General features: G+C 41.3%; 1 protein-coding gene and 1 pseudogene across 10 annotated transcripts; both read right to left on the reverse strand.

Moving 5' to 3' along the window:
- Positions 1 to 2643: 2643 nt before the first annotated feature.
- Positions 2644 to 364519, reverse strand: KLF12 (Kruppel like factor 12). 10 transcript variants are annotated; one of them, XM_043504589.1, is made up of 11 exons: positions 363769 to 364159; positions 280655 to 280702; positions 260376 to 260439; positions 254269 to 254396; positions 200330 to 200419; positions 124408 to 124951; positions 105838 to 105973; positions 92922 to 92981; positions 73690 to 73725; positions 33760 to 33917; positions 2644 to 11753 (listed from the first exon to the last, which is right to left on the reverse strand). In XM_043504589.1, exons 4-11 carry the CDS (start codon positions 254332 to 254334, stop codon positions 11572 to 11574), a joined length of 1272 nt encoding a protein of 423 aa, XP_043360524.1. In that variant the 5' UTR covers positions 254335 to 254396; positions 260376 to 260439; positions 280655 to 280702; positions 363769 to 364159; the 3' UTR covers positions 2644 to 11571. The 10 variants fall into 10 exon arrangements, with proteins under 10 accessions (XP_043360524.1, XP_038227117.1, XP_043360526.1 ...); XM_038371189.2 differs by lacking the exon at positions 73690 to 73725 and having other exon boundaries at positions 363769 to 364157; XM_043504591.1 differs by lacking the exons at positions 73690 to 73725; positions 92922 to 92981 and having other exon boundaries at positions 363769 to 364157.
- On the reverse strand, positions 18069 to 18490 carry LOC119860685 (annotated as a pseudogene).
- Positions 364520 to 576716: the final 212197 nt, after the last annotated feature.

Genomic DNA, 576716 nt, shown 5'->3' on the forward strand with positions numbered 1-576716 from the left:
TACCTTGGTTTCACTACTTGCATTTGTATCCATTTCTGCACTTTATTGTTAGTTTCTGTCTGTTAACATTTTGTACAGACACAGAAACGTACACAATAAAAAATCACCCCAGAAAACCGTGGTTATTTGAAATGTTTTACAGGGAATTTTATACATCAATCTCCCAGTGACCCAGAAAGGTAATTAAGAAAGGTTACAGTAAAGCCGCATATGGGGCTATGCAAAAATTAGAAACGAAAACATGAAGGATCAAAAACATTGCTGTATTTGAGCTTATTGGCCAAATCTGGTTACTCATTACTTTGTAAGTGGCAGCCCTGACTATTGTGGGCTGTATATCCATGCTAAGACAAATATGTGAGACAATAAATGGCTTTGTTAGTCTGCCTCAAGAGCAAGGATAGGGGCTACTGTTGCAATCCAGGGCCCTCTAGGCCTCCTGGGGAAAGTATCCAACAGGAGAATACATGGTCAGCAATTGAGTGGGTAAAAGCTTTAAGTGATGGAAGCCATGCAGACTAATGGCTTAAGCAGGGGAATGGAGGCCCAGAAATTTTAGGTTTAATTTCCAGCTTTACCGTTGTCTCTTTGTGTCAAGTTAAGACCACTCAAACTTCTGTTAATTGTCTTTATTTCTTCATATATAAAATGGGTAAAATACCTGACAAGGGTGTTCTGAGGGTTGGTTAACAAGGGAAAAAATGATTTTCCAGTGCATTGCCTGAGTATCTGGACAATATGCTGGGAATTCCACCAGGGGTGGGGAAGGAATCCTACCTATCAAGTAGCAGTGCACTCTGTGGCTCTAACTTCCTAGCTTTGTGGGGGGAAAAAGGCTCGTAGATATGCAGAGAGGTAGATGTAGTAACACTGCTCTATTACTTTCCAGACCGCTACCACTTTCTCTGCAGCAACAGTGCACTGGGAGAGCATGCACCCTGGCTCAGTTTTCTCAAATCTACCCCTGCACAGTGGAACCAGACCACACATATACAAATACAGGTTTGAGTGAACAGACCTCTATTTGTGATGTGTAATGAATCTCAAGGATCAAGGATGCTGTCTTTCAAATCTATCATCAGATAACAAATAGCTCACAGTTGTCTGATTAAGTTTCTATATGATCAAAGATGAAGGTGGCTGCTAGTGCCTGTTGCTGCTCACATTAATGGAAAATCACTTTGCAGGAATATACTAATTAGTATAAACAGACTCAGCACTTCAAATAACATGTTGAGCCAAAAAAACAAAAGGGAAAAGTAGATGACAATTAGCCTATTGTTCATGCAAATGGAAGAAATAACTTCAGAATCAGACAATAGGTCAAGAGAGTGTATTGTGTAGGCGTTCATTGGAGAACAGACTAAACAGGAAGTGATGTATTTTATACTTATAGCCCTGTTGGGAGAGAAAGATATTAAATCCAGGCAGAGCACTAAAAGGGAACAAACAATATATTGTGTGGGAGACAACAGTAATAACTTTGAGCAGGGGGAGATACAGGACTATATGGTTTAAAATACATCAGTGGTTTAAGAGACTGTAATTATGTTTTATTGGGTATGGCTTTGGTTTATGCACATTTTTTGATAAAGCCCAGAGGTCTCCAAATCTAAAGCACATTGTTTATTTGTTTCTGTGCCTTAATCATGTAAAGCTCTGGTTTCAATTAGAAAAATAATTATACCAGTTAAAAGTGAACAAATGGAAATATGAAGGAAAGGGAAACATTCATATTTAGGAACAAATTTCACCGAAGAATACAGAGTCCAGTTCAAGTCTGTCCTGTATTCACAATCATCCTTGGGACTGGCCCAAATTGCCATAGAACTTGCCTGTCCCTTGTAATCATGATCTCCCAGTGTTCCACTGGAACCATGGAAAAGCCAGGCACTAGAGAGAGAGGCTCATGAGTCCAGGAGACAGAACTTTCTCAGGGCTGAGCCCTGGACTATGGAATGATGCTGAAACCCACCAACTTCTAAACTAAATACAAAACCTAATTTTTTTGACTTACCACAGCTTTCCTTCAAGAATTGATTCTCTTTCCCCCGCTCACGTCTGTGCACCCCTCTCCCCATACACACAATGCATCCATTCACATAGATACCTGTCACACACACACCTTTATTCAAAGAAACTATAAATTAGTCTATAAGCTATTTCCCCTACAGGCTAGAAGGGCAGAGACAGAGAGAGAGAGAGACTGATATATTTGCATTTTTAAATACTTAGTAGGCACTCAGATACCATACAGTAGTGGTAACCCAGTAATAGATAGAAGATATTACGCTAACCTTTTTAAAGAAAAGTATTCAACTCATTTTCAGAACATTACTGGAAATGTGTGGAAAATGTGGCCTTACATAATCATATTTAAGCAAATTATTTTTATCATCCTAGGACTTTCCCATTTATATCACTGAGTGCTACTCTGATTTGCCCCCTGCATGTTACATAGATGCAAAAATGCCTATACTTTGTATGGTAGCTTTTAGAGAAGCAAATACAATCCATTTCTTAACAAATCTATTAAAAATCACTATATGTTTACAGAAAAGATTTTTGTAACAAAGGTTTAATTTAAAAAGTTAATAATCGTATTTCAGAAGATCTGAGTCACCCATAGTAAGAATTAGTGGGTTTGTTCTATACAAAATGCTTTATTTAACCTTCATGCCTCCATTCAGATAATTATACAAATGCATACATTTAAAGATTTAAACTCTATTTCAGTTCACAGCTCAATTCATAGGAAAGTTGAATACAGAAAAGCAATGCACCAACAGAATATGTCTGAGACACCATTAAAAACAATAACACTTCTTCATTTAAATCTTTGAGAATAGACTGGAATAGTCATCCTCTGACAATTTCATGAGGGGACTCCCTTTACATTATCATAGGGCAAAAATCACCATTTTACAGTAAGAGGAAAAAAGCTCTGAGTATATTTACAGTACATACACTATACATAAATACAAGAACAACACTTACATAATATTAATAAACTTATAACATAGGTGTTGCCTAAACACTACATAGTATATAAATGCAGAGGAAACTATTGGGAAATTAGATCTTTAGATGATTTTTTTAAAGAAATATTTTTCAGTTAAAACCCTTTGAAAAGAAAGCAAAAGAAAGATTTAAGGAATTAATACATCTGCTTGCTAGCACTGGTAGTTTTAATTCTTTTCAGTACAGGACTTTCTATTGACACACTTATCTCTGTCGGGTTATGGACTAGTGACCCTTTCACATCATATTCTAGGAAAGAGAATCAGATACTGTACGTACTATTCCACTGCTGTGAAGCTTCAGTCCTGAATCTGTAGTTTTGTAAATTAGGGATGTTTTTGTATTTTTACACAAGAGGATTATACAAACAATTACTGGCACTTACAAAAACAATGACCTAACTGAAGGGAAAAATAGGGGGCCAAATTCAACCCTGGCCTCAATGTTACACCTAATATCATGGTGGAATTTGCTCCATCCATGTTTGGCTTGGCCAAGAATGATATTTTTTATTATTCTTTTGTTTCTTCAAAAACAGAGCTGACAGAACACTTCAAGTTAATATTATTTTTTACCTCACATGTAGATAGTGTCTCAACTCTTCAGTCACTTTGAGAGTGTGTGTTTGTGTGTGTAGGGTGGGGAATAGTGGTGGGGTGTGTTAAAGACCTGATGTCTGAAGTTTAATCAATTTAGCCATTTATAACTGTGTATGTTCTCTTGTGGATGCAAATGGAAGATATAATTTTTCAGAAACAGACAACCGGTAAAGAGAATGCGTTGTGTGGGTGTTCGTTGGAGAACTTACACTAAACAAGAAGTGAATTTATACTTACAGAACTATTTGGAGAGAAAGAAGCTGTCTTTAGAAGTATATATATATGGCAATTAGAAATGGGCTTGAATCAGAACCAAAAAGATACAACCTAGTCTGAATTTTGGGCAAGTTCAGACCCAATCGAAAGACTGCGTCTCAGACCTCTTTCTTTGATAAGGCCAACCTCAGATCTGACGGGCATGGATTTAGAGAATGTTGATACCTAAATCTGGTTCCAAACTGCATGGCTCAGGTCTTTATCTCAATACAGTCCATAAAAATCACATCACATACCAGTGTGATGCAATGCTGAACACAATATATGTTTGTAAATGTATTTTAAAGGTAAACATACAAAGATATATCTCATGAAGCAAATCAATGTGTCCAACAATACACAAAGATCAAGCATTTTTACAGTCATTAGTATTTCAGCTTGCTGAAATTTTTTGCCAGACTAAACTCTGGAAAACATTGAAGATTATGAATTCACACAACAGTGCCCCAGAGAATCCCTACCAGTAGGAGCTCAATCTTGTATTCTTATAGTAGTGAGAATTCCCACTGAATTTTTGCCTGTGCTGAGGAGCAAGAGTGTGTCCATAATATTCTATGACACTACAAGGCTAATACAGTTTATTTCATAGTCCAACATCAATGAAAACAACAACTACTACAGAGATATGCTGGCAATCAATGCAACTAAAAGCACGTATGTGTGTGTGTGTGCATTGCAGAATGAAACAAGAAGAACTGCACATTTTTGCATAATGAAGACTATAATGCCTTTCTTATGAATGGCCAACTGACAGATACTGCTGCAGCAAACCAAAACCCCTAAAGGAGTTTTCTCTGGGGGCCAGTTTCCAGATTTGTTCCATCAGGAAACACACACACACACACAAACAAAACAGGAGCCATTCAGCCTTCTGTTGACATATTCTGTGATGGTCTACTACCATCCCCAGTGTGCACTGAGATCTTTTATGTGCTTAATGTCTGGACATTAAATTCAGAATGACACAGAGTAAGTATGTGCATGTCCTGATGTGATTATATCCACTAACGGCTGATATGATTTAAAAAATGTGTTACTAAACTAGTGGTACTGAAACATGTTTGACTGACACACACTAATGTCTGCAGTAGTTTTTGCACACATAGGCCCATATTTTCAAAAGCAGTATCTAAATTTGCACCTGCTGTTTTTCTCTGAACAACTATTTTTGTGTACACAGAATCCTGCCTCAGTTTGTGCAAATCAAGCAGATGTTATACCATTCAAACAGCACACACAAATGTGGATTTTTGCATACACAAAATGTAGTATGGGCAAAACTGCAGTTACAAATTGAGAAGCTATTTTTAAAATATGCTCTGCATTGTATTGTTTAAGCATAAAAGGCAATGTTCTTCAGTTTAAATTCTGATCTTCAGGAGGTTTGTTTTAAGAAGCAGAAAAAGCCTGAGAAATGACACCACTGAGATATTTTAAAAGTCCATTAGTACATCAATTAATCAACTTTCTGTGAGAAACGTATAAGATTATATGTAAAAAGAGAGACAGCATGAAAAAGCCCTGGTTGTCATGGCTGGCCATTTTCTATAATAAAATCAATTAGTTTATTAATGTAATTGTCAAGGATAGTTGATTAGTAAGATCATTAAACATAAAAAACTCTCTCTAGATCATTTTAAAAATATCTGCAAATGTTATTTAAATATGCTCCAAGCTGCCATCTGCTTATCACAAAATGTAAAAAAGGGAGTGACCCATTCTTTGCCGACTGTTAAAGTATTTCAGCTAGTTCCCTGGTGATCTAAATTTTTCATAAAAGGGTTATTACATAAGAGGTCAAAAAAGGAGAGAGAAGTAATGTGTGAAATCTAAGTTTAAGAGTTGAAAGCCAACGGAGAGGATTTTCAAAGGAATTTCCATTGAAAAACAATTGCATTATTCTTCTAGAAATAGTTGCTAGGGTTACACTGGTTTTATTGCTGTTTTCTGGATTATTTCACTTGGCAATACCATTGATGCCCAGATGATTCTCAAGCAAATTGGACATAAATGGACCCCCAAAACAGTGCTGGGCAATGACCTCCACATATAATTTAGACTAGATGTGTGTGTCTGATTCACCTGTAAATTAGAATCCATTTCCTTCCTGCAGACTTGTGAAAAGACCAGACCAGAGAAAGAAGATAAAAGCTCTAGCACATCATCTCAATAAATGAAAAAACAAATGGCACTTTGTGTTTGTTTCTGTGTTGCATCATTGTAGTCCAAGTGTAATTTTATTTTTGTTTTATTGATAACAGGTTCCTAGTTATTGCTGTGTAAAAGTATAAGAACATCCCATAAGTTCTAATATTCATGAACAGGCACTTTCAGTTTCTGTTTCATGTCTGTAAATGGACTTTGGGTGGTCCTTGTTACAAGCATATGTACACTAGAAATGTCATAATCTTCCTATAGCACTTCATCTTGACATGCAACTGTACCTAAAAGACTAAATTCCCTGGAATCAGCAAAGAGTTGACCATCTGTTTTAGATGTGCAATCTTTCATTCAAAATGCATTTTTGTAGGGGAAGATAAACACAACAAGTAAATTAAATGAGAGTCTGTTGCTACTGTATCTTTCGTGCATTTTAGTGACTAGAAAAAAAGCACCAATGCAGCAGCTCTTGTTTTTTGTTTGTTTTTCACCTTGTTCAGACTAAGGCATTTTGAGTATGGACTTTTTCAGCTTCCAAGGACTCAAAATGGCTTAATTGCATCTAACACTGTTAGCAATAAACCAAGACAAATGGCCACTCCATTTTTGTACAGACTGAACATGCTCTGACAAAGTGTAACAATTGAGTTCCTATATTTTAACTGTGTGTAAGTTTTACAAGGCATATCTGAGCAGGTTTTAATTTTATTTTTTGTGATGAAAACTAAAAGTTTTTTTTAAACGTACTTCATTTAATCTATTTACAACCTGTGTAAAATTGTAAGTTTGAAAATACTTTTCGACTATCACATATATTACAGAATATTTAAACTGTTACAAGTACAGTAAAATACCTTCATTCTATTATTTTTAAAGATGCAGTATCCTTATAGTTAGGTTTCATACTAAAAACTGAATTGCTACTGAAATTGATTAGGATTTTACATATTTAAAAGTACCAATGGGCATGACTTGCTAAGCATACATTGCACAGTTACTGTTACTCTGTAATGAAACTGTGAAAATATAGCAGTTTTGAAATTTCTTTATGTACATCTTCAGTTATAAAACACAGGCAAAGACATAATACAGTAATACAAGCTGGTTTCTTAATAAGGTGAAGGTATTTTCTTTTACAGTATGAAACCTTTCCAATTCTTCATCTGGTTTTGAAATCATAGTTAAATCTTTGTTTCTGACTACATGTGTGATGAGGTATGTGATGAGGTATGCAGGTGTGGATGTGTGCGTGTATTGGGGCAGGGAGGACATGTTGAATGGTCTCTATTTTTGTATGCTGTAGAAGATGCACTTTACCTCACTGACCTCTTTAAAAAAATATTTTAATGATGGTAAACTCATTTCCATATGGAGGCAGCCACCCTCTATAAAGCAAAAAGAGAATTTTTCCATTAAAGAACATTTATTATCAGAAGATACATTTATCAATGACAACCTGGCGTACTTGTTCTATGCAGTTAATGGAAAATGAGATGTGTGGTTGTTATTATTCCATTATTATTTCTGGGGTATTGCCCAGCTATTTGTCGATTCTCTGCAAAGTGAATTTACCCCAAATACCGATATTACTGATGGCATTTTTAACACTGTTAATTTCATTATTTCAGCAAACAATTTCACATGCGCCTTAGTTTAAACCTATTTTACTTTTAATGGTGCTAAGTATAAGAAAGTGGAGAATAAGGAATACTGCATCTTCATGTTCTTTATAAACTGCCATTGCAATGAGCTGATTTCAAAGTGCTGGATCATACAGGTTTTTAAAAAAAGTAATGAAAATGTAAAGTTTAAAAAATCCTGTATCAAAGAGAACACTTGTTCAATATGTTTTCAGACACTATTGATGACTGGGCTTTAAGGTCCAGACCAAAAGCAGCCTTTTAAAATCACTTGGAGCATAACACTTTGTAGCATAGGTGCACATGCAAGCTGTAATGCATACAGTGTACTTCCTGTCTACTATTTATTCACTGAGGAGGATAAAAATTTGCTCTTATTGCAAGAATGGGATGGTTCACATTTGTGTTTTACTACTGCATATGTACAGATATAGTGTGTTGTGTAAAGATGACACCAGATATTCCTGCATGCTGTTTATGTTGTAAGCCATTCAAGTTGCACATTTGCAACAGAACTTGGCATTTTAGAGGAAATTATAATACGGAATATCAGACTTTACATTAATGCAAAAGATTGGAGGTAGCTCTGAACCAAAACCCTTGGTTTGAGAACACTGTTGGAGTCAGAGGAAGTTCAGATCTAGATCTGAACATTGTGGGTTGCTGACATTCTCTCTTCAAAGATAACTTCCCTTAAATCATTTCAGACCAAGAACAGAAGCATTAAAAATGGTCTCACTAAACATATTGGGCCAAATTCTGTGCGCTCAAATACACGTGAAGCTCCCCATTAATTTCAATGGGCGCCTACAAACCCCAAAAGCAGACATAGCTGATTGGAGAGGTTGTCTGGATAGAATAGCAATATGAAAGCTCTTTCATACACACGTTTTATTTTAATCTTCCTAACTGGAGAATGTGTCAAGAGGGATTGTCTGAAAACTCCAGTATTTGATACTTCTGTCTCTGGACCTGTTTCTGATGTCCCTTACGCTAGCTTTATGCTGGTGTAACTCCACTGAATTTAATGGCTTTACCCATTTCACATTGCTCTAATCCAGAGTACAACCAGGCCCTTTCTGTTATCTGCTGCAGTGTTTTTAATATGTAAATGAATAGGCAACCAGATGAGAGAAATGATGACATCCCTTACCGCTGTTTCTGAAAACTATCCAGACTGGCTTATCAATCTCCTTCTGGACAATAAACTTTGTTTTCTAAAGATAAACTAGGTCAAAAAAAAAAAAAAAAAAAAAGAAGAGACACCACATTATTTGCTGAAGGGAATATTTTTATGCACCAGTAAAGACCAACCAAAAATAAATTCTGGTTCCTTATGTTTAATTACTGCTACTTGAATAATTGCTGATTGTGCATTAAAAGAAATCTCATACATTGACTTGTGCTTGAACCCTGTTCCTAAGTTTTTAGAAGGAGTGGTACATTTAAAAGGACACTGAAGTTAATACAGGTGGGTCCAAAATTGTAACCTACAGACAATGCTAATGATATCTCACATACACTGAAAAATCAATCCTTTATATGAGGGATGCAACACTGGTAGTAAAATCTCAGCTGTATAGTCAAGAGACCCCATGACAACCCACCTACCTATTGTGTGCTCTAGGTTTGTTTCAGTCACAGCCTGTTACACTGTCCCTTTCGCTCTCAGTGCTGGGGTCTCCAGTGCTGGTTATGAGAAGGCTAGATATTGAAATGTTTTTTTTTTATTTGGATGACCTACCTGATCATGAGAATAGGACAGGAAACGAGACATGGAAGAGGCAAGCTCATGAAGTGACAACAAAGACTTTTTTTTGGTGCTGCTCTTTTAGTTGGGGAGCTGGAGTTAAACACTCTTGAAGCCCTTATTTGGGAGAGCTGATCAATTGTTCAGTATCAGGAGAACATTTACAAATATATCTAGGGATGATCAAACTTTGGGCCTGTCAATCTTTATACAGTTATTCTTCAATTATTTGCACTTGTTTTAGTGTTTACAGTTATGCCTTCATCAGCTATTAGTTGAACTTTTCTTAAAGATTGTTTTGATTTAAGAAGCCCTGTAACATAATAATTGTTATTTCAGGAATCAGAAGTTAATTCAGACTGGTCAAACATCATGGCATCAAGTGGCATCATGAATTTAATTTGTGCCGTTCCTGGAACCAAGTGTAAATAATTAAATGTACTGCAGAAGATGTTATGTGTCTTTTGTCTTTTATATGTTATGTATATTTACTTTTTGTCTCTAAACTATAAACATCTCAACACACACAACATCTCACCAAGCCTCTTTGTCACTTTGACCTGAATAACAGATCCTCACAGAGAAGAAAAAAAACCTGTTCTGTTTTAAAGAACAATTGCTTGCTAAGAGTTTCTCCTCTCTTTACCATATAATTTAATTAATACAAATTGGTTCACAATTATAGGGCTGCATGGGAATGATAAACAATTTGCTTTCATGTAAACTAAGGAGGTTCGGGTGGAACCTGCAGTGGCAACCTCTGGATCCCATGTGAAGGGCTATTTATAGCATAATGGAGGATTGACAAATGTCTCCTTATCTTGTACTTCCAAGTGAGGAAACTAGCACCCTGTTGATCATCTCTTTCAGAGAACATCTCTTCTACTTTATTAACCCATTAACAGTGGGAGTTTCCCAAGCCCCTCACCTATTTCATTTTTCAAGCCACAAAATAACTATTACATTCAATGGGAATGAAAAAATTTAACTGTGGTACCTAGCAGGCCAACAAACATCAGAAAGAATAGTTTAAGCTGTCAACATAACACAAAAAATCCAATGTGCTATTTCTTTACGGCCACCTTAGTTGGTACAAAGATTGGGTTTTGCAATAGTCCTCAATATGTTTTTGTCTGGAAAGCCATTTCATTCATTATTGCTTTCATCTGTTTGAGATTCGGCTGTTTCTTTTCTGCTTTTTCTCACTAGCAGTGGTACATTTAATTCCATTTTATGGTCGGCCACGCCACTAATCTTGGTGCAAGTGGATATAAGATTTGTTTCACTGTTTCCTTGTAATCAAATACATGGATGTAGAAAGGGAGGATGCCTGGGTGACAAAAAACTGCACTTTCAGAACAGGGCAGTAGCTTGTAGATGGGATCTTTCTATACAAACTGTTCTAAACAAATCCATAGCAGACCACAGATGCTTATACTGTACTTCAGCTGAAATGCTGCTACCCCATTTTGTTTTACAGACTTCAACAACAAAAAAATCTATGAAAAAGAAAAGGTTACATATCCTTTAGGTCATAATGACAAACCGTGGTGAAATAGTAAAACACCACCATCATTATTGCAAAAGTTTGCTTAAGTGTCCCTACACTTCAGATAGTGGAACCTCTCCAGCAAAATCTTCTCGCTGACGTTCGTGCAGCTTGTTTGTAACACAGTTCAGGGATATTTTATATACTGATTAGATGGTACTCAAAAAAAAGGGGAGACAATGGAATACTAAAGGTCTAGAGGTCTTGTTCTTGTCATTGGTTTGTGTTATCTGATCATCAAAATAGCAATAACTGTCAAGAATAAAATGTCCAACAGCTGAGAACATATACAGGCCATAAATGTTGTTAAAGGACACAGTATGGAAAATAATGCCCATTTTTGTAGCATTTAGGTTGCTATCTCCCAGGTGAACATGATGACATTTTGGGGGGTTGCCATGCTAGGGGGCTTTAACTTCAGATGGAAAGGAGAAGAGTGGCACTTCTTTTCCTGCTTTTTTGTATGGACATCATGGAATGTCCTTTGTGTTAACACTGTAGAAGAGGATTCAGCCCTGCTGAATGCACGTAGTTAAGAGACCCAGCTCTTATACTCTGCTTGACAAGTAGCGTTTCTCACACCAGCATGTGCCTACGGCGGTGCAGCGCCAAGTGATCTGAACGGGAAAAGCTGCGGTCACAGTCTGCACACTTGAATGGCTTCACTCCTGTGTGCTTGCGATAGTGCCTTGTCAGTTCATCTGAGCGAGCAAACTTCCAGGTGCACCCTTCCCAGGTACATTTGTATGGTTTTTCTCCTAGGATAGACAAGAGAGAGAAAGAAACACGTAGTGACTTTCTATTCAGTTGATCCCAGCCACTTCAAGCCCATGCGTCCCACTCCCATGGCCTGTGGGTGTTTTAAGGAAAATTTTCAAAATTTTTACTTTCTGAATCTGTACCAAAAGACAAAATATTTTGGTCCAGATTTCTTCAGTCCTACAGGAGTCACATGACTAAGAGAATCAACCAGATTAAGGCAACAACAATCTGAGGACAGAGCTTTGTGCAAGCACTACCATAATAATAGTGCAATCCTTTTAGCTCGCACTTCCTCAGTCCACACCTGATCTCAAAATAGCAGACTCTCCTCAGTTTTCATTCAAAGGCAGAATGCTAAAGGGAAGTCTCTCATTAGAAGGGCTCCATCATTGTTACAAACTACACAACAGAACATTTACTAGCACATTATAAAGTCTATAAAAATAAAATATATTTCTCAAAATAAACAGAAAAAGAGCAACCAGTGAGGATCTCTCCTTGTTCTTGTTCAATTAGGGTGAATTCAATGAGATCAGAGTGAGACCAATTCTGAATGCTCTGGAAAATGTTGTACTTAAAAAAGTAAGTTGCACTGCATAATACAGGTTCTATATAAGTCAATACAATACCAGCAGAATAATTCAAAACATCCTTATTTTATTCATTTACAAATTAATATTTTTGTTATGCAAACCCATTTCTATTACTCTTATAGGCCACAAAGTTATGTAATTTCATCACCACCCCAGCACTCTGTGGTGACATGTTAACTGCTCTTGGGTATCTCCCATATTCAGCAGTCTAGTGTGCATCAAAAACTGATAAAGAAAACCATCTTGACGTGTTTTTGTGCACATAAATGTGTGCTTTAAGGAACTCCATTGGCAAATTGAATTAGAATTTTGAAACTCATCAGGTATACTGTGGTTGCAGTTGCTAAATCAGCCAGCCACAAGCAGTGTTACGAGGAAAAAAGCATCTCTACCTCAATGATTTCTTTATTAGAAACCATCTGCCACGCTAGTTCTGGTTCATATTTAGGCTGCCTGGAATCCTGAGCAAAATGAGTAGCAAAATACTACTTCAATTACATAAAACAGTGAGAGACTGCTTACCTTGGCCCCCTACAGCACCTCCCTGCAGGTGTCTCTCCAAAAGTCAACAAACACTTGTTGAGCACATTATAATTTCAAAGGAAAAATCTCACTGATTTCCCAGTTTAGAAAATTGTTGCCATGTTTTAAAGGGATAAGACCTGAAACCTCTAGATGAAATGGCAGCATGTGACTTTATAAAGAATTCATATGCTGCACCATATATAGGTATAGCAGTAGCAACATTTGAGCTAATTAGAGTTATACCTATTGCAAAACATCTAGGATATACTGTACCTATACACCAGCTAACACACGACAATTTCACTGCTTCTGATGTCTGACAGTGAAGTAAAACAACTACTGCAAAGACAATCCAGTATTCTGGGTTTTAACTTGATTACAGTACATAGCTGGAAGCAACAATGAGGATACCAACTTTGTCAATCTAATTCTGTGATCCTCCATTGCATGCAAAATGCTGAATATTTACTGTCTTCTGGATGTCCATGGCATCTGGCTCTGAAAATTCTGCACCAAAATGAGGTGTATGAGCATGAGCTAAATGGCAGATGGCTGGCTACGTGTTCTTGCCAGTGACAAAGTGCTACAAAACGTACTCAGATTTGCCACAGAATTCTCTTAAACCCCCTTACCACAAAAAGTTAGTGTGGAATGCTGTACAAATGTACAATATTCCATCTGACTTGGCAGATCTATACTAATGATCTCCTCATATCATATGAATGATTTCTAACTACAGCATGTGTCACTCCATCACTGTGCCCGCATCTTCAACACATTGTAAATCTCTTTTCATTCACACTAACTGAAACAGACCTTTTTGGTTCCTGTGGTAGTAGAGGCTTCCAAGGCAAAGTGGAGATACAGTAGTCTAAGTGCAGTACATAAACCACAGTGTGGGTTATTTTCTGAATCATATCCAGATTACCTGAAGCTCCTGAGAGCTCTGTAAGACTCAGGGCCTTCCCTCCATCACAGCCTCCCTCCCACAAAAGGGCCCCAATATCTCTTGACTTGGAAGAAGGAGGAAGGCCAGGGGAAGTGGCTTCTGCCCTCAACTAGGAAGGAGACATACCAAAGATAAGTAGTGAACCACTCCCATTGGGGCATTCCCTAAGATGACAACCCTGCAGGAAGAAATATGTGGAAGATGTGGAAGGAGGTGGATCTGTGGCACTGAGCTGGAGTACTCCAGCTGCAGCAGCCAGTCTTCCTTCCCGTTAAATTCGGCCTGCTCAGCCCTGGAAAAACTGGAACTGGGGATGAGCCTGGAATCGCCCTGTTCCTCTTTGACTAACTGGGTAGGAATGGAAGAAAAAAGAGAGGATAGGAAAAGGAGGAAGAAACCTGAGCCACAGAGGGTATGTTGGTGCATCCCTGTGAATCAATGGAGTTTAAAAAAAGCAATGAAGCTGCAACATTTTTCCTCTATTGGGCTGGGATGACCTGGTCCCTAATGTCCTGTTCCACCTTTGGGCTTCCTGGTTTTTGTATTGAAATATGAAAGGTAAGAAAATATGAGCAAAAGTAAGGCACCTTGATGAGAGTGCACTTTTAGTCCTAGAGAAGTGGCTGGTGGAGTTCTGCAGCATGACTACTATCGTGCGATGTATGGCTTATATGGATTAGGCAGGACTGAAAAAGGACCGTTGTGGGAGGAGAAGCCTCTAGTCAGTAATGTCGATTTTCTTGTCCAAAATAACTCTACTATTGTTTGGAGAGGTTAATTACGTTTAATAAGTTGCAGGTATGACTCAAATCCAAAATGGAACTAGTCATTTCTACTTTCTATTAATAACACAAATATTTTTAACATCTGTCCAAAACATCCCTTGCCCTAGTCCAGATGCTACCCTCCCAAGTACCTTAATTATTGTTATTAAATGATTTATCTCTCCCCACCCATCTTACTCTTAGAGCAAAGCACTTCAGAACATACTTAACCACATACTTAAGCACATGCTTAAGTCCCACTGACTTCATGTTAAGCATGTACTGAATAAGGAGCACAATGCTCAATCATTTAGCCAAAATCTAGCTTTTATCTTTTCCCAACCTATCTCCTATCCTCAGCTATTTCCCAGCCCCTGGAATCCCTAAGCAATTACTTTCCTCCCATCTAACCTGACCACTTCCATAAGATCAATCACCTAAGGAAAGTGCTTCCTCTCTCTCCCCATTCACAGATACTCAGATACCCTAAAATAGTTATTTCATGAAATTCTGTGAACAGGGGAGAGCCCCTGGCATAAAAGGGATCTCTTTGTCATATGGACTCTCCCTTGCAATACTGATGTGATTTTCTACTGAAGCTTTTCCCAGGAACAGGGATTGCTGTCAAATGTTTCAATTCCCCTGTAGACAATTATGGAATAACCTGCCTTTGGGGAAATTTCTTTCTACCCTCAGACAGTTAGTGGTTGGCTTATGTCCTGTAAAAAGAGGTTTTATGTATTTTAATTGTGACTGTTCTAATAATCCATATGAAAATATATATATATTAAGGCTGTCAATTGATCGCCTGTGATTAACTGAAAACAAAATTAACGTGTTAATTTTTTAGCACATTAATCGCATACCTCTGGGTGGGGAGGGAGGCATCGGCGGCAAGGGGGCTGAAGCTTCAGCCTGGAGCTCCAAAGGCGGTGGTGTTGGTGGAGGGGACATTGAAGTCCCAGCCCAGAGATCCGTAGGCAGCCCGAAGCCCCAGCGTGCAGCTCCAGAGGCAGCAGGGAGGCTGAAGCCCCAAGCCCAGAGCTCCATGGGTGGCAGGGGGCCTGAAGTCCTAGCTCTGGAGGTAGTAGGAGGACTGAAGCCCCAGTCCAGGGTGCCGTGAGGAGCTGAAGACCCAGCCCAGAGCTCTGTGGGAAGCAGAGGGGCTGAAGCCTCAGAAGATTTGTAGGTAGTAGGAGGGCTGAAACCCCAGCCTGGAGCTCCACGGCTGGTGGGGGGGCTGAAGACTGGAGGCTGGTGCCCCATGGGAGGCTGAAACCCTGAGCAAGTCTGAAGCCCAGATCCCCCAGCCCCGAGCTTATATTTGAAAATACAGAAAACATCAAAAATATTTAAGTAAATGGCATTCTATTATTATTTAACAGTGAGATGAAAACTGCGATTAATCAAAATTAATTTTTTAAATCACTTGACAGCCATAATATATCAACTTCCTGCGCTTTTGGAATCAATGATCAACTGCGTCAATGAGTTCTACAGAGTAATTTCCATTGTGGGGGAAAAATCCCAATTTTCAATTTAAACATGTTGCCTTTCAGTGTCATTGGATTTCCTTTGTTCTTATATGATAAGAAAGGATAAGCCAGGATTCCTGGATGGACTTCTCTATCCTATTCATAGTTTTATACACTGGTGTCATGTCCTGTCTTATTTGCCTCCTCTCTACACTAAACAGTCCCAATTTTTTCAATCTCTTGTTGCATGGAAATCTTCCCATGCATCTCATCCTTTTCACCATTCTTCTGTGGACCCTTCTTATAACACTATTCATAATTTTGAAAGACTGATGATAATATACATTTTAAAAATTAGACTGAATGCACTAGAAAACATGCTGTAGGGAACAATATGAACTGGCAGTAAGATGGGCTGCATCACCTAGGTCTTTTCTACCTGTAACTTTTATGATTTGTAAAATTGCCAAATGATAAAATTCTGTTTTTGATAAGAAAAAAATAAATAATCAAAACACCTGAAAATTAAGTCTGATTTGAAAGAGAAGAGTTTTAAAACAGGGGACTAAATTCTTCCCTCTTAGACCCATGTAACCTAACTGGCTTGAGTAGAGTTGCGCAGATTTAATTGAGGCCTAAATTTACCCCAGAGAACATAATCTGTTGTGTAGAATGATGCAACTGAAGTAGGTCTACTACCAGTTTATCACAGAAGTAGCGGCAGAATCTCCACTTGTCCAGCCCCACTAAACTAGAGTAATCTTTTGGAATATTTATACAGTTCTTACTCAGGCAGTACTTTAACTGCTATCAGTGGGAGTATTCCTTGAGTAAGGACCTAAGGATCTAGCCCCTAGAAAGTTAAAAAAAACCCAGACAAACATGGACCTAAGTCCTACAAACATGCATATCTGTAACAAGGCTGATGTGAGCAGTGCTGTTGGAGTAAAGTGTGAGTAACTGTAATTATTTTTTTTTAAAATAAATATACCACTTCAGAAGGATTTGAGGCAAATTGTGTCATAAGCAGATTCTTTAGAAAACAAGTGGCCCAACGAAGTTTAAAAAGCATAGTTACAATAGGAGAAAATGTTTTCTAGTACAGGACCAATAGTACAAAAAACCCAAACAAACCCCCCCCCCCACACACACAAACAAATAGCGTACAAGTACCTGGATAATACATTATTTAATAATAGTGCAGCTTTGAAGTTTCATATTGTTGACTTTCAATAGTCCACACACAATTTAGACACCATATTTCAACAGTATGCAAACTTTCCTAAAGAAACCTACTTTAATTGGTGTAACCCAGATGTTCCCTCATTTGACCAGCTGCACTTTGTGATGTGCAGAAGGGCTTATATATCCAGAGTAAGCCATTTGCAAGATTTGATATTTGATCAATGTTCCAAAAATTTATCAGAACAATGACAGTAATGTAAAGGGAGAAAAAGACATGGAGGAATAGAGTCCAGGGTGTCAGAATTGGGGAAGCCAGGGGGCATGCCTCCCCCCATTTTTACTGGCCATAAGAACAAGCAACAGGGGAGGGAGGGCAGAGAGGAGCGAGAGGGGAGCAGGGTCCTGGGGGGAAGAGGCGATGTGGGAGCAAGGAGAGGGGCTGTGCAAGGGCAGGGGCTTGAGGAGAAGGGACAGCATGGGGTGGGGCCTCGAGGAAAGAGACAGCGCGAGGGTGGGGCTCAGGGGAATGGGCAGTGTGGGGGGGGGCCTCATGGAAAAGGGACGACACCTTGGGAAGAAGGGGCGGAGCAGGGACAAGGACAGGGACGGGGGAAGGTGTGGCACGGGGCAGAGCCCATGCTTGAGCACCGTTGGCCCTCCCACTTTTAGGGATCTTTTGTCACTCCTGAATGGAGTTCTAATTACTGTGCATGCATAATCTTTTGTCAGTAAGGGAAAAAGCTTTTATAGATAAATTATCAATAGAGAAAAGGCAATTAAACTACTTTGTACAAAAATTAACACATTCTATATGATGTATTCACTTTGCTGTCATCATTTGTACAAATTGTTGGTCATTTACTTGACCATCATTATCTATGTCTGCTTCCCTAATTATCTCATCATCTGCTAGCTTTTCTCCAAAATTTATCATCACACGATGAAGTTTTGCAGCGGTAATATAACCATTGACATCCTTATCAAACACACAGAATGCTTCTCTAATGTCTTCTTCACACGCTTGTATCTTTCATTTTTCCTGCCTTTGTTGTCAGAAATTCTGGAACATCAATTATTGCATTGCCATCAGGGCATCTAATTCAAGGATCATATCCTATAATTCAGTTTCTGTTTGGTTTTGATCAAATGACCACATCACTGCCACCAATTCCTTTGCTGTTATAGCCATTGCCATTTTTGTCTAATAGTGAAAAGGCTTCTTTGAATTCTCAATCTGCTCTTCTGTCATTTGGTCAGCAAGCCCACAGGCCTCAGCTGAGACAGCATCAAACATACAACTGCAGGAATGGTGGGAAGGGGCCAGACACAGGATTGTTTCCCCTGGCTTACTCATGTGAGTAAAGTTACACATGTGTGTAAGTGTTTTCAGGATCGGGGCCATATTGAAAATCCATGGCAAAGCCTTACAATTACTTCTCACTGTTTAAGAAGTTATTGCTGCAGTATAATCGTAACAAAATGCCCAGCGTGCAGTACCTGTGTCATTTGGCAACAGTGCCTATATCACCAACAAATTAATTCCGAAGGAGAGAGTACAGTCCTACCAAACCAAACTGACACAGGGGTTGGGCTGGGATTCACAAATTGACAGTGACAACAGATGACTAAGTTTGGGAGTGAACCCAACAAATGTTCAGTGTTTGAACAGTTCAAAAATCTCTTTACAACAAAATGGCCATTGTACAATTAGCAGCCTTAGGCACTCCCAGAGGAAGACAACAGATTGTAGAAGCAGTATAAAGGCAAAAAAATGACGTCGTTTAAGTTTTATGCAAATTAATTTTAAAGAGTAGCATCAAAAAGTTTTGAATTTTTAATGAAAAATAACAGCACTTAAAGCATTTTCCTTCTTCAAAGTGCTTTATAAACCTTTTGTTAAAAATGATTATTGCTTTACAATAATCAGGCGTCATCACAGACCTGGGAGGTCAGTATTATTATCTTTATTTTGCAGATAAGGAAACTGAGGCAGAGAGCTTAAGTGACTTTCTCAAGGCCCCAGAAACAATGAATGGCAGAATTAAACTTACAGATCTCAGATCCTGATTCCCGGTGCTCAGACCTTCACTCACTTACTCTACAAGACCTTGAATATCATTGCAGCACTAAGATTCAATACATTTTAAGGAAATGTTTTAGAAGACAAATTTAGAATCTGTGTACTTGGTCTGAGCCCGTGACTCACTATATGTCTTTGGTGAAGTTACTGAATTTGCCTTTTATATCTCGGTACTAGTAAGATATGCAAATACAGCTGTGACGCTGGCAGGCCAGATGCTAGCTCTTGCCAGGACCGCAGGCATTAGCTAAGAACTAACAAACTCATAGCTGGAGATCAGGCCAGTTCACCTTACCTTATTTTTGCTCAAAAAAGGTATTAGTCTTATAAGAATGTATTTAATGTTTAGACTCTATGAAATGATTGCAAGTTGATCCAGGCATTAATGTAATTTGCAATGTCTGCATTCCATGCTGTAAGGAAATATGTAAGTTTTGCTTTATAACTTTGAAAATGTTTGCTCTGAACTTGTGAACTTAGGCACAGTAATCGTCTCCCCCTCCCACCCATCCAGAAGGACTATCAAAATCAGATAGGCCACCAAGGAACATTGCAATACAAAGGACTGGTTTATGGCCCTATCACACCTAGAAAATGGTACGTGCAAGGAAGCTTGTCCTGTGGACTTGGAAGCTGAATGAAGGAAATAAAACAGAGACACAGGGAAATTTTCCATCTCTCTCTTTTTGGCTGTTTGAGCTCTGACAAGGTCAGAGATACCAAACTGCAGCCACAAGAACACTTTGAATTGATGGATCACAACAACTCTGTCATTCTTAGGATATAGATGATAACTCATCTGTGTGTATATCTTTGCTTGCTTTAATCTGTAAATAACTCTTATTTCTTTTTCCTAGTCAATAAACCTTTAGATACTTTATTACAGGATTGGCTATAGGTGTTTTTTTTCCTTGGGTTTAAGATCTAGGGTACCAATCTAGGGTAAGTGTCTGGTATCCTGAGACTGGAAGCAACCTGACCATTGTTTCAGAGTAGCAGCCGTGTTAGTCTGTATCCGCAAAAAGAAAGGGAGGACTTGTGGCACCTTAGCGAGTAACAAATTTATTTGAGCATAAGCTTTCATGAGCTACAGCTCACTTCATCGGATACATGCAGTGGAAAATACAGGGGGGAGATTTTATATACACAGAGATCGTGAAACAATGGGTGTTACTATACACACTGTAACGAGAGTGATCAGGTAAGATGAGCTATTACCAGCAGGAGAGAAAAAACACCACCACCTTTTGTAGTGATAATCAAGGTGGGCCACATTGGTAGATGATATATGCCATCATGTGCCAGCAGTGCCAGAAATGCCCCTCTGCCATGTACATTGGCCAAACTGGACAGTCTCTACATAAAAGAATAAATGGACACAAATCAGACGTCAAGAATTATAACATTCAAAAACCAGTCAGAGAACACTTCAGTCTCTCTGGTCACTTGATTACAGACCTAAAAGTGGCAATTCTTCAACAAAAAAACTTCAAAAACAGACTCCAATGAGAGACTGCTGAATTGGAATTAATTTGCAAACTGGATACAAATTAACTTAGGCTTGAATAAAGACTGGGAGTGGATGTGTCATTACACAAAGTCAAACTATTTCCCCATGTTTATTTCCGCCCCCTACTGTTCCTCAGTTGTTGTCTACTGCTGGAAATGGCCCACCTTGATTATCACTACAAAAGGTTTGGTTTTTTTTTCTCTCTCTCCTGCTGGTAATAGCTCACCTTACCTGATCACTCTTGTTAAAGTGTGTATGGTAACACTCATTGTTTCCTGTTCTCTGTGTATATAAAATCTCCCCCTGTATTTTCCACCGCATGCATCCGATGAAGTGAGCTGTAGCTCACGAAAGCTTATGCTCAAATAAATTTGTTAGTCTCTAAGGTGCCACAAGTACTCCTTTTCTTTTTCCTGGCCACTGTGTGATTTCAGAGTAAATAACCATTTATCAGAAAGTCCAGTTTGTCCTGGTGGTAAGATAGACTGGAGAGTCTAAGGGGACTGTCTGTGACTTCATGGTACGATGGTTATAGTGATTCGGGAGTTCACAATTTTTACTGGCTTGGTGAAATCTAATTACAGAACACACCCCAGTTTGGGGTATCTGTCCTGTTTTTGACAGTCTGCCCTAAGGTAGGCACTCATGGTTGTGAGCCACTCCAGACAGCATGACAACAACATCTCTCTTGGACAATGGGCATGTTTTATATCAGTTGAGCAAGTTTGGGAAACTAAATTATAAAACTGAGATGGAGCATAATCTAGCATAATCAGCTGGGGCATACGACTTAGTATTCAGGGTTCTGTTCCTTGTTCTGACACTAACTCTGTGTGTGACCTTGGGAAAGGGAATCAGTTTCTCCATGTGCAAATTGGAATAAAACAGTTTCCCCAATTAAAAGTAAGTATAAAATCTACATCCAATAGAACAGAGGGAATTTCATGATGCTTTTGACAATTCTTATTTGCTATTATTTATATTCTCAGTCACTGATAATTCAATTCAAAGTCAATTACTTTTATGCAAAAAGAAAAGGAGTATTCGTGGCACCTTAGAGACTCCTTTTCTTTTTGCAAATACAGACTAACACGGCCGCTACTCTGAAACCTGTCAATTACTTTTATGTTTCCTTATCTTTACATGTTCCTTCTACATATAGCTCTTGCTCTCATCTGTATTACTCTGCCCTGGTCTATAGCATGGCTCTTACTTGTTATTATATCCACTGTGTCCCCTCCACTTCACAATCATTCATATTTACTGCCTTCTGTCTTTGTGCATGGTTTCACACTGTCCTCTATGCATACAATGACCAGCTTGTTCTCATTTGCCAACTCACCACCCTTCTCTCCTTCAAACTGTCCTAAAAAATCTCTTCTTCTGCCTTGCTCACAAGAAGCCAGTTAATAATGTGGGAAAATAAATGCACAAAGTTATACCCAACTTACTGTGTCTGTATCAGAAGAATGGAGAGGGGAATAAAACCAAAACCCTGCACCATCACTGCTTTACTTTGACTCTTCAGGTTTGTGCCTCACTATGTTGATAGGACCTATATAATACTCTAAGACAGACAGCTAGTCTTAACTCTTTGGGACAGGGATTCTTTATCTTTTACCTATTGCACAGTGCCAATCACATTACTATGTGTTAAGCACCAGCAAACACTAATGTGAGTGACAATAATTATTAAATCAAAGGTAATAATAAAGTTATAAAGGTTTCAAAAGTTTTGCAGAAGAAAATACACTTTTCTAGAGAATTCAAGGTGTTCACAGAATGGAAGTGGTACTTGTGCCTGGCAATAAATGCAATCTTCTAAAATTTACAAGGGCTTGATCTTGCAACACTCCCAGTAGCATTTGCAGAATCAGATCCCAGCCAGGCAAGTCTCTTCAAGATGTTAAACTACAATACTTATTATATATGTTGTGGTAGCACCTAGGAGCTCTAGCCATGGACCAGGACCTCACTGTGCTAGGTGCTGTACAAATACAGAACAATGAGATGGGCGCTGTCCCAAGTTGTTCACAGTCTCATTAAATAGGCCAGTGGCAGACACCACCAATTTGAATGACTAAGTGTACTCACTCTACACATATGCACATCATGCATCATTTGAAAGCTTATTACATCTACTTTAAGATGAAGAATCATGTGGCGCTGTCAAGTGGCGCCATTACCGTAGAAATGGGAATAAACAATGACACCATTAACACATTAAAATGACTACTTTGAAATATTTGCATTCATTTGTTATGTTAATGACCCTATGTATATTTCAAGACATAAAATTTAATTTCTTTGTGACCTCCATGCACCACAACAACAAACACTAATAATAAATTTATACAGGTATTATTGAAATGTAAAAGCACCGGTGACATTTCTAGTCAACATCATTATCATCACTGTGTTCATCTTTATGATCTCTGTTGAGAGTTACCGCAGTCTTCATTGCCTTGGATGCACACTGTGTGCAGGGAAGATTGTTCCAACTATAGACTCAGTTTCTTGTGCAGTGACACCTACTGGTATAGGCACAAATATGATCTTGTAGAAGTTAAGGTACCATTGGACCCTAAAGGAACACAGGAAGTTATTGCAATGGTGATCCAGTATCTGGTTTACCTATGTACAAAGGCATTTAAATCTTGGCTTGCTCATGATGCTCTTTTGACATGTTCTTCAACTGTCATCACATGGGGGGAGTTTGGCCAGTGACTTGTCCCTTTTGATGGCTAGATTGAGAGGCAAGCAATTCTGGCCTCTGTGGGTATCCTTTTCTTTCTCACTCTTGTCATACAGCACCGCTACCAACTTCCTTGCTGCAGAAATTGCAGTTTGTCCATCACTCTCTCCCAATTTGGCAAGATCTCTGAAGTGGTAAGATACCTTTGTTTCGACAACATTAAACGCACATTACTTCCCCCTGCCCCCAATAGGGGTGACACAGAGTCATATCCTGTTAATGTGTGTACCGCAGGAAGTGTGTTGCTGAAGTCACAAGTGCATACATCACAAATTGCACACACAGATATAAAGCGACCCTTGTCAGTTGTGCTGGTAATAATGGTGCCTGTTTCAATCCACATGCTACCTATGTGTTCCATTTTTGGAAAGTAGTGAATAGCAAGGACCAAAATATCTCTATCAGGTGACCTAATTACTATGATTCCTTTGACACCAAAAGACCCAAAAGCCAGGCTGCATATACAACATTCAGAAGCATCCTTGTGTCCACTTCCTCCTGAGTACTATGCAAGTCTTGGGCTTCTTCAGCACCTCTATTGGTGATGGACTTTGCTACTTCCCCACTGGAAAAGCCTCCAGCAAGGAGTGTTTGTGTTGGGTGTGTTCTTACACTCTCACGTGCATTTGGAATGAGATATTCACAGAGGAATTTTACAAGTGATTTCTTGTTGGACATCACTTTTAGAAACTTTTTCCATGGAGGCACAAGGGCATCCACCAATCATCTAGTATTTCTTGCATCCAACCTTATATCCAGTCCGGCATTGTCTTTCTGCAGTTTTCACAGAGTTACTATTCTCATATCTGTCAAAGACTTCACTTACAGAATTAGCTTTGTCAGGTCCTTTCAGGACCTGCCCCTAGTACATCAGAGGTTTGGAATTTGTCTCCAGCCATCATTTGTATGACAGCCATGGCATCTCTGATGTACACTGTGTGAGGGGGAAGGGTCCCAGAGTCTGGGCTCCAGCTGGAGCTCAAATGTCTACATCACAATTAAACAGCCCTGTAGCCCAAGTCCAGCGAGCCAGAGTCAGCAGACATGTGTCAGCAGCAAGTGTTTAATTACAGTGTAGACATACCCATGGGTGTGTGTAAGAGTGGAGGGGTTTTACTGTCCTTTATGCTGCTTTGTGGCTGTGCATCCTGGACTACAATCTGGCCATGAGAATTTGTAAGAACTGTAGGTAAGAACTGGAAGGTAAAATATTACGTGATAAATTACAGAAGATTTTATTCTGCATAACAAAAATCAGTATTTCCTTGTGCCATGCACAGACAAAACCCCTATGCATTTCATATTTACAAAGTCAAGAGGCATTGCTGCAAATATTTTTCATAACCTAGAGACAAGAGCAATCACAGATAAAATTAGACTCACTTTCCTACATCATTCCCAACAAAGTGCTTTGGAGTAAGTATGGGCACTTTTCCATGTTGGCACCATATCAGACTTGCAATGCAGAATAATTATTCCCTTGTTTTGTGTGGGCTTAAGGTGAATTTAGTGCTCACAAACAGCTCCAGATTAATGAAATAATTTAGTTGTCTGCAGAGAGGTCATATGATGAGAATTGGAAGTACTAGCTTTTTCTGATGTGGACTGTTGCCCATGAGGAACTGGACTAAGAGATCCATCTCATTACACCCAGGCTATGGGTATGTCTACGCTTCAGTAAAAGACCTACAGATGGCCTGGGTCAGCTGACTCAAGTTCATGGGGCTCGGGCTGCAGGGCTATAAAGCTGCAGTGAAGATGTACAGACTTGGGCTGAGCCCAGGTTCTGAGACACCTGCGTGAGGAAGAGGGTCCCAAAGCCGGAGTTCCAGCCCGAGCCTGAATGTCTACACTGCAATTTCATAGCCCAGCAGCCTGAGCCCTATCAGTCCAAGTCAGCTGACCCGGGCCAGCCATGGCTGTCATGTGAGTCTTTTATCGCAGTGTAGATGTACCCTATCAGGCTATTAGATGCTATCTACCCGGGATGCAGTAGAACCGGGAAGTCAGTCCCCATAGCCCATTGTCAATTTCATGAGCTATCTGATGCCTAATTTTTAAATATTATGGGCCCTATCCTATGACATTGAAGCCACTGACTCCAATAGGAACAGGATCAGGCTCTAAGAGCCCAGTTCAATAGAAGAATTTGGCTGTCTTCCATGCTGCAGCAGCGTGAAGAAAGAACCAGAAGCCTACAAGTGAGGACTTCCATGAGATGCACTGGTTTCCACAGTGAAAAACTCTACTGTTTATTGAATCTGGCACTAAATTTTAGAAAGTCTTTCTTAACAAATAAAAATAAACCCAAGACAAATATAACTTCTTATTTTATTTAAAATACAGTAATTTATAAATTTATTGGTTTTGTTTATTTAAATTTCCAATTTTCTAGCCCAGGATATGGGCCTGGTCTTGCAGCCCTTTAAACCCATTGGTATATTCACATGAAGGGCTTCCAGACTGGAGCTAAGGGAGCAGGCAAGACATGCATGGGGGAAGGAGTGGGAAAAAAGATCTGTTAATTTTAGACTAGACCAAAACTCTACAAAACTAAAACCAAATCCAAACAGATTATCTAAAGGATGATGCTTCCTCTTAATATTTGTCTAAAGAAGGGATTACAAGCCAATAAATATATTTCTGTCATGTACAGCTGGCAAAAGGCATTTACAATTCTTAAAAAAAAAACAACAGGTAGTAAATGGAGTATTAAAACCTATAGAGCAAAAATAACTTTTTTGGTACCTCCTATTTCTTAAGTCTGCTCTGAAACGCTGAAAGGAAAATCTGAACAAAGACTAATGACAGGTGTCCTTTCATATTAAAATAATATATGGAGCAACAGTGAATGAGAGGAATGCAAAGTTTGAAAAAGCACAGACTAAACAAAACACCCATGTATTCACTAGCCCTCTCTCTACTTGGCTGGCATTTCAAACCAGCTGAAAAGGAACAACTTCTGTCACAGGAAACACTGGCACTTTCTCAGGTACACAAATGCATAGCTGAAAAGTTTAGTGTCTCCACACAACAGTGGTGAAGAGCCCAACACTGAAAAATGGCTTTCATTATGTCTAAGGCTATAGGTATTTACTCTCAAATCTGAGTGATGCTATTGATCAATAATACACCCTCACCCCCGCCCTCCAAGGTTCAGACACCTATTTGACCTTATTGCTCATTGCTATTATATTAATGAAAAATAAAAAAATAAAAAAAATCTGTAAAGTTAAATATTAACCAATGTAAATTGAAAATTTCTCCATCAAAGTACTATAAGATTTACCTGAAAAGAAGGCAAAAATTATGAGCACAGTGTCTCTGACCCAGTGACTTCTTGATGACAACTGACAGAGGGCACAGAGGGTGCACAGGATTTTAGAGGTCCCCTGTATCAGATATATGTGTAATAATTCATGAAAGGGTGGCTTGTGAGATCTCTGCCAAGACCCAGTAGCCTACTGCTCATCACAGTCATTGTGAAATGTATGAACTGATAATATTTAATATTTATTTGTCTGTACTGATAATTATGTTCTTAAGGCAGGTAACCAGGAGGTGACATACCTTGGACAGGTTCCTTTCAAGCAGGGGGTAACAGACGCTTATCTACCTCTCTGGACATTGTCTATTATGTACCCCACAATGTAGTCTTATTTGCATAGCGAGCCAGCTGCTGACTAAGAGACTGAAATCTACAAGAAAGGAGTACTCAGGAAAAAACAACCAGCAGGGGGATGTCTTGCTTATGAATAAGGGGCAATGGATTGTTCTGATATATCTGGGGATGCAAAGACACCCAGGATCTTTCATCAAGGAGGCAAGCTGACATGAATGTCTGATGAATGGATCACAACCAAGCCTGGCTGTAAATGGTTGGAAGAACTTTGGGTGAGCAGGGCTCTATAAAACAGGAAAGCTAGTTGTCAGTCTAGATTCTAGAATGTGTGTTCTGATTTTATTTTATATGTAACCATTTCTTTCCAATATTTCTGCTTGCTGTCACTTGTCTCTAAACTTGGTTAAATAAACTTTTACTTGCTTTCACTAGAAACACATCTAAGTGCTGTGTGTCAAGCAGAACGGTGATCTGATGTGAAATTGTAAGATGGGTGTACTGCTTCTTTGTAAGCAGCAAAGCTTTGTCCAGTAGACCTGAGGCTGGACACTTCAGGTCAACAATCAGAGGGCTCAGGGTCTGGAGTGTGCCTATCGCTAACTTGTATAGAGAGTGGGGCCTGAACAGGCCTAGAAGGGAGTGCTCGTGTTGCCCGGGACTAGTGGACCCACAACAGACACAGACAAGACTTCCTTGCGCTAAGGGCCAGTGGTAGCGAGGTGCCTCATAGGGTGACCAGGTGTCCGGTTTTTGACCAGAACACATGGTTGAAAAGGGATCCTGACAGCTCTGGTCAGCAACTGGGCCGTTGACTGTCTGCTTGAGGTAAGCACTGCCCAGAGCCTGCACCCCTCCCCAATCCCCTGCCCCAGCCCTAATCCCCCTCCCATCCTCCGAACCCCTTGGTCCCAGCCCAGAGCACCCTCCTGCACCCCTGACCTCTCATACCCAGCCCCACCTCAGAGCCTGCACCCCTAGCCAGAGCCCTCACCCCCAACACATCTCAACCCCCTGCCCCAGCCCAGTGCCCCCTCCTGAACTCTGAAGCCCTCATTTCTGGCCCCACCCCGGAACCCGCACCCCCAGACCAGAGCCCGTGCCTCCTCCCACACCCCAACCTCCTGCCTCAGCCCAGAGCTCCCTCCCATACTCTGAACTCCTCATTTCTGGCCCCACCCCAGAGCCTGTACCCCTAGCTGGAGCCTCACCCGCTCCAGCACCCCAGCCCCCTGAGCCAGCCTGGTGAAAATGAACGAGTGAGGGTTGGGAGAGCGAGCAATAGGGGGAGGAACGGAGTGAGCAGGGGGTGGGGCCGTGGCGAAAGGGCAGGGCATGAGCAGGGCCTTGGAGGAGGGGCAGGGCATGGAGTGGGGCAAGGGTGTTTGGTTTTCTGGAAGTAGAAAGTTGGCAACTCTAGTGCCTAACAACCCTGGGTACTATCAGGAAGCATCAAATGGCCACACCTAAGACCTTTATTTGTGGGAAAAACCCACCAGCTCTGCATGGCTCACACCACATTATCCCTTGGTGTGTGAGGTGGAAAGCTGTGGCCATAAGCGGTGCTTTCATGGAACGGATAAACCAAAGAATCATGGAAAAATCCAGTTTGAATCCTGTATTTTCTGGGGCAAAAATCAGCTCCATTTCCTGAGCCGTTAGCACCTGTATCAGCCTTTCTGCTATTAGCTCCTCAGTGCACTGCTCCATATCCTGATTTTCACATGTACCCCCACATTTGGCCCATTTTGAGTCCTGAGGATTATATGGGTCTTAAATTAATAAAATATATGAGATTTACATTCTCTCTCACTCTCTCTGTTTAATCAATGTTGCCTGTGAAGATTATAAGCCCTCATAAGCAAAGACCAACTTTGATATAGGTGGAGTGGCTGTTTAAATCAAGATGGAGCATTGTATGCTGGCAATTGTAGTTTTTACAGATCACACTTCTCAGTTACAGAGGAGAGAAGTTGCCAGCCACATTGTAAACAGCAGTACACAAACTTTGTCCACATTTGAGATAGTCTACCAGTGCAGAAAGGCTGCTAAAGCACATTAGATTTCTAAAGATGCCAATATACAGGATTGCTCCTCTAGACTAGCACAACAACCAACCAGGAAAACTTCAGCGATACGAACAGTGCCTCTTTTGATATTCCTATATTTCATTATTTATTTCATACATATTAAAACAAAGTTAAGTGAAGCTGTTGTGGGTGAAAAAGAACCTCAGTGTTTCTTCATCTCACAACTCCCTCCATCCCAAAGGCCCCAATACATGTAACATCTCCTCTGCAATGCTATGGCAGCTAGCCTAAACAATACTGAAGATACTTGCACACTTATTTAAATTTGTAAATGGAGGATAATTTACAGTTTTGGATTTGTCCTGACAAAGAGAACCCTGCCCAAGTATATGGCTTTTGTCTTAACACTTTAAAAATATCAGCTTCATGTTCCTTGGGACACAGCTAGATTTTAGATAGAGCTGTTTGGAAAAAAATGTGAAGATGGATGATACACTCTGAACATTTTTGAAATATTTTCCTGCTTTTCTCTGAAATTTCAAAATTTCCATCCTTCTACAGAGGAGATAAAAACATACTCACACAAAAGTGAAGCACTTTGCACAATTCCCCCCCTCACACACAATTTTTTGGTCAAAAATTTGTAACATTTGACATTTGCGCCCCCTTCTAGTTACAGAGAAAGATCTAAAAACTAGGGCTGACTGAAAAATGAAGCAAAATTTTCCTGAAAATATAGGTTTTTTTCCCCATTGAAATGTCGATGAAAAATTTCATCAACATTTCTAATTTTGAAATGTCTAACCAACTCTGCAGAAGACTTTGAAGAAGTAAAGGAAATTTAATTCTGTGGGACCTATTAAAACATTTTAAAATAATGACTCCCCCCCTTCCCCATATCAAGTTACTTTATATCTCCAGGTGTTTGCCTCCTTAGGAGGTTCTAATAAAATAACACCACTACCACCACCACCCAGTTAACCACCCCTCACAACTTTATGCAATTAAATTCCACAGAAGGTATGAATGATGATGCTCAGTTATTGCACGGATTAGGACCATACAAGTACATAGGTAGAATGCAATGAATACATTCTTTGGGTATGAATACAGTAGAGTGCTTTCACCCTTCTGATCTACAAAGATTACTCATTTGAAGAGTCACATATTACCAGTTTTCTGTGAGTTCAGTGAGACAGAAACTAGCCTGAGAAAACCCAGGTCATCTGATTTTTCAGTTTCTTCTTCTTCTTAAGGGAGATGATAAATCTGAGCACATACTGACTGCAAGCCCTTCAGGCTCCCATCATACCTGATATTTTCTAACCTTTTTAGATGATTTGGCAAAATAACAATAAAAACCTGATACTGAAAAGATAAATTTGATAGCGCGTACTGGTGACTTATGAAATGTTCTAATGTAATAGCGAGATCAATTTGAATGTTTTCTGGTTTTCTAATTGCAGAAAAAATTTGTTATTCAAGCTCACCACCTAGTGGATTCAATAGCCAAGAGTGAGAGTTCATTGTTTACACTAGCATTTGAAGTAACATGGGTGAACAGTAGTTGTTACTGATGGCATCTTCAAGTATCCAGGTCACACAGGGAAAAGATGATATGATATTACTGTCTACAGTTCCTATTTAAAAATTAAATTGAAAAGAACTATAGTTTAATGTCAAAATTCCTTAATAAAATATTTTTAAAAGTTTACTGTATCAAAATGATTATGTATCTATTTTATTTGCTGTAAATATATATCAACCGTACAAATAAATATTAAGAAGCTTTCACACCAATTCTGCTCAGCTAAATTATTTGTAACAAGATAAAATAGCGCAACAGCATACAGCATGAAAAATTAAAAGTATGTAATGCCAAGTTTCTGTGATCTTTTGTCAAAAAGAACTTGCTCACCCTTGTGTGCATGGCTGTCAGAATAAATTTATACCTGTCCAATACGGCACACTAATTACTATGGGTCATACATAAATAATTGACTCAGCTTGCCTGAGGCAAAGGTAAAGACTAAGATATAAATGCAAGATTAGATTAATACCTACTGTAAATTCACAGTCAATGCTGCATTTAAGGAAGACTATGTGAGCTTCTCACAGAGACTGGAAAGGTGTTTTGTAAACCTGTGCAGTTTTAACAACACATTCCAGAATTTCTTATCTGATAAGCTAGTTGCCTAAATTTGACATTCACCTTCTTTCTGTTTAATTTTTATTGTGTAAATGGAAGCAGAGATAGAAGCATAACAGTATAAAGCAGTCAACATGTGTACATGCTGTGAATTGTTTTGTGGTACTTTTCTTTGAGATATTTTCAGAAGGAACAAACCAACAAAAAAGATCACTACAAGATCCTCAAAGCAGTTGTCATTTGGTATAGGTACAAAGACTCCATTACGCCCTAAACGCTACTGAAAAGAAATTCTAGATACTAATGCCATTTTCAAACTTGGGGGCCTAGCTTTAGGTCCCTAAATATGTGACCAGACTGACTTTCAGAGGTGCTGGCCACCTCCATCAACTTGGATGCAGATTGAAGGGGGATCAGAGTGTGTGTGTATGTGAGGAGTGGGAGGAGGAGGGGGAGCAGAATTAAGAGGGACAGCAAACAAGAGTAAACTGAGGGGGAGGACAGTCAAACAATATATAAGGAATGGGGCTAGGGATGGGCAGTTATAGGAAGCTGAGAAGAGCGCAGCCTGCCTAGAAGAAAAGCTGATTACAATTAACAGGCCATTGGAGCTTTTTTTCCATTTTGGGAGGGGATTCTTTTCTTAAGAAGTATTTTTTAGTAGGGGAGATAAGGATGGAGACTGATTCAGTATTGCTTTCAACAAAAGGTGGCAATCCCACCCACCAAATAGACCTATTGGGAAAACTGATGCAGACGTGTTAATGACTTCACTTTTCTAACACGTTTGAACTGGTCCCCAGATTTTACCTGGAAAATGGAAATCTGTTTTTCTTCTTTTCCACAATAAATTTTTCCAACACATACAAATGCTGAGATAGTTTGTGCCAGATACATCAAGTCTAAATTAACACAAGACTTTTCCATGTCAAAAGTGTACTGTAGTGTCATCTTATCATTAGATCATAACTTTCCATTTCCCAGCTAGCTGCATCTGTCATAAGATGAACTGAAACAAATGTAAGTACTGAAAGTGGACATGGTCTAGTTGTCTGACCATGGGACTGTGAGCCAGAGATTCCTAAGTTCTAACTAAGGAGTTGTATTTACTGCTAATTTAAGTATGATAACTTTATAATAACTGCTCGGCCCCTGAGCTCCTGGCCTGGGAAGCTTGCCCTCAGCCCCTGCCTTGCTGTTCCCCCTTCCCCGCAGCCACACCACCGTGCAGGCAGCAGGGCTGCAAGCTCCTGCCGCTCTGAGAGGCATGGTAAAGGGGTGGTGACGGCGTGTGAGGCGGTGGAGGGGTTGAGTAGGGAGTCCTGGGGGGCAGTCAGGAGACAGGGGGTGGTTGGATGGGGCAGTCAGGATGTCGGGGAACAGGCGGGGTGGATAGGCGTGGAGACCCGGGGGGCCTGTTAGGGGGGCAGGAGTGTGGATAGGGATCAGGGCAGTCAGGGGACAGGGGGGTTGGATAGGGAGTGGGATCCCGGAAGGGGCGGTTTGGGGTGGGAGGTCCCAGGAGGGGGCAGTCAGGTAACAAGGAGCAGGGGGGGTTGGATGGGTCGGGGGTTCTGATGGAGACAGTCAGGGGGCAGAAAGTGGGAGGGGGAAGATAGGGGGCTGGGGCTAGGTTGTTTGGGGGGCACAGCCTTCCTTACCCGGCCCTCCATACAGTTTTGCACCCCAATGTGGCCTTCGAGCCAAAAACACATTGAGAGATTAAACAGCAAAGAGCAGATGCTTTGGCAGTCAACTTCATTTTAATGCTTAGATCTGAAGTTATAAGACATTAAAAATGTTGCTGAAAAAGTTCTATCCCGAGTTCTTTAGTATCACAACATTCAGCTTTGACACTGACTACCTCCATGGCCTTTGCAAAGTCATTTCATTATTATTGTTATTGCTGTATATTATGTTTTATCTGTATTAGAGTAATGACTACAACCCTCAACTTACATCAATGCCTCACTGTACAAACACAGAGTAAAAGACATTCCCTACTCCTGAGAGCCTATAATCTGAAGAGACAAAAAAACCCCCAAAGGGCCGAAGGGAAACAAAGGCAGAGTCGCGTTCCCACTGGCAGAGCTGGGAACAGAAATCAGGTCTCTTGACTCCTAGCCTAATGCCCTATTCAAGTCAACACTTTCCCTCTGTTTCTATCTCTGGCCACTTCAGCAACCTGTTTCTGAGTGTACCTGTCCGTAAAATTATAACTTTCACTTACTTCAAACTATTACATTCACATACTGGTACTGTATCTCCCCTCACAACACTGTCATGAGGAACTCTGTAAAGAGTTTTGAGGATATAAAATGCTGTATAAGTACTAAGCATTATTATTATATTCTCAGCAAAGTACTACCTGTGTGTGTCCGCCGGTGAGCCTTCAGATGAGAACTTTTTGTGTATACTTTGTTGCATCCTTCAAAATCACACCTATGGATGCGCCGCTTCCTGGAATCTGGGGACTCAGACCTTCTCTGGCGCCTTGTGCTCTCAATACTGAATGGTGAAATTGAACTGTAAAATATAACAGAAGCAAAAAATTAAGGCAAAGGAATATCATGCAATTTAGACACAAACTTATGAAATCGCAGAATACAATAGTTTGGTATGCAATTTATTTATTACTGACATGTAATTACAGGTCATAGAAAAGGAAATCAAATTCATTTATAAAAAGAAACCAGCAAGAATATTTTGGAACTTAAGGAAACTAACGTACTAAAAAAGTAATTGTTATGATCTGTAGTCATTCTCCACCACAGTACCGTTAAGACTACCTTTGAAAATCTTGTTACATAATATATAATATAATATAATAATAGTATACAGAACAAGTATCATTTTTATTTCAACAGGTGTGGTGGTACTAGCACTTCCAAAACAAAGCATTTTTAGGGGTTTTAGAAATTTGGCTGTAAATAGTCTGGGTTAAAACTATACATACAAGTTTTCAGTCCATGATCATGCTTTTATGGCTGCCCTAAACTGGGATGTTACCAGTTTTAAAGCCATAGTGACCTGATCTATAGAGTTATTTTGTTTAAATATTATTTTTAAGCATTATCATAATTTAGAGTTTCCCAGTATGTGTATGACCTGTATCCATATTCTAGGGAGTTTGTGAAAACGGACAGAGTCCTTGAAATCAAAACTGAGTAACTATAAAACAATTCCTAGGAGAATACTGTCCATCAGTTACTGGATTATGTGACATGAATAGAAACAAATCTAGCCAGCAAGCAAATGGTTTAGGAATTGCATTTTGGTATCTGCAGCAGGTTAGAGAGTTGGGCTATGTAATTCATGGAGATAAATCATACTACCCCAGAAACTATTTAAAAAAAATTCCCACCAGTGAAGATAAGGGCTGAATATGTAAAAAAACAAAAACAAACCCAGTCAAACACAACCCCCTAAAGCCTAAACATTATGTGTACAGAAGATACTCTGAGCAAAAGCCACAAGACCAAAAGATCTTGATCTTGAATGAAGCATTCAAGTTGCAGATAGTACAGCTTGTTTAAATGTCTGGTCGATGGAAGGAGGATCAGGAACCATTATACAGTTGTGATGTCTAACAGTGAGAAAAATGAGTGAGAAGCATAATCAGCAGGTACCATTAAGTCATTTGTTATATCACGTGCAGACCAGTGACCTCAGTGCTACAAGCTGCCCTGTGTTTATAGCAATATTCATATAGGGGAGAAAGAAAGTGAAACAGTATTGCAACTGTGGCAGAGGACCTGATCCTGGTGCCCCACTGAAATACTCAGTAGCTTCAATGGGGTGAGAATAGGCCCACACATCCAAAGCTAGTAACAACAGTTGAGAAATGATGCAGTCACGATGCCTTGCCTTTTTGTGTTAGTAGGGAATCACACACAAGTAATAAATATTGTCATTCTGTTGAGCACAGTGAGATGGGGGTGTCAAAATAATGCTAAGCACGAATCACAAGTATCTATCCAAACCAATCTCTTTACTTCAGCAACATGGACTAAATAATCCACTAACCAACCCAAAAGCCACATAACACAGCTATTAACTAACCTCCCAGCAGGAGGTGATCTTCCTCTGTCCTTCACTTACTTGGTGGTGTAAGTTATTGCAACTCATATAGATCCTGCAGTACTATGGCAGGAATTGGCTCAATTTTCTATAAGAAGGACCTCAGAGTAATGACCATTGTTAACCATGAGACCTAAAATATAGAGGTACCAAAGTAACAGTTAAAGGCAGCATAAGGTCACATTACTGAGGTTCCTCTGATAGAAGCCACTCCTGTATTAATTTTAAATTCAGCCGTAAATGTGCTTTGAATCAGACCCTTAGCGGTGAATGGACAACATAACATTCTGTTTACTTGAGCAAGTTGTATACAATATCCCACTAACTAGCCTATGAAGAAATTACAAAGTAACCTACTCAAAACCTCTTTTTAGGGCCATAAAGGTCTCACTGCCTGGCTCTGCTCAGCTCTGATGCTCCAGGAGAAGCATAATTTAGGGGTAACACATCATCCAAGGAAGCCCTGTTGGAGAAGGAAGCCAACTGGGTATTCATGTAAGTGGTATTTTTTTTATGTAGAACAGATTCAATTTTTTTTAAACTAAGATTTGATAGTCACGTAAAATGACTTTTTTTTTTGGACGTTTGAGAACTGTGCCATATTCTAAAAATGTGCCAATCATGACTCCCTTCCCCAAAACAGTACAGCAGTTTGCTTGGTAGCTGTGATGGCTTAGAATGGGGAGTATGTCTGAACCAGGAAGGGGTTAAACTCCTTTCCCAGGCTACAAGGAGAAAACTGACCCTTACCTGAGCTGCCAGACCTGGAGATTAAAACTGGTAGCTGTGACTTGTTAGGCTGCTAGAAGGCACAGCTTTGAATGTGTTGCTCCACGTCTATCAGCTCAGTCAGTCTTTACGTGCCATCTTCCTCCTCTACCTAGTGAAGGGATTTAACTCCTTCCTGTTTCACACCAGGATGGGCACATACAACCCACCACAGATGGATTCTGGAGGAGGCCAGCTGAGCCAACCTGGCCAGTGAAGACTGCCCAGTGTGAACCCAACAGAGTTATTCCATATTCAACCCTGTTTAAGAGAAGAATTTGGCTCTCAATGTCAATTTGACACATGCTTAATTTTAATTAATTATATTAACAGCTGTTTAATTTGTGTAAAAGTTATTTTACCGCTGCTCTTCTCAGATAAGCAGCAACAATAACTATAAGCTTTCGTGAGCTACAGCACACTTCATTGGATGCATTCGATGAAGTGAGCTGTAGCTCACGAAAGCTTATGCTCTAATAAATTTGTTAGTCTCTAAGGTGCCACAAGTACTCCTTTTCTTTTTGCGAATACAGACTAACACGGCTGCTACTCTGAAACAATAACTATATTCATTATTGCTTAATGAAACTTGAGGTAAAACAAACACAATCAAACATTGTTTAGACTTAAATGTTTTGAATAGTCTATAAACCTTCAGCCACAAAGTGACTTGCATGGCTAAAATCCATGTCCAGAATGCTGAACATTTCTCTCCTACACTAGAGGCAAAAAAAGACCTTTGCAATATAATGAAAATTTAGACTCAACCAGCAGATGGCCTTCTAGTTCTCTAAAATGTCCCAGGCTCTCTTCAGCTCTCAGAACAGCACCGCTAGTGCAATATTATCTTTTCTTTGCTGCCAAAGTACCTATTTTAATTCCCATGTGTTTTGCTTCCCACTCTTAGCATACACTGAAAAACACTTCTGCTTTTGGTCCATGCAGCAACAGACAACTTCAGACTATTAAGGACAAGCGTCATCTTACAGTAGCTACTTTATGTATTTGGTCTTCAGTTTTCTTTTTAAATAGGCAGAACTTTGGTGGTTGGAAATACAATTCACAGGAGTTGGACCTACACTGTGGAATTCACTATATAGTCAAAGGCCTCATCACATTCAGAACCAAATGTAAAACCCATCTCTTTAACATAGCTTTTCCTCAACAAGGTCTTTTCTATCCGTGTTTTTACCTTCACTCTCACACAACAAAATATATATAGGTAGACAGACAGATATCACAGATCCCATGCTGGTGAGTGAGCATGTGGAAATTCAGCAATTAAACACTGTGCTGCTTTTTAGAGGAAAGGAAATGGTTTTAAATCTTCTCATTATTAACAAAAGGAAACAATTATAAAATGAGAAATCTATGACTGTAATTATAGCATGTTTCTGGGTGCTACATAGAAGGAATGACACATGAATTTAGCAAAGAGAATAGGTAATTTATGAAAAACGTACACCTTCTCGGCCAAATTCTCCCTTATATGTGCACAAAAGTGCACACATATGAAATAAAAGCAGAACATTCTGACATAATAAGCCTGCATTTAGGATTCTAAATTACAGAAACTGAGAATGTGCAGTTGAAGAAAATCCTTGGGTCTCTGGAATACCTTCCTAGTTCAAAGTGATATCTGGGCCTCAGAGACATAGCTGCTTATGGGCACTTAGCATTTATGAAAATCAGGCCAAGTACTTAACTGTCTAAATATAGATTTAAAATCCTAACTTTCAGTTTTTTGTTTTTTAAATCTTGGCCTTCGGGTCCAGTGATAAGTGACACCTCCAGAGCAGACTGACTCAGCATGACAGGACTGGAGGCCCTGTCCTCCCCTTGTTACGTCTCCCCCTGTCTCCCTCCTGCTGTGGCTGAGCCATGACTAGAACTCGCAGCTGTTCTACTCTCATGATTTCAACAAAGGGTCAGCCCAGAGTGGAGAAAAAGTGCCCCTGCCATACATGCTGATTTATTCTAGTTTGTTTCTGAAAAAATTCTGCCCGTGAGGATGTAATGTTTTTGCTGGTTTGTGAACTCAGCACTGATGGAGTTGGCCTATGAGTATACCATGCATACTGCTCCAAAGATGAAAGACCCTTTCTCTTTTTGTGCTCCGAGGAGCCACAGATTACAGATTGATATAGGCATCCACTGGTTTTTCCTGCAGGGTGAACTGAAGTGTGCTTCCAGGTCTGAAAATATGCTCCTTTTCAATAAAACTTCACACACAGTCAAAATTTGGCCCCCTGAAAACAAAAGTATTTTTTCTTCCCTTCTGATATATTGTTCTTAGCATGCTCTCATTTAGAGTAATGTCTAAAAGTACTTTAGTACACACCATACATTCAACTGCAACAATGAATGGTTATATAAACTATGTATTAAATTTATTTCATTATAATTTATGTTACTTACAAAACTCTAACCATTGTCATATGGAGCCACCAAACTACTCATTGTACAGTAATGCAATGATTTTGTTACCTTCAATTTGTTTTATAGGTTAATTCAATCTCCTCTTTTAATTTAAAGTAAAACCTAAAACTCTTATTTCTATTGTTTACAATCTTCTTAACAGTATCTTATTTATAGTGTGTATATATATATTATTATATGCCCCCTCTGAGTCTTATCTATTAGGTACTGTTTTGTGCATGGTTAATATAAATGTTAGGAAAATTAGATCCTAAAACATGTCAAACATGGTTTAAGATAATCAGAAAAGGAAGATGTGCATTACTCATTTTATTAGTGGTAATTACTGTAATTAATACATTTTTAAGGTGATTTTACACTGGGAATTTAAGAGGAGAAAATTTTTCAACAGAGAAAGAAGGCATCTGTCTGTATACACAAATGAAGCAAAAACTACATACACGCAGTATAGTATAAAGAGATATGGATGATTTGATTACATTCAGTGTAGCCAGCAAACAAAAGAACCTGTACATTTGTGACTATGGCTTTATCCATAACACTTTCTATCGGCAGAGACAAAATGCAGCTGACTTGAATTGTTGATTTGCCCTGTTGGAACATAGTGAATTACATAATTTCTCATGCTGTGATATAACTGAACGTGCAACAATGTGCAAAACAAAGTCTTTCCTGTCAGCTGGAAGGAAACTGGGTTCAGAAGGGAAGAGAGTGCAGCGTGACAATGTACAAGAACCATAAGATACGTCTTATCAAAACTACCATAAACTACATTATTAGACACATTTTATATATATATGAGAACAATACAGTTAGTTAATGATACTGTATGTTCCCCCTAACTCAAGCATATAATGAATTAGGAAATGACAGTCAAAAAAAGACCTTCAACTATTTTATGCTGATCATTAACTAGGAAGATTTTACATTAGAGACTTGTTTTGTTAAAGAGCAGAGAAATTTTATTAATTAACTATCTTGCACTTAATCACTGCATAAATTATTGAAATGCTTATACCTGGTTTAGGGAAACAATAACTTTAATGGAGCTATGACAATTTACATCAGCTAAGGATCTGGCCCCAGGAATCTATATCTGGATCAACAGAGAAATGTTTCTTTTTTAAAACTATATGTGGAAATCCACCCCCCCCAAAAAAAATTATACCACACCCCAACCCAGGATGGGCAATAATCAGTCCTGGAACAGTGACAGATTTAAAATCCAGCACTAGTGAACCATCAGAATAGGATTGTTGTACAACTGGAAAGGGCAGATTACAATGGAATATACAGCATGTGCCTGGAGGTTCCAAAATATCAGACTTTACAATCATGACATTCTTATGTATAAAAAAAGGTATCTTTAGGGCATTTTTACATGTTTTTAAAAATTCTGTACTTCTAATTCTTCTTCCTACCTACCTACCCCCCATTCTCTATGACCTGTGCAGCTGGACTCTTTGTAGCTAAGGCAGTTGGCATCAAAGGTTGAGGGATATGACAAACAATTCCACTATAATGTTTTAAAACTCTGAAAACATTTCTAAAATAGTTTCTCTCTAATACATGTGCCCTATATAAAATGCATGACCGAGTGGTGTGATATAAACTCTTTGTTGGCGTTCATTTAGAATGATTTGTATAACTCCTTCCTTGCTCTGCCACCCTGAGTATTGCAGGTCAGTCCAAACTCATGAAGTATAAACACTTATATTACATCATACTACCAAGAAATCTCTTTCTAAATAGTGCAGATACAGACTTTTGATTATATATACTTCACAATTCAAAACAAGAAAGTAATCAGAAACCAATACGAGCTTGAATTAAATTTTTCTTTTCTCTTCTTTTTTGAATTAACTTAGTTCACTTCAGGCAATTATGTTCTTGCCTAATGTGTGTTAAAGAGTAAAATCCATGGAGAAAAGGAAACCCCTTTACTAACTTCATCACAATGAACTCACACTTGCAGAAACGTACAAGAAGGCATTTCTTTAGATCTGAACTAAAGATAAGCAATTGAATGTTTTCCCAGTGTCAAGGAGTAGCTCCTGACATACATCATCTCATCCTCATCTGACCTTTGGTGGCTCAGCTATAATGAATGCACACAGCATGTGGCCCAGAAGAGGAAGTACAACTATGTCATCTCTTCATTGGGCTGGTGGAAGAAGAGCAAGGGTCAAGCACAGGGCACTTAGGTTTACTAAAAGTACTGAGATCCCCTGCAAAAGGAGATCATATCAATGCTGGATTACTTTTTTTTCCATTTGTGTTTCCTTCCAAATGGAACACAAAAAACTGGAAAAGTTAACCAATGTGCCTCAAACTCTACTTTGAGAGGCTGAGAATCTGCTCTTCATGGTCCCTGTTATCCAGAAGAATAGAAATGTAGGGCTAGAATCAGTCCCCTGTGCTGAAGCAGAACCAAGCACACTTAGACCATCTCTTCTGACTGGTGATCTAACCTATTCTTGAAAACCTCCAATGTTGGGGATTCCATAACCTCCCTTGGAAGCCTATTCCAATGTTTAACTACCCTTATAGTTAGAAAGTTTTTCTTCATATCTAACCTAAATCTCCCTTGCTGCAGATTAAGGCAATTATTTCTTGTCCTACTTGGAAAACAACTGATCACTGTCCTCTTTGCAACACCCTTTAGTATATTTGAAGACTATCTGATCCCACCTCAGTCACCTTTTCTCAGACTAAATGTCACCAGATTTTTTGACCTTTCCTCATTCATCAAGTTTTCTAAACCTTTTATCATTTTTGTTACTGTCCTCTGGAGACTGTCCAATTTGTCCACATATTTCTTAAAGGCTACATCTAAACTATGAGCTGGGGTGTGATTCTCCTATTTGTGTACACATACTCATGCTAGCATGGGTAGCAGCGGTGGAAGAATGGCTTAGCCCTGCTGAGTACAAACCCGCCTGAAACCAGTGGGCATGAACTCAGCATGGCTAATCTGTGCCTTCACTGCTGCTACCCGTGCTACACTGCCATTGGAAACCCCCCCTCCCGATCCTTTTCAGCAGTATTTCCCCATTTTGTAGCTGTGCTTTTGATTTTTACTTCTTAAGTATAGTACTTTGAATTTCTCTTTATTGAATTTCATCTTGCTGATTTCAGACCAGTTCTCCGTTTTGTCAAGGTTGTTTTGAATTCTAATCCTGTCCTTCAAAATGCTAGCAACCCCCATCCACCAGTTTGGTGTCATCTGCAAATTTTATAAGTATATTCTCCACTCCATTATGCAAGTCATAAAAGAAAATATTGAATATTACAGGATCCAGGACAGACCCCTGCAGGACCCCAATAGCTATGTCCTCCCAGTTGACAGCAAACTGATAACTACTCTTTGAGTAGGGTCTTTCAGCCAGTTCTGCACCCACCTATCTTTCCTTCACATCAGGATAGTTTGCTGTTCCACCTTTAATATTGTCTTTCAGAAACTGCTAGCTCTCCTGAACTCCTTTATCCCCTAGACTTCCCATAGAACCTTACCTACCAGTTCTCTGAGATGGTTGCAGTCTGCTTTTTGAAGTCCTGTTTCTCATTCTTCTGCTCTCACTCCTTCCCTTCCTAAGAATCAAGAAATCTATTGCTGTGTATATTAATTTCATTTCTTATTTATTCATATTAATTTCTAATTCATATTTTCCTGGCATGCTAGTTGAGTCATCATGGCAACATATATGAAAATAAATCATAGCTAGACTAGTACTCTCAAGGGCACAAAGGTAGGGCAAAGAACAGATGCATCTGAGACGTGAGCTTATGCGAGAATCTCAACGTGAAAATGAGGTGGTTAGCTACGTATGCCTGACCTTACTATCTGATCTTACTCCTGCTGCTAGGAGGGTTATGAAATAGCACTCTTGTAAAAGAAGAGTCAAGGTCCCCTGCCCTCTGTGTTCTGCTCATGACATTGTGCTTATGCATCCAACACTTTGCACCCATGAAAGCGTGAGACTCAGTCCAGATGCCTCATGGAATGGTAAAATGTTCAATTGTGCAGTCACTTAAATCCATCACTCAGTCCTTCCTTTCATTGTTTAGACCGGCAGAGATGTGGGATTGGACCCTAGGATCCTTACTGGTCATTCCAAACCACCTCCTAACACTAGTTATTTAAGACAAACCAACTTTTCATCTGAGGCTGTATATGCTAAGGAGACAACACTTTGTCACAATGTCTGGCTAGATCAGGAACATTACTTTAGGCCAATGTCTCCACAGACACTGAAGTTCACAAGAATGACTCTTTCTTTCTTCCTGCTCAGAGGACTTATCATCAGTATGTTAAATATTTGATTGCTCTAGATACCTATGTATAATGCAATTGTTGGTGGCCATCTGTCATACTTTGTGTTGTCAATCAGATTTTGATAACAGGCTAAATAGTCACTTATACCAGTTTGAATATGAATCTGCACTTCTCCCCCAATAGAGTCTGTTTCCTCAAAATATACCTCAATCACCACAGGCTCCACACAATGCCTCAGTCTGTGAGTATATACTGCAAAGAGTACATCTACTACTGTTACAAACTAATGGCCATATCCATTTGGCCTGTAAATGAACAAGGGATTAAATGTTTTTCTTGTTCTACTTTGAGTACATTTCATCCCTTATTCATTTTAAAGGAAAGTACCTACTGAAGAAGACCATAATTGATTTTTTGAAATTCTCTCTCCAACACTCTTATCTAATCAATAAAGTTTCAGTTTTTTTCTCTGCCTTCGTCTCTCTCAGTGAAAGGAAGTTCTTATTGTTAGAGAATAAATCATAAAGCTGATATATTAATAAACCTAAGAAGTCATATAAATACTGCTAAATTATATTCATTATCAAGTAATGCTAGAAAATCCTGACATGTTTATGTTTGATTAGAATCTGGCCTTTGTTTTTTGTGTGGTAATTTTTATTTAGGTCTACACATTTTCAGACTGATCATAGAATATCAGGCTTGGAAGGGACCTCAGGAGGTCATCTAGTCCAACCCCCTACTCAAAGCAGGACCAATCCCCAATTTCTGCCCCAGATCCCTAAATTTCCCCCTCAAGGATTGAACTCACAACCTTGAATTTAGCAGGCCAATGCTCAAACCACTGAGCTATTCCTCCCCATCCTGAGTATTTCTTTACTCAGATTGTATTACTTAGATTGTAAACTCTACGGGAAAAGGACCATTTGTGTGTTCTGTGTTTGTACAATGAGATTCTGGACCATGACTAGGACTCCTAGATGCTAGCACAATACAAATAAATAATACTACTTCAACTCTTCTCCCGACTTTCTCTAGATATTTATGCATCCAGCTTTTGCCATCTGGTAAGATGAATGTATATATACATTTTAAATGGTAGTTTACTATCTGAAATATTCCTAACAGCCTGACTTGTGTACTTTAAAATTTGTGAGCCAAATGCTACTTCAAACTTAAAAGGACCATTCATAGGGCAACGCACAGATAAAAAACAACAGCTTTGAATAATGCTTGAATATGAACAGTGGCACAGGGGCCAGTGGAGCTGAAAACAGGGGGAGTCTGAGTGGGAGTTTGCTGGAGGGTGTGCATTGTGTTTTTGTTTTGTTTTTTGTTTCCTTCTTGATAGGCACTTAGGAGGGATGCTGTGTCAGCTACAAAGGCAATAGTATGGAAGAATGGAAGAGACAATGAAGACAACTGGATGCAGAAGCTGTGGGATGTACATTATTCTGGAGAGGATACCTAAAAGATGTTTCATTTGTATGAAGTGCTGCCTGATAGATCTGATCATACTGTCTCATATTGAGAAAGCGGGACAATCAGCGAGTTATCTTAAGTGCCTATACACAAATGCAAGAAGCCTGGGAAACAAGCAGGGAGAACTGGAAGTCATGGCACAGTCAAGGAATTATGATGTGATTGGAACAAAAGAGACTTGGTGGGATAACTCACATGACTGGAGTACTGTCATGGATGGATATAAACTGTTCAGAAAGGACAGGCAGGGCAGAAAAGGTGGGGGAGTTGCATTGTATGTAAAGGAGCAGTATTACTGCTCAGAGCTCTGGTATGAAACTGCAGAAAAATCTGAGAGTCTCTGGATTAAGATTAGAAGTGTGAGGAACAAGGGTGATATTGTGGTGGGAGTCTGCTGTAGACCACCAGACCAGGGGGATGAGGTGGATAAGGCTTTCTTCCGGCAACTAACAGAAGTTACTAGATCACAGACTCTGGTTCTCATGGGAGACTTCAATCACCCTGATATCTGCTGGGAGAGCAATACAGAGGTGCACAGACAACCCAGGAAGTTTTTGGCAAGTGTAGGGGACAATTTCCTGGTGCAAGTGCTGGAGGAACCAACTAGGGGCAGAGCTCTTCTTGACCTGCTGCTCACAAACCAGGAAGAATTAGTAGGGGAAGCAAAAGTGGATGGGAATCTGGGAGGCAGTGACCATGAGATGGTCGAGTTCAGGATCCTGAAACAAGGAAGAAAGGAGAGCAGCAGAATATGGACCCTGGACTTCAGAAAAGCAGACTTTGACTCCCTCAGGGAACTGATGGGCAGGATCCCCTGGGAGAATAACATGAGGGGGAAAGGAGTTTAGGAGAGCTGGCTGTATTTTAAAGAATCCTTATTGAGGTTGCAGGAACAAACCATCCCGATGTGTAGAAAGAATAGTAAATATGGCAGGTGACGAGTTTGTCTTAACAGTGAAATCCTTGCTGATTTTAAATACAAAAAAGAAGCTTACAAGAAGTGGAAGATTGGACAAATGACTAGGGAGGAGTATAAAAATATTGCTCAGGCATACAGGAATGCAATCAGGAAGGCCAAATCACACCTGGAGTTGCAGCTAGCAAGAGATGTTAAGAGTAACAAGAAGGGTTTCTTCAGGTATGTTAGAAACAAGAAGAAAGTCAAGGAAAGTGTGGTCCCCTTACTGAATGAGGGAGGCCTAGTGACAGGATGTGGAAAAATTCTAATGTACTCAATGCTTTTTTTGCCTCTGACTTCACAAACAAGGTCAGCTCCCAGACTGCTGCACTAGAAAGCACATCATGGGGAGGAGATGACCAGCCCTCTGTAGAGAAAGAAGTGGTTTGGGACTATTTAGAAAAGCTGGACGAGCACAAGTCTATGGAACCGGATGCACTGCACTGAGGATGCTAAAGGAGTTGGCGGATGGGATTGCAGAGCCATTGGCCATTATCTTTGAAAACTCATGGCGATCGGAGGAGGTCCTGGAAGACTGGAAAAAGGCTAATGTAGTGCCCATCTTTTTAAAAGGGAAGAAGGAGGATCCGGGGAACTACAGGCCAGTCAGCCTCACCTCCGTCCCTGGAAAAATCATGGAGCAGGTTGTCAAGGAATCAATTCTGAAGCACTTAGAGGAGAGGAAAGTGATCAAGAGCAGTCAGCATGGATTCACCAAGGGCAAGTCATGCCTGACTAACCAAATTGCCTTCTATGATGAGATAACTGGCTCTGTGGATGAGAGGAAAGCAGTGGATGTGTTATTCCTTGACTTTAGCAAAGCTTTTGATACCGTCTCCCACAGTATTTTTGTCAGCAAGTTAAAGAAATATGGGCTGGATGAATGGACTATAAGGTGGATAGAAAGCTGGCTAGATCATCGCGCTCAACAGGTAGTGATCAATGGCTCCATGTCTAGTTGGCACCCAGTATCAAGTGGAGTGCCCCAAGGGTCGGTCCTGGGGCCAGTTTTGTTCAATATCTTTATTAATGATCTGGAGGATGGCATGGACTGCACCCTCAGCAAGTTTGCAGATGACACTAAACTGCGAGGAGTGGTAGATACCCTGGAGGGTAGGGATAGGATACAGAGGGCCCTAGACAAATTAGAGGATTGGGCCAAAAGAAATCTGATGTGGTTCAACAATGACAAGTGCAGAGTCCTGCACTTAGGACGGAAGAATCCCATGCATTGCTACAGACTAGGGACCGAATGGCTAGGTAGCAGTTCTGCAGAAAAAGAGCTAGGGGTTACAGTGGATGAGAAGCTGGATATGAGTCAATAGTGTGCCCTTGTTGCCAAGAAGTCTAACGGCATTTTGGGCTGTATAAGTAGGGGCATTGTCAGCAGATCGAGGGACGTGATAATTCCCCTCTATTCGGCATTGGAGAGGCCTCATCTGGAGTAGTGTGTCCAGTTTTGGACCCCACACTACAAGAAGGATGTGGAAAAATTTCCCCAAGCAAGGGGAAAAATCATAAGGAAGGGTTGCAGACTAAATTGGATGAACAAGCGCCTCAAACAGGTTATTAAAAGAAAGCAGAAAGTCTACAAGAAATGGAAGAAGGGATGGATCAGCACAGAAAGCTACCACTCAGACATCAGAAAGTGTAGGGAAAGTGAGAATTGCCAAAAGCAAGCAGAGTTGGACTTTGCAAAGAAAATTAAAACCAATAGTAAAAAGTTTTTTAGCCATAAAAAGAAAACAAGGATTGAAGAAGCAGGACCGCTAAACACAGAGATTGAGGTGGAGATTAAACAGAATATATATATGGAACTACACCTAAAAAACCCCTTTGCCTCATATTTTAATATGGGTAATGAGGAACTGGTGGGGAGAGAGGGGCAGGGAATGGTAGGGTACAAGGATATGGCAGTAGAAATGAACACATCCAAGGTGGAAGACAAACTCAAACCACTTAATGGAACCAAATAGGTGGGCCCAGATAATCTCCATCAAAGAATACTAAAAGAAATGGCACATGATACTGCAAGCCAAATAGCAAGAATTTTTAATAAATCCACAAACTTGGGGATCGTACCCTGTGACTTTAGAATTGCAAATATACTACTTATATTTAAGAAGGGAAAAAAAGTAATTCAGAAATAGGCCCTATAGTTTGACCTCAATTATATACAAGGTGTTGGAACAAATTTTCAAAGAGGGAGTAGTTAAGAACATAGAAATAAATGGGAATAAATATAACATGGTTTTACAAAAGTTAGAGCATGCTAGACCAACCCGATCTCTTTCTTAGATATTATAGCCGATTTTCCAGACAAAGGAAATGCAGTAGATTTAAGTACTTGGATTTCAGTAAAGCATTTGACACAGTTTCACATGGGAAATTATTAGTTAAATAGGAGAAGATAGAAATTAATATGAGAATTGAAAGATGATAAGAAACTGGCTATAGGGGAGACTACAATGTGTCAGGCTGAAAGGGGAACTGTCAGGCTGGAGGTAACTTGCTAGTGGAGTTCCTCAAGTATTGGTCTTGGAACCAAATTTATTTAACATTTTCATTAATGACCTTGGCACAAAAGTGGGAGTGGACTAATAAAATTTGTGATGACAAATAATTGGGAGGTATTGCCAATATAGAGGAGGACAGGAATATTATACAAGAAAATGTGGATTATCTTGAAAACTGGAGTAATAGAAATGGGATTAAATTTAATAGTGCAAAGTGCAAGATCATGAAGTTAGGGACTAACAACATAAATTTTTGCTATAAGATGGGGACTTAACAGTTGGAAGTAAAGGAGGAAGAGAAAGACCTGGGTGTGTTGGTTGATCACAGGATGACTATGAACCGCCGGAGTGACGCAGCCATGAAAAAAGCTAATGTAATCCTAGGATACATCAGGCAAATGTATTTCCAATAGAGATATGGGAGTATTATTATCATTATACAAGGCACTAGAGAGGAAACACCTGGACTACTATGTGCAATACTGGTCACCCATGTCTGAGAAAAATTAATTGAAACAGGTGCAGAAAAGGGCTACTACAATGATAAGAGGAATGGAGAACCTACCTTACGAGAGAACACTTAAGGAATTTGGCTTGTTAGCCTAACAAAATGGAGCATAAGGGGAGATACGATTGTTCTCTATAAATACATCAGATGGAGGAAGAGGAGTTATTTAAATTAAGGGCCAATGTTGGCACAAGAATAAATTGATATAAACTGGCCATCAATAAGTTTAGGATTGAAATTAGACAAAGCTTTCTAACCACCAGGGGAGTAAAGTTCTGGAGCAGCCTTCCAAGGTGAGCAGTGAGAGCAAAAAATCTAAAACTTGGTAAGTTTATGGAGGGGATGGTATGATCAGATTACCTACAATGGCATGTGGCCCATCTGTGACTGCTCTTAACAAATAGATGGGACTCTAGATGGCAAGTACTCTGAGTTATTACACTGAATTCTTTCCCTAGTGTCTGACTGGTGGGTCTTGCTCACATGCTCAGGGTCTAACTGATCACCATATTTGAGGTCAGGAAGGAATTCCCCCCTCCCCCCAGGTCAAATTGGCAAAGTCCCTGAGCTTTTTCTTGCCTTCCTCAGAAGTGTGGGGCACAGGTCACTTGCTGCTTTGAATTAGAATAAATGGTGGATTCTCTGTAACTTGAAAAGGAGTACTTGTGGCACCTTAGAGACTAACAAATTTATTAGAGCATAAGCTTTCGTGAGCTACAGCTCACTTCATCGGATGCAACTCTGTAACTTGAATCTTTAAATGAAGATTTGAGGACTTCAGTAACTAATCCAGAAGTTGGGCCATCTACAGAAGTGAGTGGATAAGGTTCTGTGACCTGCAATGTGCAGGAGGTTGTCTGAGATTATCATGATGGTCCCTTCAGGCCTTAAAGTCTAGAAGTCTGTGAATATGCTTTACAATTTCAAAGCACAAGAAAATAATGCGACACATCCACATTCCTATTCAGGCAAAGATCCTATCTAAAAAAAATCCTAAAGTGAAATCCTGGCCTCATGAAGTGAAGAAGAGCTTTGTCATTGGCTTCAATGGGGCCCTAGTTTACACCATGCTTCTGGAGACAAAAACTGAGTAAGGATCCAAGATTTGCCTCATTGCGTTAACTATGATTTTCCAAATGAGTTTATAAGTACGTTCTCATGAGATGAGTTAATAAGGTTTCCTCTTTATCTGCCTCATTGAAATATAATGCAATGTGTTCTCATGATCAGCAGTTTCCCTCTAGCTCTAGAGCATATGTCTCCCTTTCGGACATGAACCATTCAGTTATTTGACTTATATTGTTCAATTATTTCCAACTGACACTGAGTACTTTGTGCAGAAAGAGGCAAAAATGTACCAAGTCCTGAAATCTTCATTTTAGTCCAAGCAAGCAAAACACTAAATGCTAGCAAAATATTAATATTTACAAGTTTCTGGAAGTATTTTTTTTAAACTTTAACCCACAAGAATTAATTAGAGAAAATATTTAAAGGTAATGCTGCACTAACGTGGCATCATATTCAGATAATTTAGTCTTTGATATATTGCTGTAGTACATGAACACCATATTTCACAACGGGGTTTAATAGCCACAGTTACCAGATTAGTGCACTTTCTTCTTTGATTTGAAAGTGTCAGGAGGAAAAAAAAATCCATTTCTATAAACTCAGAAATGTAACCTGTTCCTAAACTGGATTCCTTTCTAGTGCTGCCTTTTGTCCTTAGAAATGAATATCAGGCTTTTCTTTCCTCCACACCTGTCATGCAATTAGTCCTCTCTTCAGAGTTAAAATACAAGATTTGTACGGCCTGGCTATTATTTTAGTATGTTTATTCTTGCAACATCATTGCTAGTGTTCCTTATCAAATATTCCACTATATAAGCATAATACAAGGAAGGATTAAAAAAAACGAAAAAAAGAGAAACATCTATTTATCCATCCTACAGCATCCTTTTTTTGTACCTGAGCTCCTATGATTCTATCCGAGGATCAAAGAAGGTAGAGATATGGCACAGACCTATTAGATCATCTAGCTTATCTCTTTGCTAGTTTAGGACTGTTACCTATAGTACCTTTACTAGCGTAGTTTTAATTATTCCAAGTGGTGGGCTAAGGACGGGTGTGACTCAGAGTGTTTTTGATGCTGAAAGCATATTAATATTGTGGTTTCAGGGCACTGGATTGTGACTCAGAGGATCCTGACTTTGCCACAGATATTCCATGTAACTTTGGGCAAATAACTTAATCTCTCTCAATTCCCCATTTGCAAAGTGGGAATAACACTTCTCGCATAGGGGTATAATGCCGACAAAATCCATTAATGATTGCGAAATGCTCAAATACTACGGTGATGAGTGCCAGCTAAGTACTTATAGAGACTAATTGGGTGAAGTAATATCTTTTATTAGACCACCTTCTGTTGGTGAGAGATACAAGCTTTTGAGTTTACATAGAGCTCTTCTTCAGATCTGGGAAACATACTCAAGTCATGTCTACACTTACCGGGGATCGACGCTGCTGTGATCAATGCTGTGGGGGTTGATTTGGCAGGTCTAGTGAAGACCCGCTAAAATCAACTGCAGAGCACTCTCCAGTTGACTCCGGTACTCCACCGGAACAAGATGATTAAGGTAAGTCAATGGGAGAGCGTCTCCCATTTATGCAGCGCAGCGTACACACCGCAGTAAGTTGACCTAAGCTACATCGACTCCAGATATGTTATTCGCGAAGCTGGAGTAGCGTAACTTAGGCCGACTTACCCCGGTAGTATAGACAAGGTCTCAGAGTAAAAGTCGGAACAGATTGTTTAGCTTAAGCAGTTAACATATATTCCAAGGAACCATTTAAGGGGAAGTGGCCAGTTAACATCCCGCCACTCATAGGGGAGGAAGTGAAATTGGGGGAGGAGGAAGGCAAGGGTGGGGATGGGATTGTTCGTGGGTTACAAATGTTGTAATAAGCCACAAATCCAATGTTTCTATTCAGTAAATAATTTTTAGTGTATAGCAAATTTATAAATTTAAGCTCCCAGGCTTGTGTTTTGAAAGTGTTGTGCAGGTTTCCTTTGAGGATGAGGACCATTAGGTCAGATATAGAGTGATCGCTTTGGGAAAAATCCCACAGGTTATAGGGTGTTTTTGTCTTTTATCATTTCCTGTGCGAGTTCATTTGAGAATGCAGTGATTGTCTGGTTTCACCCACATAGTTGTTGTTGGGGCACTTAGTGCACTGGAGGAGGTATACCACATGTTGTGATAAGCATGTGTAGGATCCATGGATCTTGAAAGGTGTGTTGTAGGGGGGTGTTGATCATAGTAGCAGTGGAGACATGTCTGCAGGTTTTGCATCTGTCATTTTGGAAGGGTCTGGTGCTGCTTTGAGTTGTTGTGTCCTGGTCTGTTGGGAGTTTGCATCTGATGATGAGCTTGGAGAGGTTGGGAGGTTGTTTGAAGGCCAGAAGAGGGGGTTCACAAAACATTCTTTAAGGATAGGGTACCCATCAAGTACGGGTTGAAGGTGTTTGATTATACGCAGTGCATAGATGGACTCTCAAGTACATAGATGGATATTATCCCTCACATCACTACACAGAAGCAATGCTAAGATTAAGGTATTTGTTGGCCTGTATTAGGGTAAAGAAGGAAGGAGATGATGATTGTTTGCCTGAATTGGAGGAAAAGGAGATAAGAGGCCTGAAATAAAAATGATTTGTGCTGAGAGAGGGTATAGGGTGAGGCAGTGTGAACTGGGCAGAATATGTCATGTGGAAAAAAAGGTCAATGGAGTTTGATGGGGAGATCTATTCTGTGGAAGTGCGTGGTTGGGTATCTGCAATAATGGGGAGGACGAGGAAGAGACGTATACTGTGTGGTATCTGTGCTTATAGCAAAAGAACCTTGATCAGTCCACTTCCACCACATCCCTTTAAAGTTTGTGCCACCGCCCAACAGACCTACTGACTGGATGTTTTCACTGACAGCTTAAATTTCTATCTCATAATTTCATCAGATTCTCAGATTTATACCCCCTTTACGTGATACAACTATGGCCCTCGCTACTGGGAAATGTACTACAAAATTGAAGTGTTGACTAAAGAACTACCCAAAAAGGGCTGTAACACAGCATTCTGCCATGCAGAGAAAACAGTGAGTGGGTCTTTTTATCATCAATATCAGACTTAAAACTTTTTGAAAAAGAACTTTTCCATTGAATCACAACAGGTACCTTAATAGTTGCACTCCTCTTCAAGATAACCATCATATCTCATAGGATAGATCAACACATTTCCTCTTCATTCCACCATAATGTTTATTTGCTTACTGTCTGGAATTTTACAAACTGTACCAGTCATTGACTATAGCAATCACTACTGCCACCGATGTATTTTTTCAAGAGCAGATACACATATCGACTACAGCTTTTCTAATGGACCCATATTTCTCCACTAATTATAGCATATAATCCTATATTTTTAAACACACACACACACACACACACACACACACGATGGGGAACTGAGGAGAAAAAGAATGTACTGGATCTTAAAAGATGAGAAAATATATCATTTTGTAACATTTTGGGGCCTTAACACATAGTACAAAAGCACATAGTTACAGTTACCAAAGCACACTGGTGTCTGGGTAGATCATTACAAAGGTGCATGGAAACAAAACCTTCAGCTATGCGATACTACAGTAACTACAGTAAAAATGAAGGAAAATATTCAAAGTCAGGGGAATCATGTGAAGAAATCAGTCATACATTTCAAGGTCAGAAGGGACCATTATGATCATCTGGTGTGATCTCCTGCATAACACAGGCTACAAATTTAACATGATGACAACTGCATCCAGCCCAAGAATCCACGTATGAAATAGTGCACATCATGTAGAAAGTCATCCAATCTTGATTTAAAGACTCTTGTTAAACAGCTTTCTCCAAGTGAGGATCAAACTCCCCACTAATTTTTTTTAATGGATCCTGTCATACTACTCTTAACTATTTCTTCCACAGCAGTGTTTTCTAACCCTGTTATTTGCTAAGAGGATTTTATTTGTGTACACTATAAAGGTTCAAGCAGGTTTGGCATAGGTTGCTATTTAGAATGGGTGAAATTCTTCCAGGTGTGGAAGGTCTACTCAGGGTACTTTGAATCTCCTAAGCCTTGGAGAAGGACTGCTTTTGGGGGCTTCCACACCTTCTACAGACTGCAGAATGGGTCTCCATGCAGGCTCCTAACAGGATAGAGTGAAAAGGCTGTTGGGTGCAGAATGGACTGAAGCTATAAAGCCATAAAATCCACAAGTAGGGGTGTGGTAGCTACTCCAATTCCTCAAACTGAAGCAGCAGCTGGAGATTGGCTATAACTTGCTTAATGTTGCAGAGGGTGAGGGCTCTATCAGCTGCCCAGACAAAGCTCAATTACTCTGGCTTTGTGTGGAGAGAAGAGACTTTCACGCATTTGACTTTTTGCTTCATGGTAGAAGAATTATTCCTAAAACAGCACGAGGAAAAGAGACACATCAGGAGTGCAGTGAGGACTAGTACCTCCAACTGTTTGCAGTACACTGAGAATGGACTAACATACCCTTAAATAATTTTAAGGGCACTATGCTGCAATTGCATTTATTAAAGAAGTTGTCTTGTCTTTTGATCTGAGGATCAAATTTCTGTCTCAGTGAAATCAATGACAAAATTCCCATTGACTTTGATGTCATCACCAATTGGATCTAAGGAGAACTTCATATTTTAATATATGGCTTGCCAGGAGTTCAGTTCTTTTAGGAGTGTTTGCACACTTCAAACATTTCTCATACTACCACTTAGAAGTTCTGATTTCCAGTTCTAACATCTCCCCTAACATAAGAACAGCAGATTAAGTATTTTATGTCACTGCTTTTACCACTGCTGCAGTAACCTGTGTATCCTGTCTCCCAGGACTTTGTTATACTTTTGAAAATAACTTAAATCAAGTATCTCAGTTCTAAGTACCATGGATAGCATCTTCTCCTCAAAAAAAAGCTCTCCCTTATTTGAGAGTCATACCTTGGCTGCTCAAACATAGGGTGGTACTTGTTACAGAAAGGAAATGAAAGAAATCTTGAATACTGATATCATGGATTTTTTGTAAAAAGATTAATTAAATGTCATGTAGAACTGTCATGTGGCCTGGTGAAGTCCCACTCCTGATATAATGTAAGTACAGCATATGAAGAGGGCCATCCAATAATATAGGTGTCAGACTGCAATAAGAATTGAATAAGCATAGACTGCTTCTGACACTGTATTCATTACAATCATTGTCAAAAGACTGGGTTCTTGCTCCTGTTACAATCTTTTCTACAAAAATGAGATGTCAGAATTTCAGTGTCTCTTATACACAGTAAATTATAGTTGTTTTCAGTACATCGTTGACCTTTTCGGTGTTCTGTAGCTTGAGTGACAGACCATTCCCATTCCTTCATGTTAAAAGCCTGACTAACCTGTTTTGGAAAAGGTGCAGCAGGAAGATTACTTGTACCAAAGATCATAGAATACCAATAAGGATAAAGAGGCCCAACATAGTATTCTACCCTTTATCCGACATATGAGGATTAAATTCTGCTATTTCATTTTTGTGAAAAAGATTCAAGTCAGAACAGAAAATGGCCCAACATTAATCTACTTCAGCAACAAACTGCTTTAGCTTCAGCCTCTGCTATTCAAAGGGGAAAGATATTGATTCTGTATGTCCTGATATTCTTTATGCACTTTTGATTGGGCTCTTTTTTGATATGCCACAGCCTAGCTCTTCCCTAACAACAAGGGATCCATTTAAAAATATAGTACTACTTAGCAGATACAAACCAAGAGCAGCAAACACATTTAATTACAAAGCCTCATATTATCTCAGATTCATCAAAATACAATAAAACAAAAATGGGTGTTAGGAATGTTACTTAAATAAAACACACAATTTAATGACGTGTTAAGGTTGCATATTCAGTCACCACAAAAAGTCAGGAAAGGGTAGTCTTGTGGTTAAGACACTGGCTTGGAACTCAAGAGATCTGGGTCAGTTCTTGTATCTGCTAAGGACTTCCTGTATGGCCTTGGGTAAATCACTTAATCTCTCTGTGCTTCAGTTCTTTACTTCTAAAACAGGGATACTACTACATCCTCTCTCCTACTCTTTGTCAACCTAGTTTATAATCTCCTTGTGTAATGACTGAGGGCAGGTCTACACTAGGAGTACTACACTGGCACTGCTGTGCCACTGTAGCGTGTCTGGTGAAGGCGCTGCATGTCGACGGGACAGCGCTCTCCCACTGGCATTCTGCGAGAGACAGAAGCTATGTCAGCGGGAAAGCATCTCCCGCTGACAAGGTGCTGGTGTGGACAGCCGTTAGGTCGCCATAACTTGTGTTATGGGGGGGTCATAGTGTCTTTTTCACACCCCTGAGAGACGTCAATTAGATCAACTTAAGTAGTAGTGTAGACCTGCCCTGTCTCTTACTTTGTTATTTGTACACTACCTAGTTCTACGAGGCTCCAATCTCATGTGGGACACCTAGGCATTAAAATAACACAAAAACTTAGGCCCCAAAAGCACTGCTAAATCTCACCTCTAAGCCCTGCATGTTCTCACAAGATGTGTACCACAGAACATGCAGAATATACCAGGCCAAGTTACAGCTGGAAATGGAACTTGAAAATACGGCCAACTTGTACACACTTATGTAGCTGGAAAAGGATAGTGACCTAGACATTAGTGAATGCTACATGTTGTCTACAATAAGGTTTAGAGAAAGATTTCATCTTTGCATTAGATGCATGTTTTCGGGTTTGCCATAGATTAATTTTTTTAAAAGTTTGAATTCCTTAATTGTGAGAGATGGTGAATTGATAGAGTAGAGACTGATGTCCTCGCTTTATCCACTGAACAGGAACAGCATGAGCAGTGCTTCTGAAAGTTTCCCCACTTTGCTCTGCCAATGCTCATCCAGATGTTAGAGGGCAGTTCACACACTGGGTGAAATCCTCACCCCACCGCAGGTAATTGAAAAACTCCCACAAATGTCAATGGGGCCAGGATTTCACCTTTGTTCTTTGGGCGGAGACTGCCAGAAAGGTGACGTTCAGTGCCAAATATGACATTTTTTTTGTGAAGTGGACACCCACCTGTCCAGTGGGACCTGGGCTGAGACCAGCAAGTTCATTTCATATATGCCACTGAAAAAGCAGTGTAGCATATGTAGGTTCTGCAGGTCTGTGCTTGGCCCCATATCCTGCCGTTTTGCTTAGTAAAAAGCACACAATTTCAAATCCACTTTTCAGAGGCACAGAATCCAGTGTATTTCCTTCTGAAATCTCAATATGGTCAGGCAGAAACTCCTACTTATCCTATTACAGGGTCAGAGCTATAGTCTTGTTGCATGTTTTATATAAGCACATGCCCTTCCTTCATGTCATAATCAAAGAGCTCTAACAAAATGTTATGAATTTTATTTATTATTATACAAAGGAAAAAATAATAACAGTAATAATAATCCTTGAGTAGAACAAGTGTGCAGTCAGGGTCTGCTTGAATACTACTGGCAGACCTACCAGCCACTAGAGGCCCCCAAACCTGGAACAAGGAAACCATTATTGACCAAGACTAGTAGGAAAGCCAAGCCTCTATTTTATATTCTGGCAAATATCCCTGCAAAAGGTGGTACTGTGATTTACATGCCATTCATCATTGTTTTCAAGGCATCCACTGAGCTGAAGCAGCATGCTTACAATACATCAAGTACATGTCAAATCCCATCTAAATCAATTGGGGCTGCAAATACATCATTTGCTTGACATACAGTAATTGATATGTCATATTATATTTGACATTTCAAGGACAATAGCGGCCATTTAAATGGAGACATGTTAAATAAATAGCTTCTCCTGAGCTAAGCGAAACCGAGCAGGAATGCAACCATGAGCTTTTCAATGGCTATCTGAAAGGAATAAAACTTTGCAAAAGAAAAAAACTTCTTCTGCACACAAATATTAAAAGCAACAGAAGAGTCAACTCAATAAAAGGATAGATCTGCTAACCTGAAAAGAAGCGTGGTGTGAAATCCTGACCGCACTGATGTCAATAACCAAATTCCCATTGATGTCAATGGGGTCAGGATTTCACCCTCAGAGTAAAAACATTTATGTAGCAAATTACAGTATACTTCCTAAGCAGAAAGCATGATCTTAATTTGATATCTGCAAAAGAAAGACAAGTATTAAGAGGAGAATAGTACAAGATTAACTATGAGAAGTCTTATTGTGTGTATTGTAACTTTTTAGGAATAAAATGACAACAACTTTGGCCTGGTAAGGACTCTCCTAGTGCAGAGCTGCCTGCTTCGAAGGAAAAGTCGGGAAATTATGTCTCTGTGAACCATCCTCTCTCCCCTTGGGACCACCTCTGCAGAACTGAGGGGGGTTAGGGATAACACAGGATAGCAAGATTAAGGAGTCTTAGAAATATGACAGGCAGACAGATACACACAAACAGTTTAGAAGACAGAATATGGGTAGGAGTGAGCACACCAGGGTCATACCACTTTCCCCACACAGAAATCCAGTAACAAATAGAGTCCTACAGGGCAGCTTCAGAGGGATCCAGCCAACAACAACAAGGGTCCTGCAAAAGCCATGCTGCCAGGAGAAAGGAAAAGCTAGTGTAGCCGCAGAAGAGCAGTAGCTTATGCAGGCTGCTCCTGCCTTGACTGAACTTCAAGGAGGAGCTGGGATGCCTCAACGCCAGCAAAGGCAGCTCACCAAATTCCAGAATGCACAGCCCCACCCTCATGACTGCTGTGTTCTCCTGGCCCCATCCACAGGAGGAAGAATCTGACACTTATTTTTATGTGCATTTTAAATATGTTAACAGATTTTTCCTCTGTGCATTGTGGTGGGGGGGAGAGAGCGGGCTGGCAGAGTCTGTAAATGTAGGATCTGAGAGGTAACCCTAATCAAAACCATTTTCTTCTTGTGTTTCTAATTTCTACATCCATGCACGCTCCTAAATTATCCCTCCTTTGCCATCGTTGGTGCCTGTACATTTCTAATATTTATATGCTGTTATATGCCCCTTAATTGTTGCTTTGCCAGGCTATACATATTTAACTCTGAATCTTTCCTTGTAGTCAATTCTTCCAGCCACCTATACAGTTTGCTACTCTTCTTGGAACTTTGCAAATTTGTAAATATCTTATTGGCACTGAAGTGCCCTGATCTAAATCTAATATTCCAAGGTTTGGTCACATGAGAGGCATATACAGCAGTGTTTGTAAGATTGTAATCTAAGAATAAGTTATAGAATTTAGATATAATGGTGATAAAAACCTAAGATATATAGGACAGATCGCCTTTATCTCAAGGAAATGAACTAGGAATTCAGAAAGTTATTGGCATAATACATTTCTTTGCTATAAAATGTTTTTTCCACCTGTGCTTCATTGTGAAAGCCCCTCTTTAAAGGATGCTGTGAAATTATTAATGATCAACATTTTCATCCAGCAAACATTTACACACATTATTGATGGTTAAGAACATGAAAGCACCCCTGTATTTTTTGAAAATTTGGTTAACCGAGTTTTATACTTTACTACGGCAAAGTTATTAGAGTGAATATTAGCGTGAAACTACTTTATTCCCAGAGCTATGCTGATATATCGGAAGGTAAACAAGAAAGTGAATAGAAATGCTGTGTTTGTTTCTAGCTTGTTAAACCAGAGGGAAAAATAAGGACATGAAAGTAGTAATCATATTAGACCAGCAGGCAGAGAATATTAATCCTCCAAAATCTCAAAAAGTTGAGGTGACCCCTTTAATTGGAATAACTACAAAAAAAATAATATGGATGAGCTTTCAAGAGCTGCAGTCTATCCTTGGTACAATGGAAAATTGAGCAAGGTTGAAAAAGGGATATGGCGTCAGGGTTTTATTTTAAACCTCAGAATTAAATAGAGAGATCAAGTAAATCAAAGGAAATGAAGGAAAAAAGAACTCAGGTAAAGGTTTGAATTTAGGTGCTTAATAGCTCAGTCTGAACTGCAAGGACGAGAAGGGAGCGTAGGTGAAAAACAGGGAAAAGAACAACATTGCTAACAAATGTGAAGTTATTTTTAAGGTTCCAAAAGAATAATGCAAACCACAAAGAACAAAAAGAAAGAGTAAAACTATAAAGCATGTCTTTGACGGCATTCTTTTAAAAATATGGCTGAGCAGATTTTGTCAAAGTGTATAAAATGTTTTGATCCTGGGCTGAGACTTCCATGAAAATAGAACAGTGTTCCTCAGTTCTTTGAGAAGAAAGAGACATAGCAGAGCAACAGAAAGGGGTGAAGAAAACCATGCACCATTAAACAGAGAGGCCTGCGTGCGCATGCACAAATGTATGTACATACGTGCATCTGATGGAATTCACAGACTTGAATAATTTGTATCCATTTATTTCAGCATTTGACAAAGATGTTTTGGTAGCTCAGAATTAAACAGCATTTTGGTTGTTTTGTTTTTTAAAAAGTATATTTGGAAATGCTGCCAGATATGTGAATGAAAAGATGTGAAACCTGCCACTACAATTAATAATTTTCATATTCAAAATGATAACATTGCCAAATCACTAATATTGCTGCAGGGAAGAGCCTAAAAATAGCAGCTATATAACATGTTTTACAAGTAAGTGAATTATTATTTCCAGATTTTGGAGGTATATGTTCACACTCAGCATTAACAGGAGTAACACCTACATAGTGAGTGTGAGAGTACATATACATATCATATATTTGTCTGAATTCAAGATGATAGATAGATTTTGTCCAACTTTGAGAAAAAAGCAGAGTGCGCTCCTCCAGACCCTGATCCTACAAGCACTTATGCATATTCGTAAATGAGAATGAGTATTTTCACTGAAATCAACATGGCTACTTGCAAGGTATAGCTATGCATAAGTTCAAGTGTTTTCAAAATTGGAGTTCAAGTTTGTTAAACATGCCAGAAACTTGGTGAAAGATGCACGTCTAACCACAAAATATTTAATTAGTCAATAAATTGATTTTTGTGATGTACAAAATAAGTACACTTGGAAGGTATATCAAAGGACATTGTCAAGTTCAGAAAGCATATTTAAAAGCACCATCTCCCTCCATGACTGGAACTGAGAATTTTAAAATATAATTTATTTTTACTCAATTTGCAACTTGTTTCCTTTTTTGCATTTTTCTCAGGTTCAAGCAATAAAACCAATTAGTTTCATTTTTGATTATACAGCATCTAAACAACTATATTTTCAGGTTGCCTTTTGTGCTGCAATGTTTGTTTGTTTCAATACATTAATATTTTTAAAAGGACATTGACAGGACAAATTTGGTCCCTTGGTAATATTATGTTAAAAGGAAGATTTTATAACACCAATTCAGTAAGTTGTTTCTTTAAATTCAAGTAAAAGCAGTTTTGAAAAATGTATAGACATTGCAGTGTTTCAACTGCAACACTGCAAAGAATGTTTACTTTTCATTCAATACCTATTATGAATAGCCAGTTTTGTTACAATTTTTATTATTATCTGAATATGACTACTTATTTGTACATCATTTTCTTTGTATTCTAGTTTTTTGTATTTCAATTTCATATTTACTTCTGTATGATTGGAAAACTAGCTTCTGTTTGCCACTTATCCATGACAATATTGTATTTAAAATACCCAAATGACCTTCACCACCTGTTCCCATTGGAATTAAAAACATCATGAAAGCATTTCTGTTAGGTGAAGATTCTGTCTGATATTGTTTTTACAATCATTAATTTGGAGCCAAATATCCCACTTTAAAATATGACTAATATCAATTCTTGACTCTAGATGGCAGCATCCACCTTTAGTTCTTTCATGAATTTTAACCTGCCTTTCCAGGTCTTTGTTCTTTAACCGTCCAGACAATTCCATACTTCCTTCTTTCCCCCCAAAATAAAGACTTCACCTGCCCTGCGCAGTTTGGTGAAGATTACTGCAAGGCATTTTCACTAGAAGAAATCAGACCATTCCTGTAGTTAAGCTACAGGGTTCTTCAACGAGTACAAAATAACTGAGGTCTGAAGTAAAGATTAAGACAGAAAGGTGATTTTTTTCCTGTTCCATATCAGTCAATTACAAGTGTTAGAGAAATGGTTCTTTTCCTCTAAAGACTCTCCCTCCCAAATAAAAAAAGAGGGGCAAAGACTATAGGAAGAAAGCGTAACAGAGGAAAAAGAACAGAAAGGATCCATTTCATAATGGAGGGAACAAATTTCATAATGGTTTTGGTGATAAAAACAATATCTTTCTTTAAAGAATATGGGTTTAAAGCACTGCACAGTTTTAAAATTCTCTCTTCAGACATAGTGCACTGATAATACATTGTTTAGATTTATTAAATTATACATAACTACTTTATATGTATTGTTAAACTTAACAATACAGAAAGGAAATTTAAAGTTCAGGCTGAAATATTTTATTTGGGTTTCCAGACCTATTTTTCAAAATTTTTACATTTAGGTTCATTAATCTCTCACCATTGTTTGCTCAGGCCTTGCGTTCTGATATTTCTGTTTCCTTCCTTTCCCCTTTGTATTCTTCCCACAAGCATCTCTTTATGTTGCTCTATGCTGCCTCCCTTACACCTGAAATCTCCTCTATCTGTCACGTTCACCTTACATTCTCCCTTACCTCCTCCAAATTTACTACTTAAGAACATAAGAACATCTATACTGGGTCAGACAAAAGGTCCATCTAGCCCAGTATCCTGTCTTCTGACAGTGACCAATGCCAGGTGCCCCAGAGGGAATGAACAGAACCAAGTGATCCATCCCATCACCCATTCCCTGCTTCTGGCAAACAGAGGCTAGAGATACCATCCCTGCCCATCCTGGTTAATAGCCATTGATGGACTTATCCTCCATGAATTTATCTAGCTCTTTTTTTTAACCCTGTGGTCTTCACAACATCCTCTGACAATGAGTTCCACAGGCTGACTGTGTGTTCTGTGAAGAAATACTTCCTTTTATTTGTTTTAAACCTGCTGCCGATTAATTTCATTTGGTGACCCCTAGTTCTTGTGTTATGAGAAGTAAATAATACTTCCTTTTTTACTTTCTGCACACCAGTCTGATTTTATAGACTTCTATCATATCCCTCCTTAGTCATCTCTTTTCCAAGCTGAAAAGTCCCAATCTTTTTAATCTCTCCTCATACAGAAGATGTTTCTTTCCCTTAATCATTTTTGTTGCCCTTTCTGAACCTTTTTCCAATTCCAATATACTTTTTTTTTAGATGTGACAGCCACATCTGCATGCAGTATTCAAGATGTGAGCACACCATGAATTTATATAGAGGAGATACGATATTTTCTGTCTTATTATCTAACCCGGGGTGGGCAAACTTTTTGGCCTGAGGGCCACATCGGGGTTCCGAAACTGTATGGAGGGCGGGGTAGGGAAGGCTGTGCCTCCCCAAACAGGCTGGCCCCCACCCCCTATCCGCCCCCTCCCACTTCCTGCCCCCTGACAGCCCCCTTCAGAACCCACTACCTATCCAACCCTCCCTGCTCCTTGTCCCCTGACCACCCCCTCCCAGGACCCCTCGCCCCTCACCGCCACCCCGGGACCCTACCCCCAATCCAACCCCTTTTGATCCCTGTCCCCTGACTTCCCTGACCCCTATCCACACTTGTGCCCCCTGACAGGCCTCATGGGACTCCCACGCCTATCTAACCCCCCTGTTCCCTGTCCCCTGACCACCACGAACTTCTGCCACATCCAACCACCCCCTGTTCCCTGACTGCCCCCCGGGACCCTCTGCCCCTTATCCAAACCCCCTGCTCCCAGCTCCCTTACCATGCCACTCAGAGCAGCAGGACTGACTGCTGCGCCGCCTGGCCAGAGCCAGCCACACTGCCACGCTGCCCGGCAGGAGCTCGCAGCCCCACCACCCAGAACGTTGGCAGCATGGCGAGCTGACGCTGCGGAGGAGGGAGGACAACGGGGGAGGGGCCAGGGGCTAGCCTCCCTGTCTGGGAGCTCAAGGGCTGGGCAGGACGGACCCGCGGGCCGGATGTGGCCCACAGGCCGTAGTTTGCCCACCTCTGATCTATCCCTTTCTTAATGATTCCTAACGTTCTGTTAGCTTTTTTTACTGCTGCTGCAAATTGAGTGGATGTTTTCAGAGAACTATCCACAATGACTCCCAGATCTCTTTTGAGTGGTAACAGTTAATTTAGACTCCATCATTTTATATGTATAGTTGGTATTATGTTTTCCAATGTGCATTACTTTGCATTTATCAACACTGAATTTCATCTGCCATTTTGTTGCCGAGGCACACAGTTTTGTGAGATCCCTTTATAGCTCTTTGGACTTAACTATCTACAGTAGTTTAGTATCATCTGCAAATTTTGCCCCCTCACCGTTTACTCCTTTTACCAGATCATTTATGAATATGTTGAATAGTACTGGTCCCAATACAGACCACTGGGGGACGCCACTATTAACCTCTCTCCATTCTGAAAACTGACCATTTATTCCTACCCTTTGTTTCCTATCTTTTAACCTGTTACCGATCCATGAGAGAACCTTCCTTCTTATCCCATGACAGCTTACTTTGCTTAAGAGCTTTTGGTGAGGGACCTTTTCATAGCCCCTTCAACACCCACCCCTCTTACACCAAACCAATCAAATGGAAACACACAAATATCTTTTCACAGAATCATAGAAATGTAGGACTCGAAGGGACTTCAACAGATCATTTAGTCCAGTCCCCTACACTCAAGGCAGGACTAGACCATCCCTGACAGGTGATTGTCTAACCTGCTCTTAAAAACCTCCTATGATGGGGATTCCACAACCTCCTTAGGTAATTTGTTCCAGTGCTTAACTACCCTGACTGTTACTATGTCCCCCCTCAGTCTTATTTTCTCCAGACTAAACAAACCCAGTTTTTTCAATCTTTCTTCATACAGTAGAACCTCAGAGTTATGAACACCAGAGTTACGAACTGACCGGTCAACCGCACACCTCATTTGGAACCGGAAGTACACAATCAGGCAGCAGCAGAGGCTCCCCTCAACCCAAAAATATAGTACAGTACTGTGTTAAACATAAACTATGAAAAAATTAAAAAGAAGGTTTAAAAAAAGATTTGACAAGGTAAGGAAGCTGTTTCTGAGCTTGTTTCATTTAAATTAAGATGGTTAAAAGAAGCATTTTTCTTCTGCACAGTAAACTTTCAAAGCTGTATTAAGTCAATGCTCAGTTGTAAACTTTTGAAAGAACAACCACAACATTTTGTGCGGAGTTATCAACATTTCAGAATTATGAAAAAACTCCATTCCCGAGGTGTTTGTAACTTTGAGGTTCTACTGCAGATCATGTTTTCTAGACCTTTAATATTTTTTGTTCTCCAATTGGACTTTCTCCAATTTGTCCACATCTTTCCTGAAATGTGGTGCCCAGAACTGGACACAATACTCCAATGGAAGCCTTATCAGCATGGAGTATTGTGGAAGAATTACTGCCTGTGTCTTGCTTACAACACTCCTGCTAATATATCCCAGAACGATGTTTTATTTTTTGCCACCATGTTACACTGTTGACTCATATTTAGTTTGTGATCCACTATAAGCTCCAGATTCCTTTCCGCATTACTCCTTCCTAGGAAGTCATTTCTCTGTGTGTGTGTGTGTGCACGCGCACACCCACATAATTGATTGTTCCTTTCTAAGTAGAGTACTTTGCATTTGTCCTTATTGAATTTCATTCTATTTACTTCAGACCATTGCTCCAGTTTGTCCAGATAATTTTGAATTTTAATCCTGTCCTCCAAAGCACTTGCAACTCTTCCCAGCTTGGTATCATCTGCAAACTTTATAACTGTACTCTCTATGCCATCATCTAAATCATTTATAAAGAAATTAAACATAATCAGACCCAGGACCAATTGGTGTGGGACAGGACCCCACTCATTATGCCCTTCCAGCTTGATTGTGAACCACTGATAACTATTCTCTGGGAACAGTTTTCCAACCAGTTATGCACCCATCTTATAGTAGCTCCATCTAGGCTATATTTCCCTAGTTAGTTTATGAAAAACAAAAACAAAACAAAAAACCAAGCAGACATAATGCAGGCTTTATAACCCCACAAACTTATTTTGTCCATCCCTGCAAATAGATCCTGATTCTCTGAGCACCTATACATATCACTACCTTTATCCAGGTTCATAGTACCAACACTATGTAATGACTGTGTGAAGTAGCTCACATCACATATGTGTTTTGGGCCTCAGATTGTAAGCCCATCCAAACAGCAACTCTGTCTTTGATTTCTCTGTGCATATATATCTGTATGACTCTGGTAAATTATAGATAATGATATCTAGGCACAGTGGGACCCACTTCAGTATATAAGAATAATATACTGTTCTAAGGTATTTAAAGGCAGGATTGTATTCTTGGAACATGTCACTCTTATAGCATTCCACCATTAGTGTCACAACTATGCTGACTTAGTGCTTTATGGGTTTACTCAATCTCCTTCTCCAGCTGAGGGAGGAAACTTATATCCCTACTCTGGCAGTTTGGGGCTCCACAGATTGGGGCTGGTCAGGCTGATGGTAAGGCCTATCTAAGACTATGAAGCACCATCTATTTGATTATCTAGTTGTGCAGTATATACATGATCTCCTAAAAGATGTAGGGAATAAAAACACAGATGGTCATTATAGGTCTCTTTCATCCTGGATTCTGCTCCTATTGTAAACTGAAAGTGTGTTTTGTGCATGCACAAGGTGCAAATCGATTATCTATGGGCTAGCTCTATATGCAGCATGGTGGCTAGAGAATGAACTGTGACAACCTGTCACAAGTGTATAGTGAATTTCACATTTCAATCTGGAATTTCTTCTTTCGTGGGCTATTTTAGATCAGAGGAAAACTGAATAGCTTAAGAGTTTGGAATACAGAGTTCGCCATTAGTTTGAATCTAGTCCAGGCCACTAGCTACTACATGTTCTGACCATATGAGTGCTTCAAGTGCATTCTGATAAATTAACTATCAGGCAGTCCCTAGTGAACGGATGTCCACCTTATCAAAATTATAATCACATCTAGCACTCAGATATGCAGCTTTGAGAGACAGGAAAGAATTAGGACCAAAATTTCCAAAAGTGATTAATTTTGGTGTCTCCATTTTTGGGTGTCTAACTTCAGGCAGAATAGACATGATTGAAAAATTTGGCCTTTGTGTGCATTGCAACTGAACTGCCTTTTTCCCCCCTAGAATTGGTCTTCTGTCAGAGCTGAGGCATAATGGAGAGGGTATTAGTAGTATCATGTTGCCACTGCAGAGATGTCATTCAAGAAAGGGGCCTGGAGACCCAACATTCTTGCCTGTAGCTATGGTCTCTATGGTGTGCCTGGTGGTAGACTAGTGACTGCCAACTCAATTCACAAGTGTATAAAACAGAAGTCTATATAGTACACGATGTAAAGTGCTATCACTAACATTGTAGTTGCTGAAACAATCTCAGGTGAATCCTGTTAGATATCCTGACAGCTCAGATTCATAGATTCCAAGGTCAGGAGAGACCATTGTGATCATCTAGTCTGACCTCCTGTAAAACACAGGCCTTAGAACTTCCCAGAATTATTCCTAGGGCATATCTTTTACTAAAATATCCAATCTTGATTTAAAATTGTCAGTGATGGATGACCCTTGGTAAATTGTTCCAATGGTTAATTATCCTCACTGTTAAAAAAAAAAAAAAAGACCCCTTGTTTCCAGTCTGAATTTGTTCTGCTTAAACTTCTAGCCATTGGATCAGATTATACCTTTTTTTTGGCTAAACTGAAGAGCCCATTATTATATATTTGTTTCCCGTGTAGATACTTAAATATTTTAATGAAGTCACCTTTTAACCTTCTCTTTGTTTGGCTAAACAGATTGAGCTCTTTGAGTCTAACACTATAAGGAATATTTTCTAACCCTTTAATCATTCTTATAGAAATTCTCTGAACCCTCTCTAATTTATCAACATCCTTCTTGAATTTTGGCATCAGAACTGGACAGAGAATTCCAGCAGCTGTCCCACCAGTGCCAAATACAGAGGTAAAATAACCTTTAGTCCAACACGAGATTCCCCTGTTTATGCATCCCAGATCTCACCAGCTCTTTTGGCCACATCACATTGGGAGCTTGGGTTCAGTTGTTTATCCACCACAACCCCCAAATCTTTGTCAGAGTCACTGCTTCCCAGGATAGGGTCCCTCATCTGTAAGTATGGATGAAACATTATTTGTTTTTAGATGTACACATTAACATTTAACTATATTCAAATGCATATTGTTTGCTTGTGCCTAGTTTACCAAGTGATCTAGATCATTCTAAATCAGTAACCTGTCCTTTTCATTATTTACCACTCCCCAAAGTTTTGTGTCATCTGCAAACTATGTCAGTGATGATTTTATGCTTTCTTACAGGTCATTGATAAAAATGCTAAATAGCATAGGGCCAAGAAGTAATCCCTGAATGACCCCAGTGGAAAGACACCTGCTCGATGACAATTCCCTAAATTTTGAGAACTATCAGTTAGCCAGGTTTTAATCCATGATAATTTTATATCATTCTAGATTTTTAGTCAAAATGTGATGCAGTGCCAAGATCATCTCTTGAGATCAGCTGAACTTTAGGTATGTCTACACTGCAATCAGGAGGTGCGATAGCAGCATGTATAGGCACATCCAAACTAGGTTTCTTTGAGCTAGCTTGCTATACATAGCAGTGCAGCTGCATCAGCATAGATGGGATTGTACTTGGGCACCTAGCCATGCCACCCCTGTGCCAGTACGTCTACACTGCCATTTTTAGCTTGATCAAAGCTAGCTTGGGTATGCCTATATGTGCTGCAATCACACTTCCTGATTGCTATGTGAACATACCCTAAAAACTAAATTCTGTACTGGATCCATGTTGGATTGTTGGACCTGTATCTGCATAAAACCCTACTGATGTTACTGGAGTTATTGTTCATGCTACTAGAGGGTGCAAAAAAACAGAGCATCTGAAACAGTAAGCCGTTTTGCCCTTCTTTCCCCTGTCTCCTCAAATATTACCATCTGGATTTATCATTTATAGGCTTTACTATGAGGCTCAGCACAGTATCCGAGCAGAGTCACACAAATGAGGGTCATTCTTGTCAGTTGCCGGCTTGTTCAGATCAAGGAATGACTGGTTCACATTCTTTAATTTATCCTCATAATACCCCTGGAAGGTTGGTAGGTAGTACTATTACCATTTTGGCCAATAATAACCCACACTGTCTCCCCAAACCCAGGAAGATCTAAAGACAAAAATAAATACATAGAATTCATATTGTATAATGTAAGCAACCCCATAATCTTATTTGGTAAATCATATCTACTGTAGGCTTGGATCCTGCAAAGGCTTATGCAAGTGCTTAATGTGAAGCACAGGTAGCCCCACTGAGCTCAACGTGGCTACATACATTCTTAAGTGTTTGTAGGATCAGAGCCTTAGACTGTAAACTCCTCAGACCAAGTACCATGTTTGAAGCTCTCTGTTCAGAGTATATATATATATATATCTATGGCCCTATACACAAATGTGAGTCTGCAAAATGAGGGGTAAAATGGGAAAAAACAACGGAACCTTTTCTACATAAGAGATAAAGAGGAGCAGGCTCAGGAGATAAGGTAAACGACAGAAAAAACAATTTGATATCTTCCATTGTTGTATGTAGTGCAGTTTTAGCTGTGTTGGTCCCATGGTATCAGCGAAACAAAGTGGGTGAGGTTATATGTACTACTAGATCAAGTTCCGCTGGTGAGAGAGACCAAGCTCTCAAGCCACACAGAGATGAGCTCTAAGATATTACCTCACCCACCTTGTCTCCCTAGAGAAAAACAAGGCATCCGCTTTTACAGATTGTTTGATTATTCAACTCTCCTCTGCTGGTTTTGTTATCTAATACATCCTCATGTTGATAAAACTGCAGTCCGAGTAAGGGACTAAACTGGATGTCTAGAGACAACAAAGAGCATGTTGATACACCCTGGATATCAGATGTGCCATGAGGAATTAATTTGGTTCAAAGTAGTAGTTTGGCAGAAACAACATACTTATAGACTATTAATAGAGAAAATTTTCACAGAAGCTGTGACCTTTATGCCTCGTCCTGGGCTAATAGCCTTGTCTCTGTTACATTTAAGCAAATCATTGCAGCAAGAGATCTTATTTGTATCTTTTTTTAAAAAATCACAATTATAAGGCCTGAACTCCTACTATAGAGCTATTGTCTATTACAAATATTGATGCAGCACAGAGTCTACCATTGAAACATGACAGGGAAAAAGGCAGCCTTTATGGACAACTAAACCACAATGTCCCCCTGGCTCTACCACAAATATTCAGTCAACCTTAACTACCACTGATTTTAGCTGGAGGCCTCAGGTAGATTTGGGAAAAGTCGGCACTCTAGATGTTATAAACTGTAAATATGACCTGATATGTATGAAGTTATTAATAGCAGAGAGATAAAATGTGAGTTTGCAGCTCAGTGCACATGGCAGGAGGGGGTTAAAAACCCCAAACCAAAGGATTTTAGGATCTCTATGCTGCTTGGATTCTGGAGGCAAGGATTTTCTGGGCATAATCAAGAGATTCCCAGCAGATTAGCCTGAATTAGCCCTATAAAACATACAGAATTTGCTTATTATAGAAACTTCTATTACCTTTTGAAACTTAAGACTGTAACTCATTTGTGTATATATGTTTACCTGCTTTGACCTGGTAATAACTCTCTTGTTTCCTTTTTCTATGTAATAAATCTTCATATAGTTTATTATAGGATTGACTACAAGCATTGTCTTTAGTGCAAAATCTAAGGTGCAACTGACCCGGGGTAAGTGACAAGTTCTTTGGGACTGGGAGTAAACTGAATATTGCTGTGATTCTTGGAGTAAAGGACCATCTAACACAAAGGTACGCTTACCTGAATGGCCAAACACATCAGAGTTGCCAAGGAAATTGTCTGTGACTCCATGTTTAGGCTGTTACACTGTCTGAAGAATTTATAATAATAAATAATAATAATAAATGGTTGGTAAAATCTAAGTATAGAACTCACAGCCAATTCCGGCTTTGTGCTCTGGTTCCTAACACTATGCCCTGAGGTTGGTACTCATGCCCTTCAGTCACTGCAGGCAGTGTTACCCAGAGAAATCCAGAGGTGAAGATAATTTATGTTTACAATATTTGATAGTATAATTCCATTCTTTTTGACACTGGAGAATTAAATTCATCTCAAGCAGAAGAACCAATTTGGATCATTTTGTGAGACTTCAGTTCAGTGTAACTCTGGGCTGACCTTTCAAAAAATTAGTCTTCTTACTAATTAGAAGCAACCATTACATGTATGAAAGTCCATAGTATTTCAGCATGTCTATGCTTCCAAAATGTTTGCACTGTGAAATAGTGATGTGCTGAACTTAAAATATGATAAACGGATTACATGTTTGAATAGAATGCAGTTAGTCTTAATGATGGGTGTCCCGCTGTCTGGAGTGGCTCACGACCATCATTGCCTATCCCAGGGCAGACGGTCAAAAACAGGGCAGAAACCCCAAACTGGTGGTATGTCCTATAATTAGATTTCCCCAAGACAGTAAGAAATGTGAACTCCTGGATCACTATACATTGAATCACAGCCAGTCCTCTTAGACTCTCCAGTCAATCTTGCCACCCAGACAAACCGGACTTAGTGATAAATGGTCACTTATATCAAAACTGCATTCAGGTTGGTTCCAGTCCCAGTCACGTATCCCAGATCAACTGGTACCCTAGATCTTGCACCAAAGACAACACTGTATCCAATCCTGTAATAAACCATCTAAAGGTTTATTAACTAGGAACTAGAAATAAAATGGTTATTTACATGTTACAGCAAGCAAACATACACACAAATGAATTACCATCTACATTCTAAGAGTGACAGAGTTATAGTGATCTATCAATTCAAAGCGTCCTTCAGGGTGGACCCAGGGGTAACCGCTAGGGATCTCTTCCTCAGTTTAGAGTTTCTGGCTCTGTCAGAGTAAAAACAGCAGAGAGAGAGAGATGAGGCATTTTTATCAATGACCGGGAAGCAGTGACTCTGACAAAGATTTGGGGGTTGTGGTGGATAAACAACTGAACCCAAGCTCCCAATGTGATGTGGCCAAAAGAGCTGGTGAGATCTGGGATGCATAAACAGGGTCAGAGTAAAAACAGCAAAGAGAGAGATGAGGAAATGTTCCTTTAACTATGTGGATAGGAGAAGCTCTCTTGTCGGTGTAGTAGCGTCTTCATTGAAGTGCTATTGAGATGCAGCTACACTGCTGCAGCATTGTAAGTGTAGACCTGCTATTTATTTTATGTCCTTGATTCAGCTTCCAAGTCCACAGGATGAGGTTCCTTAAATGTAGCATTTTCAAAGTGTGATAGGGCCATTAACCAATCCTTTGCATTGTGATGCTCCTTAATGGCTCATGCAATTTTGATCATTCTTCTGGATGGGTGGGAAGAGGGGACCATTCCTGTGCCTAGGTTCACAAGTTCAAAGCAAACATTTTCAAAGTTATAAAGCAAAACTTACATATTTCCTTATAGCATGGAATGCAGACATTGCAAATGAGATTAATGCCTGGAGCAACTTACAAGCATTTCATAGAGTCTAAACATTAAATACATTCTTATAAGACTAATACCTATTTTGAGCAAAACTAACATACAGGTGAACTGGTCTGGTGTCCAGCTATGATTTTGTCAGTTCTTAGAAAATGCCTGCAGCCTAGGCAAGAGCTGGCATCTGGCCTGCCAGCATCACAATAGGTTTGTATTAATGGACTCCGTGCCCACAAAAAAAGGGCAGAGTTACAGAGCCCCTGGAAAATTATTAAATGACCATCCTTGACAGTTGACCCTTGAAGATATGACCCTGACAATTCCATATTTGTTTCTGCTTTTAGATCATTTGTTGTTTCAGTGAAATATATACATTTACATGTACAAACGTATGCGTTACAAAGGGTTATTACTAGGCAACACAATGTGAAGTGAAGAGCTTTTCAGGAATAATGTCCTAACAGTGAGATCTATGCGGCTAGAGAATGGTCTCCAACAGGAAGTGGCACTAACCCCACTATCTAGCCATTTAAGATAGGACTCAACAAGACACTGGGGAATATATTGCAGAGAACTACTGTACATTGTTAGGGAGATGGCCTAAAGGATGCAAAAGGATGTTTCCATTTCTAATGTCTGTGATCCTATGAATTTTGCATTTTAAAGCTGTCCTTTCTTATGACATGCAATATATTTTTAAATGTCTGAAATACAGTACACCAATTTGGAAGTCTTTATAGCTATACAACTGCTTATGCCAATGAAGATCAGGGATAGTGCTCATCTCCACCACACCTTCTATCATCCCTGCCGTACCCATACCATGCCACCTTGACCCTCTTAGACTAAGGCTGGGACACCGCTATCATAAAACCATCTCCACCAAAACCCCTGGCCAGTCATTTATGTGACATGAAAAAGAATTCATACAATAGCTTTACAAAAAAGCAGAATTACAGAATTATTGGCACTGTAACATAATGTAGAAAATATAAGCTAATATATATACTTAGATGACCAGTAATGTCATAGCTTGTGGAAGGCAGTAGCAACTAAAAGCGAATGATTGTGAAATTAAATTATTTTTAAATTTATATTTAATGCCCCCATACACAATCCCACATCTAATGCTATCTGTAAAAGGTAGGGAAATTCCCAATGCTGTCTTGGATGGATATAAAACAAAACCAAGGAGCATGATCTGAACATGACCAGACTGTCAATGTATTTCTGAACTGCTGTATACAACCTCAATATTCAGTGGTCTGCTAGAGAATTAAAGCCAGTTTTCACTTCCCTCAAATTACTTCTGGTTCAAGTAAGGTTTCTTCCTCTAATGGTCATAGCAGCCAATCAATTTTCTTTGCATTGCCTTATGTACCTTTCAAACACTAGAGCCAGATGGCTGTCTATTGCCACATTTATCGTGGAGAAACAAGTGAAAAGTTAAACAACATTGAATTAACAACGAAAATGATGATCAGTGTGATGAGATCATATAATTACTTTGTGATGTAAGCAATGTAGGCTTGATTGTTACTGACCTCTGATGATTCTGAGCATAAGTGAAATGTACAATTCTAGAAAAAGCATATGTGTATTAAAAGTCACGTTATTTATGTGCATAATCATAAATAATCAATTTACATTTCTCCTTTCTCTGCCTCAGTGGGTCTACTTTATGGCTCAGTTACCAACATTTAGCAATCATCTTTATTTTGTGTCTGTGTACCAAAAGCAAGCAAACACAAAGTTTGACATAGTGCACATGCCAAATTATTAATATTATCATTTTTATAGTACCTGAAAGGGGAATTGGTGCTTTACAGAACAATTAGAAAGACAAATTCTGTGCTCCAATGAGCCTGTCTAGTGTGAGATAAGACAACTAGTGGGGAATAATAAAAAACAGCAAGGGGGTGACAGAGAGAGGAAGGACATGGGTTATGGCAATAAGATTAGGCAATTACTTAGTTTAGGCATGTATACTTGTTGAGGCTTTAATTAAAGTTATCTATTGTTATTATTATTAACTGACTTTTTCAAAAGAGGCTCAGTGAGTATGGACATTCAGTAAGTATGCTTTCAGGAGCATAGTTTACTTGTACTCTAAAGGATATCTTATTTCACTTACTTTTTGCATCTTACAGACAGAAGATATATTTGAAGGACTTGCAGATTCCAAAGTAAATATGACTATGAAGGATTTACAGTTCAGCAAATAACAGCCACAGATTTTGAAGCTTTCACTGATTTCACAATGATGGAATGATAAAATCTGTGACTGAGCCAAGATATACCATACTAAACAGCCTACCTCACTGTACTGATGTAAAGCAGCATGGACAAGTAATACAGTGGCTCCCTGTTAAGATCACCTTTTATAACATTATGATAGTGAACTCGCTTTCAGCTGAGCTAGGAGAAGGTGTGATAGACTTGTTTCCCTTACTGACCCTTTTTTAGTTTTATGGACTCATTATTCAGAAACTGAATTGCCTTCTCTTGTTAGTGTAGGCAACGTGGTCTAGTGGACAGGGACCAGACTCAGAGGGAAGATTGGGAGTAGCTCCCAGCTCCCACACAATCTCTGACATTACTTTCTTTTCCTGTGCTGAAGGGATTATGAATAGGGCCCTACCAATTTCACGGCCCTGAAAAACATGCGACGAACTGTGAAATAAGCCCTTCCTTGTGAAATATGATCTTCCCAAAATCAGCTGGGGTGGGGAAGGGCAGGACTTGTCCTTCCCCGGCATGGCTGTTATAGGGGGAGATCACACCCACCTCCACAGGCAGCGCAGAAGCTCTCAGGGCGCCCAGGCTTGGGGCTGCCGCCCTCCCCCTGTGGCTCCTGCCCAGCTTCAGGGAACCCTAGTGCCAGGGCTTCTACCCACTGCTGCCACCCCCCCTGCTGCCACCCCCCACAGCTCCTGCTGGGGCTCAGGGCTGCTGATGCCCCCACCCCCTGCAACTCCTGACTGGGGGCTGCCATCCCCCACAGCTCCAGCCTCTGCAGCTCCTGCCTGGCTCGGGGCTGGGGGTGCCTGGCTTGGGGCTGCCCCACCTTGGCTCCTGCCCTGGCTCAGGACACCCAATCTCCAGGGCTGCCGCTGCCCTCCCTTGCAATTTCTGCTCAGGTTCTGGGCACTTGAGCTCCGGGGATTCTGTTCTCTTGCCCCTGTGGCTCCTGTCCGGGCTCTGGCCACTCAGGCTCGGGGCTGCTGCCCCCGCCCCTCACGGCTCCAGCTGAGACTTGGGGCTTCCACCCCCTGTGACTTCTGCCAAGGGCTCAGTGGACCTGGGCTGGGAGCTGCCAACCCCCTCACAGCTCCAGCCAGGACAGGGAGTTTTGGCCCCCCTTGAGCTCCTGCCTGAACTCCAGGCTCCCCTCCCACCATGGCTCCAATGAGGGCTCAGGGTGCCCAGCTCAGGGCTGCTGCCCCTCACAACTCCTGCCCGGGCTGCCCAGGCTCAGGGCTTCCGCCTCTCCTCCTGGCTCCTGCCTGGGCTCGGGGAGCCCGAGCTCAGGGCTTCAGCCCCAACAGCTCCTGCCAGTGCTGGGGCACCCGTTTTTCAAATTGTCCAGAACCCTTGGGAACAGTCCCCATAGACCTATACATTAATCACCACCGGCCCTGACTAGCAGCTTGGAGCTCCCATCTGGGGCACTCCCAGCAGCACTGGGGAGATCGGATCTACCTTCACCTCCGGGAACCTGCTCCAAATGCAGGAAACGCCACACCTGCTGCCTTCAGAACTGGGCTCTGAAGCCAGCACAGACATGAGTATGGCAATCCTGCAACCTCCATATAACAACTTTGGGACCCTCACCCCAATCCCCTTTTGGATCAGGAATCCTACTGTTGCAACACCTTGAAATTTCAGATGTAAACATCTGAAATTGTGAAACTGACCAATTTTAAGACCTGGAGGCTGTGAAATTTACGAAAGTGAACCATGAATTTGATAGGGCCCTAATTATGAAGCCTTTTCTAGGCTCTATGTTGCACTGGTCAGAGTAACAGAGTACCCAGTAAAGAGCCAGCAGTTCAGCACTTCCAACAATACAAGATACTTCCAACAATACAAGAATCCTGGCCACCCTCTGCTCTTTGAGATAGGGACCCTTTGCATTTTGCATATTATTCAGAACCAAGTACATTGTTGACTCTTTAAATAAATAACCATAATAACAAAACCAGGGTTTCAGGGGAATACTGCTGCACTACTTTGCTGATGGAACTAAGCTGTGTGCTAGCAGCCTACTAATGCACAACCTGTTGTGGAGTATTGCTATAGTTACTGATCACCTTTTAACTTTAGAAAGAAAAGGAGTCTTGTGGCACCTTAGAGACTAACAAATTTATTAGAGCATAAGCTTTGTGAGCTACAGCTCACTTCATCAGATGCATGCAGTGGAAAATATAGTGGGGAGATTTTATATACACAGAGAACATGAAACAATGAGTGTTACCATACAGACTGTAACAAGAGTGATCAGGAAAGGTGAGATATTACCCGCAAGAGAGTGGGGTGGGGGGTGGGGGGGACCTTTTGTAGTGATAATCAAGGTGGGCCATTTCCAGAAGTTTACAAGAACAGTAGGAGGGGAAATAAACAAGGGGAAAGAGTTTTACTTTGTGTAATGACTCATCCACTCCCAGTCTTTATTCAAGCCTAAGTTAATTGTATCCAGTTTGCAAATTAATTCCAATTCAGCAGTCTCTCCTTGGAGTCTGTTTTTGAAGTTTTTTTGTTGAAGAATTGCAACGTTTAGGTCTGTAATCGAGTGACCGGAGAGAGTGAAATGTTCTCCCACTGTTTTTGAATGTTATTCTTGACGTCTGATTTGTGTCCATTTATTCTTTTACGTAGAGACTGTCCAGTTTGGCCAATGTACATGGCAGAGGGGCATTGCTGGCACATGATGGCATATATCACATTGGTAGATGTGCAGGTAGACGAGCCTCTGATTGTGTGGCTGATGTGATTTAGGCCCTATGATGGTGTCCCCTGAATAGATATGTGGACACAGTTGGCAATGGGCTTTGTTGCAAGGATAGGTTCCTGGGGTAGTGTTTTTGTTGTGTGGTGTGTGGTTGCTGGTGAGTATTTGCTTCAGGTTGGAGGGTCTCCTCCCCGCTCTCCTGCTGGTAATAGCTCACCTTTCCTGATCACTCTTGTTACAGTCTGTATGGTAACACCCATTGTTTCATGTTCTCTGTGTATATAAAATCTCCCCACTATATTTTCCACTGTATGCATCCTATGAAGTGAGCTGTAGCTCACGAAACTTATGCTCTAATAAATTTGTTAGTCTCTAAGGTGTCACAAGTACTCCTTTTCTTTTTACGGATACAGACTAACACGGCTGCTACTCTGAAACCTTTTAACTTTAGGTTTCTTCAGTTGCGTGACAAACTGCAGAACTACATACCTTTCACAGACAGATGGAGTTCCAAACTCCTGGCTTAGTTAATGAGGCTATAGCCTGCTAAGCTGCACAATCATTACTAAATATGTTAATGTATCACATTCCACTTTACTCTGATTACTATGTGCATTCTTGGTTTGCAAACAGCAAGAGAATGTTCAGCCATTATAAATGCTTGGTTTGTGCAGATCTGTTGCAACATTTCATTTCCACCACATGAATTGATATAGGCTTCCCAGTCAATTTCTTCAGACAGCCAACTCTTGTTGAGGTGTGTTGCAAGGCTACACTACTGTCACACAGTCCAGTTTTCAACAAAAGGTTAAATGGAAAAATCTACCTTCCAGTCACTTTAGTTTTCAAACTGGCAGCCTAGAGCCCCCCAGTCCGACCTGTACCTCATTGTGGTATGGGGTGTAACATCTGAAGTAGGGGATTGATTGTGAGATCTATGCCATCAGTGATGAAGGCTGGTCCAAAATATCACTTTGGGCATTATGTAAGGTGAACAGGTCCCCTCGTGCACTTGTGACGGGCTCGCAACAAAGTCCCCCTGGGGACCTGTCCTGTGATGTCCGCAGGTGCATCTGCAGTATACCATGACAATGTATTCAACTGTTGCTGGGATCGCCACCAATCCATCAAAATTGCAACCTGGAATATTGCAATTCTTTACAGGCATGGTCATCAGGTCATTATCTCATGCAAAATGGACCGTCTTGGCATATCAACTGCAGGCCTAACAGAAGCAAGGCTGATAGATCATGGACACCACAAGGTGGGAGATTCATTAAATCTGTATTTTGGTGGTCCTAACCACTTACATGAGGTAGCATTACTACTGTGAGGCAAGGCCAAGTCCTCCTTGATAACGTGGACGCCCATGTCTTTTCAACTACTTATTGTACATCTTAAACATTGGCATGGTCACTTCACTGTCATAGTAACCCATACGTGGACAGAAGAATCTGCTGGTTTAGTCAGAGATCACTTCTATGATCAATTGGAATCTCCAGTATGTACTGTCCCTCCACATGATAATCTTGTGATCCTGGGCGACCTAAATGCAGTTACTGGCACCCTCTGAATTGGGTTTGAACAGGTTATTGGCCATTAAGGTTCAGGTATACCCAACGATAACTCCTGCCACTTGCTCATGTTCTGTGCCTCCCAGAATCTTTCCATTCTTGGGTCATGGTTCAAGTGGCAATGCATATACCGGATGTCCTCGATCTCTCATTGTGGCATCACTCAGAAGGAGATGGTCCGCATCATCACTCGTCACAGGTGCTCTTCACCTCTTGCAGAGTATATTGTGGTGTGGAATGTGCCGTGAACACAGATCAACACCTAGTGGTTGCCCGCATGGTGCTGCTGCTGTTTCAATGAGCAAATACGCCCTCTGCGATGATGAAGAAGTTTGACTTCGATGCACTTCTCCGCATGCTGGGTTTAGCCAACAGGTTTTTTATTAACATCAGCAATAGACTCTCTGTCCTAGCTGACCTGCCGGACAACGTCGAGGTTGCCTGTTCTCTTCCATCCTCTACCAATCTGCCAAGCAGATAATCGGCTACAGGAGCCCAGCACATCAACTATGGCCATCAGACAAAGCCGGTCCGCCGCTTTTTCAGGGAAAGCCCCTGGCACACCGGAACGGTTTGTTTACCTGCCACATCCGCACGTTCAGCCAATCGTGGCTCCCACTGGCTGCGGTTCGCCGCTCCAGGCCAATGGGGACTGTGGGAAACGGCGCAGGCCAAGGGACGTGCTGGCCGCCCTTTCCGCAGCCCCCATTGGCCTGGAGCGGGGAACAGCGGCCAGTGGGAGCTGCGATCGGCCGAAACTGTGGGCATGGCAGGTAAACAAACTGGTCCGGTGCACCAGGAGCTTTCCCTGAACAAGCGGCGGACCGGCTTTAAGAACCCCTGGTTTACAACAGATATGGAATCATCATCATCTTGGCATGACAACCAAATTCAGGATCCATTCAAGCTGTACCCTGTCCATACTGCTGTTCAGTTGTGAAACATGGATACTACGCTGCTCAGACTGGGAAAACCTGGAGGCTTTCCACACAAAATGCCAACGTTGTATATTGGACATAAAGTGAAATGACTTCATTTTGCATATGTTTACTGTCGCTCTGGTCTACAGTCTCTTGGGGCATTGTCTGCAGACGGCATCTTATGCTTTTCAGACATATCATGAGAATGCTACAAGACTTTCCAGTGAACGCCGTTCTCTGGGTGGCTTGTAACATCCGGGAGAAAATTTCACCGACCGAGGGGTGGAGGCAGCTCAGAGGCAGACCCCCTATTACATGGATGAATCAAGTCTGTTCTGAAATTGTACTCTCGGTCCTTTGCAGCTGCACGGGAATGGATCAAATGGCGAACGCTTGTTACGGCCAACTGTTTGGCTAAGCACTGAAGAAGAGAAGAAGAAGAGCACAGAGTCTGTTGTCCATGAGAGGTAATGTAGCTTCTGTTTTTATAAAGCACAAATGGAGTTTGGTATATTGCCAGTTTTGTAAAAGATTAAGGCTATCAAGTACCTAAATCAAGGACTCAGGCTGCACCCTAACATGCAGTTAGGGTTTCTGAGAACACAACATATCACAATAATGTGATATGCTGACAGGTATTAAGGGGTTAATCTAAGTCCTGGGAGGTAATGATTTGGAACTGTCTTCCTTAAGCCATTGTGGTCTTTTAAATACAGCTTAGTTTACATTAAAATATCTTTTTAAATTTGCCTCCTCCATTGAAACCTTTTTGAGGATTCCTGGAAGGTTTGTGTGTCTTCTAAAACTGCTTTTGCAATTATCTGCTCAGGCTGCACCTCTTGCTACAATAGCTAGTTATGACAGTATTTTGCCTTGCTGCTGCAGCATCCGCCCCTTGTTCCAGAACTCAAGATGATCCTAGTTCAAGGAAGCCACGTTACTTTTAGTCTGGCTGAGTACACCACTCTTTATGTCACAAATAAGCCCCTTATTTTAAAGTTAATATGAATTGCTATATTGCTGGTTTCAGAGTAGCAGTTGTGTTAGTCTGTATTCGCAAAAAGAAAAGGAGTACTTGTGGCACCTTAGAGACTAACAAATTTATTTGAGCATAAGCTTTCATGAGCTACAGCTCACATTGCTGTAAACTAATCTTTATGTATAAGAGACTTAGTGTGTTAGGTCAGCAATTTACTTAAATCCCTATTTTCCACAATGTTTAGACTGGATATTATTTTATAGCAAATAGTATAATTTTGTTCTAGCTCCTTAAAAGGACCAACCACGGTCTCCCTTTAAGACCAAAGTGCACCTTTGCACTTGTGCAGCCTGTATTCTTCTTGGGCCCTTTATTAACATTCTTTCCCTTATATGCTGTTCAACGGCTGCCACAGCTGAGCTGTTCTGCACAGATTTTCAGCTCAGATGGGGGGAGGGTGTGTTAATTACAAAGAAAGATGGAGACAGGCCAGACAGACCCTCTGGTGAACTGTCTCATACATGCGCAGCCTACTTCCTGCTGTTTTGCAGCTACAAAGATCACCTGTTGGTGTTGGCATTCACCCAAGCTGGGGCCTTGCGGAAATGACAGAATCAACTAGAAATGAGAGCCAGCTCATATTCCAGCTACCCAAATGAGGGAAATACAAAAACAGATTATTGCAATGTGGCCTAGCTGCTTCATATAGGAGCCAAGAGGGGAAAATGTAGAAAACAATCATTTAAAAGAAAGCTCTGCTTATACTGGGTCTCTGACTGCTGCTATTTTCTCTCTACATCCACAACAGAAAAACATGTCTCCACAGAGAACTCTCTCTCTCCCTTCTGCCCCTGCTTGAGATGTTGGATGCTCCCAACCCTAAATAAAATATTATAAACAAAGATCCATATATTTTACTTAAATAATCGGCCAACTCCACTGGTCACACATGCTTATTTAAAGAAAGCCTACAAAATCGAGTCTGGAAAAACAATATGCAAACCTACCTCTGACTGAAAATCATACCTGTACAGGAGAAAGACTATGTACCATTTAAGTTTCATTTCATCCTTCTAGTCAGAAAGGCAGATTAACAGTAATTAAATCAAAAAGATAACTGATATAGGCTGTCTTTTTAAATATAGGAATGTTGTCTTTTAAATGATAAAATACTTCTATACAAAATTCAGGTCATATACTATACTTCCAGAAGATACAGACTTCAAATGAGGCATTGAAAGCTATTTACAATCTGTATTTACCCAAAGCAGCAACATTCGTGATATTCAAAATGTTTAGTGGAATATCTCTAACCCCAAGTTCAAACACGTTTTGACATAATAAATACACATTCTCTAGTATGGCTTAACTGTCTTTAAAAGAGTTCCAAAGAGGTTCATCTTTTGCCCAGTAATTCTTTTTTTAAAAAAGTAAGTGAATATTAATTGTTCTTTTCAAACAATGGAATGAGCCCCAGAGCCTATTTCTTGCCGAGAAAACACTTCATGAATAATCAATGCATATTCCAGGTCCTCAATAAGCACCAATTCTTCAAACCCTCAGAGTATCAGGCAGCTCTTGTGACTTTGGCCTTTTAACTGTGACACTTCTTGCCATACCCTCCTCTATTTTCACACACAGCTTCTAGCAGCTAGACAGGTAACCAGAAACCAAACCCTAGTAGTGAGAGCAAGCATAGCCTAATTTGCACATTATGAATTATTCAGGAGTTCCTGATTCCTGCACCTGCACAGAGGCAGGAAACTTGCAAGGAATGAGCATTACTCTTCTCTTAGGTTTACACAAGCTCAGTTACTGCTCAGCCAGTTTGTTCTGTAAGAGGTTTCAGAGTAGCAGCCTTGTTAGTCTGTATTCGCAAAAAAGAAAAGGAGTACTTGTGGCACCTTAGAGACTAACAAATTTATTTGAGCATAAGCTTTCGTGAGCTACAGCTCACTTCATCAGATGCATTCGGTGGAAAATACAGTGGGTAGATTTATATACACACACAGAGAACGTGAAACAATGGGTTTTATCATACACACTGTAAGGAGAGTGATCACTTAAGATGAGCTATTACCAGCAGGAAGGAGGGGGGGAGGAGGAAAACCTTTTGTGGTGATAATCAAGGTGGGCCATTTCAAGACATTCAAACAAGAATGTCTGAGGAACGGTGGGGGGTGGGGTGGGGGGAGAAATAACATAGGGAAATAGTTTTACTTTATGTAATGACCCATCCACTCCCAATCTCTAGTCAAGCCTAAGTTAATTGTATCCAGTTTGCAAATTAATTTCAATTCAGCAGTCTCTCCTTGGAGTCTGTTTTTGAAGTTTTTTTGTTGAAGGATAGCCACTCTCAGGTCTGTAATCGAGTGACCGGAGAGAGTGAAATGTTCTCCCACTGGTTTTTGAATGTTATAATTCTTGACGTCTGATTTGTGTCCATTTATTCTTTTATGTAGAGACTGTCCAGTTGGACCAATGTACATGGCAGAGGGCCATTGCTGGAACATGATGGCATATATCACATTGGTAGATGCGCAGGTGAACGAGCCTCTGATAGTGTGGCTGATGTGATTAGGCCCTATGATGGTGTCCCCTGAATAGATATGTGGACAAAGTTGGCAACGGGCTTTGTTGCAAGGATAGGTTCCTGGGTTAGTGGTTCTGTTGTGTGGTGTGTGGTTGCTGGTGAGTATTTGCTTCAGGTTGGGGGGCTGTCTGTAAGCAAGGACTGGCCTGTCTCCCAAGATCTGTGAGAGTGACGGGTCATCCTTCAGGATAGGTTGTAGATCCTTAATGATGCCTTGGAGAGGTTTTAGTTGGGGCTGAAGGTGATGGCTAGTGGCGTTCTGTTATTTTCTTTGTTGGGCCTGTCCTGTAGTAGCTGACTTCTGGGTACTCTTCTGGCTCTGTCAATCTGTTTCTTCACTTTAGCAGGTGGGTATTGTAGTTGTAAGAATGCATGATAGAGATCTTGTAGGTGTTTGTCTCTGTCTGAGGGGTTGGAGCAAATGTGGTTATATCGTAGAGCTTGGCTGTAGACAATGGATCGTGTGGTATGATCTGGATGAAAGCTAGAGGCATGTAGGTAGGAATAGCGGTCAGTAGGTTTCCGCTATAGGGTGGTGTTTATGTGACCATCGCTTATTAGCACCGTAGTGTCCAGGAAGTGGATCTCTTGTGTGGACTGGTCCAGGCTGAGGTTGATGGTGGGACAGAAATTGTTGAAATCCTGGTGGAATTCCTCAAGGGCTTCTTTTCCATGGGTCCAGATGATGAAGATGTCATTAGTGTAGCGCAAGTAGAGTAGGGGCATTAGGGGACGAGAGCTGAGGAAGCGTTGTTCTAAGTCAGCCATAAAAATGTTGGCATACTGTGGGGCCATGCGGGTACCCATCGCAGTGCCGCTGATTTGAAGGTATACATTCTCCCCAAACGTGAAACAGTTATGGGTGAGGACAAAGTCACGAAGTTCAGCCACAAGGTTAGCCATGACATTATCGGGGATACTGTTCCTGATGGCTTGTAGTCCATCTTTGTGTGGAATGTTGGTGTAGAGGGCTTCTACATCCATAGTGGCTAGGATGGTGTTTTTAGAAAGATCACCGATGGATTGTAGTTTCCTCAGGAAGTCAGTGGTGTCTCGAAGATAGCTGGGAGTGCTGGTAGCACTGCTGGTAATACCTCATCTTAAGTGGTCACTCTCCTTACAGTGTGTATGATAAAACCCATAGTTTTTTTCTCTGTGTGTGTATATAAATCTCCCCACTGTATTTTCCACCGAATGCATCCGATGAAGTGAGCTGTAGCTCATGAAAGCTTATGCTAAAATAAATTTGTTAATCTCTAAAGTGCCACAAGTACTCCTTTTCTTTTTTGTTCTGTAATTAAGGGTTTTGGGTCTTGTACTAACCAATGAAAATGGAAAAAAATTCTCACAGCATCAAAAAACAGGGCAATCATTCAACCTTTTCTGAGGTAAACAAATTCTATCAGAATGTAGCATTCATCTTACACATTCTAATCCAGATCAGACCAGAGACACAAGAAACTGAATATACACCATTAAGAATGTGTCTACCAGCTACTCTATTTAGATATTTACTCAGCTGTAAAAGACAGCACATTTATACTTTTCCCTAGCTCAGAGCTGCAAGTATTTCACTTGGTAACTTGACCATTCAAATTGTTTCCCTCCAAAGTCTGCAGATATAACTCGGATAAATTATCCACCTTGGCAGTCTGGATAAGATCAGGGGTCCTATCAGTTTAATGTTAGATATGTCCTCTCTTAAGAGACTAATCCTGAATTTTCAAGAGGATGGATTTAATGAGCAAATAGATGTTTTCCATCTTCAGCTACTATAAGCTTTGTCAAAGAGTTAGTGACTGTGATGCTAATAAACCAGGCGCCAGCTCTTGCCAAGGCTGCAGGCATCAGCTGAGCACTGACAAATTCATAGCTGGAAACCAGCTCACCTGTATGTTAGTATTGCTCAAGATAGATGTTAGACTTGTAAGAAGTGTTTAGATTCTATAAAATGCTTGTAAATTGCTGCATTCATTGATCTCACTTGTAATGTCTGTATCCCGTGCTATAAGGTAATATGTAAGTTTTGCTTAATAGCTGTAAAAATCCCTATTTTGAATTTGTGAACCCAGGCAAGAGAAGTGGTTTCCCTGTATATCAGGGAGGACTATTAAAACTAAATGGGCCATTGTGAAATATCACTATACAAAGACTGGGTTAATGGCCCTTTCACACCTGTGCTATGTGCAAGAAATCTCATCCCATCAGCTTGAATTCTGGAAATAAAGATAGCTGCCATGAAAATTCTTCATCTCTTTGCTGTTTGGACTCACAGGACTGGAGTTAGGAAACAAAAGCAGAGATTCCCCAAGGTCAGCCTGGGTTAGCCCTAAAAGACATTCAGTGCCAACAGATTACTGCATCTCTGTCACCTTTTGGAACCGCAGACTAACTCATTCGTGTATTTATGGAGCCTGCTTTTAACCTGTAAATAATTCTCTAATTTCCTTTCCTAGTTAATAAATCCATAGTTAGTTTACTATAGGACTGGCTACAAGCATTGTCTTTGGTATGAGATCTGAGGTACAAATTGACTTGGGGTAAGTGACTGGTCTCTTGGGACTGGGAGCAACCTGAATGCATCCGATGAAGTGAGCTGTAGCTCACGAAAGCTTATGCTCAAATAAATTTGTTAGTCTCTAAGGCCTTGCATAATGACAGGTTTCAGAGTAGCAGCCGTGTTAGTCTGTATTTGCAAAAAGAAAAAGAGTACTGGTGGCACCTTAGAGACTAACAAATTTATTTATTTATTCCAAATGCATCCGATGAAGTGAGCTGTAGCTCGCGAAAGCTTATGCTCAAATAAATTTGTTAGTCTCTAAGGTGCCACAAGTACTCTTTTTCTTTTAGTCTCTAAGGTGCCACAAGTACTCCTTTTCTTTTTTGCGAATACAGAATAACACGGCTGCTGCTCTGAAACCTGAATCTTTTGTGATCTTTGGTGTAAGTGACCATTTATCACTTAGTTCATCTTGTCTAGGTGGCAAGACAGACTGGCGTGCCTAAGGGGGACGGCCTGTGACTCCATGGTAAGACTGCTATAGTGCTTCAGAGTTCACATTTGTTACTGGTTGGTGAAATCTAATTATAGACCCTACCACAAGTTTGGGGTGTCTGTCCAGTTTTTGACAGTCTGCCCTGAGGTTGGCACTCATGGTCATGAACCACTCCAAGCCGAGTGACAGTAACATCTAACAATAAATCCAAATACGACCCAGAATCATTCTATTCTAGAAAATAAATATAAACATTTGCAGAGAGCTGACACAATCAAATTAATTTCAGAGTAGCAGCCATGTTAGTCTGTATCCGCAAAAGGAAAAAGAAGGACTTGTGGCACCTTAGAGACTAACACATTTATTTGAGCATAAGCTTTCGGGAGCTGCAGCATCCGATGAAGTGAGCTGTAGCTCACAAAAGCTTATGCTCAAATATGTTTGTTAGTCTCTAAAGTGCCACAAGTCCTCCTTTTCTTTTTAATCAAATTAGTGTTATGAACATTTGAAGATAAATGTGAAATATTTTTTGAATAAAGGAGATGAAACACACAGATGTAAAAGCATTAAGTCAATGCTAAGCAAAAACTTCTATACTGCATCTCCTGTTCCTACTCCCATTGCATATCTGTGGGTTTTGTTCTTTAATGTACCATCACCAACAGAGTCCTCAGTTAAAAGCTCTGCTCATTAATCACAGGCAGCTAAGCATCCTGCTTTGACTGGTTCAGTAAAAGAGATCTGCAGCAACTGATAACACAACCTTTTTAATCTTCTGTTTCAATGGAACAAGTCTAACAGAGGTGTTAAGTATTCAGGAAGGTACAGTCAATCCTTTCAAACCTTCACTCTTCTTCTTTCAGTGCCTAAATAAATTAATTCAGACTTCTTTCAATGCAGAATGCATGATTGGTCCTATATTGCCACTATCTCATTCCTAGCCAATAAAAGGTTCTCTGGGTCTTTTAAAAGTTATTTTAATCAGGCATGTAAACATGTTGTAGTCTTTGATGCTCTTTCATTTAGCATCATTAATCCCCAGCATGAAATGACTAGACTTAAAACATTTAATCATGTAAAAATGCAACCTACAAATCCACAAATGATTTTCATTCATCATGTGCACGGACAAATACCCTCTAAGTTAGAGGCTATGCCTTCTTTTGCTGCTTTGGGGATCAGGCTAGTCTCTCATAGAAATAAATAGATTCTCTCTTTGTAGATATCTGTCAATAAGAAAGAATAGTCATTAATGAGGGGGAAACGAGATTGTTTGCTAAGTCATCATTTCCCCTGTCCTGGGGTCACGTTGGTCTGATGAGACGGTCCCCTACTTATACTAATGTAGATTTTTTTTTAAACTTTGTTTTTTGTGGTAACTAGGTCACAGAGTCTACTGCATGTGCAGTAAAGGAAAGTATCATCCTCCCTACAGTGATTTAACCCTTAGCACATCACTAATTATACACATAAAAACAACATATATGGACAACAAGAACCACTATTTTTCTTTTGTTTTATTAAAAGAGAATTTGCCCCCAGGTCATTCCCTCTAACATGTGAAGTCCAGGGGCAAAGGTGAGTTTTGCTGGGAAAATTTTGCCAACATCTCAACGTGTACTGCAATACAAAGAAGACTTTAGAGGATTTCCTATGTGTAAGATCCTCCAAACCCATTAGGTTATAGAGAGCAACTAAAAATCTCACCAACAAGGCAGAAATCTATGGCTGGAGTGTAAACATGAAGAGCCATTGATTCCTATCTGGGGGGGGGTTAAAAGGGATGGAAGACATAAACAGGGAAGAAGGATAAAAGTAAGAGTAGTTGAATTTGATCATATTAATCACAATTAAAAAATTAACATGAATAAGGTTTTTTAAAAAGTGCAATATGAGATAGGCAGTGATATGAATATCCTATGTCTCCAATGTAGCAAAACCCATTCTCCTACTGTAAGTGACTGAAGGAATGAAAACTTTATAACAAGTATGACTAATCTGTACTTTACTGTAGGTATTTTGAGCCTTAGTGAGCATTCTTGATTGGTTCTTTTGCAGTTATTCCCAATGACAATAAGGTTTATGTGCTGAGCAGCATGGAGGGAAAGGCATAGTTTAGGGAATTACTTCAAATGCCTTGGCTGTCCCTAGCTGCATTAATTTTTCATTGCCTCATTTAGGCTAAAAAAATGAGCTAAGTCTAAACCATGTAATAGGGCAATTCAAAATTGGGCAAAAAGAAGATCAAGCATTTTCTTGTGGAGCGCTTCAAATTATTATCAGTAGCACCCTGGTATGCTGTTATTAACATTAGAAGGAACTATTTTTAAACTTTTAAAAACACATGGTTCAGGCTAACTGAAAAAAAGTATCACTTTTCTACTTGACAGAGGCCGGGGTGGACTCTTGATTCAAAATGAACAATTCAGTTCCAGACATAGGGTCAGGTTTCAATAAAGGGTGCTCTGGCCCTGAAGCTGAGCCGCAGGAGCAATTCTGAGTCCTTGCACTTCTAACTACCTAACAGCATGAGTTAGGGGTGCAACAATATATCTCAAAATGCTGAATTTAATTAAAATCTGCTAGCTATCACAATCACTGCTTTCAGTAGCCCTGTAAATAGCTGAAACAAAAAAGAAAAGTGCAAGTTTTTGTCTTGAATAGTCTATGAGTCAAAGCAAATCAAGGTGAAAATAGTGTCCAGCAGGATAATTCAGACCAAGAAAATCATCCAGCTCCACAGCAGTTTGACCCTAGCTTGGCCCCAGAGGCAGCTCTACAGCTGCCAGCTAGAGATCCTGCCAAGAAGCTAGCAGAGGTGCAAGCCAAAAAGCCAGCTACAAACCCACATGCCAGTACAGGAAAGCTATATTCCAGAATTTGGCATCTGGGTCCTGCAGCTGCCAACCACTTCCCATCTGACCAAAGCTGTGCAGTGTGCTCCTAATAGAACAGCAAGAGTGAACTGTACAGGAGCAAAAGAAGTACTGTCTGTAGGACACAGAGGATGAAGGAGCATCCTGTACCTACCAACCTCTGAAGTATACAAATAATGCTGCTGTATCACCAATATAATAACCTGGACTGGGAGACATATTTTGAAGGATACAATGGGAATTGATACATGTTTTGCTGGAAAAGAAGCAGGAGCAACACTGTAGGATTCACGTCAATGGGAGTTTTGTTACCCTAGGTACAGAATTTTTGTGTTACTAAATCTGAATAAATCCATCTTTTACACTGAAAGGCCAAATAAGTTTGCCTTTGTTTGACTGCAAAACCAGTGGATTGATTTGAGCACGTATGGCCTTCGGTAGATTTCCTGAACATGATAAACCAGAAAAGCTTCAAGGGGCACACAGAAAATGCTTCTCCTGTGCTCCCTGAGCTATTCTGCATGCCTCTCCCTACACAGAGCTCTTCTGCAAACCCACTACAGCACTGTAACCATCCCACCTGTGCTCCTCATAGGAATGAGCCCACAATTTATCCCTATGTTTCAAAATTACAAAGACACACAGTACACAGAAGGGAAAAATCCTGACCCCATTGAAATCAGTGGTAGGGATTCTCTTGGCTTGTATGGGGCCAGAATTTTACTGGAAATATTTAGAAATCAGATGCTCTTTAATTTAGTCATCATGAGTTTAGTTCAGGGTTCTGGGCTTCCTCAGTGACAACTGATGATGGTACCACTAAGTCTTAAATGGATGTAAAGAATGCATCTCCCTGCACAATTTTAAAATAAATAATACAGTGACTTTCAGTATTTAAAAGACAATGCCTCAGATATCAGAATACAAAACTTGAGCATCACAGAAAATAAAGACTCCATATTTTTAAATGATGGTGATGTTGTTTAAAAAAGAAATTAGATGAGATTTTAAAAAATGCGTAAGAGGAAGTGCTTAACTGTCATTGAAACTGAACGGGCGTGTAGAGCTTTTTAAAAAGTTCATCCATTGCCCCTAATTTATATTTGTGCAACCCCACTATTTCAAAGTGGTTCTACCCTATTGGGCTTCATTAATCCTTATGACTTAAATGAAAGTGCAGAATGAAATGACAGTCAGGAAGTAGAAAATAACTGTGGAATGATTGCCTATAAGAAAACAAGGGAGTACTTTTTAAAAGCCGCTTTGTCAGAAGCCACATTAAGCTCCATCTTAAGAGTTAATGCTGGGAAACCCTGCAGTGATACGTCATGATTTCTGTCTCAAGTTACACATCTGTAAAATAATAATAATAATAATACAAATTACTTAAAAAGGGATGTTTGTTATATTACTTTACAGCTGTACAAAATTCTGTAAGCCCAAAACTTAATAGTAAGAGCAAGAATGTACTTTTATATTAAAAATAATGAATATATTACAATTTTAAACATGATATGATGCAAATATACCTATTCCCTGAAATTTCATGAAAAAGCATAATTTCAGTGACATGAAATTGTCCAAAACAAAACAGAAAAACTTCTTGAATGAAATTTCATGAAAATAAATTATTTATACAAATAGTTGCATTTAATTCGTAATAAAATTCACTGTTTCTGAAGACTGTTGGTATCCTGTTATTTTCCCTAACTGCAATAATCCATAACTCCAGTAAGCAAATTAAACCAACTGTGATGAGTTTTCCTTGCAGTATGATGAAGATTTAGGTGAACTGTAGGAGTTAACAATTTCATATGATATACTGAAATTATCCCATTAGCCCAAATTATACCCTCGGTTACATCTGTGCAACCACACTGATGATTCCCCATTGCTTAAGTGAGGTTGCACAGATGTAACTGAGGGGCACAATTCAGTCCATTGTGTTTAAAATATTCAGAAGAGCCTATAAATCAATTCCTATGTTTTCTAGCTGAGTTAGGTTTTATTTGACTCATTAAAATATTGGACTTTATTCTCATCTGACAATAGTGTAAATCAGGAGTAACTCCATTGAGTCAATAGAGTTACAATGGAGAACAACTGGTGCCAGAATAGAATGAGGCGCATTAAGTCTCCAGATGGTCTACCCATGCACTCTAAGGAATCTTACTAAGGTTAACTTGTATGCATTATTTAAGACATAAAGCTAGTATTCATAAACTGTAAATAGCATATTCATAGTGTGTAGATGTTTGAAATCCCCTAACTATCCTGATTCAGGGATCACATTGTAACACAAAATCTGCATAGACCACCCCCAAAGAAAAGAGAATGAAAAATAGAATAAAGAAGATGAGGGGCTGAGAAAAAAATAAGTGTGGGAGCTATGTTTGAAATGCTGAGGACACCCCTGTTTCATGGTCAGCTGCTCAAACATATCTTATTCTGACATGATGTGAAAGTTAAGTGGGACATTTTAGTCTTAAGAAAATCCTAGAAAAATGAAAATGCTATTAAGAAGCGTCATAATTTAAAAATCAAAGCCCTTCTTTTAGGGTAAAATGGAGAGATTGCCGTCCCCACTGGGGATCAAAAGGAGCATGTATCCGAAATGGTAACAGAAATGTTAAAATATACATTCCTTAAGAAACACAACATTTTAGGACAGTAATGGGCTCTCTCTCCAACAAGGAACAATTTCCAAAATTGTGGTTGCTCTTTCAACTGGCTCGAAGAAAGGTATTAGGGTGGGGTTTTCATATGAGAGCAGATATGCCAGCGATCACTGATCAGGTTCAAATACTCACTTAAAATTAATGAGTTTATATAATTTTTTTGTTCTCAAGCAAATTTTGAGCTGACCTGAGAAGGTGAGTTACCACTGCCATTTTGTAAATGTTGGAGAAATGGGAGTTTGAAGTTTCTGTAATATAAATTTCTTTAACTGTATATTAATGGATTAGGAGAATCATTTATCTATTTGACTGTTAATTTATGAATGACAAAATATAATTTATTTCAAATGTTCTCCCTCTCTTAATTTACTTATGAAACTGAGGTCTAATTATAAATTTGAGGAATGAGATTTTTCTATAACATATTTGTTTACACTAAACATATACTGCTATGATCTAAAATAATCTAGGATATTTCATTGTATATGTTTTAAAATTTGATAAAACAAAGACAAACCAACACAAACAGTTAATCCCAATTAACATGTTATATACAATATCAATGTCATATGCATACTGGACTGCACATATGTAAGTGCTCTTTGTGTAAGCTAGACATTTCTTGGAGTTCCCAATGACTTCACAGCATTTGCTGGAATATCCCACATTTTACTTCAGTGGGAATATTTAGGAGCTCAGCACTTGAAAAAGCAGGGTATTTATGTAGAGGCCAATATATGGAATTAGGAACCTAAATTTAAACACACATTTTTGATCATTTTAGCCTCATTTTTCCCCCAAAAAAGGTATGCTGCTCTTTTGTGACAGTTGTTCTATTACACTTGGGATACCTTGGGATCACTGGCAGTGATTAAAACCTAAGTTGACAAATTTCAATTGTGGAACCTTGTGTAAAATGATGTTATTACTTAATTTCAAACAGTTTACTTTGGCTGTACTCTGTATCTTATCAAGCATCAGAAGAGCCATGATTGTTCATTCTACTTTCATATTTTATTTACCAGGAGCTGAAAATACTCATACTTAACGCTTTCCCAACCTCTGTATCTAATGACTTTGCACAGCTCCATATGCTGTCTCTTACAGGAGCCAGCCAAAGAAAGACAGAAAGAAAGCTTAACATGAACTGCCACTAAACTTTGTCAAACACACAGAACATTATATAATACACAATAAAATACTTCATACCTGGAGTTGAAAAAACGAAAAGTGTTAACAGCTGACCTGGCACAGCCCCACATGCTCTCTCTGGAAATTGAACACAGACAATTAGGAATTTTAAGACACCCCAAACATTTCATGGGGCCTAGACAAACTGGAGGAATATCTACTGCAAAGGCAGATGGCTCAGAAATGGAAGGGAATTATATTTTTTCTCAAAACTCACTTAATACTTCTAAAAAGTCAAATGGGAGTTTTGCCATTGACGTAAATGGGAGCAGAGGCCAGCCTTAAGGTCCCAAATCACAACAACTGATAATTCTTGTTCACTTTGAGTATTTTCTCATTAAACAAGCTATCATCCCCAAAAGAATACAATGTTAATAGGAATTTACATGAGGCAACCATTGCAAAAAGAGGGAGAGAAATTGGAAGTGAATTTCCACTCCCAGAATTCTTGCTGCTAAAGTAATATAGTTCTCAATATGCCAAAAAGAAAATCTAGCTGTTAACCCTTTTTATCAAAACTCTAACTCCAGAGACAATACATAATTTTCTACATTATTTGAAATATTTAGCACCACTTATATATAATAACTATATAAATTCTTATGCTGTAATTTGTAATGCTTGGAATATTCCTTTACACCAGAGGTGGGCAAACTACAGCCTGTGGGACCCTCCTGCCCGGCCCCTGAGCTCCTGGCCCGGGAGGCTCGCTCCCGGCCCCTCCCCTGCTGTTCCCCCTTCCCCTCAGCTTCAGCGGGCCGCACCATACTCTGGGCAGCCAGGCAGCACAGCTGCAGAGCCGCAGCCTAACCCGGTGCTCTGGGCGGTGCGGCTGTAGCGCCGCCAGCCACCGGTGCTCCAGGCACTGCGATAAGGGGGCAGGGGGGTTGGATAGAGGGCAGGGGAATTCGGGAGAGTGGTCAGGGTTGGGGGTGTGGATAGCGGTTGGGGGGACAGAGGGTGGGGAACAGGGGGGTTGGATGGGGCACAGGTCCTAGGGGGGCAGTCAGGAATGTGTGGAGGGGTTGGATGGGGCGGCAGGGAATAGTCAGGGATGGGAGGTCCAGGGGTGGTCAGGGGACAGGGAGCAGGGGGTGGTGGATGGAGCAGGATTCCCGGGGGGGCCGGCAGGAGACAGGGAAGGGTTGGATGGGGCAGGAGTCCCAGGAAGCCATCGGGGGCAAAAAGAGTGGGGGGGGTCAGATAGGAGGCAGGAGCCGGGCCACACCTGGCTGTTTGGGAGGACACAGCCTTCCCTAACTGGCCCTCCATACAATTTTGGAAACCCGATGTTTGCCCACCCCTGATTTAAACTAATGAATTCTGATCTATTACATATGCTTGAAAAACGAGCACTATACATCTGGCTTTCTGAAACAGTTTCACCACATAAAAAAAAGAATCTAAGGAAAGCAAAGTCCATGAATAACTCTCTTCAGTCTTGCTACCTGTGGTTCAAACCTCAAATGTTCCATGAAACTTGTCTGAGACCAACAGCCAAGGAACTAGCAAAAATTAAGAAAAAAACCTTATTTCTCTAGCACACTAATAATTGAACAAAATTGCGTTGGAAGCCTTAGAATGGGCCAGGCTACTGGCGGAGCCCCTTTATATAGATGTCATTGGTAACATTAATATGTCCAGTGGGAGGTTTTCAAAAGACACAGAGACACACCTCCCATTGATTGTCATCATTTCACCCTACTGATGTCCATTTAGGCCTTCGAAAATCTCTCTCCTATTTCACACCTTTATATTTCCAAAATTGGAAAAAAAATCCAAAAATATAAAAACCTCAAACATTTTTTTTCTGAGATATTGCGACACTCCTTTAAATTTTCTTTAATTTTTTGTCATAAGCACATAACAAACATTATTTATCTTTTCTATTGTATGTTTCTTTGGTTTTGCCTTAATAAAGTAATCAAGATTTAATAACACGAAAAAATCTGCGAGAGTGATGAGACAGAAAAGAAAGTAATGAATTTTAAGCACAAGTAAAAGTCATTAGTTCCAATGTGCCTGCCATATTGGCTTTATCTTAATGACATCTACCTATTTTCTACCATAAATTCTCTTCTCCAATCCTTTTGTTCTACAGTAAACATCTGATCTTATTAGTTGCTTATCAGGCACAAAGTGATGCATAATTTTTCTGAGAGTTGAACCAGCATATAATCAAAAGGCATTGGGATAAATACTCCTCTCAGAGGTACTCGAGTGGCTTGCATTTGAAATCCATGGAAGCTGCACACAAGCCTCCTACAGCAGAAACTGGATTCTAGTTTGCACTGGAAAAATGAAACCTGGAAGTTATAATACAGAATGACACTCAAGCTGCACTCACCTTCCCATCTTATGCTTCACCCTGTTTCACCACTTCGGCCCAGATAACAGAAAAATAACCACTTGTTAAAGATAATACAACAATGCAGGCAAAAAAACAGCTTTGTGAGACAGGAAAATATTTGTCATACTGAATTTTACACAAACACAAAAGGCAGTTTTTCATGTAGCTAAAAACTACTATTTTCTCTCTCAAAAACATTTTTTTTGCTGTGAAAATGGTGAATTTCCACTAGTGACTAATTCATTTAAAACAAAAAACAACCCCACAATTCTGCACAACATTGTGAAATTTGCCATGTTTATTGGAAAATGCTATCATTCTCTGACAGAAATGTCATCATTTTGTCATGAGTTTAAATCTTAGAAATATGAGTATCTACATATGAATATTCACTAAGTGGTACTTTTACCCTGCACCAGCAAGTTAAATCAAGGCAGCAGGTACTAAGATACCACCTCCAGCAGATAATGGAAACTCCACACAGAACCAGCTAACAATGTTCTAGCCACTCAGATCAATGAATTGGCTAAAAATTCTACCACCGTGTTTAATCAAAATGGAGGGATAGGATATTTACTTGCTGTGTAACAGCCACAGAATTATCACTGTGGTGATGGGGTATTTAAATAGCTCAGTATTTTGACCAATGTTGACAAAATTTCAAATGTAAACTGAACTTTGCTTGCCTTTAGTCTTTTTTTTGCTCTTGCTGAAGCTAAATATGTGATAGCACTTCAGTTCAAAGAATCCATCTGCTGTATGCATAACACAATAGTGGATTTACTCATAAGTACTATTCATTTTACAAAATGTTTCACAAATTACAAAAGAGCTGAGATCACGTTTCTAAGACAATATGGTTTGACTCCTATGTTTATATCCATGCTCAGAGGTCCAAATTGTGGTCTTAAACTGTAGTATACTAAGTATGATGTTGGCATACAGAGACAGTCGTATCTCTTAGCCATACAATACGTTGGTGTGCTTATTCTGTATGGAAATTGCATATACATAGAACTTCATAAGAAATGTTACTAAGATTAAAATACATACTGTGGCAAGGGGAATACCACATTCTATTTTGAATAGTAAAGGTTTAGAAAGCCAATGAATATATGTTGTAAACCAGGTAGCAATTGCAGGATATGAAAACTCCTTGGTAAAGAGGACAATCTCTGTTTCAATGAAGTGAATGATTGAGAACAGATAATTTATTTGACAATAGCCTGTTTATTTTTCTGATGCTGGAATGTTCATGAGGAGATTGCGATTTTCTTGAATTTATTCACTATTCTAATTTTCTCTATGGACTTTGATACGAAGTTTAACACTATGGATTGATCAGGAGCAGTTCGGACTCAGTGGTGAGGCTGCACACAGCCCTGACACAGCACAAGGCCTGGGCCTGCCCCAGAAACACCATGGGGCCCTGCCCCTCTATGCCAGGCGCACCAGGTGTGGGGCAGGCAGGCTCAATCATGCAGGATACAAATGTGGAGGGGCTTAGTGTGGAGGGATCCAGGTGTGGGGTGAGAGGATTCTGTGTGGGACAATCTGGGTGCAGCCAGCTCAGTAAACGGTCTAGATGTGGGGGGATCTGGATGCACAGAGGCTCATTTTGGGGCATCCAAGTGCAGGGGCAATGGGACTCTGCAGGGGCTTCCAGATGAAAATGGTTGGGGCTCAGTAGAGGGGTCTGGGTGTTGGGTGTCTCAGCAGGAGGGTCTGGGTACTAGGGGAGTGGGCTTGGTAGGGTGGGGATCTGGGTGCAGCTAGTTGGGGGTCAGTGGCATGCGGAGCTGGATGTCAGGGGCTCAGGGTGGTGCAGGGATGTGGGCCTCATCAGGGTGGGAGTTTCACTGCAGGAAGTTCAGTGGGGGGTGGTCTGGGCGCAGGGGTGGGGTTCCAGAGGCAGGGGTTATGGGTGCAGGGGGACTCCAGATGCAGGGGCTGAGGTTCAGTGGGGTGGGGTTTGGGTATGGAGGGTTAAGAGCTAAGGATGTATGGGGTGAGGCTTGGTGGGGGTGTCTGGATAGGGGAGGTCCAGATGCCCAGGGGTTGGGCGGATGGGGCAGCAGCTCCCTGTACAGTAACCCTTGCTCCCACAGCTGAGGCGTGATGGGGGCAGGAAGCAGGGGAGGATGCTGAGCTTCCTGCAGCTGGGAGAGGTTTCTGGGGGTGAGTCTGATACAGCCCCAGACACTCCTTGCAGGGGAAGAGGAAGTCCCATCCTCTCCTGCCTCCAGTCCAGCCGAGACTAGCAGCTGATTCTGGCTCAGGGTAGGAGTCACTGGTTGGGGTGTCCCCAGCCCTAAAGTGATTTACCTCTTCACTGGCTGCTCCTGATTCCTGAAACAATGTACCTGTGCAGCTAGGGAGTGGTGTGTGACTGCTCTTGCAGCTTCCCTTTGCTTCCCTGTCAGAAAGTCATTTTTTTCCAGGGAAGCAAAGAAATCTGCGGGGGACATGAATTCTATGCACACACAGTGGCGCTGAATTCCCCCAGGAGTAGCTTCAGCCAAAACTTCAATCTTGACTCTCCTATTTGTTCTTACTACAGAGATTCAGGTATTCAGTTTGACTCCAAAATCTTTGACTATTATCACCAGCCACATCTCTACTATTAGTCACTTTCTTAAACACTACTCTGCTAAAATTCTTATTTCAGTCTTCAGCTCCTTTCATCATGACTATTGGAATTTCCTTCTGTGAGGTTTCTTTAAACACCAACTAGCCATATTTTAATGTGTCCAAAATTCTAATGTTCAACTCCACAGCCACACACTTCATCATCTTCTTGCAGGTTCACAACCGTATGTATCATCATCAGCCTGAGATAGGGTGACCATACTTCCCTATGCTGAATACGGGACATGAGTAAAATTACTCGTACTCAAGCAAGTTCAACAGCAATCAAGCTGAACTATGCAGTACAAACGTTCAAATTAACATCAAGTTGACTGAGCCCTAGGTTAAAAATAAATATTGTGTAGCTGGATTATTTGTATTTACCTTCTTATGTTTAAGGTAGGGTTCACACGGCGAGGGGTGATACACACACAGGCAGAAGTGACACACACCCACATACACACTGACCAACCCTCCCCTCCCTGCCCTGCCCTTTCTGCCCTCCAAGCCTGGCTGGGCCCCTGGGATGGACCTGCCTCTCCTGGTACCTGGCTCCGTGTCCTCCCGAGGCAACACGTGGGGGTGCACACAGGGTCACATGCCCCTCCCCCCCAATTTCTGCCAGGGAACCTGACTGCAGAGACTTCAGCGAACCAGGCCAGAGAAGTAGCTCAGCAGGGGAGGGTGCCTAGGGGAAGATTCACAGAATATAAAGGTTGGAAGGGATCTCAGGGGTCAGCTAGTCCACCCCCCTGCTCAAAGCAGGACCAATCCCAACTAAATCATTCCCGTGCTCCATGGGGGCAGGACCCAGGGTTGGGTGGGCTAGGGTGGGAGAAGAGGGTGCTAAGCCTGGGGCTGCTGTGAAGCCTGCAGGTTCGGGATGTGAACAGTCTGGAAATTGCTCCCCTCCCCCGCCATTCCAGAGCTTAGCTGAGGGGCAGAGAGGCTTCCCTGTGCCAGGGCTGTGCAGGGCTTTGGCACATGCCGGGCTTGGCTCTACCTGGCCAACGCCCCAGTCTGGAGGATCTTGGGCTTTCCTGGGGTGCCAGAGGCAGCGGGAGAAGGAAGGAGCCTGCCAGCCAGGCTGTTGGTGAGCTGAGCGCTCCCACCAGGGGCTGGTTCTCCGCACAGTGCTGGGAGTGGGATGCTCCCCGCCAGGAGAGATATAGAGAAGCAGTGGGGCTGAGTGGGGTGGGGCGAAGAGGCTAAGCAGGGAGAGGACAGCAGGAGGGGGAGCATATAAAGGGCCGATGGGTGGGCAGCAGAGGCGACACGTAACTGCCCACTGCCTGCCCACACTCACCAGCCACCACAGCTCGCAGCACACAGCCAGCACCGGGTGGAAACAGGATGGGGGTTAGGGCCCTGCTGGCCAAGAGCCGGCATGCAGCAGGGGCTGCGATGATGGACCACCATGGGGAGTGGCTGGCCCCACCCGCTGCATCTTCACCCCACCACCAGCCTTGCACACCCACCCCCATTGTCAGCCAGTGGACCCCACCCCCCTCACTGCTGGTGGTGCGGGCGGTTGGTGAGCCGGGATCAGCCAGCAGCAGGATCCACCAGTACTGATGGTGGGGAGATAGAAAATATGGGACAATTTGCTCATTTTAAGAAAAAGTCAGAACATCTGTGGGAGGGCTTAAATATGGGACTGTCCCTTTAAAAACGGGAGGTCTGGTCACCCTAGCCTGAGACTCCAGTTGGTAGGAATAGAAGTAGCCAAAGCAGGGATGGTTGCACTGGGGTTGAGCAGGTAAAATGGGGCCCAGCCAGGGCCACATCTCCCCTTAGCGTCTTCCCTAGATTCAGGACTGTGGGAGGGGAGACCAACCTCACTCTGGAGGCACTAAGACCCAGGTGGTCCCCACCTCCCACCACATGGGCTTGGGAGAATACTGCGAAAAGGAGCTAGCTAGACCCCAGCCAGTAGAAGGGACCTTTGGTCCTTTGAACATCCAGAGAACTTTCCACAGTTTTGATTTTCTCTGACTTGTGCTGATTGATTGTTTACTCCAGCCCTTCAAGTTCTGGCTGCTCTTTCTAACAATTTCTTCACCTCATTTTTACTCCACACCATCCTTCCTTGTGCTGTTCTACTCATCCCGTTCCTTTCAGCTTACTCCTTCCTAGCTACCCCTCCCAAAAAAACTGTAGAACTAACATGTCATTTGGTGCCATCACACTGTTCATTCTGCTTGTGTGTTGGCCCTCTTTCTGTATCTGTCTTGTCTATAGTTATCTAAGCTCTTTGGGGCAGGGACTTTCTACTGCTTTGTTCAGGGGTAGAAGACAGGGATTCCTGATTCCAGCTCTTCTCTGATTTGTTCTGTGGCCTTGGGCAAGTCACTAACCTGAGGATAGGAAGTCTTATTTTCCTACCACACCAGGGACCTATAAGCTTTAATTAGTTAATGTCTGAAAATCACTTTGAAGAGGAAAACTGCTATGTAAATGCCTATTATATAAATTAATAAGCTACAAAATCAGTAGTGTGCAATAGTTTAAAAATGCAAATTTAGGTAAACATCTTTAGGAATACAAAATCCCAATATGCTATAGTTTAATAACTAACATAAAGTAACAGGCAATGCTTAGATCAAAACTAAAACCTTACAGGAGACAATTAAATGGTGACCCAAAATGTAGAACTTTAGAGAGTCTAGAAAACAAGTTCTTTAAAAGTTATTTTGTTTGTGGTGGGTGGAAGATATGAAAGGGAGTGAGACACACACACACACACACAGAATCCTCATTAACTACACAGTATTTCTGCAGATTCTCTAGAAGTGTAAACAAAGTTGTTGTTCTTTTGTAAACATCCAAACTTTTGTTAAAGTTTTGTGGTTGAATCCTGGCCCCAATAAATTCAATGGCAAAACTTCCGTGGGCTTCAAGAGGCACAGGATTTAACCTATAATGGTTTTATTAAACTCAGTTCTTTCTCCCAACTTATTTAGCATACAATTTAAATATTTTCCTTTTAAAGAAAATATTACTACTTGTAATGGTATGGTATAAATATGTACTCAAGTTAATGTCTAGCATTTGAAAGTGATGCAGAAGCTGAGAATAACATACCTTAATGTCACTGTTCTTTGCTACATCCTAATTTATTCAACAGTTATGTGTCACTAACCCTTGTAGTGGAGACAGGAAAAAATAATTTATTGTAGACCAAGCTAAAAGGGTGTTTTTGTTTGTTTGCTTTTTCAAATTAGCTTTCTTCCAGGAACAATTTGACAGTATCTCAGTTTCCTAATATATCATCATTTAAACAATACTATATTCTTTAAAAACAGACAGTTATGTCAATTTTGCATGAACTTGATTTGATTTATAGCTTCAGTCAACCTGGCACTTGTTCAAGGAAATCACTGACTGATGTGAAATCTGTTATCCTGGCAAGAGGTTCTTTCAGATGCACTAGCAAATTTCCACCCCAATGCCTCGAACCAATGTGCATGCACCAAACAATACTGTTTGATTGTACTGACCAACCCTGCAAATTAAACTAATTTTTTTGTCCAAATTGTCCAAATTGCCACAAATTGTCCAAAACCATTGCAACGTGCAAGAGGTACTTTATCACCTTTATAAAGAGAACAGATGGGGTTAAAATCATCAAGAAATTATTCTTAAACAGCAAGCATGGTCATTTAGCATTGCTTCAGCCTATGAAGCATACCAAGTACACTATGAGATGTTCTATAAATAGGTACAAGCCCTGAAAGTTCTGATGCTGTTGTGTTAGCATCTTTTAATATAGCTTTAGGAACACATATGATTATGAGAATTACAGTTCTATGATCTATTATGTGTTGTAAATGGCCACAGTAAATATACTGAATGAAATTAAATGACAGGCATATTAAATGCATATTAAATGATGAACAATCTTGTTCAGAGAAAGAATGGTCCAGAATTAGGGCACCAGCCTAAGATTTGAGAGACCCAGGGTCAGTTCCCTGCTCTGCTACAGACTTACTGTGTGAACCTAGATAAGTCACTTAGCCTCTCTATGCTTCATTTCCCCAACTATAAAATCATCCAATCAAATCTATGCAAATTTTCAAAGTGAGCAGCAACAAGTGGTTATGGTTTCACAGAGGATAGAGGTACTGCCTGAGGAAGCAATGCTCCTGCAAATGCTGAAAAACACCTTCATTTACAGCCCCTGGAGACTCAAGACAAAGCCGTTTGTAACTAGAGCAACAAACTGAAGTGAAAGATGTCTAATATGCACAGGGCAGAAGTAGTAATGGCATTGGCTGAAGCAGGGAAAGAGACTGTGTGAAAAATGAGTGGATGACGGGAACACAACTGTAAATCTCAGGATTAAAAAACATCCATATGTTTATTTAAGTTAGAGAGGTATAAGGAGACTCTGATCTGAACTTTACATGCTATGTCTAACAGTGCTACACATACAGTATTACTGGTCCCATACCCAAGCTGCCTATTAAGTCTACAGTGGTATTCCTTTCCCATTGATATATTATTAGAAATACAGTGTGCATTCCAATAATAAACATTCAGCAAAGCAGGATCATCATAATGATGTGACCCATCCAAAGAAGAATCTGTAGTAGAGACAGTGCCCCTATACTCAGCTTCATACATCTGAGAACCTAACAGCATCCAGCCCACTGCAGCAAGGTCCCGCTATCTGGATAATCAGTATGATACGATATTCCAAATGAGTCTCCTATTAAATTCACCACTGGTACATCCACAGGTATCCAGAGTCTCCCCCACCCCAAAGGCTCCACATCAGCACCAAAATTTTCTGTGACCCTAAGAGCCAGAAGGCAAAGGTGAAAAGCTTCCTTGTGCAGCATTACTTTGCTTACTTCTCCACTTTTTAATTTTTAAAAAAAAATTCTTCCCTCAATGGTGATCTCTCACCTTAAACTCATTAAGCCAAGGGATCAGCCACGTCGGGCAGGAATCTCACACCTACACAAACACCTTTGAGGTGTGGTCAGATAGGCTTTCCCACCTCTTGGGACCCAGACATGGCGTCAGCTGCCTAAACTTCCCATGAAAGACCAAAGAGATGGTGTAGGGCAAAAATTAAAATTCCAGTTTGTTTTTCCAAAATTTACAATTTTAACACTGCACTAACACAGACTTTGTACTAAGGGCAAATCTGGCCTCCAACTTGTGCAGCAAAACCACTCTAATTTCATTGTAAAGAGGATGCAGGATTCCAGCACCTCATGCAATGATCTGCATCCCATGCACCATAGTAACCAATTCTTGGCCGCCACATGGGCATAAGCTGGTTGGGTCAGGGAACGATACCGGGGCTGAGGGAGAGGGATGACATACTGCATGAAATGGGGGGAAGGGAACAGTAGGCAATGCACTGTATCTTTAGGTGCTCTACTGCTTTTCTGTGGCCTGGTACATGAGTCTTACCACAGGCCTCATGGAGATCCCTAGTGCACATCTAATATCCAGCTCTTAATAGAGGTTGCTGTCCTATGAAGCTCAGTGCTAAGCTATTAGTGGTGATAAGATTCAGTGTCAAACTTCCTCTTTCTTATTAGAAAGAAAAGGAGTACTTGTGGCACCTTAGAGACTAACAAATTTATTTGAGCATAAGCTTTCGTGAGCTTCAGCACACTAGCTCACGAAAGCTTATGCTCAAATAAATTTGTTAGTCTCTAAGGTGCCACAAGTACTCCTTTTCTTTTTGCAAATACAGACTAACACGGCTGCTCCTCTGAAACCTTTCTTATTAGAAATATTTATACAGCAATACTAGGACCTGACCAAATTCAAGGTCCATTTTGGTCAATTCCATGGTCATAGGATTTTAAAAAACATAAATTTCATGATTTCAGCCATTTCAATCTGAAATTTCATGGTGTTGTAATTGTAGGGATCCTGTCCCAAAAAGGAGTTGTGGGGGGGTCACAAAGTTATTGTGTGGGGGTTGAGGAACTGCTACCCTTACTTCTGTGCTGCTGCTGGTGGAGGCCTTGACTTCAGAGCTGGGCAGCTGGAGAGCGGCTGCTGCTGGCCAGGATCCCAGCTGTGAAGGCAGAGCCACCGCCAGCAGCAGCACAGAAGTAAGGATGGCATGATATGGTATTGCCACTCTTACTTCTGCACTGCTGATTTGGCCCTCAGTCAGCAGCTGCCACTCTCTGGCCACCTAGCTCTGAAGGCAGCGCAGAAGTAAGGGTGGCAGTACCGTGACCCCCCTCCCCCTTAAATAACCTTGTGACCTTCCTGCAACTCCCTTTTGGGAAAGACCCTCAATCTGGGAAACGCTGGTCTCCTCTGTGAAATCTGTATAGTATAGGGTAAAAGCACACAAAAGACCAGATTTCACAGGGGGACACCAGATTTCACGGTCCGTGATGCATTTTTCATGGTCATGAATTTGGTAGGGCCCTAATCAATACAATTATGCACGGGACTCTACCAACATAGATGTGGCATGTTGCTCACTACCTAAAGACCTCTATCATCTACACACTTAAGGCAACTAAGCCCAACAACTGTTAGCAGCTGGAACAAATCTTCAAATTACACTGCCTTAATTTTGTAATATATATTATAACTACTGCCATAGGGCAGCAGAGACTAACATTAGAACCTTGTATACAGAAAACTCCTAAAATACTGCAATGTATTCTGTCAAATAATACACTGTACCTTTAGAGCTAGGCTATTTGGATTAGCTTTGCTGAATTAAACAATGGCTAAGAAAAGTGGTCAAAATAAGAGTGCCAAAAAGTTTCAACCTGTCTGTTTTTCAAACAAAACAGGCAGGCAGAAAAACAAGTTTTCTGGCAAAAATAACTACTTGACTGTTTTTAAAATATTATAAAAGCCCTCAGAGTGCTACATAATAGCAAACAAGTAGTTTTTAGCATTTAGATTAATATCTGGTTTTTGGATGGTAATTTTTTATTTTAGGATTAATATGGACATGGAACATTGCATCCACACAGGAAGATTCAGTGCAGTATTTAATTAGTGGACAGATGAAGAACAAGGCTTTCATACAGACTTTCCAAATAGCTGCGGAAGAATAATTTCCAAAGATAACAATCTAAAACCACAGCTATTTGTAAAAAATACTAATTTAATTCTTAGATCATCAAAGTGAAAGTCTAATATAAAGCAAAGCCCCTTCTTATACATACTATTTCTTTAACTAGTGAATTTCCTTTCAAACTTTCATTGAATTTCCCCATAGTTAACTCCACCTGGTGGATTTAGTTACTCCAGGTGAGTTGGCAGCCATTCACTTCATCTCACTTGGGGTTAACGTAGAGGATGGATTTTTTCTAGAATTCATTGTTTCATCAAAATTAATTCATGCTAAACAAATGTTTTGAGAAAATATGTTAAACTAAGCAATCATATTTTGCATACAAACTGTGAAAAAAACCCACAATAACAAAATAAAAATTGAACTAAAAAGTTATAATTTGCCTAAAAATAAACAGAAAAATAAAAGTAATGGAAAAACCTGACTGGAGTCTTTTATTAATTTTCTTTCATGAAAGATCTTCCTTCAGAAAACTGTAGATAGTTCTATCTAGAAAGCAACTGTGAGAGACCTCCCAATTCTGCCATGAGCCAAGGAAATTTTTTTAGACAAACTGAATAATTTAACAAGATATCCCTCTTAAACAAAAACACCAAAACTTTGCAGTTGTATAAAGGAGAAGAAAGAATTTCACTCTGAAATTTGTTCAAACAATGATTCAGGACCACCAAAAAAAAAAAAAAAGAGAGAGAGAGAGAGAGAGAGAAAGAAAGAGACAATCTCCTCCTGAAGGGACTGAAGCTGAACAGAAAGATGCTGCCATGGATGCTGGCTCAGAGCTCAGATGACATATCTGCAGAAAAGCTGATGACTGGTGTTTCCGTTAGCCATTGAACACCTTGGCAATATTTATCTCATACTGAGAATGTGATACTTACTCTTGTACAGCTCTGGCTATGGAGAGGGCCGTGGATCCAGTTTCATTAACACTATCTAAGGTCACATTTGGCAGGTCATCATCGTCACTGTCACTTTTAATTTGTCTGGGAGATATGCCTCGGGGGTCCATTTGTGCTGGAAAAGAGACGTATAATGGATTAAAGTTAGTGTGATGAAACGAATCTTGTTGCAGAACAACCGTAGGGTGTACCACACTTCCATACTGTTATACTGTATATAGCACCTTTCTCCTTTAGCTTCACAAGTCAGATGATGAATATATGAAATCAGGTAATGTATCTATAGCTTCTGTTAGCTACAGATACACACAAATATACTTGTAAATGCACACAATCATAGAATATTAGGGTTGGAAGGGACCTCAGGAAGTCATCTAGTCCAATCCCCTGCTCAAAGCAGGACCTAATCCCCAATGTCAATATATGTAGTTTATATATATGGATATTGCATATCCAAGAACCATTAAAATGAAATAAAATTGCACACATATTACTCTTTAAACATGCATTTTACCTTTAAGTCATTAATTGTTGTTGTCCTTCGGGGATGTTTTTTGGCTTCGTTTGTACGAGTTTACATAATTCCAGATGGAGATTTAGGGTAAAAATTTAGTGGTCACTTTTGCCGGTCTTGAGACATCTAAGACCTGATTTTTCAGAAAAGCAGAGCACTTGCAGCTAGGGTGACCAGATGTCCCTATTTTATAGGGACAGTCCCGATTTTTGGGTCTTTTTCTTAAATAAGCTCCTATTACCTTCCACCCCATGTCCCGATTTTTCACATTTGCTGTCTGGTCACCCTACTTGCAGCTTTCACTCAAAATCAAACAGTAATCTCTCAAGTGCTCCTTGGAGAGGAAGAACAGCCCAGTGGTTAGGGTGCTATCCTGGGTCTGCGTAGAGTCCCAAGTCAAATTCCCTGCTCTATTGCAGATTGCACATGTGACCCTGTATTTCAGTTCCCAACTTTAAAATGGGGAGAAAGTACTTTACTACTTGACAATGGTATTATGATACATTAAAGACTGCAGGTTTCAGAGTAGCAGCCATGTTATTCTGTGTTCGCAAAAAAGAAAAGGAGTACTTGTGGCACCTTAGAGACTAACAAATTTATTTGAGCATAAGCTTTCGTGAGCTACAGCTCACTTCATCGGATGCAAAGATTGCGAGGCATTCAGAAACTCCTGTGGTATGGGCCACATAGGTAGACTGAATTCCCAAGAATCAGTTGCCACTTGAGAACGTCGGTCTTAATGTTTAGTTTATCGATGCACTGTGCACGGCCTTTGGGCACAGTTGTCATTTCTATTTTTTTGTTAAAGATCTTAATAAAGATGATATTTTAAAAAAACATTCAGTAGGCTAACATAGTAAGTCAGATATTTACATATCAAGAAATACAGGAGTGGGTGGTCTTACAGACGGATTGTTGACACTGACAACGATAAAGTCTATACCATATAACTGCACTGAGACATATATTGACTGTATTTCAATTTTTGAAAAGTCATTGGTAACATGTTTCATTGTTCCAAAACTACAAGCACCATATTCTAGTCACACATTGCACATTGTAGTATACAACATGTGTTTAAACATCAGTTGCCAACATAAGCTGGCAATTTGATTTAAAAGTTGTTGATTGCTCATCACATCTGATTTTACCAGAGAGAAAATCAATCAGAAAGAAATGTGATGTTTGAGAATTCCTGATCAACAAATGGCTATGGGGTATTAGAAGCAATTGTAAAATGTGAAATAATTACCATCAATGTTAACTATTTTTGCTAATTTTTAACAGTGAAACTTGTTGCTTGTTACACTAGTTATATAATTATAAGAAGCAGATAGTTACATGTTGTTACATGTGTGAAAATAAATATGTGAAGTTAATGAAGTTTAAATTAAAAAGAACAAAACATATTGCGCTTGCTATTTTCAGCTAACAGCAGCTTAGTCTTTCTCCCCTATAACATGAAGGCCAAATCATAGCCTCCTGGCTATTTACACTCAAATGTAGCTTTGTGAAAGATGTTTAACAGTTAATTTATGATGCAACTGCCATTATATATTGATTTTGTACATTTAACTTTGCTTATTCTTAAATAAAAGGAGCTGGGTTAAATAAAGAAGAAAACTGTCTTAAGTATGTTTATTCATTACACAACATGCCATCTAGTCATTTTATTATGTGGTATTGCCAACTCTTGAGATTTTGTTGCATGTCTCAATATTTGATGTTTTTTCTTAAAGCACCAGATACTTGAGGCATGTGATAAGGTGAAAATCTCATTTAATTTTAAAACTAAGTTTCTTGCCCTTATAGTTGCAGAAAAATGCTTGAAAATGTGACCCAAGTGTCCCTAAAGACTCAAATACCAGAAGGCAAATAAAAGAATCAAAATTTTATCTTTCAAAAATCTCATTATTTTAAAGCCAATTTAATGATTTTGAAATATGAATCGTGATGTTTTAATGTTTGTGGTTGGCAATACTGATTATGTTGCATACTTAATAGGACAAATGCTCCTCCATGTTATGCTGATGCAGCCTTGCTGAAGTTAAAGGGATTGCATTGTGGTAATAGACCATAATTTGGCCCACGGGGGCACAGTTTGCATAACTGCGAGTCTATGATCATGACAACACCTGGTGTCCTGTGTTGTGTAGTCTCTGCAAAGTGTAGGATCTTCCATGCTTTCAAAATAGTGGAAATCAAAATACTATGGTGGGCGGAATTCAGAACTGTTAGCACAGAGGAGTGATTTTTCAATCTAATTTATGGTGATGGCTAATTGGATTGATGCCAAATTGTATAAAATCCACACTTTAGCATTAAGGAATTTATTTCTATTCCCTCTCATTTTTTTCTAATCTGTCAGACCCCATACCCATCATCTCAGCATTCTTCTTAGTTCCCCCTCTCCATATGTGGCCTCTGCTCCTTCCCGTTACCACATACCTGCAGTTCTCTTATGTCTCCTTATAGCGGTTACCCCCTTTTTTGCTCTTCTCTCTCCTTTTGTGCCCACTTTCCTATTCCCAAACAGACGTGCAGCCACTAGGATGGCTTTCACAAGTCTCTGGAGAGGAAGCTGGCTCCTTGCCTTGTAAACTGTCACACAATGGCCTAATGTTTTCAAAGAACTCAGTGAGGCTCTCAGCAGGGTGGATTCTACCCCTCTCCTTCAGGTTTTATTACACAAATTGGTGACAACTGGTTGAAAGCATGGTGAGCCCATAAGGCTGAGCTCCTCCTTTTCCATCCCATTGTTTCTCAGAGCAGCTGCAACTGCTGTGGGGAAATGCAGCAACTAAATCTATTCTCCTCCCCATAAGACCCTTACAGGTAACTGATTAGTTGATGACCGTATAGAGAGATCTCCTGCTCACCTGTGACTACAGTGTCCAAGCTGCACAGCAGAATTCTTCTGCTTGGGGCTGTGGGTGGGAAGTAGATATGCAAGTGTACCTGAAAAGCGGCTCCACCGCCTGTGAATTTGGAATCCCATAAAACAATAAAATATTTGGCTCCAATCCAGCAATTAACTGCTCGGGTACAGTTAATTGAGGATTAAGGCCTTTTTCTTTACAGTTTCTTCCACATAAACTGTAACCAAAAATATTTTGCAGAGTTAAGAATACAGGCCAAATTGTTCAAATTCAGATGGCCTACAGTTAGATTTCAAAATCTGTATTTTGGAAAAAGTGACCTGATTTTCAGTTCATGAGCATGTCCCACTGAAGTCAGCAGCTCTGAAAATAAGACCACTTTCGTTTAGAATTCTAAATATAGTTTTAAGAGATTTTTGCTTCCAGGTTTGTATATGCTGGCCACAGTTATTAAATAACTATTTGTAGTTATTATTGGAATAACAAACAGAATGTGAGAGAGAATTAAAAGATTTAGACAAGGGAGAAAAGATATGTTAGCAAATGGGATATGAAAAGCGATGAAGAGCCAGTGATGAAACTGGCAGACAACGTGCAGCTTTACCCACACAGTGAATCTTAACCTTAACTTGTGTTGCACCTTGCTTTCTGGATCTCGCCCTTCTTTGAGCAGAGACTCTCAGTTGTGCTGAGCTATCTGGTGGTTTTGTGAAGTGCGAAGGAGGCTGGTGCTAGGCAAGCAGAGGGAATGAGTGAGTGTTGAGGGGACAACGTATATGCTGAGGGTGACTGTTGAGGGGACAACATATATGCTGGTAAAGATCCAAGGAGAGTTATAAAAATAAGCATTTTGTACGGGAAGTTGAATAGACTGGGGAGGCAATAGAGGAATTATGTGCCCCCATTACCAAAATTAATCAAAAAAGTACTTCCTTTTAGAAGCCAATCTTTCAACAGAAGAACAACCCAGCAAAAGCCTGTTCCAACCACTCCAGCACTACGGCTATTACTTCAAAACCACAATTATAATATTTTGACCTTTCATTTAAAATATACAATTAAAACAATGGCATTGTAATCAAATAAAATTAAACATATAGACAAAATTAATTGTTATATGTTTGCTCATATTAGAACAACTATTAAAGTTTCATTTTCATAAAGACTCACACATACCACCATTCTCCCCATTTGTAGGAAAAGAATACAATCATCAAGTTTAACATAAGTTCCATTAATAAAAAATATAAATAATTAATTAAAACATTTAGAATAATATATGTTGACTAATGTATATTACATGAAATTATATAGGCAATTTTTAACCATGATCTTAAAAACATTTTATCGCTGTGCCATTGTACCATCACTGACATTTAACCATTCTACCTCTCTGCACTAAATAGCACGCCCCACATTACAATTAAGTTAAAAAGAGACTAGGTAAGTTTGATATTCAGGAAGCTGAAGGATTAACAGCATTGCCTTGGAATCACATAGTGCAGGAACTGGCAGACATTACGCAAGCTTACTCAGTGCAGCTCTGCCAATGCACCTCAACCTTGACTGGTGCTATACATTGCTTTTCAAGTCTTAGCCCTACATAAAGATGAGACTCTTAATTGTGCTGAGATGTCTAGTGGTTTAGTGCCGTGCACAAACATAGGATGAGCCCACCAAACTCACTATGACCTAATATAAAATATGCAGAAAATCTTTAGAGAGGAAAAGTATAGTATACCAATGCACTGCCATTACTCCTGACACTTTCCAATTATACCCTGTTTTTTTTTCTGATCAAGTTTTCTGGAAGCTGATGTGATAGAAAGTCATCCCATCAATAGGAAGGCTGAGACCCACAAGAAGCAATTTCACATAAATACACTATCTTAGATTTAAATCAAATCCTGGCCCTGGAGGTTTAAGATGAATGCAATATTTAAGAGCAGAAGAAAGCTAGGTAATCATCAGGAGTTTTACCTCCCTTATTAGTTAAGCCATACAGAGTTAGCTAATGCTTAAATGACTTATTAGGGGACCAATGCTTGCCGGTGTGAAAATAAAGAGACAAAATAGAATATCAGCATTCTGAAATACTGAGGACTGTGGTACTGTATGTTTAACCTCAATACTTGTCTTCTGAATTAAATAATCTCTTTGCTAATAGCCTTGAAAATATGTATATACACAGACATATGCTGAAGTATCATGATATAATACTAACTAAATGATGTTTTAGTTGCACTCTTAGAATGATTAAAAATCAATTTCTGCCTTCTGAATGAGTGTATGATATTAGCAGACAGTTTGTTTTTGTTTCATATGTGAAACTTCACACTGTGCTTTCTATGACAAATGTACAATATCCTGCATGCTAATCTAACAAATAGCATCACTGTTCAATATAAAGCGATTACTTTTAACAGGCATTGAAAATGTACCAGATACCTACTAGCTGTAGCATTGAGCCTGCCAGCCAGAAAAATGAAGCTCTCTGCACCTTCCCTCATCAGTGAGATCCAGGAAAATGCACTGAGTGAGAAGTTTGATGCAGGAATCAATGAGTGAAATCCTATGGCGTCCTACGCAGGAGGGTACTGGGATCTCTGTTAGTGTGCTGTCCAGAGTCCCTGCTTGCAGATCCATCTTTTACATCAGTCTCTGGTGTGTAGATTAATAAATTTGAAATTTCAACCCACTATAGCTACCATAAGGGAGAAGCTTTATTTCCGTTGCTTTCCTTGCAAATTTAATATGTAAAAGTTAAATATCAGCTAACAGAAAATTATTTCTAGTAGTAAACGTTATTTTTGCAGCCAAAAATCTCTTCCAGGAATAAGAAAACAATTCCCCTGAATACCAATGATTTTCACATTCACAAGACTCTCAACAATACTGTTATTATTCTGGATGTGGGCTTGCTGCATTAACAATAAAGTACTGGAAAATATAATTTAACAAATTATTCAGCCTATAGGTCTTTGGATCAATGTTTTATGACTTGCCAGGGCACAGAAACATTGTCAGAACCAGTTCAAATGCTAACAGGATGAGTGAACTGGTAAGCTCAGGTCTGGACTATGTTAAAAAAAGAATATGCATTCCTGAATCCCAAAAACTCTACGTACACAGCAGCACCACCAACGTGCACAGCTCATCCAATAGCCACAGCCTGCCACAACCCATCATTTTATCACCCGTTTGCATGGGGACTAGAAGCATCAACTAATGTTCACATATGTCTGCCTTGGGAGGAGAAAGAGTATAGTTGTCTTCCTCCCATAAGGTGGAGAAGAATGTGAAATGAATGTGAAAGCTGCCTGCACTAGCTTTAATGGCTGCCAATGTTTCAAAAACCCCTGAATAATCCCAAATCCAGGAAATTCAAATACTAAATAGAGGGACTTGTGCTCATCTCCCCATGAAGTTAATGCCAGGAAATAGGTTAGAATTACAAATGTCTGGTCACATGTCATAACTTGAAATCTATTCCCAGAGTGAGGGTGGGTGTGATCGCTATATCAATACTGGGCATTTCCTTTGAAGTTATGTCCCTCAAAGGCCTAGAGATTGAGGCTTAGAGATAGCCAAGTGACACACTGGATGTTGGTCTCTAAAGCTCAGTAAACACCACCTTGACATATTTTTCATTATGCCTGGGCACACCATTGTCATAGAACTGGGTGCTGTCAGTTGTGGACATTGCAGAATGCTAGAGGGCAGGTTGCCCTGCTGCAACATCCTGTCTTAGCTGAGAGGATCAAGCTCACCACCATGAATAATGACAGGAAGGAAAAAGTAAACAAATATCAATATTGCTCTTTGTGATGAGAGTTATCTATTAGATCTCCAGCCACATAAGGTAAAAAGATAGTCTATCTATAATCCACACCCAACAATTTGATACTAACCATTTCTGAATATTGCCATCCGTGACAGGTTTAAGAATCCAGCAGCCAGTCACTAGGGAGGGAAATACTGAAGCAGAATGTCATATATCCTGCTAAATATTTCCAACAATGCAAGCAGCACCTCCAGATACAGATACACATGAAGCATTTGAAAGAAAACCCTTTGAGACTAGATATTGTGCTCTAATTTATGGTAATATACTTTTGGACAGCTGTGTTGGGAAACCAAATCCTTGCTTTAGAGACATAACAAATGTACTCATTGAGGGAAAGATGTCATTTACTTCTCCCCCGCCCCCCACCTCACAAGCAGATAACTACTACATGGAACACATATCAGATATTTTCCCTCCTATTTAATGTTCATTATCTTCATTTTTTGCTTTTGAAAATACTCCGAGAACGCTAATCAGATTTTAAATCAAAACAGCTTGCTGTCTGGTAGGGCCAACAGAATTGGTCGACGTATTTAATAAAACTTTATGTACAAAGCAGCAGTATCCATGAACTTAATGGTCAGAATATAGAGTCTACAGGGGTAATTTTTATTACAATTTATAGCGAGATTACCCATATTCTACAATTTTCAGATTTTATTGAGATTTTTATGAGTCTATGTGGCTGCAGCAGTTAACTGCACTAGGCATAGCAATGGTTCATGGTGAATGGGAACTGGCATCCTCATACATATTATGTTACTAATCTACCATAAGATATTAATTGCCATTGTCCAATCTAAGGCATTATTTAAAATCATTTCACAAGTAAAATAATTTGCTGTAACTTAATAGCGGTGCGTATATACAACTATGGATGGATGTAATGTATGCACATATTTATGTATCTCCATCCATCTGTGTGTACATACATAAACATGAACATGATTTTTCTTTAAACAATGGACTTTTTTCACTTTAAACTGTCTGAATGTCATAAAACTCTCTTTCATGTATATGAAACCGAACTACTGAAGCTATTAAAATCTAAATCACACCAATCATCTAATATACAAATACTCCATCACCAACATAAAACAAACCAGGGAAAACAACAAGAAAAAATATATTCAGGGAATAACTTGAACAACATATGGCAGAGGAACTATAAGGCGTAAGAGATTCAAGTTTACAGCTAACACACTTCAATACACTTCGGTACATAAGTTACTTTGGCCCCCCCAGAAAATTTTCAGTAATTTGGCCCAAATGACACTAAAATTTAGAGGTGTATCAAACAAATAGGAGCTTAAGGGAGCAGAAGGTAGATCAATTGTACCGGGGCCCTCAGTCTGTAAGATCTGTGTAAATAAAGTGAAATGGGAGAGGGTGGGACTCCAGTAAACATGAGGTACTGGGCCCCCAAATTTCTCTTGATGGGCCTGGTTACATATATGTTTTGTTCATATCCTAAACTGTATCACTTATATCAAAATAACAGCTTTGGAGCTCAGTTCTAGCTTTTTTTACTACGATGTGCGCTGATGGGGATGCAAAGTTGTAGTAATTCTTTATGCACAAAGCAGGCAATGGCTAAATGCCTCAGGGCATACTCAGCAGCCCTCCTTATACTTGCTACAGAAAGATTTAGAGCAGAGATGGGCAAACTACAGCGGGCCGGATCCTCCTGCCCAGCCCCTGAGCTCCTAGCCCAGGAGGCTAGCCTCCGCCCCTCCCCTGCTGTTCCCCCTGCCCCGCAGCCTCAGCTCACCGCTCCGCCAGGCCAGCGTAGTGCTCTGGGCAGTGGGGCTACGAGCTCCTGGGGAAGCTCAGCTGCAGAGCCCAGCCTGATCCAGTGCTCTGTGTTGTGTGGTGGTGTGGCTGGCTCCAGCCGGGTGGTGCAGCTGTAGCGCTGCCAGCCACCGGTGCTCCAGGTAGCGTGGTAAGGGGGTTTGGATAGAGGGCAGGGACGTTCGAGGGGGTGGTCGGGGGCGGGGCGGTCAGAGAGTGGGGAACAGGGAGGTTGAATGGGGGCAGGGGTCCCGGGGGGACAGTCAAGAAGGAGAGGGGGCATTGGAAGGGGCGGCGGGGGGCAGTCAGGGCAGGGATTCCAGGGGTGGTCAGGGGACAGGGAGTGGGGGTGGATGGGGCAGGAGTCTTGGGGGGGGCTATCAGGGCGGGGTTGGATAGGGGTCGGGGGCCGGGCCACGCCTGGCTGTTTGGGGAGGCACAGCCTCACCTAACCGGCCCTCTGTACAATTTTGGAAACCCGATGTGGCCCTCAGGCCAAAAAGTTTGCCTGCCCCTGATTTAGAGTGTATCCCTCCCTGCCACCTCCTAAAAACAACAACAAACTATCTCCAGGTCCTAGCAAATATGGTATAGGAAGGAATGAGATGTAGACATGTCTCCTCTCTTTCAGACGTGGGAGGAGGAACTGGAAAGCCAGGTGGGCTCAAGTAGAGAGAAGCATCCAGCATCTTCACTCCTCCTCCTGAGATCTGCATGTGGAGTGAACATTCTGGTGCCAGCCTCCCTGCAGGACTGGTACAGCACCAAACGCTCTATTGGTGCCAAACAAACAATAAATGTAAGAATGAAATATAGTCTTTTAAGAGGTCAAAATGTTTTGAACAAATGAATCAGTAGTTCCAAATGGGACAAAACTGAATTAGACATTGGCAAGTCTTTAGTATTTATTTTAAAATTAAAATAAAAGTCTTGTACTATAGGAGTCATCATACTTAAGCACTATTATTTTATTCTGCTTTCCTTAAAAACAGCCTCTGTCTCAAATGTATGATAAAACATATTTTGTCCTACCAATGTTTTAATTCCTTCATTCCAGAAGAATTGCTATTTCCCCAGATTCTTAAATAAATGAAGAGTCTACAGTAATGTGAATTCCACCCTAGGACATAAGTCTCTTCTCTTTCTGTTTCACTCTGTGGCTAGTCACTGCCATTCATTTGCTCCTTTCCCAGAACCACTGATGGTTCTGCAGAACAAAGCAGCGGGTGTATTCAGGTTGCAAATGTTTTAGATATCCAGTGAATGCATAGGAGGAAGCTTGGGTGGAGTGTGTTCAGCCTCAATGGATTTTTGTGCACATCCAAAAGAAAAAAAATAGCAGAGAAACTCCACAGGTCAAAACTAACAGTGAATGGAGATGCAGAGGGATGGAAAAATCAACCTTTCCACATAAAACAACAAACACAGTTTATACAGACCCGTATTACCAGACCTTTAGAGTCATGGTACAAATTGAATAGTGCTTATTGTTGAGTTTCTAACTTTATAGTATAAACTGCTACTTAAGACAAACAGTCTCCGATGGAGTGCATCCTTAACAGCTAAAAAGACTCTATTACCAACTTACCGGGGAGTAAAAATAGTCTAGTAATGGTGTATTTCCTACTGTAAATATCGGGAATACCTACTCAAACTAGTAATTATTTTTCTTACTGATTAATATCTTAGCTACTGGAGAACATATAAAAGACAACTTTTTAAATGCATGTGGAATATGACGTAATAGGATGCAACAGAGGTACTCCTGAGATGGGCCTAAAATGCACTATATACACACACAATTACATAAAAACAAGTATGTGATCATATGCAAAAGTGGTCTGAATTAAGGTTACATGAGCAACCTTAATTTGGGTATTTCCCAACTTTTGAGTGCTTAACTTTGTTACCTTAATGTTCTCTAAACATTGGGTTTTTTGTATGAAATTTCCTAAGTTTTAAAAAATTTTAAACACTGAAAAAACAAATATATCATTGTGTGAAACACCACCTCCCCACCACCACTTGAGTAATGGAGTGAGTGGCAGCATTAGAAGGCTGTTATATTCCATGAGGACCTGCCACTAGAGGTGGATGGAGAGCCATAATTTGCCAGTGGATTTCACATGTATTTTCTGACAGTAAATGAATGGTGATACAAATAATGGGACCAGTTTCAGGTTCAGAGGGAATGGTGCTCTGCTGGTTACCAACTCTTCTGCCCCTCTCTCCCAGAGTTTCTCCTCTGTCCTCTTCTGCTGCTGTCACCATCTCCTGTATGTCTCCTCTCCCCCACCCATCCGACTCCTTCCTCCTTCCCATCCCCAGCTCCTATCCTCTCCAGTTCTTCTCCTGCACCTCCTGCTCCTGTCCAAAGCTCTTGCTTCTATCCTCCCTCTTCCCTCGTTCCTGTCCCTCTACACTCCTATTCCCCTCCCCACTTCCCACCTTGCATCTCTTCTCCTTCTCCCACCCTCCATCCTTCCTTCCTCACCCATCTGGATTTAAGCCAGGCTGTTTCCTCCTTTCCCTTTCATATTGCCTAGTTACCAGCAGGGGGGATCATAGGGAGCAGAAGAGGAAGTCTCCCTATCCTGAGTTCTTGGGCTCAGCACCAGTTTCCCACCACAGCCAGGAAAAGCATTTTCAGAGAAAATCCTTCTTGATGCCTGCAGTCCCAGATGGAGCATGCTCAGTTGCTCTGCGGGGATGATGTGCATCGATCAGTTGACGCGTAGGAGCTATGAGGGGTTGAAGCTCAGTGCAGATGGAATCTTCCAGGAATTTAGCTGTCTGATTATAACATGACCATCTATCTGAGCTTGTGTGAACTGAGATTTTTTTCAGAGGCTCATAAATTGGCTACATTTGTGCAAATTTCCACAGGGAGGGCAAAAGGCACATCCCTGATGAAATGGTGACACCTTCAGCCATACTTCAAGTTCCTGAGCCAGGGTGGAGGTGCTATAACTTCTCAACAAAACAGTTGTACAATTTTTTTAACATTACAAATCAATGTATTTTCCCATAATCTTGTTTTCCTAAACTGCTGTTTTAGCTGAAACTCCCAACCCCCAAAATCAGCCTGAAGCAAACACCTGGCATGGAAAATTTCATCCCAAATGGTTAAAGTCTGACAAGTTATGAGCAAGTGAATAAGATATCAGGCAAACTTAAGTATAGGTCAACTACAGGTGCTACCTGCATCTTTACTTATCCCTTATAGCAGGGGTGCCCAAACTTCCTGTCACAAGCCCCCTTATCAGTTATGGAATCTGTCTACGCCCCCCTCCATTACTGCGCAGTTGGCTCAGCAGAGGAGTTTTGGCTGAAAGCAGAGCTGGGGGCTACCCTGGGGATGGGGGAGGAGCTTGGGCTAGAGGCAAAGCTGGGCTGGGGGTGGAAAGGGAATGAGGGAGGAACTGGGCTGAGGCGGAGCAGGGGTGGAGTGGAGCTGGGGCTGGAGCTAGGGGGCGCTCCACCTCTGCTCTCTGCGGGAGCTGTCCCAGGCCCCTCCACCTGATCCCTTGAATGTTCCTCCTCTGTGCTCCCTAAGGAGTGTGCTCCACAGTTTGGGGACCACTGCCTTATATCAACGGTCATCATTGCTGAACAGAAATATTTTACTCAAGTCTCTCAGGAGTCTTTAACACGTTGGAATGCTTTATTTACTCCTGAAGGAATTCTGCACTAAAAAATTAAAAATTCAGCACCAAAATAATAACAATTCTGCACACAATATTTACAATTTTACAAAATTCTGCAAATTTTATTTGTCAATAAATAAATATGGAGGCTCCAGCATGGCAGTGGGGAGCACAGGCCACTGGCTGCATGGAGGAGGGAGATCACCCTGCAGACCCCTAGCCAAGGATACAGACTTGATGGTGAGGCTGCACCTGACCCTGACATAGTGCAAGGGTTGAGCCTGCCCCAGAAACACCCTGGGGCCATGCCGCGCCATGCTAGATGCACCAGATGTGGGAAGATAGGCTTAGTCTGGCAGGATCCATGTGTGGAGGGGCTTAGTGTGGGAGGATCCAGGTGTGTGATGAGAGGGTTCCGTGTGGGGCAATCTGGGTGCAAGTGGCTCAGTGGTCTGGGTGCAGGGGTGGAGGTCTGGATGCAGGAGGGAGGGGTTTGGCAGGGGTCCGGATGCAGGGGCGGTGGGGCTCGGCAAGGTGGCGGTTTGGGTGTGGGGAGCTTGTCGGGGGCATCTGGGTATGGGGGGCTCTGGATGCACAGGGGTTGGGCGAATGGGGGAGCAGCTCCCTGAGGCTGAGGAGTGATCAGGGAGGGAAGCAGAGGAGGGGGTGTGGAGCAAATGGGGGAGTAGCTTCCCATGGCTGAGGAGTGATGGGGGTTCGGCAGGGTAGGGGCTCAGGTGTGGGGCGCTCGGTGGGGAGGGGTTCTGGGTGGAGGGGTGAGGCACATCGAGGGGTCTGAGTATGTGGGGAGTCCGGATACACTGGGGTTGAGTGGATGGGGGTGGATCTGATCCTGCACCATCTGGGGCATTGCCAGTCTCGCCCCCGTCCCCCCAGCAGTGCTTTACCTCTCCGTTGGCTGCTCCAGGTGTCCGAAACCTCATACCTGTGCTACTGGGGAGGGGCACGTGACCGCTCTTGCGGCTTTCCTTTGCTCCCCCCATCATTTTCTGCAGGGAAGCAAAGAAATCTGGGGACGGGGCTGGGTGGGGGAAGAGGATGACCTGAATTCTGCGAGCACAGCAGTACAGAATTCCTCCAGGAGTATTTATTGCAGTGACCAGTAATAGTGGTCACCACTTACCACACAAAAAGCATTTCCCAAAGTTGTTGATAAACCACAATGTAGTTGTCCTAATCCTGCAGCACTTACTGTGGTAAAACATCAGTTGAAGTAAAGGGGAGCTTTGCCTGAGAAAGGACTGTGGGGTAGGACCCATTGGAAATAATATTCCTAACTCTATGTCTATACCTTCTTTTATTATATATAGAAAAATAGAAGTAAATTATTCAGACTTTTAGCCAGGCCACTTCACTGTGAGTGGTCCCTTGAAATATGTGTTATGCTAAACAGTCTGTTCCACCTTGTATTTAGCTGTGACACCTCCGAGTAAGTTTTCTTGACCTGAGAAAAGGCTGTGTGTAGCTCAAAAGCTTATCTCTCACCAACAGAAGCTGGTTCAATAAAAGATATTACCTCACCCACCTTGTCTTTCCCTGCATTAACATTGGAAGGTCACTTCCTAGCCCTCAGTTTATCCAGGTTCCATTAAATATTTTTATGCATCCTTATTAAGCCAACATTTTTGTTAAATAAGATTTTTTTCTGAAACTACCTATTAATAATAGTGTTGTTCCATAACAGTCTGCAAAGTCCCACTGATGCCAACAGCAGGTGTGGATGCACAGCATGACTGGGTCTAAGTCAGTGTGGGTTTGATGGTGCTAAGCAGCCTCTACTCCCACTGACTGCAGTAAGAGCTCAGGACTCTAAGCACCTCTCAGGCTCAGGCTCTGGCTCTGCTTGCAGACTAGGACTTTTCTTCTTTGTTATAGGTAATTACTCCATGTCCCCCCCCCCCCCCAAAGCATGTAAATGCATAAGAGAAGAGCTAAAAGTTTAAAGGAGATATGGTCCTAATATGCTATATTAACATTTTTGGTGTGACAGTCAGAATACAGCAGACACAGAAATGAGAATGCAACTTCATTTGGATACTGTATACATTTTCAAATTTCTGCGTACTGGCCAGTTACCAGTAAAATGAATGAGTAAGTGTTGGAGCAGCTCCTGTATAATGAAAACCTAAAATAAGTTTGAATTTTAAAACTTTTAAAAGTTAACTTTTTAAAATTTTAAAATTTTATTTGAAAGGGGAATTAAGGAGTTTTTATACACACACGCGTGCACGTGCGTTCCCGCTCATTAAGTCTGTGGACAAACTATGTTTCTTTGCATTCACACCTGGCCCTCAGTTTTGGTGAAAGAGTTTGAGATAATGGAGGAGCATGCAAATGGGGCATTTCAGACATGAGCTGAGACGGAAGATAGTGAAGATGACACTCAAAGAGTAATCAGCAAGATAAGGAGGAGAATCAGGGCAACTAATGAGAGGAATAAAGCAGAGGAGGAGATCCTGAAGGTATTGAAGGGAAAAGAGAATTCAAGCAGAATAAGAATAGAGAAGTGTCCTGTTGACTCAGCTAGAAGGTAGCAATTAGGGATCAGGGCAGTTTTGTTGGAGAGAAGAGAATCCAGATTGTATGGTTCAAGGAAAGAGATAGGGGAAGAAATGTAGGCGGTAGGAGCAGAGAGCACATTTCAGTGCTTGAGCAAAAGGATCGTTTGGAGATGAGATTTTAGAGATCAAGGGAATGTTTTCTTAATATGTGTTTTTAGTCAAAACAAAAGTAGCTGGATGGACAGTTGGGCAAGGAGACAGAAGAAGAGGAAAGAACACACTCAACAATAAAACCTATGGCACTGATAGAGAAAAGTATTTTTTCTGCAAAGCATTTAAACAAGTGCTTAACTTCAAACATATGCTTAAGTGTCAATGAAGTCAACAGGACTTAAGCATGTGCTTAAGCACTTTCCTGAATTGGGCCTACTAACACAAATACTACTTTTGACTTGGATAAATGCAAGGCACAAAGAATGCACAGATTAAGAGCTAAATTCTGCCATTGACAATTGCTCATGTTAACGGAAGGCAGAATGGGTCTCTAAACATTTCTTTTTACATTTATATAAATGGTCAACCATCAGGTGAAAGTTGAAGGCACACACAGATTTTAGATAGTTCTGAATTTGCATGTGTCATTCATTTGACTGGAGGATATTGGCACCAGTTTAAATTTCAGAGCAATGCCCTTTTATTATTCGTATATATTTATTACTTACGGTATGTTAACCAAAAAAGATCACCATTGAATTTAAACTGTGATGTGCATATATGAAATTAAGGTTTAGCTGTTAATTTATGCAAAATATTTGGTTTATTGCTTTTCTTATTTACATTGGCTTACATAACAAAGAAAGAAAACACATGCCAGAAAGAGCTAACAAAGGATGGCTACCTATTGTGGATTGTTACCAGTATCGGGGGTAGCCGTGTTAGTCTGTATTCACAGTTTTTGTGGATTGTTACCATTATCCATTTATTATAATTATTCAAATTAACTTGTACATTTCTATCAGAAGTATCAGTGACGGCAGAAAGGATGCAGCTGAAGAGAAAAAATTAAAGGACAGCTTAATCCCTTATTTTTCTCTAGCTGTACATTTAAGAGGTGCAGTGGAGCTGGGTAACGATCTCTGCCAATAATAGCACAAAGGAGAGGTTGTTAGGGTAGCTCAGTATGTCTGCATCTGAAGCTTGTGGGCTGAAATCCCTACAGTACACTAAATTCTGGAATTTTGCTGGTGAATGGGGGTAGTGAGTTTCCACTCTCGCAAACTGGGAAAGTACCGACTACGGATGTAGTTGTAACCATTGCAGTTATCACCTTTGAAAAGTAAACCAACAGTTTCTGTACCTCAGGACAATACTCGTCAAGCTCAAGGTCAGATTCAGCTCAATCCCAATGCAAAACTCCAAAACCAAACATCAAGTCAAGATTATTTATTTTACAACTCTTTTACAGTATGTTGCACCATGCTGCTTTCATTTATCATTTTTTACATAATGGCATAGGGCCCTAAAATTATGTCATTGTATGAAGCGTAATAAAATGTCTTAAACATCATCATTTCCAGTCTCAGAACAAAAACCAGATATATTCTGAGTTAATTTTTCATGTTCTGAGCCTATAAAGAGGATAAGTTCCATTTTTAGAAGAGGCTTGGCTAGTTGACTTCCATACTAAAGCTAAGGGACTGAGGCAATGGGAAAGGAAAAGCAAAGATTTATGTACAACATGATGCTACTAAAAAACATAAAACCCCACTATTGCCAACAAACATAATAATATTACACCAGAAATAGACAGAAGAGTCAAAAGAAACAATCCTTTGGGACTGACTGCATGAATCTGTTAATTAAGCAATAAGAAACTCTAGGGATATTATAAAACATAATGCTAAATGCTTTTCTGTCTCATGAGCCCTAAAAGTGAGATTAAACTATTAATACTCTCCCCTTCAGCTTGGAGCAACAGCTCATTTGGGGGTGGGGGGGGGGCGCGGAGATGTGTGCATGTTCTATTTAGCAACATTCAATGATCCTTGACTCTAGCCTCCCTCATGTTCCCACCATTATCACTAATATCTTATAAAGCACCAAACACCATAGTATCTAGACCAGAGGTGGGCAACCTGTGACCCGCATGTAGCCCATCAGGGTAATCAGATTCCAGGCCATGAGACATCTTGCTGGCATTGACCGTCCACAGGCACGGCCCACCATAGCTGCCAGTGGCCACGGTTCGTCGTTCCCGGCCAATGGGAGCTGTGGGAAGCCGCAGTCAGCACTTCCCTGCGGCCCGCACTGCTTTCCAAAGCTCCCATTGGCCAGGAACGGTGAACTGCGGCCACTGGGAGCTGCGGGGGGCCATGCCTGTGGACAGTTATTAGCAGCAAAATGTTTCACGGCCTGCAAGCATATTACCCTGATGGGGCACCCTCCTCCTGTCTCCGTTCCTCCCCACATCTCATCAAAACTTCTCCTTTTCTGCTCTCTGCTCTCCCAATTCCTTTCCATCTCACCTATAACTTCAGTGTCATTTTCTTGCTCTCTCCCTTTGCCCTTACAAATCTTCAGCTCTTCTCCACTCTCATTTTCCTCCTCTGGAATCTTTCTCAATGCAGGCCCACTGTTTAGCCCACACTCTCCTCATGCATTCTCTCATACTTTCATGCTTGCATCTTGGGTTCTATTTCCGTAAAACTGATTTGCACTATTCACATTCCCTGTTTTCTCCTTCCATTCTACTGTTCATTCTAACAGAAACAACCTGAGGCAGGGTCTCCCACTGGCCCTCCTTAAGCTGAATGAAACCTGACTCTATACGCTCCACTCTGCATCTGTCACTGGTTTTTGCTTTGGAGGCCTTTCCTTCTCATATTCCCACAACAGGGCTGTTCTCAAATTGAACCTCTCTTTGCCTCACTCCTTTGGTCCATTCCAACTAGCTGTTTTTTCCCTCTCCTTCTGAGTGGCTTTTTACTACTTTCCCGTCCTCCTAGTCCCTAATTTCAGTGCCAGGCACTCAAATACCAGAGTGATGATTATTAGTCATGATGGACAAAATTTATCTCTGGTGCCACTCTATTGACTCCAATTAAGTTACACCAGGGATGAATCTCGCCCCATGTGTTCTTTAGTTTTAAGGTTTTTAAACTTTGTGGCAAAATAAGCTTCAGCAGATGAAAAAAATAGGTTTATAAAGTTAACAATGTTTTCAAAAACAGTATTATTCAGCTCCCACTGGTTAATTTATGCTTTACAATGTTGACCAGCCAACTTTACAGCTCCTGATATGCAAGTGGTTTCAAATGAGCCTGGGATATGCAAATCCAGCTTGTCTTACCTTTAACATGGCTTCTCCCATCCTCCAACAGCGGTACTACTATAGTGTTATTCATATTTCCCGGTGATCTCACAGCTGTGTAGACTACAGGTACCGACTGCACCACCACTGGAATGCGGTGCACATGACTCATTTTGTTGGACTGTAAATTCATGGGGCTTGAAGGTGGTACTGGATGGATTATGTGCAAAAACTGCTGGCCTCCAACACCAGATGCAGAGGCCACAAGAGGGCCTGGAGTTAATACTGATGGCACAGATGCCGCTGAAGATACTGATGTTATTACCGTAGGGGAGGAAGCTGGCCGACTAGAAGAAGAAGAAGTTGAAGTAGAAGAAGGAGAGGAGGCTGATGCTGTCATGGAAACCGGTGAAGATGAGGCTGCTGTAGGGGATGACCTGGCTTTGTTTATTGACAAGTCCACTGGTTCAGTTTGTGTCTGGAAATGGTCTGTAGATAATGAATCCTCTGGGGGATCTGCCTTCATGTTATTGAGCAACAAGGGTACAGCTTCCATGTCTGGATAGTTGTGGACGTTTGGAGACTGTGGGGGGGGGGGGAAAGAAACATGATTATATTTTTAGTCGCTGATATTAAATATTTGGCTAAGACAATTTAAACATTTAATTGATAATGCATATTTAACATGAAGTTCACACTTGGTTCTTAAGGCCACTGGAGTTTTGTTTCTGTTCAATGTGGCACCTGAAAGAGCAAAACATCAAGTGAAAAATATGTGTACTTCATCAGCAATATAAAATCCAACTAATATTTCCACATCATTGAATCGGAACAACATTTCTCTACTGGCTTACCATTAATAGTAGACAGGATTTGATTCCAGATTGCAACACTGCAAAATGACCTGTAAAAAGCCATTGCTGGGCTTTTTCAGACCTCAGTTAATCTAATACAACTCTTTAATAAAAAGATACAATTAGTAACCTTTCTGTGTGTTTCTTCTACATCTAGGTAGTTCAGAATATAGCCTCAATCTCTAGAATGCTAGATATCTCAGAATATCATTGCTGATGAGCTAATAAGAAATGCCCAAAATCCATTGCTTCAGACACACTAACTAAGCCATTTTTGGCTGTGACACGTTTCTTGTTTGATTTTAACTTAGCCTCTAGGTGCCTGAATTCCCCATCCATAAAATGGGGATAACAATTCTTTTTTTTGTTTTTGCCCTCTCCATGTCCCCTTCACATATTTTTAAATGGTAAGATCTTTGGGACAGGATAGTCTCTCTATATATGTATGTATGATATGTACCTATATATAAATGTACACTCATCTCTGTTGGGGCCTCCATATGCTATTGTAGTACAAATAATCAAAACAATAATTATATTATATGGATAATGAGAATAATGCATACTTCAATAGATAAGATAATTCTACACACAAATACAGGATAGAAAATACCATCCTTCAGGGCATACACCAATCACTGACTAACATGGTTATAAAGAAATATTCTTAATGAGAAAATTATTCCATAATTGTCCATTATGTACTCTTGTGCCTTCCTTTGAAGTGTCATCTGAACTATGTGGACCACTGGTCTGGGAATGTCTATGTTGATTTTGCGGTAAAGTGGTAAGTAGTTATACGAATGGGACAGAGGAAAATGTATCTTTTTGACCATAGAATTTACCACATTAAATCACAGACTCATAGATTTTAAGGTCAGAAGGGACCATCACGATCATCTAGTCTGACCTCCTGTACATTGCAGGCCACAGAACCTAACCCATTCCTGACAGTGAACACTTTTTAGCATTTTTACTTTAAAAAAAAAATGAAAATTATATACATGATGTAGCGCAGATTGGTTGCTACCACAATCATGTCACAGAATTTGACGAGGTTAATCTCAGAACAGGGCTCTACATTTTATTGTGGTAGTTCTGACCAGTGTTTTGAAATAGCTGGCATGCTGAGACCCCTGCCTAGCATATTGACCAATACTGTCTCATTGTACTACCCCACTTGTCTCCACCTGTTATTTCTTGTCTTATACTTAGTCTGTAAATGGCTTTGGGCAGGTATTGTCCTTTTGTTCTGTGTTTATACAGTGCCTTGCACTAATGGGTTCCTAGTTCCTGTCTTTGTCTCCTAGTGCTACAGTAATACAAATAAGAAGTAACAATAGTAACAACAATAATTTCCATACAATTATACTGAACTAGGCTTCAATTGCGAAACTGCATTTGAAAACTTAACAAACCCCACAAGAATTTCCTAAAACAGAAATGAAAATCCTCAAAAATCAAGAGGGTTTAACCACCTCTGTACTTCAGTAAATTCAGGATTCCAATAATTCATTTTAGCATTCATTGTAATAGACAACAGGATGCATTTGAAGCCACTGATGCTTTGGAAATCTTGTATGTAAAATAAAAATGGTAGTGTCTCAAAAAGTACCCCCTATTTTGTACGGGTGGATGGGACCACATAGTTCTGCACCACTGCTTCCTGCTTGAGACTGACCTACTCCAGAAAGAATCTGCCATTTTGTATGGATCTCTGTCTGCCATCGAAGACATTAATTGAGGTTGCAAAAAGCTCATATATCAGTTGTGTCTGAATTCAAATTCTAAACATTAGATCATCATTATTTTCTGGAAATGTATGGTATGAACAAACATTTTCTACCAAGAAGTACTATTCTAGTCTTAAAAAAGCAGGAACTCTTTGAATGAGAAAATATATTAACCCACATTCTTAAACAAGGGGGGGGTTGCTGAATTTTCAGCATGTTATTTTTTAGCATCGCCCTAGAAATGTAATTAACTATTGCCTTCCTGTCACTGAACAATGACTTTTACAGTTAAATTTAATTAATCTACCCACTTTTTATTCAATAATTCAAACCAGAAGGGTCAGTATACCATCGCTAAAGGGATCAGAGGAAAATATAGTTTTAGCTGTCCATTCAGCTTATGAAGAATGTTGAATGAAAAGTCAATGGGGCTCTGTTTCAGCCCTGCCCTTAGTCACCTTTATCACATGAGCTGGTGATGTTGGGACCTAGGACTGAAAAACTGTTTGACATCTGGAAGGGACTTTTGGCATATGGCTACACTGCCAAATTGCTGGGTGGATTTTTTCACCTCTCATCAGGCATCCAGGGAGGTCTGGTTGGAGGGAGTGGGGAGTGTTCACTTAATTGTCACAACTTTGGCAGGTTCCAGTGCAGTTGGTGGGCTAAAGAAGGGTCTGATTACAGATCACTGTAACTCAGTGGGCTGCCTGGGTCTGACCCAGAGTACAACATGACATGGTGATGGGTGTGCCTCTTTGTCTCACACAGCATTTGGCTGCGCTTATCTCATAGTTCCAGCCTCCAATGTGGGGGTTCTTGGGTATGCCTCCTGATGTAGAACGGGCATTTCTTTCATACTCACCATCAGGGTTTATAGACCTTGGGGCCTTGGTGCACAGTTAACATTGGCACTCGAACAGACCAGTTGGGTAGTTTGAGGAGTGGATCCCTATAGGTTAAGTGTTTTTACTAAAGTTACTGCCTCTGCATTTAACAATATTCTAGCGTATGTCTTGTCTCCCTTTTAAAACTTGAAATCATTACTTCTTTAGTCCAGTAACAAATACTACCAGGATCTCTATATGTATCAGCCCACTGCTACTAGATTGGAAAAGAAAGAAAGTGAATCTGACACATCATAAAAACAAAACAAACAAAAGCACCCAAAAATCAAAAACATTATTGTGCATTTCAAGACTATTGTATAAATATGCTGGATGAAACCTCATACCATGCTTTTCAAGCCTATCTACACCGAAACAGAGTTCTACTTTGTCGCCTTCCCACTGTTTCCCTGAATTTCACCTTCCTTGCCATACTTTAGTCTATATTCTAAAGTTGTCTCCCATGTCTATTCCATGTCGCCACTCCTTTGAATCTTTTCCTTGGTTCTTGTCTATATCTAAATGATTTAGGGCTTATAATTTCTGCACACCAAAGATACCTAACAGATCTGGGGAACCAGCAGAGGCTATCAAACTCTGCAGGACCAGAGAGATTCTTGGCTTCAGCAACCCCTCTGGTTCTGTACAACTTACAAGCTTCACAGGTTATTCAGACCCAGTAAGACTGTCTACTCTTGTGGAGTTTTTCTGTCCTTCCTGATGGAATTTATAAACTCCAGCAAAGAGCTGTCAGAATCTAAATTCCTCTTTCTCCCTGGCAATGTTCTCACCAGGACAAACGCGTTGTTATAAGCTGCATCAAAAGTCCTTGATGAGGACAATGGAATAAACTAAGTTTAGAATTAATACACTGGCTTTGAGACAAGAAGTTAAAAAAAAAAAGAAGTCAGAAAACCTCCAGTTGTTTGAATTATCACATATCACAAACACCTTGTCTGATTACCATCAAACTGTCCCATATTATTTTCCACATGCAGTGGAACTTACATGAACACTTTCAGATAAAATTACTTTGTTTTGGCAAAGTTAAAGGAGAGTAAAAATCAAACTTGTCCTGAAAAACAAGCCACAATCATCCACTGTTGCTCCCGCAAAATGGGGCTCAGCCCTCTGTGCTGTCAGAATTAGGGTGGGTTTAAGTGCCATAGCTTTCACCTCTGATTTTCATGCTTGGTGGGCAAGATTTAAGTGACCAAGAATATCTTATTAAGGTTTTCCTAATGCTTCACTTTCAAAAGAAAAACATACTAGATTCCAAATAATGGAAATGACTTAGCATAGCACAAATAATTCTGCTTTAAGTAACACAATGATACACTTGGAATTCTTGTACAAGAAAAAAATGCATGTAGAAAGATTGGATTTAAGGATGTTTAATCTGATAGCTCCATTTTTCCTCATTAAAACGGAAATTTTTCCTACTTCTTCATACCTTTGGCAACAGCTCAGACTTGGAAATAGGAGAAGTGGTTTAGAAGGAAAAGAGATCCCTTTCCAAACAGCATTAATTTTTAAACACAAGTTTAACATGGACACAAATACATTTCATTTTCAAATCACTTATGTTTAAATAATGAATTTCCAAAGACTGAGTAAACATTAAAGTTAGTTGTTAATTCCATTTCCATTCCCAGGACTCACAGAAGAAGTACCAAAGGACTTCATCACCAGCACTGAAGGAAGGCTGGTGACTACTTCTTTCCAAAGCCAATGTTATTTAGGACTTGGCTACACTTGCAAGTTAGAGCGCATTAAAGCAGCCTCTGACGCCCTAACTCCTGATGTGTCCACACTGGCAAGGTACGTAGAGCACTTGGACTCTGCAGCTGGAGCACTCCCAGTAATCCACCTCCACGAGAAGCATAAAGCTTGCTGTGCCCCAGTGAACGAGGTGTTGCATTACTCCGCTGTGATTGGCCTCTGGAAATGTCCCATAATCCCCTGAAGTCAAGTGGCCACTCTTCTTATTGTTTTGAAATTGGCTACATGAATGTGGATATCCCCTTTCAAAGCTGCAAGCTGTCAGCCTCCACTCAAAACCCTGCTTTGCTTCCAGCATTTATAATGGTGTTAAATATATAAAAATATTTTTTTTTAATTTACAAGGGGGGGTCACACTCAGAGACTTGCTATGTGAAAGGGCTCACCAGTACAAAAGTTTGAGAACCACTGCCTTAGACCATGGGTTGTCTGGCAGATGAAAGGCAAAAGTGATATATTTCTTGAATGTGAAGCCTAATTCTCTTTGGCATTACTAAGGTCATATCTACACTAGCAAGCTTACAGTGGCACAGCTGTACTGATGCAGCTGTGCCGCTGTAAAATCGCTTGTGTAGCTACTTATGCTGACTGGAGAGAGCTCTTCTGTCGATATACTGAAACCACCCCCAAAGAGCTATGATAGCTATGTCAGTGGGAGAACTCTTCCGCTGACATAGCACTGTCCACACTGGCGCTTCTGTCACTGTATCTTATGTGGCTTAAAGGAGTGGTTTTTTCACACCCCTGAGTGACACAAGTTTTATACTGAGAAAAGTGCTAGTGTAGACATAGCCTAACTCTACCTGCTGTCATTGATCCTTTTCCCCAAACCAATAATCAATAATGTATTCAAAAAACTAGATGTTCAGCATAGATGCATCATTTATATTTTAGTAGTATTAGATTGCTCCATTAAAGGGAGAAACTGAGAGAAAGTCAATGCATAGCACAGTAATTTATAGGTAGGGAACAAGGCAATAATTCAAGAGAAACAAGAATCTATAAAAAGCATAAAACAATATTGGTGCTTGGCCTAGACTAGAATATTACTTATCTACAGTACACAAAGCATATTTATAATATATTTCTGGACCCTGTACCTATACTTCAGTTTCAGGATAAAAGATAAAAACTTATAAATAAATGGCAGAAAATATCATAGAATTATACCAATTACTTCAGTGGGATTATTTGTGTAAGTACGACTGACATGAATGAAAGCTGCAAGGCTGGACAGTTAGTTCTTTTAATATTTCCTCATTACTCAATGCCTCCAGCTTCTGATCACTTTTGTTGTTCTTTTCTGAACTTCCTCGAACCTGTCTAGATCCTTCTAGTATTGCAGTGCCCAGAAATGACAATAATATTCAATGTGAAGTTTTAGTTGTGCTACATAGAGGGAGAACAATTACCTCTTGCTCTATTTTGTAAAGACTCTGTAGGTAGTCCAAAACTTTGGGTTGTGTGTGTGTTTTTTTTTTTGTACCACTGAAAACTCATGTGTTCCAGTCCATTTCCACCCCAACATCTCTTTGAGCATTACTGGTTTTCAAGTTTCTCTTTCCAATTATATATATATTGATGTTTCAATTTATTTTCCAACAAGTGTATTCATTTTTCCAAGCTTAATCTGAGCCTATAATTTACTGCCCTTAATTCTAAACTCTCCAAGTTCCTTTTTATTTTTCGGACCTTAATGATATTTGCAAAACCTCCCAATTTAGAACATTTTCTGAAACTCAAAATGTTGTTTATCTTCTGTGAAAGAACTGCAATAAATATGTTAGACAGTAGTGGACCTAATGTTGATCCTTGGCACCGCACCAGAACCTCCCACAGTATCATACAGTGTCATTTATTGTTACCTCTACTGGAAATTTCCAGATATTTTTCAGTCCACCTGAAAATGTTCCTAGACCAACCAATTCAAATTAATTCTGATGGCAAGATTTCATGATGCCTTCTATCAAATGGCTTACTAAACTCCAAATAGTTTGCATCTACTACATTTTATCATCCACTGCATACAGGCAGGGCTGGTTGCAGCACCTACTATGAAGGTTGTTCAACATTTCCCATTATATTATTATTTATTATTTGTTTCAGAGTAGCAGCCGTGTTAGTCTGTATTCGCAAAAAGAAAAGGAGTACTTGTGGCACCTTAGAGACTAACAAATTTATTAGAGCATAAGCTTTCGTGAGCTACAGCTCACTTCATCGGATGCATCCGATGAAGCGAGCTGTAGCTCATGAAAACTTATGCTCTAATAAATTTATTAGTCTCTAAGGTGCCACAAGTACTCCTTTTCTTTTTATTATTTGTATTACTGTAACACCTAGAAGCTCCAGTCCTGGACCAGGACCCATTAAATCTGGCTGAAATTTTCCAGGCTGCATTGTCTACCTCTGGCTGAATTTTATGGGAAAATTTCATCCAAAATTGGTGAATCGTTTCTGAGAATGAGGCTACTGAAACGTATCTTGTTCTGTCTGTTAAAAAATTCTGGAAAACTTTACTTTGAGAGGCTCTGGTACTTCCATGATTTGGAGCAGGGATTTGAAATTGGGCAGAATGATAGCCTTTGTATCAAGCATGTGCCTTTTGACCTCCCCATGAAAATCTGCTCAGTTCTGGGAAACAAGCAATATCTTGTGGTTGAACTACACAGAAAGGTTTTAAAAAACTGTTTTATTTCATATAAGACAACCAATTCATTGAGTAACCTGAGAAAAGTCTCTTTGTCTCAGTTTTCAGTCAGCAAAACAGTATCACTAACATTCATCTACATTAAACATTACATGATTAATCCACTTGAGTCTCCTTTTATGTAGGTAAAGGCATATTCACCCCATTTCACAGGTAGGAAACTTGAGGCAAACTTAAGGAGTTTTCCCAAGATCAGAAAGGGGAAAAGTGTCAGAGCCAGAATCAGAACACCTTAGTTCTTTGCTCTGTGCTCTTGTCATAAGACCATGCTTCTATTCTCTATTTTTTCCAGTTTTATTTTTCAATAGTTAGTTAAATAAAAACAATCTAAAACAAAATCAATCAACACTCATAATAAATATTTTAATATTAGAATCTGATTCTACATAATTGTAATCTAATTTTAATTGTGTGAAAATATCGCAATTATAATCTATGGTAGTAGGCAGTGAGTTCTTATTTCTTAGCATTTTCACTGCAAGCTATAATATCCAACTAAGCAACTGAACTAAAATTATCCTATATATACATGTTTTAAAATATATGTTTAAAATATCCATTTATATTACTGGGCGTGTTACAAAAAAGAAGACTAAAGTGGTTTGGGTCATTTATCTGTTTGTTTTGCTTAGAACAGAGTCGCAGGGAACTCAAATAATCACCATAATGCTAGTCATGGATGAGTTTTGTTTCAGAGGATTGCTTTTAAGACAGGAAACATCACTTTATAAGAAGCTCTTCTTAATATCAAAAACATTCAATAACTTCTCATTTCCTAACCCTACCTTAGCCCACTGACCAGCTTCAAAGTAAATTAAATTTCCTAAAATTAATTTAAACTTCGCCAAAGAACTTGTCAATAACAAAGCAATACACATAAATAACAGATAAATTGTCCAAAATAATAAGAGATATAAGATGATTGTCTGATTGTATTCCGCGGCATGCAAGTGTTAATTTAGTAGTTAGTTCTTTTATACTCCCCCATGGTAACATGCCAGACTACTGCTAAGTCATATACAATAAGGTATCACTATCTGTCTCAAAGCTGAATATACACAGGGTTACCAGATAGTAACTGTGAAAAAACGGGACAGGGGGTGGGGGGTAATAGGCACCTATATAAGAAAAGGTCCCAAAAAACGGGACTGTCCCTTTAAAAACAGGACATCTGGTCACCCTAAATATGCACATAGGCACTGATTCAGCAAGGTACTTAATCACATATCTAACTTTAAGCATGAGTAATTCAGTGGGAATAAGCACATGCTTAACTTCCATGTAGATGCCAATCAGGAACATAGCACCTTATCCAAAGCGCATTGAAGATGGGAAAGGCTTTGGATCAGGCCCACAGACATCTTCTGCAAAAATGGGGATATTGAAAGAAAAAGAGTTTATACTTTGCTTTTGATCTTCAATAAATATTCTATAAAATATTTATTTAGTTATTTAACAAAATATTTGACAAATAGATCCTATATTCTGAGACATGTATATATACGTAATGCCCATGTATAGTGCTAGGGCACAGTGAAATACAGGTAAATACTTTTGCTTGCATGATTAGTATCTTGAGCTATTTACTAACTAGTGCACATAGAAGAGAAGTTCTGCAGCTTTACTGCAGTCATTCACCACACCCTAACCAAAATACTTTGCAGTATCATGTAATAGGTCAGAGAAAACAGGGCTTTTTATTCAGTGTTTATGCCATTTCTAGGAAACTAGGGCCAGATGGTCATAACAGCCAAAGTTCCCACGTATGCATCAGCTGCAGCTCCTATTAGGGCCCTAAATGTGAGCAGCTGAAGTCTTTCAAAAGTTTGGCCCTTAAATATTTAAGGAACATTCAAGTGTCAGATGTAAGAGTTGGTTCATACTCGCAGCTTTGCTGTTTTACATACCTGTCTTGAGAGGAGTACCATGTTATGCTAAAAGCCTTTATATGTTTGTTTAATACTCTTGAGTATAATGTAGCTTCAAGAGAAGCAAAAAAGGCCAGTAAATTATTATTATTTTAATAAATTAGTAATAAATTATTATTATTATTATAAGGACAAAAAAATCAAGACAAGCACATCAAATACATCGGTCTCTGGACAGATTTAAGGGTTCCCCTGAGATACAGCTACTGCTAGTCTTCTTGTTAACCCATGGTTCCTGTTCCTAAGCTACTTTACAGCATTAATTAGTATAGGCAAATCAGACTAATTACATATTAAATGGTAGAATTCATGCTTAGTTTTGCCCCCAATTTGAGCTAAAAATAATATCTTTAGTTTTAGTATATAGGTAACCCCCTTGAAGTCTGAATGTGATAAAACTAAAAGCTGTGGATTACAGCTGTTTTACAAATGATTTGCTGTCTCATGAATTTGGTTCAATAAGTCGAGCTCTTTACATTATAATGAAACAGAGTAAGACTGTTGCTGACAAAAAACAATGTGTGAAAGCAGGCAAGGCTATGACTCCCCCATGTTGCCACCTGGGGCAGGGCCACATGCAGATTGTGTCTATTAGGTCTTGCATTCATTTGAGAATTCTGATGTGATAATCACCCTTTGTTCCCTCTATCTTGCCTGTAACATACCTCACAACCATACGCAAATGTGCTCCCAATGGTGCACAGGTGTTATAACTGTTTGGATTACACTTGATTTCAAACAAGACTAATTGCCATCTCCCTCCCTTTAAATTACTATCAGCACAACAACAATGTGGATAGGAATTGCTTCTCAATGGTGCAAATAATCCTCCTAATATCATTCCACAGCACGGCTTGCTGCTTAGATGGTTCATTTGATCTACTTTCTGCACTCCACTGCACAGGGGCAAATTCAATAGGTGCCGTTTATCTGCACAAACAGTGGTGGGCACAGTGAGGAGCTCATTTGTGTTATTTCCCAAACAATCAATTTAGGAACACAGGAACTGCCATACCAGCAAAGAGCAGTGGTACATTATTTAGTATTCTGTCTCCAACAGTGACCAGTACCAGATGTTTCAGAGAAAGGTCAAAGTAACCACAAAATGGACAATTATGGTATAATCTGACTGTACAGGAAGTTTCATCCTAATCCCATTAGTTAGAAATTGGCTTTTACCCCGAGGCATGGAGGGTTTGTCTCCTCTTAATTTGAGGACTTTAAAAAAAAATAAAAGGAGTACTTGTGGCATCTTAGAGCGAATACAGACTAACACGGCTGCTACTCTGAAACCTAAATAAAAAATGTAACTGTAGATGCTCTCAATCATACGAATATCATATCTTCTTGAATCCTGGCAAGCTCTTGGCTTCAATAACATATAGCAACGAATTCCAGAGGCTAATTGTGCATGGTTGAACAAAAAAGTATTTTCTTCTATTTATTTTAGTTTTGCTGCCTTTCACTTTCCTTTAATATCCCCTTATTATTGTAGTATGAGAAAAAGAAAACATGAATATTCTATCAAGCTTTCATTATTTTGTACATCTCTATCACAACCCTTCTTACTCATCTCCTCTCTCACTAAACAATACAAATCTTTTCCTGGTCTTTTCAGAGCGAAACCTTTCCATGTCTCCAATCATTTTCATCACCCATCTCTACATTTTTTTTATGAGATACAATGGTCAGCTTACAGAGCTGGGTATCTGACCGTCTATTGTTTGAGCTAATACATCTAAAGCCAGGGATATGGGGTTCATTCCTCACTGCTGACAGTCCAACAAGGGACCACAACTTCATACTGTTTCAGGCGGTAGCATGTCTCAGAGACCTCCCTATGAGTGCAGTTCCAACTGGATTGAGGCAGATGTGCTGGTGAACATGAGCCTGGTCCTGCATCTACTGAAGTCAGTGGATAAATTCCCATTTTCTTCAATGCATACAAGTTGCGGCCCTGTCTGAGGAGGGGAGGAGGTCTAGGCCCAACTGAATTCAGTCAGAAGGATCACTTGAGTATAACCAAGTGACCACGTATCTGGCTGAAATGGAGCGACAAGCTGTGAAAAAATTGTTTGTAATTCCCTAACAAGACCTTAAATAGAATGGTTCATAGTTTATATATACTCTGGTGGTCTTCGCAGACAGAAGATGTACGTCATCCTATCACATGGTAACAAGGTATTTGAAATACTGTAATTTATATTCAACTAATAACTAACTCATGAAATATAATAGATAGCTTTAGATTAGAATGTGATGGTGGGTTTATCATAATTCTCCTTCCATCCTTATTAATAAAATGACTTTCCCACATAGAACGTAGAACAATGGTGCCATTTTATTGGCCAAGGTTTATACCTTAGCTGGACATTACTATTTTATTAAATTTAAAATCAGTTAACATTCATATAAAAATATCATTATCTGGACTTTACAAATCTAGTAACTGAATTCAGTGCTGGCCTAAGTGGATGCAACTCTAGTAAAGTAAATGGAAATGCACCCTCCTTGGTAGTAGTCAATAGTAGTCAATTTTGCACAGTGGAGTCTAACTTCATGAAGTGAGAGTGTAACGTTTTCTATAATTTGCTTATATTCTTTTATGAACACTTAAGGCCATATTCTCCAGGCTACCTGAGCTCAATGAAAGATCGAAGGGGGTGGGAGGGTGGAAAATGCCTAAAATGCTGTTCTAATGTGTGCTACTGTCCCCGGCCCCCAGAGGTTATCAGCCAAGTGAGATGTGACCCTGCCACATCCCCTACAACATGTGCTGAGAGAGGTATTGCCGAGACATTATGGTGGCTCAGTGCCATGCGATAACTCCCTACACAGGGAATGGATCTTCAAATAGTTGGTTAAGACAAAGCTGCCCCCTAATAAAAAGCTGTTCTAAGAGAACTGACAGCTTAAATAGTGGGATAGTTTGAAGTTGTCAAAGATTACTGCACATATGAAATCTGGTGATGAATGGTTAGATTTTTGTCTCGTAGGGATTGCAAACAAAGGAAGATTATTTGTTTAAACCAAACTTTGCACCTTACACTAATCACCTATCACTGAAAACATTGTATGCAGGTATTTTATAAGATATATAAACCTTAATTTGAAATAACAAGCAACTTGCATAACATAAGACATACATTTAGGAGAAACCACAAATTTGGTATGTAAAACATAACTTGTGCTTTGCTTTCAGTTTACTTGAGTTCAAAGGATTCACAGTGTATGTAACCATATTAATATTCACAAAAAGAAAAGGAGTACTTGTGGCACCTTAGAGACTAACAAATTTATTAGAGCATAAGCTTTCGTGAGCTACAGCTCACTTCATCACAAAAGCTTATGCTCTAATAAATTTGTTAGTCTCTAAGGTGCCACAAGTACTCCTTTTCTTTTTGTGAATACAGACTAACACGGCTGCTACTCTGAAACCATATTAATATTGTGATCATGGAAATACTGATTATACACTCAAAGCATAACATCTGCAATCACATCACATGCATTCCAAAGGAACAGAATGATTGTCAAAGATGGACATGTTTATCATTGTGAGACTAAGTCAGTTATCCAAGGTATATGGGTTCACTCTATAGCTCTTCAAAGATATAGAATATGTCTCAAGAAATAAATGCAGGGCTTGCTATAGCAATCGTATATCAAAATGACAGCAAATTTGGTGACAGGATCTTCTTGAAATGGTGCTGTTAAGTTCAGTAAGCCTGTTGCTTGAAAGGTTATGAATGATGTGAGATTTTTCCAGTATAGCCCTTTCCATATTAATCCTTTCTAGTAAAAGACCTAGCTCAGCAATTCTCAGACAGTGGGCCAGAGCTCTTTGGGGATGGGTGTCTGTGACAATTGTTCTGGGGTCTGCAAATAACATGTTCTTATGTGGCAAAAAGGGCTAATGTAATCCTTGGATGTATAAACTAGTGAGTTGTGAGTAGGAGTAGGGAGTGATTTTACCTTTGTACATGGCATTCATGAGATCAATACTGGAGTACTGCATACACTTCTGGTGTCTCCATTTTAAGAAAGGATGTTGAAAAATAGGAGAGAGTGCAGAAAAGAGCCACAAATATTACTCAAGGGCTGAAGGAAACGCCTAACAGTGAGAGAAAAAGAGCTCAATCTTTGTAGTTTATGACAAGGAATATTGAGAGGTGACTTGATTACAGTGTAAAAGCACCTTCACAGGGAGAAAACACCAGGTATTAAAGGGCTCTTTAATGTAGTGGAGAAAGGCTTCAAAAGAACCAATGCATAGAATTGGAAGCCAGACAAATTCAAATTAGAAAATCAGACATAAATTTTTAAAAGAGAGGATGATTAACCATTGGATCAAACTATTAATGGAAGCAGTGGATTTTCTATCTATTGAAGTCTTCAAATTGTGACTGGATCCCTTTCCAGAAGATATGTTTTAGCCAAATACAAGTTATGCTATAGTTAAACACAAATTATTGAGCTCAATACAGGGGTAACTGGGAAAAATTAATGGCCTATGATATGCAGGAGGTCAGATTAGACGCAGGGGGAGGGATAGCTCAATGGTTTTAGCACTGGCCTGCTAAACCCAGGGCTGTGAGTTCAATCCTTGAGGGGGCCATTTAGGGATCTGGGGCAAATATTGGGGCTTGGTGCTGCTTTGAGCAGGGGGTTGAACTAGATGATCTCCTGAGGTCCCTTCCAACCCTGATATTCTATGATCTACTGGTTCCTTCTGGCCTTAAACTCTATGAATCTATATATTTCTCCAAACAAATATATTTATGCAAATAAGCTCACAATAACAAGTAAGAACACAAAAGCCTAAAAGTCTTTATATGTCTGTATTGCTCATCTGTTCAAAGTGACATGAAACTATGGTATGTTACTATTATTTATTATCTATGAAATAAACACGGGCAAAAATAAAACTTGGCTGAATAGAAAAGTGGCTAGTTTGAGAGCCACTTGACTCGTGTCTTTCTACAAGATGGGTCAATGTGCTTCTGAATTATTATTGTGAGGTTTGAGAGAAGCCCTCAGTTTAACCTAATCTCATGTGGGACGCTCACAAATAAATAGGATAAAATACTACATCTGAAGCCACTGGACCATAATAGATGGTACTGTGCACATAAAACAAATCAGCCAGAAAATATACTGATCAGGAAAGGGCTATAGCTGTCAATATATTTATTTTCATAAATCAAAATAAATAAAATAGAAATAAAGGTTCCTGTCCCAGACTCTAAGCAGTTTTGGCAATTATTTAACAAAAAACACAAATATGACAACAAATCATCCACAAACTTTTCCATACACTGGCTGTAACTAGCCAACTAGTAAGAAAAAACCCACACATCCTACGCTCAAACAACAACCCTTCTTCAAAAGCCCTGGTGGGTTTTGCAAGGTTTCCTGAAGGTGAACAAGCTATTTCCAACACAAATACAGGTGATCTCCAAAGCTGATGGGCTCTCACTGAGAATGCCCTAACAGCAGCCTCCTCTCTCATGCACAGAGAGGTCCAGTGGCTGTGCTTACAGCTCTGGCTTTATTGAACTGAGAGAAAAAAAGACCATCATTGTGGTAGGCAGGTGCTCAGCTATGTAGGTTTATAGGTCAAAATCAAGACAACTTACGTTCTACCTGGAAACCTACAAGCAACCAACACAAATCATAGAACCCTTGTATCATTTACTTGCAGTGAGATACCTCATTGAACACGTAGGCTGTCATATTCTGCATCAGTCTCCGAAAGGATTCGAAGTATACACCCAGTGTATAAGCACTTCTCAAGTGGACTAATCTTGAGGCACCAACGGCATACATGATGGAAGCAAAGTCAGCATCACATAAGAAATAGCCACAATCTCCCAACCACACATAAAGAAAAAAGGGCATCTTTGCTACTGCTGAAACCTGATCATCCAGCAACTGGGTTCTAACTCATCTAACTCATAAGCTGCACCACAAATGACAAATGAGGAGGGGGCAAACACTCTCAGGCAGGGGGACAGGAAAAGTCTTTGTCATATCTTTTGGTTGCTTCCCTAAATCCACCAACATCACCACCGTTGTGGTTGGATTAAGCTTCAGCCAACAGTGCAGAAAAGCAACTCAGAATATGGGTTTAGTAAAAAGATAAAGAAGAGAAGGATGGGGAAATTGCATGATCCTATCATTTAAAAGAGAGTAAGAACACACACCAAAGGAAGGAATAGTAATTTAACAAGGCACTACTTAGGAGCTTTTACAAGGCTCTAGAGTTAGAGCATATCAGGAATGCTGAATTTGAACTTTAACTTGCTTTTTGGAGGAAAGATATATGGAGGTTACTTTGTGACCCTAAGAGCACCCCAATCCCAGATGGCAAAGTGTTTCCTTGTATGTAACAGTAAAACTCAGCTGACCTGACCAGCTCAATACACCTTACACACTGTTGTCATAGTTATTTAAAAGGATATGTAATGTAATGTATCATCCAAAAACTGATAATACTAGGGTTATTAATATCACTGTGAAATGTACGTTACAATCCTGTATGTGAAATAAAGGATATTCTCTGGTATGTTTTTGAGAAAGTTAAAAAAGGAGACAAAACAGTTTTTTTCCAGACAAAGAGGAACATAAACACCTCTCTGGCTCCATGGCAAACTAAGCCAGGTGTAACCATAGACAAGGACAACAGGCTATTCATTTGCATCAGAGATTGCAGAAGATCATTTGCACTGTAAAATCATAGGAAACTGCAATATTAACATGGCATCAGCTCCCTGGTGGACACAGCACTCTGAGCTGAGCTGAGCCCCCAGGAGGGCTTCCTGACTTTGAAGTCAAAGATAAACTTTGGGACTATGAGGAATTGTGAAAAAATGTTGAGGTATCCATCTCCCAAGGGAACAAAGAAACCAGCACTTTGCTTCTGTGAGGGATGGATCCTGGCCTAAGTCCTTAAGAACTGCACATGAGGACTCACCCCGGCTTGGACTAGCCGGGGAGGGATCTTTCTTCAGGGAGTAGATTTTGAAGAAGATCCGGTCCTTGTGTTTGTGAGTGTCTCTCTTATTCTCACAAGAAGCCCTGGAAAAGAAAACTTTAGGCTCAAATGTTGTAGCCTTGGCTCCTGAGCTTGTGCTCAGAAAGGCTCTGCCCATCAACTGAACTCATTTTATAAGGGGTGATAAATGAAGTGGGGGAGCAACAGCTAATTTCCTTTGTTTTCTTTCTCAGCTGTTCCCTGGGGGAGAGGCGGGGAGGAGTGTACCCCACAGGGAGGAATTCCCAAGTGATCCTTACTGGGTCCAAGGGTGGGGGTTTTTTGCATTTGGGTGGTGGCAGCGTTTACCAAGCCAAGGTCAGAGAAAAGCTGTAACCTTGGGAGTTTAATACAAACCTGAAGTGGCAAGTATTCATTTTTAGAATCCTTGAGGGCCCCCACCTTCTGCACTTGGAGTGACAGAGTGGGGAATTAGCCTTGATGGGGGGAGGGGATGACTCTCCCCAGTCTAGATCCAAACAAGGTCTCATGGCATTTTCCATGGGATATTTTCTCAGCTGGAGATCTCAACCCTTCTGGATTCAGGAAGGTAAGGAGTGGCAGATGCTGCACTTAGCAGAGATATGAGCTTCTCCAAGGCATTAAAAGGCAGCACTAGTGTTCATCATTCACTGCAAAAGAGCAGGGGGTAGCAGATGCAGTTCTTAAACTCTGCGCACAGTCCTTGTCTGCAGGGGAAAAATTCCCCAAGGCAGGAAAAAACTAGCTAAGCCATACTAACTATGCAAAATACTAGAACTATCAATACTAAGAACTATTTATAATATATTACAGGTTAAGCTGAGGAAACATGGAGGGAGCTGTGGACACAGAAGATTCCAATGCAGGCCAGGTGGTGGCAAAAAGGAAGTGAGAGGTATTGGTCCACATTGCCCCTTATATTCTTGGTTTGGAGCACAAATGAGAACAACTGCACATGTGTGGACCAATGGATGCTACATGCTTGAAATCTCTAGACTCAGACACATGGTGTGCATGTGTACCCATGTATGGAATACACATAAGGACTAGTACTCAAAGAAGAATAGTGTGTTTAGGGAAACCAGGAGATTAACAGGCATTAAGAAAATTTACAACCAAAGACCAGTGAAGTAGTTTGTTTATTCTCAATGGAAAGCTTCGGCCAACATAATGAAAGTATTTAAAGTTATGAAATACTTTGATATTGTGGAATAAGATACACTGTTTAGATTAATGCAGAGATGCTTTAATAAGCGAAAAGAACAGGAGTATTTGTGGCACCTTAGAGACTAACTCATTTATTAAGCATAAGCTTTCGTGAGCTACAGCTCACTTCATCGGATGCATAGAATGGAACATATAGTAAGATATATCTATATCTATATCTATATAGATATAGATATAGATATATATACATATACACACATACAGATAAGTTAGAAGTTACCGTACAAACTGTGAGAGGCTAATTAGTTAAGATGAGCTATTATCAGCAGGAGAAAAAAACTTTTGTAGTGATAATCAAGATGGCCCATTTAGACAGTTGACAAGAAGGTGTGAGGATATTTAACTTAAGGAAATAGATTCAATATGTGTAATGACCCAGCCACTCCCATTCTCTATTCAAACCCAAGTTAATAGTATCTAGTTTGCATATTAATTCAAGCTCAGCAGTTTCTTGGAGTCTGTTTTTGAAACTTTTCTGTTGCAAAATTGCTACCCTTAAATCTTTTACGGAGTGGCCAGAGAGGCTGAAGTGTTCTCCTACTGGTTTTTAAATGTTATGATTCCTGAGGTCAGATTTGTGTCCATTTATTCTTTTGCATAGAGACTGTCGGGTTTGGCCAATATATATGGCAGAGGGGAATTGCTGGCACATGATGGCATATATCACATTGGTAGATGTGCAGGTGAACGAGCCCTTGATGGCGTGGCTAATATGATTAGGTCCTATGATGCTGTCACTTGAATAAATATGTGGACAGATAATAATAGCTCATCTTAACCAATTAGACTCTCACAGTTTTTATGGTAACTTCTAACTTATCTGTATGTGTATATATATATATATATATATGTATATATATATATATATATACACACACATCTCCCCACTGTATTTTCCACCGAATGCATCCGATGAAGTGAGCTGTAGCTCACGAAAGCTTATGCTCAAATCAATTTGTTAGTCTCTAAGGTACCACAAGTACTCCTTTTCTTTTTTGCGAATACAGACTAACACGGCTGCTACTCTGAAACCTGTTAAGGTGCCACAAGTACTCCTGTTCTTTTTCCGGATACAGACTAACATGGCTGCTACTCTGAAACCTTTAATAAGCAAGAAAATAACAGTACATTGGGAATTCAGGCAAAACTATTTAACTCTGAGTAGTAAACCTTTAGAATAACTTGTCAAGTATTGTATTCTATTCTGTTTTTATGTCTCGCCCATCATTGTGGAATCTCAGAGCCTTCCAAAAGTATGTTTAATGATGTGATTAACATCTGACATATGTGACTATTTCTCCCTTCCCTCTTCCTGAAGGGAAATTGTGATAGTTTAATTATTTTTTTTGAGGTCTGCTATGCTATTTGTCCATGAAGGAACTAAGTCATAAAAAATGAAAATTATGTAATTCATAATGTAACCCCAAGCCAGATTTGGGTGCTATCATCATATAAACAACAAAAAACTGAGAAAAACAACAATATTGGTATGGTTATGAATTGAGCAGAGTGGATAATGTAATAATTCACAAAAATGGGATTGAGTGCAATGCAAAGAAGAAATGTATTGAGTCAAAGATTAATTCCTGAACAATTCCTTATTTATGCATTATATTACATACATATTAAGGGCCAAATTCTGTTTTCAGTTACTCGTGCTTAAATTCATGCCAAGTTAAAACAAAAACTGAGAGCAGAATATGTCCCTAAGAAAGTATCACCACAACTTTATGGACATGGTGGTGGTGCTTGTGTGTTTTCTTATTTAAGAGAATGTTACAGCTAATATACTTAGGTGTTGCTTGCAGAGCTGCCCATGACATTATGAAAAAGTGAAGTTCTTTTCAGGAAAAACCTTCAAAAATGTTTAAATATGAAATGTAACAAAATATCCTTCTTCCATAAAACACTATGGTTTTGCTCAATAGCTGCTATTCATTTTAAATTGCAACATTAGAAAGGTTAACTGATCCATCTTTAATCCATGCAAAGTATGGCTAGAATCTACAATGATGGGGGCCCTGAAACTGTGTGTGATAAGACCAAACCAGTTAGCCAGGTTTTCTGTATGTTTTGTGAACGCTCTGCCACAATATGTTCTCATGCTGTGTTTTGCCATTTAATTATGCTATGACCCATTGTTTAGTAATTGTTACTTACTGTACATTCAGTAAGATTATTTGCCCCCAAAGCCTTTGTGGTACCACACTATAATTTTTAGTTTATTCATTCATTTCCATATACTGTTGGCACTTGAAATATTAACTTCAGAGGTTCTTACAGGGTTTTAGCAATTCTACTGAAACCATTAACGGTGAACTATGTACATAAGTATGGATTCTGTGTCATAGATTTTCTAGTGGAGAGTTCAAGTAGGACATTGTGCCCTATAACTTCTTCCTCCCTATATCTTCTCCCCCTCATCCCTTCAGAATGACTGGGTGGTGTTTTGCCCTCTTTATCCTCATCCAGCACATCATGATGCTGCAACTAAAGAATTATAATATGGCCCCCTGTCTGGCGCTACCTCGTCCCTGGTCAGAGTGATATGCCACTTAACCACTGCAATGATTAACTCATCTCCAGTTTCTCTTGACACCAACTGCTTTTTGAAGAGTGAGGGAAACAGCAAATGCTTAATATGGGAGAAAACTAATGACTCAGTATTTGGCAGTTACAATAAGCACAGTACTTATGTGAATGATGAGTCACCACTTTTCATCCCTGCCACATAGTGCTGCTACATTCACTTTGCAGAAAATCTCTTTTCCAGATGGCACTGGTGGCAGAACAACAAACATCCTTTTTGCTAGAATCAAGTCAAGAGATTATTACAACTAAACTTGAAAATATTATGATAGAGGTGGGTGGCTCATGGTCATCCATGGGTGAACAGTATCCATATAGTAAGAAGTATAGTATATAATATTCACATATACAATAGTAAGAAGAATACTTAGCATATATATAGTGCTTTTCATCTGGAGATCTCAAAGTGTTTGATAATGATCTGTATTTATCATTACTTCTATTTTACAGAGGGTGAAATTGAGAGACAGAGGTCCAGGGAACTGCCCAAAGTTATACAATGTGTCAATGATAGAACTACGAGTGGAACCCAGGTCTATCAAATACCAGTCCAGTCCCTTTCTCATTAGACCACAATGCCTCCCTTAGGGCTTGCTCTTGATTACATCTTTTCTTCCTAGTTATGGTGTTATTCTGTAAGTACACAGCAGTACAGTATGGTGGCTGCTGACCCCATGTTTTCTTTCCCACATGTTATTCTGATCAAAGGATAGATTCCAAGCTCAGTCAAAAGCTTAAATGAACCATCCACTATTGCTTAAAAAAAATCAAATGTGTATGTTGTATAGAATATTTGGAGACCTGAATAAGCAAAAAGACATTTATACATACTTATGTGACCCATTTGAGCTTCAGCTGTCCATGACTTTCTTTGCAGTTCCACAGGCTACTATTTGAATGAGACCAGGACTATGGGAGATTACAGTACCAGAATGCACTATATGCTACTGTATATAAAACTTTTATTCAGATTAGCACCAGAGTCCAACAGAAAAGTTTCCATGGCTGCAGGCCACGCAGTTTTAGCGATAAACGTAAAAGAGTTTTTCGGTGGCGCTGGAGATTATTAGATTTTTCCTCCCCGTTCTTAAAAGTTCAGGCTTGTTTCAGAATCTAGGATTAGTTTAAGGTTTCAGATAGCTCTTATACGAGTCAATCTGAAAACAGGTTTTTATTGCATAGGTACCCACCATAACAGCTACAATATAGTTATATGCAGGCCAGTAACTCTTTCCCATAGTATTTTAACTGTGTTACAAATGATATTCCAGTAAAATAGTAACAGTTCCATTGATATTTTATCTTGATCTTTAGAACTGCAAAAATGTCAATGGACACATCCTATACACTTTAGGGTAGTTAATGGGTCATAACTGTTCTACTGACTTTGCATTCAGTTTGAATGAACCAAGGATCCCATTCAAGGTCAATGGAAGATTCCCCTTCACCACGCCAAAAGAGACATCTCATATTTCAAACACCCGCTTTGAGTCAGAACTGAACTGTTACAGTAACAATCAATTCAATATTTTCTTTTTCATTCTTCCTTTAAATGGGACACTACCAAGGTTAGTAGGCTTTAGTTTTAACTTCAGTCAATAGTGGTCCCATCTATACAGGAATATCTTTACGATAGGTTACATGTATTTCCAGCCTAAACCATTCATTCTAGGCTGCAAGGAATATTGAAGAAAAATCCCTTTAGATCAGTGGTTCTTAACATGGGGTGCACGCATTTATTAACATTATACATTTTTTTAACAATTACTGTAATATACAAACAAAAGTATATCTAGGTTTAAAGAATTGACCTACTTCAGCGATTTTTGATAAGGGGTGCGAGAACATATTTTGAGAACTAAAGGGGTGCAGGCTGCAGTAAAGGTTAAGAACCACTGATTTAGACTAACAGTAAATAAACAAATAGCACACATGACCCTGCTGTCAGGCTGTCATCTGGAGTCCTGTTGCTACTTGCAACCATGTGACTCCTGCATTGGAGTACATTAGGAGTGCAGGACACTTAATTTTCATTCTTGAACTTATGGATAGCCTGGGGATAGTCAGAGAACTAGAAAGGATACTTCATATCGTGTGGTACAAAGATTAAGTAAGCTCTATGCGGCAGGAACTATCCTTTAGTATATGTTTGTATAGCATTAAGTACAATGGGGTGACAACCTGGTTGCCTCTAGAGGTATGTCTACATTGCAGCTGAGAAGTGTGATTCCCAACATAGGTAGATGGACTCACGCTAGTTCCTACAAATATCAGTGTGGATGCTGTGGCACAAGGGGCAGTTTGGGCTAGCCACCTGAGCTTGGATTCACAGCATCTGGAGGGCTTCGACTCAGGTGGCTAGCCCAAGCTGCTACCCAGGCTGCAATGTCCACACTGCTGTTTTTAGCATACTAGCTTAAATTGAGGTAGTGCAAGTTTGTCTACCTGCATTGGGAATCACACCTTCCAGCTTCAATGTAGACTTACCTAGGGAAACTGTAATATAAAGATTAAAGCACAATGATGCCTCAAAGTCCCCCCCACCACACACCCTCTTTAAAACTAACTCTTCCTCTTACATTTTCAAAGTGACAGGTTTCAGAGTAGCAGCCGTGTTAGTCTGTATTCGCAAAAAGAAAAGGAGTACTTGTGGCACCTTAGAGACTAACAAATTTATTAGAGCATAAGCTTTCGTGAGCTACAGCTCACTTCATCGGATGCATTTGGTGGATGAAGTGAGCTGTAGCTCACGAAAGCTTATGCTCTAATAAATTTGTTAGTCTCTAAGGTGCCACAAGTACTCCTTTTCTATTTTCAAAGTGGTAGAAAAAGATTTAGTCACGGAACTCCTATTAAAATCCCCTCATCCCTTTCAAAATCTCTAATTGAAGAAATTCCACTGCTTTCTTCTTGTCCTAGCTGGCAGCTAGGTTTTGAATCAGAGTAACTATTCTGTTGATTTACTGGCTTTTGGAACTATCAGAAGAAACCAGTGGAAATTCTAATGGAATCAACGGGACTTTCCAGTAGCATTTCAAGCAATGCTTTCAATTTTACCTCTTAAGATAATTAAAATGCATTTCTGTGTGCCTATATACTGCATGTAGTATATTTTATTTTTGATTTACTTATGATTACTCTTACTTTTCTTACCTTCTCTAGAAATTCAATAGCTTATCACAGTCTACAAAACGTTCAGAAGTACTTATCATTCTTTATAGATTATATTCAACATTCTGAAGTCATCATTGAGACAGTATTTGTGACTTGAAAAAATGCCTAATCCAATAATGTCTACGCAGTTGCTGATTTTAACTTGAAGCCCTCCAGTACTCAAAGCATATGTAAAGCCAGAAAACTATTTCTACACTTCTTTTTCATCACCACCTCCAGAGCAGGATTGTAATTTGATTATTTGTAATTCATGCATTATTTAAAGGATGCCTCAGTATTGTGCCACATATCACTCCTCTGTAAAGTAATCATGTCTACATAGAAATCTGTTTTTCAATTATAATGAGCCTGAATTAAAGCTGTATTCTTATTTTTCAATTTATCACGGATAACAGTAGTAAATTTTTGTTTTCCAAAGAAATGAATAATGGGTTTTCCATGATGTCATGAGATGCATTGTTTTCTAGAGTAAACTAATATAGAATATCTTTACTTCAGACAGTATAAATACGAAATGTCAGGTATTCCATACTGAAAACAATTGCTTAAACCACTTAATATCACTTTCTGACAAAAGAACATAATCAACATTCTTTTGCCACATTTTATTATTAGAGCAAGACAATCACAATTAAAGTTGCATTATTGTGATGTATCAAGAGCCCTGAACAGGATTCAGCTGTCTTGCATATAAGTATAACACTGTAGAAAACTTCTACGGTATTTAATAGGGACGAAACTAACCCTATGTTAAATCCTAAAGGACTTTTCTGTAAGTGTTGTAATTTTGCTTAGGATAATTGATATAAAATTAACATACATGTTCATCCTTGAGTACATCACACTTAACTTACTATTTATTTATTTATTTATGTTCTACAAACCTTGCACACAAACCTGAGGGGTACTGGGCACCCTCAAATCCGGTTGGTAGGAATGATACCAACATTGAATGTGTTCAGCAACTTGTCCACTCAGCCCCAAGAACTTTTAAAAGAAGAGCAGGGCACAAGGTTGATGTTGGCTAAACGGCAAGATTAGTTAATATAAAAAAATGCTGCCAGGAACAGCAGATTCTAAGTCTATTTCCATGAAGAAAAGTTTTTTCTTCACATTCTATCCATTTTTTTTTCTGTTCTTTCCCCCTACTTCTTTGCCCTCAGCTGTTATGACTGAACCAAAAGTGATCACTCCTCTGCAGATCTGATCATTTCTCAAACAACTCACCAAAAGCACCATTACATTAGAGCTGATTAATCAAATGCACCCCCTTTGAAATGTACATACTGGTATATTATCTACCATGGCAAATTAGCAAATTCAAAAAATCAGGTCCATTTGCAAACCACAGATTGTCCCAATTCATTATCATATGACACTTGGTCAGTTGACAGATTGTAAATTAACATTTTATCTTTGGTTGTACCCTTCTTGTCATAGTAATTACTATAGGAACTCTAATCAGCAAAGTCATAAAATAACTAAGACTGATGTCTTTTATTTGAAGAAGACCTTGTAATACACATTATATCCCCAGCTGTAAAAAAAAAAAAAATTCTCAGGATAATGATTACCTTAGGGTTAGGGTTAGGGCAGGAAACTTTCTTATATTCAAACAGTGATCAGCTATCCACATTTCTTACTGATTCTTTGCTTTACTATTATTGAACTGGAGTAATCAAAGTGCTTTATAATTACGTACAATTGTAAGTGTTTTGTTAAAATGATCTCTGAAATACTTACAGATGACCTTAAAAAGAAAGACCTTTTCCGGTAATATCATTTTCCACAATGTTCCAGGCTGTATTTTCCACAGGGCTTATAATTAAGAATGAGTTTGATTCTGAAATTGGGCCTCTCTTGTGTTGAGTGTAAAGGGACTGTTGCCCCCTTACTAACATTCAGTGGGGGTGTTTTGGTTGGCTAGCTCCCAGTACTAAAAGGGGAAGGGTCTACGGGAAACCAGGACCCTGAGACTGATAGTCCCCAGGAATGATGGGGAGAGGCCAATGCTCCAGGTCAGCCTGAATGACAGGGCAGGCAGGCTAATAAGGGAGATCCCATCCTCCGTGTGAGCTGGATTTGCCTGGGTCAGACAGAGTGGGACCGAGCTAAGGAGAAAACAGGGGCCCAAGTTAATCTGGGGGGCAGAGCTCCAGCTCCAAAGCTAGAGGCCCAGCCCAGAGAGCAGATTTGCCCTGGGAGCAGAGCTGCAGCAACCAGAGCCAGAGGGGCCAGAAAAGCAGCCCACAAAGCAGGTCAGTGCTGGGAGCAGAAGCAGCCTGCAGAGCAGACCTGTCCTGGGAGCAGAGCTGCAGCAACCAGAGCCAGAGGGGCCAAAGAAGCAGCCCAGGGAGCTGGAGGCAGAGCAGCAGCAGCAGTGCAGACAGAGCGGTGCAGCTGGGGTTGGAGCAGTCCGGAACTGGGTGTGGTAAGCAGCTGGGGAGACTGAGGGGGACCCTGGGCAGCGGGCCCAGCACAGGGAGACGCCTCAGCCAAGAGGCTCTGCAGGCCAGGCTTGGATCATAACCAAACAGGGCGGGGGCGACGCTGGGAAGAAGGGTCCTGCCACTTAGAGCCTGAGAGCGTGTGGCCACCACCAGAGCAAGCGTCCAACCCACAGCATCCCTGCAGCACAGCCAGGGCCTGAGAAGAAGGCCTGGGACTTACAACGACCAAACTGTGAACTGCCCTGACATTCCAGAGACACTGTTTGTGATGTTCCCTGCCACAGAGCGGGTTGATGTGTTTCCTTTAACCTTTCCCATTATTCCTTTTTAAAATTAATTGTTGATTAAATAACTTACATTTGCTTTAGCTTGTATGTAGTGGTCAGTGGGTCAGAGAAGTGCCCAGTTCAGAGAGAGTACCCCAGAGTGGAGACACCCTAGCCCCTGTCCTAGGTGACCACAGCCCCTGTCCTAGGTGACCACGGCAGGGTTGGGGGTCGAGCCCCCCAGGAATTTTGGGCCCAGCCTTGTTGGGGTTACGAGGACTCTGCCAGACAGGAGAGTGGAAGGGGAGTCCTCAAGGGCAGGGAGGCCACTGAGTAAAGGAAGTGGGAGTGAGGACTCGGATCCTTTCGCTAGCCCACTTCACCGGGGTAGTGCAGAAGCCAGGAAAGTTCCCCACAATAGCGGGTCTATTTCCCTGCTTAAATGAGTTAAGCTTCCAATGAATACACCTACTGGATCAGGCCCCATGGGCAAGATAGCAACAGGAACACTTATCTACCCCTGGTTTTGGATAGCACTGGGGCGTAGCATGAACTGGGTGTCTAGATGCCTGGACTGAGGCAGCTGTACGCATACCCTGAGACAGAAACTTGGGCATCTAGAGAGCTTTTATAGTGCAAGATTAGGTGCTTACAGATATAGTCTACTTTTATTATCTGTATATTTCTCTCCATGGTCCAATTTGCTATTAAAAGCTGCCATATAGAAGTGGCTGCCATATTTAATTTATTTTGAGGGAAGGTACATAAGGGTTCTGGAGGAACATTGCCCCTGTCTTCTTATCAGAGACAAGTCAAATTTGTGTGAGTGACAGCTTGGTTGTTGGTTGTGAGTTAAGAGAGAGGCTGCAGTTTCTGCTCATAGGAGATGCCACAGAAGATATAATGAGACAGTGTGTGCTCAGAGAGCAAAGTGACCTGGAGGTAACCAGTAATATGTTATATATGATTTAAAATAACAGTAAATGGAGACGGTCATATTTAACAGGATCATTTTGCTTTTACCATGCAGTTTTGAACACCAGTTCTTAACATGGATACATGACAGAATGTACAATGGTTCATAGAAAGGCTGGCTCTAATCTTATAGATGTAAGTCAGATAACCAGATAAGGATGTTGTCCAAAAAGGCCATTCCCATGCACTAAACATTATCTTCTGCCTCCCACAGAGATCATGGGAGCATGGCCTTCCCAAGCTCTACTTTGGGCAGCATAACAAAGATCATCACAAAAAAAAAAGCCCCCTCAAAATATACAAAAAACACAAAACAAAAACCCACCCTGAGTTATAGTTATTATAGAATGTCTTCTTGCTTTCTTTGACATTCTGCCGAGTAACATCAAACAGTCCATCGACTAGAACTACAGGAAGAGATTAAATTTGATATCAGAATTTCTCCACAAAGCAGAAGTCCTTTCTCTAAATTAGGGGTTGCTTTTTAAACACTACCAACACTCTGTAAGCAGAATGGTTTTATTCTGATCTTAGCTACTCTCCTGGCTAGGAAAAAGAATGATCAGTCCACTAGAAAGAGGGTCTTTAAAAAAACTAAAAGTGATATGCATTCTTCATGTTTTCTTTCCATCCCTAACCTAATGTTCTCCCCTCACACCATGAACAGGACTTCAGCTAATAATTTTGCATGTTAATATCTGAATGTATGCAATGTAAGTACTGAAGATGAAAGCATGAACAACTTCAGACTTGCCAACTTGTGGATGGATCTGACCAAGTTTACACACCGACAATCCAGATGTTTGATAGAAAAGACATCAAGTGAAGACAAAGATTTTCTTGAGCTATTTTTGGTGTTTAGTTTCTCACAATTTTGTCAGGGACATTGTGTGCTGAAAAAGAGGTAGAGATAGTTCATGCAACAGGAAGTGCAAGGGAATGGAACGGTTTAAAAACAGCCCACTTAAAAAGAAGGAAGACATAAAAAATCATAAAAAGAAAAGGAGTACCCGTGGCACCTTAGAGACTAACAAATTTATTAGAGCATAAGCTTTCGTGAGCTACAGCTCACTTCATCGGCTGCATTAGCTCACGAAAGCTTATGCTCTAATAAATTCGTTAGTCTCTAAGGTGCCACGGGTACTCCTTTTCTTTTTGCGAATACAGACTAACACGGCTGCTACTCTGAAACCATAAAAAATCATGCACGCTATATCAAGGGATGTGTCTTTCAAAACCCAAACATTATAACATCACTTGCCCCTCTAGTTGCAGGACATCAGCTAATTTTTGCATATGGTGTAAAGCAGTAAGGGAGTGCAAGATCAAACAGAGGATTCTACTTTAAATGCTGTATATGCCTATAATATTAGTAAAAAGAATAGAAGTACTTGTGGCACCTTAGAGACTAACAAATTTATTTGAGCATAAGCTTTTGTGGGGTACAGCCCACTTCATAGAATGGAACATATAGTAAGAAGATATACACATATAGATAAGTTGGAAGTTGCCATACAAACTGTGAGAGGCTAATTAGTTAAGATGAGCTATTATCAGCAGAAGAAAAAAACTTTTGTAGTGATAATCAAGATGGTCCATTTAGACAGTTGACAAGAAGGTGCGAGGATACTTAACTTAGGAAAATAGATTCAATATGTGTAATGACCCAGCCACTCCCAGTCTCTATTCAGACCCAAGTTAATGGTATCTAGTTTGCATATTAATTCAAGCTCAGCAGTTTCTTGTTGGAGTCTGTTTTTGAAGCTTTTCTGTTGCAAAATTGCCACCCTCTTTTACTGAGTGGCCAGAGAGGTTGAAGTGTTCTCCTACTGATTTTTGAATGTTATGATTCCTGAGGTCAGATTTGTGTCCATTTATTCTTTTGCTAAGCATGCCACTGATTTTTTTTCTAGACTTCACACAACCACTATTGCTAGAACAGCTCTCTCTTTAACAAGTGGGATAGGGAAAGTTTACTCATCCTCAGCATTTTCTATGGAGGACTGCTGACTACCAAACAGTAGGTATGACCACTGTACTTAGGACAGTTTGCATTTTAGCACTCTGTTTTCCATCACTTGTAACTTTCTGAAATTTGCATCTTTCAGAACAAAATTTGCCTAGATTGGTCTCTGCCCAATGGTGAGCGTCTCTGGACAGCTTGAGCAAACATAGTTTGACAGTTTTGAGAATAAAAGAATTAAAAACAAACAAACCAACCCCCATGCTCTCCCAAACAATAATTTCTTTCAAAGGGCAACTCCAGAGTTGAAATGATTATGTGTTGGGTCTTTTTATGTGTTTGTATGGAGCCTAGCACAAGGGGGTTCTATTCTATGATGAAGTAAGTCCCTCTATCTTAACACAGTAGAAATCTCAAATCCAAACAGACACAGCTAAGGAAAGCTGAGTGTGCACACAGCTAAGAAAATCCAGATGGCAATTATGCCTGGCTATACTTACCTGCACAGTGAAATATTGGAGGTTTAACTGGAATCTTTCATTTACTTTATCTTGTAAAAAGAACACTGACTGAGGCAAGGGCTCTCTTGCCTCATTCCCTGTATAATTTAAAAGAAAAAATGCCTGTGAAAAATTGGAAGGCCATTCAATAGCTAGGGGAAAGGGGAAATATACTCTGCGTGGAATACTGCTAAATAAGTGAGAATCTCAATTCTTCAATCAATTCTGACACTGATTTGCTATGTGCCATGAACCTGTAACTTTGAACCTCTGTTTCTTCCATTTGTGTAACAGGGCAACAATATTTGCCTAATTTATACTGAAGGTTTTTGAAATGCCTATTTAAACAGCCTTTGTAAATTGCCATATAAATGTAAAGCATTATTAAGGTTTAGACAGTGGCATACGTGAAATCAGACTCGAAAACTCAAAGGAGTGAAAACAGGAGCACTATTGGTGTCAATGCCACCACCTTTCTTCGGCTTTTAGGAACCCTACATCGTCCAGATTTTCTGAACCACGCACAACTACCTCATGCCTTTAGGAATGCTGCACAGTGCTTACACACTAACTGCATGGATAAATTATTCCAAAAGTCTGCACAAATTGGCATATGCTGTTTGGACATTTGTGGGACTCAGAATGTACACAAACATGCTGTGACACTGCCAGACCAGGTGCTGCCTGCTCTTACCAAGGCTGCAGGTGTTAGTTGAGCACTGACAAATTTATAGGTGGAAACCAGACCAGTTCACCTGTATGTTAGTATTGTTCAAGGTAGGTATTAGACTTATAACAATGTGTTAGGGTTTATGAAATTCTTATTATTACGAAAATTATGCAATTCTTGTAAATTGCAACCATATATTAATCCCACTTAGAATGTCCGTATCCCATGTTATACAGTAATAGTTAAGTGTTTGCTTTATAACTGTAAAAATGCTTGTTCTGAACCTGTGAACCCAGTCAGAAGGCATGATCTCCTGCCCATCAAGAAGGACTCTAAAAACTAAATGGGCCATTGTGGAATATCACAAAACAAAGACTTGGTTAATGGCCCTCTCACATGGAGGTGCTACATGCAAGAAAGCTCATACCATCAGCTTGAATTCTGGAAGAAGGAAATAAAGATAGCCGACATGAAATTTTCTTCATTTCTTTTGCTATTGGGAGTCTCACAGGGCCGGAACTAGGAAACAGACGGAGAGATCCCCAGGATCTACGTGGGTTAGCCCTAAAAGACATTCAGTATCGACAGATTACAACAACTTTGTCACCTTTTGCAACCACAGACTGTAACTCATTTGTGTATTTATGTTGCTTGCTTTAACCTGTACATAACTCAGGACTGGTATACAGTACACAGTTAGGTTGATGTAAGGCAGCTGACTGCAGAGCCTGTTATTGCAGGGCCATTGACCATTATCTTTGAAAACTCATGATGATCAGGGGAGGTTCCGGGTAACTGGAAAAAGGCTAATGTAGTGCCCATCTTTAAAAAAGGGAAGAAGGAAGATCCGGGGAACTACAGGCCAGTCAGCCTCACCTCAGTCCCTGGAAAAATCATGGAGCAGGTCCTCAAGGAATCAATTCTGAAGCACTTAGAGGAGAGGGAAGTGATCAGGAACAGTCAGCATGGATTCACCAAGGGCAAGTCATGCCTGACTAATCTAATTGCCTTCTATGATGAGATAACTGGCTCTGTGGATGAGGGGAAAGCAGTGGACATGTTATTCCTTGACTTTAGCAAAGCTTTTGATACCATCTCCCACAGTATTCTTGCCAGCAAGTTAAAGAAGTATGGGCTGGATGAACGGACTATAAGGTGGATAGAAAGCTGGCTAAATCATTGGGCTCAATGGGTAGTGATCAATGGCTCCATGTCTAGTGGGCAGCTGATATCAAGCGGAGTGCCCCAAGGGTCGGTCCTGGGGCCAGTTTTGTTCAATATCTTCATTAATGATCTGGAGGATGGCGTGGATTCACACTCAGCAAGTTTGCAGATGACAGCAAAGTGGGAGGAGTGGTAGATACGCTGAAGGGTAGGGATAGAATACTGAGGGACCTAGACAAATTAGAGGATTGGGCCAAAAGAAATCTGAGGAGGTTCAACAAGGACAAGTGCAGAGTCCTGCACTTAGGACAGAAGAATCCCATGCACCACTACAGACTAGGGACTGAATGCCTAGGTAGCAGTTCTGCGGAAAACGACCTAGGGGTTACAGTGGACGAGAAGCTGGATATGAGTCAACAGTGTGTCCTTTTTGCAAGAAGGCTAGCAGCATTTTGGGCTGTATAAGTAGGAGCATTGCCAGCAGATGGAGGGATGTGTCATTCCCCTCTATTTGGCATTGGTGAGGCCTCATCTGGAGTACTGTGTCCAGTTTTGGGCCCACACTATAAGACAGATGTGGAAAAATTGGAAAGAGTCCAGCGGAGAGCAACAAAGATGATTAGGGGGCTGGAGCACATGATGTACGAGGAGAGGCTGAGGGAACTGGGATCATTTAGTCTGCAGAAGAGAAGAATGAGGGGGGATTTGATAGCTGCTTTCAACTACCTGAAAGGGGGTTCCAAAGAGGATGGATCTAGACCGTTCTCAGAGGTAACAGATGACAGAACAAGGAATAAAATGGTCTCAAGTTGCAGTGTGGGAGGTTTAGGTTGGATATTAGGAAAAACATTTTCACAAGGAGGGTGTTGAAGCACTGCAATCAGTTACCTAGGGGTGGTGGTGGAATCTCCTTCCTTAGAGGTTTTTAAGGTCAGGCTTGACAAAGCCGTGGCTGGGATGATTTAGTTGGGGACTGGTCATGCTTTGAGCAGGGGGTTGGACTAGATGACCTCTTGAAGTCCCTTCCAACCCTGATATTCTATGATTCTATGAACCTATGTCAGGGGTTCCCAAACTTGGTTCATGGCCTGTTCAGGGTAAGCCCCTGGTGGGCCGTGAGATGCTTTGTTTGAGCATGGAGCTGCGAGGGGTTGTACCTGCGGATGGTCAGGTAAACAGAGTGTCTCGCAGCCCGCCAGGGTCTTACCCTGAACAAGCCATGAACCAAGTTTGGGAACTTGACAGCTGCAGCGGCACAGGAGCTAGCAAACAGAGCTGTAAACAAGGGAGTTTGAGTGGGAGTTTGCAAGGGGAGTTTGTATTGTGGTGCTTGTTTGGGGTTTGTTTTTGCTGTGGGGGGTGGTCTTTTTGGTGTGGCTTGTATTTCCCAGATTAACAGGATTTAGGTGGGAAGGCTATGACAGATACAGTGGCAGCTGTGGGAGTGACTCGTGTAGTGGAAGACACTATGAGAATGACTGGATGTGGAAGCTGTGGTATGTACATGATCCTGGAGGGGGACCTGGTAAGAGTCTTTTCTGCATGAAATGTCATCTGATAGAGCTGATGGAGGAAAAGATCCGAGGTCTGGAGATGCAGGTGGAAAGTCTGGTTGAGTTTAGGAAGGGGTTTGAGCAGATGATGGAGCAAAGACATGAGGTATCTGAAGGGAAAAGCTCAGACTTACAGATGGAAGCAGGGCTGGGGAATTTTGAGGGGAGACTGGGTGAGGAAAGTGGTCAGTGGAAGCATGTGACTAAAAGAACCAGGCAGACGAAGAGACGGGCTAGTGAAGGAGAAATAGAGCTTAGGAACAGGTTTGCAGAGTTGGAAAATGAAGAAGGGGCTCAGCAGGTAGTCGCTGAAGATGGAAGGGCAAGGAAGAAGAGAAGAGAGGCTAGTCCTATAGGAAAAGAGGAAGAGTCAAGGGAGACTTACTAAATATGAGCCCCAGGAGCATACAGGATGGGTTGAAGAGGATTATAAGGGAAAATAGAAATGGAAAGAACTTGCAGCCAGAGGGAACAGGGGAGAGACTGGAGAATAGCACCGTCACCAGGAAAAAACAGGTCTATGTGATAGGGGACTCTTTATTGAGAAGAATAGACAGGCCTGTAACTAGAGCTGATCCAGAGAATAGAACGGTGTGCTGTCTTCCAGGTGCTAAGATACGGGATGTAGACCTGAGGTTGAAAAGGATCCTAAAGGGAGCAAGAAAGAATCCCCTAATTATCCTTCATGTGGGAACAAATGATATGACTAGATTCTCACTGGAAAGTATTAAGGGAGACTATGCTAGGCTGGGGAAGATGCTTAAGGAAATCGAGTCTCAGGTGATCTTTAGTGGGATCCTGCCTGTTCCTAGAGAAGGGCAACAAAGGTGTGACAAGATTATGACTGTCAACAGATGGCTTAGGCTGTGGTGCTGCTATAAGGAGGGCTTTGGGATGTATAGCCACTAGGAGGCATTCATAGAATCATAGAATCATAGAATATCAGGGTTGGAAGGGACCCCAGAAGGTCATCTAGTCCAACCCCCTGCTCAAAGCAGGACCAAGTCCCAGTTAAATCATCCTAGCCAGGGCTTTGTCAAGCCTGACCTTAAAAACCTCTAAGGAAGGAGATTCTACCACCTCCCTAGGTAACGCATTCCAGTGTTTCACCACCCTCTTAGTGAAAAAGTTTTTCCTAATATCCAATCTAAACCTCCCCCATTGCAACTTGAGACCATTACTCCTCGTTCTGTCATCTGCTACCATTGAGAACAGTCTAGAGCCATCCTCTTTGAAACCCCCTTTCAGGTAGTTGAAAGCAGCTATCAAATCCCCCCTCATTCTTCTCTTCTGCAGACTAAACAATCCCAGCTCCCTCAGCCTCTCCTCATAAGTCATGTGCTCTAGACCCCTAATCATTTTTGTTGCCCTTCGCTGTACTCTTTCCAATTTATCCACATCCTTCTTGTAGTGTGGGGCCCAAAACTGGACACAGTACTCCAGATGAGGCCTCACCAGTGTCGAATAGAGGGGAACGATCACGTCCCTCGATCTGCTCGCTATGCCCCTACTTATACATCCCAAAATGCCATTGGCCTTCTTGGCAACAAGGGCACACTGCTGACTCATATCCAGCTTCTCGTCCACTGTCACCCCTAGGTCCTTTTCCGCAGAACTGCTGCCGAGCCATTCGGTCCCTAGTCTGTAGCGGTGCATTGGATTCTTCCATCCTAAGTGCAGGACCCTGCACTTATCCTTATTGAACCTCATTAGATTTCTTTTGGCCCAATCCTCCAATTTGTCTAGGTCCTTCTGTATCCTATCCCTCCCCTCCAGCGTATCTACCACTCCTCCCAGTTTAGTATCATCCGCAAATTTGCTGAGAGTGCAATCCACACCATCCTCCAGATCATTTATGAAGATATTGAACAAAACGGGCCCCAGGACCGACCCCTGGGGCACTCCACTTGACACCGGCTGCCAACTAGACATGGAGCCATTGATCACTACCCGTTGAGCCCGACAATCTAGCCAGCTTTCTACCCACCTTATAGTGCATTCATCCGGCCCATACTTCCTTAACTTGCTGACAAGAATGCTGTGGGAGACCGTGTCAAAAGCTTTGCTAAAGTCAAGAAACAATACATCCACTGCTTTCCCTTCATCCACAGAACCAGTAATCTCATCATAAAAGGCGATTAGATTAGTCAGGCATGACCTTCCCTTGGTGAATCCATGCTGACTGTTCCTGATCACTTTCCTCTCCTCTAAGTGCTTCAGGATTGATTCTTTGAGGACCTGCTCCATGATTTTTCCAGGGACTGAGGTGAGGCTGACTGGCCTGTAGTTCCCAGGATCCTCCTTCTTCCCTTTTTTAAGGGGACATGGACAGAGGACAGTTCTCTCGGGATGCACTTCATCTGAGTAGGGAAGGAAATAGACTTCTAGGATCGAGGCTGGCACAACTGATAAAGAGAGCTTTAAACTAGGAATTTGGGGGAGATGGTTGGGAAATGTCCAGGTAATCTCCACGCCAGATTTTAGCATTGAGAGGGAAGAAGATGAAGTAAGAAAAGATACAGCCGTGGGTAGGAGAATGTATATAAGGAGCGAGGGCAGTGTGGATACCAGTCTAATAGGTTATACTGGCTGTAGAATGACTGTGCCTAATAGGGGCGAGGCCAAACAGCAAAAATTAAGATGTTTGTACACCAATGCGAGGAGTCTAGGTAACAAAATGGAGGAACTAGAGCTACTGGTGCAGGAAGTGAAACCAGATATTATAGGGATAACAGAAACATGGTGGAACAGTAGTCATGACTGGACTACAGGTATTGAAGGGTATGTGCTGTTCAGGAAAAACAGAAATAAAGGTAAAGGTGGTGGAGTAGCATTGTATATCAATGATGAGGTAGAATGTAAAGAAATAAGAAGCGATGCAATGGATAAGACAGAGTCCGTCTGGGCAAAAATTACATTGGGGAAGATAACTAGTAGAGCCTCTCCTACGATAGTGCTTGGGGTGTGCTATAGACCTCCAGGATCTAATTTGGATACGGATAGAGCCCTTTTTAATGTTTTTAATAAAGTAAATACTAATGGAAACTGCGTGATGGGAGACTTTAACTTCCCACGTATAGACTGGAGGACCAGTGCTAGTAATAATAATAGAGCTCAGATTTTCCTAGATGTGATAGCTGATGGATCCTTCATCAAGTAGTTGCTGAACCGACTAGAGGAGATGCCATTTTAGATTTAATTATGGTGAGTAGGGAGGACCTCATAGAAGAAATGGTTGTAGGGGATAATCTTGGTTCAAGTGATCATGAGCCAATTCAGTTCAAACTGAACGGAAGGATTAACAAAAATAAATCTGCAACTAGAGTTTTTGATTTCAAAAGGGCTGACTTTCAAAAATTAAGGAAATGAGTTAAGGAAGTGGATTGGACTGAAGAATTTATGGATCTAAAGGTAGAGGAGGCCTGGGATTACTTTAAATCAAAGCTGCAGAAGCTATCAGAAGCCTGTATCCCAAGAAAGGGGAAAAAATTTATAGGCAGGAGTTGTAGACCAAGCTGGATGAGCAAGCATCTTAGGTGATTAAGAAGAAGCAGAAAGCATACAGGGAGTGGAAGATGGGAGGGATCAGCAAGGAAAGCTACCTTATTGAGGTCAGAACATGTAGAGATAAAGTGAGACAGGCTAAAAGTCGAGTAGAGTTGGACCTTGCAAAGGGAATTAAAACCAATAGTAAAAAGTTCTATAGTCATATAAATAAGAAGAAAACTAAGAAAGAAGAAGTGGGCTGCTAAACACTGAGGATGGAGTGGAGATTAAAGATAATCTAGGCATGGCCCAATATCTAAACAAATACTTTGCCTCAGTCTTTAATAAGGCTAAAGAGGATCTTAGGGATAATGGTAGCATGACAAATGGGAATGAGGATATGGAGGTAGATATTACCATATCTGAGGTAGAAGCGAAACTGAAACAGCTTAATGGGACTAAATCGGGGGGTCCAGATAATCTTCATCCAAGAATATTAAAGGAATTGGCACCTGAAATTGCAAGCCCATTAGCAAGAATTTTTAATGAATCTGTAAACTCAGGAGTTGTAATGAATGATTGGAGAATTGCTAATATAGTTCCTATTTTTAAGAAAGGAAAAAAAAGTGATCCGGGTAACTACAGGCCAGTTAGTTTGACATCTGTAGTATGCAAGGTCCTGGAAAAAATTCTGAAGGAGAAATTAATTAAGGACATTGAAGTCAATGGTAAATGGGACAAAATACAACATGGTTTTTCAAAAGTTAGATCGTGCCAAACCAACCTGATCTCCTTTTTTGAGAAAGTAACAGATTTTTTAGATAAAGGAAATGCAGTGGACCTAATTTACCTAGATTTCAGTAAGGCATTTGATACCGTGCCACATGGGGAATTATTAGTTAAATTGGAAAAGATGGGGGATCAATATGAACATCAAAAGGTGGATAAGGAATTGGTTAAAGGGGAGACTACAACGGGTCCTGCTGAAAGGTGAACTGTCAGGCTGGAGGGAGGTTACCAGTGGAACTCCTCAGGGATCAGTTTTGGGACCAATCTTATTTAATCTTTTTATTACTGACCTTGGCACAAAAAGTGGGAGTGTGCTAATAAAGTTTGCAGATGATACAAAGCTGGGACGTATTGCCAATTCAGAGAAGGATTGGGATATTATACAGGAGGATCTGGATGACCTTGTAAACTGGAGTAATAGTAATAGGATGAAATGTAATAGTGAGAAGTGTAAGGTTATGCATTTAGGGATTAATAACAGGAATTTTAGTTATAAGCTGGGGACGCATCAATTAGAAGTAATGGAGGAGGAGAAGGACCTTGGAGTATTGGTTGATCATAGGATGACTATGAGCTGCCAATGTGATATGGCTGTGAAAAAAGCTAATGCAGTCTTGGGATGCATCAGGAGAGGTATTTTCAGTAGGGATAAGGAGGTTTTAGTACCATTATACAAGGCACTGGTGAGACCTCACCTGGAATACTGTGTGCAGTTCTGGTCTCCCATGTTTAAAAAGGATGAATGCAAACTGGAGCAGGTACAGACAAGGGCTACTAGGATGATCCGAGGAATGGAAAACTTGTCTTATGAAAGGAGACTCAAGGAGCTTGGCTTGTTTAGCCTAACTAAAAGAAGATTGAGGGGAGATATGATTGCTCTCTATAAATGTATCAGAGGGATAAATACTGGAGAGGGAGAGAAATAATTTAAGCTCAGCACCAATATGGACACAAGAACAAACGGGTATAAACTGGCCACCAGGAAGTTTAGACTTGAAATTAGACGAAGGTTTCTAACCATCAGAGGAGTGAAGTTTTGGAATAGCCTTCCAAGGGAAGCAGTGGGGCAAAAGATCTATCTGGCTTTAAGATTCTACTCGATAAGTTTATGGAGGAGATGGTATGATGGGATAATGTGATTTTGGTAATTAATTGATCTTTAAATATTCAGAATAAATAGGCCTAATCTCCTGAGATGGGATATTAGATGGATGGGATCTGAGTTACCCAAGAAAGAATTTTCTGTAGTATCTGGCTGGTGAATCTTGCCCATATGCTCAGGGTTTAGCTGATCGCCATATTTGGGGTCGGGAAGGAATTTTCCTCCAGGTCTTATTGGAAGAGGCCCTTGAGGTTTTTCGCCTTCCTCTGTACCATGGGGCACAGGTCACTTGATGGAGGATTCTCTGCTCCTTGAAGTCTTTAAACCACGATTTGAGGACTTTGATAGCTCAGACATAGGTGAGGTTTTTCGTAGGAGTGGGTGGGTGAGATTCTGTGGCCTGCGTTCTGCAGAGGGTCGGACTAGATGATCAGAATGGTCCCTTCTGACCTTAGTATCTATGAATCTATGAAAAACCCCTGACTTATCTCAGTGTACACACTACAGCAGTGATGGGCAACCTGCGGCCCAGGGTAAGCTGATTGCGGGCCCGAGACATTTTACGGTCATTGACCATCCACAGGCTCGGCCCCCCACAGCTCCCAGTGGCCATGGTTTGCCTGCTCAGCTGCCTCCCCCCTGCTCCCAGCCAGGAGGCAAGAAGCCCAGGTGGCTGCCCTCCCTCTGGGAGCAGGGAGCTGAGAGCCCTGGGGGGCGAGGGGGGCAGTTGGGCTCCTGGCAAAGCGTTGAGAGCCTGGGCTCTCAGCCCCCAGACTGCCCCTCTTCAGTCAGTGGAAGCCCTCCTGGTGAGGACGCACAACACCGACAAAGGAGGTAGCGTGGACATCAGCCATGCAGTAATTACTGCGGTGGCTCTAAGTCTATGTAACATAGGTCAATTTAGGGCTGTAGTGTAGACATGTCCTCACTCATTTCTTTTTCCTAATTAATAACTCTTTAGTTAGATTACTATAGGACTGGCTACAAGCATTGTCTTTGGTATGAGATCTGAGGTACAAACTGACCTGGGGTAAGAGACTGGTCTCTTGGGACTGGAAGCAATCTGAATATTTTGTGATCTTTGGTGTATGGCAACCAACTTTCACTAAGTCCAGATTTACTGGATGGCAATATAACTGGAGTGCCCAAAGGAACAGTCTGTGACTCCATGGTCAGACTGTTCTTGTGCTTCAAGTGTTCACATTTGTTACTGGGTTGGCGAAATCTAATCACAGAACATACACATAGTTTGGGGTGTCTGTCCTGCTTTTTGAGAGTATGTCCTGAGATTGGCACTAATGCTCATAAACCATTCCGGACAGCATGACACATGCCTCTGAACTAAGGGATGCATTCTAAAAGGGGTAAACAATGAGGTGGCAAAATTTGCAGATGATACAAAACTACTCAAGATAGTTAAGTCCCAGGCATACTGCAAAGAGGATCTCACAAAACTGGGTGACTGGGCAACAAAATGGCAGATGAAATTCAGTGTTGATAAATGCAAGTAATGCACATTGGAAAACATAATCCCATCTATACATATAAAACGATGGGGTCTAAATTAGCTGTTATCACTCAAGAAAGATTTTGGATAGTTCTCTGAAAACATCCACTCAGTGTGCAGTGGCAGTCAAAAAAAAGCAAACAGAATGTTGGGCATCATTAAGGGATAGATAATAAGACAGAAAATATAATATTTCCTCTATATAAATCCATGATATGCCCACATCTTGAATACTGCATGCAGCTGTGGTTGCCCCATCTCAAAAAGATATATTGGAACTGGAAAAGGTTCAGAAAAGGACAAGAAAAATGATTAAAGGTATGGAACGGCTTCCATATGAGGAGAGATTAATAAGACTGGGACTGCTCAGCTTGGAAAAGAGACGACTAAGGGGGGATATGATAGTGGTCTATAAAATCATGACTGATGTGGATAAAGTAAATAAGGAAGTGTACTCCTTCTCATAACACAAGAACTGTGTCACCAAATGAAGTTAATAGCCAGCAGGTTTAAAACAAACAAAAGAAGTATTTCTGCACACAACACACAGTCAACCTCTGGAACTCTTTGCCAGAGGATGTTGTGAAGGCCAATAGGGCCAGAGGATGTTGTGAAGGCGATAACAGGGTTCAAAAAATAACTATATAAATTCATGGAGGATAGGTCCATCAATGACTCTTAGCCAGGCTGGGCAGGGATGGTGTCTTTAGCTTCTGTTTTCCAGAAGCTGAGAATGAGCGACAGGGAATGGATCACCTGATGATTACCTGTTCTGTTCATTCCCTCGGAGGCACCTGGCATTAGCCACTGTTGGAAGACAGGATACTGGGCTAGATGGACCTTTGATCTGACCCAATATGGCCGTTCTTATGTTCTCCTAATGTTAATCACACTAAACAGTACCGTACTCTCCAATCTGTTTTAGGATTTTATACTGCTGCCTATCTCTGTAGTATCTGAGCACTTTTCACATGAAATTGATAGCAATAATTAAGTCCCTAGGAGAGTCTTTGGCTCTCATCCCTCTCTGGGGTAAAAACTCAGATTTTGTTGTTGCTGTTCTTGGTTTGTCAATTGTATGGTTTGTTTAAAAAAATTCTAGGGGTATTAGAATAGACGGGGAATCAATGTTGTGAGTGTCATTCTTGCTATAGTGGAAAGGATTTCTCAAAAAGCATTAAAACTGCTTGTAGATTAAAGTGCTGCTCAGTGTGAATAAGTTTATCTGACCTCTAGTAATTCCATCAGATAGTACAGTTACTCAAATCTAGAAAATGTCCTAGTCTACAGGAGGAACAAGAGATTAAACCACATGTGACACTTCTATAGTAAGCCTTTGTAAATTGGGATGATTAAAAAAAAATCAAGAAAACATTCAAGATAGGTTAGCTCACTTTGTAAAACCTTCCTGTTCCCTCCTAAACACATTTTCAGACCAGCATAACATATTCTAAAAAAATTCTACCATAGCTTAAAATCACATGTGTAATGATTGAGGCAGTTTGGCTATTTTCTGTCAAAGTTCTGAGAAAAGAGTTTAAAAAACTGGATTATAAGTGAAGGCTTGTTTTCTCTCAGCGTATGGTACAGAGTAATACCTCTGACACTTCCTGGAGATATCCTGGGTTGTGAAGCACCTTACTACTACCTGGTCTTAGTATCAGCTCCCTTAGTGGTCTTAGTGTCAGCTCCCTAACTCCTCCAGCCACAGGCAACAAAAACACTCCTGTAGGCCTACACAGAGCTTGCTCTCTCTCTCCAGATTAGCAAAAGGCACACTCCAACCCCTGAGCCTTCTGAGCATCTCCCTGGAGTGTTTAGCCCCTGGTCTACAGGACACTCACAGTATTTACAGATTCACTGCTTCCAAAGAAGAAGTACACACCAGCTCACTAGTTTTACCTCAGATCACCACTCTGCTTGACTCACAGCACTTAGATATATTTATAGTGAAAACAAGTAAAAGTAAAGTATAGAGCAAGCACAAGTATAGGAAACAAATCGTAACATATAAAATAAAATCAGACCATCCATGAAAAGAACCTGCCTATGACATGTTATTTCCTGGTTATCCCGTGAGAATGTAATTTTCAGTATAGACATAGCTCCTTAAACATTATCTGTACACACATTTCACGGTGATAATGATGGCCAGTGGGCTACTGGCTCTTGGTAAAGACTTCACATGCCACCCCTTAGTGAATTATTTTGCACATACTCAACCCAGGAGATCCTTGTAAAATCTTATGCAGCCCCTGTGTCCTCTGCCAGGAGGCAATAAGTGGTCCCTGGGTCACAACATCTCTTCAGAATAACATTTTTATTAGACTCTCCATTATTAGACAAATGTAGCCTGGCTCTTGTTTCAATGGAGATCATATACAATGATGTAACACGCAAAATGCTTAACTTCCAACATCAGCTTAACAAAAGAGGAGCACTGTACCATATTATTCATACAATATGTTATAAAGACATTATTTTCCACATTCATTTGCCACATTTCTCTTCTACTCTTGCTAATTGTTTGTTTAACTGACAAAATCACTTAATTTCAAATGAATAAGTGGACTTAAATATGAACACTAACATCTTCTGACTGAACTACAATTTGAAATGTCAGTTCCAGACAAATAAACGAGTAAAACCCAGAAGGGCAAAATTTATTAACACTGCCAAATTCATTACTCCTGAATTTCTTCTTCTAATAATGGCATAGAGTTGATCCTCAAAAGCTTAGACTAATCAGACACATACAATACTAAGAACAGAAGGATCACTCAAGTTCTGCCGACTGATTCTAGTTTTCACATCTGTTCTGAATTTGCTGCTGAAAGCCTAGTAAAACCTTGGAGAAACTGAAATCCTATTGTAAAGTATTTTCTTTGGTTTAGACTGTAATAAGCACAAGACTAAAGAAAAAGAAAAGAAGTACTTGTGGTACCTTAGAGACTAACAAATTTATTTGAGTATAAGCTTTCGTGAGCTACAGCTCACTTCATCGGATGCATGCATGCAGATCATATCCTCAGAGAGATTCACAGGACCTCCCTTTCTCTTAACATGGAAAAAAGGAACTTTCTGTAAGGTCTTGGAGAGTTATGGTGAAATTATTTGAAAACAAATATTTTCCCCCACATTGTTGATGAGACATTTCACTCTTATTAGACCACCAGTCTAGAATTAGAAGTAGATTCACCTATGGAGACGAAAAGCAACATGATCTTGGGTTCTTAATATTCCTTTGAAATTGTATTTCAATGCTGTGCTAAACAAATCAGTCAGCAAGCATCATCCAAGAAGTACACCCACATTCACAACCTTTCTTTACCTAATGATAATTATAGACTGACTACAGACAGCCTTTAATAAACATCATCAAGTTTAGAAGAAAGACAGCTGTAGGGACTATTCTGTTGCCATGGAAATATCTTCAAGCCACACTGTCCTCTGCTCTAAACGTTACCTTCACATTAACCTATTATTATGCTTTTCTGTGTATATTAGTACAAAATATTGGCTAACTCACCCCAATCAGATTGTTATAAATGACATTGGATCCCAGGCTATAAAACATTCCAAAAAACAGAGAACACATATTTTACAGATAGCACTAGCTATTGATTAACACACTTTCCATAATCCCAGCTCAGCTGAGTTCTTCCCTCAATGTAGTATATGGGCTTGATTCTGCAAGCTGCTGCATGCTCTCAAATTCATTGGCATCAATGCTCTCAGCACCACACAGGATTAAGTCCCAGAAAGATTATTTCAGAACTCTCCATCTGCATTACCTTCAAGGTTAATGAGCAATTTACTAAACACAAACAAACAAAACCAAACAAACAAAATACCCAATTCATTCAGTGCACAGGATAAATGGCGATCAATGAATGAGACAGTGGTTCAATGTTTAGATATATTATCTTCACTGTTCAGTGCCTGATCCTGTTTCATTCATTACACATCATACAACTACTTCATGGAATGAGGCTTGGGTGTTTGAAACCTCTAACTCATTCACAACCTACACACTGAGGATCAGATGCTCGGCTGGTATAAATTGGCATAGCTCCACTGTAGTCCATAACTCAGCATAGCACTATGGATGTCAATGGACCTATGCTGACTGACACCAGCCGAGGAGCTGGCCCTGAATGAAGTAGCAGCTATGTAGGCTAAAAACATCAGGGGCACACTAGTTTGGGGCAGCCTGAACTCCATTTCCTTTCTCTGCCAGGAGAGCTTAATGGAATTGCATTGCTATGCCTTATCCTTCTGCACCCTGGCCCTAGAAACTCTCCTTTCCTATGAAAGTTCCACATCCTGGGGTTACATGGAAAAAACTTTACAAAGTCAAAGTCTGGATTACCAAATTAGCAAATTCTGCAATAATCTGAGAGACACCAAACCCCAATCTAACCCTGTCCTCTTCTCAGAAGTTTGCACCAGCAGACTGAATATAGAAGAAAGTCAGTTACAAAGTTTAATTTAAGTGTAAATTTGCTCAGCATCACTACCTAACAGTGATACCTGATAAGCAGCAGAAACAAGATGATGAGAGGAGCTGTACACTAAAATATTATTTCTGAATTTAAAAAGAACAACAAAGTGCTCTCAATATCCCAACTTCAATCTAGTTAATTAACATTGATCTGATAAATGCAAAGAAACTATCCAGCAGCATCTGGATGTACCTCTGGTTGCATTTTTGGCCTTCTCAAACTTAAATTGTATTTTGCCAAGAACAATGAACCTATTTAAGAAAACAACCATAGTTCCACTAGCACTATACATATATATGAAAAATATCCCTCCGATTTGTTAGGTTTTTTTTATTTTAAAGTACACACAGAAGCAGAGTTTTAAAACAATACATTTTCCATGTAATCAAACCTTGAGGCAATGAAAAGCTTTGTAAATGGATAATGGCCAAAACAATAAATGTGTAAAAATAATACACTTCCTAGGTTTGAGGGCTTCACATTCAGCATCTTACCACTGAAACAGAACTTGCTGCGTGAATAAATGCATAACAAGGAAGACTTGTATTGATTATATAAAGATGGTGACTATAGACAATGTCTGTCATTTGATACCTAACATTTTTGGATCTTTGTTTTTAAAATATCTAGCATTTAAAATGTTTAAAAAATATTTAAAAAATCAGATTTTTTTTCTGCTGTCCTTCCATGCTTTCTTGTCTATCTGTAATACAAGCACATAGGCTAACTTCAATTACAATCCACATAGACAACTTCAGAGCCACAAACCGCTCTACTTGCACAGTATCTTTCTCTGTACCCCAAATGAGAAAAGCGTCAGTACAGATATTCTGTCACAATGAGGATCATATCACATTAATATTACACCTGGGAGCAAGGTACACATTCCATTCCAGCACAAATCTAGTTAATAGACTGTATAAATATTAGAATGTCCATGTTTCAAGAGCTGGTTTGATCAAAGAAAGAAGAACATTTTTTGCTTTTATGCAAGTTTATCTTTTTTTTCTGATCAAAACAAAATTTCTGCTCATCTTGGCTCCCATCAGGTAGGGGTTGGGCTTTGTACATTCTGTCAGCCCTCAACAATCATATGCATCACCATCAGTATTAACAATATGCAGGTCATCCTCTCACTCCCACCTGTTCAGCCTGACAGTCTACAAATGAGGTAATTAGTTACATCTGTACAACTTGAAGACCATTCCAAATACTTTGGCAGTAACCTGGTATTGTTCAAACTGATGATGATACTTGAAGAGAGGGCTTGCACAAGTGTGAGGGCAAAAGGGGCATCCACAATCATTATAACTTGACATGATGTGTTAAAAGGAAAGAACTGTAGTCTAGGTTGAATGCAAAGGGTTGGTGGTTAGCAACTGAACATATTTCGTTTGTAGATTGAACAAGTTTGATATGATGTCAAGAAGGCATTATAAATATGCATAATGCCATATTTAGTCACTTTTAAGAGCAGAACTGCATTAAGTCCACTTAAACTTCAGCTAGTGAAGCATGTGTCTTCCAGTTTATTTAACAGTTTCTCACAGGGAGCAAACACATGTCTGTGCTTTGTACAATGGGCTGACTTCTAATTCAGTTCTGGGTGCAATTTAAGGTGGTGTTTTCACTCTATACATTCTTCAATGAGTGGATGACTGGTTACTTTAGACTAACATTCTCCTCATGTTCTTCCAGGACAGTTAAGACCAGATAAGGTTCTCAGGCTAAAAACTGACCAGGTGACTGCTGGCAGCATATTTGGGAGAAGGATCCTTTCACTGGTTAATAGAGCCCAAGTTTTTTAGCTTTCAGGGCATGATGCAAAATTCTTCTATTTACTCAAACTTTTTTCCTGAGGTGGTGAGTTGGTGAGAATTTTAAGATTTATTTGGGAGGAGTCTAACTGTGGCTTCTAAATTAGATGAATCTCTTTAACTGAGTGGTCCTATTTGTTCACTGCTTTTTGTACTGTAAATCTAACATGCTGTGTAGCTAGTCCAGCCTGTATATCACTCTGCCAGAGACTCTTGCAAATGGTGGAAGGGCAGTTTCGTTCTAGACCAGGAGTTCACCAGCCTCAAACCTGGGCCAGCAAAATTCCTGATGGCCAGCATCTAGTTTGTCTCCTCAGAGTCAAGAAGAAAAGCCCAAAAGGTGAATCATAAGATGAAAATACAGACTTACGAGTTGCTACTCTCTCTGTGTCACCCTTAATAGGAAATAAGGAATGGAATTGGAAGAAATAATAGTCCAAGGAAATATCAATATAGTCTGTGTGCATAAAAACATAAAACTGTACTTATTGCGTCAGACCAATGGTCCTTCCAGCCCAGTATCACGATTTCCAACAGTGGCCAATGCCAGAAGCTTTAGAAGGAATGAACAGAACAGGATAATTAACAGTGATCCATCCCCTTGTCGTCCAGTCCCACCACCTGGTTTAGGGACATCCTGAATTTGCGGATGCACCGTCTTGGCTAATAAGTCGTTGATGAACCTATCTTCCATGAACTTATCTAATTCTTTTTAGAACCCAGTTATATCTAGGGTCTTTTTGTTTGTTTTAAACCTGCCCCCTATTAATTTCATTGGGTAACCCTTGGTTCTTGCATTATGTGAAGGGGCAAATAACAATTCCTTATTCACTTTCTTCACATCATTTATGTGACCTCTGTCATATCCCCCCTTAGTCTCTTTTCCAAGCTTTTTAATTTCTCCTCATGTGGAAGCTATTCCATACCCCTAATCATTTTTGTTGCCCTTCTCTATTGCTTCTCCAATTCTAATATATCTTTTTTTTTAGTTGGGGCGATCAGAAATGCACACAGTATTCAAATTGCGGGAATACCCTGGCTTTATATGGGGACATTATGATATTTTCTGTATTATCATCTGTCCCTTTCCTTTTAGATTTTTAACTGCTGCTGCACACTGAGCAGATGTTTTCAGAGAATTCTCCACAATGACTCCAAGACCTCTTTTTTGAGTGGTAACAGCTAATTTAAACCCCATTATTTTCTATGTATAGTTAGGATTATGTTTTCCAATGTGCATTACTCTGCATTTATCACCATTGATTTTCATCTGCCATTTTATTGCCCTGACACCAAGTTTTGTGATATCCCTTTGTAAATCATCACAGTCAGCTTTGTATTTAACTATCTTGAGTAATTTTGTGTCATCTGGAAACTTTGCCGCCTCACTGCTTACCTCTTTTTCCAGATCATTTCTGAATATGTTGAACAGCACTAGTCCCAGTACAGATCCCTGGGGCACCCCATTATTTACCTCTCTCCACTGTAAAAACTGATTCCTACCCGTTGCCTCCTGTCTTTTAATCACTGAACCATGAGAGGACCTCCCCTCTTATCCCATGTCTCCTCACTTTGCTTAAGAGCCTTTAGTGAGGGACCTTATCAAAGATTTTCTGAATGTCCAAGTACACTATATCCACTGAATCACCCTTGTTCACCCATGTGTTGACCCCCTCAAAGAATTCTAATAGTCTGAAGAGGCATGATTTCCCTTTTAAAAAGACATGTTGACTCTTCCCCAACAAATCATGTTCATCTATGTGTGTAATAATTCTGTTCTTTACTGTAGTTTCAACCAATTTTCTTGGTACTGAAGTTAAGCTTACCAGCCTAAATTGCCAGGATCACCTTTGTAGCATTTTTAAAAATCAGCATTACATTAGCTATCCTCCAGTCACCTAGTACAGAGGCTGACTTAAGTGATAGGTTACATACCATATTTAGTAGTTCCGCAATTTCAAACCTAAGTTCCTTCAGAACTGTTGAGTGAATGTCATCTGGTCCTGGTAACTTATTGCTGTTTAGTTTATCAATTTGTTTCAAATCCTCCTCTACTGACACCTCAATTTGGGAAAATGCCTCAGATTTGTCACCTAAAAAGGATGGGTCAGTTGTGGGAATCTCTCTCTTATCCTCTGCAGTGAAGACAGATGCAAAGAATTCATATAGCTTCTCTACAACAGCCTTGTCTTCCTTGAGTGCTCTTTTAGCACCTCAATCATCCAGTCGCCCAACTGATTGTTTGGCAGATTTCCTGCTTCTAGTGCTGTTAGTTTTTGTAGCTTTTGCTAGTTGCTCTTCAAATTCTTTTTTGGCCTGCCTAATTATACTTTTACACTTGACTTGCCAGAGTTTATGCTCCTTTCTATTTTATTCAGTAGGATTTGACTTCCAATTTTTAATGAATTCCTTTTTGCCCCAACCACCTCTTTTATTCTGTTGTTTAGCCATGGTGGAACTTTTTTGGTCCACTTACTACTTTTTCATTTTTGGGGTCTACATTAATTTGAGCCTCTATTATGGTGTTTTTAAAAAGTTTCCAGGGAACTTTTCATGCATGCATTTCACTCTTGTGACTGGTTTCAGAGTAGCAGCCGTGTTAGTCTGTATTCGCAAAAAGAAAAGGAGTATTTGTGGCACCTTAGAGACTAACAAATTTATTAGAGCATAAGCTTTCGTGAGCTTCCTTTTAATTTCTGTTTAATTAGCTTCCTCATTTTTGTATAGTTCCCTCTTTTCATGTTAAATGCTACTGTGGTGGGCTTCTTTGGTATCCCCCAACCCCATCCCCCAAGCGTGTAAAATTTAATTACATTATGGTCACTATTACCAAGCAGTTCTACTATATTCACCTCTTAGACCTGATCCTGTGTGATATACAGGGGTAACTCAAGAATTGCCTCTCCCCTTGTTGGTTCCAGAACAAGCTGATCCAAGAAGGTGTCTAGGAATTTTATATCTGCATCTCATCCTGAGGTGACATGTATCCAATCAATATGCATTATTTTTACTTTTGTTGTGATTTTTGTGTTTGTTTGTTTTTTGGTGTATCTGTGTAAGTGTTGGCCTAAGTCTAGAGAATGTTAGGTCTATCTGGCTCTCTTTCTCCCTCTCTAAACTCTCTCACAAAAAAAAAAGTTACCTACCTTCCGTAACTGTTGTTCTTCGAGATGTGTTGTTCATGTCCATTACATTCTAGGAGCGTACACACCTAGAATGAAATAATATGAGCAAGCACTCGAAGAACTTCCCTGCCTCTTTGCTGTGCCTGTTCGCTAGCTCCTCTGGTTGCTTAGGAGCCGGCTTTTTAAAACCCTGTTCTTCCTGAGTAGCCCCGCGCCCTGGTTAAGGGCTCCTAAAGGGATTAGGAATCAAAGCCTCATTAAATATTTTTCAGCCTTGCCTACCAGGTGACTAGGTTCAGCACACATCCGACCAAACATAGCGCATTATAAACTTCAATCAAGCAGGCACATGGCAAGCAGTAAATACACAACAAACTCACAGATAACAAACTCACCCCAAGGGTCACATAGTCAGTCAGTCTTCATCTGGAGAACTCCTCACAAAACAACCCTGCCTGTTTGCTGCTCATGTTGGCTAGCTCGAGACCTGATGCTGAGGAAATGCAGCCTGAGAACCAGGTCTGTGCTGTGCACTGAAATACGCAGGTGCTAATGGAAGGAGAAATGGGGCAGGAGTGATGGTTATGAAAAACTGAATAAAAGTGTTCGGGAAGTCATCAGGGTGAATCACTATTTAATGGCTGTCCGAACACAAGTGAAGGAGTCAGTTATTTCTGTTATCACTATATAACCCAAAACAAGGTTGCCTTGCGGAATAAAAGGAAGATGTCAGGCAGCACCTGAACAACCTAGCAGATATGGTTAGAGCAGAGAAATTACTGCTCATCCTGGGAGATTTCAATGCTCATTTAGGCTCAAGTCAATCAGGCTATGAGCAAATGCTGGAATAGTATATACTGGGATCGCAGAACACAGAAGGTGCTGCATTGTTTAGTTAGTGGGTGATTGCCAAAACTTGGTTTAAGAAAAGAGAAAATAAATTTTATACACATCAAACCAACAGAGTAAGCATGCAAATAGATTTCTTGCTAACCTGAATGAACCAGAGGAAAATGGTTACGGATTATAATGTTATCCTGAGAGAAACAGTTGCACCCCAACACACGCCATTTGTGGTGATGTCATGATTGGCAAATGGACCCAGAGTGAGCTTTGCTCCAACAAGACATGCATCAGGATGTGGTGACTGCTTGGCATGACTGCAGAGAGTTTAGGGAGACAGCTGCAAGGTTTGAGCCAAGAGATATACAAACTGAAACAGCAGAAGAGGAGCGGTGTATCTTCATGAACGTATCGATTTGAGAAGCTGAGATGTGATGTGAAAGTGCTAAACTGGGTAGACATGATCTAGTGAAGAATGGTAGTGGAAGAAAGAGGTGCAGAAAGCAGTAAGAAATAAGAAACAAGATGGAGTGAACACACCATTCATAAAGGATGCTGGGGGCAGACTACTTGTGACAGAACACACGGTATGTAACTGATGGTGAGAATACTATGAGAGTCTAATGAGAAGAACTTTTATATACTACAGTACCATAATATGAACCAATAATTACAAATGTTGATGAGCTTCCAAAGGCAGACATCAAGGCAGCACTGCTAAAGATGGCACCTGGAAAAGCAGCAGGTCTGGATGAAACCATAGCAGAAATCAGGGTAGATAAAAATCAATGATTTAAAAAAAATGGATTTTTTTAAATTTAAATCAGATTTTTTGGATAAAATAGTTTTTAAGGAAAAACCTTATCTAAAGATCATTTTAATTAAGATACGTTATAGCTCAAAGATATCTCATCATGGAATAGGGATTATAAATTCTAATTCTATAGTATGAGGCAATATATTCATGTAACATTTAAGAAACATTTTGTAAATGAGTTCCAATAGTTCATGGATTAGGGACCCAAGCTTAGAGGGTTCCAGGGGCTTCTGTATAGATTATTTAGGTTAATCTTTTGATCTACCCAATAGGACTCAGTGTTCAGTCTAGAAGATACCATCAGAGATGCTTAGTTTTTCAGTTCTCAAATTGTGGATAAATGCTAGTTAACAGCAAAAATGTTTTTAAATTAATAAATAAATATAGTAATATATAGAGCTGAGAAGTAACAGACCTCAACCCTATTGTCCCTCTGAAAAGTTGTATACACACAGTCAGTCTCTTACCTCTCTCTAAGTGGAAAGTTTCAAAAAGTTCAATGAATAAAAGATTGTTGGAGGCGGAATAGATCTGGACCAGGAGAAGAAGTCTGGGGATAAATGTGAGAAGGGAGGGACAGGAAGTAGAAAGAAAAGTGAAACTGCTGGAGCAGCATATTCCAGAAGTCTTGAGGTCTCTCTGAGTGTAGCCTTCATTGATTTGAGATCTACCATACCATTCTCCCACTAGAAGGGAAAACCTATAAGGGCAGGAAGCCGTAAAAGAGACCCAGTTTGTGACTATTTTAATTAAGTTCCTCTACCTGTGGGTAAGACAGGCACGCCTGCAAAATGCAAACAGTGCCACAAAGAAATGCAAGGCCTGGTTGCCTCAATGAAACAACATCATGAAAAGTGTTCCTTCTCAGGAAGAAGATAATGAAAGGAACAAGTCTGAACATGCAAGATCTTCAGGTTGGTAAACTTTTTTATTTCATACTTCTTTCTTAAGGACTGCCTGTCTTCCTTCTGGACTATTCTTGAATTCTCATGTTTGAACAAAAAAATATAGTTACTACTCTACTATCATTTTAGATGCAATTGTGATAAAAAATAAATAGCTGAAATAGGCAGATCTTCCTTTTACAATTTTATCTTTAAAGTAGTATTGAGTGTCAGTGAATGCAATGAGTAATACTAAATGAGCAATATGATAATAATAATTAAATAACTGCATTGACTTATTTTGTTTAGGAGAATCCAGCCTCAACATACAGGATTCTGAAGACTATCCACCTTCAAGATCATCATCGTTTTCTATAGTTTCAGAGTTATCTGACAATGATAGTGTTTCAGTCACATCGTGTATGTCACATAGCCACAGTATATCACCTGTAGCAAAAAGAAAAAAAAATACCCATCATCTTTTCAAGTTAAGTCCCATTCCCTGCCTCCAGCAACACTATATTTGAAACCATCTGAAACAAAAAATTATCCCCACTCCGAATGTTTCAGCTTACTGAAATTTCTAGAGATAATCAGTAGGGCATCAGAATAAATAATGTGCTCGTACATTGTTTTTGCTCAGTCATGCCAGGATGATCTTAACTGTTTCATGTGAGATAACGATGCAATAAATCTTAACAGATCTGTACCACTGAACTCTTTGTTTCCATGGCATACTCTGAGGTTTCTAACATACAGATATATCATCCTCATAAACAAAGGCCTTGGTATGCAAGTCCTTATATAGCATAAAAGGTTGACATACTCCATCACAAGTGAGAGTGGAGGCTATACATAGATGACACCAGTAAGGTTAAGAACTAGGTATAGTACTTCATGCTGTTCATGAGCCTTAAGCCTTAAAAATAAAAAATAAAAAGAGGCATGCTGTTGATAGAGCATCAGGGTGTCTGAGAGGACAAGGGTTTTGGAGCCACAGAATCATAAAATATCAGGGTTGGAAGGGACCTCAGGAAGTCATCTAGTCCAACCCCCCTGCTCAAAGCAGGACCAATCCCCAATTTTTGCCCCAGATCTCTAAATGGCCCTCTCAAGGACTGAACTTACAACCCTGGGTTTAGCAGGCCAATGCTCAAACCACTGAGCTATCCCTCCCCCCATCTTTATTATTAATGAGGTCCTTACTTTTGCAGGCTATCTTTTGGTCAGGCTTTACTATTAGACAAGAGTACCTTGTCAGACATGGCACTCATAAATACAGGATTGATTCCCTGTCCTGCTCACCAGTTTTTACCATTTACATACAATACCCCGTGGTGCACAATCAAGCCCAGAGAGTAACTATTTAACTTATGCAGCTTTACCAGGATGATTCCACAGTTATTGCACCTGATTTAGTGCCTGACTCAGCTCCCACTGAAATTAATGGCAAGATTACCATTGACTATACTGAGACCTGAATCAGGCCCTTAACAATCCTCAACATAGCACATTCTCTACAAGCTCAGCATCTGAAATCATTATCCCACTACCTAAAGTTTCTCATTTATTCATCAGATGAAACAAAAGTCCAGTATTTCAGATTAACAAAATGTTAATATTTTTTAAATCTAGAGCTTTTTATAGAGATGAATACCAAGCAAATAGCACACCTCTTACTTTCAGGGCTCTTTTGTAATGTGGGCTTTAAAAAGTATTAAAACTGGTTTGCATTTTAAAATCACTTCTTCTCAGAAACTTCTCATGTTGTACCACAACAGATATGAGAAAAAGAAAACACTAATAAATTATGTGTAGGAAATGTTCAAAATATTATGGAATAAAGAATTTTGACATTCTTTTTTTACTTTCTTAATTGCTCCTTAATTTGTGGTGTCCTCAATTAATTTTCTGTAGCTTTCATACCAACCTGAGGATTTTATACTGGCAGCCATTACCATAGTATGGGAGCATGGCAGGCTTCTGTAATGGATTGCATGGGGTATTCAGCTCCTACAGCGATATTCTGGGTTAACATGTTCAAAGGGGAATGGTAAGAGTAGATTATTAAAAATAATGTGTCATTTCATTTTTACTGCATATTTCCCTTTAAAATTCCGCTCAGCAGTTCTTCATTGCAGATTTTATCTTGTTAGAGAAATTACTTTGTTGCCATGGCAACATATTCCCACCCTGAAGTTCCATCCTGGTGCCTTTTCTTTCAGTTTCTGAAGACTGCAACTATCCCCATTTCCGTCCCACCTCTTCAAACTGCTACTGTCTGTACCTCATTACGCCACACAGGTTTTTAATTATTTTGCATCTGGCTTCAAACTTCAGTCATCTTGTTCTTAGGTGAAAGCACCCTCTGTTATAGTTTGGAACTAGTTGCACTTCACTGAGAACATGTTCACATAAAGACCTATACCACCAAATATAAGGGTTTATAGTCAATACTGTTAATAAATAGTATTGAAAAATCAACAAAATATCTCAAGAGTCTATGTTTGAAAAAATATATTTTTTTACATATTTATGACAGTAAGGTAAATCTATCTCCTGACATTGCAGAAGTGATAGCTAGGTCTGTTGTTTTTAATTATATTGGCAAAATTATTTTGGCATAACATGTGCTTAAATACAGTAGATCTGCATCATAAACACCCTCATTATAATTAGCATTCCCCTTTCTCTATCAGCACTAACTATCCGAAAAGAAGAAAGAACATGCCTCCTCCTAGAGATTACTTAATTCAATAAAGAATTTAAATGGAACCAAGAAATACATTAATAAATATCCCCAACCCAATACACGCCCTCGCAGTCCAGGAAAGATTCTTAAAATCCCGCCCTCCCAAAAAATTTTTTTCTCTTTTTGCCGATTTGTATGGAAAGACACTAGTTTTAATAATATGTTTGAAACTATTTAACAGTATAGTGACCAGACATCCCAATATTAATGGGAACAACCCAATATTAGAGGTTTTGTCTTATATAGGCAAATATACCCCCCAACATGGGGAAAAAAAAGTGTCCCAATTTTTCACACTTGCTATCTGGTCACCCTATTTACGAGTAACCATCTTTTTAGACATGCATCACATTGATTTTGTTTTGGGAAGTCATGAAATTTAAACAATTGGAAAAACTTAACCAGTTTGGATAATTTTATACACCTTCATGGATCTCTCCCTCACTCTTGATTTTAGTACTCTTTTGCAATTGATTTAGATTTAGTTCAGGTAAAATTTCATTCATTTAGGATTCAATTGTGCGAACTGCTCTGGCCCCAATGCAAATGAAACTTGGGTTTACTTCTTTGGGAGGTTAGCCCCTGTGAGGACTGCAGGTAGGATATTACAGTGCCATTATTTGGAAAGAAACAAGTTATTTTCTATAATCTACTCAGACTATCAAATTTCCAGAGAAACCAGCTGTTTTAGTCTTAAATTCTCTGGGAAATGTGTGATTGTTTACTCCCAAGATTAATGTCCTAATCCAACTGCTCTTGAAGGAGGATCAAACCCTAACAACTCTCTTGAGCTGGTTAGAAAAAAATTAGGTAAGTTTAAACCAGAAGCAATTGAATACTTAAAAGACTGAGTACTAACAGCATACATGTTTATTTTATGATTACAACTGTCTTAAATTACAGTCACTTATCACATCAGTAGGCTAAATGATTACTCAGAAATACTTTCAAGTGCATTTCATGCTCCAAACAAGTCAGATTAAATCCATTTTGAAAAAATAAATCTGTACAGAAGAAGCAGAAATATGAACTCCAGTTTCAATGAACCACAAACTATGAATTGCTTCTTTAAAGCAAGATGAATAACACACAGTTAAATTATCAATTTTTAGTTTACAGTTTCACTTAAAGTAAAATTCTACAGCAATCCATCAATAATATATTTTTGGCTCTTAATGTCTCTTTAAATACTACTTTTGTGGTTTCCTGCCACAAGTATAAGTAGAACTTTTGGTGTCACATTACATACTTTATTATTAACCTGCTGATTGCAATTTTTGGATATGCAGCATTTGTTCAGTAATATGGCATCTGCATCGTAGAATCATGGCTATTCAAGTTCTAGTATAAAGAAAAGGAGTACTTGTGGCACCTTAGAGACTAACAAATTTATTTGAGCATAAGCTTTCGTGAGCTACAGCTCACTTCATCAGATGCATTCAGTGGAAAATACAGTGGGGAGATTTTTATACACACACAGAGAACATGAAACAATGGGTATTACCATACACACTGTAAGGAGAGTGATCACTTAAGATGAGCTATTACCAGCTGGTAATACAGACTAACACGGCTGCTACTCTGAAACCTGTCATTATGCAAGGCACTGAATTTAGCCGTACAGAGTGGAAATCTATCAACTTGATGAAAAAACTCGTACAGATACAGACAGACATCATCTTCCTTTCCAAATGCAAACAGATGGACATCATACCAAAAGGACTGAAGGTAAAAAATCCATTACAATCTACATACCACACAGACTATGCTGACAGCTTATGCCACACACTCTCAAAGAAACTGCGGAACCACCTGATCAACATCCTCTACAGCAAACAGGGAAAGATTAAGAATGAGCTCTCAAAACTGGATACTCTCATAAAAAAACAAAGTTCCACACAAACTTCCTCGTGGCTGGACTTTACAAAAAGTAGACAAGCCATTTACAACACACACTTTGCTTCTCTACAAAAGAAAAAGGACACTAAACTATCTACTACATGCCACAAGGGGCCACAACAGTGGTTCCCTTAACCCACCCAGCAATATTGTTAATCTATCCAACTATACTCTTAGCCCAGCACAAGAATCTCGGGGCCTCTTCTTTTGACCCTCCACCCCCACAAACATGATACAGTTCTGTGGTGACCTAGAATCCTATTTTTGACATCTCCAAGTCAAGGAATATTTCCAACACACCTCTGAACAACATAATAACCCACAGAGACCTTCCTACCAACACTACAAAAAGAAGGATTCTGGGTGGACTTCTCCTGAGGGTTGAAACAACAGACTGGACTTCTACATAGAGTGCTTCTGCCGACGTGCACTGGCTGAAATTGTGGAAAAGCAGCATCACTTGCCCCATAACCTCAGCCATGCAGAACACAATGCCATCCACAGCCTCAGAAACAACTCTGACATCATAATCAAAAAGGTTGACAAAGGAGGTGCTCTTGTCATCATGAATAGGTCGGAAAATGAACAAGAAGCTACTAGGCAGTTCTCCAACATCACTTTCTACAAGCCATTACCCTCTGATCCCACTGAGGGTTACCAAAAGAAACTACACCATTTGCTCAAGAAACTCCTTGAAAAAGCACAAGAACAAATCCGCACAGACACACCTCTGGAACCCCGACCTGGGGTATTCTATCTGCTACCCAAGATCCATAAACCTGGAAATCCTGGATGCCCCATCATCTCAGGCATTGGCACCCTGACAGCAGGATTGTTTGGCTATGTAGACTCCCTCCTCAGGCCCTACACTACCAGCACCCCCAGCTATCTTCGAGACACCACTGACTTCCTGAGGAAACTACAATCCATCGGTGATCTTCCTAAAAACACCATCCTGGCCACTATGGATGTAGAAGCCCTCTACACCAACATTTCACACAAAGATGGACTACAAGCCGTCAGGAACAGTATCCCCGATAATGTCACAGACAAGCTAGTGGCTGAACTTTGTGACTTTGTCCTCACCGATAACTATTTCACATTTGGGGACAACGAATACCTTCAAATCAGTAGCACTGCGATGGGTACCCGCATGGCCCCACAGTATGCCAACATTTTTATGGCTGACTTAGAACAACGCTTCCTCAGCTCTCGCTCCCTAATGCCTCTACTCTACTTGCGCTACATTGATGACATCTTCATCATCTGGACCCATGGAAAAGAAGCCTTTGAGGAATTCCGCCATGTTTTCAACAATTTCCATCCCACCATCAACCTCAGCCTGGACCAGTCCACACAAGAGATCCACTTCCTGGAAACTACCATGCTAATAAGCGATGGTCACATAAACACCACCCTATAACGGAAACCTACTGACCGCTATTCCTACCTACATGCCTCCAGCTTTCACCCAGATCACATCACACAATCCATTTTCTACAGCCAAGCTCTACGATCCAACCGCATTTGCTCCAACCCCTCAGACAGAGACAAACATCTATAAGATCTCTATCAAGCATTCTTACAACTACAATACCCACCTGCTGAAGTGAAGAAACAGATTGACAGAGCCAGAAGAATACCAAGAAGTCACCTACTACAGGACAGGCCCAACAAAGAAAACAACAGAATGCCACTAGCCATCCCCTTCAGCCCCCAACTAAAACATCTCCAATGCTTCATCAAGGATCTACAACCTATCCTGAAGGATGACACATCACTCTCACAGATCTTGGGAGATAGGCCAGTCCTTGCTTACAGACACCCCCCCCAACCTGAAGCAAATACTCACCAGCAACCACACACCACACAACAGAACCACTAACCCAGGAACCTATCCTTGCAACAAAGCCCGTTGCCAACTCTGTCCACATATCTATTCAGGGGTCACCATCATCATCTAATCACATCAGCCACACTATCAGAGGCTCGTTCACCTGCGCATCCACCAATGTGATATATGCCATCATGTGCCAGCAATGCCCTGTGCCATGTACATTGGTCAAACTGGACAGTCTCTATGTAAAAGAATAAATGGACACAAATCAGATGTCAAGAATTATAACATTCAAAAACCAGTGGGAGAACACTTCAATCTCTCCGGTCACTCGATTACAGACCTGAGAGTGGCTATTCTTCAACAAAAAAAACTTCAAAAACAGACTCCGACGAGAGACCGCTGAATTGGAATTAATTTGCAAACTGGATACAATTAACTTAGGCTTGAATAGAGACTGGGAGTGGATGGATCATTACACAAGGTAAAACTATTTCCCCATGTTATTTCACCCCCCCTCCCCATGTTCCTCAGACGTTCTTGTTAACTGCTGGAAATGGCCCACCTTGATTATCACCACAAAAGGTTTTCTTCCTTCCCCCACCCTCCCTACCTGCTGGTAATAGCTCATCTTAAGTGATCACTCTCCTTACAGTGTGTATGGTAATACCCATTGTTTCATGTTCTCTGTGTGTGTACATAAGTCTCCCCACTGTATTTTCCACTGAATGCATCCGATGAAGTGAGCTGTAGCTCACGAAAGCTTATGCTCAAATCAATTTGTCAGTCTCTAAGGTGCCACAAGTCCTCCTTTTCTTTTTGCAAATACAGACTAACATGGCTGCTACTCTGAAAAAAGTTCTAGTATGTTATCCAGTCCATCACTCTGCCTGGGCAGGATTTTTCCTAAATATATTTTCTAGTGCTTTGTCCCTGACATGGCTGCCCCCAATGCTCTGTGGTGGAAACAGAACTGTGGATATCCTTTTGTGGATCTAAACTACCAGTATCTCATCAATGAACTATGATGAGAGACATTACATATGAAAACACTATGATAGATATATGCTAGGTTAATGGCAACACTTACACTGTTTGAAAATGAGTAGGGGCAACAATAGTCAAAAGGTAATCACTCTGGGCCTGAACCTGAAAAATTTTATTTATGAGTGGCTCTTCCTAGCAGAGAAATCCTGTTGAACTTTGTCAATTTTGATTTAGCAATACAAAAGAGCCACCTATGTTCACGCTCTAGGTGTCCGAACAAGCATTAGATTCATGGACACATAATGATATCACGCAGCACCATAACACAATAAAGATAATCATACTAGCCAATAAAGACAGCAACAAAAAATACTTCCATTTCACTCTAACCAAAATCCCCCAGTTCGCTTTTGCAGTGCTCCCCAACGGTCCATAAATCCAGGTTATTTTGGACTAAGCCCGGGGTCTCAAACACACGGCCTGTGGGCCTCCTGCGGCCCGCCATAGGCTGTTTGGCAGTGCTTAGGACTTTCCAGGAGGGAGGGGGGAGGAGCAGGGATGCAGCATGCTCAGGGGAGGAGGCGGAGAAGAGGTGGGGCTGGGGCAGGGATTTAGGGAAGAATTATAGGGGATTTAGGTTGTAATAGGGACAGGGAGTGGGCGGAGTTGGGTCAGGGACTTTGGGGAAAGATTGGAATGGGGCGGGGAAGGGGTGGGAAGAGGTGGGGTAGGGACGGGGCCTCATGGAAGGGGTGGAGTGGGGGTGGGGGCAGAGATAGTGGGTTTTGTATCTTGGTATGAAAAGATTTCAGTGATGCGGCCTTCGGGCCAATGTACTAGTCCTCATGTGGTCCTCATGGTGATTTGAGTTTGAGATCCCTGAACTAAGGTGAGCAGGAATAAGTTTCGGAATCAAGGGGCCTCTACCCACTGCTTCTTTTATAATGAGGGAAGTTGCCTCCTCTGATCTCAGTGTAGAACAGGGATCTGTCAAGTAGGCAGGTACCAGATAATTTAAGGTTCTATAAGTAAAAATGAACAAGTTAACTCTACCAAGAGACAGGTTTCAGAGTAGCAGCCATGTTAGTCTGTATTCGCAAAAAGAAAAAGAGTACTTGTGGCACCTTAGAGACTAACAAATTTATTTGAGCATAAGCTTCCATGAGCTACAGCTACAGCTCACGAAAGCTTATGCTCAAATAAATTTGTTAGTCTCTAAGGTGCCACAAGTACTCTTTTTCTTTCTACCAAGAGACCAACAGACAACCAGTGCAGATCCCAGAGGACTGGGGCCATGTGTTCCCAGGGAGCTACACTGCTTACCAAGCTGGATGTGGTACTCTGCAAAAGTCTATGAATGGATTTAAAATGTAGTCTCATGTAGATTAATTTTGAAATTCCAAAGGCACATAACAGTAGCAATTTCAAATAGAAATGGAATAAAGCCATCCACAGCACTGGTGTAATATTAGCATCCAACAATAACTGGAAGTTCAAAACCACCCACAAGATGTGAACCTGAGTAACTAATTTTGTAGAATGTAGTTACAGCAGTGTCAACCAGAAGAAACTGCACAGCCTTTAATAGAGTTCTGCTGGAGTGACTCTGAAATAACTGAAATCAGAATCTGGAATAGAAGAGGAAAAACCTAAAACAGCAGTAGCGGGAAGCAAAATTGTAATTTGTGTCACATTTCTTTTTCCTATCAGAACAAGGTAAAATGCAAACATGTTTGGTAGTTTTTGAAAAGTACATTGTTTAATTTAAGTAAAAGTTGCAGAATATTTCTAAGTCCCTTTGTTTTCAATTTAAGCAGATTTTTACCAAAAATTCCTGTGTTTTACAAAAAGTATCATTCACTTTTTTTTCCTGATTTTCACCCTACTTTTGTATCATTCAAATATGTAAAAATAACTTGTTTTATTAGGAAAATACAATACATTGCATGAGATTAATGTATTATGATAATACATTAGTCTGTGTGCATATGCAAAACTGCCTGTTGAAGTAAGGCTATGTATTAGTCTAGAAGATGCACACAATAAACAAATAGGCACACACGCAAGCTCTGAAGTACATCCGCAGCTGAAAGTACTGATGAATCTCACACCCATCACACACACAATTCAAGCTGTTAGCAGATAACAATTTAAAGATTTGAAACACTAAAATGGGAAGAAAACAAAAATCTGTATCAGAATACATTTCAGAACACAAGGAAGTATCTGAAAGTTTAAAAAAAAAGCAAGAGAAAGGGATAAAGTTGAGTGTCTGACCTGCAAATGGTATGGCCCAATTATTAAATGTAAATATTTATAGGCTAATATTTCTAAGTCTACAACAGTAAACTGTTTATTCAAATTAAAACTTTTATTTGAGGATTAGAGATATATTATTTTCTTAAACTCAGAGCTGTTTTGAGTTCTGTTTTAGTTTTGCAGCAAACCACACTGATGAACAGAATTCAAAACATTAATCTACTGAATAACTTTCCCCCCGTCTTTCCGTCAGATAAAATAAATCCATCCTACCATCCCACCTCAACCTCAGTCCACACAAGAGATCCACTTCCTGGACACTACCATGCTAATAAGCGATGGTCACATAAACACCACCCTATATCGGAAATCTACTGACCGCTATGCCTACCTACATGCCTCTAGCTTTCATCCAGACCACACCACACAATCTATTGTCTACAGCCAAGCTCTACAATAAAATCGCATTTGCTCCAACCCCTCAGACAGAGACAAACACCTACAAGATCTCTATCAAGCATTCTTACAACTACAATACCCACCTGCTGAAGTGAAGAAACAGATTGACAGAGCCAGAAGAGTACCCAGAAGTCACCTACTACAAGACAGGCCCAACAAAGAAAATAACAGAACGGCACTAGCCATCACCTTCAGTCGCCAACTAAAACCTCTCCAACGCATCATCAAGGATCTACAACCAGTCCTGAAGGACAACACATCACTCTCACAGATCTTGGGAGACAGGCCAGTCCTTGCTTACAGACAGCCCCCCAATCTGAAGCAAATACTCACCAGCAACCACACACCACACAACAGAACCACTAACCCAGGAACCTATCCTTGCAACAAAGCCCATTGCCAGCTCTGTCCACATATCTATTCAGGGGACACCATCATAGGGCCTAATCACATCAGCCACACTGTCAGAGGCTCGTTCACCTGTGCATCTACCAATGTGATATATGCCATCATGTGCCAGCAATGCCCTGTGCCATGTACATTGGTCAAACTGGACAGTCTCTACGTAAAAGAATAAATGGACACAAATCAGACGTCAAGAATTATAACATTCAAAAACCAGTCGGAGAACACTTCAGTCTCTCTGGTCATACGATTACAGACCTGAGAGTGGCTATTCTTCAACAAAAAAAACTTCAAAAACAGACTAACGAAAGACCACTGAATTGGAATTAATTTGCAAACTGGATACAATTATCTTAGGCTTGAATAGAGACTGGGAGTGGATGGTTCATTACACAATGTAAAACTATTTCCCCATGTTATTTCCCCTCCCCCGCCCCCATTGTTCCTCAGACGTTCTTGTTAACTGCTGGAAATGGCCCACCTTGATTATTACCACAAAAGGTTTTCTTCCTTCCCCCTACCCTCCCTACCTGCTGGCAATAGAGCATCTTAAGTGATCACTCTCCTTACAGTGTGTATGGTAATACCCATTGTTTCACGTTCTCTGTGTATGCATATAAATCTCCCCACTGTATTTTCCACCGAATGCATCCGATGAAGTGAGCTGTAGCTCACGAAAGCTTATGTTCAAATCAATTTGTTAGTCTTTAAATGTGCCACAAGTACTCCTTTTCTTTTTTTTAAATAAACCCTGATATTTACCCAGAAAAAATAATAGGTTTTTTGCACTGATTTTCATCTGTGTTTGTTGTGGTTATAATAAACACTGATAAATTCTTGGGGAAAATTAAATAAAATAAAAACTGAAAACAAAGGGCCCTAAATATTTCAAATGCTAAAGCAACTTTTCATAACACTATACTTTAAAGTTCTGTATTGGCAACTTTTTAAATGATCCAAAAACTATTGCTATACAACCTTTTTATCATTATTTACATAAAATTAAATATAAAATGATAATGTGGAAAACTGCCGATATTGCAAATTTTTGATACTTTTTTTGTACCCATTCCTACACACACACACCCATCACTGCAGTTTCTGGGTTCCCTGGACTTCATTAGGGGTTCCTAACTTGGTTCGTCTGCCACCTCTTGACATTTGGTTAAGAATCAAGATATTATATTAACATTATTGCAAGTGCTTTCCACCCGCAGAACTCATATGTTACTCTGTTGTTTTTAAAAAGGCTGTTTTCTCAATCATATACATCATGCATTTAGACCAGTTTCATCCTGGGCAAAAGTCTAAGAACATATCATTATAATTAATTTTATAATACAGGTATTTTAAGTAAAATGTCCGGAGATGCATGCTCCATAATACAATCATATAACATTGCATGATCATATGATCAAGGCTAGCAATGTAGCTTCCCAGTCCTCTCCCCACGCAGAAGAAAAAGAATTACATCAGAATTTCTGCTCCACAGTACTAAATAGAGGCAATGTTCATATTAAACTCTTATCAGTGCACATCTAAATGATCAGGCATTGCTTTTCAGTACAAGAACAGCAAAACAATATCAGATAACCTAAAGGAAAGGCACAAGGGAAACATGTGGAGCCATTCAACCCACACTAACAATAGATATTCTGGCATTGTCAAGCCAGAGTGTGATGACACGTTGACAAAGCACACGGCAGACAGCAACCAAATCAACTATCAAAAGCAATGCAATGCAATGAACTCTCCAGAGAGGAAGAGGGAAGTGATCTCAAATGGTGACTCTTAAGGGAAAAATATCCAGGCCATTCATAATCCAAAGAACACTGGATAGTAGTTGCTATGTTTTGGGAGGTTTCAGAGTAGCAGCCGTGTTAGTCTGTATTCGCAAAAAGAAAAGGAGTACTTGTGGCACCTTAGAGACTAACAAATTTATTAGAGCATAAGCTTTCGTGAGCTACAGCTCACTTCATCGGATGCATTTGGTGGAAAAAACAGAGGAGAGATTTATATACACACACACAGAGAACATGAAACAATGGGTTTATCATACACACTGTAAGGAGAGTGATCACTTAAGATAAGCCATCACCCACAGCAGGGGGGGGAAAGGAGGAAAACCTTCCATGGTGACAAGCAGGTAGGCTAATTCCAGCAGTTAACAAGAATATCAGAGGAACAGTGGGGGGTGGGGTGGGGGGGAGAAATACCATGGGGAAATAGTTTTACTTTGTGTAATGACTCATCCATTCCCAGTCTCTATTCAAGCCTAAGTTAATTGTATCCAGTTTGCAAATTAATTCCAATTCAGCAGTCTCTCGTTGGAGTCTGTTTTTGAAGCTTTTTTGTTGAAGTATAGCCACTCTTAGGTCTGTGATCGAGTGACCAGAGAGATTGAAGTGTTCTCCAACTGGTTTTTGAATGTTATAATTCTTGACGTCTGATTTGTGTCCATTCATTCTTTTACGTAGAGACTGTCCAGTTTGGCCAATGTACATGGCAGAGGGGCATTGCTGGCACATGATGGCATATATCACATTGGTAGATGCGCAGGTGAACGAGCCTCTGATAGTGTGGCTGATGTGATTAGGCCCTATGATGGTATCCCCTGAATAGATATGTGGACAGAGTTGGCAACGGGCTTTGTTGCAAGGATAGGTTCCTGGGTTAGTGGTTCTGTTGTGTGGTGTGTGGTTGCTGGTGAGTATTTGCTTCAGATTGGGGGGCTGTCTGTAAGCAAGGACTGGTCTGTCTCCCAAGATCTGAGAGAGCGATGGCTCGTCCTTCAGGATAGGTTGTAGATCCTTGATGATGCGTTGGAGAGGTTTTAGTTGGGGGTGATGGCTTATCTTAAGTGATCACTCTCCTTACAGTGTGTATGATAAACCCATTGTTTCATGTTCTCTGTGTGTGTGTATATAAATCTCTCCTCTGTTTTTTCCACCAAATGCATCCGATGAAGTGAGCTGTAGCTCACGAAAGCTTATGCTCTAATAAATTTGTTAGTCTCTAAGGTGCCACAAGTACTCCTTTTCTTTATGTTTTGGGAGAAAGGACAAATTTGGAAGAATGATAGGGAATTCCCAGTTATTGCAGTCTAGAACAATGACAAGAGTTCCATTTATATTCAATAGATAAAATCAAGTATAAAGACTGAAGCTGAGGTCAATGTAGTCAGTCTTAGTTCTGATGTTTATCGTGAACAGAGAAATTAGGAGATTGATGTTGGAGACCAGCCAGTGAACTTAAGTGGTGTAGAGATGGGGGGTTTGGATTCATGTAAGAGTAAAACGCTTTCTATAATGATGAAGTTGGTGAACACTAGAGGAAGTGGGAAATTAACAAACTCGTGTTCAAAAAAGGCAAGGTTTGTTATAGATGGACTTGAATCTACTCTAGAGAATGATGTGCTAATGGGGGTGGGGGATAGTCTAAGGTCTTTTTACTTCTCTAGTGTCTATGAAATCTCAGCCAAACAACAAGATGTACAGAAGAATGAATGTGAAAGCAGACATCTTTAAATAATAGTTCATTAAATACTCATTCTCACAGCATGAAATAAAGGAAAAAATCCAGTAAAGCAGAATCCTTAAAATAATTTACCAAAGCACAGAGACAGAGAGAAGGAAAAATGCCTATAATGCTAACACATATACACACATATATATACACACGCATAGAGAGAGAGAGAGAGAGAGTACTTTCAGTACTTCCCAGCAGGATAGAAAGTAAAATATTCATTAAAATACTATTTATAAAACCACCTCAGACAGAGAAAAGAGAATTAAAGAACAGCAATAAACAAGAGAAAAATAAAAACGATCCCTTTCCCATAATAAAGAAACAAGATTAAAATAATTTTAGCACTACTGCAAGATGGTGGAGTTTATATCACACTGCTGAGACACACTATAGTGCTATACATTACTATATTGTATTACTTAACGTTTGTTTTATTTCTGTTAAGCTGCACTGTATATAATAAAACAATGTGTATTTGTAGAGCACTTTTCATCTGAAGATCTCAAAATGCTTTACAAAAGCGGGTATGTATAATACCTCCAGTTTACAAAAGGTAAACAGACACAGAAACAAAAGAGTTCGTTTGTTTGTGACCACATTCACACAGCAAGTCAGTGGCAAGCACAGGAAAAGAACCACAGTGTTTTGATTCACTATTCAATGTTCTAACTGCACTGCCATGTTTTCCTGCTCAAAATACAGACCTTCTATCTGATTCGTAATGCAGTGACTACCCTGAAGCATGTAAAACTGACAATTTCACTTAACTGTGCATCTAATCTGCTTCCCACAGTTTCCCCTTTTCCTGGCTCTGCTTGTATCCCCAATTTCCTTAAGTATTAATCAACTTTTCCTCAGCCACTCCCCCCCCAGCCTACTTATACACAATCTATTGTTATTTAACATAAAGTTAGTGCTCAAGAAATGGGACAGAACAGCAGCCATGAAAAGTGAAGCTTTCAGTTTATCCACAGAACACATACAGCATGAGCAGTAGCTGTGCAAGCCTCAAGCTTCCTCACACTGCCTCCTATCAACTTGATAGAGAGACCTCAACAAAGCATGAGAGATCAGTTCCACCCGAATCAGGTGTACTTGATTGTTGACCACTATACTGGACCAGTTAATGCTGTTTTGGGCATACAAATACTTATTCTATAAGAGCTGCACTCAGTTTGAATAAATTTTATTTTAATTCACCTTGCTGTACACTGACCTAAAGTTGGGATGTCAACTGTAGCACAATACACACAACAAGGATGATTTCAGAGTAGCAGCCATGTTAGTCTATATCTGCAAAAAGAAAAGGAGGACTTTTGGCACCTTAGAGACTAACAAATTTATTTGAGCATAAGCTTTTGTGAGCTACAGCGGATGGAATGCATCCGATGAAGTGGGCTGTAGCTCACGAAAGCTTATGCTTAAATAAATTTGTTAGTCTCTAAGGTGCCACAAGTCCTCCTTTTCTTTTTATAATGAGGATGGGTACCCAATTTTTCATTCCAATATGTAAAGAAATTATTGGCATCAAAATTTGGGAACTGCATTATATTATATCATGCCTGTGTTTAAACTGAAGGTGGAACTGTAACAGATTATATTGCTAGATAGTAAGTTCAAATGGCTTACTGAATGTATTACATTCATTATCATATTATATAACCTCATATCATACAGATATCAAAGTTCAGAAATAGGTAGATGTCAGGGCTGATCAAAAATTTTCCATTTGAACTGTTTTGACAGAAAAGTCTTCAAATTAAATAATTTTTGGGAGGTGTCTGCTTTCCACAGAAAATTTTTACATTTCCTACAAAAACCAGACACTCAAAAACCCAGAAGTTTTCAGCAAAAAACTGTGATTCCGAAATGCTGCCACAGTGCCCTATGGGAGTTGTAGTTTACATGCCTTATGAACCCATTCTCTTCTCTGGCCTGTGCTCCCCAGCGACACTACATCTCCCAGGATGCAATTTGGCAGCTCAGCAAGAGGGGAGACTGTGGTGCATCATGCAACATGTAGTCTGGTCAGGGACCCAGGCTTACAGAGGAGAACTGAGATTCAAGTCACTTGAACTGAAACTTCCATGAGGGACTGCACTGACATTTATTTTAGGAGGAAATGTTTTAGTTTGGATTTTTTTCTGCCCAGAAAGTCAAAATTAGTTCTAGTAGATGAGAATGTCACAGTCATTTTATGACAATATTGTGACACTAACTGGAAATCAACTGAACAGCTGTATAATGGCATCCTGAATGCATGGAACAGCCCCCGCTCCCTGTATCAAACACTATCCCCCTTCTCCTTCAAATCTATCTATAAAGCCCATTACTTATGCCAACTCTTCCTCCATTGAACCCCTCTCCATTGATGCCATTTTGCTTTCTTACATTTGTACTGGTCATTTTTACCTGTCATACTAGTCTGCAAGTTAGACTGCAAGCTGCTTGGGGATTGGACCTTGCCTTTTTGTGCGTTTCACACTGTGCCATATATGCCTAGTGCACATAATAAATAAATAAACAAATAAATAAATAATATTGCAGGTATTTGGAAGAATCCCATCACAATGGCAGCTAGGCATACTTTTAGCCAGATAAAAACAGAACCAAACTCAATCACAGCAATGGAGATCAAGTTCTCTGCAATGCTTCACAACTGCTGATTCAGCTACCTTGGAAAGGTGAGCAATAGCAGATAACAGTCAATAAATTACATTTCAGAGGATCCTAGGTCCTTCTGTTAGCTGAAATTCTGGATTGCATGATGCATCTTACAGTATACAATATCCCACCTGCTTTTTTTTTTTTTTACCTGTAAACTTGGCTAACTTGACAAAGTGATTGTACAGTCATTGATATTATTGTAATTATAGACAGCTCAAACAGACCCATTCTACAATTAGGAAAGCAAACATCTTATAATTAAAAGTTGTAAAAAGGCTGGGCATGTTTAAATATTAGGGGTCTGCATCTGATCCCAGAGAAATTAATGTAAAATCCCATTGGCTTCAAGACTAATAGAATCTGGCCATAGGCGGGGACATATCCAGCCTTTTTAGGCCATCACTTTTATATTAGTCTTGAATACATCACTTTTATAGACTATATTAGGACCTGAACCTGCAAACCCTTAATATGACTGCTGTCCTGGATCAGGTCCACAGTCTGACTGATTCCCACTAGAATCAGAAAAATGCTCAACAGTAAGGATGTTCAGGATCAGGACCTTAAATGGGCGGAGGGATAGCTCAGTGGTTTGATCTTTGGCCTGCTAAACCCAGGGTTGTGAGTTCAATTCTTGAGGGGGCCATTTAGGGATCTGGGGCAAAAATTGGGGATTGATCCTGCTTTGAACAGGGAGTTGGATGAGATGATCTTCTGAGGTCTCTTCCAGCCCTGATATTCTATGAATGGCCCTTAGAGCAGGATTTGCTCTGTTTATGAAGGACCACGTAAATGTACGGTTCTGTATAAATGAATAATGAATCATAATAGTATCAGTATTTTAATAATACACAATAATATTTCCAGTATTTTAATGACAGGTTTCAGAGTAGCAGCCGTGTTAGTCTGTATTCGCAAAAAGAAAAGGAGTACTTGTGGCACCTTAGAGACTAACAAATTTATTAGAGCATAAGCTTTCGTGATGCATCCGATGAAGTGAGCTGTAGCTCACAAAAGCTTATGCTCTAATAAATTTGTCAGTATTTTAATGGTATTCCTGGAAGTACAGCAGAAGGAAAATGACAGAAAGTAAACAGATGCAATTTTCTGTGGATGGGAGGATACACACAATGCCAATATGTTGATGGGTCCCTATTTGTGAAGTAGCCATATCACCATGCTAAACCCGCCATATCATTTCAAGAATAAAAAAGGAACACCATTCGCTATCTGGCTGGAGGAAAGAGTGACAAATTATAAATAAAAAGTAGCAGTAATTATTTTTTCTATTACCAACATAGAGAACACACGAACACTACACTAAAATCAGTTACATGGTATTAAAAAAGCTTTAATATATAATCAATTAAAGGAAATTTGATTGGAAAGTCAAACAGGATATCACAGTATTCAGTCACTTTGAACCTACCAGGTCGCTATTTGCAATAATTAATATTTCAGTCTATTTTCCCTCACTTTCAATATTAACTTACGTACACAGCTTATATGTTTTTGTTCCCAAAAATCAGATATGCAGCAAAGGAAAAGACCCCACATGCTACTCCACTATTGGAATAAAGAGCTGCTGCTGCTATCAACTTTAAAATTTTGGAAATAAGATGGAATACCAGGCTGGTGGGGGTGGGGAGGGTTATGAACAGATGGATTCCTCTTCTTTCTTTCTTTCTTTCTTTCTTTCTTTCTTAACAAGGGCACAGGTCATGGTGGATTTTCCATCACTGACCATTTTTAAATCAAGATTTGATGTTTTCCTAAAAGATCTGCTCTAGGAATTTTTGAGAAGAAGTTCTATAGCCTGTGGTATACAGAAGGACAGGCTAGATCAGTGGTTCTCAAACTAGGGCTGCCGCTTGTTCAGGGAAAGCCCCTGGCGGGCTGGGCCAGTTTGTGTACCTGTCACTTCCACAGGTTCAGCCGATCGCGGCTCCCACTGGCCACAGTTTACCACTCCAGGCCAATGGGGGCTGCAAGAAGGGCGGCCAGCACATCCCTCGGCCCGCGCCGCTTCCCGCAGCCCCCATTGGCCTGGAGCGGCGAACCACAGCCAGTGGGAAACTGCGGATGCGGCAGGTAAACAAACCAGGGGCTTTCCCTGAACAAGCGGCGGCCCTAGTTTGAGAACCACTAGACTAGATGATAACGGTGGTCCCTTCTGGCCTTGGAATCTCTAAATCATATTAGAAGGCTAGACTGCAGGCTGTGTGATTCCCAAAGTAACCTAACAGCAGTCATTGCTATCAATACTATCCCGAACTATGATTCAAAACACATTTTGAAGAGCTATGAATTGAAAAGGGGCTGTTTTATTTAAAGCATTATTGTCATCACAAAGGCCGTGCCTCCAGAACTATAAAGCACTTCAGTGAGGCAACTGTTGCAATTATCCTGGCTGTGGTAGAACTGTGACATTTGTTATTATGTATATAGCATCAGAGATGTGCATGATATTTTAGACACATAAGATGAGATCATATGGAAAGAGGAGAAATAGACTTGGGAGAGCAATATTAGCCTTTTAGTAGGTTTTGTCATTGTAGTCATTCTTTTCAACATTCAGTCACTGTCAGCAATGGGAATGGAAATGGATGAAGCAGAAACTATGGGGTGAATTGAGAATGACAGAAATGATCTTTGAGGAGAGATTTGACAAAAGAGAGTGAAGTGGTGAGAATGGAGGAGATTAAAAAATTTGAAAGTTGATGAAAATTGAGAGCACTTTATTCTGTCTCTCTGAAAAACACTATATGGCCCTCCTTTACACCTACTCCAGTAAGAAAGGACAAATAATATATATTGCCCCCAATATTTTGCTTTGGGTTTTCAAATATACCCATATAAAACAGCTGCCACATGGGTACATGTAATACATATTACCAAAGTGATTCAGATCAATTAGATAATGTTACATAGCTTTCAAGCATCATCTAATTTGCGATGCATTTATTCCAATTTTGCATCTACAAATGCAAAAAAAATAAAATCCTTTTAGCAAAACTAGGGCCTGCAAACACTTATGCAAATGTATAACTTAACTTATATGAATATAGTTATGCATGTTCTTAAATGTTTTCAGGATCTGAGCCTTACAAACCGCAATTCGTATAGGGCTTTTATACTTCATATTCAAGCCACTTAGCACATTACATTTTAGTCCATTGTTTAACATTACTTCTGTTAATGAATTCATTGGCAATTCTCTGTCACTGAAAGGTATCTAACTTTTACATGTCTCTTTAGTGCAGGGTTTGGGTTTTTTTAAACTATTTCCTGGTACAGCATGAACGTGAACATTTTTCCTGCTGAAATGCCTCATTTTCTCCTGTAAAGAAGCTGAGTTGCTTCTTATATGTTTCTCTCTGAAGCTGGGTACTGCCAGACAAAGATTTTACTGAAGATCAAAAGATCTCAAACAGTAGGACACCAGAGAATATTAAATGATAAGCAAATTCAGATTTCTAAGTTAATTCTACCAAGTTATTAGTAATGCTAGCTCTTGTTCCACAGTAGGAGAGGTAATAATGAATCTTTGTTAAAGGGCAATGCAGTAGCTTTTATGTAATGCCTTTTCTTCACTTATGATAAAGTCATTAAAACAGCGCTGTCTTCTTGAGACCTGAGACAATAGTCTGCACTAAATCTCCCATGCAAAATTAAGGATAGCATTTCACTGGAAAAATAAGTATCCACTCTTGCTAATGCTGATGCTTTCCAAAAATTATAAATTTACACTAAATCAGTAAAGCTTTTCAGAGTGCAATTGCTTAACATTTTTCAAAGCAAATAGAAAATCCATTCCCCTTGCAACTCCTCTATTCCATATTTGTCTAGTAATCTCCATCTCCTAGGTCTTGTCTTCATTGCAGTGTTAGCTCAAGATATCACTCAAGTGTTGTCCTTAACATAATTCCCATCCACATATTTAACTCAAGATAAATAGTGCTTTAAACTCAAACAAGCTGGCCTGTTGGGGAGGGCTGGGGTAGGTTGACTTCAAGTGTTGCTAGAGCTAGTAATACAATGGGGATACGCAACTCTGTGAGGCTAACACAATTACTCTGTGCAGCTTGAGTATTGTTTTGCAGAGTGACCACTCATGCGAAATATGGTAACTCAAGAGGAATTAATTCACATGTAAACAACTCGAGTTAACACTGCAACGAAGACAAGACCCCACAAAAACCTACTTCCAAAAGTGGAATTGAAGTCAAGATAGGAGTGGCAACTAAAATTGGGTGCATCTTAACTGACTCAAATATGATACATTTTCCAACACACAACTATCAGAAGGCACAGAAATTAATACATCACCAGAATTTTCCATGCTAATTTTGACAGTCTTATGTGCTCAGGTAATCTGTATTATCATTGCAGCTGGTATACTGGGGGACAAATTTTCAGATTTGTGTTGTGCAAGTCTATATCTTCAACAAATAGGATTACAGCCTTTTATGCTAACCAGTAGCCAGACACCATTATCTAATTCATGCAGTAATTCACAAATCTTGTTGTTGTTTAAAAAAAACCAAAACAATCTTCTGACTAAGTCTGGAACCTAACCTTCAAAACCCAAAGCAGATTGGAAAACTCTAGTGACTCTGTTGCACTTTAAATTTAAAGCCCTCTTTCTCCCCCCAGCTCTGCCTTCTTCAAATCCTCCCATTCCTTCAACTTCTATTCATCCATAGTTCATACAAGTACCACCTTTTTTCCCACCAGTTTTAATTTCAGTTAATTATATTAATGCACTTCCATTTATTATTTCTGCTCACCAGCAATGCAGGATTGTTTTTTATTGGTACAGTTTTCAACGGCGTGTCTAGTCTAATCTAGTTTTCAACAAACTGAGTGATGGAGTTTCCACCATTCTTTTAGGTGACTTAGATGATAAACTCTTTGGGGTAGAGACCATGTCTTTCTATGTGTTTCTACAGCATCTAACACAATGGAGCCCTGATCCTGACTGGGGCCTCTGGAAACTATCTCAACAGAAATTAATTAATTAAAACTATTTCACTGTGTAACAGATTCCACTCAGTATGTTTTTCCTACCATTCAGCCTAAATCATCACTTTCATGGCCTACTTATTGATTGCCCCTTAAAGATTCATAAAGGTGCTTTATTCTTCTGACTAGACACTACATTCCTGCCCCAATTAGCAGTGAAGCACATAAACTTCCAAACTAAATTGTGGTCTTTGTCCAAAGCCTCAATCACTGGAAAAAGAGCAATGATGTCATTTTCTGAACATACAGAAGTCCATGAAACTTTATTTATAAAAGAAACAAGGAAATTAGGAAATCAAATAAATTGTTAATTTCCTTCTAGTTTCTAAGACCCCAAGTAGGTCTCCTGGTATCAGGTCACAGTTTAGTAAAGTATGGAACCTTTTTTATTAAGGGGGCATGCAGAATCTAGCATAACTATTCGCTTTTCTCTATTAAAACACATTTTACTATATTTGCTTTCTAGTCAGTATTAAGAAAGGTTCATGGTATACCTGGGTTTCATGCCAACCCCCCAGAAGATATTAGAAAGATTACCACTAAAGGATCAGTCTTTTCAGCACTATGGTTTATAAAAAGAGCCTAGTTTGGTTGCCTTCTCACCCTCCATACTTTATTGCATTATGCCATCTCTTTATATGTGCTGAGGGTGCTCCTGTATCACCTTTAAGAAGTTGCACGGATGAATCAGAATTCCCCTAAATGGGGTCTTTCCTCTCAGAATGAAGCTGGGAGGACATTTTAGGCAACTGTTCTTCCACTTCCAAATCCTTCAAAGTGGGCCCCATAAGGCTCAATCCTCTCCCCCCATATTGTTCAAAATCTAAATGAAGCCATTGGGAGAGGAGCTGTAAAAACATAGGCTGAAGTCCTAGCAGCTAACAGTCATCTCTAAATCAATGAAATTACCCCTTCTATTATGTCTGCTGCCTAATGAGGGCATCTGTCTGCAGAAGGTTACGTTTTTCTGCAATATTTGAATCCTTTTGCACTCCTCAATGCTACTGGATACCCATATAGGGACTGCCATAATAAGACAGTATCCTATCACCATCATCAGTGTCTCCATGGTCATCCACACATTCCTGATTTCCAGGCTTAACTCTTGCAACTCATATCCAAGAATGTAGCAACACACCCTAAAAAAGCTCCAACTAGTACAAAATGCAGTAGCCCTTCTGCTTAGAAACATCGGCTGCTGTGATTCTAACATCCTAGCATTCAGCACTTGCTCTCCACTGAATACAAAATCCAGTTCCAAGTCTGTGTCCCAATATTAAAAGTCTTCCATGCGGTCAGATTTAACTACCTAAGAGATCGCCTCCTCCTCCATGATCACAATCTCTCAAAGCAACTGGGTTCCACCAGAACAAGGAAGCAGTTTTGCATGAAAAGCATGGAGTTTGCCGGGGGGAGAGGAAGGAGTGATGGGACAGCTGCTACATAGCAAGGTCCCCAAAATACACTACAAGGTACAACATGATGTTTATAATAACAGAGAGCAGAATGTGGCCTATTGTACTCACCACACAATTTTTATTTATTATTTTTTGACAGCACTTTCAAAACTTTTGCCAAGCTAAACCCAAATAAGGATCCACATAGTTCCAGAAACTTTCAATATATCTTCTTAGAGTACAGATTGCTCTCCACTCCCAGTGGATGAGTTTGGCAGTTGACAGATGCGTTTCCCAGAGAACTAGCCTCAGGAAGACAACAGAGAGAAGAGCACACCATGCAGGGGAGAAGCTGTCCACTGGAAAGTCTGGAAATGATTACCAAGACACTGAAGAGGAAAGAGGGGATTTGTCTGAAAACCCCTACTTACCCCTTGTTCAGATTCCAACAGTTCTGTTTTGACTCTGACTGCCGGCATCCCATCAAGCATTAACATTCTGTTCTCAAAGGCGCTGATGTCCTAAGGAAGGGGATAAAAAGAGAATCAAAGGTCAACTGAAATGAAAAAAATGTTTGGCTCAGTTCACCTACAATGCTGCTGATGCAGTACCAGTTAGCTGGTTTTTGCTATAAATTCATTAAAACGAGAATGTTGGACTATCAATTTGCTAAATCCCTAACATGAACACTCACAAAAGTTTGGGAATTAATGTTATTTGGTACATAGTTACCATCAACTTGTTAATTATATTTAAAATACTGTCAACTATCCTATCAATTACCTATATGTACAGAAACTAAATCTCTGTGATACAGCAGGTAATAATTTTTTGATTTCTTCATTTGAAGCAGGTAGATATGTATGTATCGTCTCTCATTCACTGCTAAACTATCAATGGTCACCTACAATCCACCACTATGCCAGCCTCCATCACCCACTTGTTACATTTTCAAACAAGCACCTTTGTGCTTTCTCCCATGCTGTCTCACATGCTTGAGGAACGCCCCATAAATATCCACAAAACTAACTCATTATCCAGCTTCAAAACCCTCCTCAAAACTCTCTTTTGTGATGATGCCCACAAACCCTCCACAAAACTCTCTTTTGTGATGATGCCCAATAGTAAGGCTGTTGGGCTGAGACTACTGCCTATCATACTGACCAATACTGTCTCATTGTTTGCTTGTACTCCCCATCCATCTGCCTGTACCCATCTGTTGTCTCTTGTCTTATACATTCCAAGGATCCTCTCTTTGTTCTGTGTTTATACAGCACCAAGCATAATGGGACCCTGGTCATTAACTAGTTCTCCTAGGCCAGGGGTTCCCAAACTTGGTTTGTGGCTTGTTCAGGGTAAGCCCCTGGCAGGCCGCGAGATGCTTTATTTACCTGCGTATCCGCAAGTAAGGCTGCTCTCAGCTCCCAGTGGCTGCAGTTCGCCGTTCCCGGCCAATGAGAGCTGTGAGTGGCCGTACCTGCAGACACTCAGGTAAACAGAGCGTCTCGCAGCCCTCCAGGGGTTTACCCTGAACAAGCCATGAACCAAGTTTGGAAATCCCTGTCCTAGGCACTATGGCAACTCAAATAATTACTACTACTACTACTATATATATAAAAATACACACACACACACACACACACACACACACTTGCTCTTTGCTAATATTGAAAACTTTAGGGTTAGAACTGGCAGCCTTGTGTCCACATATGGAGTTATTCAGGAAGAGCAATTTCTGAATAGCTATTTCAGAATAACTTCATGTGTAGACAAGCCCTCGATCTGATGGGGGGAGAGGGGAGTCCACAAATAACTGAGTAACTGTATTCCCAAATGCCTTGTTTTCATGCTAAGCTATTTTTAATGTAACAAAATAAAAGAATAGTGTTCTTTGGAGTGACAGGGCAGCAACGTTAAGTGAAAGCTCACAGATCATATTCAGGGACAAAGCTTCACAAGTAATACTCTGCACTTTTCAAATGGGAATCTCAACTACTTTTACAAATAGGCACTACACTGGCCTGTGAGTAAAAAAAGCAGTGGGTAAAAAAAGCTGTACCAATGAATACAACGGGGTGGATGAAGGCAATTCCTCCATCCTCTTCTATATCACCTAGGGTTAGGTACAATCCATCTTAGCTATGGAAACATAATATTGCTACAACTATTTTACAAAGTGGACAACGAAGGCACACATAGGTGAAAAGTGACTTCTCAAGGTAACACAACAAATAAGGGACAGACCCCGGAACAGAATCCTTAAGTCATGAATACAAGCCCCTACTGTAACCACTAGTCTTCCTCCTCAGTAACGACAAGCTAATGGGAAGTCTCCCTTATATGTATTCCGCGGGCAGTACATCAGTATAATACTCTCCAGTGCATTTATTTATTTTGAAAGCATGCGTTCACTACCATATTTCTTCATACAATTTCTTTTCATTTTACAAATTGAAAGGTGTGAATATTGATGCTAACCCAAGTAGAGTGTCCCTCGGGGGGGGGGGGGGGGAGGAAGGGGTGTCGACAACTCCAGAAAGGCACAGCAACTTTAATCACATGATTACCTTTGTGAAGTTTTTTGGGAAATGGATCTGACTAGGAAACTGATCTTAAGGGATCACTATGAGCATGAAATTTGGTCAATTAAAAAAAAGCAAAAAATAAAAAGCAGAAAAATATCTTTTAAAGTATTTTAAGTACTACACCTGCCCAAGAGTCTCAGTTTTCATGAAAATACTAGTAGTCGGATCTTAAAAACATTTCTACCCCATTGCTGCATAAATACCTCACAGTAAAAGAGGAAAACTCAGACTATCTGGTGAAGTGCTCTGTGCTGACGGGATAGCTCTCCTGCCAGCATAATAAAACCACCTCCGCGAAAGGTGGCAGCTACGTCATTATGCGAAGCTCCCTCTCTGACATAGCGCTGTCCACACTGGCGCTAGGGTTGGTATAACTTACATCGTCATCGCTCGGGGGGTGGCTTATTCATACCCCTCAATGACATAAGCTATACCAACATAAATGGTAATGTGTACAAGCCTGAAAACAGGAAAACTAACATCTCAGTTCTCAAGGTACTCCCCAGGGGCAGACTAATTAGCCTATTTATGGCCATACTGTCTTAAGTGGGGCTCTGTGTGTAGCAGCTTGCAGGAAAAGGGTGGGGGGGACACTGAAATTGATTATACATAAAATGCTGCAAAATGCACCTGTCAGTGCCCCTTCCCCACTCTAAACTCTAGGGTACAGATGTGGGGACCTGCATGAAAGACCCCCTAAGCTTATTCTTACCAGTTTAGGTTAAAAACTTCCCCAATGTACAAACTTTGCCTTGTCCTTAAACCCTATGCTACCACCACCAAGCTTTTTAAAAAAAAGAACAGGGAAAGAGCCCACTTGGAGACGTCTTCCCCCAAAATATCCCCCCAAGCCCTACACCCCCTTTCCTGGGGAAGGCTTGATAAGAATCCTCACCAATTGGTACAGGTGAACACAGACCCAAATCCCTGGATCTTAAGAATAATGAAAAATCAATCAGGTTCTTAAAAGAAGAATTTTAATTAAAGAAAAGGTAAAAGAATCACCTCTGTAAAAACAGGATGGTAAATACCTTACAGGGTAATCAGATTCAAAACACAGAGAATCCCTCTAGGCAAAACCTTAAGTTACAAAAAGACACAAAAACAGGAATATACATTCCATCCAGCACAGCTTATTTTACCAACCATTAAACAAAAGGAAATCTAACACATTTCTAGCTAGATTACTTACTAACTTAACAGGAGTTGTAAGGCTGCATTCCTGATCTGTTCCCTGCAAAAGCATCACAGACAGACAGACAAACCCTTTGTTCCTCCCCTCTCTAGGCTGTATACAGAAAGGTGGTTACCCTTCCATTTATATTTATGATGCCCCCAAAATCACAGATAGGGTGAAACACTGGCTGTGATTTCTTCCTGGAGCTCTAGGAGAAAACAGAGTTAATAAGACACATGCACCTCTACATATACTACTAACTGTATAAAGACTAACAATATTTTCCACATCTCAAGGATGATTTTAACCAGTTGATTCTGGGAAACTTTCATGGGAGAGTGCATCAGCCACTTTGTTAGAAGCTCCTGAGAAGTGTTGGATGTAGAAATCAAAATCTTGGAGAGCTAAACTCCACCGAATAGGTTTTTTGTTATTTTCCTTGCCGGTATGAAGCCACTGTAGCGCAACATGGTTGGTTTGCAGGTGGAAACGCCGTCCCCAAACGTATGGGCATAGCTTTGCCAGAGCCTAGACAATGGCATAACATTCCTTTTCACTGATTAACCAGTGGCTTTCCTTCTCAGACAGCTTCTTGCTGAGAAACACGACACGATGGAACTCTTGGTTTGGTCCTTCCTGCATTAAGACTGCTCCCACACCATGCTCGGATGCATCTGTGGTTACTAGGAACGGTTTGTCAAAGTCTGGGGCCCTTAGCACAGGGTCAGACCTAAGTGTCGCTTTAAGCTGGTTAAAGGCCTTCTGACACTCTTCAGTCCACTGAACCGCATTTGGCTGTTTCTTTTTGGTTAGGTCTGTCAGTGGGGCGGCGATTTGGCTGTATTGCGGTACAAATCACCTGTAATATCCGGCCAAGCCTAAGAAGGATTGGACCTGTTTCTTTGACTTTGGGACAGGCCACTTTTGGATAGCATCTACTTTGGCCTATAGAGAGTTGATAGTTCCCTGACCCACCAGGTGTCCAAGGTAAGTCACTCTGTTTAGGCCTATTTGACACTTCTTAGCCTTAACAGTTAGTCCTGCCTCCCTTATGCACTCGAAGACTTTTTGTAGATGTTCCAGGTGTTCTGTCCAGGAATCCGAAAATATGGTCACATCATATCAAGGTAGGCCACTGCATAGTCTCCCAGTCCCGCTAGGAGGCCATCTACAAGTTTTTGGAAGGTGGCAGATGCATTCCGCCGCCTGAAAAGGAGCACATTAAACTCATACAGCCCGACGTGTGGTGAAGGCTGACCTTTCCTTGGAAGATTCATCTAGTGGTACCTGCCAGTATCCCTTGGTTAAGTCCAAGGTAGAGATGAACTGGGCCCATTCCAGTTTCTCCAACAGTTCATCTGTGCTTGGTAGTGGATAGTTGTTTGGGTGAGTTACAGCATTTAGCTTATGGTAGTCCACAAAAAAATGCATCTCCCCATCTGGTTTAGGAACTAGAAGCACTGGAGATGCCCAGGCATTGCCGGAGGGGCGGATTACACCCATCTGTAGCATATCCTGGATCTCCCTTTCTATAGCAGTTTTAGCTTGAGGAGACACCCGGTAAGGTTGGGCTCTAATTGGGTGAGCATTACCTGTGTCAATGGAGTGGTATGCCCATTCAGTCAGTCCTGGGGTGGCTGAGAACATTGGCGCGTAGCTAGTGCACAGCTCTTTGATCTGCTGTTGCTGAATACACCCAAGGGTCATGGAGATGTTTACCTCTTATACGCCACCATCACTTTTCCCTTCGTAGTAGACATCTTCAGGCGACTCAGTATCATTTCCTCCCTAGGCTGTAAACTGACAAACCTTTAATTCTCTGAAATAAAAGGGCTTTAGAAAATTAATATGGTACACCTTAGGCTTTCGGTTTGAGGTGGGGAATGTTATGAGATACTTAACAGCTCCCAGGCGCTCTTGGACCGTGAATGGTCTATCCCATGACATTTCCATTTTATGGGCCTGGAGCACCTTTAAGACCATGACCTGGTCCCCTACTTTGAAGGAACGCTCTCTAGTTTGTTTATCATACCAGGCTTTTTGCTCTTTAGGTTTTCTTTAGCAAGGGCTAAAGAGGTTCGGAGGGTGTTTTGTAGGTTGGTTACAAAGTCCAGAATGTTAGTTCCTGGAGAAGGTATAAACCCCTCCCATAGTTGCTTCACCAACTGTAATGGCCCCTTAACCTCGTGGCCATATTAAAGTTCAAATGGTGAAAACCCTAAAATGGAATGGGGTACAGTTCTGTATGCTGCAACACTAGATCCCAATCATTGGAGTGCTCATTTACGAATTTACGTATCAGGGACCCCAAAGTTCCATTAAACTTCTCCAGGCCATTCGTTTGATGATGGTAAGGGGTGGCAACCAAGTGGTTCACCCCATGAGCTTCCCAAAGGCTTTCCATAGTTCCTGCCAGGAAATTAGTTCCTGCATCTGTAAGAATGTCAGAGGGCCAACCGACTGGCAAAAATGTCCGTTAGTGCCTGACACACACTTTTAGCCCTGGTGTTGCTTAGAGCTACTGCTTCCGGCCATCGGGTGGCAAAATCCATGAAAGTCAGTATGTACTGCTTTCCTCTGGGTGTCTTTTTCGGAAAAGGACCCAGAATATCCACAGCTACTCGCTGAAATGGAACCTTAATGATGGGGAGTGGCTGGAGAGGGGCTTTGACCTGGTCTTGGGGTTTTCCCACTCTTTGGCACACCTCACAAGACCCGACATAGATAGAAACATCTTTGCCCATTCCCTCCCAGTGGAACGACTTTCCCAAATGGTCTTTGGTTCTGTTCACCGCAGCATGGCCACTAGGATGGTCATGGGCTAATCTTAATAGCTTTACCCAGTACTTAGTTGGAACTACCAACTGTCCCTGAGGATGCCAGTCTTCCTGGTGTCCACCAGAAAGTTTCCTTGTATAAAAGTCCTCTTTCTACAACAAACCTGGATCGAATAGAAGAGTTGAGAGGCGGTGGGTTGCTCCTTGCTGCTGTCCAAGCTCTCTGGAGGTTTCATCTGCTTCCTGCTCGGTCTGGAACTTCCCTTGATGCTGGAGACATCAGTTCCTCATTGGATTGTGGACCAGGGCTTGGTCCCTCTGGAAGCGATGCAGGTGATGGGGTGGTTTCCGTTGACTGTGAACCACTCTCCGCTGGTGCACTATGTTGGGGTTCAGGCTCCGGATGAGCCTCTTGTGTACGGTTATCTGCTGCTGCTGGTGCAGGTTTGGTGGGGCCCTCTGGTGTTGGGGTTGCAAGTACTAGATTCAATGCTGGCAATGGTTCTGGTACTGGTTGTTCCGCCAGTGCAGGTTCTGAGACTGGCTCTGTCTGGGTCTCTGTGACCGGATCCACTACTGCTGTTGCAGACGTTGGCATGGGGTCCGGTTCCATCACCTCTGACTGGGTCCTGGTAGAAGTTTCCGGAACAGAGCTAGGTGTGACAGCTTGCTTAGCCTGGCTGTGGGTGACCATTCCCACCCTCTTGGCTAGCTTCACATGATTGGCCAAGTCTTCCCCCAACAGCAGGGGGATGGGATAATCATCATAGACTGCAAAAGTCCACATTCCTAACCAGCCCTTGTACTGGACCGGCAACTTGGCTGTAGGCAAATCAAAAGAATTTGACGAAGGGTTGAATCGTCACTTGGATTTCTGGATCAATTAAATTGGGGTCCACTAAGGAAGCATGGATAGTCGACACCTGCTGTCCGGTGTCCCTCCATGTGATGACCTTCTTCCTGCCCACATTCACAGTTTCCCTCTGCTCTGAGGGTATCTGGAAGGTATCTGGGCCTGAGGACTTCTGGTGTGATTCCAGTGCAATGATCTGTAATCTGTTGGGGTTCTTGGGGCAGTTGGCCTTTACATGCCCTGGCTCATTATATTTAAAACATCATCCAGCTGATGAGTCACTGGAGTGAGGTGGGTTGCTGGAGAACGGTGTGGCGAGACGATAAGGTGTCTGGAGTGTTCCTTGGGGTGTAGTTGGGGCCTTCGGATGCCTCGGTAGTAGGGTATGGTCTGAGGGTGTCCCTTCTGGTATCCGCTCCAACTGAGACCAGGGTTGTTCCTCTCTCCTCCCTCCACCCATTTTGTTTTAGTTTGCCCCGCCTCTCTGGCGGTCTGGGACTGCTCTATTGATCAGCATAAGAAACAAGACTTTCTGCTGAGTCCATTTTCTTATCCCAAAAACACTGTTTTATTTCCTCCTTGGACATATTCAGGAATTGCTCCTGTATCATCAGATCACACATTCCTTCGAAGTTAGTTACACCCCTTCCTTTGACCCATTTATCTAACAGATCCTTAATCTGGTTTACATAAGCCACATTACTTAGTCCAGGCCCTCTCTTAAGGGCTCTAAATTTTACTCGGTAAGTTTCAGGTGTAAGTTGAAATTGTTTTAGAATCAAATCCTTAAGTTTACCACAGTCAGAATCCTCCTCAATAGGCATCTTATTGAATATGTCCAGAGCTCTTCCAGTCAATTTTGTGAGCAATGTGGTCATGTTGTGAGCTTCAGAAATTTGATGGAGTATGCACAGTCTCTCAAAGGTGAGAAAATATTCAGCAATATCCTTGGATTCATTATACTGTGAACACAGTCGCTCCCATCTGTGGATTGTTGGGGAAGGATTGTTAGGGTTATTCGGTATATTCTGCTGAGCCTTTGCCTTATCCATCTCCAGTGCATGCTTCCTCTCTTTTTCCTTTGCCTCCATTTCTCTCCTGTGGGCAGCCTCCATTTCTTTTTCTTTGACTACTTGTGCATCCATCTCCATCTGTGTGAGTTCTACCCGTCTTTCATGTTCCTTTTGTTTTTCCTCAGCCTCAAATCTGGCTAATTCCAGCTTCTGTTGAACAGTGCAGTCTGTCATCCTAACCTCTCTGTTTTTAACTAACTTTACACCTGAGAGTTAGAAAGAAAACAAACAAAAAAAACCTGGCTTGTAAAATGTTGCTGTGCTGTAACCTGATACCTTTTTTTGTGATAGCTGTTCTCAGTCTATAGAAAAATTCTTTTGTTATGCCTGCTGCTCAGTCCCACATGCAGAGAGACAGAATCTTCAGCTGCAATCATCTTTTACAAAACCCTTTAAAATCCTGCTGTGCTTCTGGTTCAAAATGATTCCACCGCTGGGCCACCATGTCAAGGTTCCTTCCCCACTCTGAACTCTAGGGTAGAGATGTGGGGACCTGCATGAAAGACCCCCTAAGCTTATTCTTACTAGCTTAGGTTAAAAACTTCCCCAATGTACAAACTTTGCCTTGTCCTTGAACCCTATGCTGCCACCACCAAGCGTTTTAAAAAAAAAGAACAGGGAAAGAGCCCACTTGGAGACGTCTTCCCCCAAAATATCCCCCCCCCCCAAGACCTACACCCCCCTTTCCTGGGGAAGGCTTGATAAGAATCCTCACCAATTGGTACAAGTGAACACAGACCCAAACCCTTGGATCTTAAGAATAATGAAACAGCTATCAGGTTCTTAAAAGAAGAATTTTAATTAAAGAAAAGGTAAAAGAATCACCTCTGTAAAAACAGGATGGTAAATACCTTACAGGGTAATCAGATTCAAAACACAGAGAATCCCTCTAGGCAAAACCTTAAGTTACAAAAAGACAAAAGAAGAGGAATATACATTCCATCCAGCACAGCTTATTTTACCAGCCATTAAATAAAAGGAAATCTAATGCATTTCTAGCTAGATTACTTACTAATTTAACAGGAGTTGTAAGGCTGCATTCCTGATCTGTTCCCAGCAAAAGCATCGGACAGACAGACAAACCCTTTGTTCCACCCCCTCTAGATTTGAAAGTATCTTGTCCCCTCATTGATCATTTTGGGTCAGGTGCCAGCAAGGTTATCTTAGCTTCTTAACCCTTTACAGGTGAAAGAGTTTTGCCTCTGGTCAGGAGGGATTTTATAGCACTGTGTACAGAAAGGTGGTTACCCTTCCCTTTATATTTATGACAGCACCAAGTCAACAAGCTGAACAAAACTTCCTCTAATCTTTTAATAATAATCTTAGATACTACAATAAATTACAGTTTTAGACAAAATAACTGACTTTTAAAAAGCAAGCTAAGTTGTTCAGCTGTTCCCTAGTAAGATCTCTCTCTATAGCGTGGCAAGCTTAAAAATACTGGATACAATGAAGACCAAGAAAATTAAAAATATAATGCTTTAATTTAATTTATTTTATTTGGATACCTTAATTTTTATCAAGGGTTGGGGGGGAAGGGATTACCATACCAACAAAATAACTCAGTGAAATTGTTCCAGACTTAAAATTCCTCTTCCCAGCAAGGGTGGTGTATTGTTTACTTATCAGGAATGGATCTCATGTCCTAGGGCGTCACTTAACTTCAGTGGTTTGGATGTGGTTTAGGGTGGAGCAGCAAAGGCAGCCAGCATGGCATTCCAAGCTCTCTAACACTTTTATTCCACTAGCTAGGAAGGCCCTTCCCTTTCATGATTTATAAGAAGCACAGTTTTGAGTTTTACAGCAAGATCAGGAATATAGCATAATAAAGCATCCCTTAGGCTGTTTAGTTTGTAGACAAAGAAGGATGAGATGATATTACTTCACATCCCTAAGGAGGTCTAACCCAAATGAAAAGGGGAAGAGACTTTCTTGTGCAGGAGGCACAAGCAGAAGGGGGTGAAAAAAAAGAGACAAAGAGCGATTTAGAAAAGGCAGGTTTAATGAACTGTTAGAATCTGATTAGAGGTTAATGTCCCTTTTAGTGCTTTGTACCAATTTACAGCTGATATACTTTAATCATTTTTCCCACTGGCTGTGATAAACTCATTAGTTTTAAAAATACAAGCTAACCAGAGTCTTCAATGTTTAAAACTGATAAATCATGGAAAACTGACTAGTTCATGTATCATTTAACACATTCACATTTAACTAAATTTTCATGACTCCCCCCTCCATTTGTTGCCTAAAATCATATTTCTTAAGACATAAGTTCTGCCTTTTGAGCTGTGGTCTGAAGAATGAGCATAGTGAACAGTTCTGGCTTTTGGATCATGTATAATTTGGACTGGGAATAATCACAGAAACAGACTTCTCCCAAATCATTTCTTTTTTTCACTTAAAACTAACTTGGTAACCTGGAACATGGTCTGCTACCTCCCAAGCTGATCTAGTCTGTATATCATAAGTAAAAATGAAATGTTTAGCCCAATATTCACATATGCAGCTGATCTTTCAAACTTATGCTCTCCTGCTCTAACAAGCATTAATTCTGCAGTATGTTCAAAACCATTCAGGAAATAGAATCTAATTGCCAAGGTTTGCATACAGTGTATAATCATCTAAGGAGAATGGCCTTGATTCATCCCTACAGAGGTAGGGGGCGCAAATCATATTCCCTTTTGTTTCTCCATGGACAACCATGCCAGGTGGAGCATTCACACCTGAGTGGGCCTGGATGCTGTACTGCCAACACATGAGGAGAACAGCTTTAATTTATTATGGTCACGTTGAATAAGACCCCAACAAGAGGTCACCAAGGAGATGTACTGAACCAGCACATCTTTCAGGTCACACTCCTTCCCTGGCTGGCCTCACTCAGTTTGTGGGCTGTACCATCTGGCTTTAGTTCCCCCGTCCCCTCCCCCACTCCCCACATAGCACAGACTGCAAGTGACATGAGCTAATCTAACACCCATTTTTGCTTCCCCACTCTCCAAGATGGATTCAGATAATCTACCTAGCTAAAAATGTTAATTTCAAAATGCAGCAGACATGTAGTCCTAAATAGGGGATACTCTCAAACCTGACCCTACATGTTCCTAATCAAAAGATCTGTTCTCTGGAATTGATAAACCAATTGATCCTAAAGAGAGACAGATTTATTTATCAGTGCCATCAGTTCAGGCCTCTCACTGCTCCTGTTTTGATGTTCACTGTGTGAACAGCTTGGCAAATAAACAACAGACCCAGAGTTGCATTCTGTGCGGCTTCTTTCATCTATAATAATAAATGCTACTAACTACTACCTATCTTTTGTCTACTGATTTTCGTCAGTAGATCTCAAAAGGCTTTACAAAAGGAGGGGAGTATCATTATTCCCATTTTACAGATGTGGAAACTGAAGCACAGGGAGGATTGTGACTTGTGTACGGTCACCCAGCAGATCAGGGCAGAGCAGGAATTGGACCCTGGTCTTCTGAGGCCCAATCTAGCACCCTACAGTGAGAGGGAGCACTTTCATTAAGCAAAATTATTGCAATTCGACATACACCGTCTTCTTCTTGTATGTGCAGTCACACATCACCTGCTAAAGCTTTTACCTCTCATGCTGAATTTTTTATGCTTGATTTCCACATGAAGATGACCTTTTTGTTGTTTAATCAACATTTGCTTAACCATTTCTGAGCAGGAGAGAGAGAAAAAAATAAACGGATAAGGCTAGATTCCATAGTCTTTATTTCACCATATTTGGAATATTGTATATAGTTTTGAATGCCCTGATATAGGATTTTGACAAACTGGAGAGAATTGAGAACAGAATAAAAAGAATGAAAAGACTCGAAAGGAGTGACCAAGAAAAAACAAAAACCACAATGTACCTAAATATACATAGCTTGTGTGAAAAAACTTGAGGTGATTTGACAAACTTCAAATATCTGATTGGTTTTAAGAGTAAAACAATGGAGGTGTTTATTGTAGTCCCATGAGAAACATGTGAAGAAAAGGTGATGAACATGAGCAAAAGAAAATATACACTGAACATTAGCAACATTTTTAACAATAAATTTGATTCAACTATGTAATGGTGTCCTAAGGTAGAATCCTGGTTGTAAAAGTCAGAGCTTGTCCACACTACGGAGTCTTTGAAAGAATAGCTACACTGCTATAGCCACACCAACTGAAAGAGCCTTTTAGTGGAGATGCAGCAGAAGCCCACAGAAGGAGTTCTGTCTGTATAGCTAAACCACCTCCCCAAACATTACTATCTAAGACAGTGGTGCTCAAACTTTTCCTGTCGTTACCAGTAGTGAAATCAGTCCATGCCCCCATTTAATTGCTGCACAGTTGGCTCAACAGAGGAGCTTGGGCTGACTGCACAGCTGGGGACAGAACTGGGGATGCGGGAGGAGCTGGAACGAGAAGTGGAGCTGACCTGGGGGTGGAGAGGAAATGAGGGAAGAGCTGGGCTGGCGGGGATGGAGCGCAGAATGGAGCTGTGACTGGGGCCCAAGCTGGGCTGGGGGCAGAACAGGGGCCCGGGCAGAGCTGTGGCTGGAACTGGGCTGGGGATGGAGCAGGGGGAAGAACGGAGCTGTGGCTGGAGCTAGGCGGGGACAGAGCTAGGCTGGGTGGTCCTCTTTCTCTACCCCCCATGGGAGCTGGCCCAGGGCCCAGTGCATCCCTCCCCCCCCCGAAACGTTCCTCCAAACCCAGTTAGGAGGGCATGCTCCACAGTTTGGGGATCACTGATCTAAGCCAACAGAAGCACTCTTATGTCTGTATAATTGCATCGGCACCAGGGTTTTTGCAGGCATAGCTATGTTGGCCAGTGGTATGACTTTTTCCCACACACCTAGCCAGCACAGCTATTCTGGAAAAACTCTGCAGTGTAGACTAAGCCTTACTGAGAAGTAGACTGACCAAGATACTTGTGAATGTGACACAAGAAGAAATTTTGCTCTGGCAGGGAAACGTACATGACCTAATAGAGCTTTCCATCTATGTTTTCTATTATTCTAATTTCACTTCATTGTCTTCCTTAATAGATTCACCAGTCCAACCTACACGAAGTGTTTTATCATTAAGGCACATTCAGACTCCTACCCTAATCTGCTCATTCAGAAGCCAATAGCTAAACTCAACTCCCATGGACTTCAGGGGGTACATGATTGGATCCTTATCTGAGAATTTTCTGTATATGTTGTAATAATATGGCTTCCTATGAGAGCAAAGATCTTTTAGCACAAATGCATACTCAGCATGTGTGTTCAAGCATCCCTTTGAACTATATATGAGAATACCAAAGGCACTGTTTCATGGATAAGTAACAACTGGGTTTTGAAATACCTTTATGAAAAGGGCAAAATGGGATTGTATAAACTGAAAAGATAAAAGGAGATTTTCCCCCTAAAGATTTTCCTTCGAGCCACAGCAACAAAGATTCTACCCGCATAACACAGAGAAAGCTCTGATTGAGACAGCTGTTACAAAGTCCTAAAGTATGTAGGATATCTATTTATGACACATTTTAAAAAACCCACTTTTTAGTACTTTCATACAATTTAAAATTTTAAAAAATCACGTTATAAAATAGTACACTTGAGAGTGAACAGCCAACTATATATATACATATTTTCATGTCTCAAAATTAAAGGAAAATAGAGACACCTCAGTTCCTTTTCATTGATTTCAATACTCTTTTCTCTTCCCATCCATTCAATTTTCCTGAAGAGCTCCAGCCAATCCCAGTAAAAGGTAAAGAATTTTTGATCAGACAGCAAGTCATTGTCTAAACATATGCTTCAGTTTGTTCCTATCAAACTTAAATATCACAATACTAGTAATGCAGATCTGGTTTTTAAAATGCATACGGACTCTTCAGTTCTTAATTCATTGTTTGTGAGATATTTAAAAAATATTATTATGCTTAAAGTTATTCTGAGTCCTGTATGCTCATGACTGATTGAAATCCAAAGAATCTGCAGTTGTCTTCAAACTTTTGCAGCAATCTCGTCCCAAAAGCACAATCCTACAGACTGCCCAATGGTGCTATAGTAAGTGTGTAAACCCAAGTAATTAGTGCTGAGCACTCAGGACTTAATCTCAACTACCTTGCAACTTGTTTAGTCTTTTAGTATGGATTCAGCAAGGTTTGCAAATACTTTCATTAAAATCAATGTATATACTCACATGCTTTAAGTTTGGCACACAAATCATAGAATATCAGGGTTGGAAGGGACCTCAGAGATCATCTAGTCCAACCCCCTGCTCAAAATAGGACCAATCCCCAACTAAATCATCCCAGACAGGGCTTTGTCAAGCCTGACCTTAAAAACCTCTAAGGAAGGAGATTCCACCACCTCCCGAGGTAACGCATTCCAGTGCTTCAGCACCCTCCTAGTAAAAAGGTTTTCCTAATATCCAACCTAAACCTCCTGCACTGCAACTTGAGACCATTACTCCTTATTCTGTTATCTGCTACCTCTGAGAACAGTCTAGATACATCCTCTTTGGAACCCCCTTTCAGGTAGTTGAAAGCAGCTATCAAATCCCCCCTCATTCTTCTCTTCTGCAGACTAAACAATCCCAGTTCTCTCAGCCTCTCCTCATAAGTCATGTGTTCCAGTCCCCTAATCATTTTTGTTGCCCTCTAATGGACGCTTTCCAATTTTTCCACATCCTTCTTGTAGTGTGGGGTCCAAAACTGGACACAGTACTCCAGATGAGGCCTCACCAATGTCAAATAGAGGGGAATGATCACGCCCTTCTATCTGCTGGCAATGCTCCTACTTATACAGTCCAAAATGCCGTTAGGCTTCTTGGCAACAAGAGCACGCTGTTGACTCATATTCAGCTTCTCGTCCACTGTAACCCCTAGGTCCTTTTCTGCAGAATTGCTGCCTAGCCATTCAGTCCCTAGTCTGTAGCAGTACATGGGAATCTTCTGTTCTAAGTGCAGGACTCTGCACTTGTCCTTGTTGAACCTCATCAGATTTCTTTTGGCCCAATCTTCTAATTTGTCTAGGTCCCTCTGTATCCTATCCCTACCCCTCCAGCATATCTACCACTCCTCCCAGTTTCGTGTCATCTGCAAACTTGCTGAGGGTGCACTCCACACCATTCTCCAGATCATTAATAAAGATATTGAACAAAACTGGCCCCAGGACCGACCCTTGGGGCACTCCGCTTGATATCGACTGCCCACTAGACATGGAGCCATTGATCATTACCTGTTGAGCCCGACGATCTAGCCAGCTTTCTATCCACCTTATAGTTCATTCATCCAGCCCATACTACTTTAACTTGCTGGCAAGAACACTGTGGGAGACCGTATCAAAAGCTTTGCTAAAGTCAAGGAATAACACGTCCACTGCTTGGCCCTCATCCACAGAGCCAGTTATCTCGTCATAGAAGGCAGTTAGATTAGTAAGGCATGACTTGCCCTTGGTGAATCCATGCTGGCTGTTCCTGATCACTTTCCTCTCCTCTAAGAATTGATTCCTTGAGGACCTGCTCCATGATTTTTCCAGGGACTGAGGTGATGCTGACTGGCCTGTAGTTCCTCGGATCCTCCTCCTTCCCTTTTTTAAAGATGGGCACTACATTAGCCTTTTTCCAGTCATCAGGGACCTCCGCCAATCGCCATGAGTTTTCAAAGATAATGGCCAATGGCTCTGCAATCACATCCTTTAGCACTCTCAGATGCAGCGCATCCAGCTCCATGGATTTGTGCTAGTACAGCTTTTGTAAATAGTTCCAAACCACATCTTTCTCCACAGAGGGCTGGTCACCTCCTCTTCATGCTGTGCTGCTCAGTGCAAGTCTGGGAATTGACCTTGTTTGTGAATACACAGTCAAAAAAAGCATTGAGTACATTAGCTTTTTCCACATCCTCTGTCACTAGGTGTCTCCCTCATTCAGTAAGGGGCCCACACTTTCCTTGACTTTCTTCTTGTTGCTAATATACCTGAAGAAACCCTTCTTGTTACTCTTAACATCTCTTGCTAGCTGCAACTCCAAATGTGATTTGGTCTTCCTGATTTCACTCCTGCATGTCTGCGCAATATTTTTATACTCCTCCCTGGTCTTTGTCCAATCTTCCACTTCTTGTACGCTTCTTTTTTGTGTTTAAGATCGCAAGGATTTCAGCCCTGTTAAGCCAAGCTGGTCGCCTGCCGTATTTACTATTCTTTCTATACATCAGAATGGTTTTTTCCTGCAACCTCAATAAGGATTCTTTAAAATACAGCCAGCTCTCCTAGACTGCTTTCCCCCTCATGTTATTCTCCTAGGGGATCCTGCCCATCAATTCTCTGAGGGAGTCAAAGTCTGCTTTTCTGAAGTCCAGAGTCCGTATTCTGCTGTTCTCCTTTCTTCCTTGCGTCAGGATCCTGAACTCGACCATCTCATGGTCACTTTCTCCCAGGTTCCCATAGACTTTTGCTTCCCCTACTAATTCTTCCCAGTTTGTGAGCAGCAGGTCAAGAAGAGCTCTGCCCCTAGTTCTTTCCTCTAGCACTTGCACTATGAAATTGTCCACTACACTTTCCAAAAACTTCTTGGATTGTCTGTGCACTGCTGTATTGCTCTCCCAGCAGATATCAGGGTGATTGAAGTCTCCCATGAGAACCAGGGCCTGCAATCTAGTAACTTCCGTTAGTTGCTGGAAGAAAGCCTCGTCCACCTCATTCCTCTGATCTGGTGGTCTATAGCAGACTCCCACCACAACATCACCCTTGTTCCTCACACTTCTAAACTTAATCCTGAGACTCTCAAGTTTTTCTGCAGTTTCATACCGGAGCTCTGAGCCATCATGCTTTCTTACATACAATACAACTCCCCCATCTTTTGTGCCCTGCCTGTCCTTCCTGAACAGTTTATACCCATGCATGACAATACTCCAGTTATGTGAGTTAACCCACCAAGTCTCTGTTATTCCAATTACATCATAATTCCTTGACTGTGCCAGGACTTCCAGTTTTTCCTGCTTGTTTCCCAGGCTTCTTGCATTTGTGTATAGGCACTTAAGATAACTTGCTAATCATCCCACTTTCTCAATACGAGGCAGGAGCCCTCCCCTCTTGTGCTCTCCTGCTCGTGCTTCCTCCTGGTATCCCACTTCCCCACTTACCTCAGGGGTTTGGTCTCCTTTCCCCGGTGAACCTAGTTTAAAGCCCTCCTCACTAGGTTAGCCAGCCTGCTTGCGAAGATGCCCTTCCCTCTCTTCGTTAAGCGGAGCCCGTCTCTGCCTAACACTCCTCCTTCTTGGAACACCATCCCATGGTCAAAGAATCCAAAGCCTTCTGTCTGACACCACCTGCGTAGCCATTTGTTGACTTCCATGATTCGACAGTCTCTACCCGGGCCTTTTCCTTCCACAGGGAGGATGGACAAGACCACCACTTGCACCTCAAACTCCTTTATCCTCCTTCCCAGAGCCACGTAGTCTGCAGTGATCCTCTCAAGGTCATTCCTGGCAGTATCATTGGTGCCCACGTGGAGAAGTAGGAAGGGGTAGCGATCCAAGGGCTTGATGAGTCTTGGCAGTCTCTCTGTCACATCGTGAATCCTGGCAAGCAGCAGACTTCTCAGTTTTCCTTGTCAGGGCAGCAGATAGATGACTCAACCCCTCTGAGGAGGGAGTCCCCGACAACCAGCACCCACCTCCTTCTCTTGGGAGCGGCGGTCGTGGAACCCCCATCCCAAGGACAATATCTTAAGTACCGTTTACCATGTACATAGTGGCTGTAAACCAGGACTGAATCAAAATGGTGGTATTTTATATACTTTGTACAGGAAAAAAAATCAGTACACAGGGTGCACAGAGAAGAACTAGGTCACTATTGTTTAGCCCATGTCCAGGGGAACTTCCATACAATTCCCTCCCCCCTGCCTCCTCCCAAAAAATCCCAACCAAACCAAAAAACCTATGCACACTGGGAGCAAACCTCTGTGCCTGCACAGGAGGAGAGTTTGCATGTAGCCAGTCAGAGCATAATCAGACATAGGTTTGTAAATAACATCCAGCGAATGCAAATGAGATGCACAAAAGCCATTTCTGGAATTGCCAACTGCTGCTATTGCCAAACAGGAGAAACAGCTCACTTGGTTGTGCTTAAAAACCGCACATAGAAGGAAATGAGAATAGGAGCAGTTATAGAGCAGGTCACTGATTGAAATTCTTCCAAAGCTTCCCATGAAACACTCTCTCAGCCAGATGTTCAATGCCTCATGATATATTCTGGACACAGAGCTGTCACATGTCTGCAAGCCTGCAGCACCCACACTCCTCATCCTCATTTCCCCTTTCCGGTGAGCATTTGCCATTATAAGCAGCCCTACCAGTGGGTCTGTGCTGCTTTCTCATATCCTTCATTTGAACTCCTGCAGGACCAAGTGCTCTGTCAGCTATTTAGAATAGATTCCCTTGACAGATCTTCTAAACCAAGAAGAATCCAGGCTACCTTCACCTGCTCCTGAAGTGTTTTCCATTGTCTTGATCTTGATAGGACATTCAAGTATTTCCATAATGACTTGAATTGCCTGCAGTGATAGAAAAACTTCATTTTCATCTCAGATATAGGATTTCCTAATGGATTATAAATGTTAGAAAATTCTTCAATTTTCACATTATAATGTAGGTTTAGATGTGGGATGAAAAACCACTTATGTTTCCATTTTTGAAAAATGAAGCATCAATTACTTGGGGGAGGAACAACATGAAATTTGTCAGATTATTTGTATTTAAACCTAAAGGAAATGAATAACTTAAGTAACTTTGGAGGCCTAATCAGGTTTCATGTCTGCAGAGCTTGCTTCTTTATCACAGTCACTTTTAAGCAAGTTTTCAGTGAAATATTATAATTTCTTGATGCATTCTTTGATTCTTCATTTAATTCTTTCAAAGTTTTCAATCATCTTGAAAATCTTGATCTTGCTCTTGAATATTCAAACTTATCTCCAGATGAAAATTTCAACAAAATTCCTTTTACAGTTTTCTGCCGATCTTCTTTGATGCTCATATTACAGACATCATTAGTCTATTCATAGCTGGGCCCTGTATTTCCTGCTGCACTGCAATCTTTTATCAATTTTTCCAGATATGTATATTTATTATCATACTGAAAAGATCAATGGAACTTTAATATAATGAGACTTTTATAGGTTTTCCACTATTACAGGAAATATTGCCACTCTTCCCTCTTCATTTTGTCTCTTTGGAATACTCTACTAATCATATGCTCCATGACATTTTTTGTCAGAATTTTACTGTGACACAGACATGCCCAAGCAGATAATATTACACCTATGTTAGACCATCTTCTCAGTATTTCATCAACGGGGTCATGTGTGGTCTCTGCTGAAAGCTAAGTAGCAGCGGATTGTCATGGTTATTGCAAAATGTTTGTACAGGAAACTATTTTAGAGCTTTGTAAATTAGAGCATATTATGTTCCAAGCCTGTTGAGAATAAAACCTATCACATGAGAAGGCGGAGCTTAAGAGTCAACATAAGAACAATGAACATCCATGGAAACAGCCTATGTTTACTGCCTGGAGATTTACAAAGACAAATGAACACCTGGAGACTTCTCGGAAGAAGGGCTAAGAGACAATAGCTTGTGATTGTAAAAGGCAGATGGCAGCCCAAGTGATTATCCAACACAGAAGAGTGACTCGGTCAGTAGAAACTGTCTTGTGAACTGGTGTACATTGTGGATGTCCAGAAGATAGGGGACTGGGCAGTCGAGTGTAACAAAGTGAGATGTGTAAATTGCTAGCCTACAAAGGGAAACAGCAGGCCTCACGGAGCCCGTAGCAGAGTTCCTATGTTGCCAACCATAGGTGGATGAGGAGAAAGAAAAGGAGTACTTGTGGCACCTTAGAGACTAACAAATTTATTAGAGCATAAGCTTTCGTGAGCTACAGCTCAAGTGAGCTGTAGCTCACGAAAGCTTATGCTCTAATAAATTTGTTAGTCTCTAAGGTGCCACAAGTACTCCTTTTCTTTTTGCGAATACAGACTAACACGGCTGCTACTCTGAAACCTGTCATTATGGATGAGGAGAGTTTCTCATCGTGGGTGCAGTCAGGGCTCCCTCCTGCTGTAATCAGGAGATAGTGATTCACCCTAGACATTGCAAAAAAGTATCACACTTGCACACCATGAAGTGAATATCACTTTTACTCGTCTTCTGCTTCTTTGTAGCAATAAGGGGTTACTTCCAGCAGATACAAATTACAAATCTATGTTGGGTATTTCTAAGACAGCTACCGCTGTGGTCTCAAAGCACTGTATAATAAGGTTTGACACCCTGTATCCCATGTTCACCACTTTTATATGGTTACAATATATTTCGTACAAAGTATGCCTTTTGAGGTATCATTTGAAAACTCATAATATGCTGCATATTATTATCCTGTTGAAATCACGGTATCAATATTATATGTGAAGTTATGAGATTCTACTGTATGATTGTTACTAAAATATATTGCAAGTCTGGGTAACATCCACAAACCCAATTTTCAGAGACAAAAACACACTGGCAACTCCAGACAGGTATCAACAAAGTCAAGTGGGCTATCACTTACTTAAGCAGCCATTCTTCAGCAACAGAGAGGTTGAGGGGTGTAAACAAGAAATTTACATTCATCTCCAATACAGTTCAAATCTCATGTCCTCAAGGGATTGCTTGTATACATGCCAGTAGGGAGGCAATCCTCAAAGAAAGGAGGAGGGTATAAAAATAAGAGACAGTTGTGACGGGTTCAATCACAGAGACCCCCTTGGGACTGCCACCTGATGTGCTGAGACTACCTCTGAGCCCGTTTTCTCTGCCAGTTTGGACTTCCATAACCCTGCCTGGTTGAGCCAGACAGGCCAGTCTGCTTCAGTACAGACCCAGAGTCTGAACCATGCACCACAAAGCTGCAGACTTAATTGAAAACAGCTTAGCAAGTGCTCCTGTCTCTAGCACCCAGACACCCAGCTCACAATGGGATCCAAACCCCAAATAAATCCATTTTACTCTGTATAAAGCTTATACAGGGTAAACGCATAAATTGTCTGCTCTCCATAACATTGATAGAGAGATTTGCACAGCTTTTTGCTTCCTCAGGTATTAATAACTTACTCTGGGTTAATTAATAAGCAAAAGTGATTTTATTAATATAAAAAGTGGGATTTAAGTGGTTCCAAGTAATAACAGACAGATCAAAGTAAATAAAATAAATACCAAGCAAAATAAAACAAAGCTCGCAAGTCTAAGGCTAATACATTAAGAAAATGATTACAGATGAAATCTCTACCCCAGAGATGTTCCAATAAGCTTCTTTCACAGACTGGACTCCTTCCTAGTCTGGGTTCAGCAATCACTCACACTCTCGTAGTTACTGTCCTTTGTTCCCGTTTCTTTCAGGCATTTCTTTGGGGTGGAGAGGCCATCTCTTCAGCCAGCTGGAGACAAAATGGAGAGGCTTCCAGGGTCTTTTATATTCTCTCTCTTGTGGGCAGAAACACCTTTGTTCTTCTTTGCAAAGTCACAGTAAAAAGATGGAGTTTGTAGCCACCTGGACAAGTCACATGTCCATGAATGATTCAGCTTTTTGCAGGACGATGCCATTGTTTACATGTTAGTTTGAACGTTTCCAAGAAAGCTCAGAAGTGGACTGACGTCTCCCAATGTCCATGGTCAGTTAAGTGTTTCTTGATTGGGCACTTACTGAGAATAGTCCTTTATCAAGAAGCTGACCAAATGCTTCACTGAGGCTACTTAGAATCAAACACATTGAGATAAAAGTACATAGCCAATGTTCATAACTTCAAATACAAAAATGATACAAACATACATACAGCATAATCATAACCAGCAAACTACAACCTTTCTATAGACATTCCACTTGACCTCCTCTGTACAAGAACTGGTGCAACCATAGGACCCTGGTTGCAACAATGTCAATAACGTCACAACGGTGACCTCCAATCACCTCTCCTCCTTTCATCTCTCAGCTCATGACTACAACGACTCTCAAAGAACTGAACAAATGGAGAAGTGGTCCTAGGCTGGAAAGGGACGCAGCCTGTGAAAAGTATTGCAGCTAACAGTGAGACAAATCTTTTGCATTTAAGCCTATTAGCTTGGTAAAGCTAGGAATTGGCTTGCATTTTTATCTTTTTTATTTCTTTTGTAACCTATCCTGACTTATATGCATATATACTTGTAATCACTTAAAATTTCTCTCTGTAGTTAATAAACTTATCTTACTGTTTTATCTTAATACAGTATGTGTTTGGATTAAAGTGTGTAGGGAACATCTACTTGATAAACAAGGATAGTGCATAATCATTACCCAGTGTTGGAATGACGGACTTACTATGAGCTTACACTGTCCCAGGACAATACTTAGCAGTACAAGACACAGTTTTCCGGGGAAAAGATGGGACTGAGGATATGCAGGTGTTGCCCTGTAAATAATTTATGATTATGTAATAATTTATGGCTAGCTAGTACCTCTCAATACAGTGTAGCTGGGAGGAATTATATGCTGAAGGCTGTGTGTGTGTGAGCAGAACCTGGAGAGGTGATTGTTCACTAGCAAAGCAGTGCAAGAGGCATCCAGGCTAGATTGTACCCTGGGGAATATCAAATATGGTAACTGCACCAAAACTAATGCTAACCCATTTGATGTTCAATTCTTTTCCTGCCACATCCAAATAGAGCCCAACTCTAGAAGGCACTGAGTATCATCAGCTCTCAACAATTTTAATGAAAATTGAAGCTGCCCAGAATCTTGTAGGAGCAAGCTAATATGTTACATATCAAACGGATGTACTGACAGTGCAATACATAAATAACTTTAGGGCTACTGAGATAGTCATGATAATTTTGCCAGTGTTGTACTAAAAGATCTAATGCAAATATTCTGGGCTTGATTCTGATTTCACTAAATTTTTTGCTCTGGTGTATCTCAACTGGACCACCAGAATGCTCTAGATACAGTTCACCATTATAGCAACACAAAGCAGTTTTAAAAACAGCTTCTGGATGAAACTGGCCCGAAGACTTTAATGGAGTTACTCTTGATGTATATATGAGGGAGATCACAATGAAGCCCCCTCTTTATCTTGTAAGGAATAAATGTCAATTTGTTCAAATTCAAGTTATAACCATGGCCCATAACCCTTGCTGGAAAATGAATCTGATACAAATAACTCAAGTAAGTGTCCCTGCAAAAAATTTCTATCTTAGAATCTAGTTTGAGATAATATTTAGAAGTGTTTATTTGGTGATAAAGAATAAATGACAAGCATTTATAACAGAATTTTTGAACTGTAATTGTTGCAAAATATAATTTACTTTCTATGATGCTGGCAGAATAAAATTTCACTTTGTTTTAGTATATTTCCAGACATCAGCAGTGTAGTAGTACATATGATTTCTCTTTTTTCTGTAGATTCATACCTAAAATAACTTTGAATTAGAATGTCCTACAGAAATGCCTGTTTACATAGAGAAACTTTTTTTAAAATGGCCTTACAATCAACATACAATTTTACCCTTCAACATTTTGAAAGTACCTTAAGAAATTAAACAGATAATAAAGCAGTGATTTTACAACTGTATAAAATTCTTATTCAACTTTAATGAAACTTGGGAATATATAAACAGATGGAAAAATTAGGAAAAAGCATTTGTATTTTCAAGACTGAAATAATATTTAGGAGCCTAGAGAGAAGAAGAATATGGGCAGACAAAATAAGATCCAACAAAAAGTACACGTTAAGGCATATGGAAAAATACAATTAGAAAATCATAAATCTGAAAAGCTGTAATGCCCAAAGAGATTTGGAGGTGGTAGTGAACAACAAATTAGATACGAGTTTGCAATGCAACACTGCATAAAAAACATGCAAGGCCAGTGTGCAAATATACAACTCTGATGAGTCTGCACCTGAAATATAAGATTCAATAGTAGCCAACTTATTACTAGACAACTGAAGACAAAGTAGGAGAGTCCAGAAGCAAGTAGATCAAGGCTCTGGAAGAAGTGACTCATTGGGAAAGATTTTAAAATGTGAAATGTGTAGCCTGGCTACATGAGGGCTCATGGAAGAAAAAACTCTATAAATATCTGATATCAAGAAAGAAAAAAAGTTATTTAGCATGGAACAAGATGGCAGAATCAGGAGTAAGGAAGCTAAGAAAAATTAAGCTAATTATCAGAAAAGCTTCCTGACACTGAGATCTGTAATTCTGTGGAACAATTTTCCAGAGAAAGGGGAGAAGCCCCCTCACTGAAGCTAACTAAAATTGCACTGGAAAAAGCAATAGCAAGCTTATTGAAAAAAAGGCAATTCTGCATCAGAAAAGGGGATGGACTAGATGACCTAATCATTTTATGATTCTATTTATAATTCTATATGCCAGTCCCCTGTTAATGCAATATTGTTCCTTCTAATCTATTCCAACGTAATTTGTCCAGTCCAGTCTAGTTTTAAATGGTACCTTTGTAACTGGGTCATCATCCCAACAAGCATGGCAATAGATAATTAACCTTGAAAAGAAACTGCATTTATAATCTGTATTTATTGTGGGAAAATATACAAGGTAAGTTAGAGGAAGAAAAGCAGATGTTGGATTCACTCCCATTTTCACTGGCAAGAAAATCTCGAAGTCCTTTATATACTGATAATTAATCTCAATTTCTTATAATCAATATATTGTTAATTACTCATATTACTCGTCTGTAAATATGTACATGCTTAATTATAGAATAACAATCATAAAATCATAGAATCATAGAATATCAGGGTTGGAAGGGACCTCAGGTGGTCATTTAGTCCAACCCCCTGCTCAAAGAAGGACCAATCCCCACCTAAATCATCCCAGACAGGGCTTTGTCAAGCCTGACCTTAAAAACCTCTAAGGAAGAAGATTTCACCACCTCCCGAGGTAACGCATTCCAGTGCTTCAACACCCTCCTAGGGAAAAAGGTTTTCCTAATATCTAACCTAAACCACCCCACTGCAACTTGAGACCATCACTCCTTGTTCTGTCATCTGCTACCACTGAAAACAGTCTAGATCCATCTTCTTTGGACTCCCCTTTCAGGTAGCTGAAAGCAGCTATCAAATCCCCCCTCATTCTTCTCTTCCGCAGACTAAACAATTCCAGTTCCCTCAGCCTCTCCTCATAAGTCATGTGTTCCAGTCCCCTAATCATTTTTGTTGCCCTCTGCTGGACGCTTTTCAATTTTTCCACATCCTTCTTGTAATGTGGGACCCAAAACTGGACACAGTACTCCAGATGAGGCCTCACCAATGTTGAATAGAGGGGAACGATCACGTCCCTCGATCTGCTGGCAATGCCCCTACTTATACAGCCCAAAATGCCGTTAGCCTTCTTGGCAACAAGGGCACACTGTTGACTCATACCCAGCTTCTTGTCCACTGTAACCCCTAGGTCCTTTTCTGCAGAATTGCTGCCCTAGCCATTCAGTCCCTAGTCTGTAGCAGTGCATGGGAATCTTCTGTTCTAAGTGCAGGACTCTGCACTTGTCCTTGTTGAACCTCATCAGATTTCTTTTGGCCCAATCCTCTAATTTGTCTAGGTCCCTCTGTATCCTATCCTATCCTATCATAGCCGTGGCAATAGAGAACAATCTAACAGGAAGAGACTTTCACCACTCTGAAACATATTAGACTAATATAACATCAGTTTGCCATATACAAGTTTGCTTTGCTACATTTACTTAAAGTGAAAGGAACTCATTTGCACAGAGTGCAAACTCTATGAGTTTCCCAGACCTGATGAAGAGCTCTATGTAAACTCAAAAGCTTGACTTTCTCCCAAAATAATTAATTGGTTGCTTAACCACGTATCCAGATTCACAAAGCTGATGCCCAAATTCACATAGGTGATGTCCAAACAGCTCCCAAGGAAGGGGTTTTCAGAATTAGTAGAAATGAGAGTGCATGCCTTAGATGAGCGGTGGGCAACCTGTGGCCCACAGGCCACACGCGGCCCATCAGGGTAATCTGCTGGCTGGCTGCAAGACAATGTTTACATTGACCATCTGCAGGCACAGCTGCCCACAGCTCCCAGTGGCCGCAGTTCGCCATACATATAAGTTAATTACCTAGTTTGAAAATATTCTAGGAAAACAGGTTTAACAGCCTAAATTTTGCCATCAGATCTTAATCATATATGGTTATGTCTATGGCTATATGAAGTGTTGGTAACAAAACCCTAAACTATTCTAGTTTCAAGTTCTATTCTCAAACTGAAATTCAGACCAAGTTCACCAAACAAGAAAAAAAAAGACCACTTCAATTTATTAATGTTTTGAGTGAATGTGGACCATGTGTGAAATACAAAGCTGCATCTTATTTTGATACGAAACTATGTAGTTCTAGCTGAGTTTCACTTTGAGATTTTGGTTTCATTTCAAATCAGAACAAATCTCCAGGAGTGGGAATTTCATGGATCAGAAATGAATACAGTGTTCAGAAGAACCCAGGTGAACAAACAAACAACAAATCAATCACATTATGTCTCATCTGAAAGGCAACACCTTCAAAACCACACTGACTCCTGAAACCACAAGTTCAGCAGATGACTCAGAGGAATTACTCACACAGTATCATTAACATCATTGGGGGCAAGGGATAGCTCAGTGGTTTGCGCATTGGTCTGCTAAACCCCGGGTTGTAAGTTTAATCCTTGAGGGGGGCCACTTAGGAATCTGGGGCAAAAATTGGGGATTGGTCCAGCTTTGAGCAGGGGGTTGGACTAGATGACCTTCTGAGGTCCCTTCCAACCCTGATATTCTATGAACACCACATTTTTTGCAGTAGCCAAAATTTTCCTTATAGGTCTCTCATGCTAGCACTGACCATGCCACACCTGCTTGTGCTCCAAACTAAGCAACAACATAAGGATCTACAAATGCAAAAGCTTCTGAAATGTGACTCTAGGGGCCAGCTTTTTAAGGCAGTTATACACCAATCTGCATTTGTAGGCATCTAAGTACCTTTAAAAATCTGGCACTAAGGAATTTGGACAAGGGCTCATAACAATTCAGTGTCAGAGCTAGGTATAAAATCTAAATCTCTGTGCCTTACCTCCAGATCATACTGCCTCTCTGTACAGTCACTTGCTTAAATTATACTTTGACTTGGCACATGTAGTATCAAAGAAGAAAGGGGTTCTGATTTCAGGAGGAACCAAGTTGGGTGTGATATCAAGAGGCTCAGAAATGCAAGCAGAGGCCAAGCTGCTCCCTGTCAAATGGTAGATACTCACAATGCACCTCTGTTTACTTAGCATACTTTAAGATCTCATTCCATCAACTCTGACTGCCTGCTACATTACTTATTGCTGATGAAACCACACATCTCTACAAGGGATTATTGATAATTACGGTAGTGGTTGCTTCATATATGCTATGAGTTATATGAATCACAACAGCATTCATTGTAACACGGCAATAAAATCTAACAACAAAATTATTGTCTTTCGATTGCTTGTATTCATATTCCGTATTCACTGAATAATACTAGATATTTGGTTGAAGACCAAAGTAGTATTTGCTACATATTTATGGAATTTCTCTGTTCCACATGCATGAACAACAAAGTTTTGCTTAACAGAATGCTAACTATTTAGTAAAGGTTTGTATTTTTATGTATTTATCTATCCACAACCTAAAAAGGCAGTCTGAGTTTAAATTAAAAATAAAACCTATTCACAACATTTTATGATGTATAACAAAGAAATACACTGGTGGCTGCCCTTTATATGTCTCTGAAGTAAAGGGGAAAAAAAGGAAGATTGCTAGCAAGTGGTTAGTCACTTTTGTTTCACAAGAAGGAAGTGATGACTGACCTAGATCTCCATCCTTCCTTGACTCCAGCTGCAAGTCAAGTGACTCTCAGTTTTTATTAAATTCTCTACTTTCTATACTCCTGAAGAAGTGTTCACATACCTTATTTCATTCTCCCTCAAAAAATATACCCCAAATGGGTTGGAAAGAAAATGGAATGGGGTGAAGTAAAAAGTTTGTTCACGATTCTACAGATAGTATTCTACAGAAAGTATTCACTGAAGAGTCTGTTTGCTGCTTGGAAGTGTGACAAAAGATTATAACAGAGACATTCAAATGTTATATGAAAAATGCTGTGTAAGCAATCCAATTCAGGTGATTCCTTTTCTTTAGCAGATAGCTGTTGCAGACAAGAAAGGAAAAGGTTTACGAATATGTTCCTCCTTTATATAGGGCTGAAGCGACAAGTATTTTGGTTGCTTGCCTCCATCTGCGGGTAGGAGGACATAATATCCACAGGTTATAGGAAAAACTATTTCTGACTAGCCATTCTCTGATGAAGATTATTTGAAACTATCACATGCACAGCTCTAATAGAGCTCCCCCTTTGGTGGGACTCCCTCCAGGGCTGTTAACTTTGGATCCCTCCTCACCAGGCCCTTTGTTTTTTAAACCTTCTTTCCAGGCAATGCCCCTGGCTTGGGGTCTCTAGGCACATGTTTGGGGTGCAAATCCTCTTTCTAGCATCCCTTTGAGAGCTGAAATCTTGCAGTCCAACTGCCGAGCCCCTGGGGTAGTACTGACAACTCTCCCTGTAGCTTAAACACACCTGCTCCCACAATTCCAGATGTGTCAGTGCTCTAGGTCTACAATTTAACTCTTCATAGGAGCATGTGGCTGGGAAATCAGAACAGACACAGACTTTGCACAGAATTCTAAACACAAATATTCTTTACTTAGCAAGAGAAGTACACAGATCTAGACAAAATAATATACATGATTATACATGTTTCCCTGCTTCAGTTTCCTCACCACTCTCAAGAGCTCTTTGGGCTTAGGCAGAGTGCTCTGGGATGTCCAGGATTCTTCCCTGCAGCTTCTGGCATCTCTTCAGAATGATGGAGCCTCTCCCCATCTCTAAGGCAGTTATCCTTCTCTGAACTTGGTTGGTCCCACAGCTAAACCGAAGACCCTTGTTATGAAAACTTGTCTGTCTCCTCTTCACTCCTGCCAAAAGCTTGATGATGGTGCTCTCATCTTCTTGGCTGCACTGTGTAAATAGGCCTTGGTTTGAGATTGTTCTGGGCTAAAAGATATAGGAGATGTTTTTGAGGCAAGTTGTATGGACTGAAGACAGTTTGGACATGTCATACATTCCCCAGCATTCTGCACTATAAAGCAGTGTTGAAAGTACACAGCTGTGATAAATCTTGAGTTTGGTTTTGGTGTTGTGTTTTGCTGATTTCCAGACTGTATTTAAGCTCCTGATGGTGTTCCTAGCTTTATTGATTCTGTTCCGGATGTCCTGGCTTGTTCCACTGTCCTGGTTAATGGTACTGCCCAAGTATGCGAATGTTTCTACATTGGTGAGAACATGATCCTCTATCTATAGTGGTAATGGTGAGCCAATAGTAAGGGTCATGGTATCTGTCTTATTGCAGTTGATTTTCAGTCCAATTTGCTAGCTGAACGTATTGAGTCGGGTTGTTTTTTCTTGTATATGGTGCTGGGTATGTGATAGCAAAGCGAGATCATCTGCAAAGCCCAGGTCTTCAAGGGATGAGAAGGGTGTCCACCTGATGTCTCTTGGCATGTCTTCTGTTGTATGCCACATTACCCAATTGATGGCACTGTTGAAGAGCATTGCAGACATGACGCACCCCTGATGTACTCCTGTTTTGACTTCACAGCTGAGCTCACTGTGATCAACACTGCAGTAAAGTTGGAATAGAAGATTTTGATGATGTTGATTATATGGAGAGGGATTCCATATGCCTGTAGAATGTGCCATAGGCTGCTCCTGTGAACGCTGTCAAAAGCCTTCTCAAAATCTATTAAATTTATGTTGAGTTGCCATTGCTATTCTAAGCATTGTTCTCTTATGTTTTGTAGAGTGAAGATCTGCTCTGTGCATCGCCCTTTCCGAAAACCGGCTTGCTCTTTTCTGAAAACGCTATCAACTGCCTTTGATATACACTGGATTATGATCTTACACAATAACTTGCTTTGAAAAGATAAAAGTGTGATGCCACACCAGTTATTACAATCACTGAGAGCCCCTTTCTTTGGTATCTTCACTTATAACCCCACTGGTCCACTATTCTGGCACTTTTCAGAGTAGCAGCCGTGTTAGTCTGTATTCGCAAAAAAGAAAAGGAGTACTTGTGGCACCTTAGAGACTAACAAATTTATTTGAGCATAAGCTTAAGTGAGCTGTAGCTCACGAAAGCTTATGATCAAATAAATTTGTTATTCTGGCACTTTTTCCCTTTTCTATATTGAAGTGAATAGAAGGGTCAGGAATAGATGCTGCTAACTCAGGATTTACCTTGAACAATTCTGCATTCAAGTTTTTCTTGCCAGGAGCTTTCCCATTTTTAAAGGATATGATGGCTTGGATGATCTCTTCCTTTGTTGAAGTGTCGGCGTTGATATCAAGATCTTCTTCTGCCTCCTGGATGTTTGCTTCCTCTTTAGGTGGTTCCCTGTTCAACAATTCCTTGAAATGCTCTGTCCAGCACATTTCTTGTTCTTTTTCTGTTGTCAATAGGTGGCCTTGTTTGTCCCTGATGAGTGTGTTTGTTGGTGTCTGCCATTTGCCACTGATAAGCCGTGTCATTTTGTAGATGGTTCCTTGTTCACCACAGGCAGCTGCATCCTCTGCTTGTGTTGCCAGATTATAGTGTTGTTTGTCTGCTCTCCCAAGGCGTTTTACCTCCTGGTGTGCTGTGCTATACCGCTTGTGATATTTGTCCCTTAGCTTCTGGGATTTTGTGTCTAAAACTTTCTTCTTCAGGGGTCATCTGGTTTCTATGGTGTTCCATGTACTAGATATAATCCACTCCTTTCTTTTCTTCTGCCTCTAGTCTAAACAGGCTTCACTGCTCTGTTTATAGATTGTTGTTACTTTGTCCCACATCTTGTTGATCTTCATTCCCCTCCTTTACATAGAGGTTGGCAAGTGCCTGAAACCTGTTCTTTAACTGCAGAACAAAGACATTCTGTATTTCAGGGGACTTTAGCTTGCCAATGTCATGATGTCTATGTCCCTTGTTTGGTGAACCCTCCCTTCTCAGTTTTAGCTTGATGGAGGCTGTCACAAGGTGGTGATTGTTGCCAACATCTGCTTCCGTTCTCACTTTCACATCTGTCAATGAGTGTTGCCATTTGCCATCCATCATCATATGGTCAATCTGGATCTTATCTCTGTCATTTGGAGAACACCATGTCAGCTTGTGAATTTCACAATAATGAAATAGGGTTCCATTGATGACTAGGTCGTTCATATTGCATAGACCAACAAGCCTCTCTCTGTTTTTATTCATGGTGCCACACCCATGTCTTCACATTGCTCTGTTGTTATTTGTGTTGTCCTTACTGATCTTGGCATTCAGGTCTCCCATCATGATAGTTATGCTATGGCATAGTACTCTCTCTAGCTCCATCTGTAGTGTAATTTAGAATTTGTCCTTTGCTTCTTCATCACTGTCATTTGTTGAGCAAAGCACTGAATCACGGTGATATTATTGTGTTTCGCTTTCAGTCTGGCTCTCATAAGTCTGATGATGATGGACTTCCACTCGAGCAGGGACCACTCCACTCCCTTCTTCAAAAAGGATGACAACACTCTCAAGATGTTTATATATTCCCCTAAAAAATATCTTGGTTATTTGTTCTTCTGCTGCAGATTTTCTACTCCTCCTCCATGCAGGGAAGTTGGAGGAACTAGCCTCGCCAAGCTTCAGCCAACACATTATCAAAAGATGTTTCCATCTGAACAGACAACCACTTAAGGTTTTTCTGACTGACTACTGTCCTGGGTTTGGCAGAGATATGCTACAGCCCCTGTCAGCAAATGGTGGATTCCATATTCCCATAAATAGCATCCCAAGATACAACAATTTCATAACTTCAGAACATCAACAAGAATTCACATACAGTACACCGAAAGATTCTCGAAAATCATTTTCAAATTGTCACAGAAGCAACAAGAAATTTTTCCTCTACCTATTAAGGCTAAACAGGGGCTTTTTCAGAAATGCAGAAATAGGGCCCACACTGCCCCAGGAGTTGACCAGGTTTTTAATCTAATCCTCAGTTCACTTCTGCTCTGAAAGGGAAATAATCTGCACAAGTCACTTTCCTGGTGTGACGGCTCATCTGTGCTGGCCGATGCGCTCCTGCCCTAGCTTGCTGACCTGCCTAAGTTGGAACTACTAACCCCACAGAGGTGGCTGGCTCTTTCCCCCATGCACTGCTACCCACAGAATAGGTAGTAAATGTAGGGGAGAAGGGAACGTTTTATAACCCCTTCCTCTCACATGCAGGCATGAAACAATGGTCACAATTTGGTCTTCGATTCCTCTGAGGTCTTCTATCCCAGGACAGATGCTTGAAGAGAATTCTGCTTTGCCAGCAGACAGACTGGTTATGCCATCCCTCATATCCTCACAGGCTTGTTATTTCAGAAATGGGCCTGAACTTTTCATGCTGAAAAATCCCAGGCTCTATCACGGCTGAAGATCCACACTGGAAGCGGTAAAACAACCATGGACAAGGCCTCAGCAATCTGGACACCACCACCTTCTCTTTAAAACAATCATCCTGAAGTTACACCAGCCCATGTATCCTTGGACAAAATAGAAGGAAAAGATCACATTTTTGAGGCTGAAGGTTCCAGGTTCATTCCCCAGTGATGAATCATTATGGAGCTTGTTACAAAGTGATTGCAACTGTAATCAATGTTCAGGATAACTTCATGAAAAGATTATTTATATCCAGTGACAGATGTATTTATCTGATTTGTCTGATTTATCCCTCTTGTCTTTGTACCTTCTCATGTTTGTCTCTGTACTCGAGCTTTACTCCTTTGGGTTGGTCCGGAAGACAAATTTTTAGTTGGAAGGCAGCCACAGGGAATTACAAAATTCTGATTAAGTGTCTTACTTGTCCTTGCTCCTCTTTCAGGTTTTGCCTTACGCACAGGTTCCTCTCCTCTTCTTTATAGTAGAGAAAGAGCAACAGACATAATCAATATGTTCTAGGCGAGTTCATTATATAAACAAGGAGCTCAATGGTTCCTTCTCTTTCATTTCCAGGTGAATGACACCCTGCTGGACTGAGTAACATAGAAGACCTAAGAGTCTGCTTCCAGCTTTGAGAGCAGCAGTACATTGCTGTGGACAGCTGCACCCAGAGTGCCATGTATACCAGATCCCATTAGTCCAGCATGGCTGACTGCCACAGGAATCCCACGGCAGTACCAAAGGGATAAAGATGGGGAAGACTTGGCTCAACCTCAAAGTGGACTTATAGCAGGTTCTGCATATAGTGGATGACATCATCCAAAAAACGTCTCAAATGTCCTGTCTCCACCTTCTGTCAATGAGGAACTACAGCTCTGACTTATACCTATACATCTAGACTAGTGTAGAAGATCTAAGAAATTTCAAATTTGTTTGTTAACAGTTATTTTTAATTATGAGTAAATACAGTTTAATTCATAGTTACATCACAAGAATAAGGGAATAATTAAATAAAATTGAGTGGCTGCAAATGGAACAGAGATAATTCCATACAAACTAAACAATAGTTCATTGCCTTGCAATTTATCTTTTGCACTCTGCTTCACATCATGCACCAGAGTATAGTAATTGCTTGCATGCATTTTTTCTCTGAAGGAAGCAAACTGCTTATTTGAACACACCAGGAGACTGGATGTGTGAACTTATGATATTCAAGCTTCAAATGTTATCTCAGTGTAGGGAGTTTGATCCTAATCCAACTAAGGTCAACAGTAGTTTTGCAATTGGTTTCAATTGGGGCATTATTGGATAAACATTTACTATAAGAGCTGATCAAATAATATTCTTTAGAGCAGAAATGTGACAAGTGCAGGCTTTTTTCATTTGGTGAATGAACTGCATATCATTCAGGATTCCTGTGCATGAACCAGAATTTAAGTATTTGCTAACCAGTGTGGACATATAATTTTCAAGTTATGAGTTGTTTACAAATTGTTCACTTCAACTATTAGATACTCACTATTTGTGGTTTCAGAGTAGCAGCCGTGTTAGTCTGTATTCGCAAAAAGAAAAGGAGTACTTGTGGCACCTTAGAGACTAACAAATTTATTAGAGCATAAGCTGTCGTGAGCTACAAGTGAGCTGTAGCTCACGAAAGCTTATGCTCTAATAAATTTGTTAGTCTCTAAGGTGCCACAAGTATTCCTTTTCTTTTCACTATTTGTGGTGTCTGATTCTTCACGTGTTATATTTTCTGAACCCTGACTGGATGATTTGAAATTTTTAAATACTGTAGGAGAACAATGAGTGATGAATAGTAAATAAAGCAACCAATGGTGCAAGCGTTGTCAGGTGCCCAAATCTTTGCAGGATTGTGGCCTAATTTTGCATTAGATATAATTACTGTCAGAAGCATCATATACTGAGCATATGCCATGCCCACTGACTCCAACAGAAAATACTCCAAATCTTTTCCCAACAATTACAGCATTAAAAAACCATGCTCAAATAAAGAGTCGCACAAGCCAGGAGAAACTTGGTAAATATAATCTGAAGACTAGAAATCAACATTTAAAAAGAAAAAAAAGCAATCCTTTTACAAAAAATGTGCTAAGCCATTTATGAGCTATTGATTCGAAGCATGGAACACATTGTAACTGCTGAATTCCTTCTGGGAATGGGAGAATGTGATAGCCAACATCCTCCTTTGTATTTTGAGATGGAAATGTTCTTCAAACGGATCACACACAGGAAACTGAACAGTTAAATCTGTTTTAATTAATTCACAAAATCTGGAAATTCTTCACAAGATTCCCATCCAAGGCTGCAGAGTGAAACAGAAAGAACTGCCCAATTCAGGGTTTCCTGCTCCTGATAGTGACCCCAACACCTGGTACTGGTCACTACCAGAGAAAGGATAATGACTAGATGGACCACTCATCTGATCTGGTGTGGCAATTCCTCTGTTCCTGTAATGATTAGTTCCCTGTGAATTATTTCACAAGTGATTCAGGTCATCAGGATTAACCACTGGGGCTTATGCTGGACTTTAAGTGAACGCTTCACAAGCCTGTAGACCTTAGGTCCTTTGTTATCATCTTCCATGACTTTGGGTATGTCTACAGTACGAAATTATATTGAATTTATAAGAGTCGATTTTTTGGAAGAGATTTTATACAGTTGATCGTGAGTGTCCCCATTAAGCACATGAAGTCTGCAGTTTTTTCCACAGTACCAAGGCTAGCATTGACTCTCGGAGCGGTGCACTGTGGGAAGCTATCCCACAGTTCCCGCAGTCTCTACCACCCATTGGAATTCTGGGTTAAGCTCCCAGTGCATATTTGGGCAAAAACAGTCTCACGGGTGTTTCTGGGTGCATGTTGTCAGTCGCCCCTCGCTCCATGCAAGCTACGGCAGACAATCATTTCACCCTTTTTTTCTGCCGTCATCAACTGTACACCACCGCTTCCGTTGCCACTCTGCTCTCCTACAGCAGATGGTGCAGTAGGTCTGCAAAACTCTGTTGTCCTGCAACTCGTGCAGTATGCCATCACTTCCGCTGCAACTCTGATCTCCTGTTCTCCTTTGTTTCGCACCTTTTTTCCTAGATTACCCGCGCAGGCACCATAGCACGGCAAGCATGGAGCCCGTTCAGCTCACCGCTGCAGTTGTGACCATTGTAAATACTTCGTGCATTATCCAGCAGTATGTGCAGAACCTGCAAAACCGGGCGAGGAAGCGACGACAGCACAATTACGATAGTGATAAGGACATGGACGCAGACATTCCTAGAAGCACGGCATGTGGCGATTGGGACATCATGGTGGCGTTGGGCCAAGTTCATGCCGTGGAACTGCGATTCTGGGCCCAGAAAACAAGCACAGACTGGTGGGACAGCATAGTGTTGCGGGTATGGGATGATTCCCAGTGGCTGCGAAACTTTCACATGCATAAGGCCACTTTCAAGGAACTTTGTGACTTGCTGTCCTCTGTGCTGAAGCACAAAGACACCAAGATGAGAGCAGCCCTAACAGTTAAGTGAGCGGCAATAGCCCTCTGGAAGCTTGCAACACCCGACAGCTACTGGTTAGTCGTGAATCAATTTGGGGTGGGCAAATCTACTGTGGGGGCTGCTGTGATCCAAGTAGCCAACGCAATCATTGACCAGCTGCTATCAAGGGTAATGACTCTGGGAAATGTGCAGGCCATTGTGGATGGCTTTGCTAGGATGGGGTTTCCTAACTGTGGTGGGGCATTAGACGGAACACATATCTCTATCTTGGCACTGGACCACCGGGGCAGCCAGTATGTAAACCACAAGGGGTACTTCTCGGTGGTGCTGCAAGCACTGGTGGATCACAAGGGATGTTTCACCGACATCAACATGGGATGGCTGGGAAAAGTGCATAATGCTCGCATCTTCAGGAACACTCATCTTTTTGAACAGCTGCAGGAAGGGACTTACTTCCCAGACCAGAAAATTACCATTGGGGATATTGAAATGCCTATAGTTATCCTCGGGGACCCAGCCTACCCCTTAATGCCATGGCTCATGAAGCCGTACACAGGCAGCCTGGACAGTAGTAAGGAGCAATTCAACTATAGGCTGAGCAAGTGCAGAATGGTGGTAGAGTGTGCATTTGGCTGTTTAAAAGAGCGCTGGCGCAGTTTATTGACTAGGTTAGATCTCAGCAAAACCAATATTCCAATTGTAATTGCTGCTTGCTGTGTGCTCCACAATATCTGTGAGAGTAAGGGGGAGATGTTTATGGAGAGGTGGGAGGTGGAGGCAAATCGCCTGGCAGCCAATTTCGCACAGCCAGACACCAGTGCAATTAGAAGAGCATAGCAGGGCGTGCTGCACATCAGAGAAGCTTTGAAAACCAGTTCCATGACTGGCCAGGCTACGGTGTGACAGTTGTGTTTGTTTCTCCTTGATGTTACCCGCCCCCTTTCTTGACTCTAATTGCCTGTAAGCCAACCGCCCTCACCCCCTTCGATCACAGCTTGCAGAGGAAATAAAGTCGCTATTATTTCAAAACCATGCATTCTTTATTAGTTGATTAAAAACACAGGGAGATAAATCACAAGGTAGCCCGGTTGGGGGAGGAGGAAAGGGCAAGGCCACACTACAAATCAAAATGTAGGATATGCCAGCCTTCTGCTGCTTGGGCAATCCTCTGGGTGGAGTGGGTGGATCCCCGGAGCCTCCCCCGCCCGTGTTCTTCAGCATCTGGGTGAAGAGGCTTATTGAACCTGGGGAGGAGGGAGGGAGGTTATACAGGGGCTGCAGCAGCTGTCTGTGCTCTTGCTGCCTTTCCCTCATAAGATTCACCAGACAGCGGAGCATGTCAGTTTGCTCCCCCATCAGCTTGAGCATGGCATCCTGCCTGCTTTCATCACATGCCTCCCTCCTCTCATTGCAGTCATTAAACACTTTCCGGGACTCTGCCATTGTTTCCCTCCACGCATTCAGCTGTGCCCTATCAGTGCAGGAGGACTGCATAAGCTCTGCAAACATGTCGTCCCAAGTGCGTTTTTTCTGCCTTCTAATCTGGGCCAGCCTCGGGGACGGAATTGATAGGGGGTACTTTGAAACATTTGCACCTGCGGGAGGAGAAAAAGGGAGGGTAGAAGTTTAAAAGATAAATTTTAGAGAACAAAGGGGAGACTGTTTCTCAGTGAAACAAGCAGTTCATAGTAACGAGCACGTTATTTCTGTACAAGGTCGCATTTTGCTTTTTATACTGAGTGCCTGCCAGTTTGGTGTGACTGCATCACACGCAGCTCGGCAATAGCACTCAGCTTGCAGGCAGTCATGGTAAGCCCTAGGGGCATGTGGGGTTCTGCTTCTTCCGCATTCATTACAATGTTTTCGAACTGCGGCGCCCCCCTTTTCCATACTAAGCAATGCCTGGTGGGTTGGCTATTTAAAAGGAGGTCCTGCTGTCTCTCTGGGATGATTGCTTCACACACCCACACCACCCCATGCCCTTTAGGCCAAATGCCAACTGGCCAGTGTGGACGGGTTTCCCCCCACCGCAGGGCTCTGACCCTTTAAGCCAAACACCAACAGACTTTTCCTGTAGCTGTACTGGACACGAATGCATCCCAAGTCTTCAGGGCAAATGAATCAGTAAACACACTTTCTTTTAAACTCTGTGTCGTATTTACAAAGGTACACTCACCAGAAGTGGGAGGGGGTGGAGAGTATTGGCTCCAGGGTGATGAACAGTTCCTGGCTGCCGGGGAGAACAGATTCACCACTTGCTGCCTGTACACTGTCGTCCTCTTCTTCCTCCAAAAAATCATCCTTCCCGCTCCTTGAGAGTCCCCCCTTGCAGGTATCCACAGACGGTGGTGGGGTAGTGGTGGCATCCCCCCCCAGAATTGCATGCAGCTCATCATAGAAGCGGCATGTATGGGGCTGTCACCTGGAGCACCCGTTTGCCTCTCTAGTCTTTTGGTAGGCTTGCCTGAGCTCCTTGATTTTCACACAGCATTGTTGTGTGTCCCTGGAGTAGCCTCTGTCCGTCATGTCCCAGGAGATTTTCGCAAATATGTTTGCATTCCCTTTTTTGGAACAGAGTTCTGCCTGAACAGATTCTTCTCCCCAAACAGCGATGAGATCCAGTGCCTCCTGCTCGGTCCATGCTGGAGCTTGTTTGCACATCTGGGACTGCATCGTCTCCTGTGTTGGTGGACTCGGCATGGTCACCAGCACTGGTGAGCTCTGCATGGTCACCTGTGCTAATCAGGTTGCCACGCTGACCAAACAGGAAATGAACTTAAAAAGTTCCTGGAGCTTTTTCTGACTACCTGGCTAGTGCATCTGAGTTGAAAGCGTTGTGCTGAGCGGTCACAATGGAGTATTCTGGGATAGCTCCCAGAGGCCAATACTGTCGAATTGCGTCCACAGTACCTCAAATTTTAGCACTACTCCCCTTGCCAAGGTGGAGTACAGAAACCGGTTTTAAAAGACCTTAAAGTCGACAAAACCTGGTTGGTTGTGTGGACGGATTTAGTTTTAATTCGATATAATGCGGCTAATTTTGATATAATTGCGTACTGTAGACCAGGCCTTTGTCTTTGAAAGCTCAGTGTTATGGCCTGTCCATGTACATAATTGTAAATTCATGCATACTGGATAAGAACCATAGTGACAATGACAGTTGCTGGCAAAGTACACAGTACAAAGTATACCACATTGTGTGTTGTTGTTGTTATTATTATTGCAAATATAGAACAAATGCTACCACAACATATTCAAAGAGATACACATCCTGTATCTGGTATTTAGAACCCATCAGCAATAGTTTTCTGTGTGATGTTCTGTGTGAGTTTGATATAATCATGAATTACTACTAATTAGGTCCCACTGTGTTTTTAAATCCTCATTAATGAACTTTACTGCACCTGGTTGTACATCCCACAGCATGGAGATCTAACATAGCATTCTGTTATCCTTAAAACAGCATCACATTCCCATTAAAAATGTATAGTGACCTTACGCATGTGAAAGCTTTCAAGAAATAATGCACTGAGGTTGTTTGGCATCATGCACTCTCTGAGTCATATTGATACATTTACCATTTGTCATTAGTACATTATAGGAAATTGCGGCCATGTAATACTAACACATTTAACATCTCTCATTAGTACACAGGCACAATTTCCTATTATGTAAACCACATATACCCTACATGTGGTTTACTTATACCGTGTACAGTATGCTGAAAATGATTTTTTGTTCACACAGGCTCTGTTTCACAGACAATATCATGTATTTATTAGAAAGTAATGTGTTTATTAGTACTACTTTGCATCAAAAGCTCCATGTGTGTTGAACTGCAAATAATTTGAAGCAGTAATTTCTGCACAGTGGTAAAGTTTGTCAGGCAACACAGGAACACACATGTCCCCTACACCTCCCTGCACAACACTTGTATCATTAATATGCGTGGGTGTCAAACTGCTCCACTTGATCCCTTCATTGTCTTGGATGTGGAGGTTTAATAAACATTAATAAAACATATTTACATGCAACAAAATCATAGCAACCACTGGTTAGAAGAGCAATGGTGATTGGAGTCTGACTGATGCTGGATACACATCTCTAAATAGTCATTCATCCAGCCTATGCAGGCAATTCAGTGCAAATTTTTAGAGTTTATGTCTGTTGTCATATTATCTTTTCACAAGAATGTAGGGAATACTCATATGCCCTAATTCAGGAAGCACTCTCTATGGGATTTAAGCATGGGAAAAGTTAAGAAGAGTTTAATTATTATTGTAGAATAATAGGCAGGAATAGATGTTCCCCCGATATAAAGCAAGAGCTTTATAAACTAAGGCTATGTCTACACTACGCAACTTTTAGCAACACAGCTGTGGTGCTACAGCCATGCCACTAAAAGGCGTACAGTGTAGCCTTGTTCATCAGCGGGAGAGAGCTCTCCCGCCGACAAAAAACTTCCACCCGCAACAAGCAGCGGTAGCTTTGTGGGCAGAAGAGCTCTCCTGCCGACAAAGCACTCTTCACACTGGCGATGTTTGTCACCAAAACTTTTGTCATTCACGGGGGTGTTTTTTTCACACCTCTGAAAGACAAAACTTTTGTCGTTCAGGTTCCAGTGTAGACAAAGCCCAAGGAGTTATGTGGGAATCAACCCAATAGTACATTCCTACTAGTACATTCCTAACTCTATTCCTGAGCCTCCTACAACGACCCAGTCTGTGTCCCTGATACCACAGGCCTGGGGACCCAGTCGTAAATGGTGGAACCAGACCCTATGGCAGAGGTTGTAGATCCAGTTCCTGGGACCCAGCCAGAACCAGCCCAAGGATCAGAACTGGAGGAGCAATCAGCACCAAAGCCCGTGTTTGCAACCCCACCAGAGTCAGGGGAGCCAGCACCAAAGGGCGCCACAGAGCCTGCAACTGCAGCAGCAACTAAACCAGTGCAGGAATCTCAACCGGAGCCTGAAATACAACCTAGTGCACCAGCGAAGAGCAGTTCACAGTCGACAGAGACACCCCCATTACCTGCATCGCTTCCAATAGGACTAAGCCCAAGGCCACAACCCAGCATCAAGGGAGCAGTTCCAGACAGAGCAAGAAGCGGATAAAACCATCAAGGGAGCTTGGACGGTGGCATGGAACAACTCACAGCCTTTCAGCTCTTATAATAGGTCCAGGTTTGTTGTAGAAGGAGGACTCGTATACAAGAAAACCTTTTCTGGTGGGCACAAGGAGAACTGGCATCCTCAGAGAGAGTTCCAACTAAGTACCAGGGAAAAGCTCTTGAGCTTAGCCCATGATCACCCTAGTAGCCATGCCCCTGGGTGAGTAGGACCAAACACCATTTGGGAAAGTCATTCCACTGGGATGGAATGGGCAAGGATGTTTCTACCTATATCCAGTCTAGTAAGGTGTGCCAGAGCGTGGGAAAGCCCCAAGACCAGGTCCAGGCTCCTCTCCAGCCACTCCTCATCATTGAGGTTTCATTTCAGCATGTAGCTGTGGATATTCTGGTCCTTTCCCTAAAAAGACACACAGAGGAAAGCAGTACATACTGACTTTCATGGATTTTGTCACCCAATGACAGGAAGCAGTAGCTCTAAGCAACACCAGGGCTAAAAGTGTGAGTCAGGCATTGACAGACATTTTTGCCAGTGTCGGTTGACCCTCCAACATCCTTACAGATTCAGGAACTGACTTCCTGGAAGGGACCATAAAACGTCTTCGAGAAGCTCATGGGGTAAACCACTTGGTTGCCACCCCTTACCACCATCAAATGAATGGCCTAGTGGAGAAGTTTAATAGAACTTTGGGTGCCATGATACGTAATTTCGTGAATAAGCACTCCAATGATTGGGACCTAGTGTTGCAGCAGTTACGGTTTGCCTACAGTGCTGTACCACATCCCAGTTTGGGGTTTTCATCCTTTGAACTTATTTATGGCCACGAAGTTAAGGGGCCATTACAGTTGGTGAAGCAGCAATGGAAGGGGGTTAAATCTTCTCCAGGAACTAACATTTTGGACTTTGTAACCAACCTGCAAAACACCCTCAAAGACTCTCTAGCCCTTGCTCGAGAAAACCTACAGGATGCTCAACAAGAGCAAAAGGCGTGGTATGATAAACATGAGAGCATTCCTTCAGAGTAGGTGACCAAGTCATGGTCCTGAAAGTGCTCCAGGACAATAAGATGGAAGCGTTGTGGGAAGGGACATTTATGGTCTGAGAGCACGTGGGCGCTGTTAATTACCTCATAGCACTCCCAGACCCTACCCTAAAACCTAAAGTATACCCTGTTAATTCTCTAAATCCCTTTTATTGCCAAGAAATCAAGGTTCTCCAGTTTACAGCCCAGGAGAGCGATGATGCTAAGTAGCCTGAAGGGGCCTACTATAAAGGGAAAAGCAATGGTGGCGTATAAGAGGTGAATCTTTCCATAACCCTTGGGCATAAGCAGCGACAGCAAATCCAGGAGCTGTGCACCAGTTCTGCGCCAATGTTTTCAGCCACCCCAGGATGGACAGAACGGGCGTACCACTCCATTAACACAGGTGATGCTCGCCCAATTAGAGCCCAACCCTATCAGATGGCTCCTCAAGTCAAAACCTTGATAGAAAGGGAGATCAAGAACATGTTACAAATAGGCATAATCCGCCCCTCAGAGTGCATGGGCCTCTCTGAGAGTGCATGGGCATCTCCAGTGGTTCTGGTTCCCAAACAGGATGGGAAAATCCACTTTTGTGTGGACTACCATAAGCTAAATGTTGTAACTCGCACAGAGAACTAACCAATGCCATGCAAAGATGAGCTACTGGAAAAACTGGGATGTGCCCAATTCATCTCCACCTTAGACTTAACTAAGAGGTACGGCAGGGACTGCTAGATGAATCCACCAAGGAAAGGTCAGCCTTCATCACTCACATAGGGTTGTATGAATTTAATGTGCTCCCTTTTGGACTGCAAAATGCACCCAAAGAGACTATTAGATAACTTTCTGGTTGGATTTGGGGAATCAGCAGTCATCTACCTTAACGATGTGGCCATATTCTCAAATTCATGGGCAAAACACGTGGAACACCTCCAAGCGGTTTTCCAGCGCATAAGGGAGGCAGGATTAACCATTAAGGCCAAAAAATGTCAAAAAGGCCTAAACAGGGTATCGTACCTTGGACACCAAGTGGGTCAAGAAACTATCAACCCCCTACAGGCTGAAGTAAATGCTATCCAAAATTGGCCTGTCCCTAAGTCAAAGAAGCAGGTCCAATCCTTCTTGGGCTTGGCCGGGTATTACAGATGATTTGTACCACACTACAGCCAAATTGCCACCCCACCGACAGACCTAACCAGGAAAAAACAGCCAAATGCAGTTCAGTGGACTGAGAAGTGTCAGAAAGCCTTTAACCAGCTTAAGGCAGCCCTTATGTCTGACCCTGTACTAAGGGCCCCAGACTTCGACCAACCTTTCGTCGTAACCACAAATGCGTCCAAGTGTGGTGTAGGAGCAGTTTTAATGCAGGAAGGACCAGATCAAGAATTCCATCCTGTCGTGTTTCTCAGCAAAAAATTTTCTGAGAAGGAAAGCCAATGGTCAGTCTCAGAAAAAATGTTTTATGCCACTGTGTATGCTCTGGAGAAGCTACGCCCATACATTTGGGGATGGTGTTTTCCAGATGATGACTGACCAGGCTACACTAAAGTGGCTTCACACAGTCAAGGAGACTAACAAAAAACTTCTTTGATGGAATTTAGCTCTTCAAGACTTTAATTTTGAAATTCAACACATTTTAGGAGCCTCTAACAAAGTGGCTAACGTACTCTCCTGGGAAGGTTTCCCAGAATCAGCCAGGTAAAAGTATCCCTGTGTTCTAAGTCATTGTAGTCCTTAAAATGTGGAAAATACTGTTTAGTTCTTCATGTAATTAGTAGTAAAATTAGAAGTGCATGGGTCTTATTATCTCTGTTTTCCTAAACCTCCAGAAAGAAATCCCAACCGATGTGGACCCGACCTGAACCAGGCTGGCCAATACCGTCTGTGATTTGGGGGGCATGTGATAAACGAAGGAGGGAGTGGTTTGACATCCAGCCAACCAGTTAACTATAAAATCCCTCTTACTAGCTGTTCTCTAATTGCTCTACCTGTAAAGGGTTAAAAAGTCTCACTGCTATGCATAGATAAAAGGAAGTGAGTGGGCACCTATCCAAAAGAGCCAATAGGAAGGCTAGAACTTTTTAAGATTGAAAAAAGACTTCCCTTTTGTCTGTCTGTTGTTCTCCTGGGGAGAGGCAGACAGAGCAGCAGCTATGCTGTAAGAAGCTTGGGCCACATATAAAAAAATCATCAGTATCATACCTAGAAACTACACATTTAAAACCCCAGATATGTAAGTAGATCAGAAAATGTCTAGGAAGACATGATTAGGTTTATCCCTTTTATTTTGTTATAGCTTGCTTGTGCATTCTTCTGTGCTAACCCCAGGTGCTTTTGTTTTTCTTGTAACCTTTAAACTGGACCTCAAGAAAGTTATTCTTGGTGCTTAATCCTTGTAGGTTTTTTTTTTTAAAATCTAGCAATAGCCTGAGTTCCCAGATGTATTTTTTTTAATTAATAAAATTTACCTTTTTTAAGAACAGAATTGGATTTTTGTGTCTTAAGAGGTTTATGCACATGTTGTTTAATTAACTGGTGGCAACAGCGGATTTCCTTCTTTTTTTTTTTCTCCTTTTTCTTTCTCAGCTCTTCCCCGAAGGGGTGGGCGGAGTGAAAGGGCTTGAGGTTACCCCACAGGCAGGAATTCCCAAGTGCACCTTCCTGGGCTCTCAAAGGGGTTCTGCACTTGGGTGGTGACGGTATCTACCAACCCAAGGTCGAAAAAAAGCTGTAACCTTGGGAGTTTAATACAAGCCTGGAGTGGCCAGTATTAATTTTTAAAATCCTTGTGTGCTACCTTCTGCACTGTAAGTGCCAGAGTGGGAAATTAGCCTTAACAGATGCCTTTCCAAAAGAATAGAAACTTACTTGCAGATCTTCCTCAGATAAGGCGCTCTCTCTCTCTCTCTCTCTCACACACACACACACACACACACACACACACACACACACACACACACACACACAGTGACTCTAGGGACTTCGGTGGTGAATAGTTTCCATGATGCCTAGCATGCCAACTAGTGCAGGATTTTTACATATTGTCTGCAGCAACCTTGGTCAGCAACCCAAAGTCTTAGAGACAATGAGATGAAGATGGTACAAGTGGAGCATGTACTCCATATGGTTGAGATATATCTCTAGAGCTCTAGGAATGCTCATTTATGCCGCTACCTTCCAAGAGTTAGAATAAAATGATGGGAGAACTAGACAGCCAAGAGCCTTTTAGTATCTGCAGGGGGAATAGGGTATGACACTCTGGATTCTTTCATGGTTCCCCCCCACTCCCCTCTCCAGGCCAGATCTGAGCTGGCCAATAGCTTCCTCCTCATCCTTACACTCTCTCCCCAAGAGCTCAAAATCTCCTCATTAGGCTTTTCTGTGCTGAAGTCACTGTTCCTTGTGCATGTGTGGGGGAGGGGGAGGTGGGGGGTGAACCAGACATGGTAGTCTGACTCTGAGCCTGAGCCCTCGTAGTACAAGAGTCAGCGTTCTGGCCACAGGCAGGGCATAATTCATACTCTGTAGAGCCTGTAAGTGCTGCCTTATGTAGGGAACCTCAAGATTCCCACCAGTAATTCTCAGGACTCCTCGGCCATGTCTGAGTCGGGACAGAGAAATCCAGCAGGGAGGCACTGCAGTGGCAGATCCAGGTAGCTGAAACTACTATGACACTATTGACCCGATCCAGGGGAAGAGGCGGAGGAGGAAGATTATGAATCGCATCTGCCTGAAACCAAGTAAAAATAAAGGTTTTAAAACAAAATAGTCAGGAGAAACTGAAAAGACAATTTGTTCCTCTGCTGGAGGCAGAAAATCTGGTGGTCTGAACTGAAAGGCAAAGCCTAGTCCTGGACCAACAATACTGGACTGCCTCTGAATTCCACCGGTGGGGGGGCTATGAGTAATGACTTCACAGTGAAGCTGTGCAACAGAACGGAATGTAACCCATAATATTTCTGAGACATCAAAGTCAGCAAAGCAATTGTGCACCTTCAGTCGTCAATCATTTATTCTTCAAGACCAGGGAAACAGACTATCCCAACTATCTCCCTCATCTGGATGCTACAGGGTGCTACATCTGGAGACACAGCTCCTGGTCTGACGGCAATGTCTTACTCTGCAGTACTGAGTGATTCCATAGCTACTAAACAATTTATGCTTTTTTTGTAATGCCTTGTCAGTAGAACTTCTTTTTTTCAGGGGTATATTAATTTCATTTTGGGGGTTTAGTTTTTAGCAATTTTTGCGTTTTATGTAGATGTCAAAGAATTGGGTTTTTTGACAGCTTTCTCTTTGTATATGCTATAACGAGTAATTTTTTTGTAATGTTCCCTTTAGCATTAAACCTTTAGAACATACCAGTAGGATCTGCATGGGCTGATTAATGCACAATGCATTAGAGTGCTATAGCAATCACACCACTGTCGTCTGCGTTACTGCTCCATGTAGCTAAGCCTTTCAGTAAAAGGTAACCATTTACATTGTTTATTGGATATATACCAATTTTCTTTTCTTCCTCTTCCTTTTATTTATTTTTTTTTTAAATTGGGGGGTTTTTTATTGGTTTTTTTATCAGTTAAAACTTAACATCAGAAGCTCTACCTATTAGGAACGATTTATCTAAGAACATTTCGTCAAAATGAAGTTACAGGCCATATCAGGAATTTTCATTCTGCATGCCCATGTACAGTCACACATACACATGCACATACCAACAACAAAATAAGAAAGCACTCTCTATTTTGGATGTAGCCAATATCCTGAGGTAAACATTTTCATTTAGGCACAGCTGCCTGTAGAAGGCAACCAACCACCAACAGTGTCCCAAAGTGGTCAGGGGGTGGGGTGGCAGGTCATCTTGCTATTGAAAAACACAGTTCTTTCCTTCAGAACCCTCTGCCACCAAGGGTTTCTGGCACAGGGACTTTGAATTCTGGACAGTTGAACAGTCAAGGTCTTTTCGAGCTGGGCTCTCCCCTGAAGGCTCCTGTTGTTGCAACGTTCTCTTGGAATGGATAGGGGAGCCTAGGCCCACCCTGTCCACCAGGCCCCAGAGGGCGGCCCAATGCTAGGCTGCTACACTCTGAACCTTGGTGAACAGCCACCCCCCAGATCACTTCCTACCTAGTCTCCTTTAGCTTCATAGAGTAATCTTCAATCAAGTCTCTGTCCTGCACATTCAGTCACCTGCCTATCCTTTGTACGTTTGCACAAGTCTGCATTGTCAGGTCTTACGCAATGAGCTCCTTGGCAGCACTTCCTGATCAGAGAAGCCAACTGCTCCCTTCCATTATCTACATGCCTCTGAGCTGTTCTGCTTCACTTTTGAAGCCCCGCCTCCAATTTTTGCAGGCTTGGCAGGTGTGACTCGGTGGAGCTGACTGAGCCAAGAGCTGTTCCTTAACTCCTTGCTCTCCAGCGTGGGGTTTGTATACCCCATCACAGTGCTAAATAACCCACATCAGCACAGTTGGTTTGGATGAGAGAGCAATGGCAGATTAAGATTCAGGGTAAAGTAACAGCCTACGGTCTTGTTTGAAGCTGAAAGAACAAACAAAAATTTTTTGCACTATTTCTATGCTTCTGATCCTCCAGTTTCCATCCTGCAGAGGAAACACAGTTGATCAACTAATGCAGAAAAACTAGAGAGGCGTGAACTGGTTTGAATAAATTAAGGTCTGAATCTTAACCCATCACAAACCCCTTAATATTCAGCAACTCTCCGAACCTTACTCTACTTCAGGGCAGGTACCAGGTCTTTCCATATATAATGTAGGGCACCTAATACTTTTGAGATTATAACTGTAGTAAATAAAACGGGTAATTAACAATTTAGCCCAGTTAATGATGGTTCTGCATGATGTTTAAACACATACAGTACATCTACACTGCAATAAGAAACCTGCTGCACAAAGTCTAAGAGTCTGGGTCAGCTGACTCAGGCTCGCAGGATTTGGACTAAGGGGTTAAAAATTGCATTATAGACATTCTGTCTTGGGCTGGAGCTCATGCTCTTAGACCCTCCTGTCTCACGGGTCAGCTGATCTGGGCCAGCCGCAACTGTGTTGTGGATCTTTTATCACAGTGTGGATGTACCCATAGGTGTCAAGACTACCACATCTGCTCCAGGGGTGCATGCTGCTCACTCACAGAACTACTATTAAATATTTCATTTTTACTTTGTAAAAGTCACATTATTAACACTGAGATACATGCTACTTTTTGACTTCTAAGAGCTCTACAGGCATCAACTAATTAAGTCAGAAACCACTGAAAGATCCAGCTGAAACAAAGAAAAGGTTTGGCTTCTTGTGTATTAATACCCAAGATTATACAGACACTCTGTTGACTACTTTTTTCATATCAAATGATAATCTTTGCTTTTTACAGAGTTCACATGATTAAGGCCATATGTTCATTTACACACTGCAATAAAATAAACTGTCATGCTGTCTCATACTTCCATATCTCATCCATTATGTAAACCTCTAAACCAGAGGTGGGCAAACTATTGCCCGCGGGCCACATCCGGCCCATGGACCCATCCTGCCCAGCTCCTGAGCTCCAGGCTGAGATGGCTAGCCCCCAGCTCCTCCCCTGCTGTCTCCCATCCTCCACAGCCTCAGCACGCCACACTGCCAGCGCTCTGGCCTGCCACTCCTGCTGGGCAGCATGGGGGCATGGCTGGCTATGGCCAGGTAGTGGGGCTGTGAGCTCCTGCTGCTCTCAGCAGCATGTTAAGGGAGCAGGGGAGTTGAACAAGGGGCAGGGGGTCCTGGGGCAGTCAGGGGACAAGGAGCAGGGGGTGGAGGTTCAGCGGGGGCGGTCAGGGGACTGGGAACAGGGGGGATTGGATAGGCATGGGAGTCCCAGGGCGTCTGTCTGGGAGCGGGGGTGTGGATAGGGGTCAGGGCAGTCAGGGGACAGGGAGTGGAGGGGGGAGTTGAATAGGGGATGGTGTCCTGGGGGGCAGTTAGAGGCGGGAGTCCCGGGAGGGGGCAGTCAGGGGACAAGAAGCGGGGGGGGGTTGGATGGGTCGGGGGTTTTGAGGAGGGCAGTCAGGGAGAAGAAAGTGGGAGGGAGTGGATGGGGGCGGGGACTAGGCTGTTTGGGGAGCCACAGCCTTCCCTACCTGGCCCTCCGCTCTGCAGAGGCTGCCATCTGGAAGCTTCGCCAGGGACAAGGGCCAGCCACCTCCTAAACTGCCCATTTCTGATGGAATGAGGCAGCCCAACGTTAACAATTCCAGTGGGGGCTCAATAACAAGGTAAAAGACAAGCTAGTCCACATCAAAAGCCCCATCCACGTAGATGACTTTATTGACGTCATCCTGCACATTGACTTTTGGCTGCATGAACGGAAGGAGGAAAGGAGGGGTGACTGACGCCCCATGGCCACCTTCCACACCAAGACCCATGCAGATCAACCTGGATTGCAGACCTCTGACCCCAGAGAAAAGAAAGCATCAACAACAGCTGAACTATGTTTTCACTGTGGAGGATCTGGACACATCCTTACTCCTAGACAGCTCAGAAGAACCTGGGAAACAAACCAGCCCAGACCAAGTAAAGGGGGTACAGCCTGGGCACCACCAAATCATGATGCTCGAGAACTACTCCCACCCCCACCCCAAGTAGAACCCGACCTAGGAACCATGGTGTCTTCCAGCATTTCCAGTTGCTACTGCGGTTGTAGGTCTTGGGGCAAGTGCAGCAGATCCCCCAACTAGCAGTGATAGACTCTGGGGCTCTACAGTAGCCAAAACTCTCCAGATCCCCTTCCAGACAAAACCCACTCTGGACCTGGTGGAGATGATTGATGGCTCACCTTTATCGTCAGGACCGGTGACTCAATAGACCATGCTCTTAGAGGCAGTAATGGAAGGGAACCGAAAAACAATATGCTTCAATGTGATCCACTCCCCATTCTTCCTGATAATTCTTAGCATATCTCAGTTGGAGCGGCATGACCCATGTATATCCTTGTGGCAGAGGAGCATTAGCTTCTCCTGCCTATATTGCCAAAAAGCATGCCTCCAATGAAGCAACCAACCCACAGGGTACCAGGGGCCCCAGGATGAGAGGAGACCCTTGGAAATGGAAATATGGGCACCGGGGGCTAACCAGAAGGGAGTGGCTCCAGACCAGAACGTCAGCCTTCCCGGACAAGTACCGCAACTAACTAGATGTGTTCGAAAAGAAAAATGCAGACTTATTACCATCACACCAGACTACAGTTGCCCAATAGGTCTACAGCTTGGGTCAAAGATGACCTACGGATGGATATACTCTATATCTGAACCAGATCGGGAGACGCTACGTGGATATATCCAGGAAAACCTTGCCAAGGGCTTCATTCAGTAATCTATCTGTCTAACGAGGATACCAATCCTCTTTGTGAAGAAGGATGGGTCATTACACCTCCACATAGACTATTGTGCATTGAACCAAGTGACTATTTGTAACCGGTACCCTTTGCCCCTTATTTCAGAATTGCTGGACCATCTGAGGACTTCCAGGATCTTCACGAAACTAGATCTTTGGGAGGCATACAATCTAGTTCATGTAAGTCCTGTGGACAAATGGAAAACCACTTTTTGTTCTTGATATTGGCACTTCAAATACCTGATGATGCCATTTGGCTTAATCAATGCCCCTGCAACATTTCATAAGTGATGTCTTCAAGGATACCCTGGGCCCGTACTTGATTATCTACCTCAATGATAAACTAGTATTTTCCAAGAATGCAGAGCAGCACTACCACTATGTCTCATCAGTCCTGGAAAAACTACAGAAGCATGGGTTGTACGTGAGTTTGGAAAAGTAAACCTTGAACTATGCCACCACTGAATTTTTGGGGTACAATATCTTCCCAGAGGGAATCCACAAGGATCCAAAGAAGGTGGAAGCCATCTGCAAGTGCACAGCACCTTGAACCCTTCAGGAATTTCAACACTTCCTGGGCTTAAATTTTTTTTCTAGGAGATTCATTGCAAACTTCTCCTAATTAATAACTCCCCTGACTTCACTCCTCTGCAAACCTCTGCTATTCACTTGGTTGCCCAAGCCCAACTTGCTTTTGACCAGATAAAGGCCTCCTTCACTACGGCCCTGATTCTGGCACACCCTAACCCAACTCATCCATCTATAGTGGAAACAGATGCATCCAATGTGGCCCTAGGAGCAGTACTCTTGCAGTGATTCATATCCCACTCAGTTCTGCACCCTTCTCAAAAACTTATCCCTGCCAAGATGAGCTATAAAATACTGAACAGTGAGCTGCTCACCATAAAAACTGCATTTGAAGAATGGCATCACCACTTTGAGGGAGCTTAGCACCCCCAGTATAGGTCTTCAGCAACCATAAGAACCTCAAATACCTTCACAAGGCCCAGGAGTTGAACCAGAGGCAGTTAAAGTGAGCCGTGTTCTTTTCTTGGTTCAAGTTTGTGATATCTACCTCCCAGAAAAGCAAAATGGGAGAGCCGATTCACTATCACAGAATGGGGAATACTACTGGGGAAGCGAAGAACCAAATTCTGAGTCCCCTACCTCCTCAAGCCTGGTAATTTTGCCAATGCCACAATTCAGTGAGGTGGGCATTCCCTCATCTGATCCTCCTTGAAAGAAGACCCACTTGCCCAAGGGACACAGTCCATGCCACTGGGGGTTAAGATGCACCATCCCATGCAGAATGGCATAACTTACTTTCACAAACACATATATGTGACACCAGGATGCCTGCAACTGAGGGTTCTACAGCTGTGCCATGATGCTCCACTGGTGGGTCCCTTGGCCAGCTGATGACCTCCTGCATGGTTACTCACATTTTCTGGTGGCTCTGCATACGGGCTAAGGACCAAGCAAGCAAGGCACCAAGAAGTACCTGCTCATGGCTGTGTATTGAGACTCTCAGCTCTTTAATGCTGGGATTGTGTTTTACCATCTTGTTTACCAGGGGACAGGCACATTGTTGACACTATACAAATAGTTAATAGGCTTAATAGTATTTGTCATAAATATAAAGGGAAGGGTAACCATCTTTCTGTATACAGTGCTATAAAATTCCTCATGGCCAGAGGCAAGACCCTTTCACCTGTAAAGGGTTAAGAAGCTAAGGTAACCTCGCTGGCACCTGACCCAAAATGACCAATGAGGGGACAAGAGACTTTCAAATCTGGAGTGGCGGGGAACAAAGGGTTTGTCTGTCTGTGTGTTGTTTTTGCCAGGAACAGATCAGGAATGCAGCCTTACAACTCCTGTTAAATTAGTAAGTAATCTAGCTAGAAATGCATTTTGTTTAATGGCTGGTAAAATAAGCTGTGCTGGATGGAATGTATATTTCTGTTTTTGTGTCTTTTTGTAACTTAAGGTTTTGCCTAGAAGGATTCTCTATGTTTTGAGTCTGATTATCCTGTAAAGGTATTTACCATCCTTATTTTACAGAGGTGATTCTTTTACCTTTTTTTTAATTAAAATTCTTCTTTTAAGAACCTGATTGATTTTTCATTATTCTTAAGATCCAGAGGTTTGGGTCTGTGTTCACCTGTACCAACTGGTGAGGATTCTTATCAAGCCTTCCCTAGGAAAGGGGGTATAGGGCTTGGGGGGAAGACATCTCCAAGTGTGCTCTTTCCCTGTTCTTTGTTTAAAACGCTTGGTGGTGGCAGCATACGGTTCAAGAACAAGGCAAAGTTTATATCTTGGGAAGTTTTCAACCTAAGCTGGTAAGAATAAGCTTAGGGGGTCTTTCATGCAGGTCCCCACATCTGTACTCTAGAGTTCAGAGTGGGGAAGGAACATTGACAGTATTACATGAAAAGAAATACCCCTCTGTTAACAGAATGTTAAGGTTGCAAAATCAAGCACCCAAAAGTTGCGAAATGCCAGGATTAAGGTTGTCTATGCAACCCTAAATCAGCCCCCTTGTGTGTATATATTATGATACAGTCTTTAATTACATGACCACATACTATTTTTTCCTAATCTCATTCTCAGATGAACCATTTTAGGTAAAAACAACAAAGAGTCCGGTGGCACCTTAAAGACCAACAGGTTTATTTGGGCATAAGCTTTCGTGGGTAAAAAACTCACTTCTTCACATCTGAATAAGTGGGTTTTTTACCCACAAAAGCTTATGCCCAAATAAACCTGTTAGTCTTTAAGGTGCCACCGGACTCCTTGTTGTTTTTGCAGATACAGACCAACAAGGCTACCCCGATACTTGACATTTTAGGTAAAACTTTCTCCAAACACCTCAGTTTGGGGCAGACATCAGCCAGAATGGTTTAAGTTTGGCAAAGTTATAAGAAACTGAAAACAGAGTCTTGCAATGGGAAATGGCAGGCAACCTTAACTATAGATGTCACTATCTGTCCTGCCTATGATACTAAGAACACACCTATAAACTTTTAAAAACAGTTTAAGCACCAGGGTATTATTAATGAGTGTGCAGGTGCGAAGAGACAGATACTACAACTTTGCTCATCCAGGACTCATTACCATTAACAATTGTTTTTCATGGAGCAATGACCCCAACAAAAAAAAAAGCTGTATTTATTTTACAATGACATTTTGGTTTTGAGCAGATTATATATTATTAAAAAGTTATCAAATATTAATCAGTAATCAATACTGCCAATTCTACATTAAATTTAAATGAGTACCTGTTTTTGAAAGTTCCTATTGTAAAATGTGTCCATATCATTTTTTTTCTTTTCTGCAGCTTTCATCCAAAACAATAGTCAAGCTCCTGTAGGTTTCCGTGATTCTCAATTCTTCCTCTTCCAAAGCACTGTTCGGTAAATGCAAGTTATATTTAATTCCCCTGGGCAGTTATGTACCTCTCAGATGAGCAGCTTTTATTAAGCAGGGGTTGTATTTTTCTCAGCAGGCCAACCTTTAAATAGGAAAAGATCAACCTATCTTAGTGCCAGTCTCCACCCACTGCCTCCTGAAGTTTTGTCCAGAATGACCACGGATATCTAGAACTGCATGGACACTTTTATGCAATAGCCTTTAAACAAATATATCGGATATATTAGTTTCTAAGATGTGACTATTTTGAACAATAGCTACAACCCTGTTTGGGAGCTCCCCAAAAGAAAGAGTCAAATCACATAATTGTAACTCCACCTGGTCTAAAAGAGGTCAGTTCACAAACCAGCTACCAAATAAGACTTCAGGCCTAGGCTTTGATGAACTGTTCTTGTGTGTATCTAAGTATGTATACTTTGGAATCCCGCCCCCGGCCAGCTGCTGAGGAGCACTGAGTAAACACACCAAAATAGTTGCAAATTGAATGGAGCAGAGCCAAAACCAAGACCCATAAACAAACAACCATTTAGGCTATGAAAGCAACTGCAGAGAAGAAACTGAAAAAGTGGTATAGAATAGGTTTTACACTGCTGTTAGTCAGAAAGCCTAAAAGGAAGGCTGAATTCTTCCCAGAAAGCATTAATTAATTTTACAATGTCAAGGGGAAACGGAATCAATTCAAATGTAATGAAAGTGTGTGAAGCAGAAAGGGCTCATTGCAGACATCTTAAATGTCTTTACTATTTGGAGTACATCATTTTTGGACCTGCCCCCAGCAATTTTTCAGCAATCAGGATCAGTTCCAAATCCACCCTGCCCGCATCCGACCTGAGCTGGCTCAAAGCTGAATCCAATGATGATTGAGCACAGAGAAGCTGCACTATTCTAGATGTGCATCTGTCAGAGCACACACTATTCCAGCAGCCCAGAAGAAAGAGGCAGCAGTAGAAGATACAGCAGATAACCTACCCTTGATATACTTTAAGAAAGAAAATCTCTACTGCTCTACTTTTTACTGAGGATTAGATTTTGGAAAATTCAGTTCCCTCTCATCCTCATCGGTTCCCCCTGTATAAAGTTAATGAGCCGTATGCCTAAGGTTGTACTCCAGCAGCTATTCAATCTCTGATCACAGTTGACAAACTGAATGTTAACTATGCATTATTAATATTTTTAAATAAAGAGCAGTAGTTTTAAAATATCAAATTTTGACCTTTAATGGACTAATCCTAATAAACACTGAGCAAAACAGAAATTAATAGGAGTTCATGGTCTCAGTGTGCCATGAATCTGACTGTCAATTTATGTGTTCATTTCTTTACCTGTTTTTTCCTGGATTTTTATATTCATAATGAATTATGACAAAGAAAACATCAAACTATAGTTTCTTTGCTTTAGCATGATGTAAACTTCAAGGAACACAACTAAAAAAGGATAGTGGATTGATGCCCAGCACTAGAATACACTCCTGAGATTCATATACTTTATCCTTTTTATATTTCTAGTCATAGTTATACTCCAGTGGATGAAGTTAAACATGACAGAGACTATTTAGAGCAGTCACTTCCTTTCTAGGAAAACAGTGATTGTGGATGCAGAGAGGCCAGTGTGTGACAGTAATCAAACACCCCATGACACTGGTACTGGAATCCTGGTAAGAGGATGTGCTCTAAATTCAATGAACACACAGTATGAAAATGTAAACCTTACAGGAACATCTCAGCAAAACTCAAATGCATTTATGACAACTGATTACTGAAAAAAAATTCTTTATCTTATAGTTTTGTTAGTTTTAGAGAGTATGTGTGTGCGTGTGTTTTGTGGACAACCAGACTTTAAGTGGTCAACTGAGCAACAAAATTGAGTTGGCTTTATATAGTACCTTTCATTACAACTTTTGGAGATACTCAGATACCACAGTGATGGGATCATATAAGAATTTTGATAGATAAATCTGTACCTTTAAGATTGTTTGTCCCAGGTCATATTGTGCCTATTCATTTTGATTTGTTTTTTTTCTCCAAAAGCTAAAAGTTAAAAATAATTAAGTTTTAAAACTCTGACATCCATGTTCAAATCCTTAAGGAGACATCTGTTAAAGAATTATAGAGTAGGAAAGATCCCCTATGTTTCTGATGTGGACTTAGCCTTGCTGAAGCCATCCTCTTTATAAGGGAAATTAAGAGAGAGATGGAAAATTCCCTTCTCCTATGCAAAAATGCAATGGCTATATTCATGAAATAAGTAAGGAAGATTATTTCCCTAAATATTATAACTTCCAGATTACTTATTTGTGACTACACAAAGATATGTACAGTTACTGTCATCTTGAGCATTGATTCTCCCAGACGAAAGAAATTCATACTCCTAAGGATTTTTCTTCACTCTGTTTCACTGGACTTTTAGGAGAGACAGACAGACTCCCAGACAGACCAAAATAGGGATAAAGCATAGAAATGTAACAAACAAATCCCTGATGATGCAAGAGAAGTTGTCTATGATGCTAACGATATACCAGAATATTAATGTTCCAAAGAGAAGTCATATTTGGTCTTAAGTGGCCTTTAAACTGTCTGATGGCTTTACCTGTAGGGGAAAAAAGAAGCCAAACCAGAAGCTTAAAATTAAATCCTAGCCCCACTGATCTCAATGGAGCCGGATAGCTCAGTGGTTTGAGCGTTGGCCTGGTAAACCCAGGGTTGTGAGATCAATCCTTGAAGGGGCCATTTAGGGAGCTGGGGCAGATATTGGGGATGGTCCTGCTTTGAGCAGGGGGTTGGACTAGATGATCTCCTGAGGTCCCTTCCACCCCTGATATTCTATGATCACTGCCACTATTCGTAAGGACTTCACCCTTAGATTTTAATAGTGGCAGTAGAAGTACCACCTGCCTCTTTGTTGCTTAAATTGTCCAGAACCAGTCCTAGCTCCAGAAAGAGAATTTTTATTCCCAGGGACTGAATTTGTCCATACAACAAAGTCTCTGTGAAAACAATTGTATGATTTAGTCATTGCATTTTTCTAATCTGAAAGCAGAAGTTTAGCAGTCTGGTTGTTTAATCCTTCATTTTGCATAGGTTCCCAGACAGAAAAAAACCAATAATCATAATTCACTGTCTTCCTCTCTCATCCATATATATTTAGATCAGTTATCAACTTCCCCAAGACTACTGGGGAGTGTAACCTGAATTGTATGAGAAAGAAAAACGATGCCTTGGATGCAGCTAAACATCACCATGCTCTGTGGTTCTTCATTACCCTTGCTAACACTTTGCAGAGAACCAGAAAGAAGAAAATAGGGACAGGAATTGGAGACACCACCAGGAGGATGAAAATGCATCTCTTTCCACTGCACTTTTATCCAGGAAACTTAGGAACATTTAAGTTTTATGATGGTAAGTGGTGGCAAGTTGTTTCTTGAGTTCACCACAGGAGACTCCTGCACTGAAGGCACCAGGTGGCCCTTCCCCCTTTCAGAATTTTGGCCATAACTTTCTCTGTTTCTGGGATGTGATAAGTAATTAGACTTTCTGCCCTGACACAACTTCCTAATTCTAATGCCCATCATTGTCATCTAGTCTGACCTTGTTCTTCCTCTATTTGTATGGTCAGAGACACTGCAGCACTGTTGTCTGAACAGACCTGGCAAAATAGGTGTGTAAGTATCCTGTTTCATCTGTAACCCTTTGAGAACTTTCCAGACCAACAGGAACTCCAGCTTGTTTACCTATAAATAAAGAGGTCTTTGCTAGCTCTCTTGGCAATCAAGAGAGGCTCTCTTTAAGAGATCTGTTTGCTGCATTTCAGGAATATATAAGTCTACCAAGAAGTGCCGTTTAATAGCATTAGTTTTTCCCTCCTCTACATCTGAGTTAGCCAAGAGATTTGTAACATGTAAACACTGGTTCCCCAGCTGTGTGGGTTTCCTTCCATCCAACAGACACTGGTATCAGAGAAGAGTCGTTGAAAAGTCAGGAAGTTGAGCTCAGCGAGATCTCACGAGCCTTTTTAGTTTTCCCTAGATGATGGTGGGAGCACACGTCACCTGCTGGTCCAGGTCTGCACAGCACCAAGCACAATGGGACCAACGAGTACTGAAGCACTAATAACAATCTCTTGAATAACAAAATGTTTAGGATGAGAACCTTAATATCCATCAACTTCATGAAAATAAAACTCGTGGAGATTCAGACAGACATCATCTTCATTTCCAAATGTAAACAGATTAATATCTACTGTAATTACTAGAAAGTCTCAACAGAGGAGAAATTAGAGCAGATTTTTCTGTGCCTACTAAAAACTTTAAGTGGATTATTCCAAAACATGAAGCTTTTGAGCCATTCTGTAGTTGTTACAATCAAAATACCATCTAAGTAAACAAGCAGAGTTGTAATTGCAGTGTCAGACCCAGGATACTAGAGAGACAAAGTGGATGAGGTAATATCTTTTATTGGAGCAACTTCAGTTGGTGAGAGAGTTGAGCTTTCAAGCTACACAGAACCCTTCTTCAGGTCAGGGAAAGATACTCAGAGTCACAGCTAAATACAAGGTGGAGCATATAATTTAGCATAAGTAGTTAATGGGTATTCTAAGGGACCATTCAAGGTGAAGTGGCCACTTCACACTCTGCATACCTTTCCCAGACCTGAAAAAGAGTTCTGTGTAGTGCAAAAGCTTGTCTCTCTCACCAACCAAAGTTGTGCCAATAAAAGATATTATTCACCCACCATGTCTATCTAAGTAAATTAGCATCCTTATCCGAATGATCTCAGGAGTTGACTAGTCTCATTGCCATGGTGAACCACTTTGGGCAATGCATAGAATGAAAACTCTTGTTTCTGACAGGTATTACACTTCCAGGAAGAAGCTTAGTTTTGTTTCTGTAATTGGAATGCATGAGAATGATGAGGAAAGCTTTGCTTAAATCTGTTTTATACCAGCTGACAGTCATCATTAGATCTTTCAAAATGCCCTGCTTAAATGAGTGGCTGTACTCCAAATCTTGGTACTGCGACTGTATTCACCATTACAATGCATCTACTATATGCAGACAGGGAAGCAAAGACAGTTTCCTTTAAGCAGCCTTGAAGGGACACCAGTTCAAGTAGTATCACAGCTAAAGTCTAAGCATTAGTAGCCATCAGCTCCGAGGACAGAGGCAGATTTCAAAACATACTGAAATTAATAATTTTATAAAGCATGCAAATTAAGGACACAGAAGTACTGAGGACCACTAGTGCCTGTTCCCTTATAACCATGGAAAATTGATGCTGCAAAACATCCACCCCACTTTTAAAAGATGATACTCCAGAGAAAGATCAAAAAGCACCAAGTATCTAACTAAGATATCCTATTCTATTTGCAAATTTATTTGAGCATTATAGTCTCTAAGGTGCCACAAGTACTCCTTTTCTTTTTGCGAATACAGACTAACACGGCTGCTACTCTGAAACCTATTCTATTTAGTTTCTCATACTGCACTTATCAGTTTGGCATTCATCCAACCAATCATTGCATTCATCCAACAATGCATTAAGCTGCATAACTAGCATCTGTAATGGAAGACATCCTCCATTTAACAATTACTTCAATGTTGTGCATGGCAAGAAGAAACACCCAGGAATCTCATGCCATTCAACCCTTCCAACGTCAATGGAATTGCACGGGACTTAAGCCAACACAGAATTTGTCCCAAAGCATACTTTTCAAATAAAAATAAGCATTCCCACCTGAATACTTTCACTTAATTTTCTGTTTTCTTTTGAAAACTTAGTTTTTTTAAAAGTATCAGAAAGTATATCATTAAACCCCGTACAAATTATTTGTTAACAGAACCTTGTCTCACAGACAACGGGAATGTGAAGTGTTCACTTAATGTGCTTTTAAAGAAAATATATATCTCTGATGCTACCAGTAATGTTTATAAATGTATATTGTTGCAAAATTGTCAACAAACTTTTATGGCTTTCCTCTTCATATGAATACTCAGTCATCCATTCATTCCTAGATCCACTTCAATCCTGAAAAAAAAAAATCAATTCTGAATTAATTAGGAAATGGGCACTGAGCAGACGTAACTTCTTCAATGTTTTATTTTTCTTTCTCAACTTTTATTGCCGATTTTTTCAAAAACAGAGAGATCTACTCTGTGGTGAAACATTGGAAAAGCACTGTGTTTTTCAATATTTTAAATAAAGCAGGCTGAATATTTCAAATATTAAGCTGTGTCTTGTGCTTTTCAATTAATTGATGTTTTTTCAATTAATTGATGTTCAATTTCCGAGCAGTTACTTGAGTGTTCAAAATTTGAGCTTCTTTGCGTGGACAACAGGTCACATGATATATTTATATGGCATGATTGGATGGAGTAACTCTTTAGCAGATGTCCATTTCAAGGACTTACAATTCTGATTTCAAAATTTATTTGCTAGAAATATTCTGCAAGATCTAATTAATATTTGCTGTTTGAGGCAAACCTTTTTGCTAGTAAAATTCATTCACTAGAATATTCATAAAAAGGGAACACAACTAAGGGAATGTCTGCACTACCCGCTAGATTGATGGGCATCGATCGATCCAGCGGGGATCGATTTTTCGCATCTAGTCTAGATGCGATAAATCGACACCCGAGCGCTCTCCTGTCGACTCCTGTACTCCAGCTCCACGAGAGGCGCAGGCTGAACTGACATGGGAGTGGCAGCAGTTGACTCACCGCAGTGAAGACACTACGGTAAGTCGATCTAAGTACATCGACTTCAGCTACATTATTCACGTAGCTGAAGTGCGTAATTTAGATCAATCCCCCCCGCTGTGTAGACCAGGGCTAAGTAAGACCGTAGCAGATCTAATAATCTGAATGAATATTTTTAAAGGTTTGCAGGTTATATGTGGCAAAAATATTTTATAGTTCAGAATTAAGCCATGGGGGAAAAATTATATGACATTAAAAGAAACAGATAAACAAAATACTTTTATTTCCTTTGCTTCTTCAGATTAGATAGACTATAAAAATCCAGTAGATTTTGCAAAGTATATTCTAATTTCTGTAAAGCCTTTATAAAACCTAAAAAAAGCAGAGGCCAAAACTGTGGCCTTTAATTTTTTGACACTGTGTCTTAAACCTCTTGCCAGAATGCATGCATATAACTGGAATGGACTTTTACTTTCATATGTCCCCTTTAATAAAGTAAGCTGTGTGAATTCAAGACCGACTCTGTTGTCAGAGAGCTATTATAAATAATCTGTTATAACTTGATTTTTTTTCAAACTGATGCTGTCTCTCCAATAGTGACGGTGTATATAACCTATTCATTTTTAAGTCATGTACCCAGTATTTCATTACTACTATGCATACATTAACATAGTATCAGGTTTAAACATTCTGAACAGCCTTTTACCTTTAAAACAATATGAGAATCTGGAAAAGAAGCAAAGATAGTAAACATTAATGAAACCCACTAACATCCCAGTGATTAAGCACCAAATCTATATAACTTTTTATTAACTTTTAATTCAATTTTTTTTAGAAATAAAATAAATGTAAGTTCCAATTAACATTAATATGAGTCACAAATGGTTGCAAATTCCCTAGAAACAATGACCTCACTAAATTTAATTAAATTCTGTAGGCTTGGAATGTTCTAACTACTGTAGAGCATTTGTCCCATCTTTGATGCATCTTGGAGAGTGTCTTTTTTGTTTAATCTCGTTTGGCATTATTTGAATTGCTTCAGAATTTCCATTTCACGAGGCAAATTTTCTCTGGCTTACAACTGAGCCAGTGAGCACTGAGCGATGTCTACTTTTTTTTTTTTTTTTTTTAATTGCACACTGTAGAGAGATGTCTTTGACTTCCTAGCAGCCCCTTTTTGTGCCAACATCCAAATACTGGACACTTGAGCCAGGTTTTCTGTGTCCTAAATGTATACAAATGGCATGGTTATCTAAATTGACTGTGAAAGGACTCAGTCACAAAACCGTTAAATTAAATGTACAGTGTTTCAAAGCTCCATAGGGTATCCCTCAAAAGGAAAGCTTGTTTGACCTGTAATTGTTTCCAGTTCTTATATTTTCTCATCAGTTATTTCTCTACACAAACATCCTAGAGTGCAACTTAGCTTCATGTTACCAGTGAATGCTGGAAGTCCTATTAGCTCACTGTGGCTACGGTAATAATGAGAACAGGGATGTGTGTTTCAAAACTGTTTAAGTGTAGCTATCTAATCATAGCTGCATTTGTTTTACATTATTAAATCATGTACAATTCTCTCCCCCCGCCCACCTCCCGCCCCCAGTGAAAAGGTTCCTTCATTAACAATGATGAATGATTGGTGTTATTTATATATTCCCCTATACATGTTTACTCAATTTACTGAGCACTGAATTGTTAGACCTCTTTCACCTTTAGAACACCGTCTTTTTTCATCCTCTTTGTATGTGAGATTGAAAGCTCATGAAAATGTTCCTGGTTGGCCCAAATCCTCAACAGACAGTGTAAGCACATCACAAACCCCAGCAATCACATTTCCCACAACACTGCCCCATGATTGCACATCAACCCACACACTTTAAGGATGAGCAGGGAATTAATTCTCCAGGGCATGCATTCAGTCCTTGGCCTGTCCAATGAGATGGGTGCCAATTAGGATTAGTTGCAATGTGGATACCTGCCACCACTTCAATTCACACAGGCCACCATAGAGATATCAAAAGGTAAAAATTTTGATTACTTATGACTTGGGTTGGATTTGAACTGGAAATGAAAAGCTACACATCAAATTGCAATTTCAAACTCAGACGGTATATCTACACTGCACACTGAGCCTGGACTCTCACCCAGGTTTAAGCCCAAACCCCCCTTCCATCTACACACAAATCATCTTGACTGAGGTTAGCAACCACTCAGGACGTGGCCTGTGAAGGAGGGGAGGAAGAGAAAGAGTCAGAGACAAAGTCCTGTTGTACCTTGGGTTCAAGCACTGCCATATTGCAGTGTGGACACAGCTCAAGTCACAGACCTGAGTCAGAATGTCTGCATAGTGTAGTATGGATGCTTTAACATGGCTGAGACACCCAAGTCTAGCAATTGTAAACCCAGGTTTACAATGCAATGCAGATGCTCAAGCATGGGCTTGGAAACACTGAGTTTACAAGTCCAGGTCCCACAGACCCTGGCTTAGTGTGCAGTGTAGACATGCTCCTAGTAATCCTATCATAAAATGGTCTGATTTTCAGATGTGCTGAGAACATGCAACTCTCAATAAAAGTACCAACAAAAAAATCACTTCCTGGATTTTTGTGAAGATAATTTACTCTTCCAGATTTAAATAAGACTGCTATGAAATACTCGTTTTGTTTTAAGTAGTAAATGGAACATGATGTGAAAAGTCCAAATAGGAGTTCTTACATCCAGTATCATTTTGCAAAAATGGTTTTTAGTACCAGCAAAAAACCTAAAGCACAAAATAAGAGGATTGGAAATGAGAACACCACATTTGTTTGATCCAAAACTCTTAAATGACCAAGAGTTTTCTGTGTAATCACAGAGCAAAGTCTCTAACAGACATGAACCATCAGTCTCAGGCCAGATCTACACTACAAACTTTTTCTAATGCAAGTTACATAGGCACAAAGCTGCAGCAGTTAGCATATTACTTGTGCACGTGTGTCGGCACTGCACATACTCACTAGGAGTGCTTTTTTCAATGCAGGTAACACAGTATGCAACTCACCACAGTCTAGCGCACTGTTTTTTGGGAAGTTTTGGCAATGCATGGTGGGGCAGAAACAAGTAGCAAAGGGGGTGACTGGGACAGCAGGGTTGCGTTCCCATCATGCAAATTTCTCCAATGCCATCTCTATCACATAATTTTCGTACTTATTTTGAAAATTCCACTCACGAAGGACTTCTCATGGTCCACCATCTCCGAGAGAAGCATGGTCGCTATTGTCATGAGCATTGCAAGCACAGGCCACATGAACCTACTGTCTGAGTTTGAAATAGCTGCAGAGCCCCAAGAAGAGCCATGGGGAACATAATGATTTTCTGGAGGGCAGACTAATGGTGGCATTCATAGAGCAGCTGCAAATGGTGGAGCACTGCTTCTGGACCAAAGAAATAAATACTGACTGGTGGGATCTCATTGTAATGCAGGCTTGAGATGAGAAGGAGTGGCTGCAGAACTTTCAGATGTGCAAGGCCACATTCCTAAATCTGTGTGCTGAGGTCACCCAGCCCTACAGCGCAGAGACACCAGAATGAGAGCTGCACTGACAGCGGAATGGCGATCCCGTTCTGGAAACTTGCAATGCCAGATTGGTACCCGTGAGTGAAAAATTGATTGGGAGCTGGAAAATCCATTGGCGGGGCAACTGTCATGCAAGGGTGCAGGACCATTAATCATCTCCTGCTATGCAGGACTATGACTCTCAACAATGTGCAGGACATAATGGATGGATTTGCAGCAATGGAGTTCCTGAACTGTACTGGAGCAATAGATGGCACTCATCTCCCCATTCTGGCACTAGACCACTTGCCACAAAGTACATCAAACAGAAAGGGCTATTTTTCTATGGTTATGCAAGCACTCAGACCTCGCAAGAGACAGTGACCTACCAACAGAGACCTGCACCTGGGTGAGTCATGCCCTGATGGGCATGAGGGGATGCTGCAGAGGCAAACCCAGTCACAAATAGTTAATATACTGGAAACATTAAAGTGATATTTATACAGAATTTATTTTTCATAAATTCATTGAGCAATGCTCACTAGCACAATTAGAGGGTTATTCCTGTGTTAAATTCTTCTTTCCAGGATTTGGGCAAATAAGCCCAATCCTTATGTTATGCAGGTGACACTATATTTTTTTCATTTCAAATAACGCCACTGTCACAAAACTGACCCTCCTCTTGGCAGAGATCAACCCTGAAGCACAGCTGGCTGAAGCTGAACATGAACAAGACTAGTGGGCAGAAGAAAACATTGGGAAGAGTTGGACACCGCAGAGCAGTCTCTTTAGCTGAAGGCACACAACCACAACTGATCAATACAGACACTGGTTTAGGAGTGCTCATGCATTCCTTGTTGACACTAAACTCTCACATAGCAGCGGCCATGTTGAACACTTTCCATCATTTCTGGCAGGCAAAGAGGACAACCCATACTTGCAGAAGATGAACTAGCCCTCAGTAGTACATGCCTCTGTCACTCCCAAGCTGGGCTATAGCAATGCTATATGCTACTCACATGCTTAAGTGCTTTGCTGAATCAGAACTTGAATAACTATATTCTCTAGACAGCAAATCTCACCTTTGGAAATATCCAGGCTTATGAATCATTTTGTCAAATCATTTATTTTATTATAAAAAGGAAGCATTTTGTCTTATTGGTTTCCCTTAAGTTTGCACTTACACTATCTTCACAATCTTCAAAGGCCCTGAGTCCCAGCAATCCTCCCTGAGGAGGAGGGCTGAATATGACTTCTTCAAAGCCCATCAATGCTGCTCTGTGCATAAGATTGAGAACTGGGTTGTGTAAGACCAAGACAAGGTGCTAACTTCCTTTATGGAAGTGAAAACTCTGTAGGAAGGGACTTCCCAATTCAAAACTCCAGCAGCACCATTAGTACTAGATACCCCCAGTATCTTTACTGGATTTCTAATTCACAACTAAATTCAAAAGCTTTAGGGGTAATACAGACTAGTGATTCTTCAGAGTCTGCAACTGTGTAGTAGCCAGGGGCTACTAAAAGATTGTATGTGTTGTGTAACTTCAAAAAAGGACTTCCAGACTGTTCTAATTCAAAGCAGTCAAAACTAAGAATCAACACACTGTGCCATCAGGGCTTCTGTCAGAAAGGTATTTAAGATTATAATTCACATTGTGAACAACTGTTTTGTCTGCTGTGATTGCAATATTTTGCCAGATGGAACAAAGAAGATGTATTTATTAAATGTTAACATTCAAATGTATAATCTTATATGGGACTGAAAGGACATTTTTCATGTATACAGTACTAACCTGTTACAATGGGGTCAAGTGTTTAAGTTTGTTCTTACAAACAAAGCTGCTAGTTGCTTTTCATAGTATCTTCTCTTAAAATTCTTGGTTGGTGTTTATTTTCTTTGTGTCTAAGGGTGGGTTTATTATTTATTATTAATATGGCTTTTTTGTATATTGCTGCAGTGAGTTTGTGATAAAAATTATCTGAAGTTTAATCTAAATATTTCTGAAGATAAATTTAGTGCTTCATATTGTGATTTTCATTGTTATTTTGACTAAAAGTGAAAGAGAAGCAAGAGTCATAGAAAGTGGGATGCTAGTTGCTAGGCAACACGTGATCCTAGCTCTCAAATTCCTATAGCATGAAATATCTATAAAGGCTTCTACAGTGTATGACATCTAATAAAGAGAGAAATCAGAGACACACGCTTATTGGAATGCGTCATAAGTCAAGGTAAGAAACAGCAGCTGTGCCACCAATCCAGTTTGCAGGGTATACGGAAGTAAAAAGGCTACCCTGGACTTTAATTGGAGTGGGATGTGGATCCATGGGGAGATATCATCGAAAACAGTATTTACTTGTAACCCAAATGAGTTAACACTACCAGTAAGGGACCACAACACCACAAAGGTCTTGGCAGGGAGGGGAGCTCTATACTTTGCTCATCTGGTTGCAGAGTTTATTTTTTACCATTTTATTATGATGTAATTTTTAGACAAGAAAGGAATGCATTGAGTGACCTATTGGCTGGGAGTAGAGGCTTCATTAACAAAACATAGAATTTGCAAGAATTATATCAGTCCTTTCAAAGCTTTATTCAAATTAGTAGTTCTTGTTTCAAAGCTTTATTCAAATTAGTAGTTCTTGTTCTAATAAGTATACGCAGTATCACTTGAATAAAGGTTTGCAAGGTTGATCCCTTTTTCTTTATGAACTCTTAATATTTGAAACTAATGAATTATTTAAAAAGACACCTTATTGCTCATCTCTGCTTTCTTGCTTTCAGGTAGGAAGAAATTTGAAACAGGGAGTCTGCAAACTCTTAATTCTCAATGAAGACAGGGAAAAGTTGTCTTCTGATGTCTTAATTTTAAATGCACCAGTACTATTTTGATATTTTAAGACCTGGTTTGTCAAAAGCAGATGTAGTGTAGAACATAATAGGGAATGCACTAACCTTTTGAAATTGTGTCCATATGTACTTTAAAGAGTCCTTAATCTGGAAGTGTTGGCTCTTTCAGCCATTATAGCTTATTTGTCAGTAAGAATTAGGAAACCAAAGTGCAGATATGAATGCACAAAAAACCTTCTGGTACACCAAATTAAAAAAAAATAGTCAAAATGCATATGCAATACCTACATTTTAAAAGCTAAATAGTTTTTTTTCCATTTGTGAAATTTTAAATACAAAGTAAATTCTCACCTCTTATGTGTCACCATCCTGAAAAGATTCATTTTAATAAGAAGTGGTGTTTAAATTACAAGAGGGCAATTAATTGAACGGAGCAAAGAAAAACAGAATCATTCTGCCCTCTGCCAAACTCATACAAAATGCTGCCTGTTAATTTTGACATTTCCAGACATTTAACAGAACTGATTTTACTCTTGGGGGATTCTGCACCAAAAATATTAAAATTCTGCAAAATTCTGATATTTTATTTGTCAAAATAATGCAATATAATCACACCAGTTTCAATTGTTTTGGTAATTTATTTAAACTACAATCAAGAAAAAAAGTGACAATAACTATTCAGCATTTCCTAAACACATTAAAGTTAAGTTACAAACACTTGGTAACTTATACCCTGCATTCCAGTTATACATCCAGTTATGGATTTTCATTTAAATTACGTCACAGAACACCAAACAGGAAAAAAAAGTAGAATGTCATTTTAAATTGCTCAGATTTTCACACATGAAAGTCATACAGTTTTGCTAATCATTGTCCTGGACTGGACTGGGTACTTTGGGAAGTGCTTGCTTCTGATTGTCCTGACATATTATTGACTGCCTGGTAAATGTTTTATTTGCCCTCAAAATCTTTTTTTAAATCATAGAATCATAGAATCATAGAATATCAGGGTTGGAAGGGACCCCAGAAGGTCATCTAGTCCAACCCCCTGCTCAAAGCAGGACCAAGTCCCAGTTAAATCATCCTAGCCAGGGCTTTGTCAAGCCTGACCTTAAAAACCTCTAAGGAAGGAGATTCTACCACCTCCCTAGGTAACGCATTCCAGTGTTTCACCACCCTCTTAGTGAAAAAGTTTTTCCTAATATCCAATCTAAACCTCCCCCATTGCAACTTGAGACCATTACTCCTCGTTCTGTCATCTGCTACCATTGAGAACAGTCTAGAGCCATCCTCTTTGAAACCCCCTTTCAGGTAGTTGAAAGCAGCTATCAAATCCCCCCTCATTCTTCTCTTCTGCAGACTAAACAATCCCAGCTCCCTCAGCCTCTCCTCATAAGTCATGTGCTCTAGACCCCTAATCATTTTTGTTGCCCTTCGCTGTACTCTTTCCAATTTATCCACATCCTTCTTGTAGTGTGGGGCCCAAAACTGGACACAGTACTCCAGATGAGGCCTCACCAGTGTCGAATAGAGGGGAACGATCACGTCCCTCGATCTGCTCGCTATGCCCCTACTTATACATCCCAAAATGCCATTGGCCTTCTTGGCAACAAGGGCACACTGCTGACTCATATCCAGCTTCTCGTCCACTGTCACCCCTAGGTCCTTTTCCGCAGAACTGCTGCCGAGCCATTCGGTCCCTAGTCTGTAGCGGTGCATTGGATTCTTCCATTCTAAGTGCAGGACCCTGCACTTATCCTTATTGAACCTCATTAGATTTCTTTTGGCCCAATCCTCCAATTTGTCTAGGTCCTTCTGTATCCTATCCCTCCCCTCCAGCGTATCTACCACTCCTCCCAGTTTAGTATCATCCGCAAATTTGCTGAGAGTGCAATCCACACCATCCTCCAGATCATTTATGAAGATATTGAACAAAACGGGCCCCAGGACCGACCCCTGGGGCACTCCACTTGACACCGGCTGCCAACTAGACATGGAGCCATTGATCACTACCCGTTGAGCCCGACAATCTAGCCAGCTTTCTACCCACCTTATAGTGCATTCATCCAGCCCATACTTCCTTAACTTGCTGACAAGAATGCTGTGGGAGACCGTGTCAAAAGCTTTGCTAAAGTCAAGAAACAATACATCCACTGCTTTCCCTTCATCCACAGAACCAGTAATCTCATCATAAAAGGCGATTAGATTAGTCAGGCATGACCTTCCCTTGGTGAATCCATGCTGACTGTTCCTGATCACTTTCCTCTCCTCTAAGTGCTTCAGGATTGATTCTTTGAGGACCTGCTCCATGATTTTTCCAGGGACTGAGGTGAGGCTGACCGGCCTGTAGTTCCCAGGATCCTCCTTCTTCCCTTTTTTAAAGATGGGCACTACATTAGCCTTTTTCCAGTCATCCGGGACTTCCCCCGTTCGCCACGAGTTTTCAAAGATAATGGCCAAGGGCTCTGCAATCACAGCCGCCAATTCCCTCAGCACTCTCGGATGCAATTCGTCCGGCCCCATGGACTTGTGCACGTCCAGCTTTTCTAAATAGTCCCTAACCACCTCTATCTCTACAGAGGGCTGGCCATCTCTTCCCCATTTTGTGATGCCCAGCACAGCAGTCTGGGAGCTGACCTTGTTAGTGAAAACAGAGGCAAAAAAAGCATTGAGTACATTAGCTTTTTCCACATCCTCTGTCACTAGCTTGCCTCCCTCATTCAGTAAGGGGCCCACACTTTCCTTGGCTTTCTTCTTGTTGCCAACATACCTGAAGAAACCCTTCTTGTTACTCTTGACATCTCTTGCTAGCTGCAGCTCCAGGTGCGATTTGGCCCTCCTGATATCTTTCCTACATGCCCGAGCAATATTTTTATACTCTTCCCTGGTCATATGTCCAACCTTCCACTTCTTGTAAGCTTCTTTTTTATGTTTAAGATCCGCTAGGATTTCACCATTAAGCCAAGCTGGTCGCCTGCCATATTTACTATTCTTTCGACTCATCGGGATGGTTTGTCCCTGTAACCTCAACAGGGATTCCTTGAAATACAGCCAGCTCTCCTGGACTCCCTTCCCTTTCATGTTAGTCCCCCAGGGGATCCTGGCCATCTGTTCCCTGAGGGAGTCAAAGTCTGCTTTCCTGAAGTCCAGGGTCCGTATCCTGCTGCTTACCTTTCTTCCCTGCGTCAGGATCCTGAACTCAACCAACTCATGGTCACTGCCTCCCAGATTCCCATCCACTTTTGCTTCCCCCACTAATTCTACCCGGTTTGTGAGCAGCAGGTCAAGAAAAGCGCTCCCCCTAGTTGGCTCCCCTAGCACTTGCACCAGGAAATTGTCCCCTACGCTTTCCAAAAACTTCCTGGATTGTCTATGCACCGCTGTATTGCTCTCCCAGCAGATATCAGGAAAATTAAAGTCACCCATGAGAATCAGGGCATGCGATCTAGTAGCTTCCGTGAGTTGCCGGAAGAAAGCCTCATCCACCTCATCCCCCTGGTCCGGTGGTCTATAGCAGACTCCCACCATGACATCACTCTTGTTGCACACACTTCTAAACTTAATCCAGAGACACTCAGGTTTTTCCACAGTTTCGTACCGGAGCTCTGAGCAGTCATACTGCTCCCTTACATACAGTGCTACTCCCCCACCTTTTCTGCCCTGCCTGTCCTTCCTGAACAGTTTATAACCATCCATGACTGTACTCCAGTCATGTGAGTTATCCCACCAAGTCTCTGTTATTCCAATCACGTCATAATTCCTTGACATCACCAGGACCTCCAGTTCTCCCTGCTTGTTTCCAAGGCTTTGTGCATTTGTATATAAGCACAAGTAAAATAATGGGTAAGTAAAATAAATCCTGAGCTGTAATCTTACCCCACTGTGTCACTTTGGCACAGAAAAAGAGTGTGAAAGCACATAGATCTTCCTGGTTGATTCCCTTAGGCTTTACATCACTCTGGCAATGTAGGGGCCTTAAAACTTTTACAGGTTTTCTGCTCCTGGGGGAATTGACTGAGAATGGGAATAGTTAACTAATAATAGTAACATTAACAATGTTACTATGATGCAGGTTGCTACATTTCTGCACCAGGGAAAGGGCCTTCCTCAGGCATAATAAAAAGACCTACCCCTCCATGCCCCCAGCGAGTCACAACTGTTGGCAGGCACACACCCTGCCCAGACCCACCCTGGATGGTGATCAACGTCTCCCTCACAGGTACACATGCCCAGTCCCTCCCACAGTGATTTGAATTTCTGAGGCTGCTCCAGGCATACTGGAACATACGCACTGCCTGGGCTGCCAGGGAAGAGGCACATGTCCCCCTGTAGATTTCTTTTGCACTTTTTTGCATGGGGGGGGGCACAAATATGTGGGCCATATGAATCTGCGCCTCTGCGGGGGTGCAGAATTCTGTCAGGAGTATGATTGCAACCATCAGAGTCTTTTAATTTCCTAGGTTTGGGCTTTAATAAAATGATTTTAAAAATGTAAAACTACGTTCAAGACACAAGAGAATGCTGGGCTGCACAATATACACGCTCAGAACAAGAAGAATTCTTGTGGAATTCTGCCTTATTCCATACACCTTTATATAGTTCATATTCCATATACTGCATTGAATTAAAACAAAATTCCATGAGATTCCTTATACCTCTACATCATATGAAAGTCCAGGCTGTTAAGAAATCATATATTAAATGAGAACTTCCGTACAACATATGGATGCATATTGCCCATTTATTTTACTAATAACTGACCAACATTCCATTTTCATACAACAAAAAACAGGACCTGTGCACAGAGTTTTTAAGCCCACTCTACTGTCAAATCAACAGAGATTTTCAACAGATTTCTGGAACATGTATCCATGAATTATGAACTGGTCTGACCAAACTTTTACCACCTCCTACCAAACTGCTTCTTCAAAAAAAAAAAAACCCCCACAACTTTTTCTTTTTTAATAATGGCCAAAATTATCTATTTTAAGACCTTTCAGACTCCAAAATGGTAGAACCATTTTTGCTGAGACTTTGAACAACATCAACATATTACTCCCAGAATGAGAGCAAAGGTGCGAGATTTCAGCTTTCAGCATCTGAAAATAAACCTTTAGAATGAAAGCACTCATTCTACCTTAATTTTTTGTTGGAGCTATGCTTTTTGTGGTTCAACATCATCCTTTAAATTCCACATAAAATATGCTTAGTTAATTAGTGTAAAAATGGAAAAGAGTAAAAATGGAAAATGAAAGTCAAAATGTGAAATCCAATTTGCAGAAAAGAAAGCACTCACATGTGAAATTCATGACACCATCAGCCCATTTCCCTATAGCCAGAAAGAGAGGGAAATCACAGGATTAACCAATCCTAGTTTTTTACAGAGAAAAAGCTCCACTATAGGTAAAACATGCCATTTAAAGATACTCAGTTTGTTATCTATTCATCAGTCCTCAACCTTTTATGTATGGCCAGCTTCAAAAAGGGGACTGAGATGTTCACGCACAGCCACTTTTTTCATAAGTATATTCTCACTGTGACTTTTTCCAGCAATTTTTCCCATCTCTGCACCAGAGCGAGAGGAAGGAGCATCAGACCCTTGTCTCCATAATTATAGAACTAACAATACTTCTGACATGTAATCTTGAACGTAATAACATGTGTTTATTGCAGTTATGCAAAAGTAGCTTGAGGCATGCAAGTTTCATGTTCCAATTTCTCCGCCCCCTCTCCCATCTAATCCTGTATCGAGTGCTTTCATTCACCCACCACATGTAGATTTAGCATCTTTAGGGTGCATTCCAGACTAGGTCCAGCGCTGGATGAAAAACCTATTTGATCCTTCTTGCAGTAGAAATGCAGTATTATCTGTCTTCTTAATCTTGCTTGAAGTTACAAAATAACTTTGATTTATCTTCCTGCCCATTTTCAAAATGAAGACATTTTTTCCTATTAAGAAGTTGCTAAATTTCAGAAGCAACTGGAGGAACAAACACAGTATTTGCCCTCATACACATTTATAAAATGAAATACAACGTAGTGCATTCAAGAAGACGAGGTAACTAGTTTTCTTATGACGGTTAACACTAATTCTACATAATATGTATGCATGATAGTTCCTGTGCTAATTGCTACTTTGACATACCAGAAATTCAAGGAGCTAGGATTGACCTTTAGAGCCCTAAATGTACAGGGACTTAACGAAGTGAAATCATATCTCTCTGCAAGTGATACTTTGGCAGATGAGATCAACTGATCAAAAGATGAGGTGCTCAAATTGACAGCCCTCTGGATTTATAAATTTGAGGCTGCTGGAAAGATCACATTAGTTGAGGATGCATCTTCATCCAATCTGTTGACTTTCAGGGGGCCTGCTGCAAGGCATATCTACTTTCCCAGGAGGAGACAGTGGGATAGAAAGAATTAAAGGGGATAAATGGTACTAGTTTGTTTAAAATTTAATTCAAATCATGATCATTTAGGGGCAATTTTAAATTATTTTCATCCTTTTTTGTACAAGACCAGGAGCACTGGATAGGTGTATTTAAAAGAAATGCAAAGCAAATAAATGGCCTGCCACGTTCTGACTATACACAAACAATTCAGTGGAAATAGCACAAAACAATCTCTGTATGGAATCAGACTGCTTTCCTGTGTTCCACACAAAAATATGCTGTACAATGCATCCTCTTTTACAATGAAAAAAATAACTGGTAAAAAAAAATTCATTTATAAGAATGTCCATCTCACTGAAATGCGAAACTGACTTGAAAGATGGCCCATACAAGGAGCAGACTTGATGAATGAATTCATTTTCCATGCAGTAAGCCAGTTACCTCCAATTTCCACTGCTTGACAGAGCCTCCTTACATGAAGGTCTGTTAAAGGAATAAATGTCTTTCAAAAATGCCTTTTTTGGTAATGAACAAATGTGCTTAAGATGCTACTTGTGAGAAAGGATGAGACTCATATTGCAAATATTATACTAATTTGTCCCCAAACTTAGTAGAGAGTCATTCTCAGAAATGCCCCGAGGAAGAATAAAGAAACATCAGCACAGCAGAAAAATCTGAACAGGGAGAAAATCTTTAACAGTGTATTTATATCCAGTAGTTTATGTAAACTCTGGCATGTCTTTTCCTTTTATGCTTTGCAAGATATTGTAAAAAAGTTAAAGATCAACACTGAAGATCAAAATAGCGTTCATAAAATGTTATGCCACTGCCCCTTTACAGTAGTTCAGGACCCAGTTTGCCTAATTACAGAAAAGAAAACTATTCAGGTGGTAAACAAAACACAAGCTACATTAATTAAATATAGTTAGGGAAAAAAGTGGATCATTCCTACAAATGCGGAAGGTGAATATACAACCTAGAGCTCATTAAAGAGTTAAATGTAACCAAAAGAGGCTTGTGAAATCTTTCATTAAGTTGCAGTCACAACCCAAAAAGCAACGGCAAACATCCAATTTTAGAAAGAGATGGACTCAGTATGGGCCTTACCTACAGTGCAAAATGGCAGAAGTTTAGTTATTGTGGTGGTTTGATGACCCAGTAATACAGAATGTTGAAAGCATTTCACTCCAAATTTCCAATCATTATCCCATCAAATCCTATATCAAATTCAAAATTCTATGGGTAAGTCCTTAGGTATGCTGGAGCAGTGCTCAGTGCAGCCTGGCAGAGGCATGGGGGAGGAAGATGGGCTACGAGGTCTGTGACCAGAACATACTGAGTTCCCATGATTCCCAGACAGCCTAACAGCCCTGGGGGAAAATCCTCAGATGGCTGCTTAAGGCAGCTGTCAGTTCTCTTGAATTACTGGAAGAAAGCAAAAGGATCCAAACACAGACAAAGTCCTGGCTCCCACATTGGATTTCTAAGGCCCTGCCAGGGTGGGGCCAAGCTTCCAAGGTGTGCCTCTCTCTGAAAGGATCTACCAAAATGACCGTGGACAAAATCAGGAAAAAAATCAACTGTCAACAACAATGGAGCAGGACAGAAGCCTTCTCTGCAGCTGACCCACGGCTATGGCATTCTCTCCTGTAAGAGACTGGAACTACGGTAAATCTTAGTGCCTTCGGGACCATATGTATTTAAATACTAAGAGGGTCCTGTTGTCCTGATTTAAGGCCAAAATCTACTCTCTGTTACTTCAGTGCAATTCCAATGAAGTCAGTAACAGAGGTCGGGGGTGGAGGAGGAAAAAGTGGAGACATGGGCCTCATTCCAGTTTAAGGTAAACAATAAAGGGATCCCACTTACATCTATGCCAGAAGAGCACGGTAGCCCCAACTCACCAACCTGCATGCACATCTAAAGTCAGAACATGACAATATATTTTTGTGGTATTTTAATGAAACATAGAAGCACCTTGAAAGAAGAAAATAAAAACTGAATCTACAATGATCCTTGTAATATTAGTTATCCTTTAGCATTCAATTCCTGGTCTCCTTAAACCCAATAAAAGTTTCACCAGTGAGCTCAAGAGAATTAGGTTCAAATCCTCTGTCTGCATTTAGAAATAACATTCATACTAGTAATATTAGAAATAGTGCTTTTTACAGGAGGAGCACATGGGAAGTAAGTACATAAAAGGAGAATTTTAAAGTTTAATTAGTTTGATGGGTTTTATAAATATCTATAGGCTCCAGTCTGGGGTCACTACATGACAGCAATGTTGTTATTAATCAGCTAAACTAGCATATTCAATAGGAATGATATAACAGACACTGATAAGTGTCTATTTTAATAGGAGTGTATACACTCTAAAATTGATCAATTGATCACTAGTGTTGTCATTCATCATTTTTATGACATTTTACATAAAGTGTACTTACTTGAAAGTAGTACAGATTAGCTGTATTACTCTTAATGATCATGCACATTACAGACAAAAGAGCTCTGAAAAGGGAGAAAATAGATGTCTCTGCATGCAGGTTTCCAAGCAAGCGCCTCATCAGGAAGGCTCCACTTCTTTTTGTTTTAATTGTGGGGAGGGTTTTCTTTTGGGTGTGGTTATAGCTAATAGCACACAATAATATGTATAAGTAGCTGAAATTCCTACTTCCAGTGTGCATTACTTTGCATTGTCTGCACTTGAATTTCATCTACAATCATGCTGATTAGCTATCTAGAGCTAGATTGTGCCATTTAGGCATAGCTGAAAATAAGGGTTGACACGGCACCATCCCATCCCATGGGAGCATTAGAAGCTACTCTGTTGGCCAGTGCACAGGTACCTTCTGTCCCCAAGGAAGTAGGAAAGAGGAAGTCCCTACAATCTTCACCAGCAATTCTGCCTGGTCCATATGTAGGCCACACAGGAAAAGAAGGAATGGGATGGGAATTTTTATGTCTGCACATCCACATAAGGGCAAGCAAGAATCTGGCCACTAGTTTGGTTAGGTCCTGGACTTCCTGCCAATTCTTACTATTCTTTACTAATCAGAATTCTTTTGTGTCATCAGCATAGAAGTCCACCAAATTTCTCTACCATGCCTACCCCAAAGCCACACAGCATCCCAGACCCGCTCAGGCTCTCAACTGTAATGTCACAGGAGTCTCTTGTGTGATAAGCCAAATGTGTAAGCAAAAGCTATCTCACCAGAATATACCCTCCTCCAAATGAAACAAATAGATGCCACTAGAAAGAACTGATAGTTGGTGAAGACGTGATCTAATTTAAATGCATTTCCATGTAATTTTATGAGCAGCTCTACAGCAACAACTGGAGCTGAAGGATATTAAAAATGTTCGGTGGGGACGACCCAAAAACCCAGAGCTACAAGTGTGATTTTAAGAAATAAGGGTGAGTTCTGAAAGTCAATGTTGTTTTTTAAAGTCCAAAAAAAAAATTAGTAAGACATTTTTATTAAGCAGATAAGTCTTAAATTTTCCAATAAAGACAAAAACCACAAGGTGAAGATCTGGAAAAATGATAATTTGGGGTTTTATATATTGAAATAGTTCCATTTCTCTATTGTAAGTTACCTTAATGTAGTTCCTTGGTGACTCTCTGAAAATTTTAAATTACTATTTTTTTTTTAGTGCTTTTCATCTGATGATACCGAAGGGCTTTAGGTACATTAAGCATCACATACCTTTTGGGATATACTGTATGTAAGTATTACATTCATATTACAGAAACTGGAGCACAGAGAAGTGAAGGACAAGTTGTCAAACTTGGGTGACTGACATTAGATATCTTATTCCATATTCAGGTGCATCAATAAAAGTGTCCCAATTTCATACATGCTGAGTGCTTGCTGTTCCCACTGGCCTCAGTGGGAGGAGGACTGGACACAACATACACAGTCGGCAAGTACAATTTTATTGTGTGAATAAACATTTAAAAGCAGCCCTTTTAACTGGTGCCCATCACAGTACTCAAAACTGCAGATGAATTATTCACATTTGCAGCCTTCTGGACAGCAGCTCTGCTCAAATACAGCAGACTAGTGTGCAATCCTCAGCTTTCATTTGCTCATGCTGTTGCCACAAGTTAATATGGACAGAAACTGGAAAGAGGACTAGAAGACAGAGAAACTCCCTAGGCAAGGAGGCCTGGGAGAGACCCTGCTCAGACAAAAAGAAAAGGAGTACTTGTGGCACCTTAGAGACTAACAAATTTATTAGAGCATAAGCTTTCGTGAGCTACAGCTCACTTCATTGGATGCATTTGGTGGAAAAAGCAGAGGGGAAATTGTGTGTGTATATATCAATCTCCCCTCTGTTTTTTCCACCAAATGCATCCGATGAAGTGAGCTGTAGCTCACGAAAGCTTATGCTCTAATAAATTTGTTAGTCTCTAAGGTGCCACAAGTACTCCTTTTCTTTTTGCGAATACAGACTAACACAGCTGCTACTCTGAAACCTGCTCAGACAGACAACCCAAGACGGAGATGGGACCTAGTGGGGAAGCAGCCAAGAGGAGGTGGCAGCAAATATTAAAAGAAAGCAGTACAGGGCTGCTGTTTATAGGATCCCTGGGTTGGGATCTGAAGTAGTGGGTGGGTCCCGGTCCTCTCACTGGCCACTGGGGAAGTGGCCTGAGCCCTGACAAGAGGATAAGGCTAGTTGAGAAGCCCAAGTGAAGGGCAGGACTTAAAAGGGACACCAGAGAGCTGCTGAGAACAAAGCCTCCAGGGAGAAAGTCCTGGGCTCTAAAACAGGGCACAGACAGAATTAAAGCTTACCCAGAAGGGGCCGAAACTGAGCTCAGAAACAGGGCAGCAGATACCAACAGGGCACAGCGATAGGCCCTGTTGGACTTTTGTTACCCTAGAAGGGTAACTTCTTTCATGCAGTTTGACAGTGTGTGACTTAGCCAGAGGGCTGAGCCACTGCAGACCCGCCTGATGACGACAAGACCCAACAGGAGCAGAGAAAGGGAAGAGTGCAGGATCGCACACACCCAACAGGAAGCACTCACAAGAGGTCAGTGTGCCCTGTCACAGGCATAATAAATCCCAAACACTTTCACTAGTGGATTCGAGTCCAGCTCTAGAATGCTGCATAAGAGGATTTCAATGAAAATCAATGAACAGTACAGTACATTTGTGAGAGGAGGACCAGCTTCTTGGAAGGGAATGGGGTCAAGGCATTTGTAAGCAGAGGTGAAGGGAGGGAGGAAAGCCCTTGCCATTGAAGGCCTAAATACAATATATCTTTCCAAATGAAACAGTTTGGGGCAGAAGAAAGGATCTTGGTGAGGCAGCAGACTAGAAGCGAATGACAAAGTTGCCCCCCCCACACTTAAAAAAATACAGAGCCCCATACAGCTACATTACACAGTATGAGATGGTCCTGGTTGGACTTCCTCCCTTCCTCAGCCTTACCCATTTGTAACCCCCTGTCTGGAGTTGGTTGTTCCTGACACATTACTCTACGCCTCTAGGGGACTTGTCCCTGGATTACAACAGCAATGGCTACAAAGGCTCAAGACTCCATTTCCCAGACACCATGAGTCCAGGGCAGAGACAGAACAAGCTGGAAGCTACTACCAGAATGAACCAGAAGCCAGGTCAGAAGGAAGAAGCTGCTCCAAGCTGTTGGCAACAGAGAGAAGCTTAAACCACATCTCAGAACTGGGCTTACACACTTTTGTGCCATTGTTTTACACTGCAGTACTTTTTGGAGATGCCTTGAGATGAATCTCTTCAGGGCAGGAATACTTTTATTTGTTTATACTTCTACTCACACTGATGGAAATAATGTACTAATAAAGAACTAGAATTAACAAAGATACAGCAGGTAAATTGTTTAAACAAAGTTCTAATGCTGATTATTAGCAAAAAGTGAAATTCATCCTCTCTTTAAAATTGAATTGGTAGGAAAGCAAAAGTTCAGTATAATCACAGTCAGATTAATGCTTTACCCATTGTTCTAATATATAAGAGTTGCAAGAATCTGGGAGTTTTGGATCGAGACATACCAATAGTGAGATGCATTTCAGTCATCCTCATAAACATTCCTAAGTGAAAGTCATTGTTTGGGTGATTTGGGACAAAAACTGAACCCACCACTCTGCAGAGTGCAGAGTGGGACTGTAAAAGTTGTCTGGAGCTCTTAACCTCTCCAAAGTGGGAAAGAAGAGATCAATGAGGTGAAAACCATCACGCCTCCAATGTGCAGACTCTGCCCCCTCTTGACTGTGTCTCGGTGGCCATGCTCCCGTTGTTTTCCCCGAAGCACCAGAAGGTGTTGTGCCCACTCCCACGCTCCCATTAGGCAGTGCTCCTTCACACTGCCCTCATCAAATTAATGAAATGATATTATTCTATTTAAACTAGCTGAGTTTTAAAGTGGAACAGGAGAGAGCTTACTTGTATTCCTACATCAACACAAGTAGACTCATATTTTCAGAAGGAATCCAGCTAACAGTTTAAGACTCAGGGAGCAAATGCCATCTAAGAACCAGTAGTCTTTAATTATATTTTAACAGTTGCCCACTTAATGATATGGTAAATACCCTGTAATTACTAAATAAGTGTAAAAATATATCTGATCTCCTATGAACCATAGTTTCATAGTAATTACATTACAGTACTAACTGGAATTACTTAGTAAATTACAGCAATACATGATCAGCTAATAAGTATATAATAGTTACCAATTAAACTAGATGGAGTTAGTACATAATTGAATGATTCATACTTACGTCCCAGTCCAGCAATGTACATATGCAATACTGCCAACCCCAAGTGACCTAAAAAATTATGAAATTGGCTTACATAAACATGAAATTTTAAAAAAAAATACATTTGGGATTATTGTTATTTGCCTTCTGTTTTTTTAGCCTCTAAGGTTCACATGTTCAAGCTTTACTCTGCAACGAGGGCTAGAAACTTTTTTTTCCCAAGTTCTTTTAAAAAAATGTCTGATTCATATAAAGCCCAGCACCTGCAGTCACGTTAAAAAAAGATCAAATATTGCAATAAAAATGCAAGAGTTGACAATGCTGCATGTGCTTAAAACTTTACACACAGTGAGTACTCCTTTCAGAGTCAATAGGATTACTCACAGTGCATAAAGTTACACAGCAGGAGCCTTATTTGTTTACCGAAAAAAATTAACATTGAAAATAATACTGGGTTGGAAGTCACATAGCCTGGGTTGTTAAACTAGACTGTAAAATACACGGACCTGTATGAAACAATCCGGGATAACTGATTGTTTAAAATGTCTTTTTATCCTGTAACTTCTGTAATTCAGTCATATAGACCCTTCTTGAATAACAGAGGACTCAGATTTTTATATTATATATAATTCTGTTGTGCCCTACACCATAGTATCTAACTTGCACACAGTATTCAGAATGGCCACATTACCATATTTCTTCCGTACTACTAGTAGTAGCTGGACTACTGACACTGGTTAAAATTATATTTCATGAGAGCAGAATACAGCCTTTACTTCTGTGGTAGAATGTTCCATCTGAATTCTGCACATGGCACCCTGCATTTTCAAATGTTTGAACTAAGAGGGAGAATTATAACCAACTCATCACGAGCCAAATTTTGCTCTCAATTAAACTTAAGTAAATCAAGAATAACTTTCACCTGTGTAACAGAGACAAAAACTTCCCCTAAAGCTGTAGGGATGCCCTAGTGTTCCAAATTCCTGATGCTTTAATTTAATCTACACATTATTTGCCATAAAACACTGAAAGCACTTTTTGCTTTCAGAAAATCCACTGTACATAATAGCAATCATAGACCAGGCCTTATTTGATGGTAACACTATTTTTTCTTCTTTGACATTATTTTCATACATAAAACATGCACACACACAAAAAAAGTGTATCGTAGCGAAAGTAAGCTAGGGTAGGTGGGAGACACATTTGCAGAGAGATCTGGTGTGGAATGGTTTGTAAAATTTTGAGGACGTAGCTAGACTGCATGAGTCATGTTGCAAAGGACAAGGGTGAGTTTCTTTAGTGCAAGGAGATCTATGGTATGCCCAAGATAGTAAAATAGCGTTCAATCTGACCTCCAGAGAGCACGTGGACCGCACAAAGTTAATCTTTATTATGTCAAGAATGTCTACTGTATAGGGATTCTCAAAAATAAAATTGATTAGATTACTTTAAACTAGTTTGTAAAATGATGGTATAATTTGTGAAGGATGGTTTTGTTATAGCTGGTACTGCTAGCTCATAGTCATTGCAAAATCCCACTGAACAACTTGACTCATGAGACATTCTTCTTTCAAAATATATTAATAAAGACTCAGTAAGGATATTGACAGCAATTAAGGCCCAAAATTTCACTTTATAGTAAAACAGACCATCTAAGTATTTGGTTGATATGAGGTAAAGAAAGCTTGCCTGATACGTAGCATCAATCAAAAAAAATTCTCTATATAGTATATGCCACACTGAAAGTTAATATTTCATTAATGTGGAAGGGGAGATTGTATCCATATAAAAAACTATCACTGGTAAAATTGTGATATGGCCAGATGTATGTTGCAACATTAAGGCATTCTAAAATTCACATTGGCAACTATCAACCTAGTCATAGAGACCCCCATACAGCTGAATACTGAAGAGTTACCACAGTAAAAGTTCTATTGGAATTTCTATTATTAAATCCATTATTTATTTCCATTATTAACTATTTAATAAATTGTAACTCCACCTCTAAAATTTCCTATAAATTGTAATTTGTTTATATTTTACAAGAAAATGGACTTGATTGAAAACACAGAAAACATTGAAAGAAACCAATTTAACTCATTTTAAGATGTCGGGGAGAGAAGAATTAAGAATAATGTTTTCCCATTTTATTTTTAAAACTGAAACAAATCATTGTTTTGTTTTGCTTTCAAACCAAGTTTAACAGTCAATCAGTCTTAATCATTTCTACTATTTATTTACTTTAAGAAACAATGCAAAAGCATAATCGCTACAATCCTGAGATTGTAAGAAACACTGACAAAAATAATGTTTTATTTGACACCAGAAGTCAGATTTTCCCAGCATGAATGTTCACAGATCTTTGAATGATTAGCCCTAGAGAAATGTCAATATATAAATAAATGAACCAACAATGCTAACAATGGACCCACTAAAAATATTCAATCAAAGAGTTAAAGTTTAACCCTCCACCACTAAGGCTATATTAAGCATCCCCTTATTATCAGCTTACTGTGGCCTGTTGTGTGTTGGTAGTGAATTTAAACCTTAATTATGGGGTTTGGGGTTTGGTTCCCCCCTTGCACCCGCCCCCACACACACACTTTTTCTTTCATGGGTTTGGTTTTGCATTTGATGGTAATTTTGACTGGATGAATCATTTCTATTTTTAAACCACTTAGGTATTGTGGCCAAATAATAATGACTTTTAGCTGTATTTTCCAATCAACAAACTGCTGTAGAGTTGAAGTTACTTTTTTGTCTCACTTCTCTTGTCGACTGATCATTTGACAATAATGCAAGTTCAGTCCAGGGATTCATTGTCTGCTTTCATATCTCAGTGGTCACAGCAGCATGTTAAAATACAAGCCGTCAGAAAATCTTGACAGTTCCTTAATCTTTAGGGTATCAAATATGAGAAGGCATCCTCTTGTGTGGAAAATTTCTTGGACCAAAGCCAATACTTTAAACAGTTTGACACACTGGGGAGGATTAGAAAAAAAAAGTACAGTTTCACACTGAAAAGGTAGCTATTCAAAGGTCTGGCTAAAAGGTCTGGCTTTGCAAGGACCAAATTTACTAGGAGTCCCATAGATTAACCGATTACAATTTTACTGTGCAGTATTAGTAAACACAAAACATGCTTCTCAAACAAACATCCCAAGAGGCTACTTCAGATTTTTATTTTTTGTTGCTGTTACTGTAGTTTGGAAGAAGAAAAAAAAACGTTTCAGCGAATGAGCTTAAAAATATCATCTTATATGATCAGAATCATTGGCCAAAGTGGTGTATTTTTAGTGAAGTGCACAAGTGACATTCATAGACACTTTGATACTTGGCACCCAACACTACTAAAAATGCCAATAAATAAAATAAAAATCTCCAAAATGCATCAGAAACACAGAGGTTTAAATATGATGAATCCTACTGACTGGCACACAAATCATGACAACTAGAGTATTAGAAATAGTTCTGTGCTTTTTCATACACTTGCTATTCAGTGTTCTTAGACTTGGCAACAAAACCAAACAGAACCAGTATAGATGTATGGGCATGGGCAGGCCAGTGTACTGTTTCACATTCAACTTAACACTCATAGGCAAAAACAACAGAGATTTGGAATTAATTCTGAACACAAAAGACTGAAAAGACAATAAGGAATAAACCCTTCTCTTCCTCAAGAAGTCTAAAGAACAAAATGGACCACTGCCATGTACCACCCCCCACTAAAATGCCTGCAGTAGAAGCATGGGGCCATACAAAATTCCATGCACTTGATCTCAGTTTCCTATAGATCAGTGGTTCTCAAAGCCGGTCTGCCACTTGTTCAGGGAAAGGCCCTGGCACGCCGGACCCATTTGTTTACCTGCCGCGTCTGCGGGTTCGGCCGATCGCAGCTCCCACTGGATGCGGCGGGAAGGGTGGCCAGCACATCCCTCAGCCCGCACCGCTTCCCGCAGCCCCCATTGGCCTGGAGCGGCGAACCGCGGCCAGTTGGAGCCGTGATCGGCCAAACCCACAGACGCAGCAGGTAAACAAACTGGTCCGGTGCACCAGGGGCTTTCCCTGAACAAGCGGAGGACCAGCTTTGAGAACCACTGCTATAGATCTTCTCAATGTGGAGGGATTAGTAAACAGCAGAGTCAGTTTTGCAGAATACAGTGCTAGAAATCGCTCATTTGGTTCCATGGCAAGCCTTTACTTCCATATTCCTGCTCTGGATGCTGCTTCCCATAACTCCACACCTTTGCAGAAAAAAACTCTATAGCAGGAGCAGGCATGAAGCCCAAGTTAAAGCTGCTTTAAGCAGTATAAGCATACTTTTGCTACTCATGGAGAGGAAGGACACCATAGACAATGCCTCCATACAATAGCGTAAAGGAAAGTGCAGGAAAGATGCTATTGTAATGCCGAGAGACTCCAGTCGTCGGCGGGCAGGATCCAACCTGGGACCTCTGGAGCTTAGTGCATGAGCCTTTACGCAATGAAGTAAAAGCCATCTGCTTGTTAGCTAAGACTGTAGAGCAGACTCATTTAACTCTAAGTGGTCTCGGTGCCACTAGATGGGACAGAAACCACACCCAGAAGGTGTGTAGGTTACACTATGGTAGGCACCCTCATCGTAGCATTAATCTGGCTCAGGCAGATAATACTAGTGAAGATTCAGCAGCATAGCCTTTAGCACAGACTAGCAATCTAAGTACATGCCCAGGATGCCCGGCAAGCACTGAAGCCTGTGCCACCATATCTTCACAACTACTGTTACCCATGCTAGCTAGTTTAAAGCTAGCTCAGGTATATTCATGTTACAATTACACCTTCACTTATCGTGTAAATATGGAACATGGAAGGTCCACCTTTGAGGAAAATTGTCTTGCCCTGATCACAGAAAAACACCAGAAAAGAAAGGAAAGACAACTGTCACGCAGCAATCATGGCCCAACCCCCTCTTCCAACACCACTTGCAATGTCTGCCAGCAAGCCTGTGGCTCAAGGATCGAACTCCTCAGGCACCAAGGGATCCATGAAAAATAAAACCTGTGAAAGAGACCATCCTCGACCTTGAGGGATCACTGATGAGATATACCATACAGGACTTTTCTGAGGCTGGATGCACGAAATGATGAAACACTCCTACCCTATCTCATCATGACTTATGAGGAGAGGCTGAGGGAGCTGGGATTGTTTAGTCTGCAGAAGAGAAGAATGAGGGGGGATTTGATAGCTGCTTTCAACTACCTGAAAGGGGGTTTCAAAGAGGATGGCTCTAGACTGTTCTCAATGGTAGCAGATGACAGAACGAGGAGTAATGGTCTCAAGTTGCAATGGGGGAGGTTTAGATTGGATATTAGGAAAAACTTTTTCACTAAGAGGGTGGTGAAACACTGGAATGCGTTACCTAGGGAGGTGGTAGAATCTCCTTCCTTAGAGGTTTTTAAGGTCAGGCTTGACAAAGCCCTGGCTGGGATGATTTAACTGGGACTTGGTCCTGCTTTGAGCAGAGGGTTGGACTAGATGACCTTCTGGGGTCCCTTCCAACCCTGATATTCTATGATTCTATGATTCTATCTCCCAAGAGACATATGCCCAGTCCAGGCCTTAATCATCTTCTATCACAACACAGTTAACATTAGATTACAGTTCGTCTGCTCCCACATCTTTGATTCACGTCTTGCATCTAAAGGCTTCTTTAGAACAGGGAATTACTGATGCAATATATCAATGTAGTTAGCCAATGCAAACCCCTAATGTAGACACACTGCACCAGTGCAAAACAGGACTTGCACCACTGTAATTTATCCTTTTGCAACTTTTGTTTCAAGATCAAGCATTTCTCCCAATTACCTCAAACGCTGACACCAAGTAAACAAAATTCTCTACTATGTATACAGCAGGGAAAAAAATTTCCTGAAATACTGATATTTACCTGAGGTGTTTCGAGAGCAATCTAAGTTAGACAAAGTTTTAAAGTGGGGAGAGGAAATCCCTTCCTTTTTCAATAAGCAAAGTTTCAGAATTCATGATAACTTCTTCACCTTCCAAGGTGCTTTGAGAGTTTATTACTGTAGATGTTTGTAAAACACTTTAAAGATCAAAAAGTGGTACAGAGGAGTGGTGTATTATTATTGTATAATAAACATTGATAACCTGGAGCAAGAGAAAAACTAAAAAAAAAAGAGTCTTTTTCCCCCTTCCCTACTTTTTTTTTTTTTTTAATGTCACGGAGTCTGCAGAGAAACCTGATTCAAAACAAGCTTCCTGATACACAAGTAAGGCTAAAACAGTCTCCTAAAAGTGTCAAAAGGAAGTTCCTTTATGCAGATATGCCACGTCCCCTAGCTAAATCTATTTTCTGACAAGAGGAAACTCTATTGCTAATCCCAGTCAGATGAAGTTTCCGGATACTGTTGAACTCTATAATACTGGCACATCTAGGTCATTACAAAGGTCCTTGCAGTTGGTGATCTAATTGGTTGTGATCCCTGGTGAAATACAGAAGTCAGTACAGGTTTCAGAGTAGCAGCCCTGTTAGTCTGTATTCGCAAAAAGAAATGGAGTACTTGTGGCACCTTAGAGACTAACAAATTTATTTGAGCATCCGATGAAGTGAACTGTAGCTCACGAAAGCTTATGCTCAAATACATTTGTTAGTCTCTAAGGTGCAACAAGTACTCCTTTTCTTTTTGAGAAGTCAGAACATGGTTTACTTTTTTTTTAAAAGGTCAGCCAATATATCATGTGTCACAGCAGGTCAAGACAGAGTAAATCTGTATCTCGGAACAGGGTATGTGTTATCAAAGAATATTTGTGAACACAAACAATGTTCTCACCATTATAATAAAAACCAAAGCAGTAGGACACAATAGAAAACAGAGAGCTCCTTAAAGTAACTACAAGACACAAGGTGTTATTACAAGGCACAGGTGGTGTTAAATACCTTTAATCTCTCAGGGTTTGATTACTGAAGGAAAATTCCACCCACAGAGTTACAATAACACAATTACACTAACACACAAAAATACCTACTAGCTACTTTAAATAGAAGAAATTGATCATTTAAATGTTAGAATTTTTTAGCTAGCTGGATATGATGGGAGTTCTTAGGGTTCCAGAAGATCACAGGAATTAAAATCTACCTTAACTGGCAGCTGCTAATCTGAATAAATCTATCCTCTAAAATACTTCCGAGTTTTTAAAGTATTGTACCACAGTAATTTAAAGTTTGAAAACAAAAAATTCCTGAACACATTTTCAGAAGTTTGCGCCCATGTAGCTACTATATCAGAAGTCCTGGACATATAAGGAAAAACACTTCTAAAAACAGCTATCAAATCTTTGTCCCAAATACTAATATGTTTTTTTGAAAGACCAGAGGGGACTAGGGGACTGCAGAGACAGGGAGGAAGTAAGGTGACACAGGAAAATGGAGATGAGAAATGTATACACGTGTACTGTAATTCACACTGCCCCAACCATACGTTCTTTGCTGCCCAGGAATGGAAATGCACGGGTATTATTTCCAGTGATGCCTATAGCTTGAAAAGTCAAAGTCCACCCTGAGTTGCTTTTGGCTTATCAGGTTAAGACATGTTGGTTTCCATAACCAATGATGCACAAGGGAGTGAGTGGCTAGCACCACGTCCAACTGCCTTTGACTCCTCTAACCTAATGGATCAGATACCTATTGGCACTGGGTGGACTAGAAGCAGCCTTTCTGTGTGAGATCAAGTAAAACTCAAATCCATGATTTCTAGGATAGCAGCTAAGCCACTCAGCCACTGCACCAAGAAGTTCATAGTTTACCTAATTTCTCATGCAAGAAATCACTGAACTCACACCAGATCTGGCCCACGGGATTGCCAGCCCCACGCTGCTTCGGGAAGCGGCCGGCACCACGTCCCTGTGGCCCTTGGGGGGCAGAGGGCTCCACGCACTGCTCTTGCCTGTTGGTACCTCCCCCGAAGCTCCCATTGGCCGTGGTTCCCTGCTCCCAACGAATGGGAACTTCAGGGGATGTATTCACAAGCAGGAGCAGCATGTGGAGCACTCTGCCCTCCCTCCGTTAGGGGCCGCAGGGACTTGGTGCCAGCTGCTTCCCGGAACAGAGTGGCGCTGGGGCCAAGGCAGGCAGGGAGTCTGCCCTGGCCCCAGCGCGTGACGCTGCCACCTCAGAGCCGCTCCAGGTAAGCAGCGCCGGGCTGGAGCCTGCACCCTGAACCCCTCCTGCAACCCACACTGCAACTCCCTGCTCTGAGCCCCCTGCCACACCTCACCCCCTTCCTTGAGCCTTCTGCATTGTGCACCCCCTCCTGAACCCCAACCCCCTTCCCTGAGCGCCCTTGTACGAACTACACCGCTCCTCTGCCCCAATCCCTTGCCCTTAGCCCCTTCCTGCAGACCGCACTCCCTCCCACAACCCACACTCCCTCCTGAACCTCAACCCCCTGCCCCAGCCCTACATTCATGGCCCTGCATGCAATTTCCCCACCCAGATGTGGCCCTCGGGCCAAAAAGTTTGCCCACCCCTGCTCTATAGCATACTTTGTGTAATCCTAGATTGTGTCACTTTAAAGAAAACTAAGAGTTAGCGTAGGTTATCTGAAGGAGAAAAATATGCATAAAACTGTTGATCTTGTTTTTTGCTTATATTTGTCTTCTAATTTAATGTACCAGATTTTGAAATTATTTAGATATATGTCAGGGAAGAGGTGACAGTACCTTGAGACTGACCTGGTCCATCATAAAAATAAAGGGAAGGGGTATACAGTGCTATAAAATCCCTCCTGGCCAGAGGCAAAACCCCTTCACCTGTAAAGGGTTAAGAAGCTAAGGTAACCTCACTGGCACCTGACCAAAATGATCAATGAGGGGACAAGATACTTTCAAATCAGGAGTGGGGGGAAATAAAGGGTTCGTCTGTCTGGGTGATGCTTTTGCCGGGAACAGATCAGGAATGCAGTCTCAGAACTTCTGTTAGTTAGTAAGTAATGTAGCTAGAAATACGTTAGATTTCCTTTTGTTTAATGGCTGGTAAAATAAGCTGTGCTGGATGGAATGTATATTCCTTTTTTTGTGTCTTTTTGTAACTTAAAGTTTTGCCTAGAGGGATTCTCTATGTTTTGAGTCTGATTACCCTGTAAGGCATTTACCATCCTTATTTTACAGAGGTGATTCTTTTACCTTTTCTTTAAATAAAATTCTTCTTCTAAGAACCTGATTGCTTTTTCATTGTTCTTAAGATCCAAGAGTTTGGGTCTGTGTTCACCTGTACAAATTTGTGAGGATTTGTTATCAAGCCTTCCCCCAGAAAAGGGGGTGTAGGGCTTGGGGGGATATTTTGGGGGAAGACATCTCCAAGTGGGCTCTTTCCCTGCTCTTTGTTTAACACGCTTGGTGGTGGCAGCATACGGTTCAAGAACAAGGCAAAGTTTGTACCTTGGGGAAGGTTTTTATCCTAAGCTGGTAAAAATAAGCTTAGGGGTCTTTCATGCAGGTCCCCACATCTGTACCCTGGAGTTCAGAGTGGGGAAGGAACCTTGACATGGTCCTTCCCTCTTCATTACACCAGCTTTACAAGGTACTTGTTTGGTGGTCAACTTAAGGTTTGTAGAAGTCTCGGACCCTGAAGCTACTGTTTTGCAAGTTCTTTCCTGTGTGATTCAGCATGTATGAGAATCATGCCTCCTATCAGTCACAGACAGGAAGCTTTGGCACTAACTGAAGTGCCAATCTACACAGTGGGGAGACATGCAAGGCAGCAGCACTAGGAGAGGAGCCTTTTTAAAATAAATGTATAAAGAAAGAAAATATAAGATAAAAAGAAAGATGGAGACTGAAAGGAAAGGATTTGAACAAAAGCAACCAGAAGGGGGAAAAAGAGATAACATTAGAGAGGAAAAGGTTTCAGCATATAAAATAACTAGCAAATGATACGGCAATAGGTCAGAAGAGAAAACACGAGCTTCAACAGCAGGCTCGCCTCCTGAGGCTCGGAGTAGCAGGATTCCTCTGGATGGAACATAGAGGGAAAGCAAGGTTTATGGAGGGGCACTTGGACATGAACTGAATTGGTATTTTGCAGATGGCATCACTGAGGTTATCAGGAGCAGAGGGATTCAAGTAGGCTGCTCAGGAAAACCTCCAGGGTGTTAGAGAAGGCAGGAGTGGAATTGCTAGCATGTCTCTGCCTGGCTCCATCCTAGGAACTGCCCATCATTTACCAGACAGGCAATCCCACTTCTGTGAACCCTAGGAAGTTCATAAAATGGAGCTGTCATGGACTGTCTTTCCGCACAGAGCTGCTCCCCTGCGTTCCTTCTTCTTCCAGTATTAGTTCTCTGGTGGATGGGGGTTTTGTGGGAATGGGAGGAAAACACTGCTCTCATGTAAGCACCCTGTGACTTGTCAGAGGACAGTATCACTGATGAAAATCACAGATAATCTCAGAGGGCTTCAGATAGTTCAAAAAGGAAGGTAAATTGGTGAGAATTGGCCTTGGGGAGAAAAATCAAGAGAGGAGAACTCCCAGTGGCCCTTAATTTCCAGGATCCTGGGGGCGGGGGATGCACTTTCATATGTAGACTTGCTAAAGAGTCAGCTAGAAATTTAGATGACATTTTTCACTGAAATTTGTAATTGCGACAAAAAAAAAAAGATTTTTTATTTTTTGCCAAAATATGTGAAAGTTTTGAGGTTTTTCCACACTGCTCTAGAAAAAACAGCCAAAAGAATCTGCATCGTGAAAGATTAGAATGTAGTAGTCAGTTCTTGTAGTTCAGGACCTATGTCTAGGATTCTCAAACTTTTTCATACTGTGGACCATATTTTAATACAGAGATTGCGTCGTGAATCCCTGTCTTTCCCATTCATGATCATATCATAATTGTGTAACAACAACAGCAATTGCTTACATGGGAAAGTAACACTACAAAAGTACTCAGCATGTTTTTAGCTGGAAGTAAAAAAGAGCCAGTATCAAGCCAGTTCCCCCAGAGCACCAGCAGGTGCTGTTTGGCTACATTTGGGAACGTGTACAGCTCAAGCATTCATGTAAGGTATTCAGAAAAAATGGGTGAACACGCAGAATTGTAAAAAAATTTCCAGTAGAGTATCTCTCTCTGACACACACACACACACACACAAGGTTAACATTGAGCTTGTCAACATCAATTTTAGACAACTGAAAAAAGTGTTCTTGGGCAAGAAAGTTATGAGTTACAGAATTTTTTGTACGAACTAAGAATATGAATCTTATTATAAAATAGAAGCAAATTCTAATCAGTTATAAACAAAACACTAAGAAATATAAATGATAATTGTTCATGCATCTACAGAGCTTAACAGAGGAATTACATGTAGAATAATAATTTTAATATTTATAGTATATTAGACCTTATATAGTTAAAACTAGATTGAGAAGAAGGATGGGTCTGTGGTTAGGGAACTTGGGGTTAGTGAGATTGAGGTTCAGGAAAACAAGTTCAATTCCCTGCTCCTCCTGTGTGGCCGTGGGTATCTTATTTTATATATAGTATTTAAAATATTAGAACTGTGTCCCAGCACTAAAGTAAGGTACAGTTTTAACATTTTCTAGGTTAAAGGTTGTTATTATTCTTCATAAAAGTGTAATTAATTTCTTACATAAAATCCTACCCTAGAAAATCATGACTGACCTTCTGCCATAAAACATGGAGATCATTTTTGGTTGTATAGCCAATCTGCCCTTAGGATATAACTGGGAAAACTCAAGAGGCTTTTACCTACACCCAACTACTGCAATTCACTGCACCTATGCAGAGTCCCTATTGATTTCAGTCAGGCTCCACACAGACATAGCCACCCAGGAATTGCAACATCAGGACCATGGTTTCCTCTACATCCTGTACGGCACCAAACACTGTCCGAACCTAAACATTTTAAGAAAGAGCCAAGGTAGGACCCATCAGATCCACAAAGTAATAGGTGGATAATAAAAATGGAATGTGGGTTCACCTCAAAGACCCTCTCTCCTTGCAGTCACTGCTGCTATTTCATTCATTTCAACAAACAGTGGAATAACCAGATTTTCTTTTTAAATTGTTAACCCATATATTCAGAAAGGAATATGCACATTCTAGACTCAAAAAAACAAAGCAAAACATCCGATCTTTTAGAATGTAACTGTATGTGAGATTTCATTTTTTAAACATTTTATCCATTCTAGAATATTAAAAAATAAACAAAATGGTAATAAATTTTTAAGAAGGTTAGTAATAAATGATTCACTATTTAAGCCATTTTTCTTAAAATTAAAAGAACAGAATTGTATTGAGTACAAATCAAGTTTCACCCCAGTGGATTTTGAAGTGGCCACCATCAGGGGATTATTACAATAAATTATTATAATGGTAATACATACAAGTATAACCAAAGGTATGGCAGCTACAGTTTTATATATTAGTTTTCACTGAAAATAATAGCAAAATACAGCTTTGTAGCACATTTAATTAAGATTACACTGTATAAACATGACTGGAGAGAGGAAAATCTCTGGTTTTAAATTGAAACCCTCACGTTTTTAGTATACATTTTAGCTAATCCCTCAAGGTAGAGTATTGTTAATATTTGTTTTTCCTGTATATAAACATCTGCCCTGATTCTGCAAGGTGCCGAGAACCCTGGTCTCATACTGATGTCAGTGGGAGTCTAAGGTGTTTAGAACTTGACAAGCGGGGACATAGCATCTTGTGAGGCTGGCCCCTATATTATTAAGATCATTCCTGCAATACTTTGACCAACAACAGGTTATGATTGTGGCAGTGAATAGTTTTAATCTTTTCTACATTCTCAATCTGGACAGAACATGCAGAAAAGTAAGGTTACATAGCATAAAGGAACTATTTTACACCACCCAATCCCTGCATTCAGGGAGCATGAAAATGGCATCCCTAATTTACCATCTTTTGGCTAGGTAGTTCAAGACATGCTTTATCAACAACTAGGCGGTCACAAACATGATGTCATGGGACCCAACCACACTCATCATTCAGAACCCTCTGTAAAACTAACCACAACAAGGGAGTTAGGAAGTTATACCCTTATTTTTGAGGTGTCGTATAGGCCCAAACCAGGAAGTCCCAAATTGTAATCTTGGTTTTGCCCCCTCGGTGGGATGTGGTTAATCTGTCACCCCTCCCTGCCTGAGGTTCCCATCTTTAATACTTCTGCCTCACAGAGATGTAAAGCTCTGGGAAGGTGTATTAAGTGCTAAGTATTATGCGGATTGAAGGTCTTTCATAGCTTTGTAAGATATTTTTAAATATTATACGATGCAAGACTTATATTTTTGGTTGGTGTGTGAACACATTGGGTTGTCAGAAACCCAGACTACAATAAGAGCTCTCTGTAAACTTGAAAACTTGTCTCTCTCACCAACAGAATCTGGTACAATAAAAGATATTACCTCACCCACCTCGCCTCTCTAATATCCTAATATCTCTAATATCAGCATGGCTACAAGAACACTACAAACAGAAAATTAGTGAGCAGATATTGCCAGGATGGACTTCTGCACACTTAAAGGGGCTTTGGTTTTTTTCCAGGTCTTTGGGGTCCCCTTAGGTCCTCATCAAGCTATCATTGAAGCCCAAGTGAATTTTGCCATTAAACTTCAATTAGAGCAGGATCAAGCTTTAATGGTAATTAGACCTTTGCTAAAACAGGAAATGATGCATGAGGAGGGCTCTGCTAAGTGAAATGAGGATAGGGAGAGTTTGATGTGTATTTTTTATTTTTCAAATCTTACTCTTTACATTATAGATGTGCATATCCTAGGTGCTCTATTTAATGTTAAACTACTGTGCCAATGCAGGCTCTGGAAATATCCAAGATACACAGTAACTGTAGGATATGCTATGAACAGATCAATGGTTAAATACAGTCTATATTCTAGCTCCATAATAGGAAAGGTGGTTAGCTTCATTGTATCTTTTTATCTTCATGCTGCTTCACAGCAAGCAACCCAGTGACTATATTAGAAGTAGTACATATTTACCTATAGAGGTGACTGTGTAGTAAAAAAAAAAAAACCAAAAAACAAAAATTACTGTGAAACTTCCTTTACTGACTACTAAAGGAACTAAAAGAGAGCTTCTTTTTGGAGGAGTTAACAATGGTGTAGGAGATATTCATGCATACATTCTGGAATATTTGGGGGCTCTCTAAAGACAGGAAAGTTATTTAAGGAGGTTGGCCTCTTGTGCTGGTTTCAAAGTAACGGCTGTGCATGGGAAGCATGGGCAGTAGTTTTAACCCCAATCAAGAGCACAGTGTTATCCTCTGCAAATAAGTCTTTCCATGATCAGCTGATTACTGGCATGTATACCTTTTGCAATCCTATTAGTTTTGGGTTTTTCAGAACTCTTTAATTGATAGTGCTAATGCCCGCTTTCATTTTAAAAGGTTTCTAGCCTTTGTTATGAAGGTAGCCTCTAAACTATAGGCCAAGTGCTAGGGTTTAAACTTTGTCATAATGAGTTTTTCTTAGAACCACTGGCTACTCATTCCCCATTTCTTCTGAACATCAGCATTTTGAGCCATGAACGAAAGGAGATGGGTCAACTCTAATGTTTGGCTGGAATCTCCAATTAATCTGCGGATTTTGAAAATCACCAATGCATTTAAATTTTTTTTTCCTCCTCAAGAAGAGGCAGTTCAATAGGTCAAACAGCTCAGCTGTAGGCTGTGGTACTGGGCTGCACAGGAGGAGAACGTGGCCTCTCCCAAGCCTCCTGGGGAGGAGAAAGAAGGACCCAGCCAACCCTGGCATCAACAGTTGCCTTGAAAGGACAAGGAAGAACAACAAGGGCAGTCATCATAATGGGAAAGAGATGTCGACAAAAAGGAAAGAATAGCAGGGAAGGGATAGATAGCAAGAGTGAAGAGATCAAGATATGGCGAGTCTATGGAGAGGAAATGTTCAGAGAGAACAGAAAAGGGGAGCAAAGGGAAAGAGAAACATAACATGAGAGAGCTAACAGAGGTGGAGAGGAGAGAATAATAATGATGCATTTTTCTATAGTACCTTACAAATGACTATTTTAAATCATTCTAATTAATGAAATAATTTTCACAACATATTTGTGAGATAAGGCAGTAGTGTATCTGGTTTGTAGAAACAGCAGCACAGGAAGGTTAAGTGAGCTGCTCAATGTCACACAGAAAGTCTTGTTAGACTCAGGAACACATCTTCTGACTCTCATTATTTAAAACCACATGACCATACTTCCCTCAGGGCACATAGGAAAGAGACAACAATGGGAGGAAAGAAAAGGAAAGACACAAAAAGTGAAAGAACAACAAAAGAAAACAGCAGACAAATATAAAAGACATTGGAATAGAGATGGACAGAATGAGTCAGAGATGGAAGGAGAGGAAAAATGTATAAAGAAACAAGAGAAGCGGAGGTGCGGTGGGGGTGGGAAGAGACATCCTTTAAGCCAGTCAGTGGTAATTTTTGTGGTTTATTTTAACAATATATTTGTCTGGAAGATTTCCTATATCTGTTCGGATGGGGGAAAAGATGACATGACTATTTTGCATGACTACATTATATTAATATCACAAGCTAGTCTGAATTCTACAGATAACGTTGTAGATAAAGAGACCAAAAACCAAAATCAACACTTTGCTAGAATGCTCATAAAAGCATCCATCAGATGGGACCTTAAAGGATCCACACTTCTACGTTATTTGAAGAACTGTTCCCTGAAATGTTTTTTTCAAATGTTATCAGCTACAGTGCACAGAGCATAAGCAAAAATAGCAAGGAGTCCTTGTGGCACCTTAGAGACTAACAAATTTATTTGGGCATGAGCTTTTGTGGGTGTCAAGGTTCCTTCTCCATTCTGAACTCTAGGGTACAGATGTGGGGACGTGCACGAAAGACCCCCCCAAGCTTATTCTTACCAGCTTAGGTTAAAAACTTCCTCAAGGTACAAATTTTGCCTTTTCCTTGAACCCTATGCTGCCACCACCAAGCATTTTAAACAAAGAACAGGGAAAGAGCCCACTTGGAGATGTCTTCCCCCAAATTATTCCCCCAAGCCTCTTTCCGGGGGAAGGCTTGTAAAAATTCTCACCAATTTGTATAGGTGAACATAGACCCAAACCTTGGATCTTAAGAACAATGAAAAAGCAATCAGGTTCTTAAAAGAAGAATTTTAATTAAAGAAAAGGTAAAAGAATCACCTCTGTAAAATAAGGATGGTAAATACCTTACAGGGTAATCAGATTCAAAACACAGAGAATGCCTCTAGGCAAATCTTAAGTTACAAAAAGACACAAAAACAGGAATATACATTCCATTCAGCATAGCTATTTTACCAGCCATTAAACAAAAGAAATCTAATGTATTTCTAGCTAGATTACTTACTAACTTTTTACAGGAGGTCTGAGTTGCATTCCTGATCTGTTTCCGGCAAAAACATCACACAGACAGACAGACCCTTTGTCTCCCCCCCACTCCATCTTTGAAAGCATCTTGTCTCCTCATTGGTCATTTTGGTCAGGTGCCAGCGAGGTTATCCTAGCTTCTTAACCCTTTACAGGTGAAAGGGTTTTGCCACTGGCCAGGAGGGATTTTATAGCACTGTGGACAGAAAGGTGGTTACCCTTTCCTTTATATTTATGACAGTGGGTTAGAACCCACTTCATCAGATGAATGGAGTGAAAATACAGGAGCAGGTATAAATACATGAAGGGATGGGGGTTGCTTTACCAAGTGTGAAGGTCAGTCTAACGAGATAAATCAATTAACAGAAGAATACCAAGGGTGGAAAAATAACTTCTGAAGTGGTAAGAGAGTGGCCCATTATAGACAGTTGACAAGAAGGGGTGAGTAACAGTAGGGAGAAATTAGTATTGGGGAAATTAAGTTTACGTTTTGTAATGACCCAGTCTGTTTTTGAAGGTTTTTTTTGGTTGAAGAATTGCCACTTTTAGGTCTGTTATTGAGTGGCACCCACAACTATTTCAGATTTGGGGACAATTTGTACCTTCAAGTCAGCGGGACTGCTATGGGTACTCGCATGGCCCCACAGTATGCCAACATTTTTATGGCTGACTTAGAACAACGCTTCCTCAGCTCTCGTCCCCTACGGCTCCCAACTAAAACCTCTCCAGAGCATCATCAAGGATCTACAACCCATCCTGAAGGACAATCCCCACATGTACATTGGCCAAACCAGACAGTCTCTACGCAAAAGAATAAATGGACACAAATCTGACATCAGGAATCATAACATTCAAAAACCAGTTGAAGAACACTTTAGTCTCTCTGGTCACTCAATAACAGACCTAAAAGTGGTAATTCTTCAACAACAAAAACTTCAAAAACAGACTCCAACGTGAAGCTGCAGAACTGGAATTAATTTGCAAACTGGATACCATCAGATTAGGCCTGAACAGAGACTGGGAGTGGTTGGATCATTACAAAACCTAAACTTAATTTCCCCAATACTAATTTCTCCCTACTGTTACTCACACCTGTTACTGTTCTAACCCACGAAAGCTTATGCCCAAATAAATTTGTTAGTCTCTAAATTGCCACAAGGACTCCTCGTTATTTTTGCTCATACAGACTAACACGGTTACCACTCTAGAGCCTAAGCAGCCAGACTCCACTTCAGCGACCTCCAGCAAAGGAGGCGTATTTTAGCCTAAGATTATCTCACTTTCTCAATCCCTACAAGAGTATTTTAAATAATCAGTTAAGGGGGGTGGAGGGAATTGGGGCAAAGTTTGGCCTTGCTCTGAAAGCCTAAGATCCATATGAATGACTCTCCATCTCAGTATACACATTCACCAAGGTATAAGGACATCTGAATTTTCCAGGCAGTTACACAAACCTAACGCTACCTCAGTGACAGTAACAGTAGTTAACAGCAGCTGAGTAGACTATAGGAACTGCCAGCTCCATCTCGCAGTGGAGCCACAACAATACCCAGGTACTGAGAATTTTTCTGAAACTGTGATGAGAAGAACAGGATACTTTTCTGCTACCCTATAATCTTTCCATACACTTCAGTTGCCAAACAATGTTTAGATATGTGCTAGAAAAACTGAACAAAGCAGCAAACATCATTTGGTTCACCTACAACATGAGACGCATTCAGCATGGAGATATCTGCTACACTACCAATTTTCTCCTTATAATCTTCAAGCAGTAAATTTCTCTGATTCTTGCAGCACTTTTGGCTATTTTCCCCAAACAAACAGACACATACATGCATATAATAAAACAATTCTCCACAATGCCAGTCTCCATGGAGCCATGAAGAATTTTATTTTTCTATTTGTCTTTTATTCTTTCTTTTAATTTCTCCAAAAAAATTTGAACGAATAACTCAGCCTTTTCTGAAACCATATAGAAAGGATTCCTTTTGCTAGAAATCTCTCCTCTTATAATGTGCCAATTTAATTTCACAAGCTGCAGTAACAAGGAAGTCACATAGCCTTAGAAACAATACAGAGAAGAATAAAAAGAAAAAATGGAATTCCTGTTTTAAAATCTCTAAGCACTGGCACACTGGGCACAGAATCCCAACTCTGTATAAACTACTAAGTGGGCCATATTCTGCTCTCCCTTATACCTGCACGGCACCACTAAGCAGCTGCATGTGTAGAGCACATTATCCCACTATAACCTCTTTCCCATTTATGCATGTTTAATGATTTAATTTTTACAATAATTGCATATTAATTATTGGTAAATTATCAGTAGTGCTTAAGTGACAGACACCTCTGTCCCAGGGAAAGTCAAAGGGATTTAGGTGTCTCTGTCACTTAAGGACTTTTGAAAATGTTACTGTGTCTTACTTTTGTTGTCATCCTCTCTTTGTTGCTGTACAGCCACCTTGGGATTCCTCAACAGGGCTTCTATTAATGTTCCTCTCTTTGTGCAACATGCTATTTTCATCAGGGAATTAAATAGACACAATCGAGGCAAATTCTCATTTACATTAAGGCCCTTTACACCACTAATGACAGTGTAAAGAAGCCTTACAGTACGTGCAACTGTAACTTACTTCTAGGGCAAGGTTCCTTTACCTTACCAAAGCAGGGGGCCCTTACTGTAATAGAGAATATGACACAGCTTATTTAAAAATTACACTCCTGTCCATTTTTTTTAACCTATTACTATTATTCTTGGAAGCAACCACCCAATATTATTATAACTGAAAGGACATGGATGAAACAGTCTCTGATTTTGCAGTTTGCTTTTGAAAATGATAGCACGTTGCTGTAGGTCAGTTTCCCTGTTTGCCCCTGCAGTCAGCAAGGCCAAGATCCTGCAAACGCCCATCTGCAGAAGGGCCCCTGCACTCATGTGCAGTCCCAAATGAGGCAGAGGCACTTCACATGGGGCATGTGGTTCACATAGGGCATATAGGACCAGGCTGAGTCTCCCAATGCATTAGACCGGGGGTGGGCAAACTACGGCCCGCAAGCCACATCCAGCCCACCAACCGATTTAATCTGGCCCTCAAGCTCCTGCCGGGGAGCGAGGTTGGGAGCCCCTCCACACGCACATGCTGCAACTCTGCACGGTTCCCAGAAGCAGCAACATGTCCCCACTCTGGCTCCTACGTTTGTGGGCAGCCAGGGGGCACCGTGCGCTGCCCCTGCCCCAAGCACCGCCCTCGCAGCTCCCATTGGCCAGGAACTGCTGCCAATGGGAGTTGCAGGGCGGTGCCTGTGGATGGGACAGCATGCAGAGCAGGCTGGCTGCACCTCTGCATAAGAGCTGGAGAGGAGACATGCTGCTGCTTCCGGGAACTGCTTGAGGTAAGCACCGCCCAGAGCCTGTACCCGAGCTCCTCCCACGCCCCAACCCCCTGCCCCAGCCCTGATCCCCCTCCTGCCCTTCGAACCTCAGTCCCAGCTCGGACCACCCTCCTACTCCCAAACTCCTCATCCCCAGCCCCACCCCAGAGCCTGCACCCCTAGCCAGAGCCCTCACCCTCATCCTGCACCACAACCCCCTACCCCAGCCTGGAGCTGCCTGGAGCCCCCTCCCGCACCCTGAACTACTCATTTCTGCCCCACCTCGCAGCCCGCACTCCCAGCCAGAGCCCTCAGCCCCTTCTATACCCCAACCTCAATTTCAAATACCCAAATGTGGCCCTCAGGGCAAAATGTTTGCCCACCCCTGCATTAGACAGAAATAGACTAGAAAAGTAGCACAGTGCAACTGGAGTTATCTCCATTACAGGAATGGTATCATAGTTTTGGCAATACTATACTACTCTTGTGATCAGATCTGACAAAGTACTGAATTTTGAAGTGAAAACATGGCACTGTGCCCAACAGGGTGTTGTATTCAAGGAAAGAGTGGCTGAATGCCCTGTGATTATATCACCCACACAGGTACCCTTTAGGGAGCACATACCACATTGCAGAGCAGAGTGCCGTAATTTCATTTTAAACATGGGTAATGCTATAGAAGGGCATTCTTATCATCAGGTGGCCAGATGGAACCACAGTCTGTTGAAAAGAAACAAACACAGATCAATAATTACAGTTTGATTCGTGTGTTTTAAATATTGTCAAAACATGTTCTAGGAGAAGGCTGGTGGACATCATGGTGAAAGCTTAATAAATACAAATACTTCTATATGAAGAACTAAACATCAGTTTAATTAAACTGACTTAAATAAGAATGATTAGGCGTTCTCAACCAGATAAGAAAAAAAAAACCCAGTGAGAAAAGCCTTTATATTTACAGAGCCAATGGAATATCAGATGTTCTTTGCAGTATGCAGGCTATATTTCTTCAACAGTAGGAACTTGTGAAACACTCAAATGAAAACAGAAAAGCATGAATTCATGAGGGATCCTAATCCAAACTCTTACAGTTTTAAACTGAAAATAACTCTTTCCGTATTGATTTTTTTTCCTTTTCCATTTGTGAAACACTAATTTTTGTCCTCTCCATTTGTTAAAGAACCCAAGCCCACATCTCTTACTTCTATCTTTGTGTTTGTACTGCCATCCTTCCAAATAAGCAGTGTAAATGACCATTTCAGAGCCCTGTGTCTTGTGCTGACTTGTCACCGCAAAGGATGGTAAATCTCACTCATGACCAAAGATGGAGGAAGCTCCCTAGCATTCCCTAAAGAAACTCAGAGCACTGCTTTTGCTTGAGGCCCTCGGAGCATATAACCAACCCTGTGTACTTATGAATCAGCATCACAAATATCAGTATAGCTCTCAGAAAGACACTTGTTAGTTAACTTAGTTTCCCTCTGCTGGATACATGGCTGCCTCTAAAAAAGCAGAGCATAAATTACATCCTTGCCAATCAATGCACACACACATATCCACTCTGAACAAGAATGGCTTATTTTGTTTCTGATCTGAATTGCAGACGTAAAAGGCACTAGTCCACTTTAGCAGCCAGTCTCCTTCCCACAAAATATTCCTAGAAAACTAAAAGGCGAACAATGCACTGAGAACAGAAACTTCCCTCTTATTGCATGTAGCTCTTATAATATACTGGTGAAAATCTCAAAACTGCATGTAGCAATTACCTCACACAAAGTAAGGAAACAACTTGTAAACTATAATTAATTAAAGTAATTGAGAATGCTGTAGACCTATATATTTTTGAAATGTAGAGTACACTGGTCCAAGTATACTGAAATACATGTCATTAGTGCCCATTTGAGGTATTTATTTAAATACAATTATTTTAATCCTTTAGTGATCACGGGCTTCCATACCTTCCTCTTCCTGTTGTCCAATAAGGTAGAAGCACAAACCTAAATAACATCAAGATCATGCTATTAAACCTCTATCATTCAAATATCTATGTTTCACCTATCAGGAAAATGTAAGAGAGGAGAGACAGATTATGATGTAAACAGCACAACAGGGATAGGGTTGCCAGATGTCCGATTTTTTACTGGAATGCACAGTTGAAAAGGGATCCTGGCAGCTTCAGTCAGCATAGCTGACCAGGCCACTAAAAGTCCGGTTGGCTGCAGCAGGTGGCTCCGCACGGCTCCCAGAAAGGGCCAACATGTCCCTCCAGCTCCTAGATGCAGACGGCCAGGAGGGCACAGCACACTGGCCTTGCCAATGGCGCAGACGCCACTCCGAGCATCAGCTCCACAGCTCCCGTTGGCTGGGCCCGTAGATGGGCAGCACATGGAGCCCCCTGGCCGCCCCTGCACCTAGGAGCCAGAGGGACATGTTGCTGCTTCCCAGGAGCCACCAGAGATAAGTGCTGCCTGGAGCCCGCATCCCAAACCTCCTCCCGGACCCCAAATCCCTGCCCCAGCCCTGAGCCCCTTCCGCACCCCAAACCCTTCATCTCCATCCCTACCTCACAGCTACACCCCCAGCTAGAGCCCTCACCCCTCCTGCACCCCAATCCCCTACCCCAGCCCAGTGAAAATGAGCGAGTGAGCAAGGGTGGGGGAGAGCGAGCAGTGGAGGGAGGGGGGATGGAGGGAGTGGGGGCAGAGCCTTGGAGAAGGGGCAGGGCAAGGGTGTTCAGTTTTCTGCAGTCAGAAAGTTGGCAAACCTAAACAGGGATGACACTATAAAACTTCACTGGAAGAAGGATGTATATATTTGTTTAATATCCATTAAGACAAAACATTTTATTTCAGGGGTGACTTATTCCGTAGAAAGATGGTAAAAGCATCTGGACTTTCATTTAAATTTTCTACAGCTCAGTAGTAAAGAGAACTCCACCCTCAGCAGAGACTGGGTCTCTGAGAAATTGGGGAGTAGGTGTAACAGAGAACATTCTAGATGGACTCTTACCTCATGGCACCTTCCAGTGGGAACTTTTATGTGTAGAAATTTCATCTACCCTGTAGGCCAATTTGTTAAATTACATTATATTTCTGCAGTTTTTCTGTGTAATATAAATACATATCCAGCAGAAATAGCCAAATTATGAGTACATACTGCAATTATATTATTCATGAAAACCTTCTTACCCTGTGCACAGATGGATGACTCGTCATTGTGTCCAGAGGGCTCTTCAAGCCAAAAGAGGATGCCAGATAAAGGGACAACCGCTCAAGCCCACAAACCAAGCGTATTATAAAAAATAAATAGTGAAGCCTTTTGGATTTTTTGAGAAGATACAGGAGAGCGCTAACTTGCATTCAGGACAGTTCTGGGAGACTTACAAATTTAAATATGCAGTATGCTACCTTCAGATTATTCTTGTGGTAGTACTTCAAAACAAGGAGTCATAAACATGGGGTCACAGACTCTGCAGCAAGCTTGATTTAACTTCTGCTGTACTCTGCTGCACTAACACGCTTCAGATTCTGTGGCAACTTCAAATAAATTTTTAAAAGGAAGTTAAGTTTTGACTGAATTAAATGTAAAAGAGCCTAGTACAATCACTTCCTTGTTATTTATTTGATATTAAATGACTCCATTTCCTCTGCCCTTATATTTTTTTCTATTTTCAATGACTATTGAACTTTATACTGAAAATGTGCAAGTGTAACGATGAAGCTGATTAAGAAGAAGCTGGTTTTGAAAACAGTTGGTGCTCTTTGCACCTGGGAAGAAGAGATGGTTTGGGAGTAGAAGGAGGAAATTGGTAGTATGTTCTGGTCAGATAATCAGCAGCCAAGTTGTTAAACAATTATGAATTTGTTTCACGGTTAAAATCCAAATAGGATGAATGCGAGGCAGTGCATACCTCTCCAAGCTAGCTTTCAAATTGTTGATACAGACCACACATATCACTTTACATTCTTTATTCAAATTTGGAAGGTTTTCTTTGCAAACATAAGGCTATCTTTTTATAAATGAAAACTCAGATGCTGGAGCACAATTCTGTCACAAAGAGGTGAATTCAGCACAAATCCCCATGGCCACAGATTACAGGAGGATCTAGATATAAACATCACCCACATGATAAAAAGCCAGGATAAGGGTGCTGTATGTAAGTGGCTGTCAGAAAATCTGCACCCAACAGGAGTAGAAGTTAGTTGCTCCTACAGTATTATGTTTCCTACAGAAATACTACACCACTTGCCCTCTCGCCAGGAGAAGAGCCGGGCAATTCCTGGGCATGGTTTTTATGACGTCAGCAAAAGCAGTCTACACAGCCAACAAGACACTGCAGCCAGAAAGACTATGGGCACACATTAACACTGCCTTTGCAGGGAACAGGTGTGCTGATTTGGTAGATGGTTAGGCCATTTTCAAAGCACTGACCAAAATTTGACCTATTGCAGCCTTGCAAAATTATCATGGAAATTTTACAAGCCCTGACACAAAGTCTCCTCTCTGCTCCTTACCATGGTGATAATGAAAAGGAAATATTATTTTCCCTGACTTTTCTAAAGAAAAAGAAGAGGGGTTACCTAGCCTGAGTGAGCAGAATTTCTCAAGTACCAAAGGACAACCTTAAAGAAAGTCCTGAATTATTGTGCACAAGATCAAGACTCTAATAATAATCTTTGTTTTATGTCTATTGCACTGATGTATACTGTTTTGCTACAGATTTAACTATTTAAAAGGACAAAACCCCCATATTTCTTTTGTTACACAAAATCTTCTTTTAATGTATTTATCTTTATTTTACATTCATTACGGAGTTTCATCTTCCAGTATATACTGAGTTTATATAGATTGTAACAAAGTGAATGTATCCCTTTTTCAAATATGTATTTTCCAATTTCAAATATTTATTTATTTATTTTGTAGGTTTCACTAGAGATAATTAAATATTGAAAATGAGTCTGTAGAGGCTGGTTCCTTTAACCCTTTTCATGTGTCCAACAGGCATAACAAGACAGAGCCCACAGTATGTTCTGAGCAAAGCTATTTATGCATTTTGACAAGTGTTAAGAACAGACTTCTGATTTGGTACAGTCTCACCAACTCTTATGGGGGAAAAAAATCCATTAATAAAAGCTTAACATGGAAATAGCAGCACCTAGCTTGCCTCAAATTCTGAATCCCAGAAATAGGAAGTATATCAAAAGTCTGATTACTCATGAATAAATTAAAAGAAGTTTTTCACTTCTTTACAGCACCTTCCATTCTTGAAGGTAGTGGTAGGTGTTTTAAAGAACAGTATTTTTATTATCATCATCATTAGCAACAAATATTTCCTTCTATCTAAGAATCAATCTTGAAGCATCTTACAAAGTTTAATTTAGCTCACCATTGCCTCTGAAACAAACATTATCATTTCCAATTACAGATGTGGAAACTGAGGTGCAGAAAAGCTAAAGTAACTTTCCCAATATAATATAAGTTAGTTACAGAGATAGGAATAGATCACAACTCTCCCAATTCCTAAGCTGGTGTTACAAACACAAATTCATGCTTCTTCCCTTGTGTTAAAGTTTACCTCAAGTTCAAATCAAAACAAGTCTCAGCGTCTGCATGGCATACTGATAGAGAGTAGCAGTGAGCTGAGAAGAAAAGATTTCGAGATTCAATTTAGCACTACAGAGCCCAGATCTTTATCTCAATCTTTTTAGCTAGATATATTATAAGAACACTAATTGAGCCACAGAAACAGCCTCTCAGCATGGTATATTGGCCCTTCTGTTTGGGCAGAGGTGTGAAGTGCTTTTAGATAAACCTATTTATAGCTCAAAAAGGTTTGGATCATGTTCTTACTTGATCTAAATCACATTGCCCATTGATAGAAAAAGGTAAAAAAAAAAATCAGAAATAATTAAAAAGCAGTCTTGGAGTCTGTCAATCAGAGGGTTTATCTCAGTGGAAGCATGCAAGATCCAGAGAGGATTGGAGATATCTAATCAAGAGGTATTAATTCTATTCTGTGTAGTTTCTTATACAGTCCACATCTCCATAATATCCGAGTGCCTTCCAGTAGTGCAGTAAATGACGTGACTAACATCAGCCACATATAGTTTGTTTTCTCTCTTAACCTCTCCCTAAGAGGAGAGTTGCATGTGCAATGTAGTGTTTTGGTTTAGTAGGTTTACAGGATTTTTATATGTGCGCTGCTATGTATTTATATGCCCTTAGTAGTGGGAATATGGGTGATCAAAGGAGGATTAGGGCCTCAGGGCAGAAGGAATGGCCTCCATGATAGTGGTGAAATCTGGATAATTTGGAGGATCATTAAACAGGAGGCAGGAGGGATTGTCTATGACAGCACATCCATAAGCTCCTAAAGAAGGGAGGGCAGGATCTATGTGGTATATACAACCTCTTTCACTTGGAGTACACTGGAAGTAGATTTTGTTGCATGAATATTACCAAATGCTGTACAATTATTTATTTAAGTTCATACCCAGATTGTTAACTAAAAAAGGCAAGGCGTCTCGTGAGCTCCAACATATTTCCAAGTTTCTCCCAAAGCTCTAAACATATGGTGTCCTAAACATAATTCCAAATTTCTACATCCACCCCCTACATTCTGTACTTTCAAAGGTAGTTCCCGCCTCATGTACATTATATTCTAAGGTAACGTCAAAATAAGTATTTCAAAATTTAATTTAAAAAAAAATCTCCATTACTGCCATACTAACCCCCTGCTTACAGCCACTTAATTTTCAGAAACTCTCACCATTCGGTATTAAATTTTCCAGGCTTGGTCTCTGCCTGAATTGTAGGGTTTGTTTTGGAAAGTTAGAGAATAAAACTTTTCATCCATTTTGAAGCATGAGGAGAGTGGAAAGATGCACTTTGCCAAATATAAACACAGCTGTGGATAGAAAAGGAGCTTTGCCTGCCTCATTCCATGTGCATCTCATGAAATGAAAGCAACATAGTTCCTAAGGCTTGGACATGTAGGGATCTCTAATACAGACTTCCTGAAATGTAGTGAAGAAGGGCCTTGTCAGGTCCTTGGGATCGGATGTTCTGATGGCACCAAGACAAATATATCCATATCATGGGGGGGTTTTTAATAAAGTAAACACACACAACAAAAACTATAAAACTCGAAAAAAAAAATCACATGCCTTGGTGATACTGAGGCAATATACTTAACTCTGTAGCTTGCAAGCTTTCTGGTATTACTACTCCCATGCCCCAAATCTTCTCTACTGACATTTCAATTTTTCTACAGTAATAAGGATGAAAACTTCCATCTACTATTTGATATGTCCTGTGGACTGCGCTTTCCTTCCTTTACACGGTATGCAGGAAGATATGCTCTATCAAACTGCCGTATGTTTCAGTTGTCATACTAACACCGAAGAGGTAGCCAATGTGCTCTTCCAGGTTACGTTCATTCATAGAAACAACACTTGGCCACCTCTCCCTAAATTCTGGATTTCTGATCCTAAATACCAAAAAAGCCCTCGGGGATTATTAAAGATTATCTACATGACAGTGTGTGGACCTAAATTCCCTCTAATCTGCATGGCCGCCTACACTCAGGGCTGCGGTTGTGGGGGGGGGGGGGGGAGGAGAGATGCATCTCCCCCAGCCATGGCACTCCTCCCCCAGCCCGGAACCTGCCACAACCAGAGGACAGACACCCCTCCCCCGGCCCTGACCCCAACCCCGACCTAGCCCAGCCCCCGACCTGCCGCGGCCGGGGAACAAGCACTCCTCCCCCAGCCCAGCCCAGGTGCTGCTGTGGGGATAGAGAGCTGCGGTGGGGGGGGAGTCCTCTCTCCCCGTGTAGCCCCTGGCGGAGCCCCACAGCACCCCAAACCCCTCATCCCCAGCCCCACCTCAGAGCCCGCACTCCTGGCCAGAGACCTCACCCCCCAGCACCCCAACCCTCTTCCCCAACCCTGAGCCCCCTCCCACACTCTGAACCCTCAGCCCCACTCTGCCACATGAATTTTGTTATGTGCACCAATATGAAGGTGATGTGTCACACATTGTGACGTTATTGACATAAACTGTGACAGTATAGATCATTGTTGCAACCAGGGTCCTATGGCTGCACCAGTTCTTATACAGAGATGTCTATGGGAAGGTTGTAGTTTGCTGGTTATGATTACACTGTCTATAGGTGTGTATCATTTTTGTATTCGAAGTTATAAATATTGGCTATGTCCTTGTTTGATTCTAAGTAGCCTCAGTGAAGCACTTGGTCAGCTTCTTGAGAAAGCACTATTTTCAGTAAGTGCCCGAATCAAAAAACACTTAACTGACAATGGACTTTGGGAGATGCCAATCCACATCAGAGCTTTCCTGGGGACTTTCAAACTAATGTGTAAACAAAGGCATCAGCCTGCAAAAAGCTGTATCATTCATAGACATGTGACTTGCCCAGGTGACTGTAAACTCCATCTTGTTGAAGGGATTTTACACAGGAGAACAAAGGGATTTCTACCCACAAGAGAAAGACTATATAAGGCCCTGAAAACCCCTCCATTTTGTCTTCAAAGATGCCTGAAAGAAACTGGAACAAAGGACAGTAACTACAGGGCTGTGAGTGATTGCTGGACCCAGACTAGGAAGGAGTCTAATCTGTCAAAGAGGCAGTTTACTGGAACATCTCTGAGGGTGAGATTTACCTGGATTTATTTTCCTACTGTATTAGGCTTAGACTTGCATGTTTTTGTTTTATTTTGCTTGGTAATTTACTTTGTTCTGTTATTACTTGGAACCACTTAAATCCTACTTTTTATTTTTAATAAAATCACTTTTTCCTTATTAACCCAGAGCGAGTAATTAATTCCTGGGGGAGCAAACAGCTATGCATATCTCTCTATTAGTCTTATAGAGGGTGAACAATTTATGAGTTTACCCTGTATTAAGCTTTATACAGAGTAAAACAGATTTATTTGGGGTTTGGATTCCATTTGGAACTGGGAAGCTGGGTGCTGGAGACAGGAGCACTTCTCAAGCTGTTTTCAGTTAAGCTTGCAGCTTTTGAGGGACGGAGTTCAGACCTGGGGCTGTGTTTGCAGCAGGCAAGCGTGTCTGGCTCAACCAGGCAGGGTTCTGAAGTCCCAAGCTGCCAGGGAAAACGGTCTCAGAGGTGGTCTCAGCACATCAGGTGGCAGTCCCAAGGGGGTTCCTGTGACCCAACCCGTCACACACATCACCTCCATATTGGTACACGTAACAAAATTCATTTCGCACATGGATGAGAAAAATTAGAGGGAACACTGGGGTAGACAGCTTGTTAAGAGTATCCAGGAAAGCAGACAGCTTTACTTCTTCTCTTTGGTTTCGTAAGTGAAATATATCTCTCAGTTATGTGGTTTGGGGCACCTTGTTCTTTTCAAAACACTTCATTCATGTCTTTATACTCCATTTCACGTGCTCCTTGAATAGAACACAACTATTCAACAACTTCAAACTCCTATATTCCAACCAGAGTTAGGAAAATAAATCTGTTCTTGCAACCATTTCTAATGTCACTGTGAGAAATATTGCAGCAGTCTTTGTACACACATTTAAAAGGCTTCAGTTTTGCATCAGAGTAGACACTGGCTATTTTCTCATAGAAAACAGCAGCCCATGAATTTGTTGTGGAAACCATGACTTTTAACACACACCGCAACTTTTTATAGTTGCTGAAAATTTGAATGACACTGTAACCCCACGTGTAAGGTCACATCATCAAATCGGGGCAGGTCTACACTGGGAACTTACATCAGCACAGCTACATCTCTCAGGTGAGTGAAAAATCCACACCCCTGAGAGACACAGCTAAAACGACCTAATCCTTCATGTGCACAGCGCTAGGTTGACAGAAGAATTCTTCCATTGACATAGAAACCGCTTCTTCAGGACATGGATTACCTACGCCGACAGGAGCAGCTATACCATTGTAGCATTTCAAGTGCAGACAAGCACTCACTGAAATTTGGCCCAACTGCCCTTCCATCATTCAAATTTGGCCCAGCTGCCTCTCCATCATGCTTCCCCTCAAGAGCCAAGCGGATCTCGCAGGATCTCTTCTGTGCCACTGCTCTGCTTTGCTAGGCAGGTTCCAGGTAGGTTGCATACCCTGGAGTACTGCACCAAAACCACATGTTTAAAAACTGTGGCTATAACTTTTAAACCAAAAAAATCACAACTTCCTTACAGCCTTATCTATATACAGCCACTTTTACCTTGTTTATTTTTCTTCCTTTCTTTTTAGAGAGACACTCTGATCCCCTTGATATTTCAGAAGTATCCCATCCTTATGACCAGTGATTTTCTTATCTCTCCAGATGCAAATAATACAATTCATGCCTTTTAAATCAACTATAATAACTTTACTTGGATGACAACAAGAAATCCAACCAACAAAGCACCGAAGCCAAATAGTTGTGCTGGGTTCTTAGGAAGATGCTTTGACCTCACTCCCCAGGACCACACAGCAGCTTACAGAGCTACTCCATGAATGACCATGTGTGTCACTAATCCTGTGGCCCTAAATCTTTCCAATGACCCTTTCACTGGCCCACCCATAGTCTGACTCCCATTGCCTTGGCTCTGGGCCATACATGAGTTTGTGCCTCCCAAATTCAGCTCCTCCATTCCCTAGCAGAATCATGTGCAGAGGCACCAGAAGTGAGGGCTCCATTCATCCCAAAGCAGATATTAATAGCTACATGGTTTAACAGTCAAAGATTTAAGAAATGTCACTTCTGAAATTGGTGCCAACTGATGATTTTAGATTACTCAGTTTTTCGGTGCCCAATTTGAGATACCTTAAAGGGGCCTGATTTCAAGAGAGTATTAAGCACCCTCTTTCAAGGTCCCCAAAATAGGGCATCTAAAAACTGAGAGACACCTTAAAGGGGCCCAATTTCCAGGAAGTGCTCAGCACCTACCTCTTTCAATTTCTGGGTGCTCATCTTCAGACACCTTGAAAGGGAGGCTGAGTACTTTCTTAAAATCTGGCCTCTTTAAGGTTTGATGCTGGGCACCAAAAAATCACTACGCATTTTTGAAAGTCTTGGCTGTCAATGTGAAGGTTGCACTCCCAGCCTTAATGCTGCCCCCTCCCCCACAAGAACAGGCTTTACAACAGAGCATTTAATGGCATAATGGCCTAAAATTTGTCAATTACTATCTAATATCACTTTTTCCCCACTGTCTTATAAATGCTTTTGTATTTACCTCAATTGTACAGAACAGAGCCCCTTCCCAGAGTTCCAGGCACCTTCACCACAAATTAAAAACAGCAATACAACAGCATACCCATCTACTTCCCCAAAACCCAAAGAACAACATTTACACCTACAATATAGTGTAAACAACAGGCAGGTCGAAGGTTGGGCCTACAAATGTTTAGTGTCCCTTTTGAACATCTGCTGAAATGCAACTAACAAAGACACTCACCCGCATCTGAAGAGTAACAAGATAAAGAGTGTAAAATCTAAGGAATGAAAAGCCAGCAAAATAGCAGTGAAACAACAGATTTCCAGAAACAACAGAAACGTATTTCCAACAAGAAAAATAGCAAGTCAAAGGCCAACTTCATCTTTCTTGCAGCTTCATTGAAACTAACAGATTTGCGGGGGAGGGAGGGGTCAGAATTCTTTGCACACCCTTTGCAAGGCAAGTAATTCTCATATTAATTAGGCTAAGGATGAGTACCAGTAGTTGATTGACACTCACTATTTCACAATAGTATGCTAGCCAGAAAGTTTGGTTTGTATGTCTGTCTAATTTGTTGTTATAGACAAAGATTAATAACTGCTTGCATATGGTGCTTTATGCATAAATATAGACTACTTATATAGGAGCAGATGCATCACTTGGGGGCTTATTCTCCCCATGACCCACATCTGGAACTCCCATGGATCTCCAGCATATTGAGGGGAGAATGTGCTCCTTATAATTAAACTGTAATCCTGAGAGTTTCTTTACAGGTCAGTAGTCTCAATCTGAACACCAAATCATTTTGTGATTGAAAGAAACAGATTTACTTGGCATTCAAATCATAATAAGAACACAGAGTTTCAACAAAAGTCAGACTAGTGAGGCCTATCTTTTTTTGACATGTATTTTAGTTACTGAAAAAGTATTTTAATTTCTGTAAGGGAGCAAAGATATTGACTGGAGTTGTCTTTTAACCCAGTCAAACAAGAAATTCCCAAACAAATTTCACAGAGCTCACACTATATATTTCTAATCTCAGATTCAAATAGCTCCAGAGGAATGAGAGTTGCCCCTTTCTTTCCCTCCCCACCCTAACAGCAGCAATTTCATATTATATTTACTTCAGCATATTACAGCAGTTCTGACAGATGCAGCAATACATTCATGTACTTTTTTCATTTGGAGACTTTGTAAGAGAATATTTTCATCTTTCCAGTGTCTCACCATTGGTATTTAGTTTTAAAAACACTAATTCTCAGCACTCTTGCTTGCTATTCATAATGAAAGCCACAATGGAATTTTTCAAGTTGGTTTGCAATTGTGGTTTCTCTACTTCTTGTAAACAAGGCAACTTCCTGTCTCAGGGTTCCCACTGCTATATCAGGTTGAATCATGGCACCCTTCACAGTCATGACCCCTGAATGCAAGCATGCTACAATTCTGTCTAGTTCTATTAACTATGCATTACAGCATGAGATAGCATTTCAGAAGCAGCCATTCAAAGCAGGCTACCCCTCCTCAAAACCAACTAAGAATCTGCCAGCCTGTTCATTTAGACTAAATATGGTTAATTTGAATCCTTAGCATTTTAATGCTTGAGAAATAATATTGTTTTGCATTAAATTATGTGTGATATGAAACCTGTTGTACACCTTTAAATAGTTGCTACAGCAAATAGAGCAGCTTCTCATTTCAGGGTCCCAGAATCAAATTATGAATAATTTTCCATTCTAAACATATTGATATGGACACACAAAATGGGGCTCTTAATCAAGGAAATTAAAAATATCTTTTTTACTAGATGAAGGGAGGATTCTTTTAGAGGTGATGAATTTTGGAAAACAGCATCTTATCGCTATTTCCTGATCCTGTAGTGGATACTTTATTGCACAGCATGATGTTAGATGTGTTTTCCTATACACTGATAAATTATATATGATGTGTGTCCTACTTTTTATAGTAATACTTTTCTCATCATTTCTTGCTGGATTGTGTCAGTTAATGATAGCCTTGGCATTTCTGACCTTTATTTAGTCAAAAAAATTTCATCCTGTTTAAACAAAGGGTTCTGTCTGCAGCTTTTGACAGTCACCATTTTGCTTACCCATGGCAACCTATTCTGTTCAATAACCAGCGTCACAGTAGCTTGACACAGAGCCATGTGCATGTGATGTTGTGACCATTTCAGGCAACAAATAGATACCCCTCAAGCCCTTTTTGCTAAGACCCTTGTGCAAACTTCCTCAAATCTCTCTGATCTATCAGAATCTCAGTAGAGTTGAAATTGTGATGCTGTCAGTTACTACAAAACATTTATGCTAGAGGAAAAACATCTCTCTCTTGCTTGCTCTTTCTGTGAGCCTGTACTTCCAGCTGCCTCACTGCACTGTGTCAGTGTATTAAAATAGAACTGGCTTGATGACTTCTCTCAAATAGGCCAGTTGGCAGACTTCTAACAGTCTGCTCCTGTGTAGAAGAGGTTGGGTTTTTTTTCCCCCCCATATGAAAATTCACTTTCATTCTGACTACGGAAAAAAAAAATCTTGCTTTTGAACACAACCTGAAAAATTCACTCACCTACCCACGCAGGGTGAGTAGGAAGCCTGAGTGAGAGTCATCTGCTTCTGCAGAATCTAACTTTCCTTAATGATTGCAAAGATAACCTTCCAGACACAAATTAAGTTAAACTAATGCAATGCTATCTTCTCAAGTCTACAGACACACCTCCAGTGCTGCAGACTGCTGCTCGGAGCTTTGCCAGGCCAGAGCAGAGGAAACTCTACTGCTGTTCAACAGCCTTGTGGACAGCAATGAAACTGACAAGAAATCAGATCAAATTTCACTGTGCTAATACTTAGGCTATGAGCAAAGGTGGAGGAAGGCTCTGAAGATATTCACTAGATTCAAAAAGGGGGAGAGTGTTCCACAGAGATATAAATGTCTCTAAGAGCAGGTGGAGAGCTGATGGAAGGATAGAGAACTGGAATTTTTCCACTCCCCTTTGATGCGTGGAGGTCAGTGGTTCCCAAACTTGTTCCGCCGCTTGTTCAGGGAAAGCCCCTGGCGGGCCGGGTCGGTTTGTTTACCTGCCGTGTCTGCAGGTTCGGCCGATCGCGGCTCTCACTGGTCGCGGTTCGCTGCTCCAGGCCAATGGGGGCTGCTGGAAGCGGTGGCCAGTACGTCCCTCAGCCTGCGCCTCTTCCAGCAGCCCCCATTGGCCTGGAGCAGCGAACCGTGGCCACTGCGAGCCGCGATCGGCCAAACCTGTAGACGCGGCAGGTAAACAAACCGGCCCGGCCCGCCAGGGGCTTTCCCTGAACAAGCGGCGGAACAAGTTTGGGAACCACTGGTGTAGGTGAATCGAGTGGGGGCAAAGAAGGGGAAAGAATGAGACAGTTAAAAAACATAAATATTGCAGAAGACTAGGTGGTTCTGTTAAGTACATAATCCTTTTCAAACACATATTGACATTTTTTTCATTAAAAATGCTGTCACTTCACTTTGGATTCACTATATCATATTTCGAGGATATTTTGCTATCAAGGCTGTAAATCTTCATGTACAAAAATCAGCACGCATATGTCAGAACCTCATGGAACAACTTCTGGGCACAGCCAGAGGGGAAACAGTGCAAATGCTATACCATGATCCAGAGTCCCGCAAATCTGCAGGATTGGCACTTTGTAAAATCTCAATGGGTACTTTATACGTCGAGCCAGAGAAGAGAATTCTGGAACTCTGTTTAAGGATCAGGCGGCATGGTCAATACATTTTCTTGCTGACATTTTGATTAACTCGAGGCCACTATATACCTGCTCATACTCAAAAAGAACAGGAGTATTTGTGGCACCTTAGAGACTAACAAATTTAGTAGAGCATAAGCTTTTGTGGGCTACAGCCCACTTCATTGGATGCATAGAATGGAACATATAGTAAGATATATAGATATATACATACAGATAAGTTGGAAGTTACCATACAAACTGTGAGAGGCTAATTAGTTAAGACGAGCTATTATCAGCAGGAGAAAAAAAACTTCTGTAGTGATAATCAAGATGGCCCATTTAGACAGTTGACAAGAAGGTGTGAGGATACTTAATTTAAGAAATACCAATATGTGTAATGACCCAACCACTACCAGTCTCTATTCAAACCCAAGTTAATGGTATCTAGTTTGCATATTAATTGAAGCTCAGCAGTTTCTCGTTGGAGTCTGTTTTTGAAGCTTTTCTGTTGCAAAATTGCCACCCTTAAATCTGTTACTGAGTGGCCAGAGAGGTTGAAGTGTTCTCCTACCGGTTTTTGAATGTTATGATTCCTGAGGTCAGATTTGTGTCCATTTATTCTTTTGCATAGAGACTGTCCGGTTTGGCCAATGTACATGGCAGAGGGGCATTGCTGGCACATGATGGCATATATCACACTGGTAGATGTGCAGGTGAACGAGCCCCTGATGGCATGGCTAACAGACTCCAATGAGAAACTGCTGAGCTTGAATTAATATACAAACTAGATACCATTAACTTGGGTTTGAATAGAGACTGGGAGTGGCTGGGTCATTATATATATTGAATCTATTTCTTTAAGTTAAGTATCCTCCCAGCTTCTTGTCAACTGTCTAAATGGGCCATCTTGATTATCACTACAAAAAATTTTTTCTCCTGCTGATAATAGCTCATCTTAACTAATTAGCCTCACAGTTTGTATGGCAACTTCCAACTTATCTGTATATAAGTGTGTGTGTGTGTCTGTTCCATTCTATGCATCCGATGAAGTGGGCTGTAGCCCACGAAAGCTTATGCTCTAATAAATTTGTTAGTCTCTAAGGTGCCACAAGTACTCCTGTTCTTTTTGTGGATACAGACTAACACGGCTACTACTCTGAAACCTGCTCATACTCAGATTCCTAAGAGCATGGATGATTTGTGCAGGGGTTCAACAGGGAGCTGAGGTTTGGCCATGATGCAGAAACAAAATAGTACTGGTCTTACAGCATTCATTTGTGCCCATTTTGGATGCCAAAGCAAAGAGATGTAATTTGGCTCATTTTGATTAATTGCCTTATACTATATATACCTAAGGGGTAACATTTTCAAAAGTGTCTAAATGACTTAGCAGCTTAAGTCCCATTTTTAAAGCCCCTATGTCATTTAGGAGGTTAAATCCCATTGGAAGTCAATGTGACTTATGACATACATGATTTTAAAGGGTTGAAACTTTTACCTAAGATTTATGTTGAGTCAGAAATACAGACATAGATCTTTTGATCACACTCCATCTGTTTTTTTGAAATGACCCTCTCTAACCTCTCTAAAGCTGATCATATAATTGAACATAATCACTTGGTACACAGGTTCTACATTCGAGATCATAGGGAACTTCTTCGGACCAATCTGTTTCCCCCCAAATGGACATTTCCTAGCATTTTAGTAAGAGTATTATGATCTTAGTCCATTTCCTCTACAGTAGGTACTGAGTTTGTGAACTGCCACAGTCCAGGAGCTTGGTCCTGCTTTTCTACAGATGATGGCTTGAAGTTGCAAAGGAGTAGAGAGCAGAAGAGGAAACTGACTGAAAGAAGGAATAAAGGATGGTGATGGATAGACACAGAAAGGAAGGAAGGGGAAGAGAGAATGAAGTCAACAGTGATAGCCCCACAATATTTGATCACTTATTTTGTTCTTTGGTTTCAGAGTAGCAGCCGTGTTAGTCTGTATTCGCAAAAAGAAAAGGAGTACTTGTGGCACCTTAGAGACTAACAAATTTATTAGAGCATAAGCTTTCGTGAGCTACAGCTCACTTCATCGGTGAGCTGTAGCTCACGAAGCTTATGCTCTAATAAATTTGTTAGTCTCTAAGGTGCCACAAGTACTCCTTTTCTATTTTGTTCTTTGTTCATTTTTAAATTAATAATAATTTGGATTACAAATATTTAGAGGGGGCTGACCAAAATCTATCCTGTGACTTCAAATTGTGATTTCGGACCATTTTATTCGGCAGAGAATGCTGATTATATGGCCCGGCGACTAGTGCCACCAAGTCTCACCCCCTGCACAGTCTTTGGCCTGCTGCAGATTGATGGCAATGCAACTCATGGGGGTAAGATACTTCTGACCATTCCCTTTGACTGAGACAGAGAGGGCAGGGTGCAGCCTCCAGAAATTCTTTACATTTCAGTCCGTTTTCTTAGACAAGATTGCATAAGATTTATTAAAAAACAAAAAATAAATGGAATTAAAACCTAAAACAGTTTGCTTTATAGATGCTGATTTATGCTTAGCATCAGCTACACTAAATAAGGTTCTCTCAGCTTAGATACCTCGGGGGGGGGGGGGAGGGAACAGCATTCGTCCTCTGATCATTCTTTGGTCAGTCTGCTAACATCACTTGCATTCTAGAGAAAGATTCTTTGCTGTGTTCAGAGCTCTCTCTTATCAGCTCCCTTCAGCTAAATCAACATAGTTGTCCAGACAAACCTCACTTGATCTAGGGCAGCCATCCCCTTTTCCAAAACAGTTTTCTCCAGTTATCCATGCATATCTAATAAGGCTTAGGAGGAAATGAGCATTTGCTGAGGAGTAAGAGTAGTATACAAAAAGCCTTTAATGAGGATTAAGAGCCACCTTTCAAAGGCTTAGCGACCAAGCTCAGAGACCATATTTCACAGATCAGTCTGAATATCTCCACTCCAGACAGCTTCTCTGCAGTCTTTTCAATTTGGCAGATTGGCATTTTCCTCAATATTAAAACCCTCCGTCAATCATTTGCTGTCATTTTGAACTATGAACTAGGCACACAGGTACAGACCTTCTGTCACAGCGCCAACCAGAAACACTGAGGAATTTCTAACTGAGGAAGTTCTGGTATATCTGGTATCCAGGAGTTGCCAGTGCCCAGATTAAAGGTCAGCTGAGTCCAGTACTGTCAAAAGGAAGGTCAGTTTACAGCTTTATCATATGGCCTGTGGGCAATAAGCTGCTGAGTTTTCTAACCTGAGTTGTAATGCATAAATAGCCATGGATTTACTGGTGCTCTTCAGAACACTTGTCCAAAACATTGCCACTAGTGCTTGCTCAGAACCAGTATCCTCTTACTGGTCAGCCCAGTGTCTCCCACTCACTCGCCATATAGTTTTGGTTGTATTTCCCTTTCTGTCCAAAGGGAAAGAGGAGCTGAAAGAAGAGCAATGCTCCTTGCATTCACTTCCCATTGGTTGTGGGAAGGAAAAAAAATCTCTCTCTTCCACAAGCTGCTGTTGGGGGCAGAGGAAGTTCCTGGAAACTCCAGATGAACCCCCAAAGGGAGGTGGGAGATAATATTTGGGTGCCCCTTCCTGCCATGAGAGCAAAGGGGAAAGAGGTGGAATGGGTAAATGTGATTATGAAAGGAGTTGATCAAATGGTTATTATCTATTATTTGGACAGGAAGGTCAGAGAGATAAACAATGTGCCCTAACTTAGTGACCTGGGCTCTTATAAAAATGTGATCACTTATTTTGGATCCTAAATAGGAGCAGAACTCTTTTAAAAATCTGATTCTGATTGTAGGCATGGAACTTTTTGAACATGTAGCCCATAGTGCGCAGTAGACTAACAAACAGTCTCTAATGGACATGTATCTTATTTAGCAGTTGTCCCTGTTCAGCAGCAGCCCATAACAAATGTAGCAGGTTTCCAAAGGGCCCATGACTGAGGTATGTTGAAGAGGTGAGTAGAGGATCACACAACGGGCAAATTTAGTTTTACTGCCTCTCAAAGCAACTTCATTTTCTTGTGGAGCTTTAAAAGTATCTTTTCCTTTGTAAGGAGATTTGAGGAGGATGGCTAATAGTCAACCCCAAAAAGTCATACCATTTGTCTTCAATCCTTTACCAATTTCTTCTTTGCTAATTGCCTCAGGCTCCCCTCCCAGCACAAATTCACACTCACTCACATACTAAAAGAAACAGAGTGAATATTGAGGCACTGGCAACAGTTTGGACTAGCCACCCAAGTCCAAGACACCCCACCCCAAGTCTAAACGTGTGCAGTTAGCCTGAGGCGCTGCGGATGTGGATATCCGCGGACCATGTTTGCAGATTGCAGATGGATACGGATTCAATTTTATATCTAGAGCCCTGAAAAAAACTGCAGATATCCGTGGGCCATGTTTGTGGATTGCAGATCGGATGCAGATTCAATTTTGTATCTGCACAGGTCTCTAGTGCTGGCAATCACACCTCCCAGCTGTAGTGTAGACATAGCAGTGGAACCCATAAAAGTTTTAGTTAAAAAAAAAAAATCAGTGTCAAAGAGCTGATCTCAAATCCTCCAAGCATGGCTACTATATGCATAATGTTAACACTTAATTTCTACACGTATTTGGGGGAAGAAGAGGTGTTGACTTACCAATTTCAATCAGATGCTTAAAAAAACAAATGTGGGTTTTCAGTTATCATAGGTTGAAATTATCATAGGCGATTCCTAAAAAATGTTGACCTTTGCACTTCCATAAATCTCTAGTGGGTGGGGCAGGGGAAGGGAAGAGATAATGCATCGGAAGTACTGAATCCTGTTCAGTGTTCCTTAAGAAAATTCTTTGTTCAGGATGTTTTTAAAAAAAAAAAAAAAAAAAAACCAACAGTCCACAACTGTATCTGTCCTTTGCACATTTCAGGATTTGATTTCAGGTGCACCAGCTGCTGAGTAAATTACACTGAAAGCAGAAAGCTTTGTTTCAAGTGTGGCCACACTGAAGCTCCCTTGATGTACTCCAAGAGTACATAAACATAGAAAATACCAACAAACCACCACAAAGACAAAATTATTACAGCAAATTACAGAAAATGCATTAACCATGGAACAAGTACCAGGCAAATCAGTATTGCCTGAAGATATTGTTATACAAGCAGTAAAAATGACAAAAGAAAGCCAAACATTTTAACATCTTTACTGGTCTTCCAGCCAAAAATGAGACTTCAAAAGTAGCCTACTTTTTACATTACTTATTCAGCGGTATACAGCATGACATAATTGTTAAGCACCATGTCACCAGCTAACGTTACTTGATAGCCTACTAAAGCTTTGTTAAACATTCGGATTTGCATGCTATTATTAACAATGCCATAAACTTAGAGATTTCTATAATAACCTTCTTGCAGCCATTAAACTGTTAACATTATCTTCTTCCTTGTTTGATTTGTTAATTGACAATTAGAAGGCATCACATTTTGCCTTCCCCTGTCTATCCTGAACATGTTGCTGATGCTGCAGTGCAGTGCTGCACTGCTAAGGATGCTGTCCTTCGGATGACATAATAATGCAAAATCTCTTTTGCCCACTGAGGTACAAAGAAAGAGTAGAAACTAATCCCTGTTTCTCGACCAAAAAACTCTCTCTCAATAAAGCAAGTTATAAGCCTGTGTGTCAACTATTATTGAATACTTAGTAGCTACCACATTTACAGCTCACCTGCTCTATCAGTTTCTAACTCATTTCTGTAAAGTCCTTCAAGATACCCAGAGTATGAAAACCTTACCTTGATGGTTTTTGCCTCTCCTGCTAAGACCCATCTTCCTCCTCCCCTTTACATCCGAGCTCTGAGTGTGCTGGCTATGCCTGCTTCCTCAGTGTTCTCTTCATTAACTTGCTCTCCCCTGGATCCTTTGCACTCTGGCTTCAGCCCACTCCACTCTACTCTACTGAGACAACTCTGACTAAAGGTCATTACTGCTCTGCTTCCAGCCAAGTCCAAGGGCCTCTTTTCACTCCTCAGACTCCTTACTCCATTTTCTGCCTTTGGCAGAGTCAACCACTCTCTCCTCCTTGCACTTGATTGGTTCTCCTGCCTTTTGAATTGTTCTTTCACTACGTCCCTTAGCGAATCCTCCTCCCTTCTTCTCCCGAATCCCCTCACTTTCCCTTGGAGATCTGTCCTTTTCCCTCTGCACCCTTGGTAAGACAAACCGAAAAACCAAGCAGGAAAAAATTTCTTATATAATATAGAGTTTTATCGATTCATAGATACTAAGGTCAGAAGGGACCATTATGATCATCTAGTCCGACCTCCTGCACAACGCAGGCCACCGAATCTCACACACCCACTCTTGCGAAAAACCTCACCTGAGCTATTGAAGTCCTCAAATTGTGGTTTAAAGACTTCAAGGAGCAGAGAATCCTCCAGCAAATGACCCATGCCCCATGCTACAGAGGAAGGCGAAAAACCTCCAGGGCCTCTTCCAATCTGCCCTGGAGGAAAATTCCTTCCCAACCCCAAATATGGCAATCAGCTAAACCCTGAGCATATGGGCAAGATTCACCAGCCAGATATTACAGAAAAGTCTTTCTTGGGTAACTCAGATCCCACCCTATCTAACATCCCATCACAGGCCATTAGGCCTATTTCCATAAATATTTTAAGATCAATTAATTACCAAAATCACATTATCCCATCATACCATCTCCTCCATAAACTTATCAAGCTTAATCTTAAAGCCAGATAGATCTTTTGCCCCCACTGCTTCCCTTGAAAGGCTATTCCCAAACTTCACTCCTCTGATGGTTAGAAACCTTCGTCTCATTTCAAGTCTAAACTTCCTGGTGGCCAGTTTATATCCATTTGTTCTTGTGTCCACATTGGTGCTGAGCTTAAATAATTCCTCTCCCTCTCCAGTATTTATCCCTCTGATACATTTATAGAGAGCAATCATATCTCCCCTCAACCTTCTTTTAGTTAGGTTAAACAAGCCAAGCTCCTTAAGTCTCCTTTCATAAGACAAGTTTTCCATTCCTCGGATCATCCTAGTAGCCCTTCTCTGTACCTATTCCAGTTTGAATTCATCCTTCTTAAACATGGGAGACCAGAACCGCACACAGTATTCCAGGTGAGGTCTCACCAGTGCCTTGTATAACGGTATTAAAACCTCCTTATCCCTACTGGAAATACCTCTCCTGATGCATCCCAAGACCGCATTAGCTTTTTTCATAGCCATATCACATTGGCAGCTCATAGTCATCCTATGATCAACCAATACTCCAAGGTCCTTCTCCTCCTCCATTACTTCTAATTGATGCGTCCCCAGCTTATAACTAAAATTCCTGTTATTAATCCCTAAATGCATAACCTTACACTTCTCACTATTACATTCCATCCTATTACTATTACTCCAGTTTACAAGGTCATCCAGATCCTCCTGTATGATATCCCGGTCCTTCTCTAAATTGGCAATACTTCCCAGCTTTGTATCATCCGCAAACTTTATTAGTACACTCCCACTTTTTGTGCCGAGGTCAGTAATAAAAAGATTAAATAAGATTGGTCCCAAAATTGATCCTTGAGGAACTCCACTGGTAACGTCCCTCCAGCCTGACAGGTCATCTTTCAGTAGGACCCGTTGTAGTCTCTCCTTTAACCAATTCCTTATCCACCTTATGATGTTCATATTGATCCCCATCTTTTCCAATTTAACTAATAATTCCCCATGTGGCACAATATCAAACGCCTTACTGAAATCTAGATAAATTAGATCCACTGCATTTCCTTCATCTAAAAAATCTGTTACTTTCTCAAAGAAGGAGATCAGGTTGGTTTGGCACGATCTAACTTTTGTAAAACCATGTTGTATTTTGTCCCATTTACCATTGACTTCAATGTCCTTAACTAATTTCTCCTTCAGAATTTTTTCCAGGAACTTGCATACTACAGATGTCAAACTAACTGGCCTGTAGTTACCCGGATCACTTTTTTTCCCCTTTCTTAAAAATAGGAACTTTGTTAGCAATTCTCCAATCATATGGTACAACTCCTGAGTTTACAGATTCATTAAAAATTCTTGCTAATGGGCTTGCAATTTCGGGTGCCAATTCCTTTAATATTCTTGGATGAAGATTATCTGGGCCCCCCAATTTAGTCCCATTAAACTGTTTAGTGATGGTGACACAGATTAGTGCTTGTGGACCTATGGGGACCTGATTCATTGGGACTGGGAGATTTTTCTATGCATAAAGAACATGGAGAAAGGTACAAAGACAGGCATAGGAGAAAAGATTGAAGCAAGCAGTGCGCTGATATTGCTAAAAGAATGAAGAGGTGAGAGGGCAACAGAAAGATCCAAGAGGGAGACGGGGCAGGTTTGTGTAGATCCTTGAAGGCCTGGGTGGGAAATTGTAACTTGATACAGCTGGCAACTTGGAATGATATGGTCTAATCAACATGCAAGGAAGATAATTTTAGCAGCTGCATTTTGAATGGAAAGGTCAGAAGAAGGAGAATCAAATGAGACGGTTCACAAAAGCCAATGAAGGGCAATGTGAAGAAAGAACCATCTCTATTAATTATTAATTTAAACTGTGCTCAAAAGCACCATTGGGATTAAGCACCCATTGTAGTAGAGATTGTACAAACTCAAAAGAAGTCTCAGTCCCTGTCCTGAAGAGTTTACAATCTCAGAAACAAACCAAAAATTGTCAATACAAGTTCTGGATACCTTAATAAGATCACTAGGCACCCCTTGTTCAGTCCTGCATTGGCAACTGAACACCCAACATCTCTTTCTTCATGGCCAGCTGCCAACTCATGCATAACATGATGAAAATTAATTTCTTATCTGTTCACTTTCCCTGAAGTCTTCCTTCTCTATCACTATCAATTATTCCACCACCCTCCCAACCTGGGGATATCTCAGTCTTTTGTCTCTTCTTTTTCTGCCTCAGCATCCATACTGTTATTAAATCCTGTTGGTTCTTCTTCTATAGTACCTCCAAAAATCTGCCCCTTCCTAGTCATCCCCACCATCAAATCCTCACTCCATGCTTTGATCATTTCATCTTGGCTACTGCAACCGCTTCCTCTCTGGCCTCTCCTGTTCTCACTTGCATTGCACTCATATCTATCCAACATGTTGCTTCTAAAGTCATCTTCCTTTCCTTCAGCCCCAATGGTGTTACCCCCTCCTCCTGCATAGACCTCTGGGCTCCTTCCACACCAAGTTCCAGCAAGATTTATGCATAATGAGTACATCTCATCTTTCACCATCGTACCACTTATTCTCCCATACCATCTCTGGCATCTTTTGTTTATGATCATACTTCACTATAGTCTGTCTGTTTTACATGTTAAGCTCCTCATTGTCCTTTTTTGGGGGGGTTGGGGAGGACCTTTAAAAGTGCCATGAGCTCTTACTGTATAAAAAAATCCCTAAATCAAATTCCATATTTTTCTTTAATATCACACAGATCAGTGTGATAAAATTTAGCACTAAATAACCAGCATTTCAATACAGGAGGCATTCAAAACTATATTATATTTCCTTGTTCAGTTAGTGCAATAGCACATGCAAATCATGCATTTACACATGCAAATAAGTATTTGTTGGGCTAAATGTGCGCCCCATTCAAAGCAGTTATACACACAAATGAAGCCACACAACTGTACTCCTAGAGCTCTAGTCTCCTTTTTTCAAAACTTGGCATGTCAGAGCACCAGTACCAGGTATTTGTTGCAGTATATAACCAGAAATGCTTTAGACACAGTGTAACTGCATTATTAACTGTCCAAATTCATTTAGGTTTGTTTTTTTAATCTACATATTTCTTCCTCCAAAATGCTCCATCAGTACCCAAATATAAGAACTATTAGTGACATGCTCCAGACACGAGTAGAAGATAGAATTCATAGGTTGTGTGCTAGTTTAAGTTGTTTAAATGTACAAAATATTTTAATACCGAGCCAAGAAGACTATATCCTTGGATCAAGTTTCTACATGCCAAAGTTCAGTGCTTTTGTAGGTACCTGGTCTTTTCCTTCTCAACAACTACGGGATGTATATTTGCTGTTTAACTGAAGCTCCTGACCTTGTGTCTCCCTCTACCCCCAGCCCTGCCCAGATCTTCCCAGTGGTGCAGCCCAGCCACCTTCCTTCCCCTCTCTGGGGCAACCCAATGTGTCTTCTTGACCTGGGGAGCTGCTACAAGCACCAGGGAGCCTTTCCTATCCTGGTGTCTCCCACACTTACCTTCACAGAGTTTTTCAAATTGTGCCCCAGCAAAACTTGTCCATCTGCCACTCTGCCATGGCTCTTCCCACATCCTCTGTCTGTATCCTAACACCTGTCCTCTTTCTTCCCCCTCATTGGCTCCATTTCCCCCTCCTTGTTATCATCATCTTCTACACTTCCCACCAGCTCTCAACTCCTGTCATCCACCATCCACCCAACTCCTTCCCATCAGGCTTCCTCTCTGATTTTGACTCCTGTCTTTCTCTCTCTCCTCAATCTCCCACAGTCATCCTCCAACCCCTCACTCTCAACTCTTTCTTTAACCTGAAGGCCTGGTTCAACTCTCCCAGTCACCAAAAGGACCATTCATTTGATCTGGGCTTCACCAAGCACTGCTCTCTGTCTCTCTGATCCTTCTCTTACCGAGTTCCTCTTTCAGGCCATCAGCTGGGCTCTTTCAGGATCTCCCATCAACCCTCCTCCCCAAACCCTGTCACTTGGCCTTTCTATAACTTCCAGTCCATCACTGATGATGTCTCATCTGCTCTCAGTCATCTCACATCTCTCTTTGAATCCCTCCACTGGCTTCTTCTTTTCTATCTTGTTAAACATAACATACTTGTCTTCACTTTCAAGGCCTTTCCTTCATGACCTATTCCCATCCTTCCTATCATCTTATTCACTAGTGAGGTGTCAACCCCTGCCTCCCATAGGCCCATGATGAGAGCCTCCATCACCCATGTGTTACATTTTCAAACAATCACCTTTGTGCTTTCTCCCATGCTGCCGTCATGCTGGGGAAGACTGCCCCATAAGCCTTTGCAAAGCTACCTCATTTTTCTCTTTCAAAACTCTCATTGGAATTCTACAGTTCTTTGATGCCTACAAAAAAAACTTAACAGCTTGGCAGCTGAGATGACAACCTATCATGATAACAGATAGTGTTCGCTTTGTTTCCTGGTACTCCATTTGTCTACATCCATCCATTGTGTCATATTAGTTTATAAATTCTCTAGGGTAGGAACAGACTTTTTCTTCTATGTTTGTATAAGGCCCAGCGCAATGGGGTCTTGGTCCATGACTGAGGCTGCTAGGCACTATGGTAATACAAATATTTGAATACTAAATATTTGAAGATGAAACATTTCTAATGATGGAAAATGTTATCATACTGAACAAGAAAAGCACAAGCCAGCTCTGTGATGATGCAAACACCACGGAATTACTTCTGTGTTCCCAAAGCAGATTAAACCATTCACAGTCACAGAACCCTTTAGGACAGACAGCCCAAATTATTACCGTTTCTGACAAGATCAGCTTCCCTTAGGGGACTTTCTATGCATGTAGTATTATTGCACATAGGCTTTTGGCCAGGTACTGTTGTTAATGAAACTGAAGAGGGATTCGGGTTCTGATTTAATACTAACAAATTCAGATGAAAGACCTTTTGGGCAAATAGTGTGAGCACAGTATTTATTTACTTTCTAGGACTTGTTGTACAGTAAAAATAATCCATTTGGAAGCATAGCAATATTGATACAATCTCAGAGAAAGAAAAGTAAAGTGTAGAACTATTTTTCCACTCTTTTTTCAATCTGACAACTAATGCACTTAACTTGGCCAAATGTGAAAATTCATGGCATTCACAGATCTTTAAGCTAAAGATCTTTGGGTTTAATAGTTGGGAGATCACTTGTACAAGTAGCATGCTCTCCTAAGTCAATCTTTTGTCACTTTGAAAATATTGTCACTATCATCATATGATGCTACAACTTGCAAGAGTTAACTTCTCAGTCAACTAAAAGGACATTAGTATGATAATGGGATCTTTGTTTCTTCAGAATTTATGTACTCCTGCTGCTTTCTTCCCCTCTGAAATCATCATTATCCTATGAATGGCCTTGAGCCTATGAGCGGCAGAGTCCTGTGGCACCTTATAGACTACCCAACATATTGGAGCATAAGTTTTCCTGGGTGAATACCCACTTCGTCAGATGCATATAGTGGAAATTTCCAGAGGCAGGTATAAATATGCAAGCAAGATTCAGCCTAGGGATAACGAGGTTCGTTCAGTCAGGGAGGATGAGGCCCTCTTCTAGCAGCTGAGGTGTGAACACCAAGGGAGGAGAAACTGCTTTTGTAGCTGGCTAGCCATTCACAGTCTTTGTTTAATCCTGAGCTGATGGTGTCAAATTTGCAAATTAATTGAAGCTCAGCAATTTCTCTTTGAAGTCTGGTCCTGAAATTTTTTTGCTGCAGGATGCCTACCTTTAAATCTGATATTGTTTGTCCAGGGAGATTGAAGTGTTCTCCTATAGGTTTTTGTGTATTGCCATTCCTAATATCTGATTTGTGTCCATTTATCCTTTTACGTAGGGACTGTCCAATTTGGCCGATGTACATAGCAGAGGGGCATTGCTGGCATATGATGGCATAGATTACATTGGTGGACGTGCAGGTGAATGAACTGGTGATGGTGTGGCTGGTGTAGATATGTGGGCAGAGCTGACATCGAGGTTTGTGGCATGGATTGGTTCCTGAGTTAGAGTTACTATGGTGTGATGTGTCGTTGCTGGTGAGAATATGCTTCAGGTTAGTGGATTGTCTGTGGGCGAGGACAGGCCTGCCTCCCAAGGCCTGTGAAAGTGAGGGATCGTTGTCCAGGATGGGTTCTGGATCACTGATGATGCATTGAAGAGGTTTTAGCTGTGGACTGTATGTGATGGCCAGTGGAGTTCTGTTGGTTTCTTTCTTGGGCTTGTCTCGCAGCAGGAGGTTTCTCGGTACATGTCTGACTCTGTTGATCTGTTTCCTTATTTCCTGGACACGCAATAGCAGATTTAAAGGTAGCCATCCTGCAGCAAAAAAACTTCAGGACCAGACTTCAAAGAGAAACTGCTGAGCTTAGGTTCATTTGCAAATTTGACACCATCAGCTCAGGATTAAACATAGACTGGGAATGCCTAGCCAACTACAAAAGCAGTTTCTCCTCCCTTGGTGTTCATACCTCAACTGCTAGAAGATGGCCTCATCCTCCCTGATTGAACGAACCTCATTATCTCTAGCCTGAATCTTGCTTGCATATTTATACTTGCCTCTGGAAATTTCCACTATACGCATCTGACGAAGTGGGTATTCACCCAGGAAAACTTATGCTCCAATACGTCGGGTAGTCTATAAGGTGCCACAGGACTCTTTGCCGCTCTTCCTGACTTTGTTTTTTAAAAGGGTAACTGTTTCAAATAATTCCTGCTTATGCCACTTGGACTTTGCCACAGTGATATTACTTCCTTCAGTAAATAGTCTTCAGTGAGTTAGGGGATGTGGAGGTTGGCAAATATGAGAAGACTAATGCGTTTACTGTTTTTATGTAGAAACCTGTCTGTCTACTTACATGGCCCCTTCATTGAAGTACCTGAGAGCTTCACACTCATAAGTGCATTTATTCTCCATACTTCTGATCTATGGAAACATGATCCACATTTTGTAGACAGGGATGTAGAGTCTAAAGAGAACTAAAGGCTAGATTCTGATTTTAGGTAAAGCCCTAAGCAAGGGACGGTGCTTAGACCAAACCAAGCCAGGAGTAGCCTCAAGAGGCATTATGAATTTGACTTGCCTCTCAGTCACAATTTTTCATCTGCAAGTCATAAAATCTGTCCACCATGATTCACATTTTCAATATTCTAGATGCAAAGAAACAGGAAGTTGATACTCTGGCATTTCTACAATAGCAGAGTTACTGTAGTTTGCCTTGCTTGAAAAGTGCAACTTTAACTCTGCATTTCCTGATTTCTATAATTGAATTTCCTTTTTTAGATAACTTTACTGAAAGGCAATGCATACCTCCAACCTTAAGTCACCTCTTTTTTTTGCTGGAATTTTTTTAAGTTTTAAATACCCTTAACATAGAAACTTAAAGGACCTTCCCCACCTTTCTGTCTGTGACTCCTTTTCATCCTAACAACTTCTCATGTTCATCAGGAAGACACCCATTTCTTCCCTATGTTCTATACACCCCTAGCCTCATCCTTTCATCAGCTCTAGCCAGAGACTCATTCCCCTTCAAGTCCTCTTGGAACTCATAGTCCTTATTTTCCTCTGACTTCCTTCCAAAGACTTGCTCCTCTCCTTCACTTCTCCCTCCCCCTTGACCAAACAATTGCCCCAGGTCACAGTTACGTTGGCAATGAGCATGTGTTGTATCAACCAGACAAGGTACTAACAAGCTTCAACAGGACTTTATTTTCAAAGTAGAAACCTCTTTACCAAGCTGCTGCTGCACCCTCTGTAGCTCTCTCCCAGCCTCTCAATTCCTTCCCCGTCCTTCCTGTCCTTTCAGACTCCCAACAGCCAGTGCTCCCAATTCTAATAATTACAAGCAACATCTAAACATCACATTCCCTCCTCTCTTAAGAAACTCTGCCAATTAAAATAAACATTATTGTTCTAACCACAGGAACAAATATGAAACAAGACACTATAATGTTGGCAGAAATATTACACTGAAAACACTGTAGATACTACATAACATAGTCTCTAGTCCAGACAGGTGGTCGTCTGGGTCTGAAAGGCTGTCTCTCAAACCCCAGTTCCAGTGCAATGTCTTGTTGTGTTGGTACTACAATGAAGTCATCCAATGCAGACTGGGTGTTGGCATAATCACCTCTTGGTGCATAGGCAGGTGCAAGATAAGAAGCATTCCATACCCGCCCCTTAGAAAGTCGATAGGTGTAAGGTCTCTTCTTTTCTATGATTTTAAGAGGAGCTGTGAATTTATAGTCCCTTTTGCGTAAAATTCCAGGTTTTTGTATTCTAACGAAGGAACCACACTCAAACTTTGGTTCTTTAACACCCGCTTGTCTGTGAAAACCTTATATTTTGCTTGGTTCTGTTCAACCGTTTTTCTCACATCATCCTCAGTTGGGGCCTCAGGTCATGCGTTTAACAATCCAGCAATGTTCAATTTAGCATCATCTGTTTCCCATGCAGTAACTCTGCAGGTGATCTTTGCGTTGTGGCATGTTGTGTAGCCTGGTATGCTTGCAAGAAATCAGTAGTGAAGGGTATCCACAGTCGCCCTTCCAGTTTAGTCGTTTGCAAACTCTCTTTCAAACTTCTGTTAACCGTTTGATTTCCCCATTGGCTTGAGGGTAATATAGGGATGACCTTCTGTGAAAATTTTCCTCTGTGCTAGAAAAGTTTCAAACTTCAGGGAAGTAAATTGACTACCTTTATCTGAAACCAGTTCTTTGGGGTTACCTTCCCTGTTAAAAACTGAAGAGAGGAACTTAATTACTGTAGCAGAAGAGATTTGCAATGTAAACGCTACCTCAGGTCATTTACTAAAATAGTCTATTAAGGTGATGGCATAATGACAGTCAATTGGAGCAGTATCAAAGGGTCCTACAATGTCAATCGCCACTTTTTCCCATGCAGATTCAGGAAGAGGAACAAGCTGTAGTGGAGGGGTAGATGTCACTGTTGTCTTATCATGCATTTGGCAAGTGACACCAAATTTTATGAGTGCTTCAGTTTGAGAGTCCATCCCTGGCCACCAATAGAGATCCCATAGTTGCTGTTTGGTTCGGATAATTCCTTGATGAGTATCATGTGCCAGGTGTATGAGTTTTGACAGCAATTCTTCTGGCACAAGTTGCTGGTGTGTACCTCGTAGCACACAGCAATCAAACAAAGAAAATTCATCCCGAACTCTAAAATAAGGCAGCAAAACTGGGTCAAGGTTTTTACGGTGACTGGGCCATCTCTTTGTCAGAAATTCCTGTAGTTTTTGTTGAATTGGACACGCTGAACAAGCAGCTTGAAATTGTTCTCTTGTAACTGCAGTGAGAGTGCTTGCAATAAGCACAACCACTACATCCTCATCCTCTGGTGGACCATCTGGTTAAGGCAAAGGCAGGCGAGAAGGACAATCAGTGACCACATTTTGGTTTCCAGGCTTATATTCCAGTTCATAATTGAAAGAGAGTAGTCTTGCAGACCATCTAGAAATACGATATCCTGCTCTTCCCAGTCCTTTCGTGGTGAGCAACGTCATCAAAGGTCTGTGGTCTGTTTGCAATTTGAACGTGTAGCCCCATAGGTAAGTTCTCCATTTTTCAGTAGCCCAGACACAAGCAAGTGCTTCTTTTTCAACTGTACAATATTTTCTCTCATCATTACTTAGAGTCCTTGAAGCAAATGCAACAGTCCTCTCTGTGTTGTCCTCATGCAGTTGTGTGAGAACAGCCCCAAGTCCACAATCAGAAGCATCAGTAGTTGCAATTGTGGGCAATGCAGGACTGAATAGTGCAAGTACTGAACTATGTACAATCAAGTCTTTCACCGTTTCAAAACTAGCTTGTGCATCCATTGTCCACACTAAGGTTGAACTTCTCCGTAGTAATTCCCGTAACGGTTCAATGATAGAAGCATAACTGGGAATGAATTTTGCATACCAGGAGGTAAGACCCAAGAAGGAACGTAAGGTTTGCAAATCTGATGGAGGAGGAGCATTTGAAATTGCCAGAGTATGATCTGGATCAGGTTTTAGTCCAGCCTGTGAAATTGTATGCCTCAGAAAGGAGAGTTCAGTTTGTCTAAATTTGCATTTGCACCTACTGAGCTGGAGGCCTGCTGTGCTGATGCAGTTTAGTACAGAATGCAGGTTATTGTCATGCGCCTCAGAAGTATTTCCAAACACGATAATATCATCCAGATAGCACTGAACTCCATGTTGATTCTTCAGAATCAATGATCTTTTTGGAAAGGCACTTGGGGCAGATGTAAGACCGTATGGAACACGTTTAAAACGAAATAGTCCCTCATGTGTAATAAATGCAGTGAGGTCTTTGCTATCTTCATGCAACATAACCTGGTGGTATGCGCTCTGCAAATCAAGAGTAGAAAACATTTTTGCTCCACAGAGTTCTGCAAATACTTCTTCTATGTGAGGAAGAGGATGACTATCAATCACAATAGCTTTATTTGGCTCTCTTAAATCCACACAAAGGCGAATGCCTCCACCCTTCTTCTGCATCACTACTATAGGTGAAACCCATTCAGAGGAGTCAATCTCTTCAATAATGTCCTATTGAACAAGTTTTCTAAGTTCCTCTGAAACAGCTTCTTTGACTGAAAATGGTAAGCACCTAACTTCTGTCGTACAGGCATCACATTATTCCACATTTTAACTTTATGCAGAAACCCATAAGCAGTTTCTCCTCAACCTAGTGTTGGGTCTCAGCTGAAACTGGTGTGTGTACCGCGAGAGTGCTTTGCTGAGGAAGATCAATTCGTCCATTAACTACCCTGAGATTTAAAGCAGCCAATAAATTTCTGCCAAGTATAGGAGTGCCTTTATGGACAATGCAGAATTCTGCAGTTACACAGCAATCACCAAAAGTAACTACTACTGGTAGGCAGCCATGTACTGGAATATGTTTTTTCAAATAGCACACCAAGTGAAGTTTGGGTTCAGTAAGAGGCACATCTTTAAAGTAATGCAGATAGATGGAATCAGGTAGTATAGATACCGCTGAGTCAGTGTCCAACATTAGCTGAATAGAGTGTGGTTTGCCTGAGGGCATGGTGGAAACATTTACAGTGCACTTTATCTGTTCTGGAATACGTACAATAGTGATTTTCTCCACGCTCAGCACAGTATCATCTGGTATTGTAACTGCATGCACCTGTTGATTGAACTGGCTGCGGTGACATACTTTAGCAAAATGTCCAATCTTTTTGCAATGATTGCACTGAGCTACTTTTGCCAGACATCCTGTGTAGCTTGCAAGGTGTTGTGGGGATCCACAGTGAAAGCATGCTTTTACTGTATTTTGAATTTGCTGATTCGTTGGTTTTTCATTAGTTTTCCTCTTGCAATTGTGTGTCTGCAGTGGTAGTGAACATTTCTGCAAAGGAGTCACAGCCTGGACTGTGCCTCCTGTATCCATGCTCATTAGTTTGGCTTCAGCTGTAGCTGACTCAATGTGAGTAGCAATGGTTATTGCTTTTTCTAGTGTAAGTTGTGGTCCTAGAAGTCAGCATTCTCTTACATGAAGCATGGTTGTTTTCTCAATGAGCTGGTCTCTAATCATCTCATCTGCCATATTCCCAAAGTCACAAAATACAATCAGACTCCTCAGGGAAGCAATATACTGCATTATAGTTTCCCCTGGTTTCTGCTCACGCTGGCAGTAGATTAGCAGAGCATGCTTTCTTACTTCAGAAATCTCTATAGCACTGATTGCAAGCAGATAAGTCTCAAACATATGGATCCATGTAGTAAAAACAACTGGAGGCTCATCTGGGCTTTGCAGAAAGGGTGCAGGTGGGTTCAGAAGCAGAAGATCCATCCTCACGCCAAAATGTTGTATCAACCAGGCAAAGTACTAACAAGCTTCAACAGGACTTTATTTTCAAAGTGGAAACCTCTTTACCAAGCTGCTGCTGCACCATCTATAGCTCTCTCCCAGCCTCTCAATTCCTCCCCGCTCCTTCCTGTTTCCTGTCCTTTCAGACTCCCAACAGCCAGTGCTCCCAATTCTAATAATTACAAGCAACATCTAAACACCACAGTGTGCATGGGACAGGATGATAGAATGATGGGACAGGATGCAGCTAAATTTAGGCTCTTATTTTACTAAGCTGCACAAACTCAGCACTTCATTGAGTTGCGGACGATTATCAGTTGTCATTGTCAGGAATGCCATAATGACTAAACTACTTCTAGCAACATTCCTGAATGGTAGCAGTTGCTGTGTTCATAAGAAAAATCGACTTCCCTAGAATCAGAATCAGCTTTTAGTAACTAGTTTTCCCTTTTGTTTTAAGTCCATTCCAAGTTTGCTCCACAGGATTGGAACTTCATGTGTGTCATAACTGGCTCCTTCTCTTCATTCACTTACACAGTTTGCAGTCTTTAACAATATCTTTGATGTCTGAATTCATGCGTGTAACAAACATATCTCTAGCCTTGCAATGACAGGCTTCTGCAGTCTGCTAACTAGAGTGGATTCTTGCCAACATTTCAGGTCTTATAACTTAGAGTGTATTAGTTCTGGGTCCTATCCACAGGATTCCATTTGCCATATTAATTTTCTCCCATTATGCCTAGTATTTGCTAATTCGGTCTGTAACTTCATCCTTTATATCTGGCCATCCTGCTACACCACTTGCTTTCAGTTCCTGAAGTATCTCATCTTGCTGGATAGATCTTTGAATCTGGGCCAAGCACTAATCTGACAAACACAAGAGTTTAGCATAATTAGTTTGTTTACATTTTGAGGTGCAGATTCTCTGTGTATGAAAAGTCTCATAATCAGGTGTTTTGGATCTCACCTGCCTCTGAAGTAGTACAGCTCTGAGGAAGTCTGCCATTTCGATTTTGGATCCCATTTCACTGTGATCAATGCACCATAGACTGTATTTTTGTGAGTAAAATATATAAAGGAAGATGTAAAAGGTCGATTCTGAATCCATTTAGACTACATCTCAGCTATGCACTCATCTAACTTCTCATAAGCTAATGCTATCATGAAACATTACTCTTCAATCATTAGTGCATTCTCCTGCTCAGTAGATGAAGGAGACCTTGATGGAAAAGCTACAGGTCACCCTTCCAGTAACACCATTAGACCTAGTCCCTCCTCACTTGCAGCACACCAAATTGTAAATATTCATTGACATCACAGTATGCGAAGTGCTTTTCCTGGTTCAACACTTTTGTCACATTACAGTTCCCATGCCCAGACAGCATCATCAGAGAGATTCACACACATCAAACAGGTGAGACAAGTGTTACAAGATAATTCACAAATCCTTGCATTGTTTGTACATCCAGAATTGCTCAGACTTTTTTAGGATCTGGACATTCATCCCCAGATGTGAGCATCTGACCAATGTAGGGAACAAACAAAAGCTTCAGTCCAAATTTTCTTTTTCTTCAAAATTGAGATTGCTCTCTTTGGCTCTCTCCAACAGAGTTTGTGATCATGGTCAGCTATTGCTTCTTTCATGGTCTCACCACCACCCACTGGCAGCGATCTTTGCCTCAGGAAATACTTCTAGAGCTTCATGCAGTTGCTGCAGATATTCTTCTGGAGCTGTTCAGCAAATTGTTGAACCAACAATCATCATCCAAACAGAGTCCAGAAAATTGTCATAATTGCTTCCTGTGTCTAGCTATAATTGCTAGAACCAAGCAAGCATCTAGAACTGAAAAGATTTTTGTTAGATCTGGCAATGTTCTTCAGTGGCTGGAACGGGGATACTGTAAACTTTGTAGTGATCTGCTGAGATCTTTAGTACCTGTGTAGATCTGCAACTTGCCTCGCTTTCTAATTGCCATTATATTGCTCATACCCTTGAGGATAAAGGTATATTGAAAAATGTCAAAGCTAAAAATATTTTTCAAAGCTCTGTGTTGAAGGGCACTGATACCGTATGTGGCTGATGTTGTCATGTACTGGTTTAACCTTGAGGTGACCCTCCGAGTGTTACTCTCCAAGCAGACACCCAAATCCATTAAATAAATCCACATGGACCAATCTCTCAGGTCTTTTCCTACAACAGTGATATCACATCAGTGGATATCTTGTGCATTTTCGCTTTTTTACTCTGCACATGGAAGAAGTATTGTCACAATAATTAGTTCCATTTCCTCATATATTTGAGCTGAGTGTGGCAGCTTCTGTGCCCCTTGCACTAGGCAAACTAGCCTTTAATTTCAATTTAGTGTTGTATTGGCCTAATGGTTGTACATGTAAAAACCATCACATAACCTTAGTGTGATTCTACTATGCTGTAAATCCTAGTTTTGCCCTTGTCTTCTTTTACAATAATCTGAGTAGTTAATTAGGTTACATGTGGAACCACAGTCCATTTGATACAATTTCCTTAGGGTTTGTTTATATTTTTGTTTTGTTTTGTTTTGTAGTCATGTTTAGTATTATAAGCCACTGTTTTCCAGGGGTTTCAAAAGCACCTGCATGATACATAATATGTGGACTCAACAGATCTGCTGTTCTCAGTCTTCAACCACATGAAACTTTACTTTGTTGCTTTGGCTGCATCTGAGCTTTTGCCCCCCTCCCAAAATCCACCACACACACACTTCCCCACCCCCAACATTTCCTACAGATCTCCCCTCATGCTGGACACTTCTGTCTCTTGCAAGCTTGCTTGCATGATGGCTAGTCTTTATGCTGTGCTGCTTCAGTGCTCTCTTCTGTTGTGTTTTTCTGAACATGTATTTTCTGCTTCTGTAGGACCTCCATTTGAGGCCCCGCCCCAATTTCATTTCTGCCATTCTACTGCCTCATATCAGCTCATCATGCAGTCTCAAAAATGTGGCTCAGAACGGTCTGAGCTTTGTGACATCCCAAACTATGGGTTGTACCTGTTCTGTTGCATTAGACAAGTAACATTCACATATTAACATCTCTGAATGTCCAGAAATTTGTCTAGACTGCTTCAAGAGTCTGGATAACATCCCGCTTCCTCAGAGTGTGCAAAATGCTGGTAAGCACATAGGTTGTTATGACCCATTAATGAATACAAGGAAGTAAAGTAATTCTCAAGATCTTTCTTTTCCACTTTAGATGCACCTTTGTACTCATACAACAGGTATGTTACGTACATGAATCCATGATCAATGTCCCTCTCCCCCCACACCAAAAAAAATCCTGGATCTTACACTTACTTCAGGATGTTTACACAAGTTCTCTATAGCATAGGCCATTCTGATGGGACAGAGGTTCTTTCACAAGTGTGGAAGACCTCAACAAGCTCTGTAAAACTGAATTATGATCTGCAATCTTTAACAAAAAAAAAGGCCTACTTTTTTTGGATTAACAGTTTCTTGGTTTATAGGAATCCTATTGATATAAAAGCATTTAGGATTAATTCAGAACCTATTTGAGACAAATCATCTCTTACATAAACATAATAGAGCGCATACAACACACTTTCCAGGGAATTTATCACTTTTTCTTGTAAATTCATATATGATTCAATGTTGCTTACTCCATTTAGAATAAAGGATACTACATTATTCTTGGCGGGATCAGTAACCTTTGGCATGCGGCCCGCCACGGCAAGGCCCCTGGCGGTCCAGGCTGGTTTGTTTACCTGCCACATCTGGAGGTTTGGCTGATCACAGCTCCCACTGGCCACGGTTCGCTGCTCCAGGCCAACGGGGACTGCAGGAAGCAGAGTGGGCCAAGGGATGTGCAGGCTGCTGCTTCCTGCAGCCCCCATTGGCCTGAAGCAGCAAACCGTGGCCAGTGGGAGCTGCGATCAGCCGACCCTGCAGATGCGGCAGGTAAACAAACCAGCCCAGCACGCCAAGGGGCTTACCCTGGTGTGCCACATGCCAAAGGTTGCCGATCCCTGTTCTAGGCCATCGCTTGCCATCTGATTTTTAGTGGTACCAACCCCCACACACATTGGGGTTTGGGGTAGTTGCGTGGGTCTGCACATCTGAAATCAGGGCCCAATGATCCTATTAAACATTCCTTATTCAAGCAAGACTCCCACTGACTTCATCCAATTCCCCTGCATCCAGAATTAGCTATTACACCAGCCTACACATAAACCTAGCATTATTATAAGTAATGTTTCATGGATATTCAGTATCTTATATGTCAAACACTTCAGCTGCACCAATAGCTTAGGATTTTCTTTAAGCTGCAGCTTTCTCAAGCCAACATTTGTAAATTATGTTTCATGTTACCATGGAAACCAAGCAGGTACTACCTCCTGCAACCAGCCTCTTCAATATCCTTTTCGTTCTACCCATAGTTCACAGAAGTTACTTCTTCGTCAGACCAAAGGTAACGCTTAAGCCACACTGCAAGTGGGACAGAACTAGGACATGTGTCAATTGTGTAACACCACAAGGCCATGTAGAATTGGTGATGTATGGTATTGTAAGAATACCTATACCAACCAACATCCCTTAGCTTTTAGAGTGTTTTTCATTTGTAGATAGATCTCTGAGTGTTTTTACAAAGGTACATGATTTTCAAAGGCAATAAGGTTGTGTCATTCCATTGAGCAGCCGAAAAGAAATTCTACAGAAGATCCACAAGAGTTATTTAGGAATTGAGAAGTACAAACAACGAGCACGAGAGGGGCTGTGTTGGCCATAGATCAATCATGACATTACTAAAAGTGGTAGGAAACTGCTTTTCATGCCAACAGACAGAGACACTGAGACCTCTTCCAATTCCACAAAGGCCTTATGAGAAGGTAGGCACTGACTTACTTACCTGGCAATCAAAGGATTATTTAACTATTTAACAAACTATTATTCTCTGTATCCAGAAATTTGCACACTGCACAGTACTACTAGTAAGTCAGTGATAGCCGGCATAAAAGGAATCTTCTCCAGACATGAAATTCCAGATGAAGTCTTTTGTGATAACAGGCCACAGTTTTCCAGTGCAGATTTTAGGCAATTTGCCACAGATTGGGATTTCCATCACAAAACATCAAATCAAATTATCCCCAATCAAATCAACTTGTGGAAAGGTCTACACAGACAGTAAAGAACCTTATGAAAAAGACTTCTGATTTGTATAAAGCTTTACTGGTTTACCAAAGTACACCTCTGGAAAAAAAAAATCTCCAACTAAGTTGTGAATGGAAGAAAGATCAGATCTAATTTACCAATTACTGATTATCTGCTGAAATCTCATAACAATGCAACCATATGGAAGATGAAAGAAAATTGGAAGTGGAAGCAGAAATATTATTTTGACAAAAAGGCCCATGATCTCCCATCTCTTAACCCCGGTGATAGAGTGTGCCTGAGGAATCACACCTCTAATACTTGGGGCCAAAGGGATAGCATTAAAGAACAGCTGCATCCAAGTTCTTACATAGTCCAGTCAGACCAGGGAGGATACATTTCAACATAATAAAAAAAGCTGACAAAGGAGATGCTGTAGTCATCATGAATAGGCCAGAATATGAACAAGAAGCTGCTAGACAACTCTCTGACACCACAATCTACAGGCCTCTGACCCCACTGAGGATTACCAAAAGAAACTACACCATCTGTTCAAGAAACTCCCTAAAGAAGCACAGGAACAAATCTCACAGACACCCCTACAGCCCCACCAGGGGTATTCTACCTGCTACCCAAAATCCATAAACTTGGGAATCCTGGACACCACATCTCAGGCATTGGCATCCTGACAATAGGATTATCTGGCTATGTCGACTCTCTCCTCAGGCCCTACACTATCGCACTCCCAGCTATCTTTGAGACACAACTGACTTCCTGAGGAAACTACAATCCTTTGGTGATCTTCCAAAAATACCATCCTAGCCACTATGGATGTAGAAGCCCTCTACACCAACATTCCACACTAAGATGGACTACAAGCCATCAAGAATAGCATCCACAATACCATCATGGTAAACCTGGTGGCTAAACTTTGTGACTTTGTCCTCACCCACAACTATTTCAGATTTGGGGACAATTTATACCTTCAAGTCAGCAGGACTGCTATGGGTACCCACATGGCCCCTCAGTATGACAACATTTTTATGGCTGACTTAGAACAATGCTCACCTCTCATCCCCTTACCCCCTACTCTACTTGCGCTACATTGATGACATCTTCATCATCTGGACCCATGGGAAAGAGACCCTTGAGGAATTCCAACAAGATTTCAACGATTTCCACCCTATCATCAACTTCAGCCTCGACTAGTCCACACAAGAGGCCTACTTCTTAGACACTACACTGCTAAAAAGCGATGTTCACATAAACACCACCCTATACCAGAAACCTACTGACTGCTATTCCTACCTACATGCCTCCAACTTTCATCCAGACCACATCACACGATCCATTGTTTACAGCCAAGCTCTAAAACAGAGCAACATTTGCTCCAATCCCTCAGACAGAGACAAACACCTACAGAATTTCTATCAGCCATTCTTAAAACTGCAATACCCACCTAGGGAAGTGAAGAAACAGACTGACAGAGCCAGAAGGGTACCGAGAAGTCAACTACTACAAGACAGGCCCAACAAAGAAAGTCACAGAACACCATCAGCCATCACCTACAGCCCCCAACTAAAACCTTTCTATCAAGAATCTACAACCTATCCTGAAGGACGATCCCTCACTCTCACAGACCTTGGGAGACAGGCCAGTCCTCGCTTACAGACAGCCCCCCAACCTGAAGCAAATACTCACCAGCAACTACACACCATACAACAAAAACACCAACCCAGGAACCAAACCCTGCTACAAACCCCAGTGCCAACTCTGTCACACATCTATTCAAGGGACACCATCATAGGACCTAACCACATCAGCCACACCATCAAGGGCTCGTTCACCTGCATATCTACCGATGTGATATATGCCATCATGTACCAGCAATGCCACTCTGCCATGTACATTGGCCAAACCAGACAGTTTCTATGCAAAAGAATGGACACAAATCTGACATCAGGAATCATAACATTCAAAAACCAGTAGGAAAACACGTCAATCTCTGGTCACTCAATAACAGACCTAAAAGTGACAATTCTTCAACAAAAAAAAACTTCAAAAACAGACTGGGTCATTACAAAAATCTAAACATAATTTCCCCAATACTAATTTCTACCTATTCACACCTTCTTGTCAACTGTCTGTAATGGGCCACCCTCTTACCACTTCAAAAGTTATTTTTCCTCCCTTGGAATCCTGCTGTTAATTGATTTATCTCATTAGACTGACCTCACACTTGGTAAAGCAACCCCCATCCTTTCATGTATTTATACTGCTCCTGTATTTTCACTCCATGCATCCGATGAAGTGGGTTCTAACCAACAAAAGCTTATGCCCAAATAAATTTGTTAGTCTCTAAGGTGCCACAAGGACTTCTCATTATTTTAACATAATCAAAGGGATCTATGAATAATCCCAGAAAGTTCCAAAACATTGACAGCTGGGATGGACTCTGGTATTTCCCATCTGACTGATCCTGTATCATCAACTGACAAAGGAGAAACTGTCAAAGAACAAGAGAACAACTCAGACTCTAATGAAAGGCTGAAACAGAGAAGATCAGAGCAGAAGATTAAACATCCTGAAAGACTCACAGAGACTTGCTAATTTGCCTGGACAAGGGGTATTTGAGTGGTGAAGATATACTCAAGAGTGATGTGTTTGCTGGTCACCTCTCCTCTCTAGGTAGCTAACACACTGGATTTATGGAAATGTACTAGATGGGTTGAGAATTTAATATATGTATTATTAGATAGTTAACTTATATATATATAAAGAGTTAATTCATTTTTCTTTTAAGAAGGAAGATATAGAGATATGTTGAAGACAGACTGTGATTTGGAGATGCTCCCTCATCAGGGACAGTATTGTGACTACGGGAATTTGGAGGTATGCACTGGAAGCCGAGGTTGGGAACACCACATGGCTGTGTGCAGCAGCTCACTACAGAAACTCTCCAGTTTGTTTTATTGAAGTTTTATTCCATTCTCATTCACTGGTTTGTTATTTAATGAACCTCAGATCGTTACAGGTATTACTTAAACCTGGTGAGATGGTTCGCATATTTAAAATGTTAAAATCAATTATTATAAGCTATTTAGGAAGGAGTAAGTAGGAAAATGGGGAAGGGGATTGGCACTCTGTCAGAAAAGGCATTACCTATTTCCTAGTCACACTCAACTCAGAAAAAAATTATCTTGAATGTTTATGGATCAATGTCCTCACACAATGGTTCTCAAACTTCAGCAACCCAAAGACTCCCATTTGATTTTAAAAAATTTCGCAAACCCCAAATCCCCAGCTCAGCCCCAGGCCTCGTCCCCACTCCACCGCTTCCCCCAAGGCCTCACCCCCACTCCACGTCTTCCCGCCCCGCTCTGCTCCATCCCTGCCCCTCCTCTTCCCCACCTCTTTCCACCCCCACCCCAAGCGTGCCCCATCCCTGCTCCTCCCTGTCCCTACCAGCAGTTCCACAGTGTACAGGAGGCGCTGGGAGGGAGGGAAAGGAGTTGAGGGAGGGAAGGGGAGGAACTGATCAGCAGGGTTCGTGGAGACCCTAGTTTCAGAAACACTGTCCTAACAGATAAAGCACAAGATGGCCATGGGTGGTGGGTACCATAGGCTGGGGGAGACTGGGCCTCCCCAAACAGCCAGAGGTAGCCCCACCCATGGTCTGCCCCCCCCCAGACTCACCCTCCTGCTTGAACTTCCCGCTCTGCCCTGGCTCCAGTCCCCCTGTGCAGTGGCCTTGGCTCAGGCTGGGGCTGCGCCGTCCGCCCTCCTGGCGCTTCGGGGCTGGGGCTGCACTGCCCGACCTCCAGGTACTGGGGGAGCTGCAGCTGCACAGCCCGCGCTCCAGGGTTGGGGGTGGGGCTGCAGCCATGCCTCCCTGCGCTCCAGGGCTGAGGTCGGGCTGCGGCCATGCACCACCCATCTTCCCAGTGCTCCGGGACTGGTGGGACAGGCTACAGCTGCTCCAGGACTGAAGGAAGCTAACCTGGGGTGGGGCAAGTGGCCACAGTGGGCGGGGGAGCATGGAAGGGTGGGGCTAGGGGCTAGCCTCTCCCACCCTGCTCCTGGCCGGGGAAGCTCCCCGGCCCTCGCCCGCCTTCCCCTCTCTCGCAGAGCCTCAGCGCCACACCACCGGTGCCAGCGCTCTGGACTGCTCCTGGGCAGCTCTGCAGCTCCTGCCGCTTTGAGCGGCATGGTAAGAGGGTGGGGCTGCGAGCTCCAGCGGGCCGCACGGCATCCATACACGCTACCTTGAGCGGCATGGTAAGGGGGCCGGACCGGGGCTGGGAGGAGGGGTTGGATAAGGGGCAGGGAGCGGTTGGAGAGGGCGGAGGTTCTGGGCGGGCAGTCAGGGGATGGGAAACGGGGGGGGGGGTGTTGGGTAGGCGTGAGAGTTCCGGGGGATCTGTCGGGCAGGGCCGGTGCAATGACTAGGCGGCCACCTAGGGTGCCAAGTGGTTGGGGGCGCCAAAAAGCGGTGTTCCCCCAATTTTTTGTTTAAACAGCGGAGCACAAGGCTGCCGCTGCTCCCCGCCTCCCGGCTCCAGAGGGGCCACCCACAGTGCGGCCAGTTCCTCTCCCCGGGGAGCAGCCTTCTTCCCCACACGGCGGGCCGAGCCAAGCTCCCTGCCACTCTTGGGGCTCTCAGCGACATCTGCCGCCGCCACCACTGAGAACCCTGGGGGCGGTGGGGAGCCAGGCTCGGGGGGACTGGCTGCCTGCGCCGCCGCTGACAGCCCCAGAGGCGGCGGGGAGCCCGGCTCAGCCCACAGCACGGGGAAGAAGGCACAGCTGCGCTCTGCTCTTCAGGCAGAGAAGTTGGGCATCTACTCCGCCTGCAAGGTACCTAGCCGGGCCGCGGGGAGCCGCACGGGCCCGCGGAGCACTGGGGGGTGGGCAGGTCTAGTCCCTGGCCTGGGGAATGGTGTATGTGGGAGCAACCTCGGCACCCCTCCCCCAGCCAGCGCCACCCCCTCCAACATCCACCAACCAGCTACCTTCCTCTCTGTGCACCCACCACCCCAACAACCCACCCTGTCCTGCCACTTCTTTCCTCTGGGCAACCTCCACCCAGCAACTGCTCCCAGCCAGCCACGGTCACCTTCATCCCTTCATCAAACTCGGGACTCCCCACCTGCCATGTCCCTCTTGCCCACTCCCTTGTGCAAACCCCTCCCTGCACCTTCATCCCCCGGCAACAGCCTCGGGCACATACAAACCCCCGCCTGCCAGCCCCTTGCAACAACCCATCTTGCCCACTTCTCCCTTGTGCCATTCCCTTCCTGCCACTGCACCCCCTGCAATGAGCCCTCCTTTTTGCCTCTGTACAATCTTTTCCTGCCACTACACCCCTGCCTCCTCCACCTCATTGGCACACTCCTTAAATCAGAACTTTTTATAGGGAACCGTTGTTAGATTATTGGGCAGCTCTCACTGAATGTAATTAGAAAAATATAAATTTATGGGAATTATTTAGAACACTTTATTAGATGTTCAAAAGCCCAATCAGGGAAGGAGCGCAATATGGTTAAAAACCAAGTATGCGTAGAGGGAGTGAAGGAACTATAATATGTACATAACAAATGGAAAAAGGGGAAGTTGACTGTAATGAATATGAAATCGGAAGTTAAATGTAGAAAAATGATAGGGAAGCAAAGACAAGGAGAAACCTGTGGCAGCAGAGTTAAGGACAATAAGAATGAATTTAAGTATTCTGGAACAAAAATAATCTTAACAATGGTATTGGTACATTACTAAATGGAAATGCTAAAATAATCAATAAATGCAGAAAAGACAGGACGTGTCCAGTAGATATTTCTGTTCTATATTTGGGAAAAAACAGACAATATAGTCCTACCTACGATGATGACAATCTTGCCATTTCACTAGTATTTCAGGAGGATGTTCAATAGTAGCTACTGAAGTTGGAGATTTTTAAATCATCTGATTTAGATAACTTGCATCCAAGTTTTTAAAGAGCTCGTTGAGGAGTTTTGCAGCACCATTAATGCGGATTTTCAATAAGTCTGGAGCAGAAGGGAATTCCAGAACACTAGAACAAAGCTAATGTTGGACCAATATTTAAAAGGGTAAACAGGATAACCTGGATAATTATAAGCCTGCAGTATGTATCAAATCCAGGCAAGATAATGGAGCAATTAACATGGGAGTTGATTAATAAATATAATTAATGCCAAGCAACATGGATTTATGGAAAACAGATCTTCTCAAACTAAACTATATTTTTTTTGTACTAAACTATAAATTTGGTTGATAAAGGTAATACTTTTGTTGTACTTAAAGGAATTTGGTTGACGCAACACTGATTAAAAACCTACAGTAATAAAAAAATTAATATGGCATATGTTAAATGGTTTAAAAACTGACTAACTGATAGATCTCAAAATGAAAATTGTAAATGGGGAATCATCTCTGGTGTGTGTAGTTTCTAGTGGGATCCTGCAAGGACTGGTTCTTGGCTCTACACTAAAACATTTTTATAAATGTCCTGGAAGAAAACATAAAATCATCACCGATAAACTTGCTGATGAGACAAAACTGGAAGCATGGTAAATAACGAAGAGGACTCTTGATAGAAAGATCGGGATATCTGGTAGCTGGGTGCAAGCAAATCTATGCATTTTAAATATGGCTAAACGTAAATGTATACATCCAGCAACAAAGTCTGTAGGCTTACAGACTGGGAGACTGTATCCAGGGAAGCAGTGACTCTGAAAAAGACTTTGGAGACATGGGGGAAAATCAGCTGAAATGAGCTCCCAGTGCAACACTGTGGCCAAAAACCAAATGTGATCTTGGAATATATAAACGGGGAATCTCAAGTTGAAAAAGAGGGGTTATTTTACCTCTATATTTGGCACTGGTATGACCACTGCTGGAATACTGTGTCCAGTTTGGTGTCCATAATTCAAGAAGGAAGTTGACAAATTGGAGAAGATTCAAAGAGCGATGAAATTATTAAAGGATTACAAAACTTTACTTATACTGACAAACTCAGAGTTCAATCTATTTATCTAGCAAAAATTTATGGATGACTTGATACAGTTTACCAGTATTTGGAGAGAAAATAAACAGTTGATAATGGGCTCTTCAATCTAGCAGACAAATGTATAACACAGTTCATTGGCTAGAAGTAGAAGAGAGACAAATTCAGACTGGAATAAGGAGGGTTTTTTGACAGTGAAGGTATTTAACCATTGGAACAATTTAACAAGGCCATGGTGGATTCTCCACTACTGGCAATTTTTAATCAAGACTGGATGTTTTTTCTAAGAAGTATACTCTAGCCTGTGATACACAGGAGGTCAGACTAGATGACCACAGTAGTCCCTTCTGAGTTCGGAAGAATTTTCAGAGGCTTCCGAGTACCGTTCACGCACAAAGAACTCATCCCAAGTGGTGAAGTGGATATTGCATTGTGGGTCTCCCTTTGTGCAGCCCTCTACCTTCATGCCATGGACTGAAATTTTCTCCCTGCATGTGACAAGGAAGATGATAGGAGTTACTCCACCTACGAGGATATCTGCAGGCTAGAGGGGATCCATGTTTCTGTTTGTGAACTATCAAACTCACTATCAGAGTGGTACCCGTGTTAATCTCCAAGGTGCCACAAGGACTCCTCATTGTTTTTGCTGATACAGACTAACACATTTATTTGAACATAGCTTTCGTGGGCTAAAACCCACTTCATCAGATGCATGGAGTGGAAAATACAGAGGCAGGTATAAATACACAGCATACCTTCAAATCAGCGGCACTTCAACGGGTACCCGCATGGCCCCACAGTATGCCAACATTTTTATGGCTGACTTAGAACAACGCTTCCTCAGCTCTCGTCCCCTAATGCCCTACTCTACTTGCGCTACATTGATGACATCTTCATCATCTGGACCCAGGGAAAAGCCCTTGAGGAATTCCACCAGGATTTCAACAATTTCCATCCCACCATCAACCTCAGCCTGGACCAGTCCACACAAGAGATCCACTTCCTGGACACTACCATGCTAATAAGCGATGGTCACATAAACACCACCCTATATCGGAAATCTACTGACCACTATTTCTACCTACATGCCTCTAGCTTTCATCCAGATAACACCACACGATCCATTGTCTACAGCCAAGCTCTACGATATAACCGCATTTACTCCAACCCCTCAGACAGAGACAAACACCTACAAGATCTCTATCATGCATTCTTACAACTACAATACCCAAATGCTGAAGTGAAGAAACAGATTGACAGAGCCAGAAGAGTACCCAGAAGTCACCTACTACAGGACGGGCCCAACAAAGAAAATAACAGAACGCCACTTGCCATCACCTTCAGCCCCCAACTAAAACCTCTCCAACGCATCATCAAGGATCTACAACCTATCCTGAAGGACGACCCATCACTCTCACAGATCTTGGGAGACAGGCCAGTCCTTGCTTACAGACAGCCCCCCAACCTGAAGCAAATACTCACCAGCAACCACACACCACACAGAACCACTAACCCAGGAACCTATCCTTGCAACAAAGCCATTGCCAACTCTGTCCACATATCTATTCAGGGGACACCATCATAGGGCCTAATCACATCAGCCACTATCAAGGCTTGTTCACCTGCGCATCTACCAATGTGATATATGCCATCATGTGCCAGCAATGCCCCTCTGCCATGTACATTGGTCAAACTGGACAGTCTCTATGTAAAAGAATAAATGGACACAAATCAGACGTCAAGAATTATAACTTTCAAAAACCAGTTGGAGAACACTTCAATTACAGACCTGAGAGTGGCTATCCTTCAACAAAAAACTTCAAAAACAGACTCCAGCGAGAGACTGCTGAATTGGAATTAATTTGCAAACTGGATACAATTAACTTAGGCTTGAATGGAGACTGGGAGTGGATGAGTCATTATACAAAGTAAAACTAATTTCCCCATGGTATTTCTCCCCCCACCCCACCCCCCACTGTTCCTCAGATGTTCTTGTTAACTGCTGGAAATGGCCCGCCTTGCTTGTCACCATGAAAGGTTTTCCTCCTCCCCCACTCTCTTGCTGGTGATGGCTCATCTTTAGTGATCACTCTCCTTACAGTTTTCAGAGTAGCAGCCGTATTAGTCTGTATTCGCAAAAAGAAAAGGAGTACTTGTGGCATCTTAGAGACTAACAATTTATTAGAGCAAATGCATCCGATGAAGTGAGCTGTAGCTCATGAAAGCTTATGCTCTAATAAATTTGTTAGTCTCTAAAGTGCCACAAGTACTCCTTTTCTTTCTCCTTACAGTGTGTATGATAAAACCCACTGTTTCATGTTCTCTGTGTGTGTATATAAATCTCCCCACTGTATTTTCCACTGAATGCATCCGATGAAGTGAGCTGTAGCTCACGAAAGCTTATGCTCAAATAAATTTGTTAATCTCTAAGGTGCCACAAGTTACTCCTTTTCTTTTATGAAAGATGGGAGTTGCCTTATCAAGTGGGAGGTCAGTGCAAACAAGCCAATTCAATTAAGGAGGAAGTGGGCTATTCTCAACAGTTGACAAGAAGGGGTGAATATCAAGGGAGGAAAAATCACTTTTGTAGTGCAATGAGGCCAATGTAATCAAGTGGTCCATTTCTAACAGCTGACAAGAAGGTGTGAGTATCAGCAGGGAAAATTAGTATTGTAGTGGATGGATCACTACCCCAGCCTCTGACTTCTGTCTCTGACTCTGGCTTGACCCTTGGTTCTAGCGTTTGGTATCTGACCTCAGCTCCAAACCTCAGCTTCATTCCTGACTCTGACTCAATGCCTGGCTCTGGTAATTAGCAGTTGCTAATGGTGCTAAAGGTCCGGTGCTGACTCTCTGCTTTGTTCCCCAATGTGGATACCTGCTCTGCCCATTAGACCTGACTCCTGCTCTGACTAGCAGGTCAGACGGCCTACATCCCAGTCCACAACAGTCCTCTGTGGGGAGTAGAAAAGATGTGGGGAGAAGCGGAGCGCTGCTGGGAAATAGATGAGCCATTTTTTCATGCAGCAAGAGAAGCATGGGCAATGCACAAAGGGTAGCCTTTACCTGAAGATCAAGATGGCAAAAAAGGTCCAAGGAAAATCATTCTGGAAAGGAAATTGTTCGTCAGGGTTAGCCCAATGAACTTTAAGAAGCCGTAATTATAACACCAGGTGTGTAATGAAAATGACAGCCTGACCTTAAACAGCAGAAGTAAGTGAAATTTCTTTCCATGCAGCATTTTGTGACATATCACGAGTTTTCCCAAAGGTAGCTGCATACAGTCACATAGAGATGCCACATGAAATCTATCTCATGGAGTAACTCATAATAACTCTGGTTACTACTTTACAGCAGTGCTTCTGGGAGCTGCAGTAACACATTTTCACTAGAGTTTTCAGTTCTAGGACTCTTTGGACCTATATATTGGCACATCCATAACATGCAAATCTATATAAAAATAACTATTTTCCACATATAGAAATGTGTGCTATGAAAATTAGACATTAGTACTCAAATAGACATGAACACTGAAGGAGACGACAGAGTGTAAACAACAAAACTATACAAAAAGTGATTCTTAAGTTAATGATTGAAACTTGCTCTTTTTGTCCTCATTTTTTTCATGTAAAGACCTACTCCCAGAGGACAAAGTTCAAAAGCTCCACTGAGAGTTGTTACAAATCTCAACACCATTGCTTGACCATAAAGGCTCCTTTTTATTGGTAGTCTGTAAAGAATACAAGCATCATGAACAGTAGCAAGTCACCAGTACAGTATGGACCCTTTTCAAGTACCCCAGTGGAAGCCTAAATCAAGATGCTGCACAGTGAAATGAGAGGGTTTGTTAGAAGGAGGAACTGGAGCAAAAGCTGGGATTGTAATATATCAGAGAAGTGATAAGCACTTTCCCAATGGACTAATTAGCTTTGTCGTAGTGATGTATAAAATTTGTTTTATGCAATATTTCTTTTTTTTAAATGGATGAATATATACTGATTTAAACCTCCCTCAAGGCATGGTGAGAATTTTTTTTGACACAGAGTCTCCATTATGCCTGAATGCATTTCTAGTGCTCTTTACTGGGTGATTTGTGCATGTTCTTCCAGGACAGTTTGGAGTATCATTACAGTCCTCCTTCCAAATGACAAAAGTGAGATTTCAGATTGCTACAAAGAGCCTATTGCACTAATTCTCTTGTTCCTTTTCTTAATCCTGATCTAGATTCAGAGCCAACCCTAATACAATTTATATTGAGTACACTCATTTAAAAAAGAGGAAGAAAAGAAGTCAACAAAATGGAATTTTATCCAGGAATAGGGGAAATTACATATTTTTTGTTTACTTCCAAAGAGATTCAAGGAGGAATGGGTGCAGGACATTCAACAAAGTGTTGATGTATGATAGAAAAAGTTGACAGGAATCGTGTGTCAGTCTTCAGTTGCCACTTGAACACTTCAGGGAGGGAAGGGAAGGGACTGGGTTTTTGTTTGTTTGTTTAAAAAACAAGCTTATCTTTTCAGCAGCCACAATTTGAAAAGAAACAAAAACACAGAAATGTAGAAATGAGGGATAACATTATAACTCATTGAAATAAGTTATAATGATTGTAGGCAGATTGAGAAAACACATCAGAAAATACATATGGGTTTTAGCATGGTCTATAAGAGGGCTAGAACAATTATTAGGAGGGGATTTCAATTATCCTAGTATTGACTAGAATAGCAATTGCAGAATTCCTGATAAAGAACATAGGTTCCTGGAAGGGGTTTTGGTATGTTTCCTCAAACAGATTTTTGAGTAACTATCAAGATCACAGGCTAGTCTAATTTACTCCTATAACAGGTCTAATTAATGATCTAGAACAGGGGCTCTCAAACTGGAGGTTGGGACCCCTCAGGGAATGGTGAGGTTATTACATGGGGTGGTCACGAGCTGTCAGCCTCCACCCCAAGCCCCCCTTTGCTTCCAGCATTTATGATAGTGTTAAATATATTTAAAAGCGTTTTTTAATTTATAAGGGGTGGGGGGGTTGCACTCAGAGGCTTGCTATGTGAAAGAGTTCACCAGTACAAAAGTTTGAGAACCACTGATCTAGAAGTTGCTGGAAAATCTAGTGTCTGAATAATCACAGCATTATCATATCTAAAGTGATCCTGAGTGCATAAAAGAAAGAAGAAATCTAAAATATACTCCATATTAAAACAAATATGAATATACAGTAAACTGAAGATGGACGTAAAAACTATTATTAGGGATTGATCTAAAGCCAATTCAAGTCAAGGTAAGTTTTCCATTGGCTCCAATAGCTAGTGGTTAATTCCTGTAGTTATATGGCAACTGTGGGCACCATAGGAGGTGTACTTCTTCTTCAGGCCAAGACCATCTCCTTAGGACCCACCCAGCAATGGCATGAGCAGAGGGCACAATGCTGTGTGTGTGCATATTCAAAGCATAAGAAAGAAAACAGCAACTCAGGCATGGCAAGGGAGGTAGGAGGGCAGCAGAGGGAAAGGGGAACTATTTACATTTTTGTCAAGAGAAGCATCATTCCCAGTTTAAAAATAGGAGAGAGGATAGTTCTTTCAGCCACCTAACTTAACAATTGTTTATCTGTCGTCCCTCAATTTATGTAATTCAATTTGCATTTACTATAATAACAAATGTCTGATATCTGCTTAAATGTTGATATCACCATCGCCAAAGGAGATTTTAGATTCAGCTAGGTATAATCTGAGTAACAGGTCAAAGAAACATCTATCCTTTAAAATAGCTCCAAGCTTACCTTGCGCTTCAAATCACTGCAGAACTACTAGCTTGTAAATGGCTGTGTTTTTTCTGTTGTTGGTTATTATGGATTATTAAATGAATACATGATTCATTTTCAACAACTTAATAATTGTAATTAATTCTATTAAGCAATTCAGCTCTACAAAAGAGTTAGAGGATATGAATAGGAACAGAAAAACTACATGAGGGCCCCAGTCTTCCTCCTGCTGAAATCAATGGTAAAGATGAGAGTAGGCAGGGATCAAAGTAAGGTAAAAAAGCAGGTTTTTGCATAGGTAACTTCATTGCTCTTTATTGTTCTCCTATTCTTCCATTGTGTTGGTTAGACCTCTTCACTTTAACTGTACTTCTGCATTTTTAAGAAAGTACACTTTTTTAGTTTGTTCTGTCTTTCATGATGCCCCAAAGAATTGAACCCACACAAAAACATTAAAAATATTAAGACCCAAAAATGTCCATTAATTTTGGGTGCCCAATCCTGTAAATATTTACACATGTGAGTAGTCCCACAGAGTTAAACAGAATTATTCATACGAGCAAAGGTACAACCACAATGAGAGTTGGCAGAATCAGGCCCATAGTCTATTAAGTCATATTTACAACTACTGCCTCTCCTCCTCTAGTTTTCAAGAATCTAAAATCAATTAGATTGCACAGAACAAGTGAGAAGTCACACTTAAAGAGGTTAAAAATCTAGTTCTACCAAAAAACAATATTACCGAGGCACAAATGGTAAGAGGGCTTTGTATGACAAAGTGCTTGAAGGGCCCCCTGCTGTACCCACCAAATTAAAAGTCAGTTTCAAAAAAGAAGCCTATATATTCTGGGAACCAAATTAGCTAGCTAATATCTTTCTCACCAGGGACCCATATCAATTTGGGAGGTAGAGAAATAAAGTGACTTCAAGACTCAAGGCCAAATTCAGCCTGTGTAATGAGGTACACAACACCTTTCACGTTAATGGACTTGCATCCAGGCTGAATTTGGCTTGACTTTTACTATAGCGTTCTCATTGTTGTATGTTTTAGAGCATTTTAGCTGGTCCAAACATAACATATTACTGTTCACATCCATTCCCTTTCATAGAAAATATTTGTGCAAATGTGAAATATTCATTCCTGATTGATTACTACAGAATTTCAGAACTTCAGAAAAATTGAAGTGATAAGAAACTAGCTAGATGCTGTTACAGAAGATTCTAGAAAGATTGCAATGGTTTGGACACATATCAAGAAAAGGTCTGTAAAGGAGACCATACATGGTGATATATACCAGAGTGCAAGGAACTAGAAACAGAGGAAGACGGAGGACGCATTGGCCAGCTACAGCGAAGAATGATATTGAACTAAAAGGTTTAAAAAGATGATGAATAAAACCATGAAGCTGGTACAAAACAGAATGTGGTGGAAAGACTAAATTCAGCTCCATCATCACTGCCAAACTGAGGGATTGGAATCAAAGAAGAACATATGGAATGGAGAACAACTGAGGTAAAAGCATTTGTGTATTTCTGGAATTTTTTCAAGTTGACATGAAATTAGGCACTTTGTGTTATATTTTTCATCTTTCTACTTGACTCATTATGTTTAGGCAAAAAAAAAATTTGCTTAGTTCTATGTTCATTCGTATCTGAGAGAGAGTTCCATAGTCTAGTTCCAACACCTGTGAAAGTTCTCACTCTAGTATCATGAGCATCACCACACTAGTCAACAGTTACATTGTTTGGCTGGAAAGTAGTCATCATGGAAGGTCTGGGTCCAGGTAAGAGCCACTCACTCGGGTAGACAGCCTTCTCGTGGAGGGCTTTGATATTAAGACAGAAACCTTGGACTAGTCTCTCAGTATGCTTGAAATACCTCCCTGGCCTGCTCACACAGGGCAAGGAGTCATTCTGATCAGGTGAATGGGTTAAGGAGACACTGGCTTCTTGGAGAACAGGAAAGAAACAGAGTAGCCCAACTGCCACTAATCCTTTTTGTGGCCCTGCTCCTTCAAGAGAAGGGATAGCAAGGAATGAAGCAGCGTAGCTAGACTTGCTACATTTTTTTCACAGAATGAGAGGAGGGAATACAGGGTGTATAATGGCCAAACCATTGACGCTAGTTCCTCAATATAGGGGTGGGGTTGGAAGGGACTAAAGATCAAAGCAGCTTTTGAGTTACTAAGCACTGCTTTAGGAGTGGGGAGGAGAAGGCTAAGGTTCAGGAGGAAGAGCCAAGAGGCCCACAGATTCCTGCATGGCCAAAAGAACAACAACAAGAGACTGTTTGACTCTGTGGTTGTTTGTTTGAAAAAGTGTGAATTGGGAGTGGTTTGTTCCCAGTAAACCTTGAGTGGTTGATTGGAGGAAAGGCTTTGAGCCGGGCCAACTGCTTCGAGACAGGAGCCTTATAAAAAAAGCAGTCAGTTGAGAACCAAGTGAGAGGCAAACAGAGGACAGGCAAACAGAGGGAGTTTGCCTGGGAGTTCACATGGGGGGAGTTCCCACAAGAGGTGAGGAAGCTTCTGTGAGCAGTAAATACAATATCTGAAGAAGCTCTTAGAAGGACGACATTATGGATAGTGAGCGATCAGCTGTTGTGACCTGCACAGGATGTGCCATGTTTGTCTTTCTCCTAGAGTACAGAAGCGACTTTGTCTGTATGAAGTGCAAGATGGTCTCCATATTGGAAGAGAAGGTTAAAGGACTAGAAACCCAAGTATCAACCCTGCATTGCATCAGGGAAAATGAAGATTTTTCTGGATAGAAGTCAGCATTTTGTATTGCAGGCACAGCATGCTGAAAATCAGAGTACAGTGCAGAATGGGGAAGAAAATTGGCAGCATGTGACCTCCAGAAGAAGAAAGAGGAGAACCCACGTACCCCCCAAATGCAGGTAGAAGTAAGAAAACGTTTTCAGGTTCTCTCCACAGGTACTACAGTGGAAAATGGTTTGGAAGAGTTATCTGAGGGAAGGGAATCAGAAGGAGACCCCATCAACCAGAAGGCATTGTCCTAGAGTTGGGGGTTCCACAACCATCACTCCCAAGAGGAGGAGACGGGTGGTGGTGGTGGTCGGGAACTCCCTCCTAAGGGGGACGGAGTCATCCATCTGCCTTCCAGACTAGGACACTCGAAAAGTGTGCTGCTTGCCTGCAGCTAGAACTCAGGATGTGACGGAATGTCTGCCAAGACCGATCAAACCCTCAAACTACTACCCCTTCCTACTTCTCCACGTGGACACCAATGATACTGCCAAGAATGACTTTGAGCAGGTCACTGCAGACTACGTGGCTCTGGGAAGAGGATATAGGGAGTTTGAGGCACAAGTCATGTTCTCGTCCATCCTCCCTGTTGAAGGACCATCGAATTGGGGAGGTAAAGGCTTGGCTACACAGGTGGTGTCGAGAGAGTGGAGAGAGGGCTCTGGATTCTTCAACCATGGGATGCTGTCCTAGGAAGAAGGATTGTTAGGAAGAGATGGAATCCACCTAATGAAGAGAGGGAAGAGCATCTTCACAGGCAGGCTTGCTAACCTAGTGAGGAGGACTTTAAACTAGGTTCACCAGGGGATGGGGACCTACGCCTGGAGGTAAGTGGGATACGGGGAGGAAACACAAGGAGGAGGGTGCAACAGGGGAGGCCTCCTGATTCATACTGAGAAAACAGGGCTATCAGCTAGTTATCTTAGGTGCCTATACATGAATGCAAGAAGCCTGGGAAACAAGCAGGAGTACTGTCATGGATGAGTTTTATCTGTTAAGGAAGGATAGGTGGGGGAGAAAAGCTGGAGGAGTTGCACTGTATGTAAGGGAGCAGCATGATTGCTCAGAGCTCCAGTATGAAACTGGAGAAAAGCCTGTTGAGAGTCTTTGGGTTAAGTTTAGAGACGAGAGCAACAAGGGTGATGTCTGCTATAGACCACCAGACTGGGAGGATGAGGTAGATGAGCCTTTCTTTGGACAATTAACAGAAGTTTCCAGACCACAGGCCCTGGTTCTCACGGGGGGACTTCAATCACCCTGACATCTGCTGGGAGAGCAATACAGCAGTGTACAGACAATCTAGAAGTTTTTGGAGAATATTGGGAACAACTTCCTGGTGCAAGTGCTGGAGGAACCAACTAATCTCCATCCTTAGAGGTTTTTAAGGCCCAGCTTGACAAAGCCCTGGCTGGATGATTTAGTTGGGGTTGGTCCTGCTTTGGGCAGGGGTTGGATTAGATGACTTCCTGAGGTCCCTTTCAACCCCAATCTGCTTTGATTCTAAGAGCAGCAGAGCAGCACTGGAAAAGGGGGCAAAGGGCAATCAAATTGATGGACATGGGGTGGAGGGCAGAACTGCCTGGAAGGAGAACAGACTATTCATTTGAGAGAAATGTAGGTGATTTTATGGCCTTTGACTGTTCTCCAGTCCTTCCCCACAGAAATTACATATTCACAAATTTGCAAATTAGCATTTGGAGGCCACGGAAGCACTGGTAGTTGCCCCTGTGCTAGTAGGCTTAGTCCTCAGATGAGAGCCTAACTAGCAATTGAGACCTGTACAATCACCAGTCCTTTAAGATGACTGCAAACCTTCTTCCATAGAATGAGAGTCGCGGTCCTGACTGACCCCTATTACAAGAGGCAGAGGGGCATTAGTAAATACAATAACCGATTGAATTTTAAAGCCCAGCTCAACCTGAACCTCGCCCTGTCCAAGATACTTTGTCATATAACATGTCAGGTGTTTTGCAATTTGGTTATAGATTATTTTCATGACACTTATGTGTGTGTCCTCTTTGCTAGGAGGACTATGGCCTCATTTTGTAGTTGACTCCTTTGAAAGCACTGGGGCCTCATAAAAGACAGACACCACTCACTGTGCCTGATGATCAGAGCTTTCTTTAACATTCATTTTCTTATTTCCAAGGTTACGTCTAACACATTTCAACAATTTGGGCTGAAATTTTCCATGCCAGGTATATGTTTCATGTTGAATTGTTTTGAAAGATTTCAACAAAAATTGTTCAGCTATTTCTGACCATGGGGGGAGGAGGATCTCTCAGTATGAATATTTTTCCAACCATTTCTTTAAAGATCTCTAGTTTTGGAACAAGGAATTTATATTTGTCAGAGGAAATAATCCTAGGGACAGTGAGGTGCCTTTTGCTATCACAGTGAAAACCTAAACAGATCTGGACAAAATGTAAGCATGTTAGAATCACCAATGCCACATGCTCAATAGAGCTTCTTAGAGGCCTGCTGCTAAAAATCTCTGGATATACTAGCTACACTGCACATGCTCCCAGCCTCAGAGCTCCCTACATGCAACTACAATGATCTTGTTCCCAGCCCTCAACGAGCCTTCTAGATTGCAGACCTAAAGCTAAAGTTCCAGAAGGGACACAGGCCAAGCAGGAGAAGCACCACCAAATACCTTTTGGCCTAAGGGCAGGTGTAGTGGGAACCAGGAAGAGATCATACATTAGAATCTTAACTCTTCCACTCATTTGTGTGGGTAAGTCTGTACACTTCACAGCTCTGACTATTGAGTGAGACAACACATTCATTCGGAAGCATGCAAACATCATTATCCCATTTTACATATCGGACAACTGAATTATTATTTAAGGTCACCCCTCGCAGAATTCGGAATAGAACTCGGTCTCCAGAAAAACAGATCTAAGTCTCATCTACTTCAATGCACTGTTTTTCAGAATCTAGGTGCTTGCTTATGTTGCATTTAAGGACTAGTCCATGCTCACCTCCAGAGCCAGGAACAAAACCCAGGATTCCCAGAATTGCTCTGCTATCTACCAACTGATTGTGTAAGCCACTCGCAAAAAATGTATCTGAGCCCTCTCTAGTAGTTAGTTCACATAAAGGAGAACAGCCTGCACTTGGGTTCAAGTGGTAGTGCTTGGAGCAGTGAAGCTAAAGCTTCTGGGTTCCAATAGTACTGATGACTCAACAGGGGATAAATATGGTACCTCATGATAGAATTCTCATTTTTAGTTCTCTTTTTCAAGACCTAAGAGGTTACATTTAAAAAACCATTAAAATGTTTGTGGTTACACAGTCATGTGCTAAGAAGTTATAAAATACCAAAATTGGGGTTGCCTGTGCCACCTTATTTCAGCCTCCTTGTATCAAAAGGAATATGTACAGTCTTTAATTACATGATCACATATTCTTTCTTACAGGACCCTATACAAGCAGCCTTAATTCTGGCATTTCATAACGTTTCAGTTCTTCACTTTGCAATCTTAATGTTTTTTTAAATGTTTTAATGTATATAATAATAATCAGCAACAGCATTTACATTAGCAAATCCAGCCTTTGTCTCTGCAGCTGTAGAGGCTCCCATGACAAGTTAACCAATACAGTTATGTATATGGGTGTTGGAAACATGATTCAGGGGTAATCAATATGAAGGCTGAGGACAAGCACTGGGACTCCCTACAGAACAGTGTACAGGGGCAAGGAGGGGCAGTGCCAAAGGATCCAGTGCTACCCAGATTCTAGTATTTTGCTTTGCAGCAGGGATACAATGCATCCATAAAAGCTACTTCAAACAGTAGGCTGAAGTAGAAGGAGATTTCCTTGAGTGGGCTGTATTCTAGGGACTGGAGGTAGATACCAGTAGACAAGAGAGACACCCAGCACCCAAGTCTACTACTTTGGCTGGTTCTGATCTTTATCTTACCGCTTCAAAAACAATTTACAAGTACCAATAAATTAGTTCTTCCCTGTGAGCTAAGTATTACCACATATATTTCTATGTTCCATTAGCCCCAAGTCACAGATAAAGAAAATGAGATGGGGGTAGTTATTTGTGCAAGGCCATAAAGTGGTGCAGCCAGGATTAAAACTAAAGAGTTCCAGACTCCAATTCTTGCATTAGGACAAATTCTCTGTCATACACGAACAAGATACAGACAACAACGTTCCATGAAAATGCAATACTTACTTTGTGCATTTCTCATAGCTTGATTCTGGCTCAACCAGTCCAAGTTTGTGGCACTTAACATAAACCATGGTAAATACAAACAGAGCCTATAGTGGAATGCAAGATATTAACACACCCTGTATGTTTCCATTATGGCCCAGTATGTTTCCATTATGCAGAGTGCTCAAAGTTGACTGCATAGCAAAGTTAATTTTATACTTGTCTTGTCTCACCTCAAAAAATTCTTTTAACAATTTTTTGTAACCAAATGATTTACTCTGTATAATAATAAAAGACTTAAGAATAGACTACCAGAGGGAAAACACACCCTTATACTGACTTTGCTGCTTGGAAACAAACCCTGAAGTACACACACAGAATGAATTAACTGGAAAACACTGGAAAACCTTCATTCTGAAAAGAAGTTGTCCCAGTTTGCCCACTTTTCCAATGGTCACTGACAAGTACTAGAACTAGAGTCAATGCTCTTGCCAAAATTTTCAATAGAGTTATTTTTAGAGATATTAAAACTAAAACAGTCATTTTGACATTGTGATTCTTCAAATATTACTCTTTTGCTTATTTTCTCATCTAATGTGGCCTTCAAACAAAAAAAAAATCCTTTTCGATATTATTCAGTTGAGAAAAGAGGATTGTGTAATGTTCGCTTTCTGATCCCTGGGTACAGTCTCGCTGGGTAAAGTTACACAGTGCTCTTGACTGACTGAACAACTCTGACCTATATTAAAATGTTTTTAGCACGGGGGTAAAATATTTTGTTTCTCTTTTCCTAACATCAAGTCTGTATTTCATCTTTAAAAAAGCAAATATTTTCTTCAGTGCATGAGACATTTAGCCATTTCATGCTTTCACATTTGCACTTTCAAAACTCAGTCTATCTTACAGCTATAACCTAGCATATTCTGTTTAGGAATATAGGAAAAACCCCAATATGACTCTTTAACTCTGTTTCACTAATGCTTGCTATGAAATGTAATGGCTTTTTAATATGTTTTCATCTTAGTTGGAGAAAGTGAGCATGTTTGTGTTTGAGCTCCTCCCCTTCCAAGCACATACAGACTGCAGCTGTAGTAAACAACCACTAACCAAGAATTGAGAAGGTCAAGGCCTCAGTGCTGCACCAATATCAGTTTTTCCAAAAAATGAATCTAATTTCTTGGAAGGGGAAATTATTATTTTTTGTATATCGGAGAAAGGTAAACCACAGTCATTTCCATTCAAATGGGGGGAGGGAACAACCTTGATGAGCCACAGATAAAACATTTGACAAAAATAATGTTAATTATTTTTCCTCATCCCTGCACATGTCAACCAGCTTCTACAATAACAACAGCAGCATCCAGACAAGTAAAGTAGAAAAGAGAATCAAGAATCCTTCCTCCTTCTTCCACCCCACCTCCTAGGCATTGTGGGGGAAGAATAGCTCAGTGATTTGAACATTGGCCTGCTAAACCCAGCGTTGTGAGTTCAATCCTTGAGGGAGCCATTTAGGGATCTGGGGTAAAATTGGTCCTGCTTTGAGCAAGGGGGTTGGACTAGATGACCTCCTGAGGTTCCTTCCAACCCTGATATTCTATGATAGGCACCCATTGCTCCTGGATTGCAGGTAGGGGCCTGGGAAAGGAGAGCTCCCTGACCTCCACATCAACCTTCAATTTCTCCCCAGCCTCTACAGTGTTCCAGGAAGGAGAAAATGGAGGCTTTCACAGCACTTAAGATCAGGTTTCATCACTCCCTGCCCAACCCATCTCCTAAAGCTCCATTTCCATGAAAGGCCCAGGGAAAGATGTGTGTTCCTGTGGCTACCCAATCCCTCCTGGCTCTTTTTGGCTCCAAGTAGGAGTCTTTGGAAAAGCAGGTTTCAGAGTTTTTGATTTTTGGAAAAGCAGATACCCTCCTTGCCCCAAACTCAGAAACTGCAGCAGTTCTGCTGCTTCTGGTAAGTCCCACACGCTCCAGCACCTGGGGAACACGTGTGCATTTGAGCTCCTCCAGAGCAGTGAAAGAGGGATGCCATCATGCTAGTGCATGATAAAGACAAGGCAAAATGACCATCAGCAGAACAGCGAAAATGACTGTACATAAATGTAGCCAAAGCCACAATGAAGAAAAAAAAAAGAGAACATTGTATTTGCTAACTTCTTTCAGCAATGGTGGTCACAGGATTCATTTGGGACTCTAGATCAGTGATTCTCAACCAGGAGTACACAGAGGTCTTCCAGGAGGTACATCAACTTATTTAGATATTTACCATTTTATAAACAGGCTACATAAAAAGCACTATTAAAAAGTCAGTACAAACTAAAATTTCATACAGAAAAAATGAAAAAGAAATTTTTCAGCAATAATGTGCTGTGACACTTTTGTATTTTTATGTCTGATTTTGTAAGCAAGTAGTTTTGAAATGAGGTAAAACTTGGGGTATGCAAGACAAATCAGACACGTGAAAGGGTTAAATAGTCTGGAAAGTTGAGAACCACTGCCTAGATGGTACAACATTTTCAGACAGTAATGAGATTTTTAAGTTGACTGTGTCCTGTTAAGAAGCTTTAAAAAAAAAAAAATCCACAGAGAGAAAAAACCAAGCATTCAGTCTAGATTTAGTATAGCTTTATATGATCAATAAAATGTCCGTATCACCCAGTCTCCAATCTCCAGTAAAGTTACTAATTCTACACTAGAGGCTACTTTGCTGTTCCTTTAACATTTTAGAGTTGGAGATCAACCAGAAAATGGAGGTCATGCACCAGTACTATATAAAGCGCCCTTGCAAAGTTGCCATGAATATCTGCCTGCCATAGCAAAAAATAAAATAAAATAAAATAAAAATCAATTTATACCATGACTGACAATGAAAAAAAAAAAAAAGAGCTGGTTAACCACCTATGCAGAAAAAAAATTGCCACAGACATGTAGAAGTTTACAAGGCTGACATAAATCATAAAATCAAACTAAACTGTTTACCTTCAATATATTTTATAATATCTACTCATTTTTGTTCTGCTTTTAAATGCATAAAATACATATCTTAACATATCTGGCAATAGGTGGTGTCAATAGCTAACACTGAATAACCCAGCTACTGCTTCTTGAAACTGAATTAAAATTATGTTTCTGTAAATGACAGTTTAAAAAAAAATCTAACAGGAATACACCGAGTGTTTAAAAGTGACCACTCCTATTCACATTGCAAACTCCTGCACCACCCTGCCTGTCATCAGCAAAATTTCATGTCAGACCATTTACGTTGCCAAACAACTCTATCCTCCAGTAAGAAAAGGGAATGGAATGGTTTAGGTGGATTTACAGGGTGACGTTTGTTTGACTGGCACTCGTCTGCTGTAGCAGTTCTATGCACATGTTTTAATGTAAATATGAGTGTTTGTTTCCCCAGCATTGGAGGGTAACTGGTAAAAGAGTCCTTACTTATTTTTTTTAACTAATCAGTTTGATTAAAAAAACATTACTCAATGGAATTTCTTAAAATTATCTGTACAGAACAGTTCTTTAACAATCTGAATAGTTAAATTAGTAAGAGTGACAATACCAACTACATAGACTATTTATCCAGATTATACATTCCACTGTACTTAGACTTTAACTGAACACAGTCAGCTTTTCTCAGTTGAATTAAAGTTATTATTACTATTAAGATACGCAGAACTGTAAGCTTTTTGTGAGGGGAGAGAAGAATAGAGTGGGAGAGATAGAGGGAACACATAGCACAAAGGATTTGGTACTCCCCCCCAAAACATTCAGTTTAAATACACTATTAATCAGATCTCGCAAGTTCTTTTTTTGCCTTCAATATAAACGGTGACAGAAAGTTCCAATAATAGGCTCCATTATGAATAAAATCAGAATTGATTCCTCTTGCATAGACGCCTCTTGCTTTAATACGAACTAATGTCACTGAGGTCAGCACTCACTCGGTCAGGTTACAGCAAGCTTATAACAGGCAAGCTGCGGTGGCTCCCAAGCTGACGCTCAACACTCTTCATGACTGGTCTCAATGTAAAGTTCTCCCTTGTCAACTCTAGCTAGGTCCACCTTAATTGAAAAGAACAGCCATAGGCCATCCCCCAGCTACTGCCATGAACTATGCACTGTGGCAAGTGACAGTTACACATCATTACTGCTGGAGACAATAACGACTGTAGCACAATGACCACTATTAATGCCAACAGTGTCATCCCCACCTTAACCCGTTACCCTCCTCCTCCAAATAACATGCACACAAACAGATTTTTGAATGACAAACTAGAGCAGCAACCCCAAATTCAACATGACATTGATCTGTTTCCTTGCCAGTGTCACTTACGTGACCAAATAGTCCCACTCCATGTAAACTACACGTTAGCATGCATTATTTGACAAAGGTTTTTTGGGGTTTTTTTTTTTTTTAGTTTTTTAAAACATCCTTTTTACAGGCAATTTAATAAAAGCCTTGCACATATCCTTGGTTTGCAAAAGCTTCTCCCACCTGCCCTCCAGTGCTTGCCCCATTCGAGAGATCAGCCTTCCAACATTTTACAACAATGTAATGACAGGAAAATAAAATGTTATCTGAAAGCTGATTGATTGGGACAGCAAGAGGAAAAAAAGAAAAGGTATGTTTATTCTGATAAGAAACGGAATAGGCACAGACCTGAACAGAAGCTGCAGAGCAGGAGAAACTGTTTTCTTTCCCTTATACAGAGTCCCCGCTCTCTCTCTCTCTCTCTCTCTCTCCCACTCACACACACACACACACACACACTCACTCACTCACACGTTCTCTCTCACACACGCATTCACTCACACGGTCTCCCTCTGCTGCTCTATGCAGTTCTCAGGAAATGAATGGGGGCAACACAGAGAACTGTTGTACTTGCAAATGACTTACCCGGATCACATGATGTGCTAACTGTAGGGTGGGCCAGTGGGTGGAGGCTTCAGAAACAAGAGAGGACACACTATAGCGCGGGGGAGCCTTACCAGGGACGCATCGAATTGCACCGGGGGCCCGCTCGAGAAGGGGGAAAGGGGGTGGCGAGGCAGCCTTTTCTCCCCCTCTCCTTGCCCTCCTCAGAGCGGGGGACCAGAGGGGAGGCAGGGGATGGGAGGGCGGAGCAGAGGGGCGAAGGCAACCCAAACAAAAGGGGCCCCCTTGCTCTCCCCCCACAACAAACCAAGCCCCCCCCCGCGCGCGCGGGAGGGCGGGCAAGTCCCTTTTCTGTACGTGTGATGGATCAGCAGGAACTAAACTGCTTTGCTGGCATGTAATGTATCCCTCCTCCCTCCCCCCAGAACAATCAGTCGGGGGAGGAGCAAGAGGGGGAGGGACCGTACAGCTGCGGCTCTGGTCGCTGAAATCCCCGGTGCGCGGCCAGCCCCGCCCCATCCTGAGAGGTGGGCTGGGAACACCCGGCGCCCGGCCGGCGCGCTAGTGCCTCTCGCTGCTGCTGCTGCTGCGCCGGGACCGGCTCCGGCTCCGGCTCCGAACGTGCCCTTGGCGCTCGTGCACCCGCTCGCGCTCCGCCTCAGGCGGCCCCGCCAGCGTGTGCGAACGGGCTGCACGCGCCCGTCTGCACGGGGAAGCCGCCCGCTCCGGTGGGGCCGTACCTGGGCTCCGCTCTCCCCGAGTCTCGGGGGGGCAGATGGAGATCTGCCGGGGGATGAGGAGCAAAGCGGGAGCGAGGCCAAGGGGTGGAGGAGCCAGGCGGGGAGGGGAGATGGGATGGTGAAGGAGATGGGGGGGGGGGGGGGTAATAACAGCTCAGCCTTTGGGGGGGCGTGGGGAGCTGAGGAACAGATGGAAAGGCGTTTAGGAATGAGAAAAGATGACGGGCGAGGGGGTTGGTGGAGCAGACTGGGGATTGTGGAGGCAGGGAGGGGTAGCTGAGGAATGTGGGGGGGGGTGAAAGGAGGGGGGATTGAGGAGAAGGGCAGGGAAGAGTGGGTTGGATGTACTGATGTGTGTTGCTTTTAACCGTGGGAGGCTAAAAAGAATCAGACCTAGGCGTGATTTTTTTATTATTATTCACTAATAATGTCTCTTTAAAAGAAGTAGTGAAATTATGACACATGCAAAACAATAACCAAACTGAAAAGGCGAGATTTGATTTCTCTGAGTCACCCGGATGGTCAAAGTTTGAAACACAAAACAATGAAATAGGCATAAACCAATGTTCCTTTTAGCAATACTAACAATTTGGTCTCTGGGCGTGACAACTGAAAACTAAGAAAAGTGACCCACTGGCAGAGTACTTGAATTAAAAAGACATGAGGATATTTACTGAACTGTATTATTCACGTAACCCAGGAAAGCTTATGCCCAAATAAATTTGTTGGTCTCTAAGGTGTCACAAGGACTCCTCGTTATTTGTACAGAACATTGTTGATCAACATGTTTTTAACCATTGACCCGTTTTGGATTTATGTCAACACAATAGTTCCTATAAATATACCCCCTGCTTTAAAAGAGATGTAATTAAATAAAATAATTAGTTTTCTTGAAAGATGTAAAATATTCTTTGGCAAAATCTGAGTGTCATCTCTGTAGTTCTGTCTCAGTCAGAACATCCTATAATGTGAGATTTGTATGTGTAAGGACTGCAGGATCAGGATCTCCATGTATCAAAGATACACAGACAGATAAATTGATTCTAAACATTTAAAATAATGCTAGGACAATAAATTAACTAATACTAAAAACTTAGGCAAATATTGTATATATTTTAACTGATTAAAAAGCAAGAATAATCTCTGGTATTTTGTGAAATAAAAATATTACTTCCAAGATGTTAAATTTTTGAGAAGCAGTGACTGTAAAACTGCAGGAAATACTTAAAAAGGAGATCTTATAAGGTTTTGTTTTTTCAAAAATAAAACGTACCTAAATATGTATTTGCACAATAGAGAGTTTTGAGCCAAATCCTTGTCCTTTTATGACCTATTTACAACACGTCAGTAGCAATGGTTTTAAGCTGGTTAAAAGGGGATCCCCCAGTGTAGGTGAATCCTTGGGTGATATAGAGCTAGTGTAGCTGTTCTGTGCTACCTACCCTTTATCTTAAGGCTGCTCTAAATTCCTCTGGGGGCTGAATTGGCCCCTGGATAGCCCCAGTATCAAGGGGATGTACAAATGGCATAAAGCCACCTCCCTCCTTTCTCATTCCCACATCAGTTCTGCAGCAAGTGCAGCTCAGCTGGTCCAGAAGATCCAACCCATAATTTTTAAAGCAGTCATTACAACCCTTTTGGTGAATAACACGTTAAAACAAATAGGGCACATCATCTTCTAATAGATTTAATAGGTTATTACCTGGCTTGTTAGGTAAAATATATAACTACATTTAACCAATCCTGTTTATATGCATATTTACACAGTAAACCAGACTGGCTTCCTGTTGTTCTTGGGTAATTTATAGAAACTTACCAAAATATTATTACTTGTAGCATATATAAAGTAAGGTTTGTTTGCCTACACAGTATTTACCTAAGAGGCCAAAATAACCACAAACAGCTTCCACTTCCTTATACTATGATGTATTGTTGCTAATATTCCTGCTCTAATATACAACTGTGAGTCTTTTCATTCAATTTGTCATTAACTGTTATAACGTAAACCACTTCCATATGGCTTCTTTTGGCAAGAAAGAGCTAGTTACCGTCACCAGCTACTTGTCTCTGGTTCTGAACTCCATTTTCTTCAGAGCTAAGGAAAGGAGGGATAACAAGTGTGCAAAGTTAAGCATATACAAATATACATTTACACAGACATGTGCAACAAAGAGAGAGATTAGGCTTAATTTTCCGCTGCCTCATATCTTGTGTAATCATTTACTCTTGTGCAAAGTAAGTACACAGTGCTAACAAATCAGAATTAGTAGTGTTTTCACCAACTTTCAACAAGTGAATGACAGCTTTCCTTCATAATACTATTTTTATATAGAACACATTCCAAAAATCTCATCAGATATTATCATTCATTAAATTCAATAAGATAATATTTTACCATTGTCAAAATTTAGAGTTGTAACACAATATTTTAAATATCAGCCTTTTAAAAGATAAAGTGCAGATTACCATATTTAGTGGACTATTATAGAACTCCATTGGAAACACTGCCCGGATAGACTTGTATCACATACTCAGAATTATCAATAAAAAGCATAAACATTTAAATTCATTCTTCTTAACCAGCTGGAGCTAACAGCAGCGATTTCCCAGTGTTGGATGTCCTATAAGGAAAAATCATAGCACTGGCTTTCACTCACTGGGGTTAAAGGGTTAATGAGCACTTGACACATGAAAAATGAATAGTGATAGTAGGAAGATGATTGCATGTAGACATTGTGATGAGGTACATAACAGAGAAACATGTTATACACGTTGTGCAGTGAGAGGCCCGTGAAGCTCATTTCTACTGAATTTCATATAAAATATTAAAACCATCAATATTTATTTTATCACACTGAGAATATTTTATCCATTTATCTAAGAAAATCATCTAGAAGAAAGGTTGGTGGAGCTGACATTTTGTGGTTACAAAATTTGTTCTCTGTGAACTTCATTATGTGCTATGTTGGCTGTTTACGTGGTCTGTTGCTTGCTTCTAGGAACTATTACCCATATACCTGAATTTGCAGGACTGTATCCAAGGTAAAAATATGACTGCATTTGCAGTAGAAATCCAAATGTGTTACATGCTTATATATCAATAGACTGATCTAGAAATAGGGATAATGTACATTAATTTTTGCTATATACTATTGATATATAGAGAAATACAGTTCTCAGTCACACACTTTTACTAAGTCTGTCCCCTATTAAATCACAATCATAGTTCACTCCTTATACCCAATTCCTGTATTTTCATTCTTATGCCACTGAGCAGAGCTGGACACACATCTTTTGTTAGAAAATTTTCAAAAAAATGACAATTTTTCAAAACCAAATACCCATGAAAACATTTTGATTACCTCCAAATTTTCCATTCTTGCCCATTTTAGTTGTTGTTTTCGGGGGTTGGAGAATTTCATCATTTTTCTTAGTAATTGGTGAGGGTTTTTAAAAAACAATTTTTTAAAAAAATTGAAATTTTGAATTTTGAAACAACACATTTAGCTTTTGAAAACTAAATAAATCCATAAAATATTTCCACATAAAACTCTGAGAATAGAAAATTGGCCCTTTTTGAAACCCAGTAGAACAAACTAGTCTCTGAAATATTCATTTTTTAAAACTTTATGTTTATACCAGCTCTACCACTGAACACTTTTAGGGACCACGTGTGCTTCGTCCATTGCAAATGCATTATCTCCTCATTCAGTTCCGCCATATTCCTTGCAAAGAAGTACTGCTATGCCACTCTCATTCACTCCCACACTCCCACTTACTTCCAACCTTTGCTCCTTCCTAAAACCTTTCTTCTCTGCATAAGAACTTGCTGATTTTTTCAAAAACGAGATCGACTGAAATCTCTACCCTCATCCTCTTTGTCTCGCACCTCCCAGGCTTCTCCCCTGCCACTGATAGGGCAATTTATTTCCTGCTATCCTCCTCTAATCTCTGCACTCTGTTGCACCTTAGTTATGCTGTCTTTTAGATCCTGATCCTACAAGAATTTACCCAAATGAGTAGTTCTGTTGAACTCAGTTTATCTACTTTCATGTTTAAAGTTAAGTACATGCTTAAGTCATGGCAAGATCAGGTCTCAGTATGCTCCAGGCTTCTTCCACACGGAACGTTGCTTTCTCCGAAAGGATTTACCTAAGTAAGGCTATGTGCAGTCAGGTTCTTATGTGTGTCATGTCACCAGCAGAGAGCACACTGTCGCATCAGTAGAGCCCTGCACAGATACAAAATTTGGATCCACATCCAGATGTGGATATCCACAGATATAAAGTAAATAGCTGCAGATTTGCAGGGCTTTAGATAATAAAATTTGGATCTGCATCCATCTGCGGTCCACAAACATGGTCCGTGAATATCAGCATCCACATCTGCGGATGAGGATATCTGCAGATATAAACAGATATCTGCAGATTTGCAGGGCTCTAAGCATCAGGACAAGTCAGAATAGGAAATCAGTAACATATTTTGACAATGTAGGCCTGAGACAAATAAAGATATATTTAAAATAAAGCAGTATGTGCTGAATTTTCCTCTTTCCTACTTGAGACATCCAGTATTTAATTTGGCATTCTTTAATTTTTAAAAGTGCATTTTCAGTTCACCTTTTTTCCATTCTACTCAGTTTTCACTTCCTAACTCAGAATTAACCAAAACCAACCAACCAACCAACCAAACAAAAAACCTTCATTTGGGATGCATGTTTAAACAAAAACCTTAACAAATTACATGATATATGTTGTAAGACAGATTGTATTCATTTGCTGAATTTGAGAAACCTTTGGGATGACAGTTAATCAGTTAAAATACTTACAGTTGAGGGATTGTGTTACTAATTCCTTTTGCAATCCTTTCACAACTCTTCTGAATAAAGGCAAAGAAATAAATGTTTTTGCCGAGGAATTGATCACATCAGTAAATATGGGCTCTCTGATGTAGGCCCCTGTCCTGAAATCTGATCTATGATCATCTGTCAGAACCTCAAACAATTCAACGGGACTGCGTATGGGTACAAGGGTCTGTCCACTTTGATCCAATAGCAGTATCTGGACCTCAGACTGTAAGCTCTACCGGGAAGAGACATCATCCTTTATCTGTTTGTATGGCTCCATGCTAGAGTTGCCAATTTTGGTTGGACATATTCCTGGAGGTTTCATCACATGACAATCTTTAATTAAAGATTAATTTTTAATTCCTGGAGACTTCAGGACAATCCTGGGGGGTTGGCAACCGTACTACATGCATATTATGACCCTGTATAATGAAATGGCTATTAATCATACTGGTTGACCAAAAGCTTATGAGTGTAACTATTAGATAACAGTGGTAGAGTATTCTCTATGAGCCATAGCACCATTTTACTTATGAATGATCTAAGCTTTTTAGGGTATTTCACATTTGTTTTCCTGCACTTTGAATAAACCATTGTTCATTTTTGAATGCCAAGAAGTTAAGCTTCTTTTCCTCCATCCACTCTGCTTAAAAACAACAACAACTGAGCGCATGCCTGGTAATCTCAATGTGTATAATAGAGCCCTTTTGATACTATAATGCTTTTTATCTGAGAAAGAGTTCAGTTACAATGAGTGGAAAAAATATGATGTAATATGTGCTTGTTTTTCTCCAGGGATAGAGATAAAAATATGCAATTTTCCAGATTTAGATAGGCAAATATATTGCTGAGGTACATATTTTAGGAAACTAGGTCTGCATAGTATTAATTGCATTGCTTCGTTTGCTGGATTTCTGAGGCTGCCGTACTTCTGTAGTAGATTCAGATGATGGATATGCAAGATCAGTTTGAAACCCTATCTTCTTTTTCTAAGCCAAAGACCTCAGCCTACTTCTTGAGTCAAATGGCCCTTACAGATGCCATTGCTCAATCTATTTATTCCTTCTTGAATGCTAATTTTAAAAAATTATCACACTTTTACTCTGTGTCTACAGTGAGAGACACTTGCTCTGAGAGCTTGCCATCTCCTCTACAATATGAAAGGGAAAACATACCAGGTAGAAGAGAAAAATATGCAGCAACTTCTAGAGCGGCCATTTCAGGAAGGCCACTTCTTGATTTTCCCAGAGTTAAAGGTCCAGCCCCAGAAAGGGTGGGGGAGGGGAGAGGAAGTTTCCAGAACAAGAAAATCATGCACTGGGGAGAGTTAACAGGGAGCAGGAAGTGACCAACGAAGGGAAAGGGGCTGCTTCTGTGTTATTCATATTACCAATATACCATGCTGGTTTTAATTGTTTTTTAAAAATGGCAGGAAAGGTCATCTCATGACCCAAGAGACAACAACAATTAGAGTATCACTAATAAAATGGGATGTTCGGGACTTTCACTTGCAAATAACATATAGCTGGAAGGTACAGCTTTATGTCTAGGCCTAAGAATCACTTTGAGAATGCTTAGAGTTTTTAGAACTTAAGGTTCAAATCTCACTAGGACTAGCTCTCTTCTTTCTTTCTAGATACATAAATAGAATAATAAGCAGTTTTATTGTCTGGGAGGAAAGGGGGCTTTCAAATGGTGCCTTAAAAGCTGAGCTCCTGTCTATTCTATGTAGACAGTGAAGATCTCATGGCACCTTTTGTAAGAGAAGGGGTTTGAGCCAGTGTCCTCAAAGTTTCCCTCTCTCCCCTGTCGTTCTGTGTGATTCACGCTACTTGGTTATCACATTCCGTCCAGAGTTTCTCTGTATGATCCTACTATGTATATAGGTTCCAATCTTGCTTGTTCTCCATGCACTGATCTCATAGACTATAAAGGAAGTTCTGAATGTGGAGGGCTTACAGGATCAGGCCCAATGTTTATAAAGTGTTAAGTGAAGAAATATACTATATAAATGTCTGAGGTTTTTTTTGTTTTGTTTTTTTAATAAGGCATGTAGCCGAGAATATTTGGAGATGAATTATGGAATATTTTCAGCTTGGATTTATGAGACTGCTGGCTGATTTTGTATTTACTAGCTGACCAAAAACATCTGGGGTCTTCTCTCTGCTGATATTATCACAACAAATGTTTTACATTCTTCCTGACAAGTATTAGGTAAAATAACAAATATTTAAAATAATAAGAAGTGCTGTTTTTCCCTTTTCATTTTGACTCAGCAAAGACTTTTGCTTTTCATGAGGATGCTAAATATATTACAGCAGAATCAATCTCCAAGAAAATAAGTACCTTAGTGCTGTTTTCTTCCTTTCCCATCTTCTGTTTTATCTTACAGATGCTTTCTTATATTACTACAGAAAGCTTTATGTTGCTAACTACTGCTTGGATGTTCAGTCTGCACTATTTCTTCTTTCTTCCTGCCCCCAGAATCTCTTTAACAGATTCTACTGCAGTCTCAAGAATTCCGCAAAAGAAAAATAAAAGGTTTTAAATAATGTTCATTTTCAGAAAGAGATCCAGACATACTGGAAATGTTTTTCATGCAGCATTTGTGTTGTTTCACTAGCTTTGCTTTGAAAGTTTGATTTGTCCTCTCTGGCTATATATGGGCATATCCCAAACTTTGTGATTGAATAATAGGCTTTCTGTATGTTACCAAACTTACAAGCATTTAGAGACTATATCCTTTGCTAAGATCCTGTCTAAGGTCACAATATCAGATCTTGAGTGACATACTTTTGGCCTGAGTATTCATTTTTTAAATGGGGTTTTAGAAAGGCAACATCACAGATCGTTGAACTACAGTGGAACCCACGGGCATTCAATCCAGATTTACAACAGCTATAATAACAGCTGTAAATCCCAAGCATATAAATCAGAATGTACTAATTTCTTAAAATAAACTGTTTGCCTTTCTTACTAAAGAAAATGAAGTATTTCAGTAACTGCAAAAATCAGAAAATACCCTGTGATACAACCGAGGACACGATATCTCATGAATAAGAACAGTTCCATCTTGCAATTGAAAGCATGTGGGCAGACTGCTATGCCTGCACAGTCCTCTTAATACAGTCTATCAGTTTCAGGATCAGACCCTGAAGTAGTAGTCTGGCAGTAGTACTACAAAGTCAACTCTTGCCATCCTTCCTCAACCTTAATTTCTCAGGGAAAACACCCATGAGAGATTTGTCTTGGTTAGAATTAAGCACAGCAGGATTTGGATTTTAGCTTCCACGTTTTTAGGCACAAATATGATATAGAAGTGGTGCAGTTCATTCAGCAAAATCAAACCCTTGCCCTGTATTATCTACTTAACATCAACATTGGACCCAACCCTGCTGCTGTTGAAGTCAATGGCCAAGCTCCTATTAAATTCAGTAATACGCAACTTTTGACCTGCAAAGTGCCTTACAAAAATCCTCATGACTCCTGTCATGTAATTAATCAAGTTATATTTTCTCCCATTTACAGATCAGACTGAGGCAAAAAGGTTGAGGTCAGTGTTTTCAGAAGCTTGGCCAGATGCCATCATTTCTCATCCCAAATTATGAAGGTTTGGCCATTCTATAGTGGTGTGTTAAAATAGCCTGGTTTTGTATTGCTCGCATAGGCTACCCAGACATCACTGGCAATTTGAACCTCATGGGCTTTCCTCTTCTTGTCCCTGAGCACCCAGGAAGTATGCATGGATCCTTATAAAAAATGTTGTTATATGCTGAGTGTGCAGGCAACTTAGGTGCAGACGAACATCAGCCTGGATATCTCCTGGGTGCCCAAATCCTATTTGAGCTTCTAGACAAGTACCCACGTGGATATTTGCACTTACCCAATCTTTGGTAAAATTTATCCATAATCCACTTCTTATTCCACTTCTGTTAACATTTGTTGCAGAATGTGAATGCGAAAAGCTTGTTTTGATAGCACTTATTAAAAAGTATACAATTTCCCACATCTACTGACAACTAATTCTTTCTGAGGGTTTTCTATCAATCTGGGTATAGGTGAAGTTGTAGTAGTGTCCCAGCAGCCCACAGCAGCCCACAGGCACACCATGAAAGGATCGTGGAAGTGTTCTGAATGGGAGAAGAGGCTGTGATTCTTATAACCAGGGATAACAGTATTGCTTGGAAAGGATAGCACCATATAGCGTTCAGTGGCTATTACCCAGCTGAGCCTAAGCACCCAAACAACGTGGGCACCCAATGCTGACAGCAGATTTTCAAAGAACAAGCACCACTCACATTATGCTTTAAAATTTCCCCTTTATATCAGAGCCCCTCAAAGTGGGTAGCCAAATTCTCCACAGAACACATGAAGAAGGCCCTTAGAAAATTCCCCTACATTTGATTTGCCAAAGGCTTGTCAGAGCTGGGATAAGAACTTGAGAGTTTTTGGCACCAAAGCCTATGATCAGATCAGTAGGCCATGCGCCCCATAACTATCGAAAGTTTAACCTTCAGCATTTTTTGTTTGGTTTTGTTTTTTTTTAGAAAGTGACCTGCAAAGTTAAAGCACAAACGTAGCCAGCACATATTGGTAGCCAGACTGAAAAGAACATTTAACACATTACCTCTTAAAAACTCACTTTATTTTTCATGCATCCAATGAAGTGATCTGTAGCTCACAAAAGCTTATGCTCAAATAAATTTGTTAGTCTCTAAGATGCCACAAATACTCCTGTTCTTTTTGCGGATACAGACTAACACGACTGCTACTCTGAAACCTTTATTTTTCTTGTTGAGCTGACTCCTATCGAATGTGATACTCTAAAATGAGCCATGCAGCGACAGTAACAACCACCATGGAAACCAGCTGGAGCATGAGGCTGATCATGGGGTGGGGAAAGGAGGCAGCTAAGTAATTTTGTTGCTTTAACAAAAAAAAAATATATATATATATTTACTGCATGTTTTCTCAAAAGTTTTCCTTCTTTAAATTTTAAAACACAGTTGGAGTGCCCCTCCCACACTGAGTTCCTCTTTCAACATTTAAAACACACTCATCCACAATTATATTGAACCTACAAAAAGCTGTTGCTGACTACAAGTTATTCCCACCTCGCAGTCAAATAACTAAACAGCCCCACCCTCCTTCCAATCCCTGTCCAAATACTGGAGCAATAAGGAGAGCCTTGGAGTATGTCCAAAAGGTTAACAAATCCAGGCTCTTGTGGGCAGAAGTTGGGAAAAAAATACCAGAGTCAATGGGGCCCTCATTGAGAGTGCCCTGCCAGCAGCTTCCTCATGTCAACCTCAAGCACCCCGTTTGGGCATGTGAGGTAGAATGAAACAAGGAGATGTAATGAGTAATGGGCCCCCAAATCTATCAGGTTGCAAGGGTCTGCACATCTACCTTCAACCACACTAAAGAATCTCACTCCCTTCAGATTGCAGTAGCCACCCACGAATACCACTAATGCAAAGATGACGTTCCCTTTAAATAGTCTTATTCCCTAATTCCCTTATTCCTGTCACCTGCATCTCTCAACCTCTCTTGAAGTGATTCTCTCAACTTGACTGTCTCCTGATTACTATTGACTATGGCTCAGATTTTTAAACATATTTGTCCACAGCGGAACAGCTTCAACAGAAGATATTTGCACACATTGGAATTCCATAATGCATAAGTCAACAGCTAGAGCATTCTCCTGAGAGGAGGGAAGCCCCTCTTCAAATCATTTTTCCCCCTGTGGGGAGAGGTGGACAGGAATTGGACTTGGGTCTTCTACATCTCAGCTGAGTGCTCTAACTACCAGCTATGTAAGATGGACACCATCATTTCCTTCTCTGGCTCATTTGTATGGTGTGAGGCAGGCACCTAACTCATTCCCTCAGGAACATCTCAGATGCCTAAGCTGCCTGATTCCAGGCAGTGAGTCTCCATTTGTGAATCACTAAGCAGAGATAGGAATCTCCCCGCAGCCTAGTTTTAGGCAACTATCTCTGAGAGGGTGGGGATTAGCACCTCCCCACTTTGTTGATATCTTCCATAGGGTAGTGTAGGCAACCCCCACCTAGTGTGCTGAATTTTGTGGATTGCATTCTTTGGTGCCTATCTCTCCCCAGGTTTCAGAGTAGCAGCCGTATTAGTCTGTATTCGCAAAAAGAAAAGGAGTACTTGTGGCAGCTTAGAGACTAACAAATTTATTAGAGCATAAGCTTTCGTGAGCTACAGCTCACTTCATCGGATGCATTTGGTGGAAAAAACAGAGGAGAGATTTATATACACACACAGAGAACATGAAACAATGGGTTTATCATACATACTGTAAGGAGAGTGATCACTTAAGATAAGCCATCACCAGCAGCGGGGGGGGGGGGGGGGGGGAGGAAAACCTTTCATGGTGACAAGCAAGGTAGGCTAATTCCAGCAGTTAACAAGAATATCAGAGGAACAGTGGGGGGTGGGGTGGGGGGGAGAAATACCATGGGGAAATAGTTTTACTTTGTGTAATGACTCATCCATTCCCAGTCTCTATTCAAGCCTAAGTTAATTGTATCCAGTTTGCAAATTAATTCCAATTCAGCAGTCTCTCGTTGGAGTCTGTTTCTGAAGCTTTTTTGTTGAAGGATAGCCACTCTTAGGTCTGTAATCGAGTGACCAGAGAGATTGAAGTGTTCTCCAACTGGTTTTTGAATGTTATAATTCTTGACGTCTGATTTGTGTCCATTCATTCTTTTACGTAGAGACTGTCCAGTTTGACCAATGTACATGGCAGAGGGGCATTGCTGGCACATGATGGCATATATGACATTGGTAGATGCACAGGTGAACGAGCCTCTGATAGTGTGGCTGATGTGATTAGGCCCTATGATGGTATCCCCTGAATAGATATGTGGACAGAATTGGCAACGGGCTTTGTTGCAGGGATAGGTTCCTGGGTTAGTGGTTCTGTTGTGTGGTGTGTGGTTGCTGGTGAGTATTTGCTTCAGATTGGGGGGCTGTCTGTAAGCAAGGACTGGCCTGTCTCCCAAGATCTGTGAGAGTGATGCGTCGTCCTTCAGGATAGGTTGTAGATCCTTGATGATGCGTTGGAGAGGTTTTAGTTGGGGGCTGAAGGTGATGGCTAGTGGCGTTCTGTTATTTTCTTTGTTGGGCCTGTCCTGTAGTAGGTGACTTCTGGGTACTCTTCTGGCTCTGTCAATCTCTCCCCATTCATTGTATAGGGAGTCTAGGTGCCTAACACAGGCTTTGTGGATCACAGTGGTGTTCCTATGATTTCCTTAATGCCTAAAAGTTAGGTGCTGACATGCTCAGTGTTGTAGTGCCTAAGTTCCTTTATTAATCTTGGGCCCTACTGAAAGTCAATAAGGATTTAGGCTACAAAGTGCTTAAGTCACTTTTGCAAAAGGTACTTAGGGCCAGATTTTTAAAGGTATTCAGACATTTTAAGATGCAAATAGATACCTAGTGGTATTTTCAAAAGCATCTAGGCACCCAGTTCCCATTGACTTAAATCTGTCCCTTACTGCCTCAATTAAAATTTTTCCCCCAAGCATCCTTTTCTCCCACTATCTGACACCCAGTCAAAATAATTACAGAGTAAATCACATGGTAAAATAAACTCCCAATTCCCAAATGATGCTCTGTCGGCCTAGTTACTAAAATTAATTCCCCAAATCACAAGGTACTCCAATCCCAAAACCAAATTAGGCATCCCTCACATTCTCTTTTTCTCTCATTAGAGTGGCATAAAAGAACACAAACATATGAGACCAGGTCCTCAGCTGATGTAGACTGACATCTCTTCATTGACTTCTGTGGAGCTATCCTCATTTACATAAGCTGAGGATCTGGCCCATGCATATGGGAGAGAATTGTTTCTTCCTACTCCTTTCCATCTTCCACCCACTACATCAAATGTATAGACATCTAATTCCTTAGATATCCTGCCAATTCCAATATCTTTATTGTGGAAAACCCTGCAAAGAAACATTGCTGGTTACCTTTAAACCACTTTAGAACCTCACTTCACTAGCACAGGAATATTGCAAAGAAACCATCTAATTTACATAGTCACCCAGAGGTTAATTAGTATAGGAAGGTAAATTTCCAGAAGAGTGCAGAGGAAAATAGCAGCTAAAAGCAATTCTTTCCTTAATTGGTTTTGTACACACACCTCTCACTCCATGTTTTACAAATGGACTTGGTTATTTCTGTCTTCATTTTCAGAGGATACCTCATGCAAAGCAGAAAGGAAGTCAGTCATTGTGCTTGCCTGAGTGATTACTACTTCTTGACCTTTTGTTGTAGGATGGGCTATTTGGAAACATTACCATTGCAGTAACATCACGGTGGGTACTGCAATGCTGATAATAATGCTTTGCTTCTCTCTTGTGCATGTACAAGTTATAATTGAACAAAAAAAAAGTTCTTCTACTTCGAATAACTGATGGTTATCAACACTAGAATCACCAGACTGGAGATCACAATGCCACCATGTTGCAGGTGACACTCAGGTTTGTCTTTCTCACTGAGAACAGACAGCATGCTTGCCTTGCTGTCCCTAGTGTCTGGGTGAAATAGGGGTCTGGATGAAGAGAAGAAGTTCATGTTCAGTCTGGGCAAATCTGAAGTTATGGTGGTTGGAAGAAGGAAGCACTTTAAGGAACCATCAGAGACTGTCCTTGAACTATCAAGGGGGAGCACAATCTCAGAGTCTTGTTGGATTCTTCTTTGATTCTGGACACCCAGATCTTCAGGCACTACATTGGTTACCCACCCAGTACTGGATCCAGTTCAAGAACAGAAACGGATTGCTTTTTTCTATTGGGGATAAATGGGATGGATGTAGGTTATCTCCAAGACCACATCTTTCTCAGCAATAAGAGTTGTGATCAGCAGACATTTCAGCTATCAAAGCCCAGAATACGCTTTGGACTAGGACCAGAAAATTCTTAGTGGGTGTGTGACATTAAGATGGTGCCTCCTCCTGGTCACTCTGGAGAATAGCTCACAAGGTCAACACCCCTCCCCCAGTCACACACCATCTTTCCACTTCTCTCTCCAGGTCTGCAGCCCCTTTCTTGCTCCCTGAGCTGCTGCTGCCTCTACATAACTCAGCCCTCCGGCCAGATCACTATTTGCATTTTCCCCTTCTGGGGTACCAAAGGGTTTCTTCCTCAATCCTAGGCAGACTTTCCATTCACTGCCGCATAGTGCCACTCCCTCAGAGGCTGACAGGCCCTCCCTCTACTCTGGATTCCAGCTCAGGGACCCTCCAGCCAGCAGTCAAGGTCTGTTCCCTTTTAGACCTTACTGCCTTTTTCTGAGCCCTCTCATTACTGTCTGGCACTCCCTTCTCTGAGTTTGCTAATCACCACTCCCTCCTCCCAGGGAGCAGCTGCAGGCACACGTCTCTGCAGCCTCCAAATACTCCTCCATGGGAGTGACTGCAGCCTCATTTCCCAGCAGCCCGTAAGTCATAATTTAGCAAAGATAAGCATATTTAGTTATTTTAATCTTTCCTCTTAAGTCAATCCCTTAATTAGAATCTATGGCTGTGGAGTTTCACAGAGCATCTGCAGGCTAGAAACCGCTAAGGCTATTTTCTATTAATTGTGCCCACAGACAGTACATTTATTAACGTTGTTGATGACATTTGTTTAAAACATGAATCTGTTTGTTTAGGTGAGAGAGGAAAGGCAGATCTCATTAAATCTCTAGAAGTGAGAGATTGACGCCTACAGCACATACAAGGGGATAGTTTCCCTAGCTGGGATTTTCGACCAAACTAAGCAGAGGCAAACGGAAAAGCCAGGGGTTTGGAGACTGAGACTAGTGAAGCCCTTCTCTAAAATGCAGAGATTTTAAGATTACAGGGGTGAAAGAAACCTGTCAAATGTTGATCCATTTGTACTCCTATCAGCTGCTAATGAGCATCAAAAATTGTGAAAGCTGCAGTACTCACCTAATGAATATGTTTTGATAAAAAGACATTGTGAGACTCAGAAGGAACAACATTAATGCCAAAAGAAATCCTTTACTCTCTCCTTCTGCTCTCTTTTGCCCCTTTCCTTTCTTGTCTCTATCTTTGCTTACTAATCAATCAGTGCTTAAATTTTCAAACTGGATTGTGACTGGCTCTTTCATGAGTGCTCTGTGGAAGAAGACACAAAGAAACTCCTCCCTTGCACCACAATAGCTTGTTAAAAATAAGTTACTCTGGGATTTCCACTGTCATGGCTTTTCCGTATGTGTCTTCTAAGTTTGTAAATTCTTTACATGGGCAAGATAATGTCTCATTGCTGTGTCTTCTACAGCACAAGCACACTATTGTAAGTAATAAATACAATAATAATCCACATAAGGGATCTTTTTCCTATATAAAGGGATAGGCTAGGTTTATAAAAGGATTTAGATGCCTAATTGCCAAATTGCCACTTTAGGTAGCTAAATCCCAGAATCAGGCACCAGGGGGATCCATAAAATCCCTGCGGAGCTGTTGCTGAACTCTGTAGGTACCTAAACTCACTTAGTGCCGAAACTTTTGCAGTAAAAGTTCCCTAAGTTGCTATGTTTCTGACTCTGAGTATGCTCACTGCATCACCACAGCAAGCATCCAGATGCCTAAGCCCAGAATGGCACATGAACAAGGGGAAGGGAGACGTTCCTCCACCTAACTCACCTGTGGCACCCAAGCCAGTAAGTGTCCTCAGAGTTCACCTACTGGTTTGGGCCCCCATGGGTGAGCTCACACAAAACAGCTGGAGTGAGAGACCTCCCTTGTATCTTTTAAGCTGATGGTTAGGATACTAACTGTAGGAGATCCCCAGTTCAAATCCTCCATCTGCCTGATGGGGAGAAGGGATTTGAATAGGGATCTACTATCTCTCAGGTGAATACCGGAGCCACTGGGTTATGGGCTATTATGATGTAAGGCTCCTCACTCTCTCCTTTGAAACTGTTCCACTGTGGATAAATAATTTTAAAAGTTATTGGTGCAGGAGTACTGGATCATGTGTCACCGACTTCTCAGGTGAGTGCTCTAGCATACAGGATACAGGATACAGAGTCATTCTCATGCATTCTCTTGCCTAGTGACTTGGGGGATTGGTGAGAATTTCCCAAAGTTCACCCAATACTGCAATTGAACCAGAACACAAATAAGCTGACGGGACTTATTAGTACTGTGTTGGTTTTCTGATGCTGTGGCAAAGAATAGCTGGGTGGAACACAAACCAGGAAGGTGCCTGCCAGCAAATATTTTTCCAATTGAAGCACTGGACAAAGCCCAAACAGAACCTATATTTACATTTAGGAAAAAGTCTCCCATGGTATACCTTTATTTATTTTCACTACCTCTGCTCATTAAGGTTTTGGTTAGAAGTTCAAGTGTAAAAGCTGTTCATCATAGTATTTGCATATTGACTGGAAGCTTGTTTAAGATTAACTGTCTAGTCTTGTTTCAGAGTAGCAGCCGTGTTAGTCTGTATTCGCAAAAAGAAAAGGAGTACTTGTGGCACCTTAGAGACTAACGAATTTATTAGAGCATAAGCTTTCGTGAGCTACAGCTCACTTCATCGGATGCATTTGATGCATCCGATGAAGTGAGCTGTAGCTCACGAAAGCTTATGCTCTAATAAATTCGTTAGTCTCTAAGGTGCCACAAGTACTCCTTTTCTTTTTGTCTAGTCTTGTGGATCCAAGAACTTTGGATAGTTTGACTCAGACTTAGACACACATCTTTATTGCATTCCTAATGTTTGTGTATATATCCAACCCAAACTAAAGTTCCAAACCTTCTGAGGTTCAGCTATCTTGATGCAAGTAAAGGCCAATAACTCTTTTTTCTACAATTAACAAAGACTAAATGTAGTTTTTAAACTCATAATGTCTATATGGAAAATATATCAGCTTTCTCTGTGGGAAACATATCAAACTGTAAAGGAAGATTTCCCCCCAAATATGCTGAAAAGCATCATTAGATGAAAACACAGATCTAAGAACAACCATTTATTATAAAAGAATTTCTTATCTGAGAACAATATATTTAGAAATCACATAACATGAAACAATTACTGTCACCCCTACTGAAACATGACTCTTTTTTGTCTATGTTGATACAGCTCCACAGTTTGGATTACAGGGGTGTGAATTGCAGCACACACTATTGTGGATGCTGAAAGTGTGAACTAAGAGATACCTAGTTTGTGTTAACATAGTCCTCTTTAAATAAACAAAGTTAACATGAAGTAGGTACCTTTTAGTTTGCGTCTGCAGCATCCACATGGGGGAGTTACAGCGCAGTACGCTGTCATGCCCTGCAATTCGCACCTGTACACTTCTACATGGACAAATAATCTGCATTTGAATTACAAGATCCAGCCATCTGTCTGATTTGAAAATGAAATGCTTGAAGTCATAGTTATCACCTTGTGATTCTGCTATTGGATTTTTTCCTTCCATTCAGCCACTGTTATGCACTGTGGTATGTTTCTAGAATAAATTCCCTTCCTATTGAATAATATAGAAATATCTCCAGTGACAATTTTAAAACCAAGCATTCTTTTTTCCCCCAAAAGAAAAATATCAAATCTCTGGTTGAAATGGCTTTTGACTAATATTCTGTAGTTATTTACTTTATAACAGACTGTCAGTTTGGCTCATAAAACTTTCTTTAAGTTTTGGCCTGTGAAGTATTGGTGAATGGCATTTTTAAGATTAGAAAAGGCTAAATCACTAACGCACGAAGAGGCTACTATGTGTATGTATGTGTGCACGCACACATGGACACACGACCAGGTGTGATGAAGGAGGGGAAACTATTTTTCCCTATAACTCAAATTAGGTTGAGATTTTTTCCACTTGGCGTTACTTAGTGTTTGCTACTATTACACAATAGGAAAAAGAATCCTAGGGTACCTGCAAGTCAAAACAGCAACTTCTTAGTTTTTAGCTAGTGGATATATTCTATAATGTTTATTTGTTTTAGACTTGACCAAACAATTACCAACCATATTTCCCAGGAATCAAGTTGCACATTCCCAAAAACACTGACTTGGCAGTTAATTCGCTTTTTTGTTATTTGAAGAAAAAAAAGAACCTCTATAAGGGTCTAGTTCTCTGAAATATTCAGCCAACTTCTATACTTCAGAAGGCCTCACAGGGACCTTTTTATTTTATTGAATCAGAATTTAAAGAATTCAAAGAATCTAGTCCATTAATCTTGTTAGAAACCCTGATCTCACAAGAGTTCCAGTCCTGTCCAGTTTCAAGAGCACAGATTTTCATATGTTAGAACAGGATGCAACCTACTGTGGAGATGCGGGGGGGCAGACTAGATGAAGAAAAGAAGAGAAGAAGAAATAACCAGTTAAGGGGTGCAGGAATAAGATAGATAAAAGACACATACTGTATCAAGAATGGCAGGAGAATTTGAGAATATTGATTTTTCTAGGGGTGCTAAATGCTGTCTTCAGCTGTTGACTAGCACTTAGATATCATGGTGATAGGTTAATAGGGCCAAACCTTTCAATGCCCATCTGAATCAAACTTCCCCTTTGAGCCTTTTGAGGTTAGTTCATCATCAGTAATAATTCCACCTGCCCAAGCTTTTGTTCCTGGGCCATTGGGGTATCATTGGACATATGACCAGGGAAGAGTATAAAAATATTGCTCGGGCATGTAGGAAAGATATCAGGAGGGCCAAATCGCACCTGGAGCTGCAGCTAGCAAGAGATGTCAAGAGTAACAAGAAGGGTTTCTTCAGGTATGTTGGCAACAAGAAGAAAGCCAAGGAAAGTGTGGGCCCCTTACTGAATGAGGGAGGCAAGCTAGTGACAGAGGATGTGGAAAAAGCTAATGTACTCAATGCTTTTTTTGCCTCTGTTTTCACTAACAAGGTCAGCTCCCAGACTGCTGTGCTGGGCAACACAAAATGGGGAAGAGATGGCCAGCCCTCTGTAGAGATAGAGGTGGTTAGGGACTATTTAGAAAAGCTGGACGTGCACAAGTCCATGGGGCCGGACGAATTGCATCCGAGAGTGCTGAGGGAATTGGCGGCTGTGATTGCAGAGCCCTTGGCCATTATCTTTGAAAACTCGTGGCGAACGGGGGAAGTCCCGGATGACTGGAAAAGGCTAATGTAGTGCCCATCTTTAAAAAAGGGAAGAAGGAGGATCCTGGGAACTACAGGCCGGTCAGCCTCACCTCAGTCCCTGGAAAAATCATGGAGCAGGTCCTCAAAGAATCAATCCTGAAGCACTTAGAGGAGAGGAAAGTGATCAGGAACAGTCAGCATGGATTCACCAAGGGAAGGTCATGCCTGACTAATCTAATCGCCTTTTATGATGAGATTACTGGTTCTGTGGGTGAAGGGAAAGCAGTGGATGTATTGTTTCTTGACTTTAGCAAAGCTTTTGACACGGTCTCCCACAGCATTCTTGTCAGCAAGTTAAGGAAGTATGGGCTGGATGAATGCACTATAAGGTGGGTAGAAAGCTGGCTAGATTGTCGGGCTCAACGGGTAGTGATCAATGGCTCCATGTCTAGTTGGCAGCCGGTGTCAAGTGGAGTGCCCCAGGGGTCGGTCCTGGGGCCCGTTTTGTTCAATATCTTCATAAATGATCTGGAGGATGGTGTGGATTGCACTCTCAGCAAATTTGCGGATGATACTAAACTGGGAGGAGTGGTAGATACGCTGGAGGGGAGGGATAGGATACAGAAGGACCTAGACAAATTGGAGGATTGGGCCAAAAGAAATCTAATGAGGTTCAATAAGGATAAATGCAGGGTCCTGCACTTAGGATGGAAGAATCCAATGCACCGCTACAGACTAGGGACCGAATGGCTCGGCAGCAGTTCTGCGGAAAAGGACCTAGGGGTGACAGTGGACGAGAAGCTGGATATGAGTCAGCAGTGTGCCCTTGTTGCCAAGAAGGCCAATGGCATTTTGGGTTGTATAAGTAGGGGCATAGCGAGCAGATCGAGGGACGTGATCGTTCCCCTCTATTCGACACTGGTGAGGCCTCATCTGGAGTACTGTGTCCAGTTTTGGGCCCCACACTACAGGAAGGATGTGGATAAATTGGAAAGAGTACAACGAAGGGCAACAAAAATGATTAGGGGTCTAGAGCACATGACTTATGAGGAGAGGCTGAGGGAGCTGGGATTGTTTAGTCTGCAGAAGAGAAGAATGAGGGGGGATTTGATAGCTGCTTTCAACTACCTGAAAGGGGGTTTCAAAGAGGATGGCTCTAGACTGTTCTCAATGGTAGCAGATGACAGAACGAGGAGTAATGGTCTCAAGTTGCAATGGGGGAGGTTTAGATTGGATATTAGGAAAAACTTTTTCACTAAGAGGGTGGTGAAACACTGGAATGCGTTACCTAGGGAGGTGGTAGAATCTCCTTCCTTAGAGGTTTTTAAGGTCAGGCTTGACAAAGCCCTGGCTGGGATGATTTAACTGGGACTTGGTCCTGCTTTGAGCAGGGGGTTGGACTAGATGACCTTCTGGGGTCCCTTCCAACCCTGATATTCTATGATTCTATGATTCTATGATCTCTACGCTGCAATTAGACACCCACGGTAGGCCCATGACATCTGACATGGGCTTGTGTCGCCAGGCTGTTTAATTGCAGGATAGACTTCTGGGCTCAGACTGGAGCCTGACCTTTAGGACTCTGCAATGTATGGGAGTCCCCAAATGTGGGCTGCAGCCTGAGCCCAGAGGAGCTCACGGCAATTAAACAACTTCTCAGCCTGAGCCCCATGAGCCAGAGTCAGCTGGCATGGGCCAGCCACAGGTATCTAATTGCAGGTAGAGAACCTCTGTGTCATGTCACTGTTTCTGAAACCTCAGTGGTTTTGTTGGATTTTATTTTGCATACTCTTTAGCCAGGGCCAGATTAATGCAGGGGCTTTAGGAGCTGCAGCCAAAAGCCCCGGACTAAGGGGGGCCCTGGTGCAGCAGGACTCAGGCAGGCTGCCTGCATGCAGTGGCCCCACACCGCTCCCAGAAGCAGACAGAGGCTGCCACATCTCTGCGGCCCCTGGCGTAGGCAGGGGGGATAGGCAGCTCCGTGTTCTGCCCCCACCCCAGCACTGTCCCTGCAGCTCCCATTCGGCACTTGCGGGTGTGGGCAGTGCACAGAGACACATTGTCCCCCTCCCCCTAGGGGTGCGCAGAGACGTGCCAGCAGCCAGTCACTTCTGGGAGTGGCGTGGGACTAGGGCAGGCAAGCAGGCAGCCTGCCTGAGCCCTGCTGCTGTGGAAAGTGTCTCCTGGATGGAGCCTGCACCTCACACCCCCTTCTGCACCCCAACCCCGTGCCCCAGGTCAGAATCCCCTCATGCACCCAAACTCCCTCCCAGACCCTGCACCCCTCACCCTCTCCTGCACCCCAACGCTCTGCCCCAGCCTGGAGCCCCCTCCTGCACCCAAATTCCCTCTCAGAAAGAAACTATTGTAACAGCTGTTCTAAGGTAAGACATAGGCTATTTTGAATTATCTTAACTTTATTCTACATGTTTTAAGACTGAAATGTAACCTCAGAATGGCTTTATGTTAATTAAAAGGCAAGTTTACTATAGCATTAACAGCCTCAATGTCATAATTGTGATAATTTTGTTTTACATTAGGAAAAAGATTTGTATACAGAGGCCCCTCGAAATCTAATAGGCCCGGGCCCACAGGAGAGTTAATCTGGCTCTGTCTTTAGCTATGGCCAACCTCCTATTTGTGCACACACCATCTCAGGCTCCATTCCCAGATTAATTGTAACACATTTTGCAGAAATTCTTTCAAATGTCAAGGGATCCCTTCACCTGTCAAGTCAAGACAAATTCTAAAAAGGGAAGGTCTAGAAGATTGCAAAAATAAATGGGATCAAGGTATTGCCATCCCTTCATTCCTGCCTTGATGTGGCAGATCCAGAGAACTCACAGACATAGCAAACCACAAGCCCAAGAGATGAGCAATGACAGGGTTGCTGTCAGAATCTACCACAAGCATACACAGCAACAACAGAGTGCCCCTGTCCTGTGCCTCACTAGTTGTATTACTAATCAGTAAATGGATACAGAGCAGGTTGGTGGTAGTAGTTTAGGGATTGCGCACAAAACCTCAGGGGGTGTAGACAACGCAGCAGACTCATGCACTTTGCCGGTTAATCCAGGTCAATACCTGCAGTAGTTTTCCCAGTAGACATCACCAACTGTGCACACCAGTACTGTTGTGTGCTATGTGTTGGTAAATATAAAAGTTAGTGGGAGTGTTGGGTGCTTGGTTCTTTATAGGACTGTGTAACTGGCTTGATCAGTATTTGGATGGGGTAACTCTATGGAAAACCCAGAATACTGTTAGTGTGGTTCTTGATATTCATGACTTGCGGTATTTATTATGGTTTCAGATTCATTCTTTTAGTAATAGAATGCTGAGTTACTCAGAATATTTTTTTGACTGTGTGATGGGAAGGGAGGTGGAAGGGTAAGATTTAAGGATTTTATGTCTATTAATAAGGGAGTGTGATTAAAGCAATTGCTTGGGACCTATATATAAACATGTGTATTTCACCTGGAAACAAATAATCAGTTAAGAAAAAAGATATATGTACATGGGACTAACGGGAAAATGGTCTCTTAAAGATCAGTTTTAAATTCACACAATCTTTTTCCTTTGCAAATTTGCATAGGAATCTGTTATTTAGGTCTCTTATTACAGAAAATGATTTTAGACAGGGGACAATTAAACTGCCAGCTTTTTAAATTAGCAGACAATATGGTTAATGGAGAGGGCACATGACTTGGAGTCAGGAAATCTATGCTCCAATCCTAGTTTTGTAATTTAGCTACTGTGTGATTTTGGTACTTTTCTGTACCTCTGTTCCCCCTTCCTTTCTTTGTTGTTCTTGTTCATTTAGACTGCAAGTTCTTCAGAGCAGGGACTCTCTCTCAGTATGTGTTTCTAAAGTACTTAGCATAATTAATAATATGTAAAAGTATTTGGGGGCATGTACTGGGGTTAAATATAATTATTTCCTATGACTGGAACCCTGCCTTAGATAGCACCATTCAGGGGCTATTTTTGCATTGGAAGGAATATTTTTTGTGAAAAATAATCACTGCACCATGAATTAATTATGCTAGCTGTAATAAAGATTTCCAACCTATAGTTTTTTTAATGTATTAATATTTTCTCACAGAAATCAATTTATCTACATAAATGTTATATGAACTTCCATGTTTTTGGTTGTCAAACACCCCAGTTCTTTTTATCAGTTTGATCACATATCAAACTTTCCCAGAACTGAAACACATCTTACCTACTTACTTCTTTCTACAGAGTATATATATATATGGATGCACTCATTTGTTAGCTGTTTTTTTCAGCTGTTCCTCATTGCATTTTTATTTTTCAATTTCATAGATTCCAAGATAAGAAGGGACCATTATGACCATCAATCTGACCTCCTGTATAATACAGGCCGTAGAACTTCCCCAAAATAATTCCTAGAGCATATCCTTTAGCAAAACACCAGTCTTGATTTAAACATGTCAGTGATGGATAATCCACCATGACCGTTGGTAAATTGTTTCAATGAATAATTAGTCTCACTGCTAAAAATGTATGCCTTATTTCCAGTCTGATTTTGGCTGGAAGTTGCAGCTAGACATTCTCTGCTAGACTGCAAAGCACATTATTATATATTTATTCCCCATGTAGATAGACTGTAATCAAGTCACCCTTTAACCTTCTCTTTGTTAAGTTAAATAGATAGAGATCCTTGAGTCCCTCACTAATGGGAATGTTTTCTAATCCTTTAATCATTCCTGTGGCTCTGCTTTGAACCCTCTCCAATTTATCAACATTCTCCTTGAATTGTGGGCATCAGAACTGGATACAGAATTCCAGCAGCGGTCACACCAGTGTCAAATATTGAAGTAAAATAACCTCTCTACTCCTATTCAAGATTCCCCTTTGATGACAATTTTCCATTGACAAATACATTTTGAGATCTGTCCATTAGCCTTTTTAAAATCCATTTAATGTGTGCCCTGTTAATTTTATATTATTCTAGTTTTTTCAATTAAAGTGTTATACAGTACCAAGTCAAACACCTTACAGAAGTCTAAATATATTACTTCTACACTATTACCTTTATCAATCAGACTTGTAATCTCTTTTTAAAAAGATATCAAGTTAGTGTGACAGGATCTATTTTCCATAAAGTCATGCTGATTTGCATTAATTACATTTCCCTCCTTTAATTCTTTATTAATCAAGTCCCATATCAGCCGTTCAATTATCTTGCCCAGGATCGATGTGAGGCTGCCCATTTATCCTTTTTAAAACTTGGCACGACACTGGCTTTCTTCCAGTCTTCTGGAACTTCCCCAATGCTCCAAGACGTATTAAAAATCATCATTAATAGTCCAGCAAGCTCCTCAGCCAGATTTTAGAACTCTTGGATACAAATTATTTGGACCTGCTGATTTAAAAATTCCTTCCACCTAAAACAATAGAAGGAAAGGGTGCTTAGCAGCTCTCAAAGGAGGTGGGTTTCAAAAAAGCTTGCGCACAACTATATTAGATAGCCTAACACAGGAACAATGCTTAAAAGTGATTTGATTAAGGTTACCCTGTAAGAGTGGTACATGACTAGGATCTAGAATTATCTTGATTTCTAGTCACTACATTATGTGCCCTGGAACTGCTCACACAAATCAGACACACAACATGCAGGGCTGGCCAGAAAAGAAGAATTCCAGTTAACAAAAATTTTGAGGTTTCAACATTTGTTTTAGTTCTGCATCAAGAAAAAAATGAGATCTTTCTATTTCCCCCCCAAAAATAACACAAGAGACACCCACCACACCCGCCAATTGGTTAGGGCACTCACATGTGACACGGGAAATCCAAGGTTCAAGGTGCTGAATCAGAGCAGGGATGAACGTAGGTTTTCCACATTAAAAGTGAGTGCTCTAATCCCTGAGCTATTAACTATTCTGGGGTACGTCTGTTTATCTCTCTCTGGTTTTGACCAGAAATTCCATGCTGGAGCCTAGAAACCTTCTTGACTAAAGTTTTATTGAAATCAATATGTTTCTGACAAATAAAAGGCATTTTGTTTAAAAATTTCCCACCAGCTTTAGCCACATGACATTAGATGTAATGAAAGAAGACATTGCTTATAACATCACTGTTAAAGGTCTGGCATTATTACCATTATAGACTCTATGTTTCAGCGGTTTATATTTCAGTCAGAACAGTTTTTAACTACCTATACAAGGGGCCAAATTCAACACCATGCCCACACTTTACATTTACAAGGGCAGATGCTCTAGATTAGAAATTCATCCCATAGGCGAGCAGGAGGTGACACCATTGCAGCATTCCCCCAGGGATGCATCTGGTGAAGGCAGCTTCAGGCATAGATCAAAAGCAGCTCTGCTGTGGAGCATCTGCTACACACCCAGTCTCCACCCTTGCCATGGCTGGCCTCCCCACACTTTGTGGGCTTTGCCAGATGCCTTCAGGTTCCCCCTAGCAGAAGAGGGCTTGGGGCATGTGCCACAGTGCTGCCATCTGTAGTTGGACTTTCTGCTACTGGAGACTGCAGCTGGGGTTCTGTTGGCACAAGCCAACAAATTAAAAAACCTTAAATCCAGCTCTTGCTAAAGATCAGATTTTTTGTTGTTATTTTTTTTATTATCTTAAAAAAAAGATTCCATTTGACCATTAAATTAGACAAAGTTTAAAACAATAAAACAGGGAGATGCTTGTGAATTGAACTCAGAATTATTTTCCTGAGTTTGGGTTCTTTGTTTATGAAAAATTTAAGAAATTAATGACTAAAACAGAACACTGAAATTTCATTTTCAGATACTTTACCTCAGGTTGTCTCCAGTTAAAAAGTAAATGTTGCAAGTAATTACATAATATAGTTTAATTTCTTTTGATAGCATCAAAACATTTTTTAAAGGCCTTGATAATGAGGTTGATAAATCAGCTAACTGAGTGTGCATGGAAACTTGTAATGTCTATTCTTATTCACATTTGTACATAGCCTGTGTCCTAAATGTGTATTCACAAGATAGACCAGGAAGGCTTTATGAAAGATACACTATTTTATAGGACAAAGAATATGTCATCTACAAAATATTATAGTTATCTGTTTAATGTAAGACAGAGCAAGACAACCCTCTTAGAGCCATCAAGTCAACCTGATACATATTATGCATGTTAACAACAATTGCTTAATAGGTACGTTGATGCCAAAGGAACCATTCAGGTCTCTGTAAATAATACATATATTATATAAACTTCCATGAAGTATTTAATTCTTTTCATTCTTTTACATCAAGGAAATAATGACACAAAACCATGTTTAAATAACTTTAAGGATGTGATTTAAACCAACAATAGTCAGGAAATTTAAGAAAGCCAAAGGCCGACACTCCATTCTTATTGAAAGTCATTCCAGCTCCACTACATCCTTGTTTTCCTTCCATGTGAATTAAAAAAAAACCCTCCAGTGTCCCCCATCTAACTTTTAACTCTGTTTTATGTTAGACCCTGTCAGACAAGGGCCTGTAAATAGAGAAACTCAAGCTCCTGTCTTGTGCAAGAAGATTTGAAATGAAACCATAAAAAGTTACAAGTGTTTTACATAAAATATAAGGGTGTTCATGGCTTTAAATGTCACACACTCTGTAGGGGGAGGAGGGGCTTCACATTACTAGCCAAGTCCCTAAGGCACCCTGGGTTCTTGAGGGTTGAACCAGATACAGCCTCCAAGAGTGCTGGAGGAACACATGTCTGAGAAGCAGCAACTAGACCCTCAGAGGATTAGAAGCAGCTAATTGGCAGGCCTAAATCACTTCCTAAAAGCTTCCACCTCTTCTTTCCTTCCTGTTCCAGTGGGACCTGCTTAGAGGGGGCAAATCCACAGTCCAGTCCAAGTAGCTAGTCTGGGCCTGGGAAGAAACACTGTGTGGGGAGGGGGAATGAAAAGGAAGGCAACTTTAGCCCCATGGATGAAGAAACCTGTCACATCTCTAATATTGGCTAATCATGGGTGTATGAACTTGAGTGTCTGTGCAGAAGCAGAGTCTCTGGTCCTGCCCTTGCCTTGGCTCACAAGCCTCCCATGGGCCCTTGGAATCCCTCCTCCACCTTTGTGCAGAAGTAACACTGTTCTTCCTGCCAAGGGGACTTCCGCAGAAGGAGGGAGGTGGATGGGCCTCGCAGTGAGACATTTCAATACATTGCGGGTTTGGTTGTAACCTTGACTCAATTAAATTGTTTAGAGAAGAAACTGACTTCCCTATAAGAAAGTTTTGTTTTGTTTTCAACTTTCTCAGTCTGAGGAAGAAATTCCTTTGACAATTAGAGCTTCTAAAATTACAGGCACAGGGTTTATTTTGAGGGAATAAACACATCAGCATTTTTTAGGTTATTTTTTCAACCTTTAGACATGTTGGCAAGGCATTCATTCAGGGCTTTTTGTTTCATATGAAGGCATATAGACAGCAAAGCACAGTGCCAGCTGTGAGTGCAATATACCCCTAGTCTGTCAATGATCAGGAGCAACAGTAGAAAGGAACTACCAAATAGACAAAAGCAAGAGAAATAAATGGACATACACAGAGGGAGTGCGCAAGGCTACTAATTACTGGAAATTTTGACGGTACTGATATTTATGTCACTGGTGAAAAAACAGTGTCACTTAGGACCATCTGCACAGTTGAGAGTGTCAGTTTTCATGAGTCCTATTTTCCACAAAGGAAACTGTCAAAACAAATTTATATTAAAATTTGTTTACCATGAATTGGATGAACACAGAATAGTAATGTCCACATTCTACAGCCCTCTCCTTTGTGCCATATGTCTGTCATATGCCCAGAATTTGCTCAATATAATCCCAGAGGTAACAGTTAAAAGAAAACATGGTACATGTTAAGCTTATAGGATAAAATTCTACTCTATTTATACTTGTGCAACCCCAGCAACTTCACCCTTTTTGGTACAGTGGGATGGGGTTGCATGAATTCTGCCCTTGCAGCAATCAGATCGGAAAAGTAAGACATATGTTCATAGAAGCTGTTATTCAGCTTTTGTAAATGGATTGGCAGTGGGGCACATTCTCAGAAACTCACTGACTTTAATATGAAATTCCAGTCAACCTACACAAAATTCACTTAATAATCATAACAAACTGAGAACTGGGGCAGTTTCAGTTTTTAAATCAGAAGAAATATCAGAAATGGAACTTTGTAGATATATGCTGCAGCCAGATACCTTCTTTTATGTACAGATCAGTGTTTTCAAGTGAAGCATATCTATAATGTGAACAGTTACCAATAAGTTATTAAAGGCATATGGTATAATATAGAGTCATAGCATCATAGAAATGTAGGGCTGGAAGGGACCTTGAGAAATCATCAAGTCCAACCCTCTGTGCTGGGGCAGGACCAGATACCAAGACCGTTCCTGACAGGTGTTTGTCCAACCTGTTCTTAAAAACTTCCATTGATGGGGATTCCACAGTCTCCTTTGGAAGCTAATTCCAGAGCTTAACTACCTTAACCACTTCTTAACTATATCTTGATTTTACTAAAGCTTTTGATACTGCCCCGCATGACCTTCTCATAAATAAACTAGGGAAATGAAGCCTAGATCGAGTTACTATAAGATGGGTGCAAAACTGATTGGAAAACCATTCCCAGAGAGTAGTTATCAGTGGTTCTGAGTCATGCTGAAAGGGCATAACAAGTGGGGCCCCTCAGAGATCAGTTCTGGGTCTGGTTCTGTGCAATATCTTCATCAATGTCTTAGATAATGGCATACAGAGTACACTTATAAAGTTTGTGGATGATACCAAGCTGGGAGGGGTTGCAAGTGCTTTAGAGGATAAGATTAAAATTCAAAATGATCTGAACAAACTGGAGAAATGGTCTGAAGTAAACAGGATGAGATTCAATAAGGGGACAAATGCAAAGTACTCCATTTAGGAAGGAACAATCAGTTGCACACATACAAAATGGGAAATGACTGCCTGGGGGGAATACTGCGGAAACGAATCTGGGGGTCATAGTGGAGCACAAGCAAATTATGAGTCAACAGTATAATCCTGTTGCAAAAAAAGTGAACATCCTTCTGGGATGTATTAGGAGTATTGTAAGCAAGACACGAGAAGTAATTCTTCCGCTCTACTCCGCGCTGCTTAGGCCTCAACTTGAGTATTGTGTCCAGTTCCTGATGCCACATTTCAGGAAGGATGTGGACAAATTGGAGAGAGTCCTGAGAAGAGCAACAAAAATGATTAAAGGTCTAGAAAACATGACCTATGAGGTAAGATTTAAAAAATTGGATTTGTTTAGTCTGGAAAAGAGAAGACTAAGGGGTCATAATAACAGTTTTCAAGTATGTAAAAGGCTGTTACAAGGAGGAGAAAGATAATTTTTCTTAACCTCTGAGGATAGGACAAGAAGCAATGGGCTTAAATTGCAGCAGGAGGTTTAGGTTGGACATTAGCAAAAACTTCCTACCTGTCAGGGTGGTTAAGCACTGGAATAAATTGCCTAGGGAAGTTGTGGAATCTCTATCATTGGAGATTTTTGAAAGCAAGGTTAGACAAATACTTGAAAGGGATGGCCTAGATAATTAGTCCTGTCATGAGTGCAGTGGACTGGACTAGATGACCTGTTGAGGTCCCTTCCAGTTCTATGATTCTATGATTCTACCTTTATAGTTAGAAAGGTTTTCCTAATCTCCCTTGCTGCAGAGTAAACCCATTACTTCCTGTCCTACCTTCACTGGACAAGGAGAACAACTGATCACAGTCCTCTTTATAACAGCTTTTAACATATTAGAAGACTAATATAGTGCATTAGTTTTATTTTAAAAGAGAAAACTATTTATTTACAAGGTGTTTTACAAATGTAGGCCCTGATTCTGCATCTGGAGCTATGTGGGCAGACCCATGTACTTCATGGAAGCCCACTGAAGCCAATTTAACTTCACAAAGGATTAGGCATCAAGTTACACAGATCTGATAGCTGTATCAAAGTCTTGGATAAGATTTGTCAAGAGCTGACAATCTTTAAGGGCACAATGCCTCAGTCATTCCATGCAAGGAACTTCCATTGACTTTGGCAGAAGTTCTATATGGCACAGGAATAGGTTCAGAACTCTAGTTTAGACTGGAGAAAGAAAGGCAGCTATTTGGAACAGCTGTTACCCAATGGCAGCTATATGAACACTTGAGGGACAATTAACTCAGGAAAAATACAGATGTAAATCTTCTGTAATATAAATCATTTCAATTATGATCATGATTTGAATTTCTCTGAAACTTAAAAAAAATCACTGAGAATAAATCAAAATGAGAGAGCTACAGGGAAAGGGCAAGGGAAAGAAAGTCATTAGCTTGATTGGCAATGGAAGATTACTCAGAATCCATAACTGTATTTACTTAACTCAGCTCTGTGATCTAAGTCCACTGTATCAAAAACCTTGAAAGAGACCCATGTTTAAAAAAAAGGAACCGTACATACCCAAATCACTTATTTAAATGTATTAAGGTTTGGTTTCTGCCACCAGCATCTCAACTGATATATTTCTCTCACTTTAAATGCAGACTTAATTTTGTTAAAATTTTGTCTACTGTTTAGAAAAAGTTTATAGAGCAAAGTCAAAAATGATGAGCATAAAGCTTGGTATCTAATTTTTTCCAGGTTAGTGTTCTTGAATAATTGCTTAGCATAGCCTAATTTATAGTATAAAACTGGAAATTCAGGGGTAGGCATGCAGTTACAGTCACTACTGTTCTCACTTGCTCACTATAAGCTCCCTATTTCCTTATTAAAGTTGTTTTCAAAAGGATCTGCTTGTGTAATTCTGCAGCAGCAAATGCTTGTAGCCTCAATCCCCAAGAATGTTTTCAATGACCTCTTCCTGCCCAATTTTTCCATGAGAGAACGGTTGGGAATGGGGGCTCTGACAACTTTAGAGGATAAATGAGTGTGTGGATGCACAACAGAGATCACAGTTTTATAAAAAAGTTATTTTTCCCCTCTTTTTTCCCGGTCATGCAATCACTTTTTAAAAAGCTCATTTAAACATTTAATGTCTTTTTTCTAGACGTGGGCCCTTTGGCTGCAAAGTACAAGCTTTAAAGGTGAGAATGTTAAAATAGAGGTATGGATGGTAGCACTCCATCCGCATAATGGCTAAGGGCCTCAAAACAGAATGTGGGTCAGTCTTCGCTATGAACAGGTTCTGTAGCTTTGTAGTGACAGTATGAGTCAACATTGCTATTTGGACTATAGATAAGAAAGTGCAAACAGAGGGTGGGAGGGCAGTAGATAAAGCATTAAGATGAAATGTCTGTTTCTAAATGGATCTGAGTTTACTGACTCAAAACACATACTGCTACCACAACTGTAGCAAATCTAGATTTGTTTATGGATATAGTGTGAACTTTTAGAAACCCTAAGGGCAAAATGACCTTGAGAACTTCATACTATTAATAATTACCCTTTGACAGACTCCTTTTTTTTACCTTGAAAACTAAAAACCAGATACATTAATTAGAGAACTTCTGGCATTAGAGCAAACCCTTCTCCTGTCCTATTAGGTTTGGTTTTAGATTTTGTTCCTAGAGAAGGCACAGGAATTCTTAAATGCACTAAAGAGCATTTCAGAGATTTTCCACAACGAATTCAAAAGTAATTTTTTGATCTGAGAATCAAGTTGCTCAATAACATCCATAATCAAAGAATTAGCTTTGTTAATGACAGGCAAAGTTAATAATCATAGCTATAGTTTCAGTTTTGTATCCCTCTTCTCTCTCTTTAGGCTGACACTGAAGACCACAGGGTGGATTATTCAGTAATTAACATTAATTAATGATGCTGAATGCAGCATATTTCCTATAGATTAAAAGCGTTCCATTCTTGGGTGATGCGGAGTAGGCATCTTGTTCAAGGCTTGTTCAACTACTGCCATTGCTTTATAAATTGGTGATAATAGTGTAATCAAAGTTAGGGCTGTAAAAGAACAAGAACATAAATCATTCCTCTAGACTTATGAAAATTGGCTCATTGCCTACATGTCAAGAAGACAGAGACGATAGCTATTTTGCAATTATCTACTCCTGAGGGCATTCTGCTCCAAAAAATTAAAAATTCTGCACACAGTATTTTAATATTCTGTAAAATTCTGCAACTTTTATTTGTCAATAAATAAATGTCGAGGCTCCAGCATGGCAGTGGGGAGCACAGGCCACTGGCTGTACAAGGTAAGATATCACCCTGCAGCCTCCCCACCCTCACCCCAATGACATGGACTCAGTGGTGAGGCTGTACCCGACCCTGACACAGCACAAGGCCTGGGCTTGCCCCAAAAACACCCTAGGGCCCTAACCCTCTCCCTCTCCGCCAGGCACACCAGGTGTGGGACATGCAGTCTCAAGCAGGCAGGATCCAAGTCTGATGGGCTCAGTGTGGGGGGGATCCAGGTGTGACATGAGAGGATTCTGTGGGGGACAATCTGGGAGCAGGCAGCTCAGTGTGGGGTCTAGGTGTGGGGGGATCTAGATGCACAGAGGCTCGTTGGCGGGGGAGGTTTCCAGGTGCCAGGGCAATGGGACTCTGCAGGGGCTTCCAGGTGAAAGTGATTGGGGCTCAGCAGAAGGGTGTGGGGGTCTCAGCAGGGGATCTGGGTGCTGGGAGAGTGGGGCTTGGTGGGGTGGGAGTCTGGGTGCAACTAATTGGGCATCAGTGGCATGGGGGTCTGGATGTGGGGGCTCAGGGTGGAGCAGGGGGTGCGGCTCATCAGGGTGGAGGTTTGAGTGCAGGAGCTTAGTGGGGGGTGGTCTGGGTGCAGGGGGTGGGAGTCCAGAGGCAGGGGGTCTGGGTGCAGAGGGCTCCCGATGCAGGGATTGAGGTTCAGTGTGGTGGAGTTCAGGTATGGAGAGCTAGGGGGGTTCTGGATGTACAGGGTGAGGCTTGGCAGGGGTGTCTGGGTATGGGAGGTCCAGATGCAGGAGGGTTGGGTGGACGGGGGAGCAGCTCCCCATACAGTGATTCCTCCCCCCACAGCTGAGGAGCGATGGGGACAGGAAGCAGGGGAGGATTCTGAGCTTCCTGCAGCTGGGGGAAGTTTCTGGGGGTGGGTTTGACACAGTCCCAGCCATTCCTTGCAGGGGAAAAGGGAGCTCTGTCCTCTCCTGCTTCTAGATCAGCTGGGACTAGCAAATGATCCCAGCTCAGGGTAGGAGCCACTGGCTGGGGTGTCCCCAGCCCTGTGGTGATTTACCTCTTCACTGGCTGCTCCAGGTATCTGAAACCATGTTCCTGCACTGCTAGGGAGTGGTGTGTGACTGCTCTTGCAGCTTCCCTTTGCTTCCCTGTCAAAAAGTCATTTTTCTGCAGGGAAGCAAAGAAATCTGGGGGGGACATGAATTCTGCTCGCACATAGTGACACAGAATTTCCCCAGGAGTAGCAATTTCCTGGCCCGCTCCAACTGGTATTGCAGGGAGAGACCTTCACACACTTGACCAAATCCTGTAGTTCTTACTCTGACAAAACTCCCATCAGTGAGAGAAAACTGCAAGATTTGAACCTCTAAATTCTGCAGGAGGAAAACAGCAGAATCTCAAAAAGAAAAGGAGTACTTGTGGCACCTTAGAGACTAACACATTTTACTTTATACGGCTAAATTCAGTGCCTTGCATAATGACAGGTTTCATAGTAGCAGCCGTGTTAGTCTGTATTCGCAAAAAGAAAAGGAGTACTTGTGGCACCTTAGAGACTAACAATTTGTTAGTCTCTAAGGTGCCACAAGTACTCCTTTTCTTTTTGCGAATACAGACTAACACGGCTGCTACTACGAAACCTAGCAGTATCTCAGTAACACATTGAGGAGACAATGTTTTAACAATGTTACTTCTTTAGCCTCAGTTCCAGAGTCAGAATATTTCACTGGTTGCAGTTTTCCGGTGATGGAAAACAAGCCAGGAAAATATGATGTGCTATGCTTCATATTCTTTAAAATTCACTCAAAGGCAGTGTCTGCCTCTTTAAATAAAGCATAGACTGGAACACACTATTTGCTTCTCAGAAAGCTGAAGGTGGCCACTTGCCAAGGGGTTTGTGCAGCTTCCTGGCTTTGCCGATAAAAAAACGCTAGTGTGAGGTAAGCCTCTGCTCTTTCTCCAACACGTTTCCTCTGTGACGACCCAGAAATGTAGGACCCAAGAAGACAAGAAAAACAGGGGGACCACAGCACTGTCATTGTCAGAAATCTAACTTCATTTGCAGAGAACATTCAGCTGTGGAGGAGGCCTTTGAAGAGTTCATGCACTTCCACATTTAGAAATGTGAGCTTCAAGCCTGGGTATTTGCATCAGCACATGGAAAGTATGAGAAAGCACCTCTCAGATTGAAAGTTAACGACAGCATTTGGCCATGTCAGCCAGTAAATGACAAGGCAGAGTCAGAGGAGTTAATTGTTCAAGTCAGAGAACGTTAAAAGAAATGTTTAAAAAATGCTGCTAGTTTGCACTGTGTGACTGAAATAGAAAGTAACTAATTGTTGAAAGTTGAGCCTTGACAACACTAAGGAGATGGCTGGTTTGCTGGTAGTATTTGTTAAAATCATTACTAAGTAATTGTTCTTTATTATCAGGCAAAACGTTAACAATGCTCTGCAGCAGAATTCTGAAGACTTACATGTCCTAAAAAGACAGAAAATAAGCATAACCAGGAGAGGTAGTGTGGCTCACTGAACACTCCTGTGGCCTGGGACTCAGAATAACTTGGGGTCTAATCCTAGCTCTGCCACTGACGTACTGTGGAGAAGTCTTTGCACCTCTGTTTTTTGTTTTGTCTGTCTTGATTAGTTAGATTGTATACGGTTGAGCACAGGGACCCTCTGACTATTTATACAGTGCTTGGACACAATCCAGCCCTGATCTTCACTGGCACTACTGTAATACAAACACTGCCGTAATATAAACAATAATTGTTACCAGATTTTCCCATTACTTTGGGGATACGCTGATTTATTAGGGTTACTCTTCTGAGGAGGGAGTTCTGTAATTCTATCAATGTACTGCTTGTGTCACTTGTGTTCTCATACGGAGCTCTACTTGTTCCTTTTGCAAGTTCCCTCCCAGTGGAGCTATCTGCAGGTCCTAGGCTCCCCAGGGTTGGGTTCTTCCAGCCCCAGAATCAGATGAACACACACACATACACATACATTAAAGAGTGCATCTGAGTGGACCGGGTCAATCAGCACTCCCAAGCTGTCACTCTTATATGCCCTTGGACTCAGCAGGTTGAGTCAAACAGCACTTCCAAGCTCAAACCCTCATATGCCATGGGCACCGCACTGGTATGAGTACACCTGATCAGGCTGGGTTGAGCAGCACTTTCAAGCTGCCACCCTTATATGCCCCTGGACTCAGCAGGCTGGATTGAGCAGCACTTCCAAGCTGCCACCCTCCTATGTCACAGGTTCAACACGTCTTTATCCCCACTTTCACGTTACAATTGTTCTGGTAGTAACCCACTTGATGAGCAAACCCCACAGGATTTTTGGGTGCTACAGAGATCTTTAGATTAGGTAACAGGAGCGTTATTGCAGAGCAAATGGGGAAGCCAAAAACACGAGAGAGAGAGAGAGAGAGAGAGAGAGAGAGAGAGAGAGAGAGAAGGCGGGGGAGGGGAGGAGGGAAGTAACCAGTTTAACCATAAACATTATTTATTGTCAGGTAATAACCATACAAGGAGAGCCAAACAAAGAAAACAGTTATAATATTAAATCTAACTTAAATTTGATTATAAAAGTCAGGTTTAAAAAACTATACCTGATCACAAGTCAGGGTTAGAAAGCTACACCTAGAGTAGAAAAAACAAAAACAAAAACAGAGCGAGACAGTGAGAAAGAGTTGGGTTCTCACCACTCCGAGAATCTTGAATCGATCGGGGGTCCCAAGTGGTGGTGGTAGCTGAGGGTCTGGAGTGCTGGAGACAGGAAGAGCTCCCAGCATGATCAGTCAGGAGAAGATGAAGTCCCAATGGAACCGATGCAGATTTTGGATCCAGGCATCAGAATATTTACTTGAGCGTGGGTAGGGGGTTTTTTTTAGGGAAACAGCAATGGTTCAAGGGAGAACACTAGATTTGTTTATGGGTAAACTGATGGCTCAAGGGAACATACCAAAGTTGTTTTGTTCAGGCTAGACTAGTGGATCACTTGAAAATTGCTGAGAGTCTCGGAGGACCACTTAATGATCTTTCTAAATGTTGTTTGTACCATTAGCTAACTATTGTAAAGCGCTCTGGATAAAAGTGCTATATTAAAAAAAAGTCATAATAATTAATGTTTTTTTGTTCTACAGATAAAAGCACACAACTCATATTTTAATATCAGTAGTCTTACCTTTCTAATGTGATAGTTGTGCCCTCTCTCCCCACCACAGCAGCCAGAGCTGAGGCAGGGAAGGAGGGTTGTCTCCAGCAGCTGCCGCCCTGGAGCTGGGGAAAGTCGTCTCTTTCCCTGGCCACTGCATCCCTGCACATCCCAAATTCCCCCCACCCCCCTTCTCACCCCACTTCCCACTGCCCCCTCCCACCTACCCCTTATTCCCCCCAAGGCCACCACCTCACCTTACATGTTCATCTTCTCCAGGGTCCAGGCACGTCTGTGTGGCTTCACTAATTAGGTGGGTGGCCCTTCATTTTTGTGTGTGGCCACCTAGGCATGCATCTTAGATGGAACTATCTGCGGACCACCTGAATGTAGCTTGAGGACCACTCGTGATCCACAGACCACAGTTTGAGAACCTCTGGGCTAGACAATAGGAACTGATCATTCCTGGCTATGGGCAGTGCTCCTTGGAGGGAGCTCACAATGCAATTAGGCAGATTCAGTATTTTGGATACCAGTAAAGGATTTATTACTAGAATTGGTCTGATAATTACTGAGCTGGGTGTGTGCAGGTGTAAACCATACACCTTCTGGGTGTGGTGTTCTGTCCCATCGAGTGGCATCAAGACCACTTAGAGAGAGAGACAATGAGTCTGCTCTACAGCCTTAGCTAACAGCCAGTTGGCTTTTAGCTCATACAGTATAGGCTCATGCACTAAGCTCCAGAGGTCCCAGGTTCGATCCTGCCTGCTGACAACCAGGGTCTGTTACAAAGTGTGTGGGTTCATTAACATCTGGAACAGAGATTCCCCCATCATGCAGTGCTTCCCTACTTTTCTGGTTCCAGAATTCAGTGTGGTTCTTGCCTTGGAATTTCTGTTCTCCATTCTTTATGCTAATGGAGATACCTCCCTGTCCCATCTTTGATGCAAATGAGGTTAGGGGAGTTGCCTTAATCCTGTCACCCTTATCTGGAGGGGTTTAGGTGTGTCTCTCATGGCCTTTTCATTGTTTTTTGTAAGTCTTTCTTCAGATCAGTTTTGGTTCAACCAGAGGCTGCGGGGGGAGAGGGGGAAGGTATCTTTCATGAATCAGACAGGCTGGATACTGTGCCCTGGTTCCCCAAGAACACAGAGCTGACAGGTAACATAATGGAGAGACAGATCTGATTATACCTGGGTAGTAGTACTTGAATACACAATGCACACTATCTTGTTTAGTCCTTAGATGATATAAAAAAGAAGAAAAACCCAGGACAAAACATAATTACTGAACTGCTGAAAACTTTTGTGGAACATAGCAGTGTAATTTGAAGGACCAACATTCTCCTGGAATGCTGGCTCTTTAACAGGTAAATGCCAGTGGCAGGAGGCAGTGCTGGAAGTATATTTTGCTCCATATGTACTTTATGTTAAACCACTTCACAGCAGCTTATATTGAACTACTGACTTGGTAACAAAATAACCAAAATATAAACTATCAATTATTTTATAACAACATGCATTTATATAGCACTTTGCATCCAGTAGGATCCCAAATCATACATACAAGAATCATCTGAGTTCCCAGTCAAATGCAGCCACTTCTAGGGTGGGATGCAGTATATATTTACTATTGCAGAACAGCGTAACAACATTTTAGGATAAGAAATGGAGAAGAATTAACTGTGTCTGGCTGAAACTTCAGTAAGGAGTAAGAGAAAACAATTAGAAACATATTTACATTGCATCCACCAATAAAAGAATGGACCAAAAGAAGAAAAAAAAGGAAGTTGTGGAGGAATTTAGATAGGCAGAAGATAGTATGATAGGCCATAAATGAAATTTGGGCAGGACACTGCATATTTTTGCAAAAAATAAAATGCCATTGGTGTTTTAATTTTAATGTATAGGAGCTTGGTTTTACATCTCATCTCAACTTCTGGCACCACAATGCTATAATGTTAATTCAATAATGCCTAAGAGGGAAGAATCATAGAATATCAGGGTTGGAAGGGACCTCAGGAGGTCATCTAGTCCAACCCCCTGCTCAAAGCAGGACCAATCCCCAATTTTTGCCCCAGATCCCTAAATGGCGCCCTCAGGGGTTGAGCTCACAACCCTGGATTTAGCAGGCCAATGCTCAAACCACTGAGCTATCCCTCCCCCCAAAGTGCCATGTACTGAAACATCAACACCACTTCCTGCAGAGGAAAATTGGTTCTTGTTGAAAGGAAAAGGAATTCATTCTCCACTGTCATCATAAGGTTGTAAAGTGTGTGGGAGCTCATTGCTTTTCCTGCTTGGATTTGTGGGTTTTGTACATGATTGTGATGGGAGCATTATGAACCTACCCTTTAAGACTTTGGAGCAAAAATAAAATATGAATGCTGCTCAGTTCTGAGTTTACTTCTCCAAACATTATGTTTATGGCTGACCCAGCTCCCATTGACTTGAATGGCAGCAGGCTCAGACCCAGTCATCACTAGGATAAAGAACAATATGCTGACAAATATCTTCAGTTGCAATTTCTCTCAGAAATGATCATTTATTGCACCATTTTCAAACACAATAAAGGGCAGGGAGAATGGGCAAAATATTTGGGGATACAGCCTAGAAAGTGTGTAAACTGGAAATGTTGGACCAAATTCTGAGAGGTGCTGAATATTGTCTTTTCTTTGATGGTTGAGAGGGACAGTTGCTCCACATCTTGCAGTATTGAATCCATTGATAGCACCGTGTTCCTCAAACCCATTTCAACTTGTAAGACCTAGTATGGGGACACGACTTTGACTCCAAGGACACACCCTAGGTCTGTCAAGCAACTAAAAAAATTAATCACAATTAATCACGTGATTAAAAAAATTTATCATGATTAATCACATGATTAATCGTGGAGTTAATCAATAATATAATGCAATTTATTTAAATATTTTTGGATGTTTTCTACATTTTCAAACATATTGATTTCAATTATAACACAGAATACAAAGTGTACAGTGCTCACTTTATATTTATTTTGATTAAAAATATTTGCACTGTAAAAACAAAATAGTATTTTTCAATTCTGCTAATACAAGTACTGTAGTGCAATCTCTTTATCATGAAAATTGAACTTAAAAATGTAGAATTATGTTAAAAAAACCCTGCATTCAAAAATAAAACAATGTAAAACTTTAGAGACTACAAGTCCACTCAGTCCTACTTCTTGTTCAGCCAATTGCTCAAACAAGTTTGGTTACAATTTTCCGGAGATAATGCTGCCCGCTTCTTGTTTACAGTGTCACCTGTAAAGTGAGAACATGCATTCACATGGCACTGTTGTAGCCAGCATCGCAAGATATTTACATACCAGATGTGCTAAATATTCATATGTCCCTTCATGCTTCAACCACCATACCGGAGGATATGCGTCCATGCTGATGACAGGTTCTGCTTGACAACGATGGAAAGCAGAGCAGACCGAGTCATATTCATTTTCGTCATCTGAGTCAAATGCTACCAGCAGAAGGTTGATTTTCTTTTTTGGTGGTTCAGGTTCTGTAGTTTCCGCATCGGAGTGTTGCTCTTTTAAGACTTCTGAAAACATGCTCCATACCTTGTCCCTCTCAGATTTTGGAAGGCACTTCAGATTCTTAAACCTTGGGCTGAGTGCTGTATCTATCCTTAGAAATCTCACATTGGTACCTTCTTTGCATTTTGTCAAATCTGCTGTGAAAGTGTTCTTAAAAAGAATATGTGCTGGGTCATCATCCGAGACCGCTATAACCATTAAATACATGGCAGAAAGCAGGTAAAACGGAACAGGAGACATACAATTCTCCCCCAAGGAGTTTACTCACAAATTTAATTAACACACTTTTTTTAAAGAGCATCATCAGCATAGAAGCATGTCCTCTGGAATGGTGACAAAGCATGAAGGAGCATACTAATGTTTAGCATATCTGGCACGTAAATATCTTGCAACGCTGGCTACAAAAGTGCCATGCAAATGCTTGTTCTCACTTTCAGGTGGCATTATAAATAAGAAGCAGGCAGCAGTATCTCCCATAAATCTAACAAACTTGTTTGTCTTAGCGATTGGCTGAACAAGAAGTAGGACTGAGTAGACTAGTAGGCTCTAAAGTTTTACATTGTTTTGTTTCAGAGGGCAGTTACATAAAAAAAATACCTACATTTGTAAGTTCAACTTTCACAACAAAGAGATTGCACTACAGTACTTGTATTAGCAGAATTGAAAAATACTATTTCTTTTGTTTATCATTTTTACAGTGCAAATATTTGTAACAAAAAATAATAATATAAAGTGAGCACTGTACACTTTGTACTCTGTGTTGTAATAGAAATCAATAGATATGAAAATGTAGAAAAACATCCAAAATGTTTAATAAATTTCAATTGGTATTCTATTGTTTAACTGTGCAATTAATCACAATTATTTTTTTTAATCATGATTAATTATTTTGAGTTAATCATGTGAATTAACTGACAGCCTTAACATACCCATTTACATCTCTGTCTTGGGATGTGTTTATTCACATGAAAAAGAAAAAGATTCTCTAAAAAATATCCATATCCCTCTATCAAAATCTGAAGATGAAGAATATGCTGTTTGAAAGCACCTATGCTATTCTTAGGCCAGGAAAATACTGGTCTTCCCTTGCTTCTCAATAATGAAGCAGTAAGATTGTTTCATGGTAACAATAATAGCCGCTGTATCAGAATCAATCCAGTACTCTACATACAACAATAATTGACATCTGACTGTACTTGTGACCGATTATTATAGCCCTCCATCAAAGTATAGTAAAATTTCAAGGCTGCAGTAAAAATTAATCTGGCAATGAAACTGGCCTATAGTTTTCTCCTCCAACTACTGTTACATTGATGAATACAAGTAATCAAATGTGACTTTGTGAGGATGTGATACTTAAATAAAGCTTGCTGAAGGAAATATTTTAGGACAAAAAGTATTTAGAAGCTAGTTACTTAAAAGCAGATCTATTGACATCACTGTGTCATTAAACCCAACACTGAACAAGTGACATAGCAATATACATCTGCCTACAATGTTTTGAGAAAGCATGTGCCAGTGGACTGGTAATGAAATAAATCTTTCATTTGTGGGCTAGTGATTGAAAATCTGACTCAAGTCAATATTGACAAAAGTCATGGTCATTGAATGGAAGATAGATTTTGGCCTACATGAAATCAGTTGGCAGTCTTATTTCAGGTCCTAGTGGACCACGTTACAAAAGCCTCCATTCTATCTACCATCCTCTTTTGGCATCTCAGCAGAAAGCCCAAGAACTGAATAGGCCTAAAGAGTAAACATATTCCTATCACTGGGCTCCCCGTAAGAGGTGGAGACACATGGAGGGGGAGGGACAGAGGGAGAAGGGATGGGGAGGGAATGTAAGGAGATGCTTCTTCTAAGTATGAAAGATTTATCTCCCCAAGCCAATCAACTAAATGCACTCAATAAAAATTATTAAAGCAAAGAGGGAAGAGAGCTGACTGAAAATATTTGGGGGGGGGGGGAATCTGCATGTTACAGTGTCCTCAGAACAAGAGAATAGTTTCTGTCATTATTTGTTGCCCTATTATTTGAATCTTTCTTAGGTTACTTTCACATTGTCAGTTTTTGGAGCATGTGTGCAACCCATGCACCTACAGGAATAAGTAATATTTTTACGCATATTAATGCGTAATCATACGCAAATAATATTTTTATTCAAGTTTGCTTGAATAGCACTATGTAGTTCAGGAAATCTTTTTCTACCTCAGAACACAGAGAAGCCTGTTGGAAAAATATTTCTTTTGCTACATGCACTAGTTACAGACAGAGAGGTCTAGCTGCCCACATATTTTCATGGTTAGTAGTGTGAAATATGCTCCAGAATATATGCTGTTTTGTGGGCTTGTATCACATCATTGCATATTACCATCTTTAACCTTCCATAACTATAGCATCTTTAACCTTCCATGACCAATGAAAAAAATTAGGTGTTTTATTTAAAAGTGCAGTGAGAAAATGAGAGACAGCTATTCTATGTGGTTAGAATTCATCTTTTTTATTAAGAAAAAACAGGTATGTGAGGTGTCTGAAACTCATGAGAAGGGAAACAATGGTCCACGCTTTTTGGTGTTGGTTTCTTCACTTTTAACTGACAGCATCATGCCATTATGTAATTTGATAATAGCTTTTTCAAAACAATTTTTGAATATGCTTGTATGATATTATAATTTGAGCTGAGCAAATAATTTTTTGGTTTTGTGGATGAACTGAAAAATCTTTTAAAAAATTGGATTTTGTTTTTTCTCACTGAAATGAAAAACCCAAACAATGTCAACTGGGTTGAATGAAACATTTTTAACATCATTTCAAAATGAGATTCCCAAGAAAATGATTGCTTTTGATGAGACTTTGTTTCTGCCGGAAATGCTATGACTAGTTGATCATAGTGACTGCTGCTGAATGATGGGGGACATTCCTACCTCGGACTGAATATGATGTCAATTTTTGCTGGCTGAAGAAGCAAAAGACTAGAACTGGATATCAAACCTGGGACTCCTGCATAACCATGCAGAACCTTACCATTCAGAAATAAGATTTGCTGGTAAAAATATGATTATTTTTAGTTATATGAACCTGCCTCTTCTAATTGCATTTTTAATTAATGGATTTTACAGCACATTTCTCATTCAGTAATGCAGATGAAAGTTTGTCAAAAGTATAAGTTTGTTAGGTAGTTAGGAGAGTTAGTCAGATCCTGGGCCTAATATAATTTGCTGGGAAGCAGGTTAAAAGGGTTAACTACTATTGGTACATTGGGAAGGAGACCTTGGTGAATTGGCATGTCAGTAATTGACCAAATTGTCTTAGGCTTTAGCTTTGGATAGTTTTTTCTCTGTTGTGTTAGCAACATCAGAATTGATAAGCAATTGGCAAGAGTGATTATTCTGAAGAACTCAATCAAAAAAATTAAACATCATCTTCCCAGGACAGTGATTAAGTATAAGTACTATTTTCTATTGTGATTGTGTTATTTGATTCTGAAAATCTGGATGGTTATTGTATTGACCAATTTTCTAGTTTATGTTAACAAAATCATAGTTCAGTACTACTTTGCCTTCTTATATCTTAGCCAATTAGATGCTACTCTTAACGATAGTTAATAGAACTATAATATTAAATTCTCTTTTGAGTCCCTTTTCTTTAGTTAAGCAATCAAAAATCAAAGAATCCTAAGAAAGGTGGTAGAGGCAATCAGTTAAGCAGTTTGCTTAACTAAGGGTTTTTTTTATACACCCTGTCTTTATTAGAACAGGCATGTAGACCTAAAAGATCCAGGAAGCTGTTCAGGATGTTCAAGAATTGTGAGGTTGAGTTAATCATCTATCAGTGACCAGGACATGGGTGAACATGTCCAGCGGTTAGAGCAAAAGTCATCCCTAGCAGTTAGAGAAGGAGTCAAGTTTGAGCAGGAATTAGAAGCCAGATGCCAGAGCCAAGGATCAGAGCTGAAGTCAGGGATTGGAGTGAAGGTTTCCTGGAGCGAGGCAAGGCTATAGCCAAGTCAGGAGAAGGACTGGAACAAGGCTGGAGCAAGGCTGAAAACAAGCAGACACAAAGGCTATTGGAAGCCATGGGTGAATGTTTTGAGCAGCCAGCACCCTGCTGCTGCTGGTCTTAAGTGCAAGTCTGCTGATGTCCTCAGCCAATCAGGCAGTTTAGCCAACCAGGCAACTCAATTGGGGCAAAGCAGCACTTGTTAGACTGCTTGTGGGATAAGCTAGCAGGTAAACAGACTAGCTGGGGGCCTTTAATTCCGATACTGTATCATCTCACCATATCATTTTAGACAATTAATTTCATATAGATTTCTAAGCCTTGTACATTAAGATAAGATGGTAATTGAAAGAAAGAATGTTACAATACTCAGATCTTATCACAGAAAAGCCACGGTAGAAGTCATGGGTGAGATCTTCAAAGCACAAAGAGGAGTTAGGTGCTCACCTCCCATTGACTTTCAATGAGAGATGGGCTCTTAAGTCTCCTGCCTTTGAAAATCTTTGAGTTTTGTTTTCAACCAAGTACAACTCAATGACATTTCTCTCTATTTGTCTGGATGTAACATTTGTATTTGTAGCCCATTTCATGACTTTCATGTATGATTTGCATGCATGATTTATCCCTGGCATATAAAACAATAAATTTGTATGCTAGGATCCGTAAACCTGTATTTATTCATGCCATACATAAGCAAATAAACAAATTGTTTCTTCTAAGCTTATAGAAACTTTTTAATTTTAAGAATAACTGAAATGTACTAACATCAAGAAATTGAACTGTGCACCAACATTCAGTGGACCAGTATTAAATAATGTTACAGTAGATGAGAGCCATAGAACATTAACCCTAGTCTTTTAGTTCAAAAGGTTGCTTTTCTCGCCTTTGCCCTCGTGAACGGAAGCACAGTGTCAGAGAGATCCAAAGACTGGCCAATGGCATTTTCAGGTGATAAAATAAATGTCACTCTTGTAAGCCATCATCAATTAAAGATATGTTTTAATGCGCTTGAGCTTCAAAAAGCTGCGCTCATCTCTTGCAACTGTGCCCTGCAATGTGAGCAGAATCCTCAAAGTTATACACACATTAGGAAAATTGTCCGCAGGTCTGCATCATGAATGAATTGGAGAACTTAGGGTGGAGAGTGCTTCCTGTATTGCAAAATGTAATGGATGTTGTCCAGTTCAACATAGAGGTCTTTATCATTGACGTCTGAACATTCCCCATGTGTCAGCATCTGGTGGAGGTCCGTACAATTGTTCAAGAGTGTTTCCCTGCCTTCCAGCAGCTAACAAAGGTCATACAAAATCATCCATGTCTTTTTGTAGTGCTTCATTTGTCCAAACTTTTCTTTGATGGACACGGGAGTAGTGTCAATGAGTGAGCAAAAAAACTCCCTCTTTAATTTTTCTTCTCAGCTTCCTTTCACCTCATCTCTGCCCTCGTAACCAAACTGTCTCTTCTTCCAATGAATAAAAATTTTCTTGAAGACAGGCTCAACTTCTAAGTTTTCCACCATTTCTTCGACAGGAGGGATGGCCTCTTCAAATCTGTTGTCTCTGTAGACCACAACAAAATCAAGATAGCTTCTCATGAAAGTAGTAAGGGTCGCAATTTGTATTGACGGTGTTTATAATGCCTTGCTTACAATGTTTACTTGGAACAATTGTGCCAAACTACAATTGAGACCAGAAATTTGATGTCAGTGATCTGGTTTGCCAGGCTTTGCGCCTCATGTCAGATTCCATCCTCAGCTTTGCTCAACTGTGCCAGTTCCACTGGGCAGTTGTAAACCTCAGTCACTTGGTACCTCACTGGCCTTACACTATCAATGCAGCTCTCCCAGTAAGTGTCACTTAGCAGCTTCATGGTCAGATTTGTAACATTGTCTGTGAGGATCTTTGACCTGATAGTTGATGCTGAAAACAGGACATATCTCCTTTGCAGTACTCCAAAGAGAGATACTGAATCTAAAGAAGATGCCGCTGCATCTGACACAACCAGGTTAAGGGAATGGCAGCCGCAAGGCACAAAGAAAACTCTTGGCTTCAGCGCAAGGATCCTGGCCTGGACGCAACTGTTTCTTCCCTTCAAGTCTGTGCCATTGTCATAGCCTTGGCCTTGGCATCCTGAAGCTTTATTTGATTCTCATTCAAAATGTTCATAAACAGTTCTGTTAAGCCTTTTCCAGTAGAGCTGTTCAAAAACCAGAAACAGATAAGGTGTTCCTTTAGTTGGATACAGCCATCCTTGTTGTCAATACATCTTACTGTAAATGACAACTTTTCACTGTGACTAATGTCAGAGATGCACTCCATTATTAAGACATAGTACTTCGCTTTGCTAAGTCGCATCAATATGTTATTAAGCACCTTTCTTGCCATACGATCAATCAATTTGTATTCAGTTGTTTTGCTGCAGTAATGGTCCATAGCTTCTTTACGAACTACTCAATGTAGGTGCTCACACATGACATGGTCGTATTTCCCAAGGAGCTTTACCAAACCGAGGAAATTACCCTTACGTTCAGTGAACAACTTATCCGATGAGCCCCAGAAAGCCAAATTATTTTTTACAAGGAAGAGGGTAATTGAGATCAGATGCTTGAGCACGTTCCTCCAATACAGGGTTTCTACATTAATAATGCACTGGTTTTCTGCGTCTATGCATTTATTCAGCTTAAGCCTGGACTCGACCTCCATACATTTGGAGTAGGCCATAAAATGACCTTTTATATTGCTTCTGAGCATCAATTAACTTATGCCAGTAATTATACCAGGAAAGCCCAAGCAACGATTTGGCATTCTTGTCAAATATTTTGCAACAAAAACAGAACACTTTGTCAGTTGATTTCAATTAAAGTAGCCAACACTGACTCAGTTTCTCACCATTCTTGAGCACTATTTCACAGTGTGACTTTGAGAAGTGTTGCTTCTGCTCATATACTGGCAACGTCATATCCTCAATTTTGCCCCGTCTGTTCAAAATTGTACAATCAATATCGGCAGAGTTAGGATTGCTGGCCATAAAGCAGGATATGATGTATCTATTTGTGGTGTGCTATTTTTCTCACTGCTGTTTCTGTCATCATGTGGGGCTGATTCTTCTTTATTGTTTCTCCCCTTTTCATGTAAACCAGATTTTTCTTTATCATTACTCCCCTTTTCATGTGAGCCACATTCTTCTTTATCATCACTCTCATTTACACAGCCAGGAAAATTGGATGATTCTCCATCACTTTCCTCACATTTCCATTCCTTATCTTCAGGTAAATCTATTAATTCCTTACTAATAGAATTTCCATCATTTAAGTTTCGCTGCTCAATTTCTTCTGCACTGGTACGATTGCTACTACTTAAAGCCTGGTCTATGTTGCTCTGTTTCAGATATTTTCCTATCAAATTTGCCTCCTGCTTCAAACTAGATTTCAATCGAGCTTTTCACTTCCTATACTGAGCTCTTAAAGGCTTCTTTGGAGGCATTTTTTATTTTCTATGGGGGAAAACAGACTGTATTAGGGAGAGCAAAAGTCTATTATTCTGCAGTATTAGAAAGTCACCAAACATTATGCATTAAGCATGGCAAAAGAAGCAACAGTATTTCTTTTATATTGTTGTGTAGATAGATATTTCTGGTATCTCATTAAATATGTCCTTTATTAGTCACTACTTACACTCTTCAAGTCTTAAAACAAAAGTACACTTTCACAATAACACAATAAAAAAAGGTTCACAATATTGCTGCTGGGCTCTCACTTCACTTCATTTCATTCTTATATCTCACTGACTGACTGGTAACACCTCGTTCCTTATCTAACTGCGAGGGCATGGCTGACAACATTCTAGGACGTTCAAGGAAAATGTAGTTCTCAGAAAGTCTGGAAGGTTCCACAAGTTTCTACTAAGGTCCAGAACATTCTAGGAGGTTAGTGAAAAATGAATGTACAAGGAATACCTGAAACATTTTACTTCAAACATTCTATGTTCTCTTTTGTCACTAAAAATGAAAACAGTCCCCGGAGCCTGGCACCCCTCAGATGCCTGGGTTTCCTGCCCCTGAATCTGGCCCTGAACTAGACTGTGGACCCTACCTATAGCAGTAAATTTAGTCTCAGAACACAGCTTGAGCTGAAATGCTATGTCATAGGAATTTTAGTATAGAACCATTCAAAGAAACAAAAATGGGGGGCGAAGCCATAAAACTTATAAAATGTTCATGCATATATTAAAATATCAAGGCCCCAATACAGCAAAGCACATGAATAATTCCTTTCACTAAGCAGTTACTGCACATCCATGCAACCCAGCTGAAATCCATTGGACTACAATAGTGAAATTGAGGGCAAGATTTCACCCATCACTTTTCTAAGGTACCTTGTACTGGTTACAGTAATGAAGGTTTTCCTTTGTCTCAGTTGTATCAGCTTGTACATTGGGAGGAGAGGAAGCTGAGTTCCAGTCACTGTCACTGTGAAAATCTAAGTGACCATAGTTTTGCAGCATGGTGATATCCATGAAGTTCCTATACGTTCACTGATTTAATATACTGATATTATTCATGTTGTTAAATACATGCTACAAAATATAGAAGGGCACACAATGTGATTGTGTTAAAGAGATGTAACTCCACTTACTTCAATGGAGTTTATCGACTGTGCTTGAAAGGTGAAATTAGTCCCTTAATTTTGTATGTCTGGAAGTGAGTCACTAACACTGAAACACATTTTTTTCCAGTTTAAGGGTACTCAGGTTGTTGGTTTGCCACCTTTAAGGAAAATCAGTGAAAGGAACAGTTTGATTTATGTTTTAGCTGTGTTTCTGGTTTCCCGCATTGCCAGCACAACCTGCAAAATTCCTTAGCAATTGCAGGCCAGTGAAATTTTGGAACAGCATCACTCGAACTGCTTGTTCATACAGAATTGAATTAGCATGCATCATCCACACTGTGCATGGAATTATGGGTTTTGAGCCTTCCCCAGCATATTTCTGTTGAGCTTACCTTTTAAATTTCTTACACTCATGTAAGATACACCCTAGTTTGTGAGAGATAGCACACCTTTCTGTCTTAGGCCTGGTCTACACTGCCAGGGGGTGGGGGGTAAGTTATGCAACTTCAGCTACATGAATAATCTGATCCTCTTGCTCTTATCCACCAGAACATTATTCCATTTGTCCCTTTCACAACCAACATACATAACAAACTCTCCCTCCATAACATATAATCTAATGTCCATAAAACCAGTTATCATATATTCTTTTTCCCATACTTTTTGTATATCTTTGTCTAACCTTACAATGTGATCAGTTGCACATTATTTAGGGTTTCATTTTTTTCTAAGTACACAATTATCCACTTATCACTCTTTCCATAATTTTACTCACACAAAATGTGAGGGCAATTGGTCTACCTGCATCAGTTCTCATAAGTAACTTGTCTGGTTTCTCTGTTGGTACTATCACCATATGCTTCCATTCCCCCACATCTATTATATAATTTTAATAAAATCCTTAAACTCCCTTTGGGTAAGTATTGAAGAATTATATTACATATGCTATCTTTACCTGGAGCTGTATTTTTGCTTTTATCTGTAGCTTTTTTGAGTCCTACATACTGAAATTTACATTTAGTACATTATCATCATTTCCCCAACCATTTAGGATCTCACAATTTTCTTCAACAAATTTCCTCCCCCCCCCCCCAAAAAAATCATTACTAAAACTTTCTGGAACACTTATGCTTGGATTTCTGCTTTTCTTTTGTTTGAACTTATAACTTTATCCTCTTCAATAAGACTAGGAAATGCTCCATGTTCCATTCATTCTCATAACTTGCCACTATACTTCTTCTAACTCTTTTTTTAGTTCTCTTAATAGATCTTTGTACCACTGCCTTCTATTTGATCCAATCCTTGCTGTTCGTTGTCATTTTAGCTTTTCTATATACCTTATTTCTTTTTTAAATTGCAATCTCACATTCTTTGTTCCACAACAGAATTGCGTTTCTGATTTTAGGGCAATTCAATATCTTATGAATAGCTACTTTGGTTGCTGCCAACGTTCCCTTTATTACATCATATTAAATTCTTCCATATTATCATTTGCACATTTGCTGTTCTAGCACTCACCACACTTACTCCTGAAGAGCTCCCAATCAGCCCTCTTAAAATTTCAAGTAGGAGTTCCTCCAGTTTTTCAACATCATCTTTTCCTTGGTACATAATAAATGCAGGGAAATGATCACTTTCCATTCCCTCGTCTTTGTAAATTTCCTAGCTACATTTACTAGCTATATTGTGGATTTTTTTGCAATTCCTTTTTAGTTAAACCTCATTGGTGCTCTGTTATTTTGTATTACCAGATTGTGCTCATCAATAAACTATTCCAAACATTTAAAATTTCTATCAAATTTCCCACTTCCCCATAACTCGTTATGGCTATTCAAATCTACACATATAGTATATGGACCTTTTACATCTTTACATAGCTTTTTTAATTCCAAGCTCTCCAAATCCTTTACAGGGTTGTAAACATTTATCAGTGGTTCTCAACCTGTGGCCCATGGGCCACTTCCAGCCCAATTGGCACACAGCTACAGCCCATGTGACGTCCTCAGGACCATACAGGCAGTATATATATTGTGTGGATGCAGCCCACATAACACATAGAGAGCTGCATATGTGTCCCACTGGCTCCCTAAAGACGTATTTTTATTCTTCATTGGAATGTCAATAGTAGTATGCTCGCAACTCAGTTTCCTTACATTCATTTCAACATAACTTAGATTTTCCTTTATAAATGTGCAACCCCTTCCCCTTTGTATTTCTCTATCATATCTGCCTATACAATATTCTGGGACTTTAAAAGACAACTTTTCCATTAACCACATTTCCTGTATACAGATAACATCAGGTTTGACCTCCATTTCAAAAATAGGCTTTTATAGTTCCTGACCACATGCTTATTTTTTAGCAGCATATGAGTTAAACCACAGTATTGTCCCCACCCAAAATTGCATGAATGCGCTCTGTTAGATACCTTTCCACTGCTGTGTTATACTCCTTATTCTTCTGTTCTCTTTCCTGTTTGTGAAGTGCAGTTTATTACTACTACCATAAATGCTACAATTTTCTCTTTTTCTACAAGTAATATGTGTTCCCCATTTATCTTATATTATGTATCTTTGTAAAACTATTTTGTAGAAACAGTACCTTCCCCTTACTGTTTTTACCTCCTTCCCCATTTGTCACATAGAATGCCTTTTAGCAGCTTCTGCATAAGATATCTTGTTGATAATTCTTGTTCTTTGTATCTCATTAGCCTGTTTAGCAATAATGAATCCTCCATAAGCTGTATTATGCTTATCCCCACAGTGGCTATATTTTTAGCTCTGCTCCTTCTACACAGTTTTCATACTAATGCTCCCCTCCACATTTGCCACACCTTCTTTTTCCTTTACACACATTTGCCACTGTGACGTGGATGCCAGCTCTGATCAAAACTGTAGGCTCTGAAAACTGACAAACTCACAGCTGAAAGTCAGGCCAATTCACTTGTATATTAGTATAGATCAAAGTGATTGTTAAATGTGTAAAAACACATTTAGTGTTTAAACTTCATGAAAACTAATGGGATGTTACATGAATTGTTTTCACTTGTCTGTATCATGTTATCATTTCACTTATCTGTATCATATCATCTGTTATAGTGTAATAGCAAATATTTACATTGTATGTACCCCTGTAACTAAATAACCTATCAAATGAGAAAGAAGACCTTTGCAATGCAAATGAAGAACTTTAGCAGGAAAATATTAAGTCTTGCATATTGGAAAGCAAGTGGTAATTGCATGTGATGATCAGAGATTCTAAATATGCTCCTCTCTCTCTTCACCGATCAAAGAAAAAGACCACTTGGGTGGTATCCCTGTCATCTTGTTTTCTGTGAAAGGAAGCTATAAGTATGGATTCAGGGAAAGATCCAGCATCTCTGGACTTTTTGGATTCTAAGAAGGCAGGAGAACTGAACAAGAAGACGAAGATCCCCAGGGTTGCTCTGGGTAGCCCTGAGACACTTTTGGGAAACTGGCAGATTACTACATCTCTGCTACCATTTGGAATTATAGACTATGTCTCACCTGTACATATATTTTACCTACTTTAACCTCTCAATAACTCTCATTTCTTTTTCTTAGCTAACAAACCTTTAGTTAGTTTACTATAGAATTGTCTATAAGTGTTACCTTTGATGTGAGATCTAAGACACAACTCAACCCGGGTGAGTGACTGGTCTCTTGGGACTGGGAGTAACCTGGAATATTTGTGATTTTTGAGGTATTTTTGATTTTGTCACATAGTCCATCTTGCCTGGGTGGCAAGATAGACAGGAGTATCTAAGGGGACTGTCCGTGGGTATGTTCCTGACCCTGCAGGGTCCTAGAACTTGGGCTACAGCCAAAGCCTGGAAGTCCACACACCAACACCCACAATCCTGAGTTGGCTGGCATGGGCCAACCATGGGTTTTTTCTTTGCTGTGTAGACATACTCTCTGACTACATTATAAGACTATTTTAGTATTTTGGGAGTTCACATTTGGTACTAGATTGGTACAGACCTAATTATAGAATCTGCCCTGCTTTTGACAGTCTGCCCTGAGGTAGGCACTCACAGTCATGAGCCATTCTAGACAACATGACAGTCACATCTCCAAACTCTTGGTACTTATAATATCTCAAAGGGGGCAGAATATATGGTTTAGTCCAAAACATCTGATATCTTAGCTTGACCCTGCCAGATAAATTCCTTCCTTGAAATGTTATTTGCACAGCTGTGGGTGGTTTGCTGTCTCCCCCTATCCTACTACTAAATTGTTTAGTGAATAGCACCTGGTTCTCACCTATACCTTTTAAAATTTCATCCTCAGTGATTTCCAATGGGACCTCATACATTGCCCCACTTGTTTCCATCATAAATTTGAGTGGCTGGCAATCTACTTTTATTTTCCCCAGATTTTTCATGTTAAGCAGTTTTTCAGCCAGTTCTTTACTGGTGCACACCACCAACAAATCTCTACTCTGTAATCTTCTAGCTCTTGAGATATCCCCAATACTTTCCCTAATCCATCCAGCTATTTTCAGGGGATTAATGTCTCCTATCTTTACTTCCTTACTCAGCAATTTGACAATTACAGTATTTTGGTTTTCCACCTACTTGTTGTTCCCTTTCGGCCTAGTTCTTCTTCCTCTAAGTCTAATATATCTGTTCTTTTCTCTAATTTGCACCCATTCTTCATTCCTAGCTCCTTTCCCCTCATTTAGCAGAGTGGCCTATGTACTATTCACTCTACTTTCCCTTCCAACTGATTCTCCCTCCCTCCCTCTAACTCAGGCCTCTCCAGGGCTCCACCAGCCTAGCCCCAGCAGCTCCACCCAGGCAACCAGTGTTCCTCAAAGAGCAGCACCAACTGAGGTGAGCTGCTACTGTTTGAATTGGCCAGATTTCAAGAGGCAGCCCCAGAAAGGCATGCAAAAAAATCTCAAAGAAGGGAACTGCTTTGGTGTTACAGCTTCTATTGTTATCATATCATAATTGTTCACTGGTTAAGAGAGGTAATTGCAGAGATTAAATTTATACATATGCTATTACGGAAAGAAAAAATTCAATCAAATGACTATTTTAAAATAATTTATTTATTTTACTTACAATAAACTTACCAGGCCTGAGTTTCCCCTGTAATTGTTGACATCACTTACCTATATACTATAGCACTATCTGGATTATAGCGGCTGCTATAAGTAACAAGTAATAACATCAATCATTGCAGGACAAACAGATCTCTACATTTGGTTCTTGATAGGTCACTTTTAATGTATTTATAAGAGTAATTATTTGTTCAGTTAATTATTTAGTTCTTGGTCAGCCTTTTCATTTAGGTCAGTGCACAGGGTTCAGTATGGCGCATCTCACTCTGGGCTAACTCAGGACCAAACCTGGATCTGTCACGTAGATCTCTCAGTTTCTCTATCTCAGGCTGTTCTGGGTTCTTTCTTCCTCTCTGCTCTTCAGCTCCAGCTTCAGCTTTTCTTGTACTTTCTTCTGCCTCACACATCTCCCTATTGTGTAAGATTCTTCACTGTTCTTCACTACTCCACTCCATTTCAGTCTGGGATTCTTCTTCCTTTTTCAGCAGTGCCATCCATTGTAACTGCAGCTCAAACTGAGGTGCATGTCTTTTCACTTTAACTCTTACAGAATCTGTTCAAATTCCCTTTGAGTACCCAGTTCATGGCCCCGCCTTTCTAGTTTCTTCTTTCCACAGACATACTGGCTGCTTTATTTCACAAAACTATTTCACTAAACTCATGAGATCTGATCACAGCTTATCAAAGGTGATTAAATGCTTTTCTCTCTCCCTACAAGATATTCTATTCTATTCATTTCTGATACTGTTCTTCTATTATCACCCTAGTATCTGAGTGCCTTCCGGTAGTGCATTAAGCCATGTGAATACACATCTGTCACATGTGTTGGCTGATCAATTAATTAGGCCTGTGTGAATTTTTTTCAGCAAATAGTAAATTCACTGAAAAATGCATTTTTCATGGATCAAAACACAAATTCATCAAATAGTTTCATTCTTTTTTTTTTCAGGACTGAGGTTCCATTCACAAAATGGCTGGAGGAGGAGGAGGTGATGGAGGTGATGGATCCCTTTATAAGCTTTAGCCCGGTGGTTAGAGCACTCACCTGGGAGATAAGTTCCTGAGAGACTGCATTCACCAGTCTCAGACTGGCCTCCGGGAAAATTCTCTGTCCCACACAGATGAGATTTTTATTGTGTCAGTGATGAATCCTGGTCATGTGCCACCTGAGGCATGGTGTACATACGCTAAGAAGAAGTGGAGCACAGTGGCCAATCAGGCTCTTCATCCAGGAGCTTTAGGAGGTCTTTTAGATACTCTGGCCTTGGCCAGCATCTTGAAGACTAGGATTGAGACCTTGAACTTGATTTAAAATTCTAGGGAAAGCAGATGTTGAAAAGGACTGGAGAGAGAATGGATCCTTGTGGGACTCCACAAGTGAGGGGTCTAGTGGTAGAGATGCAGTTGTCATTACTGTTTGGTGGATGCATCCCATGAGGAAAGACTCAATCATTTCAGCACATTTTCCTACCCTTGCCAACTTTTAGGCAAGACAGCAATATCTTATGGTCAGCAGTGCTGAATGATTCAGAGAAGTCCAGAAAGATGAGAATGCATGTCTGTGTTCTACCCATTGACAGAAGGAGATCATCCCTCAGTTTCAGTTCCATGTCCTGGTATGAAGTTGTGGCAGTTAGATGAGCTTGTAGCTGGCCTTCTTTGTGAGCTAGCTCAGGAATGGAAGGTTTGACCCTGGCGGGTAGTTGGCTAAGACTGATGTATCTTGGGTTGATTTCTTCAGTGTTAGTAGGATTATTGCATATTTGAAGTAGAAAGGGAAGATTCCTTCTTTGAATGATGTATTGGCTATTTTGGTCAGTGGCACCAGTTCTTGACTCTGTTTCACAAGCCAGGGAAGAACATGGGTCAGACTCACAAGGCTTGGGTTAAGATGACTGTGGTGTCCAGAACTTCTTGATCAGTGCACATAATGAACTCTGGGAATGCAGGTGGATTGTTGGCTGGGTATAGGTGGAGCGAATCCATGCCGTTAGAGAAGGTTTCCCAAATGTGTGTGATTTTTTTCAGTGAGGTAGGCTGATGGTTCCTACTTCTGCTTGGTTCTCAGTTTAGATGTAGGTTGTAGGCATTCAGAATTGATGAAGTTGTTTACTACCCTGGATAGCTCCTAGGAGCAACGTTTAGTAGCTGCAATGAAACCTGATAGGAAAGTTCTTTGGACCTGTAATATAACCTCAATATAGGCGTTGAGGAATTTGTTATGTATCATCCTGTCTGTATCAGCTTCTGTTTTCCACCATCAACACTCTGCAGTCCATCCCTCTCTCTTCATCTGATGCCAGGTGTCAGAAAACCAGGGAAATCAAATTTGTTAGTTTCTAAGGTGCCACAAGTACTCCTTTTCTTTTTAGGGAAATCTCTGTGGGTGACATGGAGAAAGGGACCATTTAGGGGCCAGTGCACCAATGGTTGAAGCTAGTGTATAATGATAATGAATCCCTACATCTTCAGCACCTCATCCTGTGGGTGGGGGTGCTGTTGTGCTTTTGGTTGATCTCCTTCTGTCAATAGACAGAGGGTAGACATGCGTTCTTATCCTCCTGGATTTCTCTGTGTATTCAAAACTGCTGACCATAATATATTGCTGTCTACATAAGAGGCAATCTTTGGCATGTGGCCTGTCAGGAAAATCCACTGGCGGGCTGGGACAGTTTGTTTACCTGCAGTGTCCACAGGTTCAGCCAATCGCAGCTTCCACTGGCCAGGGTTCGCCGTTCCAGGCCAATGGGGGCTGCGGGAAGCGTTGCGGGCTGCGGGATGTGCTGGCCACCACTTCCCACAGCCACCATTGGTCTGGAACGCCAAACCCCAGCCAGTGGAAGTTGCGATCAGCCAAACCTGCAGATGCTGCAGGTAAACAAACTGACCTGGCCTGCCAGCACATTTCCCTAATGGGCCGCGTGCCAAAGGTTGCTGATCCCTGCTCTAGATTATTACAAAAGCATGTGCCTTTTTTCAATAATAATATAATTTCTTTAATGAACATTTGCAAAATGCAGTGCAAGTCCAGTGCATCTTAATTACTGTGAATAAACATAGAATGCCAAGCTATTGCACAAGAGACCACTACATTGCCTAACTACATTCCATCTACTGCACGTATCATTGTCCTTGGGCAGGGGTGTATTATGGGAAAGTTTTTGGGTTCCCAGGAAGGGACCACTATGAAAGGTGGTGGTAGAAAGAGATGCTCTATGGGAACAAGCCATGACACCATGGGGGTGTTGAAGGCTACAGGAATTGATACACAGGTAGAGAAGTTGGCTCTGATGAGAGGAGAGAAGTAGTAGTAAAGTCATCCAAACAAGGGTACATAAGAAAAGGAAAAGGGACCTGCTGGAAAGGTTGGGGTGAGTGTGTCTATCCCTGGGTAAAATGAAGAGAGATCAAAAAAGAGAGGGAGAAAGGAAGGAAAACATTTGGCTAGGAAAGGCCAAGGTGTGTTTAAGAAAAGTAGGAGGGATATATCATAGGATAGCTGGCCCTTTGAAAAGATCAGAGGTACAGCCTGCCACTGACAGGCTCTGCAAGGAGATTGAGCCAGCCCAGGTCCACCTGCAGATAGGTAACTGCCTAGATAAGTGGCAGGCAGTTAATTAAATGAGGCTGCATCTGGGCCAAATAAAAGACTTATGACAGTTCAGTTGTAGTAGAGTCTGGAAGAGGAAGAAAGCTCTGGAGGAGGGGAGTTCCCAGAAAGTCTGAACTAGGCAGAAGCTGTACTCTTAATGGGAGATGTTTAGATGAATGACCCTGCTAGATTCCCACTGGAATGCATCAAGTATGACTATGCTTGGCTGAATAAGATGCTTAAAGAAGTGGAAGTTTGAGTGATTTTCAGTGGAATACTTCCAGTCCCTCGAGAAAGAGGGTAAAGGTGTGAAAAGATAATGAAGATCAACAGATGGCTCAATGGTTGGTGCTATGAGGAAGGTTGGGAGGATCAACCATTGGGAAGCACATACTGAAAGAAAACTCCTCTCAACTGATGGACTCCACTTGAGTATCTGGCCTTATTAATCTTCTGGGATCAAGGCTGGCATGATTGATAAGAAGGGCTTTAAACTAGGAGATGGGTGGAGACAATAGGGAGAGCCAAGTGAAATCTCCACGCCTAGCTTCAATACACACGAGCAGGAAAATCAGGTAAATGAAGATATAGTAAGGGATAATGGAACATTGCAAGGTAGAAAACTCGATGAAGGCCAATGGAAACTACTGAAATCCTTGTACACAAATGTAAGGACAATAAAATGGAGAACTAGAACTACTGGTGCAGGAAGTCAAACTGGATATTTTAGGGATAAGAGCAATGTGGTGGAATAGTATTCATGACTGCAATACAGGTATTGAAGGGTAGATGCTGTTTAGGAGAGATAGAAATAAACAGTGCCGCCCAGAGGATTCAGGGGGTCTTGGGCAAAGCAATTTCGGGGGCCCCTTCCATAAAAAAAGGTTAGTTTTGCCGCCCCAAGCAGCGAAGAAAAAAAAAAAAACCCAAGTTGTGCGGCCGAAGAAAGAAGAGGACAGGAGGTCCCGCTGCCGAATTGCCAGGCGGCCCTGGAAATAAAGGTAAAGGTAATGGTGTTGTGTTGTACATCAATTCAGTGATAAAAGATAAAGAAATACAAAATGACAGTATGGACAAAACAAAATCTGTTTCGGTCAAAATCACTTTGGGGAAGGATTGTAAAAGACATTCTGTTGGGATAGTGTTAGATGTCTGCCATAGACCCCTAGGGTCAGACTTGGATAGGGATAGTGATCTCTTCAATATTATTACAGAGATAAATACTAGTGGGAATTGTGTCATGGGAGAATTTAACTTCCCAAGTATAGACTGGAGAATAAATGAGTCCAGTTATTCCTGGATGTGATAGAGTAGAGATTTCTCAAATCATCAAATCATCACAGAACCAACAAGAGGGGATGCCATTTTAGACTTTGTTTTCAAAAGTTGTGAGGACATCCTAGAAGAGTTGGTCATAGGAAATAGCCCTCGATCAAGTTATCATGAGCTGATTCAGTTTAAATTAAAAGAAGGATAATCAAAAGCAGGTCAACGATTATGATTTTTTATTTCAAATGGGCAGACACTGGGAAATTAAGGGAATTAACTGGATTGAAGAGCTCAAGGACTTAAGTGTGGAGGAAACTTGGAATATCTTCAAATCAACTTTTCAAAAACTCTGAAATTTGCATCCCAAGAAAGAGGAAAAAACTTGTAGGGAAAGCTTCCAGACCAAGCTGGATGAATAAGCACCTCAAAAAGGTTATTAGGAGAAAGCAGAGAGCCTACAGGGAATGGGAAAAGGAACTGATCAACAGAGAGATTAGAAAATATGGAATAAAGTGAGTATTGCTAAAAGGCAAACTGAATTAGCTCTTGCAAAGGAAGTTTTAAAGTAAGTAATAGACTTTTTAGTTATACATATAACCCTTCTGCCAGGTGGAGCCAGCAGCAACCTGAGCCAGGTTCAATATCTAGCAGTTCCTTTCCGTCGATACAATACAGAACCGACTTGAGCCCCCACCCAGTAACCTAGGAAAATGACACATCACCCCTGGGCACCTCTGAGAGACAATACTTTCCCACTCCCAACCACAGAGTCTGAGTGTAGAAAAGAAATGTTTAATAAAAGAAGGGAAGTAACTCAGCATTAATTTTGGAAAACACCACAAACAGGGTTCATAAACATAAGCCATGAGTAAAAGATCCACTCCCAAGTAAGTTGGGCAGTGTCCTTTTCCCCTCAGGTTCTTAAGTCCAGCAACCCCAAAGCCCCTTTCATGTGCCCGGCCCTTCTCTGCACACCACTCACAGTTGCTGTCCTTGGTCAGTTCAAACCCAGAGGTGCATCTGCAGAGTTCATCTCCCTCACCCCACCCCGGGTGGGGTAAAGAGACACCTTACTCACTTCGGTACTCAGGGACTCATTTGCCACCCCTCTCTGCCAACCACTCTGCTGGCCGCTCACCAGCTGCTCCTGCTGGCCGCCTGCTCACCCCTGTTGCTGCACCTCTCCACCAGCCGCTCTGCTGGCCGCTTGTCACGCCTCTCTGCCTCACCAGCCACGCATTCACCAGCTGACTGTCAGTCACCTTCTGCTGCCACCTGCCTCTCTGCTGTGAGATATAACAGCTTTCTATAAGTCTTTTAACAGGTGTCCTTTTATGCAGTCACCATCTAATGTCTCCATTTGCTGTATTATTGAAGTTCTTATTATTTAGAAGAATGATGTCATTTTCATTTTCTCGCTGCTCTTGTTGCTGTACTGTTTCATTTCTTCTTTCAGCTGAGTCTGGTGTTGCAAGTAACAATTGCAAATGTCTCTGATTTTGTCTATACATTTGACCACTATTAAACCTGATATCACAGGACTGAAGTGCTACCTCTTATGTTACAGTGGTTTTCTGAGCCCAGTTTTTACCATTACAGATATGTACTCTGTCATTTGGTTTCAAATAAGGTAGCTTATGTGATTATCATCATAATTTTTTTGATACACTCTCGACTGTGAAATTGAGGTCCATTATCAGTCATTACTGAATTGGGAATGCCATGGCTTGCAAAAATTGATTAAATTTTATTAATGTCTTATTTGACTCATGTGTTTTCAAATATAGATATTTCAGGAAAATGTGAAAAATAATCAAGAACTATAACATATGCATGTCTTTTATATTCAACAAGGTCAAAACCTACTTTACACCACATTCTTCAGTTTTCTTGAATAAATATCATAGGTTGTTTAGACTGAGCATTTCAATATTTTTGCTATATATTTTTGCATTTGTATATTTTGCTATATTTTTGCTATATGTCATATTCTTTCATATAATCCTCTATGTTTTGGTTCATTTGTGGCCAATACAGTACCTCTCTTACTCTACTTTTACATTTTTCTGTGCCTAAATGTCCCTCATGTATATGTTTCAACATCTCTGCTGTTAACCCTAATGAAATTACTACTCTATTACCTTTAAACAGAATTCTTTCAATTACTGACAAGTCTTGAATAAACTGATTACATGATCAGTATCATTTTTTAATTATATCCTTTTTCAATAGGGTTTTTAAATTCTCATCCTGTCTGGTGCTCATTCAATTTCTTTCCATTCTTTCTGATACAGAAAATAATTTTAAGTACTCTGCACATACCACATCATCTTTTTCAGTTACATTGATTACATAATAAGCTTCAGAAAGAGTATCAGCAACAATTAATGTTTTGCCTGTCTGATATTCTAATTTTAAATCATATAAATACAATTGAAAAAATATTTTTTGTAATTGAGGTGGCATGTCTATAATATTTCTTTTTGAAATATTAACTAATGGTTTATGATCTGTTCTTTCAGTTCAGGTCTTTCATATATAAATATGTGAATTTTTTTGCATGCAAAAACCAGTGCCCAAACCTCTTTTTCTATTTGAGCATACTGTCATTCCATTTTTGACTAGCTCTAGATGCATAAGCAACTGGTTTTCAGAGACCACCAGACTTTTGAAATAAGAACTGCTTCAAGGCCTTGTTTGGGTGCATCTAAAGACAATTTTGTAAATCTTTTACTATCAAATAGTTTTAATATTGGAGCTGTTTTTATTAGAGGCTTAAACTGTTTACATTCTTGTTGTTGTTGACAGTCCCATTTCCAATTATTATGTTTACAAAGTAAAGCCCTTAAATATATTGTTTTTTTCTGCTTGGTTAGTTATGTATCTTCCTACAAAATGAATCATACCCAAACATTTCTGTAATGACTCTTTATCTTTGGGTAGGCAATATTATCAATGGCTTATATTCATTGTGGATCAATGTGATACCTGACTGGTCAGTTTTTCTCCAAGAAATGTTAATTCTTGCACTCTAAATTTACAATTATTTTTGTTCAGCTTCAATCCTGTTTCTTTTCTTTAGATAATGCTTAAGCTCATCTCCATATCATAATATCATCTATGCACAATTGTGTACCATCTATATTTTCAAAAATCTTTTGAATTGCTCTGTGAAATACCTCTGGAGCAAAACATAATTCAAAAGGTAATTTTTTAAATCAGTAACTTCCAAAAGGTGTTTTAAATGTACACGGCAATTGACTTTTTTGCTCCAATGGTATTTGCCAAAATCCATTCAAAGCATCTAAAGAAGAAAAGTATTTTGCTCCTGACATTTGTTCAAATATTTCTTCCCTAGTAGGTATTTTAAAATGTTCCCTTTTAACATACTTATTTAAGTCTTTTGGATATAAACATAAATGTAACTATTCATCTTGCTTTTCTAATATTACTAATGAATTCATCTACTCAGTCGGTTCTTCCACTCTTTTAATTATATCTAATTAATCAAGCTTCCAAAATTCTTTTGTATCCTAAAGCTTAGGGTATTTTTCTAGTTGCATGTATAACTGGTTTCTTTGTTTCATTTAACTCTATTTTACACATTGTATCCAATTTACCAATGTCAATGAATAATTCTAATGTTCTATTTTCTGTGTTTCATAATCCTGAATAGTCTAAATTCTACCAATTAGATTTAGTGCTAAACATGCTTCTAAACCTAAAATAGAAATACCTTGTCCCCTTAACTACTACAAATCTTTTATCTTCTAAATTATTTTAAAATGTGATCTGTAATTCACAAATACCAGTAACAGAATTTTTTTCAGCACTATAAGATTGTAAATTAACATGCATTTATTCTCTAAAGACAAGTTTTACTTTTAGATTTTTTTTTCCAGAAATTACATTAGCTTGTGTACCTGTATCTAGTACATACAAAATAAATGTTCCATTAGTAGGAAGTATAACTGTCCTATCCTCCTTGCAGCTTACGTAGTCACTGTTTCAAAATACCCAGAAACAATGTTTCTTCATCTGTAATGTCAGCTCTGTACTCCTTATTCGGTATCTTCTCTGAGACTTTTGAATTAAATATTTATTTCTAAGTTTTTTCAGATTTTTCTGTTTACAAACTTTTGTGAAATGATTCTGTTTCTTTCAGATATGACAGGTTGCTAGACATTGTTTAGGTTGGTACTTCCTTCCATATCTAGAACATTCTTTAATACTTTCACTCTGTTTTCCTCCATAGACTTGTTTGTTTGCTTTTTTATTTATTTCTTATTTTACTTTTTCTCCCAGGTCTGACTGGCACATCAGTTTATTTTTCTTCTAAAATGTGCAACTGTTGATTAAGTTCAGCAGTTTGGCAAATTCTCACTGTTTTTTCCAGATTTAGATCCTGCTCTTCTAAGTCTTTTTCTTACACTAATATCTTTTATACCCATCACAATTTCATCTCTTATCATTGACTCAGATAGATTCTGGAAATTACATGTCTGACTTCTTATCTTTAGATCTATTAACTTGATTCAGAAGTCTCTTCCTCCATTTGATTACTTGAGTGAAACTGAAATCTTTCAAATGTTTCATTTCTTTTTGTTAAATAGCATTCCTCAATTTTTTTAAAGATAAACTCGTAGCTTATTTTCTAGCATTAAGCTCATATGAATTAAATAACCAAATTGCTTCATTATCTGCAATATTCAAAAAGATGGCAACCTTTTGTTCATTTTCCTTAAGAGTAGATCCCAATGCCCTCAAAAAGAAAAGAAATTCTTCTTTAAACTTTTTTCCAATTTTCTACAGCATTTCCTGATATTTTTAGAAATGTGGGAACTCTGAATTGATCCATCTAATTTCATTCAAAATTGTTTTTCACTGCTGAGTAACTTTTACCTCACTTTTTAAAATAACTTCTGCTGTTTTTTTTACCACTTTCTTCACTCCTAGTATCATGTATTTGTTTTTTATTCAAGTAATCCACTACTCTTAATAATTCATTGCTAGTAACTCAACAACAGTCTTTATTAGATACCTAGTTAACATATATACAGAGTCTCTTAACTCAGGTCAATCAGTCAGTCTAACCTAATACTCACTGCATGCGCACACTGTCAGCTCCCACACCCTGGAGATTCTATTAGTTCCCTTAAAACCACAGTAACACCACACTTGTGATAGTTGGGAGCAGGCAGGGCTCACTTCCAGTTTACGCATTATGTTCCTAAAGCTCATGCCTCAGGGTTTCAGCCAACCACCTGCAGGAGTCAGGAAAGGATCCTAGGGGAAGGATTTCCCTCTCCCATCCCCTACAGCTGGAGATAGGACATTGGGGAGAGTGGGCCAGAGCTCTGAGATGGCACTGAGCTTTCTCTTTCAGATGCTTGGCTGGCTGATTCTTGCTCACATAGTCAGGGTCTAACTGATTGCCATATGTGGAGTCGGTACGGAATTTTTCTCCCAGGTACAACTGGCAGTTTTTGCCTTCCCTGCAGCATGTGGGTGTGGAGGTAAGTTACCTGCCAGGATTAGCTGGGTATACCTCATTTAAATATGGTGCACCTCTGGCCCCTCCTGTTTTTTGCCTGTGGAATGTAATAGTTTAGTCTCTTGTGTGCCTCATTTGCTTTGGTCTCATTTCCATTGTAGGTTTTAGTGTGTGGGTCGGGTTGGTGGGCTTTGATATACTGGAGGTCAGATTAGGTGATCGAGTGGTCCCTTCCGGCCTTAAACTCTATGACTCCTAAAGGAGGGGAGCCCAAGCTAAGCAGAAACTATGTTCCTGGAGCAGGGGAGCCCGAGCTGAACAGAAGCTGCTCTGCTAGGATGGGAAAACTGGAAGGAGCCTGGACCAAGGTAAATAGTGGATGCGGGTGATGGCAAACAGATTTAGTCTCTCACAGAAGGAAGCAGAGATAAATGGTTTTCTTTGTACTTTGTGTGGGTTTTTTGTTAAATAAATGATACTCTCGGTGGAAGGTGCTCCTTAATACATGAAGCTTAATTATACTCCAGGCTGCAGGGAAATTGCTCCAGATCTCTTCAGATGCACCACATCCAGCTACAGGGGCACATACAGAGGACAGGCCTGCACTACAACAGTATGAAAATGTTAACTTTCTTATTCTTTTTTGACATCTTGAATACCACCATGGATCACATCAATGGATATTTCAGCATCTCTGTAAGACAGTTCTTTTCAAACCTTACCTTTAAATCCTGCTGCATATACTTACTTCAGGTAGTGTTAAAATAGCTTTATTTTGAATGTTTTGTTTACAAATTTTTTTAAAAACAGCTATTTTTGTCAATCAGCATTTCTTCTGATTTTCTCAAATATGACATTTGAATTAATACATTTTCTCTTAAATTTTGGTTTTACAATTGATGTTAAAAACAAAACAAAAGAGGAAAACCGGAGTCCTCTCACACTGATTTAGGAGTGAATAAACTTTTAACTAAAATACTTTCCCCCATACTGTTCCTACCTTACACACCCAACCCACTCAGATCCAGTGGCTTTGTAGGCACTGTAGTAGAATTAGTTCCTGATTCAGAACCTAAGTATTTGCTGAAGTTCCATTGACTGACATGCTTAAACTGGAGAATGTGCTAACAAGCTTTCCTGAACAGGGATGGGTTTAAGCATATGCTTTGCTGAACTGGGGTCCTAGTGTTATGGGGATGAAGATTTAAAAGCCCTCTTCTCTTCTTTCAAGTATCAGAACTGAGAGTCTCCCTAACAAAAGGAGGTGAGCTAACTACTGTGCTTGCTTGTGGACCACAACACCAAGGAAGCATGGTATGCTGGCTAGGGGATATGTCTAGTCCCCAGGAGAGCTAGCATGTGTCAGTATCCTGAAGGGGGAGATTTTCAAATTATTGAAATTTAGTGGGAGTTAGGCACCTAACTGCTATTTGTGCCTTCGAAAATTTCTCCTGTGGTCTGTGTTATGGGCACCCCTGGGGTGCAAACTGCTCCTTTTCAGAGCAATAGCAAAGCATGCTACTAGGCCCACCTAATGGAATCCTGGTTGGTGGGAATGCTAATCCCTCTCATCTGATTCACAAGCACAGAGTTTGGCCCATATATGAATAAATTAGAATTGGCTAAGATCCTTAGGTCAGTGCTGCCAACACAGCATTGTCCTTTGCAGAACATTTTCCAGACCTTTGTCCACCTTCCATTGACCCTTCCCTCATTGGTCCACATACTTGTTACTGTTCTGCTGTGTATCAATACTACCAGAAGTAGTGCCTCAAGTAAGTCTCTGTGATGAAGAGCGGCTTCCATATGAACTAATTCAAGACCTGATCCTGCAAAGAGCTGAGCACTTTCCCCTCCCAACTTGGGAGAGGCTTAATATCACACAGGATCAGGCCCTCTGTGTCAGTGAATATAGTGCCAGGCTAACAATATTCTAGACACACTTTGTGGAATTAAAATAAACTTTGTTGAACTAAGTTAAACCTTACTGAATTAGGCTAATGCCTTCGGGGTTCATTGCATTAAGAACGCAATTGTGTTTGTGTTCTTGTGGTATTGTATGCAATTCCTCTAGGAGGCGGGGGTTGCTAATGTAATCTCCCTGGTTATCCAGCTGCGCTGGTGCCACCCTCTGAAGAGGTTGGCATATACTACTTCAAACTGGATACTCCATGGACCAAATAACGAAGAAAGGTTTTTTTGATAAATAGCCTGGTTTTAAACAGGCTAAGGGCCTCCTTCCTGATCCAGCAAATGGACACGGTCTTTGGTACATTGAGGGACCCAATCCTTTGGTAAGGGGTGGAAGGACTGGGTCTACAAGGTCTTATAAGAGTGGGGGCTTCTTCTGAGCTAAAGCTGTGATGAACTTGAAACCACAAGGATGGGTGGAGTTTGGAAGCACTGCTCCTGCCAGAGCCAAGGATACATTGGGATGATCTCTGGTAAGCTTATTAGCACATGCACAGGTTTTTATTGTTTTTAATCTGTTTTCTCTGTAGTGCTTTACCATAAGAATAAAATAGGCTTGCATCAAAAATTGTGGTAACTTACAACTGTGGGAAGTCACCCTGTTAACTATCTCTGAAGAGAAAGCAACCAGTGTGCTTGGGCAACATGTCTCTTCTGTGAATAACAGTATGGTAGGAAACTATGTAGCCTGAAAATATCCCAGTCAGAAGGGAGTGAGAGGCAGATATCCACCCAGGAGAGGAAACAGCTAGGGAGCAGCAAGCCCGGGAGTGGTTGCTCTTGCTGGACCAAAGAGGAGAAATACAGGTGCAGCTGCCTTGAACTGTAACAGATACATAGGAGATCCTGTTCCCATTGAAGAAAATGAGAAAGCTTTAGCTGACTTCACTGTTGAAGGATCAGACCCCTCCCTGGGAAATGGAGGAAACTAACATAGGGGTAGGCTTGGCAAAATCTGATTTTAAAAACTGATAGATAATATCAATGTTTATTTTTAAGGGTTTTTTTTTCAATGTATGTGTTCACAGTTGTGCAAAATTATGGGTTTTAAGCTTTTTTTACTTTTATCAATTCACTTTTCACAGGTGTGGGAAATTATCGCAGGGGAGGTCAGACAATAGTGACAGGAGATGCTGAGATTCAAAAAATTAAAGCTTTGTAAATATACATATAGTCAACATTACACGTCAAAATATAGAAAGTAAACATTCTTAAAACAAACAAGCTCTCAAGTAGCATTTTTTTATTTACTTATCTGTACATTTCAATTATCATTGATGGATTTTTTTTTGTTGGTTTGTGTGTGTGTGTACGGTGAAATCAACATTTAGTGACATTTACCAATACAAATCTAAGCCTTCCAAGCCTAAAAATGGAGCTTTACACTGAAGATTTCTCGCCATCACAATACAGTGCAAACTTTCGCAGGAAGAATTTCATCAGGCTCACATACACAATAATTTTCTCATACATAAAGAACACCATGTTGATGGCTAATACACCATATTGTTGATCTCTAATATACTATATAAAATATCTAATGTTGAGCACAATTGCTAATACAAAATACTCAAGTGACAGTTCAAAGAAAGCATACTATTAAAATTATAGTGTGTGAATTTGGTAACAAGAATTGCCAGCTTCCGACTGATGTAATCACCTCCCTGTCTGGGTGTCAAAATAGGTCAATAGTTCACGATAGCCTGAAGTAAATGCTGTATTCCAATCTAAATCAGGTGCAGAAGAGGCATTCCCTCTTTCATGTAGATTTATTATTTGTTATGTTCCTCCTGGATAATATTAAATCAAACAAAGACTGACTTGATTGGACAGCTCTTCAGCTGAGGAAAACGCCTGCCCATAAGTTGGCACCACCCTTCTGTATGCTCACACCTTCAGCACTGTAGCTCAGTAACGTAAAACACTCTGCAGAGCCTCAAAGTTCAGCTCAGCCAACCATGGCAAGGTCAGTCAATTAAGCAGGAGGAGTGTGTTGAGGGGAAGGTGGGGGTGGGGACTGCAGCATGACCACAGCCCTAGCGACCATGGCTCAGTTTCTAATGGCAACCATCTCAAAAGCTCCTCTGTGTGCAGCTTCATAATAAAGTGTTGGAAGTGCTGTTCTGTGAACAGTGCATCCTCCCTTACCAATCCTGATTCAATATTTATCTTCAAAGCTGACAGCTTATTAGAGAATTAAGTATGAAGATTCTACACACTTAGGCAGGTAGTGAGAGATTAAAATACCATTTTGGTCCCACTACTTTTAAATCCTGTGCTCCCCAGTGCCAAGTATCACGTCCGTCAGTGTGCATCTATTACTTGGAGCCACTTCCCTTCTCCATGTTAATATATTACTAACTGTGTTCTAAAGGTGCTTGCAGATTCATGGCTGGGGTAAGCCTGATTTCAATAATTTTTTTAGAGCTGAACATAGGAAAATTAGATTAATTCAGTCATACCAATAGACAATAGTTATGGGGTTTAATAATTGAAGGCATAGGAATCATGAAAAATATAAAAAAGGACAGTATAACATTTTTAAAGAACTTGCAGACTACCTTCCCCTGTATGGAACAAATAACCCTCGTCAAAGACACAGACTACACTTACATCGCACCCAATCTGAAACAAATCTGTGTGCTGTAAACATACAGAACTCAGGGCTGTCAGCTAAACCACATATTTGCCCCAGGGGAATAGGACTCAGGACCTTAATACTTGGATAAACATCAAAGCACTGAACAAGTCAAAGCAACATTTATATTTTTCATGTAACAATTTCATGATTATATACAGTATAATATATACTAGTACAAACAAGTTTACTTTGCTTATTAAAACCTATCAGAATGTTGATATATTTCTATCAACAAACCAATAATCCAATTTCATCTCTCTTCCAGCTAGCAAATAATTGTTTTGAGAACACTAAAAAGACAGGAAACATGGAGAAGGCATGCCAGAAAAAGAGGATGAACCAGTACACAGATACTGACATCTCTCCATTAAAATACCACCCCCTCGCCGCTGCCCCCACACCCTATACTTTTTCGAAGATCTCGTTCTGACATCACAAATTTAAGCATAGCTGTTCTTTGCATGTTCTGTACAGGATGAGTAGTTGAACTGATTGATTGGTGGACTAAATGGGTGGTTCAGTAAATGAGTATAGCAAATGCTAGCTACCCATGGTTTGATTTGCTTAGAGTGCAGCTGTATCAACCAAATCAACATTATAATATTGTATGAAATCTCTCAGATAATCACTGAGATTTTTCCATGATTCCCCCATGCCTCTGTATATTTCTCCCCACATTTTTTTTTGGAAGGGAGGGACTCAATATGTCTTTCATGACTCGGATAGCTCCGAGGCTTCTCCAGACCTACAATATTTTGCACACTTCTCTTCAGGCTTGGGGGAAAGGGCCAGTATTAATTAACTGAGCCAGCTTTTCCCAGTTAGCAAGAAACATTCACTAGAACAGTTTGGCTTCTGGCCACCCACCGAAGAAACCCCGCCCACCAACTTATTTTTAAATTCAGTATTGTTAATACTCTTATTTTAGCTTTCTTTTGAATTGTGTCCTCTAAGCCCAGAAGGTATGCAACGCCCTAAATCCCCAGTGACACCTGCCCGTGAAGACAAGAGTTCATTTCCTGCAGACTTTCAGATAAGTCTCTTTGCATTGCAGAGCTAATGGCAATTATGCAGGAGGTTGGTTATCCCTCCCTCCCCAGGGTAAATGGCCTTCTCATTTCCAAGGCAGGTGAACGCTGTCAACACACAGATCCCTGTTCTCTGCAGAATCAATTTCCAACCTGACCAGGCCCCAGGAAGTGGATTTCATTGTTTGCACCATTTTGCTGTCCCTGTGTTCAGTGAAAGATGCTTACTGAGCCTTATGATTTGTATAAATACAAGCCACATTATACATTACACTCATTCACATCAGAACATATTGGTTTGTCGTACATAAAGTTTAATTGATGCAAATTTGAACTTCAGGGTGTTCGGTCTTCTGGGCAAATGCTGTCACTGTGATTCAGTGCTGTATGTTCCTTTGAACAGAACAAAGATAGAAAGATAGAAATCTGGATTTAACTGCCCTATTTCTTTCTCTCCCTAGTGTCAATAGGCAATTACAAAAATACAGGTTTCAGAGTAGCAGCCGTGTTAGTCTGTATTCTCAAAAAGAAAAGGAGTACTTGTGGCACCTTAGAGACTAACAAATTTGTTAGTCTCTAAGGTGCCACAAGTACTCCTTTTCTTTTTACAAAAATACAGTTGTACTGAATGCACTCAGTATTACTTCTTATGTCTCCTGCAGTCTTATTGCAAAATATCTCATTTAGCCAACCATTTGCATCCCTGGACAGAGCAACTTGTGTGTAAAGTCCATGTTCGCAGATCAAGCATAGCTTTGTTTGCACTTATTCACTGCTCATCCAGCACTACAGTAAGTGGTTTTGCATATTAAATAAGTGCACAGTAACCTTCCTTTACCTCCTCAGAGCCCCACCCCCTCCCACCCAGCCTCAGGAATCAACACTGTTGCTCAGTCTGAGACACACTGTAAGGAAGCTGCCAGGAGGTTGCTATAGTAACTGTTCTGCTTTCAAGAGCTATTTTCCTGGTTTGAGGGGAGATGGAGAAGGCCAAAAAACAAACAAACAAACAAAAACAACAAAAACCCCAACCTGGAGAAAACTAGGCAGCCTTTGATGAGAGTTCAGATAAAGAAGGTCACAGTAATTTTCTGGCACTGACTAAAATAACCAAGCGGATGTGGGAGTTACAAAGCAACAAAAGAGAAATAGGTGAAGTAGAAGGGCAATAATTAAATTATTTGGTAATGTTCCTAAATTGGAGCATTTCAGATTTATATCAGCGCAGATCATCAGGATAATATTTTATGAATCTTTTCATTTTTCATCCTGAGTTACAGTAATGTAAACACAAAAGGCTAGATTCTGAGCTCAACTTTGCCAGTTTAAATCTGGAGTAATTCCAACAATGCCTATTAAGCTTCCCTGGATTTGCACTGGTGTAACGGAGAGAAGAATGTGGCCTAGAATACCTAATTTTACGAAAGCTTGGAATGAAGGTGGAGGCTAAAAGGCTGTAATTCTAACATCTGCAAACCATTTTCTGAAACGGTCTTTCAACAATCAAGAGTATGTTGGAAGCAGAGAACAATCTGTCTCTCTCCGCAGGCTTCGGCCACTTCTGAGTAGTGGGCCTAAAGAGGTAAGTCAAGTCGCATGTTAACCAGACTTCCACTGAGTGAGTAGGCAGCTATTATTTGAATACAATCACTCGTAGAAGTACAAACAATGCAACCACTAATTCCAGGACTGACAGGGAAAGACACTGAGGGTTGAATGTTCAAATGGAGTTAGGTTCCTAACTTCTATTTAGGCTCCTAAATTCAACTGATTTCAATGGCAATTAAAAGACTAACTCCTTTCGAGCATTCATTCCTGACTGTCTGATGTCATGGCATTATTGCCAGTGTAGCCCAAGAGTATAGATCCAGGAATGACATAAATATATGATAGGTCTGTAGTGATTTTGTAAAACCATTAGGGCAGGGGTGGGCAAACTACAGCCCTTGGGCCAGATCTGGCCTGTCAGGGCTTTGCATCTGGCCTGTGGGATTGCCCGACCCGTGGCGCTGTGGGCTCCATGCCGCTAATGGAAGCGGCTGGCACCAAGTCCCTGTAGCCCCAGGGGAAGGGAGGGCCGAGGGCCCTGTGCGCTGTCCTTGCCTGCAGGCACCCCCTCCACCCCCGCAGCTCCCATTGGCTGGGAACGGGGAACTGCGGCCTATGGGAGCTTAAAGGGCGGTACCTGCAGGTAAGGACAGTGCACAGAGCCCTCTGCTCCCCCAGGGGCTGCAGGGACGAGGTGCCAGCTGCTTTCAGGAGTGGTGTGGGGCCAGAGCAGGCAGGGAGACTGTCTTAGCCCTGTTGCACGCCACTGCCACCCCAGAGCCGCTCCAGGTAATTGGCGCCGGGTCAGAGCCCGCACTCTGAACCTCTCCTGCACCCCAGCCCCCTGCCACACCCCCCACACCGCTTCTGCATCTCAACCCCCTGCCCTAAGCCCTTTCCAGCACCCCAACCCCCTGCCCTGAGCCCCCTCCTGCACCCCGCACCCTCTCCTGAACCCCAATGCCCTGCCCTGAGCCCCCTAACTCCCTGCCTTGAGCCCCCTACTGCACCCCAACCCCCTTCCCTGAGCCCACTAACCCCTGCCTTGAGCCCCTTGCTGCACCCCGCATCCCTCCTGCACCCCAACCCTCTGAGCCTCTTTGTACACCCTGCACTCCTCCTATGTACCAACCCTTTGCCCTGGGCCCCTTCCTGCACACCCCACCCCCTCCCACATCCCGCACTTCGTCCCGCATCCCAACTCCCTGCCCCAGCCCTGCGTTTATGGCCCTGCATGCAATTTCCCCACCCAGATATGGCCCTAGGGCCAAAAAGTTTGCTCACCCCGCATTAGGGTATCTATGGAACAGGTTTGTTAAGGTCCTCGAGTGGCTGGTCCATATAAGGGATAAGAGCCTAGTGACAGAATTATTTTTCACCTCAAATGGTAGGTAGATGTGCCGACAGTGGTAGGTTCAGTTTCTACTGATCACCCCTTGTGCTTGTATGCATCTGGTCAGGGAGTTGTTACACCCATAGCAAATAAGTACTGGAGCTGGATTTTACAGTGGGAGTCAAGTATTTCAGTTGTAGCCACTCTGTATTTAAGAGATGGAATGTTTTGTGTGGAAAAAAAATAACTTGTCATCTTTCTATAGTTATATATTTGTTATTTTTTTTGGTTAAGATTTGCCATAATAAAACAAAAATAAAATCAAACAGCGAGAAGGGAGAAGAAAAACAACTGGGTTGAAATGTGCTTCAGGACTGGGTTCTAATGTCCCATGTGATGATTTGTCTGAAACGTTTTTGATACAGCTAGGTAACACAAGACAGGAGCAAGAGGGAGTTAGGAGATTAAATAATATTATTTTAAAAGTGGAGAACTAGGAAAACATAAGATGTTTGGAATTGAATCTAATCCCTTGGGCACCCCTCTTCATAGCAGGCGTGACATCACACATGCTTTACACTTTTCCTGTGTCCATCGACTGGAAAGAAAAGTTGTACTTAGATGGGCGGATATAATAAGACATGGGCGGATGGGCGGGTATAAGATGACGTGTGGAGAAACCAAATTAGCAGGTAAGAAATTCTTCAAATTCATTTTTTCCCTTTCCCAGTAAGAGGCACTAAGATAAGTGGCAACACATGGCTTATAGTTGCATTATTATAGCAGCCTTCCCAGGTGGCCAGTTCAAATGCTAACTAATAGTTCTGGTGCTAACTAATCTGGCAAGAAGATTCCAGTGGGTGGAGGAGAGGATAACAGCTGCCTTTCAAATCTTACACTTGCCAACATAGGCATATGAGGCTTTTTTTTGTTCCAGGAACCTCTCAAGCACAGAGAAGGTAGAAGTCCTATGAATTGCAACCACCTGCTTGAACTAATGTTTTGGCAAGCTCCTGTTTGCCTGGAGCTAGTTCAGAATATTCTGGGCTTTGTGGAATGGGAAGCATCCACAGAAATTATTTGCTGCCCCTTATATATTTTCAATACCATTGTTGTCGGACAGAAAACATGTAGTGAACAAGCCTAATCAGTGTGAATCGTACAGAGTGTGCCACTACTCTGTACTACCATTCTATTGTATTCTTGACTGACACAGTAAATAAAGTGCTCAGAGATTTGCACATTCAAAATTGATGCTCCAAATAATCCTGTGCTTTCATTCATTGTGTTCTGTCCCTCTCAAACCCTTTAACACACAGTATTGCAAGTTTCATGACATTTGTTTTGGAGAGGCTAGTCTGGACAATGCTGATAGTCTCAAACAGTCCCCAGAGTGTAAACATGCAATCCAATATTTGTCCACACCAAAGATGTGAGCAGGGTGCCTTAAACTTTCTTCAAATCACACTCATTTACTCCACAGAGCTAAAGAAAAAAGCTAAAGCCAAAGAGCATAATTTTCAATGTTGCTTAGCACTGACAGCTCCCATTGACTTCTAACGGTGTTTTGGTTGTTCAGCATTTCTGAAAAACCAGGCCATTATGGTTCTAGAGATAAATAGGTGAAAGAGAACATTGTAACATAGGTCAGCTGCAGCCATTTGATCTATATACCTATCCATCTCATGCTCATCACTGTAGTATTGAATACCTAAGAAATGACATGGTATCTGAGTCACGTATTACATGAGAGGTTTGCTGGCATGAATTGGCATCATCAATCCAGATTTCTATAGTTCCTAATCCAAACATGGGCAGATCTGTTTCATTGTGTGCTATGTATGATGTTCATGCAGCCATTTCCTGCAGTGTTTCCCTAGACTAGGCATTAATATGTATAATAATGGTGCTGAAATCTATGTTGTTGATCTTTGATAGTTCATAGCAGCTTTTTTTACTTTAACTATACAATAAAACAAACTATTAAGTTGTGTACTTACTTGCCTTACTGAGTGATGGATTGTGCCCACCCAACTCCCCACTATTTATGATGCTCACGTGTTGTGTCACTGAGGCAGAGCTATTTCTTTTCTTCTTTTGTGGAGAGCTGACAGCTGCAGAGGCCACAGGGAAAGGAGTTGCAATATTTAAGGCAAGATGAGATGAAGTATTGGAAGAGGATTCCAGCACGGTTAGAGTTGATGAAATGGCTTTCAGAGTTGCAGGGGTGGTAACAGGCAAATTTATAGATGGAAGAGATGTGAGAAGAGAAAAAAGTGAGTTGAATGTCTGAGATGATACTAAAATTATAGATAAAAGAGATAAAGCAGAGGATCTGGTTTGAAAAGGGGAACAAAGTTTGATGACACTTCTCTTCATCAAGATGTCAGGAATGCAGCTGATTCTGGGCTCTGTTGCTTAGCAAACCAATGAGCTCATCTGAGTGTTATAAACCCTCACTATGTTTTCAGTGCATTAAAATACCCACAGCTGGCCTATGCCAGCTGACTCAGGCTGCAGGGCTATAAAACTGCAGTATAGACATTCAAGGTCAGGATAGAACCCTTCCCCTTTGCAGAGCCCAAGGCCCAGCCTGAGCCCCTACACTGCAATTGGATAGCCTCGGAGCCTGATTCCAAGCCAGCTGACATGGGCCAGGTGTGGGTCTCTTATTGTGCTTCCTAATGGGTCAGAAGAGCCAACAGATCACCATTTATTTTCTGTAGCAACAGCAGCACAGTGGCTGCTCAATGCATTCCATACCTTCAGACCTGCTTCCCTGCCCAGCCCTTGCTCCAATCCTGGCAAGCTCTGCTTCAGCCCTAGGCCCTGCCTACTTCTGATTCCAGACTTATGAGTCTGACCACTGGCTTGTCTCCTGACCACAACTCCAATTCTGCCCTTTGGTTCTGTTCTGGTTCCTGGTTCTAGACCACAGGCTTGCGTCCTGACCGTGCCTCTGATTCTGCTCTGACCACTAGGTCAGACTCCTGCTCTGATCCCTAGGTTGCACTGGCTACACCTTGGTGTGTGACACAAAAGTAGTATTTGTGCTTCTGAAACATCTAGAGAAGGAAATTCAGGTAAGCGTGTACTGTTTTTTGTTTAGTTTTCGCAATGAAGCCTCAGTCAGACAAGTAAGTAAATCACCATACAAATGTACTGATAATCATTTCATACATTATACGATGTTTTCCTTTATCAACATTCAGAAACATTTGTTTAAAAATGCAGACTGTTTTTCCATCAATTACATAACAGAATGTTGACACTATATTGATACTTTAGACAATAAGAGTAAAAAAGAAGAATGTAATAAAACTACAACTTGTGTGGCATTTAAAGCCATTTTATCTAATACATAAAGTAAATACTTTGTCATCTTAGCCATAAAATCTTTGCTTAATATCCCTGGACATTTATGGATAGTATTTTGGCAAATTGTGGGAGCCCATATTCATGAAAAAAATAGAAATATATTGAGAACAAAAATAAATGCAAAATTGAATAACTGTTCTAAAGGACAACCGAGGCATTTCTTAATCCGTGTTATGATAAACATGCATGAAAATTCCATGAAAATCAAATTTAATTTACTATTTCTTTTGCTTCAGACAAAAGAAGTCTGATGAAGAAGAAAAATATGTATGTTCCTACATTTCTGCTATAAATTTCTCCATATCTCTCCTTAGTGCTCACAAAAATGATTCTTTGTATACAACTATAGAATCATTGGATCCATGCAAAAACAAAGGAAGAATAAAGCTTCTGTAGTTGGGCATTATCAGAAAGAAATACTCTATAGTCTCCTATCTAAGTTTAGTTCTGTGTAAATGTGGTAGAAACCTAAAAAAACCCCCAAACACTCATCAGATGGAGTTTTCAAATATAAATAAGTCAGTATAGTTAAACCAATTTACCTTATTCCAATTGTATATATTCACACTGTTGCCGCTGCACTATTACAAGCTTCCTTACATTTGTGCCATGTACTTACACTGTGCTGTACTAGATCAATTGTTGTCCGTCATACGGATGGCTACCCCAGGGTACTGGCACTGCTCCCAGGCTTGCTGCATTCCTAGCAATTTTTATACTAGAATGTGGGATAAATCCAGGAAGCTAGGGGAACTGTGGGAAGAGTGGTGAATCTCTTATAATTCTCCCTGCTGTATCTCAGATCTCACTTGGGTGCCTCTGCCAATACCAAACTGTGCCAATATTTTACATAAGCCCAGACCGTCAGGCTTTGTGTGCACATGTGAATACAATGAGCAAACTTTTGGTCTGACCCAAATACCACTGATGATGATGGGAGTCTTTCAGATCCTTAAAAGTGAATTCAGTTTTTAGATACTTCAAATGTCTCCTTTATACTAACAATGGAGAATACCACTAGAATCAGTAATCTGGAACTGCTATGAACTTTTTAAGTGTACCCACTGCGTGTGTGTAAACATTTAGGAATTTTTGTACCTAAACTGGCCTTATAAAAGATGTGCACAGATATTTTTAACATATAGTTCTCCTGTTTCTGGAGTGCACCCCTTAAGAATTATTGAGGGTAAGAGCACATGCAGCCAGCTAGAATCATGGAACAAAAGGATTTTGTTTCCTTCAGCTAAATAAACCAGGCCTGAGAAATCTACACTCTTAACTTCCTTATTTTATACCTTTTGGTAGGGGGTAAAAATTCTAGGCTAGATGGCTGACATTGCTAGCACAGCAAAGGGAGTCATCAGAAACGTCATGGTGGTAGGCATGTGAGGAGTCAAGTCAGTTGCAATAAGCTTAACTCAGCTGGAACTTGTTCTTTGCATAACATATATTTTACCTTGATATCAGTGCAATGAAACAAGTTATCCATTTATACCAGCAGTTCTCAACCCGTGGCCCGCTGACCCCAAGCTCCCCTTGGTTCCTTCTTAACCTCCCATGAGAGTCGCTGGAAATGATCTTCTTGCTCTTGCAACTGCAAGTACTCTCAGTGGACTGTGTTTTCTATTTTATTATAAATAGTTTAGTTAGCTAGGTTTTTACCCCATCTGAGGGTTTTATTCCATTCCCAGAGTTGAGGTATGACTCTGGCACTGGGCTTCAAGGCCCGCATTTCCTGCAATAATCCTTGGCCCCTGAGCGACCCACACTCAAGTTACTTGAAGTGGCTCAGGATAGCTCATATCAGAGCTTTGCCAAATTTTCAGGGACTTTGAGCCTTCTACAAGGAAAGATAATGAAGCCAAGCTAAAGTTTCTACTCACGGAGGTGGCCTTGAGACTTCCGTCTGAGCTCGGTCGTTCAGACTCGGCACCGAGTGCTTCAGTATCAGCATGGAGCGTGCCTCCTACTGCGCTCGAATCCCAGCACCGTCCACCATCCTCGGTGCCTATGAAGAGGCATAAGAAGCAGACTGCTGAGAGGGGGAGATCCCCAGCACCCAAGTTGGCTAGTCAGGGGTTAAGAGTAGAGCACAGTCTACGTTTAAGCAGTCCTTTGCTTCAGAAAATGGTACGCAGCTAGGTGATTAACATCCACCACCCTCATTGAAAACTTTAACCAATTTGTCAGGCTCATTGTGGAACTTTCTTAGATGGAAAAGATTTTAATACATCTGCACTTTCATTTGTTTCCTTTACTGCAGTGCTCACTAACAATCAGCACTGTGAAGCACATTAACCAGGCAAAGAAGTTGTCTTCTAAGTTCCACTACCGCATCAGAAAAGGTTTATCCCTATTCACCAATCACTCCCAGGACAATATTCTGCCATCAACTTTTATGCAATGTCCCTATGGGCTCTGATAGGAGTTTCAGATGTCTGGAACTATAAGCAGGACATAGCTCTCACTGATGCATTAACAGTTTCAAATGCAGCATCCCTTGATTACAACTACTCGGAGTAATCGATAAAACAATCAATTTTTCTTTGTAATGAGTCCATCTGAAAATAGTTTTCTCGCAGATCACCAGTGCCATGATTTCCACACTAACGGGCTTGATCTTGTCGGTTTTGTTATTATTTATTTCAGATAATTCAAATTAGTTGCCCATTGCATCGCATGTCTTGTAATTGCAATGTTCAAACAAATGATGTTAAATAAATATTTACATACCTCTGACTTTGTTTTGTGTTTTTTTTTTTACAGGGACTTTTTTAAAAAGCAAAGCCACATTGAAAATTTACTTCCTGAAAGGTTTAGCAAATTAACTATGCAGCACACAGGTGTGCAGTACTTGAGGCTTGCAGCACTACAGAAGAAATACAAAGAGTGATGTGGGAGGTTGGGGAGGAGGAAGCTTTCAATTTGATGCAATTTTTCCCACTATCTGCAGCAGTGAGGTTGCTTGTACTTATCAAATCCACTTTAAAAATGTCAGTCTGTCAAACACTGCATCGGTGGATATTTGTGTATTTCCTAGAACATTGTGTTTTACGCTGAATCAACATCGAGCCAATCACATTGTTTACTCTAATCCATATTTCCATTTGTTTTTCAAACCTAGATTAACTGAGTGTCAGTATCAACTCATTATCACCCAAATGTAGCAGGAGGAGCATCACTGGTCTGCCCTGAGTTAAATGAAGTACCTACTACTTTGTTCTGCACCCCTCCTTTTCTTAAGGATGGCTCAAACAGTGCAAAATAGTGCCTGCTCCTCAGCTGATGATGGCTTCATTGGTTTCAGATGAACTGCACTAATCTACATCAGCTAACACTGGCAAGCACGGCATGTGTCATCTTGCCTAGTAGCTGGAGCAAGACTCCCGCCTACCAGTTAGAGATAAATCTAGATGAGGCAGGTCCAGGAGCGAAGCCAAGGGTCATCAGAAACCAAAACCTATGCCAAAAAGTTAACCAGAGTTGCAGTCAGAAGGTGGAGCCAGGAGTCAGAAAGAATTAAGGGCCTGGAGCAGGATCAGGTGCAGACTGGGGATCAAGCAGGATCAGGTACTAGCTGGAGGTGGAGTAAAGCTAGAGGCAGCGGCAGCAAAGAAAGGGCCAAGCACAGCTGCAGGCTGGGAATGCATTGAGCAGCCCCTGGACTGCTGCTGCTGCTACTGAACTTAAGTATCAGCCGGAGGACTCCTTCAACCAACCAAGCAGATGACAGTCACACAGCTTCTATCACAGATGGCTGCACTTGTGAGGTTACCAGTAGATTGGCTCTGCTGTAGGCTAGGCCCTGGCAGCTAAGGACCTAGCCCAGTATGTGCAGAGTAAATTGTGTTTATAAAAACTTATGTTTATGGTGTTGAAATGATCAAAAATAACCTCTAAATTTACAAGCCTCTGTTGTCCCACACATCCGAGCCATGACAAAATCCTGCCATTTCTTTTTCTCTACTCTCAATGCTTTTTGTTCCATTCCTAGTGCTAAATCTCAGTTTCATAGATTCTAAGGCCGGAACGGATGATTGTGACCATCTGATCTGATCACTTGCAAAATATGAGCCATAGGGCTTCCATGAAGTTATTCTTGTTTGAACTAGAGCATCTCTTTTTGATATCATTTTAGCATTCTGCAAAGCAGTGAATCAAAGGTTGGACAAGCAACAGTCTTGGAAAGAAGAGGTTGAGCATCTAGAGGAGGCATCAGGAAAACAGGATACGAAAATAATATACAAAAAGGTTAAGTTGTATGGAAGCACAAATCAGGGTAATGATGCAAGCAGTAAGAGAGGCTACCAGTAAACTTACAACAAATGCCAAAAGAGGTGCTAGAAGTATGGAAGGAGCATTTTGACCAAGTGCTGAACCCTGTAATGCATCCAGATGCAAGCATTCTAGACAGCTAGATGAATGGCAGCTTGCAAGGCAGAATGGATATCAGCACTGAACCACCATCAGAAGAAGAAGAAGAAATAAAAAATGCAGTGAAGCAATTAACAATGGGAGAGCTGAAAGAATAGAATCATAGAATATCAGGGTTGGAAGGGACCTCAGGAAGTCATCTAGTCCAACCCCCTCCTCAAAGCAGAACCAATCCCCAACTAAATCATCTATAGACAATGTAAATAGACAATGTAACAGTTGAGCTGCTAAAAGCTTGCAGGACAAGTGCTATCAAAGCATTAAAAAAAATATTCAAGAAGGTATGAGAGCAAGAGGAGGTACCAGATGACTGGCTAAAGGTAATAGTTGTACCAATATTGAAGAAAGGAAATCCTGCCAATCCAAATTACAGTGGTATAAGCTTATTGTCAGTACTGGGAAATATCATGATGAAAGTAATTGTCAGATTATACTTTTAGAGGAGGAAGTAGTAGTAGTGAGGAACGGTGTGGTTTCAGATTAGGCCTAAATTGCCTCAAATATGCACACTTCAACAGTTAAAAGGGGGAAAAAAACAAGAAAGGAGATTAAAGGTGTTTGCATCTGCTTCACAAAGGCCTTTGATTTGGTTTGGAGGGAAGCATTATGCAAAGTGACAAAATCATATGGAGTTCCAGATAAGATTATTGCAATTATCAAAGCTTTGTATGAAGACTCCTGCAGTGCCATGAGAATCGGTGGAAAATTAAGCCCCCAGTTCAATTCCAAGTTTGGTGTAAAACAAGGGAGGATGAAATCACCATCACTTTTCCCCATGTTCTTCAGCTGGAGATGAAGAATGTTAGACAAGTTGGAGGGCATGACATTGAGTGATCTAGAGTTAAACTCCTTAGTTTATGTAAATGGCATTGTTACAACTGACAGACACATTTGAATTAATGATGATACCCTTTGCTACATTGAACAATCGGTATAGTTAACGTGGACTTACAATAAATATCAAATGAGGAAGCAGTTGCATCTTGGAAAAGAGACTATAGGCAGTATTGAAATGCAGCAGTGAAGTCATAGAAAAAGTAAAATCTTGGTGTTCCTAGACAGCTTGATCAGCACTGATGGTTCAATCAAAGATGAGGTTAAATGGAAATGTGTTTTTGCTACAAGTGCTGCACAGAAATTGACAAAGTTATGGACTGATGAAAACATTAAGTTTGGTACCAAAGTAAAAATGTATCATTTGATACTAACAGAGTACTAACAGCATTACTATATGGTCTGGAAGCAGCTGCATTAAATGAAACAGGCATCAGAGATGATAGTTCTTTGAAAGATGGCAGGTGTAAAAGGGAATGATTTTAAAAACAAATGAAGTTAGATGGAGAGTAGGATGTGAAATCAAGATACGGGATTGGGTCCAATCAAAAAGATTACAATTGTGGTTACTCTTCAGAAGACAAGCAAATGATAGGATGTCAAAGAAAATAATGTAAACAGGTAAATTGGACTTAGGCCTGGACTACCCTGGGAGTGGGGGGGGGGAATCAGATATGTGAATAATGTAGCTGAAGTTGACATATTTAGATCTACTCACCGCGGTGTCTTCACTGTGGTGGTGAGTTGACTGCTGCTGCTGCTTCCCTGTCGACTCCGCCTGCGCCTCTCATAGAATATCAGGGTTGGAAGGGAGCTCAGGAGGTCATCTAGACAACCCCCTGCTCAAAGCAGGACCAATCCCCAATTTTTGCCTCAGATCCCTAAATGGCCCACTCAAGGACTGAGCTCACAACCCTGGGTTAGGAGGCCAATGCTCAAACCACTGAGCTATCCTTCCCCCCCCCCCAACAAACAGAAGGGGCTTGGAGAATGCAAGCAATGATCCTACTATCTCTCACAGCGGTGGACTACAGGAGTCGATGGGAGAGTGCTTGGGGGTCGATTTATTATGTCTAGACTAGACACAATAAATCGACGCCTGCTGGATCAATCACTGCCTGCCAATCCAGCGGGTAGTATAGACATACCCTTAGAGGCCGACCACTGACTAGATGGTGCAACATCATATGCAGGGCCATCACTAGGCTGGGCTTAATGAAGGAACACACCATGGACAGGAACGAATGGTAATAATGTACTGCTCCCTGTGTCTGAAAAGATGCTCAGAATGAAAATAAGAATATCTTTTAAGAAAATATACAATCTTGATTTAAAAATTACCAGTGATGGAGTATGTACCACAATCCTTTCTAGTTTTTTCCAAAGGTTTATTACCCTCACTGTATTTATAAAAAAAAATGCTTTATTTCTAGTGCACACTTGTCTAGCTTCAACTTCCAGCCAAGGAATCTTGTTATATCTTTGGCTGCTAGATTGAAGAGCCCTCTATTTTCTGCTCCACATGTAGGTACTTAGACTGATTAAGTCACTCCTCAATCTTCTCTTTGATAAACTAAATAGACAGAGCTCCTTGAGTGTCTCATTATAAGGCATATTTTTCAATCCTTCAGTCATTCTTGGGGCTTTTCTCTGAACCGTCTCCAATTTATAAATAGCCTTCTTGAAGTATGGACACCAGAACTGGACCCAGTATTCTAGTAGTGGTCACACCAGTGTCAAATACAAAGGCAATACTGTGACACTGTACCCCCATATTCTTCATAGTGATATTATTATATGATTATGGCATAATTATGATGCATTTTGTACAAGATGGAGCATGTAAGGTATCATTGGAAAAGTTATGATTTGCTGAATATGATTATCCTATTGGTGCACATGTATCATTTTTGTGTATGAAGTTATGAATATTGACTATGTATCTGTATTTCTCACATAATGACACCAGGGTGACACTCCCTAGGCAAAATCAATCTAGATAGCTGGCTGTGAAGGGCCTATTCAAAGGAATGGGCCATTAGCAAAAAACAACTGGCCTTAGGAGAAGCTTATCCCCCCCACCTGATGAGCCTTCCTGGGAGTGCTCCAGACAGCCTGGCTGCTATGACTCAGCAAGGTATGCAAGGGCATGTAACCAGGCCACATGACATGGAACTCCATCTTGGATACCAGTATTTTCCCACAAACTGAGTTTGGGACAAAGGGTTCCCACCATATGCTAAAGCTATATAAGGCAGGGAGTGACATCATCAGTTGTTCTTCACTCCCCCACAACTGAACACCTCAGAGACGCTCCAAAAGAAAAGGACTTGTAACTAGGGTGGGAATCCCAAGCTGCAAAGCAAGTGCGGCTTGTGCCTTGAGAATCTGTGTGATGGGTTCCGCTGGGGTGCCACCTGGAACTGGTACTGCTACTGGTACTGGTACCAGCCTGGGCTCCCTCTCACACTGTGCTGCTGCGACAAGCTGCAGACCCACTCCCAGTCCTGTGCCTCCACCAGCATTCACACAGATAGGGACACACATAGCTGCAGTTACGTGCAGGCTCTCTGAGCAGCCACTGCATGAACTATCAAGAGAGAGGCTATTGATTATCTGTGTTTGAATGAAGTGCTTGGAAATCTTAGCTCAAAGGGCAAAGACTGTTGCATCTCCACACTGAAGGAGGGGCAAACTCTATGAGCTTACGCTGTACAGTTCCCTGTGCTGCGCAAGATGGTATAGTTTTGGGTTTATACTCCAGTAGGAGCTGCGAGAGGGAGGGCATGCCAGGGGAGCTGGGGGTTATCTTGGCTATAGCCTTTCCATGTTGGTTTATGCAGTGGCCACTCAGAGAGCCTGTATGTCACTGCAGCTGGGTATGTCCCTACCTGTGTGAATGCTGGTGGAAGTGTAGGACTGGGAGCGGGTCTGCAACTTATCACAGCAGCACAGTGTGAGAGGGAGCCCAGGCTGGGGAGTGAGAGGGCTCGGTGGTACCCCAGTTCCAGGTGGCACCCCGGGGGGAACCAGTCACAAATACAACTTTGCCCTACTCAGTATTCCCCTGTTAATAAATCCAAGCATTGCATTAGTTCTTTTGGCCACAGCACCACAGTGGAAGTTCATTTTCAGCTGATAATCCCCCATAACCTTGCTTCCCAGGACAGTCCCCCCATGTTGTAAATATGGCCTGCATTCTTTGTTGCCATATGTATGGCTTTACATTTAGCTCCACTAAAACACAAATTGTTTGCTAGTGTCTCTTTAGCCTCCCACAAATCCATGTTGTTCACCCTCCAGTCCATAGAGAGCACACTGCGATTAAAACCATCTTTTCTCATTATCAACTAGATCATTACAGCCTTCTCCTCTACTATCACACCAAACTCAAGCATCTTGTCAGTGGCTTTAGCTCCATTGAACCCTGTTTATCTGCCTTTGTCTATTTTACCATTATCCTCTACCCCCTTCACTTTGCTTACATTTGCAGTCTCATTTGCCCTTTTGAGAGGCAGGATGATTTTATGGTGAAGGCTCTGTCTTTGGTTTTCTGTTGAACCTTGGACAAATCATTTAAATTCTCTGTGCACAGTTTGGGCTTGCAAATCTAAGATTGTTGGCACCCAAAATTGAGCAGGCTTGAGGTCCCATAGAAAAGTTGGCATCTTAAATTTCATTTATACCGAAATAGCCTTCTATACTGGCCCTACTTTTACCTGAGGACTTTAAACTTAGAGCTTAAACAATACATACTGTATCAACTTCCAAATCTAAGTAAACAGATTTGTATCAGTTGTAAATATAGTACCTTTTCCACGTTTTATATAAAACAATTGACTATTTTCTCTGAGTCTCTCTATTTCTTATTCACTGATTTTTTTAAAAAAGATTTTTTCTACCAGCTGGTCCACAAAGTCACTTTGCTGCTGACTCTTACAGTCTATTTTCTAAAAAAGAAAAGGAGTACTCGTGGCACCTTAGAGACTAACAAATTTATTAGAGCATAAGCTTTCGTGAGCTACAGCTCACTTCATCGGATGCATGCTCACGAAAGCTTATGCTCTAATAAATTTGTTAGTCTCTAAGGTGCCACAAGTACTCCTTTTCTTTTTGTGAATACAGACTAACACGGCTGCTACTCTGAAACCAGTCTATTTTCTGTTCACCTTTTTACTGCACTTCATCTAAGAAGAATGGATGTATTGATCCGTCTACTCAGTCCCTGTTCACTGACAGAGCTGCTTAGAAATCCACAAGTAAGAGATATCCTGGCAGAGTCTGACAGCTCTGTTTCTTTTTCTTTCTTTGACAAACCCTAATCTCTGACACCAAAGAATACTTTTAAAACTTGTGTTTGGAACCCACTGGTGTCCCTCGATAAACACAACATGTTTCACTAATATTTGAGGATCTGTCAACAACATAAGAAAGAAAATGCTCCACCATACTTAAGGTCATCATAATTAATTTTAATGCCAAGCAAGTTTTTTCAGGTCTTTGGCACTATGGTGGAATATATCTTTGACTAAATATTAAGTACTAAAGTGAGGTACTCTGAAAAGGCAGGCCTTAGAGATCTCAGATTGGAAACCCAAAATAAGTGACAGGTTTCAGAGTAGCAGCCGTGTTAGTCTGTATTCGCAAAAAGAAAAGGAATACTTGTGGCACCTTAGAGACTAACAAATTTATTAGAGCGTAAGCTTTTGTGAGCTACAGCTCACTTCATCGGATGCTCTGACCTTAATCTTTCTGTGCCTCTGTTCCCTGTCTGTTAAATGGGGATAATATTAATCATATCACTTCACAGGGGTGTTGTGAAAATAATTTCATTAATATATGTGAAGCATGAATATACTATCATGACAAATGCCGTAGTAAATCTCAGAAAAGGAGCTGTGTGAGAATTTCTGTTTTGAAGGAAACTCCACGAGTACAAAAATTTGTTTTAATTCTGAATTTTAAATACCAACAAACAACAAATTTAAACATTTTCCCTTAAATTTCATTTTGGATGAAACAAAACCTTTTATTTCAACATTAAAGGTTTTGATTCTTTTTACATTCTCTATTTTACATCAGGTTAGAAATTAAGTGGTTTTTTAAACAAAAAATCAAAATATTCTGTTTCAAAAATGTCAATGAATGTTTCAATCTTATCAAAATGTTGCCCCCCCCTCCAACTTTTATCTCTATTGATGCATACTTGTGGAAAATTCTCGTTTCATCAAAACCACATTTTCCAGTTGAAAAACATTCTGCTGGAAAATTTTTGACCAGGTCTACCATGAAAGAAGATAATAATTCTGTATTCAGACCAGGTTTGAGTAGTGTGCATTAAATAAGGCATGGGGACATGCATGGAACTAGAATTAAACACGATATTGAATAAGTGAGCACCATTCATCCTGTGACTGAATGAAGCATGGGAAATAATATGTTATCATGTAATTAAAAACTGTATCATAATGCATAGGTACAATGGGGCCACATTAAGACTGCACAGGTTATTTCTGTCATTTCCTAACCTTTAAGGGCTTGACATTGCAATCTTAATATTATTTTCACATAGTTTTTGCATGCAATATTGTGATGGGGTGGACTAGCCGTCTTGGGTCCTGCTGCAGGCCCCACTGCTCTGCTTCACTGTGCCCCAGGAAGTACCAAGCAGAGAGGAAAAGAGCAGCAAAGGTTGGGCCTCCAGGTCTGTTTAGTAAGACCTCACTGGAGCAGTTATCTTGGAAGCAAGAGAGAGTTGGTCCTTCCAGGGCTAGCGACAGCCAATCGGAGACCAGCAGCCTCAGATAAAAGTTGCTGCAGGGGGTCAGTTCTTGGCTGGGACCAGAAGACAAGGAAGGGTCCTCTTGTCTGGCCACAGGAACTTGAAGGATAGCCAGAGTGTTTTCTGGATGCATTTTGCATAGCTGGTTTTGCAGGGAGAGAGAGGACTTGAGAACCTTAAGCCTGAGGTAAGGACGAATCTACAGGGGCAAGATAGGAAGAAGCCCAGGGAAGAAGCAGCAACAAACTGAATCAAGCAGTATGTGGGTCCCTGGGCTGGAACCAGGAGTAGAAGTGGGCTCAGGTTCCCCTACTGGCCCAGGTAAAGTGGTGTAAACCCTAAGAAAGGGATAGACCTTATTTGGGTGCCTGAACAAAGGATTGATATTAAAGGGCCCAGAGCCAAGGCTGAGGACCATAGTGAAGGCAAATAGACTGGTTATTAGACTCTTTATTACTCTGAAAGGGGTTTATCTGGACTTTGTGATTTGGCAAGAGGTCTAAGCCACTGAAGTGCTATCAAGGACAGCCAACAACATGCACGGGGTGCCAGGGATGAGAAAAGGACTGTGGTACTGCACCCAGCCACTCAGAGGCATTCAAGAGGTGAGTTCCCTGTTACAAATACATATATATATATATATAATTAACATTAGGGCTCTAGTGCACATCTGCACATATCTGGGGCATGATTCCTGGCTTGAGTAGACACACTCACACTAGCTCTCATTCAGCTAATGCACTAAAAATAATAGACTAGCTGGGGTAGCAGCAAACAGCAGCATGGGATAGCTGTGCTGAATATAAACCCCATCTAAACCACATGCCCAGGCTGCTGATCACTGCTATCAAATCACACATCTATCTCCAAGCATAGATGTAGCCTTACACATCTGTGTAAGGGGCTACTTCCTTTGCTAGAGCTGGGACGGAGAAAGGAAAAAGCAGCCACCATATAGGACAGGGTGAGCAAACTACAGCCCATGGGCCGGATTTGGCCCACCAGTCATTTTAATCCGGCCCTTGAGCTCCCGCTGGGGAGCGGGGTCTGGGGTTTGCTGTCCTCCAGCCAGGGAGCAGAGTTGGGGGCTGCTCCACATGGCTCCCGGAAGCAGTGGCATGGCCCCCCCCAGCTCCTACACGTAGGGGCAGCCAGGGGGCTCCACTCTGCATGATGCCCCTGCCCCCGCAGCTCCCATTGGCTGGGAACCACGGCCAATGGGCGCTGCAGCGGTGGCACCTGTGGATGGGGAAGTGTGCAGAGCTGCCTGGCCATGCCTCCACATAGGAGTCAGAGAAGGGACATGCTGCTGCTTCCGGCATCCGCTTGAGGTAAGTGCCGCCTAGAGCCTACACCCCTGAGCCAGCCCCCTGCGCCCCAAACCCCTGCCCCAGCCCTGATCCCCCTCTTGCCCTCTGAACCCCTTGATCCCAAATCCAGAGCACCCTCCTGCACCCCAAAGCCCTCATCCCCCCCTGCACCCCACTTCCCCATCCCAGCCTGGAGCCCCCTCCTGCACCCTGAACTCCTCATTTCTGGCTCCACCCCAGAGCCCACACCCCCTCACACACCCAAACCCCAATTTTGTGAGCATTCATGGCCCGCCATATAAGTTCTATTCCCAGATGTGGCCCTTGGGCCAAAAAGTTTGCCCACCCCTGATATAGGCGCTGATAATTCTGCTTCTGCACAGTGGGGAGAGAGTGGACAAGGCCTTTGCTCCACCCCATCCTCCAGTGAGATAGTGAGCACACCGGAGGGGGAAATAAACTGAACCAGGAAAAGTTTACACAGATTTCTTCCCCCTAGAGCAAAAGGGAAGTAGGGATTGCGTGTCTCAGAATTGCAGTCTCGCTCCTGCCCTGCTCTTGTGGCAGTACCCCATTGTAGGATTATTTTCCAGCCCACACATATTAACCCTCTTGATTATAAGCTATTATAAGACACATTGCAAAGAGAAATATTGCAAGTTATATATTCTAAAAACTAGTATAACTGAACTAAATATGGTCCCAGTTCTGCAATGGGATCTGCCATCTCTTATCAAAATTAATTTGGGAATAAATGTCCTGCCTTGCTCATCCCTTTGATGGAAGAGGATGTAAATGAGCCTATTCAGACATATTGTTATTGAGCATATAATCACCACAACTGAATCTAATTCCAAAATAATCACAGCAAGTCATTGATATAACAATGACAGGACAGTATATGGCAAGACAATCAACGATACAGATTTGAGTAGTAAGCACTAGTACATGTAATTGTAAAGCAGGAGACCAAGCTGTATATTACTATAAAAGGCATAATGGAATAGATAACAAAATAGCTCAATTGTTGCTGCTCCATACAGTGCTAATCTCAAAACAATGCATTACTGAGGAGTCCCATATGAGTATTCTGCATGTAATTCACCAAATGGTTGCCATACCTTTTCATAAAGTGATAGTTTGTTTAGCCTTGTATATGGTTTTTTCCCCACATATTTATCTATTTCTAAGAGCCCGTTACTCCAGTGATTTACTAGAGATCTAGGTACAATGAGATTTTCTCTGCCATTAGAATTAATCTTTTAATTCAGTCAGACAGTAATTCAACTAGCTCTCAGAAACCATATTTATTTATTGACATAACTATGTAATTGGAGGTATAACCAGGAATTGGTGTTTGAAATTCCATCTTGAGGTCCCAGTTTGACACTGAGTACCAGACTGACCAGCCTTGCATTAGTTCATGCAGTATTCAAGAAGGCCCTGCTCAGGGGTTGATGTATAGGGGGCATGGAGGGTAAAGTGCCCACCCTCCCCCGATTGACCTGCCAGGGGTGGGGAGGGAGAAGGGCTTTGTCTTCTCCCTGTGCCTGCCCCACACATTTGCCTACTCTCCCTGGCAGCCGGAAGGGGAGCGGGTTGGAGCTGCTTCTGCCTGAGACCGCCTGGATGGTAGGCAGTGGCAGCCCGCTACCTGCCCAGGTTCGGCTGCTGGAGATAGGGGCCAATCATGCTGGGATGGGGGGCAGAGGAGGGTTTCCTGCTCGCTTGGCCCATGTCCCTGGCACTGGAGCAGCAGTGGGCCACCCCCCACCCGGGCCTTGCTGCCAGGGACAGGGACCGAGAAAGCCAAGGAATAGGGCAGACTCACCCCAAACTGGTGACAGGTTTCAAAGTAGCAGCTGTGTTAGTCTGTATTCGCAAAAAGAAAAGGAGTACTTGTGGCACCTTAGAGACTAACAAATTGATTTGAGCATAAGCTTTCGTGAGCTACAGCTCACTTCATCCAATGCATTTGGTGGAAAATACAGTGGGGAGATTTATATACACACACACAGAGAACATGAAACAATGGGTTTTATCATACACACTGTAAGGAGAGTGATCACTTAAGATGAGCCACCACAGTAGCTGGGGGGGGGGGGGAGGAGGAGGAAAACCTTTCATGGTGACAAGCAAGGTAGGCCATTTCCAGCAGTTAACAAGAACATCTGAGGAACAGTGGGGGGGTAAGATAGTTTTACTTTGTGTAATGACTCATCCATTCCCAGTCTCTGTCCAAGCCTAAGTTAATTGTATCCAGTTTGCAAATTAATTCCAATTCAGCAGTCTCTTGCTGAAGTTTTTTTGTTGAAGGATAGCCACTCTCAGGTCTGTAATTGAGTGACCGGAGCGATTGAAGTGTTCTCCGACTGGTTTTTGAATGTTATAATTCTTGACGTCTGATTTGTGTCCATTTATTCTTTTACGTAGAGACTGTCCAGTTTGGCCAATGTACAGGGCAGAGGGGCATTGCTGGTACATGATGGCATATGTCACATTGGTAGATGCGCAGGTGAACGAGCCTCTGATAGTGTGGCTGATGTGATTAGGCCCTATGATGTTGTCCCCTGAATAGATATGTGGACAGAGCTGGCAATGGGCTTTGTTGCAAGGATAGGTTTCTGGGTTAGTGGTTCTGTTGTGTGGTGTGTGGTTGCTGGTGAGTATTTGCTTCAGGTTAGGGGGCTGTCTGTAAGCAAGGACTGGCCTGTCTCCCAAGATCTGTGAGAGTGATGGGTCGTCCTTCAGGATACGTTGTAGATCCTTGATGATGCGTTGGAGAGGTTTTAGTTGGGGGCTGAAGGTGATGGCTAGTGGCGTTCTGTTGTTTTCTTTGTTGGGCCTGTCCTGTAGTAGGTGACTTCTTGGTACTCTTCTGGCTCTGTTAATCTGTTTCTTCACTTCAGCAGGTGGGTATTGTAGTTGTAAGAATGCATGATAGAGATCTTGTAGGTGTTTGTCTCTGTCTGAGGGGTTGGAGCAAATGCGGTTATATCGTAGAGCTTGGCTGTAGACAATGGATCGTGGAATGGACACAAATCAGACGTCAAGAATTATAACATTCAAAAACCAGTCGGAGAACACTTCAGTCTCTCCGGTCACTCAATTACAGACCTGAGAGTGGCTATCCTTCAACAAAAAAACTTCAGCAAGAGACTGCTGAATTGGAATTAATTTGCAAACTGGATACAATTAACTTAGGCTTGCATAGAGACTGGGAATGGATGAGTCATTACACAAAGTAAAACTATCTCACCCCCCCCCACTGTTCCTCAGATGTTCTTGTTAACTGCTGGAAATGGCCTACCTTGCTTGTCACCATGAAAGGTCCCCCCCCCCCCAGCTACTGTGATGGCTCATCTTAAGTGATCACTCTCCTTACAGTGTGTATGATAAAACCCATTGTTTCATGTTCTCTGTGTGTGTATATAAATCTCCCCACTGTATTTTCCACCAAATGCATCCGATGAAGTGAGCTGTAGCTCACGAAAGCTTATGCTCAAATAAATTTGTTAGTCTCTAAGGTGCCACAAGTACTCCTTTTCTTTTTCCCAAATTGGTGGTTATTCAACCATTAGATATACCAAGCCAGTAACAAAAGCTAATTTCTGTTTCACCACACTGGTTAACAAGAAGTCAAAAATCTTAGGTATCCCAGCCCTAGACTTTATGATGAGTGGTTACTGAAAACCAAATTTTAACAAAAAAGGTTCTTCTGATCTCAAGAGATCAGCCACACAGCCAGGTCAATACATAACTCAGATCTTACCCAATAATTGTGCTGTTGCCATCCTTTAGCAACTAAAATCTAAAGGTTTATTTATAAGAGAAAAGAAGAGATTTAAAATGGTAAATAGATCATATACATAAGGTCATTGCAGTGTTCTTATATCAGATTTGTAGCAGTGATGTTACAGACTGCTGGCTTGTAAAGTCTCTGGTAACTTCCGAAAAAGATTGAAAGGTCCTCAGTCCGTAGTCAATACATACTTTTCAATTGTAAATCTACCGTCCAGAGAGAGAAAGAGGCAAGATGGAGATGTTTCCAGGGTCTTTTATATCCTCTGGCATGTGGATGGAATTTTAGTGTCCCAAACAAAGCTCACAGTCTCAGTTTGTGGAAAATTACAAGCACAAGATGGAGTCCAGGGTCACATGAGCAAGTCACATGGCTTTGATGACTCACAGGAGCAGCCATTGCCCTCTTGGAGGCTAAGGCATCCATAGGAAGACTTGCTGGGCTGGTTGAGGTTTCTTTTTGTGGCCCATTGTGAGAGTTAATTGTCTTTAATGTGCCATCAACACAAAGGTGCCTGGCTTCAATGTAGATTCTACCTGGTAGGTGTTATCCCAAGAGCAAAAACATTTGGATTACAAATCTATAGCCAGTAGTCATAACTTCCGATACAGTGATGATACATGGATTTAAACAGGATAATCAATCATAACTTTTCCCCGACACCTTTGTACAAGTTTTAGTGAAATTGTCTAACAGTGGCAATATTAATGATATAAATGGTCATAGTTCTATCATACAGCATCACAGCAATGATCAAACTCATTACTTTCCTGGTGAGTCCTCATTGTGGAGAGGGTTTGAGTGGCAGCACACTGCTCTCCTCCTGGAAGATCCTCTTCAAGTTGAGAAAGGGTAGGGACAGTATGCAGTTCCCATCATGGAAAGAGCGGCAGGACCCGAGACTGCCTCCACTGGGTCCATCTACTTTGGCTCTATTCACTGTTCCCTAGGATCAGCAATTTCCCTGGTATTTATTTTCCTGAATACGCTTCAAAACCTCAGAGTTCAATTTCACAACTGTTAGGGTTCAGAAATACATTACGCTCTGGCGTGCAAATTCCAGGATTTTTCTGAGGTCAAGGAAGTAATGTGAAGATGTAGTGTTGGGAAAAATTCTGGATCCTGATGCCCACTGCTAACCATCACAGGAGGCAAATAAGCCTCTTCCCCCACAACTCTAAACCGCTTGCCAGAGGCTGTTCTGAGGGTGTGTGTGAAGGGGATAAAGTGCCTGACCTTCCCCAAAAGTCTACTAGCCACAGGAATGACATCTTCAGGCAAGAGTAACAGAGATCTACTGAAGGGGTGCTGTTGGGTGTAGCACTACAGACAACTTGGCTGCGCAAAATACAACCTAATGGATTAAGCACAAGGCCGAGAGCCAACTCCTGGATCTCAAATGTGGCTCTGCTCCTGAAAATGTGTGGCCTGAGGAAATTCACTTGTGAAACTAAGACACAGAGAAGGTATCCATAAAATGGGAATAGTAATATTTATCTGTCTCAAAGGAATGCTATGAAGATGAGGTAAAGTTTATACAATGCTTGGAAAATATAAGCACTTGTTAAAAGTCTGCAGTTATGAATACTTCTCTGAACTGAGCCTCTGAGGTTAGGATTTTGATTAGTGTGTGCTGGCAGCCATAGCATACATGGTAATGCATAGAAATTGGTACACTAAGAAATTGGAAGAGATGCTGGATTGAAAATAAAGAGCTGTTTGTGTGGTATAACAGAGAGAAGAATATGTACAAGAGACAGTGAATGAAAGACGCAGGAGGCAAGTGACAATCGTTATAGTTCAAGAAAAAAAATGCATATTTATTTAGTTAGCTACATTCAAAATACAAAACATATGTTATAGATAGGCCTGGATTGGAATACCAGATCCAAAACCCCTTGAACTTTTGAGAAGCTCAGATTTGGATCCATTCTTCCTGGCTTGGCCATCTCTACTTTGGAGATGGTTTTGTGATTCTTTACTTCCAGTAACCTATATGAAGATGCCCTGTGAGCAGAATCTTAAATATATGATACTGAACACTGGCAGCTGCAGACACAAATATATTTCCATCTCACCTTTCTGCCTACTGTAGGCAAGTGCCATTTGCATGCATGCTAAAATATGCATAGACATGGACTGTATTGTGTGTCCAAATTTTCAAATGGATTTATGCTCCCAAAACATTGCTTTAAATATACAAACTGGGCACACATTTAAAAACATTTAAGCCTTGTCAATAATCCAAGATTGAAGGGGAAGATTTAGTATTTGTTGATTCTATGTTAATTTAATTTAATCTATTTTAATTGTGAAATGAAAGTTAATTCTTAACCAAGGCCTTGTCCATTCCAGTTATAGACACTGGGGTAGCTGCACCAGAGTAAACCACTCTAAACTGGATGGCCTGCTACAGCTTGCCACAGTTTCAAGCAGCGACAAGCTCCACTGGCACAAAATAGCTGCTTTGCCTGTCTACTTGAGGAATTGTGACCAATCCAGCACACACATGGCTGGTCACCTATGGCTATACTTAGGGTAAATCCAGAATGGAGATAAAACCTTAGAGTTCTTTCCACATGGATTCATTTTCTGTAGAGACAAAGAATTTATTTTTGATTAAGATGCTGTACTGGGACTCAGAAGATTGTGGTTCAGTTCCAACTTGGCAATAGACTCTGATGGTTTATATCTTATGTTCCTGAAGCTCATGCTTCTGGGTTTCAGCTGGCCACCTGCAGGGGTCAGGAAGGGACTCCCCCTCACCACCACTGCCCCAGTGTATTCTGGGATGCTTTTTTATATTCTTCCTTTGAAGTATCAAGACTAGCCATGAATGGGGATGGAACACTGGATGGGGTCAGTCCAGGCTCTGAGGTGGCACTGAGCATTCTCTTTCTTTCTTGCTCACATGGCCAGGGTCTAACTGATCACCATATATGGGGTCAGGAAGGAATGTTCCTCCAGGTCAGATTGGCAGTGACATTGGGGGTTTTTCACCTTCCTCTGTAGCATGTGGGTCACTTGCCAGGATTATCTGGGTCTCTCTCATTTAATTTCCCTGACACTGCAGAAAGCTCAAGCACTGCACTTCAGTCCCTCCTATTGTCTGCCTGTGACATATAATAGTCCAGTCTCCTGTAGGTCTCATTGATTTTAGTCTTATTTCTGTTGCTGGGTTTAGTGTGTGGGTGATGTTGACAGCCTGTGATATACATAAGGTCAGACTAGATGATCTAGTGGTCCCTTCTGGCCTTAAGCTCTGACTCGTTCAATCTCTGTGCCTCAGTTTCCCATGCAAAAATGAAGATACCACTCCCAGCATTTGTCTGTCTTACTTACTTAGACCATTATGCGTTTGGGGCAGGCATTATCTCTTGTGTGTGTTTTTAGAGTGTCCAGCACAATGAGGCCCTGGTAGTGGGGCCTCCAGCTACTGCAGTAATAATACAAACTAATCTTTCTGTCGTTGCAGAAATCAAGGCGCTACCTTTGCGTTACAGCATCTTGAAGCAGCATTAATATCAGAGATCATTGCCAGTGCTGAGGGTGTTTTTGTTAGAAAGGAATTTCTATCTTTGACTGAAGCAGCACCACTTTTTTCATCTCTCCTATCAACCACCACATCTTCGCTTACACAGTCCCTCTCAAACAGAGAGTCACTAAGGGGAGAAAATTTCCTGCATGAAATAACATCAAAGCTGTCTATGCAGACAAAGCTTATGCTACTCCAACCTGTCCTATGATTAGAGACATTCTTCTGACAAGCAGCAGGGAAGCAGAAATACTCCCCACTTTGTTTTCCTTTTAACACATGATAATACAACGATACATTAATAATAATAAAATAGCCAGACTAAATAGCTGAGCTAAGATGAGTCATTGTACTGACTGATTTGTGCGGGTATGATCCTGCAAGGTGCTGAGCACTTTCGGTTCCCATGAAGAGCATCTTGCAAGCTCGAAACCTGTATCATTGCTATGGATTTCAAATGAACACTTACATTCTAAAATACTTGAAGGAAACTCATTATGTAAATTGCTTGAAGATAAACTCAACAGGAGGCATGTGAGCTTGTTCAACTAAGGACATCTTCCTTTTTCACTTAATTATTAAATAAATAATGATTCTACAATGTGCAGTAAGATGATAGAGCCAAGGAACGCATTTCTACAAATCATTAAAGAAGCCTGGATCTGTAAAGTTTAAAAGCACTTTAGCATATACATTTTGAATACTACAGCTATAAGGTTCAGAGTACAATCCAAATACCTTTATTCGGAAATTAAATTTTTATCAAAGGCAAATGCCTCAGTTCCCCTTGTAATAATTGCAGTCATGGATCCATTGTAATATGCAGTACTGTCAGTATATTAAATACCACTGACTTGGAGAAAAGGCAGTGATTTTCAATTTAATACTACAGTGTATATTTACACACAGCACATAACATGATGTGTATTATTGCCTTGTGCTATAATTTTAGTTGTAAGGTACTTAGTTGCATAGTATTCTATAATAGTGTTTACCTGTCAGTAACAGTGAAACTTTGTTAATAAGAGCATGAGCCCACAGTATGTTCTTAAAAATGATTAAATGCTTTGAACAAATTGACAGAATCTTTAATGTTAAAAAAAAAAGTTAGTTTCAGGGCTCGATACTGCATGTACTTAAAATGTACATCCTCTGGGTCAAATCTACCCTCTGAGTGGAGCTAAGTGGGAAACAATTTTTCCATCTCATGAGAACTTTGATTTCAAAAAACCTTTCCCGTCCTGAATCAGGACAAGAGTCAATCTCAAATTTTTTTGTGAGCCAAAAATCCCAAAGCAATCCAGATTAGATTAATCATTGTTTTTGTTTTGATAAAACCAAAACATTTAGCAAATTAGCCATTTAATTTACTTTTTTCCTATAAATTAAATTTCAAAACAAAGTTTAAAAATCCAAACTTTTCATTTTGAAACTATCAAAATGAGATATTTTGACAAACTTTTTTCAATTTATTTTCAAAACCAGAAGCTTGTCATAACCAACCCTTCCCTGCAGTTTTGCTTTTGATGAATCAGCATTTTCTGAGAGAAAAATTGTCAAAAATATCCCAACCAGCTCTACCCCAGATTCAGCAGGCTTAGAACAAACAGGTTACTTTGTGGTTGGGGTGGGGAAGAGAAGGAATCCTACCATTCTGTGGCAGCTAGGTTGACCAACTATATTTCTAATGGAGTGTCCAAAATTGGTAAGAAAATATTTGATGTGCCTAAATTTCTGCGAATTTGGGCAACATATAGTGTGCTAATACTCTAGGCATGTGGACAATTACAGGAGGTCTTACTGAATGCTGGGAGACTAGAGAGAAGAGCAATAATTTAGTTTAAATGTTGGATGGGGGAAAAGGAAAGGCAACCAAAGAAAGAAAGAGTAAGGAAAAATCTTGCACCTCACACTTGGACTACCTAATGACCATCTGTAAGGATCTATGGGATTAAAATCAGTGTCTGTGGAGCCTGGGGCAGCTTATATCAGCACATTGGCCTCCCAGTGGCATCCAGAGCCACAGCCAAAGAGCACTATGGAGATTAGGCACCACAGGAAGTAACGCCTGAAGAGGCCAGAGTGACAGCATCCTGCTGCCCTCTAATTGGCCCACGCATACTATTTAACTATGGCGCGTACTCCAGGAAGCTGCTTGGGCAACCATGCAGATTTCTGGCTCACTGCAGCTCCAGACATTGCCTTGCCTTCCAATCTCCACTCTGACCCCAACTCTTGCATTCTGACTCCAGCTTGATAATGAGTCCGGATCTTCAGTCTCTGACCAGGTCTGACTCTGACCATGACTCCTGCCTATTCATCCCTGCACTAGTGATTATTTTGATCCCTGTTGCTGACCACAGTCTCATGGCCATCCTTCACTCTGATGCCTGCCTGGCAGTAACCACTAGGCCAAACTGCCTATGCAATGGTTTCTAACATCACTGTCTGCTTTAAAAGTAGTCTGCAGTTTTATTTTGGCACCTAGGCAGAGAAGATGAGGTCACATGGCAAAGGACAAATGAAAGCACTCTTTCTATAAAACTAACTTCTATAGATAAGCCCTCTGGCTACATCTGTGTATTATTGATCAGCAGCTAAATACATTTTCTCTGTATGCTGTAGCCAAGAACACTTTCTCAACATGTCACTTGCCAATGCACACTGTGTTCTGAGTTTGCTTACTACACTTACCTTTATCCACTCCCTAAGCCCGTCCAAGTTTTACATTTATATTCTCTTCCCTTACCCTCTTTGCCCAGTCAGGGCTTTGTACCTCTTTATACCTCCTACATTTAAAAAAAAACAACACCTTTCCAATTAATGTTCATGGAGGCTTGATTTAAGCTCTTTGAAAAGAAAAGACCCCATCAGCTTCAATGGGCTTTGGATCATGCTGCAAGTACCTGCCTGCTATTCCCTCAAACATTTAAAAACCCATTTATTTCATGAAACATCCTGCTCTGTTCTGTTTTATATAGCACTCACTGGTTCCTTGCCACCTCCACACTAAATAATTACAATGGGCTCTACCTTTGTTGAATGTTACAAGAGGTCCAGATACTATATTTATTGGGTGTTTTACTATATTAAGTAGAGTGGTGGCGTGATTGGGACTTGAGAGATGTGTTGATTTGGATCGCAAAACATACCATTGTGGAAATTCCAGCGCAGCTGTAGCCCAAAGGGAGGATGCCTTAACTCAGATCTCTCTGGAACTGTCTAAAATATTCCAGAGGCGGTTTCCCCTGAAGCAGCCCAGGATTAGGAAGGCACAAATGTGTCTTATAGCCTCCCCTCCCCTTGGGCTGCAAGTTGAGCATGGTACCTCCTAGAGGCACAGTACAGAATTTCACCCCTAGAATGCAAGCTGCTTGAGGCAGGGGATTCTAATAGGTGTTTAGCATCTGACAGCAAATACACCTATAGCACTTTACAGATGCAATTGCTGCTATGTAATCATGTAATGCATACATACAAGGTAGTAAAATTAAGGTTTAGCTGCCAGTTTTAACACTGGCATTTCATGACTTTTTTCAGTTTGCTATCTGTGCTTTTGATGTTGTTTTCATATAGACTATAATCATTGAAAGACATTTGAGGAACAAGTTTAGTTTTAAGTAACAAAATAAATATGGAAATAAAATTAAGCTTTAAGGGCCAAGTTCAATAAACAATTCAGAAGACTTCCATACATGAGAGCTGATCTAAAACTTCGGGGTCTTTGGGAAATCAGTTTTAGTGGTGTCACCCAAATTTCTATTGTATAGAAGCCAGATATACATTTACTGAACTGGAGTGTTAACTCTGGCGTCATGTCAAATAGGCATTAATCTCTTGCGTACCACATAGACTGCACACTCAGGGACCCAGCCAGCTCAATCATAAGCCATCCATTTGACTGAAACTCAAGGACATACACTGTGTCCCCACAGGAACAAACAGCTACCCCTTCCTTAGAAATGCATCCTATGCCACTGAAGAGGTTAAATGAGGTCTGAAAAAAAGCATAATGCTAGAAATTGTAACATGATTTCCAGGAGTTCAATGAAAAAGTAGTGGGGGAGTATCTAACAGAAAAATACTTGTCAATACAGTTGTTTAGTCTTAAAAAGGAAAATAAAGTGACAATACTGACATGACAGTATAAGTAAGCATCATGGAATACTAAAAATGGTAATAAGGTGCATTTTTTTCCTGACATTTAGGGATTGAACTGTGGACCAGTATAATGTCTTGCTTATCCGTTTCTCTCTGTATCAGAGTTCATAGATTTTTATGAATTATACCATGTTACTTTGCATTGCAAGATTAATTTTTATTACAATTATGTGTGTCAATATATATGGTACATTAGAGAATTGTTTAGTACACATCATATGATATACTGGAGTTAAACAATATCCTCTTTGCGGGCTACTGAAATCTGCTCTTTGCATTTCAACCTCAGAGTTTTCTTGGATGTCCCTTACCAGCCATTTCTATGGTCCATCATCTGGTAGCAGTGCCCAGGACTGGCATGATGAGTGCTGCTCTTCTTTCCCTGCTGCTGGTTCTCATCTCCCTTTATTGCTGCACTCTGCACCACTGTCACAAACCCACTTCTCAACATCAGAAGTAACTCCCTCTCCTCCCTTCTCTTTCTTGAGAAGAGCAATCCCTTGGTAACAAATGAAATGAATCAATAAAATGTAAGGGCTAGATTCTTCACTCTACACATGGGCTTTTTAGTGTGGGGAATGAAATAATCGAGGGCTGAGTGCAGCCAGGCAGGTTCTCTCTGGCCCCTCTTTTAGGGGGATTTTGAACAATTAATCTAGATTCTGAAACTGACTGGTCACAAGATCATTCCTCCCAGTCCACTCCCATCCCTCCTACCACTGCACAGCCCATGAGTAAACCATAATAGAGCAGTGTTCTTTGGAATACAGAACCCCCTTAAGCAGATTCTCCATAACGCTACCCCAGTACAGCAGGTGCTCAGTGGTTCTGCTATTTTTCAGGCCTCGATTGCTTGGGCAAAGGAAGCAGGAGTTGACTTTCAGCCCTATGGATTCTTGTTGAATTGGTGTCACAGACACAGGCTCTCTACCACATAATCCAGTCTCAGCTCACCTTTAAATAGGAATATATTGAATAAAATAAAAGGAAAAGCCTTTCCATGCACAGAACTCCCATGTGCTGAACAACTGAGCAAGCTCCAGAATTTGAACTCAAGTCTTTAAACATGTCAGAGAAACACTGCTATAGAAAAATTAACTCCTGCACTCATGAGAGCAAATCCATAATTAAAAATATTTCTCCATTAGCATCATCAAGAAAATAGTTCTTCAGTTTCTCTCAAATGTATTTAGTAACCTAAAAACTGGGTTGATCAAAAATTCAGTCAAAACTGTTTTCTATGGAAAACTGAGTTGCTGGTTAATAAAGATTGAGTTTTAATTTTTCAGATGAAAAATTCTGATTGATGGTGGAATTTTGTTTGTTTGTTTGTTTTGAAAAGTCAATGTTTTCTATGGAAAAAAACACCCTTCCTCTTCTGACCAGCTCAACTCAAAATTGCTACTACGCAACACTAGATTTAATGTATGATCAGGCAGTACAGAGATGGACAAACACTGTCCCCACCTCCCAACTCCTCAAGGTACCAAAAGTTCTCAGTGTAGTGGAACCAGTCTGTTTCCTCTGCAAGTGTGAGGGTGTCCAGGTGTGGAGTCTGACCAAGCCGCCTGCACCCCAGGGCAACATATCAGGGGAGTTTCTGGAGATGGTGTGAGGGCAGGCCAGCAAAAGGAGAGGGGCTTGGCAGTTGAGGCTGCAACACTGACCAAACTCTGTTGTGAAAGCAACTGAGCTCTAAGCTTCTACAAGTCTGAGGCTGCAGTGGGAGTGGCTCTACTTGGACTCTGCAGCCTGGAATAGGGAGGAGTCCTCACCTGACCATGGTGCATCCATACACCTAAGCCTATGGCATGGGGAGCAGCATTTGGCCCAATGAAAGGCCAAGTTATAGTCTAAAATTTACTTTATAAAAGTAGCGTTTTATTTGCGTGTAGTTAGCACTGAAGAGTAGATGACAAAAGGGACAAAAATAGCCAGCCTACAACCAAAAAAGCATCTCAGAGAAAAATTAAATTTTATAATGAAAAATGTCAATACATTTTTCATGTGCAAGCTATTACATTGTAAAGCACAAAAATCTAATAAAACAGTATAAAGCTGTTTTGACAGTAGTAAATTCAGTAGTGTGTATAGAACAGCTACAGCCATTTTTTGTAATTACATGACATATGTATAATGTGTACACAGGAAATAAGTCTAATGTAAAACATGTAGACATGACTTAGGAAGATTAAATATTTAGAGTGGAAATCACATCATTTCAGATATCAAGGGGAAAAAGCAATTGTATCTAGCCTTTCCTGAAACTTGCCATAAGAGTATAATTTGTTCACACACCCCCAACCCCACACTTTTGCTTACAGACTAAGTATATTAAAAGACTTCTGGGTGTACCGAGTGCCACCAATGAGCCAAATGCGATCAGTGAAAAAATAAGATTCTACTGTCATTTTCATTCGTTACATCTGTATACAATTTGGGAAATATAATTGAAATTAAAAGCTCTAAAGGCACACAAACAAAAGAATTGAAAACTGTCAGAACGACATGACGACTTCACATGTTATCCTTGGCATCCAAACTCCAGTGAAGATGACTTGCCAACTCTTTTTTTTTTAAAAAAAGCAAAGGTCAGAGGTCCCATGGAATGCATGAGCAAGTATGATGTGCAGAAGCTGCTTGAAAGCATCAAACCTGCACTTTAAGATGTCTGTTTCATACATTTAGTCAGTTATTAACAGTTCAGCTCAGAAAACCAGAAAGAAAGAAAGAAAAACCAAAACAAAAAGCACAAAATGGTTGTTACACAGTGAGGAACCCAGAAGATCATATTGGAGAGAACCACAAACCTGATGATCGGTCCTTCTGTTTTATCACTCATCTAGTTTTCATGTCAAACCATCACCATTGTTTCTGAATTTTGAAAAAATGGGCTGAACTACTGAGGTAGAGATTTTCACCACAAAAGGATGGTATTGTCCTGAAACATGGAGGAACTCACACAGAGACTTCTCTGACCTGAAGAATAATACCAAAGAGACACGTGAGATTTGAGCCTTATTGCTAACAACTCTATGAAAGAAAATCTTGAGGATCTGAAAAAGTGGGACAGACAGGAGTGTATTTACATTGTGGGCCTAATAGCAGGGGAGTAACATGCCCCACTATTTCAAAGCTATCTCTGTGAAAAACTGTGGATGGAAGTGAAGATTGTTAATACTAAAATATAACATGAACATCATGTCAGAAACTCCACAACACACACAACTAATAGTTCTAGAGTGTTTACCAAAATATTTCTCTAACATTTACTGCACAATTATTTTTTTTTCCACCGAATGCATCCGATGAAGTGAGCTGTAGCTCACGAAAGCTTATGCTCAAATCAATTTGTTAGTCTCTAAGGTGCCACAAGTACTCCTTTTCTTTTTGCGGATACAGACTGCTACTCTGAAACCTGCACAATTATTGCAACTGGGAGGAAATAGATAACCGCCCCACCGCTAGATTGGGGGTTAGCTGCCTCTGCAGTAGCCTGAGAGCTGGGACTGCCCAGGTTGTGAAAAGAGGCGGGACCTTCCTCAGTCACTTCCTCCCCCACTCAGCCCAGCCACAACAAAGCTACACAGTATTGGGCTCAAAACAGAATAATTTCTTATTTATTTGTGATTATATAATTAGCTGACCTCATTTTATTTTATTTATTTGTTATTGAATCAGAAAGATTATAATGACAGTGATGGAAATGAGCATTTATTTCTATGCAGATCAACTCAAAGTATCTTTCCAATAACAGAGTTTAGTGCACCCTAAGAAACTGGGGGAGATAGTCAGGGAAGAGATGCTATTATGTAGTTTAAGCATGAAATGTTTATCATCTGATTAAACCCAGGAGACTTCAGGTGAAATCCTGGCCCCACTGAAGGCAACAGGAGTTTTCACACTGATATGTTTAGGCTCGGGATTTCTCTGGTTTACACTTAAAACGCTGCATCAATGCAGCTGCACGGCACCACTGTAGCATTTAAGTGAAGACTCTCCCACGCGGAAAGGGGAGAGTTCTCCCATTGACACAGCACTGTCTGCCCAGGGGGCTAGGGCAGTATAACTACATTGCTCAGGGGTGTGGATTTTTCCCACCCCTGAGCGATGTAGTTATACTGACATAGGTCTATAGTGTAGGCTTGCCCTAAAAGTGTCACAGCTAAATACAAAATCAAACAGATGTAAGTAGCTAACACATATTCTACTATACTAAGGGACCATTCAAGGTGATGTGACCTACTGGATTTCAGTAGATCACACCGTGGAACAGGCCATCTTACTACACTGACAGAACCTGCTTAAATACAGAAATAAAACCCCATCCGACTGCACACCCCCAGTTGTCACCTACCACCTCACTGTAACCCATACAGAGTATAAACAACTACAACCCATACTCAGTGAAGACCCCATTCTGAAAGAAATCTTTCCTGGACCCCCACTTCTGACCTTCAAACAATCCCCATCATCATCAGAAGCAAGCTCCCCATGGACCAGCACACACCAACTCAAAGCAGCACCAGACCCATCCAGAACAGATGCAAAACTTGCAGACATATCTCTACTGCTACTATTATCAACACCCCCCCACAACACACCTTTGAAGAGCCATGGATCCTATACAGGCCATGTACTTCATACAGTGCACTAAATGCCCCCACAACTTTGTGGGTGAAACTAGACAATCACTATGCTCAAATGAACTCATATAGGAAGTGATAAAAGACAATACACCTGCACAATACTTCCAAAAGACAAGTCTGGAATCTTAAATTCATAGCTTTTCTAGACACTAAAAATCATGGACTGAACAGAGACTGGATTTATGGCTTATTATAACAATCTGTAACCCACTAATCTCCTTTTTTGTCCTATGACTACAAAAGTGTTAACAGGCCTCTTCACCTTAAATGGTCTGTTAGAATATGTGCTAACTAGTTGTGCTAAAGAAACTCTTCCACCTTGTATTTTGCTGACACACTCTGAATAAGTTCCCCAGACCTGAAGAAGAGCTCTGTGTAAACTTGAAAGCTTGTCTCTCGCCAACAGAAATTGGTCCAGTAAAAAAGATATTACCTTACCCACCGTGTCTCTAATATCCTGGGACACAGCTACAACACTACATACAACCTAGTTGTTGTCCATGTAGTCCAATATCTAGCTATTTGAGCAGGGACTGTTGTTATCTATGTTTGTATAGCACCATAATACCTCTAGATGTTACCAATGTGAAAGAGAAAGAAACCACCCCATAACAGACAATCATGGAATAACCTGTTCACAGAGGACCATTCTCCCTAATGCCTCATCAACTAGTGACTACTATTACTACTGATTGGGCCCAGCAATACTCCAAGATGTAGGTAGGTTTCCATCCCTTCCTAACAGAGCATCTCTGTACACAGTCCTTTTCCTCTGGCTTTGCACTGGGTCAAGGATTTAGGGCTAATGTAATACAGGTGTAGATTTAAAAACACACCCACAGATGGAAAGGTTCCACATAATGACATAGAAAATGATAAGCTTGTTATAGGATTTTTGCACCATTCAAGATTAGATAAATTTATCCTGTCTAGAGACTTCAATAGGATGCACAAAGAAAAGGAGTACTTGTGGCACCTTAGAGAGTAACAAATTTATTTGAGCATAAGCTTTCGTGAGCTACAGCTCACTTCATCAGATGCATTCAGTGGAAAATACAGTGAGGAGATTTATATACATAGAGAACATGAAACAATGGGTGTTACCATACACACTGTAATGAGAGTGATCACTTAAGGTGAGATATTACCAGCAGGAGAGCGGGGGTGAGGGGAAACTTTTGTTGTGATAATCAAGGTGGGCCATTTCCAGCAGTTGACAAGAATGTCTGAGGAACGGTGAGGGGGTGGAATAAACATGGGGAAATAGTTTTACTTTGTGTAATGACCCATTTACTCCCAGTCTCTATTCAAGCCTAAGTTAGGATGGTTACTTTAAACACACTTCTTGCCCCAGCAAAGCCTATAGAAAGGAAATTCTCTTTTAAATTCTGTTGAATTTTAGGATAACTTCTGTAGAGTTTATTGGCCATTAAAATTCTACAGGAAGTTTTTGTAAAGGGATATTTTAAAAACAACATTTTAAAGCCTTATTTTAATAGTTACTTTCTTTTGTGCTAAAATCTGATTTCAGAAAGGCATTTTCTTTGAAAATATTAATACTGTTGCTAACATTGCAGGTACCTGATTCCTCACATTCCTTACAGGCTTTGGGATGTTAGTGATGTCATCAATATAACCAGGGCAAAACAAATAACCTTGAATTCAGGTCTTGACAGATAAATTAAGGAGCAACTGATTTCATTTTAAAGGGCACATATTTGTAATTTTAAAGTTTGAAATGCATTCTGTTAAGTGTCTAGGACCATGGGACAAAAAGCACAGACTGGAACTTTATAGCCAAATACCTTCCCCTTGAAGCCAAAAATGAGGTGAAAATGAGCTGTTAGGGCATACTATACAAGTTTGTATGCTTTTAAGCTTCTTTAAAATAATAAAATACCTAGCCCTAGAGGCCAAGGGATCCTAAGATCTCTGCTGCCTTTGTTGAAAGTGTTAACCCAAGCCATTCCTTGTCCGCCCACTGACCCTTTGAAGCTGGTGTCTCTTTCGCTGAAGCTCCTTCACAGTGAGAAGCAGATTTTTTTTTAATAAAAGCTAAAAATCTTTTTTTAGACTTAAACACAGCCCTGAGCAGAAATAAAAACCCTTTTGCACATATTTTTTACATGATATCATGCTTAGAAGTCATTGCTGAAAAGCATTGCAGTTACTATGCTGGACGGCAGGAAAGCAAAGAAACTACTTCAGAGATAAATTAAATCTGGGTTTCATCAGAGCAGCAGAAGATCATACATATAAATACTTCAGATAGGCAGTATATGATTGAAACATACTAAGGAATTATCAAAAAAGTGGTGTGAGACAACTGAGAAATGTACAGTACACCATTAGGAGACTATGATGAACTCCCAGCTCTTGGTTACTATATAGCACAAAAATGTCAATCTGCTATAGCAAGCTGTGCTGCAACAATACAATGAGTTGTTTGAAACTAGATGTTTTCTTTTGATTTTTCTATATGCATATAATTAGGATATATTTATATTTTAGGGTCCTGGTGTCATGTACAAACCAATTATGCTTTACGCATGGGATTCAGATGTATAAACCCATCATGTATGATGTACAAACTTGTTATCTAAAACTCTTTCATCTTCTCAATTATCTCTTTATCTGCTGTATATTTAGATATGATCTTCTGACAGCTTTGGTCTTTCTGTGTCAGTAAAGTAACTAGCACATTCTGGGTGTTAAATTAATAAATGATTAATGAATACATAATAATGTGCAAACATCATGTTCATATGTCTAAGCCTGTGTCTTACTTTTATGTTATAAAATGTAAAGCACCAAGGTAGATTAAAGAGTACTAGTGAATTGATATAATTGCATGACATTTTTACAGACCCCACAGACTTAAGGGGGCAGATCTTCTGCTAGTGGAAATTGTTACAGATCAGTTGAAGTCACTTGAACTATGACAATTTACATCAACTGAGGAGCTACCCCAAAAGATGGCTAACAATACCTGATAATCGAAAGAATGTCCCACAAGAAAATATTAGTCTATCACAGGAGCAATCAAATTTGAGATGTGGTGGATTTTACCTCTCTTTAAATCAAGACAGGATTTCTTTCTCAAAGATACAGTAGCACCTCAGAGTTACGAACACCAGAGTTACAAACTGACTAGTCAATCAGACACCTCATTTGGAACCAGAAGGATGCAATCAGGCATCAGAAGAGATGACCAAAAAAAAAAAAAAAGGAAATACAGTACTGTTTTAAATGTAAACTATTAAAAAAAATATAAAGGGAAAGTTTTAAATTTTTTTTGACAGGGTAAGGAAACTCTGTGCTTGCTACGTTTATATTAAGATGGTTAAAAGCAGCATTTTTCTTCTGCATAGTAAAGTTTCAAAGCTGTATTAAGTCAATGTTCAGTTGTAAACTTTTGAAAGAACTATAATGTTTTGTTCAGAGTTACAACTAACCTCCTTTCCCAAGGTGTCCGTAACTCTGATGTTCTACTGTAGTTCGAACAGCAGTTATGGCCTTGATGCAGAAATGACTGGGTGAAGTTCTACGGCCTGTGTTATGCAGGTCAGACTAGATCATCATAATTGTCCACTGTGGTCTTAAAAAAAAATCTATGAATCTTTGAAAGCTACAAACATTTATACCAAAATCTCCCTATGATACACAAAGTCATGAATGTAAGGTAATTTGTTTTTCCTTGGAATCTTTCTAGAACAAACAAAAGAACATGTGCAAGACTTTAGTTACCTTAAATACAACTTTCCCTTTGCAGCTGAGCAGTAAACAGTGTTTTAGAGAAGAATCTGTCTGTGGCCACTTCAAAGGCCTATTTAATATGTCTCCCCCCCCGCCCCTTCTTCCTAGAACAGCAGAGGACTAGAGTTTCTCAGGTTTCAGAGTAGCAGCCGTGTTAGTCTGTATTCGCAAAAAGAAAAGGAGTACCCGTGGCACCTTAGAGACTAACAAATTTATTAGAGCATAAGCTTTCGTGAGCTACAGCTCACTTCATCGGATGCATTACTCAGAGATACATCACTTTTTTCTACCTCAGAACAAAATGAAAGACGCATGTATACCCTAGGTGCTTCTTAATTGTTACAATTAACTCAGCTATTTTCTGCAGTCAATGCTGAATATACAGTTTAATTTGTCTCATAAACTGTACTTGCCACTTGATTCCCCATCCACTTTTCAATGGGAAAACATCTGTTCTTGAACTGAACTTTAATGTACCCACTGAGCATCTGTAGTAATACAATGCATGTATCATTGGTAGTAGAAGATGGATCTGCCAGGGTGCACAGTTGTGGCAGTGATCAGTGGAGTTGTGATAGATTGAATTCTCCGTCAAGTAATCTCATCATGGGAGCCTTTCAGAGGTGTTGTGCATCCTGGAGCTTCTGGTGCTCAGGACTTCTGAAAAATCAGGCCCCAAAATCCAAACCAGTTTTTAAACTAGTTTAACCATTTAGCGCTGCAGTGTAGACAATGCTTGTGGTTGGAAGTGGTCTTAGAACTGGTTTACATAAACTAATTATCAAAACATTTCCAGTGACTATAGCCTTGCCCATACTGCAGCTCTAACTGGTTTTAAAACTAGTTCACTCAAGAGTTTGAAGTTTTTAAAATACTTCCCCAGGGTAGGGAAGGGTGTACGGAGATATAGCCTCAGTATATATGGCTAATATTATTAGAGAAAGAATGCTATGAATATATAATTTTAGAACAAATATACTTTTCATCTAGTCTTACGTTGGGAGTTTACTGGCAGATAATCTTTGGTGCTCTTATACTGTTGGGCAATCATAGAATCATAGAATCATAGAATCATAGAATATCAGGGTTGGAAGGGACCCCAGAAGGTCATCTAGTCCAACCCCCTGCTCAAAGCAGGACCAAGTCCCAGTTAAATCATCCCAGCCAGGGCTTTGTCAAGCCTGACCTTAAAAACCTCTAAGGAAGGAGATTCTACCACCTCCCTAGGTAACGCATTCCAGTGTTTCACCACCCTCTTAGTGAAAAAGTTTTTCCTAATATCCAATCTAAACCTCCCCCATTGCAACTTGAGACCATTACTCCTCGTTCTGTCATCTGCTACCATTGAGAACAGTCTAGAGCCATCCTCTTTGAAACCCCCTTTCAGGTAGTTGAAAGCAGCTATCAAATCCCCCCTCATTCTTCTCCTGCAGACTAAACAATCCCAGCTCCCTCAGCCTCTCCTCATAAGTCATGTGCTCTAGACCCCTAATCATTTTCGTTGCCCTTCGTTGTACTCTTTCCAATTTATCCACATCCTTCCTGTAGTGTGGGGCCCAAAACTGGACACAGTACTCCAGATGAGGCCTCACCAGTGTCGAATAGAGGGGAACGATCACGTCCCTCGATCTGCTCGCTATGCCCCTACTTATACATCCCAAAATGCCATTGGCCTTCTTGGCAACAAGGGCACACTGCTGACTCATATCCAGCTTCTCGTCCACTGTCACCCCTAGGTCCTTTTCCGCAGAACTGCTGCCGAGCCATTCGGTCCCTAGTCTGTAGCGGTGCATTGGATTCTTCCATCCTAAGTGCAGGACCCTGCACTTATCCTTATTGAACCTCATTAGATTTCTTTTGGCCCAATCCTCCAATTTGTCTAGGTCCTTCTGTATCCTATCCCTCCCCTCCAGCGTATCTACCACTCCTCCCAGTTTAGTATCATCCGCAAATTTGCTGAGAGTGCAATCCACACCATCCTCCAGATCATTTATGAAGATATTGAACAAAACGGGCCCCAGGACCGACCCCTGGGGCACTCCACTTGACACCGGCTGCCAACTAGACATGGAGCCATTGATCACTACCCGTTGAGCCCGACAATCTAGCCAGCTTTCTACCCACCTTATAGTGCATTCATCCAGCCCATACTTCCTTAACTTGCTGACAAGAATGCTGTGGGAGACCGTGTCAAAAGCTTTGCTAAAGTCAAGAAACAATACATCCACTGCTTTCCCTTCATCCACAGAACCAGTAATCTCATCATAAAAGGCGATTAGATTAGTCAGGCATGACCTTCCCTTGGTGAATCCATGCTGACTGTTCCTGATCACTTTCCTCTCCTCTAAGTGCTTCAGGATTGATTCTTTGAGGACCTGCTCCATGATTTTTCCAGGGACTGAGGTGAGGCTGACCGGCCTGTAGTTCCCAGGATCCTCCTTCTTCCCTTTTTTAAAGATGGGCACTACATTAGCCTTTTTCCAGTCATCCGGGACTTCCCCCATTCGCCACGAGTTTTCAAAGATAATGGCCAAGGGCTCTGCAATCACAGCCGCCAATTCCTTCAGCACTCTCGGATGCAATTCGTCCGGCCCCATGGACTTGTGCACGTCCAGCTTTTCTAAATAGTCCCTAACCACCTCTATCTCTACAGAGGGCTGGCCATCTCTTCCCCATTTTGTGTTGCCCAGCACAGCAGTCTGGGAGCTGACCTTGTTAGTGAAAACAGAAGCAAAAAAAGCATTGAGTACATTAGCTTTTTCCACATCCTCTGTCACTAGCTTGCCTCCCTCATTCAGTAAGGGGCCCACACTTTCCTAATCAATAGTTAGTAAAGCCAGTTAAGGGAAGGAAATTAAAGTCAGAAGTAATTGAATGGCAGCACATTAGGAGCTCTGAATTATATTAATAGCATGAAGGCTTCTGTCCTACAGGGGAGTGCTAATGATGACACAGCCACCCATTTACATACCCCTGTACTGGAACGAACACCTTGGAAATCAACACCTTGTCTACACGGAGGTCTGAGCCACTGGTGTTATTGACATAGCTATCTGGGGCAAATTCCTAATGTAGAGGCAATGTACCAATGTAAACCATGACTTGTATGGTGTACCCTGATGAGCACAGGTTTCAGAGTAGCAGCCGTGTTAGTCTGTATTTGCAAAAAGAAAAGCAGTACTTGTGGCACCTTAGAGACTAACAAATTTATTAGAGCATAAGCTTTCGTGAGCTACAGCTCACTTCATCGGATGCATTTGGTGGAAAAAAAAGCCTGATGAGCACAGAAAGGATTTGCACCCGTGCAGTTACATCAATATAGCAACACCGTTGGCTAAAAACCCCCAACATACAGAAGATCCTGAAGGTTGCTAACACTGGTTAAATAGCTTAGATATGGCTTTGGCTCTTGACATTGTTCTCAGCACTGTTTCAATCAGACTCTATCCCAGCAGGGTTAGATGACATCATGTTGCGAATGGGGTCAGAGTTATTAATATTGTAACTTTGAAATCTACAGGCCTGGATCTTTTCTATTGCAACCATTGTTAAGAGCTCCCTTGGATTAAGTGCTATCTAGAGTGTATACTAGGGCCATACGCGGGGTAGGCAAATTCCACACCTGCCAGAGGCTTTCAGGTTTTTTTGGGGGGGGGGCGGGGGGACAACGCCCGACTGCCTCCCAAAGTATGCTCATGCAGAAGGTCTATAAAGAGTCACCTTCCCTTCTTGGGGTACATTTCCTGAAAGCCCTGCTATTGAATTAACTCAATCTAGGTATATAGTACACACCAATAACAATCAAGATACAGTATTCATAAATTGTTACCAGCAGCTCCAAATCTGTCATATCCACTTATTAAGTAGTGGGATTAATTTCCTGAGCCTTCCTACAATTCTTTAAATCATTTGATATTTTTAGTAGGGCTGTTGATAAATCACAGTTAACTCTTGCAATTAATTGCAGTTTTAATTGCACAGTGAAATAGAATACCAATTTAAATTAAATATTTTGATGTTTTTCTACATTTTAAAATATTTTGATTTCAATTACAAATATTTGCATTGTAAAAATGGCAAAGTATTTTTCAATTCACCTCACACAATTACTGTAGTGCAATCTGTGTCATGTAAGTGCAATTTACAAATGTAGCTTTTTTGTTATACAACTGCACTCCAAAACAAAGTAAAACTTTAGAGCCCATACATCCACTGAGTCCTACTTCTTGTTCAGCCAATCACTCAGAAAAACAAGTTTGGTTACATTTACAGGAGATAATGCTGCCTGCTTCTTATATACAATGTCACCTGAAAGTGAGACCAGGCGTTGCATAGCACTTTTGTAGTCAGCATTGCAAGATAGGTGCCAGTTATGCTAATATTTGCATGCCTCTTCATGCTTTGGCTACAATTCTAGAGGATATGATTTAATGCTGATGATGCTCATTAAAAATACATAATTAAATTTGCAGCTGAACTCCTTGGGGAAGAATTGTATGTCTCCTACTCTGTTTTACCACATTCTTCCATATATTTCATGTTATAGCAGTCTGAGATGATGGCCCTGCACATGTTGTTCATATTAAGAACAATTTCACTGAAGATTTGACAAAACACAGATTTCTAAAGATAGCTACAGCACTTGACCCAAGGTTTAAGAATCTGAAGCCTATTCCAAAATCTGAGAGGGATGAGGTGTGGAGCATGCTTTCAGAAGTCTTAAAAGAGCAACACTCCAATGTGGAAACTACAGAACCTGAACCACCAAAAAAGAGCAGGAGGGAGGGGGGCAGGAAGCCTCTGCTGGTGGTATCTGACTCAGATGAAAATGAACATCCATTGATCTGCACTGCTTTGGATCATTCTCAAGCAGAACCCATCATCAGCATGAACTCATGTCCTCTGGAATGGTGGAAGGGAGATATGAATCTTTAGTGCAGCTGGCACATGAATATCTTGCAATGCCAGCTACAACAGTGCCATGTGAATGCCTGTTCTCACTTTCAGGTGACATTGTCTACAAGAAGCGGGCAGCATTATCTCCTATAATGTAAACAAACTTGTTTTTCTGAAGAAGGACGACTGAATGAATGCATGGGCTCTAAAGTTTTAGATTGTACCCCCCAAAAAACGCCTGTTTTATTTTTGAATGCATAGTTCTACATTTGCAATTTCAACTTACATAAGAGATTGCACTATTGGACTTATTAAATGAATTGACAAATACTTTGTTTTTACAGTGCAAATATTTGTAATCAAAATATAGTGATCACTGTACACTTTGTATTCTGTGTTGTACTTGAAATACAGAGATTTGAAAATGTAGAGAACGTCCAAAACTAAATAGTATTCTTGTTTAACAGTCTGATTAACTTTTTATTTGCTTGACAGTCCTAATTTTTAGAAAAATATTTGGAGCCCCATACATGTTACTGTTAGTAACTATTCAGATTATTCCTACTTCTGCCTTTCCTACTACCTACAGTCTTGAGAATTCACTGCGATCTGTTCACAAAACAGAAGGAAAAAAATACAGACACTTCTGGTGGGAGGCAAAAGTGGGACCAAACAAAAAAAAAAGTGTACCTGATCTTGGGAACTTGGTCAAAGGCATAGGAGCTAGTAAAGAGCCCAAGGAAAGCTTGGTTACCAAGAGAGGTGCAAGAGGAGACAATGATTTCATTCCATACCTAAAATTGCTTACAAACTGTTGCTTCCAAACAGAGGGAGGAAAAGGGATTTGGCTAATTCTTGGAGCTGTTTGTTATGTTATGTGAGTAACTAAAGTCTCAGTCTAGACACAATAAATCGAACCCTGAATCAACGCCTGTACTCCACCTCGGCAGGAGGAGTAAGCAGAGTCGACGGGGGAGCTGCCGCAGTCAACTCGCCGCTGTGAGGACAGCCAGGTAACTTGAACTAAGATACTTCGACTTCAGCTAAGCGAATAGCGTAGCGGAAGTTGCATATCTTAGTTCGAAACCCTCTTCCCCCCTCAGTGTAGCCCAGGCCTTTGTAAACACCAAATCAAAGGCATTTCCCTCTGTGTGTGCACGTCTCTTCTATAGCAGAAGACTCACAAAATTACAGCTTTCTACACCAGTATGGAGGACTCCACCCCTTTAAAAGGAGTGGAGTCCTCCACACTGGTGCAGAACTCCACTCCTTTTAAAGGGGCAGTGCACAAAAAATGAGTCAGAACAGATCCAAGTTATATACATGACAATGTTCAAAGCAGTTGTGCAAACAAACAGGTACAGAAAATGGATAAGGTCTTTCTTCCTTACCAAGAAAAATACTGACATTTTTCATGCAAGTGTCAGAAGTGGAGTGCATGAATCAGTTTGCTTTGTGGATAAAAATCTGTATTGTTATACAGTTTGTTGACAAGCTTAATACTAGTTAAAATAATTGATTAGGGGCTTATCTTCACTAGAGTGTGATCTCAGGATATAACTTCAGTGTTGCCCCTAACTCAGATTCCCATGTGCATGCACAAATCTCTAATTTGAGTTAAGTGGTGCTTTAAGCCCGAGCAAGCTGGGCCATGAGCTTCAACTCTCACCCTCCCCAAGTGTTACTGATGCTGTGTTACTGATGCTTACTAGTGCTGCAGTGGGGATGCAGCTATTCAGTGCTGCTAGTATAATCACTCTTGCTGCTCCAGTATTGCTTTGCAGTGTGACCTGGAGCTAGGCTAACTCACTTGCGTATACATATATCATACTAACATTCAGTTAAGATCAGCCCTAAATCTAGCTAGTTGGTGTCAAACATAGAATTCTTTCAGTGTGATGTTTCTGTAGAGCGCCTGTCACTTTGAAACAAGTCTGGGAAAATAGCCCACTTGAGAATGGCCAAAGGGAACCAGAGCTGCTGGAGCATCTAGATTTGTTACCCCAAAATTTGGACCCAAGGCACTTCAGTATTGGTCTGCCTATAATTTTAAATTAATTTATTAATTTAATCTGTCCAAATGGGGATAAAGGTAGTGACCCACCCTAAGATAATTGTCAGGAAGTTGGTCTCTGACCTGCAGAGGACTCCCCAGAGCAGACTAATCCTGCTATCTCTTAGAAAGCCACAGATATAGCCCTCTGCTCAAAGGATTGTCATACAAGCAGTAGTTCTTTGAGAACAAAGTCTTATTTATTGAGATAATTATGTGATTACTGTTTTGTCTTGCTTTACTGATATATATACCCAGATATGCTAATCAGTGGTGGGCAACCTATGGCCCGCGTGCCACATGTGGCCCATCAGGGTAATCCGCTGGTGGGCTGCGAGACAGTTTGTTTACTTTGACCGTCCACAGGCACGGCCGCCCACAGCTCCCAGTGGCTGCGGTTCGCCGTTCCCGGCCACTGAGAGCTGCAGGTGAATTACCCTGATGGACTACGTACTGCCCGCGGGCCGTAGGTTGCCCACCACTGCCCTAGATGCTCATCAGTTCCAGTTTCTCATGCTTGCTCCTTCAACTACTTCCCTTAGCAGCCTTATTTACTAATAACTTAAATAAAAGAGGTCTTCCTAATCTTCAGTCTACACTAGGGATGGATCAAGTAGCTCAGAGCAGGGGCAGGAAGAGGCGGGGCATGGATAGGGGTTTGGGGGAAGGGGTGGAGTAGGGGCAGGGCCTGGGGCACAGCAGGGGCAGGAAGAGGCAGGGCGGGTGTAGGGGTTTGGGGGAAGGGGAGGAGTGGGGGTGGGGGTGGGGCAGAGCAGGGTCAGGAAAAGCTGGGTTTCGGGGTGGGGTCTAGGGCTGAGCAGGTGTTTAGCATCCTGGGCAAAGGAAAAAAGCAGCACCTGTGCTATAAGGTTATATGCAAAAAACCTCTACAACTGGCAGTTATAGATTAGCCTGCCAGAAGGTAAGTTTCATCCTCACCCCACTTATTCAGAGGCTGCCTTGTGCCTTGAATCATGAGGGTTTGTATCCCATCTAAAACCTTTAACTTGCTCTTATAATTTTTGATGTTCTCATTATCCATATAAATGCTCACTCTCACATGAAGTCAGTTCTACATTGTGGCAACAATGAATGCCTCAGGCTAATTCTCAGTATGTAAAAAAGGTAAGTTAATTATTAGTTTTAATTTGGTGCCTTTCAGTTTTATTGGATGCTCCCCTTGTGTTATAAGAAAGGGTGAATTGAAATGCCTGCTCGCCCTTCTCTATGGCATTTATTATTTCTAGGGCCCTACCAATTTCATGGCTCTGAAAAATATCATGGACCACTGAATTAAGCCCTCCCACGTGAAATCCGATCTCCCATGTGCTGCTGGGAGTTCCCCAGTCAGATGCTCCTAGCTGCTAATCCTGGCTGGGCTAGGGAGGGACAGGACTTGCTCTTCTCCGCATGACTGCTCTCGGGGGGAGATCAGACCCACCTCTAGCTACCTCCCTCTGCTGCAGGAAGCTCTGGGCTGGCCTCTGAAAGCACCACATAAGTGAGGGTGGCAATCCTAGGACTTCCCTACAACAGGTTTGCAACCCCCCACAATTTGCTCTTGGGTCGGGACCCACAGGGTTATCACACCATGAAATTTCAGATGTAAACGTGAAATTGACTAATCTTCAAATCCTATGGCCATGAAATTGACCAGAATGGACTATGAATTTTGTAGGTCCCTAATTATTTTTATACCTCTATTGTCTCATCAAGCATTACTTCCCTCTCTAAGATAAACAGTCTCAATGTTTTCAGTTTCTCTTCATATGGAAGTTTTTTCTACAGTATGCCTCTAATCATACTCATCACTGAACCCTTTAATTTCAACTATATCTTTGGCCATATTTTGTTTCCGGCAAAAAAATTGACAAGTGATTTCCCCATCACCATCCTATTTTAGGCAATCGTTTTTTTTTTTCAATTCCATCAATTTTTTTCAGGTTTTTATTTTAAAAAAACCCAAAACTCAATTTCAGTTTTTAAGCAATTGTTTTGAAATGTTTTGATTTAAACAGAAACATTTCTATTTTAAATCAAATGTTCTAAGTTGCCAAAAACAGCTTTTTTTTTCTTTTTGCTATTCAACAACAAAAAAAACCCTCACAAAAAATTTCTGTTTTGACAGAAGTTTTCTACAAACTCAGAACAGTGGGAAATGCTGGGGCACACCAGGTAGAGCTTTTGGAAGGATGAAACTTTACCACTTATTTCTATTCTTTGCTTTCTGTTTCTTTGCCAGTTTCTGATCCATGGCAGCACTTTGCATCTCACCTTATGACTCTTTAGTGTCCTTAATAGGGGAGAAACCCAGATTTCACATCCACCTTCAGAAATGCCTCCCACCCGCATCAAAGGGTGGAGGAATTGATGGGCCAGCAGTGAGAGGGGGACAGTCCCAGTAGCAAGGAAGGGATACACTTGCCAAGGGACAATAGGTAGCTCCTCCCCCAGGGAGTCTCTAGCACCCATTGGTCAGCTAGGGGAGAAGAGTGCTGATTGGCTAGTTCCCAGGATTTAGACCAGCACAGGGGCCATGTGGAGTCTCTTTTGGCTGTCTTCCAGCAACCCACCATATCCACCTGACTTAGGAATGGGAACCTAGCCTAACAGATACTGCAGGTCCAGCTGATCAACTGTTTAAGGGTCAGGAGGGAATTCTTTCTCCCATGAGTCAATTAGCAGAGGACCAGGGAGTTTTTTGCCTTCCTCTTAGCACCTTCAAGCCACAGTGGTTTAGGTATTAAGCACATTCCTACTTAATGGAGGTACTGGGGCGCAGTTGTTTATTCATCATAATTTGCGGCTGGTTTCTAGTGCATTTAAGATAATAAAATGAACAGTTCCCAGAGGTAAAAGCAGTGCTTAATTTGTGCTGGGGTTTGCCAGGGCTGAGCTCCGGCACCTCTCGGCTTGGCAGTTCGTAGCCCCAGCACCTCTGGACTTCCCACATCAGTTATGAAAGTAAAAAAATTGCTTGAGCCCTGGCAACTCTTTAATTACAAATTAAGCACTGGGTAAAAGACCTCTGATTTTGATGTTGGGACTTGGGCTCATGTGATAGGGTGAGACTTTATGGCCCTCTCAGGCTGAGGTCAGACCTTGTGGCCCAGGTGGGCCAATGTCCCCACCCTGCTGTGTCCCCCTCATGGGGATCCTGTGCTAGGACTCAAAGAGCTGAGACTTGGGGAGTAGGCTGAGGAGAGCCACTCCACAAGCTATGGTGTATGGTAAGGAGCCCTGTAATCACACTGGAATTAATTAAATGCCTGGTATAGGATAGTATGGGTGATAGGTGGGTAGCACCTGTCCCCTGTATTAAAATATCATAAAAAGCGTTGCCCGCCTCTTCATTCCATGTCCTCATTTTGCCGTTGTGACCACCTCATGAGGTTCTCAAAATAAAAAAGAGTTACAGTCATTGGTAGAGCTAAGTTAGCCATCTTGCTTTAATGATGGCTTAGCAATACATATTAGTGTACTTTTTAATATTTAAACAAAATATTTAAGTAGTTTGCCCTCAGGTATTCCTCATCCCATTGATCTCATCACAGGCAGTACCGCACACTCTCAACACCAAAGTGTTTAGTATTATTCATACTTCCACTAAAATAGTACCCAAGCATTTTCAGTCATATACAAATGTGATGCAGTTTATTGATATAGAATGTGGAAAACTATACAGTCCTCTGCATGTTGATAATGACCCAGTTATGTTATTCAAGAGCTCAAACATAAATTAGACATCCAAGACATGGCTTTGCTATTAGTCTTGCAAGAGATTTGTCATCAATCTGGCAATCTCAGTATCCCACCTCTGGATACATGATGGTTTAAAGAAAGGTGAAAAACTTCAATAATGCATCAGGCCAAACATAAAAACCTGTATGTGGCAGAAAAATTCCTTCCTGCTCTGAGCAGCAACAAATTGACTGAAGCATGAGATTTGATTACTCTTATATTAGCATGCATATCAATAGTGTTATTAGGCATAACATTATCTGGCTTCTTTTAAAACCTGTCTGAGATCTACAGGGATACTCAGTTCTACAGGATGACTACTTGCAGCAGGCTGAAACCCTGAGCTAGCTTTTTACAGCTCATCCTTTAAATTACTTCCACCCAGCTCCACCCAGACTGGCAGCCAAGCCACTCCAATAAAAAAAACCTGAACAAAATCTTCACAACCAAACATCTGTCTCTTCCATCCTTTCTGGGGAGGGGAGGGGAGTTTCCCAATGCTCCTCCATAATTTTGGAAGCAGAGTCAATCTGTTATATTCCAGTATCTCTACTTCAATTATGAGGGAAGAGGGAGATTATATGCTGCCCTTCTTCCCAGAATTTATCCTAATTTGCTTAGAAATAGGGATAGACTCCTGACCCCAGGCCTAAGGGGATGAGTTTTTCAATACTCCAACTTTTCTCTGGGGCCACTTCCTCTTTTGCAGCATATGCCTCTGTCATTTCTTGGCTCTCTGTCTGACCTCTAATGGGTAGCCTGGTCTTCAAAACTTCCCCCTCTGCCCTTACAGGGCCAGTATATCTCATTACATGACTATAAATAAGAGGGTAGTATTTCCTTTTATTTGTTTCACATTTATCTTCGTTTAATATAACCGAGTAACTAGAACTGGGTTCAGTTGCCAGTATGCTGTGATACTTTCCTCACCGTTGAGTTTTTTGCAAGTAAAACATCAGAATAAACAGGTTTCATGTCTTAAACAGGGAAACTACTGTATGCCAGCAAGCGTGGCAGAAAGATAGTCAATATAATTCTAGTTGTTAATGGCTATGTAGAGATGTGGTAACATTTTCAAAAGTGCCTAAATGACTTAGGGACCTAAGTGCCTAGCTCCCTTTTGAAAATGGGATTTAGGAGCCCAGATCTTAAAGAAAGTGAACAGGATGTCAAAGCCTAACTACCTAAGGCCCTTTTGAAAATGTTACCGCTAACTGTTAGTAGAAACATGGTCAGGGAGAGATTCCTCTGTTTTCAGCAGTGATGTAAATGAAAGTGCTGCTTACACTGAGAGTGAAAAAAAATGAATCTGAAAGCAATAAATAAATAAATTAAATTAAATCAGTTTTCAGCACCGTGTTGAGCTGCCTGCTCATGAGTTCTGCAGTAAGTAGTGGGGAAGGAACACTCAGGTATCTGAAGCAGTAGCCAAGAACTCCAGAGCTGCCAAGGCAACCTCAGAGATGAAGAACCTTCTATTGTTGCTGGATTTCCACATCCCATGGTGGGGAATAGCTGGTGTTAACCAAGTAATCACCCATTCTTCCCCATCCCTGCCAGCAAACTGCTCCTCATGATGCAGAGTCAATCCACATTGCACACAAGGTGGTATGCAAACCCTGTGTTTTGGGTGTGACGGTGTCCCCCATAAGGCTTTATGGCAGTGGTTCCCAAACTTATTCTAGTTATGTCATATATACATTCATGTGTTTTATGCTACATATGCCATGTAACATGTCGCTGTAAAGTTTATGATCTACTGAATCTATTAATCCTGTTTGTATGTATGTATCATTTTTGTATTCAAAGTTATGAATATTAGCTGCATACTTGTTTGATTCTAAGTAGGTTTTAGTGAAGCAGTTGGTCAGCTTCCTGAGAAAAGACTATTCTCAGTAAGTGCCCAATCAAGAAGCCCTTAAGCCAACAATGAACTTGGAGACGCCAATCCACATCTGGGCTTTCCCAGGAATGTGGCTTGGCTGGTAAGGAACTCAGTCATGCATGGACATGTGACTTGCCCAGGTGACTCCAAAACTCCATTTTGTAGCTGGACTTTGCATAGGAGAGAGGAGGGGGTCTCCACCCACAAGAGAAAGTCTATTTAACTCCTTGGGAGATCCCTCCATTTTGTCATCAGCTGGCTAAGGAGATAGCCTCTCCACCTGAAAGAAACTGGAACAAAGGACAGTAACTACAGGGGGTGTGAGTGCTTGCTGGACCCAGACTAGAAGGAGGCTAGTCTGTAAAAGAGGCTTATTGGAACATCTCTGAGGGTGAGATTTTATCTGTATTCAGCTTCGTACTGTATTAGCATATATGTGCAGGTTTTATTTTGTTTTGCTTGGTAATTCACTTTGTTCTGTCTGTTACTACTTGGAAATACTTAAATCCTACTTTCTGTATTTAATATAATCACTTTTTACTTATTAATTAACCCAGAGTATGTATTAATACTTGGGGGTGGAGGTGCAAACAGATGTGCATATCCTCTATTAGTGTTATAGAGGGTGAACAATTTATGAGTTTACCCTGTATAAGCTTTATACAGGGTAAAACAGATTTATTTAGGGTTTGAATCCCTTGGGAGTTGGGCATCTGAGTGTTAAAGACAGGAACACTTCTGTAAGCTGCTTTCAGTTAAGCCTACAGCTGTTAGGGGATGTGGTTCAGACCCGCATCTGGGTTTGCAGCAGGCTAGCGGGTCTGGCTCAAACCAGGCAGGGCACTGAAGTCCTAAGCTGCCAGGGCAGGAAAGCAGGAGCAGAAGTAATCTGGGCACATCGGGTGGCAGCTCCCAGGGGGTTTCTGTGATCCAACCTGTCTCATTGGGTTCCTGGTTATACCCCCAGCCCAGTACAACTGCACTGGTAGCCACAGAAAAGGAGCTGGAGTTGGAGCTGGTATTTTTAGATTCTGAAGTCTGAACTGAAGTCCGTGATAAAAATGTCCAAGTTAAGTTTTTTTTAAAAAGGAAGAATCCTGGTTCTCTTTAGGTTTTAGACCTGGACTTGGCCTTGTGTGTAGGAAACTTATGAAGAATATTAGGCTTGGAATTCTGGAGTTTGGCAAACAGGTCACATTCCAGAGTTCCCCTAGTTACAAAACAGTGTGTGTCGCCAGAATCCCTAAATGAAATTGGATGAATGATCCGCTAGATTTTGCTACTGAGGATACTCAGTAGCAAAGCTCTCACTTTAAAAGCTTGAAGTGTACTTTTAGCTACAGCAGTATCTTTTCTTCTCACCGCAAAGAATAAACTTTGTTTGCACGGCAGTCAACTGGAGGAAATAACATTTTCTGTGTCTTACAAAAAACAAAGACTATTGTACACAGTATTATCTAGAAAATAATATATGTGAAGCCAAACTGCAGCCTCAACTTGGAGCTCTTTGAGTGTGATGATTAAACTCTGTATTAGCATGCAGGGAAAAACATAAGAGAATTAAAGGAATTCTTGGTTAAGCAGTAACGTCTGTGTTACCTCAAGTGGAATTGCTCCTTTGGTTTAGTGGCTGAACATCCTTAGGGGAATGTATATTGATCCTTATTCTAGTCCCTGCAATGTCCTCTACTGTAATTAATTCCTTCTATGTATATGGTGGCCTAACTCACAGGTTCAAAATAGTCTTTAGGAACCCTGGGCCTTGGCATCTGAATCATACTGTGCACCACTCAAAATATGTAAATATAATTAGTTTAAATGTGTATATATATTTATTAGTATTGAACGTTTCAGTGGTAACAAATCTTCCTTAGTTTTGTGGAATGTAATTTGCAATACACAAGTTAAAAATAGAGCTCTAGAACATGCTGCGTTTAGTGAAAAACAGACACTGAAAGTGAGCCAGGAAGGTTTGACTGTCCAGAATATCAAGTATTGCATCTCTTTAATATCCTGGGACCAACAGAGCTACAAGGTGGGCATAGTAATATCTTTTATTGGACCAACTTGGTCGAGTAAAAAATATTACCTCATTCACCTTGTCTCAGAATATCAAGAGTAGTCTAATTTTAAACTATTCTTTGGAATTTGTCAATGAATATAGTGCCCATGGAAGTAAAGGGCTAACAGTGCATCTGGGAGTTCTTACGCACTGTACATAGGACAAGAGGGATCCACATGCGCACTATAACTTGCAAGATTGCAATGTTGTACAGTAGAACCTCAGAGTTACAAAAACCAAAGTTATGAACTGACCAGTCAACCACACACCTCATTTAGAACCAGGAGTACACAATCAGGTAGGAGGATAGATAAAAAAAAAAAAAAAGCAAATACAATACAGTGCTGTGTTAAATATAAACTCCTAAAAACTAGAGGGAAAGCAGCATTTTTCTTCTTCTTAGTAAACTTTCAAAGCTGTATTAAGTCAATTTTCAGCTGTAAACTTTTGAAAGAACAACCATAACATTTTGTTCAGTGTTACGAATATTTCAGAGTTATGAACAACCTCCATTCCTGAGGTGTTCATAACTCTAAGGTTTTACTGTGCCTTCTCTCTTTTTAATGTCATGAATAAAACTGATGTGAATTATTCACAACAATCCATCCATCACATTTTGCACCTTTTTGGCTTATGTATTTTTGAGCAGAGTAATTTCTCCCAATTCATTCATTATTCAAATGATCCCATATTATTTTCTGAAGTATCCAATACTCCCCGTTTGAGCTATTTTAGTTAGTGCGATTAGTAAAATCAGAGACATGGTATTATTTCAGTTCTCCAGTTGAGGGCCAGATCCAAATCCTAGTGGAATCCGTGGAAATCTTTCCGTTTTCTTCAATGGCAACGAGACTAAGTTGTTATGGAACTAATACTCATCACTGAGGCTCTGAATTCCCTTTCTGTAAATATACTTGCCAGTAAAACTTGATTCCATGAATGCGTACTGGAAATGTAGGCAAAATATGGTGTGAACATGACAGAAGTGGATTCATTTAAAAATGTGAGCAAATATTCACAGAAACCGTTCTTCTCCCCACCCCTGGTATTCATTCAGCTCCAGTCAAGAACTTTGGCTGACAATGTTAATTTATTTTTAGCACTTGACAGGAAGATCCATCTTTCGCTAAAATACCTTTTCCAATATTTAACAAATGATTATTTTTATTTCAGTAACCAAGTGTTCCTTCAACCAAATTGTAGACCTCTCTTTGAAGAAAAAAGATTACTTTTGAAATGAGTGGAAAATGTTTGCAACTGTACAGATCCTTCGGAAAAAATGTGGAAAGGTACATTTGATAATGCAATAGCATTTTTAATTAGACTGACGTGAGAACTCTCAAGATAACAAGGGGATTTTTTTCCCTTTATGAATGCAGATATGAAACTGTATGGGCAGAGCATTTAGTAGCACATTCTGCTAAAGAAAATGCCTTACAGTGTTGACAGATTGTCAGTACTAAAGTTTTGCTACATTTGAGTGAATTCTGTAGTGGGTTTATTAAAGTGATTTAGTGCAGTGCAGGCAAGTGCAGCATGTGTTCCACCCATTTTGATTAAAAACAAGGCAGAGCATTGGAAAGAAGCCAGAAAGAACAATGTTAAAGTAATCCACTCATATCTTTTTATAAGGCTTCCACAAATAGATGCCTGTTTGGTGAGTGATAGAACACACTGAGAACAACAACAAAAAATCAATAAGCAAAACACACAGAAAAAGAAATCCTGACTGGATTCAAGAGTCACAAAGTAGGTGTATGGGAATCACTTCAGATGAATAGTTCCCTGAGGGACCAGATAACATTGTATTAGGTCAGTTGAGCAGAGGCAGAACTGTATGCCCATGTAAGGGTCTATCAGGGTGGGCAGTGGCAACAGTCAACTACGGTGCCAAAGCAACTCTACTTACGTTAGCAAAAGATTAAAATGTAACGGTATGAAAAAGAGTCTTCACCCATACTAGCAAATAACATTGACAACTAAATCCTGTTAATGGGAACCTGATTTTATTTCAGGTATTTGGATGATTTATTTGTAGCTAGTGGTCCAGGGGCATCAGTTTGGTTAGTTAGCTAACAGGATGTCTGAGGAACAGTATGATTCCATTGTTTAAATATCATTCAAATTACCATTGCCACAGTAGGTCTCTTGCAAGCATGAGTGGTAAGAAAACAGCCTGGGGACTGTAACTATATAACATCTAGCTTCTTGGAGCATGTCAGTCCCACTAGCAAGAGCTTTAGCTTTTTTATTTTATTTTTGTCAAGCACTGTTGGTATATCTTGATTTATTGTATCTACCTTTGTCAGATATGCAAAGTTTCTATCATTATCCTTTGGCAACTATACTATACATCTATACTTTGATATGTCAATACAATATTTTGCATTTAATGTATATAGTAGACAACAGTGGGTTTGTAAATGAGCATGAAGGGCCCCACTTTGGTCTAAAGGTTTCTGTGTATTGAAGTTCTCTGTATGCTCCTGCCAGAAGAAGTAGTACTGTAGGAATTTGCCACATATTAACTGAGCTATATAAACATTTTTCCATTTGGGTTTTAAAGTCAAATATAGAAAACATGCACTCCCTAGACAATGGTAGGCTGCAATACAGACAGACTTGTGGTTTGCTTTTTATTATTGTTTTACATCAGCAAGTGGAGGTAAAGTTTCATGGGATTGCTAGTTTCCTGAGTATATTAGGAGAACCATGTTATATTATGGCTTTAGGAGACAATAAACATGTGTTTGTTCAACAAGCTGGCATATTTTGCCTGCAAAGCCTGTCGAAATGGCCCAGGGAGGGCTACTGCAATATCAAGCTGTAATGACTGGCCTGCCCCTTTAGGGCCTGGAGTTAGGCTATCCCCACACAATTAACTTTGCCTGCTATACCTTGGATGGGGCGTGGGATGTGTTTAGTAGAAGCAGCTGGGTATGGAGGAGCTGATTCTCCTATTTAGAACTGAAGGAAGCTACACTGAAGGGGGGTGGGGTGTGAGTGCTCAGGGAGACAGATCATCACAGGAACTATTGAGCATGAGTTGTTCCAGCCAGAATTTTCAGCTAAAATGCTCCAGGTAGGGAAGGCCTGGGAGAGTCTCTGGGGGAAAAATGTGAAGTATGAACTTGATGGGAACTGGAGACCTTTATGTGGGAATGATGTTATGTTAACAAATCCAGCCTGTAGGAGGGGTGTGATGCACTAGAGAAGAGTTTGTTCGATAGCTTAATTTAAAGGGCCCTGAGCTGAAGAGGGAAACTAAGGCAGTGTGCCTGCAGAGTGATTTGTGGCTATGAGAAGGCACTTGGCTGGTGTCTAGCTGTTTACATAGGGAGATGCAGAAATGGCAAACAGCTGACATTGAGGTTTGTATGAAACATTCTGCTGATGAGGGATGGTGCCATGATACCCCTTTACTACATCAATTCTGAGCTAAATTTTTGGCTCCTAGTGACCATTACATGTCAGCCTAGAGGAGGGGTTCCCAAACTTGGTTCACGGCTTGTTCAGAGTAAGCCCCTGGCGGGCCCGGAGATGCTTTGTTTACCTGAGCGTCCGCAGGTATGGCCGCTCGCAGCTCCCAGTGGCTATGGTTCGCAGCTCAGCCAGCCTGGGGATCGGGCTGGCCACTGGAGCAGCACGCAGCTGCGGAGGGCACAAGGAAATTTGGGGCAATTTGGTTCCCCAAATTTCCTGGTGCCCTACGCAGCTGCGTAGTTTGCATATGGGTAAGGACGGTCCTGCAGGGAAATGTCTGATAGAGCTTTAAGCTTTGTATGCAACCACCTGATTTGTACTGTGTGTGTTTTGGCCATACTACCAGATTTGGCTTAATACACATTTAGACATGTGCCATGCAGCTTGGCCCATCTCTCTCTGCTGGGGCTACTTCAACACTTCAAAACAGTTTCTGTAAAATACATAGTATAAACAGAGTATATATGGTACAGAACAGAGACGTCAGACATTTTTCTGTCTCTGTAATAGTGGAGGGCTCTCTTGTTGTAAAAGGGGCTCAGTATGTCTGAGTTCCTATTCTTATTCTGATACTGTCTTACTATGTGACCTTGAGCAAACTATGCAGCCTCTCGGGAGCTTCATTTCCCCGTTGGTGGACTGGGGATGATATTACTTATCCACCTTTGTGAAGCACTTTGAAGGCCTTAAATAAAATGCAAATACATCTTAACTCACAGGGGTCAAGTGATGAGCACAAGAGAAATGTAGATAAATTAGGGCCAAATTCTGCTACCTTTATTCATACTGATTAGTACCTTACTCTGAGTAGTCCTATTGATTTTAATGGTACTTGGCATAAGTAAGAATGACAGAACATGGCCATTTATGTTATAAAAATACAAAATATTATTGTAAAAGCCAAGAAAAGTCATGTCCAAAGCCCTGAACAACAGGATCAGTGTGTGAGACAGCAAAATACACAAGTAGGAGAGTGCTGCAAAGACTGAAATATACCATAAGGCCTCTGAGACCTAAGCAAAATGGGGCTCTACTATAACACCGTAGTTTATGCCCCTATTACCCATATGTTTAGGAGCTTAGATAGTACATTTCACTCTCTGCTATGACTATCCTTGGGTTTTTTCCTGTCAGCCATAATGTTTTGTTGGGATTTTTTTAAACATAAGTTACTAGAATATAGACATAGTACAATACAAAACTGCCAGCTCAGTTCAAGTCAGCTAATGTCCTCAGTTACTTTTATTTCCCAGTATGTCGCAAGTGTCCACTCATTTCTTGATAGAGGTGTCTAGGTTGGAATACACCCAGCTCCCTGCAGGCAGCAATTACAATTATCTACCACCAATGGGTAGAATTGAATTAAAGTATCAGCAGAAATGAATCCCCTTGCCAGCTAGGTCATGCTCCTCTAGCACCTTATGGTATAAGTAGAGGTGCCTTTAGAAGGAGAATTGCATTTTCCAGAAAGGGGGATGGGGAAGGGCAGGGAGGAAAGAGAAATCTGACCTCACTGTCAGTTGAATACAGGAAAAACCATTACCAGTGGCATCAGATTAGGCTGTTTCCATGCTAGAGGACAAGTGCTACAATGGCAGTGACACCTGCAACATCTGGGAAAAGGGATACAAGAACAAAATAAAATATTGGTGACAATGGTGGGATAATTGCTCGCTTTCAAAACGAGGAGGGAACTTATAGATTCAAAGGCCAGAAGGGACCATTGTAACCATCTAGTCCAGGAGTGGGCAAACTTTTTGGCCCAAGGGCCACATCAGGATTGCAAAACTATCTGGAGGACCAGGTAAGGAAGGCTGTGCCTCCCCAAACAGTCTGTCCCCCACCCCCTATCTGTCCCCTCCCACTTTCCACTCCCTGACTGCCCGCCTTAGAATCCCTGACCCATCCAACCACCCCGCTCCTTGTCCACTGATCGCCCCCTCCTGGGATGTCCGCCTCTAACTTCCTCCCAGAACCCCACCCCCTATCTAACCCACCTGCTTCCTGTCCCCTGAGTGCCCCAACCCCTATCCACACCCCTGACAGGCCCCCTGGGACTCCCATGCCCTATTCAAACCCCCCTGCTCCCCGTCCCCTGACCGCCCCCCCCAAAACCTCCACCCCACCACCCCATCCAACCGCCCCCTGCTCTCTGTCCCCTGACAGTTGCCCTGGGACCCCTTGCTCCCCGCTCCCTTACCATGCCAGAGCCTGCCGCACTGCCTGGCAAGAGTGGCGAGCCAGAGTGCTGGCGGCACGGCATGGCGCCTTCAGGCTGTGGGGGATGGGGGCTGAGGGGGAGAGACTGGGGGCTAGCCTCCCTGCCAGGAGCTCAGGGGCTGGGCAGGACAGTGCCACAGGCAGGATGTGGCCCATGGGCCATAGTTTGCCCACTTCTGATCTAGTCTGACCTCCTGTATAGGACAGATCATAGAATTTCCTCCAAATAATTCCTACAGAAGAGCTTTTAGAAAAACATCTAATCTTGATTTAAAAATTGTCACAGAGACAATCCACCATGACCCCTGGAAAATTGTTCCAATGATTAATTACTCTCACTGTTAAAAATGTACGCTTTATTTCCAGTCTGAATTTGTGTAGCTTCAAATTCCAGACATTGGACCACATTATACCTTTCTCTGCTAGATTGAAGAACCCATTATTAAATATTTGTCTAGACTATGAAGTTGGTGGGGGACAAAATGACACCAGCTACTGTGGATTACAAGATAGACAAAGCTTACGGGCCCCATTCTGCCTTCAGTTGTTCTAGTAGGTTTTCATGGGTGACATTGAGGGCAAAATTTCACGCCTGCCACAGTGAGATAATACTGGGTTACTTTCCCCATTTTTATTAAAAGTTTCTTTTCTATATCCAGACTCTGTGCTTGCAAGAGGGGAAGTATTGCCTTTTAGGAGTACCCAAAGGGTCGTGTGTAATTGTCCCAGGTTTCTGAGTAGGGGCTTGAGCCGGTTCTGTGTTGTATTGTTGAAAAGGAACCCCTAGGTTCATGGTCCCCAAACTTTGTACCTCATGTCCCCCCGCCTTAACCCTGTCCATGTCCCTGGAGCTAAGGCCGGGAGCTAGGCCAAGGCTCCAGGAGGGAGGGATGCAGATGGGGTAAGGGGGCTGAGGCCGTAGCTGAGGGTGGGGGCGAGAACAGAGCCTCATCCGGGGGCTGAGGCTGGCAGCCAGGGCCCTGGGCACAGGGCCAGCGGCTGGAGCCAGGAGTGGAGCTAGTGGTGCTCCCTTCCCAGCATCCGTGGGGGCTAGCCCAGGCTCCAGCTGTGTCCCCCTAAACTGTCTACCACACTCCCATAGTAGGTGTGCCCCACAGTTTGGGGACCTCTGCGATAAATATTGAACCTGGCCCTTTTTGCTGCCAACTCCAACTGGCAGAAGGATTACAAACATAAGCACGGCCATACTGGGTCAGATCAATGGGTCAGACCAATGGTCCATCTAGTCCAGTATTCTGTCTTCCGACAGTGGCTAACGCCAGGTCCTTCAGAGGGAAAGAACAGAACAGGCAATCATCAAATGATCCATCCCCTGTCATCCACTCCCAGCTTCTGGCAAACAGAGGCTAGGGATACTCATTGCATGGGGTTGCATCCCTGCCCATCCTGGCTAATAGCCATTGATGGACCTATCCTCCAGGAACTTATGTAGTTCTTTTTTGAGGCCCGCAATAGTTTTGGCCTTCACAACAACCCCTGGCAATAAGTTTCACAAATTAATTTTAGAACATACCACCAGTTTGGGTTTTCTGGCCTGCTTCTTGAGAGTCTTCCCTGGAGTTGGCACTCGCAGTTGGGGGCCATTTTGGACAGCATGACATTCATCACCCGAACAGACAAAGCTTCAGTAATGGCAAGAAGAATAGAGAATGACTCAGTAGCCTGTGTGTTCCAGCTCCCAGCAATCATGCACTTACCACCCAGCGAAGTGACCTGGCAGAGTGCAATGAGTGGGCAATCAAATGTGCACAGATGTGGCAGGAAGCTGTAGGAGGACATGACCAGAAGATGATCACATCATTCCTTTTCTATACAGATGAACCTGATCTTAAGCCACTGATTGGTTGAATTATTTCAGCCAAAGAGATGTCACTGGAAACTCCAATAAGTCAACACCACAAGCCTTTCAAAGCCTCCTGAGGCAAAAAAATAAAATAAAATGTGACTTCAGCATTTAATCACCTACCAAATTTATTGCCTCATACAGTCTTCTCCCAATGAGCATTATACCCTTAAATAAAACATGCCCCATGTAGAGAATGTACAGGATTGTCAATAGTAGTCCAGATGTTAGACATGCTAATGATGGATGAACAATAAGAACTTGGCAGTTTCATTCAGGTAAGAATCTCTCATCTCCAAAACTTGGACAAAAAAGATGGAAATCTCAAAAGAATCGATTTTCTTATGGGATTTATGATAGTTCTTGTTTCCAGACAGGTCAGAGAGATTATTTCTTCCTGCCCTGGAAAGAACCAGGAAATATCAAGACGTGACTTGGTTCAAACTTTAGGCAAAATTTAATATGACTTATTTTGTAGTGCCTAGTTTGTCCACCACTGAGCATTTCAACTCCTTTTACTAAGCTCGATTCAGCGAAATACAAAAGTCAATGGTTCTGCTCAGGCACTTAAAGTTAAGCACATACTATGCTGAAACAGGAGCATAGTTCAGAATACCTTGTGCACCTAAACTGACTTTCACATTTAGTGCTAAAAAATTAGGCAGAGTGAGGATGGCATAGCACCAGTAAGATATATGGTCGTGGATGGAATGTGGGCAGAAACGTTAGCAATTAAAAGGGAATATAGCTGCCTTAAGAATGTTAATGGTTTTATCTTTTTACATTTCTTCCTGCTTGGTAATGTGGTTTGCTGCAGGATCTGTGTAATCTTTGAGGCCTTAATTCATGAACCATTGAATTATTTTTACAGGATTTATCCAGATGGCAGCCCAGCATGGTAACTACACAGAATGTAATTTTAAAAATCCAGTCCATGTAGCCATGCACCAGTATCTCGGCAAGATGTTAATGACTATGGATATGGACAGAAACTGATGTTCCCTGGCAGTTTAAAAATCAGATAGTGTCATGGGATTCTGCCCTCCCACATTCCCCTCTTGTGGCCCAGCAGGTGCATTGAAAGAACCAAAGGGGACCGTGAGTGCAGTTACCCAGACTAACTTGGTTCAAGACATGTACCCGCTTTGTGGGATTTGATTTATTAAGTCTTTCTCTTAAGTGCAACTCACTTTGTTACTTGCCCTAGGTCATCCCATGCTGGGTCCATATAAGAGTCCTGGTCAGTTCTTCTAGCCTGAGAGAGTGGGAGCGGGGACTGTTCTGCTAACTCCCCACAAGCAGCAGTGGCCGCAGCAGGGAGGCAGACGTGCGGAAGCTGACACAACCTTGCCCTCCCTAGAATTTTTCTGAAATGACACCCCTGGAAGACACCCTTAGTGCTGTTCATTATTCACCTGACACTTCAGGTTTATATACTGATACAATACATTGAGTAAATTTACCCCTTGTTGTGTTCAGTTTTATACTCTATAGCTTTTGTATAACTGTGATTGCTTGGCACAATTATGCATTTCAGCCAGGGAGTGCCTCAGACACAAGGCTGGGAAATATCACTTTTCCCCCTTTTTTCAGAATTTTGTTCACCCAGACTGATTACTCAGATGGCTTTGCCACACTTCCTAGAAAATAGCTATTTTAATTCCCATGCAATGCACAACTTTTCTATTACTATGTTGTTGACTTCTACTGAAGACAGATTGCACATGGACCATGCATTTTATTATACTTACATTGCAAGCCTGATTTAATAATCACATTTATCACTTTTCATATTTAACACCCTTTACAAAATTATGTAGTCCTCACCCCAGCCCTGTTAAGATACAGATGGGGAAATTGAATCAAGTTAAAGTCAACATTTGCAAACGTAGATGATCAACATTAAGTACCTTAAATCCACATTAGAGGCACCTGCATAAGTGGATTAGTTTTTCTGAGGAACTGAGCACTCAGAGCTCTCACTGAACTATCAGAAGTTAGGGCTAAATGATTTGCCCAACAACACAGAGGTAGTCAATATTAGAGATGGGATTAGAATCTAGGAATTCCTGAATTGCTGTCTGTGACAGGGTAGCGTAGTCTTTAAGGGTAGTGGTGCCTAAATTTTGGCAAGATCCAATTGTGTGTATATATGTGTATACACACTCCACCATCAGCTCCCCAGGAGATATTGGTACAGAGGAAGCAGTCCCGGGAATAAGTGATGCTTGGGAGACAATCCCATCACTGTGTCTTTAAGGGACTGGGGCGAGAAGCGTTGCAGAGTGGATGGGGGCAAGGCTCTTCTCTTGCCCAGCCGATTATGGGTGAGCTGGATAAATGCTGCCTAGTGCCTCTTCCCTCATATCAAGACAGACATTAACAGCAGAAGATGGCTGGCTGAACCCTCTGAACCTGAAGACTAAGAGTATGTCTACACTACGAAATTAGGTTGATTTTATAGAAGTCGATTTTTAGAAATTAATTTTATACAGTTGATTGTGTATGTCCACACTAAGCGCATTAAGTTGGTGTAGTGCATCCTCACTATCATGGCTAGCATCGACTTACAGAGCGGTGCACTGTGGGCAGCTATCCCATAGTTCCCGCAGTCTCTGCTGCCCATTGGAATTCTGGGTTAAGCTCCCAATACCTGATGGGTTAAAAACATTGTTGCAGGTGGTTTTGGATACATGTTGTCAGGCCTCCCTCCCTCTGTGAAAGCAACGGCAGACAATCGTTTTGTGCCTTTTCTCCTGAACTACCTGTGCAGACGCCATACCATGGCAAGCATGGAGCCTGCTCAGCTCACTGTCACCGTACGTCTCCTCGGTGCTGCTGACAGATGCGGTACTGCATTGCTACAAAGCAGCAGCTCCTTGTCTTTGCGGCATACAGTACAGTAGGACTGATAGCCATCGTACGTCTCCAGGGTGCTCCTGGCAGAACTCAGTGAGGTAGATCAGGGGCACCTGGACAGGGTATCCTCCTCTTAGAGCACTGAATGGGAGCCAGAGACTCCAGGTCATTCTCTTCTTTAAGTTTCGTCTCATGGAGATTCAGTCCTTCCTGGAATATCATGAAAGCTGGAGGCTTCTGCCTCAGGCTGCTCTCCCAGCCAGTAGCACTGTGCGGTCGCACCTACCCCAGCCTACCCCTTGCTCCCATGGCTCATGAAGCCTGGACAGTAGTAAGGAGCAGTTCAACTATAGGCTGAGCAAGTGCAGAATGGTGGCAGAATGTGCCTTTGGACATTTAAAAGCTCGCTGGCACTGTTTGCTAACTAGGTCAGACATAAACACAACCAACATTCCCATTTTTCAGAGTAGCAGCCGTGTTAGTCTGTATTCGCAAAAAGAAAAGGAGTACTTGTGGCACCTTAGAGACTAACAAATTTATTAGAGCATAAGCTTTCGTGAGCTACAGCTCACTTCATCGGATGCATTTGGTGGAAAAAACAGAGGAGAGATTTATATACACACACACAGAGAACATGAAACAATGGGTTTATCATACACACTGTAAGGAGAGTGATCACTTAAGATAAGCCATCACCAGCAGCAGGGGGGGGAAAGGAGGAAAACCTTTCATGGTGACAAGCAAGGTAGGCTAATTCCAGCAGTTAACAAGAATATCAGAGGAACAGTGGGGGGAGGAGTGGGTGGGAGGGAGAAATACCATGGGGAAATAGTTTTACTTTGTGTAATGACTCATCCATTCCCAGTCTCTATTCAAGCCTAAGTTAATTGTATCCAGTTTGCAAATTAATTCCAATTCAGCAGTCTCTCGTTGGAGTCTGTTTTTGAAGCTTTTTTGTTGAAGGATAGCCACTCTTAGGTCTGTGATCGAGTGACCAGAGAGATTGAAGTGTTCTCCAACTGGTTTTTGAATGTTATAATTCTTGACGTCTGATTTGTGTCCATTCATGCTTTTACGTAGAGACTGTCCAGTTTGGCCAATGTACATGGCAGAGGGGCATTGCTGGCACATGATGGCATATATCACATTGGTAGATGCGCAGGTGAACGAGCCTCTGATAGTGTGGCTGATGTGATTAGGCCCTATGATGGTATCCCCTGAATAGATATGTGGACAGAGTTGGCAACGGGCTTTGTTGCAAGGATAGGTTCCTGGGTTAGTGGTTCTGTTGTGTGGTGTGTGGTTGCTGGTGAGTATTTGCTTCAGATTGGGGGGCTGTCTGTAAGCAAGGACTGGTCTGTCTCCCAAGATCTGTGAGAGTGATGGCTTGTCCTTCAGGATAGGTTGTAGATCCTTGATGATGCGTCGGAGAGGTTTTAGTTGGGGGCTGAAGGTGATGGCTAGTGGCGTTCTTTTGTTTTCTTTGTTGGACCTGTCCTGTAGTAGGTGACTTCTGGGAACTCTTCTGGCTCTGTCAATCTGTTTCTTCACTTCAGCAGGTGGGTATTGTAGTTGTAGGAATGCATGATAGAGATCTTGTAGGTGTTTGTCTCTGTCTGAGGGGTTGGAGCAAATGCGGTTATATCGTAGCGCTTGGCTGTAGACAATGGATCGAGTGGTATGATCTGGATGAAAGCTAGAGGCATGTAGGTAGGAATAGCGGTCAGTAGGTTTCCGATATAGGGTGGTGTTTATGTGACCATCGCTTATTAGCACCGTAGTGTCCAGGAAGTGGATCTCTTGTGTGGACTGGTCCAGGCTGAGGTTGATGGTGGGATGGAAATTGTTGAAATCATGTTGGAATTCCTCAAGAGCTTCTTTTCCATGGGTCCAGATGAATAACATTCCCATTGTTATTGATGCTTGCTCTGTGCTCCATAATATCTGTGAGAGTAAGGGGGAGACGTTTATGGTGAGGTGGGAGGTTGAGGCAAATCGCCTGGTGTCCGATTTTGAGCAGCCAGACACCAGCGCAATTAGAAGATGCAGCAAGGTGTGCTGCGCATCAGAGAGGCTTTGAAAATCAGTTTCATGACTGGCCAGGCTTCAGTATGACAGTTGTGTGTGTTTCTCCTGATGCAAACTCGCCCCCTTTGTTGATTTTAATTCCCTGTAAGCCAACCACCTTCCCCCCTTCGAAATAAAGTAACTATTGTTTTGAAACCATGCATTCTTTCTTTATTAATTAAAAAAAAAAGAGATAATGGACAAGGTAGCCCGGGTGGGGTGGAGGAGGAGGGAAGGACAAGGCCACATTGCTTATTGTAGCCACGTTAAAAATCAAATTGTTTGAATAACAGCCTTCTGTTGCTTGGGCCATCCCTGGAGTGGAGTGGCTGGGTGTCCGTTTGCTCCCTCATTAGCCTCAGCATCGCATCCTTCCTCCACTCTTTGTGCTCACTTAGTTCTTTCCTGGCTTCTGCCACTGAATGCCTCCATGCATTAAGCTGTGCCCTATCAGTGCAGGAGGACTGCATGAGCTCGGAAAACGTCATTGCGAGTGTGGTTTATTTTGTCTTCTAATCTGCGATAACTTCAGGGACGGAGATGATAGGGGGAGCGTAGAAACATTCTACACTCTACGATTCTGAGCGGACAACATGGGCACCTGTGCCCTGAGTGCTGCTGAGTTTGCCATGCTGACCAAACAGGAAATGAAATTCAAAAGTTCCTGGGGTTTTTCCTGTGTACCTGGCTAGTGCATCAGAGTTCAAAGTGCTGTCCAGAGCGATCACATTGGAGTACTCTGGGATAGCTCCTGGAAGCCAATACCGTTGATTTGTGTCCACACTACCCCAAATTCGACCCAGTAAGGTCAATTTTATCGCTACTCCCCTCGCCGGGGAGGAGTACAGAAGTTGATTTTAAGAGTCCTTTAAGTCAACGGAACGGGGTTGGTTGTGTGGACGCATTCATTTTAAAATCGACCTAACGCGGCTAAATTCGACCTAACCCTGTAGTGTAGACAAGAGCTAATTGGGGGGAAAGGGGACAGCTGAGTAAGAAGCTGGCTAAGGACCTATAGCTGGGCTAACTTACCATCCAAGTTAGGAGAGCTGGGGAGGGAGTGGGTGGGGTCTCCCTGATGGTTGGCCACAGGGGATCAAGACCCGGCTCATTTTCTGCACTCAGCTCCAGATCAGGTTGCTGCTGCTGCTTTTTGTCTGGTCAGCAGGGAGATAAGGGGTGGTGCTGACTATGAGGTAATAAGGAGCTCTACCGCAGCCCACCCCATAGTATCTCCTGCAGGCTTAGGGGGACATTGCAGCACCGGCTGGTGATTCGCTATGAAAAATCGGGGGAGGAGGGCGGCAATTGACCCTCTGCCCCATAGCAAGTGATGCTCTGATGCCTTTTGTTTGGACTGAATATATCAAACACTCCTTATCAATAAACGAAGGGAAAGTAAAGTGAGTGGGTCAATGGAAGTAAGGGTATCCTAAAACTGGGACTACTGCCAACTATATTTATTGGTCTCTGAGGTCAGCAACATTCATGTTTTTATGGACTCCAATATCACAGCCATGAAACTACTGCTGGGAATTTTCTCTCAGCCTGCCCTTAGAAGAATACACTATGTAGCCCTTAACCTTCTGACCCGGCTGCATTCCATTCCAGGGGCTGATATCTGACATGCAGAAGATAGATCTGGTGGCTGTTGGTATTTGAATTTTTAACCAGACCCTAGACAAAGTGAGCAGCTACATTTTATTGAAGAATCAGATGCAATCTCTTGTCTGAATTGTGTGAGAATTCACTATATTGCTAAAAGCAACATGTTAAAGAGCTCCAATAAATTATTGGAGATTAAGAGATTTTTATTCATATCCTAAATAAAAAATACCCTAGGGGTATAAATCTAATATTGAAAGGGAAAACTGTACTGTTTTACTATTGCTTACTGAAATAAGCAATGTATACATTTATTAAGTATGAAAAATATATAACAAAGTTATCCATATCCACCAAGTTATAACTGTACACTGGCTACTGAAGAAAAAACAAGTTCCTACTTCCATTTTTCTGAATTAATTAGCTGATGCTGAAGGTCATGACAATACCACTGAACAATTGTCTTTAAAAAGGTAGGAGGAAGCCTTATATTAATCCTGGTGTCCTTGGATCTCTGTTCCATGTAGGGCAATGCAGCCAAAACTATGATCCCAAGATTACTAATTGTTAAAACTGGTCAGAAAATATATTTGTCCTGTGAAAAATGTCAAGGTTCAAAAAGTCACAAATCAGGCCTGAATATTAATATTTTGAAATTTTTCATGAAATGAAATTCCAAATTTTTTTCATTTAGGACCAAAATGTTTTGATTTGATGAATTTGAAACATTTCATTTAACTTGAGACTCTCTACATTTTTAATATATATAAAATAAATTTGCTAAACAAAAAGTTGTTTCAAAGCAAAAAAATTCAAAACTTTTGTTCCAAAAATGTCAAGACAGGACATTGGAAAAATGCTTTGACAATACCATTGCCCACCCCCGCCTCCCATGTCTAAAATAAATACATTGACTAAACCAATTTTTTCCCCACAAAATCGTATTTTTGAGAGAAACCTGTTTCAGTTAGAATTTTCCAACCAGCTCTACCAGTAGTTCAGTTAGAACTTCTATGAATGGCATGCATGCGCCTGTAGGAAGCTAAGATTTGAGCTTGCACCGCCTTCATCGGATAGTGGTGTAAATTAACAAGCAGAACGATTGTGAGCCAAATTCTGCCATCAGTTCAAGGTCATCGATTTCAATTAGGTTTCAGAGTAGCAGCCGTGTTAGTCTGTATCCGCAAAAAGAAAAGGAGTACTTGTGGCACCTTAGAGACTAACAAATTTATTTGAGCATAAGCTTTCATGACCTACAGCTCACTTCATCAGATGCATTCAGTGAAAAATACAGTGGGGAGATTTATATACACAGAGAACATGAAACAATGGGTGTTACCATACACACTGTAACGAGAGTGATCAGGTAAGGTGAGCTATTACCAGCACAGTTCTGTGGTGACCTAGAATCCTATTTTCAACATCTCCGACTCAAGGAATATTTCCAACACACCTCTGAACAACATAGTAACCCACAGAGACCTTCTTACCAAGACTACAAAAGGAAGGATTCTGGGTGGACTCCTCCTGCAGGTCGAAACAACAAACCGGACTTCTACATAGAGTGCTTCTGCCGACATGCACGGGCTGAAATTGTGGAAAAGCAGCATCACTTGCCCCATAACCTCAGCCATGCAGAGCACAATGCCATCCACAGCCTCAGAAACAACTCTGACATCATAATAAAAAAGGCTGACAGGAGGTGCTGTAGTCATCATGAATAGGTCGGACTTTCTAGAAGCCATTACCCTCTGATCCCACTGAGGGTTACCAAAAGAAACTACACCATTTGCTCATTAAACTCCCTCAAAAAGCACAAGAACAAATCCGCACAGACACACCCCTAGAACACCGACCAGGAGTATTCTATCTGCTATCCAAGATCCATAAACCTGGAAATCCTGGATGCCCCATCATCTCAGGCATTGGCACCCTGACAGCAGGATTGTCTGGCTATGTAGACTCCCTACTCAGGCCCTATGCTACCAGCACTCCCAGCTACCTTCAAGACACCACTGACTTCCTGAGGAAACTACAATCCATCGGTGATCTTCCTGAAAACACCATCCTAGCCACTATGGATGTAGAAGCCCTCTACACCAACATTACACACAAAGATGGACTACAAGCCGTCAGGAACAGTATCCCCGATAATGTCACGGCAAACCTGGTAGCTGAACTTTGTGACTTTGTCCTCACCCATAACTATTTCACATTTGGGGACAATGTATACCTTCAAATCAGCGGCACTGCGATGGGTACCCGCATGGCCCCACAGTATGCCAACATTTTTATGGCTGACTTAGAACAACGCTTCCTCAGCTCTCATCCCCTAATGCCCCTACTCTACTTGCGCTACAATGATGACATCTTCATCCTCTGGACCCATGGAAAAGAGGCCCTTGAAGAATTCCACCATGATTTCAACAATTTCCATCCCACCATCAACCTCAGCCTGGACCAGTCCACACAAGAGATCCAATTCCTGGACACTACGGTGCTAATAAGCGATGGTCACATAAACACCTATACCGGAAACCTACTGACCGCTATTCCTACCTACATGCCTCCAGCTTTCACCCAGACCACACCACATGATCCATTGTCTACAACCAAGCTCTATGATACAACCGCATTTGCTCCAACCCCTCAAACAGAGACAAACACCTACAAGATCTCTATCAAGCATTCTTACAACTACAATACCCAAATGCTGAAGTGAAGAAACAGATGGACAGAGCCAGAAGAGTACCCAGAAGTCACCTACTACAGGACAGGCCCAACAAAGAAAATAACAGAACGCCACTAGCCATCACCTTCAGCCCCCAACTAAAACCTCTCCAACGCATCATCAAGGATCTACAACCTATCCTGAAGGATGACCCATCACTCTCACAGATTTTGGGAGACAGGCCAGTCCTTGCTTACAGACAGCCCCCCAACCTGAAGCAAATATTCACCAGCAACCACACAACAGAACCACTAACCCAGGAACCTATCCTTGCAACAAAGCCCATTGCCAGCTCTGTCTGCATATCTATTCAGGGGACACCATCATAGGGCCTAATCACATCAGCCACACTATCAGAGGCTCGTTCACCTGCACATCTAGCAATGTGATATATGCCATCATGTGCCAGCAATGCCCGTCTGCCATGTATACTGGCCAAACTGGACAGGCTCTACGTAAAAGAATAAATGGACACAAATCAGACGTCAAGAATTATAACATTCAAGAACCAGTCGGAGAACACTTCAATCTCTTTGGTCACTCCATTACAGACCTAAAAGTTGCAATTCTTCAACAAAAAAACTTCAAAAACAGACTCCAATGAAAGACTGCTGAATTAGAATTAATTTGCAAACTGGATACTGAATTAGAATTAATTTGCAAACTGGATAATTAACTTAGGCTTGAATAGAGACTGGGAATGGATGGGTCATTACATAAAGTAAAACTATTTCCACATGTTTATCCCACCCGCTGTTCCTCAGACATTCTTGTCAACTGTGGAAATGGCCCACCTTGATTATCACTACACAAGGTTCCCCCCTATCCTCCCCCCGCTGGTAATAGCTCACCTTATCTGATCACTCTTGTTACAGTGTGTATGGTAACACCCGTTATTTCATGTTCTCTGTGTATATAAATCTCCCCATTGTATTTTGCACTGAGTGCACCCGATGAAGTGAGCTGTAGCTGACGAAAGCTTATGCTCAAATAAATTTGTTAGTCTCTAAGGTGCCACAAGTACTCCTTTTCTTTTTGTGGATACAGACTAACACAACTGCTACTCTTAAAGTTATACAAGTATTTAGTCAGGAAATGGTATAATTTTTGCATTTTGTGAAGTGATTCTCCCAAGGAAGTTCCTGGCAAAGATACTTGTTTTGTAAGAGCTTCAGTATTACTCTGGAGCCATATAAAGGCAGCTGGAATAAAGCAAGTCCAAGGAGGAACATGTGTTTCTAGCCAGTGAACCTAAACAAACCATCATAACAGTCATCTGTAAGGAAGGGTAGAAGAGCTAATGTGACTCAGAGGCAGAATAAATGAGAGCACTACATGAGCACTGAGCTCTGGAGGAAGATTAGTGTATGCTTTCCTCTTTCTCTCTATCCATCTACACAATAATTGAGGAAGCTTGTTGAAAAGCTCTAGTTGACTCTCTGGCAAATACAAACGAACACCTGCCTTCCCAAATTAACTGATATGGAGGGTAAGGTGAACTGACTGTCCATTTGCATTACTGGTGACTCCTCCAATTTTGGCTTGTGTCCAACTCATGCAAAGTAGATTGAAAACAAGCTGGGGCAGTGAAAATGGAGAATCCACTAGCTCGGTAGGAACTTCAGACAATCACCAAGCTAGTGTAGCAACAGGACACACGTCTCTTTCAGTGTGTCCTTCAAAGGAGCCTGCTCATTCCCCCTCCCAGCTTTCTGTGGGGGTTCCATAAGGCTGGGTCCTTGGTCCCCTTCTCTTTATTGAAACTTTATCTCTGCATAATCTCATCTACAGACATAAATTCAACTACTAACTCACAGCTCTGTCTCTCTACTCCAGACTTGTCTCTTTCTGTCCAAACTATAATCTCAAACTCCCTGGTTGTCTAGTCATCAGATCAACCTCAATGTGGCTAGCACTGAGTTCATAATCTCCCCACCCAAAAGTCCTACCTGCTACTTCTTTTCTCAATCATGGTGAACAATGCCACCATCCTGCTCATCTCTCAAGCCTGCAATCCGATCATCATCTTTGACTCAAATCTCTTTGTAGATCCTCACATCGAGGTTATGTCTATATCTTGCTGATTTTTTCTGCATTACATCTCTAAGAACCGGCATTTCCACCCAGCTAAAACTCTCATCTTCCAGGTTCTCATCACCTCGTGTGTTGATTACTGGCCTCAACAAATGTAATCTGCTCTTCTTGTAGCCATTCAGTATGCTGCTGCAAAGATCATTGCTTTGACCACATCACCTGTCTCTTTAAATGCCTCCACTGGCTCTCTTTTTTTTTTTTATTGCATCAAACCTAAGCTACTTGTCTTTATTTTAAAGGTCCTTCATGACCTATCTCCACCCACTTTTTATCTCTCATTCAATATCAAAAGATCAACTCTCACCACTGATCATCCCGACTCTAACCGCCATTGCCCACTTGTTACATTTTCAAACAAGCACTTTCAGGCTTTCTCTCCTGCTTCCCCTTCATTGTTCTTCTTCAAATCCCCCTTAAGCTCTCCTTTGACATGATGCCTACAAAAAAAAGTAACAATGATTAGGCTGCTGGTATGTTGAGATCACAGTCCATCATACTGACCAAGTTTGTCTCATTGTTTTCTTGTACTCCCAGTCTTTCTGTATCCATGTATTCCCTCTTGTCTTATACTTAGTTGGTAAGCTCTTTTTGGTCTGTGTTTGTACAGTGCCAAGCACAATGGGGTCTTGGTCCATGACTAAGAGCTCCTGGGCATTACAATAATATAAATTATAAAATAATAATAATGATAATGATAAAGGTCTGTTCCTTGGTACAGTCTGGAGAAAACTCAGGTGGGCCATGCAACTCATAAAATATAAGAACTACTTATGTTACCTTCCTACTATTCTTTTCTTTGACCCTATCCAAGACACTAGGTATTAGATTGCAGCATCGTTGTGATCCAACTGAAATAAGCTGGCTATCCTCAGGCTTCCATAAGAAATGGAAAGGAATTTTTAGGAATAAAGCTTTAGGCTCTGATTCCTCAACTGGATCCATTAGGGCAGACTCTTTGAATTCAATGGGGCTCTGCTTGACAATCCAGGAGTTTGGGGAACCCAAGGAAAGCAGGATCAGCTCCCAAATTAATAATGCACTGAAAATGAGCATGAACATAATATTTAGAAAGATCATCCCAATGATTGATTTTACAATTATTCATGGCACCCAGCATGAATTCTTTTGGTTTTTACTGATGGAATTTATTAATGTATTAATTTTTAAAGTGTGCTCTGAAAGAGAGTATAACGTGGATAGGGAATGCAGAAATCCTTCAAAAGAGACCGGAGAAATAATGATTTTTGTACATGAAAATGGTACTTGGTAGCACATAGTTAGTGTTGTGTAAGGGTTTTAACTTTAGACTCTGCTCTAACGATTTGCTCCAGGATGAAATTATTACACCACATTTTTGGATCTAGTTCAGTGTAATCAGTCAATGCACACTAATAAACTTCTAACGACATTTTCCAGAAGAGAAATAGCCAATACCTGCTAAAAATCCCCTTGCTCCATCTGCCTTGCTGCTTTTTCCATCCAATATCCTGTGAGACTGTATTTACAGAAAGACTCCTCTCTTAAAAGACCTGAGGGCACCATCATCCCTGTGAGCCTCATATGCCTCCTGCCCAAGGAGATGCTGGAAAGATCAGTTGTAACAGAGGTCCTCTGCCACCCTCACTACCCTGCCTCTGCAGCCTGAAGCTGGTGCCATGGGAGCCCCTTGTGAGTGGCACTGCATGCCAGACTGGGGATGCACACTCCTGCAGCAACACTGGGCTGGTTCCACTGCAAGGCAGTAGGATTTGCGCCATGTAGCACAATGGGAACCAAATTTATCCCAATGTATTTGGTGTACAGGCATACAGAATGTCAGAGTTGACCCTAGTTTCATCAGATATGAATGTGGCCTGTACTGTACACATGTCACAGAAATGATACTAGTATGCATCTAAGACCAGATTCTGTGAGGCACTGACCTCCCTTGGCTTCCACGGCCAACAATGGGAGTTGAGAGAACTCACAACCTCCCAGGTGGAACTTAGCATCAGGCTAAGGACCATACTTACACAGAACAGTCTTTCGGAGTGTGATGCAAATACAAGATTAATCTTCATTATAACAAAAAGGGATAACAATATGTGGATACAACAGATCTATAATAATAAAGCTTTTGCCATATGGGTGAACTCTAGTTTTCATTGTCATTCCAGACAGTGGGAAATATAATTTCAGATGATCTTCTAGCACCCTCCAAGACTGATAGTGTTTGTGATAAGTGAAGTGGGAGAATAATTTCCTCTACACTCTAATGAATACCTAAGTTCCTCTTTGTTCTCCAGTAACACATTGACAGATCTGTCTTTAAGGTGCAAAGGAATCTTGAAAAAATGCTTGTGCTAAGCATTATTTCTTATAAATTAAAGGAATTTCTTTTCCAGTTTGCATCTACTACACTTTATTGAGTGATGCAATTTAAAATATTCCTGTCCCACAGATAGGCCACAATATAATCTGTAAAATCTTTACAAACCAGATTTTAGGGGCCATAAATCCTAATTATTAGTCCAGATGTTTTATCAGAGCAGAGGTCTGTGAAATGTAAATGACTCAGTTTAATCATTTATGATTTTGTGAAGCTTCCATGCAAATGCACCATTTTCTGCAAAAATATGTGACATTTTGAACAATGCATCAAAGTTAGGCACAGCATTGTGTTTCACTACATGGATGCCAGCAAACTTGTCAGTGCTTTTGCTGGAGCATTTTTTAATTTCAAGTTTTGCTGGTCGAATTTCATCACATACAGCTCTGGCTAAGATGAAGTCACATGCTGTTTCTTCACAATTCTGGATTGAAAACCATCCTGAATCCTCTTCTGGTTCCTGACACCCTGACCTCCCTCCTCTGCCCTGCTGCCCTGACTCACCCTGCTTTTCATGCAGAGCACCAACCCCTACATCTTCCCTTAGTCCCACTGCCATATTACCTAAATTCCCCTGTTTCCCATGCAGACTCCTCTTCCTATTCCTGACATTCAGACTTCTCCCTTCTGCACCTCTGCCTCAACTCTCCTTGTGAACATGGGCTCAGCCCAAGCAGCATGATGGCTGTGTTGTACAGCAGTTTCCCATGACTGAAGTGGTCAGGGTCAGATGGGGCAATAGGGCCCCATCTGAGGAGGGCAAGATTCTCTCCCTCCTCCTGGGCTTGCACTCAGAACAATTTGGGGTGGGGGTAATTCATGAGCCCAGGTGTAAGCACCAGGTCAAGCAGCAATCCCAGCAAGCCTCCACAGTGATGCCACCATTACAGTTGTACATTCTGCAAGATGTTTTGCTTCCATGGAGTTAGAGCAACAGTGTAAGGATCTGAGGTTAGGGTCAGACTTAAATCAAAGGCCTAAAGAGGGCCTGATCCTGACACAAGCAGTGCTTACTCACCCAAGCCAGAGCATTGAAGTTAGTGGGAATACTGAGGTGAGTCAGAGTTTTCAGGATTAGGCTCAGGAACAGTAAAATGGACACATATATATATATAGCTCAGTGATCGGCAACCTTTGGCACACGGCCCATCAGGGAAATCCGTTGCCAGGCCGGGATGGTTTGTTTACCTGCAGCGTCCACAGGTTCGGCTAATCACAGCTTCCACTGGCTGCGGTTCACCGCTCCAGGCCAACGGGAGCTGCGGGAAGCAGCGGCCAGCACATCCCATGGCCCATGTCACTTCCCGCAGCCCCCGTTGACCTGGAACGGTGAACCATGGCCAGTGGGAACTGAGATTGGCCGAACCTGCAGACGCTGCAGGTAAACAAACCGTCCCGGCCTGCCAACAGATTTCCCTCATGGGTCGCATGCCAAAGGTTGCCGATTCCTGATATAGATATTCAGGGGTCATGTGGGTGTAAATGAGGAAAGAGCTTGGACCACAATGGGACAGATTTTTCTAAAAAGATATGGTCCTACATGAAGTGGCCAGACTCCCACTGGAGAGCTGCTGGTTTCTGAGCTCTTTCGAAAATCTGGCCACTCCATTTCAGTGCTTCAATGGGAGTGGTTGGGCACTGAGCTCTGTTGAAATTCTGGCCCAGTATGTCCCTCAGGACTGGAAACCTACTGATGGTTGTGTTGTGATGTTACAAGTTCGGAAATTTTTAGAATTTAGAATTAGGGTACAAAGGACTGTCAGAAAGAAATATCCTCCACATCACGAATACTGCAGAAATTAACCACTGACTTGTTCTGCCTGCAGTCCAGCATGGGACAGTTTTAACTGTTTATTTTCTATATGAATTTAGAATAGATTAATTTGAAAAATAGGACAGACTCAGCTTCAAAATTAGACATGGAAGTATTAAGAGAAAAAGAAAAATGCCAAGATTAGACTTTTTGGCTGACTGCTCCCAATGCCCAGATCAAGAGGAGCAGTGAACACAAAATTATTTTTAAAAACTCCCTTAGTTTCATTCATACATGGCATGACCATCTGTAGATTGCTGAGCCTGCTCTGAGATATTTTTTTAGACCACCCTAATTTGAGCAATAACCAACAATCCAAATTACAGACACATTGCCTTGTCCCAAATCTATTTTATGTGTCTCCACAACAGATGTATTTGGATGCTGCTTTGTATGTTCAAATCATCTTCTTAAGAGTAGGTGACCATGGCACCATTTTCCTTTTGGCGCCCCTTTTTTTAATTTTCCATGATAGAAATACTTCTGTGGGGTGTGTTACTGAAACAAGTTAATCTTTGAAACCTCTGTGGAAGCCTGCTCTTGAGAAGGGCAGCCTCACTTCTGCTGCTCCCACAACATAATATTTAACTAAGGGCTTGTCTACACTGGCAATTTACAGAGCTGCAACTTTCTCGCTCAGGGGTGTAAAAACACCCCCCCCATCTGAGCACAGAGAGTTTCAGCGCTGTAAAACACCAGTGTAGACGGTGCACCAGCGCTGGGAGCTGTACTATGCTCCTCATGGGGGTGGGTTTTTTAGAGCGTGCTCCGCTGTGACCACACAAGGCACATTAAAGTGCTGCCATGGCAGCACTTTAACGTTGCCAGTGTAGACTAGCCCTAATCTTTCATTTGCAAAGCTTCAATCCTGCACAGTGCTACAAGTTACAATTAGTGATGCTCTGGCTAATGATTACATACTTATCTACAATGGGAAGCGATCCTAACTGGGGACCAGACTGGGAGGTCCATCTGTTGCCCCTGGCCTACAACCCTTCTTCCACATCCACATTTCCTGCTGTGGGGAGAGCTGCCACTAAATATCACTATGCAACACTCCTCACCAGAAAAACTGGGGTAGTCCTATTGCTCTTAAGATCTCCTGTAACTGTGTACCCTGGAGTAAGATTTCCTCTAGAATTCTTAACTTTTAAAATAGTTTGAAGAAATGAGCTGCCGCTGGCTTGAAGCAGTTAAGGAAGACCCCTAGCTAATTCAGTAGGCACCCAGTGTTCCAAGCCCCTTTTCAATATTTCTCCTTTGAACATGCATACTTTGGAATCTACTGAACTGTCTTTCTTCACATGTGGATTGTTGGTCTATCTAAAGTTTCTGGCTTCATGATTTTATTAGTGAAGTGAACACAAAACATTTATTTTGGAACATATAAGAAAAGTATAGTTTTTCCTCCCATACACTCACCCAATAGTGGCTGAGCAGATGCAGCTCAATCCTTTACAACAATCCCCTTTGAGCAGAGACCACATATAAAAAAGAATTCCTCTCAACATGATTTTATTTCAGAAAGTTATTAGCAATTGAAAATGGGGAATTGGAACGGAAACCTGAACACAGGCCTAATTGGGACGTTTGCTAGCTGTGAACAGTATATATATAATGCAATAGTACAATTGTATTGGAAACTGAAAATGCCTCTGGTGAAACTATGTAGTGGTACATTCCACACAGAGAGGAATTAATTTCCTCAGCAGTGCTCCCTGCCCCTGTTGGCCTAAGCACTGAAGAAGAAAGTTCTGGTCAGGACTCTCATCCACCACATTGCAATATATTGTACTACTGCTTAATTGCCATGCCCAGGGATTGAAAAATCCACTCTCATCTAATCCCCACTAGTGAACTGGACACTTTTTCTGATAAACAAAGAGCCACCCTAGCAGAAAAAGGTATAATAAGATCCAGCGGCTGGAAGTTGAAGCTAAACAAATTCAAACTGGAAATAAAGCTACATTTTTAACAGTCAGAGTAATTAATCATTGGAACAATTTACCCAAGGTCATGGTGTATTCTTCATCATGGACAATTTTTAAATTAAGATTGGATCCTTTTCTAAAAGATCTGCTCTAGCAATTATTTTTTGGGGAAATTATATGGCTTGTGTTATACAGGAGTCAGATTAGATTATCACAATGGTCCCTTCTGATATTGGACTCTATGAATAAATCATCAGTTTCCAAAGAATCCAAGTTTATGCCTAGCTCTTTTTGTTGGAAAGAAAAAACTTTCCAAATTTAAGCTAATTGAGTATTGTGTTCCTGAGTCTACAGACAGGTCCAGTGCCTGTGCTGCTGAAAAAACATTGGTGAGTTTCTCTTCTGATATTCAGATTCCTGTGGGCAATAGACAAAGTGTTATGAATCATGACAATTTAATTCTGCTGTTGCTGAGCAAGTCTCTGAGAAGTGGCCCAGGAACTGTGGTTATTGTACCAGACTTCACTGTTGGCCCAACCTCTCTCCCAACTTTTATATCATCCTCAGTTGATAAATTTAGACTTCTGGCTAGTGGATTTCCGATATTTATTTAAAGCTCTGGCCATGCCCATCAAGTATTAACATGCACCATGAAAGCATGTTTCATGCAAGCAGTACAGTTGATTTCACAATATTAGGAAACTATCAGGATAGTACAACTTACTCATTTTTAGTTTGGTTTCTTGTAACGTTGTCTAAAAGACATGTTTTCTCAGTGTACAGTATATATCTACAAGGGAACTATCTAGTTTCTTCCTAGTTGATCTCATCTCTATCTATTTCACAGTTCCCCCTGGATTAAGCAAAGCAGCAGTCTGCATGCCAAATTAGAAGTCATCTGTAACCCAAGTATGCTGTGATTAAAAATTACAGCACTGATATCCAAAACTAGATTTTAATAGCTGTTGTGATAAGAAGAGTGGTGTTATTGGATTAACAGCTTTGAATTCATTTTCATTATCTTTCTTTATTTTAATTAATTGTTTTTCCCATTCCTCCCTTCCTGTGCAGACAGTCCAACAAGATGAAAAGAGCATTGAAAAGGGAAAAGAGAGAGAGAAAGAATAAATGGAATATAAGGCTGTAGAAGCAACAATTTGCTTAACTAAACGATGCCATATAAAGCTCTAAATTGAAGGAAGGAATTTGTTGTCTAAATAAATTGGACACACTAGAAGAGAAAGAATAAAAGGGCTGGACAATGCACCTTTGTGATCAGGCTGGAATTATTCATTTTTGGAATTACACCCTACAAAATTAAAATGCCATCCACATGCCTCAATGGGTGGGAGAACATGATGGGGTCAGGGGTGAAAGGGGACAGTTCCAGCAGTGAGGGAAGGAGACATTCACTGAGGGACATTAGGAAGCTCCTTTCTCCCCCTGGAGTATCTCGCACCTATTGGCCATTTGGTGGGGAGGGATGCTGATTGGCCAATGTCCCCCAGCTCCAGGGCTTCAACCCAGATTAGGGGCCACGTGGACCCTCTTTCAGCTCCTTTCCAGCAGCCAGATCCTATCCACCTCACCCTATGAATAGGAATCAGGTCTGACAGATGCTGCAGGTCTAGTCAACCACCCGGTTGGGGATCAGAAAGGAATTTTTTCTCCCACAGGCCAGTTGGCAGAGGACCAGGGAGTTTTTTCACCTTCCTCACAGCACCTTCAAGCCGGAATGCGCTTAGTACCTGACTGAGGTATTTGATAATTCATTGAAACTAGCTTCCAGTTTTCAGTGTGGTTAAAAGGATAAAATGAACCATTCCCAGAGGTAAAGATTTTGCTGATGGTCCTTGGGCTTGTGGGATAGGGTGACACCTTGTGGCCCTCGCTAGTCAAGGTCTCCACGCTTCTGGCCCCTCTGCCCCCCTTCTGGCATGGGGTTGGGGTTGAAGAGGTAGGACTCAAAGAGAGCTGACTTCTGTGGTTAAGCTGAGGAGAGTCTACCTGAGTTATGGGTTATATGGTGGCAGTTCAATAATCTCCACACTGGAATCACTTAAATGCCTGATATTGGAGAATATGGGTGATGGGTGGGTCATGCCCTTCCCCGGTGTTTAGGTTTAATAAAAATTGTGGCCTGCTGTTTAAAATCCATCCAGGTAGCTGTCCTTATTTTGCAGCTGTATGTGGATCAATGTTACTTTGTATCCAGAACAGCTATGCACAATGTGGGGTTGTAGTGCAAATGCTGTATTTAAAAGTATATTGGCAGAAAAATCTTTAAAGGAAAAATGGAAGAACATAAGAGGAGGCAAGTGGAAAATGTGAAAACAAAGCTCAGTGAGTTACTGAGGGCATGTAAGAGAGTAAATGCCAAGGTAAAAATGCAAAAAAAGTGTATTTCTGAAACCATTAGATAAAGCTATGTTCCTTTTGAATGTGTTAAAGAAAGACATGGGGGAGTGTAGGGTTGGGTAATGGTCAGTGCAAGCCCATTGAAAAATAAAATAGACAAGATCTTGAGAGAAGATATGGAAAAAGGTTGGGCACTGAATTAATCACATTACTTAAATGAAGGATGCAAAACCAAAAAGCACGCCCAGGTTTCATAGCAATTTGTTCTCTCCAAGAGTGGACAGAAAGATGCTGGAATTTCCCGTCTTTAGAACCTCTCTTTGGCGAGCTACTGCAGTACCATTCTTTGATACTCTCTTCTACATCTAAGCTTCCTGTAGTGTGCTCACCCAGTAAGACTTCCCTTCATACCAATTATATTATTTTTCTCTTCAAAACTTCAGTTCATCTATACTAGTTGAAATGTATTTAATAAATTACCTGTTACTAGTGTACCTAGGAAGTGCATCTCATACTTCAAATTAAGGAGTGTCTGATGCAAGAGAAGTTTAATATTTTTTTCTGTATTGCTAGTACCTAGGAACAGCAGACAAGTATCAAATCTGGTTGTGTTGGCAACTGTATAGGCAAGTATCATAAATATAAAGGAAAGGGTAACCACCTTTCTGTATACAGTGCTATAAAATCCCTCCTGGCCAGAGGCAACATCCTGTTACCTGTAAAGGGTTAAGAAGCTCAGCTAACCTGACTGGCACCTGACCCAAAGGACAATAAGGGAACAAGATACTTTCAAATCTTGGGGGGGGGGGGGCGAAGGCTTTTGTTTGTGCTCTTTGTTTACATGTTTGTTCTCTCTTGGGACTGAGAGAGGCCAGACAGAAATCCATCTTCTCCAACTCATCCTAATCCAAGTCTCCAATATTGCAACCAGTATAGGTAAGCTAGGCAAGGCTTATTAGTTTATCTTTTGTTTTATGTGAATTTTCCCTGTGTTAAGAGGGAGGTTTATTTACTTTATTTATTTTTTTTATTATTTTATTATTTTATTATTATTTATTTACTGTAACTTTAAGGTTTTGCCCAGAGGGAGATCCTCTGTGTTTTGAATCTGAATACCCTATAAAGTATTTTCCATCCTGATTTTACAGAGGTGATACTTTTTACCTTTTCTTTCATTAAAATTCTTCTTTTAAGAACCGGATTGATTTTTCATTGTTCTTAAGATCCAAGGGTTTGGGTTTGTGTTCACCTGTACAAATTGGTGAGGATTATTATCAAGCCTTCCACAGGAAAGGGAATGTAGGGCTTGGGGGGTATTTTGGGGAAAGACATCTCCAAGTGGTCTCTTTCCCTGTTCTTTGTTTAAAACGCTTGGTGGTGGCAGCATACTGTTCAAGGCCAAGTCAAAGTTTGTACCTTGGGGAAGGTTTTAACCTAAGCTGGTCTTTCATGCCAGTCTCCACATCTGTACCCTAGAGTTCAGAGTGGGGAAGGAACCCTGACAGCAAGTAACAAAGAAGGCTGTCCCTTAATTCAGATTGGTTAGGGCCTAGGGGATGAAATCCTGGCCCCACTGAAATCAAGGGGAAAATTCCCAGACTTTCATGGAGCTGGGATTTCACCCTAGGTGTCAGTCCAGATACAACAGTTGGAAAAAGCAAATGTGTGAGGGATATTCATAGATTCTAAGGTCAGAAGGGATCATTCTGATCATCTAATCTGACCTCCTATATAGCTCAGCCCATAGAACTTCCTCCAAAATAATTCCTAGAGCAGAGCTTTTAGAAAAACATCCAATTTTAATTTAAAAATTGTCAGTGGTGGAGAATCCACCATGGTCCCTGGTAAATGGTTGCAATGATTAATTACTCTCACTGTTAAAAATATAGCTTTATTTCCAGTCTGAATTTGTCTAACTTCAATTTCCAGCTATTGGATCTTGTTAAACCCATCTCTGCTAGACAGAAGAGCCCATTATCAAATATTTGTTCCCTATGTAGGTTCTTATTGGCTGTAATCGAGTCACCCCTTAGCCTTCTCTTTGTAAGATAAATAGATTGAGCTTCTTGAGACTATCATTATAAGGCATGTTTTCTAATCTTCAGTCATTCTTGTGGCTCTTCTCTAAATTCTCTCCAATTTATCAAGACTCTTCTTGAATTGTGGGCACCAGAACCAGACACAATATTCCAGGAGCAATCACACCAGTTCAAATACACAGGCAAAAGAACCTCTGTACTTGTACTCAAAATCCCCCAGTTTATGCATCCCAGGATTGCATTAGTTCTTTTGGCCAGTGTCACTCTGGGAGCTCATGTTCAGCTGATGATCCACCATGACCCCCAAATCTTTTTCAGAGTCACTGCGTCCCAGGAGAGAGTTCTCCATCCTGTAAGTATGGCCCATATTCCTTGTTCCCAGATATATACTTTTAGCTTTATTAAACAAATATTGTTTACTTGTGCCCAGTTTACCAAGTGATTTAGATCGCTCCAAATCAGTGACCTGTCCTCTTCTTTATTTACTACTCCCCCAATTTTTGTGTTATCTGTAAACTTTATCAGTGATAATTTTATGTTTTCTTCTAGGGCACTGATAAAGATGTTAAATAGAAGAGGGCTTAGAACTGATCCCTGCAAGACCCCACTGGAAACAGGCCCTCTCTATGATGATCCCCCTTTATAGTTACATTTGGAGACCTACCAGTAAACCAGTTTTTAATCCATTTAATGTGTGCCATGTTACTTTTTCATTGTGCTAGTTTATTAATTAAAATGTCGAACAATAATAAGTCAAATGCTTTACAGAAACCTAAGTATGTTAACTATTACCTTGATCAACCAAACTTGCAATCTCATCACAAAAATATCCAATTAGTTTGACACGATCTATTTCTCATAAAACCAAGTTGATAGGCATTAATTATATTACCCTCCTTTTGTTCTTTATTAATTGAGTCCCATATCAGCTTCTCCATTATCTTGCCTGGTTCAATGTCAGGCTGACAGGCCTATAATTACCCAGATCATCCTGTTTACCCTTTTAAAAAATTGGCACAATGTTAGCTTTCTTACAGTTTTCTGGAACTTCCCCAGTACACCAAGACTTATTGAAAAACAACATTAACGGTCCAGCGAGCTCCTCAGCCAGCTCTTTAAAAACTCTTGGATGAAAGTTATCTGTACCTGATACTTTTAAAATGTCTAACTTTAGTAGCTTCTGTTTAACATCCTGCAGAGATACTAGTAGAATAGAAAGTATGTTATAACCATATGAGGAGACTACATCATCTGTTTTTTCCCCTAATAGAGATTAGAAATATTTATTGGACACTGTTGCCTTTTCTTCATTATTATTGATAGTTCTACCATTTCCATCTAGTAATGGACCAATACCACTGTAAGGATTTTTTTAGTTCCTAATATATTTTTAAGCTCCATTTTATTGGCCTTAACTCTGCAGGCCATAGATTTCAACTTGCGTTCCTTAATTTCTTTTATACATTTTCTACAGTTCCTAACTTCTGATTTATATTCATTACTATCAATTTCCCATTTATTCCATTTGTTTTATATATTTTTACATCTGCCTTTGCTTTCATTCTATACCAGAGTGGTTTTTTAAACAACACAGCCACCTTCCACAATTGTGGGATTATGGCTTTTTTGGGCATCTAAAAAGATGCCATATACCCAAATACCATTCACACTTTTCCTGATTAAATTCTTCCTCCCAGCTCATTTGTCCCATAATTATTTTCATATTTGTGAGATGGAGAGTGGAGTAACAAAATGGACAGAGTTTAGCAGAAAGATAGAAGTCTCAGTTCTCCAGTTGCCTCACCATTACCAATTAAAGTTCGGAGATCATCATACCCTTTATTGTCCTCCCCTTCTCCCCCAATCCTCCCACCCCTGCAGCTTAAAGTTGGCAAATGTAGGTATAATGATGCTTGGGTCATCTGCGGACCAAAACCCAAATCTTAGAGCTGAACACTTATGATCTCTGGGGGATTCACATATAGTTCCTGATTCTGTGGATATGGCCTGTGAATAGTAAGTTAATGAAGGGGAGATTTACAGCCAAAAGTATTGTGTCTTAACCAACATTAATTCAGAGAAGTCTTATGGCCTGTGTTATACAGCATGTCAAACTAGATGACCACAATAGTCCCTTCTGGCCTTATAATCTATAAATCTATGAAACACTAGCCCGAATCCTGCAAAGCTCTGAGCATTTTTAACTCCCATTGACTTAAATGGGAAGTTTTTCATCAACATCTTACAGGTGGCTTCCAGCATCTCATGGAATCAGACATGTTGCCAGATATTAGGCACAATTTCACCTTTGTCACATAAAACCCAAGCACTGTGATTATATGCCAGTGTAGCTGTGAGGAATCCACCTCTGCAATCGAGGGCCAAGACAAAGAGCTGCAGTGCAGATTCTTGTAGCTACTTCTCTAGCCTATAAGCACAGAGAGTAGCTGCAACTCCACTGCCAGTGGCACTAAAAGCATTTGGATCCATGCCATTTGTAACCCCCAGCTCTATCTATTACCTGAACTGGGGTCATCCCAACAACACCTTGCATAGGAGCCTATGCAAAGCCACCATAGAGGTATGCAGAGAAATGTGGAGGACCACCTATGTGACTGCTCTGGCGATAGCTCTTACCATACAGCCCTGACACTGGGCTTGAGCAGGGAACCTTCCAGAGGCCCTCTGCACCGGGGTGAATTTCCCCCAAATAGCAAAACTGGGGAATTCAGTTCAGTTTAAATATTGCAGGGATCAATGATAAGGTAAGAACCAATGGCTGCAGAAGGAGTCTCATTCAGCCAACTCAGCAGGAAGGATGGCCACCCTGATACAAGACTTTGGTGCGAATTGAGTGTTAATAATATGTAATACAGCTCCACAGACATGTAAATAACTAACAAGAGACTTCCTGGGAAACTGAGAGGCATGCAGAGTCCCCATCCTCCCTAAAGGTCTGTAAGTTGGCACAGAAGGAATTGTGATGAAAGCAGTCACGTCTTAGCAACAGGGGACTGAGCAGTGGACCAAAATATTATGGGGCAGGGATTTTTACAATGCAGATGACCCATAGGGCTGTGTATTATTCACCTGAGTAAAAAAGTTGTTTCAATTTACTCAATTGAATTGCATTAGAAAAAATGAAGAGAGTTGAAAACAGCTGTGCACTTCCTTGTTTCTACATCTATTATAATTATTTCCTGGGATGGGTGAACACAACTATCTTATGACTTGAAACTAGGGATGTGACAAGTCACTGATTTGGATTCAGGTTGTGCAAGAGTCCACTGACTCAGAAGATATTTGTTTTCATTGACTATTGCTCCAAGAAATGATGTGAATAAAAAAATCCTAGCTCTATATAATAGGCCTGATTTTTCAAGTGTGTTGAATACCCATTGCCCTCCCCCTGCCCGCGCCCCGCCCCCCGCAACTCCAGCTGGAGATGTGGATGGTCAATACTTCTAAAAAACAGGCCCTCCATGTTTAGACAATACATTGTTAATATGGTAAACACCAATATACCAAAGTGAAAATCAATCCTTGAAATAGCACAAAAAATGCTACCTAGACACTATATACAAATTAAGGCCTCAAGTAAGGCTCAGCCCTGCACTGAGGGTGATGTGGAGACCTGGGGCTCCAGTGGAATCCTAGATGGCCCCCATTCTCAGCAGAGATGTCCCTATACAGTGATGAGTGAGCCTCAAAGGTGTCACTGGCCCAATTCAGATGGACACCCTATGTTTTTGATAGCTTGTCTGAACCAACTGGTACCATAGGTGCTGAAACTAGGGATGCTGGGGGTGCAACACCCCTTGGCTTGAAGTGGTTTCCATTTTATATAGGGCTTACAGTTTGGTTCAATGGCTCTCAGTCCCCCTCCCTCTCACTATACAAATTGTTCCCCCAGTCTGGGAGTGCAAAGCAGTGCATGAAATCCAACATTAGGCTTTTTGTGAGGTTTCCAGTACTCTCAACTTCTGATAAGTACAAAAGTAGTTGGACAGCAGGCCCTCTAGCAGTATTTCAACATTTCTGCTACCAGGGGAATCTTGCAGTTCAGATGCAAACAAAACAATCATAAAAATAAAAGAGACCACAACATTTTTTGAACCTAAGCGAAGGTTCAGTGTGAATCTGAGTTCATGCAAAGCATTGAGGGGTGAGGCTACTTCTTATTTTGTCTTAATGGATGCTTACAAATATTCTACTGTGGGGGTCAGATCCTCAGCTAGTGTAAACAGGCATAGCTACAATGAAATAAATAGAACTGTGACCATTTACACCAGCCAAGACCTTGCCCAAGGACTTTTCTCTTCAGCTAAATCTATGCAATCTAATATTATATGTGAGTCTTTATAGTCACAATGACTCAGATTTACCCCAACATTAACTAAGGACACCATACTGATCATGAACTTATTACAAGCAGATGGGCGAGGTAAGTGTAAAAGGCAACACTCTAATTACAATTACTTTGAATTCTCAGCTTTGTTAGACAGAAAACTTACATAATGACTTCACATCAATGAGCCAGGGGATTCAAAGTCACTTGCTGATGGATGTGAAGTCATTATGTAAGATGTCATTAAAAGACATGAAATCCCTATGGACTGAAGCTATCAAGGGTTGGGAGCTCACCCCTGACATCTGTTCATGAATAGAGGTGAACAGGGGAAAGAACAGAGAAAAGGTTCATTTGCATAAACTTTCTACCCAGAGATCCTCGAAGTGACACACTAGGGAGTCACAATAGGATAGACTCCAAATGTGTGGGGTATGGGACTGAACTGCCAGAGAAAAATGGAAGGAAATGGGGCTTCTATCTTGTGACAAGGACTCTTTTCAAAGGTCCTATATGCCACTGATCTGCCTCCACTGAAGACTCTGTGAGGAGACAATGCACAGCTGATTCCATAATGGAAGATGATGTTGCAGAAGCTGAAGAGGGTAGTAGCAGAATTGAGTGAACTCTGGCGGAGCCCCCTCTACCCAACACCAATTAAATTGAAATCAGTACTGGTGGGTTAAGTGGCGGCACCTCAGGAATGAACGAGGCAGCATTTCCTCTAGGGGTTGGAGACAGGCCTGTCCAAGTGCACTTGCAGACTCTGAGACTGTGCTACTCACTGACACCAAACCGTAAATGTGTGTAGCAGACGGGAAAGGGTGAAAGTGACAAGTTAAAGGACATTTGTTTATCAGACATTCACATCATCAAGTGGGAGACTGAATTAAAGGAATACTGCCAAAGATACCATGGGGGTGGGTGTTTTTCAAGTTGATGCTGTGTTCCGTTTCCTCCCATAAATAAAGTTTTTGCTTGTTTCTTACACAGATTCAGTACTTATGAGAGGGAAAAGTAGTGCCTGTTAAGGGCACCCAGGAAAGGTATTTAGTTTTATCCAAGTCTCTGAAAGTGGGCTTGAGCCAGCATTGTGTGTTAATTTTAAGAAGAACCCCTACATATTTGAATGCAGCCTTTGTTGCTCCTGACAGAACGTGGCCAAAGGGCTCCAGAAAACTGAGCATTTTCCTAACACTGAAATATTTTTTGTGTTGAAGCTCTTGGTTTCATTAGATTTGTTTTTCAAGGTAGTGATTCTGCTATTCAGTGTAGCATTGAGCATGTTGTTGGCATGCACCAAATAAGAATAATAATTAACAAGTGGGCATATGCTTTACTGAGGCTGGATGGGTATTGTCTCCTTTGTATGTTAAATTCTGCCCTCTGAGGAGTGGGGAAAGAAAGGAACAAGTGGTTCTAAAATGGAACGAGAGACAGAATTCTGCAAAGAATGAATTCCTTTCTACTTTAGAGCTAGATTCTGACTTTAGGCATAGCTTGCACCAGCCTAGGAATAGTCCTGGGTCAGGCACTGTGTCCTGAGAGTCTGGCCTCGTGGCTGGAGCAGAGATCAAAGCCAATGTGGGGTCGGGACTGGGCAGAGGGAACTGCTGGAATCGAGATCTGAGGACAGGTCAGAGTCAGAACTGAGATCACAGTTCATGAACAAGCCAAAGCAGTAGGAGCCCAGGACTCTATCAGGAGTCCAGATAGAGGCCAAAGGTTGAAGCTGTGTGGTCAGAGTCCATGGGGGCCAGGAGGCAGAGACAAGGCTAGAGCTGGTCAGTAACAGGGATGGAGCAAGGTCAGAGTAGGGCAAGGATAAGACTAGAACAGGGCCTGGGCAATGAACAGGGACTGGGTCAAGCGCAGGCTGGGAGTCTAGAGAGTCTGCTACCCTGCGAAGCAGCAGAAATGTCTTTGAACGGGTTGCATAGACTGATCTTGCAGTTTTGGAGGGGTTGGGGAAATACCTGGCCCTGGGGGTCAGCTGACCCAGTCTCTGCTCAGGGATAGGATGTTGCCATTTGCCTGAAGGCTGAGTCACTACCGACTTTTTGATAAGGGCAAGTCAGTGCAGCTGAATTGTGGTCACTTGTCTGAGGGATGATTCACTGCAGCTCTGTCGGAGGGGCAGATGAGCAAGCAGCCCTGGTTTGTTTGTGCGTTTGCCTCACATCAGGTGGCATTACATCTAAGACACACATCTCTGAGTCATAAATTCTTCCCTGCTTCCTCTTTGCTTCCAGGGGTAAGGAGTTATAATTTACTGCTGGCCTAGACCACCAAAAAACAACTATTCCTTTCTAATGGCTCAGCTATATTGGTCAGCAAGTATAGGAGGTGGGTAGGTGTGGAGACAATGCTGCATCCATTCTCTGCCCCTCTATATACCTGCTCCAGGAAGGGAGTAAGTGGATGTATCACCCCTCTTACTCCAGGCTATTTGGGCCCCACGTTTCGATGGCCTATATACAGATGTAAAGAAGTTCTTACTCCTTTGCATGGGTATGGAATCCATGCCACAATCCAGCTTTTAATGTTTTAAATACTTTATTGGGTTAAATGAAGAGAACCTGCTAATAAAAGATGTTTCTTGGCTTTAGAACTGCATGTACGATTAAGCTTTTTTTGGTGAGATCCTGATCCTTGTGGGGAGGAGATGAAACACCAACACCACCTTGAACTCTCCATAGCAAATAGAAGGGTTTTTTTGCACTTCAGAGGTCTGTTGTTGTTTGCATGTCTCTCTTAGAAAACATTCATGTTAATACAGAACATTTCCCCTTTTAAGCACCCTGAAGCTAAATTACTTTTAGAGGTTAATTGTAATGCAAATCTGCTCATCATGGGGTTCCAGCAGCCACAAAAACATGAAAATATTCCCTTCTCCAGTGGCAAAGGCACATAGGACACCTTTCCATTTCTAAAACCACTTCGAGAGGATTATATGCCATATGCTTTCTCAAACGTAGCACATTAAATGTAAGACACCTCCATTAAATGCAGCGTTAAGGTTGCACAATTACAATGTAAAAATGTCAAGAAACATAAATGTTAAAGCACTCACAGCAACGTTAATGGGCCTATTTTGCACCTCCTCTATATTGGATGCCATACATTTAAAAATGTAGTGTCCAATTCTGCAACCCTTTTTCTTATGAATAGTTCTTACCCCTGCAGTGGCCCTGTTGACTCATACGTGTAAGATTTTCAGTATCAGCACCAAATCCAGCAATATTCAGTTGCAAGGCATTTATTTAATAAGAAAAACAGGGACAGCAAACATTACGTGCTGTGGGCCAGATTGTGATGAAAATAGCAGATTTCAATGAATATATCTTGCAGTCTTAACTATTACGTTTGTTAACAGCAAACATATATTGATTTCTTATGAGCTTTATTCAGGACAGATTCAGTTTATGCTAGATTCAATTTACGCTGCACCACTGATACTTCCTTCATCTCCTTGCTATTTCCAGGTGCATCACTAGTGAAAATATCCTACTCAACTCACTCTGGTCCCTCAGTGCATGGCTTCAGTTGTACGGGGAGACTTTGGCAAACCAGTAAAGTCCCTGAAACTACTATGGCTTATTGCTAAAATCAGCCAAGTCAGCAGGCTGTAAATTAGCCCAGTCAGCAGGCTTAGCTTAACCAAGGCGGGGGGGGGGGGGTGTCTTTGGATGCCACAAAGAGGGCAGCTTGACCCCACGTCCTTCCTGATAAGAATTGTGTTGAAGTGGCTGATACATGCATTTTAGAAGAGCAGGTTGTGCCCCAGGAATGTCTGTTGGGGGCCTCAAGTCTGCAAACTCTGGAAAAACCCACACCTGGTTAATCAATAATCAGAAGGAACCTTTTGCTGGACCACTGAAACTGCTTGTAACAAGCTTTCTTTAAGGGACATGTCTAATGTATAAATAAGGGGGGAAAGTTTGAGGTAGTTGGACTTTTTTTGGACTCTCCCTCTGGATACATCTTGCAGTCCCCACTGGCAGACGGAAGATTTGGCCACCGGAAGCCTGCCGCTGTGCCACTCGAGAGCCCTACTCAACTTTGGTAATTATTGGTGTTTTACTAACCTTTTGCGGACATGTGTAAGTGCTTGAGACTAAGTAAAGTTTAGCTTTAAGTGAAAGCACTTTTGCGTTGTCCTGTTTGTGCCAGCCATTTATCGGTCAGATGGCCGTGTCTCCCCTGATTTCTTTTCTGACACCATCTCACACAGAGTAAAAGTTACCAAGAACTTTGGGTTGAAAGAACCCCGGGTAACAGTCACCAATAGCACACAGTGCTACAGTGGGATGGTCTGGCTCTGGTAAGCACTCACTCCTGCTAAGCTGTGCCTCACTGGGGCGGGGCGTGGGAGGCGGCGTGTGTCTGCAGGAGACATTGTACCCCAGTCAAACGAGTACCACTCTTTTCATCTTTGTAGAGGCTAATGCCACAATTGAATCTAATCTTGTGGAGTCCTTGCACTTGAGGAGCCTAGAGGAGTGCGTAAGGACTGCCATTTTGGCTAGACTCTAGGTAGTGTTTAGAGGGCTGGTCTTTCTGCTTGCTACTTTTCCTCATGCAACTAATAATAAAGAGTCTCTTTCTTAAGACAGCAGGACCAAGATTAATTGAGGGGCCTTGCATTACATTGGCTGTCAACATTTCATTGCATATTCCTACAAATAGTTGATACTATAGTGAAGGGATGTAAAAAGTCTGCTGGAATAGGAAGAGGACAGATTGTTTTTGGCTGTGTGGTTTTCTGCTTTTTTGTTCTTATAAAAGTATTCTCAAAAGTCTTTAAACTTCAAGGTCAATATGAAATCAAGATCCAACAGAGGGCCATGAGATGAGAAGCAGCAGAGCTGTCTTTTCAAGTGAACTAGTGTAGCTAGTTTAGGGAGACAGTTCAAAAGATTTCAGCTGTGGTCATGAGCAAGCAGGGGACTATTAACATGCAAGCGTATGGTATTGATTTAGATGAAACTAAGTGATTTAGTATAGTACCTTGAAACTATAAAGAGCAACAAATTTCAGTGAGGTAACCACAAAATTTAAAGTGACAAAGGATTAATTTATATACTATTGTTACCCTTCAGTAGAACATAAGTTCTATCTTTTCTAATTTTGTAAGCAAGTGTAACCCTTCTCCTAGGCATTCCTCTTAACACTACAAAACAGAACTGGTTTGAGCCACCACCCAGTAATCTGGGAAACCTTAACACCACCCTGGGCACATCTAAGAGGCAATACTTCACCACTCGCAAGCACTGAGTCTGTGTATAACAAAAGATAACTTTTATTAAAAGAGAAAGATAACCCAGCATTAATTTGGGAAAACGCCACAACCACATTCAAAAGCATACAACTATAAACACGTCTGAGCTCAGAGCGTGTTGGGCAGTGTCTATTTCCCACCTGGTGGTGGGAAAGTCCAGCAACCAAATATCCCTTCAACACATCACTCCCCCTCTCCCTACACTGCACCCTACTCACAATTGTGGATCCTGGGCTAATGAAGACCTAAGGTTCAGAGATGCATTTATAGGGGTTCACCTCCTATCCTTGTGTGTGGGAGGCATTAAGCAATGCCTCTGCTGCTGCCACTATTTCTCTCTATGCCATGTTCTCAGGTTTTATCACTAATCATAGGTGGCAGGTGAACCCTAGGCCCCAGAGGTTAGTTCCTGGCCCAGCTTCTGCCCGAGGGCCATCCCTCCCGCCAGAGCCCAGAGCCTACCCCCTCATCTGCCCCAGCCCCGGGCCGACCGAGCACCCCCAGTCCCCGAGCACCAGGTGGGCGGCATTTCCACTCCCAGTCCCGAAGCGCCAGGCAGGTGGTGCACTCTGCCCAACCCCAGAGTGCATCCCCCCCCCAGCCCCAGAGTACAGGCCGGTCCCCATTACCCCCAGCCTGGGGCCCCAGCCACAGTGGGAAGAATCCCCCACAGCACAGCACTGGGAAGCAGGAAGGGGCCTGGAAGCAGAGCCTGGGCAGGGCCATAAAAGGCTGTTTGGGGAGGCTCAGCCTTCCATGGCCTTTGATACCTGCGACTCACATCACTAACCCAGCTCTTAGTGACTTCAGCAAGTAGACGGGAACCTCACTTCCAGTGCAATTGCTGTGTTACCTTTCATTGTAACACTGTCCCCACAAAAAGTCTAAGGCTGAATCCCTAGACCTGCTAAGCAGTCACATCAGCTCCAAGAACCACCAACCAGTAATAAGGACTCTGAACTGAGTCTAATTAACTCTGTTCTTAAGCACTAGAGAGGAGCAGATACAATGACATCTAGAACTCTTTAGGCAAAGTCCACAGCGCCACATAGAAACACCTGTCTTCATCCACTTTTCACTTCGTTTGGATTTGGCATCCTTATCCCTGCTTAGCAAGTGAGATTCAGTTTAGGGTGACCCCTCTCTCAGACAGGGCATGTTAAGAACAGTTCTGCTACCATTTACTCAACAATAAGGATAACACATCATTAACCCTGAACTCAAATAACTAGAGTGATTTGTAACCCCAAACCAGCCAAAATTGATCATTTTGGCAAAGCAGCTCCATCATGCTGTGCACCTAGGCAGTGTAGGTGTGTCTATGCAAACATGGATCACTCCTGAAGTCTTTCACCCCCAGTGCTTCACTAGATGTCATGGGAAAGCTCATTCAGATCCTGCTTACACAGGCAATATGAACCTATTGTTAATCTTCAGGTATTAATATGCAGAATTTTTTGAGTGCTCATAGCAATGGAAGATTCAAATAACTGAATTATAGGAAGGCAGCTTATCTATCAACTTATGGTCCCATCAGATAATGATACTATCTAGGGCTCATGTGAAAATGCTGGGTTTGTAATATGGAAGTTGTGCAGAGCATTGTATTTTCAGTGAAGTGAAGTGCCTAGAGCAATTGATAGATCATTTTTTATTTTTCCAGTGTAAGAGGGTGCCTGTGTGTGGATGTTATGGGAATTTCACCATCCTGACTGGCTCTCACGCACCAGCACTCAGGTCTTTTTTTCAGAGTTGGGTATATACTGTCACATTTTTGAAAGTGTCCACCAAATATGGTTGCCCAACAGCAGAGAGCAAGGGTCAGATTTTCTGAGGTGTTGAGTACCCAGAATTTCTGTTGAAGTCAATGGGCACTAAGGTGCTTGGCACCTCTGAAAAATTGGGGTTTTAAGGGTATCTAAACTAATTCACTGTTTTCACTGCAGCCTGCAACTCCAAATTACACCTCAGTATTAACCTGCCTGAACAGGACGTCAAGCAGGTAACAACTGTCAAATACTTGGGAAACACCACAGACAGCGCCAGAGGATGCTTAAAAAATACAGACTTACAGCTGCTGCCATGTCTCAGGCCCTTCGGTGGCCTCTGTGAAGATGTCATGACATCAAACTTGCTACCAAGCTGCAGATCTGGAGAATCCAGATTATTGTACAGCAGTGAAATGTGGGTGCTGAGGAAGGCTGAAGATCACCAGATTGATATTTTCAGTTCTCATTGTCTTCATCAGCTGCTTCATAAAAAGTAGCAGGACAAGATCAAAAATGAAGATATTTGAAGCTGAATCCCACAACTGCCTCATCAGCATTTGTTTGGTTTCAATGGCTTTCTCAGTGCAGACATATATGACTGATGGAAGACCAATGAATTCCAAAGAGTATTTACCAAGGACAAAAGCTATATTGCTGTCAATCACATGGCTTCCAAAAGGTTCAGTGGTGTGATAAGATTGCCAGTGATGTACATAAACTGAATAACTAGCTAAGTTCTTAAGGCTAGAGATTGATCCAGGTGTCACTCAATCTGCAAGAAGAAAAGGAGTACTTGTGGCACCTTAGAGACTAACAAATTTATTAGAGCATAAGCTTTCGTGAGCTACAGCTCACTTCAACTAACAAATTTATTAGAGCATAAGCTTTCGTGAGTTGTAGCTCACGAAAGCTTATGCTCTAATAAATTTGTTAGCCTCTAAGGTGCCACAAGTACTCCTTTTCTTTTTGCGAATACAGACTAACACGGCTGCTACTCTGAAACCTGTCAATCTGCAAGGAGGCTATGTCACTTTGGGATTTGCCATGATGATGATGAGAAGGGGCTCTAAAGCTGGGTATCCAAAATCCGAGACACATAAAAATCAGTGGACACTTTACAAAATGTGGTCCCTAATTTACAAAAATGAAATAATACCCTTTCCTACTAAATTTATTAAACCTGAAATCTGTTTTCACAGTAATTTCTGAAAGACACATCTTTCTGAATTTGAAGCTAATACATCATTCTGTGACTAAGTACACCTGGTGAAGTAAATAATTTCTATTTAAAAGGAAAATGACTTATTTTATTATTCTTAACATTTTCATACAAGTTGGAAGAAATCTTTAAAAACGACCTTACAATATTAAAGACCAAAGAAATCCCTTGGTAAACCAAGGGTGACCGGATCCATATGATTGGTATATGATGGATTAAGTGTCCTGTGAACTATGTTCAAATGTTGTGAGCCAATAATGTAATGTTATAAAGATGGCATTTTAATATGACTCAATCACACAGAGCAAGGTAATCTTGAATGAGAGGAATTTACAACATAGTCTTTTAATGAGGTTCTGAGCAGACTCAAATTCCTCAGAACCAATGAGACCTGCTCTGTAAAAGAAAGTTAACTGGAAGCACTTACATTTAGTTTATGAGCATTGCCCAGCATGGTTCCCAGCATTGCCCAGAAAGGAGAGACTCAGCAGCAGTTACAGCTGCTGCCATCAGCAACAGGGGGGCAGCAGCAGGGGGGCATATAACAACTTTGCAATGAATGCATGTGATAAGGTTTATTTTGGTAGATTCATCAAAGTGGCAGTGTTTTTTAAATTATTGTTCAATACACGCTAAATATAGTGCATTTACTTCTCTGTCCTCAGGCCCAAATCCACAAAAGGACCTATGTTTTACAACACTTAGTGTTGCAGCACCCAATGGAATCTGCAAATCCTGAGTTAGGTGCCTAGCCCTACAATTCAGGGGGGAAGATAGGAATCTAAAAATACAATCCACAAAAGCCAGCACTGTAGGCAGGAAGCTGCCTAAACTAGCCAATGGCAGATGCCAAGGAGAGGGATGTGGCAAACCCCATCAATCTCAGGGGAGTTAGGCACCTAGGTCCGGGCCGGAGGGAGGTGCCTATCTCACTTGGGATCCACGGCACGGAGAACCCTCTCCCAGAATCAGGCACCTAAGCTGTTTCTACCAAGAATAGAGGTGGTGTATGCCTAACTCCACACAAAATGGTTGAGTGTGGGGTGGGAGGAAAAGTAAGGTTTCCCTTATAACCTTTCACCCGTGGTGAGGTTACGCACTCAGGATGTGGGAGACCCCTGTTCAATTTCCCCACACACATGCACCCAGTGATGAGCTGGAGCTGGTTCCCACCGGCTCACTTGAACCGGTTGTTAAATTTAGAAATCCTTTTAGAACCAGTTGTTCCGCGAGGGACAACTGGTTCTAAAAGGGCTTTCCTACAACTACAATACCCACCTGCTGAAGTGAAGAAACAGATTGACAGAGCCAGAAGACTACCCAGAAGTCACCTACTACAGGACAGGCCCAACAAAGAAAACAACAGAACGCCACTAGCCATCACCTTCAGCCCCCAACTAAAACCTCTCCAACGCATCATCAAGGATCTACAACCTATCCTGAAGGACGAGCCATCACTCTCTCAGATCTTGGGAGATAGACCAGTCCTTGCTTACAGACAGCCCCCCAATCTGAAGCAAATACTCACCAGCAACCACACACCACACAACAGAACCACTAACCCAGGAACCTATCCTTGCAACAAAGCCCGTTGCCAACTCTGTCCACATATCTATTCAGGGGATACCATCATAGGGCCTAATCACATCAGCCACACTATCAGAGGCTCGTTCACCTGCGCATCTACCAATGTGATATATGCCATCATGTGCCAGCAATGCCCCTCTGCCATGTACATTGGCCAAACTGGACAGTCTCTACGTAAAAGAATGAATGGACACAAATCAGACGTCAAGAATTATAACATTCAAAAACCAGTTGGAGAACACTTCAATCTCTCTGGTCACTCGATCACAGACCTAAGAGTGGCTATACTTCAACAAAAAAGCTTCAAAAACAGACTCCAACGAGAGACTGCTGAATTGGAATTAATTTGCAAACTGGATACAATTAACTTAGGCTTGAATAGAGACTGGGAATGGATGAGTCATTACACAAAGTAAAACTATTTCCCCATGGTATTTCTCCCCCCCACCCCACCCTCCACTGTTCCTCTGATATTCTTGTTAACTGCTGGAATTAGCCTACCTGCTTGTCACCATGGAAGGTTTTCCTCCTTTCCCCCCCCTGCTGTGGGTGATGGCTTATCTTAAGTGATCACTCTCCTTACAGTGTGTATGATAAACCCATTGTTTCATGTTCTCTGTGTGTGTGTATATAAATCTCTCCTCTGTTTTTTCCACCAAATGCATCCGATGAAGTGAGCTGTAGCTCACGAAAGCTTATGCTCTAATAAATTTGTTAGTCTCTAAGGTGCCACAAGTACTCCTTTTCTTTTTGCGAATACAGACTAACACGGCTGCTACTCTGAAAACTGGTCAAAAGTGGTGCCTTAGGTGCCGACTCCATGGGTGCTCCAGGGCTCACTCACTGCAGAGCACCCACCGACAGCTCCCCCACCCCCCAGGCCCCAGCTCACCTCCGCTCTGCCTCCTCCCCTGAACACGCCGCCCCACTCTGCCCCCCGCAGGCTTCCTGCAAATCAGCTGTTCGCACAGGAAGCCGGGGCGGGCTGAGAAGCAGGTGGCGGCTTCGCACTTAGCCCCAGGGAGGCAGAGGTGAGCTGGGACGGGGGGCGCAAGGAGGGCTGCCCGCGCCGCAGCAGGTAACCCCGGGGGGGGGCACAGGGGAACCGCTCCCAGCCCCAGCTCACCTTCGCCTCCCTAGGCCTGAGTGTAAAGCCACCGCCTGCTTCTCAGCCCTCCCCGGCTTCCTGCCGAACAGCTGATTCGTGGGAAGCCGGGGATGGGGGCGGAGAAGCAGAGGTGTGTGGCGTGTTCAGGGGAGGAGGTGGAGCGGAGGTGATCTGGGGCCGGGCACGGGGTGGGGAGCTGCCGGTGGGTGCTCTAGCCCCGGAGCACCCAGGGAGTTGGTGTCTAAGGTGCCACTTTTGATGTGATCAGTGGAGGGAGTGGCCACTCCCCCTGCTGCCCCGCTAGCTACGCTCCCCCGCCCCTAGGAGCCAGAGGGACCTGCCGGATGCTTCCTGGGAGCTGCCCCAGGTAAGCACCACAGGGACTCCCCACCTCGCCCCCTGGCAGGTCCCTCTGGCTCTTAGGGGTGGGGTGGGCACCCACTAAGGTGGCCCATAGGACCCTCCTGCCCAGTTCTGGGGGCAGTCAGGGGACAGGGGAGGGGGTGGATGGGGCAGGAGTCCTTGGATGGGGCAGGAGTCCCGGGGGGCGGGGGTGGGCAACGACCCCCTCATGGGGTGAGGAGAGAACCAGTTGTTAAGACTTTGGCAGCTCATCACTGCATGCACCTGATGAGAAAGGGGTTTCCCACCTCTCAGGTGTGTGCCCTAACCACTGGAATGTAGTCATTCTCACTCTCTCTCTCTCTTTCTCTGGCCTAACACATATTTAATTATTTATACGTAGAGGAGCAACTCCAACTGGAAAGAATACCAGAATATGCCATAGTAGAGTAGTTAGGGCACTCAACAGTTAGGGCACTTCTCCTCATCAGGCAGAAGGGGAAATTGAATTGAAGTCTCCCACTTCAGTTCCTTAACCGCTGGACTAATAATGATAAAGGAGGTCCTCCTGTTCATTGTGGTGTGGTGTCAGGTGTGCTCTGAGCATGCCTACCAGCTTGGGCCCTGAGATAGGTGGGTCTACATCTAGAGTCACTCAGTTTCAGAATCCTGCTGAGGGTTAGGCAGCAGTTAGGTGCTAGTTTTCAGGACTGAGCATGCACATTGCTGCCTCAGAGGCAGAATCTTAGGCACCCTGGGGACTTCAATGGTGGAAATTTAGGCATGCCTGGGGTTAGATGGCAATTTAGCAGGGATTTTGAGAATCTGGAAATAAGGTGTAAATTTTTAATGGTGAGAGTAATTAACCATTGAAACAATTTACCAAGGGTCATGGTGGATTCTCCATCACTGATAATTTTAAAATCAATATTTGATGCTTCTCTAAAATGTATGCTCTAGAATTAGGTTAAGGAAGTTCTATGGCTAGTGTTATGCAGGAGGCCAGGCTAGATGATCACAATGGTCCATTCTGGCCTGAGAATCTATGAATCTCAGTGGCACCCAAAGGAGGACTTAGGCACCTAAGGTGGGAGTTAGGTACCTATGTCTTTTTGTGGATCGAGGTCTCAGTAACTTTGCACATATGTGGAATTGCGTACAGGAGAATATAAAAATTACAATACTGGGTCAGACCAATGGTCCATCTAGCCCAGTATCCTGTTTTCCAACAGTGGCTGGTACCATATGTTTCAGAGGGAGTGAACAGAACAGGGCAATTTATTGAGTGAGCCATTCTCTGTTGACCAGTCCTACCTTCTAGCCGTCAAAGGATTAGGGACACCCACAGTATGGGCTTGCAGCCTTGACCATCTTGGCTAATAGCCATTGATGGACCTATCCTCCATGAACTTATCTAGTTCTTTTATGAACCTAGTTATACTTTTGGCCTTTACAACATCCCCTGATAACAAGTTCCACAGGTTGACTGTGTGTTGTGCAACAAAATACTTCCTTATGTTAGTTTTAAACTTGCTGCTTATTCATGTTATTGGGTGATCCCTGGTTCTTCTGTTATGTGAAGGGGTAAATCACACTTCCTTATTCACTTTCTCCATATTCATGATTTTATAGACTCCGCTCCGCCTCTGCCCCTCAGTTATCTCTTTTCCTAGCTGAAAACTCCCAGTCTTTATAATCTCTCCTCATATGGAATCTGTTCCACATCACTAATCATTTTTGTTGCCCTTCTCTTTACTTTTTCCAATTCTAATATTTCTTTTTTGTGTGTGACTGGGCAACCAAATCAGCATGCAGTATTCAACATGTGGACATATTTTCTGTTTTATTACCTATCCCTTTCCTAATAGTTCCTAACATTCTGTTAGCTTTTTTGACTACTGCTGCACAGTGAGTAGATGTTTTCAGAGAAATAGCCACAATGACTCCAAGATCTCTTTCTTAAGAGGCAACAGCTAATTTAGATCCCATTATTTGTATGTATAGTTGGGATTATGTTTTCCAATGTGCATTACATTGCATTTATTAACACTGAATTTCATCTGCCATTTTCTTGCCCCGTCAGTCAGTTTTATGAGATTCTTTTGTAACTTCTTCGTAGACAGTTTTGTACCTATCTTGAGTAATTTTCTATCATTTGCAAACTTTGCCACCTCACTGTTATCCCTTTTTCCGAACCATTTATGAATACGTTGAACAGAACAGGTCCCAGTAGAGTTCTTTGGGGAACCCCATTATTTACCTCTCTCCATTCTGAAAACTGACTGTTTATTCTTACCTTTGTTTCCTATCTTTAATCAGATACTGATCCATGAGAGGACATCCTTCTTATCCCATGACTCCTTACTTTGTTTAAAAGCCTTTTGTGACAGACCTTGTCAAAGGCTTTCCGAAAATCCAAGTACACTACATCCTCTGGATCACCCTTGTCCACATATTTGTTGGCACCCTCAAAGAACTCCAATTGATAGAGGCATGATTTCCCTTTACAAAAGTTGTGTTGACTCTTCCACAACATATTATGTTCATCTGTGTGTCTGATAATTCTTTTGTTTACTATAGTTTCAACCAATTTGCCTGGCTCTTAAGTTAAACTTACCGGCCTGTCTCAGGATTGCCTCAGGAGCCTTTTTAAAAAATTGGTATGACATTAGCTATCCTCCAGTCATCTGGTACAGAGGCTGATTTAAATGATAGTTTACATACCACGATTACTAGTTCTGCAACTTTATATTTGAGTTCCTTCAGAACTCTTTGATGACTAGCATCTGGTCTTGGTGACTTATCACGGTTTAATTTATCAATTTGTTCCAAAACCTCCTCTACTGGGACAGTTCCTCTGATTTGTCACCTAAAAACATTAGCTCAGGTGTAGGAATCTCCCTCACATCCTCTGCAGAGACAACTGATGCAAAGAATTAATTTAGCTTCTGTGCAGCAGCCTTGTCTTTCTTGAGTGCTTCTTTGGCACCTCAGCTCTCTGGTGGCCCCACTGGTTGTTTGGCAGACATCCTACTTCTGATGTACTTAACAAACTTTTTACTGTTAGTTTTTGAGTCTTTGGCTAGTTGCTCTTCAATTCTTTTTGGCCTGCCTAATTATACTTTTATACTTGACTTACCAGGAGTTTGTGCTCCTTTCTGTTTTCCTGAGTAGGATTTAACTTCCAATTTTTAAAGGATGTCTTTTTGCCTCTAAACACCTCTTTTACTCTGTTGTTTAACCATGGTGATGCTTTTTTGGTCCTCTTACTATATTATTAAATTTGGGGTATACATTTAATTTGAGCCTCTATTATGGTGTCTTTAAAAAGTTGCCATGCAACTTGCAGGCATTTCACTCTTGTGACAGTTCCTTTTAATTTCCATTTAACTAGCCTTCTCATTTTCTGTATTTTCCTTTCTGAAGTTAAATGCTACTATGGTGGGTTTCCTTGGTATATTTCCCACTACAAGGAGGTTAAATTTAATTACATTCTGGTCACAAAAACTGAGTGCTCCAGCTGTATTTACCTCTTGGACCAGATCCTTTGTGACACTTAGGACTAAATCAAGAATTGCCTCTCCCTTTGTGGGTTCCAGTACTAGCTGCTCCAAGAAGCAGCCATTATGGTATCTAGAAAATTTATCTCCACATCCCATATTGAGGTGACATCTTTCCAGTCAATATGGAGATAGTTGAAATCCCTCATCTTTCCAGTCAATATGGGGATAGTTGAAATCCCCCATTATTACTGAGTTTTCTATTTGTGAAGCCTCTTTAATCTCCCTGAGCATTTCACGATCAGCATCCTGGTCAGATGGTCAGTAGTATATTTGTACTGCTATATTCTTATTATTCAAGCATGGAATTTGTGACTATAGAGATTCTATGGTATAGTTTGATTCATTTCAGTTTTTACTATATATATGACTCTATGCTTTTTACAGATATAGTGCCACTACCCCACCAACATGACTATTCCTGTATATTTTGTACCCCGATTCTACTGTGTCCCATTGAATACCATTACTCCACCAAGTTTCTGTGATGCCTATTATATCAATATCTTTATTTAATACCAGGCACTCAAGTTCACCCATTTAGTATTTAGACTTCTTTCATTTGTATACAAACACTTATAAAATTTGTCAATATTGAGTTGTCTGCCTTCATGTGATGGAATTCAATGGGATTCTTTTTCATTTGACTGTTTCTCTTCAGTTCCTATCTGTACTTTATCAACTTCTATCCTGTCCTCTTTACTAGGACATAGAGTATCCCATTTAATAAATCCTCCTTTAAGGGATGTATCTGTCTGAACTACGTGCTCTTTCACACCTGTTGGCTTTTTCCCAGGCCTTAGTTTAAAAACTCTCCTAAAACCTTTCTAATTTTACATGCCAGTAATCTGGTTCTGTTTTGGTTTAAGTGGAGCCCATCCTTCCTCTATAGGCTCCTCCTTTCCCAAAAGGTTATCCAGTTCCTAATAAACCTAAATCCCTCCTTGAACACAATCATCTCATCCACACACTGAGACCTTGCAGTTCTGCCTGTCTAACTGGCCTTGCGCATAGAACTGGAAGCATTTCAGAAAATGCTATAGAGATTTGACTTTAATCTCTTACCTAGAAGCCTAAATTTGGCTGCCAGGACCTCTCTCCTATCCTTCCCTATGTCACTGGTACCAACATGTACCACAATCACTGATTCCTTTCCCACACTGCACATAAGTCTAGATCAGTGGTGGGCAACCTGCGGCCCATGGTCCACATGCAGCCCATCAGGGTAATCCGCTGGAGGGCCACCAGACTGTTTGTTTACATTTACACGACTGCCCCAGCTCCCAGTGGCTGTGGTTCGCCGTTCCTGGCCAATGGGAGCTACGGGAAGTGGCAGCCAGGCCCGCGCCGCTTCGCACTTGGCAGGCAATTCACCATGTGATTCTTCCAGTCATCACAAAGCCAGCTATCTATATTTCTAATAATCTAATCCCCCGTTACTATTACCTGTCTCTTACTAATAACAGGGGTCCCTCCCTCAGAGAGGTATCCTCAGTGTGAGAGGATTCCATGACATCACCTGGAAGGAGGGTCCCAACTATGGGATTCACAAAAAGAAAAGGAGTACTTGTGGCACCTTAGAGATTAACAAGTTTATTTGAGCATAAGCTTTCGTGAGCTACAGCTCACTTCATCGGATGCATCTGATGAAGTGAGCTGTAGCTCACGAAAGCTTATGCTCAAATAAATTTGTTAGTCTCTAAAGTGCCACAAGTACTCCTTTTCTTTTTGCGAATACAGACTAACACGGCTGCTACTCTGAAAACTATGGGATTATTTCCATCTACTCAAGTTTGATACCCTCCATTCCCAAGACTTTTATTGTGCTCAACAGCACAGAGGCTGTCAGACTGGAGGTGAGACCTCTCTACTGTGTCCCAGAATGTCTCATCTGTGTACCTCTCTTGTCCCTTAGTGTCCCTCCTTCACTTCAGCCAATCTGGTCTCAAGAGTCTGTATTCAATCTCTGAGGGCCATGAGTTCCTTGCACTGAATACACACATACACCACTTGCCCATAAGGCAGATAATCGTACATGCTGCATTCAGTGCAATAAACTGAACAGCCCCCACTCTGATGCTGGACTTCTGTATTGTTACTTTTGCAGGGGGTTGTGTTTGTTTGCTCATTTATTTTTTAGGAGGGGGCATTTATTGGTTTACGTTTAGAGAATTTGTTAGTTGTATCTGACTCTCCCTCTCCTTCTCTAAACTCCATGGAAAAATTCCCGTTTTGCTAGCTCCTCTGGTTGCTTAGGAGCTGGCTTTTTAAATGCCTGAGTTAGCCTCATGCCCTCATCAAGGATTCCGAAGGGATTAGGGATCAAAGGATGGCAGGCTAGAGCCTTGTTAGGAATGTTTCAGCTTTACCTAGCAGGCTGCAAGACTCAGCACATAGCCCTCCAAACAGGCCACACTATAAACTTCAAGCAAGCAAGCACACGAACAACAAACTCACTCCAAGGTTCATGTAGTCGCTCCTCCTTCACCTGGAGAATTCCCTCACCAAACTCTCCTTAGCTGCTACTCTGCACTAGTTCCATATCGTCTTCTCTGGTGTCACACTACCACACCTGCAGTCAGCAGAGTTGTTTAAACTGAAGTTTAAACAAATTCAAGGGTGCCCAGAGCAAATGACAGATGATCTTTCAATTTTGTACAAATTGAAAGAATTAATAAAATACTAAACTGGTGTCTGGAGACGTATCTCCAATGTATGAATTTCAGCTGATGTGGGAACATGAACTATGAATTTCTTGACTTGTGTGTGTGTAAAATATCAACCTGAACACTGTATAATGTAGTTTTTATATTGAATATGCTGTATCATTCTAAAAATACTTGTGGAGAAAGAGGCACTATTAAATATCTAAAAAGAAAAATAAAATATACAGAAGATATTTTTCTTGGGTTTGGTCCATCAGAAGTCAATTTCTTCTAGGCCCAAGATTGAGCCAAAAGCATTTGTCAGTTAAGTTCTTTATCTGAACAATTTTTATGACTTCCTATTCTAACTTATATTATTTAATCACTCAAGTTGGCAAGTACAAATATTCCATTTCTTTGCTAATACAGCATTTTTCTCTAACACTGTAGATGCCAAGTAGAATTGTAGGGTTTGTTTATTTGTTAGTTTTTGTAAAATCTAAAGCAGTTTTGTAAGTTGGAAAAAAACAAAAGCTTGTTCTAATAAAAATATTGACTCTAAAGCTTGATAGGATGGAACCCAAAGAAATGTTATACCCTGATTTTTCTTCCGTTAGTTTAAAATTTAGGGATTTTATAATTAAAGTGTGAAGGTTAACTTTATTTTGCTTATAAAATACATGTTTTCCTTTTGTAGATTGTCAAAACTGAGTACATTCAGATTAGAATTGTCCTGTCAAAAGGAGCTAGGCACTTCAGACAATGGGTACGGAACCTTTCACATCTAAGTAGCTGGTTTGAAACTAGGGCCCAGGTCCAGCAAAGCACTTAAGCAAGTGCTTAACTTGCCAGTGTTTCTAATCACTTTTAAAGTTAACCGTGTGCTTAAGTATTTGCTGAACTGTGGCCTAGCTCTGTAATTTAAGGATTACCATTTGATGGCATTGCAGAGGTCTATGAGAGTTAGTGGTCTCTGTCCAATATCTAGTCCATCCCCACAAACACTAATTAACTTCCTGGCTGGCAGTATCAGCAGAGAAACAAACGGCAAAGGTGGGACTACATTCTCACTGTCTAAAGTTGTCCTTCCAGGTGAGGTTTGAGGCATGCCATGGGGCAGCATGGAGAAACTTGCATTGTCATGACCTAGGCTATAATAATATGCCTATTCTGTAGATAAACAGAAGACTCCTATTGTCAGAGCTGACACTCTGGCGCTCTCCAAAAGAAAATATGCTTTTTTAAAAAGATCAAAGGGAAACCTAAGAATATTCAATCCATGTTTAATAGCCACGCAAAGAAATACATTTTTAAATTTAACAATACACTAAATACTCCTTACATTTTCCTTTGCTTTCTTCCCAACACTGCTACGCTGATTATTTTCATGAAACTTATGCCAGCACCAAACTCCAGGATATCATGTTTATTCTCCAAGTGTTTCTACATAGTGCTCTGCACAACGTAAAAGCTGTGCTCCCATCTGGTATAAATTAAGAACCATGCTTAGTTTCCCTGTGGCAAATACTCGAACAATACACATAATTTCTCCAACCCTGGCCATGCACCTGAGGGTTGCTTAGTCAGCACACAAAACATATTGTGGGTTGTGTGAGCCCAGCAAGATGCTTGTCTAGCTTCCATGATCACTTGAAACAGACCACAAAAACTTAAAGAATAGATGTCAGTCTACATATATAGAATATGTCTACACTGCATTGTAAATCTGGGTTTGTGGGACACAGGCTTGTGGACTACGTGTTTCCAAGCCTGTGTTTGAGTGTCCACACCGCATTGTAAACCTGGGCTTGCAATTGGTGGACCCAGATCTGACAGCTGTGCTAACACATCCATACTGCACCATGCAGACCATCTGAGCTGGGCCTGCAGCTTAAGCTATGTCTACACTGCAAAATGACAGATCTTGGACCTGAGTCACAGCAGGATTCGAGTTCTGACCCACCTCCCCTAGCAGAGTCCTAGGACCCAGGTCCTCAATGCTTGCTGACCCAAGCCAGACTGATTTGTGTGTGGCTGGAAGTAGATGCTTGAGCTCAAACCTGAGTCAGAGCCCAGGCATAGTGTGCAGTGTAGACTTGTCTTTAGTGAGAGTTGAAGTTAATGGATAAACCCAGGAAAACAGGAATACATCTAGCATGAATGATCACTTGAAAATGTTTGTTTTCTCTTATTTGCCAGGCTGGTGAGAGTTTACTGTAGGGGCTTGAGCTTAATTAAAGTTGCCAGAGCATTTACAATTGGCATTAAAAGTAGGGCAGAACAACATACGAAAAAAAAGCATTCTGGAGAAGGAAGGATTCTGATGTCAGTATTCCAGTCATCTGTGCATTGTGAGAAATGTCAAGAATGGCATGTGTACCATAATGAGGAAACTGCAATGAGGCAATGTGCAAAAGTAAAGCCTACCAATTTATCTCCTATCAGCGGGGTATAGATTTATACAAAGCATCCTTGATACTTGTTGTTTAGTAAACCAGGTGTTACTTATAGAACTACACCGTACTTCTCATCTGTATTTTAACCGTTGTCAGTAGGGGTGTCAAAGATACTAGGATCTGTGCCAGTGGAATAGTTCTATTAAGCTGAGGATCTATCCCAGATGATTTGTATTATTATTAATAATCAATTGCACTGCAGTACCCCTGAGGCCCCAGTGTGCAAAGCACCGTATGAATATATAATGAAAACATAGTGCCTACACCCTAACATGCTTACAACATATGGAATTTGTGTTTTTTTTCATTAGCATTTTTGAGTCTGCCAGGTTGCCTTTTATATAGCTAACACAAGATATGGTCTTAGGGAAGCCTTCAGTTCATGCCTGACTAAAATATGAGACGATCAGATCCTACATTTGTTTACCTCACCTGAGGGGACAAAAATCAAATCTAAATTTCAAAACGTGTGTTTGCCTAATGCCAAGGTATTTCTGTTTATTTGTGTTCCTGCAAAGCTGGAATGCACAACCATTATAATTATGATTCTTGATATCAAGATTAACTTCTCCTAATTGAAGAACATGAGAGAAAATAAACAGAGCAAATGATTTGATGAATGTATGCCATGTTTTGTAAAAACAGTCAAGGCTGGAAAGTGCTGCTATGATGCAAGCAGATTCAAGTCCAGAGAATTTCTCTTGCATTGTAAATGGATATTATGCTACATACTACTCACGTTTATCAGTGCAGGTGCAGTAGCATCTTCTGGATAAGACATCTCCACTTTTAAAATAGTAATTGGTTAGTAGAATCATTGAAATTGCCCTGAAGACACATGGGATAGATTCTGATCGGACCAAAGGTCAGTAGAGTTATTTTGGATCTACACTGAGGCAATCGAGATAAGCATCTGGAGTGTATAATTCTAAGCAAGAGCTTAAGGATCTTTCTGAGTTGATTCTATTGATACTTTGTTTTGTAAGTAGGGTTCTAGCAGACAAGCTGGCAGTGTTGTGATAATGAAACTATTTGGAAGGTTGTGGGAAAACAACAGAAATTTATAAGTTCAGAGCTGAGCCACAATTTTCAGGAATGAGCTACTGGAAGTAGATGAAGATGCAGAAAGAAGATGGAGCTCTTCTTTGTCTGCCATCATTTTATGCTGTATGGGACATTGTATTGGGCACAGTTCTGCCATCCTCCCACATCTTTTGTTGCTCTAAGTTTTCTCCCACAAGTATTCCAATCAATTTCAGTGGAACTGCTTGCAGAGTCTGGTATAGTGATAGTCAATGTGAGAAGCACACCAAAATCTAGCCCTTAGGTACTATATATTCCTCAGGCATAGTTCTCTTTGCATTTCTAGATTATCACCATTAAGGCAGGGATGCTTGAATGACCTCTTTAAACTTGAATCAAATAATCTACTTTTTTGTGCGAGGGAAAACATGATGCTTTCTAAGGCAGCCACATAAAAAGTCCCCCACATCACAACAGAACTAAGGTGTCTTTCCAAGTTATGTCTTAAGGTGTTCAGTGTCTTTCTAAGAAGATTGATAATCTTTCATTTGAAGAATAAAGTTTCAAGCCCTTCTGGTTGCAAAGATAGCCTTTGCTCTGTAAATCAATGTATTGCTGTCTTATGTGCTGTGCTCCCAGATAGCCTAAACTTGAAACCAACCTGTGCTGTTTGCTTCCTTCATTTGTCTTAAGGGATAGGAACTTCCAAGCCCATTATTAACCCTGAACATGGTAACGGGTTTAAGAAAATTGACCTAAAACTGAAAGGCCCAGCTAAAATTGTGGCGCTTCTAGTGTGGGGGCATAAAGACGGGCAGTACTAGGAGCTGTGCTGTGAGGGGTCAGGGTGGGTTAGATAATTTCTTTTATTGGACCAACGTCTGCTGGTGAAAGAGACAAGCTATCGAGCTACACAGAGCTGAGATGGTGTGGCAGGTTTCTTTTTTTGACCCTGCCTACTAGCAGGTGTGGTGACAAGGGCTGGTCAGGAAATTTTCAACAACACATTTTTTGTCAGAAAATGCCAATTCTTCAAAAGCAAATATTTTTGTGGGAAATGGTTAGATATCACAAAGGTTTCCTCAGGGATGGGGGGAGAAGAAAGAAAACAAGAGAAAAAAGGAGAGCGAGAGGAACTCAACCTCTAGAATAGCCAATAACTGAGCTATTAGGGCCCTGACCTGGCATGTAGGAGACCCAAGTTCAAATCCCTCCTCTGCTGATTCAGGCTAAGGACTTATATCCAAGACTCCAACATCCCAGATAAGTGCTTTAACCACTGGGCTATTGCCTATTCTGGGATGAAGCTCAAACTCTTCTGCTGAAGCTGTTCCATTTTGTATAAATAGTTAAATATCCATTGTCCAGAAAGAAAGAGAGACTAGTGGTTAGCCCAGTGGTTAGACTCAGACTCAAGTTCCTGCTCTGAATCAGGCTGAGCAGGGATTCACATATGGGTTTCTCACAGCCCAGATGAGCGGCCTACCCATCAGGTTGCTGGCTACTTTGGAGGTGCATCTCACTCTCTTTCTACGGTTTGTCTCAGTTTGAACAGGAATTTTTTTTTAATTTCAAAGTTTTGGGGGAGATGGGGAAACCATATCCCAGCCAGTTCTAGCTGTGATCCTGAATATAAATGCCAGCCAATTCTCGATTAACATGATAACGTGTTGTTTTTTATCCCTGCCTTGGGTATAAGGGTCATGCTAAAAGCTCTCTCTAGAGAGCTCCTGTAGGGAATCCTAGGAACAGCCTAGCTTGGGAAAGAAAACTTAGGCCTTCCTGATGTGCAGAGCATCAGCTCTCAGGGGATTTGTGGAGGAGCTCCATAGGATCTAAAGAAGTAGTGGGAAGAACGTGCCATGTCACCAGCCCAGATGCACTCAGTCTGGCTCTTTACCCCATGTGGTATTGGAAGGGATCACCAGGGCCTAAAATTGAAAAGCCAAGGTTCAAAAATACTAAAACACCACCATATATTTATCTGAAAAGTGCCTTACAAGCGTTATTAAATTAGTCACAGGTTGTCTCCCCTGTGTGGAGCTTTTATTTTCAAACCTGTTCATTTAATTATGAGGTTCACCAGCCTTGTTAATTAAAAAAAATAGCTATTTTGCATATCAAACAGTATCCAGGGGCCATATTCAGTTTTTAGTTACCCACAACGAAACCAACCTGACATCATCACAAGCAACGAAGTACAATCTGGCCCCACTGCTTTTGCAACTTTTAAAAACTATATTTCCATGATTATGTGAATTGTACCATGACTTTTACTAAAAAGTTGCAACAATAAAACTTGCATAATGACAGGTTTCAGAGTAGCAGCCGTGTTAGTCTGCATTCGCAAAAAGAAAAGGAGTACTTGTGGCACCTTAGAGACTAACAAATTTATTTGAGCATAAGCTTTCGTGAGCTACAGCTCACTTCATCGGATCCGATGAAGTGAGCTGTAGCTCACGAAAGCTTATGCTCTAATAAATTTGTTAGTCTCTAAGGTGCCACAAGTACTCCTTTTCTTTTTGCGAACAATAAAACTGCAACCTTCATAATAATGTAAGTTCTGTAAAGAAATTACAGAGTTCATATCTAAATTACCATAGCTATTGCCAACTCTATGTTCTCCCTCAGAGTTATCTGTTTGCTTTGACTTGGTTTGACTTGTATAGAAGTAACACTTATGCTAGGTCATGTTGATTCAGTGAGATAGCCAGCTCCCAAATCTCTTCTTCCTTCCTCTTGCTTTCATTACCATATTAAGGGTATGCATTGCACGAATACTTAAGATAGATGTGCTAAGTCATACCACCGGACACTAATTTCCTGCTAATACAGCAACAAGCTTTTGAGATGTCTTCATGTCAAGATGGCAATAATTCCACATGCCTGATGTTGACAATGACCCTCTTCCTCTTTGCAAACTGTACAATAGTCTTTGAGAATCAGAGCCAGCTCAATTTAATAATCACCACTACATTCCTTCTGCCCTGGGATAAGACTGTTTTACCATATACAGAAGCAAGTCTAATTTCTGCCTCAGCTCTTTTACATTCACACTCTTTATGGTTTTGAGATTTCATTTACAGATTATTCACTGTAGAAACAGACTGCACAGAATAGGGAAAAGAACTTTACTTGAAAATACATTTCAATGGCCTACTAGACTGTAAAGACAGGGGTTCTGAACCTCAAATGATAAGTAATTGACTCAATGGATTGTATACAATATTAATGTGTTATAAAAGTATATCAAGTAAGGTCTTTTATGAAAGCTAATGATACACTAATAATAATTAATATAATTGTGCAATGTATGTATTAATACTATATGAGGAATTTTGGATACTCACTGATATTATACTTTAAAGTCTGTGACCAGACAAAGGGAGAAACAGATTTTCTCCCAAATAGGAGGGAAGGCAGCTATTAATTCTACAATGTGAATTAAACATTATGAAATCAAAACATTAACATACAAATCAGCAGAGGGATGGGAAGTCCACAGGAAGGGAAAACTAGTATGAGGTCATCTTTCATCTAGGAAGACAAGGGAGACCAGCACCTCGTACTTCTGTGGAAGGTGCTGACTGATGGGAAGTCAGGCAAGGATGGACAGAATAAAGATTGGTAAGAAATCTACTTTAAACCAAGATTGTAGATTAAGTCTTAGCCACTAGAAAGCATATTTTACTTTTATTTGCTTTTAACCTTTTTTATCTTTATCCCTTAAACTTACTTAAAACCTCTCTCTTTTTGTTAATAAAGTTGTTTTACTTTTAATCTAAACCAATCCAACATTGCATTTGTAAAATCCAGTTAAAGTAATAAACTGTGCTTTTATCTTCTCTGAGTTGTCCAGGAGAGGGATGGATACTGCAGGGCAGATGGTTTTGGGGAAATTCAGGACCAGAGTGTGGTTGGTATCACCCTGCAAATAGTAACCAAGGCTGGGGGAGACCAGGGTGGGGCCATTGTAGGCAGGCTGCTGGGGTCAAAGCACTTTCACATAACACAAGCCCAGGGGTCACCCAATGAAATTAATAGGCAGCAGGTTTAAAGCAAACAAAAGGAAGTATTTCTTCACACAACATGCAGTCAACCTGTGGAATTTGTTGTCAGCAGATGTTGTGAAGGCCAAAAGTATAAAAGAATTTGATAAGTTTATTGATGATAGGTCCATCAATGGCTATTAGTCAAGATGGCCAGGGATACAAGCCCATGCCCTAGGTGTCCCTAATCTCTGACTGCTAGAAGTTGGGACTGGATGATATGGGGTGGATCACTTGATAAAGTGCCCTGTTCTGGCTACTCTCTCTGAAGCATCTGGCACCGCCCACTGTCAGAAGATAGATGGGCCATTGATTTGACCTAATATGGCTGTTATGTTTAATGCCTTTTACAGGAAGGTCTAAAATACTTTCTGGAAAAACCCATTGAATTTCCCTGCACTTTTCTGGGATTGTATCTGTTTTTTTTCTCCTCTCTCACGGTCTTGGATTCTTTTTAAAAAACAAAGCCTTTCAGAAAACTGAATGGTGCTAATATTTGTGACAGGATGACTCTACACTGCAGCAGTGTTGATACCAGCCTTTCCCAAACCTCAATTATCCCATTCATATGGCGGTAAGATTTTGCATGTATTTTAAGGTTTGCTCCTGACTGCAAGTGTATTGTATGCATGTAGGCACACGATATGAATGAACACATCACAAAAGCTGCAGAAAGCTCTCAAGCTTTAAAGGCATGTCCCCCATCCCACCCCCAGGTTTCCCAAAGGGGCAAAACAGTTTGCTGTAGCTCTACTCAAGAGTTAAATTAACATGTGCTTTCAAATACAGCACTTTCCCTAAGGGAAAACATGTACAAAAAATGAAGCAAACACAAATATCCATTACTGTACACATCTGCCTTTGAGAATTTAACAAAAAAAAATACCCTTGTTCTCTACTAACATTAGAAGGCTTTGGAATCTTTCCAAGCATAACAGTTATACATAGAGAACATTCTAAAATATGGTTTTTAAACAATTAAATAAGAACAAAGACTTTGGCAGGGTACCATTTACTTTGTACTTCATACCCCTGTGCCTGCTCCTGTTAGAATAATAAACACAGGGCACAGATGCCAGGCTGTAAGAGATATTTGTCCAGTGGGGACCTCTAGCTTCCTGGCATATTTGTCAGAAATTAGTTTTGGTGGGTTTGGAGTTGCCTTTTTGTCTGTCACATCAGTAAGTGTTTGCATTAGCCTATCTGGGTTGTTTGTGATCTTCGTTTAACAGTGTTGCTTTTAAGCTATTTGCATATGTATTTGTATATGAAATTAAGGTGCAAAGTAAATCCATGAAACCCCAGCTCCTGGCACATGTCCGCTCATTAACCTGACACATCCATTCCAGCACACATTCTGCTTTTTGTTCTGAATCAGGGGGATAAGCCATTTAACCCAGGGCCTGTGGTCTTTGGAAATTACTTATGGATTGTATTTTTAGCAGTTGTTCCTACTATATCTCCTTGTAATTATGAACACAAGGTCTGCCAAGATGGATTAGATCATTGGATTCATCTAGTCTGGCATCCTGCCTCTGGCAGGAGCCAATGGCTGATTCTTTAGAGGAGTGAAAACTCTCTTAAAGTGCCTAGCCAGCTGTACTAGACTGTGCATTGAAGGAGATTCCTTCCTCATCCATGCACGTGATCAGTTTATATCCCAATACATAGGAAATAGAATATTCAATCAAATCCAACCATATGCTTTTAATTCAGATGTTTGACTTCCTTCTGAATCTCACAGGCTCAGTTAGAGGTGATCATTTCCTTTAAACAGGGTCCTGCTATTACTGTGGCCTAAGAAAAAATGGTTACTTACTTTCTTGTAACTAGAAAAGGAGTATTTGTGGCACCTTAGACACTAACAAACTCATTTTATCTCTAAGGTGCCACAAGTACTCCTTTTCTTTTTGTGGATACAGACTTACACGGCTGCTACTCTGAAATTTCTTGTAACTGTTTTTCTTCGAGATGTGTTGTTCACATCCATTCCACATTAGGTGTGCGCATGCCGCATACACAAGCGTCGGAAACTTTTTCCCTTAGCGGCTCCCGCTGTGTATATATACTCCCGTTGGCCCGACCCGCTCCAGTTCCTTCTTGCCAGCGGTTCCGACAGAGGGGTAGGAGGGTGGGTAGTGGAACAGACGTGAACAACACATCTCAAAGAACAACAGTTACGAGAAGGTAAGTAATCGTTTTTTCTTCTTCGAGTGCTTGTTCACGTCCATTCCACATTAGGTGAATAACAAGCTTACCTCTGGAGGAGGGTAGGAGTAATGGAACAACTGCTCGGAGGACTGCTCTGCCAACCGCCGCGTCCTCTGTGGCCTGCTGGTTGACCGCGTAGTGGGTCATGAAGGTGTGCAATGAGGACCAGGTGGCTGCTCTGCAGATCTCCTGGATCGGGACCTGTGCCAGGAATGCTGTGGAAGTCACTTGCGCCCTTCGAGTAGGCTGTGACTGCCGGGGCCAGAACACCTGTGAGCTCATAGCACTCCAGGTACAGCTTGCAATCCAAGACGAAATCTGCTGCGCCAACACTGGGAGGCCTTTCATGCTCTCGGCTACAGCCAAAAACAGCTGCGCGGATTTGCGAAAGGGCTTGGTGCGCTCCAAATAGAACGCCAGCACTCGATGCACATACAAGGTGTGCAAGCTACGGTGACTCGGGTCCACATGGGGTTTCAGGAAGAACACCAGCAGACAAATGTCCTGGCCCAAATGGAATTGGGAGACTACCTTAGGGAGGAACTTGGAGTGCAGCCGGAGCTGCACCTTGTCCTTGTACTGTATATGGCAGCTCTGAGTTGAGGGCCCTCAGTTTGGACACCCTCTGGCCGAGGTAATGGCAACCAGAAATGCCACCTTCCAGGAAAGGTGGAGGAGAGAACAGGAAGCGAGGGGCACGAAAGGGGGTCCCATGAGTTTAGAGAGGACCAGATAAGGACTGGTGGGCGGGAGTATGGGAACCCTCTCCAACCCATTAAGGAACCTTCCCACCATTGGAAGACGGAGATGGCCACCAGGTGCACTCTGAATGAGGACAGGGCTAGCCCTTGCTGCTTGAGGTGCAGAAGGTACTCCAGGATGGCCTGCATCGGGGCCTGGCACGGCCGCACCTGTCGGGGTTCACAACAACACGAGAACCTTTTCCACTTGGCCATATAGGCCACCCTGGTAGAGGGCTTTCTACTGCCAAGCAGAATCTGCTGCACCGGAAAGGAGCACTGGCTCTCCAGGGCGTTTAGCCACAGAGCATCCACGCTGTCAGATGCAGTGACTGTAGGTCGGGGTGGAGAAGCCGCCCACTGTCCTGTATAATGAGGTCCCGGTGTAGGGGCAGGACTACTGGGGCCTCCACCGACAGCTCTAGGAGCGATGTGTACCAGTGCTGGCGGGCCCAGGCTGGGGCGATGAAGATCACCGCCGCCCTGTCCCTGCGCACCTTGAGTAGGACCTTGTGCACCAAGGGGAGCGGGGGAAAGGCGTACATCAAGCCCCCTCTCCACGGGATTGTAAACGCGTCCACGAGCGAGCCTGAGCTGCGGTCCTGGAACGAGAAGAACCGCAGGCACTGGGCATTGGCCCTGGTGGCAAAACAAATCTACCCTGGGAAACCCGCACCTGCGAAAGAGTGAAAGCACGAAGTCCACCCTGAGCGTCCACTCGTGCAAGCAGTACGACCTGCTGAGGGAGTCCACCAGCTTGTTTCACACCCCAGGGAGATATGATGCCTCAAGGAGAATGGCATGGGCTATACAAAGGTCCCAGAGGAGGAGAGCCTCGCAACAGAGTGGCGAGGAATGAGCCCTGCCTTGTTTGCTTATATAAAATATGGCAGTAGTGTTGTCTGTCAGAACTGTCACGCTGTGACCACTCAGAGTGGCGTGAAAGGTCTGGCAGGCGAGATGAACCGCCCTGAGCTCCTTCACAGTGATATGGAGCGACTGCTCTGCCCTAGACCACAACCCCTGTGTCATGAGGTCCCCGAGATGAGTCCCCCATCCATGGTCTGATGCGTCCATCATCAGCGTCAGGTCCGGTTGTGGGGCGGCAAAGAGGATGCCTTCACAAACCACAGGTTGGTACTGCAACCACAGCAGGTAATCCAGCATGTCCCTTGGGGCTGTCACTACCAAGTCCAGAGGGTCCCTGCCTGGGTGGTACACCCGAGTGAGCCATGCCTGCAGAGTCCTGAGTCTCAGTCTGGCATGCCTAACCACGTGCGTGCATGCTGCCATGTGGCCCAGCAGCCGCAGGCAGCACATGGCCGTTGTCGTTGGAAACTGGCGCAGGGAGGTCACTGATTGCTGGATAGCTCAGAATTGGGATACTGGAAGGCTTGCCCTGGCCTGCACCGCGTCCAGGACCGCCCCTATGAATTCCACTCTCTGAGTGGGCACGAGCGTGGACTTGGGGACGTTGACCAGGAGCCCCAGCTCGCAGAACAATCTCAGGGCCACCTCCACATGGCCCTGCACTTCTGCCTCGGATTGGCTAGACCGAACGGGAGAACTGCAAACTAGTAATATTCTTGGCCCACGGTGAAGCGTAGGAACCGCCGAAGTGCTGGGTGGATGGCGATATGAAAAAACGCATCCTTCATGTCGAGGGCAGTGTACCAGTACCCCGGATCCAGGGAAGGGATGATGGTGCCCAGAGAGACCATGCTGAACCGGGCCTTGAACAGGAACTTGTTGAGCCCGCACAGGTCTAGGATGGGGCGAAGGCCCCCTTTGGGCTTGGGGATGAGGAAGTACTGGGAGTAGAACCCTTTCCCCCTTAGGCTGTGCGGCACCACCTCTACCGCCCCCATCTCTAGCAGTGAGCGAACCTCCTTCTCTAGGAGATGCTTGTGAGAGGGGTCCCTGAAGAGGGATGGGGAAGGGGGGTAGGAGGGGGGGAGGGAGGCGAATTGCAGCTAGTATCTGTTCCGCACCATGCGTAAGACCCAACGTTCTGACGTACCGGTGCACCACGCACAGGAGAAATGGGACAGGCAGTTCAGGAAATAAAGGGACGGATCTGGTGACTGGTCTGGTATGCTGTCCTTGAGCGTACCTTCAGAAGCCTGGCTTAGTGCCCGGCTGGGGTTTGTGCTGGCCCTGGTTCTGGCCCGGCGCATTATTGCTACTGTTGTTGTTGCACCGTCGCCTGTTATCCCTATCTCACCTTCGGTAAGGCTCATGCCTATGGTGAGGCTGGTACTGGCGTTGAAGGGGAGGCTGTGGTTTAAAAGGCTTCCTTTGGGTTGCCGGGGTGTGCAAACTCAACAACTTAAGCGTAGCTCATGAGTCCTTGAGGCTATGCAGCCTCGTGTCTGTCTGGTCCGAGAAGAGCCCGGACCCTTTGAAGGGGAGGTCCTGCAGTGTATTCGGGACCTCAGGCAGCAGGCCTGACTCCTGGAGTCACGCCGAGCGCCTCATGATCACCCCCAACGCGATTGTTCTAGCCGCCGCATCTGTCGAATCCAGGGAGGCCTGGAGAGAGGTCTTGGCTACTGCCTTGCCCTTGTCCACCAGGGCCATGAACTCCTGTTGGTAACCTTGTGGGAGGTTGTCCTTAAACTTCTCCACCATCATCCAGGAGTTGAAATTGTGTCTGTTGAGGATGACCTGCTGGTTCGCAATCCTCAACTGAAGGCCCCCAGATGAGTACACCTTTCTGCCAGATCCAGGTGCTTCGCCTCCTTGGCCTTAGGGGCCGGGGCCTGTTATCCATGGTGCTCCCTTTCATTTACCGCTGATACCACTAAGGGTGGCAGAACAGGAACTCATAGCCCTGAAATGGGGCAAAGTATTTACGCTCCACTCCTTTGGCCATTGGAGCGCTGGAGGCCGGGGTCTACCATATAGTTTTATAGTTGGACTGAATCATCTTAATGAGTGGAAGTGCTATTCTGGATGGACCTTCGGGGCTCAAAATGTCCACCATGGGGTCCTCCTGCTCACCTGTCTCCTCGGCCTGCAACCCCAAGTTTTGGGCAACCCTGCACAGCAATTCCTGGTGGGCTCTATGGTCTATCAGCGGAGGGCCAGACACCTTTGTACCCGCCACTGCCTCATCAGGGGAAGACTCAAAGCTCTACCCCCTCTGGTTGGTCCTCCTGTTCCCCTTCTCCCGTGGGAGGGGCCTCCGGCTCAGGCTGGTGCAGGAGTCCATGGGATGGCACTGGGCTTGGCGCCGATCTCTCCGATTTATGCTGGGGAGATGCTGGAGTCCTGGATACTGTAGCCTCCGGCACCGTCTGGCATAGGTGTGGGGATTGGGACCACTGCACCGAGTAATTTGCCCTGGATAGGGCCCTTGGTGCTCCTGATAGGCCCAGGGGATCCAGAAGGGCCAATGGCCTGGCTGCCCCCATTGGGGTTGCCAGCTCCCCTGAGGGTCCCTGTTCTCCGGGGCCCGGTGCAGGTAGCTATAGCGGCCAGAGTTGGCACTGGACTGTGGCGACACTGATCGCGAAGGCCATGGTGGTGCCAACAATCTGCACCAGTGGGAGAACGAGTGGCTCCTGGCTGAGCGGGAGCGGTACCGGTATCCCCGCGATCTGGGACCGGGACCGGTGCCGGCGTTCCCTGGACTGGGACCATCTGCGGGAGTCCTCTGGCAAGGGCCGTCTCAACTCCTCCCAGTGCCAGTCTCTGGGTGGTGCTGGAGAGCGGCGTGCCCTTTCTGGTGCTTCTTCACACCGACCTGCTACCGGTGCCGCAACCTCCTTCTGGGCCGCTTCCAAGTGCTTGTCCGCGGAGTAGGAGCTTGACCGGGACCAACTCCAGGAGTGGTGCTGGGATGGTGTCCTCGAGTGGCACACCGTTGTCGGCTTAACCCTCAACAGCACCCGAGGCCCATATGGGAGGGGTCTTGCCGCTGACACCTCAATGAGGTCCTTCGCAGCCTCAAAGGTGCCAGACATAGAGGTCTGATCCGTTATGCCCTCGAGCCCATCGTCCACACTGAGCTTACTTAGGTCTGGGCTCGGTGGGGCTTGTGCCACCGGGACCGCTGGTGTCAGCGCCGGTACCGCAGCCTTTCCGCTCTTATCGTCGCTCAGGGAACGACCGCACCTTCCTTTCAGCTGCGCCGGGGGCCATACCGGGGAGGACGAGTGGTGCCTGGCGCTTTGGGGCTGACAGTTTTTGGTGCTTAGCCAGTGCTGGGTCTCTCGACAGCTCCAGGGCACTACGCACCGAGGAAGCCTGAGTCGGCATCGGGCGCTCCAGGCCCGGTGGCTGCAATGCGGCCTCCATCAACAGTTGCTTTAGATGAAAGTATCTTTCTTTTCTTATTCTTGATTTAAACACCTTGCGAATCCTACACGGTTCAGTTTGATGTCCGTCCCCCAGGCAACATAGATACGAGTCATGGGAGGTCACTAACTGGCATAGGTTTGCGGCACCTGGTGCAAGCCTTGAAGCCATGGGCCTACAGCATGCCCTGAGGCCCAGGGCAGGTGCTGGAGGCCTCCAAGCACCTAATGACTTAAATGTCCACAATAGCTATGTTAACGAACTGATAACAGCTACTCTAAAGGCTAAGGGACTGCTCTTCTATGAGAGAGAGAGAGAGAGAGAGAGAGAGAGAGAGAGGTTGTTCCAACACTGCCATGGATGGTAAGAAGGAACTGGAGGGGTCAGGCCGGTGGGGGTATATATGCATGGCGCAGTGGCGCCACTCGGAGGGGGCCCTGCTGGCCCAAAGGGAGCCGCTAAGGGAAAAAGTTTCCGACACTTGTGCACACGGTGTGTGCACACCTAATGTGGAATGGACATGAACAAGCTCTCGAAGAAGAATAATCTTCATCCCTGATGCCACTGGGGATATGTCTACACAGCAAATAAAACCACATGACTGGCCCAAGCCAGCCTGTTCCGGCTCACGGGACTTGGGATGTGGGGCTGTTTCATTGCTGTGTGACTTTTGGGCTTGGGCTGGAGCTAGACTTCTGTGACCCTCCCACCCCACAAAGTCCTAGAGCCCAGGCTCCAGACTGAGCCCAGAAGTCTACACAACAATGAAACAGTCCCTCAGTCTGAACCCACAAGCCTGTGTCGGCTGGCATGGTCCACCTGAGGGTTTTCTTTGCAGTGTAGGCATACCCTAAGAGATGGCTTGAAACATTTCATTCTTGATTATCACCACCAATAATGGAATTAGGCCCCAGTTTTACATTTGTGCAGTCCATTGTCTTCAGTGGTTTTGCATAGGTATAACTGATTGGAACCTAGTGTAATCCTTCTGCCAGGTGTCAGTGGCAACAACAATGGATGGGTTCAAAATATCTAGAGGTTCCTTTTCTAAAATAACTACAACAATAGCTCAAGTCACTACCCAGAGTTTTACTCACTTTTCAGTTGTAGGGGAAAAAAACTCTCCCTGGTCACCCTTAAGAGGTGGTTCATCCCCACTCTCAATCACTTGAGTCTGCTTTGGAATAGAAAGCAAAAAAAATCTTCTATTGCAGAAATGGGATACAGACAAAAGAATATGGAAACTCAGTAAGCACATTTAAATAAAGATTAAGAACACATTTGATCAATTCCCCTCCAGTCTCAATAAATGTCCAGGTTTCAGAGTAGCAGCCGTATTAGTCTGTATTCGCAAAAAGAAAAGGAGTACATGTGGCACCTTAGAGACTAACAAATTTATTTGAGCATAAGCTTTCGTGAGCTACAGCTCACTTTATCGGATGCATTCGGTGGAAAATACAGTGGGGAGATTTATATACACACAGAGAGAACATGAAACAATGGGTTTTATCATACACACTGTAAGGAGAGTGATCACTTATGATGAGCCATCACCAGCAGGAGGGCGGGGAGAAGGAGGAAAACCTTTCATGGTGACAAGCAAGGTAAGCCATTTCCAACAGTTAACAAGAACGTATGAGGAACAGTGGGGGGTAGGTGGGGGGGAGAAATAACATGGGGAAATAGTTTTACTTTGTGTAATGACTCATCCACTCCCAGTCTCTATTCAAGCCTAAGTTAATTGTATCCAGTGCTGAATTGGAATTAATTTGCGAACATTGGACAATAAGAATAATTATTTATTATCACATATGTACTTAAAATTTAAACAAATATTAACCAAAATAACAAAAACGTACATGATAGAATTATGGGTTACAACATAGATGATGCTGGCCAGAGCTGACTTTTCCCCTTCTTTTCCATTCTTCTTCATCATTCTAGCCATTGGATGTACATTAGTAAACAACCCTGCTGATGGAATACATGAAGGAACTGAATTCAGTTCTTACTCTCAGGTCTTGATCCTGATCCTGTTAACTTAATCCTGATTTCCGCAGTCTGCTCACCCAGATGACAGTGCAAGTTGGGGATACTAGCTATACCTTTGCTCGGCAGGGCTAACAGAAGTAAAAAACAGTGAAAACTTGTTTTGGTCACTAACGTGAAGATGTGATTCTGGATACATGTGGAGAGCAGATTTGTTGATGAAGAAGGTGGCCTTTGGCATAGTTACTTTTCAGAGCAGAACACTAGAGATGGTTGTTTAACACTGCAATACGCAACAGAATGTCTCCTTAAAAATACATCATTACCTCCTCCTGTTAATTTCACCATGAGGCCCAGTTTGATTTTCAGTGATTTAGTGAAAGATGGTGGTTTGTAACAATATTGTTTAATCGTGGGTTCTTTGCAGGTGTACATAAAGAACTGCCAAAGTGTTAGCTCTAAAGTTGTTTGCCTTCTACAGCCTCATGGTAGAACTTCTCTTAGAACCTTCTCCATCACTTCCTGCTTAGCTCCCTGCTCCAAAATTAAAAGAACACTAGACACATCTTCACCTCAGTATTGATTTAAAATAACAGTACGCACATCTACATACCTAGTACTTCCCATATTTACTATAATAGATACACCAATTTATTGGGTTAACTGCAAGTTCTTAATTAATTATCTAACGCAACTGGCCAGTGTTAAGCAGAACAACTGTAATTCCACCTAGTATTTTGTTATGTTTAATTCCTTTTTGTGATCTTCAGAAGTCTCAGTATGGGGAAAGGCCTGGGCTCAATAGGTAGTGATTTTTACAGCCTGATCCCAAGTGAGGTGCTATGCTGAGTAGTCTCATTGACTAATAGGCACTGTACATAGCAGTAAATGTTTGCAGTTTCAGGCATTTAATTTTTTTCAGCTGCATTCTGGATAATGTATTCTGGATTTTCTCTACTCTCTGGTTCTCCTCTTGATAGTTTGTAACAGAAAAAGTGGGAGGGAGCTTTCTAGTTTCAGAGAATTCAAGAACACTAGAACTGAAATCCTGGTCCAATTGAATTGACTTCCTTTGGGCCAGAATTTCACCCAAAATTCTGCAACAAGTATAATATCTATTTCCCTAGGCATCAATATAGTGGCACAGAACTACAGTGATCCTGTTAACACACTCTTTTTGCAGATATATCCATGTGGGTTAAAAACAAGATCTTAAAACAAAGATGAAAGAGAGAAACTCAAAATACATAGAAGATTCATTATGTAAAAAAATGTCAGGCTATTTAGCACACCATATAGCCTTCTCTGAGCTCCAAATTTCTATGTCAAGTAGAGATCTCCAAATATGTAGCTCTAGAAACTCTAAATGAAGACCTAATTAATATACTGGCTTTCTTTAGTGCAGGAACTGATGCATTCAGTTGGTACAAATGTATCCACTACCAGCTCAAACGGAAACTGGCACTCTGTATGGTTAGTGAATTCCACAAGGACATACGAATCTCCACGTAATATTCTGCATACAAGCAAGTAATACCATCGAATAGAAGGGGTTACCAAGTCAATATATTGTATATTCCCAAAGACAGATGACAATCTAATCCTCCCATCCTTCCTGGGTAGATTTCAATAAAGCAGGAAATAACAGGAACTGGACTTTGCTGTTAGTTGTATAGAGTCCATAATTATTAATTTGTTATTATCAGCATCAGCATCATTATTAGCAATTCATACTGCAGTAGCGCACAAAGGCCCCAGTAATGATAAGTGCCCCATTGTGTTGGGGTTGTACAATCGTGCAAGGTGATGTGCTCTACCCCAAAGACTGGAGTTAGGGGGAAGGCTTTAGAAGTGAGTTAAAGGAAGTAACTAGGTTGATAAGTGACCAAGAAAGTCAATGACAGTGGGAAAATAGTGCTGTGTGACCAGGAATATGGCAGTACTGAGGGAGAAGAACACAAAGATGTAATGATGAAAGTAGGCCTAGTCATAGGAGATCTTCCAGAGCTGATCAACATAATGAGAACAGGAGAAGAAGGGGATACTGGAAATGAGTTAGGCCAAGAGGGATGGAGCTGGCAGTGGGAAAGAGAGGCAGAAGAGTTGAGAGTGGAATAAATCTACAGCACAGTCACACAGGATTTGCAGCAGAGGGCTAAAAATGGTAGAAAAGTCAGGACATTAAGTATAACAATGATAATAATCATTATACCTAGGTTTCATACAGTGTTCCCTCTAATTTTTCCCACGCATGTGCGGAATGAATTTTGTTATGTGCAACAATATGAAGGTAATGTGTGACACATCACCCCCACATTGGTGCACATAACAAAATTCATGTGGCGGGGTGGAGCCAAGGGTTTCGGAATGGGAGGGTGCTCAGGGCTGGGGCAGAGGGTTTTGCGGGGTGAGGGCTCCGGCTGGGGGTGTGGGCTCTGGGGTGGAACTGGGGATAAGGGGTTTGGGGTACAGGCTGCCCCGAGGCTATGGTGGGGAGAGAGGACTCCCCACAGCAGCATCTGGGCTCGGGGGGGAGAGATGCCTCTCCCCTCGCCATGGAAGGTATGGGACCAGGCTGGGTTGGGACCGGGGGGGCTCCTCTCCCCTAGCCGCAGCTGGTCAGGGCTGGGCTGGGTTGGGGCCGGGGGAGGGGTGCCCCTCCCCTGGCTGTGGTAGGTCCGAGGCCAGTGGGGAGAGGCATCTCCCCACCGCAGCCTTGAGTGCCTGCGCAGCACTTAATAGGCTGCTGTGCAGCCAAGCAGCCATGCATCTTAGAGGGAACTTAGGTCTTATGTACCGCTTTTCACCCGTAGATCCCAGCATGTTTACAAAGGAGTTCAGTATCATTATCTCCATGGGGAAACTGAGAGATAGGGAGGGACCAACGGTCATCAGAAAAAGCAGTGACACAGCCAGAGTCTCTAGAGTCCCAGTCCAGTGCACTATACCGCCTCCGATATTCAAGGATTGGTGGTCACAGAGGAGTTGAATGGGATGATAAATGTGGAAGGAAATGAATTGGCAGCTAGAGTGCAAGAACTCAGCCACATTAACTAACTAAAGACACCAAGTTTCACTATGATGCGGGACTTACGAGCTTAAGATGACAGATATCAGTGAGGCATGAAAAACGCCTTCAACCTTATGTTGACTGGAAAGTGGGTCCCACTGCTTTTTGAAGCTGGACCTTATGGAATGCAGTCTGCTTTCAACTCCTTGGCATGACCATTTGTTGAAGATTCTTAAGCTATACTAACAGACTGGAAGGCAATGTTCTCTTTGTCATTAATTATCTCTGCGGAATGCCTCTTTTATGGCCCTTCTGGATGCTGTGAGTTTCTATTTGACTCAGTCAGCTTTGAAGAAGGAGGAAAAGGATTGCTGATACTGATGTAAAGCTCAAAGCAAACACGGGACTACATTTTCAAAAGAGTTCAGCTCTGATTTAGGCACCTTTTGAAAAGTGCCCAGCACCTAGCAGTTGTAACATTTATGGTTAGATTTTCAAAATAGCTAAAGCACCCAACATGTCGAGATGTTATGAAAAATCTATCTGCAACTGTGAGTGCAGAAACAATGAGAACCTTAAAAGCCATAACATATTCACTTGAAAAAAGCTCCAAATTCATTTGAAATTAGATGAAATTCTATGGCCTATGTTACACAGGAAGTCAAACTAGGTGATCTAATAAATTCCTTATGTCCTTACAAATCTATGAATCTACGAAACCAGTGACAACTACTAAAATACAAAAAGAAAAGGAGTACTTGTGGCACCTTAGGGACTAACAAATTTATTAGAGCATAAGCTTTCGTGAGCTACAGCTCACTTCATCGGATGCATTTGGTGGAAAAAACAGAGGGGAGACTGATATACACACAGAGAGAACATGAAACAATGGGTTTATCATACACACTGTAAGGAGAGCGATCACCTAAGATAAGCCATCACCAGCAGCAGGGGGGGGAAAGGATGAAAACCTTTCATGGTGACAAGCAAGGTAGGCTATTTCCAGCAGTTAACAAGAATATCTGAGGAACAGTGGGGGGTGGGGTGGGGTGGGGTGGGGAGGAGAAATAACATGGAGAAATAGTTTTACTTTGTGTAATGACTCATCCATTCCCAGTCTCTATTCACGCCTAAGTTAATTGTATCCAGTTTGCAAATTAATTCCAATTCAGCAGTCTCTCAATGGAGTCTGTTTTTGAAGCTTTTTTGTTGAAGAATAGCCACTCTTAGGTCTGTAATCGAGTGACCAGAGAGATTGAAGTGTTCTCCGACTGGTTTTTGAATGTTATAATTCTTGACATCTGATTTGTGTCCATTTATTCTTTTACGTAGAGACTGTCCAGTTTGACCAATGTACATGGCAGAGGGGCATTGCTGGCACATGATGGCATATATCCCATTGGTAGATGCGCAGGTGAACGAGCCTCTGATAATGTGGCTGATGTGGTTAGGCCCTATGATGGTGTCCCCTGAATAGATATGTGGACAGAGTTGGCAACGGGCTTTGTTGCAAGGATAGGTTCCTGGGTTGGTGGTTCTGTTGTGTGGTGTGTGGTTGCTGGTGAGTATTTGCTTCAGATTGGGGGACTGTCTGTAAGCAAGGACTGGCCTGTCTCTCAAGATCTGTGAGAGTGATGGGTCATCTTTCAGGATAGGTTGTAGATCCTTGATGCTGCGTTGGAGAGGTTTTAGTTGGGGGCTGAAGGTGATGGCTAGTGGCGTTCTGTTATTTTCTTTGTTGGGCCTGTCCTGTAGTAGCTGACTTCTGGGTACTCTTCTGGCTCTGTCAATCTGTTTCTTCACTTCAGCAGGTGGGTATTGTAGTTGTAGGAATGCATGATAGAGATCTTGTAGGTGTTTGTCTCTGTCTGAGGGGTTGGAGCAAATGCGGTTATATCGTAGAGCTTGGCTGTAGGCAATGGATCGTGTGGTATGTTCTGGATGAAAGCTAGAGGCATGTAGGTAGCAATAACGGTCAGTAGGTTTCCGCTATAGGGTGGTGTTTATGTGACCATCGCTTATTAGCACCGTAGTGTCCAGGAAGTGGATCTCTTGTGTGGACTGGTCCAGGCTGAGGTTGATGGTGAGATGGAAATTGTTGAAATCCTGGTGGAATTCCTCAAGGGCTTCTTTTTCATGGGTCCAGATGATGAAGATGTCCAACAACAGACTCCAACGAGAGACTGCTAAACTGGAATTAATTTGCAAACTGGATACAATTAATTTAGGCGTGAATAGAGACTGGGAATGGATGAGTCATTACACAAAGTAAAACTATTTCCCCATGTTATTTCTCCCCCCCACCCCACCCCACCCCCCACTGTTCCTCAGATATTCTTGTTAACTACTGGAAATAGCCTACCTTGCTTGTCACCATGAAAGGTTTTCCTCCTTTCCCCCCCCTGCTGCTGGTGATGGCTTATCTTAAGTGATCACTCTCCTTACAGTGTGTATGATAAACCCATTGTTTCATGTTCTCTCTGTGTGTATATCAATCTCCCCTCTGTTTTTTCCACCAAATGCATCCGATGAAGTGAGCTGTAGCTCACGAAAGCTTATGCTCTAATAAATTTGTTAGTCTCTAAGGTGCCACAAGTACTCCTTTTCTTTTTGCGAATACAGACTAACACAGCTGCTACTCTGAAACCTACTAAAATACAAAAATATGGAAAGGGGAAAATGGTGCTGATTTTACTTTAAAATAGGGTAAAGCTATGCTGATCCTGTTTAGGGCTGTTTTCATTGGGTTTCTATGAAGCTTACACTATGAACTGTAGTATGCTATTTTGGACCCCTCTCTGCTACTATTTATTTCAATTGAAGTTCTCTGCAAGAAGGGTTTGCAGGACCAGGTTCTTTGTTAAAAAAATGCAACAAAACAAAACAAAATCCCTGCTGTTACTGGGTTTGTTTTGTTGTCAATGAAAATACTAATTTTAAACAGAAAGTTTCTAATTTATGAAAGATCTAAATGTTGGTAGTAGAGTTCTAAAGCCGTTTAACTAACCACCTAAGACTGTAGCCGTTTAAAGCTTCTCTATTTCTAGTAAGAATGTCACACTTGAAGGAGTATTATTCTATTTTGTATCTGTCAGTATGAGTTCTGGTGCCCTGTGCCACAGGTTAAATGCACACAATGAAAATCTCTTTCCTGCCCACTGCCAGGTCTGTCATGCAGTGCAATAGAAGTCCCCGAAAACACACTATGATTCAGAATATTTAGGCTATGGCTACACAAGCAAAGTTCATTCAAAAATGATTTTCTTTCAGTCATCCCTGATATCCCCCATTTCAATTGCTCACTTACTGTATACCTGTGTGGACACTTAAGGAAGTTGCAAAGCAATGCAGCCTGTCTGGGACATGAAGGAATGTATAGCAGGATAATCACAACATCATCAACCTAACTCTCCAAGGTGGCTGGCCAATAATGCTGTTCTAATTGAATAACTTATCCACAGCTATTTCCCTTGGGAGAGCCTAAGGCTTAGGCTCTCTGTGTAGGCAGATGCTGTAGCATACACAATGAAACCTGTAATTTTCTCTCACTACTGGGCATGTTAACAGTGGGTTGTTTTTCCCTTTCTGCTATTCCATTAATATTTTATTTTAACTATTTTCCTTAAATCATTGTGTGCCATGAAGCAGAGGAGAAAGAAATCCATGCGACACATCATATCTGTTTTACAGGCAATTCACTGCTACACCATATTCATTAAAGAATCTCCTTTGCTAATTCAACAATTGTATATGTCATCATCAGGTGTGTGTAGAAAGGAAATCCTCACAATTACAACACCAGTACCTGAGTCATCATAGCCCTGAATCAATAAATAGCAACCAAGCATACGAATAGTCTGCAAGTAGATTCCATAGCTGCAGTTCTTAAAAAAATGTGCATCAGTGAAGGTTCAGAGACCATATTTCTGAGGCTGCAGGTGATCTCCTTTACGCCACCCTGGTCTTGCATTCTGATCAACAAGTCTTAGCAATTTATTGTGGTCCCCTTATTCTTAAAATGCATAAGAGCAGCAAAATCCGCATCAGCAAAGGGGTTGAAAGGAAAATGCAGCCCGGGAGGCCAAGGCAGCAGAGACAGACCATCAGCAGCCTTAACAACATGACAGATGACAGCCCCAGAAGCAAATCCAGGATTGCCAGCAGAATAGACTGTAGAGTCTGCCAATGATCCAGACGCAGCTACTGAAAAGATATTATCCTTAGCGTAGCATCTGGGTCTTGTTGTAGCCAACTATACTTCATGTACTGTATGTCCTCAGTGTTGACCCCCACAACTATCGGGAGAGGTTGAAACAAGGAAGAAAAGCTTTCATTCTATTAATATTGTGTTTAAATATTGGTTGGATAAAGAACATGACCATTAAAACATCCATTTCTATAAAATATAATGATTAATTTGCATTTATAGTAGACATCTTGTGGGTATGTATATGCTGCTATTTTCCTCCCCCTACCCCCCCACAAGAAAAAGACTTTCTTAGTTAGGGCAGGTGAACATTCCTTATTTGCAGCTATCATTGAGAAATATAGATATAGCCATTCAACCATCTCAAAGAAATACCAGCACCTTGCACATCTCCATGCAATGGAATATTGGCATAGAGTGGCAGTACTTTTTTGCTATAGAAAGGTACAATTCTTTCAAAACACTGAGATGACTAAATCACAAACAGTTCAAAAGCTTGGCTTGTAGTACTAGACATCAAATAAGCCTTTGTAAAAGAATTGGTGTGACAATTAAAGTGACAACTAATGACATACCATCTTGGAAAAGATAATTGCAGCCATTGTTAGACACTTAGCAGGTCAGAATAAATGCACGTCCTTTCAACAGTGGCATTCATCCATTCATCCTGGCATCCTACTCTAAGTGCAGTATTGTGATGATAGAGTTATAATTTTTCCTTTCATGGAACTTAGGAACATTCTTTTTGTATGATTCTGCCCCTTGTGGAAGAAAGCACTGCTTTTCAGCATACGAGAAATTAGCTTGGTCATGCAAAATAGAAATGAGCCTAATGAAAAGCATCTTTTAAGTTTATAGAGAGAAGGGTGAAAGAGGGGAAGGTCTTTTCTCCTTAATATATAAAATAATCATAAAGAAATACCTTAAGAAGATGTTTCTGGTTGTGTTCCTTAGAAAATATCAACTGTAACAAATTATTAATCCTGAATAAAAATCTTCTTATCTTTATTCTCACCTTTACATAAAATCAGACCATATTGCCCCTTCCCACTCAGCGGGGCTGAGGTTACAACCATCAAAAATAACCTATTCAGGGAAAATGGGAAAGTTATCGGGGAGATGAGGTTTTTGCATAGCTCATACATACTTCTACAACTAATATGCTAATCACTTTCTAATTAAACTATAAAGTCAGGTTTTTCAGATATTTCTGGTTAAACACTAATGAGAGATATAGAAGACTCACTTGGGGCTTGCAGAGCCCCTCTTGGTGGTCCATAGAAAGCTGGTAGGTCAAATGATGCTGACTCTTCCAACTTCTTTCCATTCGCTTATACAAGCAATCAGACAGGAAGATCACACAAGCTTGCACAAGAGACAAACACCTACAAGATCTCTATCAAGCATTCTTACAGCTACAATACCAACCTGCTGAAGTGAAGAAACAGATTGACAGAGCCAGAAGACACCTACTACAGGACAGGCCCAACAAAGAAAATAACAGAACGCCACTAGCCATCACCTTCAGCCCCCAACTAAAACCTCTCCAACGCATCATCAAGGATCTACAACCTATCCTGAAGGATGACCCATCACTCTCACAGATCTTGGGAGACAGGCTAGTCCTTGCTTACAGACAGCCCCCCAACCTGAAGCAAATACTCATCAGCAACCACACACCACACAACAGAATCACTAACCCAGGAACCTATCCTTGCAACAAAGCCCGTTGCCAACTCTGTCCACATATCTATTCAGGGGACACCATCATAGGGTCTAATCACACCAGCTACACCATCAGAGGCTCGTTCACCTGCACATCTAGCAATGTGATATATGCCATCATGTGCCAGCAACGCCCCTCTGCCATGTACATTGGTCAAACTGGACAGTCTCTATGTAAAAGAATAAATGGACACAAATCAGATGTCAAGAATTATAACATTCAAAAACCAGTCGGAGAACACTTCAATCTCTCTGGTCACTTGATTACAGACCTAAAAGTGGCAATTCTTCAACAAAAATACTTCAAAAACAGACTCCAAGGAGAGACTGCTGAATTGGAATTAATTTGCAAACTGGATACAAATTAATTTAGGCTTGAATAGAGACTGGGAGTGGATGGGTCATTACACAAAGTAAAACTATTTCCCCATGTTTATCCTCCCCCCTTTCACTCCCCACTGTTCCTCAGACGTTCTTTTCAACTGCTGGATATGGCCCACCTTGATTATCACTACAAAAGGTTTCCCCCCCTCTCCTGCTGGTAATAGCTCACCTTAAGTGATCACTCTTGTTACAGTGTATATGGTAACACCCATTGTCTCATGTTCTCCATTTATATAAATCTCCCCACTGTATTTTCCACTGAATGCATCCAATGAAGTGAGCTGTAGCTCACAAAAGCTTATGCTCAAATAAATTTGTTAGTCTCTAAGGTGCCCCAACTACTCCTTTTCTTTTTGTGAATACAGACTAACACGGCTGCTACTCTGAAACCTATCCTTAGAGATGTCTTTCACTGGAGTTAGCTGCACTTGGTCTGATTGAACAGAATCAGAGTGGATTAGCAGTGCTACAATTTAAAAATGAATTGTCTCCTTGACATAAAAGCATATTAGAAAAATTGACCCATGTAAGTACACATTGGTACCAACAAAATACCCAGAGATAAGATAAACTGAGCCATCTGCTACCTGAAAGCGTGGGCTGGATGTGTTGCTCTGCAAAAAAATTCCTACATAAAACAAACCTGTTAATAAATAGTCTGTAGTCACTCTCACTGCCTCCCTTCGTTAGTCTCATCCTTTTTATTTTTTATATGGGACCAGATGTGCAATCTGGGAAGTTTTCCAGATCCATTTTTTGGAAGTTAGTTTTCAACATCAACAATATGAGATGAGGTGCTTTTGCCTGAAATTATGTTATCAGCAACTCTGTAAACTAGAGTTGCATGAAAACTTTTGAACTTGAATCAATACTTACAAAGTCTGGGCTTTTTGGCAGTTCTTCACTAGGAGAAAATGTCTTGTGATTTCTTGACATTATTTTTCTAGGAGAAAAGACCCACTGTCTGGATTGCAGCCCTGCCAACAGCAGAGCAGAACATATGGGCCCAGATTCACAAATGTGCCTAAGGCCCAGTTTTAGGTTCCACAAAATCCCTGCTTGGCTAAGCCTGAACTCTGTAGGCACCTAAACTCACTTGGTATCTAAATTTTCAAGATAAAAGTTCTTAAGGGCCCTATAAGTCTGTCTCTGGGTATGTTCACTATTGCCTTACTCCTATTGCCTGGATGCCTAACCCCAGTTCTGATCCAGATACCAGGGAAAGATAGATGGAAGAACACTGATCTCACCTGGAGTAAGTGTGCTCAGAGACTGCCTAATTCCCCACAAAACAGCCAGAAGGAGGTGCTCTCTTATAACCATTCACTCAGGATACACCTCTCTCATCAGCATCTCCTATTGGCTGTCTTAGGTGACTCCCAACCTAGCATTGCAATGCCTACATCCCTTTATGGATCCAGACCGCAGGGCCTGAGCCAGCTTATACTGAAGTCAATGAGAGTTTTTCAGCAGACTTCATTTTGAGTTGAATTAGGTCAATAGTAAACATGTCTGCCTCACCATGCTCTGGTCAGACCAAACATGTCTCAGGCATGAACTTTACAATACACATTTTTAAAAGCTTCTTTAGGGGCCTCCTTTTATTCCTCTCCTGATTCTGCATGATTATTTCGTGCCAAACTGCTGCTGGCCCCTCTGTTTCCTTAAGGAAAAGAACTATTGAAATTAATAGGGAGAAAAAGCATTAGGGTTCTATAGAAAAGTAGCAGAGTTCTATAGAAATTGCACTAAAGACTTATAATGAGAGTGATAACCAGGAACTGGATAGTTCAGAAAAAAACCTGTGGGAATTTGTTGTAAGTTCCACAGGGCTGTCCCATAAAAAAGGTACTACCTTCTGCCATTTCTCAACTGGCATTTGTTAGGAGGCCATACCCTTCCGGCATAACTTAGAGCAGTCCATAGCTTTCTTTAGCTCATGCAAGGGTCAGCTCACACAATCAGGGGATCATAATTATCTCCCTGACAGTTCCCACTCCCCTCAGCCCCTTCTCGTGCCCAGATTTTGGCACAGGAGAGAATCTACCTCCTTCTGCCCCCAAAATTCCAAGGTGATATCCTTAGTGTTCTATCCAAGGTTGTCGGTCAGATTTGGAATTATACATGTAGTAAAGGTAAAGCTCTCAAACTCTGCATGAGTTACTCATGATTTTCAGTCCTAGAGATTCAATCAATAGGGTTAGACTATGCTAGACTAAAACGGTATCTTCTAAAAAACTAGCCACATGTCCTGGGATTTTTTTGTATACATAACAGTGTGATTAGAAGAAAAGCAGTCTGATGTATAAAGAAAAGGAGTACTTGTGGCACTTTAGAGACTAACAAATTTATTAGAGCATAAGCTTTCGTGAGCTACAGCTCACTTCATCGGATGCATTTGGTGGATCCGATGAAGTGAGCTGTAGCTCACGAAAGCTTATGCTCTAATAAATTTGTTAGTCTCTAAGGTGCCACAAGTACTCCTTTTCTTTTTGCGAATACAGACTAACACGGCTGCTACTCTGAAACCAGTCTGATGTATGTTTCAGAATGTATTATGGCCAGGGGAAATGTGTGTGTTTATGAAAGAGAGAATAATTTTATTTGTATAAACAAAAGTGGAGAAAAGTATAGAGAGAAAAATACTATTGGGAAAAACAACAAACAAGATATAATTATAAGCTATAAGCAAAGGGACAAAACAAATAGTAATACTGACCTGTTTGAAGGTGATGCAATAAAACCCGACAAACGCACATCATATCTGTCTGCCGGGTAAAGAATGCCAAATGGGTCATTACTTGGACAGTTTAGGGGCTGATCCTGCAAATGTCTACACATTTGAATAGTTTACTAATGGAAGTAATCCCACAGAAGTCAATACTTTATAATCCTGTCACATTCCAGCATGCAATCCAGACCAGTGAGAGATTGTGCCACTATCTAAGTGCCTCACAATACTTTGCTGTTGTAGTTCTCAATCTGGGCTGTTCACAAACAGCCTAACAGCATGCAGCTCACACCCTGAGTGTCTGTGTATAGCTATAGCCCTGGCCTAGAAACTCTGACCCCAGTAGCCTGTCAGCAACATTCTAGTCACATCATGGCTTCCACCAGCCTAGGTTAATTCTTGCAGGGTGACCCCAATACACTCTCAGTCCTGATTTTTCCCCAGAACATGTGTTGTGCACTGTCCAGCCCTCTCCTGGGCAGTTCAGACATTAGAGGTCCATTGCCCCTGGAAGGAGTCAATATGCAACAGTTTGCTACTTTAACTGGAGTTACCCAAACAGTTCAACCCTGCATTAATTTATATTAAAAATAAAACAAGTTTATTTAACTACAAAGAGATAGATTTTATGTGAGCACAAATATAGGGAATTAAAGTCGGAAATGGTTACAATAGAAATAAAACATTTTCTAGCCCCTAAAGCTAACAAACTAGTCTTGGTTCCAGGTAAAATCCTTAACACATGTTCCCAGCAACATTGCTAACCAAATTTTCATGTCAGAATCCCTCCTCAAGTCAAAAGGCTGGTTCCTTTATCTTCTGAGGAGAAAGAGAGAATATTCCCAGGATATCTTTGCCACGCACTTTTATAGTCCAGTCCTGCTTTGAAGTAGGTTCTTCTGAGGATTACCTCTCAAAGCAAAGTTTATTCAAACAGTAAAGGAGACAAGATGGAGTCTGGGAGTGAAGATGGCTCCATGTTCTTTCTTCTCCACTGTGTATGCTGAGATTTGCCTTGTCTCCCTCTTGCTGTCTCAAGGACCATATTTACTACTTATATGTAAATTGAGGTAAACACATATTCCTATGTTTAGGACAGATCTGTTTAACAACTTTGCCTAGTCAGAGCTGAGTGGGTTTGAACACGTGCTAATAAAATCATACAGGGGAAATTCATAACTTCACATATAATATTGCTACTTAGATTTCACCATGATATTATTAACCATCAAGTTATTAGTTTTCAAATGATATATCACAAGGCATATTCTGTAAATAGATTATTACAATAGTGTGTAGAGTGAGAATATGTGCTTTTGGTCACATAAGAAAAGCCATACTCGGTCAGACCAATGGTCCATCTGCCCCAATATTCTGTCCTCCGATAGAGGGGAATGCCTGGTGTTTCAGAGGGAATGAATAGAACAAGCAATCATTTAGTGATCCATCCCCTGTCATCCACTCCCAGCTTTTGGCAATCAGAGTTGAGGGACACTCAGACCATGGGGTTGCATCCCTGATCATCTTGAGTAAAAGCAACTGAAGAGCCTATCTTCCATGAACTTATCTAGTCCTATTTTTAACCCTGTTATAGTTTTGGCCTTCACAACATCCCCTGGCAACAAGTTCCACAGCTTGAGCATGAGTTGTGTGGAGAAATACTTTATTTTGTTTGTTTTAAACCTGCTGCCTATTAATTGCATTGGGTGACCTCCTGGTTCTTGTGTTATGAGAAGAAGTAAATAACACTTCCTTATTTACTTTTGCCACACCAGTTATGATTTTATAGACCTCTATTTCCTGTCTTAGTTGTCTTTTTTCCAAGCTGAAAAGTCTCAGTTTTTTTAATCCCTTTTCATATGGAAGCTGTTCCATACACTTAATCATTTCTGTTGCCCTTCTCTCTACCTTTTTCAATTCTAATATATCTTTCTGAGATGGGGTGACCATAATGGCATATGGTATTCAAGGTGTAGGCATAACATGTGTTTATATTGGGACATTACAATATTTTCTGCCATACTATCAATCCCTTTCCTAGTGGTTCCTAACGTTCTGTTAGCTTTTTTGACTGCCGCTGCACATTGAGTGGATGTTTTCAGAGAACTATCCACAATGATTCTAAGATCTCTTTCTTGAGTGGTAACAGCTAATTTAGACCCCATCATTTTATATGTATAGTTGGCATTATGTTTTCCAATGTGCCTTCCTTTGCATTTATCATTTCTGAATTTCATCAGTCATTTTGTTGCCCAGTCACCCAGTTTCGTGAGATTACTTTGTAACTCTTCACACTCTGCTTTGGACATAACTATTTTGAGTAATTTTGCATCTTCTGCAAATTTTCCCACCTCCCTGTTTACCCCTTTTCCCAGATTATTTATGAATATGTTGAACAGCACTAATCCAGTACAGATCCCTGGGGGACAGCATTATTTGCCTCTCCCCATTCTGAACATTGTCCATTTATTCCTACCCTTTGTTTTCTGTCTTTTAACCAGTTACTGATCCATGAGAGGATCTTCCCTCTTATCCATGACTGCTAATTTTACTTAAGATTCTTTGGTGAGGGACCTTGTCAGAGGCTTGCTGAAAGTCCAAGAACACTACATCCATGGGATCATCCTTGTCCACGTTTGTTGACATCCTCAAAAAACTCTATTAGATTGGTGAGGCACGATCTCCCTTTACAAAAGGTACGTTGACTCTTCCCCAACAAATCATTATCCTCATTTAATACCAGGCACTGAAGTTCACCCTAGTATTTAGACTTCTAGCATTTGTATACAAGCATTTATAAAACTACTCCCAAAGACAGAGTCATACAGGCATTTGCAGAATCAGAGCAGTGCTCTGACTTACAAGAAGGCTGCTCCAGTGGATAGGTACTAGCTGGAGACATGGGTTTAATTCCCTGCTCCAGTTCAGACTTGTATGAGGTTAGATAAGTCACTTGCCTTAATTCCCCATCTGTAAAGTGAGGATAATAGCATTTCCCTACCTCCCAGGAGTATTGAGAGAACAAACAATGATGGAGATTCTCAGATACTACAGCAATGAGGTCCATATAAATACCTAACCAATAAAAAATGTTACTAGGTCACTTTGGGCCTGAGCTAAAGCACATTAAAGCCAGTGGAAAGATGGCCATTATTTTAAATGGGCTTTAAATCAGGTCCATAGTCAACATCTTTTGGGTTAAAAAATTGTGATAATTTCAGTTTAGGTGATTTTCACCCTCAAAATTTTGATTTTCCTACCAGCATATAGCAGAGTTCCCCCTGCCCCCAGTTGTTTCTATTCTTAAAAAGCTAAAAGTAAAATAAAATAAAAATAAGCAGGTACATTTTATCTGGAAGTCTTTAATTTACTCTATAAATATTTCATATTAGAAAGATTCAGACATTCATCCATTGATTCTGTCGGTCCACAATTTCTTACCCAGAATGTGCACCTAAGAAGAGGCATATCTAGAACTGTGTGAGTCTTAATGAAAACTCCAATCAGACAACACTCCTCTCTTCCTTGGGCCTTTGCTGAAAGCCTGAAACATATTTCTGGTTCACTACTGGGTCAATCTAGGCCAAGTTTCAGGCAAAATGCAGGGATTTGTTGTTTTGTTGTTATTTGGTTCAGATTTGTTTGGATGTGGAAGCAGACAAAGAATGGACACCATGAACCTCCAGGAAGTGAAACCAAAATAAAAATGGCCCACAAAACCAGCTGAAATGTGAACAACTTTAGCTATAATATGTTAGCTGTCTGGAGTTTAGTGTAGCTGTTAGTAAAGACCCCCCTGTATTATATACCTGGTGGGAGTATTTTACTGTCTATCATTGCCTACAAAATGCCATGTGGCATGGTATTTTGTGTGAAAAGTGACAACCAAAGGAAACAAAATTGTTTATGCCTCTCTTTGCTTCTTTATAAAGATTTATTTTCAGTTCCTTTTTTAACTTTAGATTGTTCAGATATTTTTCAAGTCTTCACTTCCCAATTTTGTATGAAAGACCTCAGAAGAAAAGGTGGAAATCAGAATCATAGAAGATTAGTGTTGGAAGAAACCTCAGGAGGTCATCTAGTCCAACCCCCTGCTCAAAGCAGGATCAACATCAACTAAATCATCCCAGCCAGGGCTTTGTCAAGCCAGGCCTTAAAAATCTCTAAAGATGGAGATTCCACCACCTCCCTAGGTAACCCATTCCAGTGCTTCACCACCCTCCTAGTGAAATAGTGTTTCCTAAGATCCAACCTAGACCTCCCACCCTGCAACTTGAGACCACTGCTCCTTGTTCTGTCATCTGCCACCCTTGAGAACAGTCAAGCTCCATCCTCTTTGGAACCCCCCATCAGGTAGTTGAAGGCTGCTATCAAATCCCCCCTCACGCTTCTCTTCTGCAGACTAAACAAGCCCAATTCCCTCAGCCTCTCCTTGTAAGTCATATGTCCCAGCCCCCTCATCATTTTCATTGTCCTCTGCTGGACTGTCTCCAGTTTGTCCATATCCTTTCTGTAGTGGGGGGCCCAAAACTGGCTGCAATACTCCAGATGTGGCCTCACCAGGAAATGTTTGAGATCTCTCTTCCCAAGTGTTTGTTAGACATTTGAGTGAAATTGTTAGCAAAAAAAAAAAATCAAAATATTTTCATGAATCTGATTAAAACAATCCCTTCTTTCTCAATTGCTCAGCTTTCAGTTTTTTATGATGACAGAATCTCACTAGATTTTCAGAAACCAACAGAGTCCTCTGGCAAAAACAATGTAGACAAGTCTTAATACTGCTATTATGAAAAACAAGCAAAATACTTTAACATTTCAGCTCTTTGTTATGCATTGAAACTGAAATGACACCAGTTCAGTGCTGTCTCTTTTGCAGGTCACCTTTAAAGTAATGAACAGCAAAGCATACAAACAATGAGGTAGCTAGGCATGCAAAAGGTAGAGCTCTCTTTTGAGTAAAATAACCTGCAGATCTCCCTCCCACCACCCCTGCATTTTTCCCAAATTATCATGCCTGTGCATATCTATGTATACTTTAGTAGCTAGCATGATAAAAATTGCATTATCTTTAGTTGCTTTTGTCTTCATCCCTCCCATCCTTAATCTTTGCTTGTTGTCACCAAACTCTTAAGAACAAGCCTCAAATTTCTAAAGGGGCTAGTGACTTGGGGTGTCTCAGTTTGTGGCTGCTCAATGAGACATCTTGAAGGTATTTCATTTTCAGGAATGCTGGGCACCTATCCTCTGAAAGTCAGGCCCCTTTAACATTTTTCTCAACTTGGAAACTCAAAAATTGTGGCACCCAAAACCACAAGTCACAGCTGAAAATTTATCAAGTCTCTTTTTCTAGAGCATCATTGATGCTCACTGTGTACAGCCATATGTTTGTTAAGCAACAATCATCTAATATGATGCAGATACTCAGATTGCTCTTGTTTTTTTCTACCGAATCTGTCATCCTACATATCTCTGGTTGCATGCATGAAGCAAAAAGAATGATGCATTGAGGAAAACAGGCTTGAAGATTCATGGGAAATAATTACTCAGGAACAGAGATTGTTGTTGTTTCTTTTCCAGATACATTCTGTGAAATTCAAGAGCTCCCTGAACAATTCCCTTTGCCATAAAGAGGACCTTTCACCCCCTAGAGATCTTTGTCAAGTAATGCAGTCCTGCCTATGCATTCCCTCCAGGCGACTTAAGAAAAGCAGAAATCTTGAGCTGTGATGAATCACCTTGGTTGTTTTCTTATGTGATCCTAATATTCAACTCAGTGAAGCAGGATTTCTCCTGCCCCAGGCAAGGTGGCATGTACTTTGTGCTTCAGATTAAGGGACTGTTGAAAATTCTGGAAAGTAGACTGAATAACAGAGAGAAAATTCTGAAAACTTAATTACTGAAAGATCAGATGAGCTCCTTTATCTTCAGATTTTTTTTTTAATTCAGAGATTCAATTTAGTAAGGAAAAAAAAAGAGGTAGGAAACCTACCTAACAATCAGGGACATTGTTACGAAAAATACATTAAAGATTGTGTGATTCTCAGTTACTATGATAACCGGAATCATATGTACCTAAAATAGATAGACCTCTTAACTTTAACTGGCTCGTTTCATCCATGAATGAGTCTTAGATCTCAAGCCTGTAATGAACTCAACATGGGTGGACACCTGTGCATGTGTGGATGACGTTAATTTTAATGGGGCTTGATGCTGAGGTCCACTTATGTTAAATTCATTGCAGGATTGGGGACCAAGGCTGAAGGTTTCCCACGTTACTGCCAAATCTCTGTTTAAAAACTTTATTTCATAGTCTAACATTTGGCTATAATTAGAAATATTTATTATGTGTTCATCCCACAATGTGAAATGGAGATGCAACGTGCCATAGCTCTGTATTTACACACAGAAACAGGCATAGTTCCTGCCCCAAAGAGGCAGTCTAAAGAAGATCAAACCTACATACAGTGAGACAGAGAGGAAAGGCGAATAGCAAACATGTAAGGCAGGGGTAGGCAACCTATGGCATGAGAGCTGATTTTCAGTGGCACTAACACTGCCCGGGTCCTGGCCACCATTCCGGGGGGCTCTGCATTTCAATTTGATTTTAAATGAAGCTTCTTAAACATTTTAAAAACCTTACTTACTTTACATACAAGAATAGTTTAATTATATATTATAGACTTATAGAAAGAGACCTTCTAAAAATGTTAAAATGTATTACTGGCACGCGAAACCTTAAATTAGAGTGAATAAATGGAGACTCGGCACACCACTTCTGAAAGGTTGCCAACCCCTGACGTAAGGTCTGACCAGAGGGTGATTGGCCAAGTCCCATTAATACAAAGCTAATGACAACAACTTTTCCCCCCGTAGAGTAGTTAATGTTACAGGAAAAAGAATATTGGGGGAAAAATATATTCAAAGTTCTCTGCTGCCTTTCGCAGAAGATGAATGCAGTTTTAAACTGTGGCTTTATTGTTTGTTGGGAAAGTGACTGCCATGCAGGGATTGAAAACTGCAAGTTCTTTAGCATTGTCAGACATACTTTTGAAAAATTGAGCCATTTCCTGCTCAGGGGATTAGTTTAAACTTTTTTATAGCATTCGTTTTTGTGATTCTTTACTCCACTCTTTACTGCTGCTTCCTCTTGTGTTTGCTTTATGAGGTTATTTTTTTTTATACATAGCTCAAGTACAGTCTTTAATAGGCTCAGAGAGACAGGCATTTGAAAATCTAAATGTCATAAAAAGACAAAAAAATTATTAACAAGAAGAAATATGGTGGAAACCTTTTTGCTGCTTCAACGTTCAGCTCAGTTTCCAATGAAGTCAATAGAAAGATTTCTGTCAACTTATATGGAGATGGATTACTTAAGGAAATACTGTCAGTAATGGGGGCAGCTGAGATCTAGCGGTCTGAGGATAGTCTGAGAGTAAGAATACCTGGGTTCTATTCCTGCCTGTTCTATTGGAACAGATTTTGTTCATTCATTTTTGCTCAGTCAGAAGTCCCATTGTAACTCATAGATTTTAAAGCCAAAAGGGACCTTTGTGATCATCTAGTCTGACCTCCTACATAAGACAGGCTATGGATTTTCCCTTAATTAATTTCTATTTCAAGTCCGATAGCAGTAGTTGAACTAGAACATATCTTTTAGAAAAACATCCAGTCTCGATTTCAGAATTGCTAGAGATGGAGAATCCACCATGACCCATGGTATGTCATTCTGATGGTTACATTCCCTCACTATTAAAAATTTATACCTTATTTCCAGTCTGAATTTATCTAGCTTAAACTTCTAGCCACTGAATCTTGTTATAACTTTGTCTGCTAGATTACACAACCTTTATAATCAAATTTTTTATCCCAAGGGTTTTAGAGACTGAAGAAGTCACCCCTTAACTTTCTCTTTGTATAAGCCAAATACTGTGAGAGACTCAAGGACCTCAGTGTAAGGCATGATTTCCAGTCCTTTAATCCAGCGGTTCCTGAACTTTTTTCCACCAAGGACCCCTGTGGCATCTGACTCAATTTCCTTGACCCCTCTCATTTTTTATACATAAATTTCATGTTACTATTATTTATTCTATTAGTTTAGTTTATTATTTAAAAAATATTTGGTAACTAAAATAAGACTTGCAAAGGAACCAGTCGGCAATTATTACAAGACATCACATCACCCTTATTTTCACTTTAACTAAAATTATGTTTGTGGTATAATCCTGAATGAGCAAGTATCAGTGCTATCAGAAAAGTGGTGCTGGAATGCTTTTTATAGTGGGCGTGCTGACAACCAGAAAAACTATCCCAAAACTTTTTAACTTCTGCCCCCTCCCTTCCCAACCCCCCAACCCCCCGCCAGCTGAGGCCAGGAGCAGGGCCATGTCTCCAGAATGGGGGGGACACGGACAGGGATAAGGGGGCCAAGGCTGGAGCCATGGCTGGGGGCAGGCGCAGGACCAGTAGAGGAGCCCCGCATGCAGGACCAACAGCCAGGGACCCTGTGTGCGGGGCTGGGAGCGGAGCCAGCTGCTGGGACCTCCAGGCATGGGGCCAGAAGCCATGATGCAGGACCCCACGTGTGTGGCTGGGAGTATGGCCGGCAGCTGGGACTATGCCTGCAGCCCAGAGCAGGGCTGGCAGCTGGGACCCTGTGCGCGCATTGCGCAGCTGGGATCCCACATAAAACCTGGGGGTGCTGCAGCACCCCCTGTACCCCTACTTCCTGCGCCTATGAATCAGAATGCCCCTGCCAGCGTGGGAATGTCCCGTCAGCATGATCACGGCATGTGAGATGCTACACTGTTCAGAGGATACCATATTTGAGAACAAAATAATGTCTTCCATGTGGCAAAAGTGCAAAAACATTGTTCTGGTGCATTACGGATCCACCGTAGAACACATTCAAGGAACAGAACTCCACATAACCTATGGTGGACCCCCCAAGGGTCCAGGGACCCCACTTTGGTAACCACTGCTTTAATCTTTCATGTGGTTCTCCTTTAAACCTCTCTAATTTGTGAATATCCTTCTCAAATTGTGGACACCAGAACTGGACACAGTATGCTATCAGTGGCCACACCATTGCCAAATACAGAGGTAAAATAACCTCTCTATTCCTACTTGATAATCCCCTGTTTATATATCCAAGAATTGCACTAACTCTTTCTGCTACACTGTCATTACAAAAACTAATTTCCCCATACTGTTACTCACACTTTCTTGTCAATTGTTTAAAATGAGCCACCCTCATTACCAATACAAAAATGATTTTTCCTCCCTTGGTATTCTACTGTTAATTAAATTGTCTCATTAGACTGACCCCCCCACTTGGTAAGGCAACTCCCATCTTTTCATGTACTATGTATATAATATACCTGCTACTGTATTTTCCACTCCATGCATCTGAAAAAGTGCGTTCTAG

The sequence above is a fragment of the Dermochelys coriacea genome, chromosome 1 (genome assembly GCF_009764565.3).
Source record: "Dermochelys coriacea isolate rDerCor1 chromosome 1, rDerCor1.pri.v4, whole genome shotgun sequence".
NCBI lineage: Eukaryota > Metazoa > Chordata > Testudines > Dermochelyidae > Dermochelys > Dermochelys coriacea.

What these genes read in the sequence shown, in the direction of transcription:
- KLF12 (XM_043504589.1), bottom strand. Translation starts at nt 254,334, where the DNA reads ATGAAAGCTGCAGAAAAGAAAAAAAATGATATGGACACATTTTACAAT. An exon ending in ATAGCCAGAGCTGTACAAGA is followed by an intron (nt 92,982 to 105,837) that starts GTAAGTATCACA and finishes TTCAATTTCCAG; the next exon opens with AGAGAGCATGTGGGGCTGTG. An exon ending in TATGCTCAGAATCATCAGAG is followed by an intron (nt 33,918 to 73,689) that starts GTCAGTAACAAT and finishes TATATTTTACAG; the next exon opens with TTCAATTTCACCATTCAGTA.